The 576,716-nt window shown below is 40.7% G+C and overlaps 5 protein-coding genes across 12 annotated transcripts in view; 3 read left to right on the top strand and 2 right to left on the bottom strand.

Moving 5' to 3' along the window:
• Positions 1-2,037, bottom strand: part of GRM8 (glutamate metabotropic receptor 8) — a 345,739-nt gene extending 343,702 nt beyond the window's left edge. Inside the window, exons 1-2 of one of the 3 annotated variants that reach the window (XM_032192752.1) lie at positions 2,020-2,037; positions 673-928 (exon numbers count right to left, since the gene is read on the bottom strand). The gene's annotated coding sequence lies outside the window, so the exon portion shown is untranslated. Of the gene's footprint in view, positions 1-672; positions 929-1,537; positions 1,652-2,019 lie in introns of those variants that run through there. The other 2 variants (XM_032192777.1, XM_032192743.1) reach the window with 2 other exon arrangements.
• A 34,908-nt stretch (positions 2,038-36,945) lies between these two features.
• ZNF800 (zinc finger protein 800) lies at positions 36,946-50,998 on the bottom strand. 2 transcript variants are annotated; one of them, XM_032208176.1, is made up of 6 exons: positions 50,975-50,998; positions 50,624-50,731; positions 48,393-48,488; positions 43,088-43,231; positions 39,214-40,957; positions 36,946-37,904 (listed from the first exon to the last, which is right to left on the bottom strand). In XM_032208176.1, coding segments are annotated over exons 2-6 (2,046 nt in total). In that variant the 5' UTR covers positions 50,685-50,731; positions 50,975-50,998; the 3' UTR covers positions 36,946-37,903. The 2 variants fall into 2 exon arrangements, with proteins under 2 accessions (XP_032064067.1, XP_032064066.1); XM_032208175.1 differs by lacking the exon at positions 36,946-37,904 and having other exon boundaries at positions 39,210-40,957.
• A 136,448-nt stretch (positions 50,999-187,446) lies between these two features.
• PLXNB2 (plexin B2) lies at positions 187,447-444,733 on the top strand. Of its 5 annotated transcripts, none has more exons than XM_032197584.1 (39): positions 187,455-187,515; positions 197,717-197,816; positions 268,158-268,344; positions 330,035-330,103; positions 366,072-367,182; positions 368,860-369,042; positions 370,034-370,156; positions 373,992-374,092; positions 376,243-376,369; positions 378,182-378,332; positions 380,550-380,664; positions 381,383-381,485; positions 381,954-382,055; positions 386,761-386,853; positions 388,033-388,114; positions 392,369-392,541; positions 394,932-395,080; positions 398,163-398,271; positions 410,756-410,892; positions 411,551-411,718; positions 413,365-413,473; positions 415,208-415,435; positions 415,932-416,108; positions 416,564-416,703; positions 417,765-417,865; positions 420,091-420,320; positions 421,381-421,562; positions 422,333-422,399; positions 422,522-422,668; positions 425,835-425,991; positions 427,025-427,125; positions 428,041-428,125; positions 433,127-433,281; positions 434,965-435,125; positions 435,727-435,874; positions 436,401-436,465; positions 437,196-437,271; positions 439,273-439,347; positions 442,876-444,733. In XM_032197584.1, coding segments are annotated over exons 4-39 (5,538 nt in total). In that variant the 5' UTR covers positions 187,455-187,515; positions 197,717-197,816; positions 268,158-268,344; positions 330,035-330,101; the 3' UTR covers positions 442,981-444,733. The 5 variants fall into 5 exon arrangements, with proteins under 5 accessions (XP_032053483.1, XP_032053475.1, XP_032053466.1 ...); XM_032197575.1 differs by having other exon boundaries at positions 187,473-187,515; positions 197,714-197,816; XM_032197592.1 differs by lacking the exon at positions 197,717-197,816 and having other exon boundaries at positions 187,447-187,515.
• Positions 444,734-503,204: 58,471 nt separating this feature from the next.
• Positions 503,205-535,513, top strand: MAPK11 (mitogen-activated protein kinase 11). Its single transcript, XM_032188534.1, has 12 exons — positions 503,205-503,368; positions 516,676-516,805; positions 517,745-517,803; positions 518,991-519,102; positions 521,542-521,571; positions 521,704-521,751; positions 524,135-524,249; positions 524,373-524,444; positions 525,254-525,333; positions 528,844-528,922; positions 530,325-530,498; positions 534,049-535,513. Exons 1-12 carry the CDS (start codon positions 503,256-503,258, stop codon positions 534,120-534,122), a joined length of 1,086 nt encoding a protein of 361 aa, XP_032044425.1. The 5' UTR covers positions 503,205-503,255; the 3' UTR covers positions 534,123-535,513.
• An 8,346-nt stretch (positions 535,514-543,859) lies between these two features.
• MAPK12 (mitogen-activated protein kinase 12) lies at positions 543,860-575,615 on the top strand. Its single transcript, XM_032188548.1, has 12 exons — positions 543,860-544,019; positions 544,507-544,636; positions 553,667-553,725; positions 557,372-557,483; positions 562,277-562,306; positions 563,671-563,718; positions 568,825-568,939; positions 569,839-569,910; positions 572,060-572,139; positions 572,875-572,953; positions 574,100-574,273; positions 575,092-575,615. The coding sequence occupies exons 1-12, from the start codon at positions 543,904-543,906 to the stop codon at positions 575,160-575,162; spliced, it is 1,086 nt and encodes a 361-aa protein (XP_032044439.1). The 5' UTR covers positions 543,860-543,903; the 3' UTR covers positions 575,163-575,615.
• Positions 575,616-576,716: the final 1,101 nt, after the last annotated feature.

The raw sequence follows: 576,716 nt of genomic DNA, 5'->3' as shown, positions 1-576,716 counted from the left end.
GTTTTGTTGTTGTTCGGGGCTTTGCCCGTGCCGTGCATGCACCTGCTGGGTCCCCGCAACAAGCACATGCCGGCGCTGGGGATGCCGCTCCCCGCCGGGGGACACCACGGACCCCTCGCCGCGGGACCGGTGACGCTTCTCGCCCCCTTCCCCGGGCTGGGGGGGACCCCAGAGCCCGGCCGGGTTCCCCCTTCCCCTCCCCACCCCAAGGGAGCTCGGAGCCGAGAGAGAAGTTGGAGCCCCCTGGTGCCCCCGGCTGGAGAACCCCGACCAAGACGAGGGGAGGGGGGAGATGGCGGGGAACCCCCAGCCCCCTCCCCGCGGGGGTGGGAGAGGACCCGCTTAAGGAGGCAGGGGGGGGAGATGCCGCTCTTGGGAGCACCCCCATCCTCCCTCTTTGCTCGCTGCTATGACGGCACCGTGCCCGGGATCTCTTTCGGTAGAGCTGATAGGGGGAGGCTATCGACAATAAAAATGATAAATAATTAAAACACATACACAAATAATAATAATAATAATGCAACACAAAAACCTCCGGCGCCAGAAAGCAGGCGGAGTGGCTTGCCTTGCCCCAAAACGTTAAGTGAGGCAAAACTTGCATTATTCGTGGAGTCCGCTCGCCTTAAAATAAGACCTGCAGGAGACACACACCCCGCACACACACACAAATACCTTGCTGGAAAAGAGTTGCATATCCGTGTTACTGTAGAGGTCACTGGAATTAATACTGGGCGCCGATCGGGAATAGCATGAGGTAATTTCGGTACAACCCTCGTCTCAAATCGCTTCTGCCGGTAGCGTCAGCTTCATGTGCAGCTCAGCCTGGGACAGGTAGCCAGGAGAGCGATTTCAGTGGTGCTGCATAACACTCGCGATCAGCCAAGCCGAACCCTCTCCACTGTCTCCTTCCTTATTCCTCCTCCCATTCCTTTTAAAAAAAAAAAAAAAAAAAAAAAAAAAAAAAAACTTTTTGGGACCGGTGGCTCAGCCCCCGTGACGATCTCCACCCTCCGCCGCCGCTCAATTGCAGCGGCAGACCCACGCCGTGCCGAGCCGGGGAAAAGAGAACGCCCCCCGACCCCCACCCCGCAGTGGCACGGCTCGGCACGGCTCGGCACGGTTTGGCACGGCTTGGCACGGCTCAGCACGGCTTGGCACGGCTTGGCACGGTTTAGCACGGCTTGGCACGGCTCGGCTCGGCACGCCGCTGCCTTCTCTCACCGCGGCTCCTGCGGGGCAGTGCAGGGCGCGGTGGGGTGGGCACGGCACGGCTCGGCGCCGCACTTGTAGCTGTTCTCGGTGCTGAAGGCAGCGGCTCTCCCCGGGCCGGCTCGGAGCATCTTCCACCCCAACCCCGGCCCGTCGAGAGCTGGGGCTCCCCCAGTCGCCCCCCCATCCCCACCCCCGGTACCCTCAGAGAGGCTTTGCCCGAGGGGTTCTCGAGCAATTTTCGGAAGGGGGCTGTCAACACGGAGGTGTGGCTTCCCCATACGCCCCCCGCCCCGTCCCCCCGCCCCGGCATGCGGTGTCCCCGCACCTTTCTCCCCATCTCCGGCTTCTCACGGGGGTGCCCCTCTCCCCCATGGGCACTGGGCAGGATTCAGTACCGCGGGGCCGGGGCCACCCCGCGGGGCGTGGGAGCGTTTTGCCGGGTCTCTCTGGAAGTTTGCATCACCCACCCCCAAAAAAATAATAAATCCCGCAGGCTCCGTGGGCGCGGGGTCGCTCCGCCCGGGGCCGCTCCCGGCCCGCAGCGCCCGGCGCAGCCTCGGTGCGAAGGTTCCACCTCGAGGGCAGCGCCCGCAACTGCAGCCGCACGGCTCCGCTCGGCTCGGCTCGGCACCGGGCTGCTGCAACGGGAAAATGCTCCGCACACGGCTGTCTGCCTGAGCAGGGTGGCTTAGCAAGCTCCTGACAGCGAGCCGGTCGTTTCCAGCTTCCCGTTCCACGCTAGTCCAAAGATTTTTTTCCTTAATAAGTGATGTTTTTCTTTGCTTTGCCCCAAATTGTCTTGCTTACTTGGAACGTCAGTGATGGGAGGAGGAAGAATCCCAAGTGTGCTCTGCTATATCCATCCAGCGCTGCCATGATCGCCTTTGTTATATAGTTCTGCCTGAATTTATGCAGTAAAAGTCTTGCCCCAGGCAAGCCACGGGACTCTGACAATATCCGATGAGTCTTTCAATCCTGTAACTTCTCTTTTGGAGAAGATCTTTTAGTATTGGTCAATGACACTGGGAAACTGGCCAGGTCTCAGACAGAATTTATTAACTCATGTTTGCATTTGTTTGTTTTTTTTTCTTTAGACCTTCCATGAAAGTAGACTGACAAGCTCTGATTTCAGTTAAGCTATTACAGAAATATGAAATATAGTCACATGGGTAAACCCCGATGTTCAGCCATAAGCAAAAGTCTTAGAGATCCTCCTTAACCCCCATCAGGAAAAGAAGCCACACATGAATTATCTGTACTGTAGGGCAGACTCCAGCAGCTTCAAAGAAAGTTCATCAAATCTAATGGATGTTCTTCTTGAGCTTTTGTGTAAATCTTGCAGCTGGAGATGCAGGTTCAGGTCAAAAGACTAGGATAAGGCAACTTCTGCTGTGTTTCTGGCCTGATCGCTGGCCTGGATGTGATCTGTTGCATCTCGCTATCTCTCCCAGCCACATCTTTTCCAGAGCACAATTTTGGGCGCATAGGGACTATATCTTATTCTGTATGTTTACAGCAAGTAGCATAAAGACTGTTAGGCAGGAGTATGATAAATAAAACCATAACCAAAGAGATGAATGCTGTGTTTTGACTAAATACAAGCAGAGAAGATAAATATTTTGGGGGCGGTCAGGAAGGAGGGAAGGAAAGAATGAGAAGCTTTGCAAGAAAACGGTCACATTTCCTGAGGATAAATGGCAGAAAAGACAGGCAATATACATCCATCATTCCTTGAGTAAGATCCCTTTGATTCAAGCCCAATGGCAGTTAATGGCAGCTTGTACAGAGCACTTATGTAAGGACTGGTGCCATCTACTACCTGCACAACTAACTCAGGCTGGAAGAAAACCAGTTCTGGACACCAAGCTATCACAAAGAAGCTCTTAAATGACCTTTATTTGAGTGAGAAGGCCTGATTCTCGGAGGAAGCATCTTACATGTTAGGTCACGGGCATGGATTAAAGGCAATACTAAAATGTCAGGACCACTGAGACATGGCCTGAGAGACTTCAGTTTGAATTACTGTGTAGAATAAATGCTTGCTGTAAATATCTCTTCAAAGCTAAGCAAGAACAAATGCACCAGTCCTTCTCCGTGCCTCCCTTTCTCCAACAGAAAAGACATCGTACTGACCTGTATCCAAGCAGTGATTTTGGCTGAGCAATTTGTGTTGGAACAGCATCACTCCACAACTGCACTCACAGATTTTAATGACATTCAAATGGGGCTGATTTTTGTAGCTTTGAAATAGTGTGAAGTAAGGCACTCTGAGTTCTAGGGCTGGGTTTTTGTGTGTTGTATTTTTTTTCCTATCCAAGTGACAGAAATGCAGCTTTTGGAGTTATTCAAACACAGGAATGAAACCTACTGAGGCAATAAAACCACTTGAATAATCACTTTTAGGCAAAGGTATGCTGATTAATAGCCATTAGGGAATACAGAGCCATAAAGCCAGTGACTTCCACTTAAGTGATGGTGGATGCTGGGTTCTGAGTTGTAAGATGTTTTGGAGTATGGGTATTGGAATTTTTCAAGAAAACATAATCACTAAAAAAAGAATTGTGCATACATGTCTTCTGTGCATTTCTCTAAGGCTAATATTTCTTCACAAAATGTATTACATGGTGAAAAAATAAAAGTGAGAGAAAAGGCATTTCATGGTAGTAACTATGACAAAAAAGTGTTATCTGGAGGCCAAAGAAAGTGTGCAATCATCTGTAAAATAGAACATACCTTTGGAGGGCCCAAATTGTGACTTATTTCAAATAAACTTTTCAGCAGCGAGCAAGGGATGTCAAAGCTTAAACTATAAAAAAAGAAGCTAGCCATCACATAAGAAAGCTAGCACTCTTTCCAGGGAAGATATTTTCAGAATTTGAATATTTTTAGTATCTAATTTCCAAATGTGTCTAACGAACTCCAATGTGCTGGAAGATGTAGCAGTTGGAAACCATCACTCTGCCAGCAGGAGCGGCACCAGCACACCATGCTGTAGATGGGGGGGGGATGAATCGCTTACATGGAGGGGGCAGCAGGAGCCGGCGGCTCTGCAGGGAGGGCATGCCAGGGGGACTATTGCAGGCAGGGGTAGAAATCCTGGAAGAGAAATGTACTCCCACAGCAGCCCAATGACGGAGCAGAGCAGGTCTGGTGGGAGAAAACGGGGCCAGCACAGCCCAGTGATTGCCAGAGCAGGCTGCCGTGGTGAGGCAGGCCTGAGGTCAAGCTGGGAAGTCAAGCTGCAGGATCAGGATCTTTATCAGAGGTTTATGGTAAAACACATGGCCACAGCAGCTCAGGAAACGGCAAAGAATGGGGGGCAGAGCTTAATAAAGCCCCCAGGTGATGTTGGGGATCCCCTTACAGCCTTCTCATAAAGCCCTCTCCTCAGCAGCCTGAGCCAAGGGCAGGTCCTAACAGTCCTTGAGCACAGGCAGCCAAACCCACAGGAGAGGGCAGGGCTCTTGGGCCTGACGTATATCCTTGTCGAAGTCTGTGTCATCTGCTCTTTTATCGCCCTTTTCTGCATTGAGCTAGAGGACCACAGTGACACATCTGTCCTAAAGACTGGCATAAAGCTTGATAAATTTTCTTAATGCACAACAATGTGATTGAAATCTGAAGGAGACGCATCCAGAAGCTAGAGGTGGTGGACCAATACTAAATTTAAGTGAAGGATATAGTATATTTATGAATCAACTGCCGTGTTTCCAAAATACGAGTGGATGATGAGCCTGCAAAATCTTCTCCCACGCAAGTCAGAACACTGAAGTCAGCAGAGACAGTTGTGAAGCAATGTAATATTTGCTAAAGAGAAGAGAGACTCAGTCCTAATTAACTAAAAATTACAACGCCCACAGAGGGAGTTATGCATTGTTATACCTTTGTAATGGGGACAGTCTCCACTAGCATGTCCTCTAAGATAATGACTGTGTGGTTTTATGTCTATACTTAATAAACCGTCTACATAGGTACTAAGTTCTCAGCTTCTAAAAACTTAGTCTTTCATTTTGTCCTTCACTAATGGAAAAATAAAACCATGTTCATTCTAGACCACTTTACTAAAAATGATAAAAAGCTATAGATAGTGATTACTTTACCAGCCTTTGAAACCCTGACATCTTTGAGGTGAGGTACAAAAAGGTTTATAAATCAGGATGTAAAGCCACATTACCTTTTCAACATGTGAGCCATAACTTTCCCTCTTAAACGACAACAGATGGACATAGCTATTTTACATGAAAAAAATCTTTGCATTTCTGTACCCTTCCAAAGAAGTTATTTGCATAAATGTCATTTGCCAAATGACAAGTGGAGCTGATCATGCTCTGCCTTGTTCCAGCCACTTTGTAGGCTGTTGGCAAAATCATCTGAGGTTAGCAGCGCATGGAAATAGCTAATCTTCAGGTCCGGTGTAGCCATCATTTTTGTGGACAGCAGAATTCTTCAGAAGACCGTTTTCTAAACTAAGTGCATGAAATGACCTGCATACTCCCTAGATGAAAAAAAGTACTCAAGGTTTGATATAAGGATAACTCCTTTCTACTTTTAATACTGCCTATTAGACAGGAAGAAAACAAACCATTAATCCATCGTCTGGAGTTCAAGGCATTGCATTGCAAAGCCAAACATTTCTTTTCAAGGCTTGTTGCGGAAGCAATACAATTGCAGAACTAGGAGTCATCAAAATTGTGAACAAAGACTCACATGAAGTAACAAAATACTTTGCTTAAATGTGATTTCAAGTTTAAATGCTAAGAAACTTACTGTCAAACAGTGTTGCCTAGGGGGAATATTTTGAAAAGGCTCTGAGAATTCACCTAAAACCATATTGCTCATATAGCGTCCATAGGGGCTGCTGATACATGTTCAGCCTCACATTTGGCCTGTAGTTATTCTCTAAATGGATATGTAAACTCACACAAATGATGTTAAGTAGATTATGGTGTCACATCACATGCCTAGACCTATAACCTCCACGTAAACAGGTGAACGTGCCATACTAACTGAAACTATTCTTTATAATGATGTCAATATATTGTTGGTTCTTATTTAGAAGACATTAAAAATGGAGGTGAATTTTCTTTCTTAGAGGGACGAAATATGCAGGTCTTTAGGGCAGATTCTCAAACATTTAAAATGTAAACTCCTCTACTTTAAATATTCCTCTAGGCTCTCTGTGTAAATGCAAAATATGGAAATGGAAAGAAGTATCTACTTTCCAGGCAGTGAGTCATCTGATATTACCATAGATGTCTAAATAGAACATCTAAATCATGACTGAGAAGTGTGTTTTTCTCTCCACAGACTATAAAAAGAGTCTAGACAACTGGTTCAGATGTAAATGTCTGCATTGTAGATGATCAGAGTGAGGTGAGGTATATCCACCACTGGAGCATGGGAAGATTCAGAGAGTAAAGACAACAACAAAGACAACAGGTCAGGCTCAAGTTCTGAGAACACATACCACCAGGCTGTGACTAGCTTACTGTTCATTATGTCTGTTCTGCTCGTAGGTAATACTCCAGTAGTAATAATTATTTTCCTCTCCCATTTCTTTTCTCACAGTAAGTTGCTGACAAATATTTTAAATGGTCTTAAAAAGCAGATCAACTGTGCGTCATGTTCAAAAGTGAAAAGACCTCAGAAAAAAAAAAATGTATTTATTAAGGTTACATATTTAGATGGAGTCATCCTGCAACTAATTCCTAAATAAATAAATTGCAAATAATCAGTATGAAATTAAGCAAACCTTTTAATTCATTGCCTGTAAGAACAGAAATGGTCATGGTTGGGTTTTTTCCTGCTCAACTTTCATATGAACAAAATGTAATTGAGCTGCAGCTCAAGATATGCATATGATGACTTTTTACATCCATATGGCACTATGTGGGGGAGTTCACATTAACATTTCAGCTTGGATCATGAGCACACTTTTGAAGCAAACCTCCCAGTTGTCCCCACTTCCTATATGCTTTGGTTAATGTAGCAGAGCAGTCTTGGACTCATGGGCTGGATTCCTCTCAGGGGAAACTAACCTAGAATTCGCACTCCAGGAATGCACCTAAAGCACTACAACTGCTAATAGACCAAACCGGAGCTAGTCTGAAGTGATCCTCCAAATCACAAATAGTGTGGACATCAGCTCACCAGCAACAGCTATTTTGCTCTATAGACCTGTGCTGCCCCACACTGCATAAAGACAGATATAGCCCATGTTGGATTGTGATTACAGTCTTGAACGTTGTCCCCTGAGCAGCAGAGCTGTAGGACTAGACTGGAGTTCTAAGATACGTAGATCATGTAACTAATTAAAGACTACCATGATCCATGGCATGTTTCACAAAGAAGTTTCACACCTTCTTCAACAGTTACTAAAACTCACCAGCTGTAAATAATGTACATGGTTCTCTTATATGTGTAAAGTGAAGACTGAACTCTTTTAATACAGTGGAGAATCAGAAAACATAATCTGGTGTGGGTTTTGTGCTACTGAAGTAATAGAAACTCCCTATCAGTGCTATTGGGAAGATTAACTGTACAGCGATGCAACATTCATCCAGTGTTCTGCTTTGCATCTGCAGCTTGGGAATTACCTTCATTTATCAATAGTAAGGTGATCTTAATAAATCTCTTCATTATTTAAACTCTCCTTAAAGTACAAAACAATCAATGACACTATTTTAATCAAGAAAGACCAATTGCAATGTATTCTTATGATAGTGGCATTTTCTTGTCTAAAAAAAAAAAAATCACCTCAGATATCTAAAAGCCACTTTGTCTTGTCATTGGTATTAAGGTTAATGATTCTTGCCTTCTTGTGCTTCATTGCTTAACTCTGACCTAAAGACTGGTAATCACTAATGGTAGAATTAACTGAGTGCTGTACCAGACAGTTACTGAGTAGGAATACTTCTGTGGCAGAAACATTTACAGTTTCTAACTGCCACCTCATCAGTCTTCTTGTAGGGCAGCTTTGGGACCAGCAATAGGTATAGAGTTATTTGATGTGAAATACAAATACTATATTAGATGCGAAAAGACTTCTCTCTACATTTTCACTGTACAACTTACAATCAGCCAGAAGACTAAGACGTGCATAGGTGGGATTTTCATTAGCATAGTTACAAAACCATTTCAAGGAGGACATATGCTCGTACACAGAAAATGAAATGGGGGAAGGTTCAGCAATTTGTCCCTGCCTTAAGCATGTCATTGCCTGAATGGGTTCAAGAAGAGTTTAGAGGTTTTAATGGGTAAATGAAATGTGCTGAAGTAAATAACATACACATTCCCATGGATTTATAGAAAGTGCATTACTTTGTAAACGCAACATAAAATTTATGTGTTTCCTAATGCCTGTAACTGCTTTTTCCCAGATTACCTTGTATTTCTCCTCAGTATTAGCTCTTCAATAATAGCCACAATTCTGGAGCAAATAAAAGACCTGTATTCAAGATTCTGCTTGACCAGGAACATGTAAAATGGAACAAAAAGCTTTTGAATTCATCCCAAAGCCTTTTCCTCAGTAGAAGAATTAATGCAAGTATTCAGTCACAAGCTTTCATGAAATAAAATATTCCATTGGGACTGTAGTACCAATGTACTGTACTGTACAATGGACTGTAGATTTCTGTCACTGGGGACAATGAAGCTGAACAAGTCTATAGAATAAAGCTTATTTGGGGAATAACTGACAAATATATGAACAGTGAGACAGGGCAATGAAGCAAACAATGTATCTGAATTAAATCAAATTAAAATAAGCAATTTAGGGTCAAACAAAAATATTTCTGTCTTTTTTTTTTTTTTTTTTTGACTTCCTACATGCTATTTAGGGGGAGGTGTTGGTGGGTTGGTTGGTTTTGGGTGGGGGAGGGCAGAGTTTGTTTTAAATATTTTTATTCAACATTAAAAAAAAAAAAGGAAATGAAAAATATAAATATAAAATAAAATATAAATAAATATAAAAAATATAAAATATAAAATATAAAACATAAAATATAAAATATAAAATAAAAGGAAAATCAATCATAATCATAGAATGTCTTGGTTTGGAAGACACCTTAAAGATCATCCAGTTCCAACCCCCCTGCCATGAGCAGATACTCAAAAGGTTTCTCAAAACCCCATCCAACCTGCCTTTGAACACTTCCAGGAACGGGGCATCAGATGAATGGCAGTGGATATGCCAGAGGAGAACCCATGGGATTAGACCCCTACTGGAATATAATAGCCCTGTTATTCATTTGCCATGACAGAAACTAATTCAGATGTTCTCTTTCTGACTCATTGCAACCTGTGATTGAAACCAACACTTCCCAACATCAAGAGACTTCCAAGCATACTCCAGGATGGGTTTCACTGTGTGTCTCCACACAAGCATTTTTCTTGGAGTAGAAGTGCTATTCTGAGGCAAACCTCTTTTCCATCCCTATTTACAGCACTTCAGATTGTGCCCCAGAGCCATTTTGGAGAAAACCAACAGGATCACCCACTTGGATGAAGCCAAGCTGCAAGCTGTGCTCCTGCTCCTCTGGGCAGCCAGACCTCAGAACCAGACTAGCCCCAGTCCCAGGGGACACCCCTGGGCCAGGTACAGGGTAGACACAGTGCCCTCAGTGCCCACCCTACGGGTCTGTGCCTGTTGTGCTACATGACCTGCTCTGCATATCTTCTCTGCCTTTCTCTTTTCCAGTGTCTTCTGCTTCAGATCAAAAAATACGCATTATGTTTGAGCCCAGATCAATGCTGACAGGAGCGATATTTAGTCTTTTTCTCAGCTCAGGGTCATGCAGTAAAATTGCCCCGAATCCCTGCTGCTTGGGATATTATCCCTTCTGCATGCTGGATGCAGAAACACTCTATAGGCACTGGAAAAAAAAAAAAAAATTGGGACAGGATACATATTTTACCTGGAAAAGACTGTGTGGTGAGGTGTCTCAAACATCTCTTTTTAATATTTTTGGTTCACAGAAAAAAATTAAAAGCTTATAACCTTTGTCAAACAGAAATAAAAAAAAAAAAAAAAGAAAGAAAACAGAAAAGAAGAAAAAGAAAGAAAGAAAGAAAGAAAGAAAGAAAGAAAGAAAGAAAGAAAGAAAGAAAGAAAGAAAGAAAGAAAAAGAAGAACAAAAGAAAGAAGTGAAAAGAAAAATAAAAAGGAAAGAAAAAAAAAAAGGTTTAAAATATCAGCATTTTTTCCACACCAAAAAAAAAAAAAAAAAAAAAAAATTCAAGTTACTGCCAGCTCTGTCAGGAACCAGTTTTGTGTAGATAGATCCCAATATGCACTGTTGCTAACTGCTGGATGAGAGCCCACAGAAGCAATGGCTGCAAGTCAATAGTCCCATTCCCTTCTGCCACTTCTGTTTCCTAACAACAGGAAATAATCACAGCAAACACCAAATAATGGTTTACAAAAACACTAGATAGCTCTTGCTAGTTATATGCTAGTTAATTAAACCAGTAGTTTTCAGGCTTGATTTTGTAGGTGAGAGGTGAGGAACATGCTAAGTGCATTTACCACTAAGGTGAAGGTTTCATAGTGCATCATGGCCTGTGACAAATTTTGAGGACTGACAGTGGTCATCCAGAAGGCCTGGAGACCAAGATTCACGTACCTTTTTGGTATAGGCATTTCGCAGCTCACTTAGACATATAGTAGTAACACTAAACTTTATGTATGTATGTATGTATGTATGTATGCATGTATTTATTTATTTATTTAGGCAAGGAAGATAAATAATCTTCTGCAGGGCAATCATTTAATCCTCCAACTGGTTTATTAGAAAAGTTTGGTAAATTTACTCCTAGCTATGGTTTTGTCTCTCCATTGACCACAGAGAGTCTCAGGGACTAACACAGAGGGATGCTAGCATTAGATGTCTACAGCCATGCTAACTAGACATAATGAGCCAGATCATTACTGACAAAAAAGATGGCAAAATCAAAGATCTTTGATCCTGTTTCAGACACAGATTTCCTGGTGGGAGTCTGGAGGGGTTTGCCTTTTCCTAGCAGCCCTCAATGTTCCTCTCCACAGCCTCTGTGCAGACAGCTCACATGGTCCTGCTCTGAGCCACGGTTCCTCTACCACTTCTTGTGAAACATTGGCCTCTCCACACCCAGGGCCTTTGGGGAGAGAGAGGAGGACAGCCTGCCCACAGCTCTCCACTGTCACCCAGGACTACGCATGGGACATGCTTTTCCTCCCTGTGCAGGAGCAAGGTCCCCCAACATGGGCTGCATCTACTGGGGTGGGCTATGGTGCTCCTTGTCACTGTGCAGCAAGAAGCACCTGTGTCAGTACATGCACCGTAGGTAGATTTCCACCTAAATCCAGCCTCTCTGCATAATCTAGACCAATGTCAGCACAGGTGTTTTTGTAGTCACATCTCTGAACTGGAGGAGCTCTACAGCCCCAACACATCCTTGGAAAAAGTACAAGCACGTGACTTAACTGGGAACAAGGTTTTACTGTACATTAGCATAGGAATTTTCTTCCTTTCTGCGGTCCCATTGGGGCCATGAAAATCTCTCTTTTCATACAACACCTTCCAAAGAGGAATTTGAAATTGAAGCAAACAAGTACTTGTGTTCAACTCATCTCCATTTTATTAAAATATCCCAGCTTTTGTCTGCATGTGCAAAATTCCAGAAGGGGGTAATTTGGATGCAGGTTTCTTAGTGTAGTGCAGATATAACCCGTGAATTAACTGTTGTATAAACTGGATTTTAATGCTTAATGCTCATAATTGTAGCCTTGCAGAGGACTGCTCAGTGAGCACACTTTGTCAGGATTCTTAAATGCTTCTGTTTCCAAGCTGCGATATTTAAAGTTGTCACATCAACCATGAAAAGTGTTTAAATGAATAAAAGGAAATTAAGATTAAAACATATACACATTTACTAAAATAAAATGTAATTTGCTCTGGTATCTGTCAGTTAAAAGTACACTTTTACAATTAAATTTTAAAGCTCTAGAGAAGCTAATTGGGTTAATCTGGAAAATTTTTAAAGCTTTTTCTCAGTGGAGTCAATTTTAATTTGGGGATTAAATGAACAGCTAATAGAGACATTCTGATTTTTTTTTTTTTTTCCTTACATGTGATGCTTTTTTTTTTTTCCTCCTTGATGTCTGTTTAAGGACTTTTTCTTACCAATCGCCCCTTCAAAATCACACTACCTTCAATGAGTATTTAGAACACGTGATATTAAAAACTTAAAATAAGCCTTAAGTTATTAAATTTGCATCCATTAATACCCTTGCATTGAGAAATGACTTCTCTGTAAGAGCCAGTTTTAATCTGCTGGTACTACTTGTTTGTGTAATGACTACGGGCTTTTACCAGTATTTTTAGAATTTAAAAATTGTGCAGTCCTCAGCAGCTATTGAGGACATACTTGGCACTAACAACACTACTACAACCTCACGCATGTACTCCATATCATGGTGCCTGTGTATACTCCATGTACCACATTTCCTCTTCAGTAGAAAGAAGCATGAAATCAAAATAATGTAAACTTTGTCCAGAAAAGAGAAGGAAAAAAAAAAAAAGCTCTTGTCTGTGGACACTGACTCCTTGTGAAATAACCTTTGAATATTCCCTCAGATCAGGAACAGTCCTGTTAAGCTTCCAAAGCCTTATTTAAAAGTTTTCCAGACAGTAGTTTACCTAGGATTAACTGATCTACAATATTATGTGAATGAAAAATTTATCCATTTTGGAATGGATTTCTTGAGAGATTTCTTGTTTTCCAGCCTGATCCTTCTGACATCCTCACCATCCATTTACCACTTCCAGTGTTCAGTATACTTCTCTATAACTCAGCCAGTTTCGGTTCTGCAGCTACAATTCAATCAAAAGTCACGTCTGGGCTCAGAGTTATATTATCTGAAATTAGGAAGGCTGGCCATTTGTTACTTTTGGTGTCATATTTGTCTTCTGGGTCTCAGCTTTCCACTGAAGACAAATTCTCGAGGTTTTTATAACAACTGAAGAATTTCATTTATTTATTTATTTATTTTACAGAAACTTAGTGCCCTCTGGTATTTACCCACTGTCCAGGTTTTTACAAATGGTCACATATTTCATAAGACATATGACCAAAATCACAAGAGCTGGCAGCACTGACATTTATCCACCAAAATTATGGGGTGAACAATTACAAAGACTATGTATGAGATCATTAGATATACAGAAGAACTGTTAAAAATATTTTTTTCTTATTCATTTTGGTTTGGATCCAGTAAAGAATTAAAGGGCTGCAACCCCTAACTTTTAGGTTGACTTCCAGAATGAAATCCAGATGTAAATACCTGAGCTCCTTCCCAAACTTGAGCTGCTTGGCAGGAAGAACTAAAAGCCCTGCACAGAGACGAGAACCCAGGTCTCATCTTTGCACTTTGTCTGCCCTCTCCACAGTTAAATCCTCAGGAGGCCTTGCTCCCCCCTGAGCCTCACCCTGCCCCATGGTTACAGTGCTTTACTGCACAAACAGGAGCCTGAAGTCTCTCAGGATGAGGATGTCCCACTCGTGTTTCTACCTCCTGAATGAGTGTTCCAGCCACAAGATTATTAGGTATGAGAAGTTCATTAGAAACAGTTTATGTGTAGTTATCACTTGGGAGGAACCCTGTTTTAGCAGTGCATGAGGCAGGCAGGATTTTGCACGTTTCTCCCTCTAGTTTCGGGATCCACTGAAGCCAAGGGCAGGCTGGCAGCATTGCGAGCTGAGGAAATAGGTTCCAAAAGTAATTAGAAACCATCAAGGTTAAGCAGTCACTGGACAGGGGTGCTTGGATTAAAAAGCACAGAGCTCATCCCAGTTGTCTAGACAGAGAAGATGCCCGGTATTTTTTGTCACATCCTAGCAAGGAGCAGCTGGGATACACGACAGAGGCCACACAAGAGACCTCTGGAGTGGCAGCAGGAGGCAAGTAGATGCCCTGTAGTTCCCATAAAGGGAACTAGATCCTTAAATTTTAACAACTGGAATAAGCCTATAAAATGACCAAATCCCATATTAGACATGGAAATCTTGGGCCTTGCTTCTAGCCTTTGGTGTACTGGGAGGATGCTGCCAGGAGCAGTAAACACCAACCAATTAGCGAGAAGTGAAAAGCAGCTGAAAACGTGAGCTCTCCTATACATTTTATTACATTAATAAAATGTTACGGGAAACAGTCCGTGCCAAAGCACAGACTTAGATCTGCAGCTGCACGTTGTAAAAACTAGTGGGAATTGAGAATTACAAAAAGGTGAGATTCAGCTGCCTCCAATTTCCACTCTCTTAAGTCGAACAGAACTTCCAATAGTTTGCAGTCTTCTGGACAGAGAAATCTATCCATGAGTCTGGTCTAGTCTAACTAGTTGTAGAGTGAAAGCCCAATGATGGGAGAGAAAAAAAAAAAAAAAAGGCAGCTACATAGCTTTGGGATCAAATGTTTATCCCAGCAGGCTGCTTGTTTTGGACACATGATGGAGAAGGGTTTTGCCAATTTCTGTTTAGCTTGGCAAACCCCATGGCAAGTGTAGCCAGAGTGAGCATACTCTTAAATCAGATGCTACGTGTGGTTCCAGAGCTGATACAAAACGGACAGATGAGGCCTAGAGCATAATGCAACCAGTTTAAGCATTGTTTGACAGCAGTAGCTTTGCATACTGTTGCATTCAGCATATCCAGCCAAAACCAGTGCCATAAGGACCTTAGTGGTTTTTTTGTTTTGTTTTGTTTTTTGTTTTTCCCTCAGACAAATAGCAGTGGGAGTGAAGTAAAAAATGAAATTATATCCAATTGTGTATCCAGACAATATTTTTCCCAGACACAAAGGCTGATCTTGGACACAGTTACTAGACAAGACTCACAGCAAAGTCAAACTCAATTATAAAACAGATAGCAAGACATTAATTTTTAGCAATTGGGAAATGTGAGCAGGAGGAAAGAGACAATATCAACATGCTGGTGTGAAATCAATAGGAACTGGGGCAGCCAAGCAGCCTAAGTTTTTTTTTTTTTTTCTCATTTGTCTTCAAGGGGATCTTATTATTAATAATAATAATTTATTAATAATCATTTAATCCCATGTGCTCCAGGAGTACTGGATTTTTGAAAATGTGACCATTTAAATTCTGAACGTTGTGAAGCTAACACTTTAGGAACTTCCAGAAGCTCACATGGCATTCCTCTTTATTTGATTTGCCATAATTTTTGCTATGTGCAGCAAATAGCACCATGACAGGATAAAAAGGGTCCAACTCAGAAATTTATGACTGTGAATGGATTTGTTATACTTAACAGATTTTCTTGTTTGGATTATTAATAAATCATGAGTTCCTTATGCCAGTGGAGATGAAAAAGCCAGTACATGGTACGTAAAGCCAGTAAAACATGGTACGTAAAGCCATAAAAACTGCAAGAAATTTTGAAAATTCTGTCACTTGCTGACCTACTGCAGTAACTGAGTGGCTTTTCCATATTCACCCATCTACTCTGACACAATTCAGTTGAGCCCTAGATGTTGAGCTTCTAAGTGTCAATCTGTTTTCAAATCAGAGATAACTGATAATACCTTAGCTAACCACAAAGTCCTTGCTACAGGAGGTCAAACCAAACCATACAAATGCAGGACTGCAAAGCATCAAGAAAGTTGTTATAATTCAAAGTAAATCACAATCATCTTCCCCACTGCCTGCACACCTTTATGATGATGGACAATCCTTGCTTAGGTTCTCCAAGCACTCGTAAACATAATGTGGCTGCACATTTTCCCTATTTTCCCATGAGAGCAGATGGGGAGAGTCATGGGCTGTGACTCACATGCATGAACAGAGCAAAGAGGTATATGCACAATTTGTAAATAATATTTTCAGCTGATGTATGTAACAACTTCAAGACAAACATAGATGCCATCTTCTGATTTTCAGATACAGAAAGCTTGTTACCAGAAAGAATGGTACACAAAACACCGTGGAAAGAGTGTGGCATAAGCCAGCTGGGACACGGGACAGCCCTTGTCTCCCAGATTGGGGCCATGCTCAGGGACCTACAACACTGCCTTTCCCACGTTGCTTTACCTTTCCATCTGGCTAATGAAGCACCATCACTAACATGAGGTGACTGTGTAAGGTCTTGCCAAGATCACTTTAAGTAGTTCAAGGTGTTATAGCCTAACATGTTTCTCCAAACTTCAGTTAATTAAGTATACATTTTTCACATCCCTGGGAAAATTTCACCAGAAACACATTTTCCTGCTGCATACAACTTAGTGTAATATAACTAGTTTTTGAATGGCTCATCAGCATCTGGCAATGGGACCTGTGTGTATAGTTCATAAAACCTCAGCATTCCCTATGAATTAAAAGGGCTTTGTCCTTGAGCTTCTTCAAGAAACAAGAAAGTCTGGAAGAAGATGGACATTGATTTTTAAGAAATATTGGTATAATGCTCAGAGAAGAAAGAGCTACAGAAAATCTAATTAGATATTAAGAAGGTTAAAAAGGATGACCTAAAGGGATAGACTGGTATTGATCGCACACAAAGTGATGGAAGGCTGATAGGGATGCCATTTGCCATGAATAAGAGTATGGTAGCATAATTAATGCCATTCAGTAAGATTACAGGGAACAGATTTTGTCACACAAATACCATTACTAGAGGAGATTAGAATTTTAGGTGATAAAGGTAATTATACTGACAGAAACAGCTTTGACAAGGTGTTTTACATCATGCTGCAGGACTTCCTGTTTAAAAATAAGTTTTGTATAAAAAGAAGTGCAGCATTATAAGAAAAATAGGATTGAAAAGCTTCATAAGATTATCTAGTTCATCATCCAGTTGCAGATATTTGATTATTCAAAATGGATTTCAAATGGAAATTGGATTTATAGATAGCCAAAGAGAAGTACTTTAAATGGTGTTGCACAAAGTTTCTATTCTTGAACGAAAACTATAAAATATCTTTGTTATTGAATACAAAAGAATCACTGCTGCTAAAGTACAAACTGGCAGCCAGCTAAATGATCAGAATGGGTCAGCTCAACACAGTGACTGTGGCACTAGAAGTGCTAGTTTCATCTGAAAAATGGAATGTAGGTTAAACATTCAGATATGGAAAAGCAGTATCTTGTAATTCAATGACTTTAAGAAGAACTCTAGTTTAAGGGAAAGAGCAAATGAAAAATTAGCTCATAACATGACTGCGTGATTACCATGGCTAGTGTGATGCCCAGATGTGTAAATAAGAACAAATCCGCTATAAGTAGGAAAAGTACATACCACCCAACTGAGATCTATTTAGATTTATTTTTTTCTGACATGTTTTTCATCAGAAGACTCCGCGTGTTCCACAGGGAGGTAGAATTTCAATAAAACTCTTCTTTAGAGGAAACAAAACAAAACAAAAAAAAAGTGGGAGAAGGTTTTGATTTCCACAACATTTCTCTTGTATTTTAAAATATATGTTTTATTTTTAAATGTGGCATGACTTCTTAAACCTTAGGTAACACCATGTGATATTAAAAATAATAATAAAAAATTACTTTTGAACCTACAGTTAAAATCTCTTTTTGTTCTAATTTGGGAAAGGGAATTTCTGATTTCCCACATTTTCTTCCAGCTGAGACTGTAATTCAAATGTTGGAACCTGAGTCCAATGTCAATATCTGACAAATACAGGAGGCCAAGAAATGTTATAAACAAGCGTCAAGAAGAATCTGAAGTACGACTTCATCAAAACTGTTTGAAAACAGGGGCGTGAATATTTCCTTAGCTTGCTAGACCAAGAGAAGCAATACAAGACCTAATGCAAGAACCAAGAGAATTTAAATTAGAAACTAACTGAACATAAAGCAATAATGCTTTTGTCTTGTGGCTTTAGATTAAGAAATACATTTTCACACTTTGCTAATCTTTGTATAATGCTTGCTTCAGAAAAGCAGGCCTATTAATAATGAAATTATTATAAAAACAGAAGTAATTGTGAAGCTGTATGAATATAAGAAATGTTTCTTAATTCAGGTCCAAAAAAAATAAAAGGACAATTCTTACGTAATTGATCAGTCATATGCAAATGTCTCCATTAGTATCAGATAAATAGTCATCTTCCAGATCTATTCAAAATTCAATAAATACAACTCAATAAACTCCATCTACTCGCCTTTATCTATCTTTAGACTGCAAGTTCTCAAACCAGAGACTGTCTTTTCCTGAATTTTTGGAAAGTGTTCAGCAAATTGTAGGAGCTGTCATAAATAAATAATAACACTCTAATCACTGGGGACATTTAAGTAAATTACACTCTGCTTTAACTGTTACACTCCTCTTCCAAAATCCCAGGTGAGCAACAATGTTCAGAATCCTGATTTTCATTTATCTTCTTTCATTAGGAGTTTCCTTTCATCAAAATACTGAAGAAACTGTACATGGCTAGTTCATATACTCTTTCACCATGCACCTGCTCTGCTCAAGACAATCATCTTTCTTAAATGTCGTGTGACTGATTCTGTTCTATTTGCTTCTTCTAAGTTGTTGTTATTTATTTATGCAATACAGAGTCAGCCAGAACTGAAGAGGGAAGAACATGAATCTTCTTTTGCGAGTTGTTTATTGCACCTAAGGGATGCTTATGTTAACAGATGATGTAAGGGAATCATCGCATGGAAAAAGAAGACACCAAGGAGCCATCTAGCCCTTGGGGAGGACAGTGAGAACTTCCTAGGAAAGAGCAGACTGGAAAGATTTTGCTGCAACTCAGCAAACCACTGAGGTCGCTAAAATAAGGACTCACATGGAGGAGCAGTAATTAATATATTTTTTTTTTCATTTCCTTTTTATTTCTTTTAAGGGCTTTAAGTTCTCTCTCTTTGAAAACTTAATTTCCTATTTTTTATTCAAATAAAGTTTGAAGTTCCAATAATAAATAATAATAATAATAATGTTAGTCTTTTAAGAGCATTAATATAAGAAGAGGTCTTCAGAAATCCATCTGAAAACTGTTTGATGCAGGGTCACATCACACACAACAGGGACAGGAAGAGGCCTGCCTTCAGCGCTGTCCCCACAGCAGGAGCAAGGATGGAGTCTTTCACACCCAGAGGCTTCACTGCCATCAGAAGTGGAGCAGTAAGTGTAAAAGAAGGAATGAAGTGGAGAAATGGGAAGTATTTTGAATGATAACAGGCCTCCTCACCTCCCCACACACCAAATGTCCTCCTGCAGAAAGGACAAGTCCAAATGAGAACAACCAAAAGAGAATGAAAATAGAAAGCAAAGGAATATTCAAGGAGAACAGTGAAAAGTGAAACAAAGGATGAAGGAAAGCTGGGAATCATATGATCACTGGCAGCAAAAGCAGAACAACACAAGTAGATCTTTCCCTCACGTCATCCAGAAAACTCTTGGTTATCCCAAAAAGAGAAAATTATCTCCTTGAGATACTGAGTTCAAGAGTGAAAAGACAGCTACCACTCAGATGAGATGATGTGAGATCACCTTAGACAGGTGGCAAAGGCTGGAGACATATTTCTGACCCATAAGAGGTGGTGCAAAATACAGATCATGCACCAAAACAAGGAGTTGCAAAATTGTGTCTTCAGAAGAGGAAGAGGGTGTAAATACTCAAGTCCTTCTTAACACATAGCACCTGGAAAAGATATGTGGATTTTAGGTGGCAGTTTCTAACACCCTTTGAAAAATAAAGTTAGAATGAGGTTGACACCAGTCTTTCTTCCCCTTTTTTCTGGTGTAACAGTTTGTCCTTTGCCAGTTGACCTGAACAATGTGCAACAGCAAACCTTCCTTTCCTCAAAGGGGAAGAATAAAGTGGTTCTACCTGGCACTAATACTTTTTCAACTTTTGCATCGTTCTAAAAAATACGATGTTTTTTTCTTCCCCAAAATCAAACTAGATAGAACTAATCAAAGTAGATACATAAAGCAACGAGAAAGTCAAAATGATAATCCTGTGGCCAGAAAATTCTCAGACTGGGATTAGAGGTTTGCATCTATGCCAGATCATTGCCATATATATGAGTAACCATTAGAATGGAAGGAGAAGTGTCACACAGGGTTCTCCAGGGGTCTGTCCTGGCTGCAATACAGCTCAGGATTTACTCCATGATTCAGAGAACGCATATTAAGTTTTCAGATAGCATAAACCCAAGAGGAAATAAAAATACTGCAGAAGTCAAAATATTGTCAACAAAAAAGGAAATAAATTTTGTGGGGAAAGGGGGAGGGGGGGGAAACACCAACAAGAATACACCCCATCATGGACAAAGTGAAGATACTATAAAAGCTATTGAAGCACATAAGCATTGGTGCCTTTGTTCAGTACTGGTGAGGCCATACCTGGAGCAATGTGTCCAGTTCTGGGTTTCCCAGTATGAGAGAGACTGGGACATATTGGAGGGATTCTGACTAAGAGCCACCAAGATGACCAAGGGACTGGAGCACATCTCTTAAGAGGAGATTATGAGAGAGCTGGGGTTGTTCAGCCTGGAGGAGAGAAGTCTCAGAGGGCATCTCATCAATGTGTATAAACACATCGATCTCATTGATGTGTACAAATGTGAAGGGAGAGTGCAAAGAGGACAGAGCCAGGCTATTTTCAGTGGCACCCAGGGACAGGACAAGAGGCAGTGGGCACAAAGTAGAACACAGTTTGTTCCCTCTGAATATCAGAAAGCATTTCTGTGCTGTGTGGGTGACTGAGCCCTGGCACAGGTTTCCCAGAGAGGCTGTGAGATCCCCTCCTTGGAGATCTTCAAAAGCTGCCTGGACGTGGTCCTGGGCAGCCTGCTGTGGGTGGCCCTGAGGGTTGGACCAGGAGGCTTCCAAAGGTGTCTGCCAATCTCAGCCATTCTGTGATGCTGAGATAAGAGAACATAAGAGGGAACAACTGGTTAGAAATCAGTTCTGTATAAAAGGGCCTGGAACTACATGACACAGGAGCCAAACAGAAATCAGCATCAAGCTACCACAGGACAGGTCAGTTCCTTTAGGTACCAAGAGGATTCTACATGTACCCAAGAGCCAGAATAGCACACAGAGCATAAGACATAACTCTTGTGCTTTTTGCTACAGGGTGCAGCTGTGATACTGCCTTGTTCTCAGAATATAAAAATAAATTAGTAAATAAATAAAAACTCAGCTGGGGCAACTGGAAGGAATGCAGAGGACAGCTGGAAAAACAACACTGGGAAACATTACCTTGGAAGAAAGATGGAGCTGCGAGGTTTTGAATCCAAGGAACACAAGACCAAGTCATGGCATAACAACAGCCCTCAAGCACATAAAACACTGCTGCAAGGAGGGATTGAATTAGTTCTCCATGTCCATCCAGGAGAGGGTGAAAGTAACAGCCTTTAATTTTAACAGCAAGGATGTTATTGAAGACAAGGAAATATTCTGCTGGCAAGAATAATGAAACGTGGAAATAGATTGCCTGAGGAAGAGGTCAGATAAACCTTCCTTGAGAAGGATAAAAGGTATAACCGACCCTGTGTTGGAGTAAAGATAAACTCCAAAAGTCCCTTTCAGCCCCATCATTCTCAGCTTGCCTGTACATATATTTTATTATTTTTTTTTTAAAGTGAAGATCTCACACCTTTTAGAAGTAGACAGCCTCCCTAACTGATTAGATAACTATGTCTTGCTGTGTTCTTGCTTATCTGCCCTCCCCAGATCAGCACATGGTCTTTACTTGCTCTGGAGCTACTACCTATTTCCTGTGCATACACCGGGGCTATTTCTGCTTCCTCTGAGCAACACTCTGTAGAGGATACAAAAACTTTTATGGATGATTAATAGCTAGCTTTCAAGGCTTAATGATTTGGCTTAGAAATGACATCTTACAGATCAGTCAGCTAATCTAGATCTTGGCCAGCTTCTCTTTTACTCTTTCCAACAGACAAAGTGACTATTCAGCTCAACATCTTTCATTCTTCCAGTCATTATTCTCCATTATTAACCACCTATTCAGATGCCTATTCCCAAGTCACACCACTTTGCTCAACAGCCCATCACTACTGTATTCCCAAAGGGTAAGCAGAGAGACATTAAACACCGATCAAAAGAAACCGTTGCTACAGACACAGGAGTAGTTCAGGAATTAGTCCAGTTCTCCAGTTTTGTGCATTTAGTTTTCCATTTTTCAGCTCCGCAATGATGAGACTGCATTATGTCTAAAGAAGAAAACACCGTTTTACTACACATTGGGCAACGTATACAATTTCTAACAGCAGAAGCTCTTTCCTTCTGTTACTGGAATAAAGATGAATAATAATGTTAAAATTAGTTACAGCCAGTATGTGGTAGATGGACTGTTGCCATATGGTGGTTATGTAAATTAAATGACAAAATAAGGAGCTAGCATTTATAAGCAACTTTTGTACACTACAGAAACCCAGTCTGCATGTGCAATACCTACTAGTCTCTACTTTGGGGAAAAGATGACATCAAAATCCACTTTTTTCCAAGCCACTTTAACAATTATTTCAATGAAAATTCAATCCTCTTACTTGCCTAATGCACAAAGAAGATTAAATCCAATCTCCACTCTTGTTTGATATGCAAAGTAGTCTTCTCCAGTTAATTTAAATGTCTATTTTCACCTGGCAAAACAATCTCCTGATAATGCATGGCTGTGTTGCCTGTCTAGAAAGGTGTCTGACCACACTTTGCAGATGGCTTAAATGACCATACTTAGGGCAAACAGAGTCTCTGTCTGGAGGCCATCAAAGCTACCTACCTGTTTTCCTTGACTAGATCAGAATTTAGGACCAGATTTAGTAGTCCTGATACTCCATGTATGTGTCATTTAAACACAAAATGGGGACTTCAAATAGGCAGGCAAGATTGTCCCATACCACCACTGCTCAGTAAACTTTAAATATGCTGGAAGCAGCATTTCAAAATCCATATGAAGCAGCAAATTGTAGTTGTACTTACTATATATAATTTAAACTATCTCAATTTTTTATTATTGAGCAGGCAAGGGCAAAAGGTACCAAGAGAAAGAGATAACTGTATCAGAAACCAAAAAAACAGTTTATTACAAAAGCTGGGCCACTGTATTAAGAGACCAACCCTCAATTCTCAGGTTATAATGAAAGCATAGCACCTACTATGGAAAATAAAAGTTGAAATTAATTATGTTATATAACAGCTTCATGAATCCTTGACATACAACACAGATTAGATTCAGGACTCCTACTGTCCCACCACACAAAACCACAAATATTTTTTCTCTAAACATATGCACAGAGGCTAATTAACACAAAATCCTTTTTCCTTACTGAAAAAAAAATAGTCTTCAGGCTTTATTAGAAGAACAGGAAAGCAATTAACTAAAGATTAAAGGGGCTCCATCTGCACGAAGCATGATAGGAATTGCCAAAAGGAGAAGGAGACAGGTAACAGGATATTATAAAAGAGAGAGTGGGGGAGAGAGAGCAAGAACAAACAATAGGAGGTTAATATTAAAGTCAAGACTGGAGATCTTTCTCAGTAACCTGTTGCAAGTCAGCCAGAGAGGTGACAGGTCTAATGTAGGCACAAGCCTAGGCAGGATATTCAGGTTGGATTATCTGATTGCAATGGTCCTTTCCAGACTCATAAACCTAGAGGACACCTGTATGAAGGCAGAAGTAAATATTAATCATAAAACCAAGGTGTAAACTGATGTTGAACTAAAAAAAACTTACATAGTCAAGATAGCGGAGACAATATGTAAAAAGCTTAACTGTTCCTTGACATCTCTATCCAAATATATACTCCTCTACCAGTTTTTACAGGCAGTTATATAATTTATAGGGAGTAGTCCCTTGGCATCTTTCTGAAGAGGAGTACAGGACTATGCCAAAATTATCATCAGCTTTGACCCTTCTATCATAGAGTAGCAGCACATGGTTAACTTACAGTCTCCTGTACAAATTGCTAGCATTGGAACAATGTTTAAAAGCCATAAAAGTTGAACAGATCACAGCCTCTGTGGATCAAATGTAGCTATTTTATGGCACAGCTCAAAGGAGGTCGAAGTTTCTACATAGATGTCTCTTCTAATACATCCCAGCCTTTTGCCCTATGGAAAATTGCAATCCATATTAACTGGCTTACTCTTGTCAACATCAAAGTTGACATATATCTGAAGCATCCCCTGTGATGAAGATGGCTCGGGAACAGGAAGAAAAGGGGAAGGAAGATCTCATTAAGAATTTCAGTAAGTCTCAAGGGGTCCCAAGGTACTCTGACACACAGCACGTGGTGGCCAGAGGTCTTCCCATGAGCACCCGCATCCCCTTTACGCTTCCAGATATTTGATCAACTTCGCAGTCCATTTTGACAGAATAATGCAGGTGTGATCCATACTGATGAGTATGTCAAACCTGGCAGACAGCTCCCGCAACACCATGGACAGACTTGGTGTCATGAACAGAATTATGCACTCTCATAAGAGAGAAGCAGTAATATATTTATTGACAAAAATAGTGATTTAGCAAACCTTAACCTTGAATAAAACAGTGATTTAACTAAGTTCTAATGGTAAACGTAACATTAACAAGATTCACGATAGCAAGTTCACTTGATTATTTACTGCATAGAGGACAGCTTCAGATTAAAAGCATCAGGGAGATTCTCATGTCAAGTCACAAGGTTCACAAGGGAGTCCCTTTTGCCATCCAAACTCCAAGGAGTCTAGATACAACCAGATCTTATCCCAATCCCAGACTTTATTGTTTATTCTTAAAGGATATTATGCACAATCAATCCTTTATATCACTTAGATAAGGTTACAAAGTTTCAGCAATGTTTAGCAAATTACTTGCAAAGTTTCAACAAGCTAGGTATTAGTCATTTACCGAGTGTTTGTTGCAGGTAAAGAATCCCTCAACCTCGAGGAATCCCTGCTCAAGGGAAAAATCCTGGCATGCAGCCTCCTGCAGCATGGGCTCTGGGCTACCCCCTATTTGTGGGGTAAGATTGAGTCAAATATGGTTAGTCATACTAGTCATACTTGAACACTAGCCATATGGTTGGTGCGTGCCCCGCCAGCCCTTGGATCCATTTCCCCCAAATGGAGCTTGAGGCCAATTCAGCTATCAGGACCAGACTCATTCATCACGGCCACCAGTGATAGCATTGGCCTGAGCAGAACTACAGGTGTAGAGCCAGGGTAGGGGGCAGGGGGAGTACATCACCACACTCAGCTGCCTGGGGCTCCCCATGAGACCCCATCCAAAGCCAGGCACTGCAGCACACAGCACCGTGGCTCACGCTGTCAGCAAATGGGAGGAAAGCTGACACATCAGGGCCTTCTCGGGGCTTATCAAAAGCTGAGAGGTCCTTGAGGAGAGTGACTAGTCCTGTAGATCAGCTGGCAATGAAACCACAACTGTGAATTTGGCAGATGGAGTATCCTGGTAACTCATTTCCTCTGCAGATAAAAATATTCTGCATATTGGATGAACAGCTTCTCCCTAATGACTGTAACTGGTCATCACCAATACAATCAGAAAGACAATGATAGCCCTCAGAGAACAGCTCATTCCCTTAAAGAGATGAATTCTCATTTTTCTTGAGACAACGCTGAAGAATTTAATGGAACAGAGCACCTTCACTATAGATAAATAATGCCCTGTAATTTTTAAACAGTTGAACTTCAGCTGTTTTCAGCCAGAACAGAAAGATCTGCAAATCCCAAGGGAATGGCAAAGACTGAAAGGCAGGAACTTTCTGCTGGTACTAGTAATATTTCACTCACCTAAAAGCAATACATAGACCTTGGTAGGAAAATAATAATCTCTTCTAGTACAGATACAAGTCAGAAACACATTCTTACACTGTCAGACATCTGTTAATATCATCTGGTTGTGAAGTATATGATACAACTGCAACAGACATACAAGGGCCATGGTGGGGTGGGTGTAAGGATGGGACAATCTTCTGAGTGAAGCTCTCCAGAGCCCAGAGTACTCTTCACTCTGCAGAGCTGAAGCTTGAGTTACCTGTACATCTCCAAGATAAGGAGGACCAAGAGGTCTGACCTGGGCTAAAGCGTGGCTGTGATTAAGAGAGAAGCAGAAGGAAGAAGACGAAGAAGGCAGCACTAAGATTTTGTGTGCGATTTAGGCATTTAGTACCTTGATTCAAGATTTCTAGATGTTCAGAACTGCAGACATTACCATTGCAGAGCACTCAATTGCAGCAATCCTGTCATTTCACATAAGCACTAAATTTAAGCTGCACACTTCGTGCATCCAACAAATGCGACACAAAGTGCTGGAAAGTGCTCACACATGCAAATGGGCTCGCAGACAACTGAGCAGCATCCGTGCATTAAATCCAGCATGTCCTGAGGAGGTCTGATTTGACTGTGTACAAAGAGAATAACAGCTCACTGCATACATTTTAAATAGCATGCACAAACATTTCTTCTCAAGCAGAATTACAAGCTATGAGAGCAAGGGACTGACGTGGCACTACTGATTTTAGCCATCACTAAGACACAGAGCAGTCACTATACCATACACTGACCTGTGTATGCCTCATCATAGCTACCAAAATATTATTGCATTCCCTGCAGTTACTCCTCAGAATATGAAGCACTGAGTTATTTCCTCTCATCTGGTGCCTGAGGGAAGAAAAAAAAAATCTGGTGTACTTATTTGAAAAATATGTTAAATGCATATTTTTTTGTGTGTGTGGTTTTATGTTGGCAGAGACTTTGCTAACTTGAAATTAGGTAGTCACCTTTACCAAAAGCTCAAGAAGATGATAGCTCTCTGTAGACATGACCCGTGTTTCTCCTTTCTGAATGATAAGTCTGAGAATATAATGGTATTCAAGGTCTGAAAACAGCATGTTTACAGACACTAAATAACATAACAATGCAGCAATTTCTATTTACGATATCTCTTCCATCATCCCCCAGATAAAGCTTCAGCATTTTAAAAGGTAGAGCTAATTTTGCTGTCAGTAGTTTGCTTTTTAAAAGCAGAGGGATGTTAAATGAAGCTTGGAGAAGGTAACGCATTAATAAAGTACAATTCCTCTATTGATATTCAGCAAAGGAATAAATAACAGCACTAAGCCTGAATGCTGTTGAACTGCACAGGCTCTTGGTGTGCCGATTTTGGGCGTGTCTGAGCAGATGACACCTCACAGAGCGACAACGCAACGTCCCCAGCCCTGTCCCAGCACTCACAGCCGGGATTCAGAAATGAATGCAATGAAGCAGACTTAAAGCCCTTGTCCTTACATATTCAGGAATTTCAAACACCACAACCTAGAAAGTGTTTAGGGAAATCACAATAATGACTCATTCCTTCAACACAGGCTTGACCAAGTCTGGCCTTTCCACAGTCATTTCTCTTCACTTTTAGAATATTCACCTTTTTTTTTTTTTTTTTGTTAATATCTTTTTCTTCCCACGGATGTGCCTCCAGAAATCAGCGATATTAAAAAAAAAAAAAAAAAAAAAAAAAAAAAAAAAAAAAAAAGCACAACTTGTGGATTTGCCATCTCCAAAATCCCGCTCGGGCTCTCTCCCACGACAGCAGACGGTGTGCTGCCATCTCGCGGTTACAGAGGCAGGTCTCAGCCCAGCCACAACTTTCTGTCACTCAGCCCTGCAGGAGCACCGAGACGCTTGGTGACAGGTGACACTGCAAATGCCCTTTTTTTTTTTTTTTTTTTTTTTTTTGTGAAAACAGCTACAACGCCGGCTAGGATAAGTGATTTTCATTCAATCCTCTGAAAGTCAGACCAGTGGGAGCTCAGGCTGTGTGCTTCCCTCACCATCCTAGGAAAGGGCTGAAGGTGCAGACGGGCTCCCAGCAGGACCCCAAGCATCCTCTACACCAGCTCCCCAGTCACATCTGACCCCATCCTCAAAAGCCACTGCAGATCCCATTGCCACACCAGAAAGAGCCTCCTTCTCCATGGTCTCAGGGCTTCCCTGCCCAGTTTGCTCCAAGCAACCCCTCACCACACCCCACACTTCGATTTTGTGCCGTTCCTTTTGCAGTAACCACCTCAACAGCCAGGCTCATTCCTGGCTCAGGGTCCTCACGTTTTCCTGACATCTCCCTGGTGGAGGGAGGGGGTCCTGCCAGTGTAACAGCAGATAGGCACAGCTGAAATGTAATCATAGCCCTGGTTTCCTTCCTGCCCACACACAAAACATTTGTCCAAAGCCCTTCACTCTTCATACCTAAGTAAAGTGAAGACAAAATAACAATTGTGTAAGCCTGTGAGCTCCTCAGGGCACCAACTATCCCATTCCTCTCGCATGCACTTGTTATAAAGCAATTCATACACATACACCAACCTCAAGTGCTTTCATGAGACCTACTACAGTTACATAGCTATTCTGCTGAACATTTTTTTTTTTTTTTTAATATTTTGTTGTGCAATGAAGACAAAAATAAGGTGCACATCCATAGGCAGTAAACCTGCTCCCAGCAGGAGACAACAGGGTCCCTTAATGATTTGAAGTGAGGTTTGTGCTACCTTTCACTGGCTCAGAATGACAATTTAATGACTAGGGAGAAAATAATTCAAGTGCACCAAACCTCACCTGCAGAGGGAAAAAAATAGAAAAATTAGCACTTCATTTCTGATTCAGACACAGAAAAAGTGAGAAAAGTAGGGTTGGACAGGGCCTGAAGATTTCAAACCATTTGCTATGTGCCTAGTGCAGGGAGGGAAATGTTATTGCTGGCAACTGCTCCTCTAATCTATTTTTAAAGGCATAAATATAAAAGGATCCACATTATTCCTGTCTCAATCTCTCCCTGTCTTGCCTTTTCCAAAATCATTTAAGAGACTACATAAACTAATTTTGATGTCCCAAATTGTGAGGTTTGCATCGTCTTGCTCTCCAGAAAAAAAAGTCACTGACCCAACACTATCAAATGCCAGTTTCAGAACAGATACATTAACAAAATCTTAACTTGCACAATGTTACATACTACATAATCATACTCTTACCTCTGACAATCGAAGTAGGTCAAAAAACCTCCAACTTGCAGTAAGTGGAGTTGATAAGTGTTTAAAAAAGCTAAAATAAGCAGCAGCTAAATAGTTCAGCATAATTCAACTACAGCCAAACACTGAAATGTTGAAAAAATAGTCTGAGGACTAAACAGCTATATAAGCAGATGACCATCTCACTGATGAAAACAGAAAAACAATGCAAGTTTTTTAATTAAAGAATGAGAGATTTAGCTACAGTAGTACAGCAGCAGGATGTCATAGCTACATAGTTCTACCCTTCTCTCATTTACGAGATTCTTACTCACTTAAGTCTTGTCCCCAAAACCTGTTCAAAAAATGATCTTGATGATCCTGCTGCTTTTAGATTATAATGCCCTGTGCTACACTGTTGTGAGCATTGGAAACCAGACTACAAAGATGAGATTAGCTCCAAGATAAAAAAATAAAATAAAATAAAATTATAATGTTCTATACTTCAAGATACAGCAGTATCCTAGTCTGTTAGTCTGTTTTTGAAGCCAAGAATGTGAATACATTGCTTGCTATTTCCTACCACAGTGAGTCAGTCCATGGCTGTGCATGCATTCTCAGAGAGTTTAAAAGCCACTCTCCATGCTCTTCAGTACGTGCTTTTCCATGAGGAATTTTTTTTTAAAAGGCACTCTCACTCAAAACATAAGGGAGCACCTGGCTCTGCATTGCTGCAATCAGTTAGTTGCCTTAACATTCACAGAAAGATGACAAGGAAAACAAACATTGTATTATTGCATCTTGATAAGCTGACTGTAAACTATCAAGCATCTTACTGAAAACAAAGCCCTGAAAACAAATCTTCAAATCAGCGTAGAATATCTCCAGGATCACCTCAAGTAGAATAAAAGCAAGTTATGAAGTTAGAAACATGAAATATTGATAATTTAACTGTAACTCAGCATAGTAATGGACAGATTAAGTACTATTTATGAGATGTTTGCCTGCTGTTACACTGCAGAAATGATGGCATGCACAAATGGAACTAATCCCAGCCTGAGCTTCCAGACATTATTGAAATTTAAGAAAATAGTCCATTAAATCTTTTAAGCATGCAAAACTATTTTCATATTGCCTAATTTGCTAATAGTTCCAAGCCCGTTTCCTACATGCTTTCAGTACCAGCTGCAAGCTTTTCCACTTGTAAGAATCCATAATACTAAACAGTTGGCTTCAGCTTCTTAGGAATAGCACTGCAGCCAAAACTCTTTAAAGTGAGATGTCAGTACTGCTAGCTGAGGTATTCAGCGTTCCAAAATCATTAATGCATTATACATAAAATGGATCAATCACCTTAGTAGGACCCAGACAGATGCTTAGGCAAGGATAATTAGAATTAACCTTTTAATTAAGAAAATGCACATTGTCTAGAAATCTACATAAATAAATAACACTCTTACAATGTTTTTCAGAAGTCCCCAGACACAGCCTGTAGAGTATGTTAAATTCCCAGAGACTTGAATCAAACCAGTCCACCTTGGCACTACTCTCCTGTAAATGATGGGACCTAAGAGAGAGCATACCTACTGCCCTGTGATAACACCCTGCCACGGAGAGGCAGTTTAGGAGGGTCACAGGTTTACCAGTGACAATTCCAGCTTTGGACACCAAGAGTTAGCCAGTGTAGGTCACCGAAGGTGCCCTCACAGGCAGGTTTGCTACCAGTCTCCAAATGTTTCTACACTATAGCTCTACCTCCATGCAGAGGACACAGTGAGACAACTGCTGGCATTGCCCTAGCTAAGCAGAAGCAAAAAGGGAGCGGGTCCTTGCCCAGCAGCAGCTGGAACATGGTCAGCTGGGAAATGGCTCCAGGCTGCTGGACAGAGACAGGAGGGAGGGAGCCTGCTGTAACGCTAGTGGACTCCTAAGAGAAGCAGGAGAATTGCAGTGAAATGAAAACCTACAGTCATGATGGGAGCGTCTTTGAGGAACCTCAGGAGAGACAGCAAGCAGTTGGTGCAACCAGGAGCCACTGTAAGTTAGCTAATATTAGAAACAAACAAAAGAAGAAGAAAAAAAAAGAAATAAAAGAAAAAAAAAAAGCATGCAGAATGTGCTTCATTTTCAACCTTCTGTTTTTCTGTTGTTGTTGTTTCCTACATTTGAACTATCATATTCTGCTCCAGTATAAGGCATTATTCTTCCATTTTAATACTTTGTGTTCTAACAGCTTACACATATCAGTAGTCCTCCACACTGTGAAATAACCACATAAAAGAGAATGTGGGACACTTTTGACCCAGGCTCTGGTCATCTCAATCCCACCAGTTAAAGATAAATGTATGTACCTCAGTCTTGCTATCTAAATTCTCCCAAGTTGTTCATCAACATTCCCTCAGCATTCTCGTTTTTATACTTAAGAGCTAACTTAAATGAACAATTACATTTCAGCATGCTAAAGAGATTTTCCTGTGCATCCTTCCTTACATGTTAATATTTACATCCTTATCCATCCCCAAGTCCCAAGTACACAGGAAAAAAAATAGTACAGGGGTATCTACCATATGCAAGTGTTGCATATCAAGCGTCCACATTCACCTACTGAGCTCTAATAAAAAAGTCACCCACAGCCTGTTCAGTTCTGAGCAAGGTCACAAGTGTGCACTTTGTTTTCCTCATTTATACTGATGGGAACAAGTACCCTAAAAGAGTATAGACTCCTGAACTTAAATGGTATGAACCCAGATAACACCTAATCTACTACCAGTTTGACATTGTGCAGGGAAATCAGGGAAACCTCAATGAATTTAGAAACATCTTCTGACTTTCATAACTGATATAAATAATTGATCTTCTGTGACCTGCCAGTATCAGGAATGCATTTTTGCTGGAAAATGTGGCTTTATACAGTTAAATGATGAAATGTGCCCATTTTAGGCTTGCTCATTCTTAGGTAGTTATGTGCCTTCAAAGAGAGAGTGACAGATCAGATTTAGATATGTAATGAAGGAAGATGATTACTGTGTTTTGCACATCCATGTCTATTTTAAAACTAAGCTGTAACTGACCTGCCTTGCTACAAGAGTGACTTCAAACCAGCGTTTTCATGGTCTTACTCATCCCTTTGTTTGCCACAGAAAAGCTGGGGAGAATTGTAAGACCACGACATCCTAGAGAACAAAAACAGATTGTGTTTATTTGTCTACATTCTGCATCAGAGCCCACTGAACTCTTCGAGGTAGCATTAACGACTGCAGGAAAATCAAAGCAGATTGTTTTGCTTCTAATAAAGGAACCGACTCCCAGGATCAAAGAACATTAGTTATGTGGAAAAGTAAATCCTGTTCAGCTGACAGAGTTAAAGTTGCTATTACTTGGAAAAGGCTTGGCGCTGAGAGGTCAGACCAGGTAAATCTGAGCTCTCTTAGACTGACGTGGCAGGAAAGCCACCACCATAAAAACCCACCAGTATTACCAGATGCCAATACATTTAGTGCAACTGACGCAAAGAACCTCAATCCCATCCCTAACAGAAGTAAAAACACTATGAAATCTACTTCTGGAGAATAACCTTATAGCAAGATACAACAGCATACCCGCATCAATCATCCAGACTTCACAGCCCTGTCAACATTGCTCCTGGCAACACAGTGAAACACTTCATAGTTTAATCTGCTTTGAAGAAAAATGTACTTGGCCTTACGTGATATCTAAGTCTCAGGCTATCTTCATTTCCCACTAAGTTCTCTGAAGTCAATGATATTGTTTCCTCATTGGAGATATTGTTCACAACATTTTTATTAAGATTACCAATATCTTGCCAATCCCCAAAGGGATCGATGAACTCAAGCAATCATAACTTCTCAAACTGCATTCCATTTTGTGTCTACAAAATTACCAGTTTAAGACAGTGACTGAGGGATACAGGAAAGCATGCTCTGCAAGCTCCAAACAAAGGGAACTAAAAAGTACTCCATATAATTCACTTCCCCTCCACTCCCTTTTTGAAGATGGGTACCGAACTTCTATATCTAGCCAGCAGTCCCTCACGGAAGTTTCCTTACTTGCACAAACACCAGGGGTTCTCCATTAACAAAATGACTGAAGTCCCATTATCTATCATCTAGCCAACCGATACGAGACCAGTATAAATTACCCCTTCCCCACTGTCCACACAGCTGACTACATTGTCAACACCCTCTTTCTCCAAAAACCTTCACCGTCACACTGCTTTCAATACCAACTTTACTCTGCTGGCATATTAAAGCAGAAGCTGACCACCTGTACAGCTATGACCACCTAAGAAAACAGAGACAATTTATTCACTTTGCTGACTTCTAGCATCAAAACCAAAATCTTCATTTGTAACACTAGTTCTATATTTAAATCCTGCAGCATCAATAATTCATAATAAAAGGAAATTAAGGCTGCACAAACTAATCTGTAGCTATCTAATGAAACGGGTGTAGCCAATAATATTTATTAATTCCTGAATTATACAAGCATAACATACTGGTATTTCAAAACTATGGAAATTAGTCAAAGTAGCATGAAAGGGTTAAAGAATAGATGTGTATATCAGAAAGGGAAACAGTGTCACATTTATTGTAGCTCTTCCATGTAAAGGAGTAATTTACTGCTCAAATGAGAAGCTTCTTCTGTTAAGTTTATCAGTAACTGAATTAAAGCTTTGCACTAATAGAAAAGAACATTTTAAGCCAATAAAAGATAGAATTAGAAATCAAATCAAAATCCCATTAAGAACACTGATTTTTAATAAGATTAAGTTCCTTACACTTCCAAAACACAACTTTTATTAGAGTCCTCCTTAGAACAAACTTTCATACCAAGGATAGTTTGTATCTGCTGAAGACAGCCTTACTGCTGAAGCTACCACTGAAGCTGCCCAGCTGTTACAGACTGCATTGCCTATTTAAAATCTAGTTACAAATTCAAGGGGGGCAACCTGAAGCAAGAGCCACATGAGCTCTGTTGGCAAAATCTGTTTACTTTTTGGATTCACAGCTTCCAAGGTCAGCAAGGCCCTGTATCAGCCTCTTAGGAAGAAGATAATTTCTCACTTGTTTAATAAAGGGATTCTTTTTTTCCTCCATAAAAGAGATTGGGACAACCAAATGATTTATCAGTGTCTCAGCAGAATTGTTTCTACTGTAAAGATTCAACTTCTTAGATATCCAAATAAGCAATGTTATTTACTTTCTACTTCTCATCCCCCAACCAATATATGTCTACGTTTGTGGTTAACCAATTGTTGTACTTCCCTATTCAGCAAAAGGGAAACATGTAATTATCTACCCACAGATTCTTACAGCCATCAGTCAAAACTCATCTCCCATTTCCAAAGTACTTCAAGCATTTGACAAGTCACACAAATTCTTCACACAGTAGCTTCAAGTTCACCTCGCTGGAGTCCAGCAAAAAGCAAACGGTGATAATGACCAGAAACCATCTCAACTACAAATTTCTTTAACTCTCTTATAAAAGAGAGTGAAACAAACATTACAAGGATTTCAAGCCCTGGAACCTAAGATTTCATAGAGAAAAGACAAAACATTAAAAAAAATCCTCCAAAATTAAACATAAAAAATAAATAAATAAAGCCACAAAGAAAAGACACTCTCAGCTAAGAGACGATTGACTAATGAAAAGGTGGTTTTGAGACAGCAGCCAGCACTTTATTAGACTGGGAACTTCAGCAAGTCTCAAGTTATTTTCACTTCTCTTTTACGCAACGTTTCACATCAATTTGACATTAAAGCTAGCTCTCATAGCCTTGGCATTAGAAAAGATACGTATCGCTTCTTTTCCTTACTAGTCAGTCTTCCATACAAACCATTTAGAACACCCTCAAAGTTTTCTATAAGGTATGTCACATGCACTCTGAACCAAAACCTCTTTCACAAGGCTCAGCTTCATTTCTGAAGTCACACTAGACAGTTCACATTTCTCTTTGGCCATTCCAAGCAAAACAAGCCAAACCAACGTGTCTTATCAATGATAAGACCTATGCAAGATTGCATCTTAGTTAACAACTTATATCATGCCACATTAACATGGAATCCTATTTATCTAATCAAGATCCATGTGGGCACTTTATTCAAAGCTCTATTACAAATTTCCAGGATTTGTCAAATATATATATATACACACACACGTATATTGTGTTAATTAAAAGCAATTAGCAATCCTGCTCATTTTTCTTTTGTTCACGAGAGTTGCATGAAAAGATTTTAAAAAGTTGCATATGTTGGGCTTGTTCAAATCAGTTATTTATTTTCTTGTGCATCAAAAGAGCTACACAGTAGATTTACAAAAATAATAATAATAAAAAAAATTGCTAATTATTAAGCCACATCGTTAAAAGAAAATATACTACCCAAAAAACATCTTTTTCCCCTTGAAGTTAACTATGTGCATGCAGAACTGGAGGTTCCTTAGCAGAAAGCTTACCTTCGAAACAGGAATACCTTCACCTTCAAATAAGTAAAGATGCAGCCTGCACACCCACCCAAAACAGACCAGAAACCACAGAAAGGCTCAGCTGAGAAATGAACAGTTATCCTATCACTATTTCTTCATTTTAACTTCCTAATCTTAATCCACAGGCATTCAGAGCCATGACTTAAATTGCACTTACATAAATAGCTTGCCATCGTCCTTTGGAGAAGAATAAATGATGACTATGGTAGTTCTTATATTCCAACCATATAAAGAATTAACATTAGCTGGCCACCAACATAATCTTCAACACAAACTAGGTACAGCAATTTTCGTATTAAAAATGAAATGCATAGCCTATCTCCTTCAGTATCAATATTCAATTTTGTTGGAAAGGATCATAAAAACAAGCTTTGCTCAGCTAAAGAAGAGACACCTTTACAAGACACCTTTACAAATGCCAAAATCCAGTATCAAAGGGTTTTCTAAAAATACAGCAAGGGTCAACCATCAATGTGGAGAAATGTTATGAAAGGTTTGGCACTTGTGGAGTGAACAAAACAAAAGCAAAAGAATTTATTACAATAGAATAGTACAAACAACTAGTTTCCATGATCAGAGGGTAAAATTTTACAAAAAAAAAAAAAATGCAAACAATGTAATTTCTGCTTGAGGAGTGACAGACAGATATACCAGGTTTACAAAAACAACATCTTCTTGTTTATGCACGTGTAAGTGATTTCCAGTCTGCTTTATTTTCAACCAAATACAGTACATTTATCAAAAAAAAAAAAAAAAAAAAAAAAGAAAACAGCATGTACATTCAATATAAAACATTTCCAGCAACAGCTACAGTCCAGTTCCCATTCACAGTATTTTTAGTGCAATGCACTAACAGGGCCAAATATTTCTCTATCCATAAAAAGTATTTTTACTTCTGATCTTGTGATCAACATTTTTAGATATATTTTATACAAAAAGTATATATGAACACGAGGCACCTCCCTAAGTAAGGGAGTGAACCTATATAAAAAACATGGTATTTCTTCTGATGTACAGTACCTTCCAAATTGTAGCAATTTGACACAAATCACTAACAAAATGTTTTCTAAAAAGTAAAAAATAAAATAAAATTAAAAAATAACAAAACAAAACCACTGATGCACAAAACTTGCCAAGAATCCCATAATGGCAGGCATGCAACAGTTTTACTAAAATTCTGATTAAAAGGTAAAAAAAAAAAAAAAAAAAAAAAAAAAAAAAGGATCTAAAACATTTTCCAAATTATACAAAGTCAAGTGCTATCTATAGTGGTCATTCATCATATCGAGAGAAAAATTACTTTGAATTTCTCCCATACTATCCTCCCTTTTTATTAATATTTAAAGAAATAAACTAACATTATAAGTGGTTGTGCACAGATTGTCTGTCTATAATACATCAGCAAATATTCACTACCTTCATATTAACATTAGTGTGTTGATCTTTCAAAAAATAAACTGAAAATATAAACTGCAACTATCATTAAAGTGCTTGTGTATAAATTTTTTAAAAAAATTCAAGAACAGAGGAATGTGGATATTCTTGTAAACATCCTAGATGTTTACCAAGTTGTCCTATGAACCACACATGGAAAAAATACGGAGATCTTTGAAGCAACTGTAATACAGTGAAATTCAGAACGTCCCACAACTGGGAAATTAGTCAGTATGAACAAACTGATGTTATGGCAAATACTAAAAATTAGTACAATTCAGCCAATATACACTACGTTGTTTGCTCTTATACATTCATTTGTAATAAATTTAAACAGTATATAACACAACAATTGCCAAAGTAGATTTCACAAAAAAGTTAAGAGCTGTTCATCAGTTAGCGCTATTAGGGAGGAACAGTATGTACGATGAGCTCTCTGAAGATGGTTTCCTAAATGAGGTCTTCTTCCAAAGCTGTTGTTTAAGTTGCCTCTGTATTTTATTTTTTTTTGAAGTTCACGTATCAAACCTCAACTGCATAGACATAAGCATAGTTAACTGCTCATTTAGAAGTACATGTGTATTTCAACTACTGCAGTGTTTTGGGAGGAAGCACTGTCTAACAAGCAGTCAGAATGGTCGTAATTTAGTAAGAAAACAACAGCTTATGAAAATATTTCCTCCTCACAGTACCATTATCAAGATATTAGCGGTTCCAACACCACATTAAAGTCTTTTTCATGCAAATGAACTCCAAACTTTCCGAACATCACTTGAACCTATCTGAGGAGAAATGGGAATAAATTAATGCTTTGCGTTTACCAATATAATTCTGTTTGAAATTACAGAAGATAAATAATTTACAAGGTTAAATTTTTAATTCATCATCAAAATACAAGTCACTTTTCCTCTTAAAATTACAATAATTCAGGGTCCAGTTCCATTCCATTCAGCCAGGATTTGTTATGAAGCCATGAACAGATCAGAATACATTTTAGCCTAGCTAACACTACAAAAACTGAACTGAAATGAAATTACCTCCCACTTCAGAGTAAAAATATAGAGCAAGGCACATATACTTGTATTTTTTTTTCCACCAAATATGTTATAAGGCTATTTCTAAATAAGAATATTAAAACCTCTTATAGGTATTGCTAATGTCTCTCCATTATATTTTTTTTTTTTATACAATCCCCACACCTTTAGGCATGAGTCAATCACTCTGAAATACACAATATTTCCTTTTTTTGAAAGGTCCTCTTAAAAAACAGGTCATATTTAATATAAAAGGCACTGGAAAACTAAGAAAATACAAATACAACTCTCAAGTATAAAACAATTCCCAGTGTACCATATAAGCAGGAGTTTAGAAAATTCTTGGCCAGACCTCTACATATATTTAGGCTTAAAACAAAAAATCTTTATGAGACTCAAACTTCAAAAAATAACTGACCAGAAGTCTCTGAATTTGTGCTTGTATAAATAAGCACTAAAAGAATCAAATCCTAAATTTGGTGATTTTAAGTGTTCACAGGGACCTAACTCAAAACTGATTTTAAATCAAAACAATTAAGTGCCCAAATTACATTCAATCGAAGTGTTCTATGTCCTACTGCGGGTAGAACATGTGTTATAGCCTAATATGCATGAAACATATAAAAAAAGATAGTTACTGTACATCATAGACATTTTCAGTCAACAGCTTTTACCATGGTATTTTTAGCACTTCTTCAACTAGGTTACAGAGCTGTTCATTAACAGGATAAGTTATTCAAACCAGACAAAGGCACAGATAATTTAAAAGCATACTATTTTAGACATGTATTTATGTTAGCTTGACTATAACAGATGCTTTAAAAACAATTTAAATAGTCAACTTTGTACACTTTAATCTATATTCTACTCCAGTTTGCTGCAATGAAAAATTTAGAAATTAATTCTTTTCCTAAAAACTAAAAAAAAATAATTAAGAAACCGCTTTGACATATATCATAGTATTTAAGCCTCTAAACCATAAAATCTATGGAAAAATATGGTGGTTTTGTTTTGTTTGGAAAAAAAAAAAAAAGACAAAACACTATATTTTCCTCACCAGACAACAGCTTTAGATCTTGTACTTCTGCCTTTGGTTTTATTTTCTTCAGGTGAATGAGATACATTCGCCTTATGGGTTTTCTTATGATGTTCTAGGAAAGCTTTTCTGGCAAACGCTTTCCCACATTTATTGCATCGATGAAGAGAAAAGTTTTTTGTTACTTTTACTTCAATGCCAACATCAGCTCCTTCATACTTTTTATTGGGCGAATTAGAAGTGACATCCTGTTTGGAACCAATCTGTTTTGTTTCATCCCTCTGAGGGCCTCTTTTTGTCACCTTATTTAGAACGAGATCAATTGGCTTTTTTATTGCTCTAATTTCTAAACTTGCAGTTATTTTCCCAAGGTAGCGCGGTGACTTTTTATGAACTACAGTTATATGCCTTATCACATCGCGTTTGCGACGCGTTTCGTACGAGCAGAGCGGACACCTGTAGTATTTAACATAAATGTTATTCCCATCTGTGTGTAATTCGATGTGTTTTGTCAAGTTCTGTTTTGAAGTAAATTGGCGTTTACAGAGTTTACAGTAAAGTTGCTTGAAGTCAAAGCCAGCTGAAAGTTTTGGCTTCCTGGTTTTTTGCTGGCCACCTGCAGCAGATGCATTGGTTGATTTAGAGGTTGGTTTAGAGGTTGACTTAGTGGTTGATTTAGAGGTTGATTTAGGGTTTTCTGGGTCCTGTTTAACTTTATTTTTCTGTGCTGACGGAGTGCTTTTTTTCTCGTTTGAATGATTTGTTCCCTTTAATTCATTCTGTGGAGAAAGAGCAATGGAAGGGGGTGAAGGTTCTACAGAATCTGCTGGTTCAACGTTTAGTTTTATTTCTGTTCCATTGGCAGTATTGTTGGGTCCTTTCTCTCTTTTAGAGTTCTTTCCAGAAAGAGTTATCTTGTGAACAATTTGCATGTGCCTTTTCAGCATTATTTGTGAACTATATTTTCTCTTGCACAGAAGGCATTTGCACGCAGTTAAATTGTACTCAGCCTTTGAAGACGACTTTTGTTTTCGGGTCTTAAAAGATTTTTTAGCAGAAGCTGTATCCAGGAACAAAGGTTGCCCAGGTTTTGTAGCTATATCAGGAGTAATGGAATCCCTTCTTAATCCTCTATGAACTTCATCAAAATGCCTCCTTACGTTGGCTTTTGTGGCAAATGATTTATAACACACAGGACAACTTCTACCTAATGTTACAAGAACGTTCTTATTTCGTCCCTTTGTGGAGCACTGATTTGGTTTCTTTTTTGTTTCTATGTACTTCTTTAGCTCTTCCATCTTTTTTTTGTGTACTTTTCTAATGTGCCGGCGTACACTGCGTCTGGAATGAAATTCTTTTCTACAAAGGCAACAAATCAGCTGGTGGCCAAAATCAGAATTATCCAAAGAGTCCAACTCAGGAGTTGCTGCTGGAGGCTGTTCTTCAGGAGTAGGTATCACCTTGTTTGTAACAGGATCAGCAGGAGGTAATTCTACAGTCTCCCCCACTGGAGCTGGAGCTGAAACAGTCTTGGGTTGCTCAGTGCTGGGTTCCTGTGTCTGTACTGGAGTTTGATCAGGAGTACTACTACTTTCTGTGTTCTCTTCTGGGCTATCAGTCCTTGATACATATTGAAATACAGCATTCTGATTAGTTTCTATAGGTTGCAATTTAATTATATATTCTTGTTTGTCTACCCTTGGATAGATTGCTTCCAGGAGGTCATTTATGGCTTGACTCTGTTTATCATTTATATCTGGGAGGTCTGGGAAAAAAAAAAAAAAGCAAAAGTATTATTTTAAAATCATTTAGTAACTTTAATTATTTAAGTTTTACAAATTTCAAAGTGCCTTTTTACCACTGTGTCTACTCAGACACCAAGTTTGCATAAGCCATGTATTTTTACTATTTTACCGACCTTTTATACTTACAGGCTTTGAGTAATCATTTTTATCATATCAGCACAAGTGACATTTTTAGTAGAAGCCAAGACTGAAAGAACATCCTTCTAGTGTGCTAACATGAAAACCACCTAGGCTAAAAATTAGTTTGTCAGGAATTAAACTGTTATCTAAGAAGCTGTATCAATTGCAAAAGTAAGGACACAGGACTAAGCTATGTCCTTAGGACTAAGCTTCCAGTGTGCAGCTAAGCCTGAAGCATCATTAGAAGCTGATTTTCCTACTGCTGGAAACAGGCGTTCTCAACAGAGAAATATATTTCCAGAAATAAGCTCTTTTTCATGAACTCTGAATAGTCCTTAAGAAAGAATGAAACATCTGTGTAACCTGGGCACTGCATGAGGACAGAAGTAGATGAGACAGAATTTCTGGGGCAAGGAAAGATGTTAGCACTACCAAAACAGTTAGTAGGCTTAGTGATACAGTATGGTAAGCGTAAGGACAAATTCTGAATTTAGGAAAAAATAATTTCTCAAAAGAATAAAAATTCAGTGAAATAATATTTCATGAAATAACTCCACTCAGCTTACCCAAAGGTTCACCCTCTGTTCTGCCTTGATAAGGAGTTGAAATGAACTTAAAAAGCAAGAAAGGATGATATGGGGATCCTCCTCTCCTTGTTTGCCTGATACCAGTAACCTAAACTTTGCAAGCTGAAGTTTGTGAAGTACTGTTTTAATATACCTACTTTCAAAAAAGTTTATTCAAATGTTTTTCAAAACATTTATATCCCTGGCTACCACAATGATGCTATGTGTATTTTACCTAGAAGAAAAAGAAGTATTAGTAAATTTATTTCCTGAGTAAAGTAAACCCACACTGAGTGAGGGTCATTCCTTCTACATTCTGAAGCAGAGGAAACAGTGTCACAACAAGAAATACGCTGTTTTGTTGCTCAGAACCATGTTTTAACACTGAATTATTAACACCTTTTGCAGTCAGCTTCAAATGGGGATTGTCTGTATAATTTTTATCACGGGTAAAAAGTCATCCCTATTTTGTACCATCTCTTCATACTATCCAATGACTACGCAAAGTACCTCAAAAGAGTCCTCAGGGAATGGTATTAGGAATTTTTTTGCTATGAGGACTACTGAATTTTTATTCCTATAATAATGTCACTAGCTTTTAATTTTATGTATTGAAAAAAATTCCCACTTCATTCAATAATCTTCATTCTCAATTTTGTATAAAACATAAGGATTTATATAGCTTTATTCAGAGCATTTATTATTATTCTCTTCATCTGGAGCACATAGCATTGTTCTTGTCATTTGAACCCTTCTTAGTGAACAGTAAAAAACATCAGTTAAGCAGACAATTAAATGAAGGTTAGAATGTCAGGAGCAGGACTGGAAGTCTACTCAGGGTAATCTTATTTTGCTTAGAAACTTTCACATTTAGGTCAGATGCACTTAAATACTGCTTTGCAAATACAACTCATCCCTTTCACAGAGAAGCTCTAGGGCTCTGCATCTGGCCAAACACACTAATTTAAGGAGGGAGACAGTATTAGTCTTTTCACCTTCTCCTTCACAACACCTGCTGACACAGTGTGGGAAAACAATCACCTAAAAAAAAAAAATTAAGAAACTAGTGATTTGCTTAAGTATTGAGGCATGAGGATACTAATAAAGGAAGAAAAAAACTCATTGCAATGTTGACCTAGTCAACAGAGACCAAGATAATTAAAAAATATGCTGATCTAAAACTGAAATGCCTTGTTAGATCCAAGCTTTTCTATCAAATTCAGTTTCCCAATCCTTTGGCATACTCTTCAGTATCTTCCGCCATAAAGAGAAGAAATGAGAAAGGAAAAGGACAAGAAGGAATAAAAAGTGTTAATAGTGACACCCTTCATTAAAAAGGTTGGGCCTAAAATCTAGCTATCAAACTATGACATGAACACAAGTATTACAATTAGTAAAACTTACTATCATCCATCTGGAGACTTGGAGGACAATAAAACTTTTTATGAGTAATTAAATTTGGTAATCCTCTGAAGAGACTCCGGCACAATTTACACTCAAAAATAGTGTCCACATCTTTTAACAAGATATGTTTAAGTTGTTTAGTTCCTGTAATAAAAGAAACATTACACTTAAAAGAAGGTTTTCTGTTCATCTAACTCAAATCAGCTCATGCAAGCAGAAACATTTTAAAACACGACAATTTCAACAGCATTTTATCTTGCATTAATGCTTTCATTGCACTGTTTATGATACACACAAACAGTTTCACTATGAAAACAAGACTAGTCTGAAAAAAGTGTTTACACACATTACAGCTTATAGTGAAAGAGCAATGAGTTATTAAAGAATCACAGAACAGCACAGGTTGGAAGGAAGCTTTGTTTGTTTGTTTGTTTTTTTATAAGCTCCCTTTAAATATTGAAGGGCTGCAATGAGGTCTCCCGCCTGGAGAAGAGAAGGCTCTGGGAACAGCCCCAGCTCTCTCAGCCTTTCTTTCTAGGAGAGGTGCTCCAGCCCTCTGATCATTGTCACAGCCCTCCTCTGGACTCGCTCTAACAACTCCACATCTTTCTTGTGCTGGGGGCCCCAGACTTGGATGCAGCACTCCAAGTGGGGCCTCACAAAGGCAGAGCAGAGGGGGCAATCACATCCCTCCACCTGCCAGATATTCCTCCATTGATGCAGCCCAGGACACAGTTGGCCTTCTGGGCAGCAAGTGCACACCGCTGGCTCATGTTGAGCTTTTCATCCACCAGAACCCCCAAGTCTCTCTCCTCAGGGCTGCTCTTAATGAGTTCTTCTCCCAGTCTGTGCTCATGTCTGGGATTGCCCTGACCCAGGTGCCGCACCTTGCACTTAAGATTTGTTGAACCTCACCAGGTTCACATGGGCCCACTTCTCAAGCTTGTCCAGGTCCCTCTGGATGGCATCCCTTCCTTCTGGTGTATGACTGCACCACTCAGCTTGGTGTCATCTGCAAAATCACTGAGGATGCACTCAATCCCATTTGTCTAAGTCATTGATGAAGATATTAAACAGCACCAGTCCCAAGACAGACACCTGAGGGACACCACTTATCACTGTCCTCTACCTGAACATAGAGCCATTGACCACCACTCTCTGGGTGTGACCTTCAAGCCAATTCCTTATCCACTGAATGGTCTACCCATCAAATCCATCTCTCTTCAATTTGGAGACCAGGATGTCACATGGGACTGTGTCAAATGCCTTACAGAAGTCCAGGTAGATGACATCGGTTGGTCCTCTCTTGTCAATTGATGCAGTCTCTCCATCACAGAAGGACACCAGATTGGTCAAGCACAATTTGCCCTTGGTGAAACCATGCCGCCTGTCTTGGATCACCTCGTTTTCTGTGTGCCTTGACGCTGCTTCCAGGAAGATCTTTTCCATGATCTTGCCAGGCACAGTGGGGAGGCTCACCAGTCTGTAGTTCCCTGGATCCTCCTTTCTACCCTTTTTAAAAATGGGAGTGATGTTTCTCTTTTTCCAGTCACTGGGGCCTTCACTCGACTGCCAGGGCTTTGCAAATAGGATGGAGAAAGGCTTGGCTACTACACCAGCCTGTTCCCTCAGGATCCTGGGATGCATATCACCAGGCCCCATGGACTAGTAGCTGTTCAGTTTCATCAGGTGGTCTCAAACCTGCTCTTCATTTACAGTTGGGAGGGACTTTGCTCCCCCAGCCATCATCTACAGGTTCAAAGAAACAAGAGACATGGGAAGCCTAACTGGCAGTGAAGACTGAGGCAAAAAAGTTGTTGAGTACCTCAGCCTTCTCCATGCCTGTTGTTACCGTTTTTTAAGACCCAAACAAAAGCTAACATTAAAAAGGATTCCATACTGAGGTACCTGGTTGCTGCAATACATTTGCCTAACAGCAAAGGACAAGCAACTCAAGCATTTAAACAGGTCTGCAGTGTTTTTTCTTTAAGCTTGTCTAACAATGTTAAGAAAGCAAGATACCTACAGCTATTTCACTTTTTTTTTTTTAAAGCACTAAGGCAAAAAATGACAGAGCATACAATTAGACTCAGAGAGCAACTAACAGGTCAACATCAATGTTACTACATCTGTGCACCTGACCCAAGATCAAAGTGATTGAGCTTATGCAAGAAAATAGAATTGGAGACATATTTTCAGCCTGCTGAAAGGAAAATACAAGTAATTTAAGTCAGAAACTTTTCTGTTAAAACACAACTAATTTGACAAAATGTGCAGGTTTTCTCACACTTGTATATTCCAAAAAGAACCCGCAAGAGTAAGAAGGGCAGGAATTTGAGAACACCAACAATGCTAGACCAATCCTTAAACAATTAAAGGGTTTGGAGTTTAAGTTACACTTCAAGACCAGATTTCACATCTTGCTAAAATTACGTACATAATGCCTACAATTAGCAAAGGATTGATAAATGATGAATACTTACCCGTGCTGAACCAGAAGGAAACACTAGCTAAACAAATTCAGCTAATTTCTCCAATTTGATATTTTTCTTATAAAGGAATAAATCAAAATTAATCTAAATTAGTCAAACAAGCAAAACCATAATGAAACTGGGCAAAGAATGAATATCTCAGACAACTATGAAACAGCAAAAATGGCATCAAGATACTCTTCCAGCCCAAACAGAAGTTCAAATTTTCACTCATCAGAGGCACTTAAGAATTCCATTTAAAGATCAAACTTAGAATCACACTGCAGAATTATTTCTTAAACCAAACTTTTTGAGTAAGCCTTACATAGACAGCTTTTTATTTCTAAGTCTAATTTTATTTTATTTTTTTTTTTACAACTGAGTTTTGGCAAAGCACAATGACTTCTCTTCTTCAGCTACTTAAACCTAGGATCCAGATTTGACTATCTGAGGCTACCATCCAGTTTCTTGCCTTGGCTATGCCATTCCCAGGCCACTGCCCAAGACTGTTTTTTCCTCCCACAGGCTCTTTCCTGAAGTGTTACTAACATAATCTTCATCTGACCTGCATTTCTACAGACAACAGACTACTGGACAAATTTCTCCATTTATTGAAATATACCAAAGTTAAGAATTGTAGAGTTCCCCAAACAGCACATTGGGTACTGAAATCTCACCCTCAAACAGCTATATTTTGGCATTTTTAAGACAAACATTAATGAAAACCCAGCTGAACAAAACTGAAAATGCTCCACATAAATAAAATTCCAGTGAATCACTAACTATAATTCAAATAAAAAGGCCTCCAACTTGGTGATAGCACACAAACTAAAATTTGGCTTTTGCTGTTGATGTGTGCCCTAGCCAAAAACATCCCTCTCAAGTGAAAAAAAACAACATCTAATTCACCATTATTTCCCCAATCAATGGGACACACAAGTCTCTCATTCTCTCTTCCCCTGCACTCTCTCATGTTATACTGACAGTTCAGCCTCTTCCATTCAGGACTGAATTTTTTTTTTTGTCTAATTCAAACCATTGGTTTTATGAATTACTGGATGAGATTTAAGGACTTATACTGGAGGTGTGAATGGATGACACAGTGGTCTCTCTGGTTTCAAACCTTCTGTATTTAACTGTGAAACTTTTCATAAGTAGCAGTAAAAATATTAATTGCTCTTTATGAATTAAACAGTAGACCATTACTGACTTTTGGAAACAGAAAATAAATTAAAACATCCACTAGTTTCATTGACGCATCAGGCAGAGAAAAAGCAAACATCTCCTCATTCTTCACTAACTGCAGGTTGCAGCAACAAGCAGTTAATTTTCTGCCAGCATATGCTGCCTCCAGCTTTTTTAAGCCTTCTTCACTTTGTAGCTGCAGCTAATTGGAGTAAGTGATACTTTGTCAAATCCTGTTAATATTTGTAAATGTAGATGCTAGGAATAACACCATTGTCAAAAGAAACTGTTACAGCACAGTCATAACAAATACTTCTCTGGCAGAAATACCAAAGCTTACGCCTTTAGCAAGCAATTTAACTTTTCAGAAAAATCTCACCAGTCCACTTCCTTCTACAAGAACATTCAATTCTATTACAGAGTTACAGAATTCTGTATTAGAATGTTGTTTGTTATGTTTTATTGTGTTTGAATCATTACTAGAAAATAGCTACTAATTCATTTGTTATTCTTAATGTTCTGAATGACAGAAGAAGCCTTCTGCTAAAACTGGATTAAATGGAGAACACTCCGGCTTTCATACCTATTTCTTTAAGTATACAACAGGTTTCAAAAGTGTTTCTTAGCATAATGAAATGTTGCTTGTTCAAAACTAACTAGTAAAATCTGCTCCAGGTCCTTTTGCCTTCTGTCCAACTTCCCCTGGTGCAGATGACTGAAGAGACCAAGGTAAGCCGTCAATTTAACACATGCCAGCGAGGACAACCTGGAAGCAGCCCATGGACAGATTACTTGTGATTAGCTTGTGCTATCTCCAATAAAGAGTCCATTAATCTGCCTCAAGTGAAAGAAGCCTGCCACACATATTTGAGGTTTTAGGTGAATCTCATTTAAACACACATAAAAATGGTTACTAATGATGACTCTCACATCCAGTTTTCCTTCTTCTATTAAGTTTCTAAATGCAAGTGGAGAACAAACTGAATATTGTGCCATTCTACAGGACTCAGCTCACGTGCAACCCATTACATATCATCAACGACTTACATATGAAACATTTACTTCATATATATATAATGATCTGTTGCTTTATACTTATATATATTAACAACTGCTATGTTCTTGCAATAAGGGTTGTAAAAATAAAATGCGTGTTTTGCCACATCAGAAGTGTAGAACCAGCTGGGAAATATTGCAGGCTTCAATCACCTTCGGCATGCTCATCCAAACACTTGTTATTCTTAGGTTCACTGCTATGATTTGCAACTCCAGAAAAGAGTCAATAAACACCTTAAAAGTATGATGATACAGCAGTATTAAAAAGTTCAAGGCAAACACTGAATTTTCTCAGCCTCTCAAGAGTTTCAATATAAACAAATCAATAATAGCAGTTGGAGGGATGACACCAAACAAGTCATTTTTAAAAAAGTATTTTTGAAAGTTAACTATACTGCAGGAGCTGTATCTTGACTACTTTATATGAGAACCCTTATAAAAGGGAACAGCACCTAATGCCAAAAACTTACAAATATTTTGCAACTATGCAGAAACTCAGGTGTTGGTGGCTCTTTTGTTTTAATACATATTAAATACACATAACCCTCACAACAAGGTAATAAACTTTTTTAGAGTCAAGAACGGTTTCATACCTGATCGAAAACATTCGATGATTTGTTGAATACCGGATTTTGATGTTTGCAGAGGCTGCTGTAACAATGGAGGATCACCAGGTTCCAACATATGCACTGAAATACATAAAGGATAAGCTGTTAGAGAAAACTGAGATGATTTTTTATTAGGTTACATATTTTCTGTGCATACAGTAAACTTGATAAAAAGAAGGCCACAACTACAGTACAAGTTGTCTTGCTCAAAAATTCTCATCAACACTGAATCAAAAAATTTGACAACACACTGTCATTTTGATTATTTAAAGAAAATGTGTATTCAAAGCTATGTGAATCAAACAAAAACAACTATACAAAACCATAATGACTAATAAGAAATTTCCATCAACTAAGGCAATTCCCCAGAACAGCCTGCTTGACTCCCATCATTTAAACCAAAACAACAAAACAAATGTACAAAAAAGCTTTACCAAATATTTCTTCAGAGTGCCCTGTGTGATTCATGTGTTGTCAATACGTATCTAAGCACTGAATTCACATCCGTTCAGCAATGACCAGAACAAGGTATAAGCATATTTAAGTAGTAGCTATTATAATTACAGCTATTATAATACTTTTAACAACAACAACAAAAAAGTTCAAGAAATGCTTCTGGTTCAAGCAAACTGCTGAACTAACATCTTACTTCTGAAGTTTCATTCCATCCCGCAGTCTTCATAAAATCTATTACAATTAGAACTGATCTAAAACTCTTTACTGATCAGGATGATGATTATTATTCTGATACACAGTGTTTATGCATGTGGAAATTAACAGCATTCCATTGGTGCATATGCATAAGACACCTAAGCTTTGCTCAGAGAAAAAAACAAATTTACATGAATAAGAGCACCTACTTAAGCGTACGTGTGCAAAATCACTAGTTAGGTCTTCTTTGTCATTTCATAAATCGGTTGCCCACTTGGTAGGACATTTAGCTCCATTGTAAGGTCTCAATTTTCTAAATAAGGTACTGAGCATGTCTAAGAAATTTATTTTTAATGAAGAGCAATAGAGACACAGTTTAAAACTATTTAGGTTTATTAATTGCAAATAGATTAAACATTTTAACAGAAAAGTTATGCCTTTCAATGTGAGGTTATAAATAAATTCAAGCTGGAAAGAGCATCAGAAAGAAAAGAATGATAAAATGAACACTCCATGCAACTCTCCTGGCCCCATTATACACTATTATACACAAACATGTAACAACCATTACAAATCAGCTCATTGTTTAGGGATCTCTAACACAATAACATCGTACTAGCTTATTCCATATTCTTCAAACTAGTGTACTTTGGGTTGTATACTGCCTCTAGTATGCACGTGCAACACCCACTGACATCAAGAGGAGTGACATATATGAAGCATACGTAACACATCACTATTATTTGTAAGGCAAGAATAGTATTTTACCCTTTATAAAGCATTAAAGCAACTCAAAACCTCAAAATCTTAAACACAAAGAAGTGTTTCTACAAGCTGAATAATACCTGCTTTCAAATCAAAGTTGCCACGCACAGGCTTTCAACAATTAATTCCAAAACCTGATGCCTTTCTTTTTGAAACATAAATGAAAGCATCCAAATTATAAGCTCTACAGTAAGTCAACAAGGAAAGAACCACATTTCCTTCTGTGCTTCCAATTATAACAGCAGGCATAACAATTAGAAAAAGCCTACCAAATTAACTGAAACTTCAGAGCACTCAAAGTACTTTCTACTGACAGTATCCTCTGTGTCATAGAGCAGTGGATGCATACAGTTGTTTTAGGACTTTTAGGGTTTGTGTTTTGTTGTGTTTTTTTTTTTGTTCGTTTGTTTTGGTAGACACTTAAGAAGAAGACCCCAAGTTCATCAGAGCTCACCCGGGGAGACTCAAAGTAAAGATACACTCAATGAATTCGAGAGACCGTCAAAAATGTCTTTTATAATAATAACTTGAAATGGCATGCTTTTTGGAAACACAAATGTTGTATTTACATAATTTCTCGCCTTCCTGCGCTCACTGTACGCAGTGCCCATTTGAGAGCTTGAGCACTTTGACAAGTCCTGCAGGAACTGAGAAATGATCTTTGTTCAATACGTCAACGTGACAGTGGGAGAACACATAAACCTTCCCAAACAGAACCCAAAGCTTTTGATACCCCAGAACTTTCCCTAATGATGCGCACCCGCCGCATCACCTCAGTTTCTCGGGGTTTCTCGCCCTACCTGGCTCACAGCACCCATGGTGATGGTGGTCAGTCTGGCAGCACTTGTCCCTCAGAGGCATTTTCCGCGGGCACCACCTACTTCCCTTCTACATCCAGCAGCGCGGTCCTGCTAAAACAAGCAAACCGAGAGTCACCTCGGGAGAAAGAGAGGGCGAGAAAGCGGCTCCGCGGCGGGCCAGGCGCACCCTCGGCGGGGAGGGAGGGAAGGAGAGAAGGAGGGAGCGAAGCCGCCGCGCTCGCAGCGCACCTCACGGTGCCCAAGCTCCCGCTCCCCGGCCCGACCACGCGCGCCCGGCCGCGGCAGGTGACAGCGGGAGGCGGGCAGGGAGCGGCGGGCGGCAGCGCCTACCTCCGGGCCGACAGCCGCGCCGACAGCCGGGCCCCCCCGCCCCGAGCTCGGCTCCCCTCAGCCCCGTCCCGCCGCGGCGGCGGCCGCTGACCCCGGAGCCGGATGGGCACGGCGGAGGAAGTGACTGCGGCCGGGCGCCGCGGGGCCGCGCACTGCGCACGCGCCCGGGCCGCCGCTCCCCCGCGGCGTGCCGCACAGGTGCCGCCGGGCGGCCGTTGGGCGGCCGTTGGGCGGCCCCGGCGCTGCCCGCCGGTGGGGTGCTGAGGGGCGGCCCCGGGTGGCGTGTCTGCGCTCAGCCTGCTTTGTTACAGCTGTTGGTGTTTTGTTTGTTTGTTTGTTTAAAGTTCTTCTGGTAAATTTTGCCGTGATGGGTGTTCCCGTGAGGTGCGTTCCCAAATCCAGTCAGGGGACGTTGGTGTGCTGCGCCAAGTGGGCAGGCACCTGCTGCCTCCACACGGCTCACAGAATCACAGAGTCAGCTAGGTTGGAAGAGACCTCCACCATCACCGAGGCCAACCTCTGACCAAACACTAAAAGTCCTCCACTAACCCATATCACTGAGCTCCACATCTAAACATCAAGGTGTCTGCCACTGCTCTGCTGGCAGCAGCTCGGCGGGGTGGGAGGGTAGCACTTGGGTTTTTTTCAAAGGAAAGGACATGAGTAAGTCTTCTTCCACTTCAGGACAAGTGTCCATCATTTAAGGAAAAGCTTTTGTAGGGAATATAGGAAGTAAACATATGTATGGGGAAAGTGCTGAGAGATGGTACCAATCTGTTGTCAAGTTTCGGCTTGTGGTTGAATCACCTCTTGATGGAGACAGGATTCATGGTCTCAGACAAAGTTCAAAGTCAAACCTACTGTCCGTGTTACATCTTGCTCACCCTTTTTCAAATCAGATATGAGGAGTTTTTACCATCTGACCACCAACTCATAAACAATACAATCTCTTTAAAATACGGATATTTATTTCACCAATAAGTCTTCTGTTTCCAAAGCAGCAGGAGGCAGAATTGAAACCCATAAAGTCCATTTGGGTTTTGATTAATGAACTTGATGCATCTGAATTATCAGAGAACAGTTCAGTCCAGAGTCATGTGGCACAGCAGCAGAAATCAATCGAAACTGTTAAGTTAGGCATCCAAACACCGGTCTCTGCATCTATCCAGAAGTGCTCTTATCTTGATGAGCGTAGCTACATCCTGAGCTTGGCTGCGTTTGACACAGACAGGAAAAAGCTTAGCTCCACCCAGACATGTAGCTGGCTGTTACAACCACATGCAGAGCTCGTGGGAAACAAAGTGCCAAGAACACAGCTGCCAACTCCTTTTTGAGCAACAGCCCACTGACTGTAGCACTTTCCCAAGTAGTGAACTTGGAGAATTAATGTTCCCCGCCTCCCAGATTTCAGGTTCAGATATAAGTTTCAAAGGCAGATATCAGGTTCAAAGCAAGATCATCTTCCAATCCTGCTGATGCCACTGTGTTGTTACAAATGTTGAAATAGGAGGAACAGCAGCTTGACTTTGTATCTTGGTCATTCACCATGAATGGATTCAAAGCACTAGCACAACTACCAATATCATTTTTATTGAGTGATCCAAAAAATATGAGAGACAAAAGCAAACTGCAAAGCATAAGCTCAGCAATGGATGTTCAGAAAACTTTGTTTGCATTGGCAGTGACTGAAGAAGTTACGATGCCTTTTGTGAATAAGTGCCACCAGCTAGCACAAAGAGAAGTAAACACAGTCATTGTTCATCTATTGGTAAACTCACAGTAAAAAGAACTGGAATAAAGGTCTGCTAACCTTTACTGATTTCTTATAATCCTAGCCATTATTCGTCACAGGGAGATGTTTTACACTATACCAAAACAGTCATTAAAAATTCTCCTCCTGCTTCATTAAAGTCTTAGCTAGGCATGGTGTCCTCAAAGGTGAGCTATCCAGTAGTGGTTCCTCCACTCATTCCTTGAACTGCACTGATTAAATCTGATAAAATTGCCCCAGTGCCCACTCCTTTATGGGGGCAATGCTGAAAGATTTAAAGAGTGAGATGAATCCAATGCTGGGGAACCACTTCATGGAATCAAGTGCTGGAGAGAAGAATGCCTGCCCAAATCAGTGGCAATGGCATTCCTCAATTCAGTACCCTAGTGAGGCATTTTTTAGCATGTCATCATCCTTGATGTTGATAGTGAGCTAAGGTCCAGCTCACTATTTGATGTTTTACTGTAACAGTCGTCTCTCAAATATTGAGTTACCTTGATATCACCTTATAAACATCATCTTCTAAGTACAGAGATTAAAGACAATGGACAAAGCAAAAGCATATTTGAGAGGCAGGAGACCTTTTCTCCATTAACACCAGTGACAGGACCCGCGGGAACGGGGTTAAGCTGAGGCAGGGGAAATTTAGGCTTGACATCAGGAGGGGGTTCTTCACAGAGAGGGTGGTTGCACACTGGAACAGGCTCCCCAGGGAAGTGGTCACTGCACCGAGCCTGTCTGAATTTAAGAAGAGATTGGACTGTGCACTTAGTCACATGGTCTGAACTTTTGGGTAGACCTGTGCGGTGTCAAGAGTTGGACTTGATCCTTAAGGGTCCCTTCCAACTCAGGATATTCTATGATTCTATGATTCTATATTAGTGCTACTTCTACTAATTCTTTAACTACAATTCATTCGTCTTTAGTTTCAAAACATCCTTTCTTCCATATCACAGGCACAATTTTAGATATAGGTCAAACCTCATATGAAATCATAGAGCAATTTAAGTTGGAAGGACACTCTGGAGGTCATCTCACCCAGCCTTCTGCTCAGTACAGGGCTATCTTCAAAGTCATATCAGGTAGTTCATAGTTTTGGCATGAAAAGTTTCAAAATTATCCAAGAGTGGAGATTCCATAACTTTTTTGGACTACTTCTCCTTTGTTTAACCATTCTCACTGTAATTCTTTGTTTCCTTACATCCAATCAAAATTTCTCTTGTTGCACCCTAAAACCATTCCTTCTTGTCCTTTTCCTGTTCACCTCTCAGAAAAGTCTTGTTCCACCTTCTTAGTAAACTCCCACTCAAATAATGAAGCATAGGGATTACATCCACTCTTTATGTTCTCTTCTTCAAGCTAGAGAACCCAAATTTCTTCAGCGTCTCTTTATGTAGTATGCTCCAGACCCTGGAACCATCTTGACTGCCTTCCTCTGGCTACTCTTCAGCTTGCAAGAATCTCTCCCACAGATGGGAGCCCAAACTGGACACGGCATTCCAGATGTGGTCTCACAAATGCTAAGTAGAGGAGAATAACCCTTCCCCTTCACCTTGATGACAACCCTGTCCTCCAGCACACCAGCAACTCCCCAAGTTTCATGTTATCCACACACTTGCTAAAATGCGTTCCAACTCATCACCCAGATCACCAAGTACGTTACACAGAATAAGCCCCAATATTGTGCCTTGAGGAACACCACCCAGACAGTTTTTCCATACCAACTGGGCAGTCCTGGGTGTGGTTATAGGGATGCTATGAGAGTCCATGTGGAAACCCTAACAAAAATCAAGGTAAATGACAGCCTCTGCTTTTCCATCATCTGCCAAGCCACTCATTTCATCATAAAAGACAATGAGATTGGTAAGGTAAAATTTGCTCTTCTGTCTTCCTCGGCCCAGTTTTAGTAATTATGGTTAAATGAAGATTAGCTACTCTACTATATCGTAGGTTCAGGAGGAGGAGGTTTTGTATTTTTGGAGGGTGACTAACTAACAGCTGAAATCTCATTCTATCTTAAATGCATATTCATAACTTTTGTACTCCAATCTTAAGGAAGACCAGAAAAATGGGCAGTGTTGAATGCATGTATGAATCTCAGTATCTAAGCTGACCTTATAACTTGTTTCTGGGTGGAAGACCCTCATTTATATCTTGTTGTGTGTAATCCATCATATACTTCATAATATAACCAATTAGTGATGTTGGCAAGCAAATGCACCCAAACTTTGACCAGTCATGTGCAAAGTGCCTGTTACAGATAACCAGCATAGATCAAGAAGATGCTTGCAGAGAGGAGCCCCTTCAGCCAGTGGCCGGTCATTGTGTGTGAGAATTTCTGATCCAGGTGTAAAGCTCATTTAGCAACACTCTGCTGCAGTTGTTCATGCAGCAGGATAAGCTGGGAATCATATTTGAGTTTCTCAGTTTAAGTGAAGAACAAGCAGATGATGTTTCCTAACTTTGAAAAATGCAACATTCACCAATTAAATCTGAGAGAAACTTGAAACTTATAAATAAGTTATAAAAAAACTTATTGAATTAAAATAGGTCAGAGGGTTCTTTGCAAAAACTGGTAAACTTTCTTTTTGTCTTAAACAATTAAGGAAAGGTTCAATGAAATTAAAAGATGGGCATTTTTAAAGCAATAAGAATTCTTCACACAGTCCATAATTAGCTTGTAGAACTGGCTACCAAAAGAAATCACCGTGACAAGAATTCAGGAAGGTTCAAAGGTGGGCAACTATGTGAATTACAGTAATATTTAGGTTTAATATTAAATCAATAATAAGGTTTGTCCAGCTGAAAAGTATTTTGGCACTAAAATATTACAAACCCTTTCCTTTTTAAAACTGGAACAAATACCTATGCATACAAAAAATCTCTGAGACTTAAGAGTTTCACTATTATTTGTGACACTGAACAAAAAGATCATGCTAATTGCTAACTAATTACTGCTAATTATTAATAACTGCCTAATATATAGGCTAAGAATTCACTGCAGTCAGAGCTGGGGCTTGGCACACCTGCTTTTCACCTAGCTAACATGGATGCTGCTGTGAGATAAACGTCCATGATACAGCAGCACTGTAGGTTTTAGTAGGTCTGTGTAAACCTGCCTGGGACACTGTACACTTAGGCAGCTAAGCCACAGTGCAGTCCAGTTTGCTATTTGCAATTTTGCTCTGATGTTTTTATGCTCTCAGGCAAAAAAAAAAAAAAAAACACCTTTAAAAAAAAAAAAAAATCAAAATTTTAATATGCCAAGCATACTAAAAGAAAGAATTACATCCTGCATAGGCTGTGTTACTGTCATCCCCTTTCACAGCACTCCAGGTGGCTGCTGCTATATTGTGCTCTCTAGGTTTGCCTACTTTTGCTTTTCAAAAAGAAAAAAAAGGGGAGCGAGGGAAGGATCCATTACCTAAGGACAGGGTCTCAGGTAATGAAGGCCTTAACATTCCGTTATGAGTGCTATCATTTCTATTGAATATTCCTCTCTCCCTCTTAACATTTCTACTAACCAAATATGAAATTCAGATCACTCTTCTGACTTGCCAGGTGCATTCATAAGTCCTGAAAATTCCTACCAGTTATTCTCAAGTAATTCTGTACGTGTTTCTTGCCTGTGAACCAGCAGTTTCATTTGGACCACTGTAGTCTCAAAGGAAGCACCTGTCTTTCATGAATTCATCTGCTTATTCCTGAAAGTACTGATAAACATTTAGCATCTGAAACAACCAGTGGCAATAATTTCCACTATATCAAGCACTTGCAGAATTCTTTGTGTTCAATATGCTTCCTGATAAATTGATTGTCTACTACTTCCTGTAGGAATTCCTGCAGAAATTAATGAATTATTATTAATTTTAAAAAGGATCAGTTTAGAAACAGATATTCAACATACCAACATATTCAACATTTCTCCGTAGCACTTAAGATGTTGTTCTATCCCAGCTCAGTTGCCTGTTATGCAGACAGGGAGTCCTCGTTAACTTAACCTTCCTGTGCACTGAAGCTGTTTCACCATGTTTAGGCTACCATTGTCTGTGGTTTTAGTGGTTCTGTTATATCATTCATAAGGGGGAATCATTACAAATGTGTGTGGTATCCAATGAACATTAATAGTTCACAGCCAAACCACATACAGTGTTAAACAGTGCAGGGTGCTCTTCGATGTAACGAAGAGAAGGATGAAAATCCTCCTGATTCATTTCATGCAAATTCTAGGCATAAAATACATTATAGGTGAGTTTTTGAGTTTAGCTTTTGTCTTCTGGGTAATGATCTCAACATAACCAGCAGACTTAAACAGCATCTGTTTGTTCATTGCACTTTAGATTATATGGAACTGGTGACGTGTTTAGAAACGAGTTCTGTTACAGCTTGATGATCAAATTCTTTTTAAATTGTTTCGCTGTTGTGCTTAATGGCTTTGAGAAATCCAAAATTCAGAGAAATTTCTCTCAGCAAGAGAAAAGAGTTTCACACCGGATTGTGTTTCCAAGGTGTATAATGACATATTCTAGCAAGGGAGGTATTTTTTGGTAGAGGATATTGAAGCATTATCTCAAATAGTTTTAATGGTAGGGTTAGTGTCCACTGAGAGGTTTTGTTCTGCCAAAGGGCTGGTAGTAACACCTGCTGAGATGCCTTGCCATCTATTTATACATCCAAGAGCTGTTACGATTTGATTAGCAAAACTTTTGCTCATACCCTCTGACCAATGGCTCTTTCTCTGAATTTGGGTTGCATTTTGGATGAAGCTCCTAACTTCACAATAGCTCTCCCTAGGAAAAGTAGTTCTAAGCTGGAGCAAACTAATGCTGTGACACTGCTCTGAGCAGAGTTCAGTTTGGCAGAGATGAAGGTAGAGTTCATAAACGCCGAAGGATCTCCCATGTCATGTGAGCTAATCAAACAGTGTCACACATCACAGTCATACTATGTTTTACTGCATATACAGATATTCCAGCATTCCTTAATACACTGCTCTTAGGTTGTATTTCTGATTTGATGTGGCCACATGTAGTGTTAACACTGATAGCATCCTGTGATGAACGATGCATTCATAAACTCCAGATTAAACGAAATTTAGATATACAAGTCTGAGAGCAATTCAGACTGTTTCAGGCACATTAAGGCTCCTTTGTTAGTGTCTGAATCCATGATGGCCAGATGGGTAGAACATTCACCAAGGCAGCAGAAGACCTTGATTTCTAAATCCTAAACTACAAATTGAGACCCCTTTTGTTAAGCACAAGGCACAGTTCAATCAGGAATGCAAGAGCTGGGGGACTAAAAAGAGATTAACAAAGACAGCCTGATTCTATTGAGAATGCGATTAACTTGGGGAAGGGGAAAACAATACCGAGTCCTGCTTGCAGTTCCCAGAGCTGTTTGTTTATTTATATCCAATGATGCTTAAATGGGAAATGCATAAACAAGTCTTTAGAGCACAGACATGTTGACTTTCAGATAAAGGTGGGATCACTTAGACAACTCTTTTTTTGTTGGGTCAGTCACTATGAAAAAGTACATTAAGAGTTTTCTATACACCACAAACGAAGCAAGATGTGAACTAATTCTCCCCGTGCTATTTTCTAGCCCAATACAACTTGCTTACAATATTCACAGTTTTAGAATGCTTATATTTATATGCCTCACATTTCTGGTGAAAACTTAAAATTAAATTCATTTATATTTGCATCAAATCTACAGTTGCATAACTAAAGTTTACATGATCTTTATACCCTAGACTTGATAGTATCTTATGGAAAATCCCTGGTCCAGAATAATTCCGAATCTTCCAAATCTAATAATCCAGAATAATTCCGAATCTTCCGTATCTAATTCCGAGTCAATACGTGCTCCAGTCCAACAAGTAGCTACATCTTCATGCTCTGTTCCCCAATTAGCGCAACACTTCATTACCCTTTGGGGATGAAAATAAACTTCTATATCTATTATCTTACCCCTAATTCATTTATTTACAAAGTTACTACAACTCATAATTAACTAGACCTGTCGCGGGATCTAATTTCCTTTTGTTCTTTCCGGTACCCTGATATAAAATTTAGCAAATGGAACAATTTGCAATGCATCTCTCCCCTAGGAGAGCCTCATCGTCATCTGATCACAGATTTCACCTCTTCTGTGTTTTCCCTTTGCACCCTACAACTTAGATTCTTGGTTGCAGAGTGATCCAACTTCACATGGAGGCATGAAAAAAAAATTCCACTCTAGAAATATTTAGCTTCTGATTACATCTCTTTCCTGGAAAGCATGCACAGGTGATTCAGTCTCCAGCAAGGATGCATGGGGATTGGAATCCAGATTTCCAATTTCATTGCTGCACCTTTTTCTAATAATAGTTTCTGGTAGAAGAGTTAGGTAACATACAGAGTAAATACTTAAAAAAAAAAAAAAAAAAAAAATCTGTACAGCTGGAAATAACAGAAGAGAAAAGCTTTGGTAAATTTCAGGTAACAAGAAGAAGCCCTTGAAGACATTCTGAGTCATCAGATCAGTGTGGCCAGTAACCTTCTGACATGAGGAATAAGGAAAAGATGCCTAACTACTCTGAAGATGTAGCTTAGGTAGTTTATGAATGGGACGTGGGCACATGTGCCATAGGGAACTTACCTCAGCTCTCCAAGACATTCCAGTGTTCTCATTTCCTTATCATGGATCGCTAGCAGGTGCAGCATGATTTTCAAATTAAAGATAATTTGTTTTACATATTTTTCTTTATGAAAGGCATCATTCTGTGTAAATAGTCTTCTTAATTCTTGTTCCCTTTTAGTTTACTGTTACTTACCTAGCTGGGAAAAAAAAAAAAAAAAAAAAAAAAAAACTCATCAAATATATTAGGAAACATGAAAAACTTGCTTACAGTACTATGAAATGAATTTGCATCTTCTTACCACATTCAGTTTTCATCCAGTCCAGTGACTTTTTCCCTGCACAGTCTTCCTATAGAATGAACATAAAGTTAGTTTAATTCATGTTCTCATCCTTGATTAATCTGATTAATAAAAAATACAAACAGATATGCAACACTTTGAGATGCATAATTCCAGAAATCATTTAATTGAGAATTATATTTTAAGGGTTTAATTATACTTATAATATGCATTAAGAAAAGGAGGAAAAGTAATCTGAATAAGAAATTTGAGGCAGAATGCAGACCTTGTCTAGCATGCTGACTCACAAGTTGATTATGTCCTGTACCACGTATTGTATATAAAACTATCCATACCCATGAACCTTGTGAGGTTTGCAATCAGTATAAAGCAGTAACAGCTGTTTCTTTCTTCTGCAGGCGATGGCAAAAGATACAGACAACTGAAGACAGAAGAAGGAGGAGGGAAGACAAGACAGAAGAATTCCTAATCCTTTCACAGAGAAGATAAAAAAGTATACTCCTTATCTCTAAACACGCTGGTGGGGGAAGGTATTGGACAAAACTGGACGTGGGAGTATTGTTTCTCTGTGTGTGCACAGACATTAGGTGTGTATATACACGTGCAGACCTATGGATACAATGTGGGAAGGGGGGTAAGCAAGGGGAGGTAATTTAGAGAAACAGGAAAGTACAAGAGACATATTTAGGAAGCATTTTGAAGACGTAAAAATGAGAGAGATTCATGAGAAGAGAAAGAAATTGGAAAATTACAGAAAAAAATCGAATGAAAGAAGGTAATTGGGTGCAGTAACTTAAAATTATGCAAGCAAGACATACAGCAAGAAGCATAACTGAAAAGGGTAAGAAGAGGTAATCAGAGCAAATCCAGAAATAATAAGATTATTTCTACTCAAAAGGAAAAACCTACTTTCATGAGCTTATTTATGAAGTGTCTGTGTCTATAAGTAAATTAAGTCACACATTGCAAGACAATAGCAAACTTTTAAATTTCATTAGGGAAATTCTGATTTCGTTAGCAAATTGGCAAGATATTACTCAACATCAGGGAACAAATACAAGTACTTCAAGATGTTTGAGGGCAAATCATGAAACCATGGAATTAAGAAGAAAAAAAAAAAAAAGAAAAAAAAAAGCTGAATTTCAGAAGCAATAATGTCAAAAATCCTAAGAAAAAGAAGTTGTAGAAATCCAGTTTATAAAGTAGCTAATACAACTTAAATAATCAGCATAAAAATAGTTTCATAGAAAGACAGACTACAAATGATAAATTACATGATGGCATGAGAGGAAAATGAAACAGTACATTGTCTAATGAATACCAGTAAGTAACAGGTAGCAGATAAGATACTCTACATGTGTCTACACGAGAGCAAGCTTTAATAGAGTCCTCTCTTTTGGATGCAAGTTTAACAGTATCCTTTATGCATATACTACATATCCATCTAAATTAACTGAGGTACAGCTCTGCCCTCAGTAGGAGACTCTGCCTGGTTCCATTCAGCTTGCAGGAATGTTGTAACACTGAGACCTTGAGTACTCTCAAAATTGGCTGCAATGTTCCAAAAGGTCCCAAAGCAATTGCAAGCTTCACAATGACAGAATGTACAACTGAGTAAATCTTTCTTCCAGAAGTGAAGCTAGAACTACAGAAGAAAAAAAAAAAAAAAAAAAGAGAGAGAGAGAGAGATGAAATTCATTCAAATAGACAGTTGATTGCCACTACATTAAAGTTAAATACATTTTGCATTTGCACTGCAATTTAGATATGCCTCTTGGATAGTAGTACATGGCATGTCTAATTTGTACTGGAAGTCCAAAATAAAGGACACTTCAGTTAAAATAAAGTCAATGTCAATAAACAAAAGGTGCAAAATGGGAGATATAAAGCACAACACAAATCTGAACAAAAGAGACCATACAGTAAATCTGACAGAAAAGACTGACACCAGGCTGTTTCTAGTTCAGTGTCCAAAATCCCTGAATGCTTAAGAGAGACATACACTAAAAACTCAGGCACCAGAAGGTTTAGAAGTGATGACAAAAGTAGTATTCAGCAATAAGAGAAGCAGGCAGTTAAGTCAAGCAACATCATTTCAGCAACCTCCATTCAGGTTGGAAATAAATAGAGAGCAGTGACAAATAGTTTCAAGGAATCAAACCTCAATCAGAAAATGAATCCTTATAATGAGCAGGGCTCACATACTCAGATGCTCTGGGTCTCTTAAGCATTTTGTCAGTACCTGTGTGGCTTGCCAGGCTAATGGAATTTAACTGAAATGTGACTGGCAGAGGATATTTTGGCAGAGGATATTTTTGTCCATGACTCTTGTCAACTCATTATCCCACAACTTTTCCTAATTTTTTAATGTGTTAAAGAAAAGGCTTGTGTGAAAATCAACATATTATTCATTCATCAGTTGAGCACATTCTTTTGATACTTTCTCAGAAATAATTTAGGATGTGACATTTAATTGGCCACTGAAAATATATCATCCAAGCACCATGCCAGCCACCTCCCAGGTGATTTAATCCTGTCATTTGCTTCATTTATAATACATCCTCTCAACCTCGTTGCACAGTTAATAGATCATTTTGTATTAAGCAGTATAGATACTAGAAAATAGTTCTGCAAAAAATATTAATTTGGTCTTGTCACTAGTCAGGTAAATTTGTTGCATCTCCCCATTTTTATGGTAAGGAGTATAGGCTGGCTCCCAGGCAGCTAGTGTATTCAGTTAGTTAGGTGCAAAGGAACAAATGATAGCCCACAGAGGATTGCAGTAGCTGTGGGTTATTACATAGCAAAAGAGTAGTTAGATTGCATTAATTCAGCACTGATGTTATCTCATCCTGTAGACACAAACACTGGAACAGGGTAAACACATTATTTGTATTTAAAGAAGAAAAAACAGAAGTCAAGGCTTTAAAAAAGCTGTCAGCTTGCCTTCAGTCCCCCCAAATATTGAAGCAAGTAATGGAAGACAGTATTATTAAACATTTAGAAGATAAGGGGAATACATAAAGCCAATATATACTTGTCAAATACAAGTTAGGACAAGTCATGTAATTTCCTTCTTAATGATTAATAGGACTTGAGAAAAGAGAAGTGGAACCTAACAGGATTTCAGGAAGGCTTTTGACGTTTTCTTATGCAGTACCCTCATTCAAATGCAAGCTACAGTGACTGGAAAACTAGATGGAAAGAATTTTTCTGTGGTTTACAGTCTAAATAGAGAATTATTTGAAGACTTTATCCTGGTCCAATACCATAAAATATGTTCTCTCATAACTTGCTATATTACTTAAATTTGTAGATGATTTCAATTTGAAGGATCTGAAAGCACATGGAGGGCCAAAATTAGAGTTTTAAATGAGTTTGATGAATTGAAAGAATAGTCTACAAAAATAGGACATAGTTCAGTTTGGAAATGTGAAATTCTGCTCTGGTAAGAATAGACATTCTGTGGGTGGTAAGCATGCATTTATAGTTAAAAAACCATACAGGGTAATAAAGTATAGATGGTACCGGAGTCTACGCATACATGAATCTCTGTGAGTTATATTATAAATAGGAGAATTCTAATATTGGAGCTATATCCTAACAGACTACCAGAATGGTGATACTTACCACAAAAAGCCAAATAAATTAGTGATGTAGAAAATGATAATAATGAAAGAACTCAGTTACTTGCTGTCATAAGATTAAGCTCCCCAGCAGTATAGAAGCAGGTGTGAATAGTCCATCTTGTGATTGCAAAGGTTATAGGCAAAAGGAGATTAGACTTATTCAACAGTAACATTAACATTTTGAAAAGAAAAGGAAAATTTAGAAGAAGCAGTTAAAAATAAATAAAGAAAAAAAAGAAAGAAAAAGGTTTACACTGGGAGGGAGGTTTTATATAATAAGTCATTGAATACCCTCAATTAAGAAGATATCAAAAGCATTTAAAAGCAAAACAACACAAGTGTTTTTAAACTATAAACAAAGATAGTAAACTACTGAAATAACCTAAGAAACACACACACACACAAAGTAATCATGTCCGAAAGATGAAAAAAAACACAAGGAGAAGTTATATGATCTTAAATGTAAAATCACAGATAAGTCAAAAACCTCTATTTTGAAGAAGTCCTAGTTAAAAGTTCAAAGTGTTTTTAACCACATCAGAAAGAAGCTTCTCACCAGACCATCAGTGGAACTGATCATTGATCACAAGCAGCTCTCAAGAAAGATAAACAATATGAGAAAAGGCTAAATTACTTCTTTGCATCTGTTTTCATTGAAGAGAAGGTCAGAACGGTTCTTAAAGCAATTATTCACAAGTGATGAGTCTGAGGAACTGTCTCAGTTTAAAGTATTAATAAAAGAGACTTTATAACAAACCAATAAAAATTACTGTACTAAATTACAAGGACATGATGTTAATCATCCCAGAACTGTGAAGCAATGCAAACATGAAATTACTGAGCAGTAATACTGTGGTATGTAACCTATGGTTTAAATCAGTCTCTAAGGCCAGAGGTCTGGACACTGACAAATGTGAGATCAAGCTTAAAACAGGCTCTAGGAGAAATACTGGGTATTAACGGTCCATCGACCTGATTTATACTTTCAATCAGTTTTCTTTCTGCATAATTAAATATTGTATTAGTGGACACATGGGTAAATATAATGTGCTGGCAAAGAGTCAGCAGAAGTTCTGTTTGAGAAGTCCAGCCTCACAAATCCATTAGATATCTCTGACAGACTTAATAAGACAAGCGTCTTTATGGTGTTTTTTCTTCATAGAGATTCATAAAAAAGGCTCTTGAATAAGTTACTCTGACATACATAAGACACAAAACTAAGAATAAGGTTAAATACTCAGGTTTTACAACAAGAAGAAATTAGCAGTGGACACCTCCTCAGAATCCGAGGCAGAATTTTTGGTGTTTGATGCAGTCGTAACCATATGGAAAAGGGGTGAATTGTGAAAGGACATGATTTTGAGGTGATAAAGTATTATGCAAGCTAGACAAATATAAAGCTGACTGAGAAGGAATCCATAGAGATCTCAAAGTACTGAAAGATTTTTCAATAAAAACAACCAAATTAAATTTGACAAGTATAATACCATGCATGTAAGGTAAAAATACCCTAATTAGAGATACATAACAGGTGGTTCATACTGTGATATCCATTATCTTTCAAGGAAGAAGACTGGAACTACTAATGGTGAAAAAGCAAGAGATAAAAAGATTAGAAATTACAAGGAAAATGAAGAGAAAAATAAATTCTCATTATGTTACTATATCAGCTTCTCTCAATCCTCCTTTTGAATGCTTGATACAGTTCTAGTTAGATATTTTCAAAAGAAATGATATAGAAAAATAATATTAAAAAACTACAAAGAAGAGTCAGTTTTTCAGATGAACAACAGCTTCAGTACAATGGAGATGAAAACAGACCAAGACTTTCCAAGCTTAGAGAAGAGATGGTGGAGAAGGATATGTGATAGGTATATAAAATTGTAAATGGTTTCAATAAGATGGTTCAATAGGGTCCCCTTATTAATTATTTCTAACCTCACAAAAGATATGTCAGACGCTTCATGAAATTATCAGGCAGCAAGTGAAACACAATAAATCTAACTATAATATGTAACTAAATTATAGACTTCGTTGCCACAAGGAAACTAAATAAATAAATAAATAAAAAGTACAAAAGAGTTCCAAAAGTGATGTATAAATAGTTGCACAGATGTCCATTTGTGGCTGTAAATCGTGATGTTCTTCAGTCTGGGGAGTTCCTGAGCTGAGAAGATAAAGCAAAGGAAGGGTCACTGTCATGCTCTTTCTGGAATTGTCATGTACTGACTTCTGTTGTGATCCTGGTTCTTTCCATCCAGCAAGAAAGGACAGAGGTTCCTACAAAATGCACAAATGCAGCATTGTAAACGGTTTGCTAGGAGGGAGTTCTGCAGAAGAGTTTTTTGGGTATATAGTAGATGACAAGCAGAACAAGAGTCAGTAATGACATCCTGCTTCAGGAAATTAGAAGCGTTATGCACAGAAGTATAAATATGAATGAGAAGGAATATTCTACCCAGGTTATGTCTGGTAAATCCTTAGCTAGAAATCTGGCCATGTTTTGTTACTGCTTTTCAAGATGGTACAGAACAAATCTGGAAGTATGAAGAATGTCAAAAATATGACCTATAAGAAACATCAAAGGAATTATAAACTTTAATTCAGACTGGAAACTTGCAATATGTAAAAGGAAGCATCAAAGAAGGAAGAAAATTTGCTCACTAGGTCATCTACCGAAAGAATCAAATGTGGAAAGCTTAAACTGTTAGACGACTTAGACTACACCTCAGGGAGGAATTTTTAACAAGATCTCTAGCATTTGTGTATATTGCCAATCTTTATCATCCTAGGAAAGTGTAGAAACCTATCATCCTAGGTTTTTAAGACAACTGCTAGATCTAGATCTGCACAGTTTAAGTACAGATCATCCTGACTTACAGAGGTCAATGGGCTACATAAGTGTTTAACATCCACTGGAGCCCTATTTTTTCAGACATTTGAGGAATGGCTTGTCTAAAATGTATACGGTAAATTGATACTATTTTGCCTGCATGCTGGCACTCAGCTATGCATGCTGTCTTTGTTTATATTTATTTTCTTCCTCACTCCCTCTCTAATCATCTATAATTTTATTTACATGCTCAGCAACTGTTCCTCACAGTTATAATCCTCTCCATTGGCTTGCCACTCGCTGCTTAGTGTTATTTCCTGTAGTTTATCATATTCCCCTGGCTCATTTTTCAAACAGTCAGGGGTGATTTGTTCCTATTTTTATGAGGACAATTTCAAATTTTCTTTTACTTATTTGTTTTTAAAATCACAATATATAGCAATTGAGCATGTTATATTAATATAGTTGCAATGCCCTTGGTACATTCTCTTAGGAAATACTTACTACCTTGGTGAAAAGCTCAGGTCGGGTCACCCAAATATTTTGTTTAACCATTCTCAGAGGAAAAGCAGTTTGTGCTTTAAATTTAGTGCAAGCTGTTGGCAGCAATTGTACACTAAGGTTAGGCTTACAGGATGAGGCTAGGAGCAGAGTGTTTCTGAGGAGGAAATGGGTCTCCCGTGTTCCTTCATAGCAGAAAACCTGAGATAACTTTTTCAGAATCTTCACTGTCAACTTCATACTGATTTCATCAGTATCATAAATGAGCCATCAAAGTTTGAAACTTTTTATCATTCCACCTAAAAATCCACTAGAGAATCAAGAGGACTTGTTTTTATAGTTGTCCCTCTCAACATACATAATCCTTCGACATTCTTAATGTCCCTTGATTACATGTACTGTTTCCCCCTTGTTGTTGATTGGCAGTGATATTGTTGTGCCAGAAGAGGTTTAGTTTCTGTAATTCATTCCCTTATTGCAGCCAGCTAAGATCAAGGTCTTTGATTCTTCCCTTTGATTCTCAGAAGTTTGGTTTATTTAACTCTTTTGTTTTCACCTCTTTTATTATTTTTTTTTTTCTTTTTCTTTTTAAGGTTTTCACTTAGATTTCCTATAGATGTCTCATATGGTTTTATGGCACCTTTTCCTGTCTGGCTGCACTAGCCAATCCTACATCCAGTGAGACACGGTGTTCTTGAAGAACTGCCCCAAATAGCTGTCTGATTCCTTTCATGTAGTACGCCAAGAGAAAGTAGAAGTGTATACACCTTCCTCAAGCCAACACTTCATGTTAACTCTCAAAATTGAAGTTCTCTAACAATATTTTTGTGTTTGTTGTTTTTTTTTGTTGTTGTTGGTTTTTTTTTTTTTGTTGTTTTCCTTTAGTCCTGAAAGCATTTCAACCTCATTTGTCATTGTTTAATTTTTCATGATTTTACCAGACAAATATATAAATGTCAGTTCCATTATTCCCTGATTCTGCTGAATAATACTTATAGAATATGTAAAAAGGCACCAAACCTTTCCCTAAAGCATCTGTTCATTACTGGAACAGTAAGCTAGTATGGGTTTGTAACAGCAGTAAAAGAGTAACAGAAACAGAGAATCAAAAATGCTCCTTTGCTCTGTGGTTCCCTAGCTTTTTCTTACTTACTGTGGTATTGTAACTCCACTTATTCACTGGTCTCTGTAGTTAAAACTAAGAAAATTATCAGAGTTATTTTTAAGAGTGAGATACCTTTGGTTTTCTGCATAAATCACAAAATAGTACAGTATGTGCAGTATGAGATACATACTGTATCTCATACAGTACGTATGAGATAAGAGGAATTTCAGAAGCTGATTTTACAGTAAAAGCAGTATTGTCTACACAGTAAATCAAGATATGAAATTATCTCCCATAATTTCTATTAATTAAAATTATTCTACCATTTAAAAATTAGATTCTAAACATCAACCTCTAGAGCTCAAAACTTAATCCTGCTTGAAGTGCTGCAGGCTATTGCTGCAGATATTAAACATACAAGCAACATAAAAAGAGCACTGAGACTGTGAAGCTCATATTCAGCCAGAGCCTGAAATGAAATGAGCTACTTTAAAGACTGATTTTCCAATACACTTTTCTCCTAATTGTGCAGTGTAGCCTATGCCCTATTTATTGTACACAATGCACCTCCTGCTCTGAATTATTAACTTACTAAGATGTTCTTCCATAATACACATCTATATAAGAATCAAATATTTCCCACACGTTTATTTTCATAAAATCACCATGAGATTAGAAATATTATTCTCTCTCTGTTACTGACTATAAAATGTACAGAGACACTAAGGTCAAAAGTACTTATTAATTTAGAGTACTCAATTTGAGACACTTATGATTTTTCAATGTATGCAGAATAATTCTGACTACATTATATTCAAAATGCACCTGTTAACTTCTGAGGTTCCTATGAGCATTCTCTCAAAAGAAACTGCAGTGCTTCAAGTCCGGTATCCAGAAAGCAAATACAACGTGAATGACAATATAATATAAGAGAAGCCTATTTTATAGTACTTGCATTGATATACTTGTGTGTATGTAGCTACGTTTCTGAGACAGTAAGTAAATATCTCAAATTCTCTAATGTTGCCCCATCAGACCAATGCATTTTTTTCCTTTGTCTCTTTCCCTTAGAGACCTGCCTCCCTCATAGGATTGCTTATTTTCTACTATTTATTGCAAGAATAGACACCCATCAGTCTTCACAGAAGGGTGACTGACCTCCAGTAACAAAACATTCCTACCACTTTTAATGTAAAACATACAAAAATACAACATAGCATAAGAGACCACTGATCGCTGGAAACCCTGTATATCATTTAAGAACTGTTCACCCAACAGAGTCCCCTTAGCTCTGGGCCATTCTCTTAGCTTTTCTTTTCATCATGTATTTTCAGTCTGCTTAGAGAACCAGTCCAGACCTCCCAGGTATGCTGGGACATTCTGTGCTGCTACATCACTCAGTGCAGTCTGTTTCCCCTCTTCTTTCACCTCACAAGCTCAACTGGCCTGGTTCTTCCCTTGCATGCCCTTTGTCTGTTCTCTTCCCACACCCCTTTCCAATTTCTAATCTTGACTTATCAACATTTAATATAGTGGATACCCTCCTCCATGTAGTCCAAGCGTAAATGTTGAGAGTATAAGGATGAGAGCACATGATAGCTGACAACAGCAAACCTTGCTCAGAACCAGTTCATTCCCAGTGGAAGTGAACTATCCCTCCAGAAAAGTCCTTCTAAGCCCAAGATGCCCATGCACCATCTTTGGGAACTTTGGCTACAAATCTTATGTGCATTTCTGGTAATATTGGTGGAGTGGCAGTTTTTCAAAAGTCTGCAGGTTGACCAGCTGTCAGCAGACGTAGAGATCAACAGCATACTAAATTTCAAGAACTCTGTACCAAAGTATTATGTCAGTAGAACTTTTCAAACCATTGCCAGGCTTTTTAGAAAAGACAAAAATACAGTTATCCTTTGATTTGTTACTGAAATTGAGGTTTCTACTAGTCAGTCTTAGGCAGAAACTATGAGCCCAAGCAGTTAGTATCTGCAGTATGATATAGAGAAATAAAACCTGGCTGTTATAAATGGGGAGATGTCTGACTTAATAATACTGTAGCAATGGGAAGTGCTGCCTCTACCACATAATTATAGAGCCGGGAGCTTCCCTAATCCCATTAGCCTCTGTCTCCTTCTCTGTTTCCACTGAGCTGGAAAGTTGTGTTTTTCTATTGCAGTGCATTAGACAAGCTCCAGTACCACACAAGAACAACCAAGTGACCTGATGACAAACAGAGGAGGAAGGGAGCGTGCGAGGGGAAAGGACTAGCTCTCTTTCTCTCATAATAAAAGTGTTTCCCTGGGGTATGAACTCACATGGACAGAGTATGCCATTATGGCAGGACCTGGAAGAAAGATGAGGTTCAGCTCCCCCAGTCACATGGAAACTGTCCCAAATGGTGTCGGTATTGTCATTCTTCCCGTGATTATTTCTGTCGCCAGTCAGGGACCTTGGACTCAGACTGTTTTACAAGAGTCCCAGCTCCCTGACTTAAGAAAGAAACAAAGAAGAAATCTGAGAAAAAGGATGAGCTCTTTCAAACTATGCTCATCATCACAGAATAACTGAGCTCATGGATCCCATTGTCTGGTGATTCCAGGGGACAACTTCTTGAATTTTGGATCTGCCCAAGAGATTCAAAACTGCAATGCAAGCCTCCATATTTCTTTAGTTGCTTAAGAGACATACAATTACATGCCTTATTCCTTCATCTTTCTTTGCATAAATAGGGTAGTAAATAATGTAAAAAGAACACATCTTTTAGCTTTTCTTTGAAACAAATCCCAAACTCCCGTCACTTTTTAAAAGTAGCCTAAGTACACCACTCCAGAGTCAGACAGGAAATTTTCCTGCAACCCTGACTTAGATGCATACTTTCTGGAAAGGAGAAGGCCTCAGATTCCTTCAGTTTAGCTCTTTTGCTCAGCATCCCAGTGCAGTGGGGTGACTGCACCTGTCTGAGGTGCTCACGCTCCTTTGCACTGTTAAGCAGATAACTTATTATTTTGGAGAAAAGGAAGGCATATAAATGTTAGCCATACCAAGACCAGCTGTAAACAAGATTTCTGTGTAACAGATCCACAAAATTACAAAGGAGCACAAATTGCTCACAGTTTAATTCAAATGCATCTCTAATGTAAGTACTTCTGGAAATCCAATTGAATTTTCAAGAAGTTCTAGCAAGTCCTGAGCAATATAATAGATGTAGTTGTGTTGCCAACACTTTTAAAAATGTTGTTTACCTTAAGTCTAGGTCATGGTGTTGATTCTTAAAATCTTATTCTGATCTTCATTTTGATTTGGTAAATTCATACAAATTTTATGAATTCATAATTTATTTTTTATATCTAATCAACTGAGTTTAAGAACTTCAATTTTGTTGTTTTGTTTTGTTTTGTTTTCTAAATTCCTTTAGAAATAAATTTTCCTCCTCAGAAGCAATTTCTCTTCTGTAGCTGAGTTCTGTTGTTAGCTCTGATGAAGACACCTTTGCTATATTGCAGGCAAGTCTGTACACTCAGCCTTCATTCTTCAAGAAGCTATAGCCTGTCAAATATCACAAGAACCTTCTCTCTCCATCCCATACAGAAAATTGTCTTTTTCTTCCAGCAGTAGAAGGTGACTGAACACAATCTCCACAGCTTTCACAGGCCAAATGCTACCGTGGGGTGGAGAAAAGAGCACTGCAAAGGTTATTGCTGTCACCGAGATAAGAGGCAGAGCAGCAGATGCTAGGTCTGCTTTGGACTGCAAATGCAGGAAAGAGCATTTAAGCATTTGGAAAGTGTTTGCTGCTCAGCCTTTCTCAGCCCCTCTGAGGGAGAAGAGCAGACATATGGAAACATACTGGGTGATGGATTCAGTTCATGGCCTATCTGCTGAACTGCATTGACCAGAAACAATGAAACACTTTTGTATGCTTGATTTGCTAATGTTTGCAAAATGCTTTGACATCCTGACACACAGGACTTCCTTGATAGTATCCAGTAAATAATGATAATAAATGAATAGGTAGGAATAATAGAGTTCTACTCCAATAGCAGGCAAAGTGAAATCACTAGCTGGTGTCTGTGACAGTTGTCACTGTTGTCAAACCAGGTGGTAAAATCTGTGTGCAGTGCAGTACCTCATTTTGGCAATATGGTCAGAATCAGAATTTTCTATTTAAAGGAATTTGTTTGCTATTTATTTTGAAAGTGAATCAATGTGCAATCATTACTTACTGTCTTTACAGTTTGCTTGATTTTTTTTGAAATCAAAAGTTATATTTCTGGGAAGTATTTCAAAAGACAGATGGTGAATGTTTTTAATTTCTTTTTTGCACTCTTCACAGTCTAGTTCTTTGGCCTTCATTGTACTACCAGAACAAAAATTTTGTGAGCAGAAAAACAGTAACAGAAGTTCTAGCTACATGATTCCAAGATAAATAGAACCATTGCAATATTTGATATAATTAGACACTATTATTATTTATTCATGTTTTTGTATCTGGAGACATTGGCTTGTTGCAGCCTAACGAATATCAGTCCCTTCCCAAAAAGGAGATATAAGACAAAAGAACCACAGAAGAGTTGTGATCAGTTGCGATGTGACAGTGATCACAGCACACTAATCTGACAGTGTCCAGTCTTTTAGCAAGTAGTTAGTTGTGGTTCTAGATACAGATATGCACAGACCTCATCCCCAGTATGCAGGGCAGCTGAAGTCTAACCAGTGAGTTTCTTCTCTGAAATCTCCACATGAGGTGCAGTAAGGTTCTTTTCTGAAATCTCCACATGAAGAGAAAACTGGTATCGTTCACAAGCAGATGTGAACGATAATTTTATAAGAAATCCATAATTTTATAAGAAATAAGAGAAAGCTGGCTGAAAAAGTAGTGCTAGTAGCTACAAATAGGTTTTGATGGAGAAGAAATCCACAGAGAATGGTCACAGTCAATTTCACAAATATGATCGTCTACAGGACTGTGATCAAGGAAAGGCAAAATTGCTGTAGATTAGGAAAAAAATGAGTAGTAGGAAAATGCACACTACAGGTTTAACTGTGATGCTCCCTAGAAGACAATAGACATCAGAGAGAGTTGTAAAGAAGAAAAAAAATGCAACTCATGCATAATAGTTATGTATATAGAATGAAGAAATCTGCTAACAGGTTGTATCTTGTGAGATAAGAAAATATTGGTGATTGTTGTAGCATAAATGATAGAAGGGAAAGAGCTAGAGGGAAAGGCTAAGAGTCTTGTCCAACTTGAAAAGCCCAGGAAAGTCTGGAGGCAATATTCAGTATGTCTTAAACTGTAGAACATTGAAATAATGACAAATGAGCACCATGCTGAAGCTTCCCGTGCTGCAAATAATTATTTAAAACTAGTTAAAGAGAGGCATTTCCCAAACACCTAAGATACTGAGGAGAACTATTACTGTCAAACTGTCATCTCCCAAGAGCTCTGAAAGGATTAAAAATAATTGCTAGTCATCAAACAAATGCTGAGGGCCTAATTTTACATGCCTCTTTCAAGGCAAAATTTTCACAGATGTCAGGTTGATCAAGTCAGTGGAAAAATGCCCAATAACATTTTAGTATAACAGCTCTTGTTACAAAAAGGCAAAATGTGTATCTTTAATCATCTGTTTTACTAATTTTTTAATAAGATGTTTTAATTAAAATTAATGTGTTACATATTGTTACATTAATCTAAATTAATCAGCATCTTTGCTTAATGGTTGTGCTGGAAGAGGAATCCTGAGTATGCATTCAGTGTCTGTGCTGTAATTTAGACCAGTCCTGGAATGGAACCAGAATGGGATGGGTACATGGGATGGGAACATGGGATGGGCCTGACACTGAATGTGGCCTGCACAACCCTGGGATCCTGCACCAAGAAACTCATCTACAGAATCAGGTCTTAAAACCAGTTCATCTTAGAGGCCAACTTTGTTACAGACTGAATGACACCACCTCCTGTATATGCTGCTTTTGTGATTTTAAACATCCACAGTAGAGCACGTTTCTGCTCTTAGGAATGTTTTTGTAACTCTTTGACTAATGATAGCTGGAAATGTTCTTAGAATTACATAGGAACAACTTGCCAGACAATTAGTAAACGTCAGCTTCACAATTAATGGATGCTATTTCCAGAACATCTGAAATCTAATGTTTGTCATCTATGCTCACTCCAAAGAGAAAGGTAATTCATGTCAACAAAAGAAAAATAAGAAGAAAAATAAATAAATAAATAAATAAAAGTAAGAAGAAAGAAAAAGGAAAACAAATTGCACTGGAAAGAAAGGACAAAAGCTAGGCTACGAGTAACTCTGGTTGCTTATTTGGAATTCCACCCTACTGTATGTATTGGGACACTACAGTTTACCAACATACTGAAGCAAAAAGAAGCACACTACAAGTGTGTTACTTCCAGGCATAAATAAAGGCAGTAGCTATGATGAAAACAAAAATACAGTTATCCAAGAGGCACCTCTTATTCACAGCACTGCTGAAATTCTCCAAAGAGATTTTACAAGCACATTGCAAAAAGGGGACAAATAGCCACCCCATCCCAAAACTTCAAAGACGTTACAGTAAACTGTAAAAAATGGCCTATCTTTATTTAAGTTCACCACTGGTTAGTTTTTTACTGCTCTATTTCTACATGCAATGTTCAGACACAGCTGTGGGCCTTAGGCTTCCCCAAGCCACTGAACAGACTACTTGTTGGAGGTCAGTAACAGTGATGCTCAGAACTCCCAAGGGATGGAGATTCAGCAAGACAGAAATCCTGCCTCCTGCCTGCACCAGGGAGTATAACCAGCTGGCACAAGGAAGCATGCATGTGACTTAGTAAAGGAACAAATTCTGCTTAGAGCACAAGTAGTGCAGATATATCTGAGTTAGACTTAGTACCTGTACCAGCAGGATTGGATTTCAGAGGGTGGATTTTAAAGGAAAAAAAATCTTTCCTCTCCTCCATCCCCTGCTATGTGACACAGCTGAGACTATGTAACCCCTGCCCATATTGCATCTGCATCTGTGCTGTGCTAAAAGTCACAGAGCAGGAACAGCAAAAAGCTTAAGGAGCCCTGGGAGTCATTGTAACGAAGTAAATATGGTGATAAATATGGCGACGACCATTCACATCGTGGGTCAATGTGTATGGGCTGTAGCACATTACATGTTCACAAATAAAAGACAGCTGATTGTGTATTTGCAAACTACAGAATTTTCTTTCTGCATAAATGCATTAAATCACATTTATGCCAAATATATTACATACTCGTGTCAAGAGAATAGACCCCATCTGTACTGCAGAGATGTAATTAGCATTAATTAATATGTTCACATTGTCTGGTGTTCATATATTTTGCCCCGAAGTCATAAATGTGGCATGGCATTTAGTAAGGCAGAATTCATGAGGCTTCATTTGAATTCCAAACATTTTGATTTTGTGATCTTTTACTGCCCCTTATTATTAACTGTTTCTTAGCATTTATTGAAAGGGAGCTTTGTTCATTGCAGCATTACAGAAATTGCTGTTCTTTGTAAAATATTGTTATATGCAAACAGGTTTGTTCAGCAATTGATACTCTAGTATAAAAGCAGACAGCTACATTCATCTTTGTGGCACAGACACAGTAACAGAGAAATTTGTACTTCACAACCGTGAAACAATTAACAGCAAATGTTTCAGTAGGTTATTAGCAAACTAGGATAAAATCTGTTCATTCAAGCCATTTGGTAAATAACATCTACATGTTACTTAAAATGATACCGCAAGTGATACAGATGCACATCAGCTGCAACAACACGTTTTTTACCACTTGTGGTTCAGCAGAGATCCTCAAACACGAACCTGCTTGCATGCCTTACTCATGACCAACACCCATTAGTGGACAAGATGCCCCTGTTCATACCAAAAAAACACTTCATAAGCCTATGAGAGACCCTTTATTACTATTTTCTTTCTATGACTGCTAGCCCCATTGGTTGTGGTCATTCTGACAGTATTTCAGAGCAGAAAAAATAACATCCAAAGTACTGAGAACTGAATTTCTTTGGTGCAAGTCCTAGATCTGAGTATTAATACTCTGTAACAAGCCATGATGTGTGGAGCTGCATGTATTTCCTGCAGTTTTCTATAACATTTCCTGCTATCCCTCTGTTTCTGAGAGCTTCTTTTTGCTACAAATATTAACAATAGCTGAAATTGCTGGATATGTGTTTGAGTGGCTGATTACCCAGAAAACTAGAAGTACATGGGCTAGCTACCTTGACAATAGCTTATTATTTAGTGAATGCAGCATCCACAGATGCAGTAGAGACCATGGATACACAAATGGGTTAACTAGCTGTCCAAGTTTTTAAAAGCCACAAACATGGTTCAACCCATAAAAACAATATGGCCCTGCTCTAGCAGTGACAAATATACCCATGGATGAATCAGAGGCAATTTTGTCACATTTTAATTGTATGCCTTTCAATACACAGCCTATTCATTTCTAATGCTTTCAGAGGCACAGCTCGCTTTTTTGTAAGCAGCTGCCACAAGTAAGATTTGCTCCAGTTTTATACACCAAGCCATTGTGCAGGTGTCCATTACTGCCATAACCTCGATGGGCTTTGGATGAAGTTCTTAAACGTTCCTAATGCTCATTTAGCTCTATGCTCATTTGACCCTATGCACCTTTTTCTTGGCAGCAATGAGGCTTAAAGGAGTCATCTTCACAAGCATTAGCCATTTATTCACTGCAGTCTTACTTGTGCTGACCCAAAGGTTCATAAGGCTCCATGGAAAAACGGATCAGTTCACTGATGCAACTGAAATACAATTTTGCAAGAACAAATCTTCAATTCACTAATCTGTTTTACTGTATGAACCCACAAACAGGTGTCACAGGATGAGTGAAGAAGTGACAGAGGATGGGAACTTGTTACGTGGATATTGTATAGGAATAGCTGAATAGTAAGTCTGTGCACATACAGGTTGTACCAGCTTAATTGAATTGCTCAGATTTTGAGCTGCTCAATCAAATCACTCTTTGGAGCTGTATCATCATGCAGAGTGGGGACTCTCACTTTGGCAAGGCTACGGCAGGTCACCACTCTTTAGTCAGAGTAAGTAAGCAGCCTGAAAGAAAATTAACTCAGATGTATTTGAACTGTTTCGCTAACAATAAATCTTAAAACAAACCTTCTGAAATAAGTGATAGGAAATGCATCTCCTGATTTTTTAACTCTTTTCATTGTGGTGCAATATCACACGTGGAGAGTAATGCGATTTTTTATAAATCTTAAAAACCAGAGGGAGAAGAGACAGAGACAAGTTGCACCCTCAGCACAGCCAACAAGAGCTACAGCGGATTTTATATTAGCAGGATATTTGTCAGAATCCTCAGGGTTTAAACGGGGTGAAAGTCCTTCTTAACAGAGAATAACACCACTTTTTTATTCCACCTTGAACAGAGTTCACATGGGTAACACATAGACAGAGGTAGTTCAAGCCATTGGACTGGGGAAACTTCTGTGACATAGTTTTATAGTTATAATATGGCTAAGAGAAGAATAATACCTTTTTAATGAACTTCATTAGCCTACCTGCTCGGGCACAGTAATAAACTTATCACTTCCTCTTTGTGCAGAGGTATGACCCTGTCTGGCATTGATATGCTGGTACCAGTGCCTGCACAATCAAAACTTGAAGGCACTGCAGAAAGCTACAAACTGAATAGGTGGTGTGTGCTATACACAGGCTTCGTATACGCAGAATTTGAGTTTTTTTACTATTTCAATCTAAACTTAGTAAACTTCATATTTCAGCTTAGCAATTTTGTTCATGCTAAGTTTGAAGGATTACATTCAATCCATTTCTGAGTTACCCAAGAACAAATAACATCTGAGCAATTTTCTAGAAGTATGGAAACTACAGGGTTCTCACAATATTCAGATCATTAAAAACTAGCAGAATGAATTTCCTTTTAACTTTGGAGAAATGTTCACATGTGAGTAAACAAACAAGAATTTTCAGCTGATATAGTTACTTTCTGCGAAAATTAAATTGCTGAAAATGAAGGCATAAAAATCCAGAACCCCCTTATTGAAAGGTCTGTAACTGCAACAAAAAATATGGCAATTAATCACATGCAGAAAATGAAACTTTGCATATAAGCTATTTTAAGTGTTTCAGGAAAAAATGCATAAGCATGTACATTATTTGAAGCTTATGATAAGGTCCCACTCAAGTTAAACTACTGATACTTACATATGCAAGTGTATATAAGCCACAGCTTATGCAGTCATAATTAGGTGAAATTATCATTACAAATGATATTAAATAATCACCTCAGTTGCATGTACACTATTGCAAACAGCAATTTCTATAGTATAACAAAGAACTCACAATGTAAATGACAGGAAACAGATAATAAAAATTAAAATTGAAGTGTATCCGTTTGCAAGCTAGTCACCAAAATACCTTCAAGTTTCTATCCTGAAAGTCAACAAATAGGAAGAGATGTTCAAATATGTGACTTTTGTTTCTCTTGCATTGTAGGATGCTCATGCTAGAACTGACATTTAATCTTTACTTCTTATCAGTAGCAAAAAAAAATCTGTTATACAGGAAATTACTTGTTCAAGGAGTTTTCAGAGCTTTTGTTTGATACCTTCAGTGCAGAAACAACAAAAGCCAGCAATTTCTCTGCCATTGAGGATGAGTAATTTTTGTGGGTTCTTTTAGCAACCAACTATCACTGAAAATCAAAAGCTATAGAGGTAATATAATACCACTAGACTTCAATATTTGGCAACAGAGTACCTTGAAAAAGACGGCTGGAAAAAATTACTAATAATTCAAAAAAAAATATATATATATATATATATATTTTTTTTTTTTTTTGCTTGTAAACATGTTTTTTTTTCTCTTTTTTTTTTATTATTTTTTTTTACAATATTTTCAGAAGGGAAGTGGGGATTTTGAGGAATTGTGCTTCTCAATGGAAAAGCCTAGCTTGGCAATTGTCCATGGTTGTTTTTGTTTTGTTTTGTTTTTAATTAAAGAGAAAACAGATCTGGTGAGGTAAGCACACAAGCATTGTGTCAGTTTAGTGTAAATGTCTGCTGCCCCTATGTGGCTGGTTTTAGAGTCTTTTGACATTTAAAAAAAAAAAAAAATGTAGTTAATATCCAGTTAAATTTACCCAATATAAAGAATTAGCACAACATATATACACCATTTGAATCCTGCTTAATCTCTCAAAATTAAGTCTAGATTATATATAGGTCATGTCAGAAATATTTCAAATTTAAAACACATGGTAGCAGTAAGCAGAATTAGTGTAGTTGTGACATCCTAAAGATAAAAACGAGTTTAAAGCATACAGAAAAGAAATATCTTTCTTTGGCTTAGAAAGAGTGCCTATCATTTTCCAGCCAGCCTTTATTTCACATTTAAAAGAGAGTTTAAACATCCAAAAGCTCATTTTTTATTTATTTTTTTTCCCTCAGCTTTATCAATTCATCTAATAACAGTTGTTATCTTTTCCTATTATCTAGTCTCATTAACATACAACCACAGTCTGAGGGATTTGTTTAGACATTTGCATTTGCAGGGTTAGAGTAGGAAGACTACTACTGACCAGCCTGACTTGTACAAGTACAGTGGAGGACCCAAACTGTCAGCAAGGTGTGCAAGGGAGTATAGGTACAGGTCTGGTTAGATCCTACCAATTGCTTCAATAGAGAGAAGAACCTGGAATCCAGACAACACAAGCAGAAAGAGAAAAGATTAGTCCTGGGACGTACCTCAGAAGTATTGTGTATGTTCACTTGTAAAAATGCTTCTACATTAACTTCTCCTATATTACTTAAGCCTATTAAAAAAATCTCACCATAACTTGTAGCCCACACTATGAAGTGCTGAGTTCCTTGAATGCTATCTGAATGTAATGAGAATCAAAAATGTTTTCCATTCTGCAAGAAAAGGCCTGGAGTTCAAGACAATCCACTGATTGTTTCTGCCTAGAAGCTGCCTCTTTTCTCCTACTACAATGTGCAATGTGCATGGCTCAGACAATACTAGACACAACATGACTCCAGGCCAGCTGGCCACATTTTTGTGCATATCCACTGCAGGAGTCAAACTCATTCTGTGGCGGAAGCCAAAAAGATATTTTCAGTTAGAGTCCATGAATCAGGACTACGAAGTGAAGCATAGTTTGAAATTTATGGGGCATAAACTCCTACACTTGGCATTGCCTGGAACCAGCACTTGATGGATTCCATGGCTTCTGCTGTCATCTTGGAAAATGCTTTTGCCATGTTTTAAATTTTATTCTTTAAAGGGTCTTCCTAATGCCATTTTACTGAAAAGCTATTTTACTTTAATGATTTTACCTGTGAAAAATCCAAATAGGCTCTCTTTACCAACACAGTCTTGTGAGTTACTACTGCTACATATCCCTGGATTACCTGTAGACATATCTGGCTAATTTTTAAGACTGAAATAATATAGAAATGTTATTCTCAAGAAGCCGTGTGTGAAAAAAAGAAATGTATAGAAATATTTGAAAACTTTTTCTTCTGTGCAAATTGAAAAGATATTTTGGAAGATATTATACCTCCCTTTAGGAGCTTTAAAATTATGCAATGTGTTCTTATGCTGAATCCTGGTGGAGTTCATTTTCATTTCTCACATTTAGCCTTCTGCTGAATTTGACTTAGCCATACATATAAAATCATGTATCCTTACAAGATTTATACAGAAGTCTTCTAAGATCATTCGCTGATTAGCTGCTATATATGCAGCTCTTAAAGATGTTTATCATGTGGTGCTTTGCAGACAATATAGATTCCACAGTTGGGTTTCTAGTCTAGGATGGTCCTGAATGTTGATTCAGGTGTGAGAAAGGTTTCATAAAGCGTTATGTCTTCCTGTCTTGAATTGTATTATTTTTAGTTTGTCAAAAATGTCAACATCCTTTTAAGAGACACTGCTGCAAAAGATTTACAGATGTGATTCCCATGCTGCAAACTGCTGTCATATATCCTGAGTATGAAGATAAATTTCTTTAATTTGTTTAAAGCATATGAGACATTCTCATCATTAAGTTCCATTTGCTCCTGTATTAAGGAACATTTTTTAAAAATAACAATGCCAAACAGGAGGAGCTGATAGTTTTAGAGAGTACATCTGTAATTTAAGTCACCATAGCTATGACATTATATATATATATGTGGGCTATTGCAACATAGGGCTGTATGATGCATTCCTGAACTAAAAGAGAAAACATGGCCAATAGGGAAATAGCAGGGACTATTGAATGACAATGAACATCTGTATTCATTATGAATACTTTTCAGACAAGTGCACAGATAACATTTGTAGTACAAACAGCAGTAAGCATATAAATTGTCATCCTGGTTATTTATACAAAGAACACAAAAAAAATTTATACCTACAACATCACTTGACGGTTTTGGCACAAGCTATCACTCTTTTACCTCACTGGTGTATATGATAAGCATTACAAATCTAGGGAGTGTGATACCTCTCAAGAGTCCAGACTATTTTCCAAACACAGGCGAACAGAGATTCTGTGCTACTACCCTGTTCCAGGAAAAGTGGGATGGGAGTCCTCAAGAACAGTATTTTTAAGACATCTTTGTTCAATTAAAAATGTGTATTAATAATATTTACAGAATATGCTCTTTTCCAAAGGGCAATTATTTAAAAAAAAAAAAAAAACTTTAAAACCACTTACAGGGGTATATCACAAACTAAACATCTTAGTAGGTTACAGACTAAGACCTTGCTACACAGGGTGTGCAGTTCAGCCCAGTTTCATTAGCTTCAGTAGGATGGAGTGTTTACAGCAGTTCCCCAGAGTTAAGAATTCTTCCTTAAGATATAAATGGATTCAATACAATATGAACTAAGCCAATACTAGTGACACAGCAAGGAGCTGTCGGACTGAGTGAAGAAGCAGAACATATTATCTGCATGCTTTTAATTAAGATCCTGCATGCCACTTTCTCAGCTAACAAGTTTTCTACCAAACCTTAGCATTTTTCAAAATCCAGAGGGAGTAAAATGTTCAGTAATATTTTGCATTTCAGGCAGTAAGTTTTGCCTTGACTTGTTACTCACAATGCAATCTATAGTAAAGTTCATATTTCCAGATACAAAGCATTGTTCTTTTATTAAGCAAGTCTTTTGTCAAATAACCTACAGCCCTTTAATTAATAAACCACAGTGAGAACATAGCATCATTTTGAATTCTACCAGTATGAAAGTCCTTGGCACGAAATTAAAGAAGTTAGGTAGGATTTTTTGGTTTTGTTTCTTTGTCTGTTTGTGAAAGATTATATATCCAAAAGGACAACAGAGCTTTGAAATAAAAGTTTCAAACCCAATAATTGCATTATTTTTACCTGAAATTAAACCACTTATACCATCAGAATAACAGGTGTGTAAAACTGTCATTAAAATCTGTCTTTCAGAGGAGTGTATAGAGTTATATAGGTCTAACAAAGGCAGCCCAACCTTTCTTTTAAAAAGCTATGATGTTTCAGAGAGGTTGGTTTGTCCAGATCATCAAGCTTTTTTGTCTTTAACACCATGTAAGGAGAATATTTTTTTAATTAGATGGCATATTCCATATGATGTTGATGTGTAAATAAACATTCATCTTACATATATTTATGTCTTCAGAAGGCTCAAGACTTCTCTTCCTCCCTTTCCAAATGTGTCTGTCACAGGGCAGTCCTGCATCTCCTTGCTTTCCTGTTCCTTCCTTCTTTATTATAAAAGGTATCTTAAAAGAGGAACAGAAATAAAAATTGAGAATTATAAACACTAAAAAATCCCATACATACAAGATCAAAAACAGACCACCTACTTCACCAATCAACCCTATAGCAGTTGTTCTTAAAATAGCCTAGAGTGAGTATTCAGAGTTAAAGGACTTGGTCTCTTGTTCCTGCTTTCTTCTGTACACAGGTAAATCTTCACAATTCTTGCTTTTGTTGACACTCAACATGCAAACTTTCTTCTCAGTGGAATACAACAAATCATAGATTTTATAACAGAAAAGCATTTCCTTGCTTGCCTCGTGATTTCTTCTTTGAAGGCCAGTCTTCAAATAGTCACTTGACAAAAACCAAGTAAAGTAATCTAGTAATTATTTTTTTTTTCAAATTTCCTGATCTCTTGCAATTCTTGCAAGTAGTATTATAACCTTGGAAAAGTCTGATAACTCAAAAGGCAGAATGTGGTGAAGAACATGTATCCATCTTCTGGGAAACATGGAAGATCCATCCAATACATACTGGATCCTAGATTTATGTAGACTTATTATATTTCAAACACAACACTCAGAAACATACTTTCAATGTGGCTTAAAGAGAAATACATGGTAAATGAAAGCATTTTCATGAGTTTACATGTGCGGTGGGTTGACCTGGTCTGGCTTCCAGACACCCACCCAGCTGCTCATTCACTGCCCCTCCTCAACAGGACAGAGGAAAAAAATAAGATGTTAGAAGAGCTCATGGGTCAAGATAAGGACAGAAAGATCCTTTACCAATTACCCTCAAGGATAATAAAGACTCAACTTGAGGATAATTAATTTATTGACAGTTAAAATATATGAATAGTGAAAAACATAAATTAAAACACCTTCTCTCTACCCACCCCTTTTTTCCAGGCTTCAACTCGCTCCCTTCATTCTTGACTTCACTACCCATCCCAGCACCCTAATCAGCACAGGGAGACGGGGAATGGGGGTTGTGGTCCTTTCTGCCAGTCCTTCATCCTCACAGTTTTCTCCTGCCCCAGGGTGGGTCCTCTCCATGGGCTGCAGTTCCTTCAGGAAATATCCACCTGCACTGGCATGGGATCCTCCATGGGCTGCAGTGTGGATAAGTCCTCCACTGTGGTCCCCTCCATGGGCTGCAGGGAAATACCTTCTCCACCATGGCCTCCTCCATGGGCTGCGGGACAATCTCTGTTCCTGCACCTGTAGCATCTCATGCCATTCTATCTGCTCTGACCTCAGTATTTGCAGGGCTGTTTCTCACACTATTTTTCCTCACTCCTCACTGCCGTGCAGCATTTTGAACCTTTCTCAAATATGTTTCTCTGAGGAGCTGCCATTTTGGCTGCTGGGCCCAGCCATGCCCTGCAGTGGGGCCATTGGAGCCGGCTGTGTCCAACGTGGGGCAGCCCCGGCCTCTCCTCACAGAGGAGCCCAGCAGCACCTGGGCATGGACATCCAACACAACACGTTACATTCAAAACTTACAGTTTTGAGAATTAGTAATCTCTTCTGCTGCCAACATGAATAGCTTCCTTTTCTCCTCTAGAGAACACAACTTTTTTTTTTTTTTCAGATGGCAATATGATGAAAATAATTAGAGACTTAAAGAACAGAAATAACGAAACATGATACCATGCTTCAGATCATGATGGCAGACAGGATAATAAAGGAAATTAATGAGAAAAATATTAATGAGAAAAGCTGATGTATATTATCTCAAAATTATAAGAAAATGAAGTGGTTATATGTTCTAAACATTCATCAACCAGAGTCAACACCATTAGAGTGAAATATGAAAGAGCAAAGTGTATTTATGGCATAATGGAAACCAGCAGAAAGCAAATAGGGCCTAACACCAAACTCTGTCATATGGAGTTTAAGTAGATCTTCTCCTATTAACATATGTACTAGCAGAGCCAGAACAACACATAGGAGTCATAAATGAAACATCCTACAGGTGGGCCCATACAAGCATAACTACACTGACCTCTGGACTTAAGGTTCTTAAAGATCAGATATGTTTTCTCTAATATATCACCTATGAAAAGCATGAGAACTGCCTATATTTCCATGCTAAATATATACCATAATAAATAAATAAATTAAGTTGGGATTTATTGCAAGGAAAAGAACATTTGTAATGCCCATGAAAGCAGGGCACAAGTGGTAGAAAGACCTGATAATCTGCCACTGAACACAAAACTGCATTTAGTGTTCCATGGATTTTAACACAAAAAGCTGTGCAGTAATGGACATTGCAAACTCACTTCTGTAGCTCTCCATCACAGTCACAACAGCCTAATCCTCAGCCTTTTCTTCAGCACTCTGTAGACATTAGTAGACATTAATAGGAACTTTGTATGAATAAACTCAGCAGGCGTGGGACCATATTAATAGTGATATAAATTGCCAGAGGAAACCTCTGCAAATATCATTGCTGTTACAGTTGAACAAATGCATCGTGAATAATAGGACAGATAAAGCATCTTTCTGTTCAAGAAATGTTGAAGAGCAGCTTACAGTTTGCTCGACTGTGTTTGTTATTCAGGGGCACCCAGTGGATAATTAGATCAACAAGTTTTGCTCTGAAGGTTGTTCACAAGCAAGCAGTTCATACCAACATCTGCAATTTGAACAGTTTCAATTAGATTTCATTGCTTATGTGGGTCACATATTATTGGATCTGACTCCTGCCAGTATGAGTATTGCTCTTAGAATCTAGTATATGACATGAAGATTTACTTATAAATTCAAAACATATATTGATCAAATATTCTCCAGCATTTTGCACTTCAAAGTTAACATTTTTGTGAACATTCCTTCCTTCACAAAATACTAGAAAGAATAATACCAAAGCACCAGTAACACAAATCTCTTTTTTTTTTTTTCCCCATTTTGAAATTTCAACATGTATTTATGGACTAAATGTGAGCTATTTGTTGAGATCAAATTCTCTCTCTTTTTTTTTTTTTTTCCAATAAAACAAAGCATAAAAATAATTTGAAGATACCTGAGCAACAATGTATTTTCACTGCATTCATTATCTGCATACTGTAGACACAGTTAAACCCTGAAGCACTCTCATGCAATGCTTTGACAATTAAAATGATATATTTTTACCTCCTACACATTTTTTTGAAGCTGTCAGATGCCATTTTCTTCAAGACTATGTGTTGTAGTATACCTTCTGCTTAGCATTATCTGGAAAATTCCAGAAAGCAGGGAAATGTGTATTTTCTAAGGTCACATAATTTTCAAATATATTTTAATATTTGAAGTTAAAGTCTGCAGACCTTGATGTTAGTCAAATCTTATGTTTGTGCTGAAGCAAATCAGAAATACAGCTGAAGCCCAAGAAAGGAACCAGACCTAATATTATTACTGGTAAAAGATAAGGAAAAATCCCTAACCTATTAGCTAATGTCAAATATAGGTACAATTCTTTCCACTCTTCCTTTTCCACAATTGTAGTAGTAGTAGAGGTAGTATTTAGGTTAAGAGCCATTAAGAAAGAAAAATAATAAATTCATCATTCTCCTAGCTACCAATGAATGAAATGTTAGCCTGTCCATAAAACAAAAGAGAAAAAATACACAAAAAGTAGATTTTACCACACTGCCAGATTATTTTCCAGAAAATTTATGGAAATGTGTTTCAACTAATCACACACCAGTGGCAAGATCCTCACTGAAATGAGAACAGTTGGCAACATCAAAGAGAAGATGAAAATGGTGTTAACACAACTGTGGTATAATTTCTGCTGTTGCATACACTCACACCATCTGCCCAAGAAGAATAAACACACAAACAGCAAATCTAAACCTGAAGAACAGGAAGTTACTTTAGTCAATGAATGTACAAACTGCTGTAAGTTTTATCTTCCTTAACTCAAAAAAATATCCTCAGAGGGACTAGGAACAAGAGTTTTATATCACTGAACTTTCTGTTCCTCCTCTTCAGCATAAAAAAAAAAAAAAAAAAAAAAAAAGACTTAGCTCTCTAATATATCCCCAAGATCTCAAATTAATTTCTCCCAAAAACAGCAGCAGGAAAAATAAATAAATAAAAATAATAATAATAAAAAAGAGTCAAGTAAAGTTATGATACTGAAAAGGTCTACTTTATGGTTGAACCTATTTCTCAATAAACACAAACTTGTGCATGTTTTTTGTGCAGAATGAAAGGTGGGTAAAGTGGGTGACAGAGACCATTTTCTTTTCCATAAAGTAACTTGAGATCTCAGAATCAAAGAAATAATACATTTTAAATTAATCATATTTCTATGATTAATTTCTATTTAAATTAACCATATTTCTATAGCAGAGACGCTTTGAATGCTTCCTATTCTGGATTTCATTTTGCTTGCATCTGCTAGGTCAAAGACATAGAACAAAACCATTCCCATTTTGTTTTCCAAGCCTGGAGTGAAGGAGCCTCTCATTAAGTCTTACCCTGGGAGGGGACAGCAATAGGGCAGAGCAGGTCTGTCTGGAATTTTTTTCAACAACTAATATGACATCCATAAAGGCCACCTAACCAACCTAGTTCTTTCAGAAGAATCATCTATACCTAAATAATTTCTCACATTTGTTTAGCCTCTCCTTTAAAATCTTGTCTAACTTCTAAACCCCTTATCTAAACCATACTTAAAAATCACTAATTCCAAAACTGCCTTTGTCAAACTTTCTCAGAGCTTATCTATTCTGACTGCTAAAAAATAAAAAAATAAAAAAATCCTCAATGTTTAATCAAGTTTTCTCATGCTGGAACTTATCCAGTCACCAGTGGTCACGAAGGACACTTTAGTCCTCTCCACTTTACCTATCTTTTATTTTACCTTCTCCATTCTGCAAGATGGATCTCCTTTCAGACTCTGTTATTTGTGCTAAAATACTTCTCCAACAAAATCAAAGGGAGAATTTCGGCTTCCAGTCCCATCAGGAAAAGAAATACAAGCCTCAAGAAGAGCTGTTTTGACATCTTTTAAGTTTTAGCACTTTTCACCTGGTAAATTGTTAGTCTTGCATCCTAGCTGGCTGCTTTCCTCCTTTTGAAAGGCATTTGACAATTTTAGAAAATAATTTGTTTTATTTCTTCATAAATGAAGGACTTTTTATTATTATTATTCTCTGGTGAATTCATTTCATACTAACTGCATTTTAATTAGCAACTCTCTGCTTCAAAACATATGTTTCTTCAGATTGTTGACATTAAGAGACCACAATATTGAGTTTGTCATATCACAATCTGTAGCCATGAGAGAAAAAAAGGAAAAAATAATATAAAAAAAGAAATAAAAAAGCTATTGTATCATTGTATCACTTGTGGAGGATAATACACTCTAAAAATAGCCAAGATGAAAAGACTTGTCAAGAAAATGATATTAACCATGATATACAGGAAAGAGTATCTCAATCATAAATAGAATTTGAAACAGTATTACCTTTACCTTCTTCCAACAAGAAGGTTAATCTTTAAAATATCTCTTATCTCATCAAAAGGTTCCTGAGGCTGTGACCTATCCAGGTGACAGTTTAATCTAGAATGACTGCATTTAAGTTTAAGTAAAACATTTTACTTGCCAATACAACGGTCTAAGTCAGTGAATTATGAAGGGGAGCAACTTCCTGGAGAATGAACAGCAATTCCCTGAATTGCATTAACTCCACCGCTTGTATTTGTGCGAGTACAATTCTCATTACAGAATTCAGGGCTAAATTCAGAACATAGCTCATTTTCTAGCACAAAGGGCCCAGACTTCAAGTTCCACATCACTCTTCTTCATATGGCATTCTCTCAGCTAGAAGGTGGGCAGTATTTTTAGAGCTTGTGCAGCATTGTCACTGGAGGAGAATGCGTTTTTGCTGCCACACTATTAATGACATTCAGATTAAAGCCAGCAGATAGGAGCAGGAAACAGCTGTTGCTGTTACTGGGGGCTTTGGGGATTGGAAGTAGGGTAGACTTGGCAACAAGTTATGTTTTATGGACCCAATGTTGCGGTTAGTATTAAACCCCACGCAGTTGCCTTTTGGCCCTTACTAGCAACTGTTCTGAATTAATTAAGCTGTTATCTTGAAAAATTTTCAAAGCTGAATTTCAGAGAACGACTCCTGGCATTTTAAGTTAATTTATTTATTTTTCTCTTGTATTTCTCTACAGCTGGTTCATGTTATCTTTGATTCATCTTTCTCACCTACATGCTTCATTTAATTTTTGGCTGGTGAAGGAAGATGACTGCAGCCCTTTTAACACAACATAATAAAAATAGTAATCAAATTAGTCCACATTAACAGATTGCTGACCAGAAACAATGCTGTCACTTGGTTCTACCTGGGATCTTTTCGGATAATCCTGAATGGATGCGACAGATCAAGCTTTCTACTTGATAGGACCTGAGGCCAGCACACGAATAAAGCCAAACAAGAGTCAGCAAAGCATTGCACTGATCCAAAGGCAAATATACACAGAACCAGCCTGGTTCTGGGAGTTAGGAGCTACAGCACCTTGAAGGAGGTGTCTATCAGAGCCCAAAGCTCCTGGCTACCACTTTGCAAAGAGTTCTGGCCTCAGGATACACTGCCTTACACAGTGTGGTTGTTTTAAACCAATGGCTAGCTAAGCTTCACTACACTGTTCTCTCACTGGCTCTGGTCTGACATGGGGCATCTTCTGGGCTTTGTTCAAAAAGGACACCCTTGCAGCCCCCGTGGCACATAAACCCATTACAAGAATGGAAGGGACTTTTGTATGTCAGCTGGTCCTTCAGGACCACCCTGCAGGGCCACTCAGAGCATGTTGCCCGGGACCATGTCCACACAGCTTTTGAAGAAACCAAGGAGGGGACTCCACCACATCCCTGGGCAACCTGTGCCAAGTGCTCAGCCACCTGCATGTAGCACAGAAATGCTTCCTGATGTTTAGAGGGAACCTCCTGTGTTCCAGTTCGTGCCCATTGCCTCTTGTCCTGTCCCTGGACACCACTGAAAAGAGCTGGGATCTGTCCTTTCTGCACTCTCCTTTTGGGTATTTATACACATTGATGAGACCCCCCTGAGCCTTCCCTCCTCCAGGCTGAACAGCCACAGCTCTCTCAGCCTTTCCTCATAGGAAGGTGCTCCAGTCCTTTGCCATTTTTTGCAGATCTTATTTGGACTCTCTCCAGTATGTCCAGGTCTCTCTTGTACTGGGAGGCCCAGAACCAGACACAGCACTGCAAGTGAGACCTCACCAGTGGTGAACAGGGGGGAAGAAAGCACCTCCCTCAACCTGCTGGCAACATTTTGCCTAATACAACCAACAATAGCATTACCTTTCTCAGTGGCAAGGGCACTCAACAGCCCAGAAAATATATTTCCCTTAGAAATTAGTAATAATAAACCTCCTAAGAGTGGTTCAGAAAAGATCCTGGTCATGTGATGACCAAACAGCATTTTGGACCAGCTGTTATGGTCAAGCAAGGTTAAAGGCAAGAGACAGTCTCCTTTTCCACTTAACTTCAGGGGAAACTGCTGATATAAAGCCAGTCTCTGACATATAATTGGGTTCAGCCACCACTCCTTGAAGAGCAACATATTTCCATTTCCAAAGCAGTGCCTGTCCAAATTTGCAAATACATAGCTGCACATCTGAGGCTTCTTATTGTTTACTTCAGTGGCAGGACTCTTTAGGGAGAGGCTAAGAGAATGCTATTCTGTCGTGTCTGCATATACAATTTCTATGACTTTACCTTAGAAAGCCATCATTTGTAACTTTTCCCATGGCCATTTTACTGTCATGTTAGTTTACAAACTCCCTATCTTGCATACAAGGTAACGTTATGAATAATTTATATTTAATAAGTAATGGTAGAGTTCATTTGACCTTTTCTAGGGAAATTAAAAAGTTATAGAGCTTTTATTAAAACTTCTGAAACTTTTATTTTTTCTACATTAATATAAGTTTTCAAAAAATCTAGAGAATAACAGGACCCTAAAAGAAAAGCATCTGTTAATTTGGCAGCAAAAAAAAAAAAAAAAATTATTCTAGTTAGTGTAAATAAACAGCTACTAGAATACAACAAAATATATAATTTGTCTCAAGATAGTGATTGCACTCCATATAATTTTCTGCAGCAGACATTCGTTATGTGAAAATGTTTTGTTAATATTTCATTTTGGCTTGCAGGGTAAATTTTCCTCACTTTTTCATTTCGCAATTTAATGTTTTAATTTAATCTCGACTTTAACATTAGAAAAAATATGAAACAAATTTGCATTAATAGAGCAAAAACAGTAGAAATAATCATGTTTTGTACAAAGTAATTGAAGAAGCATATGACTTAAGGAAAATGAACCAGTTAAAAATTCTGTTTGACAAGTAATGAGCTAGATTTCTCATACTGCATTTACATTTTAGGGTATGCAATCAAAAGTAAATAAAAACTTGCTAGAGAAATTAATGATCCTTGCACAAGGACAATATATTTGAAAGATATTGCACAGAAAATAACATTAAATTGCTCTTTCCTCTTTAGTAGAAAATTGTTGCCCTGCTTTGGTTATTAAGAAAACAAGAAAAAAATCCCAGTTCCCCCTATTTTGAGGAATAATGCTACTCTACTCTTCATGTACTATGCTAGTGTCATAGAAATGTAGCAAATGTGAAATGTAGCTAATAAAATGAGGACAAAAATGGATGGCCCATTGTTTCAGAAATGCTTCAAATTGTAAACTGTGTTACAGGCTTTACAAGTCTTCAGAGGACTATTTCTTAGGTGTACCATCTGAAGGACCCAAGTATAGAGGACAGAAGTAGCTGTTCAGGCAGGCTGAAGAGAACAGGTTCAGGTAAGCAAGAAAGAAAGGGAGAATGAACCAGCCTTACTGAGAACAAAACTAATGAACCATGGTTTCCTGCAGATGTTTTGAGTATCCCTTTACCTTTCTTGTAGTAACAAACCTGAATCTTAAAGCTACATAATCTTTGCAATATCACTTCCACTGCAGTACCAGAAGCCTTTTTGTTTGTCCTGTTTACCAGCTCACTCCAGTGCCTTGTACTGCCGTCTGGGTAGGAAGGACTCACCTACTTCACGTGGCTCCAGACCATTAACATGGCAATCAGACAGCTCAATCTGAGGGTCAGCAATGACTGGCCAGCTAACAGGCAAAGCAAAGAAGGTCACTTACTGCAACTGCTCTTTCAATGCTCGATTAACTATAGCTCTCTCCTGTCCAGCTGGTAATTTTTGTAAGATGTAAAACTTAATTAAGAGACCCCCACACCCTTGTAACTAAAGTTGGCCAATTGACAAAATTATTTGCACAGTACTGGTAGTCAGGAATGTTCCAAGCTAAAACAGCTTGAAGTTTCATTTCAATTTGCAAGATGTATTTCAAAATCTTAGGGGAGCATATACCTGGAAGTCCCAATGATAACACTAGGAACTAACTAGGCAAGGCTGTAGTGACTGCTGTGCCACCAAGGAAGCTGTGGCTGAAACAGCCAGCTCTAAGAAGGAAAATTCAGTCCCTCACCTTACATTTTTAATAACATACTATTTCATTCCACAGTAGAGTTATCTAAAACTACTCCTATGCGAAGCGCTCATTATACCAACACTATTTCTGTAGTTACACTCATCTCTGCCACTACAGACATGAAGTGTGTATTCCCTGGTACACTGTGCAAGTGTTTAGTATTTAGAAACCTAAAATAAATAAAAACAAAACAACAGGAAAAATAAAAAATGCCACTGTGAAACCAGAAAACTTATGCTTTATCATCTTTAATACTAACAGTAATCATTTATACTACACTAATCGTTTTTATAGTAATATAATAACTCTGGTACATTTTGCTTTTATGGAGGGTTCTGTATATGTATCTTCTACTGACATAAATAAGACTGAAGTCATATATTGCAGTTGGTGTTGTTTAATACATCAGATAAAGGCGTGACATATTGCAAGTACTGTTACTGTCTTTTTTTTTATTAAAGTTGAACCGCCACTCCTGCTCAGTTTGCTTCAGCATGTCCTGTGGAATTACCATTCTTCAGAAGAAGAGATGTGACATCTGATATTGCAGAAAGGATTCGGATGACTGCAGACAGGATGTCTTGCCTCAACAAACCAGCACACAACCTTCACTCATTTTCTGTCAGAGAACAGTACCAAATATTGATGTGTGTGTCTTGGCTTATCAAAAGCACTACTTTTTTAAGCAGCAGACAGAAAGGGGAGAGGGAGGTACAAATCTCTGTTGAATCCTTCACACCCTACCCCTTCTGTCCTAGTGGGCTGTACTAGGTCTGGCTGGGGTGGAGTTCATTTTCTTCATAGCAGCCTGTATAATGATGTATTTTGGTTGTGAGACTAAAACGATGTTGGTAACACACCAGTATTTTGGCCATGGCTGAGCAGTGCTTGTACAGTGCCAAGGCTTTCTCTTTTTCCCACTCTGTCCCCCATCATCAAGTAGACTCAGGGTAGACAAGAAACTGGGAGGGGACACAGCCAGGACCACTGACCTGAACCAGCCAAAGGGATGTCCCATACCATATGATGCTGTGCCCAGCAGCAGTAGCTCCAGGAAAGGAGAGGGGGCCATTCATGACTGTGGCAGTTGTCTTCCCAAGTAACTGTTAAGCATGCTGAGGCCCTGCTTTCCAGGAAGCAGGAATTAGTGAATAAATGCCTTATTTTGTTTTGCTTGCGTGTGCAGCTTTTGCTTGTTAGTCTTTTTTATTAAACAGCCTTTATCTTGGTCCACAAGTCTTCTCACCTTCCTGCTGTTTTCTCCCCAGACTGTGGGAGAAGGGTGTGAGAAGGCAACAGCTGGGTAGGTGCTTGGTTGCTGGCCAGGGTCTACCTGACCCATAAGCTTTCTGATTTTCACCTAAGCCACAGCAACTCTGATACTGGGCTTCAGTTCAAATCTGGGTTTATTTCTATCGGTAACATAATGCAGCAATAACTGCTGGTATATATGCTCAGCAAGACACTTGCAGGTGTGTCACAGAGCCAACATTTATATGACTAATTTCTTACTAATCCTAGCAAGAGTGAGTATAATACCCTCATGAGTTAACTTCTGTTGAATTGTTTCTTTAATGCATACAATGCAAATATGCTCTGCAGCAGCAGCAGCAATATAAACCTGCTTATTTCACATATTTCTTCACAAACACCCACACTAAACAATGCAATAAATAACCTTCTTTGCCATTAACTTTTGTTGTCAAGTTCAGTTTTTTCACAATGTTCTGTAGCACTGGAGAATATTTATTCATTTATTTTACATACACATGCAACAGGTTGTCTACATCTCACTTTCAGTGTGCCAATGTAGTAGAGCAGGATGCAGTGCATTGCCATTTTACTGCATTTAAGTTTGTTTGTTTGTTTGTTTGTTTGTTTTGTTTTTTTACTTCCTCATAACAATGGCGTATGGCATCAAGTCAGCACATTGCAGCAGGTAACTGATAAGCAGTAGCAATTGTTTAGTTTCAGGATATAACTGTTTTACTGAAGAAGACAATTTTAAGTGGATGACTAACACCTTAGTGCTTTGTGGTTTATATACTTCTGGAGGGAAGTGAAACATCTTATCTCCTTTATACTTGTTGTTCTAAGCATGATTTTCAAAATGACAAAGAAAAGCTTCAATAAGTCAGCAAATATGACTTATTATCTTTTAAACAATTATTTTAAGGCAAAACTTTGAGGGTCATCTAGCTTTTCAACAACTGAGATTGTTGGTACATTCCTGAATCACACAACTGCATAAATAAGGAACATTTAGTGGCATATGCATCATTTCACAGATTACAATCTAAACTTTTCTCTTTTTTTTTTTTTTTTTTTTCTTTTGAGCCAGATGCTTTCTTAGTAATAAAAGAATTCATATCACCCAGGTTAACAAAAGCATAGTGGCATCAAAACATTGCCTTTCTGCAAAATGCCTAGTTAAACTTTCCATTTTATCCCCACCTAAGATTTTCTAAAATTAGTCAGACTACCTTAAAGGGACCTGGCCTCATGTTTTTCCAAGAATGGTACCCACAAAAAGTGACAGAACTTGAACAATGAATGTTATTCTGACTCACACAGACAGAATGTAAACTACCTGTTAGATCATAGCAGATGGGATTAAAAATAGGAAAATGTTTCTCAACACAATGTCAAAGTAAGGAAGAAACTCTTCTGTCCCTTAAAAGGAAATAAAATAAAATTGGAATGTGTTTGTTGCTGCACATATGAAATATGAGAAATGCAGATTTCCTTGTATTTTGTTTTGTGTTTTAACTGAATTCAATGATGTCACTGTGGGTTAGATATGCTCAGGTCACCCCGTCAGATGCGGCTGATTGAGGATTTAGACATAAAGACAACTAAATTGTGAATTTTTAAAGTCTGTGGACAGATACAGATGCCAAGCTGCTCTGCTCAGCTAAGATGAGAGTTCCCCTTATCTTATCCATGATCAGCAAACAGGTTTAAGCTACAAGTCATAGTTTGTATAAGGCATATGAATAGTCAAGAAGGATAACATTTGTGAAGATATGAAGATGCTTTGTAAATCTGTTATTTATGGGCCTAACTATGAATGTAGATCTTATCTTTAGACACTACGGTTGAAATATTTTGGCTTTGATGTTTCCAAGCGATTCAGAAACTCCACTCCCATTATACATATCATATTAATTTGACTTAAAAGTCACTATGAACAGTTACTTATTGTCACTATCTGGAAAAGATATCTTTTCTACTTACTTATTGGTGTATAGAAAATAGAGATAAAGTGTGTTGTTTTCTCTCTCTCTCTTTTTTTTTTTTCCCCCATAAACATCTAAAAAGTAAAACAGCTATTTTTCTTTGAAGGATCAAGCCAGTAAAATAGAGAAAAAGAGTTTAGCCCTTATTTAGGAAGAAGGTAACTGTCAGTACTGCAAGTTTCCTTGCTGTCAGCTAGACTTACAGTGATTTATATTTTTCCTTTCACTTCCCAGGCACTGTCATTTTCTAATATTGTATCACTACACCAACATTGATTAATTTAATAGTTTGCAAGACGAAAGATTCTCCCAATAGCCTTTGTTACCATGACCAGGAAAAGAAGTACTTCTCTACTTCATGGCTGTTCTTTGGGATGGGATGTGTTAAAGCTACGTGTGCATCTGTGCATGTGTTGTGCTATTTCAGTCATCTCAAGCGAAGAGGTTTAGCAAAGCCGAACAGGAGCAGACCTTAAAAAATAAAAATACATTGCGACACTGACACCTGTTGGCAAGAAGTATACCGAACTATAAAAGCATTTTAACAACTGTACGTTTTCAGGAGACCTGAGAGCTCAGCCTAAATTAACACATCCCCATCTCCATGTGTAAGTCATCTGGATATGAAGAACCAAACATGAGACAAAATCTGAAGACTTGATCTTTAATCTTTGTGGGATGGGAGATCCATATCTGCCAAGATCTATATGCAGCTGTGAGGTCTAAGAACAGTTAAAAAACATCAATACAAAACCAATGCAAATTTCATGTCTAGAGACTGTTTCTGAGTTCCCAACATCAGCACATTAACTATAGTAAGGGATACAACCACCAAAGAACTGAAAGAAGTATTGTAATTAGTCACAAAGGTTTTTCCATTTACATCACTATACTTGTAAGTAAGATGGATCCTGGAGAGGAAATACAGATCTTCAAGTCCACAGCAAATTAAACAAAAGCTGTTTCAGAATAAACTAGAAATGTGATAACTTTCATTGCTCCCTTCCTACAGCAAAAGAGAGATGAGTTTGACCAGAATAATAAAAGACTGTCACTACACTATGGCATTTCCCCTATTGGAGAAGTGATCTCAGCTTTCTTTTATATGAGGAATTACTAAATGAGGAGGTAAGACTCCAAAGAAATATGAACAAAGAAGCAACTGGATCTGCTTGCTTTTCAGCACGCTTCCCTACAACAAGCTTCCCTACTTCCTTACTGGCTATCCTCATAAGAACCATCTACGGCTATCAGCTATAATTACCCTCCAGAGCAAAAATCCATGATTTGAGAACTGAAACTTTCCAAGTTCAGAACCCAATGACAATGCCAAGCAGTGCATTTAGCAAAGTGAAGTGCTGTATTAGTAACAGCCACCTAAACTCTTGCTGACCTAAGAAGCAATGTTACACTTATGTGCCCTATTTTCTACTGCATGACTCCACTTCTGAAAAGAAGCAAGATCAGCAACAAATTGAACACTAAATTGAACTGGCAGCAAATCCTGTAGTCATTCAAAGTCACAGAATAGTCTTGTCTTCACTTGTCTGGTGATTGGTAGCCTCCTTTTCAACAGTTCAATAATTAATTCAGCCTTCAGCACATTTAAAAGCAATTCCTTTTCCAAGGTAAATGAGAGTTCAAAAAACCCTCCAGTTCTTATGAGCTGTAGTGCTCTCCCTGAGACCTGTTCACCCTCCTTCCCTTGCAGGCATGCTCTCTTGACCACAGAGCCTCATCATGTCTCCTCAAAGGAACACTGAATCTTGTATGTGCAGTATGCACTATTATAATACCAGCTTTTACAGGAATGGAAACTGGGGATAGGATCAGCCTAGATAAATGACTGTGCAGAAAGCAAGTTGGATTGGGATGACATGATCAGTCAAACAAAGCTGTGTCCAGAATAAGTCCCAACCTGATAACCCTAAAAGACCATCTACCTCTGCTACGTGATGATTTACACAGGAGACATTGTCTGTGCCAGTCATTTGTACCTGCAATGCAAAGTACAAAATGGATAACATTCACATGAATACAAGACAATCAAGACTTCAAATAGGATTTTCTTTGTTGTGATTCAATCTATTACACAGTTTCACATCTGTGAATGATACCAGAAAATGAAAACAGTTAACTTTGTTAGAGAAATTGTGAGAGATGACATGACATAACTATTTTTACTTTCTTTATAGCAAATACATTCTATTTAATAAGAATCCAGTCTGGTCTGCATCACAAAGGAATGTGGCCTTCCTATACCCAGTCACAGGGATGTTAAACCAGTTACCCTCACCTTGCCCAGTAAAGAAAAAACAGCATATACTGGGTTTACTCCATGTCACATCATATGGAAAAGAGCAGCATAAAATGTCAGGAGGTAAAGAGGACTCCACAGCCCTGTCACACCCTCCAGATTTTAAACTGCTGCAAGGATTGCATCAGGCCCAGCACTGCCAGCGTCAGGGGAAGGGTTTGTCCTGCTCAGCTCTGTGCTGGTGCAGCCTCACTTAGAGTCCCATGTGCAGTTTTGAGCACCACTATATAAGAAGGACAGAGAAAAGAATGTCCCACGGAAGGCTACCAAGATGGTGAAGGGCCTAGAGGGCAAGATGTATGAGGAGCAGCTGAGGTCCCTTGGCTTGTTCAGCCCAGAGCAGAGCAGGCTGAGGGGAGGCCTCATGGCGGCCTGCAGCTCCCTCACGAGGGGAGCAAAGGGGCAGGCACTGAGCTCTGCTCTCTGGGGACAGCGACAGGACCCGAGGGGACGGCATGGAGCTGGGACAGGGGAGGGTCAGGCTGGGGGTTAGGGAAAGGTTCTGCACCCAGAGGGTGGTCAGGCACTGGGACAGGCTCCCCAGGGCAGTGGGCACAGCACCAAGCCTGACAGAGTACAATAAGCATTTGGACTGTGCTGTCAGGTCTGTTTTTTGGGTGGTCATTGCATTTGTTTCAAATTTGCCCCTTTCTGAGAGGTTAACTTTCTTTCTGACACTGAACAACAAAAGGTTAACAGCAACCTACACTCCCTTCAAATTGGTCTGTAGCAACTCTTTACAGAGACCTTAGAATCTGTACTAGATGTTTCTGCCTAAGGAACTGTTCCTTCATCCATTTTATTCACAGCAGAATAAATGTTTCAAATGCAACTGGAAAAAGAGAGAAGGAGGAAAAAAAAAAAAAAAGAAAGAAAGAAACACCCAATTTGTAACACCTTCTATGAAGATTACCCGTGGAGTGTTAGCTTGCTGAGAAAACACACTCAAATACCCTAGCAATGTTAGCAGATATTTAAGCTCATCAGTGCAGGGACCATATATTACTACATGTTTGTGAAACATCTACAATTTCAATTTGACTACAAATCTAATCAGTGAATCTGGAGATTAAAGCTGTGAACATATTAAGTACCAACAAAACTTCTGCAATTCATTCACAGCCTGCCAACTCCCTCCAGTATAATACAAAGTTAGTCTTTTTCATAACAGTTCTTACCACAATTTTTGGCTGCAGCATTTTCTGGGCTTTTTGTTTTGTTTTGTGGGTTTTTTTGTTTAGTTTTGTTCTGTTGTGTTTTTTTTTGTTGGTTTTGTTTTTTGTTTTTTTTTTTTTTTTTTAATAAAGGAATGACGCAAGTACTGTATTAAGGGCATAATGCATAGTTCATGCTGAACTGAAGTAATTGATTTGAGAGTGACAAAATAATTATATATATATATCCTGGGTATTTAGCTATTTTTATGTATTATAAATACTAGCTTTGCTGCATGAGGAAGAATACAATGTTCTCAAAGATTAATAATATTGCATGAGTCTATACACAAGAATGCAACATCCTTAAAAATTTATCCTTCAGAAAATTAAAGTTGCCTGCCTACAATCACTAAAATTGTGTTGTTGAGCATTTGTTGGAGTTTTTAAACTAAGTTTAAACTTTTTCATTTATTTATATATATATATATATATACATATATATATATATATATATATATATATTTTGATCTTTGAGGTCCCTTCCAACCCAAGCCATTTTATGATTCTTTTGGTCAGATGACCACTGTTCTTCACAGACTCTGTGCTACTGATCACTCCAGCCTTTTATTTGGAGTCATTATTTCAAAATATAATGTTAAACAATACCTATTGTTGTTTTTGTTGTTGCTATAGAGCTGCTTATAGCTGATTTAGTGATGAAACAAGTTGAAAGTATGTAGGTGTTGCTCAGGAATAAGACACATCCATTTTGCACTTACACTTTCTGTATCATGCAGTATTAAAAATTAATTTGATGCAAGCACCACTTCCTTCACACTCGTGGATACCGTAGAAATTGGTACAATGGATTTTGAGCAAAAGCAGGAAAAAACACATTGAAAAGTGATACCTTGAGATTTATGAGATCAGGTTTACAATCTGAAGAGAAAGATAGAACATACACCATTAAACCCACTAAGGTCTTGGCAGCAGATACATTGTAAAAGCTATTTAAAGATTTGACTGGTTTCTCATTTTATGAAATCAGGCCTGGTATGAGCATAATAGTATCCTATAAGCATTTCTTCTTTTTCAGAAAATCAAATGAAGCACAAAAATATTTTGTATATGCTTTTAGCTTAAGTAAACTTTCCAGAGCACTGAATATAGCTGTAAGTGTTGATCAAGCAATTACCTCATTTAAAATAGATCAGTATTATTTTGGCATGATCATGTCACCCTAAAACACTGGAGTGAAGTTTCAGGGATGTCCCCAGAATAGATAACACAAAAAGTATATGAATACAATATATTCTATCTATGTACAAATCTAAGCTTCACTTACTATTATATTCATTTTAAAGAGTGGAAAGGACTAAATACAAATAAAAACAGGCAGAGCACAGCCTCTTCTTTATGGCATAAATAATACAATAAACCAACTCCAACAGTCTGTAGCCAGCTTTTGATCTTTTATATGAGACATACTATTCATAGGAGGACCAATCCTTTGCATTAGACTTTAAATAATGTATCTTGAGACTAGGGAGAGAATCAAGAGGACTGAGGTGAGGGTAAGATTCCCTGAGTCCAGGTTTGCTGGTAGATGATGGCTCATCGATCAATTTGTTTACGAACATACCTATTGTTCAGTGGGAGCAGTAGAAATTTCAGCAGCTTCTTTGATGCCCTTACAGTTATCCTTGTCTTCCCTGCTGCGCAGTAGCCAGAAAGCTGGATGAAGGTAAGATTCCCCTTGATAGTGCATGTTTCTTTTTCTCTCCATTGTAATCGTCATTCCCTTGACATGGCATACACTGCTGCTGTTAAAAACCCTCTTCTAGTTTTAAGCTAAATACATGCTAAATTAAGTAACAGCAGTATATAAATCTTTATGGCACAGACTCAATACCCTGTGAATTCATTTCTTAGGCACATCTTGAGAAGTTCGTCCTTCACTTTGAGTTTCTGAATCTGTATGCATAGTTTGGCACAGTTTAAAGTCAGGTGATATAGCACAGACTGCCCTAAAATAGCCTTTCTCCTATTAAAAAAGCATAGCAATACCTCCTGTTGCGGGACAAAACACCCTCATCCAGAACATTTTCAAGAACCTGATGTGAGATGCTGCTATCCCTGAGCTCCCACAAGCTGCAGCAGGTATGTTGGCCAAGAGCCACAACTTTTCAGTGAAGCACTACACCACCAAGCTGCTAATTAGTGGGATCTTGCATCTGTAACAGACACTGCCTACTGTCACTCTTTTCAAGGTGGACTGAGCTCAGAAGCTGAAGCTGAGCAGAGGCTGAAAAATTCTGTTTCCCATATAGAAATATCCATGCCTCCATGATTCGCAGCATGTTCTGTTTTGGTTTGGTCTGTTTTACTTCATTATGCTTTATTAGTCCCATTAAGGCTAGATTTACCAGAAGGAAGAAACCTTTTCCCTCCACTTCCAATCATCACATTCCCGATCCCCTCCTGCTATTCTTATAAAGCACTCTGCAGTGCCACCCCATGGCTGCTCTGCATCTCCTCTACAGGACCACTGTTCTATCATTAAATATTCAGAATATTTGTGGCAATGAGATTTACCCACCAAAACAAGAACAATTTGGATTACCTGATTTGGGATTTTGACCAGGCATGTCACTAGTCATTGGCACCTTATCTTCTCTGGCAAGACTGCAGTCATTTCCCTTGGCTGCAGACCTAGCTGCAGTTAGCTGGGTCAACGTTGTTGCCAAATAGGATTACTACAACACATTATATATGTGGCTAGTTTTGAAGACCACCTGGAAGCTACTACTAGAGCAGTATGTGGCTGCCCGTGAGATGAACAGCATCAGCTGTGAGGCACACAGTACATCAACACCACACGTTCCAGCTATTGGCACGTGGCTGCAGCAGGACTGACAGTGCTCAGTGAAGTCCTGCATGAGATGGCTGGCCTCAGCCAGCCTCTCTCTGCCTTACTGGTAACGTTTTAGAGCAACTGAACTGTTCGAGCTAAGGATCTCAGAGACGAGGTTCACTGCATTCCTCAACATGACAATTTTTTCACTTGTCTAAGAGAGCCCACAGCTGTTGATCAAGTGATCAGCACAGTGGAATACACATCAATTTTTCTCAGACCTCTGCTGTAACAAATGAATTTGAAGCATTTTATACAGAGTGACTGTGATCCATTTATACAGCTTCACACAGGCTGCTGGAGCAGTGTATATGCCCCTAGCAGCAGCATCAGTAATAACTTTATTGTTATGTATTTTAAAAACACACAACATTTAGAGATCAGAGCACAATCCATTATTGTAAAGAATGACAAAAACAAAAAACAAAAACAACAACAACAAAAAACCCTAAGTAGCAAGCAAGAAAATACAGCTTGCTCTGCTTTTCCTTCTACCAGAAATCAAATAGTTGGGCTTCTTTGCCTGCTCCTCATATGTCCCCACCATAGCTCACACACTATTTTTCTGACAAGCCCCATCCTTCATCTCACTGATGGATTTATATTCTGTGTCACTCAATTGAGTACTTAGGCAGTCAGAATCTGATCTCATTACATGTGCGTCAGCAGAACTAACTCCAGAAAAGTCAATGGAACCAAGCTACATTTACAGACTTGGAGCCAAAATTTTAATTCACCACTCAACATCTGTCATAACTTCAAATTTAAACTCTCCGTGGACATGACCTACATTCCTAAACCTTACAGATGGTATTTTAATATTTCTATAATAAGAAAAATCTCATGTGCCAGAGAAGTGTACTCAGTTCTTCTCATCTAAACTATCTGACTTTACAGGCACCATAATTCCTCAAGGAGTGTTTATAAGGGCAGCCACTTGGAACTCAGACAAAGGGAAAGGGAAAAGGAAAGAAGGCAGCTATGTCAACAGAAATGTCAAGGTGCTGGCTAGCCTAAAGCTCTGTTCCAAAGCTAATTGGACAGGGGAACTCTGATATATATTTTTCCACATTTCCACTGATTCCTGTGTATTAAACCTTTCAGTGACCTCATCCAAACTGTGCTTGTCCTGAAAAGTCTGGAATCATCAATCCTGACTCAGAACAGCTTTGAAATGATTTTTGATGCAGCTTTTGACGATGGATTCTAAAATATCTGCTGTTTCACTGCTAAACACAGAAAGAGTCCTGATGTTTGGATACACTTTCTCCAGTTACGTTTTTTCTCTCTGCATTTTACACTGCAAGGAGCATTGATTAATGTGAATGTTTTAGCCGTAGTTGTTGTTTGTGTATAAACTTTTGTTAAAACAAGTACTGCAGAATAAATGACCTTTATACAGACACCTATTAAGGCACTAAAAGGCTTGGCTACATTCATCTGAGACGCGTATACATAACGTTTGGAACAATAAAGGGATCAGCAGCTGCAAGGGGGTTGAATTGAATTCTTTAACAATAGAAAAGTTTTTCAGGCCCAAATACCAGCAAAGAGAATTTTTTGCAGATAATCCAGGAGAAAGAAAATAATAAAAAAAATGCTAGCCAACTTTGCAGCAGTTAGCATAAGGGTGCCATCTGAAACATGTCAGCTTAAGAGTGCCCCATAGTACCATTCTTTTACACAACCATAGTATTCAGAACTGTTTCCCCAAATAATCCCAGATGGCATGCCACAAAATTTCAATTCATTTTAAAAGCTTTCTTTGCTGTTATTATGTGATTGAAAGTGCAAAAGCAAGTTGCCATTCTCATGGCACTATTTGCATTGGCTATTATCCCCTAAAATCCCCTTTAAACAGCTACATTGTCAGCCCATAGGCCTCATTTAGAACTACAAAAAAGCCCAGATTAATTCGATCAAAGGGAGAGCCAAGTACAAAATGCACTTTTCAAACTGTATCAGAGTAGGTTCCCTTTACAGATTGCTGCATGGCTAGAGCAATGCAAAAAAAAAAAAAAAAAAAAAAAAAAAAAAAAAAAATCCTGCCTGAAATAAAGCCAGAGCACTGACAGAAATAACTCTGCATGTTTCACATGAAGTTTTTGGGGCTCTACCAGGGTAAATCTCTCACTACAAATGATTAGAATAAAATATATTTAAATATAAGTCTGTAAATTAAGTAGCAAGTATTGTTTTTTGCTTGTTTGGCTTTCTGCCACCACTTTCAGGAGGCACTGATGACTTAGCCAGCTATGGACATTTCTGAAATCTGTGTATTGGAATTTTTAATTAATTAACAATTAGCTATGAAACTTACAAAAGGTACAGACAACTCCCCCCAGAATTATTTTCTTGCTATTACAAAAAAAAAAAAAAAAAAAAAAAAAAAAAAAATAAAAATCAGTGGTGAGGCAAAGGAAAAGGAAAAAGCTGCTGGTATCATTGCTGCGAAATAGTCTATTTCATAATCAAAGGTGAACCCTTTCAAATTAAGCATTACACAGGTTCACAGAGCTACAGCCAAAAAGTCTCTAGTGGCTTTTCAATCTCACCTGGGGTTCTGATGTCAGGCAATACTGCTGATATTTTTGTTTCTCACAGAAGCTCCTTCGGTGTCTCTGCACCGTCTTGCTCCCTCAGTCTGTACTGGAGTTTGCTTATTGGTGCTGCCATCAGTTCTCTCACTCTCAGTCTGAAGCGGTTTCTTCAGCAGCTGCTTTTGTGCACCGAGAACATTTTGCAGTGTGAAGGACTGCAGCACAAAGGTAGAGCAACTGAACACGTGCAGCAATATGTGCCATTGCCTCTTAAAGGACACATCAGGCCGAGAGAGACACGCTGAAAAGCTGAGCAGCTGCAACTAATATTGAAGTCATTTGCTGTAGGATGAAACTGGATGAATGCTTTTGTTAGCCACTTCCAATGGGTTTTAGATTTTTGAGCGGGACCATTTTAATATAACAGATGTATTTGTTTATTTACTACTTGTACTTTATAGAAGTATTTATGTGTTATGTAGCAAGAAAGTGTTCCTGTGGAGATAGAAATAGCTGACACAGAGAAAAAAGGCCTTGAAAATCTGTGTGATAAACATATTATTTGCAAAAAAAAAAAAATACACTGGCATACAAACCTTGTTTTACTGCTTGCAATTATGAACACCGTTATTTTCATTTGTGCTGTTGGGAACAAGAATAGTAAAAAAGTAAGTTAAAGAGTGAAAAATGTAAAATTGGTTATGTATTAAAAGGGTCCAAATTTTTTAAAAGCAGTTTAAATATGATAGATTTCACACTCAATTACAAGCACTGTTTGAGTTTTTAAAAATCTGCAGGATTCAAGCATTTAGATGTTATTCTACATATTCATGGAAAACAATGCCAGAATTTACTAAAGTCAGTCATAACAAGGTACTCATGGCTTTGTATGGAGTAGTATACAGGAAAAAAAATGCTTCAAATAAGCCTCTTTTTTTTCCCAAGAAAATAAAGTAGCTTCAATGAGTACTTGTCCCAGCCATCTCTTTAACATAAGACATATAACTTATTCTACTACTGAATCATTTTTAGTACTAAGAAGTAGTTTCAAGCCATAGAAATTTATAAAAATATGATACTTTATGGAATAAGGCTCTATCATGTAAACATGCTTGATAAATTTAATGAAAACCAATTAAGTTGTACAAGGGTTTGTAGAACCAGGTACTCAGAGCTAGATCCAAAAACTCCTTTAGATGTCTAACTATCAGTAAAAATACTTAATTTAAACATAAAGACCTTCAAAAACATGCTTAGCCTTTTTTTTTTTTTTTTTTTTAATAAATAAATAAATAGAACTAATCCTGGAAGTGCCTAACCACTTAGAGATACTTAATTCCCAGTAGTGTAGAACCATAAATTGAATCATCTTGTAAGCATTCCCAGATTCAGGTCATAACATGGAAACCAATAATAGGGCAAATCCCTCGGGACCCACGAGCTCAGGATCCCTGCCATTTTCCAGCAAAGTCTGATCAAGCAGGCATTCTCCAGCCACACATATCAGATTACACTGCACAAAGTACAGCCAGATGAGGCAGCGCTTCTGCCGTGCTCCCCCACTAAATCATTCAATCAGTTGCTAGAGCACTCTTGCTGGATGGCAAAGGGATTTGAACCTGCATCACCATCCCCAGGCAAAGGCAAATTGCAGCGTGGATTATTCTACAGGGGGCACTCTGAGCCTCTCGTGCAGGCAGGATTACACCTCACATGGCGTAATTAACATATGGAAGGAAAAGACCAGAAAGAAATACCAAGTATTTCTCAGTAGCCAAACGACTCTTCTGTCCAATAGTAAATCTTCTCCAAAGAACCTGCAATATAAAACACGTTTGTTGATCCTTTCAAGAGTCAGTTTCAGCAGTGATGGATTCATTTTATTTTCGTAGCCAATGTAATATGGTATTCAAAGTGGGATACTTTTCATCTAAGGGATAGCGAGCATATTTCTATTTGTCCCATCTTGCCTATTTTACTTCAATAGCCTGCTATTTTGAATATATATGCCTGATAATTTTTTTCAGGTTCAGATCTCAGAAACAAGGAACTGAATCTGAAACACACACAGAGTTGACATCAGTGTCCCTGTCATATTCAGCATTCAACTGTAAATAAACGTAACTATAAATAATAAAAGACACCAGTATCACTAGCACTGTCTCCCACCATATTCCTAAAATGTAAAAAAAAAAAATCTTTATCAAACACATGTTCAGAGACAAGTGCTTTCTCCAGCCCTGAGAAAAATAAACTAAAAACTGGAAATTGAAAAATAAAAACTGGAGCTGGAAATTAAATCCTGTAAGAGGCAAGGCTTAGACCTGCTCCTTTTTTAGCAGCTCCTGCATGGGGTAGTTTCACACTGTCTACTGAATTTTATGAGTTCCCTCATTAACTATCTAATGCTACTATGCATTATAAAGGTAATGACATTCATCTAACAGCTCTCGGTTAAAATCCAGCAGATGAGATGTTTCTATCCAGCCTACTGCTGTTTCTCTAATGAAGAGAAGGAACTGCTCAAGCAGTGAATACTGCCCAAGCAGCCATTCCCTTCCTCCTGCTTTGCTAATGGACTGCTACCAGTTTTCCCTGCTGCTGTGGATGGAAGACGAGAAGATTCGAAACCTAGGTACTTCTGTGAGACAAGGAACCTTATCCACGTTCATTGCACCTTCCTCTCCAGAGCAGAAATACAACTGTGTGTGACAGAGCAAGGAGAGAGGGAGTGGGGAAGTCAGAAAGAAAAGTCTGCAGCTGCCAAAGTATTGCAGGAAGAGAGGAGACTGCATTATGGCAAATCCTGGCTCTGAGGTCGACTACCTGAAGAGATCATTACCTTGTACAGTTGCTAACACTGTAACATCCAGCATGTCGATCCTGAAATCCAATTTTGGCTAGCCTTTAGTAGCAAACTTGTGCATCTCATAATGAAGTGGTTTTTTGTTGTTGATGATTTTTTTTTCTTGTATATTGAAGTTATTTCTACTGTATGCACTCAGAACAGAATGAAGTTGACCAACACTTTACTGTTGTCAACCTCTTCTATTTTCTTCTTCTCTCATTTATAATGAGATACAGATATTTCTAATCAGTTCTCTCCAGGCTAGATCACTGTACTTTCAGATCATGTAATAGAGTACTGAAGGGAAAAAAAAAAAAAAAAAAAAAAAAAAAAAAAAAAAAAAAAAAGGAGAGAGAGAGAGAGAAAGCGATTGCAAGTAAGGTTTTATAAGACTGCATTTTTTCCAGACAGCTGTAGGCTAATAAGTGATAAAGCCATGTTCTAACCTTACATTAGCATAAATCTACAATAAGTTCATCAAAATCAATTGAATTAAATTGTCACAGAGGAAAAGATGTTCAGACCAATCTGTTTTCACAGTCATTTTATATTCTTTCAATATCCAAAGCCTTTGGAGCATTAAACTCAATCTGATCTTGAGACACTTGATCATCTGTCTCAGAGATGCCTATTTCTTTCATTTGCTGTTGTAAGTGTGAGAACATTAGATTTTAAGGTTTCTAAGTGCTGTTACTGCCTTAGACTACCTCTTCATAAGTCTGTCATCAGTGAAATCCCCATGCCTGTGAAATGGCCAATTGCACTGCTTTCTCTGACTGTTCCCATTGTAGATTTGTAAGTTTTATATAGTTTTCCTTCAATATTAACAAGCAGAAATAAAGTCATAAGAAGGCTTTTGTCAGCCAGTCATACTGGAGATAAATTAGGGTTAGCAGTGTCTTTCAATTTCACAAAGAAATGTTTTGATATGTATGAAATGCATAATTGCTGGTAACCCTATAAACCAGCACAACATTTTTATCACTGAATGTTCACAGGTACACTGTTCACTTTACAATTTCATTTTGATTTTGCCATTTATATGTTGATCGTATTACACAGAATATTTCAGGGAGATGCCTCAGACTCAAAGTTGTGGGAAGCAGCTGGGAAGACAACTGCTATGTTAAAATGGCCTGAGTAAAATGGTGTGTTCAGTCAAACTGGGAGTTGAAAGACTCTCCTGGAGATGTATGGGATTCTCCTGGAAATGTATTCTGCAATACACAAGGTGCGTTGATACAGAAACAGGAGGATGAGCAGCAAACGGACAGTGCTTAGCAGAATGGAAAAATCACTGCACCAGTTGAGCAGACAAAATAATATGAGGAAATTCAACAGAGCTATGATAAGGTGAGAAACAACAGCTGCACTCTGGTATTATAACAGAGTGGAGATAAAGATTGTGTTTTCCCTCTCTTGGTCTCATTCTCCATCCCACTATTACCCCATTACTTAACCCTCCCAGGAAGAACAGTACAAACTTGGAAGCAGTCTAGCACAAAATCCACAGCCTGATAGTACAGCCAACCTAGCACAGCAAGGCATGATAGTCTGGCAGCTAAGCTGTAAGCAGGTGCCACTTTACAGGTGAACCATTCAAGTCAGTTTGTTACTTGCAGCCTCAGTACCCCAGGTGGAATAATTGGACTTCCTTTGCAGCACTGATCACTTAAAGATTTCAAGTACTTGAACACATATAATTGTTGAGTGGTGGGATTCACTTCTGCAGCTGCAAAGAGGTTTCCTTTAGCAGTCTGTTTCTGGAAACTTATTATAAATTTATGCCAAGTTATATCCTTATTCTCTGACTCAATCTTTCTCTACCAAGGTAGGGATGGCCTTTCACTCTGCTAGCCAAAAGAAGTGATTGTATTTATCAAGTTCGTACAGAGTATCTGATTTCAGGCACACTTACATGCATTCAAAAGCTGGTTCTTGTCCAGGGTCTTATAGGTCAGCCCAAAAGTTTAAAGTAGCCTCACTTATAAGTGGATGGAAGAGTAGCTGAAAAGTTCCCGTTAGAAAGAAGAAACACACTATACATTTTCATGTCACTGATAGAAACAACAGTACTAGCTAGTTGCCAGAACTGGTATTGAATTAAGCATCTGAGGTAATACATGTAGTTACTCCTAACAAATACTCCTCCCAATCATCTCAAGAAGTAAGAAACAAAGGGAGACTTGCACCCACCCTGGTCATATGACAGCATTTCATTTTGCTTCACCGGTCTGGGGCAGTAACAGACCACAGTGAGTTTACCTAGATCATTTTTACCTTTTCATTTTACATGACTTGTGGAAAGTTTGTATATCCTTGCCGTTGGATGAATAGAAAATAAGACAGTACTTAAACAGACAGCGTTATTGCTATTCCTTTTGTGTAGGGGGACTGGAGGTGTTCCTGTTTGGTTTGGGCTTTTTGTAGGTGACACTAGAGATGAGGGCAGTTTTATTTACTTCTGATTTAACTAGGTGAGAAAATCCAGCCAAACAATATTCATTGCTTTTACTTTTGATGACCTATTCTTTGAACTTTATATACAACAATCTCAGGACTTGTTTACACAGGGAAGTTGGCAGAATTCAAGGTTTCATATGAATTTCAATATATTTACTACCCTGCAGTAGCATCTTCTTCGAACACCCTCAGAACAATATAAAGTCATATTATATGAGCCTGCCTTTGGCCAACCACCCACCTTGTGTTTCCAGAGGCTCCTGTGGGGCAGCGTAGGATCTTATTGGACTCCATAGTACAACAGGTACAACAACTGAAACAGTAGAAAGCTGTTTTTTGTTGTTGTTGTTTTTGTTTGTTTGTTTGTTTGTTTGTTTTTCTTGGTTCATAGAATCACAGAACCACAAAATATCTGGAGTTGGAAGGGACCCATAAGGATAACTGAGTACAACTCCTGGCACCAAACAGGTCTACCCAAAAATTCAGACCATATGACTAAGAACACAGTCCAAACACTTCTTGAACTCCGACAGGCTTGGTGCCGTGACTACGTCCCTGGGGAGCCTGTTCCAGTGTGCAACAACCCTCTCAGTAAAGAACCTCTCCCTGATATCCAGATTCAATATCAGGATTCAGTATCTTATTATTTATACTGCAGCCATCACCACTGGAGTTAGCCTCTTATTACAACTGGTTTTCTGTACAAAGTGAAAGGAAGTCAAATGTCCAAATATTGCCTCAATGGCTTGTTTTTTCTTAACCAGAAAGCTCCTGTAGACCATGGAATGTTACCGAAAAGGCAAGAGGGGGACACAGGACAGTTCAACTGTTGATGGCCACAAGTAACACTCAGCTTCAGACACCAGAAGCATTCATACTTCACTGGGCTCAATAAATCTAAGAGCATATGCTCAGGCACACATGCGTAAGCACTGCAAGACAGGCACACTGTAACGCAAAGCCTTGTAACATTTTTCTTCTTCCTTTTTTTTTTTTTTTTTCCCAGTCTTTATCTGGGCTTGTCTGTGCTGTACGTTAAAGTTATTTGTGCTCCCACAATAAAATAAACGAATTCCTCCATACCGCCATATCTCTCCCCTCACCGAGCAACTCTAATAAAACAATGAATAGTGTTTTGGTTTCCAGATCTCTGCCACCAGTAAATCTCCAGCTTATGAAAGCCTTGCAGAGGAAGCCATTTACACAAGGAGGATGAAATATAGAGCTGCAAATAATCATCCATAACCCATCGCTTGTTTGTGCCTACCCATAAGGTCTGGAGAGCCCATTCAGTTTCCTTATAGCTAAAGGAAATCTAATCTGCATCACTTGAGAAATGGATACAGACTCTTGCTCATCACTGCAAAGCATGGAAAAGGCAAACTCACATCTAGCAATGCTGTATTTACAGGGTTGTATATTTTGCGGAAGTCTCAGTACATCTCTAATTAGTAGTTCCTAATGCCTCAGACAGCAATGTCGTGCCCGTGCAGCAGGACTCACACAAGTCAACAAAGAACTACTCCAGTCAGACATGCTCTGTTCATGAAGGTGAGGCATAGGCAGAAGCCAAGTTCATTCCCAGGAGATCTGTTATGTCTGTCCTGGATGCATGTGTTACTTACCTATTCATGTACACTCAGTACCTTTTTCTACATGTTAAGATAATTTAGGAAAAAAAAAATAAAAATCACGCTTTTGCAAATAAAGAAAATCCTGCCTCTCCAGGCTTTCCAGGAGAAATTTCCTGATCAGATTTCATTGTATATGACTGAATGCCAGATTTGCCCCCAGGCCCAATTCTGGATGACAAATTTCAAGCATGTGGAAATGATACACCATGGCTTACCACAGCACAAGTAGAGTTCAAGTGCTCCCATTATTTCTGCCTTTGGTACAGAGGTATCACCCGTATGTGACCATCACCTGAACAGCACAGCACAGGAACAAACAGCAGGTATCAAAATATTTATTACAGGCTTTTAGAAGCACCTGCTTCTGACCTTATTCTGCTTTCTCTTGAAATCTGTGGTTAAAGTTCCTTGCAGGAACATAAAATATATATATATATTCACTTGGTAATAAAATGAAACCACATCTAAGCACTTTTTTAAAGTCTTTTTGAGTTTCAGAAGTAGGTCTAAAGCATCACTTTCAGAAGTGGAGATATAGCCCATCCTATCACAGAGCACATACTCTGAGCTGAATTGCCTCTTTAACAATCGGGTAACAGCGTATACGTTGATTTTTCAGGCTGTTTATAGAATAGCTTCACCTCAGGTGCATTTCAATAAAACAATGCATTGTGACAAAGGTAAGACTACTGTGAGAAGGTTCTCATTAAAGAAATTACAACTTCCTGGGTAGAGGTCTGCAATCTTCTCTTACCTCTACACTATTTACTTCTTATGTAGCCAACCTCCTGGAAAAGCTTTTAGGGGGCAACAACAACCTATACTTCTCAGAGAGGCTGATACCACAAGCGGATGCGTTGCAGCTACAAGAACCTGGCTGCACTTCTTATCTAGCTGAAAAACAGCCATTTTGCATACTCTTTTACACAAAACGGCAGTAATCTGCCTGTACTATCAGAAGGAGCCAACGTCAAAAGATGTTTGCACTTTCCTTTCCACATGACTTTCATACTCTAGTCTTGAGGCTGCCCTGAGTAAATCAGGCCTCTGCTGCTTCATTTTTCCAGGGACAGCAAAGCCATGTCCAGCAACAAGACGGCTGCTACTCTGTGGTGGAGCTGGGGTGGGTGGATGGTGCTGCTGTACCACAGAGCGGCAGCCATCTTGGTGGTGGGCACAGCATTGCTCTCCCTGCAAGGCCCACAGTACAGGTGCTGCAAGGAGCTGCATGCACCCCAGGGAAACAGGGAATATGGGTGGCAGACATGAAGTAACCACAGAAATGGTTGCCACAAAGTGATTTGAAAGTTATGTGAAAATGGGGAGTGGAGAAGCTGCAGTTCACGCTACTGTGAAGCCCGCCCCCTGAAAGCAGGTGGCCAGGTGCTGATTGAAGAAAAGGTGACGAGGATGTTATGATTTGCTTAGCTCAATGTAGCTGCCAACACTTATCGAGTAGTTTTATTTAATCAGTAAAACCTTGTAGGTAGTATAAATAGCTGTTTCTTGGCCAAACTTAAAACCATCAGCAAAGTCAGAGGAATAGTAAATGCATTACATGCTCCTCCCTGCCCCAGTAGGTGCACAGCAAGGGAAATCTCCTGACAGTAGCTGGTGAGAACAGCCACCAGCAAGTTATGCATCTGGGGGACATAAAATAGCAGTGCCGATAATGGCTCAGGTTTCCTAGCACCAGTATTTGCAAGGATATCTGTTTGTGCAGACAAGAGCTGCAGCTCTAACCTAGGGCAAAATATTCCATTTTCCTGAGACTGCTTTTCAGCCTAAAACTGGGGCAAGGGAGAAAAATCCAATACAGCAGAAAGCAAAGGCAAGCTGGAGAAATCTGCTGAGGACCCTAGATAGAGGCAAAGCCAAGGGCAGTGGTAGGGAAAGGCATAAAATATGAAAGAAATCTCTTACTATAAAATTTTGATGGTTGTGGTTTGTGCATTTGATTACTATTATATTAAACTACATTTATTGTAGCTATTAGATAACATACATTTGTAAGTTTGTTTTCATTACAACTGCATTTTTATAGCACTAGAGCTAGCTTATAATTTGAGAATGCTTTTTTTTACTTTATTTATTTTTAATCCAAACTTATTTTGGAGTATGCAATAAATAAATACTCTGTATACAATGACTATGCTAAATCAAAGAAAAACTGTGCTTTAGTTGTGGGTTTTTGATGTTTTTGTTTGTTTGTTTGTTTCAGAATCTCTGTGTGGTTGATGCATTTCTTTACAAATATAAATATTTGTAGGATATATAACCCTTTCCTCACAGGTAACTGTAAAACTGAGCATTTGTAAAACAGATACATGTTTTTTTGAGTATTAATTGTGTATTTTCTATCTTCAAAGCCCCATAAAAGGGATAAGTAGATAGGGGGTCAAGTGGGAACAAGTCAAGTCTTTAAAAAAAAAAAAAAGAAAAGAAAAAAAAAAGAGAGAGAGTTTAGTGATGTGAATGGAAAGTAAATAGGGGGAAATGAGTATTTTATCCCCATCAGCTTTAGACTAGCAATTTTTATCACAAACACATAGCGAAATAATACAGAGAAACTAAAAATCCTTGTGGCTTAAAAAAAAAAAAAGGGGGGGTGGGGAGTGGATCTTCAAAATTAGAAAGAAACTTCCTCTCTGGGCAGGATGGTGAATAACAGTATTCAATTAGTAGAGGGTTAATAGGCTCCAGCAGATGTGCCCTACCAGTTTGGGGTAGATTATAAAAGAAAGATGAAGCAGGGTTAGAAAGAGTGTGTTCCCTTTCTGTCTGGCCTGGTTGCTCTGTGTTTTTTTGTTTGATTGTGTGGCTCCATGACTGTCTTGTGGACAATAAAGCATTCTCTGAGGGAAAGTCTCTAAAAGAATTTGGTCTGGAAGTTCACTTTCTTTCTCTGCAGTAATTTGCACAGACTGAGGGATTCTTAGTGCCTTGAAATATCTCCTGATGGCTACTGCTAGAATCAGATTCTGGACTCCAGTAAATTAAAGGATCTACTATGGACGTTTATTATTATAGCTGCAAAGGCCTAGGCAACTATGTATGGTGTTGCTGGGAATTTATTTCCATTGTGGTAGCTTCTTTTGACAATGTGTGAAAATTTAACTGGCTGCAGTTTAAGATTGAAAGTATAAACCATACCATTCGCAAGAGTTGTGTTTTACAATACAGGCCTACCATACAACACACGCGACTGTAGGAATTGTAGATTAAAACTGATGGGGCGTATAAACTCTGTGTTTGGCTGGGGCAGAAAGAGGTCTGACCTGCAAGTAATCTGCTGCTAGCTGTACATCCCAACTGCAGCTTTTAATATGGGAAAATGTTTAAGGCAATTTAAATGTTCCCTCAAGCAAAGGATCCAGTTTAGTAAACCATAGACTTTCTGACCAAACAGCCTACAGTATTTCTCAGGTTTACTTTAAGTATAGCATGTTATGGAACATAATTTGCTCCAAAAGTACAAATGAAGTTTGAAAGGGACCTTCAGAAGTATTGTTTCCATAAGGCCAAGCATCTAATGCTATTCACAGAATTCAAATCCTAACAATATATTGCAGTCCCGTATTATAAAAAAATATATATATTATTTTTCTTTTTTTTTTTCCAGTGTCTTGACACAATCTCACATTACCTCAACCTTAGTCTAGGCCTCATTATTAGTTAGATATTAAATGTAGAAGAAGATAGTGAGACCAGTTCAGGTCTGCAGCTCTGGTTGGGAGGAATATGCTGGTAACTGAACAATCAGGCTATCAGGGAAGTGATATATATATATATATATAGATAGATAGATAGATATAGATATAGATATAGATATAGATATAGATATAGATATAGATATAGATATAGATATAGATAGATACAGATATAGATATAGATATAGATATAGATATAGATATAGATAATTTTTTTTTTCCTCCTTGTCATTTATATAGTAATGACTTTGGAAATTGCTAAAGCAAAATCTGACTATTCCATTCTTTTCATTGACAATGAAGAATAATTTATTAATTAATCTGGAAAAAAAAAATATTTGTATTTTGGGACATTATAGTTTGAATGATATTAGAACATTTGGGAAATATGGAGGCTTATAACAGATCAACCTCCTAATCTAATTTTCATAATGACCAATTTGACTAGCATAAATGAATGCTACAACTAGTTCAGATTTCATTAATCAAAGGCTCCATTGCACCATTCTTGTCATAAAAATAAGTTTCATTGTTATATTATAGTCCATTCATCTTCCTGTCTGAATGTCAAGGAACATACTTTGTCATAAATATATGAATATATTGAAAAGAGTGGATGAACACAGGTACTTGCTAAGCATTCATAGTGGTTTCATTTCACTTCTTGCTTAGAAATCCTTAAAGATGTTGGATATAATTTTATTTTTTTTTTAAATCAAACATTGTTTGGTGCCTGAGTTAACAGCAAAAGTCCATGGTTTATGCCAGCTATGAGTAACTTTGCAGACAGTGGAACTCATTTCTAGTTTCACAGTCAGATCCAGTTAAGGTTGGGTAGGGATGTAAATATATTCAATATCCTAGATAACTGCTTTCCTGTTTGTTTACTAATTGTGGCTACAGGTCAAGGTATACTACCCAGAGATAAATCTGCCACTGGAGAGCACTGGCAAATGAACTAATCTAGTGTCTGTGTAAACTCAACACTCCGTGCCTTTGCACGCAATTTCTGTCTGTTGTCATAGCAGTGTGTGTTGCTCCTTTTTGCTACAGCTGCAAAGCCAGCACACTGGTATTAGGCGGAGTTCTATGTACAACACCTTGGTAATATGTTCTGATTCAAAACAGTATCTTTTGAAATACATTATAATATGGAAAGCATATAATAATGCATTTTGAATACATTATAATAATAATACTTTTTATTCCCAGTCTCTACCAATAAGATTTCACCTCTCCTGTAAAGCTTGAGACTTAGATCCTGTCTGTCATATATAACTGTGCCATCTTACTTCTTCAACATAAGAAATTGAGAGCGATAGCATGCATAAGATACTTTGATGAACTGATGAGCACATCAGGTGCAGTTAATACCTTTTGGCCCACTTTGGTGCTCACAGACCGGCAATTAATGTTGAGCACAGGACCAAAGTTAGATATCTGCCTATGAAAATATTCTTCCAAATATCAGTACCTGCCCCTGCCTAATGGCAAAATGCCATTCTCTGGACACATTCTTGTGGCAGGATATGTAGATGGATATCCCCTGTAACATTGCCATGCTCCCAAAACACTGTACCTTGGGATGCACCCTGATTTCTCAAGCCATTTTGTCTGAAGAAGACATGACTAGAAAAGTTCTCTGTGAGAATATGAAAAAGGCTTCTGCATTCACCAGTCAAGACTGTTAAATAGTCTTTTTTATCAAACTACAGAGCTGCGCTTCACCTAGACAATGTAGTTAATAAGCCCCCTTTTGCTTGTCAGCTTGCACTCAAATGCGTAGAAGAGTAGAATTGCTGATTTCAGCAGCAATCTGCAGTTAGCTTGGCTTAAACCAGTAGTGGTTACCCTCTGTGTGAAGATGGCAGAAGCACACAAGGTCTAGCATTAGACCTGCTAGGAGGAAATGGAGAACCATTCAGTGGAAAACAAGTCATAGACACCTATATGGCACTGTGCATGTGCAGATTGGGTTTACAAACTGAGCACACTTAATGCTATGCAAAGCATCCGAGCTGGCTGGTTGGGCACCTGTATGTTCTTCCCTTTTTCACTGACCAGTGTAAAAAAATAAAAATAAAAAAAAATAAAAAAAAATAAAAAAAAAAAAGGATGTGAACAAAAGGTGATGGATCTTACCAGCTGGCACAGAAAATACAGAGATGAGATACTGAGGTATTGCAGGACCTGCAGCTCTCAGGAACTGCATATTTTTGAATGCCAGCTACCAGAGCACTGTAATATCTGAAGAATGAAGAAGGCCTGAGACGGTTGTCATAATTTGAAGACATATCCAACTGCCTGGAATTGTACTTCCCCCTCTGCTGATCATCTGTGCAAAGCAATGGCCAGGGTCTCCAGGCTTCTTGAATCAAGCTGCCAGCATTAGAGCTATCTTCATGCTGAAAAACAGAAGTGATTTTGTCGCAGTGAGCACAACATACTGAGAGGTATCAGTGCCCAGTACAAAGGAAAAGTAGCCAAGCTCATTTTAAACTAGGTAGCTCATGTTATTTTATATGTCTTAGTTGCAGTGGCATGTTCAGGCTAGGTTAACTTACCACACCACGGGATAAATAGTGCTAAGACTGCAATGACTTCTAGTTCTGCCAGGTTGCTCTCATTATCCCAGCAACCTATTCTACACCATATTAACCAGAGTAGGAGTGAAGTTAGGCTAAGGGAAGAAGATCACATAAACCTTTGTCACTATGGAAATAGATCGGTAACAGGAAGATTCGTAGCAGCTGCTTATTTTGAAATATCTTGTGGTGAGTCTGAAACAGTTAATACCAAAAGGTATTATTTTGGTATTACCGTAACAGGTAATACCAAAATGCTTTTCTTGCCAGTATATTAGTTAGTGGGCAACTGTGAGCTGCAGAGGACTGGTGCTGGTTGCATTCACACACTGTCCTGGTGGCAAAGAATGAGAGCAGGTGCCCCTTCTCCGAGGCTGCGCTTCCAAGGGTGTTGCACAACACCACCACCAAGTGGTTTTTGCAGCACAGTACAGTACCATGCCAAGCCTTGCATCTGTTTTGAAATGGGAATGGTGATGCTGAGTTTTCCAGTGTTATAAAAATGAAATGTCTCTTCGACATCAGCTGAGTCTTCACCCTTAGAGAGTGTTTGTGTTTAGCTCTTCCCTCTCGTATTTCATATTTCACAATCATTGCTCTTACTTCAGACATGCCAGTGAGCTTATTTCTCAAAAGTAGGAAACTTGTAATTTAACTACCGTCACTGAAAATTTTATATTACATTTATACAGATACTTTCTTTAATAATTGATGTAGATAACAGAGGAACAAACAAACAAACAAAAAAGAATACATTTCCTTGCTTAAAGTTATGAATATATAAATAAGGTGCAGAAAATGTGGTCTCAAAGGATTCCAGCCTGTATTTTCACTACTGACCATTCCACAACTTCCTGCAGAGAACTGTGGTTTGAACATTTATCAAAGTTTATTCTGTAGGGGCCTATCCACTAGTGGCCTATAGAGTATTCTGCTCTTACTCTTTGCATTTGGAGGGGATTTAGATGCATTTTTGCTGCTTAATGTTGGAATTTTTAGTAGCTCCATTTTCATTTTTTTACTTTGTCTCCCATTATACTGTTTTTTTTTTTTTTTTTTTTTTTTTTTTTTTTTTTTTTTTCCTTTTGAAATGTACAGTACTGAGCAAAGTAATTTAGAACATTTCAGATCAGGGTTTTAAATAAATTCCCAATAGTTATTAATGTGACTCCCCTTTCCAAAACTTCCTATCATCTGTCTTTCCACGGGGGGCAGGGTAATATAAAAGCATCTATGTAGCAACGTTTTCTTGGGCCACTTCAGAGTCTATATGCGTCCGGAGGGATCTAGGACTTGAGGTGATCCTACATAGCCCAGATGTTTTCTTGGAAGCTAGCTCAAATCTATTATTTAACAGCACTCAGGAGATGGGAAAGTAACCACCATTTTCAGTGTAGATTACTTTGTCCTCCTGATGGTTTGCTGATTTGACTTGTTTTGAATCTGCAGCACATGGTAAAAACTGATATATATATCAGTTAAATACACATTGTTAAGCTTTTTCTTAGATTGCATCTGCTCCCTACCCTTTAAGGAGCTGTACTTCCTTATATATGAACAACATATCCTTTTATGCAAACTAAAAGTGCTGAATTTAGCAGATGCATGTGATAGTGCAGAATAAAGTAGATTAAATAGCCTTATAGTAACACCTAAGGGTAAGCAGGTAGAAGGCATTGTTTTGGTCAGATGCTGAACTGAGGAGGTAAAATATATGCCAGCTGTTTGCATAGTTTGCCTGAATCACTCCAATGGAAATTTTGTGGCTTTTGTAGGCTCCAGTGTTTTATCATCCTAGTTAGACAGTTGTACCAACTTCAGTCCAACAAAAATGAATTTTGCATTGTTCTTGTCATCTTCTCTGCTAAAAGCTGTTTTTCATACTGGAAGATTATCATGCACACTCCATTCGATTTCTCTTTCTTATATTTAACTGTACCAGTTCTTTCAAGTTATAAGTACCTTGTTCTTTTTTAGATGCTTTCCAATGTTCCTTTTTTTTTTTTTTTTTTTTTTTTTTTTTTTGTCAGTGTGGGAGACTGTCTATAAATATATTTACATTATATATACACACATATATATAGTACTTGAGTCTGCCCTTTTTAACATATAGCTGTTAGAGTTGCAACATAGAGTCTGTGTGAGATTATAAGTATAGTTCCCTACTGTAATTCTTGATGTGATTCTTCTAATATTTCAAGTTCTTTTTCTTTATTTTTGCCTTAAGTAAACAGTGAATTATTTTTTTTTCCTTAGTTGGGCAAGAGCAGTGACTTATTTAAGTATATAGCAAGAAGTATGCCCAAGTATGTAGCAGAACCATGTATGCCCTGCCTTGGCACTGTGTAAAGACAGAACAAAGATATATCATTCCTTCACCCAGAACTTACAATCTAAATATGAAGAAGATAAATTCCAGTTAAGCAATGACAGTAATTGTCAGTAGCAGCCAGAAATTGCAGTAAACAAAAGACAGAAAAGGAGGGAATGAGGGTTATAATCTCTGCAAATAGGGACTACTTTTGAAAAGTTCTGACTGCTTAATGATTCACACTACCTAAACCTAAGCAAAGGTGACCAGATTATTATAGTTGTTAAGCATGCAGCCGGAGAAGTGCAAGTTTAGTGCTTGCAAACACATCCACTTGATTGGGGCACCTGAGTGAAAGCTGAGCTCTCTTCAGTGTAGTCATAAATAAACACACGATTTTCTACAGTTTAACACTTATAGTTACACAAAAAGCTTTCTGTAAGTGTGTTTTTTTAATCAAATAAAGGAATTATTAATGGCAATCTTGCAGTTGCATTATCATTATTATATTCGTTTATATCAATTATACAATTGTTATGATATTAAAAACTGGACAAGCCACTTCTTTTGCCAATTTACAGGACAAAATCAAGACTAAATGAACTGAAAAGATTCTGTTGTGGAGCACATTTCTCACACCTTCCAAGAAGCTATGTGAAAAATAACAGCTTTCTGAGGACTGTATCCATCTCTGTCCAGCTCAAAACACAACCAAGAATAGACATGGCACTTTTCAGATGTCACATTCTGCATAGAAATGTCTTGTATTTCAAAGAAATCACCTCTTAACTATCAAGAATAGATTCTAGATGCAACGTACTTCAAAAGCATATTTGTTGAGCAAACACTTATTTCCCCAAAGTTACTGAAAAATATTGAGTGATTCATGACATATTCCATTAATATGTGAGGATGCAGGGGAGCTTGTTCAAATACATACGTTTGAAAAAGTAAAATAGATTTCAAATAGGCTTTTCAGGAAGAAAAAAAAAAAAAAAAAAAAAAAAAAAAAAAAGGCAAGCAAGTTCAAAAAGAGGGGATTAATGAGGGATTAATGACAAGATTCATTTCAAAGTATTCCATAGATTGAGATGGAATGAAATTTGCCTAAATCTGACCCCTTCCCAGGAACATGGCACCAGATATTTTTAGTACAATACCTGTTAACTTCTTTTGGTAAGCTTTTGCAATTCTCCCTGCTGTTTATCTGTAATAAAATCATTTTCCTTTTCTTCTTTTATTTTTGATGATAAGGAACATCATAATGATATAACCCATCTGCTTCTCCTGCCCACTCAGCCAGGGGTATTGTTTCATTATATGTGTAATGACTAATTAGAATTTTGTGCCTGTCTTAAGCACAATCACAAGTGAAACAGGCAGGCAGGAATATAATTTGAGTCCCACATGGTGATTCCATGCATCACTTAAGCAAAGAAGAAGGAAGGCTGATTAAGAATGAGATCTGCACATCTATTCTTTTATTAGAAAGTCAGAATGACCACAAAAATTACAATCATTCTCTAAAAGCTGTCATTATATTTGACTGAGAGAATTGGGGAGCTTGCCAGATTTAATCTTTTAATCTTTTTAATTTTAAAATACAGCTTTTCCTTGCACACAAACATTTATTGTTCTTAATTCAGCTAAATAGCTCATATTCATAACTAAACAAATATTCAGTGTGATGCCTTTTATGTGAATACTAAAGATTTGGATTTTTTTTTCTTGTTATTTTGTGTGTGTGTGTGTGTGTGTGTGCTGGGTTTGTTTGTTTATTTGTTGGTTTTTCTTTTTTCTTTTCCATCCAAGGGACTATCTATCTGTTTATGAATACTGTTTCTTGAATGGCAAGAAGCTTTGCTAAATCCATGCAGCCATACAGAATACAGCCTTTTTTCATATTTTCTAGCTGGTAATTTCTGAAGAGTTTGACTCATGTATACCAGGTGATATATCATCAGATACAGCTTTGATAAATATGAACAGTAAGGCTGTATTTATCCTTATAGACATCTATTACAGACATCTATTATAACCTTCCCATTACCGTACTATCATAAAAGAGCCCTTGTTACTACAAGATCAACTATTTCAACTGACCCTGATGAGCAGCAAGGTTCAGTTGATCACCAGTAATTCATCAAACCACAGCATCTCAGCCATCTCAGTCAGCAGTCTGTGGTTGCCTAAAAGGTAGCCTGATGGGAGACCAAGTGGCTCAAAACTTTCTGAGAATCAGGTCTTGTTAGTTCCTAAGTCCCTAGCCAACTATGGGAAGCTAGGCACTGTCTAGTTGATCCTTACTCCTGGAAGACAGTGACAGAAAAACAACAGGAAAGACTCGGTGTAGTGTGAGAATATGAAAATATTGGGAAAGAAATTTTCAGCGTTTACAAACTTGCATCCTGTCATCATATTCCTGGTATTCAGAAACCTGAAAATATGTCTACATGTTGGAAAAGACAACAGACAATTCTTACTTCAACTATTTCCTGGACTTCGTTGCAAATCGAAATACTGGTTCTAAACAGTAGCTATGACAAGGCAAATAAACATGTTCATGTCCAATAAAGCTTTCTGTTTGTTCAACGTGATGCTGTGGTAGTATTCAACATTCATCACAGGTGACCTGGTTCTCCTTTATATTTTACATCCCTGTTTATAAAGTGCAACCGTTTTAATTTGGCTATATTTAAAACCCACTTTCAAGCATATAAAATGATGTTTTAATGGAAGGAAACAAAGGCAAGATTGTAAGGACGTGTAGTAGCTGTAGTTTTAATATATGTACTCAAGATGGCAGTATGAAAGCAGGAAACAAATGCTTCTGTAGGGACTTCCCAAAGCTGTTTTGGATCTTCCCTGTTCTTGATTCTGTTGTATCCTTAATAAGTCTGAACAGTTTAAACCACATAAAAATCCAAATTTTCTCATGCATGGCAATGAGAAACACCCAGAGAACAAATATTCAAGACAGGTTAGAAATCATTAAAACATGCAATATTAACAATAGAGTATTGACAGAGTAATGTACTTTTTGACAGAAATTCATTGACAGAATGAACAGTTTCAAAACACCAAATCATAAAAATAATAGCATTCGACTAAGTCTTGGTGAACTCCTAGCAAAGACTAAAGCTTCCATGAATGCAACTGCAATGTTTTTTTCTACCATCAAAATGACAGCTATGATATTTAAAGGAAAATCTTGTTTCTCATTCTGAATGGCAGGTTTTTTTCCTGTATTTTAATCTATTACCCATCACAGATGTCCCCCTTCTATCCTTTTGCCTCTCTGCCTTGTATCTCCTTCATGCATGCATACACGTACGTCCTTCTGTCAATGCACGTGCAGTATCTCATGTAATTGTTTTTGTCCCTAATAAATGTCTGATGTGTTTAACTACAAGCCAACATAATGTATCCTTTGTCTATAGAGCTGAAAATAATTTTATTTTTGTCTCATGGAGCAATAGAGTTTGATGCTGAGAAGCTTTAATACTATTAAATTCAGATTATGTTTGAACATTTGTGTCAGGTATCAATTGTGAAGTTATTTTATGGTGTTTTATAATACAGAAGTAATGATTGTATAATAGGCTCTAAACGAAGGTAAAAGTTCGCAGTAAATTGGTGACCAACACTGGGAAATACTAGTATGGTGAGAAGATATCCATCTGGAGCCAAACAAATTCTTACAAAGAACTTCCCAAAAGAAATTCCTGTAAAAACACAGTATTTCCACACAACTAGAAAATGAGGTGTGTTAACTTTTTGTGACAATGTAGCAATATTAAAGTAGCAATGTGTAAATACTCCAGGCCTCATTTATATCTCTAAATCTTCCATCAGCATGTTTCCCTTGACTGCAAACTAAAACAATGTGTGAGAGAGGGAGAAAGATGTCTGGTATTACAGGTTATGCTAAACCATATTTCAGCCTTTCTGCCTAATAAGAGGCCTTTTGTTATGTTTAGAGAGGAGCGTGGTGACTGAGAGACGAGTACGGGCAGCCAATGGATATGAGAAGTGAAAAAAAAAAAAAAACTTGGCTCAAATTCTACTATAAGTTCCTGGTGCGTGACTGGAAGAAGCAGTTGAATCATTACCTTGTCTTTGCATGTGGCTGGAAAATACCATGGTGGTGTGAATCATCACTGTCCTGTAACTTCTCTTTCTTACCGTAAACATACAGTGTCTGGAAAAGTACTGTAGAACAAATGTTACTCTTTTGTAATTCTGGTTTAGGAAGAGATGCAACTAACAAACATCAAGATGGTTAGTACTCTGTTTGCATCTCTGGAACTGGGGTAAGTTTTTGTACAGAAATCCTCTTGAGAGCTAAGCATTGATGTCAGAGCCAAGATTTCCAAAAACTGGGTTTGCCTGCGTGTTATTTGCCTGCATATCATCTGTTAGGAGATTAGCGCATGAGAGTACACCATCCCCCTTAAAAATGGATGTCTCCTAAGTCGGTCTAAAGGAGAGCTCTTAGAAAGGGAGTAAATGAAGCAGAGTTTGCTATATTCCTAAAGTCTTAGAAAGCATGAAGATAGAATAATATTCTGGATTTTGATAGCAAGTTCAAGTTTAAAACTCTCTCCAGTTTGACAAAGTAGGGTATACAAGTCACCATAGGAAACGCCCAGAGTCTGGGTCAGTGTTTTTGTTTCTCATGAAATAGGAGAATGATCTGCAAAACCCACATCATCTACCATCATTTATCAATGGGGATACACTATGGTAATCTTTACTCCTTATTAATAGAAGTTATGGGAAAGAGAGGGAGATGTTTGTAGACTTACTTGGGTTTCTTACTCCTAGTCTGCAGCAGCACTTCCAAAGAGTTACATGTAGCCATCTGGTTACCATCTGGGGCTTATCAAACAGCATGGGACATTTCCAAGTAGTTATGCTGCCAAAAAACTGAGCATCCACAGCTTGTGTATAAGAGTACCTGAAGGAAATATGCCTACTATATAATGGAAGCCATGCGTAATGAGCATATGATCCACTCCGGCTCTTTGTGTAATACTTTCTTTGAGTATCTGAGGCCAAATTCATTTAGGTGACAGTAGACATAACTCTTCTGACTTATTTCAGACTGAGTCTGGCCTTTGCTTTCTGAGCTATAATCATGCTAGCTGAAATTGCACTTTCTGGCATCAGTAAGGTAAAGCTACTTTTGTAGGACTCAGTAAATACCAAGGGTTTAAACCTCAGTTGAAGGCAGCTATACAGGGTGAGCATGGCTTCATGGATGTTCCACCAAAAGAACAATGCACCTTGCAACTCCTCCACGTCTTTGCTCTGCAGCAGTGCCTACTCCTTGGGCATATTTGGATCTGTAGAACAGCCAGAGGAGAGTTACAACCCTAAAATCCATTTCCTAGACATGTATCTATTTCATCATCTGAATACAGCAGGAGTGCAGTAAGCCCATCATGACCACCTGAGTTTACAGACAAAAGAATAATTGCATCCCTTTGCATCTGCCATGCTTGGGCAATGGGTCATCTCTTCAGATGTAACAGAAAGTAAAAATCTTCTGCATTTCTATTCCTCCTATCTCTTGCTGAAAGTACTGTTCTAGGAACACACATGGAGACACACACACACACACAAGTGATTAAATGAAACAAATCAGATGGCTTGGCTTTGATATTTCCTGTCCTTTCTCCACATAACATTTGGGAATTCCCTGAAATACACTCCAGTGCTATTAAGCTACCATTAGACAGAGAGTGTTATGGACTGCTTCTTCCATTTGCATAAACTGGTGTAGTTTCATGGAAGGTAATGAACTCCCACATTGCACCTAGTTGAGGATTTAGCCTAAGGCCTACTATGACTTCTAGTACATTTCCTACAGAACAGTTCTGTTACAACCGCTTCCTGAGATCAAGCTGAAAGTGCCTGTAGAAATGGCCCAGTTCATGACTTAAGTTATTCTTTCAGGGTATTTGTAGCATTCATATCACTACTCTGAAGGATTTTATAATCCTATGCTTCCATTTGTCATCAGCTGCAGAAAGTGTAACTCATGGGAGGAAGGAGGACAAAATATTTGTCTCTCTACAAGCAAAAGTTTAGCAAGTTGTCTGGACTAGAGGTAGGCAAACTGATACAGGATAAAATAATAATAATAATAATAATAAATCATTTTAGGTCATTCAAGCCTGACATTTTGCTAAATATAACAAGTTAAATATGTACCAGAACATTTCAGGAGGATTTTGAACAGAACAGTGAAGTTCTCTGTCCTCCTGATTTTCAGTTTGGACTAAAATCAGAAATTCCAATATGTTTCAGGAAGGTGGACACATCCACGTATCATATTTAAGGTTGAAATTGAAGATACTTAATTGCCTTCTAGCAAAATAGGAGACAGGCTGATGGGACACCCCTGGAAAAAAAAAGTACAGATGAGTTCTGCTCTGAAAAAAATAATCAAATCTGAGGTAAGTATATGGAAATTTCTTTCTTCTCCCTTGCCAAAGGAAATGCAGGTTGTCGGGACACAATAAGGAGAGGATTAGGGAATTAGGGCATAAAAGGAGTTAGAATAATGGAAGTGATCCAAGTAATTGCCCTGTAGGAGAACACGCAGTGCTCTTCTGGTGTCTATCATGGATGAAAAATGATAAGGTAATAAGAGATCTGGAATTTGGCAATAGGGTAGGTGACATTGGTATGCAAAGTAATTATGCCTTTACAAAAAAAATATATAAAAAAAATTGCATGCTTGCCTGCTTAAGACAAACAGTAATTGTTACAACCTAGGTTCAGTTTTCAGCTAAAAAAAATTCAACTACCATTAAAAAAAAAATCATAGAAATTGGAACTTTAAAATTATTAACTTAAATTAAAGTAAAAATCTTTGTACAAACAAACCTTGTGCCAAAAAATGTAGTCCAATATGGTCAAATGTCTCATTGATTTATGAAAGATTGCTCAATTTAAATAAAAGTCTCACTCGTTGTTTTAAAAATGTATGTTTGAATTAGAAGAACATTCTAGAATGTTTTGCTTCTTATTCTGTCTCTGGCTTTTATCCCTTCCAGGTAACATGCTTAAAGCCCCCAGTTCTGTTTTTTGGGAATATTCCCAGCTTCTCAATCACAACTTTGCTTCATGAGTAGGATTGAGGCACTGCAGTTAGTGGTGTTAAGAGAGTTTCCTGGTTTTGACTGATCACAGCTGAAAAACAACTAACTGCTAAGTTTCAGTGAGCAGACAGTATTGACCTAGGCAAAATCTTATAACAGAATGAAGTCAGAGGTATGGAAGCTTAACAGGAGATTATTTTTTTTTTTCTTTAAAGCTAAAAAGTTGTAAGAAAGCTGGAAAGTTGTAAGAAAGCTGTAGTGATGGCCATGCCTTGAGTGGGTAAAACCTTGAGTGGGTAAAGTTTTGCCAAGACAATCAAGATTACTGGATGTGGAGGTCTCAGGGTCTATATTGTCCTTGTGTGGAAACTTCATGGAGCCTGTTAACTCATTGAGTATCAATTGATAAAACTCATTGGAGAAGAGCTGAGTGCTTGAGTGTAGGCAGTGATCAACACAATGTAAGTATGAGCTTGTGTATTTGAGGGAAAACAGCCAGAAGCACAAAAAACTTCAGATTTGCAAACATAGGTTGGGCAAAATATGAAGAACAGACATAAATGAAGAGTGTAAGTAAAGATACCACGAGGACAGAGGGAGATGAGAACAGAGTAAGAGGGGTTGCAACACTGAAGATTTTTTCACCTAGGAAAACAAACAAACAAACAAACAGGACTGAGAGACCAAAGGAAATATAAATGGTTTTCAAGATGTTGAGAAGGAGAAGGAAACATGACTGTCAGACAGAAAGAAGAGAATAAACGATTGAAGATTCTTGAAAGCCTAGTGAAGAGGCAGGATCTCATTACCCAAGAGTACTGGCTAAGAAACTGTAGACATACAATTTGAGCAAATCCAGTAGAAAAAGTGTTACTTGTCAGGATGTATTAAATACAAGAATTAGATGAGACTGTAAGGTTAAAGAGACTTCTGATAAGAGCCAGAAGAATTAACTGATTTTGTGCTGGGACAAGTGACACAAGTGTCCCATTGGTTGAGCCTCCTGGTTGAAAAATACATTCAGTCACTTAAAAGCTCATGATATCACCAAAGTTCTTCAAGTCCTTAGGAGAAAAAAAAAAAAAAAAAAAAAAAAAAAAAAAAAAAAAAAAAAAGGGCATGACAAGATCAGGAAGCAAAAGGATATCATAAGATAGCGAGTGCTATTTTAGGGAGATATTAGAAGAAAGAATAGAGTCCAAAAGGAATGCATAAGTGTACTGAGAGAGGGAAGGGAATGAGGATAAAATTGTCTTCAAATACAGAAAACATAGGGGTAAAGTGAGAATGAAGCTGAATAAAACTGGCGGAAGACAAGAAAATAATGAGAGCAAGCTTTTTGAGTCATATACATGGAAAATCTCAGGAAAAAAAAAAAAAGAAAAAAAAAAGGAAAGAAAAAAGAAAAGATAAGAAAAGAAAAAAATAGAAACCACTAAGTAATAATAGTCTCAGTTTCTCTGAAAACTAAATTAACTGTTGTCTTCTCAGTTTTCGCAGCTCAGGATGAAATGTGAAAAGCATAATATCCAGTAGGAGAAAGAACAAAAAGGTATAGGGACCTTTTTCTGGAAAGTTGTTAGTGATGCAAAATTGGGAAGCATCTGCAATACAGAAAAGCATCATGCTATCATACAGTACCTCATGACCTTGGAGACTGTCATAACAGTAATTGTATAGCTGATGATTCTTCAACAGGGTGCAGTTACAGAGCAATAACAAAAAATCTATGCTATAAGTGGTAAGAACTGTATGACTGAGAGGAAATGAACTAGGATGTCCAGCTGATGAGATTAGGGCTCTGAGTTGTTAACACAGAGCAAAGAACCTAAGGCAGAACAATAAGTATTTCCAGCAAGTTAAATAGAATAATATCATGTAAATGTCATGACTTTGAGTACTGAGTACAGTACTGATCACCTGTGTTTCAGAATGACCATCTATATGTGCTTATGTGCATTGGTCAGCTAAGACTAGTGAAGGACAAAATAAATCATACTTGTTTTTGCATAGAATTTGAATTTAATTGTTATGTAACTATTTAAAATCACTAGAGTGAAAATAACCTCTTAAATCCCTTTCTATTTTTATTTTCTAAAAAAAATCTAAGTTAGCGGAAAGTGAATTCTGGCAGCATTTAAAGAACTGACACCGCAGCTTCCCAGTTCTTCTGTTAGTGAATTTTCTAAGTGTCGAAATATTCTGATACAACTAAAAACAAACAAACAAGCAAACAAACCTAGCTTAAACTAAGGGTACTGTACCACCACAGTAAACTAAGCTCATTCAATCTAAATATTAACTTATTCTGTCATTCATCACTGCAATATTGTCCATTTAGTTGTTTCACACCTTCCTTTTAAGATCCGTTTTTTTTTCACATATTCCAGTCTACAAGCCTCACTTTCCAGAATTATGATATCTCTTGATATCTTTAGATCCCTTTTGAATATCTTTAGATATCAATAGCATGACTATGTAGGGAAGTTGATCTCTACTGATGGCAGATCTAAAACTAAGAGTCTTGATTTTCAAGAAGTAACTTAATTTGTGACCATACAAGATCAAAATATAAACCTGATTCCTTTTGCTTAGCTTTCTGGTTACAAATAAAGGAAAAAAAAACTATATAAAATTACAAATTAGTGGAGGTAACACAACTGTTACAGCAACTGTTATGCTAATATTTTAGGCATGTGGATACGGCTGTGAAAATGTGAAATAATTACAATGCTAAATTACATCTTAGTGCTGTAAGAATCACAGCCTATTTGGTGCTATAAGACTCTCAACCTGTTTTTGCATAGGTCCCAGTCTTCATATCCCCATGTAATATCATCAGTCAAAACATTTCACTTGCTAAAGGTTTTCATTTCAATCACTGGCTTATTATTAATAATATATCACATTCTGATAGGCTTCAATAGATTTTTAAAAGCTTCAGTTCTGCCAGAAGAAATGTTCAGATTGTCAAGACGAAGAAATTCCTTGTCTGTGCAGTTTTCCTCTTCTGCTGCCATTACCTGAACTCTTCTTATTATCCTCTTCTCCATAAAAATCATTGCTCAGCTTCTGTTATGTCTTTGTTGCTATGCTAACACTTCCTGTTTGTACTATAAAGGTGACGTCTCTCCAATCTACTGATCAGAATGCTATCAGGAAAAAGAGATCCGCGCTATAAACTTGATTTTTTCAAGAGTATTTGCTGAAGGACTCTTATGTTTATCACCTTTCCTGTCTGACCTTCATTTTGAACTTGGAGATGTGTAATGATGAACCTCTGCACAGGATGAAAGGAGTGTTAACTGTTGTTAACATTTGCTTGACTGGTAACAGATGTTTGTGACAGAGACAACTTTTTCTGAAGTGTTTGCTGTTTCTTTTCTCAGGTTTAATGTACAAGGGAAGGAAATTATTAATATTCTGATCGGATGCCATACTTTCCATGAATCCATTTTTCTCTCTCTTCACGGGAGCCAATCCTGACACATTTCCACGATGTTATCAATTTAAAAGTAACTTCCATTCATATTATTTCAAAATCGAGAATAATACAAGGAAGCATTACTAGAATCAATATCTGATGTCTTATAATTCTTTCTCTGTGGCCTGTGTCAGTTTAAGTGTTATATTCCACTCAGCGACAAGAAAAAGAAAAGTGATTTGTGATTTTTTAGGCTGTCAAGGACACAGCACTTCCACTGAGTGATCTTTCCTCTCATCCCTGTAGAAATCCCTGCACCTGTGCTTGAAGTCTTCGACGTCTCAGCTAATGAAGTAGGTTCTATTTATAACTCTTCAAATCTCCAACAGTTTTTGATGAAATACAGTCAGTCCTAAAAGCATCTGTGCCACACAAGTAGTTTCTCAGATTGGAACTTCAGACCAGCTCACAGAAGAAAGACAAACTGGCCTTTCCTGCCTTCTCCTCCTTATGTCAGATGTTGTCTACCAAAAGCCAGTTTCATTTATTCACTTTTAAAAGGAAGGAATCTGAACCATAATGTCAACTGAAAACTTAGTAATAACTGCATCAAGTTACGCCTGATCAGCTTTCTGTGGCCTCACAACTTCTGCTCAGATGGTGCGGAGACTGTCAGCCTACACTTAGAAAACGCCACGTGAAGTCATACAGCTTCAGCTGCATCCACGCAGTTACCTCAGCTCTCAGATCATCACTGTAAGCTGTTGAAACACAGCAATTTGACTACAAGTCTGAGTTCTAAACTTTTATACTTCAGTCAGTTTTCCTCCCTTTTGAGGGATCTGTAACAAGTGACACCTTTTAAGGAGATTTGGGCTGAATAGTGCAAGTCTGAATGCATGATGCTGTGGGCCACAATCTCTGAAAAAGAGTAGATTGTCATGGTTGGGAAGTTTCCTGTATGAGCATACTCACCTCTTTTCCTTTGTCGGTCATTGATAATTTCAGTCACATAAATCAATTAAACGACCCTACAATCAAAAATATAATTTTCCAGCTGTGGGCTTGAAGGCATTTGATAGTACAGAATAAGTTAGACTGTTGCTATCGAAATCCCCTGAAGAGGCCAGATCCAGGCAGACTAGAGCTGATCAGTCTTAACATAGGAACACTTTCTGTGGGTGAAGGAGGAAAGAGAGAAGGGAATCAATGAAGAAGAGAGAGCTTCTGGAACAAGCTACTCTCTTGGGTAGTTATTAGACAGCTAGCAGGAATCTAGTGTGTCTGAAAGGAGGATTCCTGGGAACTATGTCTTGCTTTAGAAAATGGAAGACTGGAGCTCCCATTTTCTCTCCAAAATAGAAGAATATGGGATAATTTCCTGGGCCTCCAGCTGTGACATTTTAGTATGCAATTTTCCTCAAATAAAATTGTCTGAAAACAACAACAACAAAAAAGGATCTTTGCAATTTCTCTGGCTCTGTGCACAACTCTAGAGAAACATGAAGTTGTTTTACTGTTTCCTCCAAATAATATACTCCATGTATCCACCTCAGCAGCTCTGCTCATAGCACACTGTGGCACTGGCCTGTTACAGTGCTGCAGAAGGACTGAAAGGGTCTATTTTAAAGGGCATAAGCTTCAAGACTCAGCCCTGCTTTCACTGAGTCTTTGATTTCAAACGAGGGAGAAAGAACTACTGTGTAGGCATGAAAATGGAGAATCAGAAACAGCCACCTGCTATAGAGAGAGAGAATGTACTCATCCCACATGATGGTGGTAGCAGCTACGCTGCTGTGTATTATGCCTCACATACAGTGCCAATGGGCAGTCTATGACCCCTGTGATACATCTGTCCCATATTCCCTGACTGAAGAGAGGACAGAAGGCTGAGAAGTAAGAAGCTTATTTTAGCTGACTGGGTTACTAGAACACAAGCATAATTGACAGTTTTGCTGATATAGCAGACTTAAACTTATTGTTTGGCTTATGCAATGAGAAAAACAAGAGAGAGCGATAATAAACGAGAAGTAGCCAGGCAGACTTTATCTCATGACAAGCTGAAATGATTCATGCTAATTTATATGGTGGCTCTAGAGTCTTGTGTTAAACTTTGTTCTGTAGCTATTCTCTGTTATCAGTTAAGCCTGCTGTGCATACAGTCACAGAAGCTGGGGCTGGGCTCATCCCAGATCAAGTAACCTGACAAATGTTAAGAGGAGGTATCCCTCATGGATCTGCACAGGGCCAGTTCAGGACCAGGCCTGCTCAGACTATCCACTCATGTAGTCCACTTCCAGTGTTGTTGACCTGGGAAGCCTCCTAAGAGAGACACAGCACCACACCAGATCTGCTCTGAGCATTGCTGCTGTACTGAGTTCAAACTGGCAGGCCCTCTCACAACCTGAGGCTGCAGGGCTTTGCCAAAACTACCTTTGATCTGGTAGTATCATCTCTGGGAGGGAGCTAAGAAGCCAGATTTGACCTAAGCCACTCAGATGAGAACTGGGGCTACACAGAAGGGAATAGAAGTAAGAGAGACACCCGCACCATGTCTGCATGCAGGCAGGTCAGATTTACAAGTGTTAGTGGTATGTATTGCACGAAAGCTGACAAAATGCTTCTACTGTGCTTGTGTAAATATAAGCCAAAACCAAACAGCTGTGTGGAGAGCCAGCTCCATTTTCTTGCATCCATGACAGAGTTAATCTGCAACCTGGATAAACAGTCCATGGATAATTGGGATTGAAACACACGATATATCAGCATTCTCTTGACATATTTGAGTACTGACACATCATTTATTTCCCATAGACTATGCATACAAAGCTGAAAACAGAATCTTCAACATTTACAGAGAAATGGAAAAGAATCTCCTTTTTATTTTATTTTATTTATTTTATTTATTTTTAATACCTTCACACAGTTTTATCTACATGTACCAAAACAACTAATTAAAAATATATTTTAGGGAGAATCCCCATGTACAATAGAATTGATATGAATCCTTGTAATTACTAACCTTAGTTCAGAATATAATGTGAACAAGAGGGCAAATAAATTGTGAGAGATTTAGTAGTTGACTAAAACCTGTAAAACAGTGCATAAGGAGATTCTAAAATCAACCTCTAATGGTTCCACACATACACTTTAAGACCTTTGAATACGAGCATCTCTATATGACCAGGAACAGTCTGAGAATTGCCAGGTTCAGCTTCCTTCTCAAGTCTTATCTTAATTGACTCACACTGAAGTGAGTCACCCTGTATTGAGTTTCAGGGACTTCATAGCTTCTCTCTCCAGGACTACCTTCTAGGACTGACATCTAAAAGCTCTCTTCAAGTTCATAATTTGTAGAGCCTTCTTACTGGGATTGTTGATTCAGCTTAGCTGTGGCCTAAAACCTATTTGCCCATCTAGTTCTCCTTCAGCTTCTCATATTAATCCAATGACCTCTGCTTTATGAGAAATGAGATAGGTAACCAAGTCCCCTTAAAATGAGTATCTTATCGGTATCAATGCTGTGGAGGTAGAAGGGTTTTCACAGATCAGGAGTCTAAAATCTAAGTTCTTGTGCCTAATGTTTCATACTGCTTGGCACCTTGTCTAGCTCTTGGCACCTTGTGTAGGCGATCTGAAACATTCCTCTACTGACAAGATATTTAGATATAGGTAGAACTTACACTATTTAAAAATATCCTTAAGTGCCAGATGCATGAGGATATTTTAGGATCTAACCTCCCACTGATTTCAACAGACCTGGTATTCGCTTCCTACTTAGAAAATTAGTCACCTACATATTATGCAGATAGATTTGAATGGCCATGTCTTCCCTCTGTCCTCAGCATATTCCCACACCTGCAAGCATGGTAAGTTAGAAACACAAACCAGCCATGCCAGCACAATCTTATTTTATACTGGTAGGTAGGTATGGCTTTCTTTTTGGACTGTCTACATTCTCATAAAGTAAGAAGAACACATATTTTTCTAGTATAAAAATAACAGACAGAGAAGTAATAATATAAATCACTGCAAATAAAAACAGCTTACTGTTTTTACAGTAAGCTGTTTTTATTTGCAAAAAGCATATTCAGTATGCCAGGAAATCTTTTGTATAGGAAGGTGAGGATTTAAATACAAAATAATGCATTTTTGTGAGAATATTACTTGTGACTACTACTTTTTAACAGAATCTAGGAAAAAAAAAAAAAAAAACGTACTCTCTTCCTGCTGATTCAGCAGCTCTGTAGCATAAAAATATTTCTTATGATGCAAATCAGACTTCAAAGATAGAAGAAAACATAAGAAAAGAGTAAACAGTGACACCAAATCAAAACTGCAGAATCCATTCTATGAGTCAGCTTTGCATAATGATGGGCATAACAGTTTTTAAGATCAGGTAAGTGGCTAGATAAATGCATCTTTACTGGAAAAGAAATAGAACTCAGTATAATTAGCTGATTTTGAGAACAGCGAGAGTACTGAACTACCAGATAAGCAACATCCATTTCTTGTTTCCACTGGAGAATATCATATGCTGATCTAGATATCACTCTGATACATTGCCATTTAGATTATTATGCCAGGAATAGTATTGCTGAAAATATGTCAACATAAAAACTAAGAGTCCATTACAAGAATTTATGAAGTATTAGGATTTTAGGATTTAAATGAAATACAAATTTTAGGATTTAAACAGGTAAGGCTAACATCACTCTAATGACTAGTTTTAGTATTCCAGTGAATCCAGTGTTGTATTCCCAACTCAGTTGTGTTTCCAACTCACCCTATGTTTCCTCCTTATAAGATTCTCTATCTTTGTGCTCTCTGTCAACACTCTTCTTTTCATCTGAGAAATCTTCATGTTATTATCTAGCTCTAATGCTCCAAACTAAAATAAAAGTTTGCCAAATTAGAGCCTTGAAACTAAGGTTTTCCAGTTTCCTATTACAAACTAATGAACTACCTCTTCTGCACTGAGGCAAATTTTGATTGTTCTTTGTCCTCCCATTTACCTGGAGGATCATCACTTATTTTCCTTACTCTCTCATTACTTCATAGTGTGATGTTCTGCCATTTCTTTCTGGTTTAGTACAAAAATTGAAAATGGACCCAAAGTGGCATAAAATATTCATTACTCAGATAGTAGTTACAAGTATGTAACAGAACATAGGCTTCTTCAATCCAGCCCCACATGTCCTGTCTCCAAAGCTAAGCTGCTGAAAGGAAAAGTTTCTCATATCACCTCTTTTCTCCTAGAAAATGCTGTCATCAGTGAGTAACAACAGAACAGTTTGGGATTTGGAACTCAAGCCACCTTACTGGTTAAACATAATTACTATTACTAATTACTAATTAATTGTTTCAGAAGTACCTCATGCTGTTTGAACACTAGGCTCAGGATGCTGTTTCTTAAACAGACAAGTCACCTCAGATATCCTAAGATAAACAAGATATCCATACCATGCTACCAGCATGAAAGGATACGTATAACTGGAGGCAGCACAGAACATGCACAAACAGCACCAGATGCCTATCTGGGGGGAGTTTTAGTTTATTTGATTTATCATCCACTATATCTTGGGGCACAGTCAGTACTTGGTCCAGTCGTGACCAGTTAATAGACTTTCTGGCGCAAACAAGCAACGTGTGGCATCTTATTTCCCCAGTTCTGGAAGGCTGAGAAGACATCATTTTATTTTCAGTCACAGCTGCTTATGGCCTCAGAAAAACTGCACATGAATGTCTGCAACCATTGACTTGTATCAGAGATGTGCTTGCAACAAATTCATAATAGATAACAGCTAATTTTACTGAGACAGTGTATTTCTTTAGCTTTACCTGTCTCCTCATTGTTCTCCAAATACCAAACACTTCTTTTTTATCTTCAAAAGCTGAAAGGATTCTAAATCTTATTTTTATAATAAATGCAATACCTGAAGTAGGCAAGCAGTGGTTCATGGGTGATGAATCCATTCTGCATTAGCCTGTCAGACTGAAAATAATAGGGATTAGGGATTACAGGTTGAAATCCAAATGTCATACCTATTTACAGGCTTTAATATGTCCAGTCTACTATGGGAGAAATAGTATTAGCATGCATAGTTACTTACCTAGCTATCATATCTCCTAGTACAAACCTACATGTGCACAATTAGGATAATTGCCTAGAATGAGTATATGGTTTGTAAAATGAGTAAAACTTTTTTGCTGGACAAATCAAATGAACCTATTTTTCTTTAGAGGACTGATTTTTCTGTGTTATCAACACAGTTCATTTGGCTGGTTTAGCTTATATATTTTCTGTAGATGACAGGCATCCTTGAATTTGTCAGGACTGTGAATGTATTTTTATGCAGTGTCTCTGCCATGGCCTTTGGCTCTATAGACAAGATCCCACCTAGGAACAACTGCTGTTCTGTACTAGCCATCAGTTCTGAGAACACTGCTCTTTTTCTTAGTTACCCTCATCCCAGTGCTAATTTTTCTTGAAAATTGTTCTAGGATGGGCAGGTCTCTTTTCTATGGTATTTTGGGTAATCATACCTACAGTATCAATATAATGTCCATTGTCAATACCCTTCATTCTTAACAATGCAAGTTCTCATTGGCTCATCATATGGTTGTCATGAGTTTCCTCAAAATCTCTTTCATATTATTCATTCCAGACCTCAAGTTCAGTCTAATTTCTAATCAACAGTTCTGTTAATTTCTCAGAAATGCACTTAAATTTTCAGTATTCACATTGTTCTTCAATTCCATTCAATCTCTGTACCATCTTCTAGAAAACACATTTCTCGTGTTTCAGTTTTATATGGAGAACAGTACTATATGTATTTCTGTAAGGGGTCAGAGCTAACCTCCTTTGTCTGAGTTAATCAGGATTCATTAGAACATAAAGTGCATTAAATGCTGCTATTTCCAGAGAAGAGTCTGCCTTTGAACTGTATTTTTCCCACTCCACTGGAATATGTTGTATGCAGATGAAGATGGAAAATAAGGTAATTTTTTTTTTTTTTCCAGATAGTTTCCATGGGTAATAAAAGTAGCCTGTACAAAGGTTCATTTGTTTTCAATTTCAGTAAAAAATAGTTTTATCTCCTTGAAGCATGAGAATGGTAAAGAAAACAAATTTTTTTTCCATTTCAAAAAGTCTGTAATTGAACACATTTGCCATTGCAACAACTGAAGGCAGAACATTTCAATCTGTCTTGTGGCTATCCCTTATTGAAAAAGTATCCTTGAGCATTTCTGTAAATACTGGAATTATATCTGATTAGGTTACAAGCTTCTGATTATGATGTTTTATTAAGTCACATTATAGTTTAGTGCAGAGTTGTTAGGATGATATGAAGTGGTTCACAGGCATATATGGTTAGCCCAGCTACCTTGTGACAAATGGAGTAAAAATGTACAGGGAATGGGTCACGGGAGCACAGTCAATAAAATCATACATTTTTCTTTCACTTTTTATTCCCAGGGCCCTGTTCTGCAAACACATTAAATTCCTAACTGCCTGACAGAGGATGGTATCAATCTGTGTGTTAGTGCTTATTGATTAGCTTTGCTAGGATATGTGCTGCCAGCTATAATAAGCAGAAACATTTCAAGTGAAATTGATCACATTGGTCCTAAAAGTTAGAGCATTTTTGTGGGAAGTCCTCATGTAACCATCTGATTTAAAACTTTTTAGTTTTGAAATCAATATCCTCAGACCACAGCTGGAAGAGATTGTTTCTAATGGATTTTTTTAAGTCAGTGCTTTCTCAGTACCAATATTGACATGGTACAAGTGAATATGAGGCCATGTTGACCAAGCTTATTTTGATATCTTCCTACAAAGCCTAAGGTTCAACGGCCTTTTCTACATTACCAAATAATGTAGCATGATAGAAGCAGATTACTAGATCAAAGCAGCTAGAGCAGTGGCCACCACATCTACATGCTACAAGGTTTGGGCAGTTTATTGTAGGCTAGATTTCAGCTGGTCCTCATGACCATATGTTCCAAACACACACGTGAATTAAGGTTGTCCCTTAAAAAAGTCATTCATTCTTTTTGGCCTTTGTTTTCCCATAACGGTGAAGTGCATTGGATACAGGTCTCAATTTCTTGATTATTTTCCTCCAAAAGTGATCAAATTTATACACACCAGCATAGCTGTGCAAACTAAATGGGTGCAGAAACTATGTGAGGATGATCAGGGGATTTACTTCAAAACTGTTTTACTGCTGCAAACCAAAATGTTAATGTAAATGCTGAAATTCTGATCTTTATTCTCTGCCTCAATTTTTTATACTGTAAGCATTAAAAGATCAAAGAAAATAAAATGTATATACTACCCTACTGAGGTAAGAGATCTGAGAGTGAATTGAACTTTTTTACAAAGGAGTGAAAAATCCCCATTTTCCCCTGTTAGAACCATAGAAGAAATTTAAATGTTTGGCCAGAGTGATGAAGCTGTCAACATATACCTACAAAGCATGAAGCAGCTCCTGCTCAATGCCACATACTAATGCATAGTGAATAGTCAGCATTGTTTTGGTATTGCTGGCTATGTTATAAATGCACAGAAAGGGAAAGAGAGGGTGGCAGCTGCTGTGTGATTAAGTATAGGAAAATTATATGGGGGAAAGGTTTGATGAGAAAGCACGTTATCAGTGGAAGGAGAAATAATGTCTGAATGCTCTATCAGCAAATGCAAAGACAAGGCAGCAGCACACAGCAAACCGGAAACTGAATAAAATGAATAGACAATAGGGCATTAGTGAATGTGCCAGGTTACAAAGACTTCCACAGCATTGCAGGAGATTACAAAATGAAACAGCAAACAAGCAAAGGCTAATTAAAATTATAGGCTGGTACCATCACAACCTCACTTGGATATTGCCAATTGCAAACAGAACTATAGGTTGAGTCCAAGGTTCTGGAGCCATTCAATGGACTTTGGGAAAACATGGTGAATTTCTTGTGTTCCTCTCTGAGAAAGGTTGTAACCTTCAGTTAGAAATAGGTTGGGTTACAGTCCAAGGTTCATCACAGCGTAAGTGGGGTGAGTCAGCGTTTTTTCATAGATGAAGAAACCTCCTTTGTAAGTTGCCTACCTGTGACTTGTCTGCCGGAGCAGTCCAAGCAAGGGGAATTGGCACTTCTCTGGCAGGTCTCCCAACGGGAGTCCCTTGTTTCATCACTGGCCATGGCCACACTGACTGGAGTCCTTTGAAAATAGCCTAAATCAGGGAGACAAGCAATTCCAAGGAAAAGAGGAATGCTTAGTGTTACAGATAGCACAGAAAGCACTGTGCTGGCACTGAAAGAAATGACATAATGAGCATACTGACACTATATGGGGCATAACCAATATATACAGTAGACACATAAAGAAAACAAATACTATATCCTGGCAATATATTGCAGCATTCTTGTAGCAAGTTGTATGCAAAGCCTGGGATGTCTTCTGGACATATTTTTCCTGGAAATAGATAAAAACAATTCACCAGCCACAGCGCTGTCTCATACTTCTGATGCTATTACAAGAAAAAAAAAGATATAGGAATAATAAAGTGGGTGGAAAGAGGTGGCATTGTTGCTAAACAACACTTAGATAAACTGCATTAAATAAACTGCATATTTACATATATTTAAGCATTGTTCTCGTGTGTCTTCAGCTAAATTAGAAATGACCTTCCTTCTCTTCTCTTTTGTTGCCAAAAACAAGAATTACAGGAGAAATGAATAGGTATGTTTCCTCATTTTGCATAGCATGGAGTAGCTGTAGATGTTTGGGAGTGTAATTTGGGATCGATTTGCAATGGAAAAATATCCGTTTCACCAATAATAAGGACTGCAAAGATTCATGGAAATCCAAATGGATGCACAGCATTCCAGTGTATTAGCGTGGAGACAACTTGGAGGAGACTGCAACAAATAGCAATGACACCCAACTTTACGCTCAACAACACCAGGGAAATAAATAGAAGTATCTGCAGCAAAATTGCTATTGACTGCAGTTCTTGGGACACGTGGGAGGAGATTCAGCTCATCTAACTTCAGGCATTTCTAGAATGCATACACTTGACCTGTTTTGGAGATCTATATTAGGATGAGATGAATCACACATTGGAAGTGTCTGTTTCTCACCAGACTTAAAAGAGCTTGGGTGAATGACTCAGAAGATTAGGGCAGATGAATCCCACTTTACTGACCTTCCGGGCACTCTGACCTGATGCAAAAAATAAAAGCAACATAGCAGGTGCTTGTGCTTGCAAAAACACAAGAAGACCTAGACTGTCAGCTTCAGTGAAAGGTCTGAGAGCAAATTATGCAAGAAAAACACTAACAAATGTCTGTAGCTACTATTTTTTTCAGAGAGGCCAGAGAATAAACACTATTAGCCTTCCAGGAATCCAGATACCATAGAGATACCTAATGTGTCCTAAAAAGCAGTTTCAAATAATAAATTCTAGTGACATTTTTAAGATGTATTAAGAAATGGAAATTCTAACACAGCATCACTGCAAAGTGGTAGAAACAAAACAGTGATTACATCTGCTGAGGCTTTCAATAAATAAATAAATAAGGCTCTGTCTGGGAGGATAGCATGCATCCCCACCCTGGTCTTCTGGTGATTCATTCAGCAAGGCAGAACGTTTGATGTCAAGAGATACATTCACCCTAGTGCCCGTCGTGTTAGCTGTTTGAACGAATGTTGGTTAGGACAAATAGCAATGGTAAAAAGGGTGACATGCATACCCAGAGCAAATACAAACAGAAAGTGGGCTTTAACTAGCTCAGCCTATTTTCTCTGAATAAATCGTGTGCTGAGAGCAAGCCATATGTTTTGAACACCGGTGGAACACAACAAGGTATAAGGTGGACATGCATTAAAGATGCAGACACTTTCTTTCACTAGGAATACAGGCCATAAACATCTCTCTGGACCTGGATGAAACACTCATCCCACTAAAACTCAATCAGCAGGATGCAGAAGGAGTGCTGTATGCTGGGTGGCTGATACTGAATGGAGCCTAGCATCAAAGTGCCTTCAAAGCATACACAAGACTTATTGTATGATAGAAAGCCTGGACAAACAACTCTCCCCAAACCAGAGGAAAATGTCTTGCAGCTTTGATTCATTTTCCTTGTCACATTTAGCTGCAGCAGGCTAGAGAGGTGACCTCCCCCACAGCTGGAGCAGTAACTTCTTCAGCTGCCACAGCATAATCTACCAGGGATGATGAATCAGATGCTTTAACTGCGGCAGTTCACAGCCAGTGAATTAACATAAACTGCCATTGATTTTAGGTTATGTGACTAAACCAGGCTGAATTGTAGTAGCTAATGAGAAAGCTACCCATTTTGATCATTGCCACATAGCACCCATTCTGTGCCTTCTGGCAAGCCATCTCCAACAAAGGAAAGGGGTGGACAGCTGGGTGACAGCCTCTTCACAAACTGCATCTAAAGTCTAGGGAGGATCATGAGTTAGAGCTCCGTAGCTGCCAAAAAAAAAATAAAATAAGAAAGTTACTGTTAGGTCTAAGGTGGTATTGTTTTTATGAGGTCTCATAGAATTTTAAGTAAGAAGTTCACAATATTCCTGCTTAATTGTGTTACCTCAAGAAGTACAAGAAAAATTACAGCTGACAGCTTCTCGAGACATTATTATTATGTAATTCCTCTGCAAGTCCCTGGTAAGCAGCAAAGAGGATTACCTCCCAAGAGCAGAGACTTCTCCAAAACTTAAGCAAAACCATCTCCAACTCCCACATGCACATCTAGAAAACAGAGTGTCATGGTGTAAGAACTCATGAACTACATCTGACCTCTGACAAGCACTGGATCCAAAGTGTTAAAACGCAGAGCTTTATCAAAAGGAAAAGAAAACTGTAATAAACAGTAACTTGGAAACACTGAGTAATAAATCAAGAGTAAATGAGACTACAGGGCCTAACGTAGAAAAAGGGGATGCATAGTTGTGTGGACGCAACTGCATAACATTACTCAGATCTCCTGTGATGTATAAAGCAATTTTCTTAGAGATACAGTCCTCTTAAAACATTTACTTGGCCTCTCTGTTGGTAGCTGGGCACCTCCAAGGTACTGTGCTGGTAACGTGACCCAGCTTCTCACCAGTGCAGGTGAGCAACTGCCCCAGTCCCTTCCCCATTCCCCCCCAGGGGAAAAAAGTCCATATGGAGGGCAGACCCTAAAAAACATTCAAACCCAAGGAGTTCATATGCCAGCTGAACTTACTGATAGGTCTGTAGATCCTCACTTGTTTGCGTGGTTTAGGCTGCTGCTGGCTGGCCTCATCTCTTTGCTCCTGCTCTTGCCCGTTGCCTCTGGTTGTCATCCCCTGCAGACAGCCTGCTCTTGCCACTCCGTTTGCTGCCCACCACCTGTACATTGTAAATCTTTATGGCATGAAAGCATAAAGACAATTATAGTATTTCTTAACATAGCAATATACTCTTTCATGTTATGGGCCTGTCAAATTATCTTCCCCTCTGTGTTTTCCATCATACATTAGGTACTTGCACACATTTTACACTCCCTGGCTTGGAGACCTCTCTGCAACCAGCTGCTTTCATGGGCTTCCAGTCGCCTGCTACCTTGAGTTCATCAGGGAGCACGCTGACATTTGTTCCTGACATCCCATTATTCAGCACAGCTGTTTGTGTGAAGGGCTTCTTGCCAGCTGAGCACTCTGACACAGTATGCTCATCCCGTTTCCTTAGCTTACAACATCTGGCAGAGGGATCTCTCTTCCTCAGTTCATAAGGACTTCTCAGGAATTTTCAGGCCATTCTTTTACCCATCCACCATTAGATGTTAACAGCAAGCTTCCTGTTTTCAAGGGCTTCAAACCACCAGCCTTACAGCTTATATGCAGAAATCATTTCCATGCAAGCAAACCAATAGGGTGCAAAAGCTCTGTGTATATGGAGAAAAGAAATAAGACCAATCAGTATATTTCTTTCCTCTTTTTACATACATGCTGAACACTGAGGCCTTGATTGTTTGTCCAGCATAGCTGCAGTGGCTGACTGTCAGATAAAAAATTCATAACTCAAAAGTATGACTGCACTTATCAATAATTACCCTAAAGCTGAGCATGTTTACAAATTACACCTTTAATGATCAACATGTTACCAGAAATCCTATTATCCATATTATATTGTGAGGGTAGTATGCTCAGCACTGCCTTGACATACTTTCACTGCATTTGATCACAAGATTCTTCATGACTAAAGATGCCTGTTAGATAAAGATAAAAATGACCCCTTAATGCTGACATGTTTACACTTGCCTGAGCATGGGAGTCATAGGTAGAAGCACTTTATTTACCATTTCAGAGGGAAATTCAGACCATAAATAGACTTCACAGCCCTCTGAATGCCCTTATCTTTCTCCACTAAGTAGATAAGGTACAAAACAATTGTGTTTACGTTTTACACCCTAAGCCAAGATGGATGAATCTAGGCCAAAGTCAAGACAAATTCCTCGCTGCTGCCCTGGACTCCTTACAGAGGATGTTTGCATCACTGCGTCTGCTGCACCCATGCAAGCTGCAGCTACAAACTCTCCTGGCCTTACAAGCTACGTACTGAAACCTTCACCAAATTTGCATACCAACCAAACTTTATCAAGTTGCATACCAACAGCTGTGTAATGTACACCACGTACATGGAGTAGTCACAGTTGATGCTTCCCCACTCCAAGATTTACCTGGATTGGACATGTATTTGAGTCTTAGGACAAGCCAGTACCTCAGTTTCAGCAGTTCCTTTCACTCACTTCTTGCTGACAGTGATGTGGATTGCGTGAGCACAGCCCTTGGTCATGAAATGTATCTCCAGCTTGGAAGTCACACTGGAGCTCTTTGTGAGTCACGTGTGGCCCAGGAGGCTGCGTGACCTTGTGCTATTCTATAAATGCAATGGCTGTGATTGACATAGAGAAATGAAGTAAAAACACATTTATTACACTCTCTGTCTTTTTCCTTTCCCAAGTGAGATAGAAGCATCATTGGCTGTAGCCCAACAGCAGTAAAACTGTTCAACTTCCAACCTCACTAAAATGTACTGTCAAAGCAGTATTAAGTAAATAGTGAATGCCTGAGCCTGTGAGAGGAAACAAAAAGTAGTTCATAGATACATGAGTGACTGTATTGACAACTCTGGGATATGCAATACCCCATCTTTGGGATCTCAGGAGTGATAAATAGGCAGTCAGAGTGTACTGTTTGGGCATGAAAGAATAAAGAACATGCCTGGGCTGGGGGGGCCTTTTTCATCTCAGTGAAATAGGAGTCAGCTGACATGTATTGGCATGTGGATGTTATATCACTCAGAATCAGAAATTGAAATCAAAATTGAGAATCAGGAATGAGCCTGGCCCCGTAAAGAGATACGGTGTTTTGAGAGAGATTGAGATACTTGGCCCTAGATATTTCTCTAAAGAGTAAATGAGCTACACCATGTCCAAAGGAACAGTCAAAACCCTATGATAAACTCAGTGTCATCTATGTAAACTCTAACACACATTCCAGTTTTAAGGCAGGACCTTCACCCCAGTGGTGTGACCTTGATCTCCAATATTTTTGCACACCTTCACATAATCCTGGCCCTGTTTTTCCTTCTCTTCCCACCATTCATCCAGTCTCCTCAGACCCATGGCCCTTATCCTCCCAACTCTCTTCTGCCCCACACCTTTATCTGGAGGACCAGCTACAAGGAACTGCAGCATATTGGCTTTTTACAGCCCCAGGTATCACATATCAGCTGATGGGTGGAGCTGGACAGGCAGAGCAGAAGGGACCTTCTGTGGCAGATGAACAGCTCATTACTCACCGGCCAGAGCAAGACTGTGTACGAAAAACCTCCCTATGGTAGTGGAAAGAAGAACCAAAACACAAAAAAGCTGAAGGCAACTAAACGGACACTCTAATCCTCCTACAACAAAGCATTTTTAAGGAAATGCTGAAATTCACAGGGAATTTCTCATGGATATTATACAGATGTGGGAAGATTCATGCTGGTCTGTGTTACAGAACAGAATCCTTAGGGATAAGACTCTTTTCCAGAATTTTTACATCTCCAGCTAACACCACTAGAAACTGAGCAATCAAGAATAAATCTATTTTATTAGCCAGATGTGCGACTTTCATTCCTGGCAGCTGGCAGCTGAGAACTTGTAAATGTGCATTCACCTACTTCATTTTTAAGCAACATCATTGCCAACTAGCAAATTTGCCCTGACACTCAGTAATTTCTTTTGTCCATCTTCCCACTTCTCTACCTCAACAATCATGGCAATTTGTTAATTGTTTTTGTTTTGTTTTTATTTTCTATTCTTTTAACCATCAGGAAGCTGCTTTCAGAAAGCCATCTGCACTTATTCACTGCCAGCACTCAATACGATTTTAATAAGCCTTGTGTGGTTTTGACTTTAACACTTGTTTCCCTGTGCATAAAAGCCTATTTCCTTAGCTGTCACAGTTTGTCACTTCAGTAAAGTTTCCCGAGTTGCCTTCTAAGCAGGCCAAATTTTATTCTCACTTTCCTAAGCAACTAGTTAAATCTGAACATAACAGTGACACTGATGATTATCCAAACCAGTTGATGTCCATTGCTTTGACCATATATTTCCCTCTGGCTAGAATCCTTCAGAAGAGAAGCAGATACCTATACAAGTACTTACATTTGTCACTGCAAAATGACAGGAATCATATTTTAGGGTTCAATGACAGCATGTCTCAATGACTTCAGGATCAAGTAGGCTCTTTTCACAAGGTGGTTTAATGAATTTCCTTCTCCACAAAGCTCACCTGGGACTGAAAATAAGAGCCTGGTGCTTTTTCTGCTCTCACAGCATCACTAGCATTGATAATTCTTGGGCTGAAAATCCCTTGCCACAAGAGGATTTCTCTAAAGACTAATGATATATGTTGGAAGGGAGTGCTGGGTGTTCTCATTGCTCTCCTGAGCAGATGCAATCACAATCTTCATTAATAATGGCAATAACAGAGAGGTAAAAATTAAAAACTGCCATCACTTGGGTGTTGTTCAAGAAGGAAGGCTGAGTTGCTCTAACAGCTTCTAGCCGTTCGACTTTGTAGTCTCTTCTGCTGATGGTATAATTCAACCATGTCTCTGGAACGGAGTTTGATATTACTGCACCCCCCTCAGTGAGGCAGCTCACGAACCCTCCTGGCAGGAAGGCAACCCATGGAGAGCAGAGCTCAGCCCCCTTTGCAGCTGCACTGCCTTGCTGGTGAGTGAGGGGCTGGAGGGACTGTGCCCCAGGAGAACAGGAGCTGGGAAAGAGATGGGGAACAGAAAAGAATACAAGGTTATGGGAAAGAGCAGGAAGATCACTTAGAGCAAATTGCTAGTCTACGCTTTTCATTATAGTCTGACTGCTTCCTCACAGACTACGTTTTTTCTTCAATATCATGTTTAAATTGTAAGCACTTTTGGTCAGGGACTATTTTTCATTAAGTTTACTCAGAAAATAATATTGTTCTGTGAATAGGTCCTGGAGACAGAAGGCCTGATTTTTATTCCTGCTCTGTCCCATTTGGCCCCACTTGCAAGACAGTGGGCAAATCATTAAATCTTCTTACACTTCTATTTTCCCATGTCTTTACTCTCTGTTTGAATTCAATCTCTCCCAGGCAGATACTGGAACAATGAAATCTTGATCCTTGATTATTAGCACCTAATCAAGGTGCTAATAAATACACAATACTTGTAAATAGTACAAACAGACAGCAACAACAAAAGTTCACAAGGGACAACAAGCCCTGCATTTAAAGCTGAATTAGTCATTGTAAGGATACAAGAATTCAAAGAAAGTCCAAATTACTTTTCTGTGCCTGAGAATGCTTTGCAGCAGAAACAGGAACAAGGGTATAGAGAAAATTCTTAATCTCTAAAGCAAACATCAAACAGGTGCCATATTTTATATTTTCATACACATTTTTCAGCCCAGAACCACTTTAATCAGGAAGATTTTATAGTCCAGAGCTTCCTGCAAATCTCTGCTTAATGTAAATTTTAATACCTTAGGCATATTTTGGCTGCCAGCCTATTATTCACTTGATGCACCCCAAGCAAGTTTTAAATTATGCTGTTAAAACAAAAACTATTTTAGATGTGGTAGACAATAAAGTGATTTTGTAAAACAACATTGTAGGAACCTACAGTTATTGTCTGTCATTGATTTCTCTGTGTTCAGCTCTAAGATGTGTTCAGTTTATAGGTAAATTGATGGCTGGGTGGGGGAAATAGAGGCACTTCTGGCACTACTAATCATGGATCTGGAGAATCAGGTTGTAATTACATATTGTTTTTGGCAGCAGATCTGGGGTAAGACTGGGTTGGTAAGTTATGTTTTTAAGATGATTCTTCTAAGAAGTCTGTAAAGTCATGTAAAAAATATAGTAATAGAAATAAAAAATAAAAAAGATGAACTGCCCCAGCTGCTGGAGCAGTAACTTATACTATGAGAAAGAGGTAACAAACCTGGGGGAATTCAGAAGAAAGAATTTTCATAAAATGATTTGCTACCTACAAACAGATAATATGTATCTGCAGTCCAAAACTTTCTCATTCTCTGCTTTAGGCTAAGACCATGGCCTTTCTCTAATTAAATATCTGCCTAGGACATTGAATATCTGATATGGAAAGGCAGAAAAAAAATATCCAGGGAGAAGCAGCTTTTAATTTGTGAGAATATGAGACAAAGTATTGAATAATGAGGATTTTCTGGTGTTTCTCTAAGTTTTTGAATTAGATTACAACAGCGTGTAGCTCATCAACTCTTTAATTCAGAAATAAAATTAGTAAATCATCTAGTAAGTAGCTACGGGGACTGAGTTCCTGCACCTGCCCCCCAAGCACAGGCCACAAGGTACTCGCTGCAGCACACTGCCTCCCTACTGCCCTGGTACCGCCAGGGGCTGCTGCCGCAGGGCAGGGCAGCCAGGGCCTTCCCTTGGTGGGTGAGCAGCTTGTACCTCACTTGTCTGAGCAAGAAAGTGCACCAGAAATCTCCCTCTGGGAGTAGAAACAAAAAATCACATAAGAAGGACCACTAATCGGCCTCTCTGATCCTCCTAGATTAGAGCGGTTTTAAGGAAGTGCTGAATTTGTCATGGGTATCTCTCATATGATACATATGTGGGAGAATTCATAGAATCATAAATCACAGAATATCCTTAGTTGGAAGGACCCACAAGGATCATCAAGTCCAACTCCTGGCTCCACAAAAATCACCACCCAAAAATCAGACCCTGTGTCTGAGAGCATTGTCCAGATACTTCCTGAACTCCGGCAGGCTTGATGCTGTGACCCCTTCCCTGGTCTGTCTTACAGAACAGAATCCTTAGGGATAAGATCTTTTTGTTTTCTATGTTTTTAAGTTTACATCTGTAGCTATCACCATCAGAAACAGTAATCTAGACCCAATGTATTTTATTAGCCAGATATATGCCCACTCAATAACAGGCAAACCATTTGACCCTAGGGATCTGCTGGTCAATCTGATAATCACTCAGGTAATCATGGTATAGATTGCCCGAATCTTGTACATGTTGAGCTAAATAAGCCTCTGCCTTGTTTGATGGGATAATCTACTCCATCCTCAATTTGTAAAGGTCATATCTACATCCCCTTGTGGGCTTAGCATCACAGTCAAGGTTTCACAACACAAAAGTGCTCTGTTGCAACACAATTTGAGACAGTTCTGTCCCCATAGACCTTGTTACTTGCTCATGATCCTACACGGCAAGGCAGCCCTTCCATGGAGGCAGAGCAACTGCTTATGGGACCACACCATGACAGAAGAGAAAATAAGGCTGGCTTTTTTTAAAAAATCCCTGAGGGGGAAAAATATAAAAAAAAGTGTTTGGATGAATTTTTTACTTCTTGGTTTAGCCAGCATTCAAATTTATGTTTCATTTAGTCACTGAAAGGTTCTTTCATAGTCTACAGAGTGAAACTGGCATTTCTAGGATGCATCTCATCTCATTGCAATGTGTATGTAATCTAAAATAAAGCAGACGAACCATGCCCTGAAAGTGCCTATTTCTGTCCACTGGCTATAACAGGAGCACAGACTGGCTAGCTCAGATGGAGATGCCAACACTCTAGATGTCTAAAGCTAAGTGAGATAAATCCTGCCAAACATTTGTTGCTGTTCCTCATACAGATTTCCCCTCTTTGTTGCTCTTATGTGTGAGGTTTCAGTCTAATACTGAGATGTTTCTAATTGTGTAGGTGAGGCATACACATGTACATGCATTCTCTCCTGATCTCCATCTGCAAAAAGCAGTGGCTTGGGGTATAGGGCACAGACATTTTCTCTGGAAGCATAGCTATGAAGTTTGCATCTCTTGTGCTGAATGCTGACATTTGTCAGTCAAACTCTATGTTAATGTAGTTTCGCAATTCTGAAAATCTTCTGAGTAAGCTGGTGGGTGAGATATTTTTGGGCTGTCATTGTCCTGGCATTGTCAGACACGGGGCTCATTCTGCTGAAGCCATTGCCTGGCATTTCAGGCTGTGTCTAGATGATCAGCTGGGACGTCCTCCTTTCCCTTCAAACCACAATCTTCCAGCTGTCCAGACCTGGGGCTGGGTAAGGAGTTCCCTGCAGTTCCCCCCACATGCAGCTAAAGCAACAGAGTGATGACAACATCATTTTTACCCTAATGTGGAACAGGGACATGGCTCAGGCCTGGGGAGCTGGGAGCTCCCAAATCTATCAGGGTTCCCTTTACAGGTTTGAGAACCTTTACAGGTTCTCTTTACCAGGTTTGTTTCTTCACACCCTGAAAAGTACTTTTTCTCCAGCACTCCAATAAAAAGAGCGCTAGTGGTCTCCAATGGAGTTGGGGTTGCTTAATATAAGCATAACTTCCTTTATTCTTCATACCACTTTCTAAGCATTAGTGTGGTAGGCACACCCTACTTTTCAGGAAATCAGAATACATTCAAAGTGAATCAGAAATGGCAAAAGGGAAGCAGGAGATATGAAACCACAGAAACCAGTAGCTTTTATTAGAATCTGAAATGTGGTAAACATAAGAACATGTCTCAGCTTTGTACTTGAAAAATTGCACCATCACTACCAGGATTTCATCTTTCTTATAATTTATGCCATTTATCTTCTAATATTAGCAGGCTTCCCAAGTCCCCTGCTGTTGCCTGACTATCTGAGGCCCAACTACACTGCCATGCACAGACTCTGTTCTCCCTCTCTCCTCAGTTGCACATCCTGGCTCTGTCCCCAGACTGATCAAGAGCTAAGCCTGCAGTTCTCAGTCTCTTAGATACGTGGCTGTGGTTGTTGTTTGTTGCATGTGTGCTGCGCTCAGCAGCAAAATGAGGAAGTTCTAACAGCTTTTCATACCTCTCTCTCTTCTCCACAAAGCTGGAATGTTTCTCTGTATTTCTTCATTAGGTCTGTGCCTGTAATCAATATCCCACTTTCTATTAATACATACCACTTTCTCTTGCAAAGCTTTCGTAGCAGCTCATGTACATTGACAAAGGAGCATTCTTTCTTTGCTGAATGCCCCACAGATCAATAGTAACTTTTTCTTTTTCCCGACCAATATTTCTTGCACACGTAACATGGAAGTGTTTCTGCAGCGCGAACACACCGAATTTTCATTCCTAGAGTGTAGCAGCTGACTCCATAGGGGCACCATTTCTTCAGATCATCAGAAATCTTTATACAAAATGCCAGTGTTGATCGAATTGTTTTTTCCTGTTTGTTTGCTCTTAAATTTGCTAACTTTACTCACTGATTAACTGCATGGTTTTCACAGCTTGATTGTAGCCTTTTTGAGGTAAAAGCTCTTATTCTTTTCCATGTTTTTCTGCTGATTTCTCTTCCTCCTGCACTGCTATTTACTGTAAACAGGACATGAGTTTATTAACAGAAATGATAACTTAATAAGGTAATACAGTATTTTCCCACTGTTGTGACAGACACCATTATGCCGACCATTTGGCTATTCTGGGCAAACAGCTTGAAGTTGTCATTCGGTGTTTACTAAAGCGTTTGTAAAAGCCAAGAAAAACTGAACAAAACTGTTATTTTCCAGGCTAGCAGAGAGGTGAATAGCTGGGAGTGGCAGCTATCCTCCTGGCTAGCATATTATTTCAGACAGCTTTCCCATTAGGAGGTATATTCGGACCCACCACCAGTCTTGCAAGACTCTGAATTCTCTCTGGGTAGAGAAGAATTGAAGAATTTATTAAAAAATAATATAGTTGCACATCTTCTAGGGAACTTTCTTCCTCTTTACAAAAGCTAAATATACCTTTAATCATACAGTTTCTTCCTAAATGGATGTTTTTATCTCACATGTTCGCCTATGTATATGCTTAAATCATGTGTAGCACAGACCGTTTTCATACTGCAATCAAGCCCTTTGCCCTCTGGGACAATCAAAGGAAAAACTGATAACCATGAATACATGAGATAATTTTGTAACACCAAACCCTTGCTGCAGACTCACCTCAATAATCTAGGACTTCAGCTGATACCTGTCTTTGCTCCAGCTGATACCTGTCTTTGCTCATACCATACCAGTTACTAATGTGGTCATGCCTTCATGACTATACTGTACTGTACTGCAGATGACTTCTAACTTTGTACACACAACCATGAGCCAGAGACATGATGCTGAAAAACTGATAATTGCCTGGTTGCTTCATGGAAAATGTTTGTTTTAGACTGAGCTTCTGGAGGCTTGGGAAAGGTAGACCGTCTCATTACCCATTTTTCAAAGCTTTTAGTTTTCACATTCTTTTCAGACTGTTACTTTATCCCTTTTCCTGGGAAATTTCTTCCCTTATAGATGCCAGTAAAGCAAAATAAAATCAGACCATATTTTTTGTTTGAATATAATATATATATATATATTTATATGCACATACACACATGCACACACACATGCACACATAGCTCTATAAATCAAAGTGGCTAAACTGAGGACATTCCTGTATGTATATTGATGCTAAAATTAAATGCACTGCAGATCAGACTTTCCAGATGCATTTCTGACATTTTTTGTCTCCTTACAGAGGGAAGTAATGTTTAATTGTTAACCTTGAAATGTATTAAGTTGTACTAGATACTGATTTATGGTTCTTAGAGTGCAGATAATCAGTGTAAGAGAACTACATGCAAAAAAATATTCTGCTTTGGTACCATAAACCATTAGAGCTGATTTCCTCCACTAGGTCATAAACCAGAATGAGTTATATGACTGTTACTAGCATCCTATTTACAGAAAGAAAACAGAAAAATATTGCAGAGACAGCAGACAAATAATGGGATTGCTCTGTTTACTTTATAAGTTTAGAAAAAGCTTTATACTCTGGATCTGATCCCTTATTGAAGCACTTCAATATTTTCCTTTAGCTTTTTTTTTTTTTTTTTTTTTTTTTTTTGAGTTTGTTGTAGTGCATTGGTACACATTTTGTGATGCTGGATATAGCAGATGTCTTATGGATCCTTCCAAAGGAAATACAGGAGTCTGTGTTTGCAGAAGAGGTTACATGGTGACCCATTTAAAGTATCAAAGTCTGCAGACATTGCATAGGTCTAGAGGAACACATAGCTCTGATTCATAACAAAACTGTCCACAAAGACAAGTGATAAGAAAAGGAGATGGTTAACTTCTGGCTTCAGAAGGAAGCCTGAGAGACTTGAGACTGAAGAGCAAAGCTGTGTGAAAGGGGACTTTTATTTTTCTTTTGAAATTAAAATATATATATATATGTTTAAGAGGTGCTTATATAGGAGTTGTTGCAGTGTTTGATTCTGGCAGAAAGCAAGACCAGCCTATCAATGGTTTCCTGAACCTGAGAAGATTGTTGAGTAAATGCACTGTTTTGGGTAGATGCTTCCTAGAAAGTAACACTGGAAAGGCTGAAGAATATTGCTGTACTGAAAGGTACAGTACTGTGGTGTGATTGAAATGCTGGAGGGAAGGGATGTCACTAGAGGAATCTGGACAGGCTTGAGAGGTGGGCCTGTGAGAATCTCATGAGGTTCAACAAGGACAAGTGCAAGGGCCTGCATCTGGGCTGAGGCAATCCCAAGTACAGATACAGGCTGGATGGAAAATGAATTGAGTGCAGCCCTGAGGAGAAGGACCTAAGGGTGCTGGTGGATGAAAAACTCAACATGAGGCAGCAATGTGCGCTTGCAGCCCAGAAAGCCAACTGTATCCTGTCACTTCAAAAGAAATGTCATAAGCAGGTTATGAGAGATGATTCTCCCTCTGCTCTTGTGAAACCCCACCCAAGCACCGTGCTTGTCTCTGCTGCCCCCAACATAAGAAGGACATGGACCTGTTGGAGAAAGTCCAGAGGAGACCATGAGGCTGATCAGAGGGTGGAAGCAACACTCAGGCTGAGAGAGTTGGGGTTGTTCAGCCTGGAGAAGAGAAGGCTCTGGAGTTGCATTACAGAAGTCTTCCAGTACCTAAATGGGGCCTGTGGGAAAGCTGAGGAGGGATTCTTTGTCAGGGGGTGTAGTGATAGGACAAAGGGGAATGGCATTAAGCTAAAAGATGGTAGGTTTAGATTAGATATTCAGCGTAAGTTATTTACTCAGAGGGTGGTAACACACAGGAACAGCTTGCCCAGAAAAGCTGTGGATGCCCCATCCCTGGAGGTGTTCAAGGCCAGGCTGGATGAGGCTTTGGGCAACCTGGTCTGGTGGGAGGTGTCCCGGCCCATGGCAGGGGCGTTGGAACTAGGTGGTCTTTAAGGTCTCTTCCAACCTAAACAATTCTCCGATTCTATGATTCTATACTTGCAAATCACATTTCCAATGCTATCATTTTGTTCCCATCATATCATAACCAGTGCTAACTCTTACTGCCAGTAGTACCTTATGTTAGTCTTATAGCCACAAAATTTAAGTATTCTTCTTAAGTTTGCCTGTTTTACTATGCATTTGGTAGATTTTTGTTTTGCTTTCTGGCTCAAATCTTAGTCTGAATGTTACCCTCATGCACTGCTCCAGGCTAAAATACAATGTTTTCTTCAACCCACACAGCTGTGAAGATGCGGAAAGCAGGGATCCAGCTGGAGAAAACATGACGTCATATTTAGAGCAGTAGCCTAGCTTCAAGTACCAGCCCCAACACAAACTTGGGGGCCCAGGAGGAGTTACTCAGCTTCTCCATAGCTCACTTCCACTTCTGTAAAATAAAAATAACTCTGAGTCCCTGCCCTGCAGAAGTATTCTGATGGAAATGATATCACAGTTTAAAACATAGTTAGATGGGGTGGCTGGAACTATCAACTTTCTTAGGTAGATGTAAGGCAAGGTGCAGCAGTTTCCATCACAGAATAGTAGCCCACATAAGCTTTATAAAGAGAAGTAATAAGGACAGCTATTGTACACTGCTGAACCTTTTACCACCTTTTGCTCATAATATTTCTGTCTTCCCGACATCTCTACCAATTGCCCAAGACCAGATCTTGCATTACTGAAGTTTTGCCATCACTTTCAATGAGTTGAATCAGCTTTTGTGTGTAAGCATCATTATCATATTTGGATGTTTATGTACACAGCAAGAAAAGCAGCTTTTCATCTGAAAGAATCTAATTCAACATCTACAGACAGCTTTCTATAGTCTTGCAAAGTAGGTCAGTAAATCAAATCATCAGAAACATTACTTTTCTGAAAGCAGGCAAAAATAACCTCACTTAATGTACCTGCACTTTTATTTCCTGTTTATGCAATCAGTTATTGACAATCTAATTTTATTTCTTGCTGAATCCTTCTTAATCATTTAGGTCTACTAAAGGAAAATTGCACAGTGGCAGGTGATGCTTCTCTAGTATAAAGTAAACTGGGTTCTTTGTACACTTAAAAGCATAATTCTTAAAAAAAATAATAATAAAATAATCCCATGGAAATTACCAGCATGTTGCAGAGTGGACAACTTTACTATTAACGTGATTGCAAAATCATGAAAGTCACAGTTCTTAATTCATTGGCTTTCTTGGCTTCTGTGGAGGTTTTTTGGGAGTAAAAATAGGGCTGAAACTCACAGCTGAGGTGGGAGTGACAGCTCTGTAAATCAGAGGTCTTAGCAGTCAAATCCATGCTTGGGAAGCAAAAGGTTGTGCCATCCAGCTCTTTCTTCCCTTCACTGCTTCTAGGTGCAACTTCAAATACATGTAGGAATGGGTTGATTTCAGAGAAGCTCTGGTTTGTGTGTGAAATTTGCAAGGTTGAGTTTAAGTTCAGCATTTCACAAGCTAAGTATTTGTAGGAAATCATCTTCTGCTTTAGTTCAAACCATTAATTTAGTTCAAAACCATTAATCCACTTGGCTTGAATAAAACATTTCAATGTTTTTGTTCCTGTAACAGACTTCAGCCAGAATACCAAAGTGCTTTGAAGGTAGACTTAGCTGAAAAATATCCTGAAATGTTTTGTTCTATTTTTTGTCTTATTGGGAAAGTAACACTTCTAAAAACATTTTTTTCATTCTTTTTGGGGGGCAGAACCAAATAAAATCTTACCTCTGGAAACTCATTTGTAAGACTTTTAAAGATTCACATTTAGATGACCTTGTTCAAACACAATATTCAGCTAACCTTGCTTGTGCATCTTTGCCTTTTTCTACCTTTCCTTATTTCCATGAATTACTACCTGTTCTTATAGCTTAATCCGCTGTAGTTTTACACTTTTTTATTTGCCCAAAATTCTTGCCTTTTTTTTTTTTTTTTTTTCACTTAGGATTCATTGGCAATACAATTTATTTCCTTGGAAGATAAGCAGATGTAATGCAACATGGAAGGGAATATGTATTCCCTATGGAAAGGAAGGTACGCTATGAATGTCAGAAAATCAGATGGAGCAAAAAATAGCTTCTGTCAGTGATTTAATGCTGAAACATAGTATTTTATGTCTTTGATGTGCTTCTCCTTTTGTGCTAAAAAGAGATGAGTGAAGAAACACAAAAATAAATAAGAGGAAGTTGTAATTGTTAATTTCTTTGTTTCTCTTTCTCTCTCTTTTTTTTTTTTTCTTTATTTTCCCCCCCCTTTTTTTTTTTCTTTTGAGCATAGGAGAGAAAAAAGTAAGAGTGCTTAACTTGGCAAAAGCATGATGACAGGTCAGAGACCTGCAAGGAACATCTGAATTAATGCACAGTCCAGGGAAAGACTGGGCATTGCAGCCAGTAATAGACAAGAGTGGGAACCAGGAAGTAAGGGGGAGTATACATACCACCTGCATGCTTCTCCTGAGACCAGCCCCTGTTGTTGTCTTGGTCCCAAAGCCTTTGCTTATCAAGCATCCCTCCCACTGTTGCTGGTGATCATTGTGAGGAGCTCTTTGCCAAAGGATGTGCCATCTGGGAAAATTCCTCACTCTTGGATTGAAGAGAAGGCTGGAGAACTACTCATTTTTTGCACCCAGTGCAACCTAGGACACTGCTGCACAGATAACACAAATAATAAGCAACCAGTTAAGTACATCAAACACTGCACACTCAGCAGATGGTTTCCTGACAGTACAGTTACCTTATTGCCTTTTTCTCTTTCCATAATAAGCAGCAGTCTTTCTTTGAGGAGTGGATTTGCACTACAGAATTCACCTAGAAAATAATACCAGTAAAGACAAGCAATTTTAATGACAATTCTTGCTCTGGAGTTTTGCCTTAAGCATTTCTCCAGCTTGAGGTCAGTCTTCTCAGCAGTACGTACGCAGAGTCTTGGTGAGAGTCTAAAATTCTTAGGGATTTTGAGTGGAAAAATGTTGCTAGACTCTGTAGGTTGTTCAGATCTGATCCATTTCCTTCAACTGAATGTCTGTACTGCACAAAAAGAAGTCACAGTATAAAAGACAGTATGGTTTGGTATATGGTGCTTTCTCTCTCTCTCACTCTCTCTCTTTTTTTTGTTTTTTGTTTCTGTTTTTGTTTTGGTGTGGTTTTTTGTTTGCTTGTTTGTTTTGTTTTGTTTTGTTTTCTGGGTTATGAGTACCTGGAAGCTGCTTGCTATTGGTTCCCCAATCTTTCTTCAGATACGGTTCTGCAGTACCTGTATGGTACTCTCTTCCAGGTCATTCATCTGTTATTTATTGCATGAATTTGAAGAGGTTCTAAGTAGTTTATATGAAATAAAGGGGCAGTCTCAAGCCATTTATTCCTGACAGGTGTCCGTGTTAAGAGAAAAACTCCACATACTTGGCAGCAGGAGGTCAGTCATAAAAGCTTCATGGGAGAATTAATCTGAGCCTCCTTTTAGGTCAGGGTCTGCATACTTTGGTACATCAAAATAGTAGTAGTTTTCTGCTATTCTCCTTCAGAGAGATTTCATTTTTAGAACAATTACACCTTTCATAAGCACTAACAGCTGGAGATCAAGGTACCCTTACAAGGCCTTTATTAACTAGGCCTTAGATTATGCTGAAATGATTAAAATATCCAGACAGTTAGCATTGAGAAAAAAATGCGTTTATTGTTAACGTATTTGTAAAATATTTTAGAGAAATTAGGTTGCAGATATTTGTGCATTCTTCATGCTATCATGTTTTGATATGAGTGCAAAAAAAAATTTAAGAATGATAAGGGAGGTTAAATCATTGTCAGCTTGCATGACACTGAGCATAGTTCACGTTGAGCCACAGTGGTTGTGGGCTCTGTTCAGCACAGCTAATGCAATGCTTCCTCCTGCACCTCTGGCATGGAGATAGCTATCATCTGACAGAGGTAAAAATATCAGAAATAGTTTCTGAATTAACTTTAACTGGAACAAATGATGACTTCTGAGTTTTTACCAGCCTTTGTGTGAGAGGAAGTTTTGTATGCTAATGCTTTTTTTTGACCCTGTTTTCAAGACAGCGCAAGGAACAGAAAGTCAATGTTATTGCATTCCCTATCAGACCCAAATTTTACCTGAAAAGCTGTCAAAACAAACTCTTAGCCTAATCCATTTTTCTTCTGAGTCACTGCCTGCACTCAGTACTTGCATAGCCCTGACTTTCATTTCCTCCAACTTCAATTTCAGCCCCACATGAGTAACAAGGAAGAGAGCTAAATAACACCCAGAGTTTTTAAAACTCCTGTAGCTGTACTGGAGTTTCTTTTGTCTCCAGGAGGAATATTTAAGAATAACTTGAATACAATCTATGCAATAAGATTTGGTGTTTTTTCCAAGATCTGGACAAAATGTCAGTAAAAATATGCAACTGTACATTTAAAAGAACAGTTGATCTCCATTATCTCTACCCAGATGGAAGCATCCCACAGACCAGATCTGGTCTGTAGACCATCAGATAGAGCAGAGTGCATTAGAAGTATCTTTCCTCTGAGCACTAAAAAAGAACTAAATAAGTATTTATAAATTGAATTATAAATAATTTCATTACATTTCCCTATTTTAAGGGAAAGTGGGCTTTTATTTGAAATTTATGAATTCCATAGAAAACCTATGAGAGAGAAAAGAAAAAAAAGAATAAAATTGCATTTAATGGTGGAATGACATTTAGAGTTCAAATATGTCCTCTCCAAATATCTGCAACCTTTCAACACAGAAGTTAGAGTAGGAGAGATACAATGCTGCACAGCTGGTTGATTGAGCTTTTATGAATGTGGTTAAAAAGGAATGGGAATTCTGTAAAATTCAAGCTTTTCCTGGAAAAAAAAATATCACAGGCAGAATTTGGATGATTTGTCCAAAAATGTGTATTGATGGGAGGCATAGAATTGCTATGGTCACATTCAGCACATCTACTTAAGGACATAGTGAAATTTCAAAATGATCTAGACACGAATGGATTTTAAACTCTGCAGCACTGAATGTGCCCTTGCCATCCAACCCCTATAAAAGAGCACTTGATCTAGTAGGAGTAATATAGTGCTGAGAACCCTGTGGCCTGTTTCCGCTTTTAGTATGCCTAATAATATTTGCAATTAGATATACTACTGAAGTAAATGGCAAGACAGTCAGAAGCATGAAAGTTCCTTAAACTGCTTGTTTCAAAGGGTATCCAAGGTGGGTAATTCTGAAGGAGCAGAAGGTGGTGTTTCCCACCTCTCCATGTGTCCCTCTGGCAGCACTGGGTTGTGGTGGGATGACCAGCCTGAGCAGATGAGCCTGAATTACACACGTGTGGCTTCAGAGCACCTCCTCCACAACCACCCCTTGAGCTGCATGGAGTTGCTTTTGGCAAAAACACAGGATTGGGACCAGATGGTTAACTGGACCAAAGTCCACCTCATTGTTCTTCCTTTAAGACAAATACCCTAGAGGAAACGGTAGCAGGATAACCCTCAGAAAAAGTCCCTCTTACCAAGTCTGACTGAGAAAGGATTATTTATGAAACTTACTTTAATCATCAAGCTTGGGATGAATAATTTGGGAGACCACTCTCCACAGACAGCAGACAGAGATGGGCTAGTCTAAGATGTGATGCAGATACATCCCTCATGACTTCAGGCACTTAACCGAATCACCGTGATCACTGGAGAATTAGGTATCTAATCTGCAAAGGCAACTTGGGTTGCAGAGGACCAAAGCATTTTCTCAGAAGTGTTTCTCTCCCTCCTCTCCTCCCACCAACCCCACACTTTGATTACTTAAGGAAAATAGGACAGCTCTGCCTTCTGATTTACCCTGCTTGGTTAAGTGCCTAAGTCAGACAAGATAAAACCAGGTCCAGTCCCCTAGCTTAGAGATCTGAATGTACAGACTGAAAGCAAACAGTGTAAATACCTGCCATACTAGCAAGTGATAAACATGAGCTCCTCATGTAGTAAGGAAATATCATTTCCTTATTGTCTTTGGCCATCTGCACAAACAAGTCTTCATAAATATTCTCAGTTAATGCATTTATCGTCTAGCTAAATTAGCAGCACTTTTTATTATTGGAATATTTCAGCCAGCAGCTGAGCTCTTTGTACTGTGTGTTCCTTTGTAACAGATAGTCTATCACTCTCTTACTGCACCAAACAAATCGGAGACTCAGTTGTGCTGTAAATATAACCAGAATTCATACCAGGAACACAGACCTTGAAATGCTTTAAATCCAGACAGGGTGGTTAGTCACTGTCATGCAGACCAAAAAGACAGTGAGATATGTGGCAATGCGAATTAGTGCTCAGCTACATGAAGCCCAGTCTTCCCTTAGCCAGTTCTTCAGTGAGCTACCGTATTCACCACTTTGACAGCAAATGTGAGCAATTTAGCTTCTTTATGTAACAAAATCTGACATCTGAATCTGGGTGGTCAAATTTAAAACTTAGAAGCACAATTCTACCTAATTGTCTGTGAAGCGAGGTTGCAATTAGTGATGTACCTTCAGAGTTCTACCACAACAACCAAGATGAGAATCCAACTTTGCGTTATATCCTATCAAAAGAAAAGAAGGAAAAGAAAAAAAAAAAAAAAGTAGAAAAAAAAAACACCCTATGAGGTTGGAAGCAATGAAAAGAAAGAATAACAGTGTGGTAAGCAGAGTGATAAATTCATAACATATTTTTTCCTTAATAAAAACATAGCTACTTTGTGAAATGGTAGGAAAAAAAAATGAAGCAATGCAAGGGGAAAAGGTTATATGTCTAGTCTTTCATGTGAAAGTATGTGTGGTATGCTTTCAGGGTGACTACAAGAATTTAAGTGCATTTTTAGCTGTGTGGCTGCTAGTATCACAAGCTTGGTTTGGTTCTGTTTCACAAAAGTTATAAATCTGCTGCATCAACTTAGGAGTGTTTTCAAGTCACCTACATAAAACCAATGGCTAGAATGTATGCTTTTCTCTAGGTCACTCCAAAAAAAAAATCCCATCATTCTGGAGATGGCAGCAGAAAGAGTTTCTGTGCTGTTCCTGGGTGCAGTGCGGTGCAGGATGGAATGCTGCTGCCTGTCTCCTGAGATCTCCTGACCCTGTCTCCTGAGAGATTTGCAATTGAGAATGGCATCAGTGAAGATCTTTGTAGAAGAGGCCACCTTCTAGCTTGGTAAGGTTTGCAATGAACACTAATAGTTTGGTCAAGCACCTGATTTTTGTCACAAAAGTTTAATTACGCTGGGTATAGTTTCAGGTGCTTCAGCTTTACTGAGGTCACTTCGCTGAGTTTCAGAGGTTTCACAAAGCATATTCAGAAGCTGAGCCTGAGAGGTTACTGGGTCTGCCTCTCTTCACTCTCTCATTTTTTCTGTTAGTTACCCATCTCTGCATGTCATGATGGTACATCATCCATCCAGTACCTCCACTTCCACGTGTCATGAAACTTATGGCATAGTTAACCCCAGCATATCCCTTTCAGCAGACCATTAACTGAGGTCAACTCTGAGCAAAATCAATCTTTTGTCACTTCTGCCCTGCCTTGCTTCAAGTATGTACATGTACATTGATTCACCCTGTGAATTGCTAAAGCTTCTCCATCTCTTCTATAAGGCAAAATTAATGGACAACAAAACTCAGAAGTTTCAAAAATCATGTGAAGCACACTGATGTGAAAATTACGGAGAAAACTTGAAATCAAGAATGCATTTTAACGTGCCTATTTCACAGCTAGAACTTTGCTTTGGATTCCTCTGTCAAGGTTAGCTCTTTTATGGAGGTTTATTCTAGTGGTTTCCACACAAATATCTGACAGGCAATCCATGAGTCCCAGGCAAAGGGATTGTCTGCACAGGGCAGCTCACAGCCACCACAGAATAAATTGCCATGGGAAAATACTCTGTTGAAACAAAAAAAAAAATAAATGACAATCCTGTTTGGAAAATGAAATAATTACTAATGTTATAAATAACCCTACAGGGTGGAGTCCCTGCAGACAAACACTCTCACAACTGTGCTTGCCAGGGCAGTAGAGTTGGCCCTGCACAGGCAAGGCCCTTCTGGAGTCACCTCTGAGCAACCAGCAAGCGCCAACCAACAGAAACTATGGGAGTAGGAGACTTCTAGTAGGAAACTTCTGCCAACCCCAGCATCATTCCCAAGGTAATTAAGTTATATAGGATAAAAAGGAAGAGAGCAACTGGTGATAAGTCCCAATACAATTGTCCTTTCCAATGAAAAACACAGGGAGCAGGAGCCCCTTATATAATCCACAGGATAGCTACTAAGCTTATGCCACAGCAACGCTGATTTTTTCTCCCATCCTGTACTTTCACCATCCAAACAAGCTTCTTTGTTTAAAAACTTCAAAAACATGTTACTTCAAGTATTTTTATTGGTAGGCAAGCTTCTATTTCACTCTGGTCAAATTCCAAACTGGATAATTACAGCCTGTCTACTGAAAACTCCCACCATAATTTCATTTGGCTCTACTGTTCTAAACTACTGTGCAGAATAGCTGCACGCTAAACAGCTTCCCTGTAGAAATGGGCAAAATGATGCCAGCAAAAAGGCTCCCCTGATCTGTTTTAAAGTTTGGAAAGCACTTCAGATTTCACCTAGCTGGAAAAGGGACTCACCAACAAAAGATGTGATGTATATTGAAGCAAGTGTGTATACATACACAAACATATACTGAACTTACCCAATATAATGCATGGTCTACATGAAAGCAATGTTTTAGAGAAACAACACAATCAATTATTTCTATTTCAATAGAGGGGGAAAAAATCAGAAAAACACATGCTTTTCATTATTTTCCCATTGTTTTCACCACAAAGATTCATGGACTATGGTCTGTACAGAAAACCATTATTCCATCCCTACCCCTCCTTTGTACTGACTGTGAATTTCATACTCGTCACACACTTTCCCAAGAAATTGTCTGCACTAACCTTTGTTGATGGGTGTCACAATATTTCACAGCAAAAAGCCACAGCATGTGTTGTAAATAGCAATAAGACTAGGTCTTGCAGATATTTTTTCTTTTTGTACTAGACTGGGAATTCTATCAAATGAAACACCCTGAAGTTCACTGCTTCTGTGTGGTTTATCAAGCCAAACAAGTGAACTGGATATAAACATCCCCACTGCATTTATCAAGAAGTGAAATTGAGCAATAAAGCAAATTTTGGTGACGAGAAGGTATATCATTGATGGCATTTAGATAAAGCAATGAGCTGCAGTAAAAAGGCCTCTCAGTTATTCAACACTGTTCATCCTCCGGAACCCAAACAAGAAATCTTGCAGTCAGATTTTACTCTTGGTTACCTGCTCACTTGACAGTACCTGTGCACTCTGTCCACACAATGCAGTCATTCTCTTCGAGCTGATGAACTCTGGGTATATCTATGTCAAACAGCAAAGTATTTTGATTGCAACACAGGCCTTTGAACTAAAACTCCAGAGGAATGTTGGCATGGAGCTAACAATACCGAGCAATTAGCTTAAGTGCTCTCCCACTGAAATGTAATCACCCTCCATGGGAAACCAGCTCCTACTGGGAATAGCAAGGAGAAGATGATTTGGAGTAAGAAGGCACCTGGCAGGGGGTCTATGAACACCTTCTTGGGGAGGACTGGGTGGTCAGGTGCCACGTCTGACCTGTGGTGACACACAGGTGGGCTGTCCCAGGCTCCCCCGCAGTGGCTAACCACATCCAGGGCATCTCTTGACTTGTTGGTAGCAGTGTGTAATCTCTCAGGTTTTCCCCTTTGAGTGAAAATAGGAAGCCTAGAAATACTGTGCAAAATTTTTTAGCTTGTGCGTTTTGCAAATACCATGAGCCTGTGGTGTGCAGGCATTTCTCAAGGCAGACAGGGCTCTCAGAAACACTGACACCACAGAAGGGAGAGGGACACCACAGAAGGGAGAGGCTCAAAGCACCTTGAGCTCCTGTGTCTGGATAGCAATCATCTGGTGAGTATTCAGCCAGAGGATCCTTCACTGTGTTTTGTTGTGCTGCTTCCTTTCTCATACTGTTAACCCAGCTGAAGTTACACAGAACACCAGCAAGGAGAGAATATCATTATTACATCCTGATAGATGTTGTAACGTGCTGATACCTTCCTACGCAGTCAGATAAAGGTCTTTGGTGAGGAAAAGTTGTTGTAAGGCTTTTAGTGACACAAGCTGACAGGTAAAAAGTAGGATTTCTTGTTCCATGTACAAGGATCTTTCTCTTTGCTGCACCAAAGATAAGGGTTGAGCTATGCAAAAGACAAATAAATAGCAAAAAAATTCCAAAGAACATCTGCAATAAAAACCTCTTACTATTGACCTGACATAGTTTCCCTGGTGATATATATGAAAGCATGCTATTAGATGCAAGGAAGGGCAGGGTGAAAGAATGAAAGAAGGTACTCCTCCAGCTGCCTTTGCTTTAAGGAAAATGACACAGCAGGCCCATAGCAGGCCTGCACAAAGGCAGAAGGAGCAGATACCAACTGGTCTCCAGAGATGAGGAATGGAGGACAATAAACTGGACCTAAGGAAGCAATGCACAGATCTTGACCTTAGGCAAGAGTCAAATGCCTACAAATGTCTTCCCAGTTAACTTTGAAGACACCACATTGGAGCCTATGCACTGCATACCATGGCTTCTCCAGTCTCCTTCGTAAAGAGGCACGACCAGGTGATTTGGATGTACATAGGACCAGCCTACTCCTGGCCCTTACCACCTCTAGTCCATTCCCATTCACTGGACAATGATTAACAGTGGTTGAACATTCATAAGAGATACCTCTGTAGTTTCTTAACAGCAGCAATGCTACAGCCTCCCCATAACCTCCTCCAGTGTTCACTATCCTTATAAGACAGCAAATAGCAAAAGCAGTCCTTTCTAAGTAACTTCCTGAAGTAATTGAAATGCATTAGTGCTTGCCCTGTCCTCAGCAAAAATGGAAAACAACTGATCAGTATTTTGTTTTTTAAATGATCTACTGCTGTCGATATAACAGTAGACTCTTACCATAGCCTCACAATTTACTTCCTTCAGTACCAGTTCTCTCAGAGCTGCAGCCTGGACCATGTTTTCTAAACCTCTTACCATTCTTGTAGTTCCTCTCTGAACTTTCCTCATTTAACTTCATTTAAAATGTAGAATCCAAGCTGCACATGCTCCCTCACATAAAGCCTCCTGATGTCTATGAATAAAATGGAAGTGTTAATAGCTGCTTGTGATTACTTTTTAATTTTGCTGCCTCTTTCTATCATGTCAGCTAACTTTTGCTACCTAAGGATAACACTTTGTCCTCTTCACTGAATTTCCTTCTACTCATTTGGAATCATTTCTCCCACTTATCAAAGCCACCATGAGTTTAATCTTGTCTTCTACCAGGTAAATAATGCTTCCCACAAGTTTTCATCCATACAAATTTCCTCTCTACCTCACCATTCACTGCTGATGAGAGTAGCAGAATACTAGAACCACTCTTGCCTTCCAGTTTAAGAAACCATTGACAACTTCTCTAAGTGTGGCTTTTAAACTTGCTGTGTAAGTCCATCTTAGTCCTATTTCCCTGGATTGACAGTCACATGACTCTATCAAAACTTATTCTAAACTCAGGATATAATATACTATTTCTAATGCTTCCCCTTGTCTTCATAGCTAGTTAGCCTGTCAAGAAACGAAGTCTGATGGATTTGACATTATTTGAGTGTTGATTAATGCATGTTGGCTGTTTCTTTCAAATCTAGGGGTCCCAAATTATTGTTTAGTAAGTTGCTTCAATATCTTTCTTTTAATTTTATAAATGTGGTTTTAAATCCATTCTTTCCCTATTCACTGTCCCTAGCTGTTCTTTTTTTTTTTTTTTTTTTTTTTTCATAGTAAATAATTTGTGGCTTCATCTAGGCTTTTTCTCAACAGTGGAGACAAAGAAAAGCACTGTTCATTTCAGTCTTCCTCCTATTTTGTCCATTAGTTGCTTACTTCCCCATAAATAATGGAACTACATCTTCTTTAATCATTCTCTTACCTCTAACATAAGGCTATTGATTAATAAAGCTGTGGCTGCATAACAACCTTTTCATGACAATGAATGTTCTGTATTTCTCGGCATTCTATAAAACTTTAAATTGCTCTAAGCAGAATGTTTCAACCATTGTGTATTCACCTTGTAGTTCAGATGAAATTACCATATTTCTCGAGTTTGCTTATGAGAATGTCATGTGTGGCTGTATGAAAAGCTATAATAAAATCAAGATAGTGTAGAGCTTTGGCTGCTCCCTCTTTAAAGGATTTTTTTCCATCCTCATCTACAATGAAAAATTACAGTGATCTATTGCAGGTGTACACCTAAAATTAAGTGTCTAAAAAGGAGACAGTGCTTTTAAAGGGATCCCAGCCAGGCCTACAAAACCCAAATGACAGTGCTCTCCCCAAGATTTCCACCTCCTACCCAAAGTCCATTAAAATTGCACATAGCTTTTGCATTCCTCAATTTTTATTATATATATATATATATGCATTTTTTTTTTCAGTTGGGTGTTATCAGTGGTAAACAACTCCAATCAAATTTAAGAAAGACTGTTAAGGAGAGACATGGTAAGGCCAGGCTGAGTATGCTGCAACCTTCTCTCCTGTGACGCCACCAACAAAGCTCCCTCCTGACCTCCGCATCCCTGCCATGCGGAACCGAGATGGCAGAACTGGACCTGACATCAGCACACGTCCTTTCTGGCTCTTGTGTTGCCTCTGCTTACATGGGTCTGAGGCATTCATATATGTATTTACACTGTTATTTGGCACCTCCTCTGTACTATTTTTCCACTGATACATAATTACGGAGCAGTCATAGAACAGAGGCACAAGTGAAAGTGCAGCATGTCCATGGCCACTCTGGGTGGGAAGAGTGGGAAGGCACTGCAAGCTCACTTTGTAATGCAGCCAACATTTCCCCAAATGGCCCTGTTTCAATACTTTTTCATTTCCTTTGTTCAAGTCCCTCAGTTTAGCTGAAAAGGTTACTGACATTGAGACCAGCTCCCTCACTCTTCAGGTCAGTGTTTGCATCTTTCCTCCACAGCCAAAATACCAAGTTCTGTTGTATAAAATGGTCCTTAAAAATAAATACATTAAAAACTTCCTACTCCTGATTTTTTTTTTTTCCCATTCCTAGTGATTTCTCTGCTCTTACTCTTTTGGCTTTATTATTCTGTTTCACTATTTTCCCATTCTATTTGGGTTCCTGCAATTGAATAATTATCCTGTCTTCATCCTCCAGGTTCTCTTCTTTAAAATCCCTCTGAATCTTAACTCTCTAAGCAGCAATTTCTCCCCTGTCTCCTATGCTGTTGTCCTCTGCTTTACCTTGTGTTTATCTGCTTTGACTTTTTTTTTTTTTTTTTCTTTTTATATTTAAAGCTCTTCAAGCAAGGACAATATCTGCATGTGTAAAATGCATCATAATTCTATAATGCCATATAAGAAAGAGGAAAATAAATGGAAGGTTGTTTTTACAATCAAACAAACACACATTAACTATGCTGCTATAAAAGAGTAACAAACAAATAGACATTATGGCAAGACCCTGTGCCAGCACCAAACTAGTTCAGGTCTTCCTTCCCCCGGTTAAAGAGGCAGCGAACAGCCTTAGGAGCTGCTTTTTTGAGAGGCAGCAGGAAGGCAATGCCCTTGGGAGCAGGGATCTACACTCACTGACATATGACTTGGCTGAAAACCAAGCATAGAAACATGCTGGTTTGAATTATGTTTTTTTTTATTATTATTATTATTATTATTATTATTTAGCTTTATTTTTATCAACGCTCATCTGTGGAGGAGCAGGGGAACGGTTGCTGGCTGCTCCCTTTTCTTTGCCCAGCCATTCCACAGGAGCTCCTGGTAGCTCGTCTTCCAGGTGGAGAACTCGCAGTACGTCTGCTCCCAACTCTTTACTGTGAAAAGCTACTTTATATATGAAGAGTGTATTAACCACAAGTACATGTTTGGGATCACAGAATCACAGAATTTCCTAGGTTGGAAGAGACCTCAAGGTCATCGAGTCCAACCTCCAACCTAACGCTAACAGCCCTCCACTAAACCATATCCCTAAGCTCTACATCTAAACGTCTTTTGAAGACTTCCAGGGATGGTGACTCCACCACTTCCCTGGGCAGCCTGTTCCAGTGCCTAACAACCCTTTCAGTGAAGAAGTTCTTCCTAACATCTAACCTAAAACTCCCCTGGCTCAACTTAAACCCATTCCCCCTCGTCCTGTCACCAGGCACGTGGGAGAACAGGCCAACCCCCACCTCGCTACAGCCTCCCTTGAGGTACCTAAAAAGAGCGATAAGGTCACCCCTGAGCCTCCTCTTCTCCAGGCTGAACAAGCCCAGCTCCCTCAGCCGCTCCTCGTAGGACTTGTTCTCCAGGCCCCTCACCAGCTTCGTCGCCCTTCTCTGGACTCGCTCAAGCACCTCGATGTCCTTCTTGTAGCGAGGGGCCCAAAACTGAACACAGTACTCGAGGTGCGGCCTCACCAGAGCTGAGTACAGGGGGACGATCACCTCCCTAGCCCTGCTGGTCACGCTGTTCCTAATACAAGCCAGGATGCCGTTGGCCTTCTTGGCCACCTGAGCACACTGCTGGCTCATATTCAGCCGACTATCAACCATCACTCCCAGGTCCTTCTCTGCCTGGCAGCTTTCCAACCATTCCTCTCCCAGTCTGTAGCTCTGCTTGGGGTTATTGCGCCCCAGGTGCAGGACCCGGCACTTGGCCTTGTTGAACTTCATGCAGTTGACCTCAGCCCATCGGTGCAGCCTATCCAGATCCTCCTGCAGAGCTTTCCTACCCTCAAGCAGATCGACACACGCACCTAACTTGGTGTCATCTGCGAACTTACTGAGGGTGCACTCGATGCCCTCGTCCAGATCATCGATGAAGATATTAAAGAGGACCGGCCCCAGCACCGAGCCCTGGGGGACGCCACTAGTGACTGGCCTCCAACTGGACTTGGCTCCATTCACCACGACTCTTTGGGCCCGGCTATCCAGCCAGTTTCTAACCCAACGAAGCATGCGCCAGTCCAAGCCAAGAGCAGCCAGTTTCTTGAGGAGAATGCTGTGGGAAACAGTGTCAAAAGCCTTGCTGAAGTCAAGGTAGACCACATCCACAGCCTTTCCCTCATCCACCCAGCGCGTCACTCTGTCATAGAAGGAGATCAGGTTCGTCAGGCATGACCTGCCTTTCATAAAGCCATGCTGACTGGGCCTGATCGCCTGCTTCCCCTTCAAGTGCTGCATGATGACTCTCAGGAGGATCTGCTCCATGAGCTTTCCTGGCACTGAGGTCAAACTGACAGGCCTGTAGTTTCCCGGGTCTGCCCTCCGGCCCTTCTTGTAGATGGGCGTCACATTTGCTAGCCGCCAGTCGATTGGGACCTCCCCCGATAGCCAGGACTGTTGATAAATGATGGACAGTGGCTTGGCCAGCTCCTCTGCCAGTTCCCTCAGTACCCTTGGGTGGATCCCATCCGGCCCCATCGACTTGTGCACATCTAAGTGCCGTAGCAGGTCACCAACCAGTTCTTCATGGATAATGAGGGCCACATCCTGTTCCCCATCCCCTTCCACCAGCTCAGGGTACTGGGTATCCAGAGAACATCCGGTATTGCCGCTAAAGACTGAGGCAAAGAAGGCATTGAGCACCTCCGCCTTTTCCTCATCTCTTGTAACTAAGTTTCCCCCCGCATCCAGTAAAGGATGGAGATTCTCCTTAGTCCTCCTTTTTGTGTTGATGTATTTATAGAAACATTTTTTGTTATCTTTAACGGCAGTAGCCAGATTGAGCTCCAGATGAGCTTTGGCCTTCCTAATTTTGTCCCTGCACAGCCTCGCTACTTCTTTAAAGTCCTCCTTAGTGGCCTGCCCACTTTTCCAAAGCTTATAAACCCTCTTTTTCCTCTTAAGATCAAGCCACAATTCTCTGTTGAGCCAGGCCGGTCTTCTTCCCCGCCAGCTCGTCTTTGGGCACGTGGGTACAGACCGTTCCTGCGCCATGAAGACTTCCCTCTTGAAGATCGCCCAGCCTTCCTGGACCCCTCTGCCCTTCAGAACCGCCTCCCAAGGGACTCCACCAACCAGTGTCCTGAGTAGCTCAAAGTCAGCCCTCCGAAAGTCCAATACAGCGGTTTTACTGGTCCCCTTCCTGGCCTCGCCAAGAATAGTGAACTCCACCATTGCGTGGTCACTCTGCCCGAGACAGCTCCCGACGATCACGTCCTCCACCAGTCCTTCTCTGTTTGTGAAGAGAAGGTCTAGCGGGGCACCTCCCCTGGTAGGCTCACTAACCAGCTGTGTCAGGAAGCTATCTTCCACGCTCTCCAGAAACCTCCTAGACTGCTTTCTCAGGGCTGTGTTGTGCTTCCAGGATATGTCAGGGAAGTTGAAGTCCCCCACGAGTACAAGAGCTGATGATTTTGCAACCTCTGTCAGCTGCCTGTAGAATTCCTCATCCGTCTCCTCATCCTGGTTCGGCGGTCTATAGCAGACCCCGACCAGGACACTAGCCTTGTTGTCCCTGCCGATCCTAACCCAAAGGGACTCGACCTTGTCATTCCCAAAATGGGAATGACAAGGGATGGGTAGATTGATTCTGAAGCTGGTTATCTTTTGAGAACCACCTTTATTAAGATTGATCCATCAGACATTTTTTCCAATATGCTGCTTTAAGCATCAAAACCAAACATGGCTGTCTTCTTATCAATAAAATTATGTCAGTAGACTGAAGAAGACTTGAATTTCTGGGAAGTGAAAACTTTCTGGCTGACTAGCCACGTGCAAATTTTAAATGCTAGTATCTCAAGTTCCTGCATAAACAAATCACATTTATTTTCCCTGTGGATTATCTCACATTCCTGCATAAACAAATCCCAATTATTTGGCCTGCAGACTAATCTATTACACTTTTTTAACAATACTTTAACACTTTTTACTTCGATCTAGATGATCTTTAATTTAATTTCTATGAGATAGTCCTTGAAACTGGTTGTCTGAAGTGGCAGAATTATCACATACTTTAAATGTCATCTCTGCTGAAATAGTGCAATTAGATTGCAAGTGATGTGGCTTTCTAAAAACCAAGCCTAAAAAGCTAAAAAGAGTTTTTGTCCAAGAAATTCATCTCACTCCTTCCATGCTAATGAAGAACTCTGAGCCAGGATACATGGTTTATTGTATAATGCACAGAACTGTAAACATTAAAAACAAAAAAACAAACAAACAAACAAACAAAAACAACAACAACAACAACAACAAAAACTTTAAATGAACATAGAAAATACAGCCTGAATTGCAGAAAGTTTTGTTCAAGTTTGCACTGTATGGGTTGATCCTCTGTTAAGCAAACAAAAATGTCTCCAGGCAGAGTATTCAAGTTCAAGTCCTTGATATTTCTTAACAACAGTCAGATGAAGCAAAACATTAAGGGCAGATCTGGAGATCTTCCTGTGAAATCCACAGGAATTTCAAAGTCTGTTTGCCTGGAGGAATAGTAAGTGAAAAAGCAATTGCAAGTCACACTACAAATCAACTGAAGCCTTGATCATGTGGTGTGTAACTGCCTGATTGGGACCCTTGTTCACTCACAAGCCCAGTTTCAGGGATCCAAAGTGCTAGGTCAAAAGTACTGAAGCCACAGAATGCAAATGTCTGGATCAGAGTGAGGTTATTCAGCAAGCTTAAATCAACTTGGAAAAAAACAGTGGCTTTGTACCAATAGATATTGTGAGTCAATTCTCATCTGTGTGTGCTACAGTATTTGTCTTTTCTATTGCTACCCATAGCCATTTTCTCGAGTTTTTCTGCCTCTTCCATCCAGCAAAATGTCGTTTTCCCCATCTGAACCTTTTTTCTTTTAAATTCAAATTCAGATAATGCCTCCTCTGTCTCTTTGGATATTTGTTAGAACTAGAACATTTCTCTTAAACAGCATGTGCCATATAATACCTTTGGATTTGGATTTTGCTAGAAAGTCCAGGATCTGATGGGACAACAGAGCACAATTAATCATAACTATTGGCTTTTGCTCTGCTATTAGACATGAGCTTGCTATTTGCATACTGGTTCTGCCCAACACAGTCCACTTTGGAGTCTGGTGGAGGTATTGGATCACAGAATCACAGAATCACAGAATCATTAAGAAAAAGACCTCCAAGATCATCTGGTCCAACCATCCCCCTACCACCAATATCACCCACTAAACCATGTCCCTAAGCACCATGTCCAACCTTTCCTTAAACACCCCCTGGGATGATGTCTCCACCACTTGTCTGGGCAACCCGTTCCTATGCCTGACCACGCTCCTGGATCTCCCAGGCCTCTAGGGAAGAAGCCACTGTTGAAATGTACAGTGGTAGAAGTTCACAAGCCCACATGGGTGAGCACATATGTAGAACAGAGCAAGGCAATGACCAAAAGCAAGTGAACCAAGAACATTTCCACCCTGCCTTGCTGTGACAACTTGGACTGAATCCTAGTGGGACAAAGACTAATTATAATTTGTATAATTTTCCATAGTACTGAGGGTGTTGCTTGCAGAGCGTCTTGGCTTCCCTCCCACACAGCAGCAGTTTTTCTCCACCAGGAATGAAGGGGCATCCAGGAGCAATTACTGTTGCACTATGGGAGAGCAAGCACCTGCAGTGAAGAGGTGGCATTTTGGTTCAACATCTTTCCACTTCAGAGGCACGTCTAAGATGATTCCACAAGCAAGAGACAAAGCAGTCTGGCAACAGTCCTGCAAAGAAGTTCACACTATGTGTCCTTCACACTTTTTTTTTTTTTTTTTTTTTTTTTTTTCTGGTGGCTCCTAAGTGTGTTGCCTAAAGGGCTGTATCATATTAACAGCCATGCTCCCCCCAGCCCCAGCCTGGCAGCCAGCACCACTATCCTTCTCCTACCACAGTGGCTCTGAGAGAGATGCAGTGCATCTCCTGCTCCCCAGTCCCATCCAAGCTGTCCCTCCATCCATATGACACTGCAAGAGTGGAGAAGAGGGAAAGTAGATATATATATACTTAGTGTTCTTACTGTATGTTCTTAACTGCCAAGACCTTTAGTTGTGTCTGAGCTATGAAGTGAGTCTGAATGCTGATAGTTCATGAGTTTTTCCTGTTTAGGCACAGCAGTTGGGCCCTTAATCCCTACGTGGGCTACAGTGCATTTCAGGAACAGAAATGCCATGGTCCTGTTGTCATGCCATTTAGAGTCAATAGCTGCAAATCCAACTGTTTGATTTTTTTTTTCTCTCCTGACCCGCAAAGGGATGATACTCTGGGCATGTGTCATTTTCTGGGTTACAATTCATTTCTAAACCAGCAGTGGATATTTCCGTTGAACCACGGCCATAAAAGAAACAAACAAAAATATTGAAAAAAGAAAGGTCTTTTGACTTACACATGTTTTTAGTTTGTAAAGTAATGTGTCAGTATTAGCAACATGATACATTTGGAATAGTTAGCTACAGCTGGAAAGCTGGAAGGAAATGTAAAGCATTGCAGTTACCACAATCACGTTAACTGGGCTCCCTGTGGTGTGTTTTGCCAACCTACACGTGTTGATCCCATCACGAATGTGCACAACAAAGAGATACCTCACTTCACTGTGAGTTATTTCAAACAGTCTGGATGCCCAGCTTGGCCCCTGCCAGACAAACAACCCCTATAGCAGTCCCACTGCTTTCTGATTTGGGCATATGCAGACCAGAATGCTGCACATCATCCACTGCTTAAAGAATTCAGTCACTAACTGTGACCCGAGACAGCACAGGAACTTGTGGCACAGTTTGGACCTACATTATAGCCTGCTGAGCTTTCTGCATTCCTGTTTGGTACAAGCTGGACTAAAGTGTGTGCCATCAAAGACTTCTTTTTTTTTTTTTTTCATTTCCTCAGTTCTGAGCATTTTGATTCACAATATTTATACTGTGCGGCTTTGATAGTTTAATAAAAGCATAAATTAATCACTGCCTTTTTCTATTTATCAGGCTATTATCACAAATAAAGTTCTAGCTGAACAAATAATCAAACTGTCACACATGAAACTAAACATAACAGAAGCAGAAGGAAGTACTTTGGTATTTGTGCTCAAGCTCCATTTTTACTGGAGCTAGTGATGTTTATAATGAGTAGATTTTCTTTAGAAAGCACTGAAAAACATCCAAAGGATTGCTCAGAGTGTTTCAAATGGTCTAAAATTACAAAGACTCTGCAGAAGCAAGCAGCACTAGAAGCTCACTCTTCAAAAAGGAATCTAAAGGTTCCCAATAAATCTATTAGAAATGAGACCTTCTTGTTGACCTGGAGTTTCACAGATTTTTCCTCTTGCTACCATTGTTCAATGCTTTCTTTTGGGGAAAAAAAATAATGAAAGAAAAAAAAAAATGATGGTGGGAGGGGGAGAGAGAAGGAAAAAAAAAATTAATGAAAAGATTGCTGGTATTTCTTGGAACTGGTACTTGTGCAACCACATTGAAGTGCCTTTGTCCCGTGAATGACAAGATCACTTTGAAAAGATCTGTTATTCGATAAATGACAATACTCAGATGACTAACAGCAGTGCTATATTGTTTTATGTCAGAAGAGCTCTCTGCAATCTGAATTCTCTTTCTAGGATTGATTTTATCTTCTAACAATGTATTATTGTGTGAGAGCATGAAGGAATATAGAACCATAGAACCATAGAATATCCCGAGTTGGAAGGGACTCACAAGGACCATGGAGTCCAGCTCCTGGCTCCACACAGGACCACCCAAAAATCAGACCGTGCATCTGCAAGTGTTGTCCAAATTCTTCTTGAGCTCCAGCAGCTTGGTGCCATGCCAACTTCCCAGGGGAGCCAGTCCCAGTGTCTGACCACCCTCTGGGTGCAGAACCTTTCCCTAACACCCAGCCTGACACTCCCCTGTCCCAGCTCTATGCCGTTCCCTCTGGTCCTGTCGCTGTCCCCAGAGAGTAGAGCTCAGCACCTGCCCCTCCCTAACTTTATCTATCATTTCTGTAGCTGATCACAAATTATCTGGAGTCTGGTTGCCTTAGAGGACTAGCTGTAGATTTCTGTTGCTGCTGCCAGTGGCTCAAATTCAACCCACGAGGTAGGGACTGGTCCAAATGCCATTGAGGAGCCACCCTCTCCTAACCAGGAGAAGGCATCATGTTTTAGATTCCAATCAAACACAGCTGCAATCCAGCTTCCCCTTTATCCAGAGACCAGATGCACACTCAGTGAAGATGGTCACATAAAATATTTGCTTCGGACCATTTCTGCCAGTGATTGAAAGCAATGACTATCATCCAAGAGTAATCAGGTTTGTCTATGAAGTGAACTTGTTTTGTTCAAGCTCACAATGTGAGATAGCAAGGTGATAAAAAAGGACACTGAAATATCCTCTCAGCCCTGCAGGTAATCCTTACCAGATGAAACAAAGACTGAAAGAACAAGGTGGTACAAAGTAGTTCGAAATGTTGTTACACCTCTTCAAACGCTAGGTTAAAAATCTTCCTTCCCAAGGCTTCAAGTGCATCTTCTTCTCATCACTTTAAATCTGTTTTGTAAGATAGTGACTGGGTGATAATGAATGCTATCCATTTACTGCCTTTGCTGAATACGTTGGTTAATTGTGCGCAACACTTTGAAGATAAAGCACCATGTTGTTAATAAACACAGTCTAATGACTCTCTCATGGTTCTTTAGCACTCCTCCTACTTTGTCCAAGGTGTAAATACCTCACTGAAGCTAAGCTGGCCAGGCTGGCCGGCTGTGCAGGCCACATGCTGATTTCAGATGAAGGCTTTCACATCAGTTGTTCCGTGGCTGTTCCCCTCCATTGCCAACACATCACCCTGTCTCCTGCTGTTGTTTCCTTGCTTGCTTGTTCAGGGCCAGGATAAGGGAATTTCAATGATTTCTGGTGAAAAGGGCCCTTCCTTTACAGCAGGCTGTCATTTCCCTCTGCCTGATACACAAAGAAGCCAGCCAACGGGAGCACAACTGCTTTCATTGGCTGCTAACAGCCTTTGAGTGGAACAAAATGACGAAAAGAGAAGAAACACTAATTTCCTCTTCACTCTCCTCCCCCTGCCTTAGAGTAACATTAGGGGGGCAATTTTCTCAGAGGAAAGAAAGAGCCTTCCTTTCCCTGGCCACAGGACTGTGACAGAAGAGGCTGCTAAAATCTGCTTCTAGCACAGATTGATATGTTTTTCACACATAAAAAGGCCTCTCATTTGGTTTTCTGGTTTGGACTGCTACATTTTGGGAAGACAATGAATATTGCTCTCACATGCAATTGTCAACATGCACCATTATAAAAGTATTCATAACCCAGCAAAGCATAATGTGAAACCAAAGAAACAAGGTAAGAACTTGGCTGCTAACATGGACCATCAGTGTGAATTAAGCAAACCTTCTGCACCCTACCCATGTCAACCTCACCTGAGCTAAGAGCTGCTCCATGAGTTGAGAGAAGCACTGAGCTCTTGGGAACTGACCCTGCCAACACTTACACGTGTGCTTTGTCTTAAACTGATGAAAATACTCCTATTTGGGGATATATGTACCAATATGCACAGTTACACCACGGTGTAAATGCTGGTGAGATCAAGACCCAAACCCACTCCTGTACCAACCACCAAAGACAACAAAGCACACAGAACTTCTCAGTATGTTACATAGCCCAAACGTGTCAGAGAATCAAGATTTTGGTTTCAAGCTGGTACTGTTATGAATAGTGCCCAACACAGCTAAAATATGAAAGACAATCTCTCCTTCATCGGTGTAATTTGCACAACAGTCACTTTCCTGCTTGTAGGGATAATTCACATGGAAAGAAGGATAATAAAATCATCAAAATTAGTCAGTTCTGTAGCTGATCCTATAGCTCTTTCTCAGTGGAATACCATGACAGCAACCATTTAAACCCTTTCCTGTGCCTGAACGTACCTAAATCTCTCTCCTGTTTCAGTCAGTTGATGCCATTAATAGCCTCACCAAGATATTTTTTTTCCTTTATGAGGACATCGATTTGGGCTTCTTCTACCTGTTTTTACAAAATTTCCAGCACTTTAATATCTATGAAATCTGACTAGGTCATGGTTCCATATTTACTATGGGGGAACAGATAAGTCCATCATTGCAAAAGCTTTATTCCCTTAGAAAAAACAAGACAAATAAAAATATATGTTTGTCAAACCGCAAAAGCTGCTAAAGGATTCAGGAGCAGATGCAGCACATGATGTTTCTTTACCTTCTGTCCTTCCTTACTGAAGTAGACTTAAACATGCTCTACAGCAATACTTATCATAAATGCCTGTAATACACTGCTGTGATCCACAGTAGTAACCATTTTGAATTGATGCTATTAACACAGTCTTATATGCTGAAATTCCACCTAGCTATTCCATTCTGAGGTCAAAAATGCTTTTCCCCTCTCCATCTGCTACAGTTTTGGAGATTTATTGAATAAAAAAGACAAAAGTTCTAAACACTGAGCAAATCTGTTTTAAGAAGTATATATAACACAAACCTAATGTGTTGGGTGACTAACGACATACATGTGTGCACTGCGCTTGCCAGAAAATATCAACATTTCCAAATAGATACCACATTTAAAATTAAAATAATGAATTTGCTAGATGTTTGGTTGTTTTCCTTTATTTTATTCAAATGGTGATTTCTGTTCTGGTAGAAGTGCAAAACAAAATTTCCTGAATTTCAGAAGTAAAACATAAAAGAGAGATTCTAATGTCTGATAGAGCTTCATTCAGCCCTGAGCCATACAATATTGCTTAGATAATATCAGGCTTATCATTGTTGTAGGAAGCCTAACAGCATTCCAACAAGGAAAGCTGAAATAAGGTTTAACATTTTGCTTCTTACAAGTCCTCTGTTCGTCAGCCGAAATTCTCTGTCCATTTCTCATGCCCAGTGGTTTCTGGTCTCCACTGCCCCTCCTGCTCCCTCCATCCTCTGTAAGCCCTGGAGGCAGGAGGGTGGCAGCAGGTACTTTTTTCACACTCTGAAAACACTGCATGCTGTAGCTGGCAAGCAGAAAGCTTGATACGTGAATGCTGCTGCTGCCTTATTGACTCCTGCTCTGGGACTGGCCTTTCTTACAGAAAAAAAAAAAAACAAATAATAAAAAAAAAAAAAAAAAAGATATATATATATATGTGATCAAAGAAGGAAAAGAGCTTCCCTGTGTTTTCTTTGAGGAAAGTCAGAATTAAAACAGCATTGTCTTTTGTAGCGTTCTCATTCCTAAGCTTCCCACATGCTGCAACTTCAAAAGAATGTAGGAACTAAAGCTCAGGTACTGCTAATGAAATACAGCTTTCAGAAGAGACGACACAAATGAAACACCTGGTGAGCAGGAAGAGATGCTGAGTCTGATCTGGTGGTTGATCTAATGGTCTGCTGCCTCCATGTCCAGTTCCCTTGCCCCATTTTAACCCTTGGGCAGCTGCTGGCACCACCCTGACCTCATGGTGAACCAGCTCCGGGAGCAATAGTGGTAGACATTTGGGAAGGAGAAAAAAAAGGCATTCCTTTTTTTTTTTTTTTTTTTTTTTTCCATATTCTGATGGTTCATTCCCAGAACAGGCTTACCAGGGCATCGGATGTGTGCCAGAGCTGGACCAAGAAGTGCTGGAGGATTACATAGCCAGCAGCAGAGGTATGGATGTGTCAGCACCATTGATCATGGAAAAAGACACATACATCATCTTGGCCATAATGTGAACCTCCACTTGAAGGTATTATCAAGGACATCCTGGAAGGGGAAGGAGAGTGTAACATAGGGGAAAGCTGTTCATGAATCATCCTTTGCTACTTTCAGCCTTCATGTCGTCACTTCCATATAGCACCATGCTGAATGTACTGTTTCGGAGAGGCACCAAAGGTAGTGCAGTGCAGATAGAAAGAAGATTTTGGAGGTGGGATTTGCTGGCTACAAACCACAGTTGCTGCCTTAGCCCATGTCTGGATGAACACAACTTCAGGCTGAACCCTTCTGCCCAGGCTACAGGCTGCGGGACATGAGATGGCTGCTCCAGGACTCACATCACAAGGTTGGAGTTGCACTGGCAGGGTATTTTAGTTTGAGTACTGAGCATCTGAGCAGAGCTTGGCTTAATTCCATCATGTGAAAGGAGTGCATCTTTGTCTGGATCAACCTCTACACATGTGCTTGGTTATTTTCTCCAATGACAGTGAAGTTTATCCTCCTGGACACTTATTTCATTAGTTATTTTATGTTATTTTTTATTACTTAATTTTATTAGTTAATTTTACAGATTTCTTCTCCTCACTCAGAAAAAAAAAAAAAAAAAAAAAAAAAAAAAAAAAAAAGACTGAATGCAAAACAAAACAATTCCAGCTAGACTAAACAACATCTTCAGGGTGCTATAACATTGACATTGGTCATTTAATCATACCAGACTTTACCTTTGCTGGAAGCATTGCAATACTTAAAGAAGCAAAAACATCTACTGCAAGGCTCTGCCTTTCTCTTACCAGCATGGCTCAATCTCCTCCATTTCAGAACACAATTTCCCCATAGCCCTTTTAGCTCAGCCTTCCAAGTTTCATAAAACAGCAGTACAACTTGCAGAGCACCTGAGGTGATCTTTCCATGCTATTCACTGCCAGTAAGGGCTCAGCTGAAGGATCATGGCCTGTGTTAAAAACTGCATTTCAAGGATCAAGCCCACTTATACAAGCCCAGAAAACAATCAGAGACCTAGAAAACATGGCCTACATGAGATATTTGAATGAATGGGGAGGAGGAACATAAAGAAATGAAGACTGAAAGGACATATAATCACAGTCTTCAAATATGTAAAGGTTTTTTGCAAAGAGGCAGGAACAACTTATACCAGCTTTCAGCATCCTGGTTAGATAGCATAAGAAGCAGTGTTTCATCTGCAGCAAGGAAGATTCAGTCAGGCTCTGCTTTCTTACCCCAGATTACAGCATCAGACCATCTTTTACGTAAAATTAACATCAAAGCAAACTTCAGGATGCCTTTAGCACATTCAGAACCCAGGTTCTGCCTAAAGAAGGATTTTTTTTGTTGGGCATTTTTAAAAGAAGCTTGAACGGAAATGTATTTATACCATAGAAGTTTTCTTGAAAGGAAAGAACCCTCAGCACTATCCAAAAAGCAATCAAATTCCTGATTTCCTGAAGCCACTGTGCAAAACAGATCCATAGCTGATTTGGTCTGGCTGAATTTCGTTCACCTCTCACAGATTTTATACCAGGCTTTGTGTTCTGCCTTGTCCCAGAGGGGTGCAGTTCCTACAAGAATTATTAGAGTGAAATACAGCCTCAGCCTGAACCATTAATCGCTTTGGGACTGAAGACCAAGGCTTTCTTATGCTGCAGCTAGGGAAGGAATATGAGCACAGACTTCATGCACACATATACACAAACCAGAGCCATCAGAAAAACGAGCATCTGTTTTGTACTCGCTGAAACCTACACAAATCCCCACAGTTCACTTCAGATAGCATGAATTCCAGTTATCTGACATGGCTGCAATAAACATGTGGGTTATTACGACCTGAGTCATTGTCCAGAAGAGAATAGCTTAATCTCTTAATAAACCAAAACATAAAGAAGGCATTTTTGAGACTGATGCGAAGAAGGCATTGAGATTTTGCAATAATGATGAGCGAGGGCTGTTTTCTGTAGACAAGAGACAGAGACTGCATTTTGGCCAGTTCTTTGTAGCATTTCCCTCTGAGGACAAACGCTGTTTTCTTCTGGACTGCGTCCAAGTCGAACCAAGTGCCTTCATCAAAAACGTTTCTTTAGGTATTTGGACACAATGGCAAAGGCAGTTAAAATGCAGTTATTGTCAATGGGAGATCGTAACAGTGATTAATGCTTTTTCAGCTGTTTGCCACTGTCCTTAAATCACAGACTTGGATGTGTGATGACCAGCGAGCTCACCTGCACAAGCAGGCCAATATTCATTCATGGCAGAGTGGGATGGCTCTGGTAGGCAAAATAATGGAGACGGGCAGAGCAATCAAAACACTATTAGTTCATCTTCATGCCAATACCTAACCCAAATCATTTGAGTTGGATGTCCCAGGCCTCGGTACAAACCTCATGACTTATGCATGCCAAAAGCTGCTTTCGAAAGCACTCATCTTTTTCACATTCCCCAAGAGCATCAAAATGTCCAATGTGTCTCACGGAAAGCAGCATATTTATTTTTCACATTGCTCATGAGGAAAAGCTACTTTAGTAAACCCACATGGGGTAGCGAGCAATGTTAAGTAACTGAAGTTTCTCGTTGATTACCCCATTCCATCTCCTCCATTTGGCAGCCACAGATAAGATGTGATTTTTCTACCGATTTCATTGACGTGAAAATAACCACTTTTAAAATCAGGCCTAATGAGCTAGAAATGTACAACAACAAAAAAATCACTCACAAATTGTAAATACAGACATTGAAATGCAGCTCTTTGACATGCCGAGCCACAACAATGACACATGATTTATTGATTAGTTGCCATCACATGATGGAAGCTCAGCTAGTCATTTAAAATACCCATATTATCTTGGAAATCTCCCTATGAATAAAAAGGTAAAATATAGCCTCTGTGTTAGTAGTCAATACTTTATTTTTCTATCATCTTAACTGAGGTGGCATTGATGAAATCTGATTGATCTCATCCTTTTAAAATGATAAATGCTTCTCCAACTCTGTTGTACCACATTAAATTCCTACTGTTTTAGCTGTATGTTTAACTACAACAGCCTAGACACACTCAAATATTATAAACATAAAAAATCTGCAACATGCGTTCTGAAAATATTAATTATCCACTATCTGAGGTTACTGATGTAAAAAGATGCATTATTTCCAGAATAAAGTAACTAAACTCTGATTTTCCACTTCTGAACAGAGCACTGTAATCATATGCTCTTACCAGCAATTGTCTTCCCACAGCCTATCCCTTGGTAACAAAACTAGTTCAAATATTAGTAGATAATGAGATTCCACTATTTTTTCTACAGTATGGATGCATTTATAGCAGTATGCATGACAGGTAACTAATTCCAGTAGTCAGTCAACCAATCAGCTGCACAAGTAACAATAGCATTGCATGTAGGAATGTTGGCTGTGGTTGCAATGAATGGTAGCTCCATGGCAGCAGAGCAGGAGCTTTGGACTTACCTAGGCAGCTGCCTTCATTACAAATAGAAATGCTGGCTTGACTGATTTATATATAAATACACGTGTGTGTGAGTGCATGTGCGTGGGGTCTGCTTAAAGATAAAAGGAGGAAAAAAAGGCTTGGTTAAAAATCACTTGTTGGCATTTTACATTCATTTTCACTTTAGCTATGTGTAGATGCTAAATTTTCTATTGAAAATTCTTGCCATCTTCTGCTTTTTTTTTTTTTTTTTTCAGTTAAATTCCTTAGAAAATTCAAAGTAGCATTAAAAAAAAAAAAAAAAATCCAGGTGTTGCCTGTATGAATCTCTTCATCATCCAAGGATCTCTTAGCTGGGCTCTCAGGCGATCTGGTATAACAAGGGGTGTGTCAGAATGCCAAGTCCTCATGAGGAAGGCTGATACTTTTAGTAGTTATGCACATGCACTTACACATTGCATGCAGCCATATAAGGCTTTCTGTGGATTCCACAAGGAAATTGTATCCAGGGCCTGCTGTTTTTCCATCTCATACCTTTGCACAGCAATTTGTATCCGTCACAAAGTATATGCAAAATGTCTGCTCGGCTAAACAAAAGCAAAATTTTGACTGGGTAGCATTTTGCACAGGGGCAAACAAATGTACCAAGTGAGGGGTGGTTAGGAAATACCCCAAAACACCTGCTCCACGTGGCTCAAATATTACATACCCCCAAAGGGAAGAATGAAGGAAATTTTACAACACACTTGATGTTATTTTACCCATAAAGGTTTTCTCTGGATTGATGGAAAATGATCTATGAGAGAGCCATCAACCACAGGAAATAAACAGATATAGACAAATTGATCTGCCATAGGAGTTTGGTGCAAAGGGCATGAAACTCGGGATGTTTGCAGTGACATTTCACAAATCTGATAATAACAACTTAGATGTATCTGGCACTTCTCAGACAGAAAAAGTAGATTTCAAGGTGATTTATGGACTGTGAAAATATGAATATGGATGTCTGGGTCATTCAGTCTCTGGTGCAAGGCAGTGCGATGCCCTATCAGAACAGAAGACATCAGGATGCCCTGCACTAGGGCAGAGGGTGAACAAGTCCAGTAGATCCCTGCCTTATACCATAACAAAAAAGACTAAAACCATTCAGGCAGGGTCCTACCCCTCATAGCAATGCTCCTGGCATCCCCATCATCAATACGAGTGTGTTACCAAGGATGGCAGTGTTGCTAAGCCAGCCTGAATCTGGCCAGCACAGCAGGCACACTGCTGCTCCCACCAGGAGGGATCCTTTCCCCTTTTTTCCCCTTCAGATGAGAGCTGGGATGAGCGAGACCCCGAGGCCAGCTGTCACGATGTTGCTCTGACATGTGGGAACACAGGGACAATCAACATTTTCTGTGCAAAGCACAATTTAAATCATTTTGAAAGCTCTGAGGCTCCTTTTCAGCCATTTGGGTGGTTCTTAGGTTATCTCCATGACCACACGGCAACAACCTTCCTTCCTGAAGGCTGACTGCTCACCTGGCTGCTCAGCTGCCCACCGGCCCCTCACAAAAACATCACAACACCTTGGTCACTTGCAAGCACACACATGAAGGAGGCACAGGTCTCAAAGATAATGAAGTTCCAGGGGCCCATGCGTATCAGCGACTCGAATTTATCTTCCAGAAGAGAGAAATGTGGGAGGGACACAGCCACAGGCCACCGGGCTGGGCAGCACAGGTGCTGCTCCCAACCCTCCTGCCACCATGCAGAGGTGGCATGAGGAGCACGGAGGAGAAATGGGAGGCAAGGGGATGGCAACCAGTGAGTCAGGCATGAAGATTCATGAAACTGGGCTTCATTAGTCCTGGTGTTTGCACAGTGATATGTTTTTAATGACAACAGCTGGAAATTCTGTTCCTTTTATTACAGGCCTCTAAGGTGGCAGTGGTAGGAGCAGAGCTGTGTATGGATAAAATTGAGGATTGACACAGCCAGGGAAGGAAGCAGGGGGCAGGCACAGAGAGTGCATCCAGCATAAAGGCTAACACCAGGCAGAGACAAAAACAGAACAACAGGCAGAGACAAAAACAGAAGGAAGTGCGTAACAGGGACTGGGTGATAACAAGGTGAGGAGAGACAGAGGGAGTGCAGAGGGAGGAAATACATAGGAAATTGAAATCTGGACCGGCATCCTATCCACATGCAGCCCCGTTATCTCTGTCCTTACAATGGAGAGTGACAAGGCAGGGCTTTCCCCCTCAGTCTGCATGCTGCCCGTGCACGTGTGAGTGCAGTTAAGATTGCCAAGACGCCGGGAAGCTGTTAATCATTCAGTCATTTACTTGTTGCTCTTTTCTATGCATTTCTGTGTTTAGGATTTGATTATTATTACTATTATTATTTTTGGTGAGTGGCAATAAGGGGGAGGGAGGATTATCCGTCAGCAGCAAATAGCAGTTTTTCATGTGCAGCTGTTATCTGGGTTCACTGGGGAGTTATCTAGCCATATCGCATACTTAGGGAACAGAACGGGCTGAAAGCCCTGCTGCAGGGAGGACAACATGCTGCCTCCAAGACAAAGAAGAGGCAGAAGACCTTCCTGTGAACACTTGGCTCCTCCTCGAGCAGGCCTAGCTCCGAACAGTGCCGCACTGCTTCGTTTCAGCCCGGGCTAACACCAGTCCTGCTGCACACAGCTGTGCCCCAGCGGGCAGGAGTATGGGCTGAGGCACCACGCTGCTGCTTTAGCACAGCCATGGGCACCTGGCAGAAAAGCAAGGTATGGAGGCTTAGCGAAGGAGACAGCTGGCCTGGGATGGGATGCTGCATGGCCACCTTGAACTCCAGTTCAACTTCATAATCCCTGTCACACTAGGCAAGGTCAAACACACAGCAGGTAATTATCACGGACCGGCTGAGGATTCAGCACAGCTTCCCTCCACCAGCTCCTCTTTGGAGTTGAATCAACTGTCACCACTGCTCTGCCTGTTTGTGTCCACAGGCAGGCTTCTAAAAAACATAGCCTCAGCAATAGGAGCCAGAGGGAACTGTTCCAGCCAGAGGGAACCATGCAGAGTGCCAGGAGGGGGCTAAGGCTTAGATCTAGCCTGGGGACACCCAGCATGAGGCAGCAGCACTATGGCAAGCGCCACAGCCCTGGCCACTGGCCACGGGATGGAGCAGGTGTGGGACCACTGCTGGGGTTGCTGCCCCAGGCAGTGAGCAGATCACGGGCTTTGGAGCAGGCAGGGGTGGGGGAACAAGTGACAGAGCCCTCAGCAAAAGCCCTGGGGGCAGAGCATGCCAGGAGACAGAGACTCACAGGCCAGGGCACAAGGAGAGCTGCCTGGCCAGTAATTCCAGGGCATTCTGCAAAAAGTTTGGGCACAACCTGGCCATAAGCCCAGACGTTGAAAAAACAGCCTGGAAAGTGAGGTCTCACCAAGCCCATTAGCAGCCTGTGAGTTCCTCTGTCCTGGATCTCTCCCAGGGCTTGCAGGACGCGACTAACCCAATTTTCCTCGGGAAGTCCCATCTCCCTCCTCTTCAGATCCCCCTTCCTTCTTCCAGCAAATGAAGAGGTACGTGGGGGGGCCATGCAGATCTGAGACACTGCACAACGATGCTAGAGTTGGTCTTCCTCATCTTGTGGCAACTCAGCCCGCTCATGTATGGAGCAGGAAAGAGGCAAACAGGCAGGGACGAGACCTGCTGGAGCTTTTCAGAAAGAGGGGATGGGACCCAGCCAGCCCACACAACACCACAATGGTCCCACCCCGCTGCAAACACCGTGGCTGCACTTCGCACAGTCGTGGCCAAGCGCCAGTTAAATATCTCCTCCAACAGCCTGCCACTTCCTACTCCTGCCCAGGTTTTGGAGCTGGTTTTTATTTGTTTCCTATTTGTTACTGCTCCGAGACCCAGTGACAGTTTCTCAGCAGCTTCCCAGGTGCCATTTGAGAAGCACGGCTCTGACCAGCCCTCTCCTGTTATTTCAGCAAGAAGCCCAATGCACGCAGCATTTAATGAAGCTGCACTCAAAGTGCCAGCAGCAGCTAATTAACTGCTCCTTGCAACGTTGCCCGTCCACGTTTGACTGATGGAAAACCACCTACCAAGCCTAAACAACTTGCCTAAAGCTTACATGAGCCATTCTGCTAATCCATCCCTCTTTTTAATAGAGTTATATTATATTATATATAACATTATTATATTATATATAACATTATTATATAATGTTATAGGGATATATAGTCAAGGCAAATTTGGTGTCTGGGCGCAGGGAAGCCCCTGATGCTGCAGGAATGCTACGCCCTGTTTGTGCACAAGGAGCGGGCTCCCGTTTGGGTGTTTCTGGGGGAGGAAGGGAGAAATTTGGGGTTTTGGTGGAGAGCCTCAGAGGAGGAAGAGACCTTCAGAAAGCGCGATCGCGCACAGATTTACCAGAGAGGGGTAAACCCCGAAGTACTCTAAGTTCACTCCAGATGTTGCCGGGGGTGGGGGGGACATATTTTGGGCACCACAACGACAGGAGCGCTCGGGAGAGGGGAACCCCGAGCCCCGCAGCAGCTGCCTCCCCGCTGAGGGGACGAGAGGTGGCGATCTCCCCCTTCCCGACCCCTTCTGGGGGCGCTTCCTCGACCCCCCCGGGGCCGTGCCGGGCACCCCCGGGCCTCGGGGCACCCCAGGCTGGGTACAGCCGGGGTCGCCCCCGCTCTCCGATCCCGGCCACCGATTCCCAAAGGCAGCCCGCGGCTCGCATCCCGGGGACTGGAGCGGAGCCCCCGGCCCGGCCCCGGTTCCCCCGTGGGGGGAGCCCCCTGGGCTCTGCCTGGCTGGCGGGCAACACAATACAGAGCCGGGGAAGGGAAAGGGAGAGAGAAAGTGCGGCTGGTTCCTCCGCCCGGCCCTCTGCCTGCTGCTCCCGGCAGGAGACAGCGCTGCAAGCGGATCCTGACCGGGGGCAGGGGGTGGAGAGAGCAGGAGGAGGAGGAGGAGGAGGAGGAGGACGGAGGGAGGGAGGGAGGGAAAGAGGGAGGGACGGGAGCCTCTCTCCTTTCCTGGGCTGTTCCTTTTCAGTTTCCTGTCTCGCATTGTGCTCACAGCGGATATGTGCTGCGCCTACAGGTGTGTCCCCTCCTCGCAGCTTTTCTCCGGCTCCCCGGCGTAGGCTCCGGCTGGCGGATCGGCAGCGCCATGTGACGGCCGCTCGATCCCTCTCGGGGCTCTTTCTCTCCTCTTTCCCTGCCTCCCCTCCTTCCTCTCCCCGAGGTGGGGCCCGCGGGGAGCAGCGGGCGGCCGCCGGGGGCTGCCGTAGCGCCTCCGCCCAGCCCCGGGCTGCGGGCAGCCGGCCGCTCGGGCAGCTCCGGGGCTCCGCGGGGCTCCCCCCTGCCTGCACCTGTTGAAGGTAACGCAGCCCCTTCCCCTGCCCTGGGGGTAGCGGGGGGCGAGCTCCTCCTCCTTCTCCCCTTCTCCCCGGGATCGCGGGGTATCGGGCAGGGCGGAGGGACCGGCACGGTACGGCACGGCACGGCTCGGCCGGGCACGGGGGGGTTGCGCTGCTCCTCGCCCCCCGGCTGGCTTCGCTTTCGGGGCTCCGCACTTTGAGCGCGGTCCTTGCAGGGGCCGCGGCGCCCCCCGAGCCCCCGCAGCTCGGCCCCGGTTCCCCCGCTCCGGGCGCGGTCAGCGCCGGCCCCGCTCCCCGCCGGCTCCGAGCTGCTTGGGGTTTTTCCTTTCGTCTCTTCGCTCAGGCAGCTTTAAACTTTTCTTTCCGAGCTGTTAATTACATACGGGGTGCTTCGCTCGCGTTCCGTGCGGGAGAATGGAAATGCGAGCTTGGAACATGGGTGACTCAAAGCTTAGTTATTCGGCACCGCTGAACACCTCTGCCTTCCTTTTTTTTTATTTATTTATTTTTTTTTCCGTGTCGCGATGGGCTGTACCTGTGACTTGCGGCTGTCTCCCCACGGGAGGCTGGCGCAGCCTCGGCGCCACCCGGGGAGGGGAGGGGAGGGAGCGGCCCCGCTTCGGGTCCTTTTGGGGTTAGCCGGCTGCTGGGGTGAACGCAGAGCGAGCTGCAAGTTTCTCGAGGCTCCGAAATCTCGTGGAAATCTCTTTGTTGTCGGTGAGTTGTGAGGCTGCGGTCCTGTCCCTACCGCCATCCAACGAAAAACTTGCTCGTGGGGGAACTTGGTGCTTTTGTAGCTAACGCTGTTACCTTGAATGTGATGATTAACTTAGTGAACACCAGAGGGAACTCTCAATAGGTAATTCATTCAAGAGTGATATGTGCTTGTCCTACTATTTATGTTCTCATTACAATGGAATCTAGAAGGAAGCTAGGGTCGGTAGGCAGTGAGTGGGCTGCCGGGATGTACCTGGGATTGCCTCGAGTTTTCTGAAGGGTGTCAGCCCCAAAGCTGGGCTGGAAGTTTTCTCTCTCGCCTTTCCAAAGCTTGAAATACGTAACTGGCGTTGCAGGAGCGGGGTTGTGAGCCGGGTGGGTGACCCATTAGCTGTGAAGCTGGGAGCGAGCTCACGAAGGCACTTGGGGCCGGCGCTCCATACCCAGCCCATCTCTTGGGTCGTGAGACTGATCCTGCGCGCTCCGGTGCGGGGGCTGCTGCCTGTGTTGGAAAAGCCAGAACAGAGCACGCTTCCAGACAAAACAAAAGGGAGGAAGTCTGCTCCCGAGCCTGGCTTGGCTTGTCCTCCTTGCCTTGAATGCTTGTGGTTCCCAAGAGCTGGTGGGAACCTAACCTAACAGAAAGCGAAGTAGAAAACTATCTTCCTTAGAGGCTGTTAAACCAGCAGAGAACGTAAACGATGGCTGTGTTTGGGAGAGGAGTTTGCATGGTGAGTTCTGGTAACAAAAGCTTTTTCTATGTTCTGATGCAACAGTACAAACCTGCTGTTGACCCAGCAAAATGCGATGCTTTTAGTAATAAAGTGAACCCCCAAACATGCACCTGAACCTTTGGTTGCTCTTGGTAATCTGCTGCAACAGTTTTGTTACCAGACTTCCTTGATACTCCCAGATTGCTGACGACATGGGAAGGACAGCATAATAAATACACTTGTGACACTGACTTATGCTCCGGGAGCTGAAGCATCCAGCTGTTCAGCCTGTCCCTTTGCCAGAGGTTACTTTGCCATTCAGTCTTGTTTCCTATTGGAGCTTGAATCTGCCAGAGTTTACAGCTTGGCATAAGAATGTAAATTGCATTTTATGGCTCTTCGTGTTAGCACGTAATGTTGTCAAGTCCGGTAGCATGAGCCTCTTGCTCCTCTCTCTGCTGGCAGAGGGACAAGGCAAACAGCTGGGGTCAGCTAACTCAGGCTTCAGTTGTGTGTTCTTCATGTATGTTTGTCTGAAATGGTGTTTCCCCTAGAAAATGCGACTCAAATGAGCTACCTCCGTGTAGAGTCTCAGTGGGTACTGGTAGCGGGGAGGCAGATCTGTGCAGGCAGAGGTTGTGCAATGGTCCCAGTCATGGCACTCAGCTTTCTGGGTTTCAGAGGAACACAGCATGCTGTGCTAGAACAGCCTTCCTCTTCCCATCCTTCCTCCCACCTGGATTCTGGCAATTAGCAAATGAGCAATGTGTTTCTTCTAGATAAATCTTGCTTTGTACATCTAACATAAGAACCTATATATATATAAATATGTAAAATGTCCTCACTGAGGGCACAGCCCTTGTCTGCCCAAACCTTCCTACAGATATTACTGGAAGTGTCATAAAGGCTTTCCAAAATCAGGGGGTGTTTGCCATGCATGCAATAAGCTCCCCAAAAATGAATCTGCATTTTGAAGGGAGCTCTCTTCCTGAATGCTTGCTAACAACAAAAAGTTCCTGTGACTTGTTGCTAACATGTTTGGATTCTAGTTTATGAAAAAAAAAAAAAAAAAAAAAAAGGCTTATACATCTGTATATAATTAATGAAGATATAATACTAATCATAAATAATTCTGTGATGTCTAGACTGCGGAAATTTTCATGCACTTTTAATATATTTATTACATGAAGTGCTGAATGAAGATATGTATTACACTAGTGCCACATTCTGACTATTGAGTTACAATTGTAAAATTAAGGTAACAAGCTTAAATTAGGGTTTGCAACTTTAAACTCTTGCCGGCAAGCAGTTAATGGCAAATGTTAACTGCTAGTAAAGTAATTGCTACAGTTCTTTTACTGTCATTTTGTTCTCACTTTCCTCCAGTCAGACTGTTCTTTAGACATATAATGAATATTCCCCAAAATAGCTTGGCATTGTCGCTTATGCAATTCCTCATCAGAACCAATATGTTGATGAGCTAATGCGCACTTGATTAAACGTGCTTGATTTATGCAAACAAAAGCTGTAGGTCCTTCTTTAAGTAAAGTTAGCACCTGTTAGCGAGATGAGAGTCTAAATAATGAAAATGGAATTAAGAAAACAAACAACACAAATGTGGTATTCCTCCTTTACCTTTGCCTTTTCAACTCAGTGGTAGATATTTACTTTGCCTTTTCTTGTAGGTTTGCTCAATCACTGCAGGAACCTCAGTTTATGGTGAAGGGAGGATCCACTTGTATGTAAATTGTTTCCATTAGAATTAAAAATAATAATAATAATAAGGCCATTATTAGTTATAATAAAGCCAAGAACAACTAGAATTAGTGGAATATTACTTTAAGAGTTTTGTTTAAACACAAAGCCAGCTTGGACTTGATATTGCTCTCTTAATTCCTGTTTAAAAAACAAACAAACATAGCCTGAGTAAGGCATTTAGGGGCTGTATGTTTTAAAAATGCAGTATTTGAACAGTAAGTGCTTTAACCTCCTGCTCCTTCCTTGGTCAAAACCTACATAGACAAACTGGAAATAAGGAACTGAAGAAATTGGTTGAAGGTAGTTGTTTTATCTAACCATCAGTGGCTTAGTGTTAAAAAGCTCCCTAACTCTCTAGAAAACCACTCGGATTTGACTTTAGAAAGAGGTTGTGGAGTCCATGCCCCTGGAGACTCTAGAGAAGGCGATGGATGGAGGAGGGAGAGGGCATGTGCTTGCCCCAAGCCCTGGGGCAGCAGGATGGACTGGAGAGCTGCAGAGTTCTTGCAGGGCTGAGACTTGTTTTCTTTAGGCAGATAGTAGATGGCTTATCTGTTAATAACAAGTTCTCAGTTTCTTTCCCTGTAGAATAGAATAGATACTCTGTCTCAGGGAATAGATAACTTCTGGATCTGTCTAAGTTTCTTTCTGTCTCAGATGGTTAAGGGAAGACTTGTTGACATAACACCCAAAAGAGTCTGTGCTTAACGAATGTCAGTAATGATGATTAAAAAAAAATACCGGAGCCAACCAGTCCCTGCTCGATTACTCAGGCGGAGGCTGCTGTAGAATTTGTCCCCAGGAATGTGTCAGCAGAGCTGTGGACACCACCACGTGCTCATTGGGCTGTTCGGTTTCTCTTTGGAATTTGGATTCCGTGAGCTGGCAGTGGCGCCAATACAGTTTGATAATTAGCTCCGTGCAGAGCTCCCTGGGCTCAGGAGCTGTGGTGCTTGTCAAAGGACAGAGTCCACCCAGCACCTTCTGAGGTACTTTCGACCTTACTCCACCTTTCTGTTTAGCTTCCAAGCTTCTGCCACTTTCTGAGGAAGTGTCTTCTTCAAACAGTTAGTTATCTAATCATAACCTTATTTCTAGTGTTTTGCTAGCCTTTCTTAGTAACTGACATTTTTAACATCAGGCCACAAGTAAAGAGTAGGGACATTTTGGTAGTTTGAATTTTAGATTTTATATTATTTGACTGTCATGGTTTTCTTTATGTTGCAGATACATCATCTCTTTCTTTCTTTCTATTAAAGTTGATTAAAATCCTCAATCCTACAGCAAACCAGAAAGCTGCAGAGAAATTTTGCCCCGAAGCCGTCCTTCCTGTGCTGTGTTGCTGGCTCTGCACAGGTAGACCTATCAAGAGTGTTCTGGTGGATGAAATACATAGGAACTGTCAGAGATCAACATGACTTTAATATTTTATTTTTTTTTTAATAAAATCCACATGACTGTTAGCACTTAAACTGCATTGCTACAGAACTTGCATTTTTTAGAAAGATGTGTTTGTGCTTATTGCTGGATAGACCTGGCTAGCATCTTGCTAGTCAAGCTGGATTAGTTCTACATGTCAACTCGGTTTGAAGGAAGCTCTCATAAACCCGACACTAATCTTCCTATGTCTAGAGATTGTTAGGGTGATAGCTGAGTCTCCTGGAGAATATAGGAATCAAGCTGTCTCACACTTCAAGCTTAACCTCTTGTCTATACTAATGGGATGTGTTTTAAATATATAGAAATTTCAGGAGTAAACTCTTCACATCTTTTTCCCTAGGGCTCCTATTTATCTTCTGTATAGTTTAAGAAGAGATAGTGCCTCTTTCTGACAGATGTATATACCTATATATACCTGTATATAAAGAAGATGTAGCTCTTACATTACTAATTGCGTCACTACTTAGAATTTATGAAGGACCAGTTCTTTAATCCATGTTTGCCCAGGGGGAAGATAGTTATTATTCAAATGTCTTCAGACAGATGAAGAAAGTAAAGGACGGAAAAAATAAAATACATTGATTAGGTAAGAAGGGTACAATGGAAATACAAGGTGAGATCTGCCATCATGAATCAGAAAGGTCAATTTAGTTATCTTTTGCTTGGACATAGCCTAGGCATACACAGCAAATAAACGTTGCTTTCCTGAATCATTCAAATTAGTAGGTTACGGTTTCCTTCAGCTTGTCATAGTTATTTAGTCATTACTTTGTCTTTAATGATTCTGGTTGTGTTCATTGCAACTGGAAGTCCAAGATGTTCAGCTGCTCTCATGAATACGTAAGGAGACTTAATTTGACATACCTTAATATATTGTTGCAATGTGTGTTAAACTTGTGTGTTATCTTCATTTAATCAGTATGAGACAAATTGGTAGAAACTTTATAGAATCACAGAATGGTTTGGGTTGGAAGAAACCGTAAAAGTCATCTACCTTGAACCCCCCATGCTATGGGCAGGGACATCTTCCACTAGACCAGGTTGCTCAAAGCCCCATCCAACCTGGTATTCAGGCTCATCCAACACTTCCAGGGATGGGGCATCCACAACTTCTCTGGGCAACCTGTTCCGGTGCCTCACTACACTCTGAGTGAAGAAATTCCTTCTAACATCTAATCTAAACCTTCCCTCATTTAGTTTAAAGCCATTACTCCTTGTCCTATCACTACACGCTCTTGTAAAAAGTCCAGCTTTCTTGTAGGCCCGCTTTAGGTACTGTAAGACCACTCCTTGGAGTTTTGGAGTCTCCTTGGAGCCTTCTCTTCTCTAGACCCCAAATTTCTCAACTTGTATTCATTGGAGTGCTGCTCCAGCCCTCTGATCATCCTCCTGGTCCTCCTCTGGATTCATCTTCATACTTCCATGTTCTTCTTGTGCTGGGGGCCCCAGAGCTGAACACAGTACTCGAGGTGGTGTCTCACAAGAAGAATCACCTCCTTTGACCTGTCAGTCATACTTCTTTTGATGCATCCCAGTATGCAGTTTTCTTTCTGGGCTGCAAGCACACATTGGCAGGTTATGTTGAGCTTCTCATCCAAGTCCATCCACATGTTTTTCTCCCCAGGGTTGCTCTGAATCTATTCTCTGCCCAGCCTGTATTCATAGAATCACAGAATATCCTGAGTTGGAAGGACCATGGAGTCCAATTCCTGGCTCAACACAGGACCACCCGAAAATCAGATCACGTGTCTGAGAGCATTGTCCAAACGCTTCTTGAACTCAGGCTCAGTGCCATGACCACTGCCCTGGTTGTTCCGGTGCCTGACCACACTCTCAGTGAAGAACATTTTCCTAACATCCAGCCTGACCCTCCCCTGTCCCAGCTCCATGCTGTTCCCTTGGGTCCTGTCGCTGTCCCCAGAGAGCAGAGCTCAACACCTGCCCCTCCGCTCCCCTCGTGAGGGAGCTGCAGGCCACCATGAGGCCTCCCCTCAGCCTGCTCTGCTCTGGGCTGAACAAACCAAGGGACCTCAGCTGTTCCTCATATGTCTTCCCCTCTAGGCCCTTCAACATCTTTGTAGTCCTCTGTGGGACATTCTTTCTTCTGTCCTTCTTATACAGTGGTGCCCGAAACTGCATTTGGGACTTGAGGTGAGGCCACACGAGCTCAGAGCAGAGCAGGACAATTTCTCCCCTTGACTAGCTGGCAGTGCTGTGCTTGATGCACCCCAAGGTACAGCCCTTTTGGCTAACAGGACACACTGCTGATTCCTGTTCAGCTTGCTGTTGACCAGAACCCCCAGATACCTTTCTGTGGGGCTGCTCTCCAGCCTCTTGTCTTGTATATATACAGTCTGTATGTATAGCCACAGTTGCCCCTTCCCAGGTGCAGAATCCAGTACTTGGTCTTGTTAAATTTCATATCGTTGGTGATTGCTCAGCTCTCTAATTTGCCAGGATCTCTCTGTAAGGCCTCTCTACCCTCAAGGATGTCAACAGGTCCTCCTTATTTAGTGTCATCCACTAACTTACCTAGTATACCTCCAAGTTCTGCATCCAAGTCATCTATGAAAATATTGAAGAGAACTGGCCCTAAAATGGGAATCTCACTAGTGACTGGCTGTGAGTCTGATGCAACCCCATTTACTATAACCCTTTGGGCCTCACCTGTCAGGCAATTGATCACCCATCATATTATGTATTTATCATATTCAGCTGTATGCTGAATGTTTTGTCCAGAAGGATACTGTGAGGTACATCAGTCAATCTTATTGAGTATGCATACTTGGGATTGTCCTGACCCTGCCCTTAGTGAAGCCAAGTTGGCTGTCACCAATCACCTTATTTTCCATGTGCTTTAGCATAGTTTCCAGGAGGATCTGCTCCATGATCTTGCTGGGCACAGAGGTGAAACTAACTGGCCTGTAGTTCCCTGGGTCTTCCTTTTTTCCTTTTTCAAAAATGGGTGTTGTGTTTTCTCTTATTTTTTATTTATTTTTTTTTCAGTCAGTGAGAACTTAATCAAATTACCACAACTTCTCAAATAAGATGGACAGTGGCTTAGCAACTTCACCCACCCATTCACTCAGGACCCACAGATGCATCTCATCTAATCCCATGGACTTGTGTATCTTCAGGTTCCATAGCTAGTCTTGAACCTGATCTTCTCCTACAGTGGGAGGTTCTTCATTCTCCCAGTTCATGTCTCTGCTTTCTGTGACTTGGGCAGTATGGCTAGAGCACTCCCATTGGACCTGTTGAATTTTAAGGCAACAGAAGCAATAATTTAACCTCTTCTACCTCTAGCCTTGTGAGAGTGGAAACAAAAGGAAAGGAAAAGGTTAAAAAAGTTTTTGTGTGCAATTTTGATTCACGTCGTCAGCAAAAGAAACTTTTTTCCTTCCTCAATTAGCTAACAGCCCATGTAAGTTTTAGCTATGATCACAAGACATGCACAGCACTCTTTAGGGCATAAGTTGCAAAGCTAGGAATCTAACTGAAATGGGTAACTTCTTGGTTATTTTTTCTTCTTCCCAAACATGCTAAATTAAGGTGTAGCTGCTATACCAAAGGCTTTTACTCAGACAGAATGTCTCCTTGAGAGCAGAGTACTTTAAAGAAGTTTTTCAGTAATCTGTAACTCTACAACTGCAAAGGTGACTTTGTGACTGAGGAATATGTATCTTCTGTGTACTTCAGGTGTTGCCTCCTTCTGTCTTCCCAAACTATTGAGATGAAAAACCAAAAGACTTCACTTACATTGGCTACCCCCCAGCACTAAATGATGGTATGAGTTTACTTACTAGTGCATCAGATAAAACTGCGGAGAGGTGCCTTTTATGTTCATTAACAGATGGTCGCTTTGTTTGGCATTTAGCTGTGGAAAGATATGCAGGCATTTCACAGCCCATTGTGCATTTGATACAGTGTTCAATAACATTAGTGAAAATGCAGAGCAATATCCTTTTTTTTTTTTTTTTTTTTTTTTTAGACTGTCACTCACGTTTGGTATATCTTATAAGATAAGTTGGTATATCTTATATTTGGTATATCTTATCCCCAAAATATTGAGAAAAAGAATCAATTTTTAAGAAGTTTGTTCCTGTTCATTCCTTTCTGCTCAGATCTATATCACATTTCTAACAGGAGTGTTCTGTGCTTTTGACTTACATCTCTTGGTCTCTGTTAAGTCATCTTCTAGATGTTTTCCAGTGTTTTTTATTGCCTATTAATTTTTGCTTTAAACATGATCAAGTAGGCAGTCAGTTGTCTGTATGCCTTATCTGGACCGAATCTTTACATCTGATTTTGTATAATGCTTCTTTTTTCCCTCCTCAAGATGCTAACTGTATTTGTGATACTGCTCTGCAGGTTCTCTGATTTTGAACATCTTTTTTTGAGCATCAGCCATGGGACTGGGTGCAGTGTTTCAGTTTTAGTTGCTTGCTACTGTTACATACCCCATCCTCCCCCATTCAGTATTTCCATTCACTCTAGTATCTTTGCATCCATGAACCACATTAGCCCTTTAAATAACAACAGGATCTCCAAGTGATGTTGTGACCTCCCCATCTTTTTTGGCTTCTTTGCTTCTTAAGGTTAAGCTTCTCTGACTTGCAACCTTACCTGCGTTCCTAGTTGCTAGATACATACATCTGCATTCTGTTGTCTTAAGACTGTTTTGGTTGGAATGAGCTCAGCTTGACAAATAATTGAGATAACTCTGTGTGATATCCTTTCTGTTGTTATTTACCATGCTACTAAACCATGTAATCCATTAATTTTATTGCTGAGGACATACTTATTTCCAGGCAGCTAATAAAACCGATAAGTGATGTAGAGCATAATTCCAGTCACTGTGAACTGCAAAAGGAGCATTACAATTGCATTGTGATGTTATTCAGCAATGACAACTTTTCTGAGATCTTTCAGTTAACTGCTTTTTAATCTATTTGGCTTATATTTCTGCTATCCTGTTCGTAAGATCTGATTGATTTGATGTTTGTTGACTGTTGTGATACATTTTTTTCTTTGGTTGCTGAATTCAGTGTGAAATCAATAGATTTCACCTTCCTTACTTTTCTCCCCTTCAAAAAGGGGGAACCTTTTTGCATTTATACAGATGAAAATGAGGAATTTTCCATGATGTTTTCAGATACCAGTTCCAAAATATGTCTTTGCTTAGGATACTGAGAAACCCACTGAGCAAGAAATTCCTCTTTGGTTGTGCGTGTTGCCCAGTCCCTCATCTTTTGTCTTACCTGAACCATCTCTTCTGCATCTCTCCCAGCAGGAACAAGTACACGTCAAAAAGTTCTTCGTCCTGGAAACTATTAGCACAGAAGCCTGAGCCACAAGAACTCCCTTTCGCTAGTGGTGGTCGTGCTGCTCAGGTGGGCTAAGAACTTGCTTGGACTGAGGTTTTATTTTGTTTTAACCTCCCTTTCTCCTTGTGTGTTGCTTCCTTGAGAAAGAGGAAGTCCTTTTGTAGAGCACTGCAGTGTGGTTGGATTGATGCATCAACAAAAGAGATGGCCATAGGGGATTTATTTGCTTAGGGCTTAGGTTGAAATATTATAGCCTTAAATTCAGTGCAACAATCTGGCATGACAATGTATTTACTTTGCAATTCTGGTGGATGCTGTCTGATTTCACAGTGATTTTTATGTGTATTTTTATACCTTCTGGACCTATAGTGTAAAATGACGTTAAGCAACTTGTGCGTCTCAGTCATCTCCAAGGTAACTTTGTTATCAAAACATCGTATCTCAAGTGCTCAGAGTAACACTTTCCACTCGTCTAATTGCACTTTGGCAATCTGTGTTGCTTATACTGCTGCTCTTCAAATTATTGTGTACAGGTGTGCTCGGTAAGGACTTTCCACTTTACTTTTCCCAGTTGTAGCAATTAGTTATTATCTTTTCATTTTGATCCTGAGGCCTGTGAAATAAGTAAGTACGTTTTAGAAATGTAAACAGCATCCTTGAAACTAAACTCTTCATGGTATTTTCTCCTACTGATAATCTGAAGAGGCAGCCTGTGTTTTCTGTTGTCTGTGGCATAATTAAATCTACTTGAATTATACTTGAACAAGAGCTCAGATATCAGAAGAGGGTTTAGCAGCATTGGAAGTTCACAGCTTTTGCATGAGGCGGTAGTGAGGACTTCCCAATACACAATTATTAAGCTTGTTAGGAAAAGAAGAGACTGGCAAATTTGTTGTTACATACCTGCATCTGTTTTGTCCCTCTCACAGACTTTTCTGTTTTGCTCACACCTTTCGTGTGCAGTAATGTTACGAGGTCACGTTGTTTGCTGCTATATCAGTGTCCAAAACTGAGATACTCCTGCACCATGCTTATTGTATCTGTCAAATGAAACAGGAATATCTGCTAGCATACAAGAAGTCTGGGCTGCTTTGGGTGTAAGTTTGGTGCCAGAGTGCCATAAATATACCAACTAGATCATCTTTAAGGTCCCTCCCTTGGAACCCAAGCCATTCTATGACTTGATGAGAAATGATCTGCTGTATGCAGTTGGGTTCTTTAGGTTACTTGACTGGTGACTCCATGCCTTCTGTTTTTGCTTCTGTCTTTTGAGATTAATTTATTTTATTTGCCACTTTTTGAAGAAATTTGCAGAATTCGTAGGTGAAAATCCAATTTATTATTATTTTGTGATAAGTAAGCAGGGCAAGTGAATGCCACAGTGTTCCTTCTTGACCAGGAAGGATGGGGACCTTCTAGCTCTTTTAGCTGTTCTGCTCCTCTACCCCAAAACCCTTGTGCAAAAGGAGACCTACATACCCAGATCTCCTGACTTGAGCAGAGCCTTCTACAAAGCACTTCCACATCAAGCTCTCCATACTCAGGAGATGACTTTGTACAGGGGAAGCATTTCTATTCCAAGTGGGTTAGCAGCATATGTAGACCATCAGTCAATGATAGGGAGGCTTTGGTGGCAGTTCTGTGACTGGTTCCTGGTGTCACTGCCTGGTAGCTGCTTCATTCTGCTACCATGATTGTTTTGTGACCTGGATGGGAGAGCTGATATAGCATTATACGGTGTTACACGTAGCTGTTATATGGCTTTGAAAAAAGAACAACAACAACAACAAAAAAACTTTAAGAAGCTTGATCACGTCTCTGATGTATTTTACAGCATGGCCCTGCCAACACGTGCTTTTGCAGTGTTGGATCAAAAAGCTGAAAGGGTAATAAAAACAAAAAATAAAAATAAAAATAAAAATAAAAAAGACTATTTAAGAACCACTTTAACTAATTTTGTTGCCAAATTCTTTGTGTTATCAAGCCACAACTGTGTGTGCAGCTCTCATCCTTTCCTGCCCATCCCCTCCTGGGTGGTCCTATTAGGCAGGGAAGAGGAGGCTTTCACAAACAATGTTTGGGCGTTGAACTTGCACGTTCAATAGCAGCAGTGCCCTTCTCTGGTTCACTTCCATTGGGAGTAATATGAGGTGTCCTTAAATTGAATACAGCCATTTTGCATAGAACTCGCTGTTCTGTATGGGCGCTCTAAGCCTGGTGTACATATGCACTTCGTGGGAGAGTGTGAGAATGGGCCAGCTTTCTTGATGCCTGATGACTTTTTTCTGTAGCTAATGACCTCCTGTGCACTAACAGCATACAGGCTGCTAGTAGGGTAGTGCTAACCATGCGTGTAGGCACTTCCTTTTCCCTCTTACCTCCTTTTAGAAGACTTTGCTCTTGAATCTTGTAAATGGGGTGATAATTTCAAAGCAAACAGCTTTCAGTTGCTTCTTGCCAACTTTTGCCCACAAGGTATGTAAAGTAAACAGAGCAGCTGGGAAATTAGATTTCTACCTCCCCTCCTGTTGCAAAGCATCCTAGGATGTCTCTTGGCTCTTTTTAAAGTAATGAGTAAAGTGAGAGAATTAGATTGTCACACCCAAGCTGCCTTTTAATCAATGTATTCATCACACAGGTCATTCCTATTCTTCAGAAGCTTAAGGAAAACCTTGTAAAATGTGAGGCTTTAAAAAATCTCTGCTATTTGCATATTGAACACAGAAGTATTTCACTGCTTGCTGCAAAGAAAGAAAGCCAAAATATCAAGAACGAGGTGAAAAGAAATATAGGTAATTTTCTTAATATTTGAAACAACTTTTGAAACAGATTTTAGTGAAATACGAGCATTTTAACTCTGTTAGGCTCTTGAAGGAAGCTTAAAAGGATTTTCAGGTGCTACCATTTATGTTTGATAAAGAAACTGTGGGTTTATATACTGAAGTGGCAGGTATAGAGCACTTGCAAGGATCAATATCTGTTGTAGGATACGCAGATAGACAGCTAAGCTCTGCCATCATGCCATTTTAATACAAAGAGAAAGTATTAAAAAAAAATAATAAAAAAGGGAGAAAGTATTACAAAAGCGACTTGAAAAAGTTGACAAGTAAATAGTTAATGCTTAATGTATTTAGCTTCAGCCTAGGTATTGAACAGCCTTTGCCAATTGAGCAATAGAAAAAATTTGTTAAATGTGAAAACTAGACCTGAGGTTACTGACCCTGAGGCACGGCTATGAGGGGAAGGCACAGCTCTGAAGATGAATATCCATTATGTGATGCCCTCCAAATGAGAGAGGGCAAGTCCCAAGTGTACAAGGCTTACAGGAATTCAAGTCAACAATCAAGTTATAATCTAATGAGGCCACAAGCACAAACACAACTTCAATTTAAAGCTCACCCGTAGAAAGCTGGAGGCCCCTGCTCCAAAAGAGGACTCCTCATTAGCAATTTTACTCCCTCGGCATGCTTCAAAGGGCAGTATCCCAATAACCCATAGCATTTCTCCTTCACAGGTCTCTAATCCCTTCATAAAAGTAGCTATATACATGGAGTGCTCTCTATTCCTTTTCAGAAATAGGATCTCTATTATATAGAGAGATAAATAATATATAATTATATATAATACCTATAATATATAACATAATTACAATTGATGTGTTTTTAAAGGAAAGTATGTTCTGGCATGTGAAAACTTTCCCTTCATGTTTCCTGAATAAAGGTTTTGGAACTCATTGAGGGTGGGTATTTTTTTTTTTTTTAATAGAAATTCCTTGAGTTCATTAAGTCCAAACACCTGAAAGAATGTAACAGTTTTGTCTTCTGGAATATTTCAGTTGTACCAAATGCAGAGCAGTGAGTGCAGCTGCACAGGCCTAGTTTGGCTGTACTTGTGGTCCCTAGAATGTATGAGCTGATTTATTTATTTTTTAATACAGATTTAATCTTATGCTCTTACATTTACTTGAAGGGAGAGGAAAGATTACAATTTGAGTACATTTTTTAGTCATTTATATATAAGTGTGTGTAATAGCCACAAGGTAAGGATGATGTGTTCTTGCAATAATTTCTTTTTAAATAGTTATGCTTCAATAAAGCATACTTTTTGTGCTCTTTACTTCAAATAAACCTCACCTCAATTGACGCATTTTGTTTTCCTAAGTGAATTTGTGACTATCATTTTTACAGTCCTAAGAGAAATTAGGACTTGAGGTAGCCTTCTGCTTAGTCCAGCCCCCAAAAGCAGACGCTGCTTTGTGAGATTTAATTCTGCATCCACTTTTTACCTGTGTGTCCTTAATGAAGCAAAAGCCATCCAGTCAAATGCAATACAAATATGATGCAGATTTTGCCAAACCCAGGAGATGAGCAGTCCAGCTTTATGGTTGAGCTACAATCAGTCAGAGTAACCTCTTCGTTACGTCCCAGCTCCCATGAAGAAGAAAAGGCAGCAGTACTCAGTGGGACAGACTGTACCAGCACAGCTTGCCTCGTGTGAAGATCAGCAAACAACGTAGGCACCCAGATATTTTGTCCTCTGAGTGGCTGTCTGAGTGCTTTTCCTCCTGCTCGGTGATTAGTCAGAGAGACAATGGCTTACTCCTCTGTCACAACTACAGTAGCTCTTTTTTTGCATGGTCTACAGATGAATCTTTTCTAGATGGTGTCTAGGTTTTTGTTTCTGTTTTGTTTTGTTTTGTTTTCTCTTTGGTGTGATGAGGTTACACGTGAAAATCTTGAGAATGCTGTAATATTTTTTTTCCTGGTTTCTAATTTTGGTTATAAATATCTGCCCTACAATAAGATGGACTGATGTACCTCAAATGGAATAGCTGAATTTACAGGGAAATCAGATTGGTTTCCTCAAGAGAACAGCTGTCCAAACTCCAAACTCTCAGAAAAGGTGGACTAACTGAAGGTGTAGAGATGGAGACACCAAGCCTTTCATGTATGTGCTCAAGCAGGGCGGGGGTACTTGAGAGAGAAATTCACTTCCTCCTTTGGATTGGGAATAAAGGGGGGTTTTGTCCCTGTGACAACGGAAGCAGTGTGGTGATGCTTCTGCCTTCCACTTGGGCTGGGGAGATGTCCTTCAGCAAGGTGGCCTATCAGATCTTTTCCAGTGGGGAAAGTTGCTGCCATTTTACAGGAGAGCAAAGTAAAGGGCTGGGCTGTACTTACTTGCCCAGGGTCAGAACTGTAGATTTATTCCTCAGCCCTGGCAGATTCAGGAGTGGAAATCATGTGTCTTAAGGCCTTTGTGTTCAGGGACCCTCAAGGGTCTCCTCCTGGCTGAAGGATGACCCTCAGGTGGTGGTTTGGACCTATATTGTACCTAAATTGTGTAACTCCAACTAATGAGAATGCTCTGAGATTACACTGAGTGCGTGTCTGTGCAATGAAATTAAATAGTGAATCTGTACAAGCGTGTCCAGTTAAAATAAAGTATCACCACACCAATCGCGAGCAGAGGCACGTTGAAGTAAATCCTTCGCCAGTTTTTCTCGGGAACGCTGTGAATGTCTCGCAGTTCCTAGAATGCAAAATCATTCCTCCATCCTAAAGAGCACCAAAATGCTTTTAATATTGACTGGGAGATTAAAAAAAAAAAAAAAGCCAGCAACTAAGTGTATAGTTTGGATCCTATTACTGCATTGAATAGCTATTAATATTGCTGCTGTGGGAAATGTGATAGGAAAGGAAGCTGAGCTTCCTATAACTGCAAACTTCAGAGCTTCTAAAGTTTTAAAATGCTCCTGCTGCTCCCTCCCACGTCAATATTAACTGCCATGCTCTATTTGTATTTTGGATGTCGGCTTGGGAAAAGATTTGATTTGACGCTGCAGCACAGCTTGAGGAACCTGCTGTACAGAATATTAATATCTGATCTTGTTTCATTAATATCAATTTCAGGCATGCATTCCAAGGAGGGTTAGTATTAAGCTGTTTTTAATCGAAGCGATGTTCTGCAGATTTTGCGACCGAACACACCAGCTGGTTTGCACTAAATTTTACAATGCAAGAGACGAGACACAGGCTTCCTCACAGAAAGGGGATGTGGCAGTGCAAGAGTGCAAGTCCCTAAAGTATGGGGAGTTTTATGCACTGGGAATGATGTCTTGCTTTCAAGGAGAAAATTGGTAAATGTGAGGCTGGAAACCAGAGGGATGGCTTCCTGTGACTCTACTCTCTCCTTGGTTTCCAACATCACTGCTCAGGTACATTTTTGTCCCAGTCCCACCTCAGCTCCTGGGCTTACTGGTGTTTGCCCATCTCTGGTTTCATTCCACAGTAGGAACATGAGCTTTCATGCAGACTGGGTTTGTGGGATGTCCCACAGCTTTGCGCCTTCTCCCCGTGTGTCCAAGTGGTCATGCAGCTGCTTGCTGGACCTTGGAGCAGACACTGTGATGGCCTCACCCCCTGGCAGGCCCATGCAGATCTTTGCATCTGAAATGCAACACCAAATGAGGTTGTTAGACATTTGGGTGTTTTTTTTGTTGTTGTTATCTTTTTTTTTTTTTTTTTTTTTGCAATTCAGATAGGCATCCTTTGAAGAAGTGAATGAACCATATCCTTCTCTCCTTCTCCACTCTTTGCGCCACGTAACATGGCATAATTACACAGCAGCTATATTGTTTTACAAATGCTTCTATGCGTGAAATTAGTAAGCTTCCAAAAAAAGGCCCTAAAACCAAAAGACCCTGCAATGTTTGTTACAGTAAGTTAGACCTGTGACACTCTATCCTCTGAGAAATATTCCTGCATAGGATCTAGTTATCCAGTTCATCAACATGCATAATTTCTTCCACTACTCCCAGCTCTGAATCAAGATTGGATTTTGTAAAGAAGCCTGCAGAGGAGTTTTATGTATTAAGCTGTACAAGAAGAAAAGGTTAAAATTTGTTGTTACAGCAGTCGTGGAAATCTATAGCATAAATGCGTGCTGCTTTAAAATATGAAAAAATGGTGTCTTTTAAATATCAAAGGGATTAGTATTAATCCAGCACTTGTGATTTTCTTAAATCACATTATTTGCATAATAATGCTCACCACCTGCTATATCTTCAAAGCGCTTTTCATACATTAACTAATTGATCTTTGTAACACCCCTGTGATGTAAAGACCTGTTATTATCCCCACTCTGCAGATGTGGAAACTAAGACCCAGGGTAGTTCAAGTAACTTGGTCGGCATGAGGCCGAGACGGTGGCATCGCAGTGCTGGGTGTCTGACGTCCCCTGCTCTGGCAGCGCCTGCTCACAGCACCTCCAGGGGTGTCTGCTCTATCTCCTTGCCCGCCTTTGTTTAGAAACACAGAATCGAAAGGAGTTATTTCTTTGTGTCTTTAGGGGGATATCGCTGGGGGATGTTGATTTGTTTTGATTTTCAGTTTTTTCGCTAAATGATTTGGCTGCGGTTTTCAGTCTCCCTATAGTAAAAGAAGCGGAACATAGAAAAGCTTCTTAAAGCTCCTTATTGTCTGTGTGCACCCCAGTGGTACTAGTTCAGAGCTTTCATGCATATTTTTCTTTCTTCAGGACTCGGTGTGGTCTTGCCATGAGAAGCCTTTTGGTCAGATTTGCCCCTGGTTGTCAGAATATGATATTCTTAAAATCGGAAGTGACAGGCTGAGTCGTATGCCATTTCAAAACACAAATCCATATTCCCACCCTGCACTCACTGCTCCCAGAAGACGAGGGCTGGGCTGTGCTGCCCATCAGGATGGAGGGAGCAGGGGGTTTGCTCCCCACAGGATGTCTGGCTCGAGTCCTTCCTTCAACAAGTGTCTGGGGGAGCTGGGGGAGAGCATTGTCTCAGCCCTCCTGCAGGTGATGTATGGGTGACATGTGGTGCCCTGAGGGACCCCCAAACCTCTGCAAAGCTTAGTAAAATGCTGGGATTTGGTAAATGTTGCTAAATGGGCCAAAAACAAAGGACAGGCAGGTGTTGCGCATGTAAATCAAAGAATAGTTATTAAAAACTGTTACATGTAACAATCTGAGAAGGTGTTTAAAATGAGGTATTTAAAAATATATTATGGCCCCTTTAATCTGGCAGTGTCACTTTAACACTTAGTGCAGTGGGTTACTATTTGAGCGCACAGAAGTGTTTTTACCAATGTACCTGCAGCACAATCTCCAGGCAGGAAAATAAATCTCAGTGCTGAAGCACTCGATGCCATTGGCACAGACTAAAACTTGAGAAAAGCACGTGTTGTGGCAGATTACAGGGAATGATTTTAGCTAATGTATCGTTTCCCAAGCACAGTGCCTGGGACAGTGCAAGGGCTGCAGCAATGGTGAAGTGGCAGATGATGTAAACAAGTTGGGTACACAATGGTATATATTGGCTTTGCTTATGGCTTAAGCAGGGGGCTGAGAAAGGCGGGGAGGGGGAGTATGAGTAACTCTGAATTCCTTTGTAGTGTAGTTGGGACAGATGGGCTGTAATCTCTCTTCACAGCACAAATTACAGGGTTTTCAGACCCTTGGACGCTTGCGGTTTCTTGGCTTCTTTTCGCTTCCTTAAACAACGTTTCTATATAGCCTGTGTTTGCTCTGGTGAGAAATGCTATATAGCCTGTGTTTGCTTCTGGTCAGAGCATCACTTGTCCTGTAAGAGCTTCTCTCTGTCTGTTTTGTGTCATCTTCTGATGATGTGAACATCAGAAAGCTCTTCTGTACCGTGCGGGTGACTGAACACTGGCACATGTTGCTCAGAGAGGCTGTGGAGTCCTCTCCTTGGAGATCTTCAAGAGCCACCTGGATGTGGTCCTGGGCAAGCCGTAGGTGGTCCTACTTGAGCAGGGGGTTGGACCAGGTGGCCTCCAGGGGTCCCTGCTAATCTCAACCCCTCTATGATTCTGTGAGTAGGTGAGGGGGGTGAAACCAACTGGTCCCTGTATGAAACAGGGAAAGAAAGAGAGAGTGCAAATAGCAGCATGGGAGAGGAAGGAGGTCATGCTCCAAGTGATGCTTGATGGCCAGGGATACATTCCAGTCCTGATTAATCCGCTAATGAGCTGTTTGAAGACAGAGAAGCGGGATAAAAGGTAGATTGCTGAGCAAGAGGCAACATGTTCTGGCAGTGTGGGGCAGGACACAGTGCCCAGTGCCGGGAAGCTTTGTGCCGTTCTGCCACCCACTGCCCTATGGTCAGGGCTCCAGGAGTGCCTGACGGAAGAAGGCCACAGCATTTTAAACCCAAATCCATAGCATATCTGGCCCCTCCCCCCCATATTAATCAAAGGGATAAAAATATTTTTGCCATTCAGACGTACATTTGAGGTTTGGGATTATTTTTTTAAGCTTGATGTTTATGAATGATGCAGGGCTGTCTGCAGTGGTGACTGACATCCTGCATATGTCCAGCTGAAGCATCTCCAGAGCACCCTGTCAGAGGGCCTCAGTTCTGGACAACAGACAACATCGGATGCAATTTACTGCTGGCAAATTTTATTTAATTTTTCTTAATGTGGACACATACTCACTTATGGAACCGAGATAGCAGTAGCTTTCCAGAAAATCTGGGCAGCTATCAAGCAATGATCATTTTTGATCTCTTTTCTGTTGAGCTGTGCAGAACTATGAACCCACGGGAAATATCTTGGCAAACTGGGTTTGTTTAAAATAATAGAAAACAGGTTTGGAGAGGGACTTGAAGAGGCCGTATACAGAATCCATCCTCAGCCTAAGGGAGGGTCAGCTGTGTTTAAGCCATTCCTTACAGATATTTGTTGAACCTGTTCTCCAGACCTCTGATGGGAAGGTCTTTGTGGCTGTGTATTCCTGTGCTCAACTATTATTACCGTGAATTTTTTCCTGATGTTTATCCTGCATCTCCTGGATGCTATTTAGGTCTCTGGTCTTTAATAGACATGGCAAATAGTTTATTCCCTTCCTCGGTGAATAATTCCTCTCTATTTGTGTACTCAATAAAAGCTAAATCGCTTGCCAATACATGTAATTCTTGGGCCCTTGAAAGAGAGAGAAAGCAAGCTTTTAAACTGTTTAAAGGTCTCTTCAGAAATAATACTGCCTTGGCAGTTTAAACAGCTTTGAACTTGTTTGTAGGCTGACTCCATATACTCTAACTAGCTAGGTTTGTTTAGTAAACTTGTTAAAACCTCTCACCTTTTAAGAACCAATTGTTTCCGTAGTCCCTTTACAAGTGAAGTTCTGTGCCTGGTACTTGTTTAATTTCACTGTGAACAAAAATGCCAGTGTCTTCACTCAAGGGCCTGCCTTGCTTGTAGGGGCTGCTTTACAATACAACGTGTAAGTGCAGTAGCAGCTCAGAACAAAGGGGAGCTTGTTTACCCAAACAAATTTGAGGGTGAGGGCAAGGAGGTAAATTGCGGCCTGCTCTGTGCAGTCAGAGAGCAGGAGGAATCAACCACATGAGGAAGCGTGATGGCCATCATGATCCCATGGACAACATAATCCCATGGACAACACGATGTGATGAAAAGCAAGATCCACAGGTTTCTTTGGTCCTGCCCTCCTCTCGCCTCAGGCCAGTGCTGACCCAGGGAGCCAGCCCAAGCAGTGGCTGCTGCTGACACACTGAGGTGCTCCCCAGCCTTTCTGATGGGCCTTCATACTCAACTTTTACTGGCAATTAAGGGTTTTTGTAGCTTGTTGTATGCCCTGCTATACCCCATCGCTCCTCTGTAGGCAACTGAGAGGAGTCAGATGTAACCGCTTGCCAGGTCTCACCGGAGTCCGCTGCGCCTGCCTGGGGCTGCCGCATTTTAGCCAATTGCTTCTACTTGTCCTGAACTACAGCCAGCAAATGCATTTCTCAGATTTAAGTATTCTGGGTATTTTAACCTTATTGTTAAGCTTGTGTATTTCAGCTGTAACAGCTAAGTCTATTAGCAAAGAGATTAAATTGTGTTGAAGTTATATTGCCTTGTCCAGACATGAAAAATAAATTGTTTGAAGTGGGCTTCCATCCAAAGTGTGATCATTCCTGGAGAATAAATTGGAATAAAGCACTTACTGCAGCGCTTTGCCTAAAAGGCCTTGCACACTTGCTTTCCATGCTTCGTATAGATGAGTTAGCTGTCTAATTACAAAAAATATTAAGGAGAATCACCTATTCAAACTCCTGCTGATAGTGCTTCCTCCAGTTGGCTGCAGTAAGTGTGAGGGTTGCTGTAAATCTTTGCTCTTGCTGCCTCTGTTACTGCGTAACAGTTTGGAATGGTAATTTTTAGAAGAAGGAGGTTTGTTTGGAGCTGGGAGAGGAGCAAGGTGAGCCCTTCCCTAGCACTGCTAATCAGGCTCCTGTGTTAGTTACCTGCTGCATGCTCTGCAGTATCTCCTTTGGTAGCAAGCAACATGAGGTTTCATCTGTCCTTTGTTTTCCTGCCCATTAAGTCCAAAATTCATTTCAGTTCTGCACAGCTTTCTTCTAAACTTTCCCGAGTTATAAATTATGGGTTTTCTGAAATCTTCAGCATTGCCTGTGGGAAGAAAACTTTAATTTGGTTTAACAGTAGATGAGTAATCTAGCTACACAGTGATTTTTCAGTTCAGCTGCAGTCAGCTTCTTATTCCAACTGTTCCACTAAAATTTCAAAGGCGGCAATCAATTTCCAGCCATCCTTGTTTGTCCTTCTTTTGATTTTTCTTGTTCTCTTCTTGGTCTGTGACATTGAAAACAGGGCACAATCTCATAATGCATGTGTGCTGTTTTCAGTGTTAATGGTTTTCAACATAATTTTGTTAAGTCAGGGTGCTAACCTGTTCCTCGGCTAGAATTGTATCACAGGGACTCAAGTATTTCATGCGTGCCATTTCAAAACAGATGAACAGCATCTCATAAGGAATACATTTTAACTTCTCCTGTCTGTTTTGCTCCTTTCTGGTGTGAAACTGGGTCAACGTTGGTTAAACGAGTTTATCTTGTTCTCCGTTTACCTGAATACAAAGTCGGGCTGACAGCACTGGCTTTGTGCACAGGGGGACTCTGCAGCCACTGTAGAGCCACCCAGCCTTTTTGCTTGTCCCTTAAATGTTGAGCTCTGTTCTGCAGATGGGTGGGCCTGTGGGGTGGACGGACATAAGGGCTGGATTGTGTTTGCGAGGACAGGAGGTGGCTGATCGGGTGCAGGTGGGCATGGTAGGAGTGACGCCCTGGTGGTGTGGTCCTTGTGGGTCAGTGGATGGGATGTGCTTCTCCTGAGAGAAGCTTGTGCTCATTCCTGTAATTAGTAGCTAAGGTAACTCAACAGAGCAGTTAATTTACTCCTGAGACTGTGTGAGAGGGAGGCTTGGTCCTTGGGGACTGCTGCCTGCCGAAGGAGGGGGATGTTGTTTTGTTTTAAGCAGCTAAGTGTGGCATGGACCATTTCCTGATGAGAGGACAAACATCTTCGTAGCTCTTGCTCTAAAAAGCTTTCAGAAGGCTGTGGGTGATGGGTCAGCCCATAAACGTTATTAATTTCATGTGGAGTGGCTAAACTTCCTGCTGACTTAGGTAATGTACCCACTGAGCTTGGATAAAAGGTTAGAGATGGCAATTATGGAAAAATCCTTTTCCGTTAAGCTTTTCTAAGCTTAACCAAGCCACTGTCAATAATTACTCTATTTTTTTTCCTTGCTATTGTGGACTGAGTCTAATCCAGACTTGGTTTATTTAATTTTTTATTGCTTGAATGTGCACACTCAAGCTACACGGAGAATATCAAGCTACATTGGGTACACACTGAGCAAATGCATTTGCTGGATGTACCTGGCGTGTTAAGCAGTGAATAGATTTACAGTATGTTTTTAAGTGGTCATAATTGGGTTGTAAAAGTGCTTTTATTTCTCCAGTTGTCTTTAAGTTTAACAAGGCTTCTTGCAGAGTGGCATCAGGGCTGGAGGAGGGGTTCGACCAGAAGGGCTAGAAATAGCAGCTGTTTGTTTATGCCAGAATTTTTATTCTCTCTTCTTCCTACTCCCTTTCTTAGGGGTAGTCTTATGTATTCCACCCACTCTCATTCCCTTCTGGTGAATGTGTGTGGATATGCTCCAGGACCATATGTGCTCATAGATACATACTTCAAAGGAAACTCTAGACCGCCTAGAGAAGCTGTTTGAGTTTAGATGAGCCCTGAATTTGCCGACTGCTACAGCGTTTCTTTTGAAGAAACACATGGCAGTGCTGCCATTTCTCTCCTGCAGCACCTTTATACACCGATGCAAACCCTTCGCCTCCCAAGCAAGCGAGCTGCTGATGTGCAAGCTTTGTATGAACTTCACCAAGCTGAATTTCACCTCAGGGCACCAGCTCAGCTGGGCTTTTTGGTGGCTAGCTGACATGTTTTGGATCACAAGATGTATTTTCCCGACAGTGAGGACAACTTGAGGTTTGTTTCTTTATTTTCCCCCCTCCTTGCACAATCATTTCTTCAAAGAGCACTTTCCCAAGTTTTCCTGGAATGGCAGACAGTTGCCCCAGCTGATTCAGAGATATTGCCTCGCTGTTATTTCTAGGGACTGAGGATCCTGGCTGCAGACCAGAGGGACTTCAGCTGTGTCTGATCTTTTGTGGCTATTCTTGGTTAGAAGCCCACTTTCTGTTAGACAAACCTCTGCATGTTTTGGTGGCTCCCATGTCGTTTGTGTGGTCTTAAACTGGATATGTTAAATGTGCTCTTGGTTGGGGAATGGAGGGCATCTGGTGCAGGTTTCACCATCCTTTTGCATCCAAAGAAACAGAATTGCACAAAAGCCACTCCATTCCAGCAGCAGCAGTTGAGCCTGCACTGTATTCATGTTAAATGTTTGCTAGAAGTTGTCCTTTAAGTTTTCTAATATGAAACATTGATCTTTCACATGAAAGCATTAAAAAAAAAATAAATCTCCCTACCTATTTTTATGGATATTTGGTCCATTACTCTTGAAAAATGAGCAATTGTACCTGGCAGATGCTTCAACAGACTTTTATGTAGCATCTTTCACTCTTTATGTGCTCTAATCCATGGTGCTGATCTTTATTAATTTGTTTCTCTAGAAGCAACTTTCATATCCCAGACAGGCTGATCCTGTTTGTCTGTAGCTAGCTGGAGGTAGGGGAAGGAAAATAGCTTGATTTCTCACAGGTGTTGCCATGCAATCATGCATTACCTTCTCTAGCCCTCACACTTTGGTCAGCCATGAAATGCAGCATGCGAGGGTGTGTATGGAAACTGTCAGATTAAAAAAAAAAAACCTCTGAAGGTAGGGAATTGGTAGTATTAGGGATCAGCAGTTGTGCTTGCTTGCCTCCTTAGACAGCAGCATGAAATTGCCTTTAAAGACTTGACAACAGAAAAGAAAATGACTTCTCCCCCTCTCTCTCCCTTTGGAAGAACATCTTCTTGTTAGCCCGTCTGCTCATAAAGGTGCGAGTCTTTCCATTTGTTATCCCTGAGATGATCTGAGTGCGTGCTGGGGGGGTTCTCTCCTCCCCCCGTGTACTCGTTTCCCTGTTATCCGAGGCTGGTGGAGTGTTTGTGCTCACAGGATCATTTGTTTACAAATGATATCTTTCCTCCTGAGAATACATCTTCTGATGATGATCAATGGCTCAGTTACTTTTAATAAAACCGAGGCAGTCAGACACAGGAATTCTTTTGAAGCTGTTGAGGCCTCATCTGAGTCATATAATACCTTAAATGAAAACAGAGCAAATAGGAAATGTAGAAGCGAATGACAGGTGTTGGCAGAAGGGATGTTTAGGAAGTTTATAGCTTTCACGGCTTTCTTCTCTGCTCAGGGCAAATGATTACTCTGCCTTTAGGCACAGCCGAGCCGCAAATGAGAAGACGGTGGAGAAAAATGGCTCAGCACTGGCAGGGAGGTGGGTGATGGGTCCAACCTGGCATGGCTTCCTCCTCCAGCGCAGGAAAAGCTCCTGGTGCTTGTGGACCTACTCCAGCGGTTGGAGCTTACAGCCTTGGCCGTGGGAGGATGGCCATGGGACGGGGCTGGCTGGAGGCCAGGGCACTGCAGCCCAGCTTCCCACCAACAAGCAGCTTGGGGAACCTCTGGTAATCATTAGCTCTAAGATGCTCTGGCAGGGTTATGGTGGTTTGGGGGCATGTTTGGAAGCTCGTCCTGTAGTCTATAATAGATACTCCCATGTATTTCAATCTCTGCCTACCTCTCTACCTGAGTGTCCATGTGAGAATTAAAGGCCTTTGCCAATTCAGGCTGTCCACTGGCTTTTGTCAAGCTGGTGAAGCAACAGTGCTTTTCTAAGAAGACCTGGAAAAGGGGGGTCGTTAGAGATTACATTTAATTTTATTTTTTTTTATAGTAATAGATGTGTGCTGACTGGGGACATTTCTACTCTTAGCTTTTCTGTCAATCTGGAAATTAAAGGCAATATATTTATGGTCTTTAAAAATCACCCGAAAATAGCTCATCAGAGGTTCAAAAAAAATAATGTCAATTTTCAGAAGAAAATGAAGTAAAAGTACAACATGTCTTGTGCTGGTGAGTTTAGGTTTGTAACCCTGGGCATATATAGTGTTGCTGTAGAAAATTTGAGCTCTTCTTCCCTCACTCACTTTTGTATGCCATCGATTTCCAGACTTTCTGAACCAGTGCAAGTTCTTAGCTCCTGGCATATCTCCCTTCTCTGCTGTGCTGCTTTATGGTTAAACAGTTGACTGGTGCTACCACCCAGGCATGGCTGTGACAAACAGCTTATTGCTTTGCTGTCAACCGGGTGCCATTCTCCATGCCATCTGCCCACGGTTTGAGAGCCACTGCCCCAGTCCCACCAGACCTTCCCTCTCTTACACAACTGCTGAAGTGCACTGCTCGTTTTGCACTTTCAAGATGAGGTCTTACCATGCTTGGGGAAACCCACCCTGGGCATTGGCTCATATTGACCACCATTGATTAATTTATGGGACAGATGGACTTGGGTTTTATTTCCCGAGATGAGTTTTCTTGTGGCAGGGTACGAGCAGCAAAGAGATGGAATTAAATGGCACCTTAACCAGCTGCTGCTAGGAAGCTGAGAGGAGCTGGTGTGAGAGCTCAAGGACATGGGGAGAGGTAGGGCGGTATTTGCAAGAGGAGCTTTGGGGAGGGAGAGATGTGTGTCTTGTATGTTATTGCCAGTTTGTACATTTTTGTCACTAGTCTTGACAATAGTTTATCCCCAGCTTAAATCCTGAGTTTTTGGAGTCCAATGATGTCTGGAGTCTCAGCATTTTCTTCAAAGAATAACAATCTCTTTGTTCCTGGGATTAGCCTGAGAAGGTACAGCAAGTTAAATTCGTGCTTAAAATTCAAAGGTAAATAAAAATATGCCTTATGTGCCACTTCTGAATGGCTGAGGTTGACAGTACAGTTAGAGCCTGGACTGCTTTGTAGCCCATGTACCTAGGTTGCTTGGGTACTGTGAGACTGCACATGGAGGGTGAGGAAGGCTTACTGCTGGCAAGATGGATGCATCACGTTTAAGTATGCATCGAGCAGGTGGGGTGAGCTCCCAGAGGCTTTAATATGGCTGTAGACACCCTTTGCAACGCTGGTTGTCAGTCGCAGTGCTGTTCCCCTTTCTGCTTGGCGTGGGGTAGTTCAGTGTTTCCGTTCTGCCCCCAGTCCCTGCTGCCTCCGTCCCTCCCATCCTGCAGCTGCTTCCCCACCCAGCTGGTCCAGCTTCTGTGCTTTAAGCCAGACAGGTTTTGATTTGGGGTGTGCAAAGTGCTCTTTTGGAGTTTTTTGGAGGTTTTTGATTTTAAACTCCATGCATGTACGTGCACCTGGCTTGCCTGTGGTTGGGCAAGTGGCTAGGCTGGCACAAGGGCGAGGTATGGTGGCACCCCCAGTGGTACCCAGGCCCATCCTTGTCTCCAGTGATGATGGTGATGACATTTTCCCAGGTTTACCATAGCCCTGGAAGAGACTTCAGCATTAGCCGGGTTGCCATTGCCTTGCTAAGGAGCTTATATTTAGCTATTAGTTTTTCGTGGCTCACCTTGGTGAGGAATCCTGTCTGACAGCCAGAGAAAGCCTTATATTAGGTGGGAAAAAAAAAAAAAAAAAAAAAAAAAAAAAAAAAAAAACATCCTCTCCAAGCATCTGTTAGCTGTGTCCCAATTGGCTCAAAAGATCTGTGTACTCTGTGCTAGTGAGCAAAAAGCTATGTGAACCTGCCAAAATTATGCCCTTGGCTGCAAAGAGAAGAGGCACATGGAGTCCAATTACTGGCTCTAAGCAGTATAAAATAATGTTAAATAACTCCTGATTTTTGGATTTAATTAAAATGAAAGTCTGATCTGGCACAGCCACTTCTGAATTCTCAGCAAGGGGTAGAAGTTTGCAGCAGAAAGCGAGGTCTAGGGGAGAAACTTTGAAATAATTCTAGTAGTGCTAGAAGATAGAGATCCAAAAATATTTGGCCTTGTTCACAGCACTGAACATGCTCCTGTTCATGCTTTTTGTTGCTTGTTCCCAAGTGACAATGACACATTCACTTAAGTCATCAGGGGAAAAAAAAAAAATTAAAGCATCTGATTATGAATCATACAAAAAAAAATCAAACCAACCACTCTGTACTGGGGACAGAAGAAAAATGTAGCTCAGCATTTACAGTCATGAGAAAAAAAATAAGTTTGGGGAAGTAAAGCACCCAAAGTAGCCTGCAAGTCATTGTGTATCAATACAACTTGACAAGAGTGATTTCTGTCAGCATGTCAAACTACGTATTTTGTAGTAATCTTCCTCTATTTGTACCAAGATTGCCTGGTCTGACTGACAGCTAGTTTGCTTGTTCATTCATGGAGTAATCTGTTTTGTCTCCTATGCCTGTATTAGTCTGAAGAAGAAAATTGCATGTAGGCTTTTTGTATGGAGAAGGAGACCTTCCTATTCATTCCCATGGGTAACCAGTTGTTGGAAGAGCAAACCATGTGCAAAGGAGAAAAGAAAACCTCAGTTCTGCTGCTGTTTCTGGGATGTTGTTATAACACCTTCCTAATGAAGCTATCATGGCCTGGAGACGGGTCAGTCCCAGAAGGGTCCTCTGCAAAAGTGAATTTGGAGAATTCCTACAGCTTCTTTAAAAGTCTGCTTACTAGCTTTATGTGCTACCAATTTAGCTTCTTAAACCTGTTTTTTTATCAATATGGAAGAATTAGCAATCCTCTGAGTATAATAACAATTTACCTAGCTTTTTGGATGTTATTTCAAATATACAGTTATAACTGAAGTACTAAAGTTTTATGTTGATAGCATTTAAAATATTGCAATGAATTACGAAGTTATATTCCAGTAGGACCTTTAGTTTTAAAAAAAAAAAAAAAAAAAAAAAAGTAATTCTAAGTACTTAGGTTTTCTTGAATTAAATATTTTCTGAGAGATGCTGTAAAAGTAATTCAACATTGGAAATCCTGGCCTCTTTGCACTGACATGATGTTGAGCAATGCTTGGACAAGTGCATTTTTGAAAAGACTTGGTTGAAAGCTGAAAATCTATGTAATTATGTCCCTCCGGATGCATATACCAAGTCTTCAGTGTTGCCACACCTCTTAAGAGCGGTCTAAAGTCTGGTATCTGTCATGAATCTTGCAGTATTTCATGGGTTATTTTTTCTTTAAACACAGTTCCTCAGGGTCACATTAGAAATAATTCCAGCTTTCAATTAAAATCCTGCATTTCAACAGTTGTATTGAAAGACAAATAAAAACAACAGAAGCACGTAGCTGCTCAAAAATCAGGATGATAATAAGGATGCTTCATGTATATTTGGCTTCGTGTTGCTTTTCTTTTAATGGAAAGAGATTAATCTGAATCACTGCTTTTAAAGCACCTGGGGTTCACTGCTTTTAAATCACTGCTTTTAAAGCACAACTGCCACAAACCATGGTACCATTCACCAACGTAAATAGTGGTGATGCTGTCAAAACCTACTCTGATCACTTTGATCATTTTCTGATGGGCATAAGCTACAGCTGTCAGCATCCTAAATGCAGGACTGACCCATTCATGTGTAATGAAGTTCATGGGAGTGCTTGTTTTTAACTACACCTTGTTAAGTGGTGCAGGACCCTGGTGTGGGGGTTACCTGTTGTATCTGAGCCATGACTGCACCTTTGGGCTGGCGGAGGTGTTATAGCCCATTGAGCTGCTGTACAATAAGGGCATCCTTGTTGTCTTCAGCTTAAAGTCATCAGCCCTAGTTGAACCACAGATAAAGTATAGAATCATAGAATCACAGAATGGTTTGGGACCTTGAAGGCAATCTAATTCCAATCCCCCTGCCATGGGCCGGGACACTACCCACTAGATCAGGTTGCCCAAGGCCCCATCCAACTTGACCTTGAACACCTCCAGGGATGGGGCATCCACAACTTTTCTGGCAATCTGTTCCCATGCCTCATACTAAGGAATTTCTTCCTAATATCTAATTTAAATCCACCCTCTTATTGTTTAAAACTGTTACCCCTTGTCTTATCACTACAGTCCCTGACAAAGAGTCCCTTCCCAGCTTTCCTGTGTTTTTCAATAGCGATGCAGCTGAAGGCAGGTGACTGCTGAAGCACAAGTAGTGCTTGTTTCTCTTCTGGGGCCTTCTGAGGAAAAGGGCAGCAGCAGTGACTGAGGGTGGCAACTTCATGAAAAAATGTTCACAGCAGAGCTCCCGACTGCAGCCGTATCCTCTCATTTGAGTGGGCTGAGGACATGCATGTTATTAGGTGCCACAATGAAGATAAGCTTAGATGTCAGTTATTTTAAATAGTATGACTCATCCCTTATCCTTTTACCTTGTACTCTCTCCTTTCTCATGCCTTTGCTCCTCTTAGACTACAGATCATTAGCTTTGCTAAAACCGCTGTTGGTATCTTCAAGGCAACTGGATTGCAGGGATGTGCCTTCACCAGACCAGACATGTCTCTTTGATAGTCGCCTGGCTGCGTTTGAAATGTCAGCTCTAAAAGGCTTTTCATAAGAAAAGAAAAAAGAAAAAAAAAAAAAAAAAGATAAAATATTCTGGTAACAAGGCACTGGAGCTGGATGCTGTTTGTGCAAGAGCTCTAAAGGAATAAAAATAAGAAATTTCTCCTTTGTCTTCTGCTGCTTAAATAAGCCAACAAGATACCCATCTATCAGGGGCTTCTGGGGTCATGCAAGATTATCAGTAAATCTGGTTTTGTTAGGTAGTTTGGTAGAAATCATAATGGGAATAGAATTAATAGATAACAAAGAAATTAGTTGTGCCAGAGAGGAGACAGCATGTCTTCTGTGAAGGGGATTTGTTTCTCATGAGCCTGCTGAAGTTTCTGAAGGAAGCTACAACATGGATACAGCAGATCTAGCTGATGCCTTGTCAAAATCTCTTTGAAAACGAAAGTACAAGCTGCATTTTACAGGAATCTATTAGAATCACAGTTTTCAGGGAATAGAAAGAAAAGACTTCTCATAAATTGATAAGTGGTTAAAAGCAGGAAAGAAAGAACAGGAATACCTGATTAACTTTCTGGTTCTAGAGAGGGTATTGCTGGGATGAAGTCCTTCAGAGATCTGCCGTGTTGTCTGACCTGTTCAACGTATTCACCAATGATCTGGTTATATGGAGATGACAGAACTTGCAGAGGATAACAAAATTATTTACAGTTTTCTGACCCAAAGCTGCCTGAAGTAGCTTGCAGACAGCCCTTTTTTTCTGGGATGGCAAATGAAATTCTGTGTCAACAGATGCAAAGTAATGCACAGAGGGGGAAAGGAAATAATCCTGTTCTTGATGAGGGGGTAAGAATCCCATCCTCTTGGACATATACCAGATCATTCTTTGGAAATGTCATCTCAATATGTGGTAGTGATCAGTAAAGAAATAGAACACTTGGGAATGCTGGGAGAAGAGTAGAGAACAAAACCAAAAGTATCCCTATGATGCTTTAGATCCATAAATATGTGCCTCTCACATGCCATGGAGTTCTGGCCATCCCAACTCAAAATAAGAATTGAAATGGAGAATGGATTTTAAAAATACATAATAGGAACAGTACAATTATCAGGCAGTAGGTGTAAATGAAAAATAAGGCTAGCTCCCTCTTCTGCCCCTTCTTCCGTTCAAGGCAAAGTTAAGTCATGAAATTGCTGCAGGAAGCTTTTGGATGCCAGCGATACAAAGAAGAGATTAGGTGCATGTATATGGAAAATAACTCCTTTTATTAACTTCTAAGCCTTGATGCAATTTCCAATTCAGAAAGTTTAGAAACACATTTTTTCAGAAATCCAGGAGGGTGTTTGAGATGAAAAATGAGTGATCCTCGGTGGCTGCTACCAGCCACTGTTTAAGTTGTTTCATCTTTCCTGATCATCTTCAACAAGACAGTTAATGTCAAGCTCTGTTTAGTTATTTAAGGCTACCTCTACAGTCAGTGGGTGGGGAGGGAGAGGCTGAGGTGATTCATGCGAGCCTGAGATAAGCACCTAAAATAGGGGAGTTGAATTGCCCCCGGGAGGGCTCCCTCTCCTTGAAAACAGAAATAACCTCATGACTTGTTCATGCTGACTGCTCAGCAAAAAGTGATGCGAAGTCTGTTCTCAGGGAAGGGTGTTGTGCTAGGGGATGTTTTGTCTGTCTTAAGATTTCTCTCAGGTTTATAAACAAGTAAAAAAAAAAAAAGCTCTTTGTTAAAGTAAGTGGGTATCACAGACTTAAATTCAGAATGGCTTAGCACCATGGCAGTGAGTATGTTGGGCAGGCTTTCAAATGGGTTTTGAGCTTGTTCAGCACCATATGATTACATGTGTGAAGAGGGGCTCTAAGCTAAATGCCTGGGTTTGGTAGTGTCACCTTCTTTTGCTGCCAGCCTCCTAACAGAGGTAGCATTGCCTGGTGAGGGACTCAAGGGCTTGAAGGAATGGAAACAAAACCTGCTGGAATAATGGGCAAACATTGTTACAGATTAACATTTAAATATTTTTAATTAATGTAATTACATTTTCTGAATCGCACCCTACATTGAGCACACTTCAGTACGTTCCACTGGTGCCCAAGAGAATCAAATGTGATTAATTTCTTTAAAAGTCGCTATCTGTAGACTACGTGAAGTAATAAATAGCTCTGCAGGTCTGTGCTGGGGCTTCCTGAGCTGAGCCTTGACGTGCTTGGTGGCATGCGTCAGCTTGGCCCACCAAGGGCCTCTGAAGCCAGTGCAAGTGTGAGGAAAGTGAAAGAAGTTTAACAGAAAGTTGTCTTGCACTTGGGGCAGGCTAACTGCATGTCACTCATGAGGGCAGCTCATCTGACTTGTGATAACTTAATCATATGATTGTGGAGATCACTTGTGGTGGTAACAAGTAAGGTAATTGGCTTTATTAAGGGTCTTATATCAGCACACCACCTCTGTACAAGGGACCAGTTCCAAAGTAATGAAGCTCATCTATCTGCTGGTACAAACATCTCTTCTGTGTTGCTGTAATGTTGGACTGAAGAGCAGAATAATTCTTCTTTTCCTGGTGTCTAGACGAGTTAGTAAACAGGTGAACTCCACAGCTGAAATTCAAAAAGGATGAACTTTTTAATTTTTTTATTTTTAACTTTGACGGCAAACGCTGCTATTCTGTATAGCAGACCTCCACAGTACGTGCCTGTACTGTTCATAGGTTTTGATTTCCAGCTTGCCACCAGCTGCTTCAGAAATGATGTAACTGTCGGGTGAACGTGGTGCCAGGCAGCGGGGTGTGAAGCCTGAGTCACAGCAGCCATGCCTGAGGTGAGGGGCAGGGCTCCTCCGCCAGCCCACGGCCCAACGGATGGCCCGACATGCCCAGGGCTTTGTTGCTTCTTGCCTTTATCGCTAACTTCCTGAAAGGCCCTTAAAAAAAAAAATCTGCCGTATTGTGAGGGAAGGACTTCCCACTCAGCCTCATGTTGCCTATTTGTACACTGCTCAGTTAATTAAGAAGGAAACAGAGAAGTGTGCTATCACCCAAAATTTTAATTGAATTGTTTAAATAGCAGCGATGTGGGGGAGGATGTAGGATACGATATGCAAAAAGAAGTGTTTTTTTTTAAATACACTTATCTCCTCTCTGTCGTTCCCATAGCAAGGCCTGTGTAACTGCATTATACAGCTATTTCAAGAGTGATTGAAAAAGAGACACTGAAGCACCCAGGGGAGACGGGAGTTGGGAGATTCAGTGCTTTTGAATTGCTGTCACAAACAATCTAATGTTGAACCACTCTGTAGTACAAATGTGATATATATATCCCCAGTCAGCTGTGTTTTCATTAGAAATTGAGACATTGAAAACTTCTCTTGATTCAATTTGTGGTGCAGTGGAGTGACCTCGAGAACAAGCTGGGAGGGAAGGGAGGCCCTTTATGACAGGTATTTTCCAAGAAGTTACCAAAACTCAGTGCTGCAAGAATATTTTGCAGAATTTTCCAGGGTTACTTACTGTTTTCAAACACATACTCCCCTATTGTCGTTTAAAAAAATAAAAAGAAAGAAAGATGGCCAGCCCCTGTAATATACAAACTTTTATGCTGACATTGAAAGTAGGAATTTATTGCTGCTGCTTCCACTGATATAAAATGAGTGACACTCTGAAGCGGGGACTGTAGGAGGTTTAGAGAGAAGCAAGCCTGAAATGTTTCCCTCTTCAAGAAAAGGCAACCTAACCCTTTTAATAAATGGATGCTTGACACATCGTGAAAAAGCCAAATCTTGTACTAGGGGAATTATTTCTGGACACTGACAACCAATCAGCTTAGCAACATTAAGGCGAAACCTCCTCATATACCCATTTTGGACATTTTTAAAGGCATTTTAGATGTGTATAACTTCCATGTGCAATTAGCGGAAGGATTGGCTGCTTGTAATTTTTGAATCATTCAGGAAAGTAACACCTGCACGGCTTCTAAAATTGTACCTTCATCATAGCACCACCTAGTAATTATTATTCTGAGTCATCAGCTAATGCTCATTACCACTTCATAGTAGCAGTATAATTAAAAATACTGTGCCATATTCCAGTAGTGATCAAGCTCAAAAAACAGCAACTTCAGAGAAGTTAGTTGCAGTATACTGCTATGCCTAAAAACTTCTGAATGCTCCTCAATTATTCCTGAGCTAAAGCTGTGTTTTCATTTTTCCTGGCATGTCTTGCATATAAGCAAATGTTGGAAGATAAGGAAGGTCAAGGCAGTAAAGGACACCAGAGGGAGGGAGTTCTTGGGTTTGCTCTGAAAGAGGCTGGGGTCAGGTCTTGATGGAAGTGAGCTCCTGCAGTCATTATTTAGAAGGTCAGAGGGGGTCTACTGAAAAGCGAGTGGCAGACCAAATATATATGTATATAAATAAATAAAAGGAAAGAAAAGAAAAATCACATTCTGTTAATTCTGTGGTTAATTTTGAGTTGAACAAAACATTTTGGATTTCCTCCTCAGTTCACACACAGGCGAGCCTAAGACATAGGTTTGCTTTGTGTTTTTCTAGGAAGAAAATTGAGTGGAGTAGCCAGTGGTCTTTCCTCAAGGCTTTCATATGTAAAGTGTGGGGGTGGATTCAGAGGGTATTTTCAGCCTGACTTGGGTAGCTCATTAGACTGGATAGTAGCCTACCCCATCAGTCCATCCTTTCCCTTTCCTATCTTTCCCTGGCCCAAATGGGATCTCTGTATATGAAGTGAAACAGCTATGGTAGGTAGGAGAGAGCAAGGGTTTTGAAGGTGGTTTAGTTTCTTGTTTGGGAGATGAAAGACTGAGCTTGGAAGTTGTTTTCTAACTTAGAAGAAGAGATGATTTAAATGGAGATCCCTAGGTTTGACGGCTGCCAGAATAAGTCATAGCATCAGGAACTGGAGAAATTTTATATCAGTGCTATCAAATCTTCAAGTTCCTAAGAACAGCTTCAGCCCTGCAGATTGGCATTCTCTGATCAAATCAGCTCTAGGTGAAAGATTTATCACCTATATGCTGACACTTACGGGCAACGATCACCACCTCTTTACCTTCTCTTGGATAAATTAAATGGATTGGCTATGGTACCTGTCTGTAAGTCTAGTTCTTATATAGAGCCTATTGCTTTCATCTGAGCTCTACTGCTTTAATGACATTAGATGCAGGCGGTTGATGTCAGGAGCAGACACATTCTAGGAGGACCAGTGCTAAATGGCATGATTACTTCTTGCAGTTTAAACATGGTACTTTGATGCTTTGTGCGTTGGAGTATCACATTTGTTTTCAATCCACTCCACAGAGTGATTGTTCTAGCGGGCAAACCACTGTGACCCTAATGTTCTTTTAAATTACTGTCTTCCAAATTGCATTCTAACAGTGTGACCTAAATTTTGGGTCTGCCTTTTGTATAATCTTGTTTGGTTACAGTAATAATGCCACTGCTCAATTGAGTCTGTTGTGCTGTGTGATCCACATCACACCTTTGAACTTGACTTGTTCTTTCTTGCAGGTCATGTGAAAAATGGTGGAATGGTAGATTTACACCAGCACTGACTTTCTTAAATAGAAGTTTCAAGCTCCTGGAAGACTTTTGCTTCAGGTCTCGATTCCCATAAAGACTAAGGGGGTTGTTATATCCAATATTAAATGCCAATGGTCAAGAATGCCGAACTATTTACAATTCCTTGTTGACTTTTGTAGCACTGTTTTTTAAATAGAATTGTTTAGCTATAATAGGCTAACGTGCTTGGTTCACTGAAAGACACTTAACTAAACTTATCAGGCCGGGGACACTTTCTAGGTAGGATTGTAGGTCTGATTTTCCTAAAGCAATTGACTGTTTCTACTAAGGATTCTGTACCTTAGTTCTGCATGGTCTTTATTTTCTATTGACACTTAGGTTCTGTTGCTTGGGATCAATACTGAGTTAAATGGTCTGTAGTTGCTACAGTGACCTCGTTCACAGTTCCTAAATATTACCAAAATACTAATGATATTTAATCAGTCTTCAGCCCCAGTGGTTCCTTGGCCTGCTCTTCTGACATCCCTGGGAACAAGTGATTCAGTGTGATAAATCTTAACCATTTTAACTTTTAACAAATGGTGTTAAACATCTTCTGTAACTTGCTCAGAAAATGGTTACCTACCGACTGTCAAAGCTCAGGCAAAATGTTGCTGATGTAGAGTGAGGAGGTGACAGAACCTCCATCTCGGTGCACTTGAAATCCTCCAGTTTCCCAGCAGAAGGCTGGTGGTGGGAAGCCACCACTGAAGTGGGGACCTAAGGCAGGTGTACCCAGTAGCCTAGGCTGTGCTAATTGGAGCTTTTGGGAACATTTGCTTCTGCATTCTCCTGAAAAGTGACTGATGAGCACTCAACAATGATCTCGTCATAGTAAGGGTAGCACATTTTACTGCTATTGGTACCTGCATTTCAACCATCGTCTAATCTCACAGATGTGGTTTGATTTAACTTAATTTGAGGGTAATATCCTACAATATTGAGGGATATTTATGAAGCGAGTTCTTTGAAGCTCTTCCCTCCTGCTCTTAGCATCACTTAGTCTTGCTGGATGCCTTTTATCTTGGTACAGATTTCAGCCAGCCATTAGGGAAGCTGAATAGCGGTGCTATTTCAGTTGGCTCTGTGATATTTTGCTCTTGCATATTAACTTTGCTGTTCTGCTTCCTATTCTGGTTGAGCCTTAATATTCTTGCCCTGCTAGTATATTCTTGCTTGGCTGTTTATTTCATTTAAGGCTGTGTTTGCTGCAAAGGGGGAGAAACAGAGCAAGCAGTTAGCTGAGGAAACAAGGGTATCCATATATGAATACCTATATAAACATTTAATGATTTTTCCAACTATATCAGAAAGGTGGTTCTTCCACAGAACACCTGTAGTCTGTTCACACAGCACAGGATCTCTCCATTCCCTGCTGCAGATGACATGCTCAGCAATTCCTGGTTTGTTTGCACGCTTGGCAGCTTGGAGCAGAGGTGAAGGAATGAAGGAGGAAGAGGAGCCCTCGCCAGAGCGGTGGGGAAAGGAGATTGCAGGCTGGGAAGTCTGCCGGGGTGGGGAGGGAGGGAGCAAGCTGGGAGGTGGCTGTGCCCTCCCCGGCATGGAGGGGACAGAGCAGATGCTGCGCTTGCTGCCTCTGCTCGTTTCTATTCTCAGCCAGCAAAACTGCCTGAGTTTCCTGGTGTGCTCTGTCAGGGCTTTGTTACAGCACTGTATTCCGTGTTCAGTCTCCCCAACTTCTTTAACAGAGCTATAGTCGGAGTTGGCCCTCTCTCTCCCACTCTGACCCCCCAAATCCTCCTACATTTCAGAGATCACAAAAGCATGCATACTTTTAAAGAAATTCTTGATGAACATCTCAATTTGCAGTGTGCTTCATTAGTGGGGAAGCTGAAAAAGAGCAGTTATTTCTCCTCCTTGCATGCAAAGCAGAAATTCTTATCAATATTGAGAGACTGAGGTATTCATACATATATCAATACATATTTTACATATACCATAGGAGAGAAAGTTAAGTAAGAAATACAATCTCAGCAGTGTTAGCTCCAGGGGCTTTTGGATGTTATTACCACTTTCTTTTCTTCTCAGGGAAACTTCCCGCAATGAGTTGCTCAGCTTTTTTGGACGGTGCTTATGTGACTAATGGTTATGTTCTATTTTTAACTTTCTGAAAAAGTTACCAGGAATATTTTCGTACTGAACCACTGCAAGATATTTTTTAAATGACTACTCTGGCCGGCTACATATCAGTACTACAGGAATATAGGCAGAACTGGGACGCAGGTGTACTAAGTCCCAATCGTGTTCCAAACTTCACATCTTTTTGTGGTTTTGAGGTATAACTATACAGTAATTTCCCCAAAGTGCCTTTCTCCTGCTCATCCAAAGGAGGATGCCTCCTGCTTCTGTTGCTCTGAGTGCTTGCTTGGCCACAAACAACTGAAATAAGTTGTTAAACTATTTTTCTTTCAAATATCAAAAACTTTTCACTTTTTTTTTTTTTTTTTAAAATCCATGTTGGTCAGATGCCAGGTGACAACATGGGGCACAAGGACTTGCACAGCTGAGGTGGAAGCATATAGCAGTGTAGGTGACTAGAGGCTGGAATTTCATAAGCTAGGTTGGCTGCCCAAAAAGGCTTAATATATAACTATCCCTTTGATCACAGGACTTGATACCTGATAGAGCCTTTAGAAAGACTACAGTTGTTTTTTTTTTTTCTACCATGCCTCATAAGTTTTTTTTTTTTTTTGTAATACGATTGTTTCTGAAGGGTAGAGGTGAGAACCGCAGAAGAAGTAAATGACAACCGTCAGCCATTGTAAATGGAATGGCTTTACCTAGACTAAAAAAAAAATAAAGAAAGAAGGAAAGAATTCCAGCTTGTTACCTCTCTGTTCCTGAGAAGAAATAGTCCAGTGAGTCCTATTATTTTGGAGGTACAACTGTAAAAAACGAGCAGCACAACTGTTAGTTAATTTTCCACCACTTCCTTCTTGTGGGAAGGAGAGACTTGTTTTTTAGGCCAAGTTGTGTCTATTTCTTCATCCCCATTACCTCCTACTAGAAAGCAATTTGTTTCTCCCTTTCTACTCACTCTTCCAGATCAGATCATTTGAGAGTTCAGCAGCTTCTCAGCTTGGCTCTGGCTGGCTCTGAATTGAAATCTCACCTGTTCTAGATGGCCTGATGCTTTTCTCTTCATGCACTGTCAACAGGAGTCCTGCAGCAAATGTCCCTAAAGCAAGGAAGATGTTCGACTGCTCCTTTGCACTGGTGCTGCATTGAATTGGTTAGTGGAGGAGCACACATCCTGCCTTTTGGAAGCAGTACATAAAGGATTAGAGAAATGGAGTTTTGCTCCTGAGGTGGGGGAAATGTGGATCAAAGCTGAGGGGTTGTAACAGATAATGAAGAAAAATTCGTATTCTCCCTGGATATAGACTTCAGGAGTCCGGATTAGCCAAATAGCCTGAGACTCGAGGTGTTCCGAGCATGTCCTTCCTGAGATACCTCAAAGGGACTCAATCATCAGAAGAGGACGAGCATGCAGCCTCTGAAGCTGCTGCCCTCTGTTCTCAAGATCAAAAGATTATTTAATCTCTCTGAAAAACGTCCAGTGCCTGTTTTGCATTTCAGCTGGTGCACGTAGAGGCAAAAAAGGAGCCGACACTACCAGCAGTTAGACATTGGCCCCTGGCCCTGTGTGCCAGCACACAGAAACACAGGCTCTCCAGCTTCCAGGCAGCCTGTGCTTGTGAGTATTTCTCCCCCAGCTGCCTCTTGTTCTGCCGTGCTCCTCCTGAGGTCTCCAGGGCAAAAGGCTGAGCAGGGCTGTTTACTTTGGAGTGTTCTCTGGTATTACAGCAGCTCAACATTGCTGTGATATGCTGCTTGGAGATTCTGTCTCCAGATACTTTATTATTATAGGTGAGAGCTTTGAGCATTCAAAAATTTATCCTCGTACCTCTGTGACAGAGGCAAGTGCTATCACCACTTCAGGTGTACAGGAGCTCTGGATTTGCTGCCCACCACCCACAAGTCCTGACCACACCATGGTCTTGGCCCCCAAGGCCTTGGTTTGCAGAGGGGAGAATGAAACATGGAGGTGGCTGAGGAGGTAACGAGAGAAGGGGATATGGCAGAGAAATTCTGGCAGAGTTACAGAGAGACAAAACTCACCTATCTGACTCTTTAAAGTGTTTTTCTACTGCCTAATCAGAGCTGAGAGAAGGAAGATTTCTAACAGAGTCCTTTGGGATCACTGCTGACATACTGAGGTGTGTTGCACAAGAGGATTTTCTTTTCTTTGGTAACATGCAGGCAACACAGGCTGCTCCTGCCCTGCTGAGCCTACAGTCCTGGTACCTGGGGATTTGCCCCAGGCTTCTTATTCGCCTTCTGCATTTTGTTCAAAGGGTCAGGAAATCGATTTCTTGTATTTCTTTTACTGCCCATATTTGTGTCACCAGGATGCTGTGCCAGCAGCTGTCTCAGCAACCTGCAGTGACTCCTCCAAGAGAGAAGCCCGTGGGTGCCCAATGCGTAGCTGCTGACAGGCAGCTACTCATCTTTTATGCTCTCCTGATCCATCCTCACGTGAAGCATTATCCTGTGTGCCGCTGGGTCTGGACAGCTGGTCTCTGGCAGACCTGAGGTGGTTATTTGCTTCCAGAGTTGTGACAGCCAAAAAATCTGGCTTCCCCAGGGTGTGGAGCCTGAGCAGTGTACTGTGTCTATCCCACCACCTTTGTTTTGTTTTGTTTTTTTTTTCTTTTCTTTTTAAATCACAGAATTATACAATCATAAAATGGTTTGTGTTGGAAAGGATCTTAAAGACCATCTCATTCCAATCCCCTGTCATGGGCAGGGACACCTCCCACCAGACCAGGTGGCCCAAGGCCCCATCCAACCTGGCCTTGAACACCTCCAGGGATGGGGCATCCACAGCTTCTCTGGGCAACCAGTGCCTCACCACCCTCTGAGTAAAGAATTTCCTCCTTATATCTGATTTAAATCTTCCTCTTTTAGTTTAAAACCATTACCCCTTGCCCTATCACTACACTCCCTGACAAAGAGTCCCTCCTCAGCTTTTCTGCAGGCCCCCTTTAGGCCACTCTAAGGTCTCCCCAGAGCCTTCTCTTCTCCAGGCTGAACAACGCCAACTCCCTCAGCCTCTCCCCATAGGAGAGGTGCTCCAGGCCGTTGATCATCCTCATGGCCCTCCTCCTTCTCTAATATGTCCTTGTCCTTCTTGTTCTGGGGGCTCCAGAGCTGAACTCAGTAACATTTTTCCATAGGAACAACATGAACTGTAGTTTTAATAGCTTTGAAGTATCTAGAACTATCCTAGGATTGGCAGGCTTTCTTAAAGACTGACTGATCCTGGGTGGCGTTCGATACCATGCAAGTTTGCTTTGCATCTTACCATGATTAATCTGAAGAGCTTTTCGGAGACTGGCTGAAACTCCTCAATTCTTACAAAGTGCCATTCTTGCGGGCTGTGAAATTATATGGCTCATCTTTCATTGGGAAAAAAAAAAAAAAAAAAAAAAAAAAAGATTGATGATCTTCAACATTTGTCTCCATAATGTGTATGGTTTCCCTTGTAGCAGAAGAAAGATCCTGAGCCCAGCCCTGTACCCCCTTCTAGACTTAGCCTTTTAAGCCCTACCCTGTTGTACAGTAAAGGCCCTAGGCTTCCTGAGTGGCAACTTGAATATTATTATTTTTATCCAAGGCTGTGGTAAAATAGCAAAAAAGCTGGAATGCCTATATATTGTGGTACTGTCTTAAAGATCACCTGCTAGCTACATCTACACCAGCTTCTGGAAAAATCTAGCTTTAGCTTACTTCTCGTATGTTTGAGCCACCTCATTACCACAGGGAGCCACCTGAGAAATGTGTTAATGGCCATATGCCAACAGGCTCAGCGCTATAAAAACCACTGAGATGAACCTGCTCTGACTGCCGAAAGCCAGAAACAACTCTGCTCTTGTCTACACCAGGAAAACTACAACTTGTTAATTTGCCATCGGCCAGCAGCTGCTCTTGGGCTGGCAATGGTGGAACTGGTAAATGGAGCTCAGGCATATTTAACACTGTAATAAAACATAATTTAGAATTATAGAGCAGGCTGGTAATGCTGTCTATTATCAAGGTTGTTTGACACTTCCCATTATAAGACTCTATTTTCAGCTGCTTACAAGTTTGCCAAATTTTAACAGCTTGCACTGAGATTTCTTTAACTCGGTGTCTGTCTCTTGCTGAATATTCTGTTATTGTTGTTCGGAAAGAAGAAAACAGCACTTAGCCAGAGCAGCTCAGTTGTTTCTAAGAAAGAGCATGGGGAAAATATCTCGTTACTCCTGTTAAATTGAGGTGACCTTTTCTTTTAACAGCTCCGAGGCAGGATTTGGCAAGAGGAGGGAGCCATTGTCAGAGACGCTTGTGCTCTTTCTATGAATACTGACCAAAATAGGTTGAAGTGCAAAGTCCTCAAAACATTTCGGTTAACACCAGCTAGCAGGTCTTTAATGCCTAACAGCTACATGCCCTGAAGAGGAGGTGCCCGCAGGCTATGTGCCAGGGGAGGCTGAGCAAGTCGGCACATGGGTGCTCAGGGATGCTGACCCCAGGGTGCCTGACCAAGCCTGGGCCATTCAGAGAAGGAGGCTGAATGAGTTAAATGGGGCAGAATGCAATAGTGACCCTGAGAGCGATTCCTGGGTGTTTTGGAGAGCTTTATGGTGTGTGTAATATGCATGCATAATATAGGTAGACATACCCATAGGTAGTAGATGTGCATTCCCTGTAATTGTCTTGTATGTTAAGGTATAAAATACAAGCCCAAAATCAAATTTTCTAATAGCATTTCTTAAGGGCTTCTTTTTTCTTTTTTTTTTTTCCTTCCTGGCTATTATAGTAGACATTGGATTATGATCACAGAACACTATAGGCAATCAAAACTGAATTAATTTTGCTCTGTGACTAAAATCACTGTAGGTTTTTGCTGGGTAACATGTGGCTCTTTAATTATTCTTTGCTTTGCTGTAAACACACAGTTGAAATTAGGTGCTGCTTCTACCTGTGCGATCCTACAGGGTCTGGTGATATTTTGATCCATCCCTACAGAGACACAGACTCAGTGGCCAGGGGGGAGGAAAGAGCTGAACCCCCATTATTAGCCTGCCAGCCAAGGAAATGTCTCTGCTTTTATCTACACTGCCAATCCACCAATTACAGTAGTTGTGATCTAGCCATCAAAATTGCCCTATCCTTTCGGTTTTCTATTAGCCTACTTCTATGGAAATTACAGGAGCATCTCATAGCTTGGCTTGCTGAGCTCCTACAGTCTGCAGACTCAGCATAGGCAGCACTACTCTTTATCTACTATGTATCTACAACTGCAAGTGGTAGGGCAGCTGCCAGCCTGCACCAAAGAGTTCAACATCAGGGAATCATGAAACCAATTATATTACTTACTTCTGGGCAAACCAGGTTACGAAGGAGTTCAGCAGTCCAGACACATGCGCTTATGGCTGGAGACGAGGCATAGCTGCAGGAAGACTGCATTTAAATTTAAAAATAATATTTGAAAACTTAATTAAAACTCATACCTCTCCTCCCTTCTTAGTACGTAATGATATCAGGTTAAGACACTTTAAACCTAAGGCAATTTTGTATTTTTATAGTCACAATTTATTAACAGGCAACATTTCTCCAACCTCCCCGGGTTGCATGAGAAGCCCACAAAGACAGAAGAAATCATGGGGAAAAAAAAAAAAAAAAAAAAAAAGTAAGAGAGAATATAACTCAAAAGGCTGTCAAACATGTGTAGTTTAAAAGAAATGGTGCAAGATGCTTCCTCTGCTTTTTTTCCTTCTATTATCTGCTTTGTAAAACCATTCTCAGGCTGAAGGTGGATGGGAATCCTTTAATGATCCATCAATAAAACCACTTAGGAGAGCTGAATAGCAGCAGTGACAGGTGACCTTCCTTTTTTTTTTTTTTTTTTTTTTTTTTTTCAGAAGAGCTCTATTAGTACTTGTTATCTTGCTTCTTGGTCACGTTTGGGGGCCTTTCAAGGTCCCTTCTTTTTCTCCTCTGAAATAAACTGTGTTTCTTTCCATCTGGAGATGAGTCCATATCATTCGTTGAGAGAGGATGGCATTCACAGTAGCTGTGCAAAAATAGCTTCCTTGCCATTGCAGAAGTGCTCTCATAAGAGGAAGCTGAGGCAGGTGAGGAAGGGCAGAGGGATGAGGTGGTCTGAGTGGAGCTAGTTTAAATTGCATGGTGCAGCAAATTGCTCGTTCCTCTGCTCTGTTACTGATGTCAGTGGTGCCACCTCTCCCCTGTCTCCTGTGTGTATTTCGCAGAGCAGCTGAAACAACCTGCCTCTCCTCTGGTCTGCCTGTGCAAAGTTCTTCCATTGCTTCAATGTTTCTCCAACCAAGGAATACGTATGAAGCCAAGTGACAACTGTGCAGGGATCTCATTTCTGTCCAGAAAATACTCTAAGTTCTAAGTTTCCAGTTCTGTCCCCGTACAGGTGCTGCTGAGTTCTTTCCAGCTCTGATTTCTGGGATTAGAAAAAAACAATCAAATCCTTTTTCCTATGGTGTGTTAGATAAGACTGTGAAATTCAGTGTTTTTTTTAGTTGCCAAAGAAGAGACTTTCTTGACAGCATTTGCATCAATGTTGTTTTTCTTCCTGTGACTTGTTTTGTGCAACTTGGATCTTTGCAGTAATGTTGGTAGATGGTAGTAACGCATAAATAAATAAACAAATCTGCTAGTAAAATGCTACATTTTGTTCTGATTTACTTATAGATATTTGGGTGGATAGGAAATCTGGCAGAATTGATGTGGAAAGGGAGGGAGAAAGAAACAGCTCTTTACTGAGGTATCTGTTCCTCTGAAGTAAAATGAAATGTTATGCCGCAATATCGTGGTTGGGACAGTGTAAATGTCTGTATTTCACCTTTTAATAGCAGCACTTTCTTATCCATTTTTGCTTTAGACATGGAAATACAATTTCTGAGGCTTTATCAGGCAAAACAAGAAACTTATCTTGGAAGGAACTAGAAATGAAGTTTCTACAGACGTGTTTTCTTTTTGTAAATGCTGACAAATAACTCCTGCCAAATACTACATAAAGGAGAAAAAGAAACATATGGCAATTCAACGGGAGTGAAAAGATGAGCTAATCCAGCATCCAACAAGTCTTTGGATGAGACTAAAATAAAACCAACCAGCCTTTATCATGCTTGATAGCACCACTATAATTAGGAGTCTGTCACCAGGTTCATAATGAACCCTTAGCCCTATTTTCTGGGGTTTATAGTCTGGTAGTAAGAGTCACTTTGGGTTGAAACTTGGCATAGTAGAGCTCACTGTACAGAAGGCTCAGATCTAGTGTGCAGGTTTTAAATAAACTGACTGTTAAAAGTTGGGGGAGTTGCGCCAGCAGTGATCTAGCTGTGCTTATAATCTGTCCGAAATGTTTAAGGAGTCAGCGTATAATGTGATTTATTTGCCTTTAGCATGAAAATATAAACGTGTGGCTCAGTATCCTGATGTGCTCTCTGAAGCTGCCATGTAAGCAAGCAAGAATGTAAGGAATCTCATTTTATTTTTATTTTTCCTTCCTTGGATTTATGATCCCTCTATCTGCCATGGTAGGAGCTGCTGCTGCAGAGCTAACGTTTAGCATTTGCTGTACTCTACCTTGAAAATGCACTTGTAAAAAAGCTCATTTTTGAGAAGTCAAGTTTTCAGTCTTACAGAGTTGTAGGGAGAAGTCTGGCAGATGAGCAGAAAATGCAGCTTGCTGCTTTCTCCCATCTTTCCCTCCATCCTCGAGACTCAGCTGCTGGCAGTGGGACTGGCTGAGCAGAAGTGCACACATTAATTCTGAGTACAGTGCTTTAAGCTTCAGAAAATGCCCATTTTTTTCTGAACTCAGAATTATTGCATATCTAATCCAAGGTACTACTACCCTGTGTGCCAAGAGCTGAAAGAAGTCTCTTGACTGTATCTTCACTGTGTATTGTTCTCTACTCATACCTGCAGTGCTGGAGTTTCACAGCACCGCACTGTTCAATGGAGCTGTTTGTGAACGTCTGTATGAGATAAGGCAGAGCTGTCACAACATCTTCTCTGTAGAACATGCATCGAGTAAACAAAGGTCAAATACTTGTACATTAGGGAGGGCTGTGTGTTCAAGGTGCGGGTAAATTAATAATGAATGAGATTTTTAGAAAAATTGAGGCTCTTCTGCATCTGTAGGTGCCAGACTCTTAAAAGCCTGGCTTAAAAGGAATAACTAACAACCTCAATAGCCTGAGCAAAACCCGAGTAGGTCAGTCCTGTCCCGGTATGATTCAACCTTCTGACTTGTATGTGAAGCAAAGGTGAACCAAGGTGTATCCAGTTCACATTTAATATACAGTAGATGTTAACTTTCCCTCCCAAAGACTTCAGGGGAGACTTTGATGTTCATTTGATGAAGGTGAAGAGGTTGGGGTAGGATTAAAGTTCACCAAATGCTGCAGTCGTCCTATGGTGAGCTCAGCAGGCAGCTGAGCGGTGTCTCTGAATCTTCATTCTAGACAAAAAGATTCTAAAACTGTGCATACCAGTACTAGCAGCAGAGTAGGGGGGTGTATCATTTAAACCCACCACTCCCATGCCATATTGCTTCTGCTTTTCAGAAAGTCTGTGCTGTGTTTCTGACAAAGAGACTTCCCCGAATACCCACATTTATGAATTAGTAATTCATAAATTAGCAGCTGCAGGTTGGCAGTCTCTTAAGGGGGATATGCCAGATTATATTTTGCTCACTCAGATGAGAGGCTGACCCACAAAGCCTGTGCCCGTTGTCCTGGGAGTTGAGAACCCCTGCCCCCTGAAGAGACAACATGTTGTTGGAGGCCATCGTGCCTTGTCTCCAGGTGAGGCACTTCAAACCCCATGGGAGTCAGGAGCTGCTGCCTCTCACGGATCCCTTGGCCCTAAGCCCGTGATCACACTGTATGCCATTCACACCCTGCTGGCACCCCTGCTGCTGACTTCTGACCTAGCTGGCCGGGGAGGACAATGGGAAGGAGAGAGCGGTAACATATGTGCCTGTATACACACTTACTCTTGGCTTTCTTGCCTATATCTGCTGGCAACCATTTGGTAGGAAGCAGCTGCTGACACTACTAGTTGCATTACACTCTTCATTTGGGCCCTATGCTTTCCAGCAAAAGCCATGGAGCAGGGATTGGAAGTGAACCATGACAGCCTTGTGCAGAAAGAGGGAGCGAGCAGGTGAAGAGCAAGGCATGGCAGGCAGGCGTGCGAGGCAGCACGGCACATATTCTGACATACCTCTAACCACAAGGGGTTACCATGTGTAACCTCCATGGGGAATGAGTAAGATTCATTCAGCCATCTTCAAAAGGCGACCAGTTGTAGAGCACATAGGAACCACTCACGCTAACAACTTTGATACTGGTACTAAAGGCTGGTACCTTGAAGATTAGTGTGTGAACATGAGGGACCTTTGTGAGTAGGGTTTTGATCATTAGAAAAGAACAAGCTGAGATGTTCAATCAAGAATGTAAAGCTGATCACAGAAGGAAGCCACTATACAACAACCTGATATAAAAGAAGGCTTTTTAAAATTTCCATTAATTAGAATGTATTTGATCTCTTGGCTTCATCTTAAAGAGAAATATGGAATCACCTTCCAATTTCTACTTCATATAAGAAGCTCATGTAACCATTCAACTCCTGGCATTTTCCAACTACAGTAGAAATTACGGAAGAAAAAGTTGCAGTTGATGTAGAAATGCAGTCTGTATCTACAAATTCTTCTGTCTTAAAATTCCAGTTTTGTGTCCAGAAGGTGTGACAGTTCAGGTTATAAGCAGTTTTTTTTTTTTTTTGTTTTTTGTTTTTTAATATATATATATATTTGCATTGTTAAACACTTCTCTGGAGGAAAAAGCAAAAAAATAACAACACACACACAAAAGCCCTAAAATGAGGAGGAAAAAACCTTGCCATGTTTTTCTTCTTTCTTCTTTATTTTTCCTTCCTTCCTTCCTTCCTTCCTTCCTTCCTTCCTTCCTTCCTTCCTTCTTTCCTTCTTTCCTTCTTTTTCATTTTATTTTTTAAAAAGCTACATAACAATTCATATCCTTTTTCTGGAATAAGTGTGTTATTCACAAAAATATAGATATGACTTCTGACGTTACTGCTACACAGAACTTCAAAATTCATTATTTTGTGCTTAAAAGCAGCTTCCTACTCTGTTGCAATCTGAAAAAGCCTATTAAAAAAAAGATCAGCTCTCAAACAGCAAGGACAGAATTTGGATGTTTATCTTCTCTAAAACATACCAGATGTTCATCTCCTCAAATAAGAAAATTAGGTATTTGCCTTTTTTTTTTTTTTAATAAATATTTTGCTACCAAATGTTACTTATCAAAAATGGCCCTTGCAGTTTCTTTTCGTCTGATCTATGAAACAATTCCTTTCAGAAAACTGTTATTTTCTTTTGCATTAATAGTCAATTGTTGAGCTTCAACTGTCAAGCTAAGAGTTTCATTTTTTTCTCACTCTTCCGGAGCTTATTTAAAAATATATATAAATAAATCCCCAAATATAATTCTACTTAACTGTTGTGCTGCGTAGACCTAAGCCTTCCCCTGTTTGCTCTCAAGCTTCCAAGTTCCATTTTGAATGTTCCCAGCTTTTGGCAACTTGCAAGTCTGACAACGCCACAGAGAGAAGAAAAGGCAAAACAGAGAAGAAGGAGCCAAGCCAGCAATCTTCACCCCGATGCAAGACCAAGGCCTCATGCCATCGTCTCTCCCAGGAGGCAGGCGCTCAGGGAACCTCTGGCTGTTCCTCATTCCTGGGCCGTGTTTGAGGACTGAATGCTGGCTATTCACTGTGCCTTTTGTCTCGCTAGTAGATGCCTGAAAGTTTTATCATTCACTCTTCTTCCAAGCGCTAGGAGGGGAATGCTATTATTTCATCTGTTGCTAACTCCCTGAGCAGCTTTAAGAGTTGTTCTCCGTCCTCCCTGTATTTCCCCTGAGGCTCCAGAAAGAGAAATCTCAGCTACTTTTGTTCCCCTCCTCAGCCTCTTCAGTCCTCCTGCCTTGCCAGGCTCCTCCTCTTATATTTCGCAGCAGTTCCTTATGGCTTTTCCAAAGAGCTGCAGTCTATAATTGGCATGGTTCTTGCCTTTTTCATTAACGCCATTGTTAAACTCATCATGGAGCAGTTAAACTGCCTGCACTTATTAATTTTATTCTGCTGTTCTTGCTTGTAAGGAGCAAGAGACTATTGCTGCCTGTCTTGGAGCTCAGGAAGAGGGCACCAACATGCATCAGTCTCCAACTTAACAGCAAAAACTGCTTTTTTTTTTTTTTGCCTCTCATTTGCCAACGTTGATTATTTAGGTTTTCCATTTGCCCAGCATAAGATTATTTTTCAACCTCCTTATATGTTTATAACCATAGACATCCATTTTAAAAAATCAAATCACCAAGCAAGGAAGCAGAGGAGCCTGCACTTACTCAGCATGCCGCGTGGACTGATGGTTGCAACGTGACATGAGAAGCCAGCCTAAACATTTGCAGTGCTCCCTCTCCAGCTTTTTTCCCAGTTTGGCTACTTCACAGCACTTGCTGCTTTTCTGTTCACCAAGAAGAAGGGTTGGGAAGCATTTGTGGCTTGACAGAATTATATTTCAGCGAGAGTTTCACTTGTAAGAAAGGTAGAAGATTTTTATTTTTGCAGGCAAAAATAGGAAGAAATGAGGCTTCAGACACAGGCAAGAGCAGATACTTAAAAGCACTGTGGTTTGAATCAATGCAGTGTGTGTTGGATTTGTGCACACACAGTAAGAAAAGCCAGCAAAAGTCTTCATAGGATTTTACTGAGAAGTTAATGCAAATGCCAAACCCATTTATTATATCTTTGGTTATGTGCCACTATCCCTTACAACCTTCTCCAACCTCAGAGCAATGAACACTTTCCCTCCCGTTACAAATGCTTGCTTTATTTTTAACCACTTCCTCACCAATCCACTACTCATGTTTTGTGGCACCAGCAGTTTTTCCTCTTACAAGGGGCTGGGTGCGTTGTTTTAAGAATTGCAAATGGTTGGAGAGGGAACAAAACTGACCTGGAAACAGCTTTGGAGGATTTGTGGGACTTCTGAGGGAGGAGGTTGTTTATGACTGAATTTATACAGGACTGCTCAGGATCTACCCCCTTTTTCAATTAATAACATTTTTTTTTCCCCCCACTCTATTCTTCCCCACCAACATTTCACATTAGAAAGCATAGTTTCTATAACCTTTTTGAGGTCTAACAGTGTTATCAGGTATAAATTCTTTCACAGCCCTGAGGAAGGTGCTGTGCCATTGTTACTCCATCCAAAAGCATGGGCAATTCATAGCTTTCCTGTGCTTCAGTTCAAGGTTTTTGCAGTCATTCTCTTCCATTTTTGCTTGAAGATACAGCACAAAGTGTGCTACCAGCACTCTAGTATATGGTCAGATAGCCTCCTGTGAGCATGGAGCAGGACACGTACTTTGGTTTTTACCACTCTCATCCACCTGAGCCTCAGGTGTTGACATCAAGAACTGCTGGGCGGATCACAGCTCCTGCTCCCACCACAGCCCTATCAGCTGTTCCCAAGGTCAGAATTAGCAGGGATTACTTAAACAGTTTAAATAGGCCTTCACACACCTGGCTGCTTTTGACAGAAGTGGGCTAGGGAGCATCATCCAAAAGGCTCTGCTGGCAGCTTTAAGGGGTTGCAACCTCCACAGGGTCCTGAGAAGCACTGGGCTGAGGGCAGTTGCTTCTTCAGCTGGTGTAGCTGGAGCTGGAAAATGGTGTCTGGTCATGGGTTGTAACTAATTCCTGTAACCTGTGCCATGACAAATCATTTCTCTTAGGCTGAGCTTACAAAGATGTTGTGTAGGAATGTGGTAAGTCAAAGAAGTGTGTGCTTCAAACCTAGAGCTGTGTCGTAATGTGCACTCTTAGCACTGGTGTGTGGCCATGGGATCCAAGAGGATTTGTCATAGCTGGCTGTCAGAGGTTTCTCTCTGAGCATCATGAATAGACTATTTTACAGAAGGTCATCCCTGAGTTCACCTCAGTTTAGACTTCAGTGGGTGGAATGCAGCAAGCATGTGGTTAGGCCTGATGAAAGATCTTAGTTCTATGGGAAGTTAATTCACACAATGTTCAGCTGATGCTTCCTGGAGAACTTTGAGATACAACAAACGCAGTTATCAACAGATAATTTAGTCAGGGTAGTGGTAGAAAAGGATCTGTTGATCTTCACACATCTTGTGATGCTCCTCCAGCATGGTACAGGCATGTATGAATGTCAACTTGAAAGAAGAGGTGCTTCACAAAGCACTGTCAGTTGGAAGGTCACTTAAGTGGTACTACCATAGGAAGAGGAATTAGATCTTCTGTGTCATTCCTCAGCCAAACCAGACAGAGAATTTCTAGCTTTTGTGGTTTCTCCTCTGTTCACACTGAAGTTCACCACCGCCTCAAATGGTGGGACAAAATTTTTGGCATGCATCTGTATATATTGGTGTATGAGACAAAAACATACAGATGCATACCCTTCCTTTGTTCGCTGTTAATAGTGTGTTTTTTTTTTTTTTTTTTTTTTTACAGAATGGATCCTCTCTTTTTGCTCCATCTTTTTGGCAGCCTATTTCTGAGTTGGGTTGCCCCCCTTCCTTGTTTGGTAATGACACTGTGGCAGCAGAGCTGAGGGTGGGTGAGGACACGGCCTGGTGTAAGCACAGAAGGACTATGTTGTGAATCCTTGGCCTCATTTGTGTCTGTCAAGCTGTCTGTGTGCTTTAAACCATGCCTGGGAAATGCTTCAAAAAACACTTGAGCTGAAGGAGTGGTAACCTCTAGCAGAGGGTGTGAAGGGTGTAGGAAGTATAAGGGGAAGGGCTGGAAGCTCTTCCAGCCACCTTTATCTCCAGAGGATCCATCACATGGAGTAACACCCTAAAGCTCCGTGGCTGGTCCTCTCAGTGCCATAACATAAGAGAGAACCACGGTCTCTTCCAAAGTGAACTGATAAAATCTGCTTCCTTTGCATAAACCTGCATTGCTCCCTTTGTGAGGAAGAAGTTGAGTTTCCCTGTGGGCCCCAGCTGTAATTTGCCTCTATTGCTTTCAAAGGTGCCTGCCTATTCTGGATAAAACTTAATTTAAGTCTTCATTTTCCTTGGAGCCTGCCTTCAGACTCAACAACAAAAACACTGAGCAAGTGAAACTACAGGCTTGTTCTTTTCTTGTTTTGTATTGTTGTTTTCCACGAAGGACTGACTTTGACTGACAGTCTCTCTTACAGGAGAAAAATGGATCCACATTGACATATATTCTTTTCTCAATTAGCTTAATGGGAAAATGAGCTCCCTATGTCTTTTCTTTCTCTCCTAGGTAAATTCATAATTAATTCATTTTGGGTACATTCTTCTGACCAAACACTCATTCTCTAATCTGCTTAATCTCTTTCACTGTGGTCAGGCTAATAAATTCCTTAATTTTGGAGACATAATTCTGAAGGCTGAATTTTGGTGTTTTCTCTGGACCTTCATTCTCTGCCAAATTAACGAACAGCCTTTGAAGTTACCGTCAGCATAGCTTTGGCCTTTGAAAAAAACTTATTGTAATGAGAACTTCTGTCATCCAGTAACTTGCTTTTGGCCTGAATTTTGGTTAATGTCATTAATATAGTTCAGTCTGATGTGGACTTAATAATCTTCATGGCATTCCAATATTTGAAGTTATTGTTATAAGTCTGCCTAATTTGAGTTGAGAAGACAGAGTGGGAATTGGCCTTGTCTGTCTCATCATGCCATCCTGTATTGATGATACCATCAACTTTTCTAGTGAAAGCTTGGACATCAGCATAATGAAATTAAGCCTCCCAGAAACAAGCTTGCTTTTCTTAGGAACTCCTTAAATTGGGATCTGCAGATAGCACAGTGGATGGTTTCCAGCAGTACAGCACAGCTGTTCTGGGTGCATTGCTTGCACAGCTGTTTTACAAGGTTCCCTTTGCAGGGTCTGCGCTAGTTAGTACCAGTTAACTGCTGAGGCAGCACGTGGTTGTGTGTTTTGGATTTGGTTCATGCCTTGTTCTCCAGAGGCAAGCCACTCCAGTTTGTGAAGAGACCTCAATATAGAGGCAGTTGCTGTCCAATGAACGTGTTATTTGGCTTAACATATAAAAACATTAGCTAGGGTTTTCTTATGCCTGTTGGCAAAAAGGTGTTCTTTTAAAGAAATGCCAATAATAACAAGAGCTACTTCAAGTAAGGTCTGAGTTTCTTGACTATGAGTGGGAAATTATGTAGATTGCCAACCCTGAGAACCCTCTGATACTCAATGTCATGATTAGAGGGTGTAAAAGTCTATTTGAGGGCCTGGTTAATTTAAACTACTTGAGCTCCACAGCAAAATTATTTCAGGTAATGCTTCACAGCTGTGTTTTCCAGCAGTAAGGGCTCAATGTGTTTTAGAAGACGTAGTTTGTTTGCTGTTTGTGACCTTCTCTAATTTTCAAGCAATGCTTGAGCTAATGACTGTTTTTGAAGGCTTGAGGAGGGGATAGTTTTGCTAATTGTGTTCCAGGAAGAAGTTACGTGATTGAACAGATGTTTACTTTTTGCTTTGTGACATAGTCTGATTTGTTGGCTTTGGAAGGTATAATTGGAAGATAAGATGGCAGATATTTTAAAAGGAAATTGTTTGTTTTCTGTACTCTGTATAAGAGTCTCTTGCTCACTGCATGTGTGCCCGTGCATATGATTTAAACCACATTTCTGGAACAGATCTGGAATGTATTTGAAGGTGAGAGATGTGTAATATGTATGTGAACTGCAGTGTTATGATTTTAATTATGTGTATATATACATATACATTGCTGGCTTCTAATTCATTTTTATTAAGACTTACCACAAGATCCTTACCAACTACTGCTGCTAGGATAGTGTCACCCTTGCTGCCCTCCTCCAGAAATCTGCTATCAATGCATCCTGCTACCTTTCCCTTCCTCCTTTAGAGAGGCTAAAATCTCCTATGAGAACTAGAGTCTACAGTGTGGAGACTTCCTCGAGTTATTTACAGAATATCTCATCCACTTTATCACCATTACTGGAGGTCTGCAACAAACTTGCACCACAACGCCACCGTTATTGGCCTCTTCTGACAACAACCTGTAAGCTCTCACCCAGTCTATCATCTCTCCCATAAATGAACTCCATGTGTTTGAGTTGCTCATTCATGTAAAGGGCAACCACTCTCTGTTACCTTGTTTTGTCAAGGCTCTCTCTTGTAGCCTTCATTGCTCTAAAAGTCCCATGGTCGTAAGCCAAGGTGTTGCCTAAGACCCTAGCCATGCAATGCAGCAAGCCATTTATTTGCAGGAAGAGTAGTATGCTCCTACTTGAGCTTTTGCCTTTAGGACCAGGGGTAATATCACCTGGACTCCCACCTTTGCCCTTAGAGCTATCTGATCATTCTTGATGTGCTCTAGGTCTCCTTTCGCAGTGCCATTGGTTCCAACATGGATGAGCAAGAAGGTGTGATAGTTGGTTCCCCCAGGGAGGCCATGGAGGAGACCAGGGTTGCACCAGTCCCCATCAGAGATGCTGGGCAACCCTATAGCCTGAGCCCAGGGTGATGGTGACCTCCTCCCTCTCGGGCTATGTCCGCCAGTTTGCTAGGGTGCTTTCCCCAGCCAGGGCTCCTGATCCAGAACCTGCTAATTCAGTTGGGAAAAGTAAAGCCAAATGCCCCCAGGCTTCCTGTAGGGGAAAGGAAGCAAACGTTGCTGTGGATTCCCTGTGGCAGAAAATTGTACTGGAGTCTGAGTCTCACCAGGGCATGAGGATGGCAGCATAGCTCCTCAGCAGACGGGTGTGCACTGAGTTAGAGTGGTCCTGAGAGGAGAAACCCCACCGAGTAGCCAAGCTTGACTTTTTATAATTAGTGTTTAAAAAGGGTAGTCCTGACAATGCTGAGAAAATTTTTCCTGTTTTGCTGTCTCCAGGCATCCTATTAACAGTTTTGCTGTGGTCAAGTAATCAGATACAACAGTATAAAAAAAGTGTAGGATTGATGCATTGTTTTTTCTTTACTTTTTTTTTTTTTTTTTCCCTATAGTGTGTAGCAATGTCTTTTATGTACTTTTTCTCTCCTTGGTGCCAAACTGAAAGAGGTCTCTATTTTTGATAGTGTTGCCATTTATAACCATGTTTGTGATAACTTCCAAAACCACTTGAGGGTTCCCCCATGAAAGTCAATAGCATTTCATGTTGTTGGGTTTTTGTTTTCTTTTTTCAATCCTGGAGTGCCTCTTCTTCATTCAAATACAGACCTCAGCCTCATCAAAATATTAATAAGTAGGTTTTTATGCATAAGTATTTATTTCCAGACCCAATTTGCAGCTGTTATGGTTTGTTGGATCAGCGATTTCATTTTTTAAGGAAAATTCTAAGGAGATTTTGATTATGAAATGCAATGTCTCGCAAAGAGCTATTAAGTTTTAATATGTCAATATCTGCTTTTTTTTTTTTTTTTTTTTTTTTAAATTAGTTTTAAAACTTCATACCTGTTTAAAATTAGATGAACTGTAGATAAAGGTCTATGTGATAGCAGGCTTCCGTTCCCGTAACAATTAAAAAGAAAAAGAAATCAAAGAAATTACTTTTGAGTCAAATTCAGACTCACAAAAGCAAGAGATTTTAGGGATCAGTGCTTTAGACTACCATGCAAGATGGTTCCCTAGGCCTATTCTGTGTTCACAAATGCCCTTTGAGGAGGTTTTGGGGGCATTTTAAAGACCATTTACTAAGTTTAGTGTTATGGTTTCTGTTGTGAAGCTATGGTTTTCCAGTGAAGCTGGCTGATGGGACCCTTTTAGTGCAGGGGAGGAATTTCGGCAGAAGGACAGAGTTAACCAAAATCACATGGTGTGACTGCCAACTGGAAATTAACTGTACAGCTCTTATCCTGTGGTTTCATATTTTAGACAATGCTCCCACATCAGCTCCTGTGAAGCTGTGGGGAGGAGAGGGAAGGGGGGTGGGCTGGGGTGAATTTGTTGCTTATTTGGGCCTGCACAAGTTAAAGTGAGCTGTACGATGTCAGGGAGAAGGACACAGGAACAGCATGGCTTTGGGAGAGAATGCATGCCTGCGAAGGTGGCGAGACAGCGGTTTACAGTTCACTGACAAATTGCTTGGGTTGGATCCAGCTTCAGCTAACAACAGAAATTGCAAGCTGTGAGTGCACTGGATCCTGCGGTCCCCTACAGCTGTTCACCAGATCTCAGCTTTTATGGGGACGGCCCCCCACTGGCTACTCCCAGAGCAAGGCCTGGCAAACACTTTGTCCCAAGACAGATTATTCAGCAGAATCCACCAGAAAACTTGCTTCAGATTTGATGGGGATTTGCTGGCCCTGAGACTGGCCTGTCTGAAAGGAAAACGCTGCTGGAGGATGTCTGAAGAGCCCCTGTCCCTGAGCTTGCCTGTTTGTTTGTTAGCATTGGCAGAGGGAGGGAGAGCTTGGGGGTCCATTTTGGGTTGCACAGAGCAGTCTTCCAGTCTGTGTTCAGCTGCCCTGAGAAAGAGAGGAGAGAAATGACAGGAGAATGATTAACCTCAGCTGAGCCACTGAGGTTTTCCTGATGTGGGTGTCAGGGTTAAAAATGACATTCTAGGTGTGCCTCAGGTGCTCACATACATGTTTTATTAGGCTTTTGTTTTCCTTTTGGTCAGGAAAGCAGGCTGGGGGCATTTCCGTGTTATCTCTGCCATCTTCTCCTTCATCAGCTTTGATTGAAACTCCTAAAAATGTTAGGCCCTACCAAGCTCTGTGAGAACAGGAGGCAGGAGGAGGGGGGAGCCTGTGAGTGTACCATCAGGGGCGTGTTTTTTTTTCCGGGAGCTCAGACCTTTCTGCACATCAGGGGATTCACATGAGCGGGCTGCTGCTGATCACCAAGACAAGCCGAAGTCCCTGCCAGAGAGGGGCTGACTCAGAAGTCAGACAGAGTGCCTGAGGCAAGCTCCCTGACTCCTGATGCCAGAAGAGGTGGTCCTGCCCCGTCTTCCCTCCGTGGCCTCTGGAGCTTGTCTGTCTGTGCAGCCAGCCAGCTCAGCTGCCTCATGCAGCAGAAAGCTCGCCAAAGCAAAGAAAATGAGTTTTTTGCTAGATTAGTGAGTCAAATCAGTTTGTTCCTGAGGGCCCGCTGAAGGGGCCTGTATGGTTTGGGCTCAGGAAGGGAGAAGGCCATGTGCAGGCAGAAGATCACCCTGCTTGGTGGTGCAGATTATCTGGGTTGGCTGTCGCAGAGCCGTGCCTGAAGCATTTGTTCTTGGGTATCCACCAAGATGCAAACTCAGTGAAGCTTATCCTGTAGAGAGACAATGCTAATCTCAGTCTGCCTCTCTCCTCTGCTTTTCAATGCGGGTTCTCTCTCCAATATTTGTTTGGGCGATATTCTTTACTTTCATGAAATTCTGTTGAAACAGCCAGTCAGCCACAAGAGGACAAATATGTTTAAAAAAAAAAAAAAAGCATTCATTCCATTGCTCATAAAATCATGTGTGCTATAACCTATAAAAAAGATTGGATGTCAGAGAAGCTATTCCAGTTTCCTGGTCATACCAAGTAGAGCCACTGTTAGCACTGGTGATCCCTCACCCTAAAATATTAAAGCCATGGCTATGGCAAATATTATTCTTCAGCTCAGTAATTCTGTATCTTACAGCAACAGCTTCCATGAGTCAGCGACGATAGTAAATGCCTCTGTCTTGCAGTGAAATGGATTTTCTTAAAAAAAAAAAAAAAAAAAAAAAACCTTCATTTTTTCTGTTAATTAAAGTCAACAAAACTTGGAAAAAATACTTTGGGGGCGTGGGGGGAGGGAGTAAGTCTACTGTATCTCTACAAGAGAAAGAAAAATGAAAGTGTATCAATTTGAAGATATGATAGTTTGGGCAGAACTTCCAGTGCTGAAAAGTATTTGAAAGAGACAGTGCTTCAGACTTGACTTGTGTTGCTTATTTTTCAAGCATTGCACAGCAGCTCAGTCTGAACTCCTGAAAACCTTTCTGGATATTTCATAGAGAAGATGCAAAATTCTGAAGACTTCTAGTCTTTCACTGAGCAATGACAAACAGGCTTGAGCTGTGCATATTTGCAGTGTTTTGTTAATCAGCCTTCTTTTCTAGCAAAGATTAAAGAGCCAGACCCTTGCAAACTGGAGGAAGCATTTATGGACTAACCATAGCAGAAGCTGATTAATACTTTGTCTCCTGCAGACACTGCTGTATAAAGAGATAACAAGAATGAACACCAAGCATGCTACCTTGCCCATCTACTTACACTAATGCAGCCAGCTAGTGATTAAAGCCATCTAGTTTCTGAGGGCACCAACAGAAACGCTTGGGAATTTCATGCTGAATTGATTTAGGAGGTTACTGCTCTGGCTGTCAGCTATGTTTCTTTAGCAGGGATGGTTGAAGGAAATGCAAGTTGACTTCCTGCTCATCACTGTTCACAATGTGGTATGCTAACTTACACTGAAATATGCTGGCCATCCTTTTCCAGAGATGGCAGCCTCTGGCAGAAGGGCAAGCTTGACAGTTTGGGGCGGCATCTGCCACCAGATATGAACTGCTTGGGCTCATATGCCTACGTTCTGTTATCTTAGGGTCAGGAGACTGCTCTGCATGGTATCTCACCAAGAACTTTCACCAAATGATATGTGTTATACATTTGCATCAACAGAGAGCATGCAGGTTAATGGGAATTACATCCTGTAGCAGATGCAGTTGCCTCTTGCCTGCAGGAGGCAAACTGATGTGGTTTTGCATGTTCTAGGCTCACTTGGTGAAAGAGCTCTTCCATTCTTTTCACTTTGAAAGAACCCGTCTGTGATTTTTTTTCTTTCTTTTTATTTCAGTACACTCTGTTTCCTATTTCAGGGAGTTAAAAATCAGGCTCTCTGATGATATTAACCTTTCTCTATGTGTAGGGCAGGCCTGAAAATATTTGTGTTACTGAAGGCATTTTTGAGAAGCTTTTTCTACTTATTCACAGAAATGAGAGGAAGGGAAGGCTCTTCTGACGTAAAATAAACTCAAGTCAAACAGGTTTGAAGCTTCTCAATACCTAGAGGTATGTGTTTCTGCTAAAAGACTGGTTTCACTGCTGCTCTGAGTGCACTGCTGTCATTCATTAAGGTTTTTGCCTTCATCCTGCAGCTCTGCTGTTTTCAGGATCTGGTCCCTGGGAATAAACCATGGTAATTTTGCAGGCTAGCCTGTGTTTGGCATTTTGAAGAGGTGTAAACATATCACTTTCATGAACCAGAGTACTGTTGTGTTTAACAGAAATTGTGTAAGATGTAAGAGACGAATTTACAAATTAAAATTATTTGAATGGTTAGTTTTCAAGATTTCCTGATTTCAAGATTTCATTCTCTGTAAAGCTAGTGAAGCATGATTGATGGCCTATTCTCCTATATTTCCTGTTCTGTTGTGATTTGCTCATTTATCTGCCATTTGCCATAGCTCTGGCAAAGGCATATCCTCATGCCCAGCAAATTCCTCTAACCCATTTCAGGTATCTTTGGTTTGTGTCTTGATGACTAGCAATGCAGCCGGAATTAGGGAGATGACAATTGGCTGCCAAAACTCCTTTCTAGCTTTATGATTTGTCTGTTTACTGTGAAGTTACCTCTGTATTGTTTTGCTTTTCTGGTAGCTTCTTAGTATTTTCTACTAATGTGAAAAATCTAGGTTATGCATTCATCGAAAATGTCAATATAGCTACTATATCATTAGCTTAATAACCTGGGTCAAATGCGGTACTCGTGAACTGCTACGGATCAGTCCCACCTTCTTCAGAGCCCTGTCAGAGTGCATGGCCTTCAGCCTGAGAAAATGCTGGGCAATCGAAATGACTTTATTTCCATGCAATTTCATTCTCTGAAATGTCTCTTGCTTTCTGCACCGCTGCCCATCACACACAGCTAAATGGACAAACATGAAACTGTTGCGCGTATCAGTATGATGCACACGCCAGAATGTGTCATGCATAATCTGAAATTACCAGCAGACATTTATCTGCCCTTTTTCTGTTTGTTTGCTGTTGAGTTTTCTCTCTGTGTGTATTTGGGCTATAGGTATTTTGTATGTCATATTTTCTCTAAACAAATATAATACAATAGATTCCTTCTGTTCTGAGTGGCTTCTCCTCCCTACATTACATAGGCTTGTCCTAATAACTAAATCACAAATTCTATAGCAAGTCTAATAAGTGTTGTTAAAATTCTCATTTGAGGAAGCAGTCTCAGCAGGTGCTTTGTTTTCCTTTAAATCTGTAGGTTGCCAGCACGAAGTAACAATTACAGAGCAAAAGTATGCATTTTTGAAAGAGAATGTGGTACAGAAAATAATACTTCAAGAGGAATTTTGTTTTAATAACCTTCCTGCACAGAAGAGCTGTATCCCATGGTTCTTTGCCATTGCCATGTTATTTATTTATTTATTTATTTTTTAAGGAGACATGCATGGAGACCTTGCCAGTCCTTGCCTCGTGTTCACCAGTTAAAAATAACAGCAGTTGGTCTTAGCTTATAATAGCGTAAGGAAGAAAGGACTTGGTCCCACAACTATTAAACAGCACAAAAATTCTCTGGAAAGCGATAAATGTTTTTACATTCTTTTTCTTCTTGGCAGAAAGCATGACAGTGGCCTGCATGCCTTTTTCCTCCCCATTTCTGCTGATGATGATCATTAACACTGTTATTTCCAGTATCATGTTTGAATTAGTTTCTTTCTCTCCAAGTGAAGCATTAATAGGCTTCTTCACATAGCAGTACATTTAAATTTGCTTCTGGTCAAGGCAGGCCTGTATTTCTTCTATTCAGCTTTTGGCTACAGCATTTGGATTAGGCTAAATGCCTAGTTTGTTGGAGGTCTTCTGAATCTAGTAAATAACCTGGCTACCTGGGCAGCAGCCTAAAAGCAGTGTTCTGCAAGAAGAGCTTTTATGAAAGTGTTGCTCACAAATAGGGGAAGTCACTTTGAAATTCTTTCTTCTCCTGAGGTGGTTTTAAAAAATACATTACCATGAAAGGACAAATGTATGCATTCTGACATAATTTCTCTTTACTGTGAGCTATGCAAATCTGAACACTGCTTTTGGAAGAGGAACATTTCGGTCTTTGAACATTGGACTATAAGCAAATGTTTTGGATATGTGACATCATGCTACACATCATGATTCCCTGACTGTCTGTGCATTTTGTGTACGGTCTCTCTGCTTTACTAACTTAACTACTTGAGGTCAGATAGTTAATTTGTGTTCTTGTTAGGGCTGACGTTTGTGCTTGCTTTCCAAGGGAAGTGTAGAACTCCCTAAATATCTTCGGTGTTTAAGAACTGTTTGTAAATATGTAAAAAAGAGTTACTACTGTGCAGATTTGATATCCAAGGTCTTTCATTTTGCTTAATTTTTTGGGCTCTCTGAAGACTATAGCTATAGTTAAAGTGCTGCAAACTAGTGGAAACCTAGGGGCTTGCTTTTAACCCAAGATTTTGGCTATATTATTGACACCTGTGTGAAGGTGTCAGTAATATATTGACACCTGTGTCAGATAATCGGTTGACCAGATACTCCATTACTTACAAATCAATTGTAGAGAAAAATCTCATCAGTAATGTGAAACTTAAAATCAAGCAAATGTATATATATTTTGATGACTGACTTCTGAATGCAGGCCAGACAGAAGCAATTTGCACATTGAAAAGTGACAAGCTCACAGTGTAGAATTTTAATCAATGAGACATTTTAGCTCATCTGCATATATTATTTATACTTGAAGACTAATATCGGAATGAAATATGGCAAACTTGATCTTCCCGAAGGAGAATTTGGAGAGAGTATATACAGACTCAGTGTGATGAGGTTAGACACGGCGAGAAGCACTCTGCCCCATTACACTGTTAATCAAAGCGGTTGTTTACATCAAAAGGTACATTTGCTACCGTCTTTGATTTAGTAGAAACCTTCCAAAATGCTGGCACTCTTCCAGTTTCTTGCGTTAGAACTGAATTCCAGAGCTAACACTACTGGTGGGCCAGCGGTGCTTTGCTTTATGGCACACAGTTCCTTTGCTGCTCTAATCTGTGAGGTTAACTGACTGTTGTGTGGAGTTGCACTGTGCTTCACCATATTCCTGGTGCCAGAGAGCCTTGCTTGCAGCTGACACCTTCACAGGCCTCAGATCAAAATATCACAGATCACCTCACAATACAGTGTACGTTACAGAAACGTCCAGAGGGGTATGCACTTTGCGACTGTAGAACATGGTTGTCTTCTTAAAAGTACCACGATGGTATCCTTTGACCATCCTATTGTATATAGGTGTCATCAGTCATTTCCTGTACTTTTAGTATGTTATGTGAAACGTATAGCCCATGTTTTCTAAACTTTTTTTTTTTTCTAAACAAAATCAGCAAACATGAGTTAAAATATCTTATAATAAAAAGGAATTCGTACATACTAAAAAGAAATCTGTGTTCATAAAAGGAACATTGAGATCACTGGAAACTTCAAAGATGAATTTGAGAGGCAGAGAATGATTGACTTATATTAATAGGGGGGAAAACTTTATTCCCAGCTGGAGAGGAAACAGCACTGGCAGAATATCTTTGAAGCATTTGTTCATAACAGAACAATCTAGTCTTTGGGGTTCTGTTAAATGAATTAAAATCAGCTTCCTTTCTCTTAACATACTGAATTAACAATAAGAGATTAACAGCACTAAGATAGAATTCTAAGAGTTCTGACTCGGTTAGCTCTTTGTAAATGGGTAAACTTTATTTTGGCTGGTGTTGAACAAATAACTCATTACAAATAAGTAATTCAAGACGAAGAAGGAATTTTTTGCTCGTAAGTTCAACTGCATTATTTAAATGCATTCCATGCATTCTTCTCTCCAGCGAGTGGGGAAGGAAGAAGAGGTACTGTAGCTGTTCTCTCTTCTCAAGTGTGGTTAGAAATCTCTGAAATATCATTATAAATCCAGAAAAGGGGCAGAAGGGTGAGGTTCTTTTAGATTTCCAAATGTTCTACCTGAGAACTCAGACTACTTCAGACAGCCTTCAAAGAAAAGCAGGGTATAAATACCGAAGCTGCAAAAGCTGTGTATGTGGTTTGGCACAGTAAGTAGAAAAACTTGCTGGTGGTGTTTGTATTTATTACAGTGAATAATTGATAATTATCAATAAATCACATATGCTGATGGTTAGCTTGTACGTTCTTCAGCACTATGGCTTCAAGGCCAGAGTGTGTGTATGGGGAACAGAGTGTATGTGTGGGAAACTGCAGGTGGATGGAGCTGCATCAGTAGGTCGGCTGATGCTGGCTCTTACTCAGATCATAGCCTGCAAAACTGGTATCACACCCCACAAAAGAAATTATTATAATTGTCACAATAAAGTAATATCATAGATCACTTTCTTTTTGTAATCAGCAGTTCATAATGATTGGGTGTGCTGTTTTATAAGTTTAGCTCAAATGGGCATACGCATTTGAAATGTAAGCAGGATTTCTTAGGACCTCATAACTCTGTGTGCATTCAGATCATTTTTTAAACTGCATTAATACTTTATGTAGTTCTTCACATAATGCTCCTCCGGGATTTAGAAAGACAGTAATTACATGGTAAACATATACTCATTATTGGAATCACTTGTTGCAGCTTAAGAGTGTCCATGCAGATTTGTCACTTCAGTCTCTGAGGGATTATGTGAATTTAATTTTCAGGTTCTCAGTCTGCCACCCATCACAATTGCTAAGCTCTGCAGTGGAAACAAAGGGTAGTTTGAGTAATCGGTAGTGGGTAAACTGTCTCTATTAAATAGATGACAGGTGCTAGGGAGATATTGATGATGTTGTCCTAAGAGTTTGTCAGGGAGTTTTCATAGATTATTTAAGACTTCTTTTCCCTTCTGTATTCTTAAAATAAGCCTTCTACAAACCTGACTTCTGATGATTCTGTTGGGTACCCTGTGATTTTTATTATCATGAGGTATGGTGGAAATCATGTGCTACTTGTTTTCTCTAGGCTACTTACAGTTTGTTTGACCCTGCTTCCATCCTTCTGCATCTCTTGGCAGGTTTGACTGCTAGGCCATGTAGTCTCATGTCGAAAGGTTTCTTGCTGCCCTTGTTGCCTATGTACATTTTTAAAATTCTATGGCTATCAGTCCATGGAACATGCTTTGGGTAGTTGGATCTACTTCAGATTTTTGAGGAGTGAGGTAATTAGTCTCCAGTTAGGTTGGTGTGTGTTTGTTTGTTTTCCATAGTAAATCCCGAGGCCTTTCTCAAATTCTGTCTTTGTCTTCTGCAAATTTGCATTGGCCAAATTGTTTTGGTGTAACTCCATGTGAGGAAGCATTCCCTTTCATTTCACACTAATCCTGTTTCTAGCTGATTGCTAAGCTGAGATACAAGAAATGCTCTTTCCAGGGTACCTTAAAGAGGTGTAATTGTGCAGACTGCTGGATTTTTTTCCTTTTTCTCCCATCTGATTAATCTGGGACTTTGGGAACAGTAATCAAGGCTTGAAATAAGTTTGGGGCAGTTGCACAAGTGTACAACAGGCACAAAATTTAGTAGTCCGTAGGCCAAAAGTCAGATTCTGAAAATGGGTTGTCCTGTGTTTGGAAAGTTTGTGTCATACTGGCTCATTCAGTGAGTATATAAATTCCTGAGAATACAAGATGCTTCTTAGTATATTGTGAAGCAGTAGAAATAATGTAAAATAACATTTGTAATAAATATTGTAATCCTGTGTAATCCTTTCACTTGATTAATAAGTTTTCCAAATTAGGAAAGTATCTACAGATATTCTTCAGGTAATTTTGATATATTTCTGACTTGAAAAATGGATTTGAATTTAAAACTGTGGTTCACATCTGCCTGTGGATTTATCTTGGCTAGCATAAAGACAAGGGTAGAAAGCTGTGTGTGTGTTTAAGATTGCCAACAAGCTGATGAAAATCTGGATACAGTTTGGGAAGTTGTGTTAAGGAATACTTAATTATTGTCATTAAGGCTGTTGGTAGTTGAACTGTTTGGTCCTTTGCAGTTCCTGTAGAGTTATCAGCAGTAGCTTTTCTAAAATTTCACCTTTGCTTGGTAACAAAGCAGACCGAGAAAAACCCTATTGTCAGGCAACGCAGGACAATGAAAATCTCAGCCTGAGAAGTGATATTTAATTACTTACTGCCTAGATAAGCTTGTAAAACAAATTTAATTACATGCAACAGACAAGCTGCTGACCTCCACTTAAAATCCTGTGTACACAAACTGACCTGTGGGTTTGACCTGAGATTGCAAGAAAAAATTCCCTCTTGTGTGCCACCAAAGAGCAGCTGCACTTTATACACTCCCTGGGGAAACAAATGCATTTGCTGCCTGCCCCACAGTCATGACAGGGAAGCCAAAAGAGAAATTTAACCATGGTAGAGGTTGAGATGAGTTGAATTGCTTCTAACCACAGAAATACTGAATTCAAGGCATTGGTTGAACAAGTAACGCTGTGCTCAATCTGCCAGTTCTTATATTCAGCTATCTCCCCAAATGTTAATTATTAAGGATTTTATTTTCGTACCACAGTGTAACAAGAAGCCTTGTGTTGATTTATGGTGATGAAGACAGATAGTTTCACTGCTCAGGTTCTCTCATGACAAGGAACTGAATTTAGGTCTTTAAGTGTCTTTGCAGGAGGGAGCAGGTTGGTCATTTGTTTTCCTCAGTGCTTCAGCACTGCCTTGCAACTCAAAACTAAATAAACTTGCTTTCCCATGAGGAGCATCTGTGAGGCACAAGCACAGTCCACTCACTCAGAGCTTGCTGTGGAATTGGGCTGTAAATGAGGGGAAGGTTGTTTGCAACTTGCAAAGTAGCAATGCAATATCTTTTTAGGGAGTTAAGAAAGCAAATGCTTCCTAGGAAGTGCTTTGTGTACAGAAGTGGAATGAAAACCTTGCAACGAATGCCAGAGAACAGAAAAGTCCTTACGATAGTGGCCTGGGAGCAGATCATGCTGTTGCAGAGACACAAGGATCACAGCAGCCAGTTGCAGACATGCTCCCGTGCTTTTTGCCGTTGTTTTTCTCTGAAGTTCTGACTCCAGCCACCTATGTAAGGCTTGGACTGCCCAACTCAAGCAGATGCAGCTGGGCAAACTGCAGCATTTACCCCCCCCAGGCAACCGCTTTGCCCCTCTGCTGGAAACTGCAGCCCCCTAGCAAGAGCTGCCCAGCCCGATGTGGAAATGCAAACAGCCACCAACTGTAGTTTGTTACAATGGGGCACTATTGTAAATGCCAGCTGATCGCAGTTTATTTTGAATTAATATGTAGACCTTACTATTAAATTTTGGCAGGAAATTACCCAGCAATATATGCCTGGCCTGAAAGATGAGCAGCTATGTGCTAGTGTCTTAGATGTTTGCCTGTCCTTGTAACTAATTGAATTCCAGGAATATGTATACAGTGAAAAAGAGATACAACCCTGTAGAGTTACCATTGCTGCTGCTAGCGTATCTATAATGCATATGTGCATAAACAAAGGAAAAATATGTGTATTCTAAATAAATCCATATAAATATGGGAAACTGCAACTTTTTATCATAATTGTGTAGTGTATCTGTGTCCTTATATATATGTTTTACCTATAAAACACAATTTTTTTTTCCCCAATATTAAAATGTTTGATCAAAGTTCCTTGTACATCACTGCTGAAGACTGAGATATGTATTATTGAGAAACCAAATTGAACAATAAAATACTATTCCTCCCAGGAAAGTTTGGAAACTTTATAGATCGTCCTCTGCAGAGATTGCTCATTTTTACAAGGAGGCAAGAATAATTGTGGTGTTACTTACAGGGAGAAAATAACACATCTTCTTTTTACAGAAATGAACTTAGATGGATTTCCGGGGGAAATAGGGCAGCAGGAATATACTAACCATTTTTGAAAGTCATCCGTGGCAGTCCAACATTACATCTGAAAGCTGTTGCTCTGAATGTCCATAAGTTTAGCATACCTTTTGTTCTCTCTTTTTCGTGGTTCTACTTTAAATAAGCTCTGCTGAAAATTTTGCTGTCAAGTCTGGGAAAGGATATGCAACACCTTAATTTTCCAAATTACAAAATATTCTGAAATGCTTGCAGAGGGATCCCAATTCCTGCACAGAGCCAGCTGAAGTAATTAGGGCATGATGCAATTGTTTCTTTACGGACCTGAAGCCTTCCCAAGAAACACAAGGACTTGCTCATTGTTAAAGGTTGCCTAAACCATTGGTCAGCTGGCTGCCATGTTGTGGCCATACGGTTTGAGCTTCTTGACAACTAGGGCTGCCAGACCCCAAGTCACTGTGCTCACAGGACTGAAGCTCAACACGTCTCTGAATTTTTAGGAATCACAGAACAGCCTGGGTTGGAAGGGACCTTGAAGATCATCCAGTTCCAGCCCCTCTGCCTTGGGCAGGGTTGCCACCCACTAGATCAGGTTGCCCAGGGCTTTGTCCTACCTAGCCTTGAACACCTCCAGGGATGGGGCATCCACAGCTTCTCTGGGCACCCTGTGCCAGTGCCTCACCACCCTCTGGGTGAAGAATTTCCTCCTATCATCCAATCTAAATCTTTTATTTTAAAGTCATTTCCCCCTTGTCCTGTCATTGTCCACCACCTGAACAGAAAGTTGCTCTCCATCTTTTCTATAAGCCCCCTTTAAGTACTGAAAAGCTTCAGTGATGTGTAGAAAAGTGCAGAGCCTTCTCTTCTTCAGGCTGAACAGCCCCATCACTCTCAGCCTATCTTAAATGGAGAGGAAAAACAAACCCTGTACAAGGAATATAGACTATTTATTTACTTTGCCGCAGAAGGAGATATGTACCATTAATAGTCTTCTACTTGATGAATCAGAATCTGAAACTATTTGTTTTGGCCAGCCTATGTGTTGTCATCCTCTCACTTCCTTCTGGAAAATTTTGGCCTTTACAGGAATTCAGTCATAGGAGGATCATCTTTCTGACTGCTGAGAAGAGCAGTAAAGATCTGCAAAGCTATCTTCATTCAGATTGGAGAAAGTAGGCTTTGAAGTTGGGGGTTTGTGCTATGTGCTTCTTCTTAGGACGCCATAAATTTTGCTTTTTTAAAGGAATGTAGTGAACCCAGCATTCTCAGACACTTTGAATGGTGATGTTGTGCTTCATTTGCCTGCCCTCACTGTGGTAATATGAACTGATGCTGGGCTTTTATCTAAGACAAATATGGAGAAATACTTTCAAAACTGAAAAGTGCTTTGAATGGGTTGTTTTTCTTTCTTGGTTTCAGTTTTACTTTGGGGGGGGGAAGAGGTTGGTAAGGCAGTTTTTGCAGGTTGTCCATATAGAAAATGCGCATGCACATTTCATATCTTTTCTCAGAAGCTTGCAATGATTATTTTAGGCTTTTCTTTCTTCCCTGAGTAAGTTTCAGTTAAGCACTAAGGGTTTACTCTCTTTGCAGTTACTTTCACCCTTTTGACTACTGAGGCATGGAAGGGACATGTCACAGCAGTCCAAATGCTGATGCAGTATGAACCTGTTTTGTCAACATTTCCTTTGTCTTCTTTATAGGTATTTACACTGAATCTTCCATGTATGGGGTGGGAAAGTGTTATCACTCCTAGTGAGTAAATAGAACTGCCGTATTTTTAATTCACTTCAAAATGCATAGAGGACTTGTTGACTGTGCCTTCCCCAAAATATGCACGGCCAGTTCTTTAAAAATCAGTTTGTGACAGTGAAGATGCGGGCATTTCTGTGCTACCTCTGCACACATCAACAGCTCAGGTAAAAGCCTGACCGGAATAGGTATGTGCCAGAACTGTGACACCGAAGATTGAAGCTAAATAGTGGGGACTGATAAGGGTTTTCATTATCCATTTTCCTTCTTTGTTCTTCTAATAAATCTTAATTTACACCAATCTTCTTCATTACCTCTAAGCTAGCCAAAAGCCTCATTAAGTGCATCATCACTTGCAAAAAGTGGGAATTGTATAGAGGTATAAATAAATAAATAAACACATGTAAATTAAAGCAGCTGAAGGTCTATACCAACTTCTCACATAGGATATTACGGCATGAAATTTCTGTATAGTCACATTTCATCCTTTTTTTTACATCATGCTCAAAGCAGATTCTCCAGCAGCAAGCTTGTATTTGTTATTGATTTTGTTTAATTTTCAACTTTGGACCCAAGCTGTTTAAACAGATTACTCCCTGCTTTCATCTGAGTCAACTTCCTCATGCTTTCATCAAAGCAGAAGAGATTATTTGACTTTCTGTCTGCTAATACAGCATTACAAGAAAGTCATATGTTAAATGACAGTGATGTGTTATGTAGCAGGGAATGGCCACTCTGTCTGCATGCAAGTCCCCTGTAATTGTTCCCTGGCAGAGACAAAAACATCTCATTCATATTTATTTGGAGGATATTTATTAATTTTCATTACAATAATATTTACTCTCTAACTGGAGCTAACACATTTCAGCACTAGGATTAGGTGAGCTGTGTTTGAATGAGCCTAATACTGTGCAGTCAGGATATGTTTGTATCCTGGCTCTAACACTTTGACTAAAGCAACAGTTTCTTTCTCTTTGATGCACATGCAGTATTTGTGATCTGCTTAATAACTGGCAGGAGGGGGACACCCTCTCTTCAGACCTTACAGTGCAGTTGTGAGAATCGAATGGTAACCAGCACCAACACAAAGCTCCAGCTACGCAGGGGGGTTTCTGGCGAGAGCAAAATCTTCTATAATCCTTGGCATTTTATTTATAAGAAAGTTAAGATTGAAGTAGTGAGTCAACCAATTTCTCCATCAGTTGAATCCATGGAAAATACTTGGAAGACTCTGATGGGAACACACAGAAACCTGTCTGAATTTGTTTCAGTTCTGCAGAAACAGGTTAGAGATGTAGGATATAGGTTCCCTCAATCAGGGTAACAGGTAAAATCAATAGGGATGATATCAGATGCTTTGGAGTCACAGCATTGTCAGCGACTGAAGTGTTGGCAGACTGCACATGCATCCATTTCCCTGGGCTTCCTTGGGCTTTGTGCTCCAGGCTGAGGAGTTAAAGCACCAGGTCCTGGGGATGCTTCTTCCTAGAGAGGAACTGCAGATATTTGCTGCCCTCATTTAAGATGTGGAAGGAGTTAGGACTTGGAGCTGTAGCAAATGACAGCTCCCAGCCACAGTCTCAATTCACAGTTGAGCAGGCAGAGAAACCCTTCCAGGGCTTTCCTGCAGAAGGCACGTGACACCTTGAGAGCAATGCAGATGCATTAACTGCTTGTTACGGTCAGACTTCTCTCTGCATTGTTTCTGTTCTGAACAAGCAGTACTTTGTATTGAAACCTCAGTCACCACGGGCTTTGCCATTAACCTGGAGGGAGCAGAGGTGCAGGTGATCTCAGCTTGCTGCAGTAAGCCACAGAAACCTACCACGAAGTCCTCCTTTGAATGCAGGTCAGGGATACCTCCCAGGGAGGGTGACCTGGACGGGGCCCAAGTGACAGAGGAGAGTGCGCAGAAACAGGAGCTGCAGTGAACCCGGGAATGGCACGGGAATAAAGCATTCTTGCCTGTTTAAATTTTTCATGTAGTTAGCTGCTTAAAAAGAGCTGCTGGAAATGATCACAGCACTTGCAACTATTGAAGGAGTGAGTGTTTCTTGTACAATTCAAACTTGAATACTAATTGATTGCGTTTCTGTAGGAGAATCAGTGCAAGGCTGAAGCTGCTATACTTTAAAAGATTATGTGTCTAGGAAGTTTCTGAGATGAGTAGAGATGCATTGCAGTCTTGTTTGCAACCTAAAGTAGCTCTAAAAATATTTCTTTACTGGAAAAACTCAATTGCATCATTTGTGTAGTTATTGGCACCTATGGATTTCTAATCACAAGTTATTTTTTCAACATGATGCATTTTAAAATCAAGATATGGATTGAAAAGCATTAATCCTGAAATTACAGTGGCAGTCCTGATGTGGATGCTGAATTCAGAAAATCACAGAATGGCTGAGGCTGGAAAGGACATCTGGTCCATCTGGTCCTCTGGAGGACATCTGGTCCAACCCCCTGCTCAAGCAGGGCCATCTACAGCAGCTTGTCCAGGACCACGTCCAGCCAAGTTTTGAAGAAGGGAGAACCTGCAGCCTTTCTGGGCAACCTGTGGTTGCTCCATTACCCACAAAGTGCTTCCTGATGTTCACACGGGGCCTCCTGTGTTCCAGTTTGTGCCCACTGCCTCTTGTCCTGTCCCTGGGCACCACTGAAAAGAGGCCAGCTCCATCTTCTTCACACCCTTCCTACAGGCGTTTATGCACATTGATAAGATCCTCCTGGGGCCTCCTCTTCTCCAGTGCTGCTAGCCTTCTTTGTGGCAAAGGCACTTTGTTGGCCCGTTTTCAAACTTGGTGTCCACTGGGACCCTAAGTCCTTTTCTGCAGAGCTGCTTTCCAGCCGGGTGGCCCAGCATGTCCTGGTGCCTGGCGTTGTTCCTCCCCAGGTGCAGGGCTTTGTGCTTCTGCTTGCTGAACTTTGGGAGGATAAATTGTTACTTCTCTGCTAGTAATAAATAAACAAGCTTGCAAATAGCCAAGCTTTTCACTGGCCAAATTAGAATTGGGTCAGTTAATTGCACGTTACCTGTTTTTACCCTCCCTCGCACATCTGTTTACTGAGAGATTTGTGTATATGCTGAGAATGGAGGGGGAAAAAAAAAAAGGACCTGCAAGGCCTTTCATGTTTGTATTGAGGATTTATATATTTTGGAGGTTTTTATGACACTGTGTAACAGTATGATCACAAATGGTGATTATAATTATCTGTTAATTTCAAGATACTGCAACCTACCTTTCTTTTTTTATAAAAGTATATCCCTAAAGCTAAGCCTTTCTCTAGCATGAGTGCCTAGAATGTTATTAAAACCTGACCTCATTTAAGTACACGATCAGTATTAAAGTAGTGTATCCTACATCTCAATCATTTAGAAATTATCTGTGCCTGAAAAGATGAAATGAGAAACTCACCAATTAGTAATGAAAGTCTTAGAGGAGTAGAAAGTGACTTCAAAGAACTTGGTTATATATTTGGGTGGTGGGGATTTTTTTGATATATATCTTTTTTTTTCTTTCTTTCTGAAGTACTTCCAATTTGTAGAAAACTTTTAACACTTTTTTAGCATAATATTGGAACATTTGAAGCTTCTTTATCATTTGTGTGTAAACTAAAAGTAAAAAGAACACGTAAAATTATTTTAAAGCAAAACAATCTGTTTAGTTTTTAGAGATGAAAGGACTGAAAATGTAAACTCTTAGTCTGCCTGCACTCTTCTGCTGAGCTATTGTTTTCTTTATATGTGCTGTGGGCTGGGGTTTGATCCGGCATTTCACCATGTTCCCCAACTCTTCTTGTACAGCAAGGCTTTTCATAGTGCTTTGTTTCTGTGTCAGATCTTCTCTACTCACCTTTGTGAGGTGTTTGGGCTCATGTTGTGATCAGATGGCATCAACCAGCTCTACAGAGCCCAGTAAACCTCCAGTTCCCAATCTCCCTCAACTTCAAAAGAAACTGAAGCCTCAACTCCTCTGCAGAAGGCTCCCACCTTCACAAGATGAGCATCCCAGTCTTGGGCTGGTTATACCTAGGGTTATACCTTTGGTTATACCTAGGTGTATATGGCATTTTCAGCTTCAGTTCCTCCAGATTTGTGTTGCACTACATCTTGCTACCAAAAAGGTTTTAATAAAATAGCATTCAAATAGAGAGTCACATGCCATATAATGGCTAGCATGGAAAGAAAGCAAGTGTTGTATTCTGTGTGCAATGTCCCAGTGCTGCCTTCAAGTTTTCCTTGTAACAGATGCAGCCAGTTTTTTAAATCTGGGGGGAGGGGGGGGGTTGTTGATTTTTTTTAACAATGTTTCCTAGTTTCTGCAGAAATTTAAGCAACACTGAGGCTTGCTTTGGCCATTCTGCAAGGGACACTAAATGAATAATTCAGACTTAAACCTTTTGACCATGCCATTGTATAATGGTGATGTCAGTAGGATTTCTTATCACTGCTCAATATCCTTTGTACTTCCTACTGGAGTGAGAGGTAAGGAAAGAGCAGCACATCAAAGCAAATGGTGTATTTTTGTAACACCACATGTATAAATATTGGTACAGTGGTGCAGTGGTGGTAGTTTCCAGGGTAAGTGCCAGCAAAAAAGTTTATTAAAAAAACACCTCAAAGCTGTAGGTCCAGAAGTGCATAGTGAGGCACAAGAATGAATAAACCATTTAAATGGTGAGGGTATAAGTGAGAAGCAGACTGGGGAACATACCTACAGTCTTGAGCTCTGCTGTGGGAGGAGGAGGAAACCCAGATGTATTTTTTTTTAAGGGAGAAAAAAAAGCTCTTTTCCATCCCACACTGTATCACATTCCTCGCCCCCTAGCTTTTTTAAGCCTCCACAATTTTTAGAAATTATTGTTTAAGGAAAAATGTAAATGTAATTACACGTAATGGGTATTATCATAAACATACACATAATTATGTAGTTTACAAAGATGGGATAAAAGCCATTACTGAAATAAGAAAGCACTTTTCCATCAACTCTAATAATGTTTTTCCTCATCCCTCCGTTTCAAAATGGAAGCGAGTGATATCAGCATGAGGAAGCTGTTCCTGCTGCTCCCCAGCTGTGGATGTGTCAGCGGAGATAAATTTCATGTGGGAGAATATTACCCCTTTCCCAAGGACCGATTCATGCACACCTTAAATTCCACTTTGCTAAAAACAAAGCTTTCCAAGGTGTTCATCTGTTCCCTCAGCTAGCTTTCGAGATGTTGCAAAGTGTTTGTACAATGAGATTAAAGGCCCGTGTGACTAAATAAAAACAACCCCAGCTGCTGTAAATGGCTGCTTTCCTCTGCCTTCCTTTTGGAAGAGCAGAGGTCAGGGATATACATTTATTTTCATCATTGTCACAGCTTTTGCTGTGCCCTTCCAGGCTTGGTTTTGTCTGCTGTCCAGCTGGGTCATTGGCCAAAAAGCAGAATTTGCATTTCTGGCCAGCACACCTCAGCTGGGCCTCCTGGGGCTGGAAGACAAGCAAGAGACTCTTCTTGGGTCGCTCTTTTTTACAATCTGTACCAAGACCAGCAATCTGAGCAGTTTTTTGATTCAGTGCGTAGTCTTGGGGCATATTAAATGTCATTTCTATCAGATTTATTTATCCTTCAGCCCAGAAAGTCTAGAAGGGCGTCCTGCCTCTTTCCTCAAACCATCATTGTTCAAGGCTCTATGCTGAGTTTAACTGGAATGTTTTAATGTATATGTGTTTTCTAGAGGGGGAACAAAAGTTTTTGGGGTTTGGTTTTTAAATTCGTGTTCGCCCCCAAAGCTGTTTTTGCTCACAAATGAACCTTGCTTACAAAGGTTCATTTGTACGGATGCTTAAGAGAGGGTCTTGGTGCCTTCCAAGTGTAGGACCCTGCACACTTTTCTGTGCTGGACATTACCTTGTGGAAGTTAGCCCAGGGTTATTGTAAAACCAGTTTGCAGTTAAGTAACTGAATATGAGAAGGCTTAAATAAAATGCTTTTGGAAATAGTAAATGACAAACTTCTCTGAACGTGGTTTACAAGAGCCTTGCAGCCTAATCTCCTAAAAGAAGCAGCCGCAATCTGGCTTTATAGCTGATACACAACGAGTTGGCAGACAAAAGCCTTGGTAGGATTTCAATTTACAGCCTATGATACATAGGGTTCTCTCTTCCTTGTAATGCTTTAAACCGAAATTGAATTTTAAATTAACTTGACACTGTGCTGTTTTGAAGCCAGATAAATAACCATGTTCCTTTTCCCTTTTTTCATAATATATTTGATATCTTACTATGAATGTATTTCCTGAATTGATATTAATATTATACCTTTGCCTGTCCTTACTTTCCTTTGGAAAAAAAAGTAAAACATATCTATCTTTGCTGTATTGTTTGCACTTTGACAATGATATGGTTTTGTAGTTTAAGAATTTTCCAGTTTTATTTCTGTTGCTCACTGTAAAAACTTATGTTTTATTCCCGTGTTTTTTCACATAACATTGATCAAACACCGGCCTTCAGAGTTACGTTCTTTGAGCATGCATGTTTGTGATTTCCATTTGTTTTAATTCATCAGAGGGCCATATTCTCCACTTCGCTACCCCAATTGCAGCATGAATCAATGTCTCAGTTCCTCTAGTTTGGGAGTGGATTTTTCTACACCAGTGTTTCCTGGTGTTTTAAGCTGTTAGACCCACAACGTACAGTAGCTTGTATAACATACCAGGTAGTCATAAACGGTGTCAGTGGTTAATCTGAAACCTGATAGTGTAATTCTCTTTAATGTTTGATAGATCGTACAGCTGGAAGGAATATTGCAAAAGAGCTGTTTTACAAAAGGAAAGGGGGGGGGGGGGGGATATTTTCTGAGTATTTTAAAAGAAAAGCAAACAAATATCCACATTTCTGAATGTACATATGTAGTAGAAAGGAAGACTGGTACAGTAGAATTGTTTTGTGTTTTCCCCTAATTCTCAAGCTTGTACACGAACAAAACATTCTTATAAAACTGTTTCTGGATCTTATATTAAAAGACATACAGTGGCATAATTCACAATGTTGGCATGTTAGACAAAATTTATTTCTTCTGTTCCTGGTAGAAAATGTGGCTAACACCACCGTCAGGGTGTGTAACTTGAAATAAAAGTATCCGAGTGCATCCTCCCTCCCTTCTCCCCCAGGAAGATGTTCTCCAAACAGTTCCTTTTCATACTGTTTGGCTTCTTGCAAGGCATTAGCATTCCAGAAAGAATTTCTGAGCCCCGAGGCTTTAGTAGTGGTCAGGACAGGCAGAAGAAAAAATTACCACGCACATCCCCTGGTAGGCTGAGGGGTGGAATTTTAACCAGGGGCTTTTGGGAGCATATTAAAGACCATTGTTTTTCTTGCTCTCTCTTTCGTTATTCCTTTGCTAGCCAGTACCAGGAAGACTTGAGAGCCTGACTTGACGCTGTTTTCATTAACGAGCATAATGAAGAAATATTTGGAGTATTTTGTCTCTATGTGTGTCTTAATGAGGGAGAAAAAGAAACTCTGACCTTAAATAGGACAAGAAGTTATGCAGACCTGCCTGATTCAGCCAGAAATTCTCTTAGGCAGAGGAATGCCACATGAAATTGGAAACTTCTAAGTCAAATAACAGTCAAACAACAGAGCCTGAGCTCGGCTGCTTTTCAATGTCTTGTGCTCCTGTCACCTCCTCTCCCCTCTCCCTTTCCCCTGCCACTCCCCCGAGGTATTCAGATGGAAAGGATTGCTTTCCAAGGTATTTGCACAAAGAAGGCATCTGGCAGCAGATGAGACTTCTTCGAATCCGAGGCATTTCGGCGTGCTCTCATCTTTCCCCAGAACTTAGCTAAACGTGCAGGAAAGGGACTCTTGCTCGGTACTGTGCAGTTACTGGTCATCTTGGTGGACATTGGCATTGCACATCCCAGTGGTGTTTAGGGATATTTGTTGGAGTCTCAGCCAGGACACGTGCCAAAGAGATTACGCTTCATCTTTCATCCCGGGGAGAAGAGAGCCTAAATGGGTTTATCGTGGGGTTTTCATTCACTCTGTCATTTCTCCCTTCTTTATCTTTCGTTGCTAGACTTCTAATTTTTCCAGACAGCAGCACACACCCCTGCAGCTGGCCCTGCATAATGATTCCCTCCTCCTCGACTGACACGAGGGTGGATGCATAAATCTTGTGCCGTCAGGGTGCCTCCTTCAGCAGACACTGTCCCCTCTCCCCCCTTGAACAATATCTGTCCCCTCTGCAACGTTCTCATTTACCACCTACCAGCCTTGCCTGCTGAGCCAAGATGCTGCCTGTGACCATTATCCAGCCTATGCTAAACATTGGGAAACGGTTCTTTTCTGACAAAAATACAACCATTTTTTTTTCTTCTCCTAATGACAATTATTAGTGTAAATTGGAGCGCCTTTAGCAATTGTGTTTGACACAAACATTATACCATAAAGCAGCCAGCTCCTGTGAAAAGCAAGAGCTGAGTGATGGTTTGCATTAGGAGCTGGAATATGAGAAGGACTCTCAGGAGGAGGAATTTTGTCTGAAACAGTGGTCTTTAGGAGGTCTTAAGTTGGAGGTACCCTTGTTCTCTGAGGCCCTGCATTAATTCAAAATGATTGCTTTGAACCATTGAGTAAGGGCAGAGCTGTCAAATCTAGGGCTTGCCAGCTGCTGAACCCATCCAACATTTTGGCAGTTCATAAATCTAAGGGGACTTGCAGACTGTTTATGAAGTATTGTTTTAAAATCTCTCCTCCCTCGTCCTCCATCCTCAGTTGTCATGGTGGAATATAACATCTGGCTAAAAATCAAGAGTAGTTTAAAGGGCAGCAATCCCTGTTCCTGTCCTCGAGATGAAAGCAGGCACAGGATGGATGTGCGATGTACAGGAAGAGCTTCGTCATACTTTACTAGCACCAAAGGGCTATGTAAAGGTCAGCATCTCTTCCAAGAGCAGCCACACAAAGTCCGAGATTTCTCCCGTAGGTGTTCAGGGCTGACTGGTCTGATATTCGTAGTCAGTTGCTTTGAGAATTCAATGTTTTCCTCCAACTACGAGGATTTGACTGTTTCTCTGCTGCTGTCCTTACGATGATTCATGTTGCAGTTATTTTAAAGAGGCGGATAAACTGCAATTGTTTATATACAAACAGAATATGGCATTGGATGCCAGAAACCAATCTCACTAATATTTGGCTTGCTAGGTTGCATCGTTGTCGCATGTTTTGGCTATCAGAGAGAGCAAGCTTAAGATTAATTGAAACGAGTTTTTTTCTTTCCAAGTGTTCTCAGTGCTAGTGGTATTTTCTCCTCTGTAAATGCTGGCAATTGATTATAAAATGTTCGAGGTGTTAGCTGTGTCAGTGACCTTCATCTAGCCAGCTGGAACACTAGGCAGGACTTGCATTAGGACAGGCTGCAACCACCGGCAGGTTTTGTTGCATCTTTGTATCATTAACATAAAAAAGACTGGATGGGTGAGAGTGGATTGTAGATACAACAGTGCTTATTCACCCAAATTTACTTGAAAAATGGCAGTGGTAGCAAAAAATAATCATGTTGTACTCTTCTGGGTGAGCCTGGAGGGATGTGAGCAGCCTGGCCTGTCCTCTTCCCAGAGGGGTGAACAAAGCTTCCTCTCTGCTGCTGGGGGCCAGCTTGTGAGCTGGTTTCTTTCCCATGCACTGTCATTCACTCCGTGTTAGTGGGAACCCAGTAATCTGCAGAACCGTGTCCTTGCAGCAGACGTGCATGCCAGCTGTGTGTCCTGTGCAGCTGTTCTCAGCTGGCAGGGATTTAAGAATTCTTAAATTTGACTTCACGTCTCAACCACCCCTACTTAATATACTGAGCTTCAAAGTGAACAGTGAGGAGGATGTTGAAGGAAAAGTCCTCCATTTCTAAGAACAGTTCTCTTCAGATTCTGTTTGAGGCTAAGGCTCAGGTAATGGTGTTAATTTATTTGAAATCATTTTATTAGAATAAAGTTGAAAATGTGCTGTATTGTGCCTGTGACTCTTGAAAAAAATGAAGGAGGATGTGTATCCCCTTCCTGGGCAGTCCCATGCTAGTGGTGTGCTAAGGGAATTAGCCCTTCCTTGCCTTGGTGGTCCCTAGCAGCAGTAGCAGTGACAGAGTTGGATGGCCAACGTGCCCAATGCTGTGATTAGGAAAGTATCTGCAGTTCTTGGAGAGGAGAGATAACAGGAGTGTTAAGCTTTGAAAAGCAGTACGAATTAGGCTTTGTTGTTGGACTTGAGGAGAACTTTCTAATCCCATGGCATTCCTTCACCATAGTGGTAGAAGAAGCATGTTTATTTTGTATTTGAATGTTTTGTCTTTATGATGTCTTTGGACTGGAATTCTTGCACTTTGTTCCCTGGATATCCCATCTATTAAATTATGTCTTTATTCCTCTCTAATGAGAGCCAGTACATGGAGAAGTGGAACTTTTTTTCATTGCCTTGTGCAGGTCTCTTTGAAAAGTCATCTTTTAACTGCTCAGGACTCTGCCAACCAGTTACATGGTTCAGCTCGTGCACATGGTGGAGCTGGCCAGAGGTGCGAGAGATGCAGGCTTTGCATGCCCCAGTGCCGTGGCAGAGGGAGAAGGTGTTACGGGAGGACCGTGCTGGCAGGGAGAGGGGTGTGCAGCCTGCTAGGGATCCTGCTGCTCTGCTGTAAGCAGCAGTGACAGCTGAAGATCACACTGGGGCTCAGTCTGATTTTAAAAACGGCGTCCTGATTTCAGAATCGCAGATAGAAAACATATTACTGTGAACTTGGCAGTTCTTCTTCTACAGTCAATACTACCACTTTTTCCCCTCAAGCTCTTCCTCATTATTGCCTAAGTGAGAACACAGAATATGTTCTTAGTTTTCTTACTATGCTAATTTTCCCTAAATGTGTTAAATCATTTGAGTTTATGGCACGTGAGAAGATAACTTCTGCTAATTTAAGATTCAAAAAATACTTTCTTAAGAGTTTTCACATGTAAAGCTCTCGTAGAGTTGGACTATTGAAAGACTCCCATGTCAGAGAAGATGCATATAGTTTAAAAAAGGCTGTAAATATACATATATTATATTAAAAAAAAAAAAAAAAAAAAAAAGTTTTGCTTGAATTTCTGAAAGGTACAAACTGGTCTTTGTTCATGCTGGAAAAAATCACAGGATAACTTAAGTCGGAAAGGAGCACTGGAGGTCATCTAGTCCAACACCCTGCTCAGAGCAGGGCCAGTGAGGTCAGGTTGCTCAGAACATATAAAGTATTTAGCAGTCTGCTCTACATAGCTCAAAACTTAAGTAGATGATGGTGAGTTTCTTGGAATTTCTGATAGGGAAAAAATTGAATTGTAATATGTCTCTTTTGTCTTCACCTTTCAGAAGAAAATAAAGGAGGAAGGCTGGGGAAAAAAAATCTTTACTATCCATTCCATTTTATTTTTAGATGGAAATAAAAATTTCATCAGGTTAAATCTTACTTTCCATACTCAATTATTCCCCAGAAAGTTGAAATAAGTACAGGTGTAGTCTTTTCAAGAATATGCTCCTAGAAGTTAATTTCTGAAGTGAAGGGAAACTGCAAGGTGACATTGCTTTGGGCCTTAATAAAGAGCTTAATTTAGGCATCCATCCTTATAAATGGGTGGTGAACTATCTAAGGGTTGGAAGGGAAAAGGGAAGAAGGGGGCTGCAAGAGAGTGATAGCAGATAAAAGTACAATGTAATTTAGGTCTTTGGTTAATGTCTCCATTTGAAAGTAGCACTGGTTTATTTGGTCAGCCAAGCATTGGCAGCTCACAGTCAAATTCTTACCATAAAGTCTTCTTGCCACAGGTGAGGCTTGAATAGGTTTCTTATGGGCCTATCATTATCTTCTACAAAGTGGCCCTTCGAAGGCAGAGTAAGGATGCTTTGTAAATAGCTTCCTAAGGCTTTGCATTGCCCCAAGATGTCTTAAGTTGAGAGGGCACCTGCACTTGAGAAAGGCAAAGAACCACGCTTGTTGACGATGGCAGCTTTAATGGGTTTCCCCTTTCATAAGGCTGTACTGAATCTCTAGCAGACAACATGAACACCCATCACTGTGTCTTGAAGCCGAAACGTGCCTCACTACGGTGCTGAGGTTTCTGACATGTTCTGTTGTTCCAGGTGAGAAGACAGAGGGGGATAAGCTCTGGGCACAACTTTGCGGCTTACCTGGTACCCTCTGGAGCACAGCTGAGAAAGATTAAACCCTGACACCACCTCGTCTCATCCCGAAGTTCCAGCAGAAGTCAGCTCTTCTCTCCCAAGCTGTGGTGTGCACACGATTCTCATGTGATATTTTTGTTTTTAGGTAAGCTTGCTTTTTTTTGTTTGTTTGTTTGATCTATTTGTATTTTAAAATGGGATACTATCATTCTATTTTCTCGATAAATTTCTAGCTATTCATCAAAACTTTCAAATGTTGCTGGAGCATATAATAAATGTTTATTACTACTAATGGAGATAAAACTTCTAGGAGCCAATCTTGCAAGAGGCATTAAAATTAGTGAAGAAAAAAAAAAAAAAAAAAAAGAAAAGAAAAGAAAGAAAGAGCAGCTTGGCAGAGGTTCTGTATTCATAAACCTATTTATAGCTGGTGTGCCTGTTAGGAGAGCAGGTTTGTGCCTCCGCCAGCAAGATGCTCCAGCTGACTGCCGTGCTAGTGCTTGCCCTAATTTTGCACTTAGGTTCTGAGACTCCCACTGGGATGCTGAGCAGATGTGTGATTGAACTGAATGTCGAAGGTGTTCAGGTCTGACTGCATCTCTGAGGACAATCAGAGAGATTCGATCCAGATCTTTTCCAGGACCTGTTCACCTTGATTAGCACGTGTTGTCTTGACAGGATTCTCAGAAATTGGCTTGTAAAACCCCTTCTTCCAGCTAAGAATTTTCTTTAATTGAGCATCCAAAGAGACCTGGAGTTAAGATTGACAGAGGGGTTGCTCAACCATGGCTCTTGGTCTGTTCTTTAGCCGTAAATCAGTTTAAAACCATTTAGACATCTTGCTTGGTGCTGGCGACGTTCCTGGAAGTGGCACTGTCTGGAGTGCTCGTTCCAGTCTGGTGTGAGTTTGGAGGGAAATGCGAAGAATTTCTCTGGAATTACCTCTGCAGCTTAAATCTCAGCCTTTTACTGCTGGTAATAATTATCCATAGACTGTGCTTTTTGGAAGATAGCACTCAGCCTTTCCAGAAAGAGAAATGTGTGTCTCCTGTATGACACTGAAGAGAAATGACACAATGGGAGAGGAAAATAAAATTTACAAGGAACCAAGTTAAGAAAACCAAGTGTATAATAGCATTTAGCTAGTAACTGGCTGCATGCCAGTTTGGGAGGTTTTTCTTTGTTGCTGTTTTTTACACTCAGCTTCTGTGTATTAAGTTTTTACTTCCCCTTGAAAACTACTGGGAAGGGGAGGGATCAAAATATAGTTTTACATGCATGTGAGCTGCAGAATGAATAACAATGAAGACAGCTGTTTTAAAACAAAAAAAGTACATTCCCTCCTACGCACATTCATTTAGATACCTAAGACCATGATTTTTCAAAATGCAGAAAAAAGCACGAAAACAGCTACTATATTTAAGCTTATTTAGAAATATGCATGGGGGAAGATGAGTATCACGAAGGAATGTCCTGCGGAGGATGCGAACATAAGGGTGGACTTGCTGAAAGGGAGTAATAGCAGAGTAGTTTTTGTAATTTCACTATGGAATCTTAAATCAATTACATGAATAACACAGGATATCTTCTGAGACTAGCCAGAAGCGCTTTTTTGCGGGTATAGCTAGCATGGTTGCAGAAAGCCTCCGTGCCAGACTGGGATTAGCGCTCCCACAACTGAGACACCACAAGTGCTCGCGTGTTTGTCTCTGCGTCGTCTCCCTGTGCAGTCAGCCTTCAGTGATCCGCCTCCTGGATGGTAAATTCTTCAAAAAATGCACCGAGGTGTGTCTGATAATTCGTGGTGCTGCGGCGTGTTTGTGCGTTGGACTGGGAATGTTGATGTTCAAAATAGGTTTGGTCTTAGATTTTGCATTGATTAAACGTTTTGATAACTTGTGTTATTAAAACTTTCAAAGTCTGCATTAGACTCCTACTGAAATTACAGCGAGTTGCTCAAAACTGTGCTGATTAAAGGTAGTATTTCCTTTTCAAGAAGACTTCACTGATCTAGTTGTTTCTTGAGGTCTGTTCCTTTGAAAGGAAAATTAGCATCCTTGTGCTTTTTAATAAAATGAGCCGAGTACTAAAAATACACGGTCAGCAGTTTGGTTAGAACACCAGAGTATGTGGCTCATTGCTCTACAGAACATGTAGGATATTAAATGTGGATATTAATTTTGTTCATTCCTCCATCACAAAGAAAATAGAAAATGCTTACATAAGGGGGCAAAATAGTTTATGGAATTCTTCAGCAGTGCCTTTCATGGTATGCAATTATAAACTTTGATGCATGGGGGATATGAAGTGCTTCCTGGAGTTATCTTGTGTAAATACGTATAAATCAGGTTGGTTGCTGGTTTACAACCCTTTAAGCAACTACATGGTAGTGCTTAAAAAGAGAAACAAAAACTGGGTAAGCTTTTCTCCTAAATTTTCTTTCTCTCCCTTTTTTTTTATTTCACTCCAGAAGCTTTCCTCAAACTTCATTATCTTCCAAGTTTTCCCTTTAAATCGGCGGCTAGCATAAGCGTTTTTGCAGACTCATTTCATGTGAAGATTTTGTCTCTCAAGTTGTTAAAGCCAGCGTAGCTGCAGCTCTGCTTCACTTGTGTGGCAATGAACTTCACATGTAAATGGGGCCTCTAATAAGTCCGCTTTGTGCTGGAAGGTGCTAATGGCTGCCATCAATCAGAGGGCTGGTAAAAGTTGTTCGCCCCCTCCCCCTGGACTAAATGAGACAGCAATTAAATGCCCTTTTGTTGAGTGATAGCTGAGACAATAGAAATCAATGTCCAAAGCACAAACCCGAATGGCAAGTCTTAAGTATAAGCTAAGCCATGTGTCCCAAGGGATTGGCACGTTGATTTGCTTACAGCTGAGGGTGGATATGAAAGGAATAACTGGACGTGCAGACAGCAGGAGAAGCTGTAATGCTCCTTGGAGTGCAGCCAGCTCGCAATATTTCCTGGGAAGACTTCTCGATGGGGCCTGCTTCCATGGGCAAGTGCAGCCCAGCATCAGCCAGCAGCGCAAATGGGATCTGGAGCAGGCCCTGGCACCAGGTTGTGATCAGGAGATGTGATACCAGCAGTGTTGGTGGTACGTTTTTATGTTGGCTGCTCAAGAACAGGCAATATCTGATCTGGTAGGAAGCCTGCTGATACAAGTTTAGCCTTTCAGCTTTCCTGTAAGTACTTCGACTGGCAGGGTGAGTTTATACTTGACCCATGCCGTTATTAGAGGGTTTGAGATCCTTTGACCAGGAGTTACAGTGCTGTCAAGGCATGTCCTGAGAATGAGCCCCCACAGTCCCCAGATGCCATCAGTTTGCTCCCCAGTGCTTTCAGGTGCAAGACCTACTCTTGTGGTTCTCAATTGTGCTGTTTGTAAACAAAAGAGAAAACAACCAAACAAAAAAAAATACAACAAAAAACAATTTGCTCATCAATTCCTTGAAAATGAAAATCTTTTGATACCCCTAGTATTGGTTAACAATTGTGTCCAAAGGATGTGCAGTCATTTAGGTTGCTAAACGTGTTCTGCCTGTCTTACTGACTCCAAACCTCCAAAGCTCATTGATGTCAGCGGGACACTTCCTTTTGACTCCAGCATGCTACTCGCAGCTCTGCTTTAGCTTTATTGCCTCGCTGAAAGGGCCTTAAGTTACTTGTGTGCACAGGGCAGCATTGTCTCTAGTCTGTGTGGGTTTTTGTTTTTGTTGCAGTTTTTTTCCCCTGCTTTTGTGCAAAACTGTAAATGCATCGAGAACAATAAGCTATTGCATTTACTAATGACAAGGCATGCTGCTGTCTTACAGTTTATATATGCTGCTGGCAGGGACTGGCTATATGATGTTTTACAGCAGCTCAGCTAAAATGAGAAAGTCTTTAAGTTTGTCTCCAAATAAATGTCACAGGAAGAAGTTATTTTATTTTTGTGCCTAAACTGTATGGCACACAAATGACCAGAGTCAGAAAAAAAAAAAAAAATAAAATAAAAAAATATATCTGTTTAGAATATTGACTTTGTTCTGTGGAGTGCCGTATCCATCATGGCTCTTTTGGGGGCTTAAACAACAACAACAACAAATTAAAGAAAAAAAAGCTACCTGTATTAAGAGGTCCATAAAAATCAGATGACATTAGGAATGGACTCGTAAGGACTTTATATCGACAGCTACTTCAAATGACACACTTCACAAACCCATTGTTTTCATGTAAATTCATATATTTGTCTATGACGTTAACTCTGCTTCTAGCCTTGACTTGCAGCTTGCTTTTGCATCAGGTTCTCCACTCAAATAAAAAGCAGAGGGCTGAGGAACCAGGGCCTGCATAGGCACAGCAATATATTCCCATGTTACCAGCATAATTCTTTAATCCTTTCAATAAAGACCTTTATTTGTTAACATTTTTCACTGTTACCAATACAAATACCTTTTTTATATATATAAAAGCATTCTAATCAATAAATATATGATAATAAATTCTACAATGTGGCCAAGCTATCTTGAGATGAAGGTAGGCATAGAGAGTACAAAAGCTATTTGTAATGTTTTATATTTACTTATTCAGCATGTAATTTTGAATAATCACAGATTAGCTTTTTTTAAGCATCTGCTTCTGTATGGCAAACAGCAGTCCAATAAAGCAGAGCCGTTGACTGAGATTTGATGTGTCCATTACCTCCTGCAAATGCCTTGGAATACAATGGGGTAGCATGCAGACTTCAGAGCTGTCATGACAGGTATTAAGAATGTGTCAAATCCCAGTGATGACTGATAACATATCTGTCATTTGTGATGGGATTATTAGGAAGAGGAAAGCCACTAGGAGAAAGATACTCTAGGAAAAAGAAGGGGGAGGGAAAGGCAGGAGGAGAGAAGATTTACTGTTCTTCAGAGCTGCCTCATTTAATTAAGCTTTGTCTAGTCCATAAACAAATCTATTAGCTTCCTGACTGCTTTGGCAGCATAGGCACTTTAAGGCTGCAGTAGTAATTCCAGAGAATTAGGTTTCTCTTTGGTGGATAACTGCACTATAGGTATTGTAGCTGTGATGAAGGTTCTTGAGGAGTGCCAGGAAACAGCTAGTGTAATATTACTATTTTCTTTATTTTCAAAGTAAGAATTTAACAGAATACTGTAGAAGAAAGAATTCAGTAGGCACCTAAGACATTTGCTGCATGGAAACTCTTAATAGAACTGAAGAGCATAGCTTGCCAGTGTCATTTGATTTGCTTCTTTGGTTAGCATAAAGCACATGAACTATTGCTTTTTATTATTATTATTCTGAATATGTATCTTGTGTGGGTATGGATAGGCGGCTGTGTTTTGTGTCACGTGTAAAATTAGGTTGTGCTGAGTAGGTCTCCTGCACATAGTGCACAGACTGATTCCTGTCAGGCGTCTTAGGCTGAGCCATAAACACATCAAAGGTCTAAAAGCGGTTAAATATTAAGACAGAAGAAGCATCTCTTTTTACTGTTGTCTGGCACTTAAGCAGTGTCAGGACAGAGGAGGTGACCTGTTTGCTTCTTGCTGTCAGTATCTTTTGTGTAGGAACATCTCCACAAGAGGCTGAACCAGGGTACCTATCCCATAAGGCCCCCACATAGAGAATTCAATTTGGGGGGCATATTAGGTGTCAGTAAAGGGGAGACTTGAAGCACAGTGGGCTCAAACATCTGTTCTTAGCTGTCAGATGTTCCCATAAATCCACTTTCAGCAGGATAGCCTTTGAACAGAGATTCATAAAGCTGTCTATATGATCTTTTCAGCCAGTCTTTCCATTGGCTTTTTATGGAAAAGGACCTGGTCTTTACCTCTGTCCCTTCTATGTGCTCAGCCAAGGTGCTTATCAGCTCTCTCAGGTCCCCTAGCCCTTCAGTGGAGGTTAGCCCTGTGCCCAAGTGGACACTTGGGTACCACTGAACAGTTCTTGGCAGGCAGCTACCTTGTTGGACGTGTTCAAACAGGGTAGTAGCCAGCTTGGATGATCCAGCTGGGGGCCTGGTTGATGGCTCACTAAGGAGCAGCTGATGGTCTCAGATTTGGGAAGCAGAGGTTTGGGCCGCATTTCAGACCAAACTGCAGCTGCCATGGCTTGAAGTGAACAAGGTTTGGCTGGTATGTAAGCAATGGACCCCGTTCCTGACAGCCACCGAGGGCAAATCAGCTCCCACACGCCGTCCATGCCTGGGCAGCTGGCCTCTTGTCCTGCGGAAGGGCCTGCTGGGGCAAGGCACAACACCGCAGAACACTCTTTAGCTGGCGAGGCCCGGGCCGTGTCTGTGTTTTGGGTGTAAACGCAGGCTCCGAGCTGTCGGGGTAGGTGAAGGCAGGAGTCGAGGTGCAGCAGCTGGCCGATGGTACCCGCCATCCCGGTCGGATACCTCGTGTTTACTGTAGGGGAAGAGTACACACAAGGGCAGTTGTAGCTTGCCTCTGGCTCCAGAGCGAGTTCACACCCTTGCTTACCTCATGGAAACTCACCCATCTCCTTCCCTCAGGAAAGATTTTTTTTTTCTTTTTTTTTTTACTTCCCCCCCCCTTCTATAAATGTATACTTACCCCACCCATAGATGCTGGCTGAGCAAAGACCATAGAGCAATCTGCAGCAAGGACTATGGGGTTTTACTTTTTAATATGTGATGTATTGTGGGTTAATTCATTTCCCAAGGTGGTTCTCCAGAGGGCCTCATGGCAACCATCCCAGAACAGCCAGGGATTTGGGTACCTCAACCCAAAGCTGGTTTAGCTTAAGAGTTGTTAAAGGAGACGTATTTATTTATTTATTTATTTTATTTCCTCCAGAAGCTGAACTCAGCATTTCTTGAGAGTAACTGAAACTGTGCACACAGAGATCATTAATCATACTTTAAAATCTGGACTTCAACTTCTCCTTTTATACGTAGATTACCATACGGGATATTAATGTTGCGTCTTGCCGGCTGGCAATGCTTCTTTTCATACCAATTAAAAGCGGTTTTGGAAAGAAGGATGACTGTGGAAAATGGCTCCGAACCAAAGAGCCCTTCCCCCTTGATCGCAGGTTTGGTTTTGGCCCGGAGTGGATGTGGCAGCCATGTTCATGTAGACCGACAATGGGTAGCCCACAGTCTGTGACCACCCCTTCGGTGTGCCCACCTCAGGAGGAGACACCAAGGCACACAGGGACTGTTGGCAGCAGTCACAGCCTATTTTTTTTCCAGTGCTCTCATCAGCTCCCATATTTAATGGATTTAGGTAGTGAATGGGTTTTCTGTCCTGGGAGAGCACTACAGTGCAGTGAACTTGAGCTTGGCATCGTTCTCTGAGGGAAGCTGTTTCTTCCCTGTACTCTCTGACCCATCCCCCACTTCTTTAGATTTTGCCAGTTTAAAAAAAGGGAACAGCAGCTCTTATCTGGAAGGTATTGCAGAAGTGGACTTGAGAGACTCAGCTATTTCTTTTTTTTCATTTTGCTGTACGTGAGGTGTCCCGAGATAACACAGAAAATCACGGGGTTGGGGGAGTCGCCTCTGAAGATCACTGAACATTACTAAAATTCCTTCTAGGGTCCAAGATCAACACTGTACTGCACAGGCTCTGTCCTGTTGTACATGTGCTCACACTTAGCTGCAGTCCAGTTCTTGATTTATTTTTTTATGTGGTGATAAGTTTAGAATCATCCTTTGAAAACAAAACAAAACCACCACTACCACCCAATTCAGATGCACATGGATATCTTAAAGCAAAACAACACTTTAAATCTAACTCTTGAGTTTGTCACATACTTGGATGAAAACTGATTTCCGTGCTTGTTTGGAGAAGTAAAATATTTCCAGAAATTGAAGAAATTAGCAATGGTAGTGATTGCTGTTTGGGGGGAGAGGAGTTGCAAACAACATATTGCAAAACTACTTCTCGCTGATAACAAACAAAGCTCAATGGGAAATTTTGTTTTGAAAATATTTAACTGTTGACATGAGGATGTTTGTTAGAATATTTTTAGTGCTGATAAAGAAAAGCAGCATTCGTTGGAATTTTGGTAATCTTGAATGAAAACACATGTTAAGCTCTTTGTTAAGCTCCGTGCCTCTGCTCTGGATGGTTGTTGCGTTATGTAGGAAAGGTTTTTTCACAGCTGAGACTTTCCTCTATTGTTTCCACCTCTAATCTTTTTGTATTGTATTTGGAGGAGAGGGAATGAGAGAGAGAGAGAGAAAGAGAGGTTTGGTCATAAACAGAATAGTGTGCTGCAGGAGCGTCTGTGATAAGACTTTTAAGGTGGTGTTTGCAAGTTGCAAGGTTGCAGCTAAGCTTGTGGTAAAGCTGAAAAAATTGTGCTTGTTTAATTGTGGTGTAAAACATCATTATTATCATATGAAAAGCACCAGTGATGCCTTGGCTTGCTTGATAAAATAAGAATCTGTTCATGGTAATGACCATTAACTCAGTGACAGGATGATAAAGAGATTACAGGGTTCAGCTTCCCACTTATAAAGAATTGGTTGGTGCACGTGCTATTCTGCTAGTCCAATCTCCGGGTGTGTTGTGGAACAGTCATGGAAAACATTTTTAATATTTTTAATGTGCTACCTGACAGCATGATCTGTATAGTATACAATTTTCAGTTCCTCTGACCTCTTACCCACCAATTGTATTGGCAAAACACTAATTAAACAGGAACAATGTATTTATTGTGACTAGAAGTTGCTTTTATCGTGCTTCCTATTGTTCAGGTTCAGAACAGGAATGAAAGAGCCTGCTTAAAGATGCTCTCAGAGCTCCTCTGTTTAAAGATGGCTCTTTGTTCAGAACTGCCAAAAAGCAGCAGCAAGCTGTAAAAGGAAAACTTTCCCTCTATGCGATTTCGGTCCCTTGAGTCTTGCTGCAAAATGGTTTATATTAAAATTAAGTGCAGCTAACTCTGGAAGTGAATTAGTCTCAGTCACGGGCCATCAGTGTGTTTTGCTCTTCATTAAAAGGACTATATGCCACTTGATGGCACTTTGTAAGAAGGTAAAGTTTTGAGTAATGCAAAGAAAGGTGGGACCTCATGGAAATCCAGTGGAAGTCTTGCTTATCCTCTAACCTGTGGTGGCCTCTGTCAAAAGAATTACTGACTTTCCAAGGTGCTGTATATTGGAAGAGAATGCGTGAGCACCCTGGATAGAGAACAGTGCCTGTAGAAGCTATAGTAACAGCACTGGCGGTGACCATCATCTAAAGATCTTTATGCAGAGCAAATGCCTGGAGGACCGTGGATAAGATTTTGAGTTCAGGTTCCACCAAAGTCACACCCCTCAGGGAAGGTTTAGAGCTCTGTGGCTTCTTACTCCTCTAATGATGTAATTTGGATAGACAAAACTGATTTTATCACCTTGTAAGCCTTGCTTCTCTTATGGCATACTACATGAAATGGCATGTAGCATCTTCAAATGGAAGACAATTGCAATCTCTTTGCTGTCCTAAATACAAAAAATAGTTTTCATTTGTGGCTGTCAGCCAGCATAGCTTCTAGAAAGTTGCACTTAGTCATGCCTTACCCAGCAGAAATATTACTGTTTTGAAATGCCCAAATGAATTCTTGTTCATCTTATTCCTACTTCCGTACCGTTCCTGCTTTTATATATATATATATATTTTTTTTTTTTTTTCTGTTATAAAGCACTGTCCTTCCATGTGTTGAACTGACCAATTGCATATCATGCAAAAACACAATTTGCTTTTCTTAACTCTTTCGTCCAGCTGTAGCCAGTCCCTTTGTCACGCTTCTAAATATTCTTCTCCCATTTTTGAGTGTTGACACGGCATTCGTGTTATTCTTAGTGATGTGTGAAATTCCCTCCTTCCCTCTTCCTCACCAGCCTCTGGCTACATGCATTTACATGAAGTAGAAATATTGCCATAAGATACGGGACAGAGAATTATAGCAAAAGAAAGGCTGAGAGCAGCACCTCAAGCCTGTTAGGCCGTAAGGAATTTCAATGCCTGTGTTCACAAGGGGTGCACAGGTCAATCTGAGGAGCTGGATGCTGCCAACTGCTTTGAAAAATTAGGGAACCTTGTTCAAATCCCAGTAATGCCAGAAAAAAGTGGGTGCCCTGAAATACAGGATAGAGTAAGCAAGCTCTCACACTGGTATGTGCCTGGGAGCATTTGCCACTGCTCTGCTGTAGCTTGTATTCAACTGAGCTTTAACCTCAGCAACTTGGAGATGGTGTTCACCTGCGTTGCAGTCATATCCTGACAGCAGTTCTGGTGTCGCCTCAGAATTACAGCTCTTACTTCAGTCCTACAGGCTTTAGAGAATGTTAAACCTAGGATAGTCGGCAGAGTTTACGTGTCAGGGTTCTTTATCCCCATCCTTTTCTGCCTGAATATGGATAAATAAGTAGATTTGATTTTACAATGTTTTTGTATGTAAAGAGCTTATCCTACCTGATTCTCTTGCTGATGTCCCTGTTCCCTTGTTGCGAGCCTACTTCTTTCTGGTGAGAGGCATGCAAGCTGAAATTTGGCATTACGATATGCCAATATTACACAGTCAGGGAGAAAATTAATTGAATTTTCTGTCTGTGGAGTACAGAATGCAGAAATAGAAGCATGTAAATTACTTAAAAGGCATTGTATAGTTCACAACTGTTATGCTACCCTACAGTTATCTGGAAGGTCTGCTCTAGAGCCAGCCATCTGTGTAGTTACTTATATTAGTGCATGCTTCATATCTGGCACTCAAAAAATGATGTTTATTCTTTTGTTCCTGATGTGAAAGCCATTCTCAGTCAATAAACTGTCAAGCTACTCTTTTGTCATTGTTGCTGCCTATTTGTGCTTTTTCATTTTGAGTCTCCTCAATCTTGCCAATCTAATGTGTTCTTTTACAGGAATGTTCCAATTTCTTGATAACTGAGAGATTTGCTTATCTTTTCTTTCTTTCCTTTTTTTTTTTTTTTTTTTTTTTTTTTTTTTTTTGTTATCCCTCTCCATCAGTGAAATGCTTCTTGGTGAAAATACAAATGCAGTAGAAGGTGAAAAATTCAGACTTCCTTCACAGTCAACAGAGAAAAATGGGCACTTGTGGAGTGTGATCTAGCACACTGCTTTAGCTCTCCACCCAGGAGAAGATTAATTGCATTCTACAAGTGCCTGTTTTTCTCAGCTGATAAAGAGATGTTAGTTGGGTCACCGAGATAGCTGTTTCCACACTGTTGCTACGTAATTTTAGGAAAGATGCTCTCCAGCATGTCGGTTTCAGCAACAAATAGCGCAGCTAAGCAAGGACCTGCATCTCTTCTACTGTGTTTCAATTGAAAAACAAGCAGGCTGTTTGCTTGTGTTTCAGGTTCACATCACAAAGCTGGTCTGTGTGATTATCTCTTTCTCTCTCCTATTTATTTATTTATTAATTTTTTTTTTTTTTTTTTTTTTTACATGGAACCAAACTTGGCCACAAACAGGCTGCTTTAAAGTTTGAATATTCAGGCTGAAGCCGAAGCTGGCAAAGTGCTGCAGAAGCACTCTGTTTGTAATCCTCTCCTTAAAAGTACTGCATGCAAGTGCTGGGGAAGCTTTACCAAATACATGTAGTAAACAAATTATTCTTCTCTAACATTAGCCTTTTCCCTGCTATGCTTGGGGAGCTCTGTGCAATTGACTTTTTGAGACCATGTTATATTTCATGTTTTTATACTCATGATAAAGCAGAGAATGGGATACGCTATTTAAGGTGAAAATAATCTTGACTTCTGCCTTCCCTGAATTTGTATGGAGGGGCTGCAAGTCTGCAACAGCTAAGTTGTCCAATGTGTGTGATGAAGACAGTCCTAAAGACGGTCTCAGGCTTTGGACAGAAGGCAAAACTGGAAAATGTATAGGACAGCAACAATTTCTATATCTGCAGTACTTACAAAGGAATTTTCCCTCCATATCAGTGCAGTTGTCCACCTATGTTTAGTCTCACAGAGCACTGTATTTTTTTACTTAGATAAAAAGATGTGATACTCCGCATTATGCAGCAGGAAATGGTGTGCTCACGAGGTAAAAGCCCTGTGTCCTCTCCATAAGCAGCCTTGCTGCTAGAGGATATCGGTGTGGCCAAGCAGAGCTGGCAGAGCAGGATGCCAGAGCTGTCCTCCTCCCTTCAGTGCCAGGTCTGCAGCCACCAAGAGTGGTTTGAACTGACCTGGATGACTCTTCAACCACGGTGCTTACAACGAATTGCAGTAGAAGATCATTTATTTGACAGACAAATGAATAACCTTGTGGGGAAAAGGGCTTCTGAATGCCCCCCTCACCACTGCTGTATTGGGTGAGGGTAACAAGTGTTGTGGGAAGTGGTGATGTGGTACCACTCCAACTACTGCTTGAAGAAAGAGCTTGTCCAGAGCCTCAGAGGTGTGCAAGTTCCAATCCCCTAACTAGGTTTGTGCTTGGTTCAATTTCTGCTGTTATAGTATAGGGTTTTCTTCTAGCCACTACATGTCCTGTCTCTGTCTGAGTTGTGCTGATATGCTGGCCTTGGTGACAGGGTCAGTCACTTACACACTGTGTTTTCTTTTCAGAATATATTTTCTTTCATTGGTTCGCATATTTTTACAGACCAAGTCAATGTGCTTGCTCTGTATTGGTTGAGATTTAATTTTATTCATTTTCTTTCTTAAATAAGTATCCTTAGCCTTTCCAATTTTGATTCACATGGAAGCCTTCCAGAGCTGCATTGCATGTGTTTGATTATAATTAATTATGCACTGACTAGTGATATGCATATATATATATATATATATATATATGAAGCTAATATCTTTAGTCATTTAGCACAGAAAGGCACTTTTCCAAAACTAGAGGCCTATACTTTAAGGGCTCTGACTCACGATTGCAGGCAGATTTATTTCTTAGAGTCAAAGAAAGGTTTGGGTTGGAAGAGACCTCTAAAGACCATCCAGTTCCAACCCCCCTGCCATTGGCAGGGACACCTCCCACCAGACCAGGTTGCCCAAAGCCCCATCCAACCTGCCCATGAACACCTCCAGGGATGGGGCATCCACAGCTTCTCTGGGTAACCTGTGCCAGTGCCTCACCGCCCTCTGAGTAAAGAACTTCTGAATATCTAATCTAAATCTGCCCTGTTTAGTGTAAAACCACTCCCCCTTGTCCTATTAGCACACACCCTGACAAAGGGTCCCTCCCCAGCTTCCCCACTTTGACCTGTTGTTTTTAAAAGGAAACTGTTTCCTGAATCATCTGCATCCCGTCTTCCTCACAGGCTCTCACTGGTTAAGGTGTGGAGTTTTGGTTCCTCTGTCTGTATAGTCCCCCAAGGCAGGATCTCTGAAAACAGGGCTTACTGGGGTGTCAGCCCCCGGGGTCTGCTACAGGTAGCCCAGAAGGTCTGATGGGGTCATCACCTCTGAAGTTTCCCTTTGAGTCTCATTTGAGCTGTCTGAAGTGAGTCCTTCCAAAGCCTGCCACTAATTCACTGGGTCTAAGAGTGTAAAATTATCTTTTGCACTTAAACTGGGCAAAAAGGGAGCTCGAGATACATCTCCCTTACCAAGGATCCTGGTATTTCAGATGGATCTGGCTTGCTCAAGGCCTTTTTATCAGGTGATGTTGGTGCCCTTTTGCTGTCCTGGTGCTCCCAGTCCTCCAGCTGTCTCTGTTGAGGCACGGGGCAACATTTCAGAGCTCCCTGAGAGCTCCCCTCTCTTCAGGCACTGGTCTCCTTTGATCTTCCTTCCCCAGGTTTGGCAAACAGCCCTGCCAGCAGGATTGGCTTGAGGAGACCTTCGAAACTATAAACGTGGCTAATTTGTTGGAGGGGAGGCTTCTGAGCACTGGCCATTGTTTTACCTTTCCTGCTGAGGCACCTAACTTGCTTTTTATGGCTTCCGTCTGGTTTTTAATTGTTCATTTGGGCAGAACAACAGAACAAGAAGAAAGATGCAATGGTTGGTTAAAAAAAAAAAAAAAAAAGCCAATGTAGTTGTTTTCTTCCCTCCCCAAGCCTAACCCCATTCATACAGCAGGAAGATACCGCTCAGCTTTAATTTAATGCCCTGCCCTGCCCTACCTCAAAGTCCAAATCCATTTGTCACTCCACCAAGTTACCTTTCGCCCATAGTTTCCAAACACCGCCCAGGCATTTAAAAACAGAAATGATCAGAGTACAGGAACAACAAAGGCTCTTTCTTAATTCATTTGTGTTTGTGTGTGTTATCTGTGGGGAGGCATCTCCGAATGTGTGGCATTGCAGTTACTTGTCAAGGTGGTGCTATTTTAGTCTCCTCCTGCAAGAGGGAAGTCCCGTGACCGTAGCCAGCCAAAGTTCTCCCTTCTTCACGCATGGATTTCCTCCAGTTTAAACCACCTCTAAGTGATGTCTAGTGCCCTTTGAAGTTGCTAAAAAGGATTTTTGCTCTGTAAACACTCCGTATATAGCCTAAACACCCGCTGCTCTGGCTCACAGAAGAGTTCACAATGGCTAGGATTCCTGAAGGTTTTCGAGACTCAGATCCATTTTTGTTATAATGAAGTGGCTAGGCCCAACATTTCAAATAGGTCTTCACTGGACCCCCAAACCATACAGGATCATTTCTTCTGATGTTAACATCTGGATTCCAACATGACTCAAGTGCTTCCAGATTTTTTGTTTCCCTTGCATTTCTCAGCATGAAAATACCACAGTGGAGAAAAGCTATGTTCCTGTTAAACCAATAATGGATGTAAGAAAAGTATGTAAACAGTGTATGGCTTCCAAATTGTTAGCTGAGTAGGTTCACTCCCTCCCCCCCAGTCACTTCTATTAATAACAGAATTTCACTGCTTTCTTCTCTACCACTAATCCCATGGAAAAAAAAAAAATCATCTCAGCCTTTTGGAAAGTAAAAATATCCTGCAGGACTCTCCTGACTAGCTAATAAGAGGTTAACTTCTAAATAAAACAAACAAAAAAAGGCTAAGTGCAGAGATTTTACTCTGGAAAAATCCTGTTGACTTCACAGCCCATTGGTTTGAATTAAAAACAGTAAAAACTTTAGGTCTTCATGATGTGGGACAGCACAGATCTCAGGCTGCCGACCGACTCCTGTGTTGCTAGTTTTGTACACTGTCATATATTCTTTGCTTTATCTGCCAAAGACAGTAGTTTGTAATTCAGACCGCCAAGAGACAGCTTCTTTGAGGGGAGCAGTATTAAAAATATTGCTGCTTCTTTGGCAAACCAGCAACATTCTTGTGTGTGTATAAGAAAGATGGACTGGATATTTTTGGATGCTCACTAATTCAATTCAGCTGTCCTTGTTGTTGTTTTGTTTGCTTGGTTTGGGAAAATGAGAGCAAAGGAGACTATATAGAATTACATGAAAAGCAATTCTTTATGGAGCTCTGGACCACCTTGATCATATCTTCTCTCTATATGCATATATATATAAAAAAATCGATCATTTGCTGTCTGTTTTAATTTGTAATTCAAAACGTGTATCCTTGTAATGGGCAGACCAATTTGGTTTTATCAAAGTATTCATCTGAGGGTAATATCTCCTGCGCTGCCTGGTATAGCAGCTCACGTACCTGCAGTGTCTGTTTATCCTTGTGTTTAAGAATTTACTTACACAGCAAAAGGTAAGAAAGCCTATGGGCAGGAGAACATTTCTTTTTCAAATGGTAGCAAGGCTTGTGGAAAACATTGCTGCAAAACCTCCTTTGAGGGATGATACCCCAAACCCTGAAGCAAATGCACACTTTGAAAGCAAAACCACATTATCCCAGGATGATTGATGGGTTTCTGTGCACAGGAAAGGAAAATGGGTATGGTCGGAGGACAAGCTGGGGCTACTTTTCATCTAAACCCATAGGCAGCTGCTCTGTTTGCCATGTGGCTTCATCCAGCAAGTAGAGCAGGCTGGAGCAGACGGGATGCCAGCCTTGTGCACTGTTATAAAAGGGTGAAATATAGTGCAGGATGGGAAGGAAAATGAAAGCTGGGCAAGCAGACAAAGGGAAGAAAGATTAAAATCTCCTTGAGATACTGTGATGCCCAAGAAAATCTGTAGACCTCTGAAGATAAGTTGCTGCTATTTGTTCTTGGGTTTGGGTTTTTCTTTCTGGGGGTACTTGGTGTATCCTTTGTTAAAAGCGAGTGAGAGGGGGTTTCTCCATATTGAGAGGTCTCTTTCTTTCCCAGCCAGAGAAGGTGATTACTCAGGAGAACGTTCTTAAAATCCCACTGAATCTTGGGATCCCAACAGATAGTCCCAATATATTTAACATCTTAAGCCTTGTTTTTGGATGGCCTATTCCTATTGCTCCTTTACCACTAGCAGGAGATAGACTTTCCTATGTTGCATCTGTAAGCAGTCAATAGCTTGGCCCATGACAATTGAGAGCTTGTACCAAAACCATGGGTTTAGTGTGCTCAGGAGCACTTGGAGGTTCTTGACAGGACTGGATTATTTTAATTGACATAATGAACTCAACGTACTGTACAAACAAGAGAGAGACTGTTTTCAGGTTGAGGCACATTAGTTTGCCAGTAGTAAAACCTAAATTGCAGTGTATTATACATCCATTCCTAGAAGATGTGAGTTGATAAAGATGTGTAAGAAGTTCCTGTTCCGACTGCTGCGCTCTGGTTTTGTACCTCCTCAAACCTCCGGCTTCCCTCAGAGCAACACGATTCTGAAAAGTGAAGGCACAAACCAGGGAGTTTTCTGTGTACGGTTTACATTTATTAAGACTTGTACGAAGGGATCTGGGCTAAACGTAATGCTAGTTGTACGCTGCGCTCAGGATGCTTAGGCGGAGAGGGAAGTGATGATCAAAACACTTCCTACAAAAACTGAAGCCTGTACTGACTTTTGAAGCTTTTGAATAAGTACCTTCCTGCATGGTTAGTTTATGCTGTGGCATCGTCGTTGTGGATGATACATACAACTGGCAAAACCTGCTGGTTATGCTCCTGGGATGTTGACTTTTTTCATATTTTTTTTGTCTCTCGATGGGCAGCGTGTGGGTTAGGCTTCCTATGGGTGACTGCAGCTTTGAGCATTTGCTTCATAGCTAAAATTGGAGCACACCTGAGAGGCAGGAGGGCTGCTAGGCGTCTGTGGGATCCTGCCTGCTTTTAAAATGTATTTCCAAGGTTTCTAATTGACATAAATCACCTAGCCCTTCAGGGGCAGCTGTGTTTGTTTTAAACTTGCTAGGGAGGATTTAATGTTGGAGTAAACAGTCGGTCCATAGCAAGAAAGTTGAGAGGAATCTCAGGACTGTGATGGAACAGTCCTTATGAGGCAGATGCAACATTACTTCATCACCAAATTAATGTGTTTTGGGTCAACCACATAGGCATAGAAACCATGGGGGCATCACTGGGCACGCTGCGGTGGTCCTACAGCTCGGACTGGGCTCCCTTCTTCCCTGGGCTGCTCGGCTCTTCATCGCATCTCATCACCTCCACTCCTTTCTGCATCCCCCCTGCCTCCCTTCATCTCTTCATTTTTCTCCTCTCTAGTTGGCCAATCTCTCCCCCTCACCTGCAATGAGTGGGTTTGCTGCATGTGCTTTCCTTGAGCCTTCCTCCCTGGCCCTTTGCAACGCCTGTTATGGGCTCCTGGGAGCCGGCACTGCCTACCAGCTGGCTCACGGTGCCCCCCTGTTCAGTAGTCAGGCCGGTGATGGATATAAATGCAGCCTGACATTATTTCTTATATAAAGATACCAGCCTAGAGCTGAGGGTAATTCATCGCTGCCCTCGCTAGCCTCAGAACAGTGTGGATGCAAGCGGGAGGTTGGGCACGTCTTTTTTTTTTTTTTTTTAACCTGGTTATAGTTAAACTTAGATGAAAGGACAACAAGTGGTTAAAAACAACGTCAGGTGGCTGGCTCACAGGGACTTAAATAGCATAAATACCCAGGAATAATTTGAAAGGCGTCTCAGGTAATATGAAGATGTATATATCTGCTAACTGCCTGGGCAAATTAGGGAATTAATTGAAAGGGAATGTTAGCTTGTTAGCTGAGCAAGCTAATGTCAAGAAAACCTGCAGCTTGCTTTTGAGTCTTAGTGATTTTTTCCAGAATAACCTCTTATGAAATGATTCTTTGGAAAGCAGCCTCTGAACCGAGGCGAGGGTTTGGATAAATTAGCAGCTTCCTTATGTATTTTAATTGCATTCTTATTCCAAGAAGTGATGTTCCTTCTTCCTTCCTGCCTCCTCTACACTAGAGATTAAACAACACGCTTAAAACTCATTTCTGACTGGGGAAAAGCATTGTGAGCAATTCTTACATTTGTGCAAGTATTTGTATATTTTTATAAGTTCTATTAAATTGCTAAGATTTATTCAGTAAAGTCCAGATGCCCATTGTCAAAAGGAGTACTCCAAAGTGCTTGAAATGGGAAGGGCACCTTTGATTATATGCCCCTGTAGAGGAAAAGTGGGCGTCTTTCCACACTTTGGTCATGCAGTTGTTGCAATGTGTGAGAGGGAGGAGAGATGGGACCGGTGTAAGCGTTTATAAGACTGAGCACTGAGTAATAATACAGAACCACCCTGCTGGAAAGAAACCACCCTGGATAAGCATTACTTTTATTTGTTTTGGGAACCCTGTTTTGGGAACCCTGGGGATCATTTACCACTCCTTAAAACTATTGAATTCCCCAAGTAGAGAGGAGGAGGGCTTACAAAGCAGGGAGAAACGCTTGGCATCCCATGATCCCTTTGCTCCTAGAGATGGGGATTTGTGAGCCACTCGTGCAAACCAGGTGAGCAGGGAGGGCAGTACGGGAGGGCTGTCAGCTGCTCCGTGGGTGCTGTGCTATGGGTTCCCAGCCACTGCATGGCTGTCACTATGCAATCAGTAGTGCCACCCTAATCTGGTAGGGAGGGGATGGGAAGGCACGAATACGTGACATAGTGCAGGGAAGGATGTACAGTTCATATTTCCCCTTTTTAAAGTGGATTTGGATTTCAAACAGAAGTCTGAATTCATGTGCAGATCAGATTGAATGCATACAGTGAAAGTTAGCACTTTTTAAAATTTTTGTTTTGTCAGGAAGCAGAATACTTTCAAAGAGCGTGCTGCAATTTGGTGGCCTAAACCTCCTCTCAGGCATCCTAATTCTGAGTTACAGTTCATCTTCCAAGGGCTGATAGCAACCTAGTACAGCAGCTGATGTGAAAAGTAAGAACAGATTATCGCTAACCATACTTGAAAGAGAAATGCATAATGGCAGACTTCAAAGGCAGCCTCGTCATCATGGGTGTATTAAGGTGGAACACTTTTTTTCTTTTTTTTGTGGGTTATGAAATGTTATCCATGAGTATTTCTGCAAGTGGAAGGAGGATTAAATATATATATCAGAATTAGCATATTCTGGTTTGATCATAGAATGGCTTTGGGCTGGAAGGGATCATTGCAGGTCAGCTACAAGCGTGCAACTTTCTTCCGTAGAACGAGCTGCAAACCATGGGCTGCATGAGTGGTTTTGAGTAAAATATTTATGCGTTTACTGTTCGCCACTGTTACTGATTTAACCTAGTCATTGGAATACAATGTTCTATTTATTGTGTATTGTTACAGCGTAAGTGCTGCCAGTTGATTTATAAACACCAGTAAAAATTGGTATTTTTAATTCCTTCTTATTTTTAAAGAAATATGCCAAAATGCATGCCAGTGTCTTCTAGTATCTGCAGCGCTCTGCGCAGGTGCATTTTGATTGAAGTGAAGATTGCTCTGAAATTAAACTTCGAACCCTTAAGTGGGTAATTGGGAAAGGAAGCCATAAATTGTTTCTTCGTTAGGCAACTTGCAAGACTGAGAAATCAATTGCAAGGGGAGGGGGGAGGGAGGGATGTTTTTTCATTTTGTTTTGGTTTTATTTTTTCTTAACAGTGCCTTTTGAAAGTAAAGATTTGGGAAAGAGAAAATAAAAAATAATAATAGCATTTTGTCCAAGTTTGGTAAGCTAATTTTATCTTGGCAAACTATGTATTTAAACAGCACCTGCATTTTGCATGTTTATTAAATGAAATACACAATATCGCTATTAGGGCACCCCTGAAGGGAGGACACCTTTTTGCTTTTCGAAAATATTATGATTTTATGCAGCATCTCAACGCATTACTTATTCCATTTCAGTCTCTTATTAGTGCCTTTGGGGAACAAGGGGCTTTTTCCCTAAAACTCGCTAACTGTAAGCTCTTGGTATCAATCTCGTCTATTTTTTCACAGCTGCCTCGCATCTTAGTGCTACCAGGGGATTTCCAGGTAGCTTTTTTGCCTGTGCAAAAGCATTATTTCTTTCTCTGCTCTTCTCCTAACAAGAATACTGAACAGTTGGGAGAATATTTTCCTGTCAACTCCTTTGAGTTGGTAAGGGAGTGGCCATGTTTGTTACAAGGGAGAAGATACAAAAGCTGATGAATCCTCTGTAAAGAGAATGTAATTTAACGTCTGAAAGTTGCTTGACCAGATATTATTGGCTTGATGGATGACAGTCCCTCAGGAGCATATACAGATAAGCTGCCTTCATTATTTATGGGCATTCATTAAAGTAAGCAGCAAAAACCTTATTGATCGTCCAGATTCACCTCTGAGGAATTAGAGAAGTCTGTTGTCCTAGGTGAGAATCCAGAAAGATGTTTTTTATGAGGGTATAATGTCAACAGATTGTAAGATTGTATGCTACAGTATCCTTACCTAGATGAACAACCTTTTTCAAAGTAAGCTTTTCCCTTCAAAGTATGAACTTTTAATTTTATGGAAGATGGGGAAAAATGGAGCTCTCCAGGGATCTAAGTTACTCGAGAGTAAACATTTAACTTCAGTAATTTTATGCCTGCAATCCACACTATATCACTTCAGGACGTTAAGCTGCGCCGGGGAGGTGTGAAGTGCTTTATCCAGGCTAGAGCTGTCCCTGCCAGTTTATGGAGCAACTGAAAGATTGCTTGCTGAGGCACCTCGTTTGTAGAGCAGTCAGTCCCTGAAAGTTTAGGGGTGGAAATGAAGCAAAAAGCATTTTGTCTGCTGCCTTTCTGTCGGCGTATGGTGTGCCACGGAGAACAGGGAAGTCGTTTCCCTGCAAGAGAAAGGAGCCTCATTTAGTTGGAGTGATGTCTACGAGACGCCAGCTAGCTCTGTGGAAGGACCATTGCCTATAAAACAGACTGGGGGGCTGCCAGAAGGCTTGAGCAAAGTTTGGAATGTGCCAAGCCACATGTCTCCCAGCCTGTTCCCTTCCCTTGCATCTCTTCGTTAGATCCCTTATGTTTTTGTGGAAGCTGGGGAATATGCTAGTAAGCAAACAATGCTCTAAGTAGATTATTTTGTTCCATTTGCATCCAAAAAAACAGATACAGCATAGCCAGGCTGACGGGGAAAGGAAGGGGGGGAAGAAGTATAGATGTTAAATTAATTAAACAAGTTACATTTGTCCTTTCTGACAACGTTTCTTTTCATGTATCTTTTTCATTTCCATATGTACATTTTTTCTGTGTGTGTGTGTGATGCTCATATGCTCCTTGTCTTTGCAATACCGATGTATCTCTCATTCTAGATCTTCATTTACCCCCTTCTGTCTCTTTTCTACCTTTATATTCTTTTCTTTCCAGCCACATACCGTGCCGGATAACATGTTGTTACGAACCAGCCACGCACTCCTCATTCCTTTCAGCAAGGCAGTGTTGCAATGCTCCAGACAGGGACGCCCATTTATTTTCTCTCGCAGGACAAACACAACTCCTACGCACGCAGGTTGACTCACCGGAGAACACAGAGGATAGAGGCACCAGCTCAAAACGGCAGCACCAGGGCTGCTGCTCAGAGCTGGATGCCCTCCGGTGACCTGGGACAAGCTTCATCAATCCCCTGCTTCAGTTGACAGTGGGCTTTGCTGCAGCATGACCGTACTTTCTCAGTTAACATAGCATTATTAATTACTAATGCTAAAATGGGTACTCTCCGAGTCAAGTTAAATACCTGTAATGCTTAATACTGAATGTTGTAAAATGCCTCACCAGCAAAAACGCGCCAGTCTTTTTTTTTTGTCGTTAAAAGGCAGTCTCCTGAATTCTGCTGAACATGCTATCAGGTAAATAATACAGGTGATTAAATGGTGAGATGCGGGAGGCTGTGCAGGACCCTGGCCAGCTTTAAGGTTGAGTACTGGGATTTCTGGGCTGGAGAACCCCTGGGGCAGGGAGGGGAGGGTGGAAGTTCACCCCGCTAGCATGCAGCAGCACACTGCTCACCTTTTTAAGTCATATTGCTAGGCATCTCCACAGCAAAAATAACACAGAGATGTGAAGAAACCATATCATGCCATATTGCAAGTTTGGAATTTTAGGTGCTGCGTTTGTTTGTCCCATGTCTTAGAAGCCTCTGTCTCAGTTTGTGTACATTGTACATGGGTGGCCTGAAACACAAATCTATCTGGTCTCCTAATTTTGTAGTTATCAAGAATTCCTTCCCATTTTTACACTTGGCCTTGAATGGGTGTACAACTAGCTTCATTCATCCCCCTTGACGTGCTTTTGTTGTGCACTGCTGTCCCCTTCACCCCGGGGTGGGTGAAGTGCAAGGTCTGCAGCCCAGAGAGCAAATCGGTCGTTTCTCAGGTTTAGGGTCAGCAGGCAAGTGGAAAACCTTATCGGAAGTTTTTCTGTCCTTTAGCAAGAGGATCCCAGCTCCCTGCCCTCCTGTAGCCAGCTCTGCACAACGTCTTCCCAGGGGGTGTGGTGGATGGGAGCCCCTGGAGCACCAAACCACACTGACCATGGAATCAGAATTGCACGGTGCCAGAGCAAGTAGGATACCCTTCACCTGTATATTGGGAAGTGAAATATACCATAAATAAGCTACATATTGTTGCAGTCAATTTAACAGTCTTTAAAAAAAAATAATAAAAAATAAGCATTAAGTCTTTGTGGCTTTATGTGCACAAAAGCTTGCAGTCACTCATCTTAAATGGTTTTGCCTTCCTCCCGTTTTCCCCTTCTTTGTAGGTTTTAGCTTTTCTGCATGGAAACCAGGAGTTTCTCAGCAGAAAGGTGATGCATTGAAGTTCTCTAGCTGAAAGCTTGTGTTCTACTTGTCAGTTCCATTATCGCATTTAAATAGTCAATGGTTTTATGATTGGATTTCAAATGACATTAATCATTTACTGGCTCTAGAATGTGAGATGATCTGTATTTTTATTGAGAGCTTGTGTAGCTACTGAAAACTTGTTTCCCAGTCACTTTTTAAGCAGAAAAGACTGTAGCATAGTGCCTGCATCTCATAGAGGGCTAGTTTGGCTTGACAACCAAGAAGATTTTAAAAAATGTATATATTTTTTAAAGGTAGAGTGAAGCAAGTATGTCTTCGGATAAATGCATCCCCTCCCTTGCATTAAATGACATTGGGCATATTCTTACTGCTTGTGGCTTTTTTATTTTTATGTTGTTTTTTTGTTTGTTTGTTTGTTTGTTTTTTCTAATGGGAGCAACATATTCTTCGTCTACAAATCCACAGTTAAACAGAATTCGTGCCACAGTGCTATGGAGAATAAATAGCATGGAGTAAGGAGCTACCCTCGAATCAGAGCAGCTACACAATATGTGGGTGGGCCATCCATATCTCCTCTGCAGCGCAGGGAAAGGCTGCAATCCAGTGGGAAATCTCAGCTCCCCGTGAGATCACAAAACCTCTGGCTGCACCCCACATTTCCTCATTCCTTCTCTTGAATCAACTTGTGACCTTGCCTCTGCAGAGCTGCTGCTAGCAGTCCTGCCCTGCTGTGCTTACAGCCTTCGAAGCCCCTCTGGGGCAGGGGGGCTTGTTCACATCCTCCTCAACAGAGAACATCAAATTGCCTGGGACACTCACTATTTATCACAACATGGGTAACACTCAGCCTCCTCACATGACAGTCTGGTTACACCCTATTTAGCTTAGCACTGGAAGAGCAGAGAGCTGAGAATACTGTACATCACACACTTCTGTGCTCCATGTCTCTTTTTCACCCTGGCAAGTTTCTTTCTTACTTTTTTATTATTTATTTGTACACTGTATTTCCTGATTGTCTAATGTAATCTGCAAGAGTTGAGTGTGGACTGTGTACAACAGGTAGAAAAGGAGCCTTATTTCAGGAGAAATAGATCCTCATGGTTGTATATCTCATCAAGGTTAGAACATTTCTGCTCACAGAGTAACTTTGCAGATTTGATTTATTTTCATTCCACCTTGAGAGCCTTTATCAATGTTGGAACCTGTGTCAAGTACATTTGAACAATACTATTTTGTCTGAATCTGTAAAATATGCTTTTGGTAACTTTCTCAGTTTCTAAGTAAAGCTTTTAATTTTTACTCCTGCCAGGCAATAAAACTTAGCAGAGGAATATAAGGTAATTGCATGGATGGGTTCATTTGGAGCTAGATAATTTCATGGTTTGTTCACTTGGTTAGAGAGTAGGAGAGAGGAGGATGAGAAAAACAGAAGGTGCTTTAAAATGCAGTTTTCAGATTTCTCGCCTAATAACGGCTGGCACTGGGGTTTGAATAGAAATGCATAATTTCAACTTGTATAATTTGACTGCGGTGGTTTTGTAGGTGCTTCTATTTTGGAAGATATTTGTGTTCGATGGTTCTTTTCTGACAGTTTTCTGACTTCTCCTTTTTGATGCAGCTTCCTTTGGAAGTTCCTTGTTTTCATTCTGTGTTTTTTTTTTCCCTCCCCTAAAAATACTGTGGCGACTAATAGCCGCAAAAAGCTTCTTTGGATACCCTCCCACTTGAGCTGTTAAGAGCTTGAGTAATCTTGTTTATCAATTTCCACAGAACAAAAGATGGAAATGTCCTTTTTATACAAAGACTGTTGCGGGGCTTTGTTTTTCAGACAGTTTGTTGTGGTCACCATAGATGTGAAAAGTGAAATCTGCCAGCCTTTGCAGCTCGGGTGAGAAAAGTTCAAGTATTATGTGGTTGGACATTGGGTAGGCTTGGTTTGTCTGCAGATGGAACTGGTGCTGGGAAAACTCAGCATTTCCTGCTTAAAAAAGGCTTGGCTTATTAGCAAAAGGTCTTCCAGACGAAGCTGGAAATGTCACGGTGTGGTTGCTGGTTGGAATGGAGGGGGCTAACTGCGACATAAAGCAGCTCCATGGTGCCACTCTGACGTCACTCTGGGGATCTTACAAGTCTTACGAGGAGCGGCTGAGGGAGCTGGGGTTGTTCAGCCTGGAGAAGAGGAGGCTCAGAGGCAACCTTATCGCACCCTACAGGTACCTTAATGGAGGCTGTAGAGAGGTGGGGGTTGGTCTGTTCTCCCATGTGCCCGGTGATAGGATGAGGGGGAATGGGCTAAGTTGCACCAGGGGAGGTTTAGGTTGGATATGAGGAAGAACTTCTTTACTGAAAGGGTTGTTAGGCATTGGAATAGGCTGCCCAGGAAAGTGGTTAAGTCACCATCCCTGGAAGTCTTTAAAAGACGTTTAGATGTAGAGCTTAGGGATATGGTTTAGTGGAGGACTTGTTAGCGTTAGGTCAGAGGTTGGACTCGGTGATCTTGGAGGTCTCTTCCAACCTACATGACTGTGATTCTGTGATTTTAACCACTAAGCTGACTTGGAAGGAGCATCTCAGCCCGGACCTTCGGTGTAGCAGACTGGGGGGGTGAGTTCATGCAGGCATTTTCCATGCCAGTGAGTGCTTACACTTGCGTGAGCAGGCTCGCCCCAAGGAGTGAGAGCTACAGACACCCGAGCATAGCAAGGGGCGGCAGCAGCAGTGTGGGAACCTGAAGTCACAGAAAAATGAGTGCACACAGATTTTTTGTTTGTTTGTTTGTTTGTTTTGTGCTGTTGCACCAAAATAGCCACCTTGCATGGCACTGAGGTGCGCTTGGGTAGGCTGAGTGTGTTGGCACGTGTGGCATGGGGGATGTCTGATGGCAAGCTGGTGCCACAACTGCATCTCATTCGTTTTAAGATTCAGCACAGAACCATGAAGCGTTGATGAAATCAAAGCTTCCCTGGCTTTCATAGGAAGTTCACTGAGATTACAGAGCAACGATGGAGTCCCTGTTACTAAATTTGAGGAGCTTTGTATTACCACTCTGAAACCAGAGCAGCTTCTGGAACTGAGGCTCTTCATACCTGAATATGGCTTAGGGTATTGTGGAGTTTGCTATTACAAGCATTCCTTCACAGCCCTCCACCTCTTCCAGATTTTCTGCCAATTCAGGTGAATATCGAGCAGGGGAAATTACAAGTGTTGGAAGAGAAGTATTTTGAAGGGAGCTCTTTGATTCACGTCAATAGCAGAAAGAGTTGGTCCTCCCATTGTAACAGTTTGTGTGTTTTTTAAGGGTTCTGCTTGGTCTGAGGTAGTATTATGGAACATTTTAAAATATCAGGATTTTAGAGTTTGTCTGAATGTCTCTGACAATATAATCATTTTATCCAGCCCAAGAGGGAAAGATGCAAATCCAACAGTTTTCTAAACACCCTGAACAAACTCATTTGTCAGACTGAGAAAATGTTGAGTACCCATATGGCAGAGTGAAAAGTCAACATGTTAATTCCTTAAGTTAGACAGGTTTTGTTGTGTTGGTTGCTTTCTTTTTTCATTATACAAGGCCTGTGCTGCCTACATTTATCCTCCAGCTATGGGCTGAATTCCTTCATAATGAAGTGAAACTGTTCGGATCCTGTTTTACCTGTCCTTCAGCTTCCTATTTCACTTTTCTTTTGCTCATATTTTTCCCCCTGCATGTTTTACCCTTGTTCAGAACATGATAGTCATACAATCAGATAAGTTCCCTTAGCCAAAACCTCAGTCACATGGTTTGCAGTTGTTTTTAGCACAGATTTATTGTCCTGAACTTATGGGGGTGGTTATTTCTGGCGACCACCCAGTTCAAGTGCTATTAAGACCTACAGCTATATGCAAAATGTTGTCCTAAAGCACCCCATATCTTACCAGAACAGCTAAAATCAGCTGGAAAACCATGATTTCCAGGTAAGCCAAATGAGCACCCCCTGACATATCACTTTTTTTTGTTTGTTCCTTCTTTCTGTTGGCCTTTCAGCCCTTCCCAGCTGGAGTAGTTCAAATCACAGAGATGCACATCTTAGAATGGATTTTTTGGAATGTCTGTCTGTCCATGTGTACATTTCAGGTTTTCAGCACTGGGATGCTATAATTGCTTGTATTTCTCTCTGTTTGTCACACTGTTTCTTTAATGCAATCCTTTGGGAGTCATCTTTGCAAAGTGTGTAAATGTGCACGCCTCCTGCCCTGGACAGAAGCACAAGCCATCAAGGCAGGTTTTAGATTTTGGCTCAGCAAGCAAAACCATGTAACCTGTGCTGGGATACAGAGCAGGAGGAAGAGAAATGCAGTGTTTGAAAGAAAGGGAATTTGAATCAAAGCGGAGCTCCACTTCCCCCCACCCCTGGGTTTTGCTGAGTGTACCAGTACAAGTCATTTTCATTTATTATTCATGTTGTTTGAGCCTTTAGTTTTACTTCAAGCCCTGTTGATAAGAAATTTTGACGATGTGCAATTGTAAGTTGGTTAGGAAGTTTGTTATCCTCCCAAATAGCCAGTAGCTAAGAGCTGAAGAAGCCTAGCTGAATTGATCCTTTATGAATAAATTTCCCAGAGCTGACCTCAGAAGTGGGTCTCCCTAATGATTTCATCGTCATCTGCCTGCGGACAGGAATAATAGCAGGCAATCTTCTTTGGCTGCATACAAGCAACTGCAATACATCTGTCTGAACAGCCCAGCCATCCATAAGCAACTTCTGAGCTACTCAAAACCTGGGTAATATGTGGAGGATGGCAGGCAGCGAATTGAATTTCCTGGCACTTTCATGCACTCCTGCTCCCTGCTGTTTGCTGTGTGGTGGTGAACTACTACGGGCTCTCTCCACCTGGTTACTGGGAGGAAGCTGGCAGCATCCAGGACCCTTGTGCCCTTCCTCGCCCTACTGCCATCACTGTCACGCGCCCTGCACGGAGGAGGAGCGTGGTTGTCCCAGGAGCAGTGCTCTGGCCACAGGTTCTAACTTATTAAAATAAATCTTCATAGAAATGAGTCTGTGCTGAGTGAAGATTGGCTGCCCTGCATGTGCCAGCGAGCCAGCTCGCCCTTTTAGAAATGCATGAAACATCCCGGTGCACTTGACAGTGCCAAACACTTCCCTGTCTGTCTCGGTTTTCCCTCCAGATCATCCTTCCAAATAAATAGCTTGCTTGACATAAAAAGGGATGAAGTTAGTTTGAAGCCAGACTTGGAGTCAAAGCATATGTGTCCTTCTGTGCCGGTCACTGGCTGGGTGCGCCGGCTGCTCCTTGCCCAGCTCCCAAAACTTCCCACCAGGGGAGCAGAGGCTGTGGCACGAGAGCCCTGAACTGGGCTTGGCGCTGCTGTTGCAAGACCTGTAACTTGTCCACCATGTCCACGGAGCTGCTTTCCTGGCCCGCACCCAGCACTGATTGTGCCAGTCTGTTCTCAGCTTCTTGGTATAGTAATGGGTAAGGAATGTTACAGGCACTTGAGCCTCTCCTCCTGGCAAGCTCTCTTCACTTAGCTCTTGCCTACCAATTACCCTGCACAACTGTACCTGGCTTTTCTTAAGCTCTGCCTGTCACCACATGGGCTGTCCTGTGCTTACAGACCCGCTGTGAACTGACTCAGCCAAGGGATCCCAGCCAGCACCAAGGCAGCGCTCAGGCGTTTGCTGCTGCCTCCACTGGTGCATAGGAGCACCATGAACGGGCTCAGGACCTCGTGGGAAATCAAAGGCCTCTCCTAGAAATGTCGTTGGCATCCTGTAGCACTTCAGAGCTTCCCCTTTATGCAAAAAAAAACAAACAAACAAACAGTGAAGTCGGCCGAGGCAGTGATGCTGAGACGATAGGCACATCAGAGACGAGAAAGTCGAGTTCAGCCTGCAACACCGCAGAGCAGCGGTTTGCTCTTAGCGTTTATTATTCGTGTTACCGTCGTATATTGACATCATATGGCAGCTGGATTTTTTAAAATGCTTGCCTTCACACCAAGGCCGTCATTTGCTAATTGTCTGTTCTCTGTGTTTGGGGCCTGAAATGTGTTCTAAGAGGTTTTTCTAAGAGAAATTGCCTGTTACAGGTGGGTCTGTGTGCTTATTACACCGTCTGGAAGGGAGCTCATTTGGATATCATTTTGAAATTCAAAACAGTGGGTGCAGGGAGGAAGAAACAAGCTCCCTTCTTCGCTCTTTCCTAACATCTATCCACAGCCTGAATTGCCAGCTTTTTTGGTTTTGAGTGCCTTGCCGCTATTCTGTTTTTCTTGAGTTTTTAGTTTGCTTCTGTTTCAGTTTAGGAATAGTTCTTACTGAACACTTTCTTCCTTCTGTGCCACCTAACAAAACTAATCGTGGAATGATCTATGCAGGACCTCCCAAATTTCTGCTACTGTACAGCATTATTTCTGTGCTCTTTCACCACAAAAGACATGGAAAAAGGGAAAGGGAGAACTAAATAAAAGGGAGGCTTATAGCTGAGAGACAGAAATCTGAATTTGCAAACTAATGACTAATTTCCCTAAGTACTTGCCTACTCCTAATTACGTCTAGATTAGATTCTTGGATTGCTTGGGGCAGGGATATATTCTTTAAGTGCCTTGCATGTCTACGTCATAAGAGAATAATTCTGAATTATGTGTAGCCAGTGAAATGCATCCACCAGAATTAAATTCCACTTCTGTGCTCTGATTTTGGGGAGAGAAAAACAGCTTGAAGATCATAATCAACCTGAGAATACTCCAGATTTTCCTGGCAAAATCATCATTTACTTTATCCTAGTTGCCCTTGTGGAAAAGCTTCAAGATCTCTGGGACTCTCAGTACTACAAAAATATGTATTTAACACACAGTAATGCTGTGCACACGTCACTGGGGCCCTGTTAAAGTACTGAAGAATGAATGATCGTGGTGCTTTAAAGAAAGTCTGCATCACTCCTTCTCCTGGCAAGGTTTTGCTGAGCCTGCTCCTGCCTTTCTTAATAGTTTCTGTGTCTGCATGGTGAGAGGCAGTCCCTCCTGAGCATTCTCATACCATGAGTGAACACATTTCTCCACCCAAAACTTGTTGTGACACATCTGTTTCATATTGAGACTGCTGGTTTGCTGCTAAACCCTCCAGCACAGAGTAGTCTTTCAGGCATTTATTCTGCATTCCAGCTCAGAGCTATTTGCGAGGGGAAGAGAAAGTAATGCTGTGTCTTTCATTTAAGAAGAAAAGAAAAAAAAAAAAAAAAGAGAAAATGACTACCTTTTGGAATGCAACTTGCCTTTTGTAGTAACCCATGTGGAGGGGGAGGCTGTAAAGAAGACAGAGCCAGTGCTCGGCGTCCCAGATGGAATAACTGAGTTCCTTTGGTCAGCACGATGTCTTAATATTTCTCCTCCATCTTCCAAGGTAGCTTGTTTTCTAGCTCATGCTTGCTTCCCTTACCTTCTTTTCTTTCTTTTTTTTTTTTTTTTCTTCTTGTTTTGTGCTGTTGCAAGTCATTTCTTTGGCTGTGGTAGACATCTCATAGATTTCTGGTAGTAAAACAAGAGTATACGGTTCATATGGAACTATTGAGGAGGGACCTAATGCATCTTTGTGACTTGCAAGCATGTTCTTGCAAGGGCAAAATGATTTTCAGGAGTTCATGTTAGGTGATGTGGTCATGGGCACTGCTGTTGGCTCTCCTCATGAAAATTGTTTGTTTCATACAGTGGGACAAATTTTAGCCAGGTGTTTCCTTTTTCTTTCTTTTACATATTTTTTTTCCAGAAAATTACATTATCACATAAATGCCATTCAAGATTTAAGATATTTATTTTTCTAATAGAGAAACAAGCAAACAAAAAGTACCCATTAAAGCAGTTCCAATGAGAACTGATATTGTTACAGCGTGTTTTGTACTTAATTATTATGTTCCTGGCTGCAAACACTAAAATGCTTCCTGTTGAAATTGGTTACTAACTTAATGTTCTCTTTAATATTTAGGAGTGCAATTCTTGGTAGCTTTTGACTTAACTAGGGCTCATTATCCTTCTTTCCAAACATTTTTTTAAATCCTTTCTGTCCTATCTCTAAATGATATGTTAGAAAAAAAAAAAAAAAAAAAAAAAAAAAACACTAGTAATAGCATTTGAATTAAACTTGCTGAAGGGGAGTAGGATGAGGAAGCACAATTTTCATTTAGTTTCATAGGTTTTTATAGTTTTTTTTTCCTTACAGAGGTTCATATTGTTTTGTGCAAAGTAATAAAATCACTAGCTTTTAATTAAATTTAAACAATGGCTTGCCTAAATTGTAACTACATAATTTGTAAGTAGCTATATGCATGAAGATTCCCATTTAATTATGAATCAACCCAGAATGCTTCCTATAACCTGAAGAACACTGACATCAGTGGCTTCCATAAACACCTACAGCCAATGCAAATGTCCTGTTTCTTGATTCCTGTTGTGTACACTTCAGTTATGTTTAATTCATTGTGTTCTTCAATCCCTGCTGTCTCTCAGACCCCTCTGGCTCATTTGCACAATGTAGCAAACTGTACTTGATCGTCGCTTTTGTACGGTATTGGCAGCCTCGGGGAGGTGGGATGGTGTTCCAGCTGGGGAAGGCCTCTGGAGCCAGGGGTCTGAGCAACAAAATAAATAAAATGGTCACATTAGATCTCCTAAATTGTGGCCCTCTTCAAATTACTCAGTGCCTTTTCCTAATCAGTCTTGGAATGTGCTCTCCTCACTTATCCTAGCTATGTTCTTCACAGTTTGTCCTAATTCGTTCTACATCAGGTCCAAACATCTCGTGCGGCATTTGCCTTCCATGCGCAATCACCGTTTCGCATGGATGTCCTTAGGAGTAAGTTTGCGAGTGTGGAGAGAGCTAACCCATGCGTTTTTGGGTCAATATTTTGGGCGATATCTTGGGCCGTATTTTCTCCTTCCATCTCCACGAGTGGCATCTCCTTCCATCTACTCTCGGCGTGCAGTGGCCTGTGAAGCATGTAGGCCATGGCTGGGCCCCGTTGGCTGGCAGGGCCAACAGAGAGGCGGAGGTGCCAGACAGCGCGGGGGCGAAGCTGGGCAGGAACACCTGCTCAGGGAAGGCCCGCTGGACTGGCACCCCAAAGACACCCCCGCCACTAATGAATGAGCTTGTTAAAGCTGTTCCACCACTAAAGCCTAATCTTGGTGAAAGGTTCAGAGCTCCTTTTTATGAACATTGTTAGGCTAATCTAAGTAAACTCTGCGGAGTTGCATCTAAATGTCCTTGCTGAAAGTGGTGGGTATCTACAGTGCTCTTTCTTTGAGACAGAATGCTTTGTTGGCCTTTGTCAAAGAAATTTCCATTAAAAAAAAAAAAAAAAAAAGTTGAAGGAATAAGGAAGATCTTTAATCCACTGGTGGTTGTTTACAGATATGAAAATAATATAGGTGACTTAAATCCCACATCCAAGAGAAAGCACAGCAAATGCTATGAAAAGTTATTTCTTCCACATGAGAGCGAGAACCTAAATCATTCTGTGCTCTTTTAAAAATTTGGAGATATCTTTTATTTCAATGAGAACCATATAGGCTTTTGTGTGTGCTCAAATGTGCAGAATAAATTGAAACTCGCATTCTGTGCGCTGTCACACATCGCGCCTGGAATGTGGTTGTACTTCTGGCCTGGTGAGATCAGGTTGTTTTTTTTTTTGTTCAAACATAAGGGTAATTCATTCTTCATAGTCAATTGAACCCGAGCATTTTCAAGCCAGCTGCCAATTGTGCTACGTGCATTACTTGCTTTGTGGTGTGTTCTTTTGTCCCTGCGGTAAGAAAGTAGGAAGGCTAGTCTGGTGACCTTAACCTTTTTGGAGGTAAAACCGAGTCCCTTGTTCGTCCAGACTAAGGTTTTCACTGAAGTTTTCAATTTTTTCTTGCTTTTCTTCTTTTTCTCTTATCTGAGAGTAATGTCCTTCCTCTACGTGTATGAATTTTGCAGAGCCTAGGAAAAGCAAGGAAGCGTATCGGTAGGCCTTGGTCCTGGAGCCCAATATTTCCGCATTTCCTTTCACAGGGGAAAGGTCACCTTGTCACCCAGTGCTGTGGTAGGCTCAGAGTGGCTTTTAGAGGGGAATGTGAAAGGAAATTCACCCTTACCTGAGGAAAAAAAAAAAAGAAAAAAAAAAAAAAAAAAGTCACTATTAAAAAAGCTTCCTTGGAGGTTGCAGTTTTGCTCAGTCCCTGTCTGCCTCTGGGACTTTTCTTTCTCTCTTTTAAATTGTGACTGTGCAATAACATCCTCACCCTAAATGGGTAAGTGTGGGGTTTTCTTCTCTTTTTAAGAGTTTTAAATGATCAGAAATTAATATTTTGATATATGGTTTAAATCTGTAGTGTATTGGCACCTGAGGCTATCACCAAGATTGAATCATTTTAAAACCAGTATATGCATACTTTGGGGATAACTTGAGACATTTGTAGGGTTCTGAAATGTTTTAGGGGTTTGGTTATCTTCTGCCTGTTTTTGTGTTTTCCTCCTGTTCAGAAATGCTTCTTTTTCAGCGCAGTTTTGTGTTGGAAAAAACAGTTTGTGTGTGTTGTGTTGAAGTGCCATACAGGACTGAAATCCTGGGAACAGCGTAGTTTCTTTCATTGCCAAAACACGTTAAGAGTGAATCCCAGAGAAGGAGCTGGTGTACCCACTGTTATTTGGCTAGCTTCTGTTTCTTACCAAATAGACCAAAGCGGTTACTTTAAAATTAGATAAATTTTGGATCTGTTGATATATGAGGTATGTTGCTGAAATATTAAAAAGAAAAAGGAGGTGGTAGAATTGAGGGTTTTGACTGCTTCTCTGTATCCCTCTGTGGCATGCTAAAGTTGCCCACTTCTATGTGATAAGTTTCATTGCAAACCCCGGTAATTTGTGCTTATGCTTGAACAAAATGAAAAAAAATGAGCATTGGCCTGTAGGTGAGTCTCACAGGAGACTCCTGCAATACCAGTCAGAAGTGCTGACACTTACAGAGTTTGAAGTGTTGATGAAGTCTTCATTTGGAATAGTTTTCTCTTACTGCCTTGTATATATCTTAAAAATGTGGTGTTTCTATTTAATTAGAATTAATTTTTTTTCTTGCAGTTGAAGGAGCTAATATTATTCCAGCATTGTGGTTTAGTTATTACTGTTATACCACTGGGCATACCCAAAGACAAGCATTGTGAAACACAGAAGGAGTATTTACAGAGCAGTTTGTCAACTAGCCTGACAAAATGGTGTGAAATATGCATCTGGAGTTTAGATTCTATTTTATTATGTTCTGTTTACAGATACCAAATCTAGGAGGTTATCAATCTACATTATCAATGTTAAGGGAGTATAATTGGTTATGTCCCAAGAATCAAAAGTTGGCAATGCTTACTGTCTAGCCAAAATATTGAGCTTTTTACATGACTATCAAAAATGTTTGTTGATCTGGGATTTTATAACCCTGTATTTCTTCTTCCGTGGTATTACATTGTAGACTTTGGGGTGTTTTAACTCTAGAAATTAGACCCCCTTGTACTCTTCAAATAGTTGTTTTTTCCTTTCATATATTGCTTTGGTCACCAGATGAGAAAGGAATAGATGCTTTTGTTAGTCTAGCATGAAAAGTTGACATCTGTTGTGCTGTAAAGCAGATTTCCAAGTAAACTGTAGAAAATCTGTAATCCTAATAAGAGGATGTACTTGACGTAATCACTACTTTTAATAAAATAATTTTTCCATTTTATTGGAAGATAATTTAGTGAAACATGGGAAAAAAATAAAATAAAAAAAGGAAAAATGTAATGATTACATTAATGAAACAGAGAAACTTAGCCAGTTTTGTTATTCCATTGCTCTTGCAAATCCATAGTGTAAAATCCTGATCTGCGAGTGAAACTGAAGACTGGAATCAAATATGAGAGGGCTTTTTTCCATATCTCCAGCATTTAGAAGGAATAGCAAACCAAACACCACCAGGAGTTTAGATGAGCGGCTGGATAAGGAAGCAGCTGGGAGAGAAAATTGCAGAGAATATGGAAAATACTTGATCACCCTGAAAGGAAGGATACCCTTGGCTGCTCTGTGGGCATCACCAGTCCTGTGCATGAAGCACCTGGAGTGCCTTTGCAACTGATAGAGAAGAGAGGTGGGTGTATAGGCTTGTCTGGGATACAGCAATAAATTGCGGGTTGTTAAACTTCCTTTCCTCCCTGCCCTCTTAAACTTGTAGCTTCTTTACTCAGTTTCAGGTAGGGTAGAAGGAGATATTACTCAAGTGGAGTGGGAATCACTGGGGAAGAAAAGAAGGCAAGGTAGTCGTGGGATTTTCATGCAAGGATGCTGCTAGATCTTGATGTTTGTCGTAGTCAACTATATATATTTCTATATACTGGTAAACCTTCTGCTTAATAGGGAGAAGCTGGAATTTCCAGATCTTTTTTGTACTTTGCAATTTGCCACAGCAAAATGCTAAGAACTAACTAGTATCAATGATAAGCTTGCAAATCTTCATTTACTTTCTAAATAACAGTGTGGGTTTTTTAATTTTCTTATACTTCACCTGGAGGGGTAATGGGCTAAAGTTGCACCAGGGGAGGTTTAGGTCGGATATTAGGAAGAACTTCTTTACTGAAAGGGTTGTTAGGCATTGGAATAGGCTGCCCAGGGAAGTGGTTGAGTCACCATCCCTGGAGGTCTTTAAAAGACATTTAGATGTAGAGCTTAGGGATATGGTTTAGTGGAGGACTTGTTAGTGTTAGGTCAGAGGTTGGACTCAGTGATCTTGAAGGTCTCTTCCAACCTAGATGATTCTGTGATTCTGTGAGTGAGACTAGATCCTTCTGACTACCCAATACCCTTCGAACAAGACCGATTTCACTCTGGTGTTTATGCATTGTTTTCCATGCACAAATGTGGGCCCCCTTTGAAACTGCAGAGCCACAAGATGCTCAGATGAAGACTGTCAGTGGGACCACAGGCTTCCCGCCTCTGATGTGTCCTTTTTTTTTTCAGTTCTCTTTTAAAATGTTTCCTTCTTGAGAACTTCACGGTAAGTGTCTGAATGCATCAGCAGTGACTTTCATTTCACCTCCTTGAGTCTCTTCTTATAGCAACATCTGGGAAATTCGTTTAATTTACTTCAATGTGAAATTACTTTCAATTTGTCAGACATGAGCTTTTTACTTTAAGTGTTTAACTCCCAAGTGAAGCACATATCATTAGCTGATATTATTTCAAGAGTTAAATTTTGGGTAATTAATATTCTAAACCGTAGCCAAATCCAAATATTTTGGTGACCGTGCTTTAATAGCTCCTCCAATTACTTTATGATAAACAGAAATAATTAGGTAGTGTATATATAAGCATTCATTTTTACAGCAACAATTCTTCCTCAGTAAAAAGCACTGTTGTAATAAAACTCAGGAAAAAGAAACTAGGCAGATCTGTTTAGTTAGCTCTGCATTGTCAGCTAAGAGTTTCAACTGACAGCAGAATGCAACCTGAACACTTTGGGTGTAGGCATTGCAGACACCCCATATAAAGTCATCCCAGGAAACTATCTGTCTTAATGCTGTGGTATGCAATTTGCCTTTCTGCTTCCTCAATTATTCCACCATTTCTTTTTACCCTATTATGCCCATCATCATGGTACATGAGTATCTACTGCATAATCTTTTCCCAGCCTGTCCTGGAGGTATGCATGCATAGAGTGGAAATTAATTTGGCATGAAATGCTAACAGTACATAAGAATTCATGTTTAAGCTTACCTCAGCAGTGGAAGATACACACAATATAAAGTAATGTCATCATCCTAAATGTACGCAACAGTGTCTGATACCCTAGCTATTAGCCAAATAACCAACTTTGTGTGCTGCTCTTCCCCAGCCAGCTGTAGGCTCTGCTGACACCCTATAATACTGTGATCCTTTCTACAGGGCTTGCCCGTTGCCATTTAGCAGCTGAGAGACAAAGGGATGACGGTGATGAGACATTGCCTTTCCCTCCCTGCTTGTCCTCTCATGCCCGTCTCCCCCACCCATGGACAGAGCGAGGTGCTGGAGCAGAGCAGCCCCACATAGAAGGATCTGTGAAAGGCAGGAAGGCAGCGTGTAGGTGGATTATACTCGATTAAGTGGCCTCGCATCCAAGGATGTCAGTGGACAAAGTAGAAGATTCAAATGCCCTAGTTTTCACTTTATTACTGTAATTTCTATTACATGTATGACAGACTGAAATCCTTCATGGACAGCTCTAAGCCCCATTCACAGACCCCCAAAATAGCACAGACTCCTGTCCAAAATGTTTACATGGTGTCTTGATACTTGTTTACCTGGAAATGGTATTGGTAAAGGGCTATCAGTGGTCTTCACCCTTTCAAAGCATGCTTTTCTCAGGTTTCTGCTTTTTCAAGCAGCTCAGCCAATATATTGGGCTTTGCTTCTGAAGGACCTCTCCTCTTTCCCATCCAAATAAGAGCAATAATAAGCCTCTTTGATGAGACAGTGGATTAAAGCCACTTAAATCCTTACCGGCCTGTCAGAGCAGTGAGGAATTTAGATAAAGATAACCAATATGCATAAGATGGTGCTGTATTTACACATATAGGAGTGTGCATGTGTGTAACTAAAGGAGCAAATTAAATATATAAGAAGTGAATGGGTAGGTGCCACATAACAGGGGTATCAGTGATTGCCAAATCTCTGCACTGAAACAGGATCGCATAGAACAGGCCTGGAATTCAGCAAGTACATATCCACTCAGGAGAATTAGTAGCATCATTGTGTTTAGATGACTTGTTTAATTCAGAGTTAATTATTGAATTCATGCTGAAAAACAGTCTGCTCATCTGCTGCTACTCAAAAGCTCCAGGAGGCTGAATAGTACAAAACAGTCATTTTTGAGGAGTGATGCTGAAATGCAAGTAATTTTCTTACCTTTTAGCTCCTTCGTGGCATGCAGCCCTTATAACTTCAACCAGGTGGATTGGAAAGGTGCTGCCAGTAATCGCTGATGAGTTCTTCACAGAGGGAAGTGAGGGATGGAAGATGTGGTTGTAGCTGCATAACTGTTTAAAAATCTTTCTTCCAATTATGCTACGTGCAACAAGGTTTGTAAGCATCCACTGAAGATACAATTTTCTGAGCTGCAGAAATTTATTGATTTTGTTATATTTTTTCCCCCTCCTTCGTGGACTTGGTGGGAAGGATTAACTTTCACTTAGACTCAGCCCTCATTTATCACCCGGTTCTCCATCCCAACCTGCTGCTGAAATGTGGCAGGTGGTTTTGCCAGTAATTGCGTGCTACTTCATTCCATTTTAAATGAAAATATAGAGAGCAGTGGCCTTCTTCTCTCTTCACCGGAATACTTCACAGCTGTATCGACTGAGAAAAGGCAGGAGAGTGGGCTCCCCTCTAAATTGGAGAGATGTGTTAACCTGCTGTACCTTCCCTCAGGAGCTGGTAACTTAATTTCTGGGCAATAAGCTTCTGACTCCAGCATGACTAAAAACAACAAATTAAATGTCCCCCTTTTTTTTTATTTAATACAAATAACTGAACAAAATCTGTGGTAGGCTTCATACTTTTTGAGTATTTAAAATGAGCAGAGGCTTTTCCTGTGGACTGGAGGCAAGTTTCTTGTAGGGTATAAATATGCCTCATCTCATTCTGAGGCCGGTAACCATGCTTTGGTACAAGGTGGCTTTTCTTCGGCCCCAGCTGTGCTAAACGCTATTATAATTAGCACGACGGTTAACTTAATCAGAGCACTTGGCTCGGGAGAGAGGTGTTACAGAGTGCACCGTAATTAGCATTTTTATTCCTTTGATCCTGAGCATACTCTTTATTGACAGAAGTATCAAGTACTAGTTCGTTTTTTTGTTTTTTGCTTTTTTTTTTTTTTTCTTCCTCTTAACACTTCAGGAGGCAGAAATATAGGTGGCTGGTGAGATTACAAATTTATTAAGGAGGGCTTTTTATTTATTTATTTAAATAGAGCCCTCCCAGAGGAAGTAGAAGGGAAAATGATGTGCATATGTGGGAAAAAAAAAAAAAAGAGGCATCAGGCCTCACTGCAGTGTGTGGGCAGGTTTACAGCCAAGAAAACACCTCCTGGTCCAGCTGCAGCCTGTTGGAGCTGCGTGGGCAATTTGAGCAGCATCCTAACAATTTTCAGCATGCTGCCATGGACCACATGGCTGTAGTTTGCTTCTGTAGTTTGCTGCTGTTTCCTTAAGGTGAGGGGGAGGCTTGCTGAGAATGTGATCTGTCTGGCAGGAAAAAAACATGGGTTTGGATAATACTATGGCAGCGAAGGTCAGACATAGCTGCTGGTATTAGCAACAGCTTTGGTCCCTGACACGCAGGCAGCCGCCCTGCCTCATGTGCCCAATGGAGGCAGGTGGCCAGAGTGTGCAGCAGAGCAGATGAGTAGCTCAGCTTATGAAAAAACATAACATTTATGCTGTCAGACGAAATGCTGAAGACTTCCAAACTTGCATCTGGCAGCTGATTGCAGGGGAGGAGAGACGGGGAGAGGCGAGATGCCCGAGGGGCTCTTCTTGTTCCATGCCACTGAGCGGAGTGGTTACCTGCAGTAGCAGCAAAGCCAAAATGTTGAAGTGGGGGGCACTTTTCGTAGATGAAGCTTTTTGGTACTCTCACCTTTTGGGAGATAGCCTTCATTAGGTTTGATAAACATGCTGGCTTTTCTGCCTGCTCTGCAGCCGGATGCCTGTAGCACTTTGTATCTCCAGTGCATCCATGCTGCACTTGGTTTAATTTGTCCTGGTAAATTCTGAGTGTTCATTCAGCAATCTGGAAACACAGTTTTAGACTCCTTTATTTTATTTTTTTTTCCATTTCTTCTCATCCCATCATTATTTTTTAAGTTTGGGGTGATGTTAACTCAGGTATTTGGTTGGCATATCCTCTGTATTCAAGTTTCCTACTGCCTCAGTAATTTTTACTGTTGGTTTTAAAGAGAAGGTGCAGTTATGTTTATTATAGATAATGGAAAAAAAATAAGGGAAAAATAGTAAGGTTCTCCTTGTACAAGCACTTTGCAGGTTTTTACAGTTTTTTATGTGCATCTTTTTCCAGTCTCTCACAAAGAGGAAGAGCTTGCACACACCTGTATTCTCGCAGTTCATTTGTATCTGCTTTGCCAGCAGAAAAATCATATGCTAATAGAAGCTGTAGAGAATACAGCCATCATTAAGGGGCTTCCTATGTTATCCTTGACTTCACTAGATTACTTTTATCTTCTCAGGATGGATAAGTAATTTTTAAAACATTTATGTAACTAGGTTTTAGGTCAATAGCAGGTTAAACGGTTTACTTAAGTAATCTTTCCTGATGGAAAGTATGTGGAAAGACCCTTTCTCAGTATTTTTTCAAGATTATATTCATATCAGCATTAAAGCAGCAAGCAGCCTCCTTGACAGTAGACTTGGAAGATATCCATTATTTGAGAGACATGATAAAAACAGTATAATCTTTTCCAATACCCATACAAAGCCAGCAATTGTCTGTTTCTGCCATTCCAGTTATTTATATAATTATGCTTAATGCCACACAGATTGGAGAAGAAAAAGAAATTGTTACTGCTGCTTCTGATTAATATTTTTTCCATCCTGAGATCATAAAAATAGTAAATGCCTCTTATGGTGGTAAAGAGAAGAAAGGGCTACGGATTTGCAAGCAGTTTCACAGAGGAGCTGAACTGGATGGGAGAGTGTGCCTTTCCTGAGTCTGTCTCCTGGCCACATACAGGCATGATTCCCTGAGTTCACAGACTGCTAGGAAACACTGCCAGCACCTAATATCACTTCTGCAATGTTAATGCCTTCATTAAACTAAAGCATGCGGTATTTTTGCAGTTGGTTTCAAAGGTACCGGATTTCCCTAGTTCAAACCTGGTTATATCCAGGCTGTCCTGCTTTGTCCAGTTCTACCGTGTGGCACTCCTGGTGAAACTCTGCCTGTTCAGCAGCCAACAAGTCTTTAAATACCAAAACACCTCCCCGCAGTCCTGCTGAACATGACTAGGCGAGCTGGGGAAAAGGAGCTCTAGGTGGTGAGCCCCTGCTCTCCATCTGATCCCACATGCTGAAGCGATCCAAGCGTGCCTGGGAATGCACCTGGGAAGCAGCGCGGCGCTTTTAGGCTCCTGGCTTAGGGGAGCAGTTTGAAACTTTACAGACCTCTTCCTGTCTTGAAATGTGCTGCGCTCGCCTGCACGCAGCTTTAGGTATTTGGATTACTTCTTCACGGTGTCTAAAGAGAAGGAAACTGGCTATGTGTTATGTTTACAGCATAAGGCTCAAGTTAGGAGTTCAGATTGGGTTCAGCAAAGCTGCTGCAGTCACTTAAAGCAGATACAGGAAAAACTGAATTGTGGAAGCCCACTCAAGAACTAAATATGTTCTTATAACATATATAATGTTATGATCATCTAGGTAGCTCAGCTGTAGTGTTATACACTTAGACAAATTCACTCAGCCTGTAAGTTCTGCTTGAGCTAGATAGTATCATTTTTAAGACATCCAATCTCAATTTTTTAAATACATGAGGTAATGGCAAATTCACTGCATGCAAATGTAAAAGGTTCCAGTGACTTCACTGCATTTTGTTTCTAACAGCTCCCCCTCAATTTTAGCCTGAATTTTGTCTCAAACTTCCATTTTCAGCTTTGTATTTTGTTGTACCCTTTATTAAATTGCTCTTTTTAATGTAAGTGTTTATGGACTGTGATTGAGCCATTTTGAACTTTCTCTTTGTGAAACTGAATAGATTGAGTTACTTCTGGCTCTTGCTTTAGAGCATATTTTTCTGACTCCAAATCCTTCTTGCAGCTCTTTCCTGAATGCTTTCCAATTTGTCAATATCTTTTGTGAAGTATGGATGCCAGACATGAACGTGGATGCTTGCAGTCATTTCAGTATCGCAGAATGAAGTGACAGAAGTAGTCCCAGGCTTCTCAGCCATGTAAGAGAAACTGAATCCTGTCACTGCAGGAATGAGGGCAACATGAGCTTGCACAGAAGACCTGGGCTTGCCACCCGAGCAGTGGAAGAGAGAGCATGGTAGGGGCTGGGAGGAGCTGGTTTCTGCATCTCCTCCTGTCGCCACTTGTGCCAGCAGTCACAGCAGGAAGCTCAGCTCCAGCGCAGGCAAAGCAGGCAGCAGGTCCAAGACTACCACTTAAAGACATTGTTTTTCTTGCTACTCTGTTTCCTTGGAAGACCTCAGCTTCCTCTGTTCCTAGTAGTGTTCCTCTGAAGTATTACAACAATGTGTTTTTTTGCTTTGTGTCTTCCCTAGCTCATGTATTGAAAGAGCTCATTAATTGTCTTAGCCACTGCATCACTGTCAGAGTTTTAGTTGTGGATCCCTGTGGCCCTGAAGTCATTCTTCAAGTCATTGCTTCCCAAATTAGTTTGCCATCTTACAAGTTTAACCTGTATCTGAAGAAGCATGACCTTGCATTCTGCAACTGTTCAAAGTAATGTGTTCAAAGAGCCCCATATAGCATATTTTTCAGTTCACTCTGTGCTGGCTTGCCCTTAGTCTGCCTGCTGTACCATTAGTCACATCACCTTCACCTTGACTGCCAGAATGCCATTTTCTCCCACATCACTTAAGACTATAGATTAGAGAAGGACCAAGATCTCTCCATACACAAATCACCCAGAAGTTTCATTTGGTCCCACCTTCCTGAAGTCTCTCCTTTTTACTTCCAACACTGCCATGCTGGGGAACATGTGCCTCCACTTCATGCTTATTTCTGAGTGGAAGAATTAAGAAGTCATCTCTCGTTGTATGGTTCTTGTGTTGTACGTGTGGTTCCTACTACTGCAATGCAGCTGAAGATACTGCAGAGGGATATTTAAATTCAAGTCCCCCCCTCCTAAAAAAGCCTAATTAAAGTAAGGAAAAAATTATGAATGCATTTCTATATTTAGGATTGATGAAACTTGCCTTAACAGAACCTTTGGGCTTAAATTAGTAGACATTCCGTCTTTAATTGGAGCGTTTTGCTGCATATGATTGTTTAAAATGAAGGGTGAGTTAATTAGGCATTTATTTAAAAACTAAAACATTCGGGGAAGCCAGCGTGCAGTTTGGGATACGATACAGGCTGTGCAGATAAAGGGGCAGGGAAGGGAGACAGATGAGCAACAGACGCTCGCACAGATCGTAGCTAGCTGTGCTTTCTGGGTGCTGTCCTTAAGCAACCGGGGCAAGACAAAGACATATCTCCAAGCACACCAAAACCACATTCCAAATACTGTTTTTCCACCCTGCAGGATTGTAAGGTTGTATCTGTGTCAGGAGTTGCAGAGTATCTCAAGGGGTTTGCTTTGCTTCCACCCCCTTCTGTAGATGCGCTTCAAGGTTGTTGTCTTTGTGCCTTTTGCTGCTACCCACATTATGCGTGCACTAAAATAAAGAGGGATTTGCTGCCCTGGGAGTAATGTCAGCAGAGTTGTGGGTTGTTTTTTTTTTTTTCTGTGTGTGTTTTTTTTTATTTGAGGCAGCCAGCAAAAATATTGTGGCCTAATGCAGAAAGGGAAAATCGTCTCAGCCTCTGTGGCAGCCGGAGGTGGATGGCAGCTCCCAGGGGCAGTGCTGGAAGATCAGGTCTGCTGATGAGCCCAGGTGATGTTAATTGCAGGAAGCCGGTCCTTTTCCCAGTGTGCCAGATCTTAGAGGAGTTATATCTGCGTGTTGCTAGTGTTTGCCATGCTCGAGGCTGTTTAAAAGAAGAGGAAAGGAGCGTTGGAGTCTGCAAGACTTGTTGTGTGTTTTCAAGTCACTAATGCTCAGCAACCACTTGCTCTTGCTGCTCCTTAGTCATACTGCCCTGAAAACCGCTAAAACAGTTTTAAAAAAAATCAAATATCAGCAGATTGGGCTTCTATTTTCTGTGTGTGACCGTATGCTTAGAGAACCAGACTGCAATTTTTTGAAAGGAGACTGGCCAGCCACAGTGCAGTGCTTCCTTCCTGCCCCCGATGCCATCCTTAGCCATCCTCTGCTGCTGCACGGCTTCCCTCCCAATGCTGGAGCTGTCAGAGATGCATCGTTCCCTCCCATACGTGCTGGCAGTTTTAAGTACCGTATCAGCCCCAGGATAACCATACAGCTAATCAAATCTGACTGCGAGAAGTATAGTGCTCTGCACACTAGCAGGAGCATGGGAGAAATGTCCCCTGAGTAAGCTTTCCTCTTGCCTGCTTAGAGCCGTGCAAAGTTCAGGTCTTCCAAACACTGCACAGCCACTGAAGTCACACTCGCCCCTCTTGTGTTTTGGAAGCACCTCTGTTTACCTGAATGACATCCTTCCAGAGTGCTATGCTGCAGACTGAATTGTCCTTTCAATGTGGGTTGTGGAGTTTGGGGGGAATATCCCATGTTTTTTCTACAGTGAGCCTTTAAATCATGCTTCTCTTCGCTGCAGGAATGCAAAGTGGTGGTTTTCTTTACCGAGCACAAGCATGCGTTTGAATCTGAAAGTTGCAAAAATTATATATGACAGTTCGTGATTACAGTTAGCTCTGAAAGAAACGAAGTATTTTACTGATGTTAAACAGTGAAAATTAGCATGAAAGTGGTGAATACCTGGATCGTGGCATTGCAGAGTTTTTGTAAGAATGATTGTTCGATCTAGTCTAAGAATCCTAATTTCAGGTTTTACTAGCTTCCATGTCTTCTCAAAAATGTACTGGTTCTACACCATCCCTGGAGGTCTTTAAAAGATGTTTCGATGTAGAGCTTAGTGATATGGTTTATGGAGGACTTGTTAGTGTTAGGTCAGAGGTTGGACTTGGTGATCTTGAAGGTCTCTTCCAACCTAGGTGATTCTGTGACAGTTGTCCTTCAGTAGATTACATTTCTCTCCTCAGAGAATGCTCTGTTCTGCTTCTACTACATTTCCAGGCCATATAAAACATAATTAAAAGAGGTTGAATTTATCTGTGAAGCATCAACACAGAAGCAATAATGTCATACCAGGAGTCATTTTGTTACATTGTTCTTAATGGTGGCAGCTGAAATTTGACCAGGGAGATCCTGGTGGTGCAATACAGAGAGCAAATAGGAATGGATGTTTTGAGCATAGTGCTCTAATTTTTTTAATAAAAACTCCAATATGTTAATTTTCATAGAGCCATACTACAGTGCCACAGCACAAGCTGTACTGGTTTGAGGGAGGCTCATTTTAAGGAAGGAGACTTCCTTTTCTACCAAGTCCATAGCCATCCTTGGTAATTCTCTATTATGAGTGTATTCTGAAAACAAATGGTCATCTCCTCACCCTCTTCCTTCTTTATTTTATTTTTATTTTTATTGTGAGCTGTTTGATATTCCAGAGAGATCCTCACAACAACCTTTCCTATCCTAACAACTCTGCAAGGAAGAAATCAAACCATGTTTCATTATTAGCCCTGTGCAATTCAGCCAATGAAGGAAATATATATATCTTTTAATAATTCCAAGTTATGAAGTTAAATCTTGGAAAGTTATTAAAATTATTCATGCTTAATAATTAGATAACTTTAAAATGCAAATCAGTATAATAATGCTGAAGCTTAGGTATAAGTTATTCTACAGATAGGCAAAAAAGAAAAAGGACTTCACATTTCTGAAGAGCTCAAAGTATGTGTTGTGGCTCTATTTGCAAAAGTGAAGTATGTTGTCTTTGTGACACACTTTTATAAAAAATACAAATAGTAACAAATGAGCCAGTGTTTACCATGGGAAGGAGTATGTGGACGTAGCCATTAGACAGGGGAAATTTAGGTTTAGCATTATCAGTTAGAAATACTGCAGTTGAGTGGAATATTTTATTACACGAAAACATCTGTAACCAATATATCCCTCGAGAAGCTTACGTGACCTGTGATCTGCTCGGAAAAAAATGTTTGGGTTTTACGAGACTGTTCAAAAGAAACTATGCACAGCAGGCCACGTCTAAATGAGCAGGGAAAGGCCTCCCTCCTGTTTGCATGCCTCTTGGAAATTTCTGGGAGCTACAGAAATGCGTGTGCTTTCCAGGCTGTAGTTTTTAAAACTTGCTCCCTGGGCCTGTGGCACAGGAAGAGGTCTGAGAAACGTGCACAGCCTTGCATAGTACCGTTATCAGTGCCACCAAGTACAATTAGCCTTGCTGTGAGCTGTCCTAGAGCTAACATAGTCACGGTGGGGTTCGTATCAAGAGGCATGATGTAGGCATCTGACAGCACACATATATTAGATCAAAGTGTGCTGGTGAAACAGGAACAAATAGCATCTTTACCATATTTCTCAGGCCTCAATGTGTACCTTTTCATGCATTTTTTTTTCTTTTCTCCTTCAATGAAACCAGAATATGTCATCCCAATTTCTATTTGGAATGCAGTCACCGCAGCTTACATTTCATAGGGCTTTGGCAGGAAAACAAAGTGTGCAGCTGCCGAGGCCGTCAGTCAGGTCCTGGGCACTTCAGGAGCCGCAGAGATGGGCGGATAGACTGCCTGAACCTGACAGCCCATTAGGTACCTGACCTTCTGCTTAAATGACTATTGAATTCTGGAAAATGGGGATTAATGCTTCCATTTGTTCCCTTAGTTCAAAGGTGAAAGAAGCAGATATGCAGGGCGGTTAGAGACAGCTTTGCAGTGAAACGCTGTGTGTAACAAGGCTGTGTTATGAGCAGCGTCTTAACGTGGTGTTTCTGCAAAAGGGAACCTCTGAGCAAAGCTGCAGCTTCTCTGCAGAGGGGGAAAAAAGTCAGATTCTGCAAGGATCTCATTGCACTCTAAAGCTCCATAATTAGAGACAGAAAATACTTGTTTCTAGTTACTTTGGTTACTGGCTACACCCAGCCATCAAAATTGGCCAGTACGTGATCTTAGGCTATGGAGGCATGTTCTAGAAGATAAGTCTAGCACTTTTCAGCATAAGGCTACAAAACAAATAGTGTTTTTTTTTTGCCAGGCAGACCACTGCATTGCCTTCCTGGCATCACTTCCAGTTCACACTTCCTACAAGATGCTCTTCAGCTACTGACATGTGAATGCAGAAGAACAGAGAGCATGCCTTAGTCAAAAAAATATTTTTTTCCTTACAGTTAAGTGAGCTAGTTCTGCTTTTTTAAAAGTCAGCCTTGTTTTGTTAATATTTATACCACAGTGCTGCCTTTAAGTACTTTATTGGAGTAAAGGCAGAGAAAGCCTTTACAAGCATATGAAGCACTTCTGTAATAGGCTCTTTTGCCTGTGATAATAACATTATGCCCAGGACTGGACACTGAGTGTAATTTGCCCCCCCAAAAAGACCATCTGATATATATGAAAGATATTAAAAATTTGTGCTAATGGGCTGGTGACAGTGCATGTTGGTGGAAGGCACAGAACTGACAAGAGTACAAGACTGTTTTGACCCAGCAAGCAGGGATGCTCTAAGGAAGGCACATCATTCCCAGCATGGAAAATCCTAGATTTCTGGTACCCTCTGAAGTATTTCCCACCCTGCAAAGCGAATCCTGTGAAACGACATTGCTCCCTTTCTGTAAGGTGAGATAGGAGTGTGAAGATGCAGGGAGTGAAACCACGTGCATCTCAGGATTTTACGTCTTCTTTCAGAATTGCAGGGTGGCTGAGGTTGGAAGGGACCTCTGCAAGTAATCTGGTTCTGCAGGACCTCCCTGCTCAAGCAGGACCACCTAGAACAGGTGGCCCGTGACCATGTCCAGTTGGCTTTTGCTCACATAGGGTATGAACTGGAGCCCTGCTTCTGCAAGGGTGTCCACTCTGGTGCGGAGCAGATACCCCAGGTTGGCAGCAATGAACAAACTGCTTCTGTAAGCCATGTAACGGCTTTGGTATTGGCTGAGAGACAGGGCTATTAGCCATAAAACAATGCCAGGTAACTGATACTCTTCTTCAGGGACCCCAGCTAGGATATTTTATGTTTTCATGACTGTAACTATTAGAAAGTCACATTAAACATGCCACAGATGGGACAGGAGGAAGGAGATGTCTTGTGTCACTCTGGAATGGGCAGTGACTGCTCCGTGCAGACCCTCAGAAACAAAGATGAGTTTCATGGCTACACCTTATGTGTACACAAGGCAGTTGCAGGCAAGCAAGTCTCTGTGTGACACAGTTGGCTGAGCCTTGTTTGCAAAAGGTTGCATCATTTATCACAAAGCCGCATCATTTGTCATTGCTGACCGGAAAGGGTTTCAATCCTAAGACCACTGCGCAGACAGTGTCTTGAAATGGGACGGCTTGTTTTGTCTAGCTTTTTGAGTCCACCGAAGCCAGGAGGTAGAAAGTTCAAGTCTAACATGACTGGCTGCACATCCTGTTATAGGCAGATGGGACATAGGGAAGGCTGTAGGGGAAAAGCGCAGAGGAAAAGGGCAGAGAAAGAAACCTGACTAGGGAAGGAGGTGTGTTGTGTGTTGAGGGGAGGCAGTTCAGCCTCCCATTTGGAGCGGAAACGTGGTGCAAAGTCTGTGTTTTCACAGCATAAAAATAGCCACGCTGTTGCCTTGAGCAAAGGAGTTTGTAACAGCACGTGGGAAACTCTTTGATAAAACACCTACCTCATTGCTTAACTTTTCTGCTGTAATTAAGTGTTAAAAGGTGATGAACATTCTCCTGCAACGGCTGGCTACTTTTGTAATCTCTAAGTCCTCTTGACAATGAAAAAAAAATACAAATTCCACTTTTCCTTTGAAATGGTGGAAATATTTAGCTGGAGAGAAATGGTTAAGTAGAAAGAATGCAGAGCAGTATCAGACGAGTGACATGACAGCAGCTGCTGGCATGCTCATATTTTACCCATCTGATTCCCACCCATTCCAACCCAAATAACTGAGTTAAGAAATGTTGTAAATTAATGTAGCTGAGTTTTTTATTATACAGCAAATAATGATTTCTGCTGTTCTGCTGTTGACATCATCTTATTTCACTGCAGTGATGTTTAACAAGAGGTGAGTAGTTCTGGTAATCCCCAGGAAATCTGCATGTTGTTTACCAAAACCCCCTGTTTTAGAGAAGAAACACACTTTGCCAAGGGACCTGTGGAATGTCAGACTAGGAAAATGCTCTTGATGTCAGAGAGGAAAAAGCGCGTGTGTGTATGTAAAAGCGTGCGCCTTCACGGTAAGCACACGGAGGCACTTGGCCAAGCCATGGTGCTTTGTTTCCAGGAACAGGAGGCCGCTAGGGCCAGCTGCTTTCATGAGTCTTGCTCCCAGGTCTGAAGACAGTGGTTTCTGAGAAGGACCTAGCCTCTTGTATCTGACAACACATCTTGCCTTTTACCTCTAAAACAAGTGGTAAGAGACAGCTCTGCCTTTTTTTTCTTTCCTTTCTTCTGTTGTTGTTTCATCCAATTTGACAAAATCATGGATTTAAATTTGTTCTGAATGTAATATTGTAGGATTTTTTTTTCTCTTGAAAACTTTCCACTTAGTTTCCTGATTATAAATGCTTAAGAATCTGTTTGAGCTCTACAATCCACTTGTATTAATGAATTTTCTTCTGTGCTACTTAGCACACAACGTGAAACAAATGAAAAACTGTATTAATAATTCATTAGCCAAAGAATTTCTTTCACTGTAACTTAGTTTAGGGTTTGTAGATCTCTTTGCATAAACTAATTGATTTTAATCATAATATTCCAAGAGGGTTTAATTCATAATAATTTAAATGTAATTGTTTTGGGAAGTTCTTTAGCCTTGTTATGGGCAGCTGGTTCTTGAAAACAAAATGTAGGAATTATTTAACTTCAAAAACTTGGAATTATTTTTTCACAGCTGATATAAAGTGAAATAAATAAATTAAAGGTGCAGGATTTTCTTTGGATAAAAGGTTAACTCCAAATCCAATTGTGTTCTAATCTAAAATTAAACATGGGGAAAAAAAAAAAAAAAAAAAAAAAAAAAAAAAAAAAAAAAAAAAACACGGAGTAGGGGCAGAAAGTTCCCTAAGCCTTTCACACCTCACCATGGTTCAGGAAGAAGGAGGGAGAAATTAGTGCCAAAGCAATCAACTCTTTTATCTCAAGCACTATTTTCAGCAAGGTACACTGATCTTGTTTTCCATCCTCCCACACATTGGAGCTTTGGGAATACTCGGAATAGGGTTGTAATAGAGACTCCAGTGCCAGGTGGCTACCAGTCTTTCAAGCAGACTCCTGATTTGAGTCACGGCAGAAGAAATTAAGGTACATCAGTTCAAACAGGAAGCTGATTTACTGTGAATTGTCAGAAATCTCTCTACTTCCTATGCTTCAGCTAGTGTTGAAATCTTTAATTGCTGCATGTGGAAGGAAATACTCCTTGTCAAATATGCTTTTCTACTGGATAACTAAGTTTTTAACACTGCAACATTACCAACAAGCACAGTGGGGCTGTTGGGCTTGTGGTGACTTAGAGGTAATGCCATGACCTGCTCTGTAACCTGAGGAGTGGGACCTGAGATGGACACAGTGTGAGAGCAAGTGTTTCTCAAGATGAGAGCAACATCCACCTCCAAAGATGTTCAAGCACTGGCTTGGACAGGTCACTGGCAGCAGATCTGGTGAGCGCAATGTGCTGCTGCCATGGAGCTAGCCTTCAGCCCCTTCTAGCTGATTCTTTCTGGTGGGCACTCTGGCGTCCATCACCATAACTGATAAGAGAAAGCCCTGATGGAGAGATAATCATAGAATCACAGAATATCCTGAATTGGAAAGTACACACAAGGACCATGGAGTCCAACTCCGGGCTTCACACAGGACCACAAAAATCAGACCATGTGTCTGTGAGCACTGTCTGAATGCTCCTTGAACTCCATCAGGCTCGGTGCTGTGCCCACTGCCCTGGGGAGCCTGTCCCAGTGCCCGACCACCATCTGGGTGCAAAACCTTTCCCTAACCCCCAGCCTGACCCTCCCCTGTCCCAGCTCCATGCCGTTCTCTTTGGTCCTGTCGCTGTCCCCAGAGAGCAGAGCTCAGTGCCTGCCCCTCCGCTCCCCTCGTGAGGGAGCTGCAGGTCACCACGAGGCCTCCCCTCAGCCTGCTCTGCTCTGGACTGAACAAATCAAGGGACCTCAGCCACTCCTCATCCATCTTCCCCTCTAGGCTCTTCACCATCTTCATAGCCCTCCTTTGGACACTCTCTGATAGTTTTGTGTCCTTCCTATACTGTGGCATCCAAACCTGCACACAGTACTCAAGTGAGATCCCTTTCTGGGGGATAGCATGGCAAACCATGGGTTCTGCTGAGAATGGTTCCTTCTCCCGTGTGTCCTTGATGCATAGGGAAGCACGCACCAAAAGGGAAGGGAGCTCCCAGTGCGCTGGCCACCACAGCGGTGGTGGCAGTGGTGGCGGTGGCAAGGAGGGAGCCGCCTGGCGAGAGCTTCCAGCCGGGCCTGTACAGGGGTTCAGGGAAGTTCTCAGCACTTTGTGGAGCCAGTTTCAACAGCTTTAATTACATCTGTGGTTTGGATCGCTTTAGTTGGCCATTAAAATTCATTTTACAAAGAGTCATATCGAAAGGAGTGAGGAATATTTGTGGCCACTGTGGATTTCCTCCTGGCCTACAGGAAGAGTAAATTAGTTACTGAAAACTTGACAGTTTGTCCCGCATGCTTAACTCTTTCCAATCTGGAAGCTGCTTTGTCATAGACAAGTGACTTTGAAAGGAAATAATATGCCCGAGGCTTTTTCTTCTTTTTCCTCCTCTTTACGGTAGAGCTGTAATTGCAAAAACAGCAAGGAGTGATTTGTTTGAACAGGAAGTGTGGGAACTTCCTTTATAAATATTGTCTTTCCCTTCATGTGGAACCAAACATGGTTTCCTCAGTTTGTGGAAAAAAGTGCTCAGACTGAATAAGCAGCACTTTTTCCCGTAGCTCGTGCCCTTTCATATAAGCATGAAAGGAAGGAGTACCATGAAAAAGGAACAGATTATTAGTCTGGGAATGAGTAAAAATTCCCAGGTGAGCTTGGCCATCAAATCGGCTGGCTGTGTGCCTGGTCATTGCCTGTAGATGCTGCCAGCCAACCTGCCGTGGCACTCTGCAAGCATGTGTTTGTCCTTCAGTCGCTGGTTGTGCTCAGTAGCGCTGGGCAAGTTAAGGTCCCATGGAGGGGGCGTGAAATCAGTGTTTGCAGAGTCTGTGCTTGCAGAGCCTGCTGTGACGTGCTCCACCAGATATGGCGGGATCAGTCTGAGCCAGGCTGGTGTCTCAGTATGGAATGTTTTCTTTTAGGGAAAGAAAAATAAAAATGTATCTTTCCTAGTGAAGTAGAAACAACAAGCCTACACCCTTCTCGGAGCGCAGCAGTACCTCTGAATTATTTGCAGAGGAGCAGGCGGCAGCTCTGCAGGCTGGATGCCACGGGAGGCCAGGCAGCTGCCCTGGCACAGTGCCTCGGGAACAGGAGCTGGGGAGGCACAGGGGTGGCTTCCTCAAATCCAGGTGGGTTAAGCTGACAGAGCAGGGAGCAAGTTCTAACCGGGCAGGCAAGGCGCTACTGGACTTTTTACTTTCATGTTTGTTCTGTTAAGATGGGCACAGTAAGCAGATGCAGGAGGCCAGCTGGCCCGGTTTGCTGACATAAATAGGTGCAGATGATGGGAATCAAGGCAGGGGGTCTGGTTCCCAGCTCTGAAGGACTCCAGATCAGGAAGAGAGCTCACAGAGGAAACAGGGAGGGGGGCTCAAAAGTAGCTGGCGGATTCTCTGAGAGGCTCTGAAGATGGAGAAGAGCCCTTGTGCTTGATTTGAAGGAGGGCAGTGTTCTTGTAATGCTGATAATTAGGCAGCGTTGCCTTGTTCCTTCATTTTGATGGACAAATCAGACATCCCTGGTATTTAAACCTGGATTGCTCTCTTGCTTGCTTATCTGGCCAGCAAGAGGCTACTGTTGTATTAATGAGAACGTTCTGATTTCTACACATTTCTCGGTTGGAAAGATGAAATTTCCATCAAGCTTCAAAGCAGGCTTTGTGGCAATTTCTTTTTTGTGTTCTTAGAAACAAACAAAAAATATAAAATTTTAAATGCAATGTGCTATTCCAGGGGAAAAAAAAATGAAGTTAACAAGACATCTAAAACTTGACTGTTTCTTTTTAGTGGGGCTCTGGCAAGGCTCACCATGCCGGGAATGCTCACAGTGTTTCAGATTCAGCTGCAGAGGAATTAGCATCCCAGGCTGGGGGAGTGGGAAGTGAACCCTGGGTGATCTTTACTTTCTTTCCTTTTTCTTTTCTTTTTTTTTTTTCCTTGGCTCTACACTCAAATTAGCTATCTCTGTTCCTCCCGCACTTTCTTCTCTGTTCAATGCCTTGCAAACACATTTAAAGCAAAAACCTGCAGTGTTCAGGATACACTCTCTATCCTTTCAGGCTTTCCTTTTGGTTTCCACAACATCCTTTGCTGCTTTTTCCTTACATGACTTATTCTCTCTCATCCATGTCATGTTCCCCTTTTCTCCTTTTTACCTTCCTACATTTAACATTGTTTCCTCTCCCTCTTCGCACTCCCACTGCCATGCCTGCTCATTTTTCCAATACGGCAGGCTGTGTTTTCTAATTTAGGGAGTAAACCTTCAAATTCTTGTGCAAGTCCTTCCACTGCCTGCATGATTAAGGGACTACAGGACTGGGCTGGAGTTTGTCAGATGTGTGGGGAAAGGTAAAAGGCTGCTAGTGAAGCCAATTTTAAAGCAGTCTTAATTACCTTGGTGGTTTGGATCGCTTTGGTTGACCATTAAAATGCATATTTCTAAGGCGAGGTGTGCACCAACGGTATTGTATAAGTAATAAAGAATTTAAAGAGCTTGATATAAAAGACTTTATAGAGGTAATATATTACTTCCAGTCGAGAGAAATAGAGGGCACTTTAAAATTAGTTTTACTAGCACCGTGTGTTTAAAAAAAACCCTTCTTTTTCCTTTTGTTTAACCTCCTCTGCAAGCCTGGGCTTGTTTGAGGCTCCCAGGATCCAATTTCATGTAGTATCCTATTTCAAATCCAGGCCAGAGCAGATCGATAGAAAATCAGTGCTCTCAGAAATAAAACTGCCTGTGGAATGCCTTCAGCTCTGTGAAGATGAAGGGGGGGATGTAATACCACAGACACTGATTTTCTTTTCTGAGATGGGAGGCTCTGAAGCGGTGGCTGTGGACGTTGCACAATTTACCTTGATTGAACAGTAATGATCATTGGGCAATTTGGGTGATTTTTTTGTGTGTGTGTGTGTGTTCAGTTTGCAGTTAACAGCTGTGTTTTGTGAGGGGGAGGCTGGGAGGGGAATTGTTGCTGAGGTTGTTTTAAGCCAAAGCAGCAGCTGTAGAATATTTTATAGTGGGAGCAGAGCTACCTGTAAGTCTGCGCATAGCTCGAATACCAGAGATTTGTGGTAATTCTTGTCAGTGAGATATTTACTGGCATTTTGAAATGATCAAGCTATTTCAGTACTTTGAAATCTGTAGGTGAATGAAAGCTAGTCTATTAACTGGCCTGTGTTTATACCAGTATTTACAGGCAGCACAAATACAGATGACAGTCTGCTTCATTTTCAGTACACTTCTCTGTGTGCCTCCTCTCTTCCATGGCCAGAGAGGAAAGAAAAAGAAAAAAGAAAAAAAAAAAAAAAAGAGAGAGAGAGAGAGATTTTGGGGTCATTGGGAACAGAGGAAAATGGCAATATCATTTTAGGACTTTGACGGAATAGGCATTGATCAATGCTTTGAGACAAGTAAAGGGAACACTGAACTTGTGAGCTTTGGGTGATTTTCAGTGCAGGAGTTATTGACTGTGCCAGCATTATGTTGAATTCCTAGAAAACTGACAGTAAACTTTGCTCTGCTGGAAAGTGGTGTTCACCTGCTCCAGGTGATGCTAGTGACCTGGGGAGCATCTCCCACTGGTGGCACAATGTCAGTGCCAGAGGCAAGGCTGCACAAACAGAGCCTTGGCCCCCTGTGCTGCCAGAGCAAGCAGGGAGCCTTTGGAGAGAAATTGTGTGCTCACACGCTGGAAACATTGCTGTCCAAAGCCAGCCAAGAAGGTAACAGCAAACACAAAGAGCGTTTGAATTTATTTTACGGTCTGTCCCTTGGGCAGTAAAGACTTGTTTGTTGTGGACCTTGAGCGTGCTGTCCCCTTCAAGGGCAGGTACACAGAAGTGTGTTTCAGCTGGGCAAGGCTAGCTAAATGCACTGCCTCTCAAAAGTGGAAGGGCAAGTGGTTCCTATCTTCAGCATGAGAGTGGGGGGTTGCATCAGTAGCCTCTTCCTATGTCAAACCATGTGAATTTACAAGAACATGTATGTGCGTACAGACACACAAGGTAATCGGGAAAGCAATCCTGGCCTTACGGAAACTCTCACATACTTCAGTGACCATAGGATTTCACCTTTGGCCTTTGGATTAGCTCGTGTTTTGTAAACTGCTTGGTGATTAACTTTCAGCTAGAATATGAAGTCTGCAGCAAGTGTTTACTTAATAGTTAGAGATTTGATTCCTGCTCCCAGGCAGCCGATATTGCTTGGCATGAGTTATAAATAAAAAATCTGTCTCCAGAATTTTCAGAGAGCCCATTCTGGTCTCCTGACAGATGCAGAGAAAGCAAAGTGCTCAAAGAAAAGACTAATGAGAAAACTGTTGGAAGTCTGTCTGTGGTCATCGTACGGACTGAGAAGGCCATGCTAAGCAGCTAACAAGAGAGTCTTTACTCTCTGTGCATGTTTATGCAGAGTATATCAGGGAAAAAAAAAAAAAAAGGCATTGATTAGTTTTCTACTAACTTCTAATTAATATTTTTTAAGCCAGAGGCCACAAACTAATAACCAATTATTCTGTTACATAAAGAAGATATTCACTTTAACATATTAGATTTCTAACTTGGGCACCCGCGATGCCTCTCAAGCCAACAGAAAGAAAAAGAAGCCCACTTTCCACTGCCTTCTGCAGAGCCTGCCTTTTCCCTTTGACTGTCTTGAGTGTAGAGAAAATAGCAGATTTAGCAGGTGTAAACATCCTGTACCATGAGATAAGTTGATTCTCATGGGATTCATTTTGAAACGATTTGCCAAACAACATCGAAAAGTCATGGGCATAGACTGTATTGTTTATGATCTTGAATTTATCATCTTAACTCCATGGCATTCAAGTTGCAGATTAAAAACAAAACAAAACAAAAACACTCTAAAAGCATGGATATTTCTAATGCATATTGATCTGTCTATCATGTAGAAAGAATCTCATATTCTCTGGCTCACGTACAGTGTTGAGCTCGTCACATAAACTAGCCAGGGGCAGTGTAGGTATGTTTATACTTAACACAATCAGGAGTTCATCAGATATGCAAAGTTTCATTTTCATGATGAAAAAATATACAGCCATCACTGCATTAAAATCTGCCTCTCCTATTATTTACCAGTAACTAATAGAGTTGACATTACTGCATGATTTTTATATAGCATGTAATGCGTTACTGCATCATAGCATGATTTTTGTGGTATCAGTTTGGGACAGCAATGTTATTTACAACCAAAAAAAAAGCACGAGTAAGTTACAATGACTATCCCAAATAGGTACCAGTATTTGTTTTATATTACAGCTCACTGTCAGGCATCTTGTTTGTGTCTCATAGCTGTGGATGTTTCTAATGTAGTTTTTTGTGTCAAGGCTTAAAAGCTGTTCCTGTTCTTGGTAGGTGTATTTCTATTTTTGGTATCCTTATTCTTGTAAATTTACCAGGCTTTATATGCCATTTGAAGATGAGGAAGTGAAGTTTAAGAGTCTCTCAAATAGCTTTAGAGAAACTGAGGTTGCTTCTCTGTTGCTTTGCATTGGATGAAATCCTTATGCCAGGCTTCTTGGTGAGAACCAAGGTCTGATGGGTCACCGTTAGGTGCTGGCTCTATACTGGGCAGAGAGAGGGCTTGTTGCCTTACGTGAGCAACAAGGCAGGGTACAAGTTTGCCCAGTGTCAACTGTAAGGTTTGATAAATAACAATTTGAACAGGCTGGAAAAGTGTACCTCACCACTCCTTCACTGACACTTGTTTCAGTTCTTTGTCCTAAAATGTGAAATACTGGACCTCAACCGGTTCAAAGAGCACGTTCTTGCTATTTGATCTTTGCAGTGAAATACTGTTGAAAGAGCAGGTAGGCTTTCTAGGCTGGTCAGAAGGGACAGCAGAGAAAGTGGCTAGTGCATTTAATTCCATAGTCAAGAAATCTCTGTGGAAAAGTCTATGAAGAGATAAGGTATTCAGTCACATTATACTGAAGTGAAGGATGTTCACAAAGGCTAATGGAGTACTAATTCTTGGTTTTCAGTATCGAGTTGTGCTGGTCTTTGTTCTTGTATCTGTAAAACTCAGACTTTGGTCAGAGACTTTTAACTTAAATTTTAAGAACATAAAACTCTAGCATATGTGCTTTTTCTTTTTTTCTTTTTCCTTTTTTCTTTTTTTTTCTTCCCTGCAAACTGCAGGAAAAGAAAAATGAAAGGGCTTAGTGAAAGTGGTGGTTCTTTTGAGGTACATCCAGCAATATTAAACACTTCCATCATCATTTTAATATAATGCAAATTTTTGTACAGAGGAGATCAAGGTCTTTTCATAGCACATAAATTTCTGGACAAAAGGATATGGGTTTGACTGGAAACCAAAGCAAAAGAAAGAGTTTAAGCAGTATTAGATGTAAGTGTACTAAAGGTAGAGCTATGTCGAGCAGCTTCAAGAAAATGATACAAAGCCTGAGGTAGCCAATTGGAGGAGACAGGAAGGAAGTCAAAGATAAAGCTTTGGAGCTTGTATGTTAGAAGTGAAACCGGTGTCTCTGAGGTCAAACAGCTGTAAAGGGCAGAAAGGGAATGACCAAGAACAGCTTAAAACAGGGAGCTGAAGGTCAGCAAAGATGCAGAGTTGGCCAGGCATTGCAATGTAGTAGTTTGATAGAGAGTTAATTAGAAATGTAAATACACTGTAATGTTTGGGGTCTTAAGCTGACATTTAATACCAGCCTAAAATTTTTAATAGTAAATTCTCTGTCCTGTTTCCATATGGACATGATCTTGGTGTTGTAACACAGCATTCCTAGCACCAAAATGTGAGGATCCGTTTTCAAATTTAAGCTCAAAACAGAAATACTGGAAGTGTTATCCTACATGCTCAGAACTATCGAGTGCACCGTGCTTGTTAGCTAAACAGCCAAATAGAAGTCCTGTGGGTGTGTAAATGCCTGTATGAAAAGTATCTGCTCAATATGTTCCTCAGAGCTGATGCTCGAGGGAGTAAGGCCTGTGTCTGGGAACCGGATAGTACAACTTTCTATCCCTGACCCAGCATGTGCCCTTTCTAACAAACAGACAAAAATATGCCTCAAAGAAATGTGGTTTGTAATCTGTTTTTAGCCCTAGAAGCAAATAAACAAAAAACAGCACTTAATACATTTGTACTTTTAACAGCACTGGCTGTGGGCTCAGTAGGACGAGTGCTGCATTTGTTCTTTGCAGCCTTCAGAAGCCATCGTTCCTCCAGCAGCCACAGCACGGGAGCTTCACTCAACATTTAAGCACAGTCAATCAACCTGGGCTAACCATCTTTTTGAAATGATGGTACCTATAGACATTCACCCTACTTGCTGAGACACAGTTGCATAGTGAGCAAGAGGGCTCTTGCAGGAAAGGGAGATTGTTTGCAGCTGTGCTGAACAATCTTAACTGCATGACATGTCCATGATGTTCTTTGTCTTTTTTCCTAAAAAAGTCTTTTGATTTGAAAGGCAAAAATTATGTTGTGTGAAAAGGTGGAAGCTTTTAAGTGCATTCAGATTGGAATGGGGCAGGATAGAAATAAATGCAGTCTAATGGCAGTCATCTCCATACATGTCCCTCTGTGGGTCTTGGAGAAGAGAGGGAATCTCCTCCAAAAAGCAGTTCAGAAAAGCCAGATTCCTCATCCAGAAGGTGATCCATGGCAAGACCCTCTCTCTTGAGCCAGTAGAAAGAAAAGAAGCAAGGTGGGCAAGATGACCTCCAGAGGTCCCTTCCAACCTTAACCATTCTGTGAAGGTCAACCTTGTTAGACTGTGAAGTTAGCTTTGGTGAGTGTCCCCTCGCCCCACACTTGCTCCTGCTTCGTGCTCATGGTTGCTGTCAGCTTTAAAGAAAAGTTCACTATGTCATCTAAGTACTTTTGACTTTCAGTCAGCCTGCAAGAGCTTCCAGCTCTCAGGGTGTCTGATAGCAAAGTGTATTTTAGTTCCTGTAGTTCAAGCACTTGTTTTTGGCCAGCCAGCAGGCCAAACCCATGCCATGAAAGACGAATTCCTTGCAGCGTGTTCCGTGTAAGACACTGAAAAAGAGCTGTTGTGCTACGAGCAGGAGGTAAAAGGAAAAAACAAAACTAAACAAAACCAGAAAGCCTTGTGGCAGATGGTACAACCGGCGTCCATCTAAACCTAGCCAAAGCAGTGTGTCGTCTGGGAGCGAAGAAACCTGGAAAATCTGATGACTCAGTTTGAATAAGTAGGGAGACAGCGAGTAAGATTTCTGGCTCATGTCCCAAAACTATTATGAAAAAGGCTATGTTATATAGCACAGAAATCTGAGTACAGTTTGGTGGCATCCTTCTCTAGCACAGCTAGTTACCAACCGTAGACTAAAATGCCCAGGGTACACATGAGAACTGACACATACAGAATCTGATTGCTCTCTGCCAGTTCCTCGGCTGTGGCTGAACCTTGTTTTCCAATAAATAGAGTTTTGGTGTTATTAGCAGGGTGCATGCTCTTATTATTTGGAGTATCGCTGGCTGGACACAACCGTCAGAACTCACAGCACCCTATTCCTTTTCCAGACACAGCCGAATTCTCATTTCCAGGCACTTCAGTTGCAAGTGCAAAGATGAGCTGTGAACCAACTGTTCAAGAAATGCCTAAAACACCTCTCAGTAATGCTTGCAAAGGGTTTCTAAAGGAGAGAGATAACACAGACATAGAAAGAGAACTCAGCAGGGTGAAATCTTGTTTTCTTGCTTACTACCTCCACTTCCTTCCTTCTCAACTGTTGTTGAGAATATGATCTTTCACACCCCTAGCACTTCCTTTTACTTCTGTATTTCCGTTTCCTTTATGTGTTTAAGTTGCACCAGGTCTGTTTTTTCCTTTGTTAGTAAGACATGGAAAGTAATCTGCCCTTTCCCTTTGTCCTGAAGCCAAGACTCTTGTCTCTCTCATGGGCTGACAACTTTAACTTAGGCCTCACCTCCCATGCTGTCCCTGGGTTTCAGTTTAAGCCCATCTCTCCTTGTAGGTCATATCATCCAACTGTGGTCTAAATATCACACCCTGCTCTTCTCTGTCTCCGTCTTCCCTTCTTTATTAAAAAGGAGAAGTCCTGATCCAGAATGTCCTCTTCACCTTGATACTGTTTGATCTTCACCTCATGTTCCTGGTGGAAGATTCTTGCACCTTCTCTTCACGTCTGCCCCCTATCCTTATTCCACTCCCTTCCATTTTACATACCTTCCCCAACCTCTCTTCCTGTTTTGGATGCTCACCCTCCCAGGGTGGAAAACACTCCTTCAAGTCACTTCTAATGAAATACACAAATATTGAAGCTAACAGCACACACCGTGGTTTTGCATCTCATGGTTTTCCTGAGCATCCTTGTGAGTGAGCAGGTTCCTCAGACAGCTTTTCCTCAGGACCTCACATAGTGCTGAGCAATTTGTATTGTCAGGAGCTCTAGGAGGAGATGAATGTACATAGTCCTAAAGAATGTGTTACCACAGCAACTAGATATGGGGAATGCAAACAAGAAATTAAGTCCCATCGAATATTAACGAAGTAAACATGCTTCAGTACTGGGCAGCCTCAGGGCACGTGAAGAGGAAAATGAAAGTCCTGCTGAGCTTTATTTCTTACCTCCCCAGGGAGCCAGTGTTAGGCAAGTCTCAAAGTCAGCCTCGTCTGGCATGGAGATGAGATGGCTTTGAAGATGAGGTGGTGGATTATGCTGTGTGTTCGGGTCGCTCTCCCCTGGGGACTGCCATTTGATGATCTTTTAGTGCATGTGTTGGCATTTGCCATGAACTGCTTAAGTGGGCATCATGTGCATTACAAAAATGAGCTGATAACTACCAGTATGTAAGAATCAGGTTGGGGCATTCAACACTCACTACATAGATTGATGGGGATATTTTATTGAGGACAGTTGTCATGTTCATATTCAAGCTGAACAGTCAAGATTAACACTTTCTTAATCACTTTTTGGCATATACAGTAATGTTAAATGATATCAGATGGTATTTTATCCTTCCCTAGAGGGACAGACACTGTTTCTCTTCCATTCTTAAATGTTTGATCGTGGGAGGTGCTGAGAGCTGCCATTGATAAGAGCATGTTCAAGCTCTCGCAAGAAGAGTGCCAAATCATACAATACCCCATCTGTAATGCCAGGCATTCTTGCTGGTAATATATCAGCTGAGCTCTCAGTTCTGTAGTAATTAGTTGTACATCTGTGAGCAACTGTCCCTCTGATTTATTATCTGAGCAGCTACTGAAATACAGAACATTGCCCCATTTAGCCTCGGGATTGGAAGTTATGGTGTGCTAAAATTGTGTTTAAAATGTAATAAAATTGACTATATTATAAACAAATTATAAGTTTATGGAACACTATAGATGATCTTAAATCAATATTTTAAAGTTCATAAATTTAAGGTGATTGAGCATAGCATAATGCATATGGATATAGTTTTAATCACTGCCTTCTTTTATTTAGTGAGAAGATTAAACGCTGTCCTGGAAAATAACTTGATTGTAGTAAAGAAGAAGTAGTGGAAAAGTGAATGTAAGTATTTCGCAGCATGTAAATGTCACTTATTTATGTTTGCAAACCAATGATATTGGTGCTTTTATAGATCATGCCAAATTGGCAATCTTATTTACCTAAAATATGACTAAACATTGTACTTTTGATATAATGAGAATGCTGGATCTGAATACTGTGCGTGTGTGTATGAGGTATAAAACGTCTAATAAGTATTTTTTAATATGGGTCTGTAGGCAGTGCAATACCTAAACATTATTAACATGGCCACATACAAAATTACTTGCATGCTTATGATCTGCTTGCAGGAAAAATGTCAACATGAAGTTGTCACTAAGTGCCCTTAAAAAGAAAAAAACAAAACAAAACAAAACAAAACAAACATAACCCTCTGGGTATATAAAACATACCCAGGGGGATCCTTAAGTTCTGTAACGCAGACATATTTTCCATTTCCAAAAGAATTTAGTCTAACTTGGAATAAAGCAGCTACTATACGGTATTTTTCTGTGTACTTGCCCCAAAGATGTGAGCTGATAGCAGAAGAAGATTGCACTGTGGATTGGCAATTCAATTTAGAATGAAATACAGCGGCTGCAAGTTCCAGGCTAAGTGCATCATTGCTCACTTGAGGTCACTTTTTCAAACCTGAAGTCAATAGTTCTCTAACAATAAGAGCTTTGGTTCATTTTCTAGACCCTTTTGAAACTGTTACTTTGCTGGTGAATACCCCATTATTTTTCTTAAAGTAATTGCTTTCCCTGGCTGTATTTCATAATAATGTGAGCTCCATAACTGTGTGTGTGCATATGTACGTACATATTTGTGTGTGAAGCAAAGGCCTATCTTTGCAAGTCATACCCCAGGAGGCTCTGAGTGGCTCTGGTGTGCGGAGTAGTGATAGTCATAAACTTTAAGCTGCCAGAGATTTGTTCCAGTTTTTTCATAATACATTTTTTCCCACGGTCTCACCTTCCATTTCCCAGAGCTTGCCTGATGAGTTTGGAAGCAGTCAGCTAAGTCTTTCCAAATGCTGGATTACATACAGAAGTCATGACTTAGATGTCAAGTAGGATGGTGATCCTCTCTTAAAAGTCACGAGCTGGGGCACTTCTAATTTTAGGCTATGGCTGTTGGTAAACTTGTCTTCTAAAATTACTAACTGAACAAAATAGTACCAAAACAGTGAGCTACTACAGGAAAATAGTGAAATCTGTCTGTTTTATAGAGTTGTCTGCTGATATCAGACTTTCCAAAATGAGGGTCCCAAGATTTGACAACATCTTAGCTTAGTGCCTAAGCTAGAGATTTGCAGACTAGACTGTGCATTTACTCTCTACATTACTGGTAACTGGCCTAGCTTGAAAGCTGTATAAGATATAAAACTAAACCCTTAAGACCTTCCGGTGTGTATTGAACAAATCAAAACACACAATCAAAAATACCTTAATTTAGCTTCAGGGTCCTAGAAGCACATCTCTAGAGTGACCTTGTTATAGCCAGTGGTACTACTTGATCGGTTCCGTGTGTGTGTGATGAGTTTGTCCGTGTACAAGTTTTCTTAGAGTTACTCTCATATTATTTTTACCAACTCAATCTTTGACTGTTTCTCCTGGGAAACTTCATTTATCTTCAGTTCCCTCAGAATTATGAAATAAGAAGAATATTGACTTCCTTTATTTGTGTCCTGTTTTTGTTTTTGTTTTTGTTTTTTTATGCTTGTTTAACAGGAGACAGCCATTTCACTATCAGTTGAATTCTAAAAATAACAGCCACGTTAAAATGCCATTTCATACATGTGTGTATATGAAAACAAATAAAATATGTGAAGTGGAGCTGTACTTTAGGAAGTTCAGTGGGAATAAACTATTGATTGTGATTACAGTCTGGCCATGAAACTGTCAGAGAAAATGAACACATCTGTGTGGTGGGTTGGATACTAGCACTTTGTCCTTGATGTGAAAATGGATACAATCTCCAGTAGATCTTATTTTTCTGATATTTTAATTTTGTGGTTGTGTAGACTGAGTTCCTAAATGAAAACCATCTTTTTGATCTGGCTTTTGCAACTATCAGACATGAAAAGTAAGGATCTATCCTTCTAAATATATCCACCGAATAATTTCCAAACATCACTTGGCCTCACTTTGGCTGGGATTTAGGGAGTGACATGAAATTAATAAGTATAGGCAGAGAGGAGAAAATACCTTTTCATATCTGCTTTTGGTCTGGTATCTCAGACGTGGCTATGGAGACATCCTCATATAAACAGTCACAGAGCCAGCAAGAGGGAATAAAATCACTTCCCAGGCACTGAGAAGAGCAGTGGCTCAACCTGCAGTCACTCACAACCTGAGGCAGAGCCCTCAAACCAGGAGATCCAGCACCTCCTCTTATGGTCATCCTCTTTGATACACAGTGCATCGAGATAATGAATAAAATGATTATTTTCAGTCAGAATTGGAGATGAAATCTTAAATTTGGGTTTGAAGTACATTAGTTTAGCTTAGGTTTAGTAGGATATCTGGCAGGATTTGGACTTCTGTTGCCCGTAAAGCCAGAAAGTGGAAAAAACTTTCAGACAACTTCTCTTCCCCGTTCTTTTCCAACAACTTTCCAGACAGTTTTCATAGAGCTGAAAGCCAAAGCTGGGATAGTGGAGGAATCTGAGAAATGTTGGTTTGCTGTGTTTCCTCACCTGGGGAAGAGGAGAGTTTAGATGGGGAGAGTGATTTCTCTGTTTGTTTTTCTTCTTTTTCTAAGTGGTAGGGCAAGGCTGGGAAAAATGTAAGATGGTCTGGAGGAGATGATAAGCTGATAACTGTTCTGCATTATGCTGATGATACATCCTAATAACCTTGAGGCAGTGAATGCAAGTAGAAAGAAGGGGGGGTGCAAGTTAGGGAGCCAGGAGCAGGCACTGTCAAGTAGAACACAGTGCAAAGGGAAGTGGGGGAAGAACACCCAGCCCTAATTAGATGCCAAAATTAGGTTCTTGCTGTTCATCTTGTAATCTGAGATTCCCAGAATAAGTCTTTAACATAGCATGGGGAGTTTTGTTTCCTGTTCTTAACATTAGTTATGTAAAATGTGTGCACCAGCACCATAAATAGCCTGGTTCAAACACACTTTTGAAGGGTGAGGACCATGTCACACCACGTGCTCTCACTAAGCTCTACTTGCTGGCAGGCAGATTCCTTCTGAAAAGTTTATGGAGATGCTTTTTAGGCGTACTTGTATAGAAAGTAGTTGCTAAAAAGCAATGACCGCCTCCAAAATGTCCACCTTAGTTTCAGGATCCAGCTGGGTATTGTAAAACTAATTGTTGTTTATAAGGACTTGGTTCTTATATCATGAACACTATAAATAATTACAGGCAGCCTTTGGATAGCATGGTAAATAAGGCACAGAGTCACACTGGATAATGAGGAGAAAAATAAATATTGAAGAGCTGCTGGTTCATTAAGTAATGTCTGTGTTATGCATGAAATGAGGCAGGGAAACAGTACAAAAAGTCTCATCATAGGGACCATCAGAAACAATTCACATAAGGAACTTCATTTCTAGTATTTTCTTGCTTTTAGAATTTAGCTTTTCAATGTTACAGAAATAATAAGACACTGTTATCAGTATCTTCCTAAGTTCTTCTACTTTCCTAAGTTCCTTTGAGTAGCAAACTTTGAGTGGCAATCAGTCAGGCTGAGCCCCCAGAGTCACCTGTGAGACCTGTCTTTAGATCTGTAGGACTGAAGCTGCTGAAGCATCGTGTAACGTTTGTTCAGTATCTTCCATGCACCAGGTGAGGATGAGATGTGCACGTTGCAAAACACTCTGGCAGAAATTTTTCTGTTTTCACCCCAAAACCCAAGTCTCTAATTGGAGTTTGGGGGAAGTAGGCAGGAGTTATATCTATCTTCACACTTGTGCTTTCTGAGATCTCTTTCAGTACCTGTTGCCTGTCATTTGTTCTTTCCCTCTGTCATCTTTGTGTTGCCTGGCTGACAAAAAACTGCAGAGGATCAAGGAAAGAGGATCTCCCTGTGCTGCCACCGTGAGTAGCCTGTGACACCAGGTCAGGCTGTAACTACCAGTGGCAGCAATCACAGGGAAGCCCTGTGTAATGATCTCTCTGGGGTGTGCAGAGCGGCCTATTTGGAGACTTATGCTTCTACTTTCCCATATGCTATCAAGCACAATCTTTGAGTTCCCTCTAATACCAGTTCATATTCGCTGGGCTATGTAAAGGGTGAATATCACACCTTTGCTCCTAGATCTTTGCAATGAGGGTGCCACGGTGGAAGTGGCCCTTATTATCGAGCACAGAGAGAATGGGAGAGAGCCGACTCCTCCGGCAGGGCTCTGCTCACTCTGTCTCTGGCAGCAGCGTGCACGGGTAGCACGTGCATCAGAAGCATCACACAGCTTTGGGCATGTTTCATGTCACTGACTATGGAGGAAATTGTACTGCAGTTTTGCCTATATGTTGGCACCTTTCCCTCGTGGAGAAATGAGGCCATACTTCACCAGGAGCTGCAGCACTTGAATATCTTCAGCTTCTCATATGTGTGTTTGTGAATTGCCTTTTGAGAAATATTCGTAGGTGAGGTATAAACAGGTGTTTGTTATGGGCAGTTTCCCTTCTCCCTGTGTTCAGTAACATTGGAGCTAAGTCTACAGGTCTGGCTACAAGGCCCACAGGAGAGCAGATTCTTGCAACAAAGTGCAGACAACTGTTCATGTCAGTCTGTCTGTTTCATGCTTCTCCAAAATAAACTCCTGGGAAATATGTAGAAAAACAAACAGTAGATTCTTTACTGTTTCGGGAGAGGGATGGAAACAAATTTAAGTTCAAAACACTAGCTTTTGTAAGTGCAAAACAACCCTTTCTTAATTAATATTTGGCAGAGCACTTTACAGATCAAAGTGTCAATATTAGCTAATTCCCATGACACACCTGTCAGGTGAGTAAAAATTATCTCCATTTATAGCCTAAGAAGCTGAAATAATGGCTAGCATCAGCATTTCCACAGTTGCTACCTACTTAATTTATCCAAATAACTAGTCTAATTCTCAGTGGTTCTGCATATTCTTGTTGTTATCCTACCTTATTCTTGGAGCTCCAGCACATTCACACTTCTGAATCTGAATGCAAGTATTTTTGGTACAGACATTTTGGATATAGCAGCTGAACCTGAGACAGATGCCTTTTTAAAACTCAAGCACCCCTCAAAAATCTAGAGCTGGATGTTTGCTGCACATTGTGAGTTCACAGGCTGGGCTCGGGCTCCTGCCCTGCCCAGCTTTCATAGGGTAAGGCCAAAGATTGCTTGGTTCCCAGAGGAGCTGCCACCGCCTTTAGGTGTAGGTTGGGAGGCTCGGTTTAGGGAAGGTTTTTTCCAGGAGGAGCATTTAGAGACGGAGAGGGTGCTTGAAGTGGAAATAAAAATTGTGTGTGATGGCAGTTAATTTTGTTACGTCCCGCTGTTGCTTCCATTAGAAATGTAGGTTACTTTGTTATTTCTGTCATGGCTCTTTCTCCTTTTGTTACAGCATCAGCAGAGTGGTATAATTGGGCCGGAGGACAAATTTTAGCCATGCTGTTCAGCAACAACCAAAAAGGAGAGGGGATTGTGAACAACTGCTGTGTCCCCTTCAGTATGCAGCGAGCCTTGTTTCCAAGTGTTGTTTTAGCTGGAGCGCTGCTGGTTTTCGAGTGCCTCGCTTTGTGCCTCCCAACAGTTTTTGTAACCTGCTTGGTGTGTCAGTAATACCCTGAATACCCACAAAACTCAGCGGACGGGGTCACTTCGGTCCCGTCTGTTCTCACTCTTGCAGGAGCAGGTGGGAGGGAACAAAACAGCAGCCAAAGGCTTTCCATGGAGGGCTTTGGCACTTCAAGGAGGGGAAGGACTGGACTACAAAAAAAGGGGGTCTCAGCTGATTGCACAGCCTGGAGCAGGGTCGCACGGCTGAATTAGTGCTGGGAACCGTCCTGCTTTCACATGCAGAGGGCTTGTTTGCCGTCTTGGCCCTGCTCAGAGGGAGAAAGTGCTGCTGCTAATAACAAGGCCCAAACCAGAGGAGGAGCAAGGGATTAAAAGCAGAAAATGATGACTAAACCCTCCCGGCCCCCCTTCCCGGTTTCAGTCCCAACCAAACCACTTTACCTCACCAAAGCCCCGGTGGCTTTTCGTTTATAAATAACCCTGTGTTTGAAATGTTAAAACGTGTAGGCAGGGATTAAAGGGATGTGTGATGCTCCGGCATTAAAACAGCACAGGCGTCTTCAAGGGAATTTTGAAGGAAAATTAAAACATAGTTATTTTTGGCAAGGACTGCTGCATCCTGTGGAGATCAAGAGAAAGACAAAAGCAGTTTACCCGATCCTAGTGAAAAGAGCAGATGAGGTGGAGGTGCTAGGATAGGTCTTCACATCACTTGTCTGTGCTACTAAATTTTTAGTAATGATATTTTTATTTTTTTAATGATTTTGAAGTTGCAGGGTTATCACAGTCCTTGGAGGGATGCAGTCAGGAGATTCACTGAGAAATTTCTTTTGAAGGTACCTTACCTGTACTTCTCCTCTTGTAAATGCCAGTGAATACAACTGCTTTGCTATCACGCATGTTGTAACAGATTTCTTCCTTCTCATAATCCACCAGCTAAGAGATGCATGGACTCCTGTAACACTACTAAAACACAGCCCATGGGGGTTTATAGAAGAAGCAGGTTCTGGTGCCCCTTTGGGGGACAGGGGAATGAGAATATTGGTTGTGTTCAACAACTGAAATCAAGAATTGTCCCTGTTTGGAAAAAGCAACATGCTGTGGGCTTAGGCAGAGGGAACTGTTGCAAATCAGTTGTCAGCATTGATTCCAGCATTGATTCTGAAGTTTGAATGTCATTTACAGTGTTGTTCTCAGATGCTACATTAGTTTTGTCTCCGTAAACCTCTGATTCTGGGCCAAGGTGAGCCCTTTCCTGTGGCTGCTACTGGTGGAGTTGGTGAAATCAGCTTCTTTACCCTCCTTCTTTTTAAATTTAGGTGAGTGAACAGGCAATAAGGGCACTGTTTGCTGCTTTTCTTACTGTCAATATTGCTGCCATTGTCTGCTCGCTGGTACAGAGCAAGTACCTCAATGCTGTGCCTGTGGTGACTCTGCAATTGCTAATACATGAACAATTTTAGGACTCCCCAGTCACTTCAGGTCTAATTAATTTTTGACTCCACTGAGCCTGCAGAACCTGGGAGCAGGGCTCTGAGGGGGGGTCTCTGTGCTGCTCCCCCCATGCCAGCTGCCCCATGGCTCTCCTCTGCCCTGTGGGCTGTAGCAGTGACCTCTGCCACTCTCAGCTCCATCCATGAGGATTTCAGCCCAGGACTTTCAGACCAGGCCTTAAAAAGCTCCTTTGAAGCCCTCTTCAACTGATCCCTTGAGTGTGGAGCAGGAACACCCTGGCTGCCAGGGTGGGACTCCCCAGACATACAGTCTGCATACAGTGTGCTGGGGGACTTCTGCACCATTCCCACCCATCATCCTGCCGCTTGACAACAACAATATTGTACAAGCAGTTGTCATGTGTGAGCTGATATTGTTGCTGCACTAAATGGAGACAGTTTGCATTAACATGTGGATTTTTATGGAGTATGCCACCTCTGCTGCTCCTAACCTTTGCTGTTACTTTTGTGCTAGCAAACATGAAAAAATGCCCCGTGTTTGCAGGGTGTTACTTTCTTAATGCTGTTTGTATGAAGCTATTTATAAGGCTGGCTTGTGTGCTTGTTTTGTTTTTCTCCCAGCTTTAATGCATTTAAATGTATTAGTTGAGAAAAACCTCTTTAATAATCCTTAGTTCAATTAACGTTATATTTAATTAAAGGATTTAACAAGGATAAAAGTAAGAATTAAATACTTGTCTGCTTAATTTTTTAGGGCTAAATTCAAGGCAAGCCTCAGCCTTGTTTGTTTCAGTTAATACAATACATGCGAAAAACACATTTAAAAATAGTTGTTCCTTTGGACATGCAGACACTGTTCTAGTGGTTTGTTGCTCTAACACTCAATTTGATCAAGCACATCACCAAGTATGACAAGTAAGAATATTTAGTGTTAGATACCAAATTTCCTAGTGTTAGTTGGTAAGTCAATTATTTAGTAAATAAAAGAGATTTAGTTATCTTCCAGAGATACACAAAATGCAGTCTTGTTTATCCTTGCTGGTTTTACTTAAAACGACATCAGTTGAATTTGTGACTAATTAATGAATTGTCTTGAGTTACAGTTCCTGGGAACTTCTGAGTTTGCGAAACATCGTAACTCCAGAGTTTATACGTAGCCAGTATTTTCTTGAAAAAGTGGCTGGAAGTTTCAAAGCAACTAAAGGGACCTGCCACGCTTTGCTTCACAGCTAGGCCTGTGGGTTCAAAAATCATGGTTTTTTAGTTTGGTCTTTGAACCTGGAGGCAGGATGATGGTACTGGTTGCTCTAAGGTGTGCATAGCTTTGAAAAGTCTGTCTGGTTAGTTTTCATATATGAGCACAGAGCTGAGTTTAACTTTATCTCTAAAAATATATATACAAATAAATTTGCCCCTCCTCTGGACGTGATGACTTAATGAACCGTGGTATCCATTATGGGCATTGTTACGGGGATTTATACTCTTGACACCCTCTTCTTATTCGCCTTTCTGCTGAGATCCTCTGCCTGCATGGATCTGGGGACGGCACAGGGAGTGCTGGGGGCCTCTCACCGAGAACAGAAAGCTGGCTCATGGCTTTGACTTCAGCATCCCCCCCATCAGGTCCACATCCAAACCTCTCCACCATAGGCTACTGCACATTTGGCTCTTTAGGTCATGCATAGTTGGGGGGGGAAAAGGTCCCAATCCCATTTCTGTCATAACAAGCAAAAGCATAGATTAGAACTGTTGTCAGGGATGGTGGAGTGTCATTAGAAAGCCTGAGCTATGTATTTCGTATAGGAGAATCCTAGATGGGCTAGTTTGGTGTGTGCTCTGGTTGCCAGTGCTGGCATTGCTTGCCAATGCCTCACCAGAAGTATCCAGACATGGGGTGACTGCAGAGAGGTCTGCGTGGTCTCAAAGCCAAGAAGATCCTGTTCCAAAGTGCTGGGAGGGCAAGGGGCATGTGCTCAGCAACCCAGGGGTAAACTGATTTGTTGCTTTCCCAGATTTTTCATACCCTTGGGTGAGCTGAGCTCAGGCCATCCATCCATATGTGAATTTTTCAGTTGATTGACTTGAAAGATGTATTGGGTAACATTTGTTTATAGTGGCCCAAGCTGCAGGATATGGATTTTATCTGGTGTATAAATATTTGTGGGGCTACCCTGGGTTTGCTTTGCAGGATGTGTATGTTTCCTTCTTGAGCTGCGCCACATGGGAACCTTCTACCTGTTTGCATGATTGCAGATGTTGCCTAAAGGAGCTCTGCACAAAGACGTTAACTCTCCTAAGGGAGATATATGTGTGCAGAGCTTTTACAGCTGGGGGGCAAGCTATGCTGAGAGAAACGGTTCTTTGAAAATATGTCTTTGAAGTATGTATAAGACCAGGAGGAAAAGAAGTATATGATGTAGACTGGGGATGGAAACCAATAACTAAACAAAGGAAAATGTTCCAATACATTTCGCACAACTTGAGCAAAAATTGAATATACTAACATATTATTGTAAGCAAATGTGGTACCCTGCAAATTGTCATCCTATACCACAGCAGTCATTTATTCTCACGAAAGAAGACTGAGCAGAGATAATATCCTCTCCCTGCAAGCCTGCCTGTTTTCTCTGACAAGGTGAGAGACTGCATTTCTTTTTCCAGCTCTAGGACACCTACTGAAGTTACATTGCTTGAATTGTGTCAGGACGTGTTTACTCTGTCACTTCACTGGGTACCCATCCATACTGCTGCTGCACAGGATTATTTGGTTCTCCCACCTCCCCTGGCTGCTTGTTCTGCCACTTCCATGGGTGGTATAAGCGTGGGTGTAACCAAACCTTAAGTCTGAGCAGGGAGCTGAAAGCCAACCTGACCAGGAGCTGAAAAATGGGAAGTTTCTGCTGGAGCAGCTCTGTGAGTGTGTTCACACCTCCTCTTGCTTTCCAGTACCAGCCCAAAGCAGAGACATTCCCTTCAGAGCAATGCCTACTGCATTTAGAGGCAATATAGCTTCTTTCTGATGATGAAAGAGGTATTCACTGTTCTGCCCAGATGTTCAGCAAAGAATAATGTTTACCCAGGATCCTTCTTTGAACCGAATGGCAGGACAGTCTGGGAAGGGCAGGGCAAGCTGCTTGCTGCCTGATTCACTAGATAAAACTGAAACTCTGACCTTGTGGGACAGTAGAGGAAAAAGGAGGTGTTCCAAGTGAGGTATTAGGCATGCTGTGATCTTCCTCTTGCATCTCCTGAACAGCTGACAGGAGCCTTGCCTGTGACTGCAGTCGCTGAATAACTGAGGAGAGGAAAGGAAAGGGAAGGCGGGGGCAGGTTTGATGTTTTGTGATAGATGACTTTGAGGAGAGCATCTCTGCAACAATGCTTTTCGTCGTGTTCTGCCAACTCCTTTACTGAAGCTGAACTACATTTATTGTCTTTGGCATTTCTAATACATCTAACGTTCTTGGGCAAGGTAAATATCTGACAGCCCCTATGCAGTTAATTCGTCCCCATGCTTTAAAGAGTTGTGGTATCTGTGTAAAATATTGTCATATACGAGTAGTGGGTGGCATAGTGCATGCTGTTACAGTAAGGAAAGCAGAGCTGTTTCAGTATATTCTCCCAGCAGATGCACATTAAACCTTACCACTAGTTTTTTCTCTAGAAGTGGCTGGAATTGCACAAGAGTCTCTCTTATTTCCATTCACCAACCCCATAAAATGCATAAGCATCTAAGAGACGGAAATTAGTACAAATTGATGTCATAAGTGTAAATTTTATTAAAATTCTTGTCTGTCAGTGTATGAGTGATGGTGATAAATTAGATTACCAAATGATTTTGTTCACGACAACTTTGCTTTCATTATGGGTGAAATATGCAAAATAATATCTAAATAAAGACTAAGTTAAGCTGTTAAATGCTGCTTCCGGGAGTAATCAGACATTTTCTGGCTTGTGCTTTGATTTGAAGGCTGTCTGTCAGCCTTCATCTTTATTCGTGGTAAATAAAACCTCTTCCCTGAAGGGATCAAGGTATGAGAGAGTAAGAACCTTAATATTATGCCTACCGCAATCAGTGATTTTGTAGGGATCTCGTTAAAGTTCAAGTTCTTTACCTGCAAGGGAGCAGAAATACCAGTATATGCAGCAAAGACATCAGACAATGTTAAAGGGGATCGAGAATGCTGATGTCCAAAAGCTGTAGCGCTCCTCTTCAGGAGTCAACAGCTTGCAAACTCTCGGTAAAAGTAAAAGCATATGGAAAAAAAAAAGGGGGGCCAAGTGTTCCAGAAGCTGTTTAAAGAAAAGGCAGCCAGCTACAGTCAGTAGAGAGAAATCGGCTCAGCACAGCCTGCCAGCTCAGTGGTGGCATTTATGATGCATGTGGACAGCAGCAATAAGTAGTGGATTTTCTTGGAGCAATGCCTTTTGGTTCACCTGCTCACCTGGAGGCTGTGCTGACCTGTGGTAAGAACTGGGCTCCTGACCAGCACCGTTTGGGAGAAAAGAAGCCTAAGATGATAAATGTTGAAGATGATGGTACGATCTCTCCCTCAGTCCTTCCTCCAGCCAGCAGCTATTAGTCGTGTGCTAGTTTGAAAACCAGGCAGGTGACAGTCTGGGGAAGCACAGAGAATTCATTTGATGACTGGATAGCAAAGCAGAACTAATGGAGGGACTAGCGTTAAGAAAGGCACGTGTGAAGAGTAAGGTGGTGTGCACCATACATTGGTCATTGACGAATATCCATATAAATGGGTATCCTGTCCATATATAAATGAATATTTCTTCTGCACAACCCTTTCTATGCTCACTGTCAACAAAACTTTCCAGAACACCTTCTGTGGTGATGAGTGTCAGTACGACACACCAGGAGGACACCACACACAAATCCAAGGGCAGAAGGTGAAGTGCTGCCTTCAGTCGTGAGAGACTCCACACCAGATTTTGAGGAGTGGGGACAGAACAAGGTTGTTAAGTGGTTAGTACTGTAGCAACCCGTAAAGACTCGGTGCAAGTTGAAGTGGATCTGACTGAAAAGCTCCATGCTCATTCAGGAGGAGGCAGCTTTTCATAATGTGATTATGGATATACATGAAGATCTAATAGATGGTGATGTGGAGAGGCTGATGTCCATTGTAACAGTAATAAGAGGTCCAGGTAGGAACAAAAAGAACACTGCATATTCTGTGAAAAGAAACCGCTGCACACAAGTGGCTGAGCATCAACCTATGTGGGATTAACTCAAAGCTCTTTAGTGCACAAAAGTGCCTGGCAGTGTCTGATAATAAGCTCTGGCTGAAACATGCTGCCTAATAGCAAAACATTGATTGACTCTCATTTCGTATTATTTCTGGACTGTGGCGTATCTGACGTGGCCCAGATTTTGAGTGACTCCTCTTCCTGGTTTGTTTCTGTGTGAATGGCCACCGTATCACAGCACCTGGCCAGATCGTGCTTTTGTATGCTAGGAGTGAAAGGACCATACAACAGGTTTCTCGACTATAGATTGAGATCATACATCACTTGACAGAGTGTTGCTTTCATGTGCAGACAAATCTAATACTCGTTTGTTGAGAATACATTAACAGAGTGTAACTGGCATACGAACCAACAGATGACATAAAGCATTTGGTGAGAATTTAAATTGCTCAAATACTTTGGAGTTTTTTCTATTAACTGTTTTCATGGAATAACAAAAAGGAGTGTTGACCAAAATCTGACATTTACTTTTTATCTAGTAAATGTTGCTGCTGTACAGTCTTACATTATTAAATACATCTATATCTTTCTAGCTGTTTATTTATCCATTGTCCTCTGTCGTTACTGCACAAATAAGGATTTTATAGCACAGAGGCTGAGAATTTGCTCTGTGCCAAATAGTGATCCAGAAGATAAGGCAGGGCTAGAAATTCTTGGCTTTATTCACTAGACTGTCCTGGTTTAGAGTTTGGACTGTGATGACTGTGCTTCTTTCCTCCAGACCTCCAAATTCTAAACACATCTATTTTCTGAAAGCTTTTGTATGGAAGTACTTATATAGGTTATCATACATAATTTCCCTGTTGCCTTTGCTTGGGTGTCATTTCTTTGTCCTGCTTTGGTTCCCTCTGAATTTTGAGCGGAGCTCTCTGGGGATCAGCGTGCTGGAGATCGCCATGGCAACCCTCAGAAAAATGCACACCGCAGGCTCGAGGCTTCGTGGCTCTTATCCCTGCGAGAGCTCTGATGATCTCTGGACTTCTGGGCTTACCGGGGGAGCTGCAAGAGGAACACAGTAGGCAAATGAGAGCTGCATGTACCTCATCTATTAAAAACATTTCCTGTGTAATTTGAGGAACTCTGGATATTGTTCACTGATATACTGCCCTAGCATCCAGCATTTTCATAGCTTACCGCTGAGATTTCCATTTGCAGCCTGTAAACCCTTGTTTTTATTCCACATAATTCTAATATTAGTCTCCTACATCTTAGCTCTCCCCATTTTCACTCAAGACTACTGTGGGAGCCATTGCAAAGGCAAAGACTGTTATCCTGGTAAAAGCTTAAAGATAGTTGGTGATAAAACATGTCATAAAGATTATGATGCAGACTTTAAAGGAGGTGAATGTTTGTATCCCTGCTGTTCCCAAATCTTTTTCTTTTTCTTTTTTTTTTCGTGAAAACATTCAAGGCAGAGTTATTTCATAGACGAGTATTTCATGGCTCTAGTTGTATGAGCATGGGTTTTCTACAGCAGCAGGAAATAAATGAAGCTGGATAAAAGTGTATTGCCATCTGAGACGAGAAATAGGGGCTCCCAGTTTGTGTGACATCGGAGTTTTGTTTTATAGTACTGAATTAAGAAGTACCGCATATACCAGTACATGAAGTGTTTTTTCTTGTGTGGTTGTTTGGTTTTGTGTTTCTTTTTAGTGCTATCTCATCCCACCAGACATAACTAGACCAACAGAAGGATGTGGGCTTGTAATGCTCAGAGCAGTAACTAATTCAAGTGTAATCAGCAGCCTCAAATAAGGTGCCTCCACTTCCAGTTCCTGCATGGGTTCCTGCAAAGGTTAGGCTAGACCTTAGAGGCCTGAATGATACTGTGATTCTGTGGGGAGTGCTGAGCCCATCAGGGCATGATTCATGAACAACAAGGATGCAAAGCAGAAATGCCCAAAATAGTTAGCAAGGAATGCCTAGGAGAAAAATGTATTTGAACTCTTTCTTTTTAGGGATTTTCCCAGTTTCATTCTTGGATGCACAAAGACACACCAAACTTAGCTTCACAACCTGAACCCTTAAACAATCAGATATCTGTTGTTCTTTAGGATAAAAATGGAGCAAGGCTCATTCTCTCTTGAAATATCTTGGACAAGGTATGTGGCGCTGATGATAGTGCCCTTCCCTTTACCTCCATTCTGAAGAAGTGTGGTGTCTGAGTTCATTCTCAGCCTGAGAAAGAATGGGTAAGAGAAGGAGTAAGAGATGAGATCTGGTTCCTGTTCTGAACATGGGTTAAATGCTCTACATTAATCACTGGGTAAAATGCACAAGGTGGTCCTGCACCGGGGAGCCCAGATCAATGCCCTAAGAGTCAGGTATCCCTGTCTGTTCCTACATGTAGCACTGTTTCTTGTACAGCACTGTGTGTTCTTTAAACAAGATGATCGAGGAGCCCCCTTTGGCACAAAGACATCTGGTAGCAAAGCATTAGAGAGACGGGTGCAGATGGGTGCACTCAGCAGCCTGAACCTGAGATTTCCCAATTCCTAAAAAAGCATTCTAGCTACTGAGTTACTGTACAAACAGTGCAGTGTTATCAGCATGTTCTCCGTCTTCCACTCCCTCCTGCCACAGGTTTGCATTTCTTTCTTAATGGAGGTAGCTCTGGCTTCTGAGTGCAGCGATCCTCACTGCTGTGTTTAAGTGCTCTAAATCCTGGATTGAGCTTCTAGGGGAGATGAATATAATAGTGTTTAGTCTGAGGTTCCCAGACAACCTTGAGCATGGGAAAAAGAGCAGAGCTGCTGAGTTCTGACAAGGGGAAGGTAGGTCAGTTTCTGTAAGATCCAGAATTTGGGGGAATTTGACTGGAAAAAAAAAAAAACAAAAACAAAAAAACAAACAAAAAAAAAACACTAATGGTATGCATAGGCAGTAATTTTGAGAACAGCTCTGGTTTGACGAATAAACCTTAGGAATGCTGCTTTCATTTTTTGTAGTTAAAGGGCTTCAAATGGTTTATTTCAACATGCAACCATTAACATGGAATAAATTAGCCAATTTCCTTCCAAGGGCAATTAATTAAACTCATGCATGCCTCTTTGAAAGAAGCTGTAAAATTATAAGTTATGCCACATATTTTAACCCATTTATAGACAGTAAAACTGCAGCAGATTAGGGGGTGTTGAAATGTTCCTGTGAGTGCTGTCCAAAGAATACAGCACTCTGAAAGAGACTCGCAGAAGAGAAGCAAAGTTCAAGGGTTAGTTTAACTTCCTGTTTGTCTCTATTTAAAGTTCATATTTTAAAACCAGGACTGAAAAGCATATTCCTGCAATTCTGAAGACTCTGATTCCCAAGATTTCATCTAGACAAGACTTTTTAGAACTTAATGTTAAGTATTTATTGGTGGTGGTTCAATGCAACCACTAATTACAAATGCAGTTGACAGGAATGTCATAAGTCAAAAAATAGTTTTACCTGAGCCCTTTGTTTTTTTTTTACTGTAAGTTTAAGACAAAAATGTGAAGGTTATGTGGGTCACCTCTCTGCCAGAATGCATAATGTAAACAGGATAAAATAACTGGGAGTTCGTGGAATCTCAGCATGAGCAAAGTTTTAAGTGCTGACTTCTTACTACAACTTCCAACATCAGCATTAATTGAATCCAGTGTATTTATTTTCCTTTGCCATTATCACTAAAATTAGCTTGTTTACATTTTTGAGCAAGTTAATGGCATACTTAGTGCTTACTTGTACTAGGCAGAAACAAGCCAGCAGAGAAACAACCTGCTTCTTTTACCCCTAACACACAATTACTATGAAATGACTAGAATAGTTGTGAGACAAGTGATGCTCTATGGAAGAGTTTCTTCTAGATCAGAAAGTGAGAGGTTTAGCTCAAAGTGGCTGGGCTTCTGATTCTTCTCCTGTGCTGAGATGCATAACTCTCTTGTGATACGCTATAGTCGATTCTGTCAGTTCCTGAAGGCTCTGCAGGGAAAGAAGGGCAAATTTATCTTGAGAATTTTTCCTAGAAAAACAGCTTTTGGTCTTGATCAGGATTAATACCCAGCATTGTTTGTTACAAGTCTGTTCCTAAAAATGTAAATGTCTTACTTATCCTTGAGGTTCTTGTACTCATTTGAATGTGTCTCGACTTTGATGTGGAAAAGCAATTTCTGCCATGGCTAAAACGTTATGTGGAAAAATACATTTTACTACTTACATAGTTAAAGAATTCTTCAATTTGGCCCCATTTCTCTACCTCAGCCTCATTGTTTCTAATGATGCTTTCACCTGGAAAACCCAGGCCTCGAAGAGAATAATGCAGTAGGTAACACTTTTAATCAGTATAGGAAATATGAAACAGCAGGGAATACATTTCCAACTGTGCAGACAAGGAAAAAAAAGGAAAAAATGTGAAAGCTGTTTTTTCATTTCTTTCTCCTTAGATTGGTCCTACCCATGGGGCTTTTATGGTGCCACAGTTGCATACTTATCAATAATTGTTTCCTAATTCTGCTCCGTTTCTACGCTGAAGTAGTATAAAATGTCAAGCTCCATGCAGCCAGTCAATTTTCAGGATCCCATGTGGACAACAGAAACCAGTGTGCTGTTAGTAATCTCTTAAAAGGATAATTTTCCTCCTGTATCGATGTTTAATTGGATGGAATCTCAAATCTTAATAGTACCTACGCTGCTTGAATAGCCTTCTCTATGAGGTATAAAAATGGAGAGGGGAGGACCACTCATTTGACAAGGGAGCTTCTGTCTAATTAATCGAAACCATGAGTGGAAATAACAAAACAAAACAAAAAAGTTTACTGAAATCATTTCAAGAGTCAGAATTGGATGCCTCCTCTCAGCAGCTGTTCATGTACACCACGGCATTGTTCAATGGTGAGTAAACTGACCTCGTGCCTGAGGGAGCTTCTTGCCAACAGGCGTTTCGGCAGGGGAGAAGGCCACAGCAGTTGCCTGTCACTCACCAGCATGATGGCTTTGACTGTAGATTTTGGAAGAGGGCCACGTCCCTCTACCTTCCACCATACCTACCATGGCTGCTTTGGCATTGTGACAGGATGATATCGTGACCCAAAACTCATAGTTGTGGCAAGCTGCATGAGGGCCTGCACCTGGCTGCACCCAGTGGCTGCAGAACTGCGTGCATCAGTTTCCTTCTTCTCTTTGTTCATTATTGGTTTTTATTTGACTTCATTATTATTTTTTAGCATGTTTGTGTTCAAAAAAAAAAAAATGGGAAGAGGGGATTTGTAAAAGGCTGTGTCAGGGGGCAGGGAGGATTGAGGAGGCAGATGGGAGGCTGGGCTGTGCTGCACGGGAAGCCCAGGGGCAGCCGGCAGCAGCCTGGTGAAGGGCCAGGAGTGAGCAGGAGAGGTGGAGCGTCTGCGCTGTGCTTGGGGAGCTTATTAGGAACGAGAAGCATCATTCAAAAAGCTGGTGTCCTGCCCTAATAAAGAAAATTAGAAGAGATCTTTAACTCTGGCAGATTGAATTTAAAAGATTGAGTGCACTTAGGGAGGCTTAAAAAGGCATTTGAAGAGTGACTTACCGGAGTAAGCAAAACTAATGCTAAGGCATCCTTTAAACACGTCGGGAACAAAACGCTCAGCACAGGGCCAACGGAGGGCTGGGATTTGGAAGGACACTTGGAGAGGTTGAGGCCATCACAAATATTTCATTCATTTTTGCTGCATCCTGTTCCTTCTGGAAGAGGTCAGGGAGCTTTTCACGTTGAAGACCTTTGGGTGGATGGGAGGGGGGAAGCAGTGGCACAGGATCAGTTGGGAGCCTGTTTGAGTTAGAAATGCTCTAGATCTCATGTTTATACAGGAAAAAGATGACACTTTAAATAGGCAAAAAGGAAATGTCTTTTAGTCCCCAGATCCACACAGAAGAGCTTAGACCATTTTGCCACTGGGCAAATTTTGTCACTGGGCTCTGGTATCAAGCCTGTACCATGTACTAATGTAGTGTTTCTAGTAATTGTCATGTAGCCAATTAAAAAATAAGGAAGCCAATGTCATGTAAAAAATAAGGAAGCCAATGTCATGTCTAGTAATTGTCATGTAGCCAATTAAAAAATAAGGAAGTGACTTATTTCCAACTTATCTTGTCCTATTATTCACTGTCGCCTCTCTTTCTACTTTGTCTTCCATTAAAAAAAAGTCCCTGGCAAAGAAGTGAAAAACAACTGAAATCCTTCTGTAAGAAGCAGGATTTGGTAATTCCCTGAGATGAAAGGAAAAAAGGTGGTGAAACAGTGACATCACGGTTCTGAATTCTCATTCAGCCATCCTTGATTCACATAAATAGGGTCCAGTTAAGATAGAGGCTAAAAGGGGGTATGTTAGAAAGCCATTTATCTCCAAACATCTTTTTAAACAATCTCACCCAAGACCTCATGACTGTTGTCCACTACAGTGGGAAGGGAGCACCGTACACATGGATGTCCCATCAATGCACACGATGCGGTGCAAAGCTCCTGAAAGCTTCCAGTCATTAAACTTTGCTAAACGACATACAGCTTTTTTCAAAGAATGGTGCTCCTGCTTCAGCGAGCTGGCCATGATCCAGCCCTAATAAGTACCTTCTGTGTATCTAAATTGTTTTGTTTATTTAATTGGACAAGGTTATATGTCAAAAGATGTTATTGGGTAGGGTTGGTGGTACTAGGACAAAAGGTACCGTGTCACCCAACTCATTCAGGGCTGGGTGAAGCAATTCCTACGTGCAGATCATAGTGAGTTTGTGCAAATCAGTCCGAAGCTCACAAAGGACTTCATAAATCAAATAGCAGTCCCAGTAAGTTCAAATAAAGTGTTATTAATAAAAGTGCTGAACACTGTCAGGCCAACCAGACCACTCTGGGAGTTGTATGTGAATATTATTATAATACTCCATTATAATACTCCTGGCTCATACAAGAAATTAAGAAGTTTCTCCATATGCATTGCCCATCAATTTATGGCCATTCCACCCTGAAGCCTAGAGGTAGTGCTGGAAGGGGCAAGGACCACTGACTCTTCTAGGTTGTTCCTTCCAAGCAGGTATTTTTCCTCCTGTCACAGTGCTGCTTCAAAGCTAATTGAAACCTTAATAACAAATTACATTTGTGTCGTCAGTAAGATAACCAGTGCACTTCCTAGAGCTCTGTTTCTGTTCTTGCCTCGCAGGACGGGCCCTAGATGTGGCACGTGCTGTTGCACGGCAGTTCGGGTTCCTGGCAGAGAGAAATCTAAAGCCATCTAACACAAAAGGTGGCAAACAGCTTTGTCAGCAGTTACTGAGCCTCTTCTCAGGATCTGACCTAGACTGGAAGGATATGAAAAAGACATTACAATTTAAGGAACTTCTTCGAATAAGCAAACAATGTTCCTGCTGAGGAGAGCTATTTTTGAGGGTTGAAGGTGTTTGCTTAATCACCTAATTGACCCACTGCAGATTTCCAGATGTACTCAGATCGAGCAATGGCCTTTGAAATCAGTGGCTTAGTTGCCTTGGATTTTTGTTGTTGTTGTTTTATAGAAGAAAGGATCTGGCCCACTCCTGTAGCTTTTCCTGTGGCAGGGAGCACACTTTTCATATTGGTGAGACTGAGCAAGGTGACCTTGCTTTGCTCTGTGAATTATTACTTCCTCAATTTGAACACTTGCCCTGCTTTAATATTAAACCACTGTCTCTTGCTGAAGGAACTGTGCAGTGGGAGTAGGCACACTTTAAACCCATTGCCAGAGAGCAAGAGACTTCATTAACGTGTGGAGTATTTGAATCCCACCGTTGTTGCTGTCCTTAGCATCAGAGATCAATTATTTCAATGAAATAACAAATGCACCAAATATAGGCAATTATTTTGCCCATTCCCCTTCATTGGCAGCTTCCATATCCCTGTGTCCTCTGGGTGGTTTTACTAAGGGGTTCTGTCCCAGAGGCCGGCCAATTTCTGTAGACAATTACGAAGGTAAATGACTTCTCACCATCTTCCCATTTCATTCTTATTCCACAAATCTTGGTGCGCTATTAATGCTTTTACTTTTCAAAGGCTTGTCTGAATTCACACGTTGGGTTAATGTTACTGAATGATTATGTCAATTTAGCTGCATGCTCTTATTTGACATAAGCCTAACTATGTCTAAATAAATATTTATACTCAGTCTAAACAAATCTAAATGTTAAGTACTGACTTAAAAGCCTTAAAGTGCCTTATTTCAAAATCTTATTTAAAAACCAAATGAGACAAATAAGTGTGGGTAAAGTTAAAACCTAAACAAGTGTGACCATGTAATTGTGTACTTTTACAGCCTTCTGGATATCACACCATAGGAAAAGCAGTGAGAATCTATGAAAGCTGAGTCTAAAAATGTGTTGTCTTTGTTCTCTAGAGGCATTTTCTGCTTTCATTAAAATCAATGGGAAGCTTCTGAGGATTTTTTTTTATAGGATGAGACTGTATGAGAATTTCTTGGCATGTTGATGACAGGGGGTGCTTTCAATCATCAAATTAGCAGGAAGCACAGGGTGACAGGATGTAAACAGGGCAACATGGGCTAGTTTTTGTGAGTTTCCCTTCTGCACAGCTATAGCTCTTTCTAAATGCACATAAGAAGCACTCTTGCTTACCAATTTTAATGACCACTTATGGTCAGACCTGAGGCCAGTATTGAAAACATTTATTATCCTCTTTTTCCTGCACGCAAATCCTTCCCACCACGCTACTGTGAAGCCAGTGTCGTGGCAGTGACAGAGTCCTGGCTCCATCCTGTCTGCATGAGGTAGCAGAACAGGAGGCACGGTGGTGAACATCAGGCCTTCCCTTAGTCACGATGACCAAGGCTTCAGGTTGCTCAGCCTCCTGGTGGAATAGCCTTCTTGCTCCAGCCCCTTGTCAAGCATGGTTCCATCTTTTGGCACCAGGTCTTTTCTGTGCCATCTTTCTTTGAATCAATATCAGGAGTTCACTTGGTGCTCATGTTAACTCTATCAAACGGCAGTGTGCTCAGCCTGAATGCACTCCAACTTTTTATGGATGCTGGTACAGGACTAGTGGAGAGACACAGCCTCAGTGAATTGCAATTAAGTGAATTCTCAGAGCAAGAAAACATATTTCAGAGATACTCAAAGAGCGATCTTCATCATCTCAGACATCCCCACATTTCAGTACTTCAGTGACTAATTTCTGAATTTCTCCCTGTCAGTTACAATTTATGGCTGCTCTTCTATCAAGCAGAGAATTGTAAGTTTGAGCTTCCTACTGGCTTTTCCCTGTCATTGTTTGAGTCCTATAGAAAGCACTGAGACAAAACTTTGCTCAGATACACACGTGCAACTCCTGCTGTTTCCTGTGGGATTGCATTAACAAAACATTTGCAAAGCATCGTAGAATACACAGGTCATTTACGACTGAGAGCGAAGTTTCCTCTGATGTGACTCCACAGGCTCTGTACACGTGCAGCAAAAAAACTGCTGGAAATGTGTATGCTGTTGAGAACTGGGTCGTGCTGCAACTCTAGCCCCCAGTTGGGGAAGAGGGATTTCTGGCCTCCAGGACTGGTTCCCAGCTTTGTTCAGGAAGGGAAAGCTCTTCCACAGGGGAGCTGCTGATGCTTCAAAGCCTTCCTTTGCCCAGCAGGTTCTAGCCTCATGTGTTTAACAAACCTCCATGGTTATCTTGCAGCCATGATTTTGATGGCAAGCATATTTAAACCTCGGAGATACAAAGTTTCTGATGGCAGTCATAAATGCACAGAAATATTAGCATCTGAATGTCTTTAGAAATTCACATTGAAAAGATCAGGCCAAGGGGCAGGATTTTTTAAACTGTGCTAGCACTCTGTCATGGCTACAGATTGCTGGTACATCGCATCCAGGACATGCAGCATGAGCAGGCACATCTCTCTGTACTGTGATGTGACTGATAATACCTCTGCAAGCATCATACATTTCCACTAATTGGATGCTATTACTACCTCATGCGTAGGTCATTGCTTCTAATTAATTACGGGCCAAGAAGGTGCTTAGTACTTTACAAGATGCAGATGAAGACAGATGTCTGCTTGGGAAATTAAACTGTACCAGATTGAGGGTTTTATATAAAACCAGATCAACTATAAAAATCTGATATCTGGACAGATCCTAATAAACCTGATGAAAATTAGAGAAACTAGATCGGCTTAAAGCTAATAAAAAGTGATAGAATTGTTTAAAGTCGTCTCCAATTGCTTTCAGGAGGATTAGCGTGAAGCTTATTTTTATAAGGATTAGGCAGAATATTTTACAGAGTAAACTGGCCCACGAAATTGTTCTTTTTTGCTTGAGCCTATAGAATGACTTATCTCATGAAATGCACAGCATGGAGAAAAACTCACGTTCTTTGGCTACAGCAATCAGAAGTGTTCCTGAAACAACTGTGACCTGTGCATTCTGGTTATTTGGAAATAAGGTTGTCTAAATAAGAGGCTCAGAACATACAGAATTGAATAGTTGGAAGGGATCTACAGAGAGCATCAAGCCCAACTGCATGACCACTTCAGGGCTGACCAAAAGGTACAGCACATTATGGAGGGCATTAGCCAAATGCTTCTTGAACACTGACAGGCACAGGGCATCAGCCACCTCTCTGGTAAGCCTGTCCCAGTGTTTGAGCACCCTCGTGGCTAAGAATTTTTTCCTGATGCCCAGTCTGAACCTCCCCCAGTGCAGCTTTGCACCATTCCCACTCATCCCATTTGGTTACCAGGGAGCAGAGCCTGGCACCTCCATCTCTATTTCCCCTCCTCAGAAAGTTTAATATATATTAAACATTTTAATTCTTTATATTTATATTTAATATATTAAACATTTTAATTCTGACTGTCGTTCAGCTGCTTTGCAGGGAAATGCAGGTTCTCCTTTCAGTGTCATTGTGCTTTGGGGGCATATTTGCTATTATCCATGCACATTGGTGCCATAAACTTTGTGTCTTAATGTAGCCCTATAAATTTCCAGTTTATTTGCTTTCAAACAGTTTCAAACGGAGAAGTGTTTATGCACGGTGATCATGTCTAAAGAATTTCCTAGGTGGATGTTCTCCATTAGAAAGTGTGCAGGCTATGTTTGAAATTAGAGTTTATCTACTGTACACAATTTCTAAAAACGTTGAGTAGCCACTGTAAATTCCAATTTGAAATACATATATGCAGACGTACCCCGAGTACAAAGCAAACATTGTGAAATAGGCTTGGATTAGACCTTTTAACCACATCACTGAGTAATGTAAAAGAAACATTTAGCCTAAGAGCTCAGAAGATGCATGACAAAAGCTGCCCAAAAGAAGTCTTCGGAGATTGCCTGAGTAATTAGGCACATGGGATGAAACTGGTTGTGCAGGTAGGAGGATTTACACTTCTCTCTGTTTGCCTCATATACTGTAGCTGGCCCTTATTGGCTCTACTAAATCAAGTGTCCAAATATGCTTACCAGTGAGAAGAAAAATGTTCCTGCCAGCCATTGAGCAGGCACTCACTGTGGCCTCTCTGTCAGGCAACAAAGATGCAGAAAAAACTCATCGTATTACAGCTGGAACTGAAACGTGCTCAGCACCAGCAGAGGCTAAAACCCTCGGGAGTGGATGGCCTCAGCCTCACATGGAGCCTTGTCCCCACGGACACACAGATCTTTACATCACGTCTGTGGGAAGCCATTAACATGGGTTGAGACCTCTTTTCTTTTTGATCATATTGAGCATCTCATGGGGCATATCTTTGCCTTTGTTCAAATATAAAATGCAGCTATGGACAGGAAGTGGGATCTCCATAGATGGGGCTGCACACGAGGCAAATGCTCCGCACAGCTTGTTCTGTGGTTCGTCTGGTCAGAAAGCGTTAACAGTTTGCATGGCGTTACTTGTGGGTTTGCATCCTTTATCATGTGTTTTTTCATAGGGAGCATTCATTTGAGCAGTAGGTTAAAGACACACTGTGCTGCCAGAAGCAGGAAAAATGCCACTCCTTCATTTGACCATGGTTAGCCCAGCTCATCCATCAAGGATAGGGAGAGTTTAGAGTTACCAACGTTTAGGAAGAGTTAGGTCTCTAATGTTAGGAAACCAAAACCAGATGTTTTATTTACAGTGCAGTTTATGCTCTTTTTTCTCCCCTTCCCCCCCCCCCCCCCCCCCCCCTTTTTTTTTTTTTTTTGAAGATATGTTTCTGGGTCTTGCAGTTGCTTGAGGTTAAAATGCAATTTGGGAATGGCTTGATTTTAAAATCAGCAGGGAGATAGAGATAAATAAATCCCCCAAACCACGGGCTGTTATTGGTAGGAGTGGAAGGGCTGGTTTGCTTGTCTGTTGCTTTTTACATCCATGCAGCCAAAATTACATCCTGTGAACTTTAGAAACAAGGCTTGTGGTTCAAAACGCCTTTAAAGAGACAGGATAAAATTGTAAATCTGGGACTAGTAATTATGGGGACAAATTCTGGGAGTTAGGCCTATAGTCTTTTTCAGGGCGGAGAAGAAAAAAAACCTACATGCACTTACTGCACAGCAGCTTTTCCAAGGAAAAAAAGTGCACCGTGCAGAGGGGAATCTGACGCACAATTTTAGCATCACCTAAATGCTGCTAGAGCCCCCAGCATGGGGATTTGCTGACCCTAGCATGGAAAGCTCACCATAGGGATAAATTTCTCCTGCTTGGACACTATTAAATTGCAGGTCCAGCTGGGGTGGGTGCTGAGCCCCTCCAAGCAAAGGGGCTGGGTTTATTTGCATCTGCCCCATGCACACACAACACAGCTGCCGTGCAGAGGCAATAGTTTTGTGTTCAGCATGGCTGAGGACCGGTAATCTTACAAGAAGAACCTCTGTTTTGGAAGGGTTAAGCAGGGATCAGTGTGAAATGGTTGGTAATACATTTTCATCATGCATTGTATCATGCTACTTTTTTTGAAATAAAGTGCTCCTGGAGATGAAATCATGTCGGACAATTCTGAAGCTAGGAAAACCACATTTTTATGACTGTGTTATGCATCCATAAAAAGGAGATTTTATAATGGTATTGCTGACAGGCCATTAAATAGACAGGCATAGGTAGGTGCTGCTGTCAGGTCCGTGCAAGATACTGGTTAACTGGCTATATAAATTTAGAGCGAAATGTAATGAATAGAAACATGGAAGAAGTACGCGCGGTGTCTGTCTGGGCAGATGGGATCCATGCAAGCTGGTGCTGTTCTGTTAGACCCAGGGATGCTCCAGTCACTTATCTGAGCCTCCTTTGTTTAAAAAAGAAAGGGGGAAAAAAAAAAAAGAGGTAGGAAAAGGTAAGGTAAATACAAGTTGAAACGCTGCAATTCTCTTTTGTCTTTTCTCGCCTGCGGCAGCAGACAACCAATACAGATAAATAAGAGCAATCAAATGCGACTTGGATGCACCCAGCCTGCTCTCTATTTGTAAGCATCAGGTACTTAACCCTTTATACTGCACGTGGTATTTATTTTAGCACATTCGATTTCTTGCAAACCCTCTGCCTTGTGAATTCCTTTTCAGTCGTCTTCCCACTATGCTAAAAGCCTCTCCAAATATTTGCCATGTGCCCTTTCTTGCTGCACTTCAAATCCGCTTCTCCGAGTGGTTTGTGCCCTGTCTCCTCCCCAGGCTGGAGTGAAGGCTCAATGTGTAAAATCAGCAGGTGTCGTGAAGTTAAGTGCTTCTTGCTCCATTCTTCTTCCCTCTGTTTGAAAAAGCACAAGGAGGGAAACAGAAAATGGAGTTGAGAAACAAAAGGGATGTTCCCAAGTAAGGTTGGAAAAGAGAGAGAAAGTCAATGAGGCAGTGGAGATGTCTGAGCTCCCCATCGAGGTCTGAAAATCACCTGAAGTTCTTGTTCTTTTTTCTTTTTTTTTCTCTTCTTTTTCTTCTGCCTCCTGCTTTGTCATCAGAGACTTTCCACACAAGTATTCGAGCTGTAGTGGCAGCAGCAACCATAGGGGAGGAAAACTTGGAGGCTGTTCCTGAGAAGAAAAGAAAAAGGTGGGGGGAGGAGGAGCTGTAAGAAGATGTGAAAAGATGTTTAAGGGAAGAGAAATAAAAGAGCTTTTTAAAAACTGACATGAACGTTAATTTGGAGGGCAGAGAAGAAAAACTTCAATCTCAGAGTAATCAAAATGAGCAACACCACTATGGATATACAAATGGCCCAAATGAAAGTTTAAAGAATTGAGAGAAAGACGAACCAGACAAAACCCTGCGATTTATCTCCAGCAGCAGAAGCGAGGAAAAGCCTCCATTCCTCAGCTGTGTGTTTCTTGGCTCCTAATAAACTTTCTATTTCGAGAATGTCACCCATCCTCCTCTGCTTGTCTCTCTTCATGGCTTGCGCTATCAGCCGCCTGAGCGTGATGTACGTCGCTGTGCTCCGCTCGGCGTGGCTCACAGCTTCCAGCTCTCGCAGAGGGTCTGGCCCACCTGCCAGAATTCCCTGGATAAATCCCTGGCATGGCCAGAAAGCTGCATTAAAATGAAGAGTGTGGAAAGCTGTTCCACCCATGTGGGAAAACAAAATCACAAGAAGCAGAAGGATGTGGAAGTACAGCGAGAGCAGGGATCGTGCAGCCATCACTGTCAAGGGAGAAGAGGGGTTAGGGGAAAGGACTTGGTTGCGTAGGGCTTAGGAACTGACCTGCCGTATTTGCATTTCTCGGGCCTCATTTGCGCAAGTTATAGGGAAAGTAAAACTTTGCACATGCCAGCAACGTCGGCCTTTCAATTTGATTTGTGTGTGTGCCAGATTAATGGTTAATTACGAGGGAGAACTGGTTCTGGCAAGGAAGGAGCCGGAATAGTTTGGGTTTGTTTCCACATGGTCATGCTCAGATTCCCCCGTGCTGGAAAAAAATCCGCCTCCTTTCTTGTTTCTTCCAGGGGAAGTCCGAAACCAGTCCTCGAAGATGACCTTAGCACTGAAAACAAGCAGTCCGTTGTTGTAGCAGGGAGCTGGTGACACAGAGTCCTTTTACTATCAGTATAAATGCATTTTTCTCCTTGAGCCATAATACCCTTAGTGCAGGGAAAGGCAGCGAATTAAAGCTACCCCAGCTCTGTGGTGTTTCCTTCCCATGCTCTAGGCTCTCTATCATTTTCTGCTGCTTCCTCAGATAAAAGAGAACAAAAAGTTTTCCCAAGTTGCAGGAGGGCTCTGAGATAACACAGTGCTGGCATGGAGCTGGAGCTGGCACTGGTGGCTGCATGGTGCAGTCCCCGGCTCATGTCCTGCTTCTCTGACTACCCTGCTCAGTGATTGCTGTAGGATGCTGCTAGCCCTGCAAGCTCAGGCAACTCAGCTGCTGTGGGTATTTACACCTAGGTTTGTCTCTTGCCAGCATCAGGGAGAATATAAGTGCCTGTAAGCATCTTTGGAAGGGTTCAGAGGGGCTTTGTGGTCCTGTGCTGACTGCAGACTGCATAAGGCAGTTCTGGGCATCACCGGGCTTAGTGCACAATGAGGTTCGAAGAAAATAAGATAAAAACTTAAAAAGTTTTACTGGTGGGAGACCTCGCAGTTTAAAAACAAACAAGCAAACAACAAAAAGCACACCAAGAAGCAGGTCAAAGAGGGGCTTCTGTGGGTTCAGATTCCTGCCGAGTCAGCTGCTTGCTATTAACCACGTCAGTCGGCTGCTTTTCTTGCAGATCAACTGCATCTTTGTAAAACGGAGAAAGCGAGGCCTCATTAAAATGCGTGCTTCATTTCTACTGAGAAAACACAAAAAGAAAAAGATAGAGGGATGAATACAGAAGCCCAAACTGCAAGGGAGGTGTGGTCCGAGAAGGCCAGTGTCTGCAGCGCCATGTAGCCTGTTGCAGCATCCTCCTTTTCCTTGCATGCTCCCGACTACATCCATGGGACTGGAATTACATATATAGAATAATAATATTACATACATACATATACATATATACAATCATAGGATTTGAGGTGATTAGAGGATTTGAGGTGACAACATAAACACTTTTCTGTGTAATAAAAAATACAGCAATGAAAATTAGGATTTGAAGAGATCTTTCTGGCATGAGCTACCTCAGACTATTTCATACTCAGTAACTGCTGGTAGCTAATGCTACAGAAGATCTTTCCACAGTGGCTTTTCTCACTGTTGTTTTTTTTTTTTTAAGCTACTTGATACTGTGAACTTTTGAAGATCCTTTCACTTAGGGAATTTTTAATTCTTATAAGCAGCCAAAAATGCAAAAAAAAAACAACCAAACAGACAACAAAAACATAAAATAACACCTTAGACTATGGCAGAATCCATGGTAGAAAAGGTTTTCAAAATCCAAATGCTGTTTAGGTCTGGCTGTAATAAGCCAGGGAATTCATTAGAGTTCAGCTTGGTGTAGCAGAGCTCTGCTTCTAAGAGTTCGTATAAATCTGCAAACTGTTTCTGGTTTTTTGATTGTTTGTTTGTTTGATTACCTGCTGATGTTGCAGAGACAGCACATTATTGGAATTTCTTGAGTTGGATTGCAAAATATGTAAGTATGCATTTTCTCAGTCTCATTAGCTGTTCTTAATGCTCTTTTGAGTGACTCCTAGCTGAAAAATTAAGGCTCTCATTCCTCCTGCTCCCTCTCGCTCTGACTTTGGGTCTGGATCAGAATATTAAATGCTTTGGAGTTCAGGTGTGTGTGGATGAAAGGTTTCGATTCAGACTACTAACAGAGTTATTAATTTAGCTTGAAGCTAATGACATAATTATTAATGCAAGTTTTGAATTCGCTAGCTATTTGTCTTGTGTAAATGTTTGACTCAACTCTTGGAGTCAAGTTTCTGCAGAGCCTGTGAGAGTCCTTGGTGGGGAGATGCTCTCCTTGTGATACAGGACCTACCATGTTGTGTTCCACAGCTGTTCATTAATGCTAAAATTGCAATGCCTTGAGAAACCTTTTCCATGTTGGAACAGGAAGATGTGGAAAGAGGGAGCTCACTGGTTTGCTGACTCATTTGTATATGGCAGTGCTATTTACTGAAGTTACCAGAGATGTTATATTTAATTCCTTTTTTCTCCCCTGTTTAATTCCCTTGTTCTCCCCTTGGAGACCATGAGACACAAGGCAGGGGATGCGTTTGGAGATCTTTGGTAGTATGGCTGGAGGTACAGACTTTCAAACTCATCTTCTGACTTCACAAGAAACTTTGAGTGGGATGACCTTGTAGGTCAATGTCAAGAGAAGTCCTTAAAATTCAATGTGGGCAGCCTTGTATATGTCAAACTGCTCCATCCCATCAAAACTGTCCCTTTACCCTTGAGTTCCCAGCTGGCCAGGCTGTGGGATGCCTCACAATATCCCCTTAGCTCCATGGTCTCTCTCAGGAGTGAGTTATCTGAGCTCTTTTTGCAAGAGGCACTGCCGATACCCCCGGTCTTCTGAAAGATGAGAGTCTGCAGAGCGATAAAAGGATCTTCCTCTCCGTGCCCCTTTCCCAGGGGCATCATCCTGTGCACACTCTCCTGTTTTCTCAGTCACTGATGTCTTACTCTGAATCTGCTGGTACGAGTGATAAATTTACTCCTCTGTGGGTCCCAAAGTACAGCACGTTCCTGCCCAGCCAGACGAAGCCATGGTACAGGTGGCACTGTAAGATCACATCTGCCTTCCTTTTGTTTTACCCAGCAATCGCAGCAAAACACCTGCAGAATGCACAAAGCTCGAGGCTGTAATTTTCATTATTTCCTTTACAAGTCTGTAATTTGCAACAGGCCTTATAAAAGAAGACCCTTATCAATATAACTATCATACATATTAAAATAAAGCTTATACTATTGAAATTTACTCAAAAAAAATGAGGTTTTGCCTTGTCTAGCATTCTTTTGTCTTCCACATAAGGAATAAAATCTGTATCATAAGTATTTGTGTTTTTTGCCACTTTTCCAGTTTCACCAGGTGGGATGGTTTGTCCCATACAGGGATGCTCTGTATGTTAGCAGTTTGTTTTGAGAAGCAGTGAGAGAGAAAGAAAATGAATCCTTTTATATCTAAGCATTACAGGCTATCGCAACTTTTAATGAAACAGATGTTGGTTTGGTTTTCCATTCTCCGCGAAGTGATCTCCCACAGGTCGCCAACCCGTGGGTCCCATCTGCTAGCAGCCGACCGTCAGCAGTGAAGGATGGCCACCCATCACAACAATCGCTCTTCTCAGTGGTTCTACAAAAGCAGTCCTGGACTTATGCCATAGTCTATAAAAGAAGTTCTCTCTCCAGAGCCTTTCCAGCATGTTGCCTTGCTCTTAGGAAATGTGTTTGAATCCTGCAGGGTGTTTTTTCCAGGTGATTCCTTTTCTGAACTAGTGAGCTACATCTTTGATTGGCTTTGGGAAACAGTAACAAAAGTTGTAGCTGTGGGGGAGGATGCTCACATTTACCTAGAGTTCTCATAAAATCAGAAGCTTTGAAATCCTAACCGAAAGCCCATTCATCCCCCATCCACACATTCTGCAATTTCTGTTCTGATTTTTTTTTTCAGCTTAAGAATGAAAGCTGAATTATTTTTGTCTTGTGGAAAACCTGTCTGAGGCTAAAGGCAAAGTTAATTAAATGAGGCAGAAGAGAAATTTATTTTCATTCCTCTTCTCTTTTCTCAAAATCTCTAAGCCACTTGAGTGCATACTTTGGATTTTTATCTTTTTATGTTGCAGTTTTGGGGTCTTTTTCTCTCTGATTAGGGGAAAGCTTGCAGAGGGAACCACAGTTCTCAGCATCGCTTACTTGAAAAACCCATCACATCAGTTTTGCATGCTAATCTGTTGGCAGAAGCATGTCTCTAGACCCAGCATTACAAGAAAACTTCATTTGGGCTAGATGAGGTACCAGAGTTAATTCAGGATAGTACAGTTAGCAAGGAACAACTCTGCAAAAACACACAGAAGCTAAACCAGTGAGATTATTCCTTCACTAGAAGACTTTCTTACCTGTTGTTTTGGGAAATATCATTTGCTTTAGTTGTCAGTTTTTCCAGTTTTAGCCAAAACCTGGTATTCTTTCACTTCAACTGAAATAAATGTAAGAAATGAAATTAAACATTAAAGTTATACTGAAGGCAGAAAAGAGGTAACAGGATGGCTGAAAAGTTGCAGGTTCAGGTATACTGGTGCAGTAGAGGAGGGAAACAACCACCACGTGTAGGTCTGTGTACCACTAATGCTAATCCTTAAAGGTATTTAGGAGAGCTGTGTGAAGTCAATTTGAAACTCTCTTTGTGCTTGTGGATTATGGATGCTCTTTACTTTCTTCATGCCTTTTGAGGAATTGACTGTTAACTTAAGGTCTTGCTTGAGTAGAAAGACATAAAAGTTACATGCACTTAAATTAAAATTGATCTAGCTAGGAATGGGGCAGAGCGCTGGTAGCTGTGTCGTTCCTACACGGTGTCACTTCACAGCACTTTTCGTGTATGAAGTGTTCTCTCAGGTGCTTTGTGTTTCCTGCACACCACTTCTGGAGTTTCATATTCCTTGTAAACCGCATGATTGTGCTTGTTTTCAGTGGGTTTCTTCTAAAGTGCTCAGTTGCTGACATCCCATTTTCCCTCTCACCAAATAATGCTTTCACCTCTTGAGTCCTGAGTGGCTGTGCAGGGGCTAGATGTTACCGACACGTTCTTTTTAATTACAATAAACCTTCTATAATATTTTTTCTACTGCCATTTATTACTACCATTTCATAGAAATCACTTTCAGTTGTCTGTAAAGGGTGTGAATCAGAAGTATGTATTTCAAGATGGGGGAAGGGTGGGGAAGACATTGATGAAAAGGGGAGAAATCCCAAAAGGAAATGATTTTGCAATTCAAGTAATCTTGATTGCAGAGTGGTAAAGATTATGTTAGTGATATCATAGGGGGTGGGGAGCACGAAGCACGATGGAGGCAGGACTTTGAGAGTGAAAGCAATGATGTGATCAGCGGCTCTGTTGGGCTTCTTTTATCCTGATTCTGCGAAGTGCTTAAAAGTAAGTGCAAACTTTGGTCAGAGGATGTATACCAGGCTGTGACAGGATCAGGGTATGACTTTGAGTATACTGTATGAGGCCGTGTGTAATTAAAGTTACGTAAATAATCCCTTGGAAATACGTTTGCCACGCTGAATGTCTCAGATTCCATGCTCCAGCTTGGCTTTCTTACTCATTTTACCTTGTGCTGCCTTGACTTGTTCATTGAAAACAGAAGCTTTTCCCAGCAGGAACTGTTCCTAGGTACATTTCCACAGCAGCTAACTCATAAGGCATCTGCGTTAAGGGCAGCCCTGGCCATGGCAGGCATCCTCCTGCTGCCGCTTCCCACCACCTGAGGTTAACAGCAGGTGAGAGAAAGCAGCATTCATTGTGCTTCCCCAAGTCTGGGATTTTAGAAGCAAACAGGGATTGAGTTCCGGATCTTTCCCGTAGCTTATTTAATTTTGGTTTTCTGTTCCCTCTGATGAAGGGAGGGGAAAAAATGGAACCCGTGCAGACTGTGAAGGACTGTTGCCTTGCGTGCAGGTCTGAGATAATCTCGTTGTGTTTGACGTGACACCAGGGTGACAGGGAGTGAATGCCAAAAAAAAAAAAAAAAAAAGGCAGAATTAATGGAGAATGCATGTAGTTAAGGCAGAATTAATGGAGAATGCATGTAGTTCTGAATAATTTAAGCTGAAATTTTGATTTTAGTGCCTTATAGGATTTGTTTGCTGGGTGTTGCAGAAGATATTTTCTTCTAATATTTTTAATGGGATTTAAATGTCATTGACCTAGGTGGAGATCCTAATGAAGATCATTAATTTCTTGATGATATTCGCTCTGTAGTCCCAAATGAAATTGGAATGGTCTTCTGCTGGCTAGTGGCTGGAATTTGATTAGTAAGAGCCTGTCCTTGTCATTCATATTTTAAATTTGAAGTAAACAAGACAGAAAATAGTAGGGAAGAAGTGTTAGCCATTTTTGTACAGGGAGATGAATTACTCCTAGAAGTATCTCTCTCTCTCTCTCTCTCTCTCTCTCTCTCTCTCTCTCTCCTCTTTTTTTTTCTTTTTTTTTTTTTTCTTTTTTGCCTTTGTTCTCCTTTTAGGACAAAGGCAAGTACACTGCAAGTGCTGCCTCTGTATCATTAGATGGGTGCCATGAGTGGACAAAACATGGCAGAAGGGAGAGATCCAGATTAATGACTGCTGTTAAACAATCCATTTGTAATAACTGCATTACAATTCAGTACCTGCAGTACAATTAGAATTAAAGAGATGCATTCTGCTCTTTCGTTACATTTTTTTAATCCGCTGAAATACATAGACATGAGGGTGAACCAAGCCCAGAATTTAAGGTACAGTAAATTACTATCCATTCATTTGAGGCATATTTTATAAGCAGAGCTATTTATGGCTTTTTGATTGCGATCAGTGATGACAATAATTACCTTGTGGGAAAAACATGAACAAATGAATCTGATTATTTTTTTTCACTTGATCCTTGCACAATAGATAGTGGAATGAAAAAATTGTTGTGAAACAACATTGACGCAGTGTGTCAAGCTGGTTTTTTTATTATTATTATTTCATTGCAGATAAATGTCAGCGACAATGTTTGAAACTAGATGACATGCATCATGACATACCATTTAGCTGTGGAGATATAAGCTGGGGCCAAAGTTTGTTTGGAAAATTGAGGTCCTTGGGAGCAGTAAGAAATAGGAGTTTCTTACAAATAATAGCAGAATTAATTCTGTGTTCCTTAGAGCAGGTCTAAGGTTGTTGCAGAGAAGTCCAAGACTTCATTACCTTGCAAGGCGTGTGCTGAAGTCTGCATGTCTGAAGAACGGTGTATAATTCATAGGCTTTTCCTGGTCACTGTCATATGAGGTCAACCTATCATTAGAAGTTGGACTTGTGCTGTTGGTAATGTGCCGGCTCTTCTTTGACCCCTTTTTGCAGTTAACTATTCAGTCTGGTATGCGATAAGAGCTCTAGCAAAGTAAGATTGAAGTTAGCCTGTTATTTTGTCATTGTTATTATCCTGAGCTACATTTAGTAGGTTTTGGGGTGTTGGAAGTGAGAAGCACTCTACCCTTAGAAAAGCTGATCTCACCATTACATGCACGTTTTCTTCATAGAGAAGCAAAATGCAGTCAGTGCCGGAAGGCAGGATGGCTTGTGATGCCAGGGTGGTTTGGGGACCTGGCAGATGCCTTGTTCTCAAAACAAAAGTTCCTCCCTCCCTGCTCAGACATTTGCAGCCCAGTTATTTATGATTAACATCCCACTACGGTCTGTTGCTGCTGCCAAAACAGAAGTTGTAGCTGCCACAGGAGGGTGGTTCCTTCATTGTTATTTTTATTGGTGTTTTTTTTTTCCTCTCAGTTCCTTGTTTTGGCATTTTCGGCTATTTTCCTCCTCCTAGCAGACTTTACCCTGCTCGGTTATTTTTTTTTTAATGTTTCTCTTCGCTTTTGTGGGGTTTTATTTTTTTCAGGTCTATTCACAGTTCCAGATATTTTCAGATTTAACTTTAGATTCCATGTAATTTTACAGGTTCCTTCCTCATCAGGCGATGGTGTCTCATGACTTACTTTGAAAATAAACATACTGTGGATTATACTTGTTTTTCAATATTTCCTCCAAATGCTATTTATCTTTCCCCAAAAACATCTGTGTCCAAGCCTTCTGTTTTACACTCTCAGAATGAAACACTTGCAGAAAACATAGAAAAAACGTTCAGTACTTAGGAAGCCAGTTTGGACTTGCCTCCTTGTTTAGCTCTTGAGGTTAAAATTAGGCCCCTTCTCACAAGTCTCAGAAAGTCCTCGTCTAATTGCAAACATCCAGGCAGTCTTCTTTGGAAGTAGAAATTGGGAGATGGATGTAGATGGGATACACACACACATGAAAGTATCTTAAGCATTTCAAACTCTAAGTGATGTTCTTAAGACAGATTTAAAGCCATTAAGTTGCAGTGTTAAAGTGAATTGAAGTTTTGGACTGTAATGTATACTAGCAATCAAAGGCAGTGTTGCATATGAAGGGCTGTACCAACTTCCAGCTTTACACTGGTGAAGGATTAGTGTAACACCTTCTCAAAGAGCATCAACAGACGGATCCAGACTTACTTGTAGTCAGTGGAAGGACTTTTTCCTTCATCAGGAAAGTCCTGCAACACCAAATGTCTCAGCTTCTTGTATGTGATGTCTTCCACTCTACCTGAAACACATCCAGCTTATTTTTAAAAACTCAGTAATCAACAATACTCACATTATGAAATGGGAAAGCACTATCACTTCTTGGCATGTTGTTTCAAATTGTCTATTGACCTCATTGTGTTTTAGCAGAAAATTGATTATCTAATTGGCTGTATGATAATCACTTAGACATCTGACCTTATTTCATCCTTCCCCAACATACTAAATTGCTAGGCAATTAGCAAGATTTGAGGCTTTCCATAATCTTTATGACGTCTACACATGCATAAGGATGAGTGTATTTGTCGAAATCAATAAAGAAAAAAACCTTCACATTGCTGAATTTCATGTAAACTTTATTTTTCAGTTGTAATGTTTTTTTTTCTTTTCTTTTCCTTTTTTAGGTATTACATAGAAATGGCTTTATGGATTTGGACTCTGAGCATTTTGAGCTGCTTTTGCATCACCTTATCCAGAAATGAGGAACTGAAATTTTTTCAGAGTACCACAGAGCTAAATCACCTAACAGTGGACAATGAGACTGGGATAGTCTATTTGGGAGTGGTAAATGCTCTGTATCAGCTCACAGAAAAACTGATTAAAATTAATCAAGTAGAAACAGGTCCAAGAAAGGACAACAAAAAGTGCACACCTCCCATTGATGAAAATCAATGTAAAGAAGCAGTACTGACTGACAATTACAACAAATTATTGTTGCTGGATAAGGCAGATAAAACAATTGTGGTGTGTGGAAGCCTTTTTAAGGGAATTTGTGCCATCAGGGATTTAGAAGATATTTCCAATGTTAAGTATTATGTGGACAGTAGTGGGGAGAAGTCCTTTGTAGCAAGCAACGATGAGAACGTATCAACGGTGGGATTGATCACTTCCTTGAACAATGACCGAGTGCTGTTTGTTGGGAAGGGGAATGGACCAAATGACAATGGGATAATAATTAGCACTCGGCAGCTCTACAGCAGAGATGGGAAAGACATTTTTGAGATGTATACAGACTCTGCAGCTGTTAAGTCAGCATATCACTCATCAAGCACACAACAATTCGTCACAGTCTTTGAGGATAAAAATTATGTTTATTTTATTTTTAATCAACAAGAGAAACAGCCTGTCAATAACCGCACACTAATTGCACGTCTGTGCAAAGATGATGCCCACTATTACTCCTATTTTGAAATGGATTTGGGTTGCAAAGATGATGATGGTGCCTACGATCACTGTCATGCTGCTTACGTCACTAGCCCAGGAGAAGAGCTGGCAGAGAGCATGGCTCAGCAAAGACAAACTACGGATTCTCCCTCAGATGACAAAGTTCTTGTTGCACTCTTCAGCAAAGTAAACAAAGATAACGGCTCTCCAAAATCTGCCATGTGTGTGTTTTCTTTGAGGCACATCAATGACAAAATGGAGAAGAACCGGAATGATTGCTACACTAATAAGAATACCAGCATGTTTTACAAACTCTTTGCAGTAGAAAACCCGTGTGGATCACATGGACTGGTAATATCAGCATCAATGTTGGAATCTGTGATAGGAATAGTGGAAATTATATAACTGTGTTTTTTAAGTGGCTTTGAGTTAAAGTCTAATGAGATCAAATGACTGAAAACTCAATAGCTGGATTCACTACAGAAATGGAATGTGGTTGGGGTTGTTGTGGAACAAGTCGAGCAAGAAGTGGCAAGATAGTTATAATTTGGAGTCTTTTAAAAAAGAGATGATGTCTTCTAATAGATGAATATTATTTGGTTTCATGAATGCATTTATTTCTAAATGTTCCTTCTGGTATGGAAATTACTGAATCATATGCAGTGATTTGTTATGCCCATGATCAGCTTCCAGATTGGCAATTTGGTCACAGCCAACGTATCTATAATGTTTTTAAATAGCATTATTAATCCTGTAAGTGATATCTGGAGCTCAATATTGTTTCTTACTTGGATATGAATTTTCAGATAATTGGAAATATGCATTTTTCTTATATTTAGGTGGTTTTCATGTTTCTCTGGCTCAGACTACACTGATAGCATGATGGCCACCTTCCATTTCTTTTCATGGCTTGTCATTACCTTGGATATGAGGGTTGTGGAGGGCACTGTTACACCTCTCAAGATACTGATCTTCATTTTATGACTATGACTTTTAGAGGCAATTTTTCAGCATCTCAGTTGACTTTATGATATATTTGCCCATACCACTGAACCTGTTTCTAAGCCCCACTTGTGCATGCCATTTGTTACTGCAGCCAACCCTAAAGTGGGTTGAGGGATTGAATCACCTTAAAAATAATGCAGCTAACTCTTAGAAAGATGTCTTAATTCCCCAGCCTTACACACTTAAGTAAGCAGTTGCTTGAGCACAGCCTAAGAAGTGGTGTGCTACAGCCCAGGGGTAGGAGTGAACAGCTGAAGGGATGGGGCATGGGAATACTGGGTCAGTACTGGTATTGACCCAGAAGCCTTCATCTCATGAAACCACACCCCCTTCCACATAGTAAACCTCTAACACTGATAAGAAACCAAACCAACACTTTTTGCCTCGAAATTCCAGTATTTCTCACTGCAGTACCCTGCACCTGAGGTGGGCATCAAATATAGAAATTGTGAATGTGACAAGTGTCCCTGGCTTCCAGCAAAAAGGAGTTGTGAATTTCTGGTCAGAAAGACAGTCTCGTTACCAAATGTAGCAGCAAAGGCAAGGTGTGGATGAACTTCCTTCTGGTAGATCTTCCTGCAGTTTGGGATTGAAGCATATCGAAAAGGGAATGTGTTGAAAGTTCATGAAATGGTTGCCGGTGGGCTGCTTTTCCATGGAGAACAGCAAATTAAAAAAAAACAAAACAGCATAAAAACAGTCTTCCAAACAAAATCAGTCAACCTGATCTATATGACATGCTAATTAAACAAAGTGGTTACTTTTTAATCTGTGCTTCTACAATGAAAGAGAAACAAAAAAAAATTCTCCCTCCATGTCTCCTGGAAAGCAAAAGCATTGAAGCGGTTTGCAATTAGCAGGCTGCTTGTTGGCTTGGGTAAAATGGCCAGGCAATCCATTTCTCTTTCTGCTCTTCTATGTCTGAGGGGTATTATATTGTGGTAATAGGGTTGCACTTCATTCTTAGCTAGGAATTAGTGATCTGAATGTTTAATATCCTTCTGTATTGCTATTCCTTATTAGAATGCAAGCAAAAATTTCCCCTGTGGCTCTGAACACTTACCGTACCTTTTGGGAAGTAAAAATGGTGTTGTAGAGAAGCCGGTGTTACAAAAAGAAGGGATGAATCTCACGGCTGTTACTGTGACTGTGGAGAATGGGCACACCGTGGCGTTTCTGGGAACTTCAGATGGAAAAATTCTTAAGGTAACAAATCTGATTAAAAAAATTAGAGCGTGTTGAAAAGGTTGCAAATTGTACTGATAGCACGCTTATGCTCTAAAAGTAAATGTGATTTATAAGATCAAGTATCAGGAGCAAATTCTCTTGGCACTTGATATTTTTACTTTCAATGAGAAAAAAAAAAGAAAAAAAAAAAAAGTCATTTCTTGCATACCTCCACTTTCCAACACAGTTGGAATTAGCATTGCATGGATAACGCTTCTCCCAAAGGTTTAGGTATCTACTTGGAGCCCTATATTCATAGCCTTAGGTAATCTAACAGCTGTTCTGGCCTTATCTCTGTTCAAGCCCATGGTAGTTTAAGAGCAACTTTTCATTTTACAATCATTCTGGCCATTCAGTGAATAGAATATAGATCATAGAATCACAGAATGGTTTGGGTTGGAAGGGACCTTAAAGTCCACCTGGTTCAACCCCTCTGCTATGGGCATGGACACCTCCCACCAGACCAGGTTGCCCAAAGAGACGATATAAAGCTAAAGTTGGAGCTCTGGTAGATCCTGACTGTGGGGCTTGTAGTTCAAAGGTCTCTGTGTCTGCAGAGTTAAAATATCAGGACTGTTACACCATGCATGTCATTTTGTTGAAGGGAAGTGATGGTCGTGTGCCGCTCTGCGGTTTGTAATTTGAACCTGATACAATTGGTTATTGTAAGGGAGGTCAGCAAATTTGAACGCTTTCAAGTGCAGAGGCTCCAAGTCAAGAATTTTAATTTTACAGCACTCAAATAAATCAGTATTTCCAAAAAAATCAATGCAAATATTAGCTATTGTGAGCAGTGAGCAATTTCTTTTCCATTACTTTTCTGCTGTACTTGCTGCTTTTGATGCTAAATACTTCAAATTGAAATGTTTTCTCTGATATGAATTTGTGAACTTGAGTAAACACAGCATTTTCGATAATGATAATTGAAAAAAGAGCAACCTTTACCACCTTTCTTTCTTCCATGAAACAGGTGTTCCTGTCATCCACTGCAACTGAGTACAGCTCTCTTACTATTGAACTAAATAAACCCATAAAGAATGACCTGGTTCTTGACAAAACCCAAGAAAATCTATATGTGATGACTACAGACAAGGTAATGTAGCACTCTCTTTTTAAGGACCAGGTTGAGCTTAACTTTCTCTTGACTTTACCTGATATTGGAACGTTTCTCTCTCGTTCCTGGAAACCACCCTAAGTCAGTGGGGCTGCCCCTGCTCCATGTTTGTGTGTGCACCTTTACAGGCAGAAGGAAAACAGAATATTACGAGTAACTGAAAACGCAGCTGGGGATGGGAGGTGGATGAAAACAGAAGGTGAAGGGATGTTCTCCTTTTACCAGCTTCAGCCTCCCTTTGCTTTGTGCTCCCTCCAGCAGAGGTGAACAGGAGGTATATAGATGGTTGTAAAGCTAAGCAAAGAGGGGTCCTTCATCTTTTTAGTGTTGCCAGTTCTTCTGGCATCAAGGTAGGTCTCTCCAAAAATGAAGACCTTCCTCAAGTCCAGGCTGATGAGCTTAATTGTTTGCCTGTTACTTGGAGAGTGGTTTTATCCTTAATGCTTTAATGATTGGGAATGGGAGGTGAGTTCTGCTCTGAAGCTCTCCCACAGGGTCTGGAAGAAGGATGAAGTTGTGATGTTTGGCAACAGAACATTGCAGGGTCAAGCAGCTGCATGTCAGGGAGGATGCTCAAGCTGCCATCGGGCCTTTGCAAGAGCATTTCAGGATTTGGGATGCTGGTGGCTGACGTAATAGCATTCACACATCTGTAAAGCTGCCAAGGGTTTTCATGAGTCTTGCTGTCAAAAACTAAGAAGCAATGGAAAGAATTACAGTGTTGGGAAACACCCTTGTATGCTGGTGCAGCAGGAAAGATCAGGATGTGCTCTGAAAGGAACAGGCAGTCTCTTCTCAGTTCCCCTTCTCTCAGCTGGCACAATGGAGACTTGTAAAGGAAAAAGGAAAGCAAAAAGGAAAGGAGGAGAAGAGAAAGATGCCAGACTTCTGGCTGTAACCTGCTCCTGACACTTCCCTCTGTGGTCACTGGAGCTGCCAGGCTCACACACATGGACCAGCAGTTCTCTGAGATGGCGTGGGTGACAGACAGACTGCCACCATTCGCAGCACCAACAGGGACACTGGGTGGGCACGGGAAACAGGCCAGTCCCAGTAGCAAGGAGAGAACGATGATGACTGTGACAGTGGAGTACTAGGGAAGATGGTGAGGGAAGCGTGTTCTCTTCCTGTTTCATAAAATATTAATATAAATTTCTGCAGTGTTAATGCTGCATTCTAGCTGAAGGATTTCAGGCTGGAAGCTCCGTTGGAAAACATGCCAGATAAGTGACTGATAAAACATTTAGCAGTGTACAGTGTGTGAGAGAGGTTACTGCACTTTTTTTTTTTTGTGGTAGTTGGTACTTCTAATTTGGCTTCTGCTCAAATTTGGAACAGAACTCCAAGCCTCAAAATTGTCTGTGCGAGGCCAGGCAGCCTGGCACCCTGCGTGGCAGGATGATGGCTTGTTGCTTCAAAGCCCTGAGGTCCCCACCAGGCTATGCCATGGGCAGCACAAAGATGGGGGCAACCTTGAAGCAAAACGAGTTTTCTGGTGATAGTCTGCATGAAACGGAGCATTTAGGAAAGTCCCTCATAATTCTGTCTCTGTAAGATGTTTAAATTCAGAAAGCAGCAAATTTCTGCCAAAGAAGGTATTTCAGTTTAATTTTTTTTCCAAGCAGCTCCCATAGACACATCCATTTCTAAATAATGGGAATAATAGTTTTCTTTTACAAAACCTGTTCAGCTTAAATATGAATAGCTAAAGTTGGGAGCTCTGTCACGGCATTACATTACTGTCATCTCCAGGAGTTAATTACAATGAGCAGTCCCACCCACTTTTAGAGCCAGATAGATGAAAGGAGAATGGAGGCCTTCGTTGCTGGAAGAAATGAAGTGACAGCAGCGAGAAGAATAAATGCTGAAATACACACTGCTGTTTTCAGAACAGCTACGAGTTAAGGGAAGGGATGCACCAGAACCCTGTCCTTAGAGTTCTTTAGAAGAAGATAAACACTGAAGGGCACAATAGCTGCACTGATCTGCTTCCTTAATACTGACCTGCCGGACAGATGCAGCACTTGCCTCACAAGTGATGTTGTGATGGGTGATAACGTGAAGCAGCCTTCAAAGAGGAATCAGATGGAGAGAAAATATGGGGAGGTTAAGAATCGTAGTGAGAAGTCAGAGCTTGCTTTCCTGTTTCACTTCTCCTCCAGCATCGATAGCAGTGGGTAGCTTGGAACAGATGCCTTCAGAAGTCAACCCACTCCTCCCAGAGCTGGGGCAGGCATCACGAAGAGCCCTTTGAAGCTGGGAAGGACCACACCACCCTTGCCATGCTCACATTAGCTCATTAAAATAAACAGAAGTGATAGGATCTCAAATTCCTTCTGATATGTCCCATATCAGGAGTAAAACTGAAGCCTGTGACAGCCACCATTCTCACCGGCTTCTCTGCTTGCTTTAGCTTTTACCACTCTCCCTGGCTAAGACCTACTATTAGAAAATCTCTAAAATGAGTTTCTCTGCATTTTGAAGATGACCGTAAGCCGAGCTGCTATTTAAAATCCATTCAGTTTACATAAAACTTGCAGAGACGGCAAGGGGCTTGTTACTGCCTGCCAGAATTATGAAACAAACACTTTGTCATAAAAAAGCCATTCACTGGATATTAAGTTACTCACAAGAGTGGTGTTGGTTGGTGAAGCAGTGTGCCAGTAGATCAACTCCGGTTACATAGCAACCTGAAAAGTACTAAAAAGATAAGCTTAAGTAGTAGTAAATGCATGAAAACTACCAAATGTTGACATTTTCCTTAACTGAGTCAGGCTGAACTCTCTTAATGTGAAAGAAGGCCAAATTCAGACTTTCAAAGTAGCTTTGTAGCTGCCAGTAGTAGGTTTAAATGAGAGGATTAAGTAGAAGAAACAAAGCTTACATCTTCTAGTAAGCTTTCTGCAGTCTTCATAAATGAAGTATAGCCACTGACAGTGCTGGGAAGAGGTATGTCCCCTTGCCCTCTTGCACAATTCAGCAGCACAATTAAAAGGGATGATAATGTGCCAGCTCATTTTTCTGGGCACCAAAGAAAGACCAAATTGTTTATTCTCACCCCCCGAGGAAATCAAAACCAGAAGCCGTGTATTTACTGGGGGACTGAGACCTGACGATGCTGCTTCCTGACATAATTATTTCCATTTTCTGTTGTAAATCTATTGCATGGCAGAAGGGTTATGCGTGGAAAAGTGCCGTAACCCTGAGCACCCGGGCTCTCTGAGGCTTTCAAACTTTCTGAAATGCCTTCTGGCTAAAAGTGCCACTTACAGTTACATTTCCAAATGATTTCATCATCATGCTAATGACAGAAAGGGGAGGATATTCTATTTAAAAATGATCTAGCCAGTATCAGGTTAGTCTTTAGAAGGTATATGTCCTGCTGTAGCAGTTTCTTGAATTGGAAGAGCTGCTCATGAAGTGTCTGTTCCACAGCAACTGCTGTCATGCAGGTTTCTAGAAGTACCTTAACCTGCAGGAGCTGAATAGTTCAGGTTTTTGAGACTTTCTCATTTTTCTTGGTTATGGCAATGACCTACGTTACTTTGAAGAGAGATTAGAGAATATTGGACTGAGAAAGAGAAGGAAAAGTGTGTAAATTTAAACTTCATTTAGTCATGATGGACGGGATAACCAGGCTCCATTTTTGTGTGCATTTTGTTAAAAATCAAACTGTGCTCTAATTATAGTAACACCAGATCAAGCCTTCCACTGGTACAGGCAACAACATTGTACAACCCTGTCCATAAGCTTTTCAGCCTCCATGTACCTTTCTTCAGATACGTTATGGTTTGTCTTGCTTTTGTCTCCCTAGGTGCATCTCCTTCCCGTACAAGACTGCTTCAAATACTCCGACTGCGAGAAGTGTATGCAGGCAAGGGACCCGTACTGTGGCTGGTGTGTGAGAGAGGGCAGGTGAGTCCTGCATGTGTTCTTCAGGCACAGGCAGTGGAGATGCTCAAAATGTGACCCATGCCTTGCATTACTGCTTTGCGTAGCAATTCCGTCTCTTTGTACTCAGCCTCATGGTCCTGATGGGGATTTAATTTTATCACACAGACATTGGTATCAATCTTCCATGCACACAAATAAGTCCCTGTTGACTTCTGCAGATTTCATTAGTTTGGGAAAATATATATGCTTCTGCTGGTACTGAAAATCATTATACATCTTGCAACTGCAAGTTTTATGACTCTCTGAACCATCCAGTTAAATATTTTCCCAGAAATTAGGAGTGCTCCCTATTTAAAATCCTAAAAATATAGCATATATTTTAAGTAAAGAAGGAAAACATAAAAAAGAGCATAAAAGAAAAAATTGCTAATGTCTGAAAATAAAGAATATAGATCAAATGCTGTTTTTATATAAATGTCAGCTACTGAGACATGTAGCTACATTGAGCTCTCACCTAATTGCAGGAGAACAGAAACTGGCATTTGGCTGACTTGTCTGTAGAGGTTATCTGAATTAATATTCAAACACATGTAAACTAGAAAAAATCTGGATGTCTCTTCTTTACACTGTGCATTGATTGGAGTGGCGAGAGGCAAGAGCGGTCTTACAGCTCTCCTTTTGACTACTAGGTTAATTAACCCCTTGGCATGAGCAGTTGGGAATTCATGATTCTAAGTACTTGCTGTTGGAACAAAGGGGCTATTTAATTATAGTATGCAGATGAATTTCAGACTTCGAGCTTCCTGCCTGAAAATGTGAACTATCATATTAAGTTACCTAACAGCCTGATGTGGAGCATAATGTAAAGCACTGCAAAGAAACTTATGCGTTACATACAGTTTTATACAATATACAGTACCTCTTCAAGCCTGGGCTTCAGCTTCAGTGGACGAAACCTGGGGATTTCAAATATACAACTCGAACTCCTCCTGGGCTACTGGGAGTTGAAGGCCGTGTCATATATCATACAAAAGGCAATTTTCCCTAGATTTCCCTTCAGGTTTCTGATATGACCGCTGACCTCAATAACTTGAAGTATTAATGATCTTTGAGAACAGGCAAACATGAATTTTTGCATTTGGTAGTATTTCTTCTAACAGAAAAAGAAAGAGAAGTGCATAATTCCTAGTGTTTTTCTTACCTGCACCAAGTTCTGTCTCGTGAAGGCATGCAGTGCTTAATTGTGTGTTTAGGGACACATTATATGAATGCAGACTTCGTATGTAAATGATATCTTTAGGGTAGGGCAGGCAGAACGGTGCAGCAACTGTGCTGTACTGAAGCCCCTGATGAGTTAATAGACTTGTGTTACAGCAGATAGAGATACTACAGAGTTTTCTCCCAAGCATTGCACAGGATGAAAAGAATATGTATGAGATCCCCCCGACCCTTTGTCGGTCTTTCAGTAGCCACATGTGCAGCTTCTGTCCTGCAGTATCTCTCATTTCAATTCTTCCTGCAGGGGAGCTGGGAGAATCTCCCAGTACTTTTGCTGAGGCTGCACAGCCACTGTTGTCTTCCTGTAATGGTAAGAGTGCCCAGGCAGAAACAGATCTTAACTAGTGTCAGGAGTCAATAAAACCATTCACCAGGAGAACAGCATTTCCCCATGCACCCCCAGCAATACTTCTCTGTTGCATTTCTACCCTCATGAGTCAGATGTCTTCTTACTGCTAACACACGGGTGTCATCCACTTAGCCTACAGAAAAAGCAGGCTGTGCCCACTCCTCCAGGAGTTTGTTATGTATTAAAATGAAGATTAATCAGCCTAGTTTCAGAAGATCAGGCAATGGCTCCATTCTCCTTTTGATGCTACATAAAATATGAGTGCATGTCTATAGGTTTGAGTTGTCTAATCCTAGGTGGTGTGCAACATATATGTAAGTTTCTTCATTTGCTTTTTACATCTCAAACCTGGTCAATACTTACTCCATCAATTATTCCTTCAAAAGTCCTCTGATAGCAACCTGAATAGTCAATATTAAAGAAAATTTCCAGTCATCTTATGTTGTAATTTTAGTCTTTCATCCCAGAATTGTTGCATTGTTCACAGAACTCAGAGTTCAGCTATGATACTGTTTTGCTTTCGTTTTTGTTCCTATTTTGTCAGGTGCACAAAGAGAGCAGACTGTGAAACAGCTGATAAGGAGAACCACTGGCTCTGGAGTCCAAGTGGCACATGCGTTACTATCATTAGTGCAGACCCTCGAAACATGAGTCGCAGAGCTCCTGCTATGGTATGACAGGAAAATGCTTTCCCTTCTTGTTCTTAAAACATGCTGATGTGACTACCAGACAAAGGAATATCTGCATTTCTTTATGCATGGTGGTGACAGGAACTATAAAGTGTTTTGGATATCTCAGCCTTTGGTGTTTTTCACACTGCTCTTCTTGTTGGTTGCAGTTCATGTTTTCTCGTAAGAAATGCTCTTTTCACCTTCTCTGTAAACCACAGTGCTGCATCAGTGTTGATGACAAAGCACTTAGAGTTAATATTATGAAAGTGTTGCACAATATTGTATAGCCCATAAAAGGTAATTGATAGGGGAGATTTCGTGCTGCCCTTGCATCCTCTTTCAGCTTACTTGAGCATAAACTTAGGTAAGTAGCAAAGTCATAAGATGTTTCTTTAAAATCAGCAGTGGAATTGCCTACACGGCAAAGTTTGCTTGCATATATGGAGGAGGTAAATTCAGCATGCAAGGCTGCTCTGCAGCAACAAAACTGAGCGTCTGGAGTGTGACCAAGGTGTCAGAGCTTGCTCTGACTCCAAATGGAGCATGCCAATGAAGACTGAGGACTTCCTGGTGGTGCTCAGCAAGTAAAATCAGGTTAATTTTGAGTAAAGTAACTAAATGACTTTTGATCCTTCTTAGTCAGAAAGAGATGTTAATTCAAATTAGTTTAATTTCATTCATAAATGATGTAAACAGCATTCTGTTAAGGCCATCTCTGTGTTGAATAAAAATGCTAGTAGAATGTAAATAGCCCACTTAAAATCCACGCCTCTTCTTAGTTCAGATCTTGTCAACTTGTGTTGACAAGTCTTTGGTGCCTCATATCAGAATATCAAGTAATATCAAAATATCTAAACAACAAAAACAAGCCCAACTTCAAATGAGCATCTGCATGCAACCTTCAATATTACCAGTGTCGCCTTCTTCTTGTGATTACTTTACTCACCAAAAAACATTGCAGCTCATGAGACAGTGGACCAATTTCAGTGGAAAAAGAATGATTACTATTTCTTTTCATACAAAATGGAAAAAGTTAAACTGTATAATAAACACACGAGAAATATCACATCAAAGAAGGCATCCAAAACTTCATTTTTTTCCTCTTCACTTGCTAAGTTTTCCCTTTCTTGGTTTTTGTTTGTTTGCTTGTTTGTTTTCTTTTAGTTTCTGACATGTACACTGTACTGATAATTTCCTTGAAAAAATTAAGATCTCACCATCACTCTCCCAGAAATTCTTTTTTGGTAGTAATGATAGATGTCAAGGTTTGTGGGGTTTTGGTGTTGTCTTTTTTCATGTATATTCAGTCTAGTGAAAGCCATTTTTCCACTCAGCCCTTTCAAACTCCAGCTTTTCCAGCCTATCCAGCCTTGGTTTCGTTGTTGACTAATAACACCTATGGTTAATGTAATTTTAATTAAGTTCTTCAAGTTTTAAGTGTTAACTGCTCTGTTTACTGTTGCTTAACATGGATGCTGTGTACAAGAACAAAAAGCTGTGGGTGTATCTGTACAGATATTTTTGTCCTGATCTAGTCCACTGACAGGACAAGAGGTGTTTGTGACAGTTTAATTCAACACAGACCCATCTGGAAAAGTGGTAGAAAGATAAGAAGAAAAGATTAGTAGTTGGCAACAAATTAAAATTGAAAAGGAGAACAGTCATCTATGGTACTAGCCAAAATATCATCTTTGGTTGGGAAAAAAAAAAAAAAAAAAGAAAAAGCAACTGAAAACTCTCTGGCCATAAATCTTTACTGGGCATTGGTTAATTTCTTTCAAACATTTTACCTTTTTTATATATTGTTTGCAGGTGAAACTGACTGTGAGTCCACTGCCAGCTTTGAACAGTGATGACCAGCTTTTGTGTACATTTGGTGACACAACCCATCCTGCTCAATTAAATGAAGGGGTTATTATCTGTGGTCCACCTAAAGTAATTCCTCCAACTCCAGAAGGTCAAGGTAAAGAAATTTTGCTACCTGCCATTTATAATAAAAGGAAGGAACACAAACCCCTGTTTCTAGTGTGATGCTTTTATATGAACTGCATGCATATTTTTTTCTTCTTCCAGTCCTTTGCCTCAGATAGCCTATTGTTGATCTTTGTCCAGTCAAATATTAATTTGAAAAAAAAAAAAAGTTTTACTCAAACTTTTTGCTTTGGTGTTTTCACAAGTTGTGCCAATCTCCAGTGTTTGTATCGGGATAAGAGGTGCAGTGTCCCAAACAAGCAAAATCCAACTATTCTAATCTTAATCTAATCACTCCATGTTGTGAAGCCAGAAGAGCAGCATATGCACAAGTTTTCTTGTCTTAGTTTTGCTCATGTAGTTCAGTGGCTTGTTTCTGGTCCATGTCACAAGGTCATCCTTTCTGTCATAAAACCTTCTGCCACTTCTACTATGTGCCCTCCAGCTTCTGTAATAGTATGACTAGTGGAAAAATATGTGATCGTATAATTAAAGGCTGTATCATTGTTCTGAACCACTGATTATACACTTAAGGTCTGTTGCCAACCATAATTCTTGTGCTGTTTCCTAGATGGTGCTTTATTTGTGCCTTAAGTCCATATATCTTGATACATAAACACATGGTATAAAACCGGTGACACAGCCCAGATTATGTGGTCAAATTTAAACAGACAACGAAAGAAGTGTTCTTGCATCCTGTATAGTAGCAGTCCCTGTGGATAGCCTTCTTATATGTACCAAACCTTCCCTGAAGTGTCAGAGTGGTACTTGGAAGCACTTTTTAAGACAAGCTTTGATTGTCTTAAGCAGTTCAAAATCCAGTTTTAGTTGTGCAAAGAGCAATGATGTTAAAATCTCTCTTAAGTTTTAAAATAGCTGGGGTGTGTCAAGGTATCAGAATGTGCAAAGTGTTAAAACAGCACTCCTTTACTTAGGGCCAATTCACATTCCCTAAATATTTTGAAAAGTAAAACATCGAGAGACTAAGTTGATAAATATGACAGCTTGACATCTTCCAGCATAAAATGTAAGAGTAGAAACCTGTCGGGAATGGCATGAGAGTAACCAAGTCACCTAGAAATACTGCACCTTCCTGAGTTTGTCCCACAGGGATCCATCTGAAAGAATGTTCAAAAATAATATCAAGATGTTCAGAAGCTTGGCAGACACTTCAGCAGAAGGCAGACAGTTATTAACACAGGCAGTGGTTCCTGACAGCATGTGACAAAAAGTCCAGAGCTGACCACTTACTGCTAAAAAACCCTGTTGAGTTTAGAATAACCCAAGTTACTGGAGTCATGGTCAGTTCCAAAAGGAATGTGATATTTCTAGAGAAGAGGGATGCTTTTTTCCTGTCCCGTTTTGAGGAAATCCCCTGGCATTTCTACCAATCCAGAATATTTAACGGGACCCAGTGCAGGCAAAAGTGACTTCCAGTCATGCTGCTCATGGTCTTCAAGAACCTGTTAAAGGAAAGCAGAGTTTGAAGTTGCCCAATAGCTTGTGAAATAGCTTGTCACAAGGGCTTAATGATTTCTGCAAAAGGTATTTCAAACAGCTTCACTGAGGAAAGCACCAGTTTCTAAAGATAAATTTTCCACTCTCAGCTCAGTAATGATCCAGATAAGTACATTTGTGGGGAAATTGCGTATGGCAAACTGAAGATCACAAGTGACTGTGGTAACTTAGCATTGCAAGCATTGTTGGGCATTAACTGCAAGGACCACTTGTTTCAATTCACATGACAATGACATTTTTAATCCACAAATGAAACAAGTAATTTTACATGAAGACATATTCATATCTAAGAGAATCTTTGACTGTTCTCGTGCCAGTTTTCATCTGTATTCAATTACCTTCTTACTCCATTTTCCTTATGTGTTTAGACTCTTTAATATTCTAGCATGATGATAGTGCTACTAACATTTCCATAAAGAAAAACTATTCTGTAATTTTGCTTCTTCCATTTATCCCATCTCTGCTCTTCTTCTGAAAACCATTTGCTGAAAAATTTTAGAGGTTAAAAAGACAAAGCAGGGCCCATAAATCTAAAGTATAACAGGTCATGAGATCCAGAGTGTCAACTGCGTAGTTAAATATTTACCTGTCTTATAAAATAATAAAAGTATTATTATTGTATCATTCTGCTCAAGAGCTAAAGAATTCAACAACCACTTAGATAACTTTTTTTCTTTCTCTTTTGTGATAGATCATGTTTCAGTTCCATTACAGTTAACCTTTAGAGAGAAAGAAATATTTTTTGCATCACATACTTACCCTTTTTATGACTGTGAAGAAGCAATGAATCTCTATGAAAACCAGCCGTAAGTATTTCAGCTTCCTAACTGAGGTGTTTAGATTCTGTGGCATGGTGTTTCAGGTAACTGGCAGCCGAGTTACTGAATCATTTCATATTTAAGCCTTTTTCCAGTGTCTCAATTCATTTTTTCTCACACTTTAACGGATTTTAAAAATGGTTGAAGCTGGTAACGTAAGACACTTGGAATGTGAATATTCATGGTACATACAATTAAAGGCGAGTTCATTGGGTTTCCATCTTTGGTAGTATCTAAAGTATCTGCAGGTGAGCTCTGTGGACATCCATTTACTATGTGTTGCCACAAATGTTAGGTTGGAGCTTTGGGTTATGGTGCATTCAAATATGATGGTCAAAGCTGACTCTGCCCCCGTCATCTTCCCCACTTGAGATGTTACTGCCCCAGGACAAACAGCCAACTCAAACCCTGCATTATTCAACCTGACATATGAAGGTTGATCAAGATCACTTTGTTTCATCTTGGACCCAGTCTCAAAGTTTGTGAGAGGTGCCATGGTTTTCTGATCCTTGCTTATGTATGACAAAAAAGTAGCTTTGGGGGGTTCTCAAACTGTTCCTACTATTCAATTTTCGGCTTAATATAGCAAGGACTCTGTAGCAGATTGATCTACTCTCCATGAATAAAGATGGAATTTAATTTACTTTTTTTGTCAGTGGGGGAAGAAGCCTGACAGTTTGTCATGACTATCATGTTATATTTGTAGATGCTATTCCTGTGCAAGCAATAGATGGAATTGCCAGTGGGACTGGAAGAGACATATCTGTGAAGAGTCCTCTTCAACAGAGGATGTGATCAAACAAAATATGGTAATGTTTAAAAATAAAATTTATTAGGTTTTTATTAGAAAACTTCAATATTTTCTCTGCTTTATTTCTCATATCCGTTGGTTGAGTTGGGGATTTTTAAATGATTCTAAAGTTAACTCCAGAAGTGTGAGATTTTTTTAGTGACAGTGCGGGGGTGGGAATTTAAGGGTGTGATTGAGGAGGGGCAGTGAGATTGAATAACTCCTGAAAGGATATTTTTGTTCCTTTTACTATTTTGCTTCAATGGGAGGAACAGGATTTCAAGGCTGGGAAAGATAATCACCCACAGCTTTGACATATGCTGTAGTCATTTTTAGCATGTCTAATTTGAAAGGGTGTAATCAAATCTGTCACTGTATTTTAAGCATGAAGTTCTTTAGAACAATCATTCCATTGTCCGAAGGCCATCGGAGCTTGTTGTGATAAGACTTTTATTCTGAATAACGTGTAAAATGTTTATCTCCCCAGGAGGAAGAATGCCCACAGTTTCTAAACCCTAGCCCTCCAATAATACCTATGGAATACCAAACAACAGTGTATTTTGAGGGAAAACATCTAGATTATTATCTGGTAAGTAGATAAATTCAAAGCTAGCTGTCACTTGAATTCCACTTCTCCAGCCACACCCACTCTTAAGGCATTAGTTTCTGTGTTCCTGAGTGATTTTGCTCATAGTTCTTCTCAAAGAAGGAAAGGAGCTACACATTTAAGTTTGATATCAGATTGGTTACTGTGATAGGGTCTCTAAATGTGAAGTCATCACAAAGACAGATCAGAACTGGGCAAAATACTATAACTGCTAGGGGACTTTTGTTTTAAAGAATGTAAGGTGGACCTCCTCAAACACCTTAAAAATTATTCTTCAGCTATCAAAAGGAGAGGATATTTAGAAAGTCTGAACGTTAAATATCTCTTTCTACTCTTTCTATTTAAATACTTACTTTTTGATAATTCTTATATTAAGCACATAATTCAGTGTGCTTTCCAGTGCTCTTTCCACTTTTCCAGAAAAAAAAAAAATGCACTCAGAAATTACATGCTTTTAGTTTGTGTAAAATCACATTTTGTTCTTTTTTTTTTTTTCTTTTTAAACCATCAAACCAAAAGATTAGGTGTTTTCCCAGTTGTAGCAAAGGTTTCTGTTTCTCGGTACCTGCTTCCAGAAGGTCACTTACAAGGCTTCTAACAAGTGAGAATTTGACTCCGAGTTTTTAATTGTTTTATCACCTGGACATTGCATAAATGTTAGTGTAGGTGATAAAAACAAAGCTTAAAAAAAACTTCTTTAGGTGATAGCTCCAGTATAGTTCTTGGTTTCTGTTGTTTGTTTCTGTGTTGTCTTCATGTAAATACGAATTAATGATAGATATGCTGGATTGTATTGATTGCTTAAGCCACCAGCTGTCTATCAATTGAACAAAGATTCATGTTTTTTGAAGTTTCTTTTTCCCTTGTCAAAGGGAAAGTCCCTTGAAGTATTTTAACTCTTAAAGGCTTTCTATCACCTCTTCTTCTATGACTGCCAAGAGAAATAAAAGGGTAAACAGGACGGGAGTGTTAACAACAATATAAGAAGCATGGTCAAAAAAGGCTAAAAAGAAACACATACATACTGCAGTCATATCAAAAGCATACTGTGCATGTGGTGCTAAACAAGCATATGTTCAAAAATAAATATTTTTGCTTGAAGACATATAAATATATGTTTAAAAAAAAATGGTGACTTTTATCAGTTTTCTGTGATGGCCAGGACTAGCAGGACATCTGGCTGGGTGAACGAGTCTGGTCTGACTTACACTGTGTGCAAGATGCAGCACAACACTTAGCTGCAGGATTTAAATCAAAAATGGAAGCTTATTATGGAGAATTCACTCCAGTTTCTCTGTCTTAGCATTGTGGAGAGCTGACAAACTGGTTTCTACACTAGAGGGAAAAGCTTTCCCTGCTCTCTTGATCTAAGAAGAGCACATTCTCTCTTGAGAACAAGCTCAGGGCAGATGCATTATCTAGATGTGCTGAATTTGCCTTTTAGAGGACTCTTTTTCTTAAAGAAGAAGAAAGAGCAGAAGGAACCCACAAAGCTAATCTCATTTGTCTAGTTTATCATTCTGTGAACAAGCACTTCAATCTTTCTGAACTACTAAAAGAGATAAAAGAGAAAGAAAATGCTTCTGTCCTTTTTTTCAGAGGTATCCATTACATATAACAAAGCCAGAGACATATTGAGGATTTGAATGCTTTGTCATAGGATAGCAATATTTAACAGTTTTCCTACCAACCAGACCAGTATGCGTTTATTTAACTGGAACCCAGGGAGGCTTACATGGAATTCAGGTGTCTGTAAGAAGTTAGATGGATGGCCCTAGGCTGGAAAGACACTGGAGAGAAATGAATGTCTAGTGATGTCAGAATAATTTTTCTTAGGTGAGAGCCAAGTGGAAATATCATCTCTATCATGGGAGCAGCCCCATATATCCTGGTACAGAGGTACATTTTTACAACAAAATAATAATGCCTTCAGTGCCAGGACTTGAACAGGCACACACAGTGTCTACAGCTGTATGCACAGACCTCTAAGGATATGTGAAAATAGACAAATTAAATAGTTGTAATTATACAGGCACTCGTTCTGATGTTATCAAACTATCTGAAGCAATAACTTCAATTACTGAAAGGACACTTGAGTAATGGGATAACCTACACCCAGTGTTCAATAAACCTCTCACGGAGGGCAGGGTGGCTCAGAAGAAGAGTATGGACAGATCTTTCACAGGGGTTGGCACACAGCCCGCATGCAAAATAGGATGTGGCTTCTCACGTGGATGATTTTGCCACAGGACATCGTGGGCATTATGATGTACAGAGGTAGCAGTTGTGCAGCCATGAGCACATTTAAGGTCTTTGTTGATTAGGACATTGGTATATATCAAGTTTCCTCCTATTGTACTTGCCTTTGTTGTTGCTTAGGAAAAGGTGATCAGTAAAAAATGAATGTTCTGTTGTTACTTTGAATTACTAGCTCTATTATCTTCACTTAAGCTGTGCTTTGTTTAAAAGAGCATGCACAGCCTTCCTAACTGTGGGTAAGCACACTAGCCAGCATCATGCATGTGAGCTTCACTTGTAAATGAAGATTAGCCTTTAAAGTTTTGGCTTATCCCGGTGAGTAGGTTATGTGGATAGCTTCTGAAACTGCTATTGCAGAATTCAAGTTTAAAGAATAAGTTCACAATTTTTATATACACCTCTTAACTTGTGAACACTTATAGTACAATGAATAAATCTCGTTGTGAGAGCCTTTGCTGGAGGCAAATAGACTAAAAGAGGAGAAGCTGTTGACTGTTTTTCTGACCCTTCTTCCTCTAAAAGAATTTGACTAGGAAGCAGAAGTAAATCCAAACTGTCATTGTTCTCTTGAGAACAGCCACATCCAGAACAAGCAGCTGAGGGGCACTGAAGGAAAGTTTAATATTGATCGGTTGTATTGCGTGCAAGAGACATTCTCCAGCTAAGTCCTTGAAAGACTGGCAGAGTAGAAGATACAGATATACCAGCATCAAGATCACCTTGATAGCTCTCGGAAGATTTTAGTTAGAAGTAACTTCCCATTTAGATTTGTCTTTGCCATGCATGTCATATGTATAACCTGCTTCTCAATGTTTGCTGCATGTCTCTTCTAGCACCCAGGCTGCTGGGTGCTGTGGCCTCCTGCTAGAGAGCCTAGCATTGCAGCTCTTGTCTGCCATTCACTCCAGTTGGCAGCCATCGCTCACACCGAAGGCCCGCTCTTCTTCCAACATGGTCTGCTAATGATAAGCATGTGGGAGAGCTTTACACTGCAGCAGCAGAATTTGAACACTTTTCAAAATATAAGATATATTGAAATGTAGAATAGGGAAAGTAAAGCAGTGTTCTTCAAAAAAGAGATTTGTAAGGTGCTTTAAAACTTGGATGGATACCTTTTCTGTAAAACAGAAAATGCAGAAAGGGCTTTTGAGAGCACAGCAGCTCATTTTCTGTATGCAGCTTCTGAGGAGGAAGAAGTAAATTGTCTGTTTCCCTCTGTAAGATAAACCTCTGAGAGACTGGAGTCAAGTCCTTTTCCAGGTTAAGTGCATGCTTTTCCTCAGCCCCAAACCTTGGTGGGCTCTGGTGTCCAGAATGAAGGGACAATAAGAAAGGTTTACACTGAACTAATTAGATAAACCAGGTCTGTGAGTTACCAGCGATGTCAGCGTTAAAGAAGTAGCTACAAATAAACAGGATAAGATCTACTTCCCTCATACATGATGTTATACTTACTGACCCTCCGAGCAGGAAGGAGGAAGCAAGTTAACAAAAATACAAAAATTGTTTTTCTGTTTGCTCTGAGATTCTAGTGGTTTGGGTTGAAAGCAGGGCCTAGAAAGCTTTAAAGGTAAAGGTGGTCATGTAGCCCTGTGGACTCTGCTTTCTTCAGTCTTTACCAGCAATACTGTCTAATACTGTCCTTGTCACCTGTTTCTTCCTCTGTGTCTTCTAGCAAAACTATTTGGGCAGCTGTTCTGTGGGCCAGGATGGGAACAAACCCAGCACAGAAACAGTGTAATGGGTTTTGCTTTCTAGCTAGCTCGGGCCCTTGGTCGAGAAGAGGCATGCTGAGAGTTGTGCCAGTGCTGCTCAAGTTGCTATGTGCTACAGCCTAGGAGCAGGAATGAATGGATTTGGGACACAGGGAGAAGAGAGGGGAAGAAGGGTTGTAGGAGGCAGGAATACCCTTAAGCTGGTGCTGCCATCGAAGACTGTCTTGTGAAAACACAGCTGGAGTCTTGGTGAAGCAGGAAAAACAAAGCCAGCAAGGTCCGAGAGATGCTCATTCTTTTCTCCCATGTAATTCTTGCATTCCTGCTCTGCCCAGAATCCCCACAGAGAAAACCTTAAAGGGCAGAACTCACGCAGTTCTGCTAATGACACATCTGATGTGTGAAGCCATCCAGCTTTCACGTGTCTTGGCTTTTCCTTAGTGCTCCCTGAAAGCAAGTGCTAGATGTGTTCTTGCTTTATTCATGCTGCTTGGGTGCTTGCACCTTCAGGGAATGTTGGAGGGGTGCAGCAAAGCAGCAGATTGCACTGGCTGGATGTTTCACCAGCTTTGTTTTCAGGTGACAACTTTAACTGGTTAGCCTTCTCCATTTGATCTTATTACTTCCAGTGCTGAACAGCATATTGCCTGGTGATGTTTTATTGCACTTGATAATGCTGTAAAAATTCTAAGCTGAACTCCTCTCTTCCACAGGATAAAAAATTTGTGGTTGGAAACAGACAATTTGAATTCAAAACTCCTGTTGTTGAATCAGCAGATGGAAATTTTTCGTTCATGACAAAAGAGGTAAATGCAAAAATATGGTCCACTTACCAAATATATTCTGTTCTTATAGTCCTGTTCCAGTATACACCTGTGTCTGGAAATATGTTGTACTGGTTTCACTCAGAGAAGAAAGTCATCTCTGGTGGAGGTTCTCCATTAGTGGTAGTAGTCAAAGGCAGGAGCTTTGGCTCAGTTTTCCTAATGTCTCTTCTTAAGGCTCTGGATCTTTATCCTACTTTTTATCTATGCAATCCATGGATTTGTTGAACTGTCCCTGGATGAATATGGGATCATCATTCCTTTATTCTCCACTTCTTATGCAATCTGGTGAAATCATTGTGGGTGAAAGATGAGCATTTCAGAGTTCTCCCTCTCTACACGCCAATTAATTATCTTTCCCATTGCTTATTTTTTACATCTGTAAAAATGGGAATGGTAACAGTATGTTTTTTGGCTACTTACTAGTTGTGTATCTTTCTCTCTGGTTTCTTTCTTTACAGAGAAAGGAAATAGTATTCAAAAAAAAAGTCTACCATGTTCAAAGTTAAACTCACAAATGTTATGCTGACTTTAACCTTTATGTCGTATCAGCTTGCTAAGACAGTGGTTTTGAGAACTAATTAACATTTATGCAGCATTTGAGTCTAGCACAAATAATTTCCTTTATAAAGCCAGTATATTTTCCTTTGCCGTTTTTCTTTCCCACCTGTTGTTATTGCTGCTGTCTTTCAACCTGAGTAGAAGCCCATGTCTTGGAGCAAGTAAACCTTTGGCTGTAATAAGGGGGCTGCACTGCAAAAGATGCAAGAGATTTCCCCTCTGTGTGGTGTGAGCCTGCCACGGCCACAGAAATAATGGGGCCAGATGGTGTGGGAAGGGAGAACTCAGCAGGGTCAGCAGCTATATACTGGCACTGAACAGTACCCTAGCTGCTTGGATACTTATAACCAAACGTAAATTAAATTAATGAAAAATAGGTATTCAGATATTGCTCTCCTGTGGTACTTGAAAATTCTGATTGTGAAGGATTAGATTCATTAAAACATTTTTTTTTCTATAAATACATTTGGCCAAGGTGAAAAAAGAACATATGGTCTTGGATAGTTTTTGAAATCTTCACTGCTTTGATTACAGAGTATCACGGAAGATAAGAAATACACCTTGCAAAATTAATATCTCCATTCTGTTGTCTTTTTTCAGTTCTCCTATAGTGCAAATGAAACTGTACAACTTAATTTATCCATAACAACAAGCAAAGTCAAGATTGACAGCAAACTGATGGGTAAGTACAAAATACGGAAGTAAAGAGAGCTTAATTACAGTAAACAGAAATCTATTTATAATTTTGGAGCCATGGATAAGAATGTTACCTTTTGTAGGTTTTGCTGGTTTTGTTGAAACAATCAAAGCTGACAGATCAAAAGTTATCAATACTAAACTCACACCAGTGTTTTATGTACTTAAGGCTGTTTTCAAGATGTTGCCAGTATTTTCTCTGAAAGGCAATATTAATAGCAAATCTTCACAGTTCAAACATACTTCAGCAGTTAGTTTTTTAAATGGTCATTTTCCTCCCACACTCTCTAAAATGAACTTGCTCCCTCTGATAGCAGAAAAGTGATTTTTCTTACTGCCACTCATCTGGACTTCACCTCAAGTCTGCACTTTCAGCTGTCTCAGCTCCTAAGTGGCAGCTTTGGCAGTCTTTGTTTCTGCTGGCAGTCAGCAATACACTGTGTGCTTCCATCTCATTACTTTATTCATTTATTTCTATGGCAACAAAAAGTATATTTAGTATATAGCACAAATAAAGTCTTGGACTCTGATATAGATCGCTTATTAATTTATTTTTGCTTCTTTCAACCTACAACGATGAAGCAGTTACGTCTGTGGGTCTAGTCCAGTGCTGAGCTGAGAAAGCTCCATTAAAATCAGTGGAGTAGTTCTGGGAACTGGGACCTGCCCGGCACCTCTTTGGACTGATGTTTAAGGCACAATCTTGGAAAAACAGCAAAGCAACACACTTACTACTTGTGTGATGAGTCAACATCAGAAAAACTAATACTGCCCCAATGTAAATCCCCCTACAGATTAAATCTTCAGACTGTATTTTTCCATCTGTACAATACTTAAATTGATCCCATGTCACATTGGCAGCACAGAAGTACGTTTTCAGAAGATTTTCCCTATGGCTTTTTTTGCAGTGATGGAAACACTTAAAAGAGGACCTGGCATGCATGTTATGGGGAGGTCATATTGTAGTCTCACAGTGTCTTCATTTCCATTTTAAAAGCTGTGGTGTTTAAAATTACAAAATTTTGACCAAATGTTCCCACCATCTTTTTCCCAGTCTGGGGGAAAAATACAAAAAAAAGTAGTAGCTAAATTATTAAAGAAAGGTTATCATTTGAATCAAAACATAGAACCCTTGCAAGAGTTGAAAAATTATCAACAAATGTCTCATCTCTTTTTATTATAAAAGACTTTTTTAAATCTAAATTCTCTCCTGCTTTAAAATTTTCTTGCCATACGAAATCCAGTGCATAGTGTTTTTTATGCATCTTGAAAAGAATTGTCTTTGGGTATATGGTTGCTGCTCAGAAGCACCTTTGAACTTGCCAGTCAAAGAACCCATTCTTTCTATGACACTTAGCGAATACTAAGTTACGACAGTGCTTTTACATCTTGAGCCATCAGGGGTGCTGAACGGTATGACATCCAATGTATCCCTTTTATCCTTTGTCCTTTTTATCAATGATTTCACAGCTGGCGTCTCAAGGTGATGGATAAGAGTCTGAATCTAATGAGTGGCTTGCTGCTGGTACATTTAATGAGCTGATCAGTGAACAAGGGGAGTGTTTAATTCTTTAAGGCTGTAGCTTTCTCTGCAATGGGATGTGAGGGACACCGAGATGTGGCAACGCTAGCATTGTTTATGGAGGGATGGGATGAAAATCCCTCTCCGGCCAATGAAGTACAACAAAGCAATGCAGTAGGCATGCTCCTGCGCTTTGCTAGGTGGTCATGTGGCCGTGTGGGTGGGCAATGCAGGCTTTAGGAAGGCAAAGGGAAGAAGGAAGGTTTTGTTTAACCATATTGCCTGTCCAGGTTGCTGTGCAGTAGCAGTCTTTCTGAGTGCTGGATTAAGGAAGCAAACTGGTGCATGGGCATGAGGAAACTCTTCCTTGCTGCAGCCTGTGCCGTCTCTCCTGTCAATACAACCAAACTGATGTACCTAGGCTGTCTCACACTTTTCCCCATCACCACATTCATATCCAATACCCAGAGTGAAGAGTTAACTCACAAACTATTGGCTTATGTTTGTTAACTCGGTGACTTCCATGCTGATGCACTCAGTATATGGAGCAAATGATGCTACTCCTACTTTGTGCTCATCGATTCCTTGTAAATTTAAGAGAGGAACTGAACCAAATGCATGTTTTTTCTTATTGATTTATTGATACTAACGCCAAAGTCTCTCAGCTTTGCGTGCACCTCCAATGATAGCTTGTCTGAATGTGTCCTGGCAAAGCTGCTTGATAGCAAATGGATATGCTGACTAGATGTAAGAAGAGTTAAAAGCGGTCTTCACTGTTGCATTAATTCTTCAGTGTAAGGGAGGGAATAAAATCATGCTATTCTACAAAAGGCTGTAACTGTGAAACTGAATGCAAGGTTTTTAAATATGCAGCATTTAGAGAAAAACTGCCCTTATGGGGTTGTATGCTCTCATGCAAAAGGCAGAAAGACTGTAGTGAAATTTTGGGCATCTGTAATAATTGTTCAGAGCTAGCAGGGGAATAAGGGCACTGCTGGAAAATAATGGAAAACCAGCATTACCTTTTTACTTTTTCATTTCAGTAGGAATTTGACATGGCAGCCTCTTAGAATTAGATTTTAAAAGCTGCTTCTGCTGCTATTATCTAGGATATCATGTGCATTGAAATGTTAGGGGCTGGAGGGTGGTTTTGCTGGTGTCCTTCCTAGAGTCCTACTCCTCTGAGAATAAAAGCTTTCTTTAAATAGACATTTTTTTTCTGGCCTTTACCACATGCAATCTCAAAGGGATTACCCTGGTCTCTTACCCACCTCTGGTCACCTCCGTTTTTGTCGGTTTTCTTACTGCATCTGTAAGGATGAACCTCCTTGGGGAAAAAACAATGTCACTAAGGGTACCGTTTCTTGAGGCTTAATGAGCTAAAACAGTTAATGGCCGCTGGAAAGGGGAGATGTTGATTCTCTGTCGTGTACTCCCCACTCCCATCTGTGAGCACATTTAACACTTGAAAGAGCACAGGAGGAAACCTGGATAGTTTTCTGCTCTTCTGGTAAGTTAAGCTGATTTACAAAAACACTCAACAAGTGCCAGAGCCTTGGTGACAGAGGGGGAGGCTGCATGGCCAGAAAAACAGGGCAGCCAAAAGGCACGGAGAAGCAGCATAAAAGGAGGGAGCAAGAAGCTCCCCTTTCTTTGATACCCAGCTCACCTACCCAGGGAAGTACAGCACTCACGTGCTGAATAATCTGTGCCACATGCACGTTTCCCCACAGAAATGTGTGACATCTTTTCAGTCTGTTTCTTCTGGGCTAGCTCTCAAGTGCATCTCCAAATGTTTTCTTGCAAGGGCAGGCTTTCCTTATGGTGCTGAACCACCAGCTATGTCTGAAGGCTTTGCATCCATTTGGCAAAATTAATTCTGTTCAGTGACTGTGCATCATACTGGAGATTGACAGGGGCCAAAATAAGCTTAGCGTCTGGGACAGCTGGTGCTTGGTTCACCAGTAGGAGAGGTGTGACTGTCAGACCTGATCTCTTGGTTTTGAATTCCTATTTGGGGATTAAACCCCACTGTAGAAGGAATAAGGCGTACATCAGGGTGGCAACCCCAGGCAAAGGGGAAATTGAAAGTGAGGAAATGGAGAAGAAAGGAGAAACAAAGAGGTATTAGGTTGGACAAAGGATAACACTTCATGAAACGTTGACTTTATATTCAGTTCAGGTTTTAGTGATGAGTTTGGAAAGGCCCAAATGTCCTGTAAACAGCCCACAAAGGCAGCTCTCTTCTTTTAAATACACGATTGGCAAGGGTCCCACACCAGCTGATGTCTGTCCCCAGCAACATCCCCAGGGACTTTGCAGCTTTCTATGTCTGGCTCCTGGTGCACCAGAAGGACCTGCTCATTGGAGCTGGTCTTCAAAGAGTCACATAGCCAGGTTCCCTGAGGATAGTCAAAGAAAGGACTTTGGGCTCCAGTGTTCTGACAAAGTCCGAGTGACAAAACTGCTTTTGGGTTCTACTTGGCAGCTTATTTGTACTCTGCACGTGGATGGTGTTGAGAGTTTTCTGCCCAGCAAAAAAAACAAGGTTTTCTCCCAGCAGCATTCAGGGGTTCAGTACATAGGGTGTATGTTCTTCACAGGACCAAGCTGAGCAATGGGTGTCTTTGTACATAGGATTAGTTTTCCTTCGATAATACTCTAAACATCCTTGAAACAGAGGGAAATGTCTAAGTGCATTCTCCGTTCCTCTTTCAGTGACCCTGTACAACTGCTCTTATGGGCGAAGTGACTGCAGTCTGTGCCTCGCAGCCCATCAAGACTACAAGTGTGTCTGGTGTGAAGAAGATGGCAAGCCGAGCAAGTGTGTGTATGACAAGTTCTGTCATTCTCGTCCCGCTGTCACATGTCCTCCTCCGGAAATCACTCGCGTAAGATAGCTTTTGTTCTTCTCCCACCCAGAGCATTATTTTTTTACCAGAAAGCATCCAAACAAGCTCATACTGAAAGGCATTTTTTTTCTTTTTTTTTTTTTTTTTCCTGGGGTGTTAAGTAAGCCTCTGAAATAGCTGTATGGAAATAATGCCAGTAGTGATGTGTATGAGAGATTTAGAAAGAGTCACAATAAAAGAGACTGAATGGAGTCTTTGAGACTCACTGTTTTTTAAGCCATGGCCTCACTGTGCTATAAGCCAGGCTAGCAGCATACCCTTAAACATGGCACTTGAAGCTTGGGAATAAGCATGGGCTTTTCTTCTCTCCCAGTCTGTTCTACCTGAAATAAGTCTATAAAAGAGGATCACCATGCACTCAACTGCAAACACTTAGCAGGCTCACGAACAGGCCTCAAACTAGACTTTATAAATAGCATTTAATAAGAGAGCTGCTTCTTTCTGCACCACGATTTGCTTTCCGGGTGTCAGTGATACTGCCCAGTCCCAACCGGGATGCAGCCCAAGGTTGTATAAGTTGGGTGTGAGAAGTCAGAGGGGCCAAATACACAGATTTTACTGTGTACTGGGCAGTGGGTCTGCGGTGTGAGCATCCCCCTGGGGTGAAGGAAGAGCCTTGTTCCACCCTGGTGGACCAGCAGCCAAAGCAAGAAGTGATAAACTCTCATCTGCTTTCAGCGGCTGCCTTTTGGCAACAAACCAAATGCTGTTTTTCTGGGCATAACATCCTAGAAAACAGTCTAGATATGTACTTCCACTCATCCCATCTAAATTACTGAGACAGGGGCATCAGTACGTCGAAACCCACACACACCATTTGATAAGGACATATCCCCAGCTATCACAAAATGCAGTAGTGATATGACAGAGGCCGAGAGTCATAACGGGGATATTTCACTCCAATCAGATCGTTAACAGTTTAAGTCTGAAACCTGTGCCTCATGCTGGCAGAGACACGATGAATCTCTCCTGAGGCTATGAAGCTAGAAGTACAGTGTGGGTACAGCCAGAATGGCAGCACGATGGGTGAAATTGGCTGTGACGCTATTTTGGGGAAGAAAAGGCTGGTAAACATTTGAAGTCTGCCAAGGAAGGTAGATTTCCTGAAATCTTGACAGAAAGTGTAGAGAAGAATTCTTATATAATGCCCTTATCAAGATGATGTGAGTGGGAAGGAAAAGAAAAACAAAGGAATCTAAGAGTGATACTGTTTGTACATGATTAAAGGTTAAATACTAACAGTGTTGTGATATATTAGTTTTTTCAAGGCTTTTGTTAGGTTCAAATTTGAACAAAATATTTGGAAACAGCTACAGACACTGCTGAGTCTTTTTTAAGCTACTTTATTTATGCACCGAGCGCAAAGAGATGGCCACGGGCAAAGGATCCAGTTTTAGTAATTTAGTAATTTAGAAACAGTGGGAAAATCGAACAAGTGATTCTGGAGCTGAACTGGTCAGCAGGCAGCAGCAACAGTCCTGTGCCTGTGCTCAGACTTGCTTAGGAGTTAGATCTAAGAAACTCAGCAGACACTAACATCCAGACTTTCAGAAGATGAATTTGTTTGGCTTCCAGTTGCTCAATCTGGGACTGCGCAGCCTCCCTCTTCCAGGTAATAAATTTACAGCTCTCCAAAGCTGAGCACCTGAAAAGGTCTCAGTGGAAGTGCTCCATACATTAAACAGCAAATCAGGTTAATATCCCCCAAAAATATTTAGAATTATTTAGAATAACAGAGTATTTGAATTTAAAAATCATATTTTAACCTCAGAAGTCCTTTTCAGGTACTTCAAGGATTTTTTCAGTCCTCGTTTTATTCGCAAAGTACCCATGTATTGCAGCACCCTACCAGCTGATGCAGTAAGGAAGACAAGGGGACTAAAGAAATTTTTGAAGAAGTTGTTTGGGGCATCGCTTTGTGTTTATAATGTGCACTGTTTGGTTGTGAACCTAAAAGGAGAAAAACATGTCAAAAACAACCAAAAAAAAAAAAAAGGCTGGAAAAGTTCAGTGGGATGGTTATGAGGGAAGCTCGTTCAATTTGCTTGTGAAAATCCCAGTGCTTTTGTGGAGGAAGCAAACATAAAATAGAATAAACATTGGGCAGGAATTTTGTACCTTATAGTCTGCCACAGCAGACATGAAATCTGCAGCTGATGAATACTGGCTATGGGCTCACAAATGAATAATTAGCATTAAAAAGTTAGGGTACATAGCAAGTTTTTATGCAGGTCCTACAGGAAACATCTTTTTCCTTTTAAATTCTGGTAAGTCTAAGTAGCTTTAAATAATATGGAAGAGCAACATGGTCACTGCAATATTTAATTTTGATTTATTTTTTTTTTTTACTTTCCCTCATGCAAACACAGATTGAGCCAAAAACTGGACCACTAAGTGGTGGAATTCTTTTGACCATAATGGGATCTAATTTGGGAATAAAAGCAGAAGATGTAAACAATATAACGGTGGCAGACAAGGAATGTATTTTCAAAGAGGAGTTCTACTCTGTTTCCACAAGGTAATCACTGGACATTTTTCATAAGATTTTAGACACCCCCCAGAAAGAAAACTCTATGCATCTTCAGGAGAATAAGACATTCCTGTGGTAATAAGAAATTATCAAGAGGAGAAAAAGCTAGTGCAGTATATGTGCAATATTTCATACTAAGATGTCCAAGTTTTTATTTAAAATTGTTATAGATTCTTATACAGCAACAAATTTATGATAGCATGCTACCCTCTTGCTTCTGATTGATTGACTTTTTTTTGTTTGAAAACCTTTCATAAACCATTACTGCAGATGTCTGAAAACTATTTATGAGTTTTTAAATTAAAGGCATTGTAGGTGTGCATCTAGCCATTAAAATCTTTGCTAAATCTCAACCACAGTGCAGCCAAGCATACAAGATTTATGGGAAAGTAGGCAAAGCAAGAGGAAGCTTAATTCTTTTTGTTACAGTCCAGCCACAAAGTTTCTTTCCTGGGGGTAGGGAGGGAGCCCTGGGTTTTGGTTTAGCTTTAAATGACTAAGTTTCATCGCAGAGCCAACAAGCCCATGGATGTTGAGTTGCCTAAGCAGGTTGGTAGCTGTTTTGTGGATTACTTGTCACACTCTTAAGCAGTGCCAAAAGTAAAAACAAGGAGCCTAAATTCTTCTAGGTGTCTAGGTGTTTACCACAGATTATATCAAGCATCTAATTTCAAGAGGGAATTACCCTTTTGATACTTGCTGATAAAAAGCATAGCATAAAGGTTCAGTAGTAATGTTAATAGTAATGATGTATTTTAAGCAGTGTGATTTTTCTTCCATTCACTTTTGATATTTAAAACTGAAATTGAAACCTTAGCTTTCTCTCCCTTTGGTTATTTTAAAGTTTAGCACAGCAACTCTTTGCTATTTCTGTGGCTTGTTCTGAAAGAGATTTTAGAGATGCCTAAGTGGTTTTGTTTTACCTTTTGAAGAAGCTTTGGTTTTAGTCAGTTTGTAGATCGTGCATTTAGCAGCTTCTTGGGCCCCTGGGACCTAGAAGTATATATACAGTTGTGTATCTCCTGCTACTTCCCAAATCTATCACCATCACTCCCTTTTCACAAGCATCACTACCCAGAAAATTCCCAACTCCCTTTTAGCCCTCTTTCCCCATTCCCTATTTTCAGTGTTGCAAAAGCTGCATTGAATCCCAGTGTAGCCTTGCAAGAATTTCCCCAGCCTCTTGTTGTTTTTTTTTTTCTAAAGCTTTTTGGTATTTTTAAATACATGGAAAGGAGCCAGAACTGAGATGACTGGCTCCTTGTATCATAGCAACATTACTGGTTTCCTAAGCTCTGCCAGTGTGGTAATGGGTGAGAACAAATGCAACTTGCATAATGTAATTTACCAACAAATTAGGGGGTTTTGAAGGATGTTCTCCATTAGGGAAGCCCTGAAAAAGAAGTGATTCAGAATCTTTAAATGGATATCTATAATTTTGCATCTTTATCTTCTCCTACATTCTTTTGTTTTATTATTACCTTTTTTATTTAATTAGAAAAAAAAATAAAATAAAATAAAATAAAAAGAAGAAAAAGAAGAAGAAACACCTAGTGTTGCTGCCCTGTCTTTCCTGAAGTAAAAAGCCAATCATTTTTAGGAGATGTTTCTCCATGAGTGGAAGGGCAGCAAGCTTTATGGCATTGAAGGCTGCTCACTGGCTCTGCTGTGATTTCACTGTCAGCCTTACAGAAGTTGCGTCCTCATCCATTGTAGTTTTCCACTTGTAACGTGGGGGAAGGGAGGTAGTGCCAGTGCCAGGGAGGGGAGGGAGGGAGCTTTTCTCAATTAAAATCCTGCAAACCACGCTGCTGCGCTCCCCCACACACACCCCAACCCTGGCCCCCGACCGCTTTCCCTAGCTTGACATATGGTAGAAATTCCTCCAAAGGCACTGTTTCCTGTTTCTGCCTGACAAGAAGATACAACTTCCAAGAATACAGTAGAGATGATGAGGAACAGACTCAGGCGGCCGTACACATGCTAGGACATGCAAGAATTCAGAGAATTTGCCAGTACCCAGGCAGAAAATTCTGGAGTGATCTGCGAGGGGACTTGACAATCCTTTTATTATAAGTCCCAGTTTAAGTACATTATACTCTGTAATTTGGGCTTGAGTTTTTTTTTTTTTTTTCTTGTTTTTTTTTTTTTTGTTGTTGTTGTTGTTTTTTTTTCTTGTTTTTTTTTTTTTTTTTTTTGTAAGCAGTTGTGCATTGGTTACAGAAGAGCAATAATCCAAGGAGAGAAAGAATGAAGAAAACAAACGGTGATTCCTAGGGTGTGTCCTGCAGGAAACTGCCTGCACAGGCTGCAGATGTTATGTGCATCCTTAGCCGACTGTATTAGCAGCTCGCCGTTAAGCATTTGTCCCACTTTTCAAGTGTGTCGAATCCTTGTTGCATTTGCATGCTTATATTCTGCAGGTTACCTGTTGGAAACGTAAATTCAGACCTTGCAGCTAGCCCTCAGTGGTAGTGGGGGTTAATGCGGGATGTTTTCTCCTCCACTGTTCCTTGACCTCTGATTTTGTGTGGGTTATCTGAGGATTAATTTTCAGAGAACAGTAATTCTGAAGGGATTCTGATCGTAGGTGTGAAAATGCAGTAGCTTAAAGCTGGGAGATAGCAGGATGCGCAACAAAAGTATTAGCAGCTGAAATACACAAAGGTATAAGATAGCTGATTGATTCCTGCATCAAAGTAGGGGAGGAAAGGATTCTTTGTTTTTTTTTGTTTGTTTTTTTTGACACATCCAGGTACAGTGAAAACCTTGTGTAGGTTTGGGTAGCTTCCTCTATGATTTCTGGACTGAATTTGAGTCTTCTGCTAAGAAGTCTGCTAGGTAGCTGCTGTACACGTTGCTCAGGTTTGACTTTTACTCCATGTAGATACAAGATTAAAATATTCTTGCGTGGTTTCGGTGGGAATCTGAGCCAGAATTCATGTAGCTTGTATAGGATAAAGCAACGTTTGTGCTTTGGCTGATAGTATGCATGGTAGCTAACATACCTTGGATTTGTATTGCAGCTGCTAGTGCTAACAGATAAACTTGCATTGCTATTTCCCGCTAGGATTGTGTGTCAAGTCGGAAGAATGGATGAACCTACACAAGGTCAAATTGAAGTTAACATCAATGGAAAATTAGGTATATCACCAAGCGAAGTGCAGTTTACATACCAGGTAAGTGCATTTTTTTGCGTTGACCCGTTTTGTACATTGCGCATGACTTAAATTCAAAGTTTACAAGTTACAAACACAAGCACAGCCACTTGTGTTTGCCTTACAAACTTTGTTTAATCAATAACACTGTAGTTTAAGCATGTTAGAAAACACTTAAGTTGAAAAGATGTGGTAGAAAAGAAATGTTAATCAACTTACTCAGCAGTGACACAATATCTCGTAAGTGTCACTACTGAATAAAAACAAGTCAGCACTAGAAAAAATTAGATTTTCTTTAGACACAGTTATTGCAGTGTTTTAATCACTGTGCTTAGACTAGCCAGTGCTCTTAATTGCAAGAATTAATGCACAGCAGCTGAAGAATGAGTAATGAAGGTGCATTATTTTTTTTTAATAATTTATTTCATTCAAAAAGATGGCATGCAGAGACACAGACAGCATGATGTGGGTTCATATTACAGATGTGCTTTGTTTTCAGTGTCACAGTGAAGGAGAATTTAATTTGTGTCTTTAATTACTTTACCCTAAATGTAGCTATGGGTTATAGCTGTTCTTGCCCGTGGTTTTAGCTGCAAGTAGCTTTATCTTTATCTATGAGGTCTTCAAAATTTATAAGAGTCTGCGATAGCTGAGAGGTTTAACTAATCTCTATCCTCATCTTGATATTTAAAATTACATCTATAAACTGTAAATCTATAAAACGTAAAGGGTGTGTTACGGTCTTATCTTCTCCCGTATTTTAACTTCTGTCTCATTAATTCTTGATTTTCTGTGAGAAGGAAGGGAGTCAGCAGTGAGAGGTGGAATAAGTCAAGAATGACATTCAGCTGAGAAGAGGATATTCTTGTTTTCACAAAACAGTGTTTTTTTCCATTATTTTCAGGCAAATATCTCCTTTCCCTTGTGGTATCTCTGCAAAAGCACGCGTTTTGCTTGAAAATGATCTTTTACTGTCACAACCTTCCTTTGCTCCTTTGTGGAAATGTAGGTTATAATTAAGTCTTCCTTTGTCAATCATCTTATGTGTCTTAACCAGAGCAGGAAATGTGCAGAAACATCAAGTCCCATGTTTGTGTGCTTGTGATCTCTATGACAGAGGCTATGATGTTATGTTGGTACGTTTTACACCAGTTCTCCTATGCTTCTCCTGCATATATAGATTCTCTCATGGTTTGCATGAAAACCACATGAAGAAGTTAGAGTGTACTGAAATGTAGTGTGAAGCCTCCATGTAGGCTTAGAAGACCTCTCTGTGACCTTGTTCTGACGGGGTTCCCTGCTTAACACGTCTGAGATGAGATGAGATCAGCAGCCACTGCTTTTGCTGCTTAAGGAAAAGGTTATTGAATGCCTGACAGGCTCAGGGAGAAGCTGTCATGCACGGACATCATCCAGGTGCATGTTTTCATGAAAGTCCAAGACTTCCTCTGTGCCAGTCTCTGAATCACTGAAATATCAGACACCTAAGCCAGCTGCTGCTAAAAGGCATTTTTATTTACTGCAAAAATCTTTCCATGGGGACTTTCTTTATAGAATGTGAAGCAATGGCAAGTAATACAGAATCATCAAGCACAGCAGTTTGTGCCTTAAAACTGGTGAAATTGGTTTCTAGTTTCATTTCTCTTACTTTTTGTTCCATGAGAAAATAAAGCCAGCTATGGACTGTGGTAGGATTAAAATCAGTGCAGGCTGTCACATTCACACACACCTCTGCAAGCGTGACCCAAGCACTTTTGGCATCAGAACAGGCTATCAGAGAGCCAATCCAGTTGGTTGGTGTTGTTTTAAAATTTAGACTCTTGTTTCAATGTTGTTTTCAGGCAGTTCCTTGATGGCTTGTTTCAGGAGATGTAAGAAATCTGTGCTTTATATAATAATTCTGCTATTCAATCTATAGAAAAGAAAGAAAACACTCCTCTTTCCAAGAACCTTCCTAAAATATGTCTCCTATTACATATTTTCCCCTTTCTTTGGCACATTATCTGGCTATGCTGCTGCTGGTAAAAATCACAGTTTTTACTGTGTACTTTGATCACCCTAAACACTGTAGCTTTGGCTTTAGCAGTGCCTATTTTAAATGCAGTGTGTGGCAGCACTGTGCAGAAGTGTGCAAACAACACACAAGGAGACAAGGATCTGCTCGGCCTGATGTGTCTATGGAGAGCAGAAGTGTCACCATACTCCCCATAGTCTAGGGTCATACATGTGGCTAGCGGCTGCCACCAAGAGCACATGGACGGTTGTCAAGTACTACTACATTTGGCCATGGTCGATACCCAGCCTGAGTGACGGGTGTGTTTTTAAAGCTGGATTGATGAGGATCAGCAGCCAGCACAGTTCAGGGCTTAGACTCGTGCTTCTGCCCCATTCTGCCAGCACAGCACATTTCTGAGACAAGGAACAGGTGAGACTTCCTCTAGGTGGGTCAAAAACCCAGTCAGAAAGGATTTCAGTTTAAAATCATTTCTGAACTAAAATGCCCTGGTCCACAAGAGTCTATGCTGTGTAGTAAACATCTTATCTATATTTGCTGCATAATCAGAAGAAAGTTCTACATCGCCATCACAAATTTCTTCTATCCGTTCTGTGCAGTGTTCAAGTCCAGACATTCCAGTGAAATTAAATTCTGGTAACCTTGTCCTCTTCCACTGACCTTTCTATTGTTTGTTTCACTATAAGCAGAATTGGGCATTCTCCTTTTTATTGAAATAGAAATGAATTGATGCTAAATGTTAATATCCAGCTATGCAGTACCTCTAACAGCTTGGCTGGTCTCTATGCAGGTGGAGCCATGACATGGCTAAAAGCCAGTTTTTTGTTTGTTCAATTGATTTGTTTGCTACTATGGCAGTGAGAACAGTGTTGAAGGTGGGAATTAAGCTTTTCTTAGGTGTATGGCCCAGGCTGGCTGATACCATACAAGCATGGTTCTTTCCTCAGATCTCATCTTCAAACTCAAGCCACCAGAATAAGAGCTCACAGCTGGCTCTGGTTCTTCAGTGTCTGTTTGCAAGAGCAGTTCTGTGAGCTTTAGTCTGAGTGGATTGAAGACATTATATGGTTTCAGAAAGCTCAAATAAATGTAAGAAAGGGGGACAAATTAGAGTCTGATCCAAAAACAAACACAAAGGTGACTACTCACCATACTGGGAGTTTGAGTAACCTGATCTGCACAGTTGGATTTAACGAGGTACATTCTTCCACTTTAATATTCTCACAAGTTGGCATTTTCCTCTTATCTTCATCCATCCTCTGTTTCCCTTCTTGAGGTTAGAAGCAATTGCTCAGGGAGCTCTCACAGCCACAGCGCTATTAGTGCCACCAGGCTCTCATGGAGGATTTTAGCTCACTGCTTCACTGCTTGATTCTTCTCCATGAGTCTTCACCATAGCACATAGATTTTATAGTGTAGCTTGTGGGGGGGGGAGTTTACATGGCTTGTTGCCATTATGATTGATGCTTATAAACCACACATCCACAGCAGTCTGGAATTGCTGCCAGAGGGCAGTGGCTGTTTTATCCTTGAGTTCTGGAGCACATCTTGTTTGTGCATCAGCCTGCACAGCAGTCAGGAGAGCTCCTGGGTAGCTCACAGTTTTCAGTAAGAAGGCCCTTCCTCACATGAATATTATTAGACTTAATTCTCTATCATCTTAGACATCACTTAAATACATGTCCCACCATTCAGTGTTTGTGGGTTCTGCTCAAAAGCTGCCAGCAAACACTGGGTGTATGATAACGCAGGCTTTCCAGTCACGCATGCTTCCCTTTCTCCATGAAAACTGTTAGCAAGGCTCTGTGGTCTGTTCAGAAAATGATGTGCTCTCTGCCTCAGGATAAAAAGAGGCAGAGATCTCTGCCTGCAGTCCAAAAACTTAGTTGTTTAGAATATCAACACTCTGCGTAGGCATCCCATCCACAGCAGGCAGCAGACACTACAGAGAGGAGTGTGCACTGCCCGGCAAACACTTTGCCTTCACACCTGGAGCGGATGTAAGCATTTGGGCTGACCTGTGAGGGTGAAAAGAAGCAGCTTCAGAGGGGCAGGACCTGGCCAGAAGTAGCCCAGGACATGAATCCTGGCTGGCGCTGTGCCTGGGACTTCTCCAGTGAGGCGAGCCAGGGAGTCAGGTCAGCTGCCGTGGCGAGCACCGGGCCGCCAATGTGCGCCATGGAAATTCTCTGTCTGAGCACTCTGTGAGGGGGCGGCGTGTCTGAAAAAACAAGCATCAGGCTCCCCCGAGTCTGAGAAAGGAGGGGAGCGGAGGGAAAGAGCAGTTCCTAATGGTTTGTGTGCCCTGGTCAAAGGCTTAATTTAGCTCCTGTGGTTACCTTTATAGACCATGAGATGATATTTTGACCTTCAGGAATGTGGCCAGTGCCTACAGCACTTCATGGACTGTGCTTTTAATGCCTTTAATTTTTGTCTGCATTACATGCAAGGGTTGGCAGAATAATTCAACTTTGGATGGGGTGGGGGTGCATAATTCTGGTAACAAATAAAGTTGTTTTGCAGGCCTACTTCAAGAGCCAGAGCTTAGTGCAGCTGGGATCAGGATGAAGAAAGAGAAAGAATACTTGTTGGGGAAGGGACGAATGAGAGAAAGGCAGAGTAGTCATGTGCCCTCTACAGTTTTGAAAGCCTTAGCCACATATATGTGTGCACTGTCATCAGGTCCTTGGCACTGCATCCCTGTGCTCTGCTTGTGTGGAAGCACAGGAGCACATTCGTACTAGTGGATGTGTGCTTATATCAAAGGCAAAACCCCCAGCCGGAGGTCACTGCCTACAGGGGCTGGCAGGAGGGAGCTTCGGGGTTTTACCGTTTGCTGCCCATTGCGTCCATTTGAGCACATCCATCTGTTGCTGGCTTCCCCTTGTGCTGCAGCTGGCATCTCTCACAGCATCATGGGGATGTGCTCTGCCACCATCCTCTTTTCCCTCCCCAGTTGTCTCTGCTTGTGGTCTGGCATGGTTGCTTTTTCTCCTCTGAAGCACAGACGTTATGCCAAGGTCTCTTTGCATCTCCGTTAGGTTCCCCTCCTCTGTTGCCTTCCAACTGGTTTTGAATTTCTGGCCCCTCCTGTGATTTACCAGTAGCCTCCTTAGTGGCTGGTTGTTTCTTTCTTTGATCTTCTGCATTACTGAAGGATGAAGGGTGACCACTTTTATCTCAATGGTGTAGTTTTGGGTCTAGAAACTTCCTATCATAGCTCAGCAATATAGTTGTTAGTATCATTATTTTCAGAGTTATACGCCAGAATATAAAAAGTTGAGGACATGCTTGGGGATAGGTGAATGGAAAAGCAGAGAAATTGGAAAAGAAAAGCTGCAGAGCCTTAGTGGTGCTCCACGGGGGTACACTCCTCTTGTTCTTGGATACTGTGCAAGGGGCCAGGAGTGAGTTGGCTTGGTGCACCAAGGTAAACCAAAAAGCTGCAAAGCAAATAAACAAGTGAAAAAGAACATTAACCAGTGTGGCAGATCAGATCCCAACTGCAAGTCAAGAGAGTGGAAGAGAGGCTGGGGGAAGGCTTCTGTGTTGCACCCGTGTATCTGTAATGGGAAAATTGCAAAGAAGCTGGATAGCAGGAAGAAAAGGAGAATAAGAGTAACCCCGCTGTTAGCCAGATAAAAGCCATGCTTCGATTTGACACCAGCAGACTGCAGAAATCTAAAATGCTGGGAACCCTCCAGGAGCATTTTCAGCCTGTAAAAAATATCTTTTAATAGCACTGTAATCAGAAACCTAAAGAAATAACAGATCACCTTCCTAAACATGCAAAAAGACCAACTGCAAGCAATAAAATATTAAAGAAGAAAAAGTTCATTCTAGATTAATAAACAAGATGAAAAAATACGAGAGATCAGACATGAGTGCTCAGAGGGTTTGCAATAGTTTTATCAGAAGCAGCAGTCGTGTACATTGCTAATAAGTAAGTTCGCTTCTAAATGTGATTATAAGTGGAACAGACATGGAGATAATTTACCCTCTAGCACACAGAAAGCATGAACTGCAATGAAAAATATGTAAGCATTCCTGTGAACAAATATGTAAGTATGAGGCACAGGATACAAACAGAAAGCAAAGAAAAGATTTCTGGCTGCAACAAAGAAAACAGGACACTGGAAAATGGCCTGAACATGAAGTCATGTACATGCTCGGGCCAGTGCAAGCTGTTTTGCTGGTACTTCATTTTCCCCTCATACCTGTGTGCTGACAAAGCACAGAGTGCTTCAAAGGACAGGCTGTTGCAAGAGCATGACATTACTGTGAGGCAAAGCCCAAAAACACAGCTTGTGAAGCTCGGGTCAGTCTGCTACATGTGGATGAGTCAGGGGTACACAGTAATGTGAGTGCCAAGGGAGGGTTTGCCAAGTTGCAAATAAATCAAGCAGTGTTACAGAAAGAATAAATGAATTTGCTACCAAACAACCTTATGCCGTTTGAGTGTTATGTACTATAAGCACCGTGCAAGGATTTTGCTTAAAATTGTCACTGTCTCACTGCTTCAAATTGGAGCAGAAAACCACTGCTTTCAGGTAAACTGTATCAACAGGATCAACACTGACTGTAGTCATAAAGGCAGACCAGGTAACCTGTTCCTAGCATTATTGTCCGTCCACCAAAGCAAAGGTTATCAAAGCTCTGGAAAACCTGCTCATCAGTTCAGGAGTACTCATTCAGCAATCTGGTACAGCATGGAAAAGTTGAGTTGCAGGTGCATTACAAGACCTCTCAGCATTGTTACACCTACCTGTGATTTAAGGAAAGTTGGTACATAGGATATATAGATGCTCAGTTTCCCACAGACGAGAAGCTAAAATCTGCTCCGACCTACAAGCAAGAAATCCCATTGAGATCAAATTATTTCTTCGGGATAAATCATTCTACACCTGTCAGGAGCAAGCTACACCTGTTGAGAAGAGATCCCTGCTCAAATAGCACAGCCGTGGATGCGCATATGTTTTACCAAAACTGCAAATCCACTTCCTACAAGCACAGGACTTGATCATCAAAGCGTAAGGTGGTGAGAAGTCCCTCTGCTGGGAGGTGACAGCCCACTGAACAACTGGCAGGCATTGGAGAAGGCTTTTTAAAATCAGACAATCTGAAAACCCACATATGAGGTAACCTGTTACTGCAGAAAAGATGTATGCTCACTCAGACACTAAATAACTGGAAAATATGAATTATATTTGTCCAGTGACAAAGGGAGAAGTATAGACCACTGTGACCTGAAAGAACATCTGTCCTTTTCTTACAATATAAGAAAAAGACTGCAGTGTATGTCAATTATGATTTTCTACACTTTAAGGAATTATAAAACAAGGGCTAAATTAGCTTTTGTAGGGTTGTTTAAGTTTTACTGTGTCCATGAGAAATGAAGTATTGCCAAGTCTCCACGAGAGCTGATGTTTTCCAGAAGAATTATTACAAGGCTGCTATAAATTCCATATAGGACACATAATCAAATGTTCTACTTAACATTATCATTTCAGTGCGCACTGTGGTGTGATGCTGCAGAAAGTGTGATGTCCTCTGGGCACATTCTGACTGAGAGAACAAACATACCGAGGTGCAGAGGGCTGAAAATGAAAGTGGGGTATTTGTAATGATGGCAGGAGTACTTCTGATTCAGGAACTGAAATGAGAAAAGGGAAGAAAGCAGGAGAAAAGAAATCCCTGAGGGGATTTTGAAAAGGTGGTATCACTGATCTCACATCACTTGAAGTTCTGAGGTTGTCAGTTCAGTTTGTAGCAGCTGAATTTTCAGTATTGCCTGGGATTTAGCCCAAATTAGAGGTGTCTGCATCTTGCTAAAAGCTGCATTCTTATTATCCCTCAAACGTTTGCAGTGAAGGATTTACCCTTTTCGCTTCATTTTCTTTTGCAAGGAGAAGGAATCTCATGCAGAGCTGTGTTCAGCAATGTAGAAGTGTGTGTTTGTTGCAGCTCTGCTGGAATTTGTATGGTTAAGACCCAGTCTAGCAGCTTACAAAGGTCTGAACCTCTCTGTCCTGTGGGTGAGTGCGATGTCACCCATGGGAAGGGGCTGCCTTCTCCTGAGGCAACACGATTCTTCTCAGAGGCTTGCTCCACTGTTCAGAGAGTACTTTTTGAACTTATCGTGACATTCAGCAAATATCTTCTCCCACTGGTCCCGTCTACCTAACTGCATTTATGGAAAATAACTTTCCAGCTAAGCATTTAGATGACCCATTTTTTTTCTTTACTGGTACCAGGTGGGCCTAGGCAGCTTTGTGCTTTGTGCCATCCGTGAACATTTTAAGAGAGCACTAAAGCTTGCTCATAGTGCATAGGTTGTGCAATAAAGTTGTTATTAAAATCGTTAAAAATTGTTGGTAATTTATTTAAGCTTCTTATTTTTTCTGGAAGGTCCTTAAGAGAAAGGGAAAGGAAAAAAACTGAGAAACAGAAAATAGCAAGTAATAATTAATCAAATAATTTTTCTGACAAGTTTATGGTAACAAACTGTTACTATACGATGCTTTGTTTTAGTAGTCATCCTGAAAAATTCCTCTGCATGCAGAGCCCAGTTCAGCTTCTCCTTATTAGATCATCTTTATGAGGCGTCCACATTATTTGGTCCCTGGAGTGCTCTTGGTATTTGCAAAATTACTTTAAATAGGTTAAATATGAATACTTTGAGTTAAGCTGTTTTAAAATAGCCCTTTGAGAGATTGCTGCAAAACAAGTGATTAAAGAGAAAATAAGGGTTAAATGTAACTATTCCACCTCCTCCTTGGCTGCTACCTGCAGCAGCTACTGAAGTGATTCTCGGCCTCAGGTTTTCATTAAACTTGGAGCAAGGCTGAGATGTGCTGGCTCTGTGTTGCAGCACCTGTGTCACGGAGGGGGGCCGAGGTGTGGATAGCACATTCTCCTTTTTGGCATAGCTCAGTTTTCACAGAATGACACAGAAAGGCTGAGGTTGGCAGGGGCCTCTGGAGGCCACCTCATCCAACCCCCTGCTCAGGAAGGGCCACCCGGAGCAGGCGGCCCAGGACCATGTCCAGGGAGCTTCTGAAGATCTCCAAGGAGGGGACGCCACAGCCTCTGCCAGTGCTCAGCCACCCTCACACTGCACAGGAGGAATTCCTGGTGTTCAGGAGGAACCTCCTCTGCTTCAGTTTACTCCCATTGAGTCTTTTCTCATCACCAGACACCACTGAGAAGAGCCTGGCACCATCCTCATTTAACTTTTTAACTTTTAACAGGCAGACTCTTGCTAAGGGAAAAAAAAAAAAAAAAAAAAAAAAGAAATCTGGGCAAAACAGAGCAGGTATTTATTTTACTTCCCCGTTGCTGTTGTGTTATTCAGAGAGAACTTTGCTGTTTGTTTACCTGAATACAATATCCCTGTTCACAGGGAGGTAAATGCAGACTGCCAATAAAAGGTCCCACACAGAAAATGGTTCTCAGTGGTTCTGCTTCAGGTTTGTGGCTTGCTCGGTATTCACTGATAGGTAGTAACTGAACCAGCTTTTGCTCTACCAGAGTTACTGATCAGATATGCCAGTTGAGGCTTAATGGTGTAATTATTTATGGTTTTTGCTGAAAGAAAGGAATACAGCTGCCTAGCAGAATCTTCTCAGCAAACTTCCTTTCTTCTTTTTTTTTTTTTTTTTCTCAAGATTACAGGGTTACAGAGAGTGGGGTATGGTGCTTCAGAAATCTTTCCTTGTACCTTTTCTTCCTAAGTCTTTGCTTAAAGGCTTGACTTTAAGAGGTAGGATTTAGGGAAAAGGCTACAAACTTTTAATATTTTTTTTCCTTTTTTTTTTTTTTTTTTTTCTGAGGTTGAGGGAGAAAGATTTTGTCCATATTAGTTTCTTTAGTGGTTCTTGGGGAACACTTGCTTCTGGAAATATTGCAGTAGATTTTAACTGGTGATGATAAAACGGTCCAATATTCTTAACACTTTGTAGCAATCGAGATTTAATCCAGAGTTAACAAAAGGTATGTTTTTCTTTATATCTACCAAGGTTAAACATAAAGAATTTGGTAAATTTTTGTAAGCAATACAACATAGTAATCTTTTTAATTAACAATATTGTGTTTCAAAAAAGCACAAGTGCGTTTTTTTGTGAAGTGCAGGTCTAGACTTGTGTTAATTTAAGCTTCAAGTGTGACTTTTAAAACTGACCCACTCAAATCTTTTATTTACCCTCATGCAATTTCAATTTAGGTTAAATAAGCAGGCAATTAAATCAAAAGAAGAGTATGTACAGAGAGAGTTATGTAGATCTAAGTAAGTAAGTTTCAGTCAATTCTGTTATATTGAATCAATGCGCCTTTTTGCTTAAACTATGCTTAAAAATTACTTTCAGTCGATTCCTTACATAAAATGTTGTAACTCAAGTGATGTATTAAATTAAAAAGAAATCAAAGGTTAGTGCATGAGAGCAGTCATGTGCTGTAGCATCGTACATCTTGAGGAGTGAAGGGTTTACAAACAGATTTCTCTCAGGGAAGAAAAGCAATTGACACCCAATTAGTGTTAAAGCATATTCCTAAAGCTCAATGACTTGAGAGCAAATTACAGTTGTCATTGTGGATTTGTGAAGTGTGCTGAACCGTGATGCATTCCTTCAGAGGGAAGTTGCTCAGACATGAAAGAATAAAACAAGCACAGCAAGTACAAGTTCTCTGTGTTTCTGTAATATCCGTGCTTTAATAAAGCAAATTTATCAAGTAACCACGAGGTCAACTGAATGCTTTTTTTACAAATTCCTGCTACTTGTTAAAAACCCATCAATGGCTTACTGAGCTTTCCACCAAACTCCAGTACATCATTCCCTCTTCTCCCTGCCATTCAAGGACCATTGTTTTTGTAGCTGCTAGCTGACACAGAGACAGCAGCCTGTGCATGAGAGAAATAACATAGGGGAAAGCTTTTTGCTATGTGATGAGTCAGGCAAACTCTCTTTCTGAACATGGCCTTTCCTCCTTAGAGTGGGAGATCATCACAGTATGATCGTGATCAGGTAAACCCCATTCGGTAAGGGAAGTTCTCAAACATCTTTGCCCTTGCTTTATTCATAGAATCATAGAATCATCTAGGTTGGATGGTTCTGTGATGCCCTCTAACACCCCAGCTCAAGTTGAGACTCTTTCCTTGTGTCTTTCAGGTAGTTGTAGAGAGTGATGAGGTCTTCCCTCAACCTGCTTTTCTCCAGACTAAACAACGCTGGTTCCCTCAGTTGCTTCTTTGGTTCCTAGTCCCCTCACCGGCTTTGTTGCTCTTCTCTGCACATGCTAGGGCACCTTAATATCCTTGTGGTGAGGGGCTCAAAACTAAACACAGTACTCAAGGGGCGGCCTCAACGATGTCACATACAAGGAGATAATCAATTCCCTAGTCCTGCTGGCCACACTCTGATGCAGGCCAGGATGCCATTGGCCTCCTTGGCCACCTGGGCACACTGATGGCTCATGTTCAGCAGCTGACTGTCAACCAGCCTGTATGTTCCTGTATGCAATAGCCCCAAAGCTGGATTCCATCATTGTCCACTCATTTGAGCTAGTTGGCAGGCAATGTGTGCTGAAGCAAGGCCAATCGGTCTCACATGGCTTACATGGCTTCACTCATGCTCTTGATTCAGTAGCAGCAGTGTTGTCCTGAATAGCAACGCTTTTCTCAACTGGGAGTAGGGACTACTTAGCGATAGAGTAATTAAATTGTACTGTTCATGAAAAGCCCTCACCATTAAATTACAGAAATTGTCATATCTGGGGTAATACAGTCGTGGAAAAAAGGACTGAATTGAGAAAAAAAGGAGTGAAATTACTAGAAAAAAATAAATTTCTGACAAATTTCATGACAATTTGAAATATATCTGCTTGTTCCTATTGATTTTAGGAAATCCTCTCCAACGTTCTTTGTATATAAAGAAAAGTTTAGTATTTTCTGATCTCTTTTCTCTGCAAGCTCATTGCTCAAGATAAGGATAATAATCTTCTACAGCAATTAAGAATCTTATGAGATAAATGGGACCTTAATATTCTTTCTGTTCAGTACCAGTTCTGAAAAACTCACTCTGTCTCTCCTATCACTGACACAGAATGTAGGAAGGGGTAAGGAAGGGTGAAAGTAGACTCAGCTATAAGGAAGAGAGAAATCTTAAAATAAGTATGAGAACAGGAAGTCCAACAAGAAGCTCGCACAAACTTAATGGCAGCTAACTCTGCATCTTGCCAGTAGGTAATTTAAATCCATATAAAGCCTCAAAGTACAGTATAGAAAAAATGCGTACATTCATATCACATTACTTCTTCCTTTACTCACCATGAATAATGAAAGACTTTGTTTTATTTGAGAAGACTTGTCCTTCATTATTTTAATTTATTACCTTTTGGGTAATGATATTAAAGTACTATTATCTATTATACCAATTAATACTGGTATAAATTTTATTTTAATTTTCTAAATTAGTTTTCATCATCTCCTCTTTGCAGGAACCTCATCCGTCTGGAATAAGACCTGAAAGTGGTCCACAGGCAGGTGGAACCACACTTACCATCACTGGTACCAACCTGGAAACTGGTTCCAAGAAGGATGTTCGTGTTTTAGTTGGTAGCCAGCCTTGCAATGTGTACGTACCCTGAGTAACTACCAGTACGGAGTTATACCCTAACAAAGTACCAGTCTTTTCTGGCCTTTAGAAATTATACAGATCTGTTGTCTGTCTCATAGAGACTCATGCCATGCAATGTGGCTCTGCACATAATGTTCAAACAGAAACTCACTGAAAGGCTTCAGATGGAAGAAGCAGCAACAAAAATTACCAAAGTCAGAGGACTCAGTTATCCAAAGAATTTTTCCAGTTTCAGCTCTCTCCACGTGACCAGCTGCTCCAAATCCAGCCATGCTCTCACTCAACATCCCCTGAGTGGTTCCATATAAAATTTTAATCCTCTGGTGCCCCTTGAATTGTTTCTCTCACTTCTTGTTCCCTTTATTAACTGCTGCCCTATTCTCCCCCCAAAAGTGGTATGAGCTGAAGTGTGCTGACATTGCATTGTTCTTGTGTCTGTACACTATTCTTTTTCATATCCTGTTAAAGGCTCTAAATGATCTAGAGAAAGTGTTGTCTCCTCAAGTAATTATTCAGTTCAGAGCAGAAAATAGAGCTCAGAGTTCTTTTCTGTTTGTTTATTTGTTTTTGTTATGGGGTACTGCAGTAACAAATACAAATCAGAGTAATGTTAGCAACTGAATATGTTTCCTTTTCTTTTTCTTCTCCAATCTAGCACTGACTTTGGAGACGAGATTGTTTGCGTTACAGGACGTAATAGCAAAGTTGAAGCTGTTAAAGTCACATTGCTCTACGGGGAAACAGTAATTAACGTACCAGGGCAATTTTCATACAGTGAGAATCCTACCGTCACCAAGTTCCTGCCAGTAAATAGCTTCAGCAGGTAATGAAATGTTTCTCATAGCTTCATTTACAATTGGGTCAAAATAGGTTATAGCTTTTCCTCTATATACAGCAGTTCAATATAAAAACTGCCATATTCTACCCATGCTCAAATTTAGATACATAAGAGTTTGTGAACTTTCTTAACCACGGCTGATGTTAAAAGTATTCTGTTTACCTCCAAATTTTAATTGCCATTTCAAAGCTATATACTGAAACTAAGAAAGGTAATGAGCTTCTTTTAAATAAGCATGTCTCAAAGAAAGAGATTTGAAGCATTTCGGCATGATGTCAAACAACATGACCTTTGCATTATGTACAAATCCTTCCCCTCTCTAAAGGAAAGATCATCATCTGAAAGTGATATAAAAGGTTTCTAGCCAAAACATTTCTAGATCTTCTGGTCAGCTTTTAATAAGTAAGCTGGAAACAGAGGAAAGCTATGGCTTATCATCTTTTTGTCCCATGAGGAAAAAAAGTATCTTTAGGAAATCTAGATCAGGGATCAGTAAGTCTCTTAAAAGGAGTTGTTTCTCCTACAGTGGCACTCACTTAACACCCCAGCTGGCAGCTATTCATTCGAAACGGCATTCCTTCTAGAAAAATGCTCACATAGTATCAATTGTGAAACCAAAGAAATGTATGCCACTCGTCTACTTGTAGCAAAATGGCAAATAATCTGTATAAATGTCCTTTTGTCATACCTCTGGTTCTGAGAGTAATTCTGTGACTGGTTCAGGGACAAGCTTGTTAACTTTCCCCATGCAGGTCTCTGTTGTTCCCCAATACTATGATCATTCCACCTAGTGGGTGCAGTTGGCAGAGAGAGTGGTTAAGATGCTTCCATCCTCTTTCAGCAAAAAGAAGTGTAAGATCATGACCTTAAAAATAGGATGTTAAAAATAAAATTGACTGTGACTTCTCTTAGAGGAATTGGTACTTGCCTTCTTGAATAGGGAGTAAACATTTATGTAAAATACGATTTGGTTTTAATACTTGCATTTGTTTTTTGCTTGGGTTGTTTGGGAGCCTGCAGGTTTTCTGGTAGATCACTAGTGATTTACTCCAGGGTATTTAAAAGACTGGGGATTTTTGTTTGTTTGTTTGTTTGTTTCCTCTTTATAAACTGAACCTTATTATAATGGATTGCTTTGAGGATAGCTATCATCTATGTTACTTAGATGACTTCAATTCCCACTGGCCACTTACATGCATTCTTTTTCTTACATGAATGCATTCTCTTTTAAACAATATGTTGGAAATGAAAGGGAATAGAGAAACCAGGTCCCTACAGATCTGTGGAAAATATGCTCACCTTTGTCAGTGTGAATGCTAGGTGGACCAATTTTAACAAAAACATTGGAGAAGTAAAGCACATAAAAATAAGCATCAATGAAAAGCCACAGATACTGGCAGTGATTTGCACTTCTTTGTTCTGCTATTTTAAGACTAATATGAAGTAGACATTGCTGCTTTTAAATACTGTCGTCACTGATAATTTTAACAGAAAATCTTTGTTTAGGATATCTAAGTGTCCTATAGGCATTATGTAACTGTTTTCAGTAGAAGTAGTAGCATGCAGGATAAAGTATATGGCTGTAGTATTTTGCCAATGAATTGACTTATTTTTTTAATTTTGCCTTTCAGTGGAGGGAGAAATATTACAGTAACTGGAACTGGGTTTGAGCTCATCCAGAGTTTCTCACTGGTGGTATATGCAGAGCGTCCAGAAGCAGGGAAAGCAAGTCTCAAAAGGGTAATTTTCTTTTTTTACCCAAAAAAAAAGGCATCACACTGGATGCATAACATATAATCTATTCAAAAAATGAAATGAAGAGTTTGCCCACCTGAATTCACTGGGATTGAGGTGGAATGAGATTTGAACAGGCTTCTGGGTCTCCATGTAAGAGGAGCAACCTACTCCTGCCATCCTGACTTACATTTACTTGCACCTCATAACCTTCTGCTTCAAAATTATTTTCATTCAATATTAAGCATTGAAGAACTAAACTTTAAATGGTAAACTGGATATATTTGAGAATTTGAAAGTGGTATAATTTTTCTTCGTCTTTCTCCTTCTCCTCCCCTGCAAAGTTTAGCAATTTGTCTGAAACAGGACCTAAATCCAGACAACATTGAGTACTTGGCTTTGCACAGTGTCTTTTATTTTCTCACACCTCAATGAACAGTCTTCTACATTTCTTTCTTGCTTCAAGCACATTCCACTTACAGCATGATCCCAAAAAAAAGATGTGCAAAATAAATAAAGATTAAAAGAAAAACACACTTCTTGCATGTAATAAGAACTGACATTACCAATTGGTCTCAGTTTTCCACTCTTCTAATGAAGATTGCAGTTTAATGCAAAGATTGAGAACTTAAAGGCAAGAACATGTTTTAAGGCTTTTTTTAAAGCTAGCTTTTCAATTTAAGGCTGTTGTGTGGTCAATATAAAAAATAATTATTAACATATAGAGTTGTTAATGTACATTTTTTGTATTATATGCGTGATTCAACTTATATATGCCAGCTGGATTTGGGTCCATCACAACATTCTCTTTTAAGAATGTGAAGAGGAAAACTGCCTACATTTCACAGCCTGTAAACTGCAAGATGTAATTATCTTGCTTACCTTAAACCCCAGGACTATCTTAAACTCTGTTTAGCATTCTTGACATTATTCATCAACATATCTTACCGCCTCTCCTCTTGTATGCTTAGCATCAATTCAACATGTTAGCCTAAATCTGCATTATATATAGTACATACTCTTGGTTAAGACTATAAACTCTTTCCTAATCTTTTGTTTTGCTTCCATTTATGTAGCAGTATCAAAAATGTAGGGAAGCTACCAAATTACATTTGATTTCTCAAAGTGAGAAACTCAGGTGGTGATAGAAGTTTTAAGGGTTCATATTAGTGTTGTTGGCTGTGGTTGGTCTTACTGAATGGCTGAAGGAGTTTCTAGCATAAGAACATTTGTGTAATTGTGAGTGAGGTGGCGGACAGGTCAACAGAGTTGTTACCTTGTGTAGGTGATTTACAACTGGCAATTCTTTTTTTCAGAAATTCACTTAATAATTGTCTTGAATTTCAGAAAGGTATTCTACAATGTCAGTAGAGAAGAATCTATGTGAGAAATGTAATAGTACAGAAGATGGTCTTGATTAAGCCTACCACATTCACTTCTTAATCCTAGAGCAATTTAATGATATCAGCCCAATGTAGTCCAGAGTCACAGAATTTGGAGGCAATGGAAAGTGAGCTAAGTTTTTTTCAGGGGGCAGCTGCTAGAATATAATTAACCAATAAATTGTTCCCATCAACATTTTTTTTTTCTTTTCAGCAAGTACCTCATACTGTACCTCATTTTTGCTGTATGGAGGATACAACTCCAGTCTTTTTATTTCTACAATGTAAAGTTATCAACAGTTAGGTACAGGAACCAAACTCTAATACATGCACGTTCTTCTTGTCTCATATCTTATAGTTTCATGGAAGATCTGTTACAAGACTTAATGAAACCACAGTGATTTTTTCTTCCCCACCAATATTGGAAGATCCAGAAAACTACAACATTACCACCATTATTCTAATGGATCATTATCAATTGGTTGTAAAAAATGAGAGCCACTCCTTTGCATACGTTGCAGACCCAACCTTTGAAAATTTCACAGATGGCATCAAAAAGCAAGTCAACAAACTCATAAATGCAAAGGTAAATCAACCAAGAGATGGTGGTTGCTCATTTTGTCCTTGAAGCGTGTATGAGATTTTTCTTTTCTTTCACAAACCCTAACGTATGATGAACAGCTGCTTGGTAGCATATCAAAAATGCTTTCTAGAGTCCCTTACCTCTGCTGGATGATGAATATCGTCAGCTCCCCTTTCCTTCCCCTTCTCAGAGAATTTTGCTCTTTTTTGCTGTACTTCAGGTTTCCCCAGGATACCCCCTACTGCTCCCCCTACTGCTGAGTCTGGCATTTGGAAATGCCCTCTCCCATTGAGCTTCCAAGGATTGGATGGAACTTTCCTTATTGCACCAAGAAGGAAAGGAGGAGGAATTGCATAATTCCCCTCTGCTCCACTCTTTTGTACACTGCAGTTCAAATCACATCTGCTGCTCAGCATGATCCAAATGGAAATTAGCAACTCAGAACTTCTTGTTTCCCAAGACTTTGCCATAATAACTTATCCTTGTATTTTCTGTCTAGGGCAGAAACCTGAACAAAGCCATGACGATAGACGAGGCCCAGGCTTTTGTAGGTGATGAGCCTTGCAACATAAAAACGCTGACTGAAACGGACTTGTATTGTGAGCCACCTGAAGTACAGCCACAACCAAAGAAAAGGCAGAAGAGAGATATGATCAATAACCTTCCTGAATTCATTGTAGGTTACCCTTTCAATATATTATAGTATCATGTTTAAGTAACACTGCTACAATTGCTTCTTAATTAAAATAATTCTTTCTCTAAAGTTGTTATAGTACCGTAAAAACTCCTTGCAATTCTTTCTTTCTCCAGCTTCTGCCTGCTGTCTAGAAGACATCACACATAAAGAGTGTTCCCAAGCTGCCAAGCTGTACCTTCATTACATAGGAATGTAAAATTGTAGCTAGGCAGACTGGGGATTTGTCTTCCTCTGCAAAGCAAAGTAAATTTTTTTCATAGAATAAAGTGCTAGTGACCTAAATTCAGTATAAAATATTCAGAAATGTTTCCTTTGTTTGGCAGATTGAGATAGAAATTCACTTAGTAAGAATTACAAAGAATTTAGAGCACAATTGAGAAGTGAACCATTGTCCATTTGCAGTTTCTGAGGCAAATGTGTGTTTATCTAATTAGGTGAAATTTGGACTCCGAGAATGGATCCTTGGAAGGGTGGAATATGATACACGTGTGAGCGACATCCCATTGAATCTTATTTTGCCACTAGTACTTATTCCTATGATAGCAATCATCGTCATTTCTATCATCTGTTACAGGTAAGAAGTTCCTTTAATTGGGTCTTTTTGCTGTCCTATGGCTTTGAAGGTAATACCTGATTGTTCTGAGCTCAGCCTACAAAAAATTATCTTTATAATTTTTTTAAGAGCTGTAGGGTTAAGAAAAGCAGCTACAGCTGGTGATATGTATGAGCACCAATTTATTCCTCTCACACACACCAAATTCCTTGGTGTCAGTCAGCCCAGTCTGTCCTTTATACATCAGCACAACAGTTGGTCCCAGGCTTGCCTAGTGCACAATTGCAGACTGAGTTGCACAGATAGCATTCCTGAAATGGCAACTAAAGTGCCTCTCACGAAGGAGATAACTTGTTCTGCATACATATCTTTCAGCGTTTATGCTGCCTCAGTCAGTACTATAGATCAGAGCTGGATGGATTTGGCTAAGTGGTCATTTGGGTCTTTCCAGCTGAGATAAGTGTTACCCACACAACAAATTTCATGATTAATGATGAAATTCACACTTCACAAAGGGCCAGAACAATGTCAGTACTTCTCTTAAGACCCACTTAGCCCAATTTCAAGGTTAGTAATAAATGGGCCTCATACACAGACCTTAGGAGGGGGTGGATTTCACTCTGGTGGTGTGTATCAATGCAACCAAAGCACTGCTGAAGTGCTAACCAGCACTGACATTCTCACGGATGTCCTGCAGCCTCCTTGATGCACTATGATGATCTCTAGCTACTGCAGAACATGCTGCAAGCAGTCCCTGTTCAGTACACATAAATTAAGTTTCTGTAGTCAATATGCGACCACAAGCATTTGTAACTACCGCTTATTTGATGTTAAATCTCTGCCCTATTGTGTTTTAAAGTAGCAGGCCCATGGTGGTACCAGGTTGTTTGGAACTAAATGAAGATTTGGGCTACTGTTGCTTTTCTCCTCCATTCTCTCTCTGCCACTAGTGTTCAAAAGGAAATCCAAACAGAAATAGTCCTCCAATCATCCTCTTGGCTCCCCATTAAAAGGTGCTGCAAATGATAAATGATTTGCTTTTATAGTTTGTGACTTTAAAATCTTATTTCTAATCCATAAAGACGCAAGAGCCAACAAGCAGAACGAGAGTATGAAAAAATTAAAGCACAACTTGAAGGCCTGGAAGAGAGTGTCAGAGACCGGTGCAAGAAGGAATTCACAGGTATGACATATATTTTACTGCTGTGAGTCTTCTTGAGCAATCAGAAAAGCAACGGTGCTATCTTGCTAAAACTGGCTCCTGAGAACAAATACTTAGAAGTCGATCTTGGTAGTCTTGATTACACACATTGCCGTACAGCACATAGTTTGCTCTTATATATGAAAGTCATAAAGTAAAATAGGGAGTTGAGTTTGTTAAAGGAAATGGACAGTTTCAGTCTAAAGGGAGCACAGAGTTGGCAACTGGGAAATGTAAATTAGTTGAGATTGGGGTTATTTATAGTGGCCATTGACATGGAGGAAAGAAAGGTTTGTAATGACTTATCGTGCGTTTAGTATTTAACACAATGGCTATATATGCCAAGTATGTACATTAAAAATGATTTTCAGAGCTGCAAAATGTATTTGCAGCAATCAGCCTACAAAGGGATAATTTGGCAAGCATGCACAAAAGAACTAGGATGTTGCACAGTTCATCACGGAAATACCTTAAGCTTGACTTGAGGAGCTAGCTAATTGTTCCATGTAAATGTAGTAGCAGCATCCCAGGGAAGGCAGCAGGAGGTGTGAAGGCTCAGCATTTCTACATGTTGAACCACTCATTGCAATACTTCAATTAACCATCTGAATGCAAACATTGCAAATATTGGCTTAAATGATTACCATGAAATGTCATCTCATTATCTGAATTATGCTTGCTGTTGGTTCATGTTGAAATTATCCCAACTAAAAAAAAAAAAAAAATGCAAGTTTTAGTTCTAAAGAGAGGAAGATTATTTCATGATGGCAATGGCTAAATAGCAGGATTGAATTAAACACCAATTTGAGGTTAGAGTTTGAAATTAATTTTAGGAGCTCAGGGTATCTCAAAGACTTCTGTCATGCTGGAAACCTCTCCAAGTCTTGATTTCTGGGAACTTCTGGGACAGAATGTTCTTTCCTTGTGTCAGATTTCTTTCTGTGGAAGGCCAACTCCTTCCAGGTTCTGGACACAACCCAGAAACAAATCTTTGAATCAAAAACTGTTCCTAGAGACGTTTCATTTCAAACTGCATTTTGAAATGTGAGAGGGTCAAGCAAGGTTAACAGCCCTCCCTCCATCACCTCCTGTGTGCAACTTCATAACCATTTCTGAAAGAAGGTGCCTTTCTCTTGCTGACACTCCTTGGGGATGCTATGGACTCCTGATGTTTGCTGGATTGAAGGTTTCCTTTCTGCTCCACCAAGCACAAAGGCTGGGGAAGCAGAAGGCACATCCAAGGAGTAATCCAGTTCCCAAACTGCATCTGTCTTGGCTGACAGTTAAATGAAACACTGAAGTCAAAACACATTCTGGATCCATGCTGTAAAACTGTAATGACAACAGCACAAAGTGCAGTCTGAAATACATAGGACCAATAATAGCTATGGAAAGGGCCATCAGGAGGAAGTACAAATACCACAAAGCTGGAAACCACAAGACACTTAGTCTCTTAGCTTTGCTTGCTGTTACGAAGTAAAGGGGTAAATGAATGCATATGAGCAATAAACTTTCAGAGACACTGGGTCACTATACTAATTAATGTGGTATTCTAGTCAATCAGTAATACTGGGTAATTGGAAAGCCTTCAGCTGAAATAGCTGCTCCGAAAGATGATTCCCTAATTGTTGTCCCTTTTAAGAAATTCAAAGCTTTTGAGTCCCACAGAAATATTTCCATCAATTTCAACAAGCCATTTAACCTTCTTCCTTCCTGCCACCCCCTTCCTTCTAATTAAATTAGCGGGCTTTACACTTTAAACTTTATTTTACTGGATTGCTACATGTTTTTAAAAAGAACTTTTATTTTTACATGGACTCAGAGAGAATAGAATGTATATTGAAAAAAAAAAAACAAACAGTATTGCTGTGTCTATTTTTTTGCTCTTTGCTACAATTCTGCATTCGTATGTATGAACTCAGACATCCATTAAGGCTTTCCTTCGATAGACATAAACAAGGAAACCATCTGTGCTAAAGACAGTTATGAGCATGTCACCAGAGGATTAGCTGTGGTCATAGTTAACAGGATAATTGGAAAAAATAGCAAGAGAAAATGTGAGATGAAATAGAGTTTTTAGCATTGAGTTACTTTTTCTATATCACAAGATACCCAAAGGGATCATGCTACCTGGAAAAAAAAAAAAAAAAAAAAAAAAAAAAAAAAGAGCTGCTTTTTTTTCAATCAACTCTTAAACTGTATTCTAGATCTAATGATAGAGATGGAAGACCATACAAGTGATGTAAATGAAGCTGGAATCCCAGTACTAGACTACAAAACATACACAGACAGAGTCTTCTTCTTGCCCTCCAAAGACGGAGAGAAAGATGTGATGATTACAGGGAATCTGGATATTCCAGAGGCTCGGCGGCAGACTGTGGAGCAGGCTTTGAACCAGTTCTCCAATCTCCTCAATAGCAAATCATTTCTCATTAATGTGAGTATTGAAGCAGATTATCCTTGTCTTTTAGCTGGGCGTACCTTTATGAGCAACACAGTAGGTTTGCAAGCACAAGTGAACCAAAGTTAGCAAAAATAAGCAATTTTCATAAATTTCTGGTTCCAAAGTAGCTGATGGAAAATCTGTTGCATCACAGCCAGAGCTCCCTGGAGTTACAGGGAAGATAAGATTTCTGTAGAGCCAGCCAAGTCATATCACACAGACTCGGTCAGCATGACAGCAGCTGTAGGAAAACAGATATTATCTGATCTGTCATAAAAACTGCTGTTATGGAGTAGTCTGTTTTAGCCTTTTAAGAAATACAGCATGGGGAATGATGATTCCCTCCTGGTTCAGCTGGGTGCTGTGGTCACCAGTTACCTGCCACAAGCTGTCAGCTGGATTTCTAGCCCAGAGAGTACAAGACATATGCTCCTCCGACCAGAAAAAAAAAAAAAGGTCTATTCATGAAGATGATTGATGAGTGCTCAGCTCCTCCGAAAAGACACCTAATTGCTCACTGTCGGAAAATGAGCTGATTGTCAGACACCTAAATATAGATTTAGGCTTCTAACTTCTTTTTAAATGAGGCTCCAGTGCTGAGCTAGTTAATGGTAGTATTACAGTTTCTGGCAGAAGAGAGTGCGTTCCCAGGTGTACTTACTTAGATTAGTGTCTTTGTAATATGATGTGAAAGGACTGGGAATTTGGGGGAGAGGAAAGTTGATTTTCCTTTTTAAAAAAATTGTCATAGAATACACCTTTCATCTTTTTATTTATTTATTTATTTTTTTAATTAAAGCATAGCTTTTAAGGATTTGGTTAAAATATATTAGCATTCCTTGGGTTAGTCCGGTAGACAGTGTGTGTATCTAAAACCAAATTATAGGTAATGTTTTCTTACAAGTAGTTTTTTCAAACTTCTGAAAACTTTTCCATGCTGTGCTTAGGAGATTAATGTTAAAATAATATCCCTCATCTCCTTAATGCAGACAAGCATTGAGGATCTCCAGAAACATTCTATCTGACTTGATTTTGTATTTGATTTCTGTTTCAGTTTATTCACACGCTGGAAAACCAAAGGGAGTTCTCCGCTCGAGCTAAAGTATATTTTGCATCTTTACTGACAGTTGCTTTACATGGAAAACTAGAATACTACACTGACATCATGAGGACTCTGTTCTTAGAACTGATGGAGCAGTATGTGGTGGCCAAAAACCCAAAGTTGATGCTAAGAAGGTTTGAATGATTGTTATGTTTTTCTGTAGTTCTCTGTTTTTCTGCAAATGTATTTCTTTTGCAACATGACTATATTAAAACACCAACTATCTGTGGAAGTCAAAAATACCCTGACCCAAGGATATTTGGAAAACAAGTCTACCATAAACAGCTGTAGAAGGCAGAAGCAGGACTGTTGGTAACAGATTTCCTTATTCAAATTACTGTAGCGTAGATTACTGAAGCATCTACCTTACCTCAAAATACAATAACGAACATTTCATTTACTTTTTAATCTAATTTTATTCCAAATTATCTAGCATTTATACCACACATCATCTCTGTAATGAGCACACATAATCAGCTTTCATTTTGTATTCAATGAAGGCTTGCTCTAATGTTTTTAACCCTCTTGTTATCTCAAATACATTACAAAAGGCCTTGCTCTGCATATGTTGTAGCTTTGTAATCTGTAGGGTTATTTTCCCAGTATGTGCACAATTGGGTTAATTTTTTAGCTCTTGTTCTTACAGCATAGACACGATTTAAGATTTTGCATAAAGGCTGTGTGCTTTTCAGTAATGAGCTGAAGGTACCCAGGAATGATGAGCAATACAAAGCACTTATCATAAAGCAAGTACATGCTCTCAAGACTCTACAGGGAAATCATTGCATTAGGAAAGTGCATGCAGTTAAGCATGTAAAAATATTATATTTCAAGCAATGTTTTTCTTTAAAACTTTGTCATTAAGTACCCTTAACATACTTGGCATTGTTGCTTTTTTTTTTAGATCTGAAACAGTTGTTGAGAGAATGTTGTCTAACTGGATGTCTATTTGTTTATATCAGTACCTCAAGGTAAGAGTTGAAGTCTGTTGCCTGTGGGTTTTTTTTATCAATAATACCTAAACATTCTGAATTGAGTGTATCTTTTGTTTTTGATTTATTTTATTTTATTTTATTTTATTTCCTTTTAACAGGACAATGCTGGGGAGCCTCTTTATAAATTGTTCAAGGCCATCAAACACCAGGTAGAAAAAGGTCCAGTGGATGCTGTACTAAAGAAAGCCAAGTATACACTGAATGACACAGGCTTACTGGGAGATGATGTAGAGTATACACAGTTGGTAAGCAGTGCATGATAATTATGTTATAAAATGATTTTTCTATTTAAATTAAGACCTGTAGTGTTAAGTCTGTATGTACTTTCTGGACTACTATGATCTGCATAGAAGTTCTTATCATGGGCAATACTGTAGACAGTCTGACCAAAGCAAGTCTCCAAGAACAAAAATAAAGCTGTAAATTATCTTTTAAGCATTAAATCCCAGTCCTACCACCATAGAATCCAATCCAGTAAATCCCTTCCATAATTTTCAAGGTTTACCCAAAGAGCGTTTGGGGTGTTTGCCTTTTTCCCTTTTCCCATCTAAATTAATTAATTGATTTTTGTAAAATTATTTCACTAACATTGTGCTTGGACTTCAGGCTGTCTCTCCCTTGATATTTCTAATTGTCAGTATTTCCAATGTCATTTCAGAGTTCATTTTATTAGTATATCAGAATGAGCTCCTTTCCAGATCTGTAACATGGCTCTGCAATATCCAAAACACCTTATGAAACTATTTCTGCACCTGTTTGTTGGTGAGCCAAACTCTTCTGACAGTGAGCAACCAAACTGGCATTGAAGGAGGTTTATATCCCCATTAGAAGTTTAAATTCCATCCACTGAGTCGAGGAAGCTGCCTGTGTAAGGCAGTCCTGGAGACCCATGTTAGATACATCAAGTGGGATGAAGTGGACATCCCTGCCTCTTCCCCGTCAGAGATTTACCACCTCAGAATCTGATCTCCAGTTCTCTGTGTTACAAATTCTGCTTTGGCTTAATTCTGTTCACTGGCATGGATTTGCACCTTTTTTTTTTTTTTTTCAACCAAACTCTAGAACTTGGGATTCATTGTCTTTTTAAAAAGTTGAAACACCCTACTTTTTAGCAGTTTAGGTATTGTAAATTCTAATTTTGCTCCTCCTGACAGTCTTGCTGATTCTCTTCAGGATACAGCGAATATCCAAAATACAATGATTACCCAAGACATGGACTGTCCTTGAGATAACAAGATTTTTTTTTCCTCTCTGATTCCTTTTTTATTGGAATGATAGTAGTCATTTGTGTTCGTCACCAGCTGAGAAAAATGCAGTGACATATCTGCAGTGTTGAAAGTGATATTTAATAAAAAGTTTTCTTAAGTCCTGGTAAAAAAAAAACAGTATTTTGTGTATTCAGAAGGGATGCTGATGGGAGGGCTGTTGTGAGGAGGTTGCTGTAGGACTTTCACTCATTGAATCGCTCAACTATTGCCTAGACTGCCTGCAGGAAAAGTATGTACTGACCAAGAATAAATATTTTAAATTCAGTTGATATTTCGGGAATTAGCTGAGTTATCATCTGAGCTGAAAGTACCACCCATAGAGCCACACTGACTGGTAAATGCTGTGTGCATTTTCTCTTGTGCATGGTGAAAAAAAAAGTGTATTTGCACTGTGCATCATGTAAGGCTTCATGGCGATAATTCTCTCTTCAGTCTGTTTCTTTTAATTAAAAAAAAAAAAAAAAAGATGTCTAAAATTAAGCTAATTGAATGCAGTACAAAAGTAGAAAATTTTTGCATGTAGTCAGATGTGGGCAGAACAAGCATGCTGCTTAGATATTAGACATTATAACATACAGTAGCAGTATTTGGTCCAGATTCACGAATACCACATGAAACAATTGTCTGTGTGCATGCATGTAAGATGATGAGACATATACAGATAAATGTATTACAAAAAATGATGAAGTGGGATAATATTGCTTTAAGTTATTGGGATCTTTGATGATGTTGTGGTAACCGTGAGCAGTTAGGGAGCACTCGTGCACCAAGGTTGGTTAAAGCATGAGTTAATTAGTTCACTTCTGCAGGAAAGTGAGACGTGGTGGGAGAGTACGATACAGAGCAGTTGTCTGCGCTCTAATTGTTCTTATTTAAAAGCTGAGTCTGTTTTGCATCACTGGTTACACTGACATGCTGCATACTGAACCAGCAGCAAAATCATGTCTAATTACCATAAAGCTAATAGGAAAAGGAAGGTGAAATCTCATGATTAGTTTGAGAGTTCTGTCAAGGGACAGTGCAATCATGTTTAATTTCACTGCCGTATGGCATAGTTTTTCTTCACTGTTTAAAAATACCAACCATGCAAGTTCATTTCTGAGGTTTGACATGATGAATTTAGGTATCATGCTTGGCAGGACCATATCAGAGAGCTCAGATGCTTAGGATCACTGGCTGATCTTGTGACATGCCTGGCCTCCAAAGCCATCCGACTAGCAAAAGATCCACAAAGGCATGGTGTTGTGCTTATTCAGCTAGTGAAAGAAAGAGGCTTTTTACAGTATCTGTTTGTTACGGGTGCTCTTTCCTCCCATGAAGATTTACTGCCCATCATTTCCTCATTTGCTTTTGTCTGTGTTGAAATTGACCTATCTAATGAAGCTACTTCTAAAAAAATCCCCCTAGATTTAGCAAACTGCAGGGTTTGGGGGGTTTATTAACATCAAAAAAAAAAAAAAAATCAGTAGTATTTTAGAACTAACATAAACTACTTAGGTATACTAATACATGCTTAATGAACAGCTGGTCCCTGGAGATAAAGTTACAGGACATGGGCAAGTCACTACTCATCAGTTGAGCCATGTTAAATCACCATATGTACAGTCAGTCTGCTCAACGAGAAGTAAAACCAGAACTACAAAGATAGCATAAAGGAAGACAAAATTGTTCAGCTACAGTATTCTAGGAGCTCAGAAAAGTGCAGCTCAAGTGATTATTGGTAACTCATTAAATTTAGGCACTGCATGACTTGTGCTTCGCTGTGTCCCAAGTTATCAGGCTGCATTTCAAGAGAAATGGTCCTGCTGTTTTGTACTTTTGCCTCCCCTTTGTTTTAAATTTTAATAAATTACCAAGACTCAGTAATAGTATCATATTAGACATAAGCAAATCTATTCTACAGCTTTTCTATTTAGTAATAATGGGAAGAATTAACTGGAATTAAAAGAGCTGGTTGGCTGCATAACAGTGAAGGATCTCTCAAGGAATCCACAGTCGCATTGCAAATACGTGCTGCTGTGCAATAATCATTGCACAATGAATTTTAAATATGGTTTGCATTTAAATTATCCAGAAAACTAGATTTAGAGGTAATTCAAGCACTGGTTTGTCTTATTAACCATATATATTCTTTCTTTTACAGACAGTAAATGTGTATGTACAAGATGGAGGAACTGATTCCACACCTGTGAAAGTGCTTAACTGTGATACCATAACACAAGTGAAGGAAAAGATAATAGACCAAGTCTATCGAAATCTGCCATGTTCTCAGTGGCCAAAAGCTGAAAGTGTAGCTCTTGGTAGGTAGCTAGTGATCCTATATTGAATAGGTGAAATGTGTTTTGTAATTTTGACTTTTCCTATTGCCAAAAATTTCTACAGAAGCAACATTGGAGGAAAAAAAAAAAAAAGGAGGGAGGGGAGCTGAACTCACATTTAGCTGGATGCAAATACAGAGCATTTTTCCACAGTCTTAATATGCATTAAAAATTAATGCTTCCCTATAGAGTTCTTTTTCCCAATTCTTAAAGTTTTGGTCTACTGTCATTAGTGTGCAAAGAGCCTGTTAATGACTGTTAGCACAAATGTATTCATGTCTGACAGAATCAGTATTTCAGGTACTAATTAATGTGATAATGACAGCATGGACAATTAACTGATGGAGAAGTAATGATGCAATTTCAGAAACCGGTACTGATTTTGACTTGCCTTTCTAATGATTGTTCAAAAAAATTATAAGTTAGAGGAGTTGCACTTTTAGGAGATGATGAGCCACCCAGCCTCTGAAACTCATCCTCCTTGAAGGCTTTTAGAATTGCTTTTCTCTTCTGGAAAAAAAAAAAAGGAAAAAAAAAAAAAGTGATGTAACTTAAAAGGCCTAATAATCTCATAATAGAAGCTCTGTTTAAGTAGTTTTGCAATATCCTCATTACTGCCTTAACCTGAAAGTAGATAATGCAATTTTTGCTCTTCAGAAAATCTTAGTAAATTACTTAAGAATGCCTTTATGCCTTTTCCAATCCACAGAAAATCCTACTCCTATATTTTGGTCTGGTAGCATGTTCTTATTGTATGTACTTGTAGTATTCTATGCAAAGGAATTTAACTTTCCATGGAAAATGATCTGAAGTCATGTACGTGGCTGGGAATAGTTTGTGCAAGCTTCTGTAATGAAGGCCAAAGCAATAAATAACACACATTGTGACATGTGCCAAATTACTTTTAATGTTCCACAATGCGTCAGTAGTTCTCTAAATTGAAACATTCTTGGAGTAGTTATTTTTGCACATGGTTAAAACTGTGTTTTTTTTTCTCATTTTAATTGCTCCTTAGAGTGGCGTCCAGGTTCGACTGCACAGATCCTCTCAGACTTGGATTTAACATCCCAAAAAGATGGCAGATGGAAACGTATCAACACACTGATGCATTATAATGTAAGGAGGTGTTTCAGAGCAGTTGTTCACATCTGTTAACTGTTCTTTAGTAACAAATAAAATCTCTATTTGTTTGTAGAGAAACTTCTGTGGTACATAAGGAATCAAATGAAAAACTAGCTCTGGGTCTAGGCAGTAACAACTTGGGGAGCATGAAAGGCTAGGTCTGGACATACTGCATAAACATCTTACCAAAAACATATTACCTAAATGCAGGCACTTTGCTTTCATCATTGTTGCAGTGTCCAAATCCAAATTCTCCTTTCAACATTCAAAAGCTCCCTGTGCCTTTGCTGGGTCTCATATTCATCTCTTCTTTTCTTTCCTCTGCCACTTCCTACCCCTGAGAATTATCTTTGTCCTTGCTCTGCTGCTAAATAGATTTTGGGTTGGTCTGGTTTGCTCAGCAACGCAGTCAGGAGAGCAGATGTTGATGTCTCTGTACCGTCTGTTTAAAGTTTCATATTGTGCGTACTACCAAACACATGCAGTCCACTTATCTTGCCTTTGTATTCTACTCATCCCTTTCTGAAAACAGATATCCTGGTTAGGAAAGGTAGAAGTTAGTTTTCTCTCAGAAACAGACAGCTCTGTTTCTTCATGATAAAATCCATGTTTGTACAAAGGGCCCTCACACTGGATTGATGAACCACGGATGTCTTGTTGATGTCTTGGAAGTGCTTCTAGCATTTTGAGTAATCTCAGAGGAGGTATTGATGTGATCTCTTATGAAAGGAGATGGGTGGCAGTCTGCTCTGAATTGCAGACCCAGTTGCCTAATAGGCATTTGAAGGGCAACATTTATCATAGGTCCAGATATCCTGCAAAAGATTACAGAAACAACAGTTTAGCTGTTAAGAGGTCCAGCCATGCTTACTTCTTTTGAATAACGTCCCTGTGCTTGTATTTTCAAAGGTCCGAGACGGTGCCACACTCATCTTATCAAAAATGGGAATTTCCCAGCAGCCAGAGGATAATCAGCAAGATGTCCCAGGGGAAAGTAAGTATCTTGGGGCTGCCCTACCTCCCAAAATGACTAGAATTCCACCAACAGAAAGGCAATGACACTGTTGTCTTGATACTGTTCACTGAGCAAATCCATGGAAGTAGATATTTCCCACCAAACTATATAAGGCGTATTTGTTTTGTGTTGTCCTCTATATGCTTGCAGTGGTTTTCGATGTCCTAGTTATAAAAGCCTGAAATAATGAGGCTTTAACCATAACTCGTTTGATGAGTCCATAACCCAGCTTAATAGAAAGTGCTCTTAGAAAACATATCCTGGATATTTTGGTTTTTAATCCCATTACATCTGTAGCCATAATATATGTTTCATCTTTCCAAAGCTTTACCTCTTTTTCTCCTTCCTTCTTCCCTTTATTACTTTCCTTTCCGAATTTCTTCCATTTACTAGATTGAGAACTGAACGCATCATTCAGAACCACAGGACAGACCTGTTCCCCTGCTCTGTGACATAATGGATCTGATGTAATTTCTGTATTGCGCTTTTTACAACTATATTGCTTTGCAGACTCATCTCTGCACATGCATATTTTGTGTCTCTCTCCCATGGCAGGCACTATTTCATCAGCTCTGTTTGCTCGTTTGTTTTGTTTTGTTTTTTTCTGGGCTGTGTTGTCTAGTTGTGTTCATTCCATATGTTACCTCTTTAGATTCAATGTTTTCCCTGATTTCTTTGTTTCAAGGTTTTCAATCCACTGTAAGCTAGTATCAGGAACTACCTTATAATGCTTCCTCTCTTTCATGTCACTAATACAGCCGTTACTTAATCCTAATACTGCTGCTTGCTACAATAAGCTGGACTTCTCAATGCTGGAGACAGCGTGTCAGCTTAGAACCTGTCTTTCAAAGCTTTTAGTTCCCTGTGTCGGTACTCTGTCTAGACCAATTTCCTTTATCTCACAATCTCATGAAACACAATATCCATTCCAGCCTAAAATGTGCTCAGATTTTAATGGAAATATTTACTTGTAAATTCGTGTTCTTTGTCACATGATTTCCTTTACATTTTAGATGTTCGATTTCTCTTATTTTTATCCTTACATTCAGTTATTTTACATGAGTTGGAAATTAGATTTATGGAATGATAATTGTTGAGATCATTCTTCGTTTCATGAACCCATTTGATATACTTCTCTGTCTAGCATTGATTGCAAAAGCCATTGGTTCACCTAATAGTTTCATTCCTTTAAACAGATTTAGCGATCTTAGATTGAATGGGTTCCAAATACTCAGCAGTCAGACTGGAAATAATATACCAGAAATGTACATTTTTTCAAGGAGATGGCTCTCAGCTGATAGCTCTGACGTGTATTATTTGTATTTAACAAGTGTGCAGATTTCCATTTCATTAGTGCTGAGTGTTGGCCAGGAAATCAGGACAGGCTGAATTGCTTGCCATTTATTTTTTAGTCTTTCCTCCTGGATGCTTCCTGTCAAAACTTCTACCAGCATCCTTTAATGTTCTCTCCCAACGATTATGGCTATGCTTCTGCTGCTATCCTCTCACCACGTTGCTGCAGGTGTTTGCTTTAATTGGAAAAGTGGTGGCTATTCCTCTATCACAGCAGGTGCCAACCCGGATTTTTCACTTTATAAAACATTCAGCTTAATACAGGGGGCAATGAAGTGCAGCAAGGTGAGGAGTCCATTCCTAGTCCATCTTCAGTTCAGTTGCATTGATTGCTGAGATAACTGCAGGTGGTATTCACCTCCACTCTGAAGAAGTAGATCAGTGGATGGAGCCTGATGGTGTCCTCAGCTTGCTTTCCCTTCTTAACACCAAGAGGTGATCAGTCTCCAGATGTGGGTTCCCAGTCTTCCATCCTCCCCACGCCTTTGTGTGAGAGAGCAGAGGACCAGATTAAGTGTTTTTATTTGTTTGTGTTTTTTTTTTTCCTGTTTTTTTTTTTCTTCTCTACAAATGCATCTTTAGCTATTCAGTATAGAGACGCTCTTTGAACACATGTGATCTGTACTCCAAGATGGACAGACTCCTTTGCTATATGTGTGGCATATGACATTGTAAAGGAGAAGCAGTCTTCTGGGGACAGTGCTGTCACATGAGGGTTCTCATTCATGAAAGAAAAATATCTGTAGAGACAGCTCAGATCCCAAAGCATGGAGTGAAGACAGCTTCCACCTTGTTTCTTCTCCACACCCTGTCTTGTGCAGTGGTGATTTGGGAAGACGACATTTCGTGCCAGGCTAGCCCATTTTCTTTAACGCCTAAGGGTCTTCAGAGCTAGTTGGTGCCAACTTGTTCTTTCAGAAAGCTATAAAATGTTACAGAGCTAGTGCAAAGCAAGAGCCCACAGCGACAGTGATTTGTGAGATGCTATGTGTATAAAAGGTAGAGGAGAGGATCAGAGGCTTTCCCTCCCACACATACGCATTTATATGACACAGGGATTTACAGGGCTGGAATAAATAGAAATCCTATCTCTGCTCTATGAATAAGGCTTGTGACGGAGTGGTTTTCCTTTTATCCAGTCTCTCATTAACTTGCACCTTTTGCATTGAGAAATGTCAGCTGAAGCCATTGACTGTCTGCCAAAGCACTAGGCTTTGCACAGAACGAAAATGTAAAACCATGTTCAGAGATGTTGCTCTAAAACCTGGCATTGCTTCCATGCTGCTTTTGATTCACAGCTTCTAACAGGAAGACACTGGAAGCTGGCAGTTGTGACAAATTAAATGCAGAATCCTTTGCTTCTGGAGATAATAAATGCAATTACTAATTTGTAACAAGATGGAGAATGGTTTCAATGATTTTATGCTAGGATTTCTGTACTGAACTATAAGCCAATGCAGCGTGTTTTGTTGAAAACTTATTCTGGGTATTTCTTTCTGTTTTGTTTTTTTGTGAAGGGGTTGGTGTCGTGGGTTTTATTTCTTTCTTTTTTTCAGTTATTCTGCTGTGGAATAGCCAGAGGGCTGCAGATCAGAAATACTGATTAGCAGATGTGTGTAGGACAGCCCTTCCTCCACCCACCCGGAGCAGCAGCATGTTCTCAGGGGAGGATGGAGCGAGCTTGCTGCAGGTCATGCAGCAGGAGGGGGCCATGCTGGTCGCCACCAGCCAACTGGCCTCCGCCATGTCCCCACCTGGTTCGTGCCATCTTGTATCAGCCAAAGAATGCACGAGGGGCAGGAGGAGGCATTCAGGGGGAAGCATTTGACCCAGTGGGTACAGTCCTCTCTCCACTTACAGCTTGATGCATCTTGTGGCTACTACAACCACAAAAGATAATGTTCTCCCCTATATTTTACTTCCTTTGCCCCCTAGGTTTCCACTGGGAAGATGTTATCTCCCGGAAGTCTGGTCTCCTCCTAGCAATGTGCTGCTAATACGTCTCGTTGCCCCCTCTTCTGCATTTCTCTTCCTCTTTCTTGCTGCTATTTTTAGCAATGAACTGGGATCTTTGTTTTGCAAAAGGTTCATCCGGTTGAGCTGCATTCCCTTTACACCCTACTTTCCTATCAAATAGCTATCGTTTCACTAGGAGCCAATTCTGCTGTTGCTAAACAAGCACGCCAAATTAAGCCATATGTAAGGGCAAGTAACCTTAGTGGAATCCCCCTTGGTTTCTTCTCTTTACTGCAAAGTTAAATCAGGCCACGCACCATCAGCAGGGCAAAGAGAGGATGAATTCCTTTGAATCACAGGAGGAAGTAGAAGTGTACCAAACAACTGACATGGTTTAGTTTCTTCTCTTACTGTGTGATTTCATCCACTTATTCACAAGAGTAAATAACAGGCATTGCAAAAGAGACTTCAAACTTCAGGCCCATCAGCAGTTCTTACTGCACTGGCAAACGGTTGTTATGAATGGCATCAATTGTGAAATCACAGCTGCTTCAAAATAAAACAATAGCTTTTATTTCTTTCTTACTTCATGCACATGAACTTCCAAGTCAAATTAAGGATTTCCAAAGGACAACAGCATTAAATATCTCATTTTTCCTTGGCTAAAAGATCTACCTGGTCAAAAGGAAGTAAAGGCACCAGAAGCCTGCATAGCTTATGCTTTCCATGAGAATATATGAAACAGATTCATGTGGAAGTGTTGCCTTGGCCAGATTACATATTAATGTTATTTTCTTCTATGATATCAAATATTTAACACACATCTGGTTAATTTAATGTAGATGTTGAGGAACTTAGTTAATAAAGTACTGTGGCCAAAAGTTTGAAAGGACAAAATTTGTGCAATTAGAAACTGATATTTCTCCACAGTAACTGTAATTCAGTTACATTATACACATATACTTATATTAATGCATAATACTGAGCTGTATTGCAAAATAATTTGTGTAAGAGGGCTGAATCACAATTTTTATGGGAAAAATAACTTTCATGTTTTTAAAACATCAATGCTTTTAAATGCACTGATGCAGTAACCTCGACTGGAAAAGCACTGTTGACTTTTTGGGATTATGCCAAGCAGATATATTAACACATACTTCAGGATTTAAAGGAAGAACAAGTGAATTTGCCACTGCCAAATTCATCAGAGCTTCTACAATACCATGTGTTGTACCCAGAGCAGGCTAAGATTGTCCTTTCTATGGGGGCTGTTGGGTCAGACCTAGCTCAGTTTCTGTAGCTTGATCTTGTTCACCAAGGGGTAGAGTATTTTCACTGTGTAGATCTCCAAAAAATGTGCATACTGTGCTCGCACGACAGAAGAGGAGTTTCCTTATTGTATACTTACTTCCTCTCCTTTTTGTTCTTAACAAAAGCAAGCCACAACCCTACTTCAGTGCTCCTCTTGTAACATAAAGCAATACTTGTGTATTAATGAAAATTTAGTTCTTGGGTTGTTAGAGGGGAACCAAGTAATCTAGGTCCTCTTGGCAAAAAGAAAGGTAAGTTAAGGATAGAGTGCAAGGGTCTTACAGGTACTGATGTGCATGATTATTTCATAATTATTTTCAGGGGAGAGTTTTTTGTAATTATTGCAATTACTGTTTCTAGGGCATGCACTTCTGGAAGATGAAAATAAGGTCTGGCATCTAGTTCGGCCAGTAGATGAAATTGATGAAGGCAAATCAAAGCGAGGCAGTGTGAAAGAAAAAGAGAGAACCAAAGCTATTACAGAAATCTACCTGACAAGACTTCTGTCTGTGAAGGTAAGGGTCAGATGTCACAGTTACACTGTGCCTCTATAGATTTTGACTTGTTACCAAAGAAAATGATGCAAATATTAGTCATGCTTTTGGCTGAAATTTTTCTCTGTCATGTACATGCAAGCTTGTGTTCAGAGCTTCAAGTGATTAATATGCCCTCAAGAACATTGCTGGGAAAGAGATAAATTTTAACTCCAGATGAAAGCCGAGAACCATAATTCTGAGTTAGCTAAATGAGGATTTTTCTTGCAAGACAAAGATGGATATTCTCTTCTGTGCCACCTGTTTAAATAATATTCTGTAGGTTTTTATTTTAAACCAAATGCTTTACATACTGCTACAGAGCCTTTTGTTTCCCCATTCTTTGTTTCCAGTGCTGCAGTATTATCTAGAAAAATAGTAAAAATGTTTTCAAATGGTAATAGTCCTTTGAGAGTATTTTTAGTGTTTATACTGTAGAATGGATCACAACCAAAATAATTATGCTAAGGATTCCTCCTTGCAGAAGGAGCTTAGGATAATGTGTTTAATGACCAAGACCAAGTTCTTCATGAAAATGGGAGTGACCTGACTCCAGCTAAGGCCATTTGACCAAGTGTGAAAGTGGACCTGAAAGAAAGTCTGTGTATGGATGGCACAGACTTGCAGCCAGCAAGATGCATGTATCCCTCTTATCTCTCTGTTAACAAATATCTCTCTGTTAACAAATCCCTTTTCTATTCCCAATAGCCAGTTGGCAGATCATTGCCAATCTGGAGCTTTACTAACTTGTACAGAGCCGGTGAGGTGCAATGACTGGGACCACAGCTGCCCATACAGCCCAGGACCGGTGAAGTGTCCTCCCTGACTGCACTGCCAGCACAGGGGTTTAGGGCTCAGTCCCTGCCCAGTTTTGGGGCTGGCAGCTGGAGTGATGGAGAAAGAGAAGATGCAGCCCTTCAAACATGTCCATAGGGCCAACCAGCTGAGTGGGGATGGACTGCATGTGGCCTCAACAAGGTCATCTTCTCATTGGGAAAGAGAAGAAGAGAAAGAGAAGACTGCACCCTTCACAAAGGGACAGTCTCAGAGGTCATGGTCTTTAAGGTCCTGGCAGGTTCAGGGATCCTGACAAAAATGCATTCCTCCCAGGGATGCTTCATCCTTCACATTTGGTGGAGCTCATGGAGCTGGACCAGGATGGGCATCTAATGAGACCCAAGTGCTTTCCCCTGCGCAACAGGTCAAGTGGTCACTGGTGCTTCTTCCTCTCAGTCTCTGTTGTAGTGGTACATGATGCTCTAGAGCTGGGAAGCTGCAAAACAATTACAAATTTTTTAGCAATTATTTATGTGTACAATGAACTTGAATTGTAAATCTATTGTAGAAACCAGATTCTGCTGCTTTAGACAGGCAGAAAGCACAGCTTTCCATGTTAACTGCATGATGATAATGGATGAAGTCGGAGCCTTTCAGACTAGAACATAAAGTTGTTCTCTAGAAGTTTTTTATTGTTTGGGCTGTTTGCAAAGTCAATTCATTAAGAAGTTGTTTGTATGTTTGTTTGTTTTGTCACTTGGCACCCTGCATCACCTGGCACTCAGCGTTGATGACCTTCAGTAACTGCAACTGGACTGAAGGAAAAAAGGGTCTAGGATAGCACTCAGTTCAGCTTGTAATGCAAATTTCTTTTAAATTCACTTTTAGGGAACACTTCAGCAGTTTGTAGATAACTTCTTTCATAGTGTGCTCAACTCAAACCATGTGGTGCCACCAGCTGTGAAATACTTCTTTGATTTTCTTGATGAACAAGCAGAAAAACATGACATCAAGGATGAAGATACCATTCACATCTGGAAAACAAACAGGTATGAACAGAGTAATAATTACATTGCAGGGAAATGAGACTGTAGTTCCCAGGTATGTGCTGTCACTCTTACCACTAATCAAAGTAAATTTCATTTGTAATTCTCAGAATCATTTTAATTGAGATAATATGTTCATATGATCAAAAGGATTCCCTGTAAGTCTGGAAGTTGCAAAAAATTATACCTACTTATGGGATAACCGTTGGCAGATTTACCTCTTTGCTTTTCATCTTTCCTCAGAGAATAGGAAAGCAAGAAGCAAAAGAGACTAGATTTACCTGTCAAAGCACAAAATCTAATAAAATGTTACTCAGGTAGTTTTTCTAACCACTCAGACATCTTCTCTTGCTGTTTGGGGACACTTAGGATTCTTCTCAAATAAGCTTTTCTCATTTCTCTGTGTGAGATACAAAGGCTTCATTTCCAGACATGAAAACCAGACAAAAGATAGCTTGGGTAATTGTTGAAATATAAAATTAAGTTTCACTGTAGTGAGAAGATCAAAACGCAAAACCCATATTTAATTTCATGTGCTTTGCTTGTTGTATAACATTTATTGTGTAAAAGGTGTTTTTTTCTTACCTTTTTCCTTGCTTTGCAGCTTGCCTCTTAGATTCTGGGTAAACATACTGAAAAATCCCCATTTCATCTTTGATGTTCATGTTCACGAAGTAGTGGATGCTTCCTTGTCAGTCATTGCACAGACTTTCATGGATGCTTGCACGAGAACAGAGCACAAATTAAGCAGAGTAAGTGATTTGCATTCTACATCCTGACTATTTTCATGCCTGACAAGACACGGGGCATTGTCCTAAAACAATACCCATTCTCTAAGAAGATACAGCATTGATAGTTTCCTTTTGGTTTTATAATGAAGTTAGCATTTCACCACTTAGCAGGTTGGTGAGCATGTCATTGTTACTGTGTAGTCTGCCAACTGAGTTCCTAAAAAGCAGAAAATATCAACTGCTTTTATAAAAAACAAGTTTAAGAAATAGTTATTTCACGTCCACTGTAATTTAGAATTATCCTCCATTGATATATTTGTCAAACTTGACAAATAGTGCCGTATGTAAACTTCATCTTTTTAGGACAAATAATCCCACCCATTTACCGAAGTAAATTTTAATAATAATAATAGTAAGCATCAGAATGTTAATATCCACAAAGCTCAAGTGCATGTGATTAGGAAGGCTTGATCTTGAGTTCTTGACTTCATGCTTTTTTCTTAGAGACATTCATAAATCAACCAAATTTCTATTATATTTTTTTCAGGATTCTCCAAGTAATAAATTACTTTACGCAAAAGAAATCTCTAACTATAAGAAAATGGTGGAAGAGTAAGTATAAAGAGACTTTTTTCATGCTGATTGAGAGCTGTTAGGGTTTTAAGCCTTTGTAAATGTACTTAGTAACAGGAAAAGTGAATGCTGACACAGTTGAAGTCAACTGCCAAATGTTAAAAATTTTACACCTGAACATTAAAACATTCCCTTGTCAGTGGTGTTCACAGTGTTGACATGGAGTGGCATTGTGACCCAATGCGTGTCCATGTCTGTGCCAGCAGATGGACAGAGTTATCTGGGAAAGAACACAATGCTGTTCTGCATGACAGCTGTTCTTACCCATGATCTGTCTATCCAGCACTGCACTTCCATAACTGAATAGGGATCAAATCCTGAAAACATTTTCACAGAGACATTTTTTCTATTCAGGCTCTGACTTCAACATTTACCGATTTGGGAATTCTGTCAGTACCACTGAAGGTCCGCTAAAGGACTCAACTCTTCCCAGCTGATGACTTCAAAAGTTTGAAGACATGAAACAATCATCAGCTGGATTATAAATAGATTTCTTTCCTGTGTTGTGGTCCTGTGTAATCAGGTGTGATTTGCCTTTCTTGCAAGGGTATCAAGTACTAATGACTGCTCGGAGACAGCATGACTAAATGAAGCATTGGTCTGTTGTGGTGGAACATCTCCTGCGCAATTAGGAAGCATGTTTAAAATAAATGCAAAATGAAAATTTTGTGTATTTCACCAACTGACAGTTTGTTTTAATTTGTTGCAGTTACTACAAAGGCATTCGTCAGATGGTGCCAGTTAGTGACCAAGATATGAATACCCATTTAGCAGAGATTTCTAGGGTAAGAATAAATTAAGTTTCCTTGTCCTGAAATGGAAGCCAAGTATAGCACTGTTTGTCTTCTCATTCTAACGCGACAAGTGGGTTTATTCTATGTTGAAGCATCAAATGAGTTATTTAATACATCTCTGAAAGACTCCTGCTTAGTGTAGTGCTTTTTAGCCTTTTGAAGTGTTGATTATTGAATGGAACCAAGAATGGCTATCGTCACAAATCTCTCTGAGTGATGTAGGTGCCAGAGTAAAGTGTTTGAATTTTTTCACATCCATTGTGGAAAAATTACAACACTGCTGAAAGGTGTTTTCTCTCCACAGCACCGAGAGGGTTTTTAGCATTGATCATGCTGATAACAAGTGGTGGCTGAATTCAGACTGCTATCGCAGCAACAATTTGACTCCAGAAATGAAAGGGAAGTCGCACACGTTACATATAGTGCATTTTAGAGCTGTCTCTATGAGGACAATACTTCTGCTTTACACAGCACACAAGAAGCCCATCATATGCCTGCTCGATAGGCACTGCTTCTTTTCACAGTATAGGTTACTGGGGGTTACCTGTGATGGAGGAGAGCAGAGGGGGTTGATTGGTAGCTGGGGGCTCTGGTTTCAGACTTGGGGAGAAAAGACACTACAAAACCTGCTTCATTCTTGAAAAAGCCTGTCTGCTGTGCTGCTTAGCTTAGCTAGAACAGGCTTGTGCCTTCAAAGCACTCGATTTAACCCAGAGAACCTGCAGAAGCTCTCACCAATCTGAAAGGAAAGTGTTTAGCCTGAGCAAAGAGATACTGTATGTACTGGCTGGTTTGCTCATTTGCCTAATTTATTTTAAGAGTCCTAGTGGTACAAGGATGTTTGGGGAATTCTTGTGATTTGTTTATTTCAGTGCCCTTAGGACCTAACATTTTGCAGATTAACGTCCTCGTGAGGATGTTTCTATTTTCATTCAGTCACTATGAAACTCATCTGCAGTGACATTTCATTTTCCAGTTCATTTTATTTATTATAAAATTTGAGATGTATGTAAAATTAAAATGTTTGGTCATTAAAAGTAAAATCAAAGGAATGTTTTAAAATCAGCAGAATATGTTGATCCTTTCTATTTACATTGCAAATTATGATAGAAGTAAGTAGGAAAGGACTGATGGAACATTGCAAATTTTGACCTGCTCTGGAAGTGACTATTGTAGGAAAAAGAAAGATGGATGTTTCTCTGCTTGTTTACAACTTGGATAATCATTTGTGCCAGTAGCAGTATTTTGCAATTCTTCATTTTCTTAACTAATTTAAAAAACTAAAGGCATAGCTAGAGAGTTGAATCCTATACGTTTGAATGAGAAACATCTGTTTAGACAGTCAGAGCACATTTGCTACACAAGTTAAATGTCATGGGGAGAATGAAAGGAGAGGTAATGGAAGGGTTATTTCTTGCATCATTGAAAGTCCCTCTCCTCTCTTTCTCCCTCTCTTTCCTCCCGCCCCCCTTTCCATCTTCATGATTCAAATGGCTTTTTCCAAATGTACATGTGCTTACTATCTCGAAGAGTTACACCTTTCCTATAGTGAGGTGTGAATAATTTCAAGCAGTTACAGAGCTGAAGAAATGATTTCAAACAGACATGGCAGTGACAGAACCAATGTTTAGTATCTCAGCAATATGTAGATTGTACTGACTGAATGCTTTAGTTATACGTACCCATGTTGTTAACAGATGTTACAGCTGTAATCTGTGGTCTGACATTCAAAGTTCAAAATACTTTCCACCTCCTGTGCTAGAGCTGCAGACAGGCCAGAAAAACACCAGTGGGAAAAGCTTGATCTAAAAATCACCAAACAAAAGTTTTCTCACCCCTTTTTCTGCCTCAGCATCACTTAGCAAGAGTTACAGGATGCAGAGCTTGAATTTGACAATGGGACTGTGTGCTGTATCCTGCAGTCATGCATGTGTGTAACTTTCAATTGTGATGAAATTTTGATGTTTGCTGCTTACATGTGTTGTTTAACAGGCACATACCGATTCCTTAAACACACTCGTGGCTCTACACCAACTCTACCAGTACACTAACAAATACTACGATGAGGTAAGTTGTGGGGTTTCTTTTCTTTTTTTAATATAATTATAGTAAAAAGTTTAAAATCTAACTTTCCCTGGATAATCAGGTAAAGGCAGTGCTGAACAGAAAGCTCTAACTTCGCAGTTACACGCCTTCCTTGGCAATTACACTGCCTAAGGGTATATTCTTAGAAATGAACAGCTTCACTATGGGTTATCTCATTTTGGTAGTGATCGCTTAATGAGATCTGAAAGAGAAATAGATTTAAAAATCCTTTCTCTTCAGTTCTGCTATCCTAATGCCTAAGAATTAGGACATTAGAACGTCACCGAGCAATTGCCAGAGCTATATAAGGTTTCAAGCCAGTAGTTTGGTGGGGATTTTTAGGAACAATCCATTAAACTTGTTTTGCTTGTAGGAATGGGGCATTGCCTTTTTTTATTAGTTAAGATGCACTTAAAACTTCCATGCATGCTGCCGTCCCCATTTTGCTGTGCCAAATGAAGTGCCTGCCCAAGGTAAACCCAAGCAGAGCAACTGCTGAGTATAGTCAGATTCAAAAGGAAGCTTACAGATTCAGCCCAAAGTGTTTCTTGGATTCTACAGGCCCTGTGGAAAGGGGGACAAAGAATATCCCAGTGTTGCTGGGCTGTGGCTGTGGCTCTCCGATCTTAATCTGAAAACAAAAAGAGAGAAGGAAACTTTTATTCAAAGGTTTCCATGGAAATGAATGCCTCCAGAAAACTCTCAGAATTAAATCAAAGCAAGTAAGAACAGATGCTGAATCAAAAAAAGGAGTACAGCACATGTGAGCTCTCTTCAGTTGGTCCTGCACCTCAGCACAGTTTTTGTTTTCACTTATATTTAGCAGCAAAGGCAGTGAGTCTCATCCGCAGCTTCACTGCAGCTGCTTTCTGCAGGAGCAGCCAGCTTTTCACAGCTTTAAATACAGATGTAAGCAAGGGAAACCAGCTCATCCTGAGACTACTTTCAGTTGGTATTAGTAGGAAAAATGACTGGAGACACACAGGCCAAACTGATGGTGTTGGTTTCCTCATCCCCAGAGCTGAGGAAACTTATTTTCAACATGTTCCAGAATATCTGCAAAAAGCCACCCATATCCTTGGCTGCATCAGAAGAAGCGTGGCCTGAAGGTTAAGGGAAGTGATTCTCCCCCTCTGCTCCTCTCCTGTGAGATTGCACCCACAGTGCTGTATCCAGCTCTGGGGCCTCCAGCACAAGAAAGTCATAGACCTGTTAGAGCAGGTCCAGAGCAGAGCCACAAGGATGATCAGAGGGCTGGATCACCTCTCCTACAAAGACAGGCTGAGAAAGCTGGGGTTGTTCAGCCTGGAGAGAAGAAGGCTCTGGGGAGACCTCATTGCAGCCTTTCCGTACCTAAAGGCGGCCTACAGGAAAGCTTGGGGGAGACTGTACCAGGGAGTGTAGTGATGGGACAAGGGGGAGTGGTTTTAAATTGAAAGACATAGTTTTAGATAAGATATTCAGAATAAATCCTTTAGGTAAGATATTCAGAATAAATCCTTTACTGTGAGGGTGGTGAGGCACTGGAAGAGGTTGTCCTGAGAAGCTGTGGATGCCCCATCCCTGGAAGTGTTCACGGCCAGGCTGGATGGGGCTTTGAGCAACCTGGGCTGGTGGGAGATCCCCTGCCCATGGCAGGGGGGTTGAACCAGGTGGTCTTTCAGATCCCTTCCAACCTAAACCATTCTGTGATCTCTGCGGCCTGACCTGTTGTAGAAGCACTCAAGCAACCTGTGAGACAGACGAACCATAAATTCCTGCTTCTTCCATACTCCCCTGTCCCTGCACCCAGTCGTGGCTTCTGGATTCTCACGTTTGGAGGCAGGCACAGGCAGAGCCTCCTCTCTGCTCAGCTGTCAGAGCTGATCAGTGGCAAGCCAGCAAACCACAAAGCAGAACTGCAGCCCTTCCTTTTGCATACATCACCATATAACAACAAGATGCATCTGATTGAAAGGCTGCTAATTCAGAGTTGGGGAGATAATGCGTCACGAACCATTCAGTAAAATAAATCAAGCTTATTTATTTTCCGTAAAAATGTTTTAATTTGCATAAATTGGAACATTTTGCGGCTGCCCTTATCTTCATTGCTGAAATGGTGGTTGCCAGCATGTGCTGTACCTTGCACAGCTCTGCAGGGCTTGACAATGACTAAGTGGGTACGCTCTAATTGTCCACATTTATATGAAAGTTATATTCACCAGCAGAGATAATCATGAATTATTTAGTCTTGATTTGAGGCGTTACAGCTAGGTATAATTGTTTAAATGAAGGGAACAATATCAAATTAAATTAGGCCCTATTTAAATACTGTAATAAGAGTTTATTAACTGTCTTGTAAAAATGTTTTCATGCTCTAAAAACAAATCCATTAAGTCAATGATTTCTAAACAAATTTGCTCCACTGTTTGAAACTCTAATGCTGTACCAGTCCTCAGAAGGGAAATTGTTAGCTAGATTGGTACTGACTGCGTTAACCTCCATTGTCAGTAAAGCAGTGAGAACCACAGGTAACGACAGGCAGACTCGATTTCTCCAGTTCTTGTACTTGAAAACTTTAGGTAGTATTTAAGCATAGGTAAAGCCTTCTGCTTGATGACAGCATCTGACTTTTATTAATAAAGCCAGTCCTAGCAAAAGAACAGTTTTGCCATGTAATACATTCTCCTAATGGAGAAATCTAATAGTTGGTGGAAAAGTTTCCCTGAAGGATGGTAGGAATGAAAACCTTTCAAAACCTTTGAAATTTGATCTTGAGAAGCCCTAAAAAACTCTATTTGAAGAAAAGCCTTCTCATAACAGTTGACCTTTTCTAGCTTTCATTTTAAAATCCCTGGTGTCTTAGAGTCATACTTTGCTGTATATATTCCGTACAGCAGAGACTGTGTGCAGGATGTTGGGGGGCTCCTCTGATGAGTTGTTTGCTTCCTGAGCTATGTTCTACCAGCCCAGGGTCTCAGCTCTACCTCAAGAAGCTCCCTGACACTGTGACCAGTCCATTTTCTTCAATATATTGCCTATAGACAGACAAGACTTTTCCTTGCTCTGAGCTATGCCCATGCGTGGACCACCCAGGAGGCGCTCATAACCAAATCTCATGGGGATGGGGCTTAGTTACTGCTGGTAAATGACCCTTAAGCCTTGTAGGATGTGCTGTAAGTAAAACCACAGCTTCTTACATAACTGTAAAGTCAATGCTTCTGATGTTTTCTCCCTGCCTGCTCCGCCTTGCAACATAATATTTCAAAAGATAAAGTACTACCTATTAATTTGCTTGAATCCTGGCATAATGGGAAACATCGTAGTAACTTAGATAAAGTAATGGAGACGATCATTTTTATTGTCTTCATGTAAAAATACAGCATGGAGCCTCGTAGATGGACTTTATCTTTGGTGCAGAGTGAATGCAAAAGACTGGAAAACCAAAGCAGTATCAAACACTTGGTCTGGGAATGGTGTCATATATTTTAAGCTAAATGATTCTAAACATTCTGTGTTTATTTCTTCCAGATTATAAATGCACTTGAAGAGGATCCAGCTGCACAAAAAATGCAGCTTGCCTTCCGTTTACAGCAAATAGCAGCTGCATTAGAGAATAAAGTGACTGACCTTTGACTCAAAAGCTGCAATAAAGAAATCTGATCTAAAGATGTTCAAATTCATTGTTCCTATTAAGGAAATAGTGTTCTATTTTTTAATGTATAATTACAACTTTAAATGAAAAAGTTCATGTTTTTTTGATAGCAGAGGTGTAATGTAAAAATTTTTAATGTAAATTATGCTTCTAATTAAAATCTGTGTTGTGTGTAAATGAATCTTCTGTGGGAAAGAAAATCCTTTGGCTGGGGGCAGGGTGGGGGGTGGAAGAAAGCAAGTCTGTAGTTCGTTTAATTTTGTAGGATCCGAGACATCAGCATTTACATTATGCAAGTAAATTCAATACTATAGCATCCTCTATATTTTAAGCAATATTTGTACTAGGAAATTAATGGCATATTCAGAGAACCATGCAATATCCCCTTTTGTTTCGATAACTGGAAATTGATGTCCACACAGTTCTAAAACTTCATCTGTGCTCATCATGAACGTTGTAAACGATGCGTCTCATTTCTCCGCGAGGTCCGCAAATGGGATTTGCTACCACACATGGTTCTTAGGTTAATTATTTATGTCCATGGTAATGCACAGAATTGCACCCACCACAGCTGGCAGAAACAAAAGCAATGTCATGCCTGTAAGGAGGGTTCTACTGATGAAGTCTCATTTGGTTCAGAAACCACTGTAATGGAGAATTAGTCCTTAAATCTTTACAACTCTTTGTTATTATTGTGAGTTTTATGATATATGCTAATGTGCCTTACTTGTACTAATTCTGTGAATCTGATGAATGGTTTTGTAAAAAGAAGCAGATCGGAAAAAGAAATATTTATGTGCTATTGAATGACTTTTGTGTGAAAAACATGACCAGCAGAATGCTTGTAATTAGCTGCTTGCCGAGAGTGTGCTGTTTAACATGATTTGATTCTGTATAATATCTTATTTTAGAATGGTTCTGATGATTTTTTTTTTGAATCTTGGAACTGTCCTAGAAATACCATCACTTGTTTCTATTGTATTTGTGATGTAAAATACTAGTATGATATTGGAAAAAATCATATACCCATGTAATGAAAACCACTCAGTCAATTTTGAGCCTTGGAATGCTGCATTTGATCAAACACAAACCATAACCCATAGCAAAGAAAATTTAAATATCTTGTCTGAAAGCGTGCGTTTACAATATAGGTAAGCTACATACAAATCAGAAAGTTAGGTACGTCTTCTTCAATTGCTGTATTGCACATCAGAGGACTTTATTCCTTTTTGTCTCAAGACTTTTGGCAGTAACGTAGCATTTTAACGAAGCGCTGCCATCTGTACAAGTTCATTCCTTGTTCCGCCAAGCGCCTGGCCACTGCTTATCCTCAGCAAGCTAACACAGCTCCTGCCGCCCGCTGCCGTGCCCAGCAGGTTGCCATACAATCGGCTTCCCCATTGTTGATTTTTTATTTTTAGTACTTTTTGGAAAGTTCCTGATGTTTGTGAGCGGACCTTTCCTTCAGTTTCCAAAAATCGAAAGCCTCACCAGAACTAGTACAAGGCTGGGAGGTTTTTTCGGTTTGTTGGTTTATGGTGGTTTTATTTTTTTTTTTTGTTTTGTTTTGTTTTGTTTTGTTTTGAACTTCTTGTATTTGTGTATAATCATTCCTGAACCTGCCTGGGGTATAAGTTATTTTACACTGTTTAGGACAGAGGTACATTACTGCTGCATAAAGGTGCTTTGCCAGCTACTCCTTCATCAACAAAGGCATCCTAATTTCATGGCTAATCTGTTTCTTTGTCTTTATTTGTAAATCCTGTTAATTGTAAATCAAATACAACATTGTTTTTTTTCCACAAAGTGTCATGGGATCTTTACTGAAACTGGGGGGTGGGTGTTAAAAGGGGCTTCCAGTTCTTCCTCTGGGGGTGGTGGAGCAGCAGCATCCAGCAGTCTGCGGTCAGTAATGGAAGAGCGCAGCGCATTTTGCAGCTGCTGTGTCTGACATCAGGCCCTTGTTATGGGCACTTGCCCTGAAAAATGAGAGTACTCTTGAGAAGGGAGGATGCATTGCAACATCCCGTAGCAAGGTCTTCTTGCCTGATGGAAATCCGCCTTGGGATCTGAAAGTCAAATAAAATACAGGCTCGGTGGCATCCCTCCAGAGAGACCAAAGAGCCCTGCTCGGGGAAGCAGGGCTTCCAGAGGGGCCGTGCTGTGCCCCCGGCATCACCGACTCGATGCAGAGCAGCTGCAGGCAATCACAAGCTGCTGTGGGCTACGGCAGGACCGTGCCAAAATCCTTCCTGCTCAGGCTACCCGTGCGTGTGTCTGCTGGGGTGTGCGAGTTGTGTGGTGGATCCGTGGGCACTCTTCATGACACTTGCCCTTTTTTCACACCCTGGGGGAGATTTGCAGGCTTTCTCCACTGTCTGACGGTGCATGGGGGCCAATAACTGCGAGCAGCTGCAGCTACAAAGGAGCCTCAATGCCCCTTCTTCAGTTCCTCTGTCTCCTCCCCCAAAAGCACAGAGCTGGACTTTGAATCGAAGAACTGGGATGTTTTATTTTATTCTTTCTCCTTTTGGCTAAGCTCCTCCAGTGCTTGTTTTTCCACTCTGGCGCTCTGCTTTGTCCAGACCTAGTTTTTGGCTTCAGTTTTCCCTGCATTTTAGCAATCTGATTCTTAAAGGCTTCGTGCTCCTCCTTTGGTTTCTGCTGTTCCTGCCATCTGGTTCATCTACAAGATAAAAGAAAAAAGCCCACCGGGGGTCTCCCTCCCTTTTATCCCCTCACAGCCCCTCTGTGGGGCTCTTCTTGGAGCACCAGAACCTTCCCTCTGCATAACGGGAGCATCGGTGCCGGCTGGGAACAAAGCTCCTGTGCTTGGACATCTACCAGCCATAGTTCAGGGCTGGGTGCAGGCTGTCAGCCACCACGGGCAGGTCTGAGTCCCATCGCTGGGTTCAGCCTTGTTTCCTTGTTAGTCCTCATTTCCCCAACTGCAAACTGCAAGGGGGGATCTCAGGTACCGGGACGTGGTCCATACCTCTGCTTGCCCAATGCAGAGTAACACAAACAGGAGCTCACTCTTTCCTCAGTGCCAAGTTTCCCTCTGACACCTTCCTAGGTCTTTTTCCAACTCTACGTTCTATCAATTTATGGGCGACAACTTCTGGTTGGAAGGGACGTCAGCTACCTTGTATAAGCGAGGCACAGCACTTCCTCAGGACGGTTTTTATCATCCATCTGCCACAGCCATACTCAAGCCTCCCCGTTTTGCCAGCTGCTGCGTTGGATGCGTGGTCAGCCTGCTCGGACTGAGCTGTTTACTCGCCATCCCTAAAACTGGCTTTTCTGGCACCCTTCTGAACAGCAGCAGAGCCATCGCTATAAACAAAAAAAAATATACAGGGAATTAATAAGCTCAAATTGGAATTCATGCATTCACAAATTCCCAAACTCTTGTTAACATGGGCGATTTTTTAACCATCTGTGTAAAGATTTTTGAAATGGCTCGGAGCTTGAATTTCAGCTGTCCTGGACTTACCAGCACTGATGAGGTTTTTGTGGTCAGTCCTTTACTGTTCCAGGTGCCCAAGCCATGTTACTAACAAAACTGTTTTCAGCCTTATTATTCCCTGGTAGTATGGACCTACTTGGCCTAAAATCTCTGTTTGTGACCAAAAAACATTTTTTCACATTTCCTGTGGCTGCAACACCTTGATTTACCATGCTGTAGTAAGGTTCTAGTCAGATTTCCCGTTTGTAGCTAAGCACAGTAGTCCTCTGAAGACTTCCTAAAGAATGTGATCATGAGGAAAGACTGCCTTGTCTTTGACTTTTTCAAATCCACTGACTTCTCTTAGAAAATACTCACAGGTGGGGTTTTGGGATTATTAATTTTTTGGTTGACTGTTGTGTGTTTCTGTTTTCCTTCCCACACCTAGAGGTAACCTGTCAGAGCAATGAGACAGTTAACTTCAGAAGTTTCAAGGAGGATGTCTGCTGCCATTTTTCTACCAGCCACTGGCTAGAGTCCCATGCCGTTCTGATTTATGCTCCAATGGACTGGAATTTGGCAATTTGAGCCACTAGAGCTGTTGGCGCTGGAAATCTCAGCACCAAGGCCCTTGTGAATTGCTTTCAACCTCACTCCCAGCTTAGTGCAGTCAGACTCAGCTCCTGAGGCTATCCAGGCTCCCCATCACACAAGCCCTTCTCTTCTTACTGGTCTGTTTTGCCAGCTCTGCCTGGAGCACGGAATCCTCTGGACAATGAGAGACAACAACACACATAAGCTAAAATGATCAGCAATTCTGTTTCATCGGGCTCTGTGCTTGCCCAGTCTGTGTTTCTGTTTTTTATTTTGAGAAACCTTCCTTCAGCTGATGAATGATGAATCTGAAAGGCGTGCCTGTGAACAAGAGTTGATCTGTCAGCCTTCCTCCTTTCTTAGCCTTTGTCCTAGGGCAGCCTCAAAACGATGGTGAAAGACTTGGTGTTTGACAGTCCATGCAGAACAGGAGGAGAAGAGATTCCCTAGACTCACAGTTATCAGTACATTTTAAAGTATTTTTGTTGCTGTTTCTTCAAACTGTGGCAACTCTGTGGCTCAATGGCAAGGAGCATTTCTCTATCAACTGGGGAAGAAAGTGGTTTCTCCTGTGCAGGCTTGTAATAACCACCCAGACTCTGTGAGAGTAATGCCTTTGCACCAGTCCTTTAAGGCTGACTTTGGTCCTGCCTGTGCATACTGCTTGCTGCTGTGTGTCACTCCCAAAGAAGACAAAAATCCTATTATCATTCATCGCCAGGCAATCAAAAGCTATTTAATTTATCCATGTATTCCTGGCTCTTTGCTCCTTTTCAGATAATTGCCATTTGAACCAGAAGAGAGTTTGAGTGAGTCTCCTTCTCTTTTTTTAAGTTTTCAAAGTACCTATGTGTCTTAACAGATTGAACTCTTTAGAAAGAAACTATTTCTTCAGTGGGACAGAGGACAATAGCTCATGTACAGCTGTATATGGCTTGTCTTAAAAGGAAATAAAAATCCTACCATGAACCACACACTGTGTTTTTGAAATCCTTTATTCAGTGCTCTAATTCTGAACAATGTTTTTGGCTTATTTAATTCTCCTCAAAATTGAATACCGAACAAAACTCTTTTTTTTTTTTTTTTTTTTAATCTACTGTAATAAGAAAGGAGTGAAATGAAAAATGTATTCCTTTGATACCCTTAATCTTTCCTCTCCTGTGGCTATGCTCCTATTCAGTAAGAGATCATACTTGCTAGTTGCAGGGCCTGGATGCCAAGCCATGGGATAGAAAACAAACCAAAATCCATGTTTCCTGCAGCTGCATCTGGGTCCATGGCAATGCTCACAATTGCAAAACTGCCTCGAGGATGTTATTTGGAATTTTATTGTTGTTGGTCTGGCTGGTTTCCTTGTCCTCCTTCGTGTGATCCTTCTTTGTGTGGTTTTTACCTTGCCTTTCAGTGGCACCGCATTCCGCCGAAAGCCCGAGGAAGGAAACAATCGCTGTCTGGATTATTCATGCACTTTTCATCTCCGAAGCGCCCCTGGGGGCACTCGCGGCCCTCCCAGGCTCAGCTCACTGTGGAACAACAGAAGTGGATGTTTTTATGCTAGAGCGGACAGTCTGACTGGAATATTTCCATCTGTCTAAACCAAGCCATGTTTGTTTTGTTAATAAAAACCCACTGGTTGAGTACAGTGCTACTCATATCTGATGTATGAACATCCTCTCTGAGTTGGTCTAAGCTCTACCTGAAGCCTGGAGCACCCTCTAAAATTGTGGCCAGAAGCAGGTGTGTTGGAAGAGCAAGCTGTACCTCAGCAAGCTGCAGAGGCAGCCACCCCAATATAGCACTGGCTGGCCGAATAACCAACGGGCAGAAAGGGCAGGGTCTGAAGCACTCAGAGCATCGAGCAACCACTGCCTGCCTAAGGGGGCTCCTTCTGCTCTTTGCTAGGTCTCCCAGCTGGCCTCAAAGCCTCTGCCCTAGATTGGCAGCAGCACTACGCTACCCCAAACTAGAAAGCACCACAGTTCTTGTTAAAGGTCCTCTTAAATAGAAAAAGGGCTAAATGCAAGAGGTCTGCATTCAAATTTCTGTAAAGTTCAGGTTTGCCTGATGGGGTTATTTAGCCTCGCTGTTGCTGTTACTGGACTGGTTTGTCCTATGAGGCTGCCATGTGGCAATGGTACCCAGAAGGCCTGTAAGGAGGCCTAAGTTTGGGCATGAGCTCAGTTGAGGGAGCAGAAGGACCACCATTGGTTTCAGCAGAAGAAGGTCTAGCATCCTTCATTCTGTTCAGCCATTGCTATATATCCCACCCCTTATTTTGTTTTCCTTGCACATTTTAAGCAATTGCAATTCCCTGTTTGTACTCCAGCATGCTAGAAGTCAAGATGAGAGCATCCATCTGTTTTTTATTGCTATTTTGGAACTACAGGTCTGGTATTTAATAGGGTCATTTCCTGGTGCACTTAACCCCCTTGCAGTACTATTTGGTAGAGAGCTGCGCTGAGTTATATTTCTGTTTGCTATGTTATGCTGATGGCTTTGACCTGGCTATCTGCAGTAAAAGTCTCCAACCACCCAAGTGTCATAGCAGCTTTTGATTTAGATTATGGTTGTGGTTTTATCTCTCTTTCCAGTGAAGGGAAGATTAGTAATGTTTTGTCTGCCATTTAGCTGGAAAATGTCAATAGTTTAGGTGCGTCCCTGTGAGCAGAGAGGGGAAAGGGAAGGCGACGTCCTTCTCCTACGAAGTGTTTTTGGATTACCCCTTTACGAAGCTAAGTTAAGTAATTTAACTTGTTAACTAACTGGTGAAAAAGAGCACCCCAACAGTGCTGTGACATGCAGGTGTAAGTCTCTGTGTGGTTAATCATTCATCTGAATTAGCGGTGCAAGTTTTTTAATACAGAGCCTGAATTTAATTTCCATCTCCGCTGTCCATCATTATCTGTCTTTATCAGGTTTTTGAGATGGCAGCATACACAATGTATCTAAGATTAGATTCAGGCTTTAAATATTTAGAGTCTGAATCACATCCATTTGTACTTCGTTTCAAGGTTGAAGCAACGTGGCAGGACTCGCATTCAGCGGTAGTTAAAACTCACAAATCAAAGGAGTGCTGAATAATTCATCTTAAACTTTTAAGCAGTTTCTCTTTGTACCAATTCCTGCGTGTGGCAAGCAGCTGGGTGGCGAGCTGGCCGGCATGGCTCTTCTCTGCATGCAGTGCCCTCGCTTTGCCATGCCAGCTGGAGCCACTGCCCTGTGTGCTGGGTTGGCGGAGCTGTGGGCTCACGTTCATGGCTGATGTGGTCACCTGGGGAGCTGGCTGAGCCTCACATTCCAGGTTGGACATGGCTGAACTCCCATTTAACTCAAACTTACTTCTGGCAGGTGATTTTAGGGTCTTATCAGAAGACTGTTTCCGCTGCTGATGACCAACAGGCAGGTTCGCAGCCAAAATTTTTATTAACCGTCTGCTGGGAAAGGATGCTAGCTTGAGCCTTTCCCCAGCAAGTGGCAAACCCAAGGACAGATTATCAGACAAGGCAAGAACACCAAGGTTACAGTGAGGATCAGCTCTCCAAGTGTGACAGAGGAAGGGCTGCCTCCTTGGAGACACCAAGACCAGAAGGAGCTGCCCTGAGTTATGGCTGCTGCAAGATTTCCCCCAGGACTGCTGTCCCCATTTGGGAGCACCATGAACACAGCTTTTCGGACATGCAGAAAGGCAAAGGAAAGGCTCTCAGGTGAGACAGTCATTAGATTACAAACTCCACAGTCTCCATCTCCTTTCCACTGCCCAGTATATGAGCCTGGGATGAACTGGGCATGCTGTGGAGCATGCTGCTTTGCCTGACCGAGTCTGCTCCAGCAGAAACAGCAAAAACACAACAGAGTGGCTGCCCATATGATGGCACAGATCTGCTGCAGGCTGCTATATGTGCATGCATAAAAGAAATCACATATGCAGCTCTTGATAACAAACCCAAATACTTTAAATTCTCAGTGAAAATTCTCCCTGATTGATTGTTTTGGTTTGCTTTGTGTTTGTTTTAATACAGATTTCTTTTTAATGAAAGAAATTCCTTTACTAAGGAAAAGTTCAGCCTTACGAGCCTGCATATTTCATTTTTGCAAATGGAGTTGAATTCTGACCTCATTAGAACTAGTGGGTGTTTTGCTTGGATCTGAGATCCAGCAATTTTACACAGTGAAGTTTTAGGTGCTATTAAACTATTTGGTGGTAAAGTAGGCTATTTTTGCAGCATTCACATAAAATGCTTTGCAATTGTACTTTACAGAACTAGCAATGGGATTTTTTTTCACCTCTACTGTTCAAAATAGAGAAGAAGCCAAACTGTGCTGTGTGAACATAGACATGACATTGAAGAATAATCTGTGTTGTGTCTATCTGTCAGCCATATCACCCATGCCTGTGACATGAAAATAAATGGGCTAAGCAATAAAGAAGCTGATGAATGGATCAGATTGGGCCTATTTGCATTACCTTATCTTTTTAATGTGGTCTTGTGTATAAACATAGTTGGAGCATTGATCTGAGACGTCTCTAGCTATTCCTATGCTGCAAATGTTGCCCTGCTCCCCCTGGATCCATCAAAGCATATGGAAGATGTCAAGTGACTGAAATGGACTCTGGATCTCTCCCACAACTTCCAGGTGATTTACTTTAAAATCAATCATATTTGCTCTAAAATCAATACAAGCAGTGTTTTAACATGATCAGCATGAGAGAAAGAAAACTGGAGGCTCCTGCTAAGGTAGAGGGAGAAGGGAACCAGACAGATCATGCTTCAGGTTGATGATATTGTCCTAGTGCCTGCTCTGCAAAGGGAGGGCTGGTCATTAGGCATTAAGATTACTCCATGGAACCATTACTGTCTTCATCCAGGAATCCTGAAATGTTTTACAAGCATCAGTTATGCCCTGCGAGGTAGGATCTTGTTTCTGCTGAGGTGATAGATAAATAAATACATTTATTAATTAATAAAAATCACTTGCCTAAGGTGAGAGAGCACATTAATGGCACAGCTGGGAATAAAACTTAAGATTCCAAATCCTCGGCCCCCACCTCTAACCTGCTGGCAGCACTTCACACAGTGAAGCACAAAAATTGATCCAGCTATACTGCTGTCTCCAAGCTGACAAGTTTCCATGCTTTTGTATTGGAAAAAAAAAAATAAATAAATAAATAAATAAAAACAGACTTAAAGTTGGGACAGAAAAAAAAATCTGGTGCGGATGATCTGTGCTCAAGATCAATCAATCACACAAAGAAAAATCCTGCATATGGTTAAAAATATGTAGCTGTTTTTTTGAAAAGAAGCTTGCCCCATGTGCAGTCTGGTGCACTGCTATCTATGAAGGCTTCTGGGTCTTTAGTATTTCTCGACATACAGTCTGACCTATCCCATGGACATGGGCAGAATGTAAATCTACCTGCCCTGTAACAAGACTGGGAGCAGAACTTTGGCACCATCTACACGAGTGCCTAAAATGCCTTCACAGATGTGGCTGTACACATGTAAGTGATGTGTGTGCTCCTCAGCTCTTGGCCCACCCCTCTCTGAATCTCACAGGCGTTGTTCAGGCACACAGGGCTGGTGTCAGAGGCAGGCCAGAAGCTCCAGCTTTCATGCCCTGGAAGGATGACTCGCCACACAAAATAGGCCTGTGCCAGCCAAAGGCACGATGGCAGGAGTTGTCCCAGTGATGACAGCGGATCCTCCTGCTTGTGGTTTTGGGGACTCTGGGGGAGGAGAAAGCATTTGGCTGAGATGAATGAGCTAAAAGATGTCAGAAAAAAAAAAAAAAAAAAAAAAGAGTGAAACAACTGATACAAGGAATTATATGATATTTTATAGGTTTTTCCCACTTTAAGTAGTCTAAAATGTCATTTAACTTGGGCAACGAAATTTGATTTTACAGGTACATAAATATATACATACCTATATATGTGAGCAGAGAGTGTTGTATAACTATATTTAACTTGGCATGCCTTTAATAAAACTTTCCTGTGGAAAACTCTCAGACATTTTTAATCTAAGCAACTAACCATAAAGTTTTCCTCATAACAGTAAATTACAACAATTTTGCCCAAGGCTTTAACATCCCTGAGTTTTGCTCTTTGAATTAGATTGTGATGATCAATATTAATAGTCCCTGTTCAGATATGGTCACTGCAAAACTTAGATGAAACCCTCTTTGCCTCTGAATTTTATTGCAAATGTGAACATTTATCAACACTTATTCAAGACATAAATGAGAAAGCGAACAGTTATATCATGAAAGAGCATAGTTAAAATTTAACCTCCATGCCACACATCTAGAATATTTTTCAGAAGCAAATGTAGACTTAGTGTTATTGCAGGGAAGACAGTAAAATCCATGAATATTTGTGAGTCCACTCCTAAGTGCTTTGGAGAGTGAGAAGGTATAATTTTTTCTTAGTGTGGTCATAGCTTTTTTGCATTAGCTCTTGGACATATTCACATGAGTCTTTCTGTCTTCAGCAGTCATTGTTTAGAATGCATAAAGTTCATAGAACTAAACATCTCTCTGCAGGTAACTATATACCCTGAAATAAATGAAATGAAATAATAAAATAAAATAAAATAAAATAAAATAAAATAAAATAAAATAAAATAAAATAAAATAAAATAAAATAAAATAAAATAAAATAAAATAAAATAAAATAAAATAAAATAATAATAAAAAAAAAATACCCAGGCCCTTTGGAGACATAAGCTACACACCCCATGCCCAATAAACACATAATTTGTCCATCTGTGTGGGCTTTGCCTTGTGCCCAGCAAAGGTGCAGCTGTGTTGTGCTTGGACACATGCTGGGCACGTCACTCTGAGCACCCCCAGGCTTTGGTTTCCCATCCCCACTTTCCTGTTGAACTAAAGTTTGTCTCCACTGTTTTGACAAGAATGATGTCAAAACCTTTTGCTTGTGCTCTCTGATGGGACAAATATAGACGTATATGCAAGACAAGGCAGAAAAGGCATTTGCCCAAAACAGCTCTCAGGGCAAGGGGATTTTTTTCAAGAAATACTGGTTAAAAAGCAGCCGTCTGGCTGTTTGAATATAAAGTCGTCTCAGTGTCTGCAAGAACAGGAGGGGCTGAGGTAAGTCATTTTTCAAACAGTACAAGAGAGCTGCCAGGGGCAGGTGGAAAAGCAACCGTGACTTTTTAAGGCAGATTTTGTACAACTCAAGTCCACCACGTTTGTCACTGGAATCCATATGAGGAGCTTGCTGAACTGGAGACCCTTCAGAGCTGTTGGGTCTCCCTTTTTCTCCCCTCAGTGATTATTTATTGCAACAGGATAGCTTTGTTGAGTGAATGGCTTTGTGGGGCACTTCAGGCACCCTGTTCCTGCTTTTCAGTGCACCTCACACACCACCATACCTTTGTACCTTCTCTGGAAGCCACCATGATGGTGCATCTGACCAACAACCAAAAAGAAACAGAGCATGTGGTGGGAAATGGCTCCAAATCCAATGGTTTGGGCATAGATACTTCCTCTAGTCTTCTGTTATGGCTTTGGTGAAAGCAAGTCCCAAGAGCTGGTGATGATCCTGATCTCCAGCTCAGAGTAACCAAACAGTTTCCCTTGTGGCCTTCCCCTTTGCTCTGTCAGGAAAGTAGCTTTTTGTTGTCCTAGACAGAAGAAAAGGGAGGGCTTTTGCTGTGGGCTGCCTGGAAACCAAGAGGCCTACAGGCAGAAAAGGTACCTCAAGTGAGCACAAGTTCCTGCACTGTCTCACACCCTAAAATCACCAAGTTCTGTTTCGTGAATTTTCTTCTGAGGTCATTCTCTTGATCAGCTCCACCTGCATAACATTACCCAGCTTCCTAGCAAAACCTGGATTCCTGCCCTTGGATCTCTAGCAGCTTTACCGATCTCCTGGAGGTGAGTTTTTCTAGTATTATTTATTGTGACTTCTCCCTTGTTGCCTCAACAGCTACTCTCCTCTAGCAGCTCTCATCTTTTCTTTCCCCCACACAGTCCACCTATTCACACTAAGTCTATGTACCTCATGTAGCCTTATTACCACATATCTCTTGGTCATACTGGCTACCACCCATTTCACAGGATCATTGGATAACTCAGGTTGGAAGGGACTTCAGGACAGCATTACATCCCTCTACTTTGCAGTTGTACTGCTAAGTACACTTTTAGGAATGAGGTTCCTTAGAGACTTGGACTCATGCATCCTATTGACTTCCAAGGTTCAGTGCATGTCTTTCAAAAAATATATATTTCTTTTTTCTTGTTGAACGCCCCAGGTTCACTCCTGCTTACCTTGTGGGAAGCAGGTTAGTAAAGTTGTGAGAAAACTGGGAGTTTTAAATTCTATGGCCCTTACATGCTCATATCTTTAATGGGAAAGAACCAGAGAATTTCAACCCCAAGAATCACAGTCTTAAGCAACTGAGTTAACAGAGTAATAGCTGGCAACACTAAAATGTGTCTATCACTTGGTAAACAAGCTCCTAACCAAGCCAGTAGTATGTGCCCTGTTCTGTGCCAGGAGAGGAGGTTAAAGTCCTCCTCTGGGAAACACCCACATCAGGCGCTCTCAGGACAAGCCTGTGGCCAGAACATGTCATTTTGTTTAGATAGCACTCCCTGGCCTGGACTATACAGAAAATCAACAAATTTCTTTTTAAGTCCACAAATCTATAGATATTAATGTAAAAGTATGTGTTGCTAACATGTGACATCAGTCATCTGAAATCCCCCCCAGTCAGTAACGGCATCAAAGACTTCGTTTCCTCTGTTATTAGGTACGTTGTTTACAACAGCACAGAAGACCACAGAGAGAGTTAAAAAGATATTTGCCATCCCTCATTAGCGATGTCAACACTGTCTCTTGGGTAAAAGGATCTTTGGGTAAAAGGGTAAAATCTTCCATCTGGAAGGTTTGAAAATCTCTCCAAGTTTTTGTGCCTTAAAGTCTCTGGTGTCAGATTCCTACGCTGGGGGATGTCTGTACATCAGTTTCTCTCACTGGAGGCAGGATCTGTTCTGTGAATTCTCTCTTTTCCTTTTTTTTTTTTTTTTTTTTTCTTTTTTTTTGCAAAGGGGCAGTTAAAAGTCATTCAGTCTGTGTTGTTTATAATTTTGTGTTCTTTCAGAATAATTTTCAAAACACTTTGATTTTCTTTTCAGCTGTGAAAGAATAGTCCAAGACCAAACATGTTATTCTTTGAAATTAACTCACTCACTAAAGCTGGTTTCCCTATAAATTTTACTGAAGTGGGTGATTAAGATCTCTTCTCTACAAATAATGTGTCATGCAATACAGCTGTAATGAGACTACAGTCTGATTATTTAAATGGATGAATATTTTTATTAACTGCAAAATCACTTTTGGCATGCTCTATATTTACTACTTAATGAGACTTTGAAATCACAATAGCAGTTTCACACATGGTTAGGGAGGTTAACTGCAAATGCTGGTTACTTCTGCCCTCAAAGTGGAGGCTGGCCTTCATATTTCTCTAGGGCATCAATTTCATCTAAAGAACAAGCTTTATCAAGAGCCTGAAGTTGGAGGTAGATTATACATACTTCATATTTTCATGTCCTGCACAGAGCAGCTGCAGGGTTATTGGGCTCTGGTGCATTTATGAAGTCCTCTAAGAACCAAAAAGCCCACCTCAAGTGGCAGCCATCCACCTACATCTGCAGGTGAGTGACAGAAAAAAAAAAAAAAAAAGGAATATAACAAATCAAGAAATAAAATAAAGACTGTGAGGAAATACTAAAGAATACATGAAGTGTAATGCTTCAGTAGATATATATTCTGTATGCCAAAGTCAATGAAAAATGAGATTCTGAAAAAAAAAAGTCTTCTTCCCTAGCCAGCATGAGGCAGAAGCAGAGCATTCATGAGAAGCCCCTGATCCTCAAAATTACTCTCACCAATGCACAGACTTCAGCCTCATGGCAAGCCAGGAGAAATGGGCTAGAGGAATCCAGAATGACACCCCCAGGAAACCCTATGAAGAACAGCCTGTTGTACGCCTTGGGAGGTATACATGAGAAATGGTGCAGCTGTGGGACTCAGATTCCTTCAGGGCTTTTGAAAATCGGGAAGTTTTTGGTATAATCAGTGGTAGTTCCCTTAAGAGCCACATTGTTTCTATATTTCTCTAACAAAAATTTGAAATGGAGACACCGGGTAGGTGCTGGGTCCAACAGACTGACACTGCTTTAAGTTATCCTGCATCTATTTGTGCCACCTTCTCCTTTCTCTGAGGCCTGATAAAATACTTCTTCAATTATCTACCACTCCAAATTGTTCCAGAGGACTCCTGGGATGAGCATCTCTGCAGTCTAGGATATGAACAAAGGTTGCTTATTTGAGTAGAGCCAGAAATCCCTCAAGAGGTGAATCATTTGGTGGCACTCGTGGTGAATCATTTGGAGGTGAATCATTTGGTGGCATAGGTTTAAACCTCCCTACAGCACAGCTCTGTCATTGCTGCTTTGAGCTAGTTATGCCACTTTCAGTGTTGGGCCTGCTGTGGCTCTGGCTAGATGGTATTTCTCTATACAACTTGCTATTGTACCAAGTGTATACATCCCAAAGCACCTTCATTGTTTGTCACCACACCATGGTACCATAGAGGTTAGCAGGCAGTTGTGGTTGTGCATGGTCTACTTTAGAGAATAGTCAATGAGAAGGGAAATCTGACAGGATAAAAGGGCTGGATTAACAATCAGACTTTTGCTGTGCATTCATGTAACAATACCAGTGGACCATAAAGACAGCTGTGAAGAAGTATGACGATCCCTGCTGATCCCAATGGATGAGTCTTACAGTGGTGGTGTCTGCTATCCTTTAGAGAGGGATGTGACAAGGGGAGTGGGGCAGGAGAGGCCTTCCTAGAAGATCACTGTAAACTTTGCTGATTGACTGAAGGAGGAGAGTGAAGCCTTTACACTGGCACCTTTTCCTTGACTTTGACCTTACACAGAACCAGCAGCCTACTAGAAACCCTACTCAGAAAGGACTTTCCCACACTTCCATGATTTTTTTTTTGTTTTGTTTTGTGCAGGTGTCTTTTTCTCCTCCCACATTCTCCATCTTCGTGCATGAGAGGGGAAAGATGAGCTGCATCTGAGAGAGCTGAGCTCTGCAATGGGAAGCTGAAAGGGCTAAGTGTGGGGGTTTAGAGGCTAAAATGTCCTACATGACACTGATCTGGGGTGAGGGAGAAAAGAAGTCAATAAGCTTCTGAGCCTCCCAGGTAACAAGCCGGCGGGCTCTCGATAAAACTAAACCATACTCATTTCCTGAGTCTTAACTGGAGTACAAACATACTGACATGAGGCTGTCTGTGTAGAGACAAACAAACAGATGATGCTTGAAGTTTTAAGTGCAGAGATTTCATGAGGACTTTTTCCTATAGCAGAAATAGCATCATTAAAACTTTTAAACTGAGGATTTATAGCATAAATAAATAAAAGACCACCCAGTTAAGCACTTAAAATCATCAATAGAAGCTTTTGTTTGGGAACTGCTCCTTTTACCCCTTCTTTTAATTTCAGATTATTTAAAGGGCCAACTCTTTCTCCACTTGGCAACGCTTGAGATGGTGTTAAAGGTAAGAGCCTTTGTCAGGAGACAAGAAAGAGTGGGCAAGAGGAAGAGAAAGGAGAGAAAATCTTAGAGATTAACTGGGAGGAGTTGTTGTTTTTCTTCAGATGGAGTCTGATCAGGCTTTCCTGAATACAAATTAGAATAAGTCAAATAAAAGCAAGGGCTAATAAATGCAGCCTCTGTTTCTGACGCTAGCTCTCTACTAAAGAATGGCAGATACATGCATAGCCTTATCAGTCACAGATGTATGCAAGCAGCAGGATGTTTGGAGTTTTTCTTTTGGATGTATATTTGGCCATAGGCTTAGAATAAAATTGCAAAGAATGCAGGCTTAGCCAGCTACACCAGGCTCTCACTAAAGAGAAGTTACAAAAACCCAGACAAGGAAAAAGAAGAAAGAAAACGGGGAAGGAATAAAAGGTGATATTCAGGAAAAGCAGAAGGGATGTGGCCTATCAGGTTCCTCCCTGGCTGTCTGAGTGGGTGACACCTCTGGGTTCCTGAAGGCACAGGGATGTCACCATTAGTCCCACAACCCTAGATATAAGAATGTGGTAGTCATCAGAGTAAAGCTTGCTCCTTTCAGTCCATATGCTCTCCTGTCACTGATATTTATATATTCTGATATATTCACTGATACTTCCAGCTCTGCGGGGATGCTGGTTGACAGCATGCTCAATGAGAGTCAGCAGCGTGCCCAGTAGCCAGGAGGGCAAAGAGCAGTCTGGGGCCCATTAAAAACAGCACAGCCAGACGGCCAAAAGGGGCGATTATCTCACTATATTTAGCATTGGTGTGGACTCCCCTTGAATATTATGTGCAGCTCTGGGCTCCATAATATGAAAAGGATAAGATACTTGAAAGTGTCCAGAGGAAGGCAACAAAGCTGGAAAAAAGGCTGGAATGCATGTCCTATGAGGAGAGGCTGAGGACACTTGGGTTGTCTAGTCTGAAGAAAAGGAGGCTGAGAGGCAACCTCATTGCTCTCTGCAACCTCCTGAGGAGGGGAAGTACAGAGGGAGGTGCTGGTCTCTGCTCCTTGGTCGTCAATGATAGAACACAAGGGAACGGCACAAAGCTCCACCAGGGGAGGCTCAGACTGGACATTAGGAAAATTTTCTTTACCATGAGATGGTCAAACACTGCAACAGGCTTCCTAACAAGGTGGCTGATGTCCCATGCCTGTCAGGGTTCAAGAGGCATTTGGATAATGCCCTTATTAATACGCTTTAACTTTTAATTAGCCCTGAAATGGTCACACAGTTGGTCTTGATAATCTTTGTAGGTCCCTTCCAACCGAACCATTCTGTTCTGTTCTGTTCTATTCCAAATATTTTCTGGCTCCCAAATGTGAGCAGGCCAAGCCACCCATGCTTTCATTATTAGGCACAGCATGTAGCACATAAAATTTTGTCCGTTAATTCCCAGTTTCCTCTTTGTCTTTACCAAACATTGCCTTTGGGTGATAGCAATGAAAATCTTGGGCTTTGCTAATCTAATTTTTTTGTCTTTAACCGTTTATTTACTTAAATGAATAATTTTAGATAATGGCTTGAATCTGCTTTTTTTTTTTTTTTTTTTTTTGACTTGGAACAGAAACCTTGCATCAGTGTGCTCTCATCTGGGATTCATGGAGTCCAACTCTGGGGCATTATGTCCTTCTTGCAGGTACCAACAAGAACCAGAATAGGGGTTAGTAAAGAAGTGTTGCTACATTTCCCCATCACAACCAAACAGTGCCATCTTCCCCTCATCCTGTACCATAAGCAGCCACTTACCACATTCTGTGATACACATTAGACTATAAACCCAACAAAAGCTTTGACTACCACAGGCATCTTCCTTCTGTCTTCTTTATGGAATTAGTAAATGCCATTTTTCATTGGTTCAACTTTAAAAAAGATTTAGAGGATAGGAATGTAATAAAACCTCATCATCTTGGTTTTAGGAAAATAGCTCTTGTCAAATAAACCTGAATTACTTCTAAAATGATATTACAACTGTGATTAAGTGTGTCATAGCTCCACGGTTATCTTAGACCTTCATACAGCTGTTGAATTAATACAACATTACACTGATCAAAAAGTTGCCACTAAATAACAAATGAAATAACATAGAAAGCTAACACTATTTGTGGAAAACATCATTACCAATAGAGTGCCATTAGTGACTGGGGGAAATTGTCACTAATCAGGACTTTGGCTGTTTTCAAAAATGATCAAGGAGTAAATTCCAGGGACAAGGACTGAAAAAGTGGCAAACAGTAATGGAAAGCAAAGCAGACAAAACCCTCTAGATTGCAATCTGAGCCTCTCCAAAGAAATTGGTATAGACAAATGTTATTCTTCCTTTACAGAAAGATGAAGGGAACTCTAGACTTATCAAATAGGCGAAAAAAATGAAAGAAGGCGAGGGTACAGTAGACATCATAATTATTCCATACCAAAACTACAGCAACAAAAAACAGGTTAATGCGTTAGCTAGTGGAGAGTTGAAGAGGATTAGGAAACTGATTAAGTACTATAGGTATTGGTGATTTAAGACCAGAATACTGTGTGTGGTTTGGGGTCCACTTTTATAAAAGCGTATTGACAAATCAGAGAAGATAAAGTAACTAAACTTTTGGAGAGCTGGAGTGACAAAGATAACGAACCCCGTCTCTCTCAGCTTACTGAAAATGAAGACCAAAGAATCATAGAATCGCAGAATATCTCAAGTTGGAACGGACCCACATGGATCATGGAGTCCAACTCCTGTCTCCACCCAAAAATCAGACCGTGTGTCTGAGAGCTTTCTCCAAACGCTTCCTGAGCTCCAGCAGCTCGGTGCTGTGCCCGCTGCCCTGGGAAGCCTGTCCCAGTGCCCGACCACCCTCTGGGTGCAGAACCTTTCCCTAACCCCCAGCCTGACCCTCCCCTTTCCCAGATCCATGCCATTCCCTCGGGTCCTGTCGCTGTCCCCAGAGAGCAGAGCTCAGCGCCTGCCCCTCTGCTCCCCTCGTGAGGGAGCTGCAGGCCGCCATGAGGCCTCCCCTCAGCCTGCTCTGCTCTGGGCTGAGCAAACCAAGGGACCTCAGCTGCTCCTCATACGTCTTCACCAGTAGGTCTTTCACCATCTTCATAGCCCTCCTTTGGACACTCTCTGATAGTTTTGTGTCCTTCCTATACTGTGGCACCCAAACCTGCACACAGTACTCGAGGTGAGACCACACAGCACAGAGCAGATCAGGACAATCCCTTCCCTTGCCCGGCTGGCAGTGCTGGGCCTGATGCACCCCATGGCATGGCTGGCCCTCCTGGCTGCCAGGGCACCCTCATGGTCATGGCCAACTTGCTGTCGACCAACACCCCCAGATCACTTTCCACATGGTTGTTTTCCAGCCTCTTTTATCTTCTACATATATCTCGGATTGCCCTGTCCCAGGTGCAGAATACAGCACTTGCTGTTATTAAACTTCATATTGATGGTGACTGCCAAGTCCATAACCAGAGTGGACTTCCACCTTTAAAGGCAGAAACTACTGAATAGTAACACAGGTTTTATTTCTAGCAGTGAAAAGCCTATCTAGAACAGTGATGAAGGAAAGCAAATGAAAGAAGAGAAAGAGAGGGAGCGAGGTAAGGGAGGAAAACAGGGATGAAGGCAGGGATGCAGGCTGAGATGTAGATCAAATGCAAACTATGTTTGAACAAGCAGGTGCTTAACCACTGAAACTACCAGCTGAAAACATTTAGTCTTCATCATTTAGACTTTCTGTATTAAGTCTAAATGCTTTCTCAAACATGCCTTTTAGCTGAGAACATTCTCTATGACCATAAAGAAACTATTATCACTTCAACACAGAGTATGCTTAATTGTTTGTGACACTTGGGAAGCCACATCAAATAATGTAATGACCTCTCCTGTCCCATAAGGTATTTGAAAATAGTTGGTAGTTTTGAGATCAATGGTTTAAGTTATAATTGTCCAAAACCTTGCATTATTAGGCACTATTTCCTTCTAGTTAAAATTCCACCATGCAGAAGTTGAAAAAAAAAAAAAATATGCACAATGTACTCCTTCCATTACAGTCACTTCATGCATGGCAAAATTGGACTGGCATTTTCTGAGTTGACATGCTAAGGTCTATTGCCTTTACAGTCTAGAGCAGGAGTCTGAAATATGGCACATGAGACGGCCACAACACGTTTGATCAAACTGTACTATTCTGAGAATAACCATTTGCATATTTTTAACATGGCAAACAGAAAAAATGGATTTTCAACAGAAAACAGAATTAATCCTACTAATCATGCCATTCATTTTTTAGTTTCATCTCAAGGACTGTTAAGCACAATGTCATCAGGCATGTACACAGCTTGGACAGTACACTCCAGCCTATGTTTTTCTGCAGTTGCCTCTCCAAGACTTTGTGCCAAGTGTCCATGGCAATCTTCTGGCAGTGGGGCATGCTGCAGGGGTGGCTTCCATGAGGAGAGGGCATGGGTGCCCCATGTCAGACATATCTGATTCCAGCTGAACTTCTTCTATTCCAGCACAGCAAGCTGGTGGTACCTCTGGGAAAAACAGTTGCAAAAGGGGAGAGAATACTGGACTGGCAGAGCAGGGAACAAAAAGTGTGAGAAGCACACAGGAGGAGGTGCTTCACGGCAGAGCAGCACCTGGAGAATCAATGACAGAGCAGATATTCCTGAAAGGGACTGCAGTTAATGGGAAACCCACAGTAGAGCACATGAAAAGAGTGAGAAGGAAGGAGGGGCAGAGAGAAACAGCTACATCCTGAATGCCCCCCGCCCCGCCATGCCACTTGTCACTTCACTGAAGGGGAGATGCTTGGAATGAAGTTGAGTCTGGGAATAGGGGAGGAAAGGTGTTTTACTTAAGTGTGCATGTTTATTTCTTTTTTGTTGTTGTTTTTGCTTCCCACTAGCCAAATCAGTCATTAAATATTTATTTTAATTTTCAATAAATTAAGTTGAATTCTCCAGAGTCAAATCTGTTTTGCCTGCAACAGAAAATGGTGAGGATCTCCCCGGCTTTATTTTGACCCATGAGCATTCTCATCCATTTTCATTATTTTCTCCCTTGGGAGAAAATTTTTCCCTTTTCTTTTTCTCTGCTCGGAGGGAAGCAGGTTGAGCATCAGGATGGGATTTTGGCTGTTAGGTGGGGCCAACCCACCCCAGACATTTTGCCCAGAGTGGTATCAAGTGTCAGAAAAGACAGCAAGGGAAGCTGCATTCTAACAGCTCCCTCTGCATGTAGCTGAGCCACATGGACGACAAGGAGGGAGCCACCCAAACTGAATGTTTGGCTGACATCAAAAACTTGATACATCTCCACAGTGACAGAAATACTTTGGTGTGGACTCTTGGTGAAACAGGTCATCCCAACTCTGCAACCTCCTCTGAAACACCAGCCACCCCAAAAGAGCTCCTGTGCAGTGACCCTGACGAGAAGCTCTGCATGTTTGGAGGGAAGCAAGGCAAGGTCAAACTGCATCCTTTTCCTCCTTGTTCATTTCCGACAAGTGTAGCAGAACGTGCCGTGTATGGTTTCTTTCTCAGCACGCAGCTAAGGGGACGTGGGCTAAGTCTTCACTCACACACTGAATTCTTAGAACACGCTGCCACATTGCTGGTCCGGGCCAAGAAACACTCCCCCACATCATTCTTGGCCCCTGTTCAGGCATTAGCATACCGCTCCCAAGAGGCAGACTGCATATTTTGGCAGATAAAGGTGTTTAATGGTATGGACATAGCCCATTTCATGCCAGTCAATCTCTGTGTCGGTGACTAACCCTGGGTGCTGAATTTGCTAGCAATGACACACCCACGTTGTCTTCAAGAGCTACTGCAAGTGAACATGCAGGTATTCACATTTACAAAGTTAATAAAGATAGCTACACCCTCATCTGGCATTAACCAACATATTTAGCTGAAGATAACGTTGCTTTAGACCTGTTTATGTTGGGCTCTGGTGGAAATACTCTAGCCCTTTCAAAGATCCAGTCCCATAAATCAGTGCCAATGTTGAAGCACAAATTTTTAATTTTAAAGTTCAGAAGGCTAATAGAAAAAAAAAACCTTAATGCTTTTTTTTTTTTTTTTTTTTTTTGAATAAGTATCATAATTTCAGTCTGTTCCCTAATTTTTTTGGTCTTGACCAAAATATTGAAGTGCCTAGGCAGGGCAGTACAGCCCATTGGGAATGCCCTGGGAGTCTGGCCTTCAGAGCTGTGCTCCAAGAAGTTCCTGTCACTCCCTAAAAGCCCTTCCAGAAGGCTTTCACTCTGTTATAAGGTAGCATTGAATGGGCAATCATTAACCCTCAGTCAAATAAGGCAAAGAATTTCTTGGAACTAACCTTGTCTCTGAAATTTGAATGTTCTTGCACAAAAAATATTTTCCATTTTTCTAAGAGCCACATGCTGTTTCTTATTGTCAACCTCAATGAGTCATTTAATTATCAACTTAAAAGCTGTTGCTTTACTTTCAAAGTAAAAAATTGATTTATTATAATTATGCTGAGTGAGAATTAATGCCTATATTTGTGGTATATAATTTTACATGTTGACTTGCAATGCCTTGAGACCTTGAGAAAGACCATATGTGCTTGCATAAAGAGGCACTCCTGGCATGGGTACAATTTAAACAAACGGTGCATGCAAATAAGTAATTGTAAGTAATCAAAAGAGAGTTCTCCGCTAATAAGAGCTAATATTTATTATTATTGTTCCTATCACTGTTCCTGCAGCCAGAAATTACAAAACTGAATTTCCTGATTTGACTTATTTGTGAATAAATAAAAAGAACCCAAACATCTTTTTTAATTTTCCTCTTTTTTTTTTTTTCTAAATGAATAAATTCAAGTTTGTTCCCATCTTCCATATTTCTTCTCCCAACTGAGCAGCTTAGTGTACTACCAGTGGAATGCAACAGATTGTGAAGGAGTCAAGGAGACATTTGAAAATAGATTTGTTCAGCCATACCCGGCAAACAGCACATCTGTTATTGACAGAGTGAAAATAGAGCCTGCAAGGAGTTAGTGCTAAATATAATTCAGCCTCAGGAACAGTATTCTTGCCTAGATTTTATTTTATTTATTTATTTACTTATTTTGCTTAGGTAAAATTATCTCCACTTCAATACAGCTTCCAAAAGTGGATACAGAAGGCCTGTTTTTAAGGTCCCTAGGCAATGAAAGACACCATTCAAAATCATATATTACAAGCTCTTTCCACAACATCTTTGTGACACCTCCACAACTGTGAAAAATCTTCGTTGGAAGAATGGAGACATCGCAATGAGAACAGCTCAAACTGTTGGGTCATTGAGGTTATCAAGTCTCCATGGACATGCCTTATTTTTTCACCTGGGAGTGTTCCATTAGAAGAACTTGAGCATTTTAGCACTTCTCTGATCTTTAGAGAGTCCACCTTTCTGTGCAGCGTGGGTGTAAATAATTCTGATACAATCTGGGAATTGATGGACCCCTTCCATATGCATCCAGGAAATCTCTTGAAAGAGATACAGCAATCTTGGGAAACAGCAGAACAGAATTAGGTGAGCCATAAAGCTTTAATTCGACCCCTGGGATGTAGTCCGAATTCATCTCACCTAACCTGAGCTATCTAAAAGTTTCTCTCCAGCCTTGTATAGTCTTCTCTGCACCTTCTAAAACTGATGAGGAGGATGGACGTGTCCAGATGGGGTGATAGAAGCCCATAGGAGGATAAGAAATTAGCTTAGATTAGAAACCAGATTCAGTACAGATCAAAAAAAAAAAAAAAAAAAAAAAAGACCAAAAAAAAAAAAAAGACACACACAGAGTTTTGTCTTGCACATTTCCATTACTGGAGCTGCTGGTATTTCTGAAGGAAGAAGGCACTGCCTCAGGCGTTGGATGTTTACTGACATACAGCAGCCATCACAGTTTGTTACCAGTTGCTGATAGCAGCAGGATGCTGCTCCCCACCGAATTTCAAGTGTCCAGTCAAAACCGATGCCTTAGTAAACATCTCTGAGAGACTTAACACCACCAAGCTGTTGGGAATGTCTTGTCCTCCCACAAAACCATGTATGAATGGGTAGGTGCCCACACAGCTCTCTGTAACAGGCTCTCATTCTGCAGATGAGACAGAAGACTTAAATTGCCTGGCACTTTTGAGGAGCATCACATTCTCCACAGTGCTGGCCAAGTCAAGATCTCCAGGCCTGTTAAGAACTAGAAGGCTTTTTTATTATTATTAAAAAAAAAAAAAAAAAAAAAAGATTTCTTTAGAATGTAAATGAATTGAAACTGCAGCTGGCCTTCAAAGAGAAAGCAGGGTAATTACATTGCTACAAGGCAGTAGTTGAATTACTGGTGTAAAGGAGTACTTGCACATGTAACTATCCCAAAGGTAATGTCATTATCAGGTTATATATGCTACAGTTGCTATTGCTTCCCAGGCTTGCTGCATTCTCCTTTTGTAAAAATAGTCTTGTGTTCCTGCTTTCACTGAGTTATTTACATCAGGATTTTTAGGCACTTCAGAAATGCATCACCTGCAAGGCTAAATCCAGGCCTGAGGGATAAGGGATGGAGAAAGAGGCCTTCCAGAGCAAAGCTATCCCCTTACCTTGTGATCCCAAACTCTTCTCCCCTCCCCACAGCTGAATTTAATTCAGACATTTAAAACTGATATTGTGAGGTCTTTCCCAGCTTTAGCAGCCTTTGGCCTTAGCAGATGAACAGAATCGTGTTCCTGCCATCTCTCTGGTACAGCATTTCCAGTCTTGGATGCATTACCAACAGGTAAAAAAAAAAAAATACTGCATGCTATCTTCTGTAGTGCATTCACACAGGTAATAATTCTTTCTCCTGTTATTTATCAGATTTTTATATAATACATTTAGGGTTATGCTTATGGGAAATGCTTAAAAACATTTACATAGACCAGGAAGTATTAGGGGAAAAAGGGGGTGGAACGTCAGTTTTTCTCCTTTTGTCCATGTATTGCAATCTCCTGAGTTTCTGCAGACTGCTATATTTTATTTTCTGAATGACAAAAATCACAACAAATATCAGAAAAGAGCTATGGTATCTGCACAAATAAAACAAAACAGAGAGTGAGATACCCTCTGAGCAGATTTTAAACTTTTTCTGCTATACTTTTTAATGTCCCGTGTAGTTTGACTTTCCTGATCAATAAAAATCATTCTGCTCTCCGTTCTGTTTCTCCAAGAAATATCTCATGTAAGTGTTCACCGTGAGCTCAAGCAGACAAAAAGTGAAGACATCTCAGGTCAGGTCCTGTGGGGCACGGTTTTGTGATATGAACAACGTGAATCAAAGGCTCATCACTGCTGAAGGGTGGAAAGCTTTTTTTTTTTTCTTCCTCTGCTTGCCTTCTGCTTTGTTCCTTCCCCCTCTCCTCTGCCTCCCCTCCTCAGTGGCGCAGCCTTGCTCCCTGCCTTGCTGCAGCTCTGGGGCTCATCACAGTGCCAGGTTTTGGTTACTTGTTTCCATGTCTATAAACTGGGAGATAAGCTACTATCACGAGAATGATTTTATTCTGCTTTGGACAATACTGTATCACTTACTTTATCTGTCACACTGTGCTCAGTGCTGCACATTAGGTAGGCAAATCAATCTGTCATCTTGAAATGTCTACTGCTTTATTTAATTTGTGTTCTGCTTAAATGTCATGTTGCTCTGGGTGCTTTCAGTGCATACTTCAGTGCCTGCTTTGGAGCGGGGCTCACTCCACTGATAGGACCCTGCCCACTTCACCAGGGCAACTAAATAAGGAGCAAGGGTTCCTTTGCTAAAAATATAATCAACAGGGGGAAAACCAGGCATATTCAAGAGGTGATTCAACTCACATACTGTCTGACTTGTCCTGCAAATATAGTGCTTCCTCTTTTGCCATAGCAGGAACCTGCACCAGCAACACTCCTCTGAGGCATCTACATCGAGCTCCAAAGTTCAGCAGAATGAATCTCAGCATGTACCTGAGGTGGGTAAAGGATGTTACTGCCTCTAGAAGTGAAGAGCTTGCAAGGTTGAAGATGCTTTTCTAACAGTGCGTGATTGTCATTGCTTTATTTTATTTTTAGCTTGGAGCAGAGTTGGTTAAATTCCTGCCCAGGGAAGTTTTGTGTGCACTAAGGGACATGGTTTAGTGATGGGACTCGGTAGGCCAGGTTGATCATTTCAAAGGTCTTTTCCAACCAAAATGATTCTATGATTATCCAACAGCATCCCAAAGCAGGCAACCTGATTTTGCCACGGCTATGTTGGGGCTACCAATCTTTTCCCTGAAGGGTTCAGTTTCTGAATAACTTTTTGAAGAGGAATACATTTCAAATGTCTGGAACAGGAGAGCAATTGTATTAGTAATGGAAGAGGATAAAGGAAGTAATCTTCACAAGATCAGAATGCTGCCTTTCAAGTGTTTTGATGGAGCATGGATTTCAGGCTGGTTGACACTGCTCACAAAAACACTATCTAGATCCTCATATTCAGAGAATATTCAAGGATTTTATTGGGAATATCTTGCAACACTATTTAGATGCACCTGCCAAGTCTAGAGATGATAGAGCAGGTGCAGAGATATGAGTCACTAAGTCCAGAGGGTATGTGGTAGTGTGACATGTGAAGCTCCGATAGCTGCTCCTGCACTGCGGATGAACTCTGAGTCACAAGCAGGTTAAATGTTGTGTGCCCACACAGCCTATGACATCTCGTTGGTGGTTGGGATCGCAGGCAAAGTTGTGCTTTTAAGTGCAAATGCAAACTTTTTCCCAAAACAGAAAGGCAACTGCCAGCAAGTTGGGGGTTTTTGCTTTTCTTTCATTTTTCAAGCTGTGAACACCAATTTGTGTATGTTTGTTTTTTAAAGACCACTGTGAGGACAAGCAGAACTGGAACTGAAAGACATAGCATCTCCCACGCTGGCCAGAGTGACCAGAAATCATCCAGGCATGCCAGTACAGAAATAGCTCCTTGCTAATCAAGCACGTGCATTTCCTGAAAGCTTCTGGGCCTAAAACAGGCTGGAAAGCATCACTGTGTGTTGCTGCTGAACACCCTGACTGCTTCCAAGGCAGGAAGAGCCATGTGGAAGAGGTACTGGCCAGAGCAAGAGCTGCCTGCCAATCAGCATCTAATTATGCCTAATGGAGGCCAACAATGCTGTCTCTGATTACATTTACCTGGGAGGTACCACGTGCCCCTTTTTTGTCTTGGATGCAGAAAGGCAACAGGTGAAACGGTTGTTTTCCTTCTTTGTTGCAAGGATCCTCTGCTGTGTAAGTGTTGTTTAAGAAACTGTCCTTTCTTTGAGCAATTAAAGCACCTTTGCTGGTAGGAGTATGTGGGTAGCTGTGCCGAGCTCAGCAGTGCCTCCTGTCCAACTTCCAAAGAACTTTTTCTGAGCAGTCAAAACAAGGCCAGTGCCACAACTGTTCTCCCAAAGAAATGCTCTGTTCCTGAACAGCCACTTTTAGCAGGATTTCTGCAGCCACTAAGAGGATGCAGAGCCAGATAAGTAATTAGCAATTACACCGACAGCAATTGCCTTTTTTTTTGATAAAACAGCCCTGGGCCATGAGGATTGTGAATTCTTATGTTCTGGAGGATGTCAGCCCAAACTTATTCAGGGAAATAAAGTGATAGCTATTAAGAAAGAGTACTCAATGGTCTGCTGTTTATAGCAAAGGAGCAGAGCATGAGCAAGGAAATATTTCCCTTACTGAGTGCAAGAAGCAAATGCCTAGAAAGTGAAACAGTCGGGGTTCAGTCCCTACTCCAGGAGCTTTAAAATAGCTCTGAGGAGGGGAAGGGAAAAAAAAAAAGAAAAAAAAAAAAAAAAGAAAAAAAAAAAAAAAGAAACAAACAGAGCAGCTTGAACAGGAGAAACATAGTCCAGATCAGCCTGTAGCTCAGGCACTGGATCACTGGATCAGTTCCCTTCTCAAAGGCAGGCAGATTTCCGATCTCCTTCCTTTTGTGAACTAATGCCATTACGAGAACTGATATATGTATAAGGGACAGCACTATCACTTCTCCCACCTTGTGACTCAGAACCTTTGATTGTATCAAACTTCTTCAGAAACAAATAAGGACAAGGCTATAATCTACTTTCATGTTTTGTTTCAACAAACATAAACGAATGTCTGTCCATGCTGGACAAACCTTTGCATGCAGTCTAGATCTTTCATCTCACAGAGGGTAGAAGTTGAAAAACAGAGATGAAGGCAGCAAGGATAGTTTCTGTAAGGGAATAATGAACAGATGAGAACTCTTCAACCTGGAAAAAGGCAAATGAGGAAGGCTACGGACAATGAATGGTGTTGAAAAGGTGATGAGGTAATGATTATTCACTGCATCGCACCACACAAAAACTACAGGGCACCCACTGAAATTACCAGGTGCCAAATTAATGGGAGAGAGCAGGTATTTCTTTGCATAGTGCATAATTATATTGTCACAGGCTGCTGTGCAGACCAAAAGTGTAGATAAACTCAAAAAGTCATTACAGAAATTCAGGGAGGGCTAGTCCACTGGTTAAAAATATATAAAATAAAAGAAAAAAGAAGAAAATTCAGTCTCAATGCAACCTCTGGCTCGGGAAAGCAGTGATGGATAGATCACTGTTGACATACTCTCCCTTGTGCTTTCTCTGAGCATTACTGCTGAAGTGCCATTGTCACTGCAACAGACAAGCTACTGGGCTAACCTCTGTACAGCAATGTTAAGGTTCTTAGCCTGATGCTAATTGTCTTTTATTTTTTGGCTGAGAAAATAGGGTATTCACACAACTCACAACACAGGTATAGGATAGAAAGACACAGGTACCATGCCCACTCTCCCATGTCACTGTTGGATAAACACTTTAATTCAGGTATTTTGAATATACATGCCCTACAACTATACCTATACATACAAAGGCACTGCATTATAGTCTAGAAAGCTACCATGATACAATATTTATATTTGAAAAATGAATATACTAAAGCAATTGCCTCACCTCAAACAGAGCAATAATACTTCACACTTTCTCCTGCTAGGCTATATTTAGCTTTCCATCGTTGTGCTACTTTTTCTATGCCATTTTCTATAACTTTATATTGCCCCCAATATGTCCTTGTTTGAGAATTCAGCCTCACAGAGAAGCACAGCAGCTGTTTCTGACACATTAAGAAGCAAACTAAAAAGTTTGTTTATTCAAGGATAAACACTGCCGTTCCTTTGCATAACATCCTTGTCTGTCTTTGCATGAAATTTGATCAGTTCCCTAGTACTGCCCAGTACCATACTACCCAGCGAGGGCTTCCACCAGAAAACTAATGTTTAAAAGCACCTATGGGAACATCTCAAACTTGTTTGACATCTCTACTACTGGAGAAGTCATAAGCTGGGGTAGGTAATGTGGAGAATTGGCCTAGTTCTCCTTTTCCTTTTCCTCTTCATGAAGGATCACTTCTTAGCTAATCCTCAAAATGGCTCAATTTTACCCTCCTGGACATTATAGCTTCTCAGGCTGTCTGCTACTGGATCTGTTGCTGAATATCAATGCCGTGGTGCAGCAACCCCTGGTCCTCTAAGTACTTGGTGATGCAGAGGCAGCACTGACATTTTTGCAGAAGGGAGACCCACTACAGTGACCTATGCCAAAAGAAACCCCTTACTCCTGTAAGAAAGTTTGACATCTGATAGCACAAGTTTTGAGGAAATAAAGTGCATTTCAGTTAAATTTGGGGCTTCTTGTACAGTTCTCCTTAACCTAGTGAACTGTGGGAGATTTCTTGCATTGTGTACACTAAGTCCAGACTGCCTCCTATGGCAAAAGCACTGAAATTGCTTCTGAGACAAAGGCTTCTCAAAAGAGCCTGCCTTTTTTTGCTGAGGACTCAGATTCTTTGGCTTCTGAAAATATGGACCACTCATATCTCAATCAGACACCCAAAATGAAGGTAAAAAGGGGTTAGACATATGAGAAAAATTAAGCCAGCTAGAGCATCACAAAACTACTTCTGATAGCTAGAAAAATATTAATAGGCTGGAGATGTACATCACATGCTTGTGATATTTCTTTCCAGCTATACTGAGGAAAAAATAACAAACAAATAGCAAGATGACACGCATCAATTTAATTAGAGTGACTAATAGGCTCAGTTTGAAACAAGCATTAAATATGGGAGAGCATATCAATTTAGGAAACAAAATTTCCTTCAAAAAATTTTGAGGAAAATAAATACTTGCTTGACATCACTGTCTTCTGGAAAGCTATGCAAGTCATAGGAAATCTTGTTTAGCGCTCTTGCAAGCATTAGGTCTCATTCGGTACCTAAAGAAAGTGGCAAACTTTTAACCTTTTAACTCTTTTTCTTCTTTCCTTCTTTCCTTCTTTCTCTCTTTTCTTCTTTCTTTCAAGATTTTCACGTCATGTCTGTCAGTGGCCTAATATAAAAATGGTCTGAACTGTGGGAGTAGGACTAAAAGGACAAATGGGAAGCATGCATTTCCTGAGAGGGAAATGTGGCTGGAGGCAGTGGGTGCTTGGCTGGGTTCCCAGTGGATTTGCTTACCTGGAGATGGCAGTGGTCATCCAGACCGGGAGTGAGGTGGTAACCTGTTGCTGAGTCAACTTTCAAACAGCAATGCAAATTAAGATCTTGTGAGCATATATGCCCTGTGGCAGCAGTTTCCTACCACCCACAAACAAGCAGATGACCTTTCTCAGGCTGATTTTTGTATTTGGAAGGAAGCTGCTCCCCTGTTTGTCCCCAAAACACATCTGGTTATTTGGGGAATGTGACAGCATCTTTGCATTGGATACATTCAGAGGACACTATGAATTTATTCACTTATCAATCCTAACCAATTCTGGATTGAAAATCAGAAAATCGGGTCAGCTGCAAAACAGTGCTACATTTCACATCTGGAATGTGTGTTGCAGCTGCGCTTCAGTCTCGAGGTAATTATTTTGATCCCAAATCCAGTTGCTGTAAATAAATCTAATTAATTAGAATGTTTTTCCTTTGCCTTCACAGAAAAAGCTCAGTATTTCAGAAGAACCACAACCATCACAAGTGGGTCCTTGCTTCCATTCTGCTCAGTTGTCCTCATTTATAAGAAATGTTCTTCATCTAAGCCTCCATCTACTTCCCTCCCACACAAACCCAGTTTTATCTTACATTTCTGACATTAAATCACTCCTATCAGAAAAGCTGCGTCAGTTCCCTGAAGCCTTAGCTTAATGCTAAAAATAAATAAATAATAAAATTACTAAATTTTGAAACATTTCTACACTATTTCCCTCCAGATTCTCCTTTTGACCTTGGTCACAAAAGCAAGCCAGTGCTAGTTTCTGTCCTATTGCACTCATTCAAACTGCTTTGGGGTTCATTCCGGTTTTGCTGTTTTCTCTGATGAGTAGCACACAGACTGTATAAATATTTTAAAAATGAATAGAATAAACTGTGCATACTCTCCAAACTCCCCTGGCTAGAATTCCCCTCCAGCAGAGACAGCAGAAATGCTGCAAGCAGATAAATATTACTGATGGCCGCCCTCATAAACAAGTGGATCAATTAGCTTCGTTCTTTACCCAGAAATGTTTCTCTCTCCTGCCAAACTGAAAAGCAGGCAAACTAAGGCTGTATTGCTTGAGTGAAATAAAAAATCGCAAGTTACTTAAAAGTTTCTGTGGTACCAGGTACGTCACGCTCAGGTCAGTAAGTTAAAAATGCTTTTGCACTGCAGCCAGTGACCGCCTTTCAGAAAAATAAAATTTGGTGGTGCCAAGAGATTTCAAGGCGATCGCACCATGTGTTTGTCCAGCATCCATCCATGCCAGTAACTCGTTTGTCACAGTATTTGCAGGAAGCCCAGGCATGGGGCCAGAGGAGTTTGTTGGAGCAGAGCATGGAGCCCGAAGGAGAGCCCTGCTGTGCTGCTCGTGGGGTCAGGCGCTGAAGGAGGAAACCCGGCGTGTGGGAACACGCTCCAGCACGCTCAGAAGCCTTTCCATGTTCAGCACTAAAAATTGCGTGTTTATAAATAAAAGCACAGGTTTGAGGTGGTGGCGGAGGGAAACCCCTTCCCCGCTCGGGCCCGCCGGCGCAGCCATGGCGGCGCCGGCGGCCGACGGCTTTCGTGGGCTCCGAGGGCCCCCTAGCGGCTCCCGGCCTCCACACCGCCTGGTTTCGCCCCAAAATCGCCTCCCGGTGCTCCTTGCCCAGGGGAAGGGCCCTGAGGGGAGGCTGGTGGCAGCCGAGGCCGGGAGGAAGGCAGGAAAGGTGTCACACACACGGTGGGGCAGGCAGAGGATGGAAAACAAGTCTGTGGTGCACCCCCTTTGGGCTGAGCAGCCCCGCACTTCCTGACCCCAAATCAGACGATTGGGTAACAACAATGAAGATTTATAGTGAAAGGTCAGGGTTTCCAGTTCCCACAATTCCTCTAATTAGCTGGAGCCTCTCAGAGCAGGCTGCTTTGACCTTTTGTGTCCCCTCTTGCTCCAGCGCATGCAGAGGAAGCGCCTAAAATACATCGAGGCATTCATCAGCACGCCGAGCCGTGGGTCAGGAAGGGCTGCAGCTCTCAGAAACCCCCTTGAGCTTCTGTTAGGAAACAGCCAAGCGCTATTTAATGAGGATGTGGCATGATTAGGATTTCTCCAGTGACACTCTCTGCAAGCCTGCCCGTCTCCCTTCACCACCACGATGCTCCCTTCCAGGCCGGGATGCTGCTAACAGCACAGGGCCAGCCCTGCAACTATAAACAGATCTTGAGTTATAAACAGGCTCTTAAAGAAGGAATGAAATCATTTATTTTTGCACCCTATGGAATGAAAAGAGAGAGAGACAGACAGATGAACTACTGTAACTATTTTATGAAACTATGCATGCTCTAGCATCAGCTGTGCTGTCACTAACTTCTAGCCTGACCACGGTCTGTCAGATGTGAGGCCACATTACCTGTTTCTGTGTGTGACAGATAATTCTATAATCTCATATTTTCATGAGAAATAAACTCCACAAGTGATGCACTAACATATTGGTTTTGTATTCACCTAAACAATATGGCTGTTGTACGTCAAGTGCTGATGAATCCTTACCCAGGGCTGTATCAGGGCTTGTAATTATTTCTGACAAACTTTTTAAAGCACAATTGCAACCTCATTGCTGTGACCTATTTTTAGGTAGACAAGCCTTCCCTAGAAGCTACTTTACAACTCTGAAGTTCTGTGCTCTGAATAGCAGACCTGAGTAGCTGTGAACATTTTACTGAAACAGCTTATATAGCACTGCATGGCTGGGGAGCAATTAGGTTATATAAATCCCGCATAATGAAGGAGCAAAAAATTGAAGATGTACATTAATGTCTTGGCAATTCCACCTCATTAAGCAACTTGTATGTTAAGAGCATTTTGTTCATATGATTTTTAAAGTGAGGACATGTTTCTTGGCAAAACCATTTTTTCTTCAACTTATGCAGGTAGAACATACATCACCTAGAGGTCTCAATTCACAGCTTAAAAGTCAATAGACTTATATTTATTTAAGTATTATTAGATAAATCACAATTATTCTAGGTTAAAATTCAGCTCAATGTGTTGAAGATATGAGTTTTCAAGACTTGATTTGAAAAGTAACAGATCTTTATTTTTTCTATTAACTTGCTGCTTCTTGAGTCATTGATTAAAACAGATTGGCTTGCATATTTTGTTGCTGGGCAAGTATGAGAAATGCCAACAAACTTTGTAAGAATGATGATGTACTAAAGTTCTCCAGACAGCTCTTCTTCATGTTTTTGAATGCAATCTAATGTGGCCAAGTACAGTACAATATGCCTTCTTGGGCACTGTTCAAGTAAAACAAATGCCTATAGTATTCAACTAAGTCACTTGACCAAACTATAAAATATAGCACGGTTCATGTAGGGTGACTCAAAGTGATAATTAGGTAAGAGAATACTAGTGTTGACATAGTAACAGTACTTCTAAAACAAATATAATTACACTGTCTCCTGCAGCATTAACTGAAAATCACAAAAAGCTGTGCAAACAGTAATTGAGTGTACAAATAATAGGAGGAAAGAGTGTTTCTTACAGAAACAGGCAAACTGGCGAATGAAATGATTTGTCTAATTACTTTGTCTGCCTCTCTCATAGAACAGAGCGATACCTTTGTATCCTGTATATTTGATTCGTAATTCTATATCACGCATAGTGCTATTCCACTTCAAAACTGAGCACTTAAAGGGATTAGTGTTTGGTGATATCTTTCATGAGATAATATAGCCTTGTTCTCCTTTATGCTGTTTACCCATAATCTTTTATTTCCAAGGAGAAAATTCTGATTAGCCTTATGCGTTGAATAGCAGAATTATTTCCTAGAATGAGACAATTGCGTAATCATTCAAATAAGCCAGTAAACAAGCCGGGACAAATTTATCCCTGGCATAACAATTGTGATTCAATTGAAATAAAAAGTCATAAATTCAGCCCACAATAAAAGAGTAAAATGCCCTTGGGGTTCAATGAGTGAAACCTCTCAGTCTGGAAATACCTGTTCTGGTTCCTAAGCCAGATTAATGCATCATCCTTACAGAATATGCTGCATACAGAGACATGGACAGAGACCAATGAAACCTGTTCCTAAACAAGCTGAAATTGTCTTAGTGAATACAAAACAGAGTTAACATTCTATCAAATCTAGGCATCTGGATTGGAAGTAAGTTATGAAAGATAAATTTCTAATAACGCTTTTTGCAGAGATGAACTAAACCTCTTTACATAGAGCAGGCATTTTAATGAAATAGAAAAGATGCAGGTGGCTTGTAGAGAGACATGGGGAGGCTTGTAGAAGATGGAAGTCTAAAGAAGCCATGATGATGCAGTTTGTGTTCCCCAGTGCTTTATGCAACTGCAAACCCATGGCCAGTATGGCTTAATTTATTGCTTAGTTCGAAGCCCAAGAATTCCCAACACACCCCAGAGCACACCTGTACCACAGTTGAGATGAAGACACTGTGTCCATACCTGGAATACTTCCCAGCATTTACAGGTACATTCTTTGAAGAACTCTGAAAAATGTGAAGGGATTTCCAAAAGGACTTGGAAGAAAGATCTGAAGCCCAGGGATCCTAATAACAGGAAACAAAAGAGCCTCAAACTATTTAGTTTGTTGAAGAGGAAGTGCAGAGTTGATTTGATTGAAGTATCTGTTTAGAAGATTTCTAATAGTAGAAGCTGAAGGAAAAGGAAGATTCTTTAGCTGGAAGGTAAGCCAAATAAAACCAGAATAGAAATAAGGACCACATTTTTTCACAGTGAGCGCAATTAATTCCTGGAATTATCTACTCATGGAGCAGGTTTTTGTCCATCACTCTAAGTCTGTGCTGGTCAGGTATGAACTTTGCACATGAATATTTGGAAAGAGACGCACTGAGATCTGCCGAAAAGCATTACTGCAGCTTGTCCAGACACTGAAAGTGCCAGCTTGCCCAGATGAGGCAAGAAAAGCTCATCATTCAGTAGTAAGCACCTGCTGCTGACTACCAGAACTCAGAAAAGTAGATTGAACATTAATAATAATAATAATAATAAATTTAAAAAACAAACAAACAAACAAACAAACAAAAAACACGATATGCAATAAACTGCTGGACAACATTTCTTCAGAGGAGTTAGGAATCTGTCACTGCATGTTTGTGGCACAGAGCTCTTACAGTAAGAGTTTAAAAGTCTTCAACTGCTTTATTTCTGGAAGTAAAACCTGCTTCTGGGTATTCAAAGCATTGCCTGACAGTGGCCTAGCACGAAGCCTTAATGCTGCCCACTTTTCTCAGTACAGCACAAAAAGGAAGGGGAGTGTGAGCAAAGCAGCCTCAGAAGCCCCTGTTTCTGAGTTTGCAGGAGCCCAAGGCTTATAACAACGGTGATCCAATGGTGAAATCTTCCTGTGGCTGATGCTATCAGGGAGGGAAGAAGAAGAAAACAAATCTAATAAATCTAAAAAATGTCACTGCTCTGCCACAGGACCAAGCAGGATCCTAGGTGGTCTGAATCTAACAGCCAGCCTCATCAGCCCCTCCTGATGCCCTTCCTTCCATTACAAAGGGTGCAGCGTCCCTACCACACTGTCTGCGTACCTTAGAGTCACTCCCTGACCAGTCCTCTTAGGGTAAGCCTACAGCAAAACCCCCTCCGTGTGCCCCCTCAGAAAAGAAGATGTCCTGAGAACATCTGGTGAGTTAAAAAGGTAACGTATGGGAAGGAAAATGGGTTGTTTTGAGTATGTGGTGGTGTTATCATCCTTGAGGGGTACTTCTGTCAGGAGTTCTGTATCAAGGTGGAGAACATCTGTAACCGCAGCAATGTGTGGATGTATCACCTGGTTAATTCTGTCTGCCCACGCCAGTGACTGTCCTCCGAAACACCAGGGTGCAAAGGCAAGAACCTGAAAAGGCCAGGAGGGTGGAAGACCTTGTGGAGGAATCTCCTGCCAGGTATAAGAGACATGAAAGGCTGTTGGAATCTCTCTCCTGAGCTCAGGAAGCATGGACGGTGCTCAGGTGTCACCTGTGAGGGGTGAGGGCATGTTTAGTTCTCAGTGTTACACAGGTTCCTGCAAGAGCTGGACCACGAGTGCCCAGGACAGTGGCTGCCCAGGAGATGGGCACAGCTTCACAGCAGATCAAAAAGCAGCTGTAAGAAAGGAGTCATGCCAACGGATTAAATGAGCTTAGTAAAGCCTTGCTGTGGAGCAGCACTTACAAATCTTAAAGCAGTGAATGAAGGTAACTGCAAGAGGAAGCAAAATAGATGGTTTAGCAGTTGATTCTCCAGAGGAAACTACAGTACATTGTTAACAGTACTCTTATGCTTTAATATTTAGATGCTATTACCCTGCTTATCTATCTTGTCAGTTTTCTTTTTCATTCCTTAATAAAAGCATTATCTGTAATCTGTTTGATTTATATTCACAGAGGGAGAAAATCAGCTCGTTGAACAGCAGAAAGATTTCTCCAAGTCTTTGGGTAGGAGCTAAAACTGCTGTTTTGTTGCTTGTTTTTTTTTTTTTTTTTTTTTAGTGAGTCTTCAGATTTGAAGCCAATGCTAGCTCCTGCAAATTGTTTTGGCAATTGGGTCACAATTGCTTGGGCAGATTCAAGATCAGAAGTAAGTGAAAAGGCACAAGGACCATCATGAACTCTCTTCTTAAACACCTCTTTTAAGTCACTGAATACTAGAAATGTTCATGGAAAAACTCAGGCAAATTTAACACAGAGTGATATAATTTCCCCAATCCTGTTTCAGAAACAGATGAATTGTTTTGGATACATTCTTCTAATTAGAATTTCAGTGCAAAACAGATATTCAGAGAGGAATCATCAAAAAAACCATTAACATTTGGTAAGACTATAAATATGATGAAGTGTATGAAACCATATTAATAACAAGCTGTACAGCTTGTATACTCTAAATAAAATAATCTCATTTATGCAGGGAGGGCACTTAAATTCTTGTTAACAAAAGGTTACAGCGGGATCCAGTATTAGTCATAAGCTTCCAAAAAAGAGCACTGCACTTGCAATCATCCCATGTAAATTCAATTCAGTGTTCACCTCTCCTGCCCTGTGTTTTCAATCCATGATAGATACATTCTTTTACATGGCCTATTTTTTAAGCTTCAACTTTGAAGATCTTCTTGTCTTTTAGACGTTGCTAATAATTCACTGTAGCTAAAATCCCAATGCCTCTGATAAAAAACGTCCTTCCATATTTTATACTGCCAGAAATGTCCATTAGTAAGAGGCATGAATCATATTGCCATTTCATTTTTCTGAGGGAAAAAAAAAAATGTTGTGTGTTCATTTCTCATAATTATTATGCTGTTTTCTTAGGAAACCTTGTCAAGGCTTGGAGAAATCAGGTCTTATCTGGCTACACAAAGCAGAAGCATTTTTCATGGTGACACTTTTCTAGTCCACTGAGAATTCATTGCTGAAGATATGCTTTAGTGCCTTATTTTAAAACACAAAATAAAACTGAGAATGTGGGACCAAAACCATGTACAATGGGAAGTTCACAGGAGCCCTTTATCCCCAGGAAAGCAGTCCAGATTAATTCCCCTTTCAGCATTCACAGGATGCACACACCAATGTCCTAAAATGGCAATAAATAAATAAGTAAATAAATAAATGTTAAAACTGTTAGAATTGCCAGAAAACCTTCCCAATTATATTGGCTTGGTTAACACAAGTGACTGCACAAGACATCTAAGAACTAAATTCCGCCACTGAATCAAAGATTCAGTGTTCTGCATTAATTTAGTTTACCATAGTGGAAAATCAAAGAAGATGAAAGAGGAGGAAAAAAAGATAAAGTGTCATTTAAATCAATCAGTCAATGAATCAATCTATTTATCTAACTTCAGCGAAGACCTTTTTGTAGCATATTCACTGCTTTGGGCCAGGCTTGCTCAATGCTATCATATCATTAGGCTGGAGGCTCTATCCTTGCAGAATAGACTGTCTGGTGTGGATGAGTGGGAGCCAGTTGAAAATAGACTGGATGATCACCAGATGGGCCTGGTGCCTTAAAATCAGAGCATCTTAGCACAGAGATAACCAGCCTGGAGGAGTAACCATGGGCTGGTTTCACCAGAAGCCAGCCCACAGCCACAGCGTGAAGTGTAGGTCCACCTGCAAAGTAATGCAGTTTGACTACCATGGGCTATTACTGAAGGGTCAGTTTTACTCTGCCTGGTTTCTATATGCTCTGCGCTTCTATAATTCTGTGGACGTGTGTGAGTATGTGTGTATTTTTACATACAACACAATTTTATATCTTCATGAAGGTTCTCACTATGATTTATTTTTTTTTCCTTGGCATAAGCCTCCAAAGTGCACTCAGCAAGATTCATTTATACATGTTTTTGTATATATATATGTATATATATATATATAATATTATTGTATTTAGTATCCCTAACTTAAAATCGAAAACCTAAATCTTTCCTAGAAGCACTAAGGATGCTCAGAAGGGCTGCACAAAGTCCACTCTGGCTGAGGTCAATGGCAGCAGCCCAGGTCTGTGCCCGAGCTAGCCCAGCAGCAGGTTTGAGCCCTCTGAGTGCTGCCTCGGTCACACCGTGCTCTGGCCAAGCTTCTCCTTCATGCCCATGCCCTCCCCAGCCTCCCTGCCCCGTGGGATCATCTGAGATTAGAGCACCAGGAGTCCATGGCTGGTCACAAAGTGCCAGGTGTGTGCCTCGCTGGGTGAGCAAGCGGGGTTTCACGTGTCCCTACAAAGGGAAGGTCTGTGTCTCACGTTTTCATGGCTTAAAAGATATTTTAAAAACAGGCTTAGACAACATGAGGCAGAGGTTTCCAAATTCAACAGCTAATCTGTCTGAGACAGATCTCAATAGCTAAAATGTTGAGGCATACATAAGTTACTTCTGTTCAATATGAACATTTGATGTGATGTCAGTTTAAACATTAAAATCTGCAAGTTACTTCAGCCACGTCGTCGTGTAAATAATTATAAGCACATTTTTTTGGAGGGCAGCTACTATTTTCTAATGAGGGAATGTTTGCCAGGGGGTTATTTTTGTGAATGTACAAAATTTCACAGACCAGGCAAATGGAGACAAGAAGAGACAACTCAAGGAGCTGCCAGGCCCATTAGGAACACCAGCAATTCAACATATGCTTCTGAAAGGAACTCAAAGAAATCTCTTTGTATTGGAGAATATCAGTATTTCATAAAGTGCTCCTAAATCCAATGTTTTAGGGCAACTTTTTAGTTGCTTGGAAGCAAAAATCACTGCATTCTGCTGAAGAACCTGTAAGTATGTAAATAAATAAATAAATAATATTAGGTAATTAAATCATCCCATCTTTGCAGTGCTACACTATCCTGCTGTTATCAGCTTAAGAGCGTTTTTTATTCCTTACTAATCAGATGGAGGGATTAAAACTGCCTACAGCAGGGAAATGCAAAACAGCCAGAGGGAGAAAAGCCAATTTGATGGGACAGATGGGCTGGGAGACTGCGACATGCAACACCTCACCACGGCTGGGAAGGAGAGCACCAACTTCATCAGGAAAATGGATTGGCAGAAACATATCAGCAACAGCACTTCAACAGCCCACGGGATCTGCTGTGCTTGCCTCCAGCTTTCCAGGGCACAGGTTTTCCAGGAAGTTTTGTATGAGGTTGTGTGTGTGTGACACAGAAGATGAACTTCCTGATGAACTGTCACAACTCGGAGCAGTTATGATATATTCTGACAGGAGTGCTCCCAAACAGGGCCATTTGTGGTAGCGACTGCAATACCAGCTTAACGAATGCCTTCCTCATGCAATGCATTTTAAGCATTGCTCTCATATGCATCTTTTTACATGCCCTTGCTAAAACCATCACCTGTATTGAACTCCACCAATGCCCAGTGGTGCCTTTTTTCTTCCACGTTGTTAGTGGCATTGGCTGCGGTTCTGTGCCCCCTTAAAACCAACAGGAGCTTTGCAAGTGTCATCTGTATTCATAGGAGCTGCTACAGACAGTTTCTGAATCACAGAGAATCAATATTAATTACATTTCACCACTTCAACACTGTACTGAAAAAAAAAAAAAGAAAAAAAAAAAAAGAAAAAAAAAAAGACTAAAAACTAGAAATATCTCCATCTTCCCTGTTTATGTTCTTCCTCCTTCTCAGTCTTTTCATTCCACTTCTCTCTTAATTTCATTCCACTCTCTGTCAATTCCATTTCTCTCTCTCCACGGTTCCTGTTGAATACATGGGACTAGCTGAGAGATGTCCCAAACCATATCAGAAAGAAAAATTGGCTTTGTGCAGCTTTCAGAGGTCTTTGATCCTCAACTAATCTGAGTGGGGTTCTGACCTCCCAGCATCCCTGGATCACTGAGGAACCTCCTCATTACCAGCTCTGTATCTGAACTATCATTTTTTCCATCATGCTTTTTAGTTCCTTTCTTCACTGACAAGCCTGTTTTTCATGCATCCTTCCTCTTTCTCAGATGAATTTGCAGATCTGCTTTTTATCCTTTCTCCTTTCAATTTATATTTTTTTCCTTCTTTCCTTCTTCAATTTCTTTCACTCAAGATGATTTTTTTTATGATTATGCAAATTGCAGAAGTCTAATATTTAGCACTGGAAGTCTTTCACCAATTTTCTTGAGGTTTCACCTGCTTTCAGGTTGAAAATCTGCCTTCAGAATCATAAAGAAATGTTTTGGATATTAGCTTTTTATTGTTCTCATTTCTTCTGTACTTTCCATCATACGTAGATCCTTCACCCTGTCCATCTGTAATCTAAATGATATTAAAAGCTTCTTTATGATCCCTCAGAATTGTAATGACGTGGACATTAAGATAGGCATTTTAGGATAGGACTTTCCACCTTTTAGTTTCCAAATCATAATTTTACACTGTGGCCACTATTTCCTTACACACTAACCTATTGCCAGAAGGATTATCTGGTATTTTCATGACTCTTTAGCATGAGAAGTCATTTCCTTTAAAACTGTTCCTCGTACTCTGTTTCCTTTGTCTTTATTTCCCGTCTTGCTGATCTATTCTTCATTCTTCCTTTGTGTTGCAATTTAATCCTCATTTGCACTGTGTCCAGCCACTGGCTTCTTTTCCCCCCAGCTATTTAATTTCTGCTGGAGGAAACTACTTCCACTGGAGCAGTCCCTGAAGGTAACCCTCCTTCCACGTTAGAAGTAGCAGATTCTTTCAAAGACTGAATTAAGCTGGAACATTTCTGCTAAACAGCACCTTAGCTTTCCGCAAGGGGACATCTTGCGTCCCACAAAAGCAATGGCTGCTAGAAAAGCTGAATTTAAAAAAAAAAGAGAGAGAAATCAAAACCTCAGAAGTGATTCTCCTCCTACTTCAGTTCAATTATTCTCAGTTAACAGAAGGAATGAAAGATACAGTCCTAGATGTTCCAGTAGGTCCTTGTAAATCACCTGCAAACACATTGGGACTCACTTGTTGAATACTGGTGTATTAAGTAGCTTGAATTTCCCCAAAAATGAGAAAACTGTATGTTCCTGTTCCCCTCCATCCTCTTCCCTACTAGTACTAGCTAACAAATGCATCAAATCACGAATGCAGAAGCAGCTGCCAGTCCTTCCACTAACATGATGGCCACACTCCATCATCAGAAAAACTTCAGCAATCAGGAGTCACTCTTTGTGTCAGAAATATTTCCTTGATTTTACAGAGCAGTTGCTCTGCCTAGGGTGAATTTTGGTCCTGAATAAGTTTTATTTTCTTTCATTTAATTCATTTGAAAGGAGAAAAATGTATTTTGATAAAAGGCAATATCCTGGACAGCACAAAATGACTTGTCAGAAACAACCAATTTGCAATCAGATTGGGAGGGTCTCTCGAACTGTGCAGCAGCAGAGATTTTCCTCTGCAGCAGGCTGATTACACTGACTTCAATGGATGTTGATAATTTTTTATAATAATAGAATAACTGTTTAGAATTGGACATTGACTACAAGTTGCACTGGCTTCCTTTGCAAAGAATCAAAGTCACGATGGCCTATAGGGCTGGAACAGATTAAAAGACTGCAAATCCCTTCTCACCATGACCTGCCATAACTGTGTGGCTGCCACCACCACCACTATTTGCCTCCCACATACATGTACATGTGAAGGGGGTTGATCTGATCCTGCACCTCACAGCAAAATTAGTGTCTAGAACCTCAGTTCGGGACATGACCTTAAGTATGTGTGTATGGTTCCTCACGTAAGCATGCCAATATCTGCATAAAGGCCATCACAACTTGAGAGCCATTGAAGTCTAAAGCATCTACAAGATTAAGATCTATAGGTCTTGAAAAGTGCAAAGACACCTTCTGAATTAGGGCCAGAGGCAAGGAATACATTATGTATAACAACCTAGCAAGGTGTAAGTTTAATGAATAGACCTTTGGATATCAGATCTCCAAAATGTTATGAAAACATCAGGCATGCTGATACTTGAGGTATAGAAATGCAAGCCCTTTAAACGTGTAGAGCTGTTTTGTTTTGTTTTCCTGAGTGATTCTAACTGTTCTTTCTCATACAGCATTTAACTACACAGTTGTTTTTTCAATCTTACTGCTTTTACTTTTAAAAAACATGGTACAATTTGCATACAGAACAGCAAACATCTATAACGGGTATGTGAAATACAATCATGGTGTTCGATACCAATAGTTCAGGGAACAAATGAATACCTAAATTAATTTTAAGGCCACATCTTTAATCTTACATGTTATTTAAAAATGAGTTTGTCTTTGCTCTGCTAAAAATAACTGATGACAAGGCAAGTCTCCATATTTTGTGACCTGTGTTTCAGAATATTCTCCAGATAGCAACCTTGGCATGGCTGCGAGCCAAACCAACCTCTTTGTGCTTTCTTTCTTTCATTCAGCCTTTTAAAAATGCTTTGCTTTTAAGTTTGTAGCCTAGAGCTGTAAAAAGGCAACTTGATACAATACGAATCTCAGGATATGATGAGATTTGTAGGAGATATACCAAATTTTAAAAGCACCATTCAGTCTGGAGCTTTAACAGCTTCGATTAAGAACAATGTTCCAGCCCAAATAAATGGATCATCCTCAAAGATGAGTGAGCTCTAAAGCCAGAGAAGCAACTTTTTAGGAGCACATGCCAAACTGTATTTTCTTTCTCAATTTAGAGGTTACGAGCTCGGGTAGGATTTCAGTAGGAGCTGACGGATGCTGCCCCACAGAGATGCAAGATGATGAAAATCTTCTCATTGGCAGCACCTTGCCTCTGAAGGGCAGGGACTGTCTGTGTCCTCTGGATTCAATGGATTCCACTGAATTTAGTGGAAATTTGAAACTCTTGCCTTCCTTAGATGAATTTTCAAGTTACAGAATTTCCCAGCACTACCTCAAACAGTGCTGTGGGATGTTCAAAATATGTTCATATCTCACAAGTTGTCTTTGGTATTATTGAAGGTAAGAGAGTTTGCACTGAGAGAAATCTTTTAGTCCATAATCAAAAAGACAGAATTTAAGCTTAACACTTGACTTCAAATATGAAAGTCAAGAAAGGCTTATAAAACTGAAACCATGTGCCTTTTTTCAATTATATCAGCAGACCTAACATATACCAATTCCTCGTCCCACCAACCTCAACTCTTACACCCTTAAAGCATCACAGCTTCTGCACTGCTGTTGCTCCAGCCCCATGGAGAACAGAGAACAGGAACAGAAGAAGAAATGGTGGAGAAAAGAGTTGCACAGATATAGGTAATATTCAAATCCAGGCCAATACTGGTAGTGAGTTGTTTGCCTGAGGCTGTGGTGATGTTGGTAGGAAAGCTAGCATTATAGTAAGCTTACTTCTCCTACTCTTCAAATACATGTAGTTTCTTCAGGAAAACTGCTTTTGTTTCATTCAGCTAAACTATCTCAACTTTTAGGGAGGAAAAAAAAAAAAAAAAAGCACAGTAATGGAGATTTTATCCTTTCTTTTTATCCTTTCTTTGACTCTACTGCACATGCTATATGCCCCTGTCATTCCTAGCACCAGTGAAGGTGAAGTCAGACTTGCACAGATACCAGATCAGCACTGGGCAAGAGGCCATGACCTTCTAGGTCCAGCGATAGCACCTGTAACAACAGTAGAATATTTATTGGAGAATGGTGGGACAAAAGGGAAACAAGACAAGCTGCTGGAAGAATAGGGTATTTATATATTACTCATCTGTCCTCCAAAGTTTCTTCTTGGTCATGGATTGCCCTTTCCACAATGCTTGCACCATGCACTCTTCTCAGAAAGCTGTGCCAAGATGCAGCACATCATTCTGTTGAAACTTGATATTGACGCCTGTGAAGGTGTGAGGCCTCAGCATGGATTTTGGCTTAACAAGGGCCTGGCAGGTTGAAGTAAAAAATGCCTCAAGGTAAGTGAATTGCCTACAAGGCAATTCTCTTTCTTCTAAATCTTTTACTGTATGTCTGAATAACAGCCCATACTGCTTATACAAACTCCTTAGGTTGCTCATGCTGACTGAATGTTTCAAACAGCAAGATTGCTCCTAAATACTGGATTTTTATGCAGTGCTTGAAGTCCCAAATTGTTATTCAAGGACAGAAGATATATTTCCAGCAATAAAAACAACTCAGTGGGAAGTTTGACTATTTTATCCTTTCCTTCGCTGTCTCACAAATGAGGCAATGTTTCTTCTTTTCAAAATAGTGCCCTAATTTAGCATTCCTGCAAACTGTTTGATAAAGTGTCTGTCTTTTAAAATGCTACGCAGATCTCAGTGCACCAGGAGTTTATGTTGACAGGAGCATTAAAACACAAATAGCAATGTGATACTCTTTAAAGATGTGAAGGAAAGGTAGTTTGGAACATCTTGGTAATAAAACCCCCAAAGTAATAGATTTGGGCTATGAAAGACATTAGGTAAAATAAACCTTGGCTAAAGTATGGCAGGAATCACATGAAAAAATACATATGAAGAATGGTACAAAAGCAGAGGCTTGGTTCTTGCTTGCAGCTCACTGTCTTGCTGTCCTGGTGCATGTTCTTTCTTTCAGCTACAGTACCCGAACTACTGCTGGGGAATTGCAGCGAGCAGAATGACACAAATACCAGGTTTTGGCTGGCAGCCATGACACGAGTGGTTGTACAACCATGGTGAGAGGATGCAGATCTTAAAAATTATGAAAATTTAAAACATATGAAAAATCAACATTGGTGACACAGCCCAGTGAAAGGCTTGACCCTTAGCTATGTTAATCAGATTTCACACCCCTCCTGAGAAGCCGAACTTGTCGGCAGTTGGTTTGTGGTAGCATTCCTGTGACAGCTGGCTTCTCAGCTGATGGTCAGGCTCAGTTGACCGTGATCGCTCCAGCCAGTCATATGTGCTATGTCCTACCAAGATGCACCCACTGACTTGCTACAAAATCCATCTCTTCATTCAGTTCTGCATCCAAAGGTTGCAGCACCTATTTGCCATGTCCCCCATAATGGCCACTGCCTGCTCTGCCTGTTATGTGGCTGTGCTGGGTGAGTGAGGGGAGATGATAGGTCTGCTTCTGTGGTTATCAACCTTTCTGGGTTGATAACCCTATCCTCTGTGGGCCCAGGTTCTGAGTGCAGGGATAGGAAGCAGAAGCAGTTATCTCCTCCAGCAGCACCAGGGCTGTCAATCCTTGCTCAGGGCTCACTCCTTCCCCATATTTATTTTCCTTACTCCATCTCATTCTGAACTTATTTTCCCAAAGAACCAGCACTGAAGCCTTGCTTGAGCCTGGCTAATCCAGTTCAGAGCTTCTTGGTCATTTCTGCACTCTCTCCCCATGCTCCGAGTAACAGGCACACAGCGAGAACTGCCAAGGCACCATCAAGGGCCAGCATGATCCTTCAAGCTCTCAAATGGGTGACTGCACTGTCCTTGCACCTCTCCATTGAGGTCTTCCTCACCTGGTTGGATCCCTTTGCAGGTTCAGCAAGGCTGGCTGGACAGGTAATGTACATTCAGGTGTTACAACGATGGTGTAAGGTTTTTCTTGTCAGAGAAGCAAGTTAAAGGAGAAGAAAGTGTGAACACTGAGCTATGGTATAAATTAGCTTCCAGACTCAGATGTGTAGCTTTACACAATTATGCAAAAGCTTGTCAAAAGTGAGCACCAAAACATTTTGTTTAATCAAGAATAGCATAGTGTACCACATTATTAGTCTTGGCTGTGCATATGTCAGAGGAGTTCATATCACCATGAATCACATTATGTTTTGTCTAAAGACATTTTGTGGGCAGCTCAGAGTTAAAGATGTGCTCTTGTTAACTCGGGAATGCTCTCATTTCGATGATTTAGGCTTCAGAAGGGAAAGTCCCTGAAACTGATATGGAAGTTGGATGCCATGCCTTCGTGCACCCCCCTCCCACGAGTCGTTTGCTCGTTTTAAACTTTGCTGTATATCAGAAGTCAGTGCAAAGCTAGATGGATTGCTGTAATAACAGTGACCTATGGCTGGATTGGGGTTTATCTCCAAGCCCATTCATATGACTTATGCCAAGGTTACTGAAAATCAGACAGTACCAAAGGAGAGATATTTCTGCCTACACATTCCCATGGCCTCTTCTGCCATGCATCTTTCTTTTCACACACACACACACACAAGTAAACAAAACATAAGGACCAAACCCACCAAGTCCAAGTAGCCAATTAATAAAGAAAAGAAATACTTCAGGTCAAGGGAGATGAACAAACCTGCCTCCCCCAGCATACTATCCAGCTGCCAGAATAGCTGCTATCGCAAAGCTTATGCATGACCCAGTCACTTTTTGTTCTGAAAAACATTTCCTGCTGCAATAGACTGTTTGGCCCTGGAGCCTCTGTTCTCCTGTGTTTCTCACTGTCAGAAAGTGCGCAGATTTGCATTACTCGTATCAACACAGCAGCAGTCAGCAATATTTAAAACATCATCAAGAGTGCAGGGAGCCAATGACATCAGTTCTGACTGATTATCATTTTCTGACCGAAGATTGAATATTTTTGTTAGCAGCTTTTGCCAAGTGCATTTACTTGAAGCACTTCACCCACCCCTGTACTCGGGTCTGCTCAGCACAGCTCTGTTACCTGTGAATACCTGAGCTGCTTCTAAACAAGTCACAGAAGCGTGAAGTTGCACATCTGATTACTAGCTCCACCTTCTCTTTAATGTTGTATCGGCCACCTTTACCCCACACACAGTGTCCAGCATGGATATGCCCCTCAGGATAAGTTCACGAGGCAAAAGGAAAGTGCAGTTTTATCATGGGTTGGTAACAGTACCTATGATGCTTTAAGATTGCAGTCCTCAGCACATGGCAAACAAAATGCAACCAAAGCAGGCACAGCCAGATATACCATGGCAATAAAAACGTGTTCAGTGTTACACTCTGAGCTGGTGGGTCCTTCCCCACAAGCCCCTGTTTATTCCCCTCCCTTACAACAAGTGTGCACTTTCCCAGGATGCGAGGATCTGAAACCAGGGTGCATCAGTGCGCAGGAGCCAGGAATTCAGCATTGGGAGGACATACGTGGCACGGGGTGAAGGGTGTATCTCTTTGCACAAAGTAAGTTGGGGGTGTGATGTCCATAGGCTGATGCAGGAATGGTGTTCATCTCTCACCTTTACCTGCTTACATTATTGAGGTGTTATCTCTTGCACAGGAAGAAACTAAGGTCTCTTAGGCCAGTTTCTGGCCTGTTCTCTTGCTTCCAAACCCTACATTTTACTACATTTTATGTTCTGATACTCTTAGTACTCCACTGCATCTACTGATGCTCATTGGATGCTCCACTGCTCCTGTCACCCAGGCTGAAATTTGTGTGCTTGCATATCCTACCAGTCACGCATTTCCTCCACTGGATGTGCAACCTTTTAGATATTCACATAGACCCTCACTGCCAAGCAAACTGAACACCTAGAATTTTTTAGGGCTTTTACCCTCAGAAAAAGGTAACAACTATTATTTTTTATAAGAAGTGGAGGAAAATATAGAAGGTCGAATTCAGAAAGTCAGCTTTGATGGCCATAGCAGTTTGTAGACAACAGTAGACACAAAAATCTAATACCATGGATTTCAAAACTCTGTCTTATACTCCTACTGCCTAAGTCCATAAATATTTAGGTTTTAATACTAAAAATCCCTTTTGCAAATAAAAGTAAGAGCCTCCATCTCTTCAAGCCTAGCAACTCAAGTCTCTCATACCTGAGCTGACTAAGGTCTAAAAATTAGTCTTTTTTGAAGCGCATGCATTGAGCTCCTTCTCTAGAAGGTGTGTTTCTGATGGTTATGGTACTCAGGAAAAGAGTGGCTGGATTCTGTGCTTATTTCTGCTTATGCAGCCTTTATGCTTATGCCTGCCCTGCAGCTCATTTGGTCTTTAAATTCTGTCTGTACAAAACCCTAGACATTTTTAGGAGGAATGGGTTCTCCCTCCCATCCCATCTTAATCCATTTGCACTTTCCCACAGGGTTCAGAACAGTACATTTGAAGGAAGAATTAAAATCATACTTCTCAGTCCAAAATGAGCTTTCCAATTGCTGATGTCTTGTATAGAAATGTATCTGTTCCTCCCAGTTTTAGAAGAAAGGATTAACTCTTTCTCTAACACTTGCTAGATACTAAATCCCTGCCTTGGCAATATGTTCTTCAGAGGATGAGCACTGGAAAGTTTTAGGCCTTAAAAAAAAAAAAAAAAAAAAAAAAAAAAAAAAAAAAGGCCTTTTAAAGTGGACCAGACAAACTAAATGGTTGGTTTGCATAAAATCTTATGGCATTTGTGTGAGACAAGAACTGAACACACATTTCTTAAGGTCTGTGCAACCGCCCATGGCAGTGAACACCCTTCCCTTCCCCTCTCCGGCTGATAAGGGACAAGGGATGTGTCTGTGGCTGTCTGGAAGGCCTGGGGCAATGTGTGGCTTCTGGTAAACAAAAGCAAGAGACAGGATTCAGGTTGTGCTGAAGCCTGCCTGCTGACCTATAGTCATAGCTGAGGCTGTAATTGTCTTCTCCTTATGGCTGCAAACGGGACAGCTGCTACTTCAACAGACTGCCAACCACTTGCAGCGGTATGGAGCATGTTACTTCCCAAAGCCACCTGGCCCATACTTTACCAAGTTACCTGCCAAAAAGAGAAACGGCAGTGCTCTTGCTTACTCTGTGTTTGTCCAAGATTTATTTATAATATATATTTCTATTCACAAAAGCAGATTTTTCTTTAATTTTCTTTTCTGCTTTGAAGAGAAAAAAAATAGAGAGAGAGAGAGAGAGAGAGAGAGAAAGCAATAACCTACCATTTGGCTTGAGTCACTAGTTACTGTTTCTGAGAATCCAGCAGCTCTCATTTAAAGGCTTTAAAATCATGGGAAGCTATTCCCTGTGTGCCTTTGCATTAGTTCAGAGAACTCATCATAATGACTTCTGATCATGGCATTTCCTGATTACAGGATTGCAGCTTTACTCCTGTACAAGGGAGTGAAAAAACACGGTGTTTATGGTTGGGTTGACTGGGAAAGCTGCACATGCAGGGACAGGCATGAGGCATGTGATTGCTTTCTGGAACAGTAAAGCTATTAGCTCTGTGGCAAAGGCCTAGAGCTGGAAAGATTGTGTTCATTGTGTTGGGGAATTATTGGACCGACTGCTGGAGGTTGCCATATGTGTGAAGCATTTGTGTGGTTTCCTTTCTATGATGACAATTATTTCATTAAATAACAGGGAAAGCTACAGCATTTAAAGTCTAAACATCCTCATTTGTTGCCACTTCCTCGCAAAGTATCGCTGGTCACATTCCCTATGCTAAGGATCAAAAGATCTAATCAAAAGATCTAATGAAATGTATTTATCTCTAAGGTAGACTTTTGTCAATTTATATCTGAGAAAAGCAAGCTTAAAACCTTGACTATGCTTTCGTAGTCCTTGATGACTTGTTGATTAAATATTGTATAGATACTAGTTCAGTTTGAGTTATGCTTACTGCAGAACTCATGCATGGAAAGGCAGGTCAGTGAACCCAAACCCAGTGATTTGTTACTCATTTATGTTTACAACTCTCTTAGCAGTGATCCTTTCAGGCTATTCACACACCCATACTGTCTGCAGCTTGCACTACCAAGGGAAAATTCCCTGCTAGGCAGATTCCTCCAACCGTACAGCCTGGATCTATCAGCAGAAGGGCAAGAAGCAAACATAAGGGAGGAAAGAGAGCATGCAGAACCCAGTAGGCCAAACCACCTCCTTCTGGGTAAGCTAACGAGCGAGTGCACTGCACGGCAGTGGGAGCTACAGCCCATCTGCCTTCAATTTCGCTTTGCCTTCTTCTCTGCCATGTGTGACTGTGGAAAATGTCTCCAGGGTTTGTCTTGGTCTAAGATAAATAGGAAAGAAAGAAAGGAAACAGCGAGAGAACTTGTTCACACTACTGGGGTGAACATCTAGGAAATGAATGTCTAGGAATATTTAGAGAAAGCTCTTCTCCTTAGTAAAGCAGAACTGCTGATAAGAAGGCTTGTGTGACTACAGAACGAAATAATTGAAAATAGGGTTACACTTGAAGGAGAATCCTCAACTCTCATCTTAAATTTTAAACCAAAATGATTTTTTTTCTGGTCTAACCATCTTTATTTGTGCAGTCATGAAGATCTGAGCTCCACTGTAGTTCAGTTCTGTAGTCCAGTGTAGTTGAGAGGTACAAAGGGTCACTGGATGAAGGAAATTACTTGGGGGTCTGGGCCCAAGTCTTGTGCAGTTTCTTACTCATATGTTGTGATTCAGCTTTTCCTTCTCTTTGTCATTTTTTCTTTCTTTTGTGTGACTTGTAAGAAGAATGTCACAGGACTGAGAAGGAGTCTCACAGGTCAAGTCTAGGCTCCTGTTGTCATCAAATATTATTAGTGATGCAAAAATGTGCCTTGATGTAGTCCACTATAAGTACCTTGATGGGGTCCAATCTCAACAAGTTATTGTCTTTTGAGAGTCCTGCCAACTTGGAATGAGGCTGGAATCCTAAACTGGAAATGAGGAAAAAGGAGAAGCTATCTGAACGAAACTATAAAACTTCACCATCTTCGCAGCTGTTGTAATGCAAGAAAACCAGTTGTCCAGGAGGTAAAAAAAGCTTCAAAAGTCTGTGTGCTTGCAAAAAAAATCTACTGCTCTACTGCAAGGGGAGTGTGGGTGGTTATAATAGCTAGTGACTATAATAATAATAATTAGTAATAATTTATTGATCATCTGAGAATAAAGGAGTTGCTCCATAGCTAGCAATTTCTACAAGTCAGCACACAAAATAGTGCTGAGATTGAATGACTTTGCGTGATCACCAGTCCACAAAGCTACTGGTGAGCTACAAAGCTCTTCTGCTCCGACGGCAGAGCCAAACAGGATGTACAATATTTTCCCAGCATGCGGCTGAATTAAGACTTTGGTGGAACATCATGAATTTAGCAATTCATCACACCAAAACAAAGGACAGCACACTGCAGGAAGAGTAACAGTGATGGTACATGGCCTGGTCTGAATGCTCATGGATTTCACTGGCACTTGGATATCACTGGGTTCAGTGCCCTGTAGGATCACCAGCAGCCTCTATTTGCATACAGGCAAAATGCCACTTCTTCACTGAGCTCCTGCTAACATGCTTGTTGTCTAAACTGGAGGAAAAAACACAGTCTGGAACAGGGCCCTTGAAATGATGCTAACCCTTGTTTCAAAAAGATTTGTTAGTGTGGTATATGCAAACTGAGGCAAGCCCAGACATTGATATAGGCCTTAAAAATACCCTAATAAGTGCTGAGTTAGAGAAGTGAAGACACTAGAGAGATTCACCAGTATCACACAGAACAACAAGATACACATCAATGGAAGGAGTAAATGGACACTCTTCAGACATTCTTGAAGTCCAAAAGACAGCAAAAAACTAGAATTTTTGAATACATAAGAAAGAAATCTTTCAAATGAAGTTTGATTCAAGGTTTACTGCTTTTGCATTTTAAAACAGGAGAAGTTGTGAAAATCCATAAAAGAGAAAAAGATAAAGAAGCCTGTGTGCTTCTTAAATGCCTGTTGGGGAAAGCCTTCTACAGAGCTCTAAAAGGAGAATTGCCTAAAACTGATACATTATTTGCTGAAGCTCTGTGTTATCAAATGGAGGGATAAAGACTGGCAGAGAGAATTAGTTTAAATGGCAATGCTTACAATCAATCTGAGGTTTTTACGAAAATATTGGGCTCTAATACAAAGCAAAAATTGTTGAAACTGCTGGACAAGGCAGTTGGCTGATGCCTCTCAGGTGGAAACGAGGACAGACTGGAACAGATGAAATCGAAAATTATACCTGGAGAAAAAGCTGCTGGGGTGAGATGGAGCATGTTACCATGGCTGTAATAAAGACAGGCTCACACCATCTCTGAGATTATTTCAAAAACACCACTGTCAAGGCATAAAAATTGCTGTTATCTACATGGAAGGATATACTTGACTCATTAGCTAGTGATAAGAATTTCCTTAAGATGTACTAAGTGTAATCATACATAAAATTGAGGTCGAAGTGGTGTTAAGGCACATTAGCTTACCAAAGTTTTTACTGTAAAATGGGCTGGTGTTTACAACAAAAGTGCTGATTTTGCCAGTTAAGGCATCCTGTGTTGGTTCCCCCTTTGTGTGGCAGAAACAGTAACTTCACATGCACTGAAAAATTATATTGAAGGGCCTCTTGCCTTTGCTTGTAGGTCTCTTATCTCTGCCAAACATAATTATGCTCAAGTTGAGAGATAAGCCCCAAATGCACTCTGGGGATGTAAAAGGTTTTGCCACAGGTCACCGTCCTGTCACTGAAATGTCACACAAAGAAGGCAGTGGACACGACCATCACTTTTGAAAGCTCACTGCTATGCCATTCACGTTCAATTCAGTAAGAAAATGTGGCCTGTTGGTTATGTGCAGAACAGTAAGCAAGCAGGAACAAGGACAGTCTGTGTGTTTTGCTACAGGAGGAGTAAAACCTTAAGAAAACTGGGAATGGTTAATTCTGGCTAATTCAAAGAATGTTTAAACAAATTCTGGTTAATTCAAAGAATGGAATATAGTACAAAAAAAAAAAAAAAAAAAAGGACTACTTCATAAACTCCCCTGTGGCCACAGAGAACCGTGTCACAACTATTTTTTCATGAAATAATCACCTCCACATGAGGAGTTGCTAGAGTTTTTGCTCATCCTTCTCCTCAGAATCATAAAGGAAAGGGTCAGCCTGTGTTAGAAGCGGAGTTGTAAGGAGCTTGGCATATATAATCTGAACATTGACACAGAAATGTCTGATGGCGAGAAATACATTGGAGGAGATAGAAACACCAGGAAATGGCCACTTTGATAGTTTAGAGACTAGTATCAATTTTCTGATAAGGGTAACAAAAATAAACTGATTTTAAAATGGTACATAGTAGACTTGAAGTCTGAGGTTCAGGTCCCTCAATTGATTTTCAAGAGAACCTTATCTCTGTCATTGCTTTTATTAATTGTTTTAACTGTGTACAGTCAGATACCATGGTATATAACAGGTAAAATGAGGCACCACCTGATATTTACTTCTGGAATATTAGTAGACATATGTCTATGCCTTTATTTGTTCTAAGAGGATAGTACACATATAAGAAGGTTGTTTGATCTGTGGACAGAGCTTATGCAGCTCCAGTCCTAAGAACTCCCGTAAGTAAAGAAGAGCTGAAGACTAACAAGCTGCTCTTTCACAGTTTCACACAGACAGTGTAGGTACATTAAGAGAAGTATGATTCGATTGCAGTGGATGCATGGTCTACATAGCATGAAGGATGCCATGTGTATCAAATACATCCTGAATGATGATGAAACCATGAAAAATTTGCCTTTACTAATGGCAGCTTTTGAATAGTGTGGACTACATGGATCACAGTTTTAACCCAAGTGGCTGTTTGAAATGATTTGAAACACATTGCATTACTGTCTTACCATCCTACTTCAATAATATTAGCAAAAAGTTTGACACAAGTATTTAACAAGTAAAGTATGTTGTGGGTCCAAACGTGCCTGGTAAATGCAGTGTGCTAAGCCATGCAACAGCTGTTGCCTTGGGTTTATCAAGCCCCTGTGAAGCCTCAGTAGAGGGCATGTCTCCATCAGGTCTGTCATTGTCTGCACTGCTCAACATCTGCAGCGTAATTTGTCACATTATAGCCGTTATTTGGAGCCTTGCTGACACACGTGCTTTGAGCAAACAAAAGGCTGTTCAGCAAGGTCCAAAGACAGGACATAAAGTGGAAACTGAGAAGGTGACACTATAAAATCAGTGAGGAGGATCTTTTTGATATTGAATTAGAAATTCCACTTTGCACCCTGGTGGAATAGCACACTACAATGGAGTCATGCTGGTGGGAAGGAAAAAAAAAAAGGAGAAAAGGAAAAAAAAAAACACCTGCAGATAGGTTGGAGAGGTTCATAGGTTCCTATACAACAGAACAACTGAATTAATACAATTTTTCTGAAGTAGCCTGAGAGTTGCATCCTCACCATGTACCAAACAATGACTGAAAGACACGGCATTGCAGTAGTTTGGTATGATGAGGGTGATGTAACCGCTTTATGGGAGATGAAAAGCACCAGATTGAAGCACAAAATTCTGTAGATGAGTAGCAGATGGTAAATGAAAACGTGAATACACGCATCCCATACTAAGCCAGGCTGATACTTTACTAGCTTTTTTTTCTGCTTTGACAAGTTTTAGCGTCAGTGACTGTTTCCTCTAGCTGCTCATAAAGAGTTAAAGCTGAATCGGAATTCGTAAATTGTTCTCCCTTAACTGCAAATATTTGGGTATTTTTAAAGCATGCAAGTAGTGCTTACCTTGTCTAACAGCATTGAAGCTCACAGGAAGCAGCCAGAGCAGCCCTACAGATGCAGCAATTTCATGCAAGTTTGTACATATCTACTAGAATTGCTATTTAGAAGCCCTTTAAGTAACACATTCTCTTCATGCTGACTTAGTGTGTAGAATTAACACAATTCTAGGCAAATGGACAACCCATGAATACAATTGTTCCAACTCATAAATCGTTTTGTTTGTAATTAAAAGGATACATAATTAGGAATGCACAACCATTTTAAGGGTCCCACAGTGCTTTCTTCAGAGCCAAATGAGACAACACAATAGCCAATTAAACAGCCTTCCTCGAGTGGGATTTCTTATATGTATTGAAAAAGCAGAGAGCCTGGTTTATGTCAGCTATTACATAAACCTTTGTTTTTATATTTGGAGACTCTTTAGAGTCAACCAGGTGAAATTTACGACTGATGTTTATCCAAGACAGAAACCCAAATGAATGCATTTGGAACAATGTGTTCTTGCTCAATGAAATCTGTCTTTGACTTGAATGGGAGCAGTGCTGGGCTCTCTGCAACTGCTGATTATGCATGTCAATATTAGGCTGCGTTTGAATGATGCCATATTATGCATAAGAATAAAGTATGGAGTTGTTGGGAGACACAAAGCAACGTAATTACATGAATGGCAAGAGAAATACAAAGCAAAATATAGCAGCATATACTAATAGCTTAACTCAGTCTTGCCTCATTATATATAGATCTTTGTTCACTTAATTAGGAATTATTTTAAAGTTAAATCTCTATTTTTTTCTAATTATAGCCTTGTTCTGAAAACGCATACACTGAGAAGCTCTTGTTGACACGACTGAGCAGGATATTGTATTTGATTAAATTCACTTTGGAGACTTGTGACACCAATTGCTAACTTGTTTGCAGTCCCAATCGCTTTGAAAATCCAATATCAACATGAAGCTAGATTAACACCCATATGTTCCTGGATGAAGAAAACACTGCAACTGTGTACTGGTAGACTGTAGGAGACTGAGATATGCTTCGCTATTAACTCCAGGTATAGGATACTGTTTCGATTTTTTCAGTTACATTCATTCAACAGGATATGAGAAAAATCTCCTACCCTGTGTCCACAGCTGTATGAAAGAAATATTTGAAGGATATTGTTGACCGTGTCTAAAAATAATAATCATAGATAGTATGAGTGCTATTGCTGTCTGAAGTAATATCAATATTATATATATTTATCTTTAAAATAGAGAAACAATCCTAGTCTCAGTTTTAAAGTGTGGGAAGGTGGCAGAGGGATATCAAGCAACCAACCCAATTCAGCACAGAAAGTGTGGGAGACAGAAAGAAACAAAGCCCCAACACTGAGCTCTAAATAAGAGTCCATCTTCTCAGAAATAATAAAAACTTGTTCTTGACATGTAATTATTCTGATATAATCTGAATTTTTAAAATCTTCAGCCAATAACAGATTTCCTCGGTGGGTTTCATATTTTCTCATTGGAGATGTGGATTTTTTTGACCAAACTTGAGGTCCAAAAGGAGTAGCTAAATGTCAATGGCTTTCTCCAAAGTGAGGCCCTTACTGTTCCAGCAACATCAGTTTCTCCAGTTTAAATATCTAAGATGTAACGTGACATAGTAGTCTCGAATGGGAGCAGTTTATCTGAATCAGCTTGGGTAGTGCATAAGGTTACCAAATGGGTATTTGGTGGCAAAGGGCAGGTCAAACTGGTGTTAATAGCAGAAATAAGAATGACACCACCTTGCAGGCAAATGCAACAAGCGTCCTGTAACTCAGTAACAAAGATATACAGTCTCCTGCAAAGCAGTCTCATGCAAACTGATGTATTAAGACCAGCTAATGATTGACTTGCTATTTACTGAGGGCTCCATTAAGCCTTTCCTGTTGCCTGTACTTCGTCTTTTAAGTCGTTACAAACAGTGACAGCTTTCCTATGTAATAATTACATATTCATAGACATGGTCTCAGAAATTCACAATAACCTGAAAATAAAACCAGCACTATAGCTAATTACCACAATGTTTTATTGTTCTCAATAATGTATATAACATGCCAAGATCAATTTTTCTTTTATAAACATGTCAAATATTCCTTACAACATCTTCAAAAGACAGCAGGATAGAAAACATCTTCATGGTATTCTCAGTTTTCTTTTCCTGTTATTCATCTGAGGTGGTTATGGTGAAATCTATTCATGGGCATCTCCAGTTCACAATTATCTCTGTAGCAGATCTAGCAGCAGAACCAAGGTGGTTCATCCTAAAACTTCACTGATATTTTGTAAATCTTTGGTTAAAGCATCCCCCAGTTTACAACAATTACATTGAGAAGAGTCAGAACTCTGTTGTACTGACATCCGATGTTTTCCACAGCCTGTTTTAAATCAGTCCTGGTTTTACAATACCATGAATCTGTTTCCAACCAGAAAATGATATGGTTTTGGTATTTAGGTGGCTTTCTCTTCCTTTGAGTTTCCATGTTTTATTATTAGCATCAATGAAGAGTTATGCTTCAGGCAGTGCAGGCAGGAAGGGGCACTTACCAACATAGTGTCCACTATCAGTTTTATGGCTTCCCCTGGCCCATGGTCAGCCCTGAAGTGGCTTTAGGTGCAGCTTAATGTGGCCTTCTTTCATGTACTGGAAATGAAAGTTCCTAAGAAGGCAAGTATATACAGAGGAAGCCGTGACCTTATTACTTCCTTATTCCTTCACACCTCTTCAGAGTGTGCTCACACTCTTCTCTCTGTTGTACATGTAAACAACTGGCCAGCCTGTAAAACAGGATCTAGCAGAAAAGAAGATGGCTCACTGAGAAAGCAGCTTCTTGCTTTTCATCCTGCCGCCTTAGCTGAGTCAGCAAGGATGGAGGAGCTGTTCCTCCCACAGCAGAAAAGGAGGAGCAGCTGGATAGGGCTTGCTTTACAGGAGGTGTTGGGAGACATGTAACCTATCTAGCCCTGAAACAACTCTAATGTGTTGTCCTCCGCAGTCCCTGGGTTTCTGCGGCTTAATTTTATTCCCTTCAGACTAATCATATAAGGATTTTAGCTCATGATCTTTCACAAAATCTTAGTTAAAAGAAACTAAACCTACTGAACAGAAATGTCAGTATAATTAATGCAGGAGGGTAAACAGGTGGTTACTGGGGTATAACGGGGATTCATTTTGTAAGCATGCTTTTTAATATCTCCCTCATTACATGGAGAAGAACATTGTATACATAGTATCCAATAAAACACAGTAATCAAAAACAGTCTCACAGTAATGATTGCAACACAAATATCTGACAGAAGCTCACAGAAGACAGGAAATTGAGAGAGACGGTAAATATCAATGACAAAAAATTAACTCCTGTGGGAACTGCATGATTAGAAGCTTGGGCAGATACGGATAGATTTAACTTCCAAAAATCATTGCTGCAGTTAGCAAGAAACAATCTAACACTTGGCGTGTGCGTGAAGGTCAGAGGCTAAAACACTGCAAGAGGCTAAGTACAGTAAATCAGCAGGTAGGATTATTTGCTTCATTTTTGGCACTGTAAAACATTTTGGCCATCTTACTTTAGGAGGGTAGGGAGGAAATACTTCGTCTTGGCTTCGTATAGAGTGACTGTAGTGATATTCTAACTTTAAAATTCAATATGGTAGTTCTGGGAAAAACAAGATACATAAACGAGTTATTAGATTTTTCACACTTGCCACTTACTTCGTGTACTATGCCCAGAAATTAACAGCACAGAAATTGAATTGTGACCAAGGAGCAGGTTCTAGAGGATCAGAGGTGTTTGTTGCACTAGAGCAGGGTAGAAACAAAAAATTAGGTTGTGGCTTTAGGATTACTTAGTTCTCCTTGTGTGGATGGTTCCAAATGACTGTACTCATGTCGTTCATGTGTTTTTTTTTTAACCTGAAATGCAATGAGCAAATGCTAAAGTTGATAGTGCTCTTCATTCAGGTAGTCCTGGTATGGCAGTCCTGCCATGCAACAAGGTCTGGGATTTCAGAGCTGAACTTGAACTATACAGTGCTTGGAGCATCCATAAAACTTGCCTTCTGGCTCATTATGCTTGGAATTATTCAAGTGTACATGTTCTGTATACTCACAGTGATGTCCTACCATAAGGCTGAGCACTCCTTTGTCGAAATGAACTGCAATTTTTGGTATAGAAGCATAAGTGGCCTTATATGAAGCTTTTGAAAAGACAGGATCTACGTTCCCTGCTGCTTCAAAGGCAGATGCAGAATAATCTCCATACAGGGAATCTATGCAAGCAGGCCACATACAAGTTATTTAGAGGTGCTCAAGGGAGTGTAAGAAGTTACGAAAGGAAATTATACACAGGCAAATACAGGGGTAACGCTGCTGATCCCACAGGCAAATATAGTGGTAGCACTGCTGATTCCACAAGTCACTGAGATACTGGATTGGTGTATTTTGAAAACAAACAACAACAAAAGAACCACCAACAAATAAACAAATAGGAGAACATTTTAATTTAGATGGTGTGACATTTTCAAGATTTTTCCCATCTTTATCTTGAGGGCTTGAGACTTTGGTGAAGGGCCTGGAACACAAGTCCTGTGAGGAGAGACTGAGGGAATTGGGGTTGTTTAGTCAGGAGAAGGCTCAGGGCAGACCCTATTGCTCTCTACAGGTACCTGAAAGGAAGGTGTGGGGAGCTGGGGTCGGCCTCTTCTCACAGGTAACTAGCGGTAGGACTAGAGGGAATGGCCTCAAGTTGTGCCGGGGAGGTTCAGGTTGGACATGAGGAGACATTTCCTCTCAGAAAGAGCAGTCAGGCACTGGGACAGGTTGCCCAGGGAGGTGGTGGGGTCACTGGCCCTGGGGGTGTTCAAGGCGAGGTTGGACCTGGTGCTTGGGGACGTGGTTCAGCGGTGACACTGGTGTCAGGGTGACGGCTGGCCCAGCTGATCTCGGGGGGCTTTTCCAACCCTAGCGATGCTCCGCGGGGCGAGGGGGTGGCCGAGAGGTGTGCTGGCGGCTCCGCCACCGCTGGCCCTCCGCCTTCCCCTCCCCTTCCCCTCCCGGTCCCGCCTCGCTCCCCGCCCCGGCTGAGGGGCGGCTGCCGCTGCTGCCGCTGCTGCTGCTGCCGCTGCCGGCGGCGGCTCCGGCCAAAATGTCCGAGCGCGGCGGCTTCTACCGGCAGGAGCTCAACAAGACGGTGTGGGAGGTGCCGCAGCGCTACCAGAACCTCACCCCGGTGGGCTCCGGCGCCTACGGCTCCGTGTGGTAGGTGCGGGCCGGCGGGAGAGGAGCCGGCAGCCGGCAGGTGCTGCCCGGGGGGGCCCCGCTCCGCCCGCCCGGCGCCGGGCACACAATGCCGGGCCTGGCCGCCGACCTGCGAGCAGCCGAGAGGGGCTCGGGGCGGCTCGCCCGGGGTGGGGAGCGGGGCTGGGAGCCGGGGAGAGGGGGGGGGTCCCCGGTGGCAGCGGGGAGCGGCGGCGGGCGCTCTCCCTTCAGCACGCCGCCCGCCCGCCCTGCGTCCCTCACGGCAGCGCGGGGCCGCCGGCCCTGCCTCGCCGTAACCCGGGCAACCGGGCAGCCCCTCAGCCTTCCGCAGGGAAAAGTTGGGGGCCCCCCTGGCGGCCCGCTGGGCTGGGGGGGAGCTGCCCCAGCAGCTGAAAATGTTGCACAGTCATGGTGCCCCCCGTGGGATCCCGGCACTTGTCCCCTCACACGGCCGCGGTGCCCGCTTGTAGGGTTCGGGGGCGGGCTGTAGGGCTGCCTGTTGCCGGCCCCCTCAGCCCCGCTGCTCGCCCCACACGCCCTACATCTGCACGTGTGTCCCAGAGCTCCGCTTTTCCTGGCAAACGAGGCGATGGCAGCAGCACTGAACAAAGAATCGGGACGAGTTTTCCCCTCAGGAACAAGCGGGGTGGCTCATCCCCCCTTGGGGACCCCCCTCAGGCGAGGCGGGCTGCAGACCGCTGGGGGACAGAGGGGTTTTGCTGGGGAGCTGCAAATTAGGACAGAAGGAGGCCCCAAGGACTTTGGAGTCTTATTGTTGCATAAGGGTTTATCACATCTCCTTATCATACAGCCGTTTCCGTTTTTTTACTGAATTCCTATAGCGAGTTTGCAGTCTGGGGAGCTCCCGGCGCAGATCAGGCTCTCGCTTTCATGGGTGATGCACGCTTTGCTTGTAAAAGTTTTGAATCAATGTTTGGAAATAAAAGTAATGTTTAAGGAGTTTCTGTAAAAGAAACTTTTATAAGCTAAGTCGAAGTATGTAAAAACAATCTATAGCGGGCCTTTAAGCAAACGTACTGTACAAAAAAGGTTTCTTTAGAACTTAACTGTTTGCCGTTGACTAAACTTGTGAGTAGTCTCACTCACTTTTTCCTCTTCACAGCCAGATACCAGAGAACATTTGTGGAGTTTCTTGTTTACTGCTTCCTTCTCTAGCTCCGTGAAGTGCCTCAGTTACACGTAAAATAGGAATATGTATTTAAAAGCCCTCCGCCAACCAACATAAACACTCAGGACTAGTGAGGATTATCTTTTAATTCTTCTCTTCTTTATTATTCTAGTTCTGTGTTTGCACCAGGGAAATCTAGGCAAACACTGTGTAAATATTGATACCTCTCACTGTAGTTAAGGGTAGAGTCCTGTGTCTATCTGATTGTTGTGAATAGTTTCACAAGGACATAGTTTATTTAGAAGACAAAGTCTTAGTTTTCTTTCTCTGTGATTTTACAAAGAAGGAGCTGGTTATATAGTATGAGAAAAAACTGCTGTCATATTCCAACGAAACCTGCATTTCTGATTATTTTTCCTGTTTACACTTCCCTAGTCTTAAGGGGAAGACCTACTCTGCTGAATTTTGTAATGAGATGTCAGGACTTTTGAGAAATTGTGAAGGAAATGAAAACATGTGGTGGTTCACTTGCAGCACAGCTGGCGTTTTGTTGTTGTTTTTGTGTTTTGTTTTGTTTTAAACACTGTTAGTGTTAATTTATTGTACCTCCTTCTTTGCTGTCTGTGAAACAAATCCCAGTATTTTGTCAATGGAGAAGCCTAGAACTGGCATGTAAAATGAAGCCTGGAAGATGCTATAGGAAAGCTTTATTCTAAAATATATGTTTAGGAACTAAATAGAGTAATAAAATATTGCTCTACATTAATAGCCTTGTTAACATCGATGAACTATAAACCCAAACAGATCGTGAATGTGAGGAAAAGGTTCACGTCTCAGAAAAGCCATCTATTTTTAGTCTCTATTGAAATTGATTTTTTTCCCTCTATAGGCACATGCTTTACTCAGGAGACCCACGAGACACAATTGTTCCCTTGAGTAATATTCTATATTGCTTTTGTGAATAATTGTACTCCTATTCAGTAAAATGTCTAAAAACATGTTTAAGTCTTACAGAAACCACTGGAATTAAACAAATTCTTAAGTGCTCTGCTGACTAGAAGCCAAAGTCCTGAGCTCCAAACACTGGCTTTAAAACAGGAACAAAGTTGTTGTAACAAATCTTTTTTTTTTTTTTTTTTTTTTTTTTTTTTTTTTTTTTTTTTTTTTTACCTCAGGGAACCTCTTCTGTAGTCTTACCCTTTCCTTTTTTACAGTAAATTGTCAGCAACATCGGATACACTTGTGCAACTCAAGTGATACTTAGTAATAAGAAGTATAAGGCAAATATTTGCATTTACGTTAACTTCTGATTGCCCTTTTCTTTGTTTGCAGCTCAGAATCTATAGAAGAGTTTGTGTCAGGAGGCCACATTTTGGCCCAATTTATTGATGTTTCGTAAGTCTCATACAGTTTGCATTCAGATTGATTTTTACATACCTCTCCAAAAGTGAATTGGTTTCAAAATGCCAATGTTGATATCAAGCACAGTGCTTCCCAGTATGCTTTTCTTCTTTTTTATTTAGATGCAGATATGTATAAAATATCTGCCTTGGTACCAGGAGCTTTACTGCTTTTCTCACTTCTAAAGCCACATCATACAGAAAAGTCCTTCTTGGAAATCCTGGAAAGATCACAGCCGCGCTGCTGAAGGGGGTTGCACTTCAGCATCCACGTGAACCAGCAAGAGAACTGTGAGCTCTTTCCCTCGAGTTCTGCACTCCTGCAGTACCCTTTGCATTATTCGTGTATCGTAGCTGGTGGATGTCTTCCCATTGGCTGCTCTCAGATCTAATTATGTTTTTAATTTAAGGGAAGAATTAAAGCCCTGTGAATGCATGGGATGTGTGTGGTCGTTTAATGACATTTAAAGTGACCAATGCAGTCTTCAACAGTACATTTTTGTCAATTTTTCTTTTTTCAGAAGTTGTTTGTATTTTGGCGTGTATCAAATCTACCTGCACAACTGTTTCTTTTGGAGTCATCTTCTTTTTGTGCTATCACTTTGTTTACCAGGTAGATTTATGTATATATATTTGAAAATGACTCTTCCTTGAACCCAGGCTGTTAAATTCTTAAAGTTTCCTTGCACAATGTCCACCCTCAGAGTTGGATTTCTCTCTCACTGAAATCAGAGATCTGGTTGACTTTTATAGACCATACCCTATCCCTGCTAATTGTGAGTTTTTAAAAGGTTTTTGGGTTTATGTGCAGCATTTAAGCTGATAGCCATTTAGATGGAAAACATTCAAACTTTCAGAAGGTAATTTTCATCTACAGTCATTTTGTTGCAGTTCTAGAGAAAAGAGACGGAGGTCAAGCTGTATCTTAAACTCTTGTCTCTCGTGACTCCATCTTTTAAGTAATATTTCTGATTGTGTTCAAGTCTTATCGACTGCTCTGGTGGTACTGCTCATAAGCAAGATCCCCAGCCTGCAGCATCGTTGCCTCTCAGCTGTGTCTCCTTACTGGATCCCATGTTCTCTGGCACCTGTCCACCTTTCCCTCTGGGACTTGGTGTTGCCACCTGTCTGAGAAACAAACAGCTCCTTCATCTCTTCTATTGTAAAGCTTTTTATTATACCCCAAATGATGTAACATGGATAGCTCTTTGCTTTGCTGTTGTGTTTTTTTAAAGCCTGTACGCTTCTTTTCATGCCAGCTTTTGTAAACTGTCTTCCAACCTACTTAATCCTACCTTTGCCTGGGAGGTACAGACAGCCTTCTGCAGCACGCTCTCTCTGATCTCTCCAACGGGTGATTTCCCATTAGCATATTGAAAGCTCTGTTTCCTGCCTTCCCTGGAAAGAAAAGACCTTGCAAGATTAACAGAAGTGAGTCAAGGACTTCTTCCCGAGCAGAAACTTATGTGCTGTTTCCTCAGAAGGTATCAGTTGTGCTTTCTCTGTGCTGATTTTTCCGTACCTCTTGCCTTTCCTCGGGCAGTCACTCTCCTTTACTTTTAAGCCTGTGCAATGCCTAGCACAAACTCAGGTTGCATAATACATTTTAAAAAGCAGCCTGCTAAGTCAGAGGGTAATGACACAGGCCTCAGTTCGGGAAGCGGGTAGGCAGAGCCTGCCCTAAGCCATTTGCACAGTGTAGCACTTACACGGGCCGGTCCCTTCATCCCGCTAACCGTAAGAGCGTGCTTAAGGGCCATTCAGTTTTTGTCCTGGCTTATCTTGTGTAAAAAATGGGAGGTGGCTTAGGCTTCTATTTTGCTTTGAGGAAGTGCGAGTGGAAAAATAAAAGCAGAAGACTTCAATCCTGAAGTTCAGCCCTTTCTTTCCCCCATCCACACAGTGCTGTGGTTTCTGGCTGGATTGTCACTCGTGATGTATGTAGGGCAGTAGTGTGCAAGACTGGGACGGGAGATTACCAAGGTTGTCCTTGATGCTGAGCCAACTGAGTAGTGTGTGAGTTTTTTAAAAACCTGATATAAATTGATATAAATTGTCTTTGACTAACAAAGCAAAAAATTCCCCCATCCAAGATTGCACTTGGTGACTTTCATATGATAACATTTTTAAAGGGACCTTTTACTTCACCTTAGGGATACTAAGTGTAAGATTTCAACTCTAAGATCACCTTACTGGAATTACGATGTGTGTCACTGCAACATTCCAGGCTTGTTTAAATAGTACATGCTAAGATAAGCTTTTGGAGTGGTGATAACACACAGCTCCTGCATGTAAATACAGCTGGAAGACCGTGTAGATCTTTACAAGCTAAAGGCAGGATCCCAGGCACGTGTAGAGCCAGTTGACTTCAGTGGGCTCAATAAATAAGCGGGGAATAAATAAAAAGAGTGACATGGTCGATGTTACAGGTTAGGGGAAGGATCTTTGCAACAGCATTGCTAGAATGAATGGATGAAGAGAAGTTAAGCAAAAAAAATGTTGCAGAGTATGAAAGACTGTCAGAGGAAGATGACGAAATAGCTGTTGGGAATGAAGACACTGTGGGGTTTGCAGCTACAAAACCAAGGGATGTCAAGAATTCAAGAAGTTTCATGAAAGAAAGGAAGAAGGGAAGGAAGGAAGGAAGAAAGGAAGGAAGGAAGAAAAAAGACAGGAGAGCATTTCTGAGCATTGGCCATGGAGACAGCACTGGAGAGCCGGGTGAAGGTGGCTTTGCTGGAGCACCGGGATGGAGCGCAGCCCGCAGGGGACTCCTCCCATCCCGTTTTACTCTGCGTGTTTTCCAGTTGTTAAAACAGCGTAGCAACTGACTTTGGAAAGGAAAGGGAAGAGGGGTGGTAATCAGTGGAATCGAGGTTTGTGTTTAAAAAGTGTCTAAGAGAGCTTTTAGTGAAAGATATTGAATCAGAAAGGAAGCGTTTGTGGGGAAGGATAAGGAGGGCTGAGAATAACCGGGGCTGAGATCTGTTGGTAGGGCACCGTCACTAAGCCCACGGAGTACTTGGAGAGCAGATGAGAAACACCCATATGTGTGTGAGGAGTGTGGTGGAAGGAGCTGCAGGGAGGGTGAAAAAAACACAAGCTCAAGAAGTGGGGAAGATCACTTTGTGTTTTGCTGGTTTTAATTCGGGAGAAATTAGTGAGACCTTCTTGAGAGGGCGGGGAGGCATGAGATGGAAAATTGATGAGGGCCACAAGACATGCCAGTTGTGGCAGAAAGCAAGAAATAGGGAATTACAGCCTTCTGTGTGGTCATAATAAAATAAAAAATTCTCTGAGGAGGGTCTCTCCCGTCTCTACTTCAGCATAACTTGTTGTAACGTGCACCTTCCTGGCCGCATGGTATAGCAGCAGCATGTCTTACTGCTTTCCCCTCCAGCCATCACAGCTGATGGTGGCTGCAGTTGCCCAGGGTGCACAAGCCCTTTCCAGAGTCTCAGAGCCTGGTTGCTTCCACAAAGCTTCCCGAAGAGCTGTTTGCAGTTTCAGAGCCCTGAGCTAGTCGGTACCTAAAAGCCCGTGTCCTACTTCTGGGTATAGGCTCGGGGGAGGCAGGGCGCTGCAAAGCCCCTACGTGACCTGAGAACAAAGTGCTAACGTTTAATATTTTGGCCAGCGTAGGGAGAGAAAACAGGAAATGCGAAGGAGAAGTGGGGGAGGAATAGGAGAAAGAAGGACAAGAATGCAAGTCAGATTTAGTCTGTTTAGATTTATGTAATATATTTGAAAGCATTAATGTTTCTCATATTAAACCTTATATCCACATTACCTGCTAACATCTCTAGCTGTAGGTTCTGAGCCCGTAATTTGTAACTACGTGGCAGCCTTCCCTAATGAAATGCCGAACAGAATACAGTCGTCATTAGCATTAATCTGGCTTTGTGGCAGTTGACTGATTTTCTTGCTTAAATACCGGCACTGGGCTTACAGGCTATCTAAAATACACGATTATTTTAGTATCCGTGAGTTGGCTACATGTGCTGAGGAGGCTGACAGCTTCTGACCCCAACCTTTTGTATGTTTTTCTCGCAACGGTAATTTTATATGCATCACTCCCACTGCTATAAGCTCTACTGGCGATAACTTCACCTAGAAAAGTGTGACTGCACTCCTCTAAAGTTATTTGAATATTTAAGTCACTGTGGAGACACAAGAGACAGACCAGAAGATGAAAAAGAGCTCATAGATTCGGGGGCTGATACAGCATCATTATTACTGTGTTATAACATTAAAAAAAGATTGGCAATGCCTGTAAACAAATGGAGAGCAATTATTTTTTAGTACCATTGCAATGCCTGCCTAAGAGTATGCACTTGTTTTTGTGTTGGTTAATGAACAATTGTGTCGCATCTATAATAGATATTTCCTGCTTTTATATTTAGATCTGGTGGTAAATTAATCTGAGATAATTGACAGTGATTGAACTAAAGCCAAAACAATTGATGGGAGTGCTCAGCGCAGTGTGTTAGAATAATATCCAAGTGATAGGATAGAATTTTACAATGCAATAACCTGACACCATCAAGGAAGGTTTTCTTCTCTAATGGGAGATCAGCGCGTTGTTTCAGAGGTGCCCATTACTCATCCTCCCACCCTTTGTCTTGTTACTGTCTCCTTTTTCTCTGTGGGTTCCTTCCGATGCACATACGTGTTGTGATTTGTGTGGTTTCGTTAACAAATATAAACTCTGTACCACAAGTCTGGCTCTTGGGGGTGGAAATCACCAGTTTGAAGTTGTGTGAAGTAACAAAACCTTTATAAAGAAGAAACGAACACACCAGTTACTGGATTTACTTTGCTGCTTAGCTTAAGTTTACTGTGTGGCCTTGTTCTGCTGTTCTCTTGCTGCACTGCCAGTAGCTGTTACGGTACATTTTCTGGTGCTGGGTAGATGCTGTGTGTACTTTTTTTAAGACTACTGACAGGTTGGCAGGGACCTCTGGATGTCCCCTGATCCAACCCCCATTCAAGCAGGGCCACCCAGAGCAAGCTGCCCAGCACCACATCCAGGCGGCTTTTCATCCCTAAGGAGGAGCCTCCACCACCTCCCTGGGCAGCCTGTGCCAGTGCTCAGCCACCCACACAGCACAGAAATGCTGCCTGGTGGTCAGAGGGAGCCTCCTGTGTGCCAGTTTGTGCCCATTGCCTCTGGTCCTGTCCCTGGGCACCACTGAAAAGAGCCTGGCTCTGTCTCCGTTGTACCTTCCATTCAGGTATTTATATATACCTGAGGAGATACTCCATACTATAATAATTGGTAGACCCATTAAAAAAAAAAAAAAAAGAGCTTTATTTAAAAAAACAGATGAGCAAGATCCTGGAGAAGACCCAGAAGACAAAGATCACAAAGTAAACCTTGCAAACAAAACCCAAAAGCCTTGTTATTCATGTGACGACTTTAATTAAGTGACATTTGTGTGAGCTGTAAAAAGAGCTGTCATTCACTGCAGTTGTGAGGAACTGGGCAATAGAAAATGTCCAGGACGGGATTCCTGTGTGTGTCCCTTTCCTAATTTACTTCCCAATGCACAGTGCAGTAAGGACTGTCTGTGGTAGTGCTTATGTGCTCTGCATGCTGACCTCTCTTCTGTTCCTTCCCCCCAGAGCTTGCTCACATACACCCTTCTGCTGCTGTTACCCATTTTTTTTTAGGAAATCAGGATGTTACTAGGGGACATTTGGCCACAAGGAGGTTTATGTCTCCTGTGATGAAAGGAGTCGAAGAGTTTGTGAAAGGGAGCTTAGATAAGAGCTCAAGGTTGTGGCTGTACCAAATATGTGGCAGATATTCTGTGTACTTCCATTTCATTTTCTGGATGTTACCTTCTTTCTTACCAAAATTAAAGCTCTGCTCATGCGAATCTGTGTTTTGAGCATGAATTACATTCCATTTGCTTTTGTTTTTTCCCCTTATACTTACATGCAATGGGGAGTCTTCACTTACTGGAGGAGTGTGGCCCCTGGATTGACTGGTGAAGGAAAGAAACTCCTGTGTTGTGCTGCAGTGAAAGAAGTAAAAACAATAGCCTCAAACATATGTATCCTAGACCTAGTAGCATCATCACATGGAACAAATTTAAGGATCCACTCGTGCATTGTATTCCCTCCAAGTTTTGTGTAGGGTGTCCAACCAGTTGTCAAACTTGTGGTGCCATAGGGGTAACAGCCTCCCGAGCTGGGACACTGAATTGTATAAAATAAATCAGAAATGTTAGTCTTCTCTGCATTTTTTTTTTACTTAATCCAAAAATAATCTCTTAGCATAAGAATCTCTTGGAATAGTTATTTGTACAGATACAGTGCTCCCGCAAACATAAAATCACTCTCTGCAGACTTACGGTTGTCTGGGGTGATGGGGTGTTACGGACAATCAGCTGTTAGAAGCTGGGAGCTCCCTGCAGGGGCACCATCCTAGCACTACACGTGATCAGCTTGGGTCATGCCTTCGTCTTGCATCAGCTAGACCTGAGCTCACTCCCGGAATGAAGAGAACTTACTGGACCAAACACTTCATTCAAGCTGAGCCTTTTCCAGGTGTCTTGTGTAGTATTGTGCCCAGCTAATGAGCCCTCCCAGAGCCCCAAAATTAGTGAGGTCAGGGACAGGACCTGCTGATCCCATGAGCAGTCTTTCCTGCATCGCCTACTGGAGTTTACGAAGTGGGACATGAGTTGGCTGCATGCATGGCTCGATAGGTTGGGCTCCCACAAGCAGCCCTCCAGCTGCTGAGAGAAATCTGATCTAAAGGCTAAATAGCTGTAGCTGAATAGTGTGCTCCTAATCCTAAAGCCCTGGAGGATGTGACCGGGCAGCACACGAGTGGTTTGTCCAGTATTACCGGTCCACAACCACAGGGGATAAACTGACCATGGACACTGAGGAAATGACTGTATGTACAGTCAATATTTATAAACAGCAACTACTAAAACCCATGCCCAAAGTCATGAGGTTAGCACGAAACCTGGGCATTTTGCCTTCTGAGTTTCTGGGCTGCGTAAGCTTTGTTTGTTCAAACTTTTCTCTGAAAGCCTACGAACAGGAGAAATGTGCATATAAATAGAGATTCTTCTTTCATCTAGTGGGACGTCAACAGAAGTGTTAGACGCAGGAGCTGACAACGCTGGAAAGGTATCTCTAATTTAGGCACTGATTGAAAATTACATCAAGCAAAAGTCTCCAATCTGTCAAAACGATGCCGTCCCTGCAGGGAGAACATCGGCTCGTTTATATCCTTGATCTTGGAAAGGACAGGCAGCAAAAATGCCTGGCGTAACTGCCTGGGGTTCTAGGTCAAGAGCAATCATGTCTAAAAGGGCTATTGCTAAGATTGATACAAAACTGTTCCTGGTAAAATAAAATATAGTTCGAATTGTGTTTCTTTTTGTGTTGCGATAGGAATTCTGTCTAACGTGGTGTTCCCACATACTGCTGAGGCATGAGGGCGTGCTGCTCTGTGGTAGTGGTAGAAATACCGACAATATGCAATTAAAAACTCACTTTCACTGTTTTCTATGAATGAAGTGTCGAGGCAGTATCCCTTTGCAAGTATCAAAGTTTATCTCTGTGGTATTATGCCGTCCAGCTACATGAGATAATGTAACCATCAGCAGCCGGACACCCGAGGATAAGTAACCTGAGAGAAACTCGGGTAGCAGCAGGTGAACCGCTGGGAGGACGCTTTGTGGCCAGGTGGAAGCATTTGTTACACAGCTGGCTTGCCAAAGGAGCTCCCAAGGACCCACAAGAGTAGAAAATGCCTTGCAAAAGGAAAAGGAGCTGTGAGTTTCTGGCAGTTGTTGGGGAGATGCTGCAAAGGCCAAGCCTGACAGGGAAGTGCCCTCAGTTTGAAGGCAGAGATGGGAAGAATGTGAGTGCCGTGCATTGTAAGGTGAGGGTCTCCAACTCTTTTTTTTTTTTTTTTTTTAATAACAGTATGCCTTTGGCTTGTTTGAAGGAGCTGTTTGGGCTCGTTTTCATCAGCAGCTGGCCGCAGGCCCCAAAGGAAGGGTTTCTGGTGGCACCAGGCAGAGCTGGGCCCTCAGAGCTGCCATGGCCAGCACCAGAGGCCTGCTGTCCGGGGAGCCGGTCTGGAGGCCAAATGCTCTGAGGAAAATGGCACAGAAAGGGACACAGTTAGTCCTGCTGCCTAACAGCTCACACAGGGGGTCATGAGGGACTCAGGGGACAACTCAGATCACAGCTGTGATGGTAGAACAGGGAGAGGGAGAGACTGAGTCCAAACTCAGAGATGGGAAGAAATGAAGGCAGCAGCCTGCTGCCTCCGAGCAGAGGTCACAGACACTAGCCGCCCTTGGATCTGAGAAATAAAAGAGTCCTAACAAAGCAAAATCTATTGTTTTGAATGCTTCAGAGTTAATAACTTGAATTATGATGATGGTAAATGAGGAAAAAGCTTGAAGGCATTAGCTCTGATTATCACTCGCCACAGTTCCTTGCCTGTGAGGGAACGCGTTTAAACCAAGACCGCTCCTGGCCTGTTCAGCTGCGGTTCATCATTTCCCATTGGAGGTCAAATTCAAGTTTCTGTTTGCTTTTGTGTTTTTGTTGTTGATGTTGTGGGTGTTTTTGTTGCTGTTGGTCCTCATGTGTTTCCATCCTGGGTCTAAAAAGCTGCTGTCATAAGAATTACTGAAAGTGGAAAATAGTTTATACCATCTGAAAGCTTTGCAGCCTTGAGTCATACGGAGGGTAAAAAGCAATCTGTCTTAAAGATCAGCAGTTTTTAAAATGCTGAAACCCACGTTTGACCTTAGAATTGGGAGGAAAGGGATGTTTATCATGATAATGGGATTTAAAGCCTAATTCCTCCTAGCCTTGTATAACGTACACAGTATTTCACAAACCGGTACAACAGTGAGTGGGAAGGCTTGTGAACTGCCAGAATAGTTGAGATGTTAAGCACAGATTGCTGTTTTGGGCAATTTTATTTATTTATCTGTATAAACATTTCCTTTTTACTGGAAGAAGTTAGAATGGATCTAGCAAGCATGTATTTCTGAGGCTCTGGTGCTCTCCATTGGCTTCGTTGACCAGGATTACACTCATGACAATTTTGTCTCATCTTTGTTATACTAACAGCGAAGCATTGGCTTCCCTTTTATTTCTTCAGATTGATATTTGCAACCTTCACATTGTGTTTGTGGCCACTCATGTGGTATTTATCATGTCTTTATTGTCAGTTCTTCTTGCACCATCCATTCCTTGAGCTCCTCCACACATTTGAGTAACAGTGTCCTCATATCCTGAATAACTGTGTCCCTACCCTTCTGTCAGAACAAGTGTCTTATCACGTCCCTTCCACCTCTCCTCAGGGTGATACGGGTCTTCTCCTACTTCCTATGCTTTCTTTCTTCTGCTCAGGGAAAGCCCTTCCTGAGGTGCTCTGCAAAGCCACAACTCTCTACACCTTTAAAACTTCCCTGAAGATCCACTTCTGAGATGCTTGCAAGAAACTAGCTAAGTAACCTGCTTATCTATTTCATTTATCTCGTGAGTGACTCACTCCTTCCATGGTGCCTGCAAGAAACTTGTTGATTAAATCTACTTCCTCTTACTCTGTTTTTATTGAATAAAACACTGCTGGATTGTGCTCTGCATTGGCCTTCTGAGAGATTCGGTGAAGTCTAAGATAGCTGGATCATGATCATCTTTTTGATGTCACTGTTCTTGCTACCCATGTGTTGTTTGTATCTGGTTTTGCTTCTCGTTAGAAACACTGCCTTGTCCTCTAGCTGACTGGAAATGAAGAGTTTCTGCTGCACTTGGCTCTTCATGACTTTCTGGTGGACCAAATACGTGTAGGAGTCCACCACCTTGGAGCTGATTGTAGGCTTGGTGCAATAGTTTGGGAGCCACTCTAGGCAAGACAGATCTTTTTGTCTCTAACAGGTGATCTTACTGCAATTCTCAGGAGTGTTTTAAACACTGACCATGAGGAGCTACTAGCATCTAGTGTGCCTATTGACCATTGTCATCCTGTACTGTGCATTTTTTCATGTTATTTAATTTTCAGTGTTTTGTAACTCAAAAATGTTCTGGAAGATGAATACGCGAGGGTTCTGTGCTTGCTAATGCTGTTGCTAGCAATTGCAGATAGTGTTGTCTACAGTTTAAACAGAATTTCTAGGCATTAGAATTGAACAAAATTTTAATTTAATGAATAACAATTTAAAGCAATTCTTTCTGTAATATGAGAAAGCAGCAAACTGAAGAGAAAATAGCAAACTGAATATTTTTGTAATCATACAGTTTAGTGTCATGAAGTAAAATATAAAGGGATTGTTTCTATTCCTGTGCTACATTGCAGACTGTATTTATCTGTGCCGTGTTGTATTTGTCATGTCTTGTAATGCACAAAAACCACCAGTGGGTTTCCCTTTCCCGCAAATGCTTACGTCTGTATTTAGTGTCCTCTTCCGTGGGACATCTCCATATGTATGAAGTTAAGCACGTGCTTTATGTCAGCAGGATCTGTGGGCTGCAGTTCAAGGCATGTACCTGTTGTTCATTTGTTACTGGCATTTCCCGAGGAAACGTGATGGGAACTGTCTTTGAATGCTCATGGTTACTGCTGACTAGCTTCCCCCAGTTGCAGTCCATGAGCAGAAGGTAAAAGAGGGCAAAGGAAGGAGCAGGAATCCCCTGCAGAGTTTAAATTTGTCCAGAGAACTACAGTGAACTAATGGAGAGCTTTGAAATAGAACATGCCTTCAACATAGACTTTTTTTTTCTTGTAGTTCAGCTTATGATACCAAAACAAGACAGAAGGTGGCAGTAAAAAAGCTTTCAAGACCTTTCCAATCACTTATTCATGCAAGGAGGACCTACCGAGAGCTTAGGTTGCTGAAGCACATGAAGCATGAGAACGTAAGTGAAGAGTGAGTGCTTTTCCTTCTGATTTTTATGACACAAGTTTGTAATATAGGCTGAATTTCAATTAGGTACAGTCTTGTTAGGAAATATATACAGCTCTCTTTCTGGCTACCCAGAATACCTGGACCTAGCTATCTCATCTGTAGCAAAGTCACTGACTGTAAAGTAGAGGCTTTCAGTAAAAAGCTGCCTTTTTATTATAAAATGATCCAGTTTGATCTTGAATATCCAGCTAACAAAATCTGAAACAAGTGGTCCTACTCTTCTGTAACTGAAGTAATAGAGTGTTCTGCTCACTGCTGTTGGATGCTAATGAAACATGAGTCCAGGAAAAGAAGAATACCTCAAACATGCTTTTGCTGAATTTGGATTCTACTGAGAAATTAAGACAGATACTCTCATTGAAATTAGGGACAGTGTAATAGCTAGATGAAAGATAGTGGAACATCAAGCCCCAAACAATTCAGAACTTAGGCCTAAGTTTATGAGACAGTTTATTTCAATGAGAGTATCCACTTGCTTAAAAGTAACTTGATGAATGGAGGCCTGAATAAAATGCAGTGGATAGAAAAGTATCATGCAAAAGGGATGCTAAAATGTTAATTAACAACAGAACAAGATAACCTGTGAAATTGTGCATAATATTAAGTATAGTGAGTATACAAACCAACTTTTTTGTAGTGAGACATTACCTTTCCTGTCTTTATCTCTGACCATCTAAAGTCTTGTTCTACTTCTTGTAATTAATACATTCTTTTAATTAGCCATGGAAATAGCTGCCTCTCTACCTGCACAAACCACCTGTTGTTTGCAAGATGAACATGTGTCGTGTATTTGTACGCTTCCTGTCAAAAATTCTAAGCACTGTCAGTACTAATTATATATCACTTTATGTATTTATAAAAATAAAATGTCAATTCTCTTGTCTTTCAGGTTATAGGATTGCTAGATGTTTTTACACCTGCAACATCAATAGAAAATTTTAATGAAGTGTAAGTAAAATTTTAAAATAATTCTGACTAGTTAGTAACTAGGTACCTCTCTAGTTTTAAAAAGGAAGAACATACTTTTCCAATAGACTTGAAGCCAAAGTTGGCTTTGTGTGAAGAACTTTAATTGTAAATCTTTTCACATTTTTTCCCTAAAAGGAAAAGCAGGAGAGCAGGCCTCATTTTCTTACTTTTTTAAATGATGACATTATAGCTGTCTCATAAATGGGTTGGTTTTGCATAAATAGCAGTAAACTTAGAACTTCTTCAGTTCAATTATCTGTTAGCTGTAGATTATTTTTTCAGTTACATGGGATTGTTCAGGAATGCAGGAAAGTATCCTGTTGGCTAACTAAAGCAAGGTAAATTTAGGCTAGATTCCTGACTAACCTAGGGCTGGTTGTATTTCGGTGTTACTCAAACAGACCATTTATACTGAGTTGCTCTTGGTTTGCATCTGGGATAAGCAACTAGGTAAGTAGCTTAGAAGAGAAAATAGTAACTAACTTAAAAATAAAAATAAAAATTGTTGTTGGTGATGGTGGTATTATTGTTATTATTTTATTATTTTAATCCATTAAAATTATTGGCCAAAGTTCCTTTGTCTAGAGGGCAAAACTTCACAAATGAGAACTGGGAATGGTAGATGCATACTTTTATCCCAATGCTTTTTTTGGAACAGAATCAATATTTCTGCAAAATTTCTCAAAAAATAAAACTTCCAATGAAGGTGGGGAAAGAAGTTATACAAAATGCTGTTATTTCAACCAATCCTATGTTAATTTCCATCATCAGATATTCCAGTGCCTCACAGAAGCTGTAGGTTTGATGTCCCAAGTTCACACTTTTGTGTTGGGTGAGACTTCCTATTAATCTCAAGACATGAGGCTACACTGAACTGCTGTAACATGTCATGGAGAAAACACAGTTAAAAACTTTTAATGTACCATAAGGATTTTTCTTTTTCTTGACATTAAATCTCATAGCTGTGATGCCATTATTAGAGCTCATAGCTGACTGGTGGGACATAAACCCTGTATGAGTAGAAAATGGAAAAGGAATCTACATGGGAGTGTGTAGTTACTCTTTGGATGTGCTGCTCTTACAAGGATTTCCATTCTGCCAATCTTAAATGAGTTTTTGTTTTTTTTTTTTTGATTTCTTATATAGGGTCTGTTTTGTTTTCGCAGGTATCTTGTGACAAATTTAATGGGTGCTGACCTGAATAACATTGTGAAGTGCCAGAAGTTAACAGATGACCACATACAGTTTCTCATTTATCAGTTACTTCGAGGTCTTAAGGTACTGGTTGAATACAAGGGTATTAGAGGCAGCAACCAAAATGTTGTAGTAATGACTGGTTCATTGCAGTGACAGTGCTTAAAACACTTCTGTTTGTGTTAAGAGCGCACAGATAGCAGCAATTGTTTCAGAAATTGTTTTTTTTGCTTACCAGAAATAAAACCCCAAGCCTGCAAGTGCTGACATGCACAATGCATGTGAATATTTCCCTTAAACATTAACTGTAGATCAGTGTCTATTTAGGCTACTATTGAAGGAGGTTCACTTGTCTTATGGTCTCTCATGTGAGCAGTGTGTTTTAGACATTTCCTCTTTCAAGAGAAAGTAGTGAAAAATTTTCTGAAGAATGTGAAATTGATAAAGCATGATATGGTAAGTAGTTCACATTCATGAAAGACATGAGACAGTTGGAAAAGCTACACCTGTGATTTTTGTAGAGATCATCATGAGTGAAAAGATAGCCAAGTTATCTGGGTTTGTTGGGAAACTTTTGAAAGTAATAGTTTGTCCTAGCAATGTACAATGTTACACACAATCACATAGGATTTATTTTGCCTGTAAAGTCATTGTTTCCTTTGATCATAGCTGTTAAGATGTATAATCATAGCTGTTAAAATGTATAATCATAGCTGTTAAAATGTATACAAGTCAGTAACATAGGCAATTGGCAAAGAAATGGTAGCAAAATTGTCTTTCTAAAGAACTAAAATGTTACCATCTTCCAGACACTAAACATAAAAGTGTCTATAAATAGGAGAAGATTTTAAAAATGCTTCCCAGTACTAGGTGATAAACATTTTTTAGACCTACATTGAGAGTTCTTGTCCAGGTATATGCAAAAAGAAAAGAAAATTCTGCTGCTTTAGTACTTAAATTTATAATATTTGATACTTTTGACATGGAAAATTAACTGCATGTTTGAAAGCAAGCTGGGATAAAAGGCTCTGAGATGTAGTTACTGTGTGGTTTTGAGCAAGTCACCTGATGCTTGAGAGGGTAATTGCTATTCATGCACGTGGGTTCTGTCAATTTAAGTGCAGATTTTAGTGAATAAGAATTGCAGAGCTGAGCCCTTAATTGCTTTGTCACATTTACTTAAGTTAACAGCTTAACTAGGAAGATGGATTCCAGAGTTAATTATCCAGCATGCGGTTTTGAATGTAAGAGTACATTGCATCAGAGCTAAAAAGCAAGAAAAGTTGTGCTGCAAAGTGAATTCTGAATTTCAGAAATGCACTAGCTTGTTTCCAAGGGGAGGGGTTGATTGTGGTTTGTCTCTACTGGAATTGAAAGTCTCACATCTCAGTGGCTGAACATTTGATCAGAGATAAGTCCTTGTTTACATCTAAGCTGGGGTCATTACAACTTGTATTCTTATATCCAAGTACGCTCTGGACTCTCTGGTCCAGCAGCACCCATATAGGTTTCGAGCCCGGCAGAAGCCTTCTGAGCATCAGGAGCATTAGCTTGGGATGGAGCAGTTTGGCAGACCGCTGAGCTGGCTGCTTGGTGCTACCTACAGCAGCTGTTGTCTCAGCAGAACCTACACACAGCTAATTCTGTTACAAGCTGTGTTCTAGTTTCCTCTGCTGTTCACAGCTATTGTGAACAGCATTTAAGTGTGTCCCTACCCTGTTTATAAACAGTGCATAGGTTTGGAATTAAAAGAATGCCATTTCGTTTTCTTGGGGTTTTTCTCCAGTTGATATACCCATTTTACAGGTAATCTCTGCTCCTAGGAAAAAGATAAATTCTTCTTTAGAGAATGGAAGAGAATGTTTTAGAGCACTTACTGATCCTTGTAAGATTATACAGATAAAGTGGCTGTTGATCCTAACAATTGAACTATGGGCAATTACAGAGTAAGTAAGATTTCCTCAGTCCTTGAATTTTAATATTTTATGTAAAATAGCAAAAACGCTAAACATTGAAACTGTGCTTCATGACCCTGCTGGAAGTGGATCTGAAGCAACACTGTGTCCTAGGTGGTTTTTCTAACCACTAACCTGTCCAGGGGTGCACCTGCAGTCAGTGTTCATGTATGGATTTATGTAATCTAGGAGTCAGCTCCACTGCTCTGTAGACCCCTGACTTCACTGAGATCTCAGCTGATCAAAATGGATGCCTAGATAAGACTGAAGTAAATTTCAAACAGGTCAGAAACTTTTGACAAAAGAATTATCGAGGGTGTTATTATTTATAATAGAATCTAGTGTTCATGGCTACCTTTTTTGAAATATCTATCTCTGGGTAAGATACAGCAAGTAGGTTTTGAAGTTAGGCGTATCTCCATTTGCCCTGAAAATTTAGTGCGACATAAATCTTTGCTGTGTACAAAACCATCAGTCCCAGTAGCAAAAAGATAAATCAAGTGGCTTAAGTCTTTCTTCACCTCTGACTTCAAACCTTACCTTCTTTTTTTTCCCTTTTGTGTTGCAGTATATTCACTCAGCTGGAATCATCCACCGGGTGAGTTCATCCATTGCTATAATAAACGTGAATGAAGCGTGTCCCTCCATGCATCAAACATGTTACCAAGACATAGAATATATCTTGAAAGGTTAAAATGGTATCTGACAAACTGTCTTTGTTCTGGTACAGGACCTGAAGCCCAGTAACCTGGCTGTAAATGAAGACTGTGAGCTGAGGGTAGGAATCATGCTGTTGTGATGAAGAATGTTGTGTTACCTTTCAATATGACGATTTCCCGAGGAAACACTAGCTGCCATTTTTGCTTCTGATTCCAGTAATTTTGTGTGTTTGCTAATGCTGCTCCCCTGACATAAAAAAAAAAAAATGTTTCTATGAACATGTTTTCCTCCAAATGTTAATTTATTATCAGCATAAGTATCTTTGCAAAATGTTCATCCCTAGTTCTTCACAGATAGTACATAGGCTAATCATTTGGCCCATGAGACAGTACTTAATTGAGTACATCTTGAAATGTTGACCTATGATATCTACATCTGCCATATTTAGATGAAGCCATGCAGCAGCTTTCATTTTTATATCTACAGAATGCACAAGCTAAATTAAATAGAAATGGTATGAGAAGATACCGGTATTACTGCTTGAATCACCACTGTAAAAAAAAAAATAAATAAATAAATAAGCAAAATACTACAATCCACACTTCTCAAGTACTATCTCAATGTATATGCCTATATAAATACATAGCATTCTGTATCTGTATGATACACTATCACATAATAAGCATGAGACTCTAGAGAAAGAAGGGATGTCTTCCAGCTTTCTAAGCCTTTAAACTGAAAAATTAGTAGTTTAGCATTTTTCTGTGACAGCCAGAAACATCTTTCTCTCTGTCTGAGATTCTGATGTAATCACTTTATTCCAGTTGCAAGGGATTTAAGAAAAGATTCCAAATATTATGAGAACAGGAAAAAAAAAAAAAAAGGAAGAGTACTGAATGAAAGCAATGCAGTTAGATTCATGTGCTAATCCTAATCTGTTGTAAGAAACTGGAGTTCCTGCTTGGTTTAGTGAGAGTTGCAGATGCTAAGCAAATGTCATGATTATCCTTTAATGTTTTCATGCATGTATGTTCCACATCTGTGAAATTTTATGGTTCATCTGGTTCTGATCAATCCCCTCTGAAATGTGTGCTGTGCTTTTGTACTGTAAGAGACTTTTAATCTTTTTTTTCCTATTATTGTATTTGTGCACATCTCTTCCTAGCATTTTTTACAACATTCTTTGCTTTGTTTGTATTTATAGCTTTACTTCCTCTGATACCAAATTATTTTCTAATAGAACAAACTAGTGGATATTTCCAAGTACAAGCAAGAAGGAAATAGAGTCACAAAGAAGGAAAATGTGTGTGTGCATACACATTTGGTAGAACACATCAGCTGTTAAAGAGAAATATTGCTGAAACTTAATAAAGGCATTAGTACTCAGGTTTCAAGCCTTTATTCATGCCTTATTTACCTCTTGCATTTTTTCAAGAAAGATAATGCCTTAAATGTTTATTAAAAATAAAGATGTTAATTTATTATTTATACCTTAATATTTTTCCTTAAGCTTTTTATATCTTTAAATTGGATTATAACAGCAGAATTTTGAATAATGCTTTTAAAATTTTCATGCTCCCCGTGAAAAGGATTTGCCGGCAGCTTAATAAATAGAACTGGATCTCATTATGGGAGGTTGTGGCTGATCTTAGTTCATATTTCTATTTGAAGAGATACTAAATAGCTTGGATGACTGACTTAAGCTCAAATGGTACTCTTTCACAACCGTATCTCTTAGAACTAGGAATACCTTTTTGCTCCATAATTAGTGCTGCACAGACTAATCAAAAATTGGAAAGCAAAGAAATGAGCAGAAAAAAAATTAATTGAAGTAACTTCCTGTCGGTGTAAACTTAGCAAGGGAGAGCATATGGAGGGTAACATTCTGCCTTCGTGCCTATGAGTAATATGTGTACCTAAACAGAGCTCCGTTGTTTCAGTGGGGGAGTTCTACCGAAAACAGATGGTATGTGATTTAAATGTACCTCGTTACGCAGGATATATGTTTCCCTCCTAGTGCCATCAGAACGCTGCGTGATTTGGGCGAAAGCTACCTGCATGCAACAATGCCTAGACAGACACGAGAGGGAAACAACAGAACTTCTGGGGGTTTGTGATTAGCCTGCATGGTCTTTAAATGTTATGGCTAGTGGCATTTGTTGTTGGCATTTTATACAAATGTTCCCAGTTGACAATGGTTCATTTTTATAGCAGCGGTGCTTCTTTTTATTAAATAAATGCTGGAGGAAAATTGAACTTGAGGCAAAATGCAAAATTTTTCTTAGAGGACAAAGAGCCAGATTCATCACAATGGAAGTATCTTTATATAGATCCAGAGACTGCACATAGCAGAGAGAGCAGATGAGTTCATCCACAGTGTTGTGGTTTTACCTCACTGATAGTGAGGTGCTTGGACTGCTGGACAAACTCAGAAATAGCTAATGGGGAAATAAGCACCTATAACAAAAGTAACGAGGGATTTATTTATTTTTATTCTGTAGATTTTAGACTTCGGTTTAGCTCGGCAAACTGACGATGAGATGACTGGGTACGTCGCAACAAGATGGTACAGAGCTCCAGAAATTATGTTAAACTGGATGCACTACAACCAAACAGGTAGACTGTGAAAACTTTCATTTCCCTACAGCTGTATATAGTTATAAATTTAAACTTAGGGTCAATTCTACTTCATGATCTCTTTGATTCATCATACACATTTCTCTCTCCAATTTTTGGCAGTTGACATCTGGTCTGTTGGATGCATCATGGCAGAACTATTGAAAGGGAAGGCCCTATTTCCAGGAAATGATTGTATCCTTAACACAAAGCATAAAATACAGCTGTAGAATTTCTTCTCATAGCTCAAGAGCTTTATTAGTCTCTGTTTTAAACACATTAAAACCACAGTCATTTTTCAGATGTTCAGCTAGATGGTAGCTGTGCTTCAAGCTGTTCAATTGCCTGATAAGTGATACTTGGAAAAATCAGTACATCTAGTTTTCAAGAAACAAGATATTTTTGCTCTAAAAAAATATTGTCTACAGTTATAAGATTACATCAAATAAAATTGTAAAATAACTTTGATTCTGTAGGGAAAATATAATATGCTTTACAAGTTGTATATGACAATGAAAATTGCACATTTGAATGTTTTTAATCTTGAGAGTAAAATAAAACAGATTTTTAAAACTAGAAAATGGGGATTTTCCTTTTACCAGTTCTCAGATTAGTAATCTAGCCCAATTTGGTATAATGTGCTGTTTTCAGAAATCCTTCATATCATTTAAACATAAATGTGCAATTAAGTCTAACTTTAAGAATATGTTCAATTGGGATCTAGGACGGGCAAGCAATATTTTGCATGCAATGTTCTCACATACAGGTACACCTGACAGAGATTCACGTAGTGCAATAGAGACAAAAAGAATTTAATTCTCCAGGATTAGGTTTACATAGGTATGAGCTGATATCATTCAATGGACTAAAACGTAATTGTCTTGCTTAATAGTTTTAAACATCTTAACCATCTACATGAAAATTTGTGAACTGTTTAAACCCAGAAGGATTGTGTTGTTGTTTAATTTTATTACACTGCCTTTAGTTTTCCTGAAATAACATAGATATCGATCAACTAAAGAGAATAATGGAGGTTGTGGGTACACCCAGTTCTGAACTTCTGAAGAAGATATCATCAGAACATGTGAGTTCACAGCTTCATTCAGCTAACTAACTTTTTATCATTCCTCTGTCTAATTGTACATCACTGGTTATGTTACAGAGATATCTGATTTGGAAATGAGCAAACGCTTCAAGGTGATCTCTTTTTTTACTGCTAGAATGGCACCATTAAAAATGTTCTTTGCAGAGGTATCCAAATGCCTTGACTGTCAACTGGATTAATTTTAATAATTGTTCGCATGCACTCCATTTTTCAAAGGGGTTTTGCAGTTGATCCTGACGATCGTTTATTTTTCTGCTGTACTTATAAGAAAAAAAATCAAACTGATGTTCAGCTCTATTATGTCTCCAGTGATAACTCTAATGTCTAACAGCTGCATTGTAAGTAATGAGATGTGGAGTTGATTGACAAAGGCACGTAATGGGCACAGCATAGAAATTCAGATAAACAACACAAAAAACTCCTGAGCTGAAGCTGTTTTCTTAAATGTTCTCTATATAGACCTCAGCCCAATACTGATGGCTACTTTTCAGCTCATGTTTATATTGATGGGCTTTCATTGAACTTAATGAAGATATCTTAGTTGTTTAAGTAAACAGACAGAACGTGAGCCAGACCAACACTGTATTTCTTGAAGATCCAAGCATAATGAAACCTCATCAGCACCAACCAATACACAGCCCTAGAATTTGTGAGTACTGAGCACTTGAGAATGGCTGGGGCAGGAAGGGGATCAGTCCTTGCACCAGGGGGTTGGATCAACTGGCAAGTCTTTAACTGTGCTGTTCTAAGCATAGGACCTTCTCTGGCCTTTATATGTTATTAAGGCTTCTGCAGTAAAGCATGCAGAATAATGTATACAAATGTGTGATTTGCCCATAAGCTGTCAGTTTGTGAGATTTTTGATTATGAGATTAAACACCTTAAATACTTACTGGAGATGGTATCTGATTTTGTCTTTGATTTCTTGTCTAAGCAGACCTTAGGGATCTGTAGGGGTTCTGGAACTGCTACACTGGGGCTATTTATACGTTTAGAGTATATGGAGAACCCAAAAGCCAAGTTAATGAATGGGAGTGCTGCTAGGTCACCTCCAGGCTGCTTATACATATTTAGAGGAGCAATGTCAAAGAAGATTCATACCTTGCTTGGAAATACTTGTCTTGTGTATGGGAGTGTCTGTTCCGTTCTTTCAGTCTCATTCTTCTTTACCTTGTAGTTTGTCCTTATAGTTCAGATGTTACTTAATGCTGCATGTAGTCCTGGACAATTTTGTTCTGTTCCTTTAACAGCAAGATCAGAGGTTTTCTGAAATGTTAAGCGTTAAGATATTGTCAGTTATCAGAAAAATGGGAACTGAAAGGTCAACTTCATGGGATGTTTCAGCACAAGTTATTGAGCTGTTTTGTTAGTTTTTCATGTTAATACAGGTTTAAACTGATCACATTTCATTATTTTCAGATAAATTTAAACATTTAGATTCTATTAGTTGAGTTTCTGTGGCAAGTATGTAGGCAGAGTTGACAGGTTGGTAAGTATACTTTAGCAAGTCTGTGTTGTTTTCAAAGAACTTCTGGATAATTGTGGAGTTAATTTTGACCATATCTTGTTCAGTCAGAGTTGGATTAGTGATGTTAATTGATGTCAGCACAGAAAAAAATAATCCGCAAATTCACAGATGTTTGTCATAAGATAACTGTACTTCTTATTTCTACCTAGTCTGTACCTTCCAGGCAGGAATGTGTGAAAGCTCTCTTTTGCTCTGCTGTTTGTACATACATAAAAACTAGTGCCCGAGAAACTGACTTTCTAGCATGCGTTTGCTACCTTTATGAACTTCAGGGGCATAAAATAGGTGGAGTGAATCCCGTGTTTGACCAGTCTTTAAATATCATTCTCTGCATGACTGGCTACAGCTGCTAAGAAAAAAAAATCATCCTTCTAGAAAGCCTTGTCGTCAGCCCCTGTAGTAAAATGGGAAAATGCTAATAGAGGTTTAACAGGTTGGAGACACAAAGCATGAAGTTTTACTTCCATTAGGACAGGAGCCTCACTGAGATTCTGAACTATGTCACTAACAGTAGTCTACAATTTTATTAGAATATGCTAAATCTTCTAAAAAGCAGAAAAAATAAATGGATCTGTCTTGTTAAAATAGAAAAATTTAACAACGGAATGTGCTATGTAACAATTTAAAATATCTTTATATCATTTCGTAGTAGCTGCAGAAATTAAGATGATGGCAGAGAGATCTGTATGGGAAACGGGATCTGTTTCCTAAATGTGGCTATACGTGTAGATTGTACTGATTATGTCTTAGAGCAACCTCATAACGTTCAGAAAGGAGAAGTGCAAAGTCCTGCACCTGGGCAGGAACAACCCCAGGCACCAGGACATGCTGGGGGCCACCCGGCTGGAAAGGAGCTTTACAGAAAAGGACCTGGTCCTGGGCAACCTGCTCTGGCCCTGCTTGAGCACGGGTGGTAGGATCAGGTGGCCTCCAGAGGTCCCTTTCAACCTCAACCTGTGGTTCTGTGAGTACGTTATAGTAGCTTCATAATGCGCTGAGCTGAATGCTGAAGATACTTCTCTACACTTCTCAGTCTGGGATCTAACTTAAAGCTCAGTGCAAACAGCTGCATTTTCTTTGCTGTCTTCAGTAGGCCAAGGATGTTTAGTAAGCCTCCTGCAGATAGGCAAGCCTCTTTCTAACATGCCTGCTAAATGTGCAGGGAGGCTGTCCCTGTTACACAAACATATTTTAAGAAGACTAAGGTTTGTTCAAAGACCACCTGTTTTTGTTTGTGTTGTTTCCTTGGCGGGGGTCTTCTTGTTTGTTTGGTTTGGTTTTACTGATTTAGGGTCAGTCATTTGCCTCTTTAACTGTTCTGTTTTCAGAACTCCTGTTTGTGTCTGTAGCCTTTAGGATCAGCATTCAGCCTCTTCACTTACTGATAAACGTTTATTTATCTACTGCATCCGAGAAATTCTTCGTTTATGTAACATCAGGCTGCACACTAACATTTGGGGGTCAGGTAGGATTGTAGGCCTTTCCTACTGGAGTTTGGGTGAGCCTTCCACAGCCGCAGAGACAAGGCAAGTTATAAACTGTTAAATATCTGAGGATCTGGGACTATCAGGCTTTGTTCATTGGTTAGTGAAGCTGCTGTTCAACAGAGAAGGGGGAGAAGGGAAGGAAGCAGGTTGGATTATACCACATTGCTGAGGGCAACTGGAAGATGATTTAGGTTGCAGTTTTTGGCTGAAAGCTACATGTGTTTCCTGGGGATACAAACCAATGAACCTGTATGAACAGGTGAAAACAGAAGTGCTAACATGTAACCCTTACAGGAAGGTATACCTGTTTGAAACTCTCTGGCCTAGTAAGTACACACATGAGTAACTGGTTAGAAGGTTTCCCATGTATAAGAAATATAATGAGTGTTATTTCTGATTTTTTTAGAGTTGGTGTTGTTACTCTTGGGCAAAATTTAACCTCTGTGTATGTTATGTATCTTGATTTATTCTTAGGCAAGAAAGTACATAGAATCTCTTCCACATATGCCTCAACAGGACTTGAAAGCAGTATTTCGTGGTGCCAATCCATTAGGTAAGAAAGATAGACTGATACAGTTTAAATCTTTCACTAAATATGAACTCAAGTCTACATTTGCTATGTGATCCGATATAATAATGATCGGCACTGTGAAAAAATATTCTTTAACTTTTTGTCCTGTGACTGTTTTCCCTTCATGAAGCCTGTGTCCTTTTTTTTTTTTTTTTAATTTTATTTTATTTGGTGGAGATTACAGGAACCTCCTAATGGAAAAGGCTGTGGATGAAAACAGTCTGTGGATGAAAAACAAAAGCAGGCTATATATAGCAGGAATAAATAAAAAAAATGTCACAGGGTCTAAACTAGAGGCATCACTTCTGGCTCAGGAAGGCCCCGAGCTGTAAATTGCTGGCAAGGAGTAGAATATACCAGGAAATGTAGCTGTTTGAATGCCTTTTTTGTGTGTTGTTTCTGATGAATTTATTAGCCATTGTTGGACACAGGATGTTGGGATAGACAGACCACTGGCCTGATCCTGCACTACTGTTTTTATGTCTAGCCAGTTGGATCTGTCTGTGCAAAAGAGATTTTTCTATGAACCATTTGTGACAAGGCAAAGAAGATGCTTGAGTCACTTGAGTGACTTACCACAGTGCTTCGTCTGTTCCATCAAGTGTACATTAAACATTGTATGGAGGGAAGTATTTTGAGTTAAGGTATTTTGAATTCTTTCTGTTTATTGAAAGACTATTTAATTTTTACTAATACAAGTAGTTGTGAAAGCTTTCTTATCACAAATGGATTTTATTTGCATGAGGTCCATGAGTACATGCTACATACTAATATAAAGGCCAATTAATGGCAATCCTTATATGAAAGCACTAAAAATCATTTTTATATATCTTAAACACAATAAACTTTCAATATAAAACCAAATTCAGAGTTACAGATCTCTCCTATATCTAGTAGTCTGCATCTGTTGACCTTAAACCTACGTACTTGATGCTAAGCTTTGGACTATTCATCTGGTGATTTCTTTGCTGCAGCTAATTGAAAGCGTAGTTGTGTATTCACCATTTAACGTTACTTGAGCTGGCACTGATCAGGTTAAGCACCTGCTGCACAACGCAGGATGTTTAAGCACACAAAGGTGTTTTCAAGATCAAAGCCTTGGATGTCTGAAGAGGTGAATCAGATTTCAAATAGACTATAGTGAACCAAAGTGCATACCACAAGCAAACAAGAAGCTTCTTCCAGCTATGAAAGTTCTACTCACAGTATAAAAATCTTCAAAACTTGTTTGTTATATTGTCTATGTTTTGTGGTTTGTTTGTTTGTTTTTCCAGTAATGTTAAATGATTTTAAGGTGCAACTAGATTTTTGTGCAAACAGTTGCCTTCTCTTTTACTTCTAGACAGCGTCATGACATTAATCTGAGTTTCTCTTTTTCCCTTAGCTGTAGACCTTCTTGAGAAGATGCTTATATTAGACAGCGATAAAAGAATTACTGCCTCAGAAGCACTTGCACATCCATACTTTGTACAGTATCATGATCCAGACGATGAACCCGAGGCCGAGCTGTATGACGAGTCAATAGAGAATAAAGAGCGAACCATAGATGAATGGAAAGGTAACAGAGAACTACACAAAGTAATTAATATGTACAGCAGAACAAATCCTTACTGAAGTGACAGTTTTGTTCTGTTTCTAGCCAGAGCAATTTGAACTCTTAAACCTCGGGAATACAAGATAAGTCCACATGTGTGTTTGTGGGAGTTGAGGTGGAAGAAGTTGTGGTTTCTCTCAGGATTTTGCTCTCATCCCCCACTGTTCCTCTATCAACTCCTCACTGCCTTTTCTGTGGCAGGCTTAATGGTATCTAAAAGCTGATGATAGGTACTATGTAACAACTCATTCTATCTGGCTTTTAATTTTCTAGACCAGATCTTTAGCTGAAGTAACAGTCCTAGGGCAACTGACAGAGTTTGGGACTCCAGCCTAGCTTTTTTCAGCACCAGAAATTAAAATTGTCCACATATTTGTATTTTGCTAATCATTTGCCAAGTCACTGAGAAAATAGTTAAGCCATGCTCTTGATCTTGTTTGAGATGAGAGCCGATGATTTTACTTTGGAGTGGCACCCCAAAACCCATCCTTGGGAAACAATGCAACAACCTTTTTTTATTAGTTAATTCCATGCTTGCATCATAATCATATTGCACTATGGTGTCACGGAAACAACATGGCTAAACACTAAGTTTGCAAGGATACTTGAAAGTACAGTCCAATTTCATCATTGTCTAATGAGGACATATTACAGTAAAATATCCTTACTAGACATTATAAATTAAATGAGTAATGTTCTGGAAAACTAATTACTCCTGTTTATTGATAAAGCCCTTTCCCTAGCTTAAGATAAAATACTCATACAATCACAGAGTCGTTGAATCATTAAGGTTGGAAAAGACCTCCAAGACAATCTGGTCCAACCTACTACCAGTGTCACCCACTAGACTGTCCCTAAGTACCAGGTCCAAACTTTCCTTAAACACCTCCAGGGATGGTGACTCCACCACCTCCCTGGGCAACCCATTCCAATGCCTGACTGCTCTTTCTGAGACAAAATTTCTCTTAGGAGAAATTTAAGTAGTCTCTAAAATAAATGTTCTTCTGTTTCTGTGTGTATATTCTATAACTTTTACTCCACAAAGGTTTGATAAAAATGTATTACCACAGTGAGAAGGTTTATGGTGACAATTACTGACCTCCTATACCTTCCTCATGCCCTTCCACTGGCTTTCTACACCTGTGCCATATTTTATCCTGGGTGTTGTGGAGGAGACTAGTAGACTGACTTCTACTGCAAATACACCTTAATGAAAGATGGGAAATGGGTCATGGGTGTCTCTATGATAAAACAGCCTCCCAGAACACTGCAAAGGGTTTTCTAGAATCCTACTGGGTCTGTACAAACAAGGCACCAATTACTCTCTACATGTGCTCTCCTCTTCAGAGTCTGGCAGCACATGACGCCTCACATATATCTTGTGTATGAAGCAGCATGTTCAACTTGCTTTTGTACTCACCAGTGGATGATTTGTTTTCTGCTACTTTTTCAGTTGACTGAGTCTTTAACAGGAAAGTTTAACAATTTCCGATTCATAAAGACGATTTCTGTTTGTGTTGAAACTCTGCAAAAATTATTTCAGGAACAGTCTTAGCTTAACTCTTTCTTAACTGAAGTGATGAACTGGAGGTGAGTTACCTAGGAAGGGCAGCATATCCCACTGCAGAATCATGGTTTTCTATATTATTGTCCTTTTGGAACTACAGGTGAAATTCCTTCTTTATAGAGGACAAAACCAGGCCTGAAACAAAAATCTAAATACTGTGCTCATGCATGCAGGACACGCAGCTCTTCCTCCTGGCCATATTTTCAGCTTGGGAAAGTAACTTTGTATTTTCAAGTACAGCATGTGCCACATTTAAGTAAGCCGACATTAAAGGTCACAATTTGCATAAAATGTTTGTATTGTTAATGAAATATTGAACCGTTTTCTGAAGACATCAGTGGCATATTTCTCCTCTTCTGTTCAAATTAAAAGTGGTGCTTGATCCCAAGAGGCACTGAGCAGCCAAAGTAAAATGAGATTTCAGGCACTTTGTCTCACACATTAGGCACTTCAGAGTTTCCTTGACCTCTACTGCACACTGCTGAGGTTTGCAGCCTAAGCTCATACATTTTTTCTGACATGTTTAATCAGTTAGATAATATTTCAAGATGCAGAGGCCAAGAGAATGCCATTCAGAGTTGAATTCTCTGCTCTCTCTCTCTCCTTAGCTGCTGGTTCCAATTCTATATATCTCATCTGTACTGTTAGCTAGCTAGGTGGCATGAGAAAGAGTAGAGAGCTTCATGAACACACAATACACAGCCACCAGGAATAATTTATAACACAGTCCCAGGCATCTGATTTGTGAGGGCACTGGCTTACTCAGAGTTCAGCCAGGACCACTCTAATGCACCTGGCTGCCTGTGACTAGATGCTATTTAATAGCTGCAGATCGATCACTGAGTCACCTAACAGGTCGTTCAGACTCAGGGCTCCCTACATGGAATTTCTTACAGGGAAATTCTTCAATTGTTTAGTGAAGCTGGCATGCTGCTTGTTGTACACCATGCTACAGCATAACGTAACCAAAGGGTAATCAAGACCCAGCCCTAAGACTTGTACATACTTCCCTGAGCAGAGCTAGGTCCACTTTTATGTTTATTAGCTGTCTCTGGCAGAGCTTTTTAATAAAAGAGCTAATAAACACAAGTTTGGTATGATTTAAAGATCAAAACAGATCCTGAAGTAATGTATTGTTGGCCATTTATTTATGTGTGGACAGGGAATGCATTGTTGGCCACTTATTTATGTGTGGACAGGGTTTAGTCCTTAAAATACACTAACTTGAGAAAATACATAGGAGGAATCTGCTGACAGCGTATCCCATTGCTGTGCAAGGTGCAAAACACAAGGTGACTGTCAGCAAGAAAAGATACAGGGCTCCTCCTGGAGCAGGGTAAAATAGCAGTGACTCCATGTTTCTAGTTAAGCCTTTCTTGATGGAAATAGAACTGCTGCGTGCTTGTGAGACAAAAGAACATTTTGTCAGAGGACCTTAAAATTAAGCTAGTTACAATAAAATACAAAAAAAAAAAAACACCAAACCACCTAGATACAAGGCATTAGTACAGAATTGCACATGATTTATGTTGAAGGCAATTGACTGAGCGATGATAAAGAACATTCTCTGCAGTTAAAAGTGCACATTTTAAAACCTGTTTGGGTGCTTTTAAAGATGCCATTTTGCATTACATTTTATCTCCTATTACGTCATTTTGTCAGGCCATCTGACAGCATAATTGATGTTTCCATTTCAGGGCCGATGTGTTTTAGTAATTAGGCAAAGGGGACAGGCATGTTTTACAATAATAGCGAGTCTCATTTATAATCTGAAGTTAACAGAAAGATTCTTTGTGAATTCAGTCTGGGTTTGGATCTAGAATCTGCTAAGGCTGGAAATACAAACTACAAGTCACGTGCATGCATTAAACAGTTTTGTCTGGAATACTTTTCTTTTAAAGAGAAACACCACATAATTCTTTTCTCTCTCTTCCCCCCTCCCTACAGAACTTACCTATGAAGAAGTGATTAGCTTTAAGCCACCTGACCTAAAAATGGATAGCCTGGAAATAGAACAGTAAATACAGGCAGCTGTGTTTTGCCTTGCTGCACTATGGAGACTTGAAATATAACCATACAATTTAACCTGTGTTCAAACGTAGATTTTACTATCCAAAGATGTTGGAGAAGATGTGGAAAAGCAGATGCATTATACAGAAGCCAGATGTTGTCTGTTTTGGGGTTTTCTTGCCTTGTAATATGAATGTATTCCCAATTCATAAAGGGTGATAAAGAACTTCTTCGTTCTGACAAAATTATGCACTGAGTTCTGTTCAACCGTGTTTTCTGCATGTTTCATCTTATCAGTTGTATTGCCAAAATGAAGGTGACGTTTTAAATTAATTTTAAAATTGTACATTTAACGCATGAATGTATACAAACATAAACATAGAACTCCATACAGGCGATCCATTTTTTTCTGGCATTAGCCTAGTTTTATCTGTCCGTTTTCATTTTATTTATAGTTAGTGCCTTTATGAAGAGAGGGCGTGGTAGTGAGATAGACAGAATATGCATAGGTAGTCATATCTATGGTGGTCTTACAAATTTACTGGATGTCTCTCAGTCTAATACCAGTTCAAAGTCAGTAAAAAATAAATCCCTGTCTCCTGTTGCCATTAAAGTGTCTGTCCTCATTCTTTTCCCTATACATATTTTTATTCTGCACAATCCCAGTTTGTGACCGTTTTAATTCTTGCTGGTACCCCTAACCTTGCCGTTGGTGGAGAGCTGGTGAACTTGCACAAGTTTCCAGGACATCTCTAGTTTTCTGCAAACTTCAGCAAAAGCAGTCATAGATCACAGTGCAAGGATACTCAGTCAAGTTCACACCTTTGAACTCAATGTTATTCATTATCTTCATTTAGTCCTTGAGAAAACGGTCTAAAAATTGCCATTGGAAAACGAGACAAAAGAAGATTTAAGAATAGTTTGCAGATCTGTGAAACACAAAATATCCATCTTGACAGATTGTCTTTTCAAGCAAAATTTTAAAGGCTTTCCAGCTCTGAAGAGCTGGAAAATTAAATCTTAATTAATAAATTGCAGGATAGACCGCATACTGAGTTGTATTAAAGAATTTAATTTATTATCTCAGTTCCCCATTGGAAGCATAATACTACAACAGGAATATCCTTTGGCATGAGGCGTCTTGTGGTTTCATTGCTGTGTCTTTCTCACATCCTAGTGAATCATGGTTGCACAAACTAGTCAACGTTGTTCATTTTTGTGTCTTGTTCTCACTGTCAAAGTCTCATTTTGTAGATGGCTTTTTATATTATTTACGTTTTCTTCAACTTTTGTCATTAAGACCCAGTTGTACAGCTATTATATGACCTAATGAATTCTACTGCATTTATTTACCTTCCTCTGTATCTTTTCTATGTAAAAACAAAACCTTTTTCTTAATAAACAGATTTAAAAAATCAAGTCCAAGAGCTTTTATTTTCCAAACATACTTGATGTGGTATTGCTTGTCTTCTCGAAAAGCAGAACTAATCATTCAATCTACAAAATTTGCTCCTCATGTGTGGTCTAACTGGTGGGCTTTTGTTGACAATGTTTGCCAGTTACCTAATACTCACCTTCAGTAGAGTGCAGCTGTTTGGATTCAATGTTCTTCAAGGCTTATTAACCTGAAAGTAAATGCTTGCATGGATTTATCGGGAGTCCTTTGAATTGCTGTCTGGCTGTCATTACATCGACATTCTTCAAAGCTGGATGAAGCTTGGTCATTCAGCAATTGTCTGAATTTGATGCTAAAATAGGTGAAAAGACTATAAATCCTTAAATGATTTGCATGAAAAATAATCCCTCAGACATGTCTTAAGTATATATATTTTTAATTTGCTTGTTTACGACTTAACAGAGAAATAGTTGGTGCTTTATTTTCTCTGAAATCTCATACTGAGCTTGCTAGGCTGATCTGCAGCTATTCCCCAGCTGGAAGGGCAAGAATGAAATAATGAAATTTCCTGAAAACCCTTCACATCAAATGATAATGAATTTAGTGTGGGATTTGTCCCATCATTTGTTTAATCTGGTTTCCTGGCTACGGGGGTGGCCATCACCAAATGTTTCAAAAGAACACGTAAAACTCCATGGTAGGCACATAGCAGACAATCTCTGCTTGACATATCTCTACTAGTAAAGTAGAAAGAGAAAGTTTTTTATCACTTCCAAAATTTGTTCTCCTGGCAACTCTGAATCTTCTTTAAAATACCAAACAAAAAATGTATTTCAATTTCTACTCACAGATGTAATTTCTTCTAGGAGATAAATTATGTAGGAAGAGCACAGTCATAGCCACGTGCAAACTGATCAGAGGTGACAGAGTGATGGATAACAGCAGCTCAGCTATTTTTAATTAAATACCATCATAACCCACAAATGATTTCTCATTTTAATGTTAAGAAAAACGGTAGTGGGAGAGATGTTTTTTTCCTTGATTTGCCATATCAAGGTGATTTCTTAGACCTAAAAGCCACTAATTAATATATTTTTCCTAGAACAGGTAGCAGACTCCCTTGTGGAGATGCGGGAATGCAGCGTGGAAAGTTTATCAGTTTCCAGCAGCAGGACGGGGTAATTGGAAAGCCAGTACCCCACTGAGACCGCAACATGGACGGCTTAGTGCTAATAATGCTTATCGTCTGAACACAGATTGGGAAAAAAAAAAAAAAAAAAAAAAAAAAAAGCATTTTTCAACCAGGAGAAACAGGCCAATAGAGGTAACCATTTAGGAGCAAGGTCTTTTCACGGCTGGTGAATGTGTAAGATCACTTAGAAGTAATTTTAAAGAATAGAGAAAATAAATAAATAAATAAAATAGAGCAAATAATTATAAAATTCGGGATTTTATTTCATTTTGGCTTTTTTTTTGCTAAAATGTCTTTAACAAAGGGATTGTTTACAGGGCCCAAGTTTTATTTGCAAAACTTTTTTACAGTACAGCCTGCTAAACTGTATTTTTGCAATCTCCTAACACCACTCCTTGTTACAATTGTGCTTTTGTACGTTCTTTGTATATGGCACGTATATTTGCAGAGAGTGCCATAGGCTGTAGCCCACAATAAATGATGGCGCTTGCCATCCCTGCTCACCTGCAAAGCACAGAATTAATTCTCAGCAAAACACAGGCAAACAACTCAGCCGTAGCTCAGCTACTCACGTTGCCACTGGAGGAAAACATCACAACTCTCGGAGGGCTCTCGCTGGTTAATTGCTGTCATTGTCAGCAATTTACTTTTCATCTGAATTTACCTAATTTCAGCTTTCAGTCACTAGAGCTTGTTATCCCGCTACCTACTAAATTGAAATTACCTCTAGTATTTATTATCTCACTCTAATCAGCGTTAAGTGCAACCCCAAATCTAGTAATTTTATCATCATTGGAAGTAAGAGATCTTGCAGAAGGAAAAAAAGTCTTTTACATTTAGCTCAATCTTTTGATATGCATAAGTATACACTGCGTTTCTTTTTAAATATGTATCTTCGTTTTTTAAGCTATCTCTAATTTAAAAGTGTGCTGATAGAAAGAAACCCTGAGGATGGTTTAGAAGAAAAGCGCAGCATTACAGGCTATCGCTTGCCATCATACGCAAAATTCCCTCCTCCCAGAAAATACACAGTGGGGGCACAGGTACAAAACAGCAGGGTTACTAATAACTCTGGGAATATATAGAAAACAAAATCAAATAGAAAATGAGGTGATCAGCACCGGTGTATGAAGAAATATAATGCAATAATAGGTCAATACCTGTTAATTAGACAGCATTGTTGCAGAATTCCCATTAGTGCTCTTAGTGTTTTTTATTATTTTTATTATTTATTTGGTATAAAAGAGAAAATTGAAAAGGAAGGAGGTTCAGTTCACTGCAAGATCACGTGGAGAGAGCAAGCGCTCACCCCAGGAACGGGGGGACGGGGACGGACAGCTGTTTGAAGGACAGGATATTGGCAACAACAAAGTCTTTGACAGAGGTGGGGAGCAGTCAATACAAAAGCCACTTCCTTCCTTTCTTCCCGTCACATGAGCCCCTGGATGATAAAAAGGATGCCGACGTCCCCCTTCACAACACCCACAGCCTGGTCGAAGATGAAGCTATTAGAAATGACCTATTTAAGTGCAGTCCCAAACCGCGTTAGAGAAGCCTTTGCTACATCTGTAATTGCTGGCCTGGCTCAAGAATCCCTGCCAGGTAAGTGTGATAAACATTTAGCCCTTGCTAAAAGAGAAATGTGCTGTAAGTTGGATGATTTATGTCCTTTGCTAGCAGCAGAAAGGAATTCAAGCTGGGCAAGCTCAGCCTGAGTAGGAAGGAACTCATCACAACGGCCTTCAAAGGAGCTGCTTGTTTCTCCTGCCCATGAACCAAGCTGCTAGCATCCACAGATGCAGTGCAGCTCTCTGAAGCTGGTTCTCAGAAAATCCACTCGCTCTCACAAAGTGAGCATACCCAGTGGCATTCATTTATGAGTCTTTGACATTGATGGGTTTTCAACACTGAGTGCTGCATGCATTAACAAATGGGACCCGTGTAAGTAGGCAAAGACAAAAAGCGTGAGGATTTTATGTGACTAGCACCAAGAGGGTCAGAAAGCTGCATTAGCGTGGCTGTCATTGACCTTCTTGCTCCTGTAGTATAAAATATTGAGCTGACATGTGCAAAAGGTTCTACGGCATGAATAAAAGGGGGGATATCCTGTGAGCTTCCAGTGCTGATGCTGATCTTCAAACCAATACAATCCTTAATCCATCATACAGCAAATTTCTGCATAATGAATGAAACTGTTCCTCAGGCTTCGATCCTGCGTGCATACAGATGCGTCGCTCTGCAGTCGCATGGTCCCTCAGCTCCAGATCCTGTCACCAGTTAACGTGAGCATTGTATGGAGAGGTTTCAGCTCGTCCTTTTGGATTCCCATTTGATCACCGAATGCAGTAGCACCTGAATCTCAGTGGCAGCCATGAGACAAATAGACACCAAACCTGCCCTACCTGGCACCTCCACTGAGCCATACTTCATCCCTTACGGAATGATATCCTGTAGAATAGCGCTAAGAAAATATATTTGTATTTCATACTCATTTTATAATAGAGCCCAAGGGCTCAAATCAAGAAAAAACCCCAGGTGTTACATTCTGTGCTAAACTAACACAGCATACTCATGTCCAGTCCATCGTTCTCATCAGCTTCAGCTGAAAATGCATCAAATGACTGCAGTATTAAGGAGGATGGGGATCGTGGGTAGGAGTACCATTAAGGTTGTGGTGATATAAGCAGGTGATGCACACAGCTATGTAGGGACAAATAGGTAAAAGCTATCACTCTGTACCCATGAATGTACTTTTTGTGTGATTTTTGAATTAGCAATGGAAAGCTCTTCAAACCAAGAGTGTTTTTTCCTCTGCTCCATCAGATTGCAGACTGTGACAGTCTGCTATAGATTAAAAGCAGCAACGTTTCCTCCCTGCTCCCGACGCCCCAAAATCAGACAGAAACACTTCTCACACATCAGTTTATTTCATGAATCAGTAGCAGAGGGCCTTTAGGCATGATCTGGAATCAAAGAGTGATGAGAATGAAGTCAAGGAGTTACGAGAGTGTGACAAGGAGTTGTTTTATACATACCTGTCTGCTAATCTCTGAACCTGGCTTTGCTTCTTCCATCCCACTTCCAGCTGGGAAAAATAAAAAGTAGGGGTTGTAAATATTGCAGTAACCTCTCACTCAGTACCTTGAACAAATGAAATGCCCAGTTTATAAAAATAAAACTAATAAATAAACTTAAAAAATAAATAAATAAAGCACTCAGGTGGTACATATTTATTGCTACCTGCTCACTGCATTCTCACAGTATGGCTGGGTCCCCAAGTCTCCTCCACGTTACAGAAACCAGGATTCAAGCACCCTGCTCAGAGGTCACAGAAACAACAGAAGAGTTGCAAAACACTTGGCAACAGCTCCAGTGGGGAAGGGTGTGGACACAAGTGCACAGGAATACTTTCAGAAGAATTTTGGTGTTTTTGTTTAAAGCTTTACTTTTCCTTGTAATAAATTAAATTGATTTGCTTCCTCTACAGCAACATACATAAATAGGCAAGAACAGGCTACTTTGTGAAAGTGGGGATGGATGGCTGTTTAAAGAAATAATATTCTAGGAATCAGCCTTTGACGATCCAGCAAAATTTTAAGTTTTACTGCCATTTTCAAAGCACATTTTACAGAACTGAAGTATTCACATGCGAAATACTGTCAAGATGAGCTTGTTTTGACCATGTGAAAGTCACTAAAAGATATGGGCAGTAAGGTGGGAAGGAGCTTGATTTTTCCAAGGATGTTGTATGATCTTCTGCTTTCCCCTGTTGCCAATGTCTGGGCTGGGGGATCACCGTCACCCGTTCACACAGATGCACCTAGCTCCCTCAGGGCCGGCAGTCAGCCCCCAGTTTACGTCCTGAGAAACTATGCCGTGTCATTCTATCACTGTTAATAAACTCTTTGTTCTGAGCAGTTACCATGCAACTCTCTCACCAGACTCTGTAACTACCCCTCCTCTGCAGAACTGCTCAGGCAGAGGTGGTTAGCTTCTGCACTGCTCTCTTAGAGAGCTCCTTCTGCAGCACCGAAGCCTCATGTCCTGACTGGAGTGGAAATTGAGTTAGCAGTCCCTGGAGGGAACACAAAGACTACTGTACACATCCTATCTACTTCATATGCTTTATGGCTGATGGCAACCTTCCAACACACTGAAAGGTGGCTCTTAAAAAATCAAAATCAAAAATAAAAAAAGATACCAACATGACTGTTTCCTCCCAGAAACAACTTTCCCTTTACAGGCTGGGCACTTTTATTCATGATGTCTAAGGAAGGTCTCTTTGCTCTATAAGCTTTACAATAAATGTATGCCAAAAGCAGAAACATCTGAGAGCATTCCTTTTTTAATTAGCCCTGTCAAGCACACACTGCCTGGGATAAGATATGGCTGTAGCATCATGTTGGTGTAATTGCAACAGACTGTCTTTGGGAAAATACAATATAATACATCCAGCCAAGCCTAGCAGGATACCAAGGCTGATGCATTTTGTGACTCTGCTATAACATCTACTAGCTGTGGATGGATCCAAGTTTCTCTTTTCACTCCTGCCATGGATGCTCTTAATGGCTTTATTAGAAGCCTCCATCTCACAACAGTGCTAATTTCCTGTTCTTTTCAGTAAGTTTATCAGTGCATCTGCTGTATGTGCAACTCGACGAGGAAAGGTGGCCTTGTATTTGATCTACACTGCTCCCTCATCCATCTAAAGCAAAGTAAATCTAATTACTTATATGAAGGAAAAGCACAGGAAAAAACAGCACTGGCCAATTCGGTCACTGAATTTAAAATATCTTAAGAAAGCCGCTCTGTAATCTTCTGAACTTCTGCACAAATGTGATATTGTCTTGGTGCTGGGTTAGTATTTTCATCTACATTGTCAAAATCATCCACTTTCTGCCTTGATAAAAAGCAGTGAGGAAGCATCATATTGCCATGACTGGATTGGGCTATATTGGGCTAAAAATGGGCTATAGACCAAAAGTAGAACAAATTCTCATTGTATTATATACATACATATCTATTTGTCATTAAATGTAATTTAAATAACGGTGTCACTCAGAGCTGAGTAAGAGTACCACTTTCTAGCCTTCACCTCACCCATATCATATTTCACTCCAGCCACCATCTGAATGCCAAACAGTGCATAAAGGTGATGGCAGAAATTAAAAAGCAAATGAACAAATAAAATCTGATGGGACTGCGGGTTTGAAAAACAAATGTGTTCCGTTAATCTAACATTTGACATGAGCCATGCGTTACCTGCCGAGCATCAGAAGGTTGGTTTCTGTCCTCATTAAAACAGGGAGTCCGACAGGTCGAATATCAGCAGAGAGCAGCACTGGCAAACACCTGTGTGGTGGAAGGATGTTGTGAATTTGTATCTGATGTGCAAATAATGGGAGGAGGCAGGCCAGGGCTGCTCTCCCAGATTTAGTAGTTACACACATAAAAGCCTGGACCCCTGGAACTACCAAAAAGGCCTCGGGAACAACGCAACTTGGCCAGACTGCCCCTCTCTAGCTAAGCCACAAAACGAACTCTAGTGACAGGAAGTCTGAATTACCTAACCTCAGCAACATTGCTCAGGGGTGAAGTCAGACAAAACAAAGGGCAAGGATCTAATTATATACACACAGAGAAAACATAACGCATTTTTAAAAGCAGGTCTTTGCCGTACACATGCTGGACCAGGCATATTTACTATCAAAACACCATGAAGGTTGCTATTTTCCATCTTCCAGCACAGCAGTGGTTTTAAGCAGCTGTTTGAACTGTTTCATATCACACCAAATGTGCAGGGGACCACTTGCTTTAGCAACTAAATTAAGTGCATACCTGTTTCTATTTAACAATATTAAATGTTGTTGAAACTTTGGGTCTGATCCTGAGGTGAAGTGGGAAGTCCACAGCTGTGCAGCTTTGTGCAAGGGTGATCTGAAAGCTCACTTTTGTACTCCCAGCTCTCATCAGACTAAGTTACAGCCCCTCAGCGTACATGTGGGGGCCACCAAGGGCTGTCACAGCACAACGACATTCAGTCCCTTCCTTCTCCTGCGAGCACTCTCACACGCACCTGGAGCTGCAGGAGGAAGGGGGTCAGGCACAGCCCCTCTGGCTGGCTTTGAAGGATTGCCCCGTCCTCCTCCTGTCCCTGTTTATTTTTCAGAGCTTCTGCTGCTTTGTCTGTAACCGTCATTTCTTCTTCTTTCCACTTTTATGTTTGGCTTTATATCCCTTAACGCTTTTATATGAAAGCCAGATTTCATAAGAAGTCAGCTATCAGACCCAGAGCTCTAATGCAGAACGAGCCCAGGCTGAGGTGCCACGCCACGGTGTGTGTATACAGAGGAAGGCAGGGACGTATTTGCTTTCAGCTTCACAGCAAGGACTCAGCGCACCCCTAATTCACACCAGGACTTCAACACGTAAACCAGCCAGCCATTTGCTCCTGGCAGCTCCAGGAACTTTCCCAGTTCCAGCTGCCACCACCAAGACCGATGTCACGGGGGAAACGACTGGAACTGGGAAAATCTCTTGAGCTTTGCAAAAATCTATGCCACCCCACCAAACCCACAGACACGAGGCTGCACACAACCGTGCCAAGGGGCAGCAGATGGATTTTAAGCGCGTCCTGCTAGAGCAGAGCCTCACCCAGCACATTTCTCCGGGCACACACCGCCAGGCACACGCACTGGACATGCCGGGCAGCTCAATGCCGTCCCCCTCGACAACACCAGCGGGTCACCGGGCCCCTCCTTGGGTCTGCCACCCCTCATCTCTGAGGGAGAGCCGCCTGGAGTGTCCGTGGGGTGTCCCGCACCCCTTTTTTCCACGTTTCTGAGGGGAGAAGAAGCGCCAGAGCTGCCGCTGAGCCCCTCGCACGGGGCCACGCGAACGCCGCCACCACGGAGGCGGGCTGAGGCGCTGCCACACGCGGCTCCTGCCCTGCCTGACCGGCACCTGCCGTGCCCGACACCCGGCCCCCGGCTGCCCCGGGCCGGCTGCCGGCTCCCTGCCGGTCCCCCGGAGCAGCCCGGCCGGGCTGAGCGGGGCAGGGGCGGGCAGAGGGAGGGAGCGGCGCCGAGGGAGCGTGGCCAAGCCCGGCCCCTCGCCTCGCCTCGCCTCGCCTCAGCCCGGCGCTCGCCTCCCGCGCTCCCCCCGGGCTCTTTGTTGGAGGGTGCCGGCAGGGGGCCGCGGCACCATGTCCTCCCCCAAGAACGGCTTCTACCGCCAGGAGGTCACCAAAACCCTCTGGGAAGTGCGGGACCGCTACCGGGACCTGCAGCCCGTGGGCTCCGGCGCTTACGGAGCCGTCTGGTGAGCGGGCAGGGGCAGGGGTAAGGGCAGGGCTGCGCCCCCACCCCAGCCGAGAGAAGGGGCCGGGGGGGGGCCGCGGCGGGGCGCAGCCCGCGGCGCTTTTCGCTTTGTTCCCTGGTTGTTTGCTGCCAACTTGTTCCGGGGGTGGGGAGCCAGGCGGCCCCGCCACGCTGCCGGCTCGGCTCGGGGCCCCGCGGGGGTCTCCGCTGTCCCCGGGGCTCGTCCCCGGCCGGGGGGAGCCGGGGGGTGGGTGCAGGTCGTCGGGCAGCGCGCTGAGGGCTGGGCAGGGAGAGTGCCAGGGCAAAACGAGTGTGTCAGGGCAAAACGAGTGTGTCTGAGGACAAGGAGTGTGCCTCAGCAGAACGAGTGTGCCCGGGCAGAGTGAGTGTGCCAGAGCAGGGCGAGTGTGCCAGCCTTGAGGGGCTCTGGGGTCGGCGGTGTCGCCTCGGTCCCCGCTCACCAAGCTGTCTGTTCCCGCTCCCCGAAGCTCGGCTGTCGATGGCAGGACCGGTACCAAAGTGGCCATAAAGAAGCTGTACCGCCCGTTTCAGTCGGAGCTCTTCGCCAAGCGAGCCTACCGCGAGCTGCGCCTCCTCAAGCACATGAAGCACGAAAACGTGAGTTGGGGCACTGGCAGGTCCCCGCGGTGCAGCGGCTTTCACGCTGTAAAACAAAAAGAAAATTGGCAGACAAGGCAGATGTGTAGCTGTGTAGTGTTCAGGGCTCTCTCAGCGAGACCGGTGTGTCTGTCTTTGTCTGTCTGTCCTTGATCTCTGGGTGTCTGCGCTCGCCAAGTGGAATCCCCTCTGGGAGACACCTTTATGTGTAGGATGGGTTGGGTGGGAAAGGTTAGGGCCACGGTGCTCAATCTGTGCTCAGAGCTTGCAAGAGGGACCAAGAGACCTGAAATTACATCTCTATCACTGCGTTCACATGAGTTACGGGAGAACGCAGAGCACGGGTCTGTGCCTGCGTATCTCACGTGACAGCATCTCTTTTTCTGGACTTTCCTGAAGGTGGGTATGGTACATGTGTATCTTCTGGGGGGAGTAGGGTTTTGTTGTTGTTTATCTTTCACAAAGTATTTGAAAGTTTTGGTTTTGTGCTAACGTGAAGCAGGAAATGTTGGGGAGTGCCTAAATAATTTGGTTACTGCGAAGCAGAGACTAGGATGCAGACCTTGGCACAGATTCCCACGCAATATAAAAGAACAGCTGTAGAAAGAAATGTTAAAAGTGTGAATGAGATAAAGATACTTAGTCCCAACAGATTCGTGTAAGAACAGCTTTTGTGGAATTGAAGCATGAGAAGGGTCCCAGAATGGACTGGGAGGATCGCAGTTGTGGCTTTAAATGCTGGTTTTGGAGAGCGTATGTGGTAAACAAAGAGAAATGGGGGGGTGGAGGGGAGCTTTTTAAAATGATGCATAAGAGCCTGGTTTAAAATGTTAATGATGTGGGAGATTAGAGCATCACTCCGTTCAGATAGCCTTCGAGGCAAGCTACAAGATTGAAAATGAGTTGGAGAGAAATTGGTACTAACAGTAGCCAGTCACAGTCATGTCACATTATGGTATTAACGTTCTGAGTACCAGCAAACACAGGTTCATTTTGAAGAATAATTGGTGGGAGATGCTGACTGTCCAGAAAAAGCAGGCCTCTTTGTAGCCTGAGGATTTTGTGTTTAACCCTTTAGTCTGAATCTTTTATTTTATTTCATCATGTTCTTTGATGACTCTTTTGAATTAACTGCTTTTTACCCACTGCTGTATATATTAAAGAGTTAACACTTGCAGGGAACTTCTGTGTCATATCTGGGCTTTCTACTCTCCGCATTTTCTTTACTGAACATTTGAGAGCAGATCAGCTCATGCAGTTGCCAAACTCTTAACCGTGTCCAGAATTTGGAGATTATTTTTCTTCCATTTCCCAGAATAATCTGTTGGGAGCGTTTTCCACTCCTGGCTGCTTTTACGTAGTGTGTGCCCTTCAGGATAATGCTCCGGAACCCCACCATGGCCTTGTTAGCTAATTGAAGAGTCTAGAAGAAAATGCGATCTGTAAAAGTTACAAATCAATAGAAGTGGAGGAAAAGAATAATTTGTAGTCTTAGAAAACAGTTTGCCCGCAGAAAGAAAAATCTCACCTTGGTAGTAAGGAAGAGTTTTACCATGAGTTATGGCATTTACTCATCAGAGAACAATGACTGTGTAAATAATCACTCGAGGGATTTGTGAACACTGTAGAGAGAGAAACTGTCTCCACCACCCATCCAGTATGAGGCTGAAGTGGCAGTACTGCCCTTTCCGAGAATTTCCATCCACCATTCCAGTCTCATACCATTCATTTCACCCACTGTGAATTAGGACTAGCAGCAAAGCCTTTCTGGATTTCTAGCCCCCGTGCTGACCTCGGGGTACTCCTTTAACCATTCCACCCATCCAAAATTAGACCAGCGTGGCAGCATCATTCCTCGTAAGGATTTTCAGGCCGCCCCCAAGTCTTTGATCTACCACCAAAGACATGCTTTTTTACGTATTACTACCAAAGGATGGATTTACAGAAATATGTAGCATTTTGATCTTCCTGTCCTTCCTTATTCACATCAGCAGTCCCCAGCATGTTGCTCACATTTTTAATGTTACATACAATAGTGGCAGGACAACCTCCTGTTCTCTGTCCTTGCCATTGTGGTTTCCATGGGCTGTTGAGTTTTGAATGGGCTCACGTGAGTGAGAATCTCCTTATAGCAGGAAAAAGTAGAGCAGTGATTTAAATATTGCTCCTGATTTTTCAGTAAACTGATATGTTACAGCATACTTCTGTGTAATAGCAGGCATCTGTCTTTCTGGCTGTAATGTAAGCTATTAAGAAAGAATAAAATTGAAGTAATTGTTTCAAAGACCGCAATAAAATAGCGATGACACTAAGGTCTCTTTCTCGGGAGTTGGTAATCCAAGTGTAAGTGGTGGGGTGCAACAGCCAGTCTAACAGTACTGCTGCTATGGACTGGATTTGGGGTGTTGCTGCAGCACTGCACTAATCTGCCAGTACACAGGTCTTCATCTTGTTTCTTCCTACTTCAGGTTATAAACTAATTCAAAATTCTGTTTATATGATAGTTAGAGTGACACCCAGTTCGCTCTTGTAGTCTGTTTTTCTTTTAAAATAACTTGGGTAATCATGATGCACTTGATAGCAAATTACACAAAGAGTGTGGTGTTTTGTCCATTTCATGACAATGCTGTGATAAAAAATAGCATCTCTGATCCATGAAGGTGGCAGGAGATACCATGAAACCCATGCCACAAGGATACAATTCATCAGTATGTCTTGTTTCAGAGAAGAAAACTGAAGAAAACTTCTGCTTAATACCCTGGATTGCCTCCCTTGTTGATCCTTTGAAGAGCGTGCTCCTTTATTGAACGTGGAACGTTTGTGGGATGACCTGTCATGCTGTAAAAGTAAATATGGGAGTCATCCTTCTGAATGGTAGTGGAATTGTATTTTACCCTCTAGGAAAACCAGCCCACAGGTCCGTTTGCTCATCTGATCAGGCATCTTCAGGTAATGGTGGTTGCAAGGATGACTTCTCAATTATATATGCTAGATCTTTGTGCTTCCTAGTAGCTCTCTAGCAGCACATTACTGAAATGTAGTGAGGAATATTTCTGTATAAGCTATGGAAACTATGTAGTGTGGGGCTTATCTTCACCCCTTTGCAAACAAACCCAGGGGACGAATGGCACTGAGGACCATGGAGCAGAGGCCGTGTATGAAGAGGGTGAGGCCTGGCTGTTAAGAGATAAGGCGCTGTCCTTAATGGCACTAGTACCTATTTTTTGGGAGGTGTTTTAGTCTGAGAGGAGCTGGGATCTTTTACAAACATCCAAAGCTCCTTCTGCTGCCTCAGAAGTAATTTGATACAGATCAATTCCTCGGATACTGCCAAAAAGAAAAGTTACTTTCCAGTGGGATAAGCTGCCGGATCACTGTAGCTGCATAAAGAGATTCTGGCAGAGGAGGGAATGGTGTGAAAATGACGAATAAAAACAGCTAAGGCAGAATGAAGAATGCAGTGTGGGTTTTTGTTGGGTTTTTGTTGTTTTTTCTTCATGTATTCATGCTAGCTTGAAGTATTCATCCCACTACAGCCTTAACAGATCTTTCTTGTTGCTTTGGCATCTACGGAGAAGAACAGGCTGTTTACCTTCAGGAGGCTTTTTGCAGTAGTGCTGCTTTTGTTCTCTGCTTCTTTACATCCTGAGTTCGTTTAACGTGAGGCCAGTTAAAACTATCTGTTATGGCTCTGACTTTAAAACCAGCAAGAGAACGGAAACCCTGCCAGTGGGCTTGCTTGGGTCCTGGCCCCGGCTTGCAGACACGTGCGTCGGTCTGCAGGCGCATATTCCTCTGCAGTCAGTGGAGATGTCTGTGTTTGTCAAATTAAACCCAGGCAAGTAAGCAGAGGTGCAGACCCTTTGGTTTCCTTTGGCAAACGACTTGGATTTTATGGTGCGTTTCGACTGGAAGCGATGCTACAACCCCCGCTTTTGATGAAGTAACTGCGTCGTGCCTCCTGCCGGCTCAGCCCTAGCGCCCTGCTCACCTCTCAGCTTGCTAACGCCGGTTTGGAAGTTGCCGTCGGGAGCGCAGAACAGCTGGCAAGGAGAAATGGCACTGGAGAGAGAGAAAAGCAGCAGCTACTGCTAATGGATTGTTTCAGAATGGAGTGTGGGTTGTAGGAGAGCGGTGTAAACGTCTGCCTACATACACACATATCTGTGTATACGTTACATCTAAGCTTGCACAGTAATTCTGACCCAGTTCTACCAACTTAAATTCCGAATGTGTTTTTGGCATAAAACTCTTGACAAATGCCCGTTAAACATTTCTGAAGCTGAGTCGGTTAATATTCTACAGATGTTTCTCTTCCTGGAAACCCTGTAAGAGTCAGCTGCAGTATTTGTTTAAAGGTACTCGGTGTTATGCTCTCAGTCATTGCTCTGTGTGGAAATTGCTCTCTGGTGAATTCCAACATCTGAAGAACAATGTATGTTTTACATTAGGAGAGCCATTTAGCTTTTTTTCTCCCTCTTGGAAGGGACTCAGGTATCCAGCAGGCACCGAATGAGCTCTCACTCTGCGGTTATGCTTCTGAGGATGATGCACGCCTTCCATTTTGGGTCAGCCGATAATTATGGTGGATTCTTCATTTTGACAAAAGCGAGGCTTTTTGGTTACACTTACAGAGCGTCCGCCAAGGGAGGAATTTATTTCAGAGCAAATAGTGGGAAATTTTGCCTCCTACCTGAGGAAACCTTCAGACTGTCAGCTTTTGCAGTTCAGCCAGCCAGGCACGAGCATTAGAAGAGCAGCAGTCCCTGCACCATACGAAATCCAACCAAGAAGGGAGTTAGAGATGAGACGTGCCTTTACAGACGAAGGGTGGCAAATGTGAAGGCTCCTTGTATTAGATTTCCTGCAGGAAGCCCTGCAGGACTGCACCACCTACAAAATCACAGCCTTCGAGTAGCTAAGTGCCCGTTAGGTGCAAACTGGGAATCCTGGCTGGAGGTGGCAAATTGCCTTATGGGCTGCAAGCAGAAATACAAGTAGAGCTGTGCAGTTTGTTGCTGTCAAATATTGTAGGGGAGAAATGTTGATGGACGATTTTCTGCATGGTGAAAGCTAAAAAGAGCTCGGGAGCTGAGAGGACACCGAAGTCACTTGTTTTAGTACTCAAAAGCCAATAAATCAACACAGTGCTACCAGTTGCCACATGTCCTACTTATTTTTACGAACCTGCCTAATGGGTGTTCTGTCTAGGCCAAGCTTCAGCCACTACCTGTTTGTTCACAGCCCAGCCTTAGATAGCAGTGAAGCAGGCTGAAGTGCTTAGTCTGGTAAAACAAAGGAAGGAGGACAGCAGCGAAACCCAAACCTTCTTTGTTTTAGGATCATCCAGTCCAAAGTGCAAGTCCACAGGATCTGAATCTGTCGGATGCTGGTAGGTCTACAGAAAGGGGGACGCAGCTCCTGAGGCATGGCTTGTGCCTGCGGGCGCTCTCTGACTTGCTTTTACTTCACAAAGAGCAGTCCTCCAGCCCTCAGGACTGCAGCGAATCCGATCAGAAAAGTACTTTTCCCCACTCGTTATTCTCTGCCTTTCTCCTTTCATTCTTTGTTCCTTTACAACTAAGATTTTAGGGCACTGAGAAGGACGCCGTGCTCGTGTTGTCAGCATTGTGCAGAAAAGAAGGGGAAGGAGCTCTTTGTCCCTCGGCAGACAGCCCTCAGCGCGGTGTAGCAGAACAGCTGAGCAATCCCAGGTGGAAAAAGGTGACTGTAGCACAAGCCTTGTGCTTGATAATTATAAAGATCGAGGCTTCTTGGTGTAATAAAAGGATGCAGGCACCCTGTGATGCGGAGCAGAGCAAGAGCATGAAGTTGAAGCTAATGCTGCAGAAAATGTAAGGCAGTGTGATATATATAGTTCGCTGTACTCCAGCAGGGATCCCTCTGAGAAACGTGGTTGTGTTCGTAGCCCGAGTGCCAAAGCCATTCAACTTCGCTGTGTTTTCATGCATAGCATCCACAGCATAAAGAAGCACTGAGTGCACGGGGGATGTAGCCAACATTACTTATTAATTTATACAGGATCGGAGTCTTTCATTGATGTACTGCTGCTTACACCAGAAATCTTCCTTTACAGAAACTCGATGGAACAGCCCTCGAACAAAAGTAATAAAATGCATGGGAGTGTAGCTCTGCTGTCACTTTGGTTTTGCTCTGCAGGAAGAAGGGAGAGGCTCAGAGCCGTGCCTTCTCCTTTAGACGTGCTCAGAGACCAATGAGGAGGGTACTGCAGGGGAGCTCACAGAAATCCAGGCTGGTTTTCAGCCAGATGGGCAGCAGGAAACAAAGTGCATCCTTTGGGGGTGGATCCATTCCAGAAATTGCCTGGTGGCAGAATTAACGGGGAAAAAAGGCAGCCATGGAATGGCAGCGCTGCTGCTGGTTTCCACAGGTGCTTTTCGTTGCCATCCTGTGGTGTAGTGAGTTCTCTCCTCGCCTGTGCCTCCATCTCTGATAAAATCAGTAAGCAAGCCGAATTAACACCAGCAGGTAACTACAGAACGTTTCACACAGACCTTGGTTATACTTCATACGGACCACACCATAAAAAAGAGATGATTCTTGCCATTTATGTCTCATGGTGGCTTGCTTCTGTGCTGGGCCAGTATCTTGCAGTACCATAAAGTTTTTACAAATACTGCATTCAACTGAGAGAGAGCATTGCAGACAGACTTCGGATTTTCCATGATACGGAGGAGGGAGTTTCCTACACTTTGCCCAGTTCTTTTCCTTTTCCTGAAGAAATATCTGGAGTTGTATCTTCCTCGGAAGATTTATTTTATCCTGTGCCTCCTTGTTCTTAACATATCTGCAGAAAGCAAAGACCAAAATGGAAATACTAACGACTCTGTTCCAGTAAAGGAAAATCATCCCAAAGCACAGCCGTTAAATAAAGATCACCGAGGAAAAGGAAACAGGTCCCTTGCTTTTATTTCTGAACTATTAAGTACAACTTAATGTTTTAAACGCTGAAACAGATTTCAGGATTTTTAGAAAGCTCACTTTGGAGAGCAACAAAAGTATGGTGAAATCCTTGGTGTGTTAAAAGATGAAAGTAACTACTGGGCACTGTTTATTTTAATAGAGAAAAAATAAGATTTTAGTGAAATTTATTTATTTATTTATTTAGTCTGGCGTTGTCTCTATTGAAATGTGTTCTTTATGTTCCTGTGTTCCACAGCAGGCATCTGATAACATTTTTGTGTAGCCATGGATGCAGTGCAGCCTCCTTATCATTTCGTCTTCTGCCCCGTCGGTTCTTTCCATGGGGTTGTCCCTGCATCATTCACTGCTGCATTCCTACATCACAGAGTTTATTTTCAGTATGTTTCAGGTTGCTTAGGCAAATAGCTCGGGTAAATGAAGGCGTGGAAATATCTCCTGGAAGAGAGCAAGCAGGACTTCTGAAAAAGTTGAGATAGGGAAAGAAATGCGTGTTGGATAAGATTACCCTTAAAATATTTCTGAAATCTTTGGCATATGGAGAGCACACAGCTTTTATAACTGTGTATGTGTGTTTGTGTGTGTGTACACAGTGCCTTAGGAAACACCCTTAGAGATGCATTTATCCTCCAGTGGTGTCCCATACATCTTCCTAATTCCTCCATCCTCCATGTAGTAATGGAGAACTTTGTGTAAAACTGTCATATAAAAATACATAGCTTCTCACTCTGTTATTAGCACTGAAGGTATTGCTTCAAATAACGACCACATCCTCTGTGGGTGTAATTATTCTTTTATGGTAGTTACATTATTTAACAAGTTTCTTATCACAGTCCTCAGGAAAATATTGTTCGTGATTCTTTCAAAGATACATACGGCCACAAAGATAAAGAGCTGTAAGCTTTCTGTCTTCATCTTTATTAGATTTTCTATCTCGTTCATCCTTACGGCATTTTGATAATATCCAGGCTAACTGGAGTAGATCCCTTGGACGTGGAAAGGATAAAAATACAGGCACCGGGGATTTCACGAGAGTTGGGTAAAGCTTTAAGTAAAGGAAGTCTCCCTCCCTCCCTCCCTCCCTCCTTTCCAAAATTTCTGCTCTCTCTGGATTTCTCTTCTGCATAATTTTTTTTTAAGATCCCTATTTTGAGGAACAATCAAGACATACTAATAATGTCCCAAATCCATCCTGCTTTGTTATTGAAGTGGATTTTGTGGTACTTTTAGTACTTTGATAGTAACATCAGACAACACAATATGTTTTTAGCCCTATTTTCTTTCTTAAAGTTTCTAATTCTGTGCACTTCTAGTCTGATGTGTAATCTCTAAACCATGCAGCCAAGGTGATGGGTCTGAATGAGGTTATAAATGTTAAAAGTCACTGAGGAATAATAATTGTATTCTCTTCAATTTTCCATTCCTGTTGCTTTCTGTCCCAAACGGAGCCTGCCCAGCAGTTAACGCTCCAGAGGCGTGCCAACAGAACCCATCTGCACTGACAAGGAGATCAGGGCCAGAGTTTGGTGATGGCACGGCAGTCTGCCCTACAGGCCTGATGTCGTCATTTTTGTCACAGCTCTTTCGGATGCCTTTTCTCAGTGTGGCTTCGAAGCTCTCAGTGCCACAGTATCCCTGAATCATGGCCTGCCTCTAAAAGCTGCATTAGAGGAGGCAGTGGCAGAGGCACGTGTACTGTTAAAGGATCAACCCCAAAACCTGCTGCTGCATACAGCGTGCGTTCCCACCAACCCCAAATACCGTGCCCCAGTACCGACGCGGCAGCCTGCAGCTGGGAAGGGCTGCGGGTAGCCCAGTGCTGCTTTTATTTAGCTAAATATATTTTTTTTAATCAAAATTAGTCCTCAGAGTTATAAAATGATACATAACAGATCCTGATGTTGCTAGGCACTGATTCAGGTATCCTTTCTGCCATCTTTATGCCCGTAGTTGTCTCATTATGAAAATGTTTTTTATCATATTTCTCCATTTACTACATGGTTCAGGAATCTGTGTTAAGGCAGTATTAATCCATGTTTATTTTTCTCTCCCTTCCCCTATTTTCAGGTCATTGGAATACTGGATGTGTTCACACCAGATGTAACACTGGAGAAATTTAACGACTTGTAAGTTTTGAGTTGTTTTTAGTTTGGGAGCAGGGGAGTGTTGCTTGTTTGGCGGACTGGTTGTTTGCATTTTTTAATAATGGGGAATTCCAAACCCGTTGCTTCATGGCTTTTTCTGAATCCCATCTTAATACAACTGTTACATGCATCTTCAGAATCGGTAGGTTTTCAGACTATCGTTAGAACCAGCCGTCTGTTTTATCGGGTGCATGATACTTCTGTGAGGCCTTAGTAAATCCCAGTTTGATGGATTGCCTAACCCACTTTTTAAGAGCTGATTTTGTACCCTCAGGCCCAGACTGATCAAATGATGGAACCATTCTTAACCAAGCAAACAGTCTGAAAATCATGCCTGCTACATAGCGTATCTCCAGTGTGGTCCATCCTAACTCTAGAATTAATTCAAAACTGCTGTTGCTGCTGAATTTTTTTTGGTGAATATCCGAGCTCTGCTCTGTTGTGCTCCCTGTGTGGTTTCCCTTTGCTGATTTTACGGCCTCTTACATCCAGCTGAGGGTGGTCTGCACTCCCTCCTGACTAACCCCATAGGCCCAAATGATCCAAGCAGGACATGATATAGATCATTGCTAGCACCAGGCATGTACGTCCCTCTGATGTCTCCCTTTTGGCAGCATTGCAGACACCAGATATGTAGTGTGTGTATGGATCCTGCTGCAGTTCTTGTGAATCCAAGTCAGTACAGAAACAGTGGTCAGAAACCCCCTTGGGCTTAACGGAGATTTCATGTTACATTTGTAGAACCGTGGTGGACTTCTTCAAACGTACCTACATTTAAAAAACTGCCCTGCATATTTGTATGCTAATAGAGAAAGCTACCTGACAGGAAGAAGAGGAAAATGAAGCACAGAAAACATGGACGAGGTGTTCATACCTTTACGCCACCGTTGAGCCAAAAAAGATGTTGTCCATGTTGCCTGTAGTGCTAACTTATTACATAACATATATAATAAAATCCACATGTGTATGATTAGCATTCAAGGACTGGGTTTGAAATGTGACCCTAAAATCATCCTGCAAGTTTTGGAGGTGCAAGTCAAGTAGGTGGGACACATTTATGGCTAAAACTACAACCTAGGACAACATTTACTTTCAGGATTTCTGGCAAGCTGTCAGAGACGCGCAGGGCTAGATGGGTGTACATCTGAAACAAAAGCGGAGAAACAGCTTTTGTGAACTAAAGCTCAGATGAGTTATTTGAGGGAAACTTTCCTTTTGCTGACTAGCCATGAGATGCTATCTGTGGCCTGTTGTGTAAAGATCAAGTTCAAGCTGATTTGTGGGTAGAGGCAGCAGAAGTAAGGTAGGTGGTTTCACCAGAGCGAGCCCCCAGGTCTGATCTTATCTGAGACCTTGGGTTTCTCAGCTAACTTCTAGCCCTCCTCTCCAGAGGGGAGCATGCTCCTACTCTGCCTGCTGCTCTATCACCTGCCCCTGTGCTCTACCACTTAGTATAATGATAATTAAAGACAAATCCCATCTCCTTTATGAAGGAACAGTTAAGTTTCCCTTTCCCTGCTCATGCTTGTGTTGATTTTCCTTCAGATTCAGAAGATCAGCTGACTGATGTAGTTTACAAAACCAGAGATGCATGAATCTTCACCAATGGCAGTCCTACTGGGCAGCTGCTTTTCAGCATCTTTAACTGTATTCCTTGCATTGTCTGCTCTTGTGTCACACAAAATGTGCCAGAGCAGTTGCTCCTCCTCGTGGTGTAAGAATTTGGGGGTTTTAATTGGAACTGCAGGGAACTTAAACGTGTTAGGCATCAAGTTCACACTGAAGTGAATTGTTAACCAAGCGCCTAACCTTTTAAGATTATTTGAGGACTTCAGGATTGTAAATACATATTTAATAATAAAAATAAGTTTGCCAAATTTTAAGTAGAAGACAAAGTGTTCAAGTGAGCTCCTAATGTTTTGTCCTGTTGTTGTTCTATTCCAATACATTGTGCATAAACTATTACTAAAGTTTGAGTTTACAACCTCGGGTAGGAATGGATTTTCCCTCCCTTAATTTTGTTTCCCTGCCATTTCTCAATTTGACTGTTACAGACTTGAAATCATCAAATTGTAAACTTAGCACGTTGTGTGTGTGTAAAAATTGTCTTATTTGCCCTTCCCACCCTGTTCTTTACAGTGCTGGGTGGTTATATATTGTGGTGAACTTTGTCTGTTTACATAAATCATTATCCATCCAGAGCCCTGGGATGTGTGCAGGTGATAACAGGCTAGTAAAATCCTAATGAATGTTGAAGGTCACTACCGGTAGTAAAAGACATGTAGATACTTATTTATTTCTCTCATCTCACCTCCTTCTACCTCTGTTTTTTTTTTCCTGTAACACTCACTAATGTCTTTTTCTGGCTCATTTCAAATATTCATGACCTCTGAGAAAATGAATTTAATAAATATGAGGTGGGGGGAGATCTGAATATGCTTTCAACATCCAAGAACATCAACAAAGCAGAGGTCAAACTCAGTTTTCTAGGTTACTGGGTCTGTTGATAAGCATCTTGTGGGTTGTGCTTGAAGAGAGAGAAAAAATTTCATTCTCTTCTCCATATTTGCTATGTCCTATGTAATTTCTGAATCAAATTGCACATATTTCCTGTCCAAACAGTAGCAAATCTGTCTGTGAATGCTTGGGTTGGGAGCCTGATGCCTGATCCCCAGAGTCTTGGGGAAAAAGGTTTGGTACCTAGGGAAGGTTCAAAATACTATCTGTAAGTCCAAGTGTCCCACCTGCCTTTGACATTATATTCATTGTCATTTTTGTTTATAGATATAGTTCTAATACAGTAAAAGAAGTTTTTGAGTGGGTTGAAAAGTAGAAATCAAAAGAATTACCGTTCCTGTATTTTAACCAGAGGAAACCCATTTAAGTCTACATAGTAAAACTTGTCTCCAAGAAACAACGATTACATCTAACCCTTCTCTTGATGAAAATGTGTCTGCCTTACTTCATACTATGAAGGAAACTGGTGATTTATCCTCTGGTGCCAGATGTGACTGGCTTTGCCTCTGTCCAGACCTGACTTTAAGGATAGACTCTGAACGAGTTTCCTACAAGCAGTGCAAAGAAGAGGTTTGTACCCTAAGGGAAGACTAGCGGTGAAGGGCCGCCGTGACATTCACAAGCTTTCTGTTGCTGCTGTCCCTCACCAATATGAAGTACCAACAATAGAGGAGGTTGTGATCCTAGATGAAAATTAATCTCTGTTACATCTGACCTCATCTATTAGAGTGAACCATCTAGGCAGTTTGGTTGCCCCCTGATAGTGAGATAGATAACGTCGTGTGTGAATGTCCTAGTTTTCTGCACACATATCTCTGAAGTATCATGTGGCTCTTGATTAGGTGCCTTTTATCTAGTTCAGTGTCTGTACTCTCCTGGCAACTAGCAACTTTCCATAACCACTGACAGGGTTGTGCGATACCTCCTCATGACAGTCTTAAAAGATAAAAACTCAGAAATGTGGAGAGCCTGGGGGGAAGGTGGTAGAATTGTTTGGTAAACAGCATGATCTATAATTTAATATTGTCACTGCACTATAACATACAATTATACCTCAGTTTATTTGACTGAGTTATTCTGTCCTTTTTTTCTTTCCTTCTTTCTTTTTTAGCTACCTTGTCATGCCATTTATGGGAACAGACTTAAGTAAGATAATGAAGCATGAGAAACTAACTGAAGACCGAATCCAGTTCCTTGTGTATCAGATGTTAAAAGGCTTAAAGGTTTGCCACTTTTATTTTCATTTCACAATCTATTTTCCTAGTAAACCATTATGGAGAGCTATAAATACTTATCATTTGATAGCAGGATAACATTTATCTTGCCTGGTTTCGTGCAAGTATTTACATTGTGTAGCAATTGTTTTGTGATAATAAGTGTTATCTGGTGGGGCTGGTTTTGGTTTTGTTTTTTTTTGTGTGTGTGTGTAATGTTTTTGGTTTTTTTTTGGTTTTTGTGCATTTATGTTTGTTTGGTTTGGTTTGTTTGTTTTTTGTTTGTTTGTTTGTTTGTTTGTTTTCAACCAAAAAGAAAAGATCTGGGGTAGTCATTCAAGGTCTGTAATACACTGATCCAGGATGACCATGACTGCCTTATTTCCATAAACCAGAAAATCCTGCTGTGACTTTTAGTTTCCTTCTCCCCCAGTAGGTGGTTGTGGTGCTGCTTTGCCACACCTCTTTCTGTGGCTGGTTGGAGAGTACAGAGTCTGCAAATGAAACAGCTGTAGAGTTCAGAGACAGGTCTTCTCTTGACTTGAGACAAGCCAAACTTAATATCCTGTTGGCTAGAAATGGTAGATCAGAGTAGATCACTGCTCTAAGTGTTATCTGTTAGTTGTATATTCACATTCCTTTCTGAGCAAGAAACAAGAATTCCAACGACAAGAATTCAGAATTTAGGTGAGGTGTTGCTCTTGTAAATCCCTTGACCTAGCTTTGCTAGCTGCAGCCAGGTGCTCCCACAGTGACAGCCATTTAATTCCCTTTGCAGTTCTGGAGACAAGGCCATAGAATGGCTCTGTCTAGGATTGAATGTGGTTCCTTTGATTGTTCCTTGCACGATACAGTTTTTATTTTATGGTCCTTCAACACACATGGGCAGACTTTCCTCTGCACGTGTACGAAGCTAAGTGGAGTAAGCGTGCTGGAAGGGGAGTTGTGCTCAATAGGGATGTGCTTGCACAGTGGAAATCCAGCAATGGTTTTGATGCAGGAAAGCGTGTCACATCAGCCAGGATGCTGATTTGTCCAGATCTGTGTTGGTATTGCCAAACGCCATTTAAATAAATAATACTGCAGGACAGCATGCTGTTCCTGAGCGAGATCAGGAACAGTGTACGCAAAATTCCTTTGTATCTCTGTGCTGAACAGATAAAGAAGGACAAGTAAATTGTTTTATTCTCATCAGAACACTTAGTAAATACATTTAGTTCTTGACTCCTGTGTTAGTCATTTCTCCTTCACCCTACCTACAGTTTTATGTTCTTCATTCAGTAGATTTTCACTGATACAGCCTTTTACGTATACTAAGCAATTACCTTCTTTATCCGACCATTTGGCATTTAAATGTTGTAAATCCATTCTACAAACACAAACTAAAGCCAGGTTTAGAGAAATTGGCAAATTCACCTCTGATCCAAGCTTTGAACCTGCAGCAGCCTGGTCTCAGCAGCTGTATTACATCTTCTGTTAGCAGTGGTTCACCTGAATATTTTGTGTCTTTTCCAATCCCTATCTCACATTTTTGAAGAGCACAACTGCTAAACTCTTATGTTTTGTCATTCCATATCACAAAGCAAACATTTGAGAACGGTCTACATCTGTTCCATTTGGTTTCTTCTTGCACCAATTCATCCAGCCCCAGTAATACACCTATCTGGAAATATCTTTAAGAAATTATCCGGTAAGAATTCTCCAGGGCTTTTTACTTCAGAGAGATTCTCGCAGCATGGGCCTGTGCTAGGAAGTGGGTTAAGCAGAAAACAGTACAGCTAGTATACATTAGAAAAAGAAAATGGGTCAGTAACTTGACTTCTAATGCTTCTTTTAACAATACCAGTTAGCTGGCTGTCTAAGAAAGGATCTGACAATATTTTGCATGTAAATCTTTTTCAGGTCTAATGTTTTTGAATCAAAGACAGCCCATCTGTGTTTACTTTGGTTGCTTGCTTTGGAGGCGGGTGGAAACAAAGCATGTACACGGTGCTCGGCTGAGGCATTGTAGAGGAAAATACTTGCAACACCTGGGAAGGAGGAATATGCAATTCTGTAGATCTTTGTTGTAAAACTATTTCAACATCCCACCCAAGCTTAGCCTCTGGTTTCATAATGTGTATTGTTTTTCTGCACATTTTTTCTTTGATGGACTCTCTTTTGGCAGGGGGTGGTGATGATAGAGCTGTTAACTTCAATATGCATTTGTCCCTTCTGTGAAGTACTTGGATACGCTTGCAACTTGGAAGGGCTTTTGTCATTTTTTTGTTTGACAGAAAAGCTTCGTATTGTTAAAGAATGCAGAAGGCAAGCTGAAAATAAATGTCCTTGCGTAGGTGGAATGGGACTGGAGTTTTCAGCTCTTGCAATCTTGGGTCCCTTTTCTGCTGGAATGCCAGTTGGGTTCGTGTTCTTCGAGGTCTGAGGGTGTGGGTGGCAGTCGTGTTTCTTTATTTGCACACTGTTTGAGAATGAAAGGACAGCTCTTGGGCTGCACAAACACCTTTTCAAGCTTCTTTTGCCATATTCATGATAATAGTTACCTCCTCTAGTTCTCTCCTTTTGTCATCCCTATTTGCTGTCTTTAGTTTTGTGTTCTTCTTCCAGCTTCACCATTTTCCCTTCTCCCCCCTCACCCATTTCCTCTTCGGTTTTTCTTTCCCTGCCAAGTCACTCCTCAGTTTCATTTTGCATGCTGCCTAGAATACTTCTTCCTGAGTCTTTTCTAATTCCCTTTTGATTAGATTTTTATTTTCTGTAGATATTACATATGCAGACAAGAATGCTTAGAATTTTGACAACTGTTGGATGGCTTCCTAGCTATCGAGGATTTATGAATGCTACCAAAAATTGTCTTTAGGATTATGCACAAAGCTCCTGTGTTCCAGGGCACTTTGCACATGCTAAACTGGATTCTCGAATCAAATATTGTTCAGGTAGAATGGTAATAACACTGTGAAGGGTGTGTCTGCTATGGTCCAAGTGCTTTTACGGCACGAGCAGTGAATAATCTGGCAACAAATGGATAACAATAAGAAAAATCAGCAAGAATAGGATCCCGTTTCATAAGGCTGTTAAATAGAAATGGAAAATTTTCTGAGCTAAGACTAACATAGTTCCAGTGCTGTTACCTACCAGCAGATAATAAAATGCGGTTAAAAATACTGCTAAAGAAACATTGCAGCTTAATGCTAGTTTTCAAAAAGCTAACACTTACAAAAAGCCCTATTTCACATACTCTCAGTAGTCTTGTATAAAGAGAAGTGTTTGGAAAATATATGGGTTCTCCCCAAAGTGTTAACATGACTTCTGGTGCTGTGACCACTCATAAAACCTTCAGTGGGGTGAGAACACCAACAAAACCGTGCTATTGCCCCAGAACTTTAACAAAAACTCAAAAGGGTGCAATCCTAATTCCTGTTTCTACACGGTATGTTCTCATGTGCAGAAATTTCTGGGTCTGCTGGTTATTTCTTTACTGTGTACAGTCATACCAGCAAAAATAGCCTGTAGAACATTATTAGCATCTGCTCTAGAAAATCAGGAGGCTTCCGTACAAAGACATTGAGATGATTTAGGATGCAAGTAGTCATTGTGATAGCTTTGATAAAGATAGGTATTGGCAGAAGATGCCAGCGTTTTATCCATTTGTTGGGAGCCTAACTACTTACAGATTGGTTTCTTTATATATATATAATTGTATTCTCTCTGTACAGCTGACAAACTTCCTCTTTTTGCATCTGCTTCCTCCCATCCTGATGCACTTCATGCCCATCCATGACAGAAATAGGGTTTTGCAGTTCTTCATTTGCTGCATTGGTTTTACAGCCTGTGCTCTGGGGAGCAGTTCCGTGCTCTCAGCCCCTTGTGGTTGCCCCAGGAAATCCTGTGAAGCACTTTGGCAGTTCCGAGGGGTGATGTTAAGGCTTGCCTGTTCTGCAAGGAACAGGCAGAAGAAATTGATCTACCCTATACTGCAAATGTAAAGTGCTGAATCTAGGATTTCGGGCAGCCAGGGGACAGAAAGCATTTCAGAAAAGACTTGGGCAGGGCAGTTAGCTTTGTGCCCTTGTCACAGTCTTAGCTGTATGGGTACCGTTGTCATTTGTAGGTAAAGGGAAGGGATTTTTTCCTCTGTTTGGGAAAAAGTTTGGGCTGCCTGGAGAAGACAAGGCTTGGAGCACCTCTTACCAATGTTCTTACGTATCTGGTGGGGGGAGGTAAAGGAGGCAGAGCTAGACTCTTCTCACTGGTACCTAGTGAAGGTACCACAAGGTGAAACACAGCGAATGAATGCCTTTTTTGCTTCAGTCTTCACTGCTAAGATCAGCCCTCGGGAATCTCAGACCCTGGAGACAGGAGGGGAAGTCCGGAGAAAGGAGGACTTTCCCTTCACAGGATCAGGTCAGAGATCATTTAAGTAGTCTTGACGTGACAGGGCACTGGGACAGGCTGCCCAGGGAGGCTGTGGAGTCTCCTTCTCTGGAGACATTCAAAACCCACCTGGATGCCATCCTACGCAAGGTGCTCAGGGTGATCCTGCTTGGCAGAGGGTTGGACTTGATGATCTTCAGACGTCCTTCGTCCCTTCTGTGATTCTGCAATACCAAAAATTACATTACAAAAATTAAAATGCTTTTTTAATTACATGAATACTGCAGCTAAAAAATCTGTGTAAGGAACTAAATTTTGTATAATTTCAGATTACTTTAGCATTATGAAAAAGTACTCTCCCCACTCCCCAGGCAACTTCTTAAGGTCAGAACCTAATTAACTAAAAAATTATTATTTTTTTTTTACAGTATATTCACTCCTCAGGCATAATTCACAGGGTAAGTGGAAACAATATGAAATATGTTTATGTTCTGACAATGTGACTGCAGTTTGTGTATAAGCACAGTCTTAAGTCTGCCTGAACTTAAATTTATAGTGTTTAAGTTTGATTGTGCCTTAGGTTTCTTGTTCAGTAGAAACAAAAGGTGGTGTGGCTACATCAGCACAAGTTGGGCACTTTAAGCTGGACATGGAAGCAGTGCAAATTGCCAGAATAAAGCAATAAATTGATATTTTCATTTCTGTAGTGGCTGTGATCATGAACTAACTTTACAGTTGCTTAAAAATTTTCCAAGCTCTCTCTGGATGATACTTGAAGTTCTCAGTTCCATTGCAGCTCTTTGCGCCTTTGTTTCTTTCCAAAGCCCCTCTGACCTTAAAGCATTTGTACAAAACAGCTGGATGACTTAAAAAGTTCAGAGAGAAGATTCCTCTGAAAGTCTTGTTTAGATTAGATCTTGTTCAGGGGGGTGGAACTAGGTGATCTTTAAGGTCCCTTCCAACCCAAGCCACTCTCTGATTCTCTGGTGTTGTCCTAATGTGGGACTAACTAAATGTTTGCAAAAGCTGAGGGAGAAATTATTTCTGATTTTTTCTTCCTGTTTATAACTGTGAATATATAAGTCACTGATATTGGAAGGACTTCTTAGTCATTGAGACATTGCCCTTTGTTGCTAAACTTAGAAGTACACTTCTTGTACATCATTAGAAGTCTCTCCAGTAGTTAAAGAGGCATAAGGCATTTTTTTTCAATGTTGTAGTCACCATTCAATGCACATTTTTTGCTAGGAAATTCATTTTCTCACAGAAGACAGTACAGGCTCTTATGTAGAATCCTGTTTGATTCCATCAGTACTTGTCCTAGGTATAGCAGGGTATGTGTGGAGTCTTTTAAAGTATACTTTCATATTCAATGTGTATAATCCAGAGATAGCAGAGGAAATGTATTTTACTTCATCTCTGTATACATGAATCCTTAACTTTCTGGTGTCATTATTAAATGCAGCAAATTTATGTCCAAACCTGATGCACGTTAAGATGAATGAGGTTTTTTACTGACAAGTATTTTCTCGGTTTCTAACTACTAAACAAAAAAAAAAAAAAAGAAAAGAAAAAAAGCTGATTTGTCTGGGGGGAGAACACAAGGGAAAAAATCTTATTCATATTCAGGTTTGTGTGTTTGCTTCTGTTATTTATTACATTTAGTTTTCTAATTCAGATTTAAAAGATTGTTTTTCATGTTGCTGTTCTAAATAATTGTAGGAAAGCCACTTAGCCTAAATGAAATAAATACTTTTAAAGTGTGCTTTATTCTATTTACTGTAAAAGAAATAAATAACATCCATTTCAAATGTGATTACAGGATCTAAAGCCGGGAAACCTGGCAGTGAATGAAGACTGTGAATTGAAGGTAGGATATGTTTATTTGAAAAAAGTAGCCAAATGTATCAGAAAAACACCCCAGAATACACTGAGGGCAACAGCTATAGAAGTGCTAGCCAGTTTCAGTGGTAGATAAGGATTTCAGTCCGCAAGCTCAGAGGAGAAGGAAAGAGATGGAGAAGGAATGGAGAAGGGAAGAGAGATCAGATGGACAGTGGTAAACAAAAGTGACTGGAGACTGATCTTTGTAAATATTTTCCCATTTGTCTGACGTCAGTTGCCACAAGAATAATTATTTGAGAAATAAATCCCTGAACACTGAGAAACTATTAGCCTCCATTTGTATGTCCTTGACTGAAGTCAGTGTATGTTTCATACAACTGGCAGAGCTGGTGATCAGTTCTGAGATCCTTACAGAGCCAAGCACAAGGAGTGGCTGTACCACAAATCAGAAATGTTGTGCGGGATGTCAGAGCTGAAAACTTCAAGTCCAGGTAGGGTGCCCTGAGAAATTAGTACACAGAGTTAATAGGGAAGAGCTAAGAATTGATGCCAGGATGTACAGAGGATTGCTGGTAAGGAAGTCAGTGCCACAGGCTTTATTCGTGGTGTGGTTCGAGGGATTGGTGGCTTCAGTCCTTCCAGCTGGGTGACAAACAGTGTGAGAACTGAAACTGAACTTCTTCTGGTTTGGCGTTTATGTGGCAGTCCACACAGTAGCTGTGGGCCCATGCAAGTGCGTGGGTGTAGCTGTAGTAGTCAGCCTTGTCGAGAAAGAATCATGTCATGGTTACAGCCTTATAAGAGCTGTGATGGAGAACTATTTTTATGACATGTTGCAGCTAATCACTTCAGAGAGGCATAGGAGGAATCAAATAGTGCTCGCTGTGAACAAGAACATTGCATTTCTTAGAACGTAATTCCTTCTGCACTGTTAAAACTGACAGAATCAATTGCATGTAGACTATGGTGTATTTCATAGAAGGAATACACCAGTTTTGATTTTGCTCTTAATTGAAGTAGTAAGAAAAAAAAATCATTGAAGGGAGACAGTTACTCATTCATCTTCCTGTAGTTCAGCTATTAACTTTTTTGCTGGTACACTCCAAGACAGGTGCACTTTATGGCATATCTTCTATTACCTGGTTGCTGCTTATCTGGAGTGGGGGAAGTGTTGGCATAGACCATGCCTCCCTTTGGCTTCCACCTGCCTGGGCTTCCATCCAGAGCTGGTGGAAGGATGGTGCACGCCCCCACCCATTCACTCCCAGTATGGAAAGCTGGCATGCTCTCCTGGAGACTGGGACTGTAGCACCCATTTTGGAAGGTGCCTGTCCTGCCACTCCTGCTGAATCTTCCTTGGAAGTGTTCTCAGTAAATTCCATTTGACTAATAATTCTTCTGAATGTTTGTCACCTCAAGCCTCCTTCTAAATCATCGAACTAAAATACTGAACCTGAACTGTTCTGATTTTATTACTCAGGTTCTTCTCTGTGTTGGAAATCTTCCAAAGTCTATTAGAAAGGGTATTTGTACTTCAGAATTAATTATGCAGTGTGCCCTGACCTAGCAAAACTGCATCTATTTAGCTGTGTAGAATGAATTTGTTGGAAAAAAAAGCAAAATGTTCATTATCAAGTATGATAATGATCTATGTAGTGCTCAACACTGCTCATTTTAGGATTATAGTTTATTCTCTGAAGTGTGGAGATAGGGGCCTCAGACTGCTTTCAGTCCTGTTAATTCTGTTCTTGTATTTTAAAAGATCATTATTAATTTTCTGGATTTTTTTTTTTGCCACCTATTTTCTCTTAGCTCTATCTAAGGGCTAATCGGAAAGTCTAAACAGGGCTTTTCAGTTAATTACGAAATCAAGCTATGTCTTCTGTCCTGTGCTTGAATCATGACTGGCATCTACATCCCCATAAAACAACAGGAAATTCAAATGGGGGCTTTTGTGTCCTGATATGTAAGTACACTTAGGTCTTATGGCCAAGGCTTTCTCCCTAAAAAAGATCAAAACTTTCTGGGAGTAGCGCTGTTATGTGAGAATTCCAGCTCTGAATAAATACAAAAAGTCTAACTCTGCAAATGGGAAATACAGAGGAAGATCAGAAGTTGTGAAGCACTCCCTTAATTAAATAAAATAGAAGTTGATGCACGAGTGCATAAACGTTTTTTATTTTTAGCATCTAACATACAAATTATATACTTGCACGCAGCTGTTGTAATGCAATTGCTTGCTCTCTAGAGACTGAGGAGAACAGACCTGAATGTTCAGGGTCCCATCTTTTCAGAATTTCCTTATTTCAGACAAAAAGACATTGTCTTTCTGGCTTGTGCATGGGCAAACTGTGTGTGAGTCCCAGTGTAGTAAAAAAAAAATCTAGAAAAACCAGTTGTTCCCTCACTGCTCCCCATCTGTACAATCAGATTATGAGATGCAATGCAGGTCTAAGACATTCTTTCACGTTCACTGTATTTCCTCACTTAACACAACTTATTTTTCTGTTACTTTGGACATTTGTAAGCTTCTAGATAAACTGAGGCAAATAATTCTATACCAGGACGTGATTTAGTGAAACGGCAAGGAGAAGATGTAGCGTTAAGCTTTAGTTTTTGTTTCCTGACTCTCAGGGCAAAACTACGCAGTCCCTGGTTTCATGGTAAGTTCTGGTGTCGTAGACAGAGGAAATGTGCTCATTTGTAGCTAGGAAATACTGGTCGTCAAAAGGCAACTCCAACCTATAAACAGAAAGCAAATTATAAAATGTTGAGAAATGTGCATAAAAATGCCAGGGCAGGGATTTCGCTGTGATCTCTCTTACACTGAAACAGTTGGTCTGTCTTTGGGTGTGAGCATTCCAGGTGTAAGACATAGGAGTAACCTCGTCCTGTGAGCACACCTGAAAGCCAGTTTACACTAGCACAAAACCATCCTGCCAGGGTTATCCGACCCTTTTTCCCCTGTGTCTGTGAGCCCTGCAGCTTTCCCTGCATCAGCTCCAGCAGCTGTGTGGCTGTAGGCAAGCTGGGACAGTTCCTTGAATCCATAATTAGTTAATAAATAATCAGCTTTATTTTTCAGAGTTCCCCTTGTCAGATTCTCTCACCTGCCACACAGGACTCAGAACAGTGACAGTGGAGAGTACCTTAGGGGAAATCACTGCCCTTTTTATAGTCTTGAAGTTACAAATTATTTTTGGTATGGTTACTGAAGGCAAGTTTGGAAATTGAAGCTTGCTGAGTAGAAGGGGAACTTATTCTTGAGGGTCCATGGGGTATTTGCTCTGTCTTTCGTAACTCCTGCATTATAAAAGGGGTTTCAACTTGCTTTGAAAATCTCGTTAGAAGTTCTAGCTGAAAACCTGGAGATCACGCAGAGCATGAGAATAAAACTTTTTTTGTGAAAATTGTTGTTAAATGGTAGCATGCTGATAATAAGTTCTAGCAAGATACATTTATTAATGAGCCTAATTAATATTTTAATGAAAAGAAATCCAGAAGTTAATGCATAAGGCACAAAAATCCTTGCTTCCATTTTCTGCCTGTATAAAAATACAGACCCAAATTCTGTCTTAGCTGTCTCGAACTCCAAATGTTCCAAGTCTTAGTTTGAAAAAGGCCTAAAAAGCTGTGCCAGACCAGCCTTTTGACAGGCTTTTGACCTGCTACACGAGGCTTTGTTTGCTTCCACCCCTCTCCCTCCCTCCCAGTGCTACTGGGAAGATGCAGTGTGTGTTGTATGTGTAGGCTGTACATGAAGGTGTGTACGTTGCAATTGCAAATATTTTGAGAACAGTACCCAAAGTTTTGAGGGGGAATTTTGTCTGTAATCAACTGTTATTTTATTGGCAAGAATAAAAATCTCTCCCTTCGCATCTTGTTCCTTTTTTTTTTGTTTAAATTGCTAGGTATGTTGTCAGTGGTTATGGGGAAGTTATGGAAATGATGCTTTGAGTGTGGCAATAAAGATAAGCCATGACCTTTTATACTCCTGATCTGTGAATGAAAATACAATTTTCCTTTCTGTTAGCACCAGGGAACGATGAAGCTGCCATGTTGAAAAGTGAAATATTTGAAGATGTTTAATTACAGTGAGAGCATTACAAACACATCACTCTACCATAGTAACGCACAGGTGCTCCTAGTAAAAACTTCTGATGTGTCAATATATATATGGAGCCTGCTACACATGGAAACAAATGGCCCTTCATGCAGAACTGCTTATCTAAGTATCTGCATAGGATGATTCATTTTGAGTAGACTTTTCTCACCCAAGACACCCTGCTTCTTGTCAGTAGCATGAACTTGCTGATAAGATGTGAACTGACTCATTCCAGGAGTGCTGCTCAGTGCTGGCCATGTCTTTTGGCACCATCTTCTGATGGTCCACACAGGTGGGCCTTTGTGTTAGCCACTTTTGTAGAGGTTGACAAAAAGCTGTGACATTTATTTGTAATCTTCCTGCCGTTTACATTGCTATATCTAGAGGTAAGTATCAGAGTCTCAGAAACAAGCTAAATTGTACGTAATCCTTTAAAAAATTGTACTAGCCTTGCATTTCTTACAGAGGGTTGTTCTGTAGTTGAAGCAGTAGATTGGAAGTCAGTGGGACTAAATAATGGTCACTCCCTACACTTTATTCAGACTTTCAACATAACCTAGAGAAAGCTTTCCCTTGTAGGAGTTACTCGTAAGATAAAGATAATGATGCCTCCTTACTTCAGATTATTATTGGAACACACTTTTCAATAATTGTGCCACTTGAGGTATCAGAATAGTTGATGGGTGCTTTTCTTTTAGCTCCAAGAAGACACAATAGCCATTCCACAGCTAGGAGTGAATGTGACCAGTATCTTCTGATTCATGAATTGAAGAAATAATTTTTTTCTTTACTGGTTTTACAGGTTTAAGTATTGCTATGGAAGTATCTAACAGGGAAAAAATTGTAAAGCTCCTTGCTCCTTCTTTCTTGCTTCTTAAAATGAGAACAAGACGCTTCAAGGAGAAAAAGATGCAAAAATAACCCAATCTCTGCAGGAAGCTCCAAGTCCTTTATTTTCTGCATTTTTAAAATTTGTTTGAAATAGATAACTGGCTCATCTTGGATGTTCTTTGTGCTTCACTACAGATTCTGGATTTTGGATTGGCCAGGCATACAGACAGTGAGATGACAGGTTACGTGGTCACAAGGTGGTACAGAGCCCCAGAGGTCATACTTAACTGGATGCATTACACGCAAACAGGTCAGTATCTCTTTCACAGAATCACAGAATTTCTAGGTTGGAAGAGACCTCAAGGTCATCGAGTCCAACCTCTGACCTAACGCTAGCAGTCCCCACTAAACCATTTCCCTAAGCTCTACATCTAAACGTCTTTTAAAGACCTCCAGGGATGGTGACTCCACCATTTCCCTGGGCAGCCTGTTCCAGTGCCTCACAACCCTTTCAGTGAAGAAGTTCTTCCTAACATCTAACCTAAAACTCCCCTGGCTCAAAAAAGCTTTGGAAAAGTCTTAATAGAGCTGACGCATTCAGTGAATCAGGCAAGTCCGTGGTTCTGAAGTGAGTGAGAAATTGGAGGTGGACGTTACAATTTAATTACGAAAATCTTCCTTGTAGATAAATTGCAGACAATCATTTGGGGTTGTGGTTTTGGTTTGGTTTGTAGGATTTTGGTTTTTTTTTGTTTGTTTGTCTGGTTTTGTATATTTTCTAAGACTCACAGAAAGTTCCAACATGGTTGGAAACAAGCCTGCTGCACAAACTTGTGCTCTGCACTGACTAATCATTCTGCAAAGATGTGCTGATTACAACTCGAACAGACGGGGAAATGGCAAAAGGGGGCAATTTAATGCTGGGATAGAAGTTTTTGAAAGCATGCAAAAAATACTTACCACATGCATGTGCTTGTTAGTGAGAAACTGATTCTGCCTAATACCAGATTATCTTCTGTTTGCTAATCAGAAAGCCTGGTAGTTTTCCCTGCACTGTTTATCATACTCTGCAAGGCACTCATTTATATTGTACCAGGCTGTAAAGGTAAACATTACACTTCTTGAAAATATATTTTAAATTAAACTTTATCTACATTTAGATGGACAAATATTCAGTAACTTAATGCCACTGTTGATTTTTTTTTGCAGTTGACATCTGGTCTGTGGGCTGTATAATGGCTGAAATGATAACAGGGAGGCCTCTGTTCAAGGGAAACGATCGTATCCTTCCTCAGTGAATTTATGACACCAATATAAGAAAATGATGAGAGGCACTGATGTGATACAGTAGGTCTGTTGAAAAACCGATGAGCATAAATTGAAAATAATATTATATTGGATAGCATCTTGTTATTTAATTAGTTATTTGGTATTTGTATGAATTTTGCACATGAGCAAATTAAAACTCATTACCAAATGTTTTCAATAGAGAGAAAGAGATCATTAGGTAAAAGGTTCAGTGATAATAGAAAAGGTAAATATTGATTTATTTATGTTTTTTTAGTTTCCACACCTGCAGAGCACACAGATAAAGTTCTGGTGCAGTATATGGACTTACGTGCACATGCTAGTCCATTTCATGCTTTTTGAGACTTTTATCAAAAACTGTTATCTAAGTAATACCTAGTACAGTATTTTAGATTTACAGAAAATTTGGTCGTATCATTTCATTGCTGCAGAGTTAAGAAAATAATTGAGATTCAGCCCTACTTCAACATTAGATGACACTTCATTGGCAATAGTGGTTGTGACAGACCACTGAAGACAGCATTAATAGAATACAGCAAGAATTTTTAATTGTTTTGTTTAACAGTTTTGTATCTTTGACAGTTCAGCCTAATCATTTTTCACTGCTTGGAACCTTGTGTTCCAGTCAATAAACTGCTTATCTGCAAATACTTGATTATAGAATCACAGAATTACAGTCGTTTAATTTGGTTTATGTATATACTTCAGTATTGTGTGTATGGTTAGGGCTTTGTTACACGGATTGTATTATTCTTGTTTTGTGAGGTAAAACATAAAAAGGAAGACTGCATTCATAAAAAAAAAAAAAGGAACTATGGAAGAGTAGAATGGATGGAATTATTTCAGCTGTAAAAGCTTTAAGTATGCATTAGGTCTTAACAAGAAAATAGTAAAATGCATGCCATAGAACAGCAGCTGGCTTACACGGAGCATTTCTCAACTAATGCTAACCTTCGGCATTCTGGTACGTAAATAAGGAAATGAGTCATAATTTTCAAGTTCTCCTGTAAATGTAAGAGTGGAAAAACTCATATTTTAGTTACATTGGATTGTGGGTATTTCAGAACTGTTGGATGAAATTATGTGTCCTGTGTTATGAATAAAATTACCCTAGCATAATTATAATGGTGACCTTCAGGCGTATGGATCAGTATGAGCTGTTGTCAGGGAAATACAGCTTTCAGTTCAGCTGTGTGTAGATGAATATTTAAAAAAAAAAAAAAGTGATTTTTGGTTTAATATTCTGAATAGGTTACCCTCCTAATTTGGTATGGTGGTGTGGGATTTTTATTTATTGATTTATTTATTTCATCAGCATGACCTGCCATTTGCTTTTTTCTTCAGGGGTTGGTGGAATCTGCACATACTTTGAGCTCTGACCTAGCTTCTAGCATCTCACCTGCTACTCTCATTGGACTAGCAGATGAGGTACAAAGCTGGTCTCTACCCCATTAGCCTCTAAATATGATGTTTCTTCTTTAAAACAGCTGGTGTTGTTGCTGATTTGTTCTGTGCTGGTTTAGGACACAGAAGACAGCGAGCATACTGATGCCTAATCCCAATTACTGATCATCAAAATATCAGCATGTGGAATCAAGCTAAGCAAGTAGGAAATGATGAGGAAGGGAATTATTTTTTTCCCTCTTGAACTTGCTCAATGTAGAAAAGCACTAACAAAGACTGGTTTCCTCTGATTTTTGTTTTGTTTACCATACTACCCAGTGTTCCCTGAGACCTTTCCTGTCTCTGCAATTGCTTTAATCCCTCTTAGTTACCTAAGTTTTGGGTAGAGTAGGGCAATGCATACAATACGTGTGTTGATTGTTCAGATACTCCAATACTTTTCAACTGCTCTTGACCAAAAATATAGAGGAGGCCTGATGATGTTAGAAGAGTTTGCAGATGATTCAGTTGTGTGTTCCCAAGTTTTATAGTTTATTCTGGATGCTTTCAATGTCTTTGCCTTTTGGAAGAAAACTGGTGAGCTTTAACCTCATCTTTTGTAAATCTTCTGTTTAGTTGTTGTATTGTTATTTTTGTTTTATCCTCCAATAGCAAAGAAGCACAATTTTTGCAAGTTTTCCCATGGTGAAAGACTTTGTTCCTTATTTCTGGTATTCAGATCTGGACCAACTCACAGAAATAATGAAAATAATGGGTACACCAACTCAAGATTTTGTGCAAAAACTGCAAAGTCAAGATGTGAGTATTCTGCTTCAGCAGTTTGTTTTTCATGTCTTCATTTTACCTAAATTATTCTCAGTTCTTAAACTGGCTGAGATAATACGTGTTGACTACTGAAATTATCTATGGTATCTGCCTTACAATGCTTTTCACACCCTAAATAACTACTGAACATTAAGGGGAAATAGAAAATGATCAAAACACTGAAAAATCTGTATATTTAAATACTTCAAAGTATGCAGTGTGGAGCATATAAACAGTTGAACTGATTCATTACCTCCTTTACTGGAAATGCACTGAAAATATGAACTATTCAGAGGACCCAGTCGTTCTGTAGGTGTCTCTGACTTCTGCTTTCCTATTCCTGTGTGGATGTCTTTCTAGAATCCTTAAGCTCCTACTACAAAGAACCTAAAATTAATCATTAGGCTAACTGTACAATTTAAATACTAATGAATTACTGTAAAAGATACACTTCTAGAGAATATGATGCTCTTTCAAATGATGCATACATATTTATTCTAATTAATATATTAGATATTGAGCAGTGGTAATGGAAACTTTACATATAATTTCTTAATCACAATTTTAAGGTGTGATTTAAAAATGTTTCTTTCAGCAAGAAGGTGAATATAATCACGGTTTATGACAAAAAAATTCCATTTGTAAAGGTGCTACCAAAGCGTTATTAAATTTCCTACTAAGCACATTAAGGAGGCAAAGTTCTAATTAATTATTCATGTTTCTTTTAAGGCAAAAAACTATATAAAAAGCCTCCCAAAAGTCCAGAAAAAAGATTTTGCATCCGTCTTGAAGTATGCGAATCCTTTGGGTAAGACACTTTGTATGGATGTGCACAATTTGTGTTGTTCTTGTGTTTGCATTGGAGGCAGCAACAGTGTCAGTCATGCGATAGGTTACGTGGTGGTTCTCGTGCTATTCTACCTCTTGCTTTCCATAATTCATAATTTCAATTCTAGTGGCTGAACTTTGCCAAGTTTAGAACCTGCCAGGAATCAGATGATTCAAAAGAGTCAAAAAAATAAGTACTTTGTGCTTTAGGCTCCAATCCAGGCTATGCTTAATGGTTTTACTGGAGCAGCTTTCCCAAGAGCCGTGGGGATTTAAATATATGTAATAAATTTTTCTGTGTATTATATTTAAAATATAATTCTGAAAGTTCATTTTCATCTACAATAGAAATGCAGGCAAATAGAAAGCTGACATTTTAGTCATGGAATGAATACGTCCCGAGAAACATCTGTGCATTCCTGCGAAGAACTGGCTTGTATTTGGTGGATATAAACAGCTAGAAGAATGTACCAAGCGTGCATGACCTGAGGCAGCAAGAGCTCTGAAGTGGCTCTGCCCAAGCTTTATCCATTCCCCAATGACCTGAACACTCACAAAGCCAGGCTTTATTAACATATAAATTAGGATAATTGAGTTTTCTGTATTTAAGAAGTCAAAATGATATATTCAGACACAGTGGGCTTATAAAGCAGCTCTTACCATGGCTAACTTGCTGGCCTTCTTAGCTGCAACAAACTCTACCCATTTCCATGTAAAGAAATTTCTTCCTAGCACCTCTTTGGTCATCTGGCTTCTCCTTATGTAAAGAACAATTGCTCGTGGTCTGGGAGAGAAGGTTGGAGAGGCTGGACTTGTACTGTTAGGTGGATTGTTGGACTTGGTGATCTTAAAGGTCTTTTCCAACCAAAATGTTTCTGTGATTCTATGAATCCACAGCGTGGCAAGTGGGTATTGTAGCATCCTGGCCCATGCTGCTGTCCCTTTCTCCTTTCAGGTGCTCCACCCAACTCAGAAATACCCTTATAAGACTCTTACAGAATGAACACCCAATGGTTCTGCTTTGTAAATCTGTCTATATGCTTAAAACATCCCCAGGACAACATTACTTTGCACAAGCTGGAATCAGTGGCATGATTTGAATGCAATGTTATTTGCCGTTCGATAGCTGTAAGCCTTTTGGAGAAGATGCTGGTGCTGGATGCAGAGAAGCGAGTCACAGCAGCTGAGGCTTTGATGCATCCTTACTTTGAACCAGTTCACGATCCTGAGGAAGAAATTGAAGCTGAGAAATACGATGACACATTCGATAACATGGATCTACCACTGGATGAGTGGAAGCGTGAGTTTAGTTTTGTGATGTTTTCAAAAATGGATAGATAGAAAGGCCATCCAAAAATGGGAATGTTCTCCTTTCCAGCTGGCTTTGTCTGCTTTTAAGGGAACAGAACAAGCAGGCAGCAGTAAGACAGAGAAACACTGCTGGTCAGCCAATGTTTCCTTTTATCAAGTCCTCCAGAAACCATCACCAAAGGTTTTCTTCTCTTCCTCCTAACAATGGATCCTCTCCTCTCTTTCTCCGTGTGTTTTCCTTCCTATCTCCTGCAATGCAGGAAAGAAACCATTTCTGTAACGTGTTCCTTACAGTGCATAGGACAGGGTGACAGATTCCTCAACTGTTTGCTCTATAGGACTGCAGCTGTTGCTGGCCTAATTTTCAGTTAGATGTTTTTACTCCCTGAGAGAGTCTGTCTCAGCAGAGATTTAAGTCTGAGCCTAGTTTTCATCTTCCTTCAGAGTTCTGTATTTTGGCTCTGAGATGAGGACTTGATTAATAATTCTGCTGTGCTCCTAGTCACAGTAGTTTACTTTCTGGCCATATTGTCCATGGTCGTGTAATGTCAGTGCTCACACCTCTTGAAAGCATCCCCAAGATTTTAGTATTGGGCTACTTCTTCAAAACTGAAGTGGCAAAATGGTGGTAAAATGATCCCTGATTTCCTTACTTTTTGTACTCTTTCTCTTTTTTGCCTGAAGAGGTCTCAATCTTCTTCACCTTGATCAGGACCTAACCATGCTGGGAGTTGCATCTTGCCTCATGTCTGTGCAGCTCCTTTTCTGACCAGACAGCAACGCTATGTTTCTTCTGTTGTTTTCCAGGTATTACCTATAAAGAGATACTGAACTTCAAACCACCACTAACATCAGAATCAAAGGAGACAGCAGTGTAATTGTATGACCTGGTCTTTTCAGAACTCAGAAGACAGCAGGAAAGTTGTAAATGTTTGTGATATTTCAGGTGTATAAAACTTTTATAAATAAACTGGATGTAACCTGTTTCATCTCCACTGTAAGAAAGAGCAGTGTCTTTTACCCTGCATGTGGAAGTGGTGCCTCTGGGATTAACATCTCTGAACTGTCGAGAAGATTATTTCTGCCCACAGCTTCTCCCTTCTGCATGGAAGGATTCAGACTGTGATAATCCTCTGCCATCCTTGAAAGAGCAGGTAGGGCCAATTCTTCAAATCAGACATGAGTACAAGTCAGCACTGTCAGCAAGTGGAGATACAGAGGATGTCAGTGATGTGCAGCGTCTGCTCTCCAGGGCTGTTGAACCATCCCAAATGTAAAAGGTATCAGTGTGACTTCCTCTGGAATATTTCACCTTGATGAGCTGGAACCTGTGGAGGTTCCTTTGTCTTGTCTGACAACCAGGCCTGACAGATTTATGCAAGAGGCAAGAAGCAGACAAGTGTCAGTGTCCTATTTTTTTTAAAGTAACTGGTGTGGTAGGACAAGATTTCCCAAGTTCACTAGGTGAGCAGCCACTTGGTAAGCAATCATTTTCAAGAGTTACAGTGTTTTTATCTCAATACGGTGCAGTTTCTTGTATAACAGACTGGGGATCAAAGATTTCCAGGGAGAAACTCTTTTAAGACATTCTGAAATGTTGTAAGCTCTCTAGCATCTTAGTGTAGAAACAATCATTGAAAAAGTGCATCTTCTCAGAGGACATGCTGATTAGCTAATCAGCAGTGCTGATCCTGAAAATCCAGCAGCACGCAGGTGGCATTGTAGCAAATAAAACGAGGATAAAAATATGACACTGCAGCTATTCATGCAGCAAGCTGTCTTGTTCTTGGTGTGTGGAGGTGTCGCCAGGTGCAGAACAACAACCGTTCTTTTTTTCAGCCTTCTGAAGTCATCTTACCTGGGGGGGAGCCCTCAAACCTTCTGCTGGGAGGTACCTTACAAGAAGGAATCAGATTCCTGATGACCTACAGGGGGATGCCAGATGCTTCACGAGCTCCTGTTACTGTCTGGCTTCATTTATTGTATTTTCCTAGGTGCTTAGTTCATAATAATCTCTCAGACGTGGGAAAAATAAATTGGCAAACCTTTGTTGCAGAATTTCTTTGTGAGGTCACTTCTCTTTGTTAAAGGTAATCTCTTTCAAATCAACTGCTTGGACATGGATTATTCCCAATGCCATCTGCTGTTTGTGGTGTGTTGCTGCTAAATGAAACGGTTGTGAAGGAAGACAATTTATATTGTGGGTAATAATTGAAAAAGAACTAACAAATTACTTGTGGTTTGGGTGGGTGGTTTGTTTGTTGTTTTTTTTTCTTTAATAACTAATTTAAACCAGACATTTAATCAAGGCATCGTTGCTCTGTTTCTTTCCATGAATGTTTAACTTAAACACCTGTAAATAATGATGTTTGTTTAAAAATTATTCACAATAAGCATTGATTAATGGAGACAGGCACCTAGAGAGACTAAAT

This window comes from Aythya fuligula, chromosome 1, assembly GCF_009819795.1.
Source record: "Aythya fuligula isolate bAytFul2 chromosome 1, bAytFul2.pri, whole genome shotgun sequence".
Taxonomy (NCBI): domain Eukaryota; kingdom Metazoa; phylum Chordata; class Aves; order Anseriformes; family Anatidae; genus Aythya; species Aythya fuligula.
The sequence above is the reverse complement of the archived record's forward strand: the minus strand, read 5'-3'. Positions and strand labels throughout refer to the sequence as shown.

Excerpts from the sequence above, each read along its gene's own strand:
- ZNF800 (XM_032208175.1), bottom strand. The coding sequence starts at position 50,684 with ATGCCTCTGAGGGACAAGTGCTGCCAGACTGACCACCATCACCATGGG. Across the intron at positions 43,232-48,392 it reads CATCGAATGTTTTCGATCAG|GAACTAAACAACTTAAACAT; the intron begins GTATGAAACCGT and ends CTTTTATTACAG. Across the intron at positions 40,958-43,087 it reads AAGTCTCCAGATGGATGATA|ACCTCCCAGATATAAATGAT; the intron begins GTAAGTTTTACT and ends TTTTTTTCCCAG.
- PLXNB2 (XM_032197592.1), top strand. Across the intron at positions 376,370-378,181 it reads GTCGCAGAGCTCCTGCTATG|GTGAAACTGACTGTGAGTCC; the intron begins GTATGACAGGAA and ends TATTGTTTGCAG. Across the intron at positions 422,400-422,521 it reads GTTTATATCAGTACCTCAAG|GACAATGCTGGGGAGCCTCT; the intron begins GTAAGAGTTGAA and ends TCCTTTTAACAG.
- MAPK11 (XM_032188534.1), top strand. The coding sequence starts at position 503,256 with ATGTCCGAGCGCGGCGGCTTCTACCGGCAGGAGCTCAACAAGACGGTG. Across the intron at positions 503,369-516,675 it reads GGCGCCTACGGCTCCGTGTG|TTCAGCTTATGATACCAAAA; the intron begins GTAGGTGCGGGC and ends TTTTTCTTGTAG. Across the intron at positions 530,499-534,048 it reads AACCATAGATGAATGGAAAG|AACTTACCTATGAAGAAGTG; the intron begins GTAACAGAGAAC and ends CCCTCCCTACAG.
- MAPK12 (XM_032188548.1), top strand. The coding sequence starts at position 543,904 with ATGTCCTCCCCCAAGAACGGCTTCTACCGCCAGGAGGTCACCAAAACC. Across the intron at positions 562,307-563,670 it reads CCTCAGGCATAATTCACAGG|GATCTAAAGCCGGGAAACCT; the intron begins GTAAGTGGAAAC and ends ATGTGATTACAG. Across the intron at positions 572,140-572,874 it reads AAAAACTGCAAAGTCAAGAT|GCAAAAAACTATATAAAAAG; the intron begins GTGAGTATTCTG and ends GTTTCTTTTAAG.